This window comes from Macaca nemestrina, chromosome 16 (assembly GCF_043159975.1).
Source record: "Macaca nemestrina isolate mMacNem1 chromosome 16, mMacNem.hap1, whole genome shotgun sequence".
Classification (NCBI taxonomy): domain Eukaryota; kingdom Metazoa; phylum Chordata; class Mammalia; order Primates; family Cercopithecidae; genus Macaca; species Macaca nemestrina.
The window spans coordinates 17,648,808-18,107,121 of record NC_092140.1 but is presented as its reverse complement, the minus strand read 5'-3'; the positions used below and the strand labels follow the sequence as shown (position 1 = coordinate 18,107,121).

General features: G+C 38.3%; 3 protein-coding genes, 3 long non-coding RNA genes and 1 pseudogene across 22 annotated transcripts; 3 read left to right on the top strand and 4 right to left on the bottom strand.

Annotated features, from left to right (window-relative positions):
- Positions 1-7,431: 7,431 nt before the first annotated feature.
- LOC105477401 (DAZ interacting zinc finger protein 1) lies at positions 7,432-69,699 on the bottom strand. Of its 6 annotated transcripts, XM_011733920.3 has the most exons (23): positions 69,447-69,698; positions 68,668-68,765; positions 68,089-68,303; positions 67,037-67,287; positions 66,341-66,898; positions 58,380-58,467; positions 55,153-55,277; positions 49,935-50,096; positions 47,497-47,634; positions 44,852-44,914; positions 37,441-37,581; positions 36,847-36,895; positions 34,738-34,794; positions 30,984-31,040; positions 24,842-24,901; positions 19,396-19,538; positions 15,770-15,932; positions 15,317-15,446; positions 14,673-14,726; positions 13,047-13,237; positions 11,512-11,642; positions 10,245-10,419; positions 7,432-7,793 (listed from the first exon to the last, which is right to left on the bottom strand). In XM_011733920.3, exons 4-23 carry the CDS (start codon positions 67,070-67,072, stop codon positions 7,714-7,716), a joined length of 2,601 nt encoding a protein of 866 aa, XP_011732222.2. In that variant the 5' UTR covers positions 67,073-67,287; positions 68,089-68,303; positions 68,668-68,765; positions 69,447-69,698; the 3' UTR covers positions 7,432-7,713. The 6 variants fall into 6 exon arrangements, with proteins under 6 accessions (XP_011732222.2, XP_011732192.2, XP_011732231.2 ...); XM_011733890.3 differs by having other exon boundaries at positions 66,341-67,287; positions 69,447-69,699; XM_011733929.3 differs by lacking the exon at positions 34,738-34,794.
- Positions 69,700-97,022: 27,323 nt separating this feature from the next.
- LOC139359071 (uncharacterized) lies at positions 97,023-100,220 on the bottom strand. Its single transcript, XR_011614669.1, has 2 exons — positions 99,059-100,220; positions 97,023-97,527 (listed from the first exon to the last, which is right to left on the bottom strand). It is a non-coding gene; the product is annotated as an uncharacterized lncRNA (long non-coding RNA).
- Positions 100,221-100,325: 105 nt separating this feature from the next.
- On the top strand, positions 100,326-208,724 carry LOC105477439 (DnaJ heat shock protein family (Hsp40) member C3). Its single transcript, XM_011733942.2, has 12 exons — positions 100,326-100,524; positions 130,883-130,993; positions 145,237-145,361; positions 147,160-147,234; positions 173,085-173,237; positions 175,476-175,657; positions 176,125-176,244; positions 179,103-179,208; positions 179,293-179,413; positions 199,895-200,027; positions 200,921-201,069; positions 204,691-208,724. Exons 1-12 carry the CDS (start codon positions 100,443-100,445, stop codon positions 204,846-204,848), a joined length of 1,515 nt encoding a protein of 504 aa, XP_011732244.1. The 5' UTR covers positions 100,326-100,442; the 3' UTR covers positions 204,849-208,724.
- Positions 208,725-210,568: 1,844 nt separating this feature from the next.
- Positions 210,569-457,842, bottom strand: LOC105477465 (UDP-glucose glycoprotein glucosyltransferase 2). Of its 11 annotated transcripts, none has more exons than XR_011614661.1 (41): positions 457,574-457,838; positions 441,072-441,154; positions 433,619-433,749; positions 433,030-433,142; positions 423,475-423,649; positions 408,160-408,256; positions 405,094-405,166; positions 399,309-399,409; positions 392,566-392,665; positions 390,030-390,090; positions 379,078-379,169; positions 376,248-376,398; positions 356,128-356,247; positions 354,507-354,592; positions 353,569-353,704; positions 346,422-346,556; positions 344,774-344,938; positions 338,425-338,548; positions 338,240-338,338; positions 336,912-337,006; positions 318,386-318,592; positions 316,329-316,460; positions 310,730-310,854; positions 310,072-310,167; positions 306,367-306,469; positions 303,366-303,445; positions 299,637-299,826; positions 295,258-295,416; positions 294,837-294,922; positions 285,685-285,769; positions 281,935-282,020; positions 279,057-279,152; positions 277,838-277,922; positions 274,393-274,575; positions 272,437-272,597; positions 271,694-271,808; positions 254,408-254,524; positions 250,310-250,436; positions 215,313-215,486; positions 213,403-213,635; positions 210,569-212,969 (listed from the first exon to the last, which is right to left on the bottom strand). XR_011614661.1 is itself a non-coding variant. In XM_011733977.3 (39 exons), the coding sequence occupies exons 1-39, from the start codon at positions 457,729-457,731 to the stop codon at positions 215,464-215,466; spliced, it is 4,551 nt and encodes a 1,516-aa protein (XP_011732279.2). In that variant the 5' UTR covers positions 457,732-457,838; the 3' UTR covers positions 214,694-215,463. The 11 variants fall into 11 exon arrangements, 4 of the variants coding, with proteins under 4 accessions (XP_011732279.2, XP_070937246.1, XP_070937245.1 ...); XR_011614662.1 differs by having other exon boundaries at positions 210,574-212,605; XM_011733977.3 differs by lacking the exons at positions 210,569-212,969; positions 213,403-213,635 and having other exon boundaries at positions 214,694-215,486.
- On the bottom strand, positions 222,487-223,271 carry LOC105477487 (peptidyl-prolyl cis-trans isomerase A pseudogene; annotated as a pseudogene).
- Positions 291,243-296,684, top strand: LOC105477457 (uncharacterized). Its single transcript, XR_984691.3, has 3 exons — positions 291,243-291,360; positions 295,312-295,373; positions 296,423-296,684. It is a non-coding gene; the product is annotated as an uncharacterized lncRNA (long non-coding RNA).
- Positions 412,097-433,242, top strand: LOC105477450 (uncharacterized). Of its 2 annotated transcripts, XR_011614668.1 has the most exons (7): positions 412,097-412,236; positions 423,442-423,590; positions 424,999-425,135; positions 427,185-427,249; positions 429,328-429,424; positions 430,741-430,825; positions 433,078-433,242. It is a non-coding gene; the product is annotated as an uncharacterized lncRNA (long non-coding RNA). The 2 variants fall into 2 exon arrangements; XR_984688.3 differs by lacking the exon at positions 424,999-425,135.
- Positions 457,843-458,314: the final 472 nt, after the last annotated feature.

Here is a 458,314-nt window from a genome sequence, read left to right as displayed (position 1 = left end):
CATGTTCAAAACCAAACCAGACCAAATGGTTCTATAAATATCTTTTTTTAAAATTTATTTTTTATTATTATTATACTTTAAGTTCTAGGGTACATGTGCATAACGTGCAGGTTTGTTACATATGTATACTTGTGCCATGTTGCTGTGCTGCACCCATCAACTCGTCAGCACCCATCAACTCGTCATTTACATCAGGTATAACTCCCAGTGCAATCCCTCCCCCCTCCCCCCTCCCCATGATAGGCCCCAGTGTGTGATGTTCCCCTTCCCGAGTCCAAGTGATCTCATTGTTCAGTTCCCACCTATGAGTGAGAACATGCGGTGTTTGGTTTTGTGTTCTTGTGATAGTTTGCTAAGAATGATGGTTTCCAGCTGCATCCATGTCCCTACAAAGGACACAAACCCATCCTTTTTGATGGCTGCATAGTATTCCATGGTGTATATGTGCCACATTTTCTTAATCCAGTCTGTCACTGATGGACATTTGGGTTGATTCCAAGTCTTTGCTATTGTGAATAGTGCCGCAATAAACATACGTGTGCATGTGTCTTTATAGCAGCATGATTTATAATCCTTTGGGTATATACCGAGTAATGGGATGGCTGGGTCATATGGTACATCTAGTTCTAGATCCTTGAGGAATCGCCATACTGTTTTCCATAATGGTTGAACTAGTTTACAATCCCACCAACAGTGTAAAAGGGTTCCTATTTCTCCACATCCTCTCCAGCACCTGTTGTTTCCTGACTTTTTAATGATCGCCATTCTAACTGGTGTGAGATGGTATCTCATTGTGGTTTTGATTTGCATTTCTCTGATGGCCAGTGATGATGAGCATTTTTTCATGTGTCTGTTGGCTGTATGAATGTCTTAAGAAATGTCTGTTCATATCCTTTGCCCACTTTTTGATGGGGTTGTTTTTTTCTTGTAAATTTGTTTGAGTTCTTTGTAGGTTCTGGATATTAGCCCTTTGTCAGATGAGTAGATTGCAAAAATTTTCTCCCATTCTGTAGGTTGCCTGTTCACTCTGATGGTAGTTTCTTTTGCTGTGCAGAAGCTCTTTAGTTTAATGAGATCCCATTTGTCAATTTTGGCTTTTGCTGCCGTTGCTTTTGGTGTTTTAGACATGAAGTCTTTGCCCATGCCTATGTCCTGAATGGTACTACCTAGGTTTTCCTCTAGGGTTTTTATGGTATTAGGTCTAACATTTAAGTCTCTAATCCATCTTGAATTAATTTTCGTATAAGGAGTAAGGAAAGGATCCAGTTTCAGCTTTCTACTTATGGCTAGCCAATTTTTCCAGCACCATTTATTAAATAGGGAATCCTTTCCCCATTTCTTATTTCTCTCAGGTTTGTCAAAGATCAGATGGCTGTAGATGTGTGGTATTATTTCTGAGGACTCTGTTCTGTTCCATTGGTCTATCTCTCTGTTTTGGTACCAGTACCATGCTGTTTTGGTTACTGTAGCCTTGTAGTATAGTTTGAAGTCAGGTAGCGTGATGCCTCCAGCTTTGTTCTTTTGACTTAGGATTGCAGGCTCTTTTTTTGGTTCCATATGAACTTTAAAGCAGTTTTTTCCAATTCTGTGAAGAAACTCATTGGTAGCTTGATGGGGATGGCATTGAATCTATAAATAACCTTGGGCAGTATGGCCATTTTCACGATATTGATTCTTCCTACCCATGAGCATGGAATGTTCTTCCATTTGTTTGTGTCCTCTTTTATTTCACTGAGCAGTGGTTTGTAGTTCTCCTTGAAGAGGTCCTTTACATCCCTTGTAAGTTGGATTCCTAGGTATTTTATTCTCTTTGAAGCAATTGTGAATGGAAGTTCATTCATGATTTGGCTGTTTGTCTGTTACTGGTGTATAAGAATGCTTGTGATTTTTGCACATTAATTTTGTATCCTGAGACTTTGCTGAAGTTGCTTATCAGCTTAAGGAGATTTTGGGCTGAGACAATGGGATTTTCTAAATATACAATCATGTCATCTGCAAACAGGGACAATTTGACTTCTTCTTTTCCTAACTGAATACCCTTGATTTCTTTCTCTTGCCTGATTGCCCTAGCCAGAACTTCCAACACTATGTTGAATAGGAGTGGTGAGAGAGGGCATCCCTGTCTTGTGCCAGTTTTCAAAGGGAATGTTTCCAGTTTTTGCCCATTCAGTATGATATTGGCTGTGGGTTTGTCATAAATAGCTCTTATTATTTTGAGGTACGTTCCATCAATACCGAATTTATTGAGCGTTTTTAGCATGAAGGGCTGTTGAATTTTGTCAAAAGCCTTTTCTGCATCTATTGAGATAATCATGTGGTTCTTGTCTTTGGTTCTGTTTATATGCTGGATTATGTTTATTGATTTGCGAATGTTGAACCAGCCTTGCATCCCAGGGATGAAGCCCACTTCATCATGGTGGATAAGCTTTTTGATGTGCTGCTGAATCTGGTTTGCCAGTATTTTATTGAGGATTTTTGCATCGATGTTCATCAGGGATATTGGTCTAAAATTCTCTTTTTTTTGTGTGTGTCTCTGCCAGGCTTTGGTATCAGGATGATGTTGGCCTCATAAAATGAGTTAGGGAGGATTCCCTCTTTTTCTATTGATTGGAATAGTTTCAGAAGGAATGGTACCAGCTCCTCCTTGTACCTCTGGTAGAATTCAGCTGTGAATCCATCTGGTCCTGGACTTTTTTTCATTGGTAGGCTATTAATTATTGCCTCAATTTCAGAGCCTGCTATTGGTCTATTCAGGGATTCAACTTCTTCCTGGTTTAGTCTTGGAAGAGTGTAAGTGTCCAGGAAATTATCCATTTCTTCTAGATTTTCTAGTTTATTTGCATAGAGGTGTTTATAGTATTCTCTGATGGTAGTTTGTATTTCTGTGGGGTCGGTGGTGATATCCCCTTTATCATTTTTTATTGCGTCGATTTGATTCTTCTCTCTTTTCTTATTAGTCTTGCTAGCAGTCTGTCAATTTTGTTGATCTTTTCAAAAAACCAACTCCTGGATTCATTGATTTTTTGGAGGGTTTTTTGTGTCTCTATCTCCTTCAGTTCTTCTCTGATCTTAGTTATTTCTTGCCTTCTGCTAGCTTTCGAATGTGTTTGCTCTTGCTTCTCTAGTTCTTTTAATTGTGATGTTAGAGTGTCAATTTTAGATCTTTCCTGCTTTCTCTTGTGGGCATTTAGTGCTATAAATTTCCCTCTACACACTGCTTTAAATGTGTCCCAGAGATTCTGGTATGTTATATCTTTGTTCTCATTGGTTTCAAAGAACATCTTTATTTCTGCCTTCATTTCGTTATGTACCCAGTAGTCATTCAGGAGCAGGTTGTTCAGTTTCCATGTAGCTGAGCGGTTTTGATTGAGTTTCTTAGTCCTGAGTTCTAGTTTGATTGCACTGTGGTCTGAGAGACAGTTTGTTATAATTTCTGTTCTTGTACATTTGCTGAGGAGTGCTTTACTTCCAATTACGTGGTCAATTTTGGAATAAGTGCTATGTGGTGCTGAGAAGAATGTATATTCTGTTGATTTGGGGTGGAGAGTTCTATAGATGTCTATTAGGTCTGCTTGCTGCAGAGATGAGTTCAATTCCTGGATATCCTTGTTAACTTTCTGTCTCGTTGATCTGTCTAATGTTGACAGTGGAGTGTTGAAGTCTCCCATTATTATTGTATGGGAGTCTAAGTCTCCTTGTAAGTCTCTAAGGACTTGCTTTATGAATCTGGGTGCTCCTGTATTGGGTGCATATATATTTAGGATAGTTAGCTCTTCCTGTTGAATTGATCCCTTTACCATTATGTAATGGCCTTCTTTATCTCTTTTGATCTTTGATGGTTTAAAGTCTGTTTTATCAGAGACTAGTATTGCAACCCCTGCTTTTTTTTGTTCTCCATTTGCTTGGTAAATCTTCCTCCATCCCTTTATTTTGAGTCTATGTATGTCTCTGCGTGTGAGATGGGTCTCCTGAATACAGCAGACTGATGGGTCTTGACTCTTTATCCAGTTTGCCAGTCTGTGTCTTTTAATTGGAGCATTTAGTCCATTTACATTTAAGGTTAAGATTGTTATGTGTGAACTTGATCCTGCCATTATGATATTAACTGGTTATTTTGCTCGTTAGTTGATGCAGTTTCTTCCTAGCCTCGATGGTCTTTACATTTTGGCATGTTTTTGCAATGGCTGGTACCGGTTGTTCCTTTCCATGTTTAGTGCTTCCTTCAGGGTCTCTTGTAAGGCAGGCCTAGTGGTGACAAAATCTCTAAGCATTTGCTTATCTGTAAAGGATTTTATTTCTCCTTCACTTATGAAACTTAGTTTGGCTGGATATGAAATTCTGGGTTTAAAATTCTTTTCTTTAAGAATGTTGAATATTGGCCCCCACTCTCTTCTGGCTTGTAGAGTTTCTGCCGAGAGGTCTGCTGTTAGTCTGATGGGCTTCCCTTTGTGGGTAACCCGACCTTTCTCTCTGGCTGCCCTTAAGATTTTTTCCTTCATTTCAACTTTGGTGAATGTGGCAACTATGTGTTTTGGAGTTGCTCTTCTCGAGGAATATCTTTGTGGAGTTCTCTATATTTCCTGGATTTGAATGTTGGCCTGCCCTACTGGGTTGGGGAAGTTCTCCTGGATGATATCCTGAAGAGTGTTTTCCAATTTGGTTCCATTTTCCCCCTCACTTTCAGGCACCCCAATCAGACGTAGATTTGGTCTTTTTACATAATCCCATACTTCTTGCAGGCTTTGTTCATTTCTTTTTCTTCTTTTTTCTTTTGGTTTCTCTTCTCGCTTCATTTCGTTCATTTGATCCTCAATCGCTGATACTCTTTCTTCCAGTTGATCGAGTCGGTTACTGAAGCTTGTGCATTTGTCACGTATTTCTCGTGTCATGGTTTTCATCTCTTTAATTTCATTTATGACCTTCTCTGCATTAATTACTCTAGCCATCAATTCTTCCACTTTTTTTTCAAGATTTTTAGTTTCTTTGCGCTGGGTACGTAATTCCTCCTTTACCTCTGAGAAGTTTGATGGACTGAAGCCTTCTCTCATCTCGTCAAAGTCATTCTCCGTCAAGCTTTGATCCGTTGCTGGCGATGAGCTGTGCTCCTTTGCCGGGGGAGATGCGCTCTTATTTTTCAAATTTCCAGCTTTTCTGCCCTGCTTTTTCCCCATCTTTGTGATTTTATCTGCCTCTGGTCTTTGATGATGATGGTGACGTACTGATGGGGTTTTGGTGTAGGTGTCCTTCCTGTTTGATAGTTTTCCTTCTAACAGTCAGGACCCTCAGCTGTAGGTCTGTTGGAGATTGCTTGAGGTCCACTCCAGACCCTGTTTGCCTGGGTGTCAGCAGCAGAGGCTGTAGAAGATAGAATATTGCTGAACAGCGAGTGTACCTGTCTGATTCTTGCTTTGGAGGCTTCCTCTCAGGGGTGTACTCCACCCTGTGAGGTGTGGGGTGTCAGACTGCCCCTAGTGGGGGATGTCTCCCAGTTAGGCTACTCAGGGGTCAAGGACCCACTTGAGCAGGCAGTCTGTCCCTTCTCAGATCTCAACCTCCGTGTTGGGTGATCCACTGCTCTCTTCAAAGCCATCAGACAGAGTCATTTGTGTCTGCAGAGGTTTCTGCTGCTTTAGTTGTTGTTTAGCTGTGCCCTGTCCCCAGAGGTGGAGTCTACAGAGACAGGCAGGTTTCCTTGAGCTGCTGTGAGCTCCACCCAGTTCGAGCTTCCCAGCGGCTTTGTTTACCTACTAAAGCCTCAGCAATGGCGGGCACCCCTCCCCCAGCCTCGCTACTGCCTTGCGGTTAGATCGCAGACTGCTGTGCTAGCAATGAGGGAGACTCCGGGCGTGGGACCCTCCCAGCCAGGTGTGGGATATAATCTCCTGGTGTGCCTGTTTGCTTAAAGCGCAGTATTGGGGTGGGAGTTACCCGATTTTCCAGGTGTTGTGTGTCTCAGTTCCCCTGGCTAGGAAAAGGGATTCCCTTTCCCCTTTCACTTCCCAGGTGAGGCGATGCCTCGCCCTGCTTCAGCTCTCACTGGTCGGGCTGCAGCAGCTGACCAGCACTGATTGTCCGGCACTCCCTAGTGAGATGAACCCAGTACCTCAGTTGAAAATGCAGAAATCACCGGTCTTCTGTGTCGCTCACGCTGGGAGTTGGAGACTGGAGCTGTTCCTATTTGGCCATCTTGCTCTACCCCCCTCTATAAATATCTGTTGAATAAATAACTGAATGAAGAAAGTGACACATGGGTCATCTTAGGTATGGTGTATTTTTGTAGATTGCCATTCTCTGTCCTACTACATGAAACTTGGATTCAGCCTTCACTAAAGCTTTTAGAAACATACATATAAAGTGAGTATATCTGCATGAAATAGCCCCTTTAGGAAGTTGGAAAAATTTTTTTAGAGGGCAAGTATGGCTTACAAGTAAAAAGGATCCCAGGGTGGGTGGAAACAGATAAAGATTTGTTCTAACCATTAGGACAGGATGTGATATGGCATAGCTGTCAAGGCCAGATTCTCCCTCTGTAAGACCTCTAATAAGTATAAATTTAACTCAGAATTCATCTCTAATAACACAGCCACAGTCACAATGACATAACGGAGTGCTTTACTGAAAAGGTTGACAAATGAAAAGAGATCTAAAACCCAACAAATCTTTTAGTTAAAAGGTTACTTTTTCTTGGAAACAGAATATAGTACCACCAAGTTATAAAAATGCAAAAAACAGTTTATATGAACTTTCTGACTTTCGACAATGTCATTGTTTAAGAATGTAACTAAATTACTTTTGAGGTATTTCATAATACATGTTGGGTATTTAAAAAGTAAAAAAAAACATACATACATGAATTCAGTAATGACTCAAATATTTTCTATTTAGTCTGATAAATTGGCAATTAAAATAACTACACTTTATTCATAAAATATCCAAGATAAAGAATATACTATATAAAATAACCAACCATTTAATAGTAACATGCTTACAGTTTCTCAAAGCTGAATGTGACAAATGTACTTCAGGAAAATGTATTTAACATTGGACTTAGCTATATTCTAATTCTAAACTTACTTTTTTGGGGTGTGGAGGGGTGGAGTCTTCTATATTGCCCACGCTGGTCTTGAACTCCTGGGCTCAAGCGATCCGCCCACCTCAGCCTCCCAAGTAGCTGGGATTAAAGGTGAACACCACCACACTCGGATTAAACTTACTTCTATATGAAAAATAACCAGACTAACTTTTAGGGACTAGTGGTTCCACCAATTCAATTTTAAGACTACTAACAGAATTTTATAAACACCTATGATGTTACAGCATACGTAAGAAAAATATTTTTTAAAGTTTTAGTAATTCAAACCAAAACCTGCTGTATGTTAAAAAAAAATTCACTTAAAAATTAGTTGGAAAAAAATACACTTAACACTAGAGTACCGTTCTGAAGAAAAAACTTTTTATCACTTCAATGACATGTTATTTTTAAGCAGCAGCAGAAGTCTTAAACACCTTTATATGCTTTGAAATACTGTTGATGATCTGATTTTCAATACTGTAATAGGTGCCATTAAAGAGACCATTGTTCTTTGAATCAGTCTCTGTGTTGCTGTTGGAAACACAGTAAGGCAGAAGCACTGGAATCATGGAGGCAAGTTACTGAAACACTGTGATACTGAAACACTGCTGGCTTCTGGAAGAATCTTCTGACATGTGGAATTAGACATCTGAAGAATCGCTCCAATCAGTCACAGTTACTAAGCTGCTTTTTAATGTGCTTGATTCATTTTCTTGAAGTCCTGTAAGTGGTGGGGAAAGGCAGGAGAAGAGAAGGCCTCAACGGTTAAACAAGCACATTGTCAAGTCTATAAAAATCCATAATTTCATATTGTCATTAATCACTCAGTGTCTAAATGTGTTCAGGAATCCTCATCTCCCAACCCCCATGAGCTATGTATAGGATGGCACTTTAAAATCCAACCATGAATTGGTCGCATCTCTAGGACACACTCACAGGACCCTTGGATGCAAGCTTCCACCCTGCAGCCTACAAACAGCAGGGGCCACATCCTGCTTCCCACTCCTTCCCCAGCATTCAGCTCAGGGCCTGGATGTTGAAGGTGCTCAGTACATTTGTGTTATAGTTACTGACTCTGAGTGAATAGATGGTAAAGAAAGAAGGATGAAATTAGCAAGCCAAGTAGGGATTAAGTGTTAAAAAACAGATTTTCTAGGGTAGATAGGCTTAACAATGAAGCCAATTTTAAAATGCCATGATTTTGAGCCACTGAAATAGAGTGCAGAGAATTCCACTCAAGTTTGACTGTAGAAATGTGTTCCTCCAGGGGCACAGGTTTATGATGTTGGAGTAAAGAGACAGGAGATTTCCTTAGGGCATCCTCTTGGCCGTGTAAAGAGTCACTGTAATGCAAACAGGGTCTCCTGGTTTTCAATAATTAGAGTTGACGCTTAGACAGCACAGATAACTGATGCCAGTTATACAACAGCTATGTTATAACTGGACAATGTGAGAGAAAAGGTATCGTGAAGGACAGAGGCAGCAACAGCTTATCTTACAAAGGGGCGAGAGGCTGCTGAAAATGAAAAGAGCAAGGGTGGAGATGTGCAGGTATTAATTTAAAATTACAGGCTGGGTGCAGTGGCTCACATCTGCAATCCCAACAGTTTGGGAGGCTGGAGCGGGAGGATCATTTGAGCCCAGGAGTTTGAGACCAGCCTGGGCAACCTGGTGAGACCCCCATCTCTAATTAAAAACAAAAAAAGTAATAAAATTATACGTAGGAGTACAAAAACAGTGAAGAAGGCATGAGAGGTGCGGTGGGTGGTGAAAATGAGCCAAGTCCCCATCTGTCTTTGCAGGACATCAACAGTTAATATCTAAAGTCGATGAATCAACAGATGGTTTAAGGCCGTTACTGAGCGGCACAGAGGTACCGCTAATGAAGGTGGTGCGATGGCAAAGAGAAGCCTTCTGAACTACTCAGCTTTCAACATGTGCAAGAATTACTTTGACAAAATATTAACATTTTCTAATTTAAAAAACTTTACTAAGTTATTAGGCTTATCTAGGCTCTAGATTGGGGGATATGAAAATCATTTCAAGTAATTATCTCATAGTATTTCATCCTACTGACTACAATGCTACAAGAGAAACCTCCCTTGGGAGAAAATGAAGAAAAATATTTAATAGGGAAACAGACTAATACAGAAAAATTGCCAGAAGAGTGGTCTCATTCAGGTATATGATCAGAAATTTTAATTCCTAAAAGGCATCTTCATGAAGAGAATATGGGTATAGACATTTTCAAAAATAATATAAAAGCCAGGCATTGTGGAGAACATCTGTAGTCACAGCTACTCAGGAGGCTGAGGCAGGAGGATTGCTTGAGCCCAGGAGTTTGAATCCAGCCTAGGCAACATACTGAGACCCCATAGCCTAAAAAAATAAATAAATAAAAATTTAAAAAAAAATTTTTTTTTGAGACAGAGTCCCACTCTTTTGCTAGGTTGCAGTGCAGTGGCGTGATCTCAGCTCACTGCAACCTCCGCTTCCCAGGTTCAAGTGATTCACCTGCCTCAGCCTCCCGAGTAGCTAGGACTACAGGTGCGCACCACCACACCCAACTAATTTTTGTATTTTTTGTAGAGACGGGGTTTCACCGTGTTGGCCAGGATGGTCTCGATCTCTTGACCTCGTGATCTGCCCGCCTCGGCCTCCCAAAGTGCTGGGATTACAGGCGTGAGCCACTGCACCCAAACAAACAAACAAAAAATTTAAAGAATACAAACAATTTGGGGGCTACGAGTGGTGGCCCATGCCTGTAATCCCAGCACTCTGGGAGGCTGAAGTGGGAGGACTGCCTCAGTTACTAGGGAGGCTGAGGTGGGAGGGCTGCTTGAGCCTAGAAGGTTAAGGCTGCAGTAAGCCATGACAGCACCATTGTACTCCAGCCTGGGTGACAATAACACCCTGTTTCAAAAAATAAAAATAAAAATAAAAATAAATTTAAAAATTTAAAGACTAAAGATTAGTCCTATAATTAAATAAAAATAACAATATATATGAATCAGTAAGTTATACATATCCACTCCTTATTTAAATAACATAAAGCACTGACAGCTTTCTTGTCTGATGATATACTAGCATAAGTTAATTAGATATTTATAAAGATGAAACACAACTAATAAGAAAATGGACTGAGCTTGTATTAGAGGGGAAAGCAGCGAACCTTCTCCCTTTGGCCCCTTAGGATTAAATGCGCCCCAAGCATTTAGCACATGAGCAAAATGTGGCTCATTTTTCACAGGTGGAGGTTCCTTCTGTTCTTTTCCAGATTTTTTTCCCAAAGATATCTCCTCCTCTAGGGATGATATGTCCCAGTCTTCATCCTCCACATCTGCACACTAAAAGAAAGGAATGGAGAATAATGTTTCTTTAAAAAAAAAACAAAAACCGGTGCCCCTCAATCATTTCATTGGTTAGACTGAGCATCTAACATTGAACCATAAGGAAAGAAGTGGGGAACTATTAATACTTCCAAATCTAGTCATTTCTGCAGGGCAATGAAATGGATTTGGAAGTTGGTATTCTGAAATCTGAATCATCTATTTTTCATTTCTGCCATGGAAATATATGTTTCCTACTCTACCAATCATGAATGTAGAAAATTCCAGAAATACTACACTGTAGGGGTATGAAACTCTAAAAGGCAGGGTGCTCTCGCTTCTTACCTCTGTGATAATAATGACATCTAACTACGGGCACATCACACCAAGGCCTGGAGAAATAGCCCCCAACCGGAAGGTGCACACAGTTCTAGCATGTCCTTCCTAAAGAAAGATGCTTTTGCACTCTCTTGAATGACACAGGACTTTCTGTCATTTTTGGCTTGTGTAACACAAATAGAATTAACTAATAAAAGTAATCTGACAAAATGCCCTGGACTGGAAGACCAGTTAACACAGATGATTCATTGCTGTGCCCAGAAATACAATGGGAGAGCTCCATCCACAGAAACACTTCTGGCATCCTGGCTGTTAGAACCGCTGGGAAAATGTTTGGGCTTCTTCTCTAATGCAGACAGAGGAGCTTGAGCTCCACCCTCACTTCAGCTCCCAAGTGGGGCTAAACCCTTAAAAGTCCCTAAGATCTCATGTGAGGGTAGTGGAGAAGATCTGAAGGGCCCTGATTCTGGTCAGTCACAAATTTCTTTGTACAAATCATTTGATATCTGCAAGTATCAAATAATACATGTGACAGGATTTTGAAAACCTGTAAAGTGTGATGCTTATTATGTATTGTTGCAGTTATCACACCAATATCTTTGACTGTCTATGGAATGGAAAGAAATGCAATATTGAGAACAAGAAAGGTGAAAATCTCAACCTCTACTATACCAGCTAACTATGTTTTATATTTCACTACAAAAAGTGTGACCATTAAGGTGTTATCAAAAGACAAATAAATGTATATCTAGAAAGTAAAAGTGATTTCACCTTTAGTTCTTGTAATTCTTCTTTTTTGATAAACATCTCAGGAACATTAGTTCCACCAACTGGTTTATTCACATTTTTGCGATGTGAAAACATCTTTTCAACTTTTTCAGTAGGTGTTTTAATGGTGGCTCCTATAAGATCAATAAAAATGAGGCAAGTGAAGTATTTAAAAATTTCATCTATCTTCAATTCCAAAATAACCTTACAGGAAACTTTGAAAGAGTCTAAGCTTTGGAAATAATTATGTATTACTTCCAAGTCAGTTGATATACTTTGGGGTTAAAAAATTAAACACATAATCCTTAAAATAATCATAATCCTTGAGACTATGAGCTATAAAGTTTTCATTTTATTTAATTAATTTAAAAAAAATAGAGACGAGGTCTTGCTATGTTGCCTAGGCTGGTCTTGAACTCCCGGGTTCAAGCAATCCTCCTGCCTCCGCCTCCCAAAGTGCTGGGATTACAGGTGATAGCGACTGTTCCTGGCCTAACGTTTTCATTTTAAATCAAAGAAAGATTATCTCATTCAAGTGTATGGTCAGAAATTAATTTCAGTGAGATAACCTGCATGAATGGAATATTCATAAGGGTATTTACAAAAAATATGAATTTTTAAATGAATTCATTATATTTTATCTCATTACACAAATACATGGTATATACACATTATATACAATACAAACTACATCCAAAAATATATTAAATATAACAAATTACATACAGTATATTAAATATAATAAATTACATCTGATATGTTTAAAATATATAATTTTAAAATTGCATTAAGTAGAATTTTTTAAAAAAATAATGACCCATCAGCTCTACTTCTCTTCAGCAAATATTTGCAGTGACAGGCTAAGATCTTTCTTCCTTTAGTATTACTCCAGCTCCAAGAGGCAGCACAGTGTATTAGAACAGCCATTCTCATAGTCACCCAGTGTCCTGGGTTGAATTGTGTCCCTCTAAATTCACATGTTGAATTTCTAACCCCCATTCCTTAGAATGTGACCTTATTTGGAGGCAGTGTCTTTGCAAAGGAAATCGAGGTAAAGTGAGGTCATTAGGATGGGCCCTAATCCAATGTCCTTATACAAACGAGACATCTGGACAGAGATGCACACAGAGGGAAGATGATGTGAGGATGCACAGGGAGAAGACAAGTCAAGGACAGAGACGCGGAACAGACCCTCCCTGGCAGCCCTCACAGGAACCAACAGTGCCTACACCTTGCGGTTGTACTTCCAGCCTCCAGAACTGTGAGGCAATAAGGTTGTGTTCCTTAAGCCACCCAGTTTATGCTACTGTTATAGCAGCCCTAGCAAACTAATATACCAGGTATCATTCCCAACTCCTTCCTCTCCTTCAACTGGAAAGTGCTAAACCCTGCCCATTTTCCGTGGGCGCCTTTGGGATCCGCTGCATCCGTTTCTTGCGCACCCTCCCAGAGCTCAGACTCCCAATGGTCGGTACACCCAGGTGAGGGCCACCGTCCTAAATAAAGTTTCCAGAGAGTTTTCCAAGGTAACAGCTCACCTGTGGGCTTGGGAGAATCATCAGTGTCCTCGATCTCGCTTCCCTCGGTCCCGTCCGCGTCACTTTTCACTGTGTTCTTCCCGAAGCTGCCTTTGTTTTGCGATGGTGGCACAGGAAGTGGGCCTGGGGATGCGTATGCCCGGATGAGGTCGTCGTCCTCCTGCTCCTCCTCTGAACTAAAGGGAGGGGTCCTACACAAATCAACACCGAGACAGGGGCGCTGTTTTCGTAACACTTCAGGATTTATGATATTAAAAGATATGCCTCTTAAAGTGGTGGCACCTTTCTCAGGTAATTTCCAGTGGGCACAAGTGCTTTTGGGGTTATGACCAAGATGGCGGCAAGGCCAGAGGTTATACCCATGACTGAAGCATCCTCCCACGCCCAGATCTCTGCCAGCAACGGGGCATGTTTATCAAAATGGGCTGAAGCTGGGGCCTGTCTCCTCTAAACCCAAATGTGTATATTCTTAATAATTTTGGTTTTCATACACCTGAGAAAAACATTTCTCAAAGAAAAACATTTCCTCAGTATAACCACTCATCTTTTAAAATTGTGTCATTACTTACAGTTTCTTTATACTGCACTTTATTGCAAAGAGCTTTTACATACACAATCTCATTTGTATCATCACATGAATTATTACCCTAATTTTAAAGTGAAATAGAAGTTCAAAGCAGTGTTCGTTCATTTAAATAATATTTATTGGGCACCTAAATTCCAGACAATGTGTCAGTCTTGTACATGTTGATTCATTCATACCACATCCCAAGAAATAATGCTCTTCCCATGAGATTATGTATAAGAAAAGTGCTTTTGAAGGGTGAATCATTGTTTATTGTCTCTAATACACAGTGCCTCAATGAAGAGAGATTTATGTCATCAATATCTCCAGAATAAGGCAATGATGATTAAATTATTCATGATCAAATTAGTCTTACTCATAATCAGTAACAATATACCTAGAATTTATTGAGTACCCACAAGTGCCAAGCACTGAGCCAAGCCCTCTTCATACATTCCCATTTAATTTGTAGAACTCTCTTGTGAAAAAGGCAGCATTATTCCATATTGCAGATAAGGAAATTGGGACTTAAAATATCCCCTATTACAGATAAGAAAACAAGCTTAAAACAGTAATCAACTAAATCAGTAGCACACAGGTGATGAGCAATTGAGCTAGGGTTTTTAGTATCCTAAGAGAATCTAAGAGAGGAAGAGCTACTAGGGTCATTATTAACTTCCACAAAAAACTGGAACACGAAATTATTACATTTAAAACAAACTTACACTGTCACAGGTCTAGGCATAAAAACTCAACATCAGCCATTTAATTTAAATGTACTTATTGAGAAATTACTCAACATTGTCAGGGGGTGGATATAAGAATGACTCAGGTGTCTCTCTTCTTAATGGAATCCACAATGTGGTTAAGGGCTATTGACTTATGTACTAACTTATAAAGACACAAAGACATGTCACAAATAACATATCACAAAGGGACAAATTATGATAGTAAATAATTATGGCTTCACTCAACCATAATGAGCATACTACTTTAAAATGAAAGGAATGTTCAGTGAAAATAATTTTTAAAATGACCCTCCCATCCCCATCAGTACTCACGTAATAGTTGAAGACTTTCTGGGAAAATGATCTTCCATGATATTTTTCTTAATTCTAAAAAACAACAGAAAAATATTTTTAAATTGCAGAAGTTAATAATATAATTTCAGATACATTTCCATGGAACTGGTGAGTTTTGCTTTTGACATATACTAATGAGGAAGAGCAGCAACAAAAGTCACCAACTGTCAACAAGAGACTGGTAGGAATTACAAGTGTGATTCTCTGGTGGACCAAACACTGTTATGGACTCAATGTCTGTGTCCCCCCCACTCCAAATACATATGTTGAAGACCTAACCCACAGTATGATGGTATCTGGTGGGCCTTTGGGAGGTGATTAAGTTTAGATGAGGTCATTGAAGATGGGAGCCCCCATGATGGGATTGGTGCCTTATAAGAGGAAGTGAGGCCAAAGCTCGCTGTATCTCCACCATCTGAAGGCATGGCAAGAAGGCAGTTGTCTGCAAGGCAGAGAGCCTTCACCAGAACCTGACTATACTGGTATCCTGATCTTGGACTTTCAGCCTCCAAAATGGGAATATAAGACATTTCTGTGAAGCCACCCACTCTATGGTATTTTGTTAAAGCAGCCTGAGCTAAGACAAACATTGATAAAATAAATCTGAGGGCTGAAATACTCACTTTGAAACAGATGTCCTATCAGTAGAAACAGCTTTTTGTCTAATCAGTTGTCTGTTTTTGGGAGGAAGTTGTATCATTTTGGGTACTTCTCCAGTTGAAAGGGTATCCATTTGAGAAACACTGTACTTATCTGGAATATAGTGTCATTCATGAGTCTCCATTGCCTTTACGGTCAGTAAGTGAAAAGCAAAGGTAAACGGTGTAATACCCCCTATGCTGCTGTGGAAATGAACAATCCCATCTCTAGGGTTTAAAGCCAGAGTCTAGGGTTGTTGTTAAAACCCAAGACCCAGCATTTAATAGTACAAACAGTAAGAGAGTTGTCAATGAAGTGGCAAAGTTTGTTAACCATTTAAAATTATAATAATTTAATGATATCTTGTGGTGAAAAAAAGAAGAAAAAAGAAAAAGTTGTTAAATTAAGCTCCCATTTGCAGTAGGTAACAAGCTTACCTGAAGATAGTAGTGCTTTCTCCTCAATTTTACAGCTGACTTGATGTTCAAGGAATTCTCGAATTTGATGAAAGTTAGGTATTTCTCTTTCTTGTTTATGTCTTTCTGATTCCACACTTTTTAGTACTCTATGCAATTGATCACTTGAAATGCCATGTACATCCTGAAAGAATAAGATGTTAAGTTGGCCAATTATCCTGGGAGGTTTCATTTCATGGGGATATATCAGCATTAACTATGCCAACATTTCAATCCATCCTTACAGGACTCCAGCTGTGTGTAGAGGGTGAGGGTGCCCCAACAAGTAACACACTGTCCTGGCCCCAAAGAGGCCATGAGTTCAGTTGGGCACATAAGGCTTGCATATGTTTATGACTGGCTGACCAACGAGGCTATGTGTCATAAGAACCCAATGAGTCTACAAAGGCTAGAAGAATTCCAGGGAGAGAGGCCATTGAAGGCCCCAGTGGCCAGAGAAGCCTGAAAGGGAAGGCTGAGCTGTGGCCTGAAGGACAGGTGGAGTCAAACAAGTAAAAACAAGGAGAAATTTCCAGATGGGTAGGCATGGGGTATGGACACCTGTGAGAAAGGAAGGTGTCGAGGCAGCAACAGGCAAGGCACATCCCACAGGTTAATGCTTACAAAGACCTGGGTGATGAAACCAGCAGAAGAGACTAAATGCCAACCCAAAAGGCTGAAAGGTTATTCTACAAGGAACAATAGGTCATCAGAGCATCAGAAGTGACTTTCTTTCTCTCTTTATTTTTATTTATTTATTTTTTTTTGAGACAGAGTCTGGCCCTATCACCCAGGCTGGAGTGCAACGGCACGATCTCGGCTCATTGCAACCTCCGCCTCCCAGATTCAAATGATTCTCCTGCCTCAGCCTCCCTAGTAGCTGGGATTACAGGCACCAACCACCACACTCAGCTAATTTTTGTATTTTTAGTAGAGATGGGGTTTCACCGTGTTGGCCAGGCTGGTCTCAAACTCCAGATCTCGTGATCCACCTGCCTTGGCCTCCCAAAGTGCTGGGATTACAGGCGTGAGCCACCGCACCCGGCTACAGGTGACTTTTAACTATGCAAATAGCATAATTAAAGAGACAATATGAGAAAAGTCATCTGGATTTGATGAGAATCTAGACAGAAGAAAACTAGTTAAAGGGATATTTGTTGAATAACAGTGTCTCACACACACACAGCTACCTATCATCTTTGTCCCCATACCCCTTGCTTCCCTCAGCCTTCCCAGTCCCAGGTACTGGCCCTACCACCCACCCAGTTGCCCAAGACAGAAATCTGCATCATCAGATTAAGTACCACCTCCAAGAAGAAGTTTTCTCTGACCTCAGTTATTCAATCAACCCCCTCCTCTACTTTTCCTTTATTTCACTTCATACAATCTAAATTAGAGATCTCCCATTTGTCTGGACAATCATTTGTTTTATGCCTATCTTCCTATACCATGTAGCTGGAGGATAAGGCCTAATACTGTACAAATGTCAATCCTTCCCACTTAATATACAAAACTGGAAACAATTTCAATCAGAATCCCAACAAGCATTATTCTGGGAGTTGAAAAGTTATTCCTAAAGTTCATTGGAAAACAAAACATGGAAGAACTACCAGTAAATTTTTGAAATAAGGAGACTAATGAAGAAGGCATGGCCTATAAAAGATACTAAAACACAGGACAAAGCCACTACAATTAAATTAGTATGGTGTGGGCAAAGGAACACACAAAAACCAAGGTAAAACAGTTGAAAGTCCAAAAACAAATCCAAATATATATAGGGATTTCCTATATGACAAAAGTGTCCTTTTAAATAAATGGAGAAACAATGGATTATACAACAAATGATATGGGGACACCTGATCCAACTGGAAATTAAGTTAGCTCTCCAAATCACTGTTTCAAAACCTAATTCTTAAAGCCCAGATAGACAAAAACAAAATAAGGCAAAACAAAACAAACAAAAAACTAGGAAAACCTCTCCAAGCATTAGGGGAAAAAAAGAAAGTTTTAATAATCTTAGGATAAAAGAAAATGTCCCAATTAAAATTAAAACCCAAAAAGCCACTTGCAAACAATCAATATGGAAAACTACAGTTTCAAGAAACAATCTGTGTAGGATGAATGTCTTTGATTTCCACTGCCCAAAGGGTGGTCAGAACCCACCTAAAAAGGGTTTATGTGCAAATTTTAAAAGACTGAGTTGATGAAAGATGTGGAGCAACTAAACTCTCAAACACTGTTAGAGACAGTGTGAGTTGGTACAAAGACTTTGGAAAACTATTTGACAACACCTACTATACTAAACACATGCCTACCCTTTGACCCAGCAATTTCATCCCTAGATATATATTCAAGAAAAACAAATGCCCATGTTCACCAAAAGACATGTACAAGAATTAACAGCCAAGAAGAGCCCCAAAATAGAAACACAAATGTCCATCAGCAGGGAAGAGATAAACTGCAGTATAGTCACACAATAGAATGCTATAAGGCAATAAATAAAGAACTACTGCCACATGAAAGAACAAGTATGAATCATACACATAAAATCATAAGCAAAAGAAGATATAAAATATTACACAGTGTATGACTCCACTTTTATGAGGTTCAAGAATAAGCAAAATTAAGTCAGAATACCCTTTCTCTCCAACTGGGAAGTAGGGGGTGATATTGACAGGAGAAGGTAAAGAGAGTCTTCCAGAGTGTTGGAAATGTTCGATCTCATCATTTGGGTGCTGGTTATAGATCGTACACATACATCCATGTACATACAAATCTGCCTATATACATAAAAGTATACAAACATGTATATCCACAAATATAGCCACATACACATACATCTGAAAACATACACAATCATCTATATACATACATATACACAAATGTGTATACACATACACAGATATCTGCATATACACGGATACATACATGTATATATACATATCTACATACACACTATACACATCCACGTGTGTGCCCATGCATGCATATGTGCTCACAAGCTTTGCATATATATGTATATATGCATATGTAGATGCACTTTTTTATATACATATAAACTAATGAAGTTCGATTAAGGTTTGTGTCTTTTATGTATGTCAATAAAAATAGAAAAAGCAAAAAATCTATATGATAGGATATACCAAAATTATTCAATCTGGCAACAATATGAAATCGTATCTATTCATCCATTCATTCAACATGTATTAATGAAGTGCTGGTTTTGTAATAGGCAATGATTTGAGGTTAATATCAGAATGTAAGCAGCACTGTGACTGCCTAGATACAAACCCTGGCTCCTTCATTACTAGCTGTGTGACGTTAATCAAGTTACTTACCTTTTCTGTAAACTGTCAAGATACTAATGTCATTTACTTCAGAGATTTGTTTCTATGTTTAAATGAGTTAATATTTGTTAAGTTCTTAGAAGTGTGTCAGGCACACAGTGAGTGCTATTCAAGTGTTTGATAAATAAAGTAGGTCACATTAGCCTCTGGTCTCCAAACATGGACAGAATTGATGTGCTTACTTCTCTTCTCTGATCATTTCTAATTTAGAAAACAAAATATAGTAAAACTAACAAATATTCCAAAAATGAATGAACATACTGCATTAATCCCCAAGGTTTCCAGTTTCTCCATCAAGTTCTGCTCCACCATTGTTCTTAGTCCCTTAGTGAGGGAGGAGTTACTCTTCAAAGCTTTTCTTAAATGCATTTTGTTGTTATTTAATTTCTGTTCATTTTCTCTTCCTGAAATCAGGTTTTAAAAATGTGTTAAAAAATGAATTAAGCAAATACATCAAATCTCTAAGCAGAAAATGACAAAGCACAGCTTTTAAGCAGCAAGTATTTGTGATGTTTTAAAACTTTTGGATATTTTAGTCACTCAGCACAATACAGAATGCTTAAGTTACGTAGCTTTTAAAACTATTTTATGTCTACTTTAAAACTTCAGTATTTTTAAAGACTCTGGATCACTTAATCAGATGACAACTATAGATATATATGTATCTATAGAAGCATGATGAAAAAAATTATTTAGGAATTTAATGTTTTGTCACTAGAATTATATCACTATCTCCTGAAAAATTCATCTCTAAGCTAGCTCTGTTAGAATTTACATATCATCTTATGAAGAAAAAGCCCAATTTACTTTAAATAATTAAAAGTTTTTGGCCATCTCAGTGGCTCACACCTGTAATCCCAGCACTTTCGGAGGCTAAGGTGAGTGGATCACTTGGACCCAGGAGTTTGAGATTAGCCTGAGCAACATAGTGAGGCCCCATTTCAATTTATTTTAAATTAAAAAAAACACTTCTTCAAAGTTTTTTAGTTTACTAGAAGCTAAGTACATATAAAACTTCAAGATGTGAAAATCATTATCCCCCTCAAAATATTTACCAAAATGAAAAAGGATAACAAAAGTATTAGCAAAAGTGTATTTTGTTTAAAACAACCTGTAATTAAAAACAAAGAAACCAAAACCAACAGGACATACTCTCCTCACTTCCATCCCTATCCCTTTTTTATTCTCCACTAAAAAAAAATGTCAAGTTCAAAAGAGTTGGGAGAAGAATGATGGCATGACCTTTAAAAATCTGAGTCCTTATGTACAAAGGAACTGAAGACATTATTAAAGAGATGCGATGTTTGGCAGTTCAGACCCTTACTGACTGTCCAAAGCCTAATCTGGGAGAAATGTGACAACTATACTACCATTTTGGAGCCTAATCTCCTAGCAGGGGCATTTTGCCCACCAAAGGATGGCATCAAATGCCGTTTCCTAGGTGTAGGGCTCCAGGCCGTCTGAGACTCTCCCTTCACTGCTGCCTCACCCATCTCAGCAGACGGGATTCCTAATACCCATAGTACTTGGATTTGCAGGAGATCTTGAACAAAATGTCTTTTTGTTTAAGATGTTTTCTAAACACCAGTTCAATTCCCACATTAAAAAATATTTCTATTACATAAATAGATGGTTTTACTGAAAGCAAAATTAGATTACTTTTTTGTACATTAAATAGAAGAAAAAAACCCTGCACAAAAATACTATTCTATGTTTTGCTATTGCAGCTTGCTAAGCTGAAGTGATAAAACTGCATATAATTATATATTAAAAGTCAGAACTAATCTTAAATTGTATAGTCTCAGCAATCATGCTGCTGTCTAACCACCAATGTTTACAAATATTTTGAAACCACCAAAAAAAGCACTTCTACAAAATCATAGCTGCAGCCACTATGTTGCTGGCTTTGGCTTTTAGGTGGCCATCAAGTGTGCAACTGTCTAGGGCCAAAAATAAAAAGAGGCACCAAGAGACAGCCTGGAAGTCTTGGTGCCACCATTGAAATAGACATACCCCCTACCCCAATTATGCAAATAATCTTTTGGCCAATATCTCAGATAATGAAGGACATACACAGAAGCATCGCCTAAAAAGAGGCTCTGGGGCCCAGTTTCCTCTGGGACTTGGGGCCACATACAGGGGCAAGCAATGCCTGGAATGACTTGGCCGCAGTTAGAAGAGCTGTAAAGCCTTTGCTGTTAGTTGTTGAATTCCTTTGCCGATGTGTCTCTGATCACACTCAACTCTGATGACAGGTTCATTTTGATGACTGAGTTTCCCCAAACTACTGCAGATAAAGCATTTCCCTCTATCCTCAAATTCACCTTATATACTGGTGCTTGCTTTGGGAAATCATTTATGAATAACTACAGCACCCTTGGTAAAGATTCTTACAAGGCTGGGACTGGCCAATGGAAGCAAGAGAAAGAACGTAGAGTAGGCAGGGAAAAATAAAGTTTTTAAGTAGAAGTGGAATTAATCACTTGAAAATCAACCACAGCGGAAGATTTTAGTTAAAGCACATATTGCTCACCAAGACCAAGGCAAAACTTTCTAAAGACTAGCATTTCCTTCAAATACAAATTTTCAAACACAAGCAAGCAGATGGCCAGGTTAATGCACAACAGTCCATACATGGGATCAGTTTTATCAGACATACAATATCCCATTTATGGTAAACAAATAATTGTAGCATGAAGCAAATGATTTTTAAAAATCCTTGAATTTCTGAGTTGGAAAGGACTTTATCTACCACCTAGTAATGATAGATTTTTCACATGAGGATACTAGAAACAGCAGTACAGTAACTTCCCCAAAGGCCATCCAGATGGTCCTGTAGAGGCCACATCAGCTTCCCTTTCTCCATTTGCTCTCTGCAGTAAACTATGGACAGTAGAAAACCTGGATGTTGTCACTAATTAAACTCAACAACCTGAAGCAGGCTCTTAATCCCCCTATGTTTTCTTTCTGGAAAATAAAATGGCCTCTAAGATCCCTTCTGGCCCTCACATTCTAGCATCTATAAAACAGCAGGATCAAATATGCCTCTGCTCAAAAAGCAGGTACACAGAAATATGCGTGTGTGAGTTACTTTTTAGTAAAGGCCACAGTGTTTTTGCAAATCACTGCCAAAATTGAGCTTCGCAAGCACTTATCTGCAAAATGTTAGCACAAGCTGAGGAATTTATTGATGGCAATTAATCTGCTGCCAGTATGTTAACTCCACAGAGGTGCTAGGAGGAGGCAGTCACTGGTTTCTGCAGCGGTGCACGTGGACCCTGAGGTATTTCCCATGATCCTCAGCACTCTCCTATCTACTGCCAGAGCTGTACACATGGAGCATGGCAAGGGTTCTTTTCTTTTCCAGTCCAGCCCCCTAAATGTGGCAGCAACCAATGGTGGTGTTTGCTGTCAGTGATTCCAAGCTACCCTCTTACATTGACTGGAAGAACTCTAAAAGCACAGGCAGAGGGATGCAGTGACTGAAACCTGGAACTGGAAGTTAGAAGACCACTCTGGGTGATGGTGGACAATCATGATTCCTATAGGAACCCTCACTAGTCATTTTTTAAATGAGTGTGAACTACATGACCTGAAGTTCCAGTTTTGAAATTACGAGACCTTTTCTATGAACCTCCTGACATGTTTCACAGATTCTTCAAAGAATACGGGATTGTATGTCTTGGACATCAGTAAATGATATGTATGTAGGAGAGAGGAAGCATGTTACTTGCAAGCAAAATGATGTGTCATTATTCAGAACTCAAATAGGGTAAGATTTGTTCATCCCGTTTCTGGGAAACCAACAGGGTTGGTTGAAAATCACTTAAAGACAGTATTTTTAAAGCACTGTTTCTCTTCAACTTTATAGGGCTCAGAAGCTCAAATGCCTACATAAAACAAAGAAGGCAACATGGGGCAAAAGAGTTGAGGGGGATTATGGCAAACCGGAGGTTGCTTCCACAGTCGGCAGTGGCGGCTCAGCCCTGCTAAATGTTGCTCAGTAGACCATGACCCAGGGTTTCCAGGGTATTGTATTGTGGCACGAAGCCAATAATTTAAAAAACAACAACAACCACCAGAATTTCTGAGTTGGAAGGGACTTTATCACGTAGCAATAGATAATTAAATTGTGTAGATTGCACTACAATTAAATATTGGCAACCGATCATAAAATATTTGCCAACACTGCAGCTTGAATAAATCAGCGTCTGTGGAATCGATTTAGCCTGCAGGATCTCGTTTGATGCCTGGGTTGTGGCCATCTTTAAGGTGCTGGAAGTATCTGGGAATGACCCACCCCAATTTATTTGCTTAACAATGGAACAAGGCTGAGGACCCCATAAGAAGGTGACAATATCTTTTAAAGTTTTGCTCATCACAGTACCCCAAAATTTCCCTCAACAAGCTTTTATGGCTTTTTGTAATTTAATGCACCTATAGTCACTCTTGTTTCTGAAAGAAGCAAGTTTCTAAACATTGGAACAGCAATTACAAAGAAATAAGCAGGAAATGAAGCAACTAAAACCAAACTCTTCAAAATCAGTGCCAAACATGAACAACTGTTGGGACAGGAAGATATGCAATCCTAAGCTAAATGGTCTGTCTAAAATATACAAAGTCAAGACAAATTACAAAGATACATGGAAGCAAAATAAACAAACCCCATAAAAACATCAACAAGTGACTGATCACTAGCATAACAAGATTAGACTTGAAAGTATACCTCATATAGGTATTATGAATATGCCTGATCTAGTGAATTCTCAATTTGTAGCCTTATAAAAATAAAAAAAAAAAAAACTGGTAAATGTCTAGAGAACAAGGGAAGAGTTATAATAAATATTGAATTTACATATTAGAATACATATCATTTGACTTCTCTTCCTGACAAAACTGACAAAACCAGAATCCATATAAGTATTGACAATTTGCTTAAATTCTCCTAAAGAAGTGATATATGGTGATATATGACAATTCTCCTAAAGAAGTGATATATGGTGAATTATTATAATTAATAAGAAAAAGTTACGATAAATTGATTCAAATATAATTGTTTTCAAAATCTACAAATCTAGCATTAGAAAATGTTCCTTATAATTAAAGCTTTCTTCATAAATTTTAAAAACTGATCAACAGAAAATAATTTTTAGGACTATCAAATAAAATGAGTAAGCAGTAATAATTATCTCCCAACACCCGTAACAGCTCCCAAATTCCACCATAAAGATATTGTTTTGCATATAAATATTCCACATCCAGAACTTAGACATTATGCTTTTCTTGCTATTAAAAATAATTTGGAAATAAGCATTTCACCAATTCATTTCAGATTAAGGGTATGATAAATCACCACTATGACACAAATCTTTTCAGATCATCTGGTACACATGTATGCATCAACATGTCATCTCATCAGAAAAATCTGCATTAAAATAAAGACTTAAATATTTTTTCAAGTTCCCTGACACAGAAAATTTCTTATCTGCTTGCACAAGAATACTGTGAAGCAGGGGAAAGCAGAAAAGAATATTAGGGGAATAGGATAACAGAATACTCCATGTGGGTTGGAAGTAAAATCCAAATCTAAATGTCTTTCCTAGTTTTGATGTAGTGGAATAAAAACCACTGGCTCATATTTTCCAGGCCTAGGTTTTGATATATAAATATAATATGTGCAGGTAAACCTGATCAAGCCCTTTGTTACCTTTTTCTTCCTCTGAAAGTTCTTCTATTGGTTCCAGTATGTGCGACAAGAATGCCTGTTCTATTAACAAGGAAAAATAAGAACAGTACAAACAGGACAACAGCAAAGTAACATTAGTTTCCTTTCAAATGATTTAGAAAGATATAATTCCATAGCATTTTAATCATGCCTAAATAGCAAATATTTACTGAGGAAAAAATGTTGAGGCAATCAGTCAAAGATGGTCACCTTTTCATGGTATCTTCAATTTCTATGTACTTTCCATTAACTAAACTCTACAGAAAGTATAGTTTTAAATAATTAACTTAGAGTTTCTTATCCATCAACCTAGTACGCAATAGCCTTTTACGACACAAGGGCACAACTGCAAAAGATCTTCATTACTTATAAAGTATTTCGATCAAGTGGCTAAACAGAAAATTAATGAAAATATTTCAACTACAAAAAAATAAATAATTCCCAAGGCCCTGGGATTCCCACTTGTTCCCGGTGCTAACCCCATGGTATTCAAGTGGTAAGACCAACAAGATAAAAGAGGAACGACAGGAGAGAAGTCAGCAGCAAGACTGAGAGTCATTCTTCGACACCTGCATGGATACATTTCAAGACCTAGTTCCGGGGCTGGAGAATGCCCTGGCCCCACAGCTGGGCAGATGAGGAAGGACTCTTCACAGTCTCACCCCAGAACGTCAACCGCACTCAGGGGAGATGAGGTCTTTGGATGACTATTCCCAGAGAAATGTTATATGTATACACAAGGAAACCTGCCAGCAGCAGGCATTAAACCAAACCCTATCCCATCAACTGAAGGTAATTTCCTTCATGGGGAAGGTCAGGTTTTGGGTGAAGGTTTAATGATGGTGGTCAGGCATTAGGCATGGAATGAAATGCAACTAGCAAAGCTGGTGCATGGTTCACTCACCTTCAGCTTGGAGACTGATACAGTGCACTTCCCCCCACCAGCTCTCCACTTTTACCTCCAAGTGGGAGGTCATTGCATTCTACCACCAGACCTGGGAGTGGGTGACGAGCCAGGGTAAAAACGGCCAACAGTTACTGAGTGCTCATCAGGTGGCCGGGCAGGGATCCACATGTGTGGTATCTCAAATTTAATGCTTCCCACTTTAAAGGGTCTGTTTTTTATTCATTAAAGGGTATTTCTAGAACTCTATTTCAGATAGATAAATGATAGAGAGATGATAGAAAGAGAAACAGACAGACAGATTTAGGTATATATAAATAGGTTCTTACAGCTTAGCCAGCAACCTAGTCAATGTATGTAACATTGGCTGTATGGGAGAAATGCATCTGAAACTACTTTCAGGTGAACTTCTGGAATGCAGCCTATGACTGAGTAAGACCACCTTAATGCTGTCCTGAGCTGAGATCCAGGGTGAGAGTCAAAACACTCAGAGGTCTGAGTCTCCCGTGAACTTGCCGAAAGCTTTCCAAAAAATCCTTGTCAGTTTCCTACCATTGTCTCCAGAAGAAAGGCTCTTGGTCCTCTAACTAGCCCTGCCCTTTTGTCCCTGGCTGACTTCAGCGGGACTTCATTGTGCCCACCTTAGAAGCTAACACTGGCCAGAGCTTACTCAGTGGCTTGTGCCTTGCTGGCCCATCACAATGGCCACTACGGTAGCCATGGCTGCTCTCTGCACTTGGTAGGAAAAGTCCCTAAGCCCACAGCTTAGGGCTGGGCTGTGAATCTGGATTGCCTGCTTCCAAAGTCTGGGCACTTGGCCACAAAGCAATGATGCCTGCCCACTGGCGCTCACTAGGCTTGTCTTCCTGACTTCTTCAAATGCCACCGCTGTCCACCCATTATCAGAGTTCACTGTGCTCTGACCTTCCTTGGCCTTGGCCCTGGTCCCCAATCAGGTGTTCAGCCTTTCTGCCAACTCCACCAAACCGCTGGTCTGTCCACTCCTTCTCCACTCTCGTCACCACAACCCAGACTCCTGGGGAGGAATCTCAAATGTAGGATCACCCACACCCACAACTGGTCTCCCTAGCTCAGATTCTTTGCAGAAGCTCTGGTCAGGCCAAGCCTCCCATAGCCCAGCTCTCTAATTCTGCACACCCAGCCTCAAGAGCACTCAGCGGCTACACACTGCCCCAAGAACGACCCTGGACAGCTGCCGCCTGGCACTCAACAGCTGCCATGAACGCCCTCAACCAACCTCACTTCCCTCACGTCACCTCCTCTTCTCTATGCGTGGCCAAGTAATTACTCTGCACTGCTAATACACATCTACTGCTTTCCTGCCACCTTTTCCTTCTTACTGTTGGCTTTGCCTAGGATGCCATCCCAACATATTCACCTCCTACTCAGCTCAAATGGCCAAATATCAGCTACGCCAGGAAGTCTTCCCAGAGTCTCCCAAATGGAGAAAATCTCTCCCCTGCCTGGATACCCATTTCATTTCTCAGTGGCTCTCACCTTGCACCATATTTATAAACATGTGGTCTCCTTTATAAGCTATAAGTTCCTTGGGGACAGACTTTGTTTCTGATTCGTTTCTGTATCTCTGTCATGCCCGCCTTGGCGTTACCCTCAGGAGTGGCCCACAGCTGTCATTACCCAGTGGTCGGTGAAGGAAGGAAAGCAGGAGTGGCGGAACACCACTAGAGAAACAGATAACTACACGTGGCATGTTAACTCCTGTCAAAGACATGTTCACTGAAGACTCTTCTGAGCTTTTCCAGGATATATGTCTAGGAGATCTTATTGGCATATCCAAACATTTCCTCTTGTGACTGCACGTAAGCATGGTCACCTGACAGGGAACAGGCCCATTCTCCTTTAGAGGGTGGAATTCCACTGAACTGAGACTTCCTTTCAACAGTCTCCATCCCACTTCTGTAACACTATTTGGGCCGGTGGTGTCCAGTGGGGGAAGCCATCTTTCTTTCCATCAAGAGACACAATACGCCAGAAGTCTGGAGCACACCACCTGTCATGTATTGGACAATCAACTATTGCTTGTGTTAAGTGTCAGTATTTCAAGATGTAGAATACTTGCTGTGAGAGCAAAACATAATAATTGTAAAGTCTAATAAAAATGTTTGTAAGTTGGGTGCAGTGGCTCACACCTGTGGTCCTAGCACTTTGGAAGGCTGAGGTGGGAGGATCACTTGAGTCCAGGTGTTTGAAACCAGCCTCGGCAACATAATGAGATGCTGTCTACACAATAAATTTAAAAATTAGTCAGGTATGGTGGTGCACCCCTGCAGTCTCAACTATGTGGGATGATCACTTGAGCCCGGAAGGTTGAGGTTGCAGTGAGCTATGATCACACCAGCACATTCCAGCGTGGGCGACAGAGAAATGCCCAGTCTCAAAAAAAAAAAAAAAAAAGTTTCCAGTTTTTGTGGTCATCATTGTAGCTATATACAATTAAAGTCATGTATACACAAGCCCCTCACAATTTATAGGCCAAATTAAAGGAGGGCTTCACATGTAGGTGGAACCTAGCAGGTGCCCATAGACTTTGGGGAAAGTGGTTATTTTGCATCCTCACTGCACTCGTCGCTCTAAAAGTGGGCCATATTATCAGGTCAGGCAACCTAAGCAATTGGTGTACGGGTCAGTTTAACAGCAACAAAGTCTACTTTATTTACTGGGCATCCTAATACCACCATTTAGTCACAACCCCATGAGCAAAGAGCAAAGTGGTCTCCAGTGGTGAAAATACTACAAAAAGTTATTTGAGGTTTGTCCAGTAAAAACACATACTAGGGGATGGGGATCAAGCATGATTGTTTATCTTCTCCAGAACCCGTGTTTCATCCTATCAACTGCCTTCAAATCAGAACCTGATTGTTTATCTTCTCCAGAACCTGTGTTTCATCCTATCAACTGCCTTCAAATCAGAACCTGATTGTTTATCTTCTCCAGAACCCGTGTTTCATCCTATCAACTGCCTTTGAATCAGAACCTACTGCCTGTACTGTTCAGCTTGTGTAGCAGAGTTGAAAGCAGGGAGCCATCAGGGTTCCTATTTTACCTAGATCCTATCAGGACAGAAGCACTGGCAAGGTTGGCTCCTAGCAGCTTACAGTGGAATTCCTTCCAGGCTGCTTTAGCTCACTCTCTCCTCAGGGCAGCCCCCATCAGATGAGAAATCAATGCAAGGGGCAATGGCCCCCACCCCTGCCTCAGTGGAGGACAAGCCAGAGCACTCATCCCAGCTCTGCAGCTCTGAAGCAGGGCTGGCTGAGGCCTCCACTGCAGCTGCACCTGGGTTTAACGTCCCCTTCGCCCAACACTGCTTCTCTCACAGGTGCTGTCCGAGGGCACCCCCCCATCCCACCTGTAAACTTCTGTATCAGTCTGTTTCCCAGGGGACTCAACCTACAATGGTAAGGAATCGCAAGATTTTTCATGGTAAAGAACCTCATCAAGCTTTGAGATGGAACAAAGGACAGAGAGCGAACGGGCGAATAAACATTATGCAATCCATGACTAACCTGCCCTGCCCCTGCCGCCCTGGGGAAGCTGGCCTGATGGGGTGGGGGACGTTGGCGGGCCCTGGCCAAGTCTCTTCCTAGCTCCTGCCCACTGAGATGCTCACAAATCAGCTTTGATCCCCATCCAAGGGCTGTAGGCCCTGTGCCAGGTCTGGTTGGCATTTAAAACTAGCATTTCAATCCCAGCAGATGCCAGGAAGGGGGCATGACTGATTCATGCAGCTCTGGGCCAGTGAGGGTAGGGTCTCCAAGAACACATGCTTTAGAAATGATCGATTTGTCCAAACCCTTGAATTAACCCCAGACAGCTTAATGTACCTACGGGGGTGTCCTTTAGTTAGCAACAAAAATATATGACAAAGAAACTGGGACCTTGTGTAATGTCATACAGAAAGCTAACGATAACAAAGTAGAGGGGCGGGGAAGTAAAAGAAACTAAAATACACTGTTGAAGTACAAAAGAGAAGTGGCCAGTAGTGCTTTACAAAAGGACGCAACAGAGAGATTTTAGACCTGACATAAAATAATATGAATACCGAATGATTGCTAGATACTTTTCTTATACATTCAATATTAAAGCAAATTTATTTATGTCCAATGTGCTTTTATCTGTTACTGGTCTAAAGGAAAAAACTGCATGCTCTAAACACTTGTAAATAAGAAGATCAATATGTGGAGAATTTATACATCACATATTGTGATCACATACTCAAGACAACTGATCCACCTGAAATGATCTTCGGGAAAAAAAATAAGGTGCAATAAACACTTCATGAGTCAGTCATGAGTAAAAAGGATTATTACTAAAGTTCATGGTATACAGACCACGATATTTATGAAGACAAAAAGTGCCACTATACTGACCAGTTAGATCATGGATTTACGTGTAACCTTTTTAAAAGACCAAAAATGAAAGAAGACTGAAGTAATCATTGGATTCCGCAGCAACTGTATGTGAGACAGGAAAAAGATGGCCCTTCTCCCATCTTAATGCATTTGTAATATCCAACAGACCACAGGAAAACATCATGTTAAAGTACATACTATAAAAACTGTAATCACTTTAACTGTATAAAAAGTGAAATACAGCTACAAACATTCAGCCCGTCTATTGGATCATGTGAATAACAATTATCACCCTTTTGATCTGGTCCAAGAACTGAACCCTGGCAATGATTTCACCCAGTGCTTCCTACCTGTTTCCTTTAGTTTCCATTACATGTCTTTTCTAGATTTTCCCAACCAGTCATTCAAACCGTTTGTTTAGAAAAGGTGACTTGCTGCCACATTGAAAGTTATAAAAACAGCCACATATGCCCTGTGGCATGTGCTGGTTGGCTGGTCTGGTAGCAGACCATTCTTACCCAACACCTACTGCTTTCCACAAAAATCATAAATAACCAAGACACTACTCAAGTTAAAATCTCTACTTGTGAGTCTGGCAACCTTTTATACCTATCTACACCTTTTATACTTTAAGACTTTGGAGGATATGTCCAGTTTACAACAGTATTACACACGAAGACTGCAGTTTTAATAACTGTTTTTGCAATCACTAAAATGTTTCCTGTTTTATTATAAATTACCTCCACAGAATCACTTTTGGTTAATAAGTTATCTAACTCTGGGTGGCAACTGCACATAAAACGCTGAGGCTATTACTGAAACTTACCTTGTGCCATTGGCAGACTAGATTTAGTCTCTGAAGGGTGCAGGGCTGGGGCATTCACTGAAACAGCATAAAAAGGAAAAACTCAGAGGTTCCATAATTAAAGCATAAGCATCCTAACATGATGATAGCCAAATTTGCCTCAAATTAGTCAAGATACATACAGACCATAAGGGACAAATATTTCAAGTGACAAAGATATTACACAACTAACAAACTTATATTCATAACAGCTTTATGGAGGTATGTTCACCTTTTAAAAATATACAATTCAGTGGTTTTTTTAGCATATTCACAGGGCTGTGCAACCACAACCACTGTCCACTTTTAGAACATAATCTTCATCACCTCCCTCAAAATACCCATTCCCAATACCCATCACACCTCATTTCTGCCCCTTCCCCATCCCCAGGCAACAATTAATCTACTATCCATTTCTATGAATTTGCCTATTATTGACATTTCATATAGTAAATGAAGCCATACAGTATGTGGTCCTTTGCATCTGGATTTGCTCACTTAACACAATGGTATCAAGGTTCATCCATGCTGTAGCATGCATATAAATATCAGTATGGATTTTTATGGGCAAATAATGTTCTGTTTTATAAACTGACCACATTTTATTTACCTTTTCATTAGTTGATGGACATATAAGTTGTTTCCACTGTTTAGCTATTATGAATAACACTGCAATGAACATTCATGCACAATAAACCAGTTTTGAAAAGTACTCTAATCACTGGGCTGGAAGACATTATGTGAAGGTATTAATTTAGTCACTGCCTGTGGAAAGAGGTTTGCCCAACTTAACTAAGACTAAATGCTCTCCAATTTAAATTTCTCCAGAAAATTAGATTCCACTGCTTTCTTCAAATATTTGACAATTCTTATCTGAGAGTCCTCTCTGGACTATTTATTTGTCCAGTTTGTTTTCACTAAACGGTATTGGTCTATTAGTTTACTGCTTCTTTATTTTATCAAGACAGAATTTTAATTCTAATCTTACCCTAAAAAGTACTGGCCACAAACCTCAGCTACTTTTTTTTGAAACAGAGTTTCACTCCCATTGCCCAGGCTGGAGTGCAGTGGCATGATCTCGGCTCACTACAACCTTCGCCTCCTGGACTCAAGCGACTCTCCTGCCTCAGCCTCCTGAGTAACTGGGACTACAGGCATGCAGCACCATGCCCAGCTAATTTTTGTATTTTTAGTAGAGACGGGGTTTCACCATGTTGGCTAGGCTGGTCTCGAACCGGTGACCTCAAGTGATCCACCTGCCTCGGCCTCCCAAAGTGCTAGGATTACAGGCATGAGCCACCATGCCCGGCCATCAGCTACTTCTGTGGGTATACACTTTTTATCTTCACAATGGCTTCTAGTGAAAGTGTTCAATTCCTATTTGTAAATTGCTAACAAACTCTGGAAATACTGCCTTTGTACCCATTTGCAACTTGCATAATCTAGATCAAGTTCTGGCACACTATAGCCCATGAGACATACCCAGTCCACTGCCTGTTTTTATTGGAACATGGCTCCTTCACTTAAGTATTGTCTATGGCTGATTTTGCACTACAATGGCAGAGCTGAGTAGTTGCAAAACAGACCATCTAGCCTGTGAAGCCTAATGTAAATCACTATCTGGCCTTTTACAAGAAAAAAAAAACACAGAATACTAACTATTCCTGATCTAGATATTATTCCAGCTTACAGAATCAAAAGATCTGATGCTGTTAAAATTGATCACAATTAGGCCGGGCACGGTGGCTCAAGCCTGTAATCCCAGCACTTTGGCAGGCCGAGACAGGCGGATCACGAGGTCAGGAGATCGAGACCATCCTGGGTAACACAGTGAAACCCTGTCTCTACTAAAAATACAAAAACTTAGCTGGGCGAGGTGGCAGGCGCCTGTAGTCCCAGCTACTCGGGAGGCTGAGGCAGGAGAATGGCGTGAACCCGGGAGGCGGAGCTTGCAGTGAGCTGAGATCCGGCCACTGCACTCCAGCCTGGGTGACAGAGCGAGACTCCGTCTCAAAAAAAAAAAAAAAAAAAAAATTGATCACAATTTGGTCTTTTCTCTAAACTACAGAATTCATTCCCTTATTATGAAAGGGTAGTAAATCAGTAAATGACTGACTAGTGTCTAAATCACCAAGGGTATAGACAGGTGGAATCAACAGGTTTGACCATATCTGTCTTATATTAGACATTACAAATCTTCATTTTACTGGGTATAGGTCTGATTTATTTATTGCATATCTCCTAAGCTGACTTTCACTTTGTGATTTAGATTTTCTGATCTTAGAGTGTATGTTTTCTTTTATGTGATGAAAACTTCCCTGCCATCATTAGAACCTTGGCTTTTAGATCCTTTTGTATGCTGGGAAGAGGAATGGGATGAGCCAGGGCCTCACTTGGAAGGGACCCCTACCTATGGGGCTATGGGCCTATTTTTTAAAATTATTTTTGGAATTTTCTAGAGCCAGTGGCATCCGTAGTTTTTGACAACATTCCCCAATCAGTAAAAGTTCCCCCAGAAATACACATATTTATTTAAATGAATTTTATATGTACTATAATACAAATATGTACATTTTAAAACAAAAAAATTTGAAAAAAGTAAAAGGATGAGATTTATTAATACATAAAAATAATCTCTAATAATTTTTTCCCACATTCCAATAGATAATTTTGCATACTCCATTTGGAGAAAACCACTCTAACTAAATATAGCCTTGGGTTTGGTTTTTTTTTTTTTTTTTCCTGCATATATATTTGAGTTTGGTCAGCTGCCGAAGATTGTTTGTTTGAATAATTTAGTATTCGGCCTTTCCATCCTTCTCTGAAATGTGTTTTTTCCTTCATTTCATAAGCTGTAAGTTCAGCATCTCTTCCTCTCTCAGTCCTCCTCTTGGCACTTAAACTCCGCTCCTCTCCTTAACTACCACTTAACTTCTTCAGCTCCAAGAAGCAACGAGAGACTTCAAGAAGCCTCCGAGAAGACTGAGAGGTTAAAACCATCAGCATTTTCTGGCCAGTAGTGCAAATTCCAAAACACGGTCAAGAATGTCCTTTGGTCACTACACAGTGCTCTTGAGATCCCTAGGCCCACGTGTGTGGTGCCGTCTCCCTGCGCTCAGCCTCAGCCCATACTCCTCTTGTGGTCATATTGCTGTGCACATGGCACGGCTATCTGCCCTTACTCCTTCCTGAATGGAAGCAAAACTATCTCAACTATTTAGCTAGTATTTTTAAACAACGACCTGTCAGTTTCTAAACTGTGAAGATTATGTCCTTTTGGTTTACTGCAGAATCTTGACAGCTCCGGGAGATAGAGCAGATGGCCAGGCTGACCACAAGTGGGGACAGACAGGTCACCTGTCAAAGCCTGCAGCAGTAAGAGTGTCAGCAGTTTCAAAGTGTGGTGACACCACAGTCACCCAGTCACCCAGTGTGTCACTTTGAGAAGTCTACAAGTATAAACTAAAGTGATGCCAAGGAATTTTTAGTCATCCCTTTTTAGACAAATTGTGAAATAATAGCTATGGCTAATCAAAATCACCACAACATCACGTGGATATTCATAGTCTTGAGTTTTAGAATGAGGTCAAAACCAAGAATCAAAATAAATCATTATGCGATCTCTAAATACACTAGTTTTCAAAGAAAAGTCTCGAAAAATAGTAAGTAAAAGTTATGTTTTGGTTTAGCATTTTAAAGATACCTTTGGAGCCCTGCATCTATTATAGGAACTTACTAGGCACAGCTGGAACAGCTGGCTGAGATTCAAAAGCCTGCCAGGCTAAAGGATTTCCTGAAATGACAGAAAAATAAATGAACAAAAAAAATCACAAGCTATGGATTAAATTTTTGTAGCCCTTATCCTAATTTGTGCCCCCATGAAAAACAATAAAGGAAACGTACCAATATATAGCACATCACCAGGAGAATAAATACGCATAACATAAATCTTTCTGAAGCTAAATTTTTCCCAGAATTATTTTTCAGTCAAATATTTATGATATCTAGTTAATTTTGCAAGTATTCCTCCCTACCTGAGCTCTTGTTATTTTGAGAGGAGTTAAAGGGAACCACAACCCTCTTTCCTCAACTCTATCTCAAAACAAGAGTGAGGAAACCCAGCTCATACACCCCAGCACCACCCCCAGGTGGCATCCCTCAAATAGACAAAGATGCCTCAACAACCTGAGACGTGCAGGAACCAGGACTGGAATCACCGGGAAGAAAACTAGGCAGAAGTGAGACCCTGAACCTGTGGCTTCCAGTCTCCCTTCTGGTCTCTTTTTTATTTTTTTTTTCTTTTGCAAAGTCAGCTGTTGCCCTGGTCTTGACTGGCTTAGTGTGTGTATGCGTGACAGAGAGAGAAGGAGGGAGAGAGAGAGAGAGGAAGAAAGGGAGGGAGGGAGGGGGAGGGGGAGGGAGGGAGGGAGGGAGGGAGGGGGAGGGGGAGGGAGGGAGGGAGGGAGGGAGGGAGGGAGGGAGAGAGACAGAGAGAGAGAGAGAGAGAGAGAGAGAGAGAGAGAGAGAGAGAGAGAGAGAGAGAGAGACCTTGAATGATACAGAGGTAGGCAGGCTATCACTGGTGCAGTCAGTAGGTTGTGCATATTCCCGCTAAGCATAGAACAAACCTATAACCCCAAAACAGCCACAGTTGAGAAAAACGCAGCAAGCCTTTATAGCACTTTAGAATAATTAAGAGTTCTTTGGTTTTTGTTTTTTTAGAGATATGTCTCTCAAACTGTCACCCAGTCTTGAGTGCAGTGGTGGAATCACAGCTCACTGCAGCCTTGAATTTCTGGGCTCGAGTGATTCTTCCACCCCAGCCTCCTGAGTAGCTGTGACTACAGGTACCTGCCACCATGCACAGCTCATTTTTTATTTTTTGTTTTTAGAGAAGGGGGACTCGCTATGTTGTCCAGGCTAGTCTTGAACTCCTGGCCTCAAGTGGTCTTCCTGCCTTGGCCTCCTAAAGTGCAGGGATTACAAACATGAGCTACTGTGCCTGGCCTACTAAGAGCTTAATATCAATAATAATGGCTAACTTAATGAGGGCTTAATAGGTATATTATCCCATTTAATCCTCATAACAAGCCTATGATGTAGTTACTATTTGCTATGACTTGAATGTCCCCTCAAAAATGCAAGTTGAAATTTAACTGCCATTGTAACAATGTTACATGGCAATAGTGGCAGGAATGGGTTGGTTATTGAGAGTGGGTTCCTGATTTTAAAAGATGAGTTTGGCCCAATTTCCTTTCTCTGTCCATGCATTAGCTGGCCAGGTGATGCCTTGCACCATAGGTTGACCCACACCAGACGTCAGCACCATGCTCTTGGATTTCCCAGCCTCCAGAAACTTTGTTTCTTTATAAATACCAGTCTGTGGTATGCTATTATAGCAGAGAAAACAGACTGAAACACTATTCATATTCCTACTATAAAGCTGAGGAAACTGAGGCAGAGATTCACAAAGCTATGAAGTGCCAGAGATGGCAGGTGAACCCAATCTGTCAACAGACCCTGTGCTTTTATACACATAACTCTGTTCTACGGTGTATAAGTTAAGAGGCAAATGGTTCCCAAGTAGGTATTATGTGCCTAAAAGTATTCTGATTAAAAAAATGAAACAACTACGTGATAGTTTAGATTTTTTAAATTCTTCACCTTTCTGGGTTGTGGTAACAAATCTCTCAAATTAGAATAATAGAGGACAAACCTACCAAATTAATACAACAAGAAGAATGCCATCTTAGCACACATAAACAAGTGGGGCCCACATTCTTCTGAAGCCCAGCGCAGTTGGGGAGGTCCCCTCGCTGCCAGCACCGGAATCCCATCCACTTACCTTTGGGTTCACTGATACTGTTTACTGGATTACAGGTAAAGTCTTTAATCTGCAAAGAAATACAGTCTTCTAGTGATATGTCTGAAGTTAGACAGGGACACACACATGGGATAATGGAAAGATACTGTTATTAGTAAATTAACCTTTTCACTAAATCATCCAGGGACATAAGGCTTGTGGACTTTAAAAGCATAGAGGCAAAAGTTATTACCCAAACCTCACCATTACACAATATATTCATGTAAAAAAACCTGTCCATGTACACCTTGAGTCTAAAATAAAATAACAAAAAAAGTTTTTTAAGTTGCATTTGGATTTGGCTGCTTCTCAGGGTAATTACTGAATGAAATTCTTATTTACCTTCAAATCAAATTAATTTTGAACTTTAACTGTATAAATCTTCAACATATTACTTTTAAATACCTTTTAAAAATGTATTTTATTGCACTAGCTTTTATAAGCAATCACAAGGGGAAAAATATTCCATCTTCCTCACCTTATACCACTTACAAATGCTCTAAAGTAAAAAACACATGTTCTTAGATAGACTGCGTTGCTTAAAGAAGCACGGTGCCACACTGTCGCCAGACATACCTGCTGTCTCTGAGTTATAATCAGCTCGTTCTGCTCCTGAAGTCTCTGCCCTAGCTCTTCTATCCTTTTCTTGTAGAAAACATTGCTTGCATTTAGATCATCTATCATTGAGGTTCGAAGTTTCTCTATATGTGACAGGAGCTGAAAAACAGTTAAGAAAGGCATCTGTCTGTAAGCTGCATGTCAAATGTCTTCTTTCTCCAGATTTCAGGTACATGCCCTGCCTGTTTTGCTGGCCTGATGCTATCCATGCACATCAAACCATTGAAAAAATATTTGATCATGGTAGATCCTGACCCTGGCTGCTCTAGGTGCTTCATCTGTGTTCCCAAGGGAGCTCATGACCCCAGACAATGCTGCTACTGGGAGCAGCTAAGCCAACTAGAGCACATAACATGAAATAACACATGATGAGCAATGATAAAGGATTCAGGCTTCTCCTGCAGAGTGGCTCTGACCCTCAGTACTAAATTTTTCCTGCAGTCCTGTCCTTCACATGCCACCTGGCCCACCCTAGGCCAGAGAGCACATCTTAAATTTTTTTTTTTTTTTTTTTTTTTGACATGGAGTCTCACTCTGTCACCCAGGCTGGAGTGCAGTGGAGCAATCTTGGCTCACTGCTGCCTCTGCCTCCTGGGATCAAGCAATTTTCCTGCCTCAGCCTCCTGAGCAGCTGGGATTACAGGCCCACACAACCACAACTGGCTAAATGTTGTATTTTTAGTGGAGACGGGGTTTCACCATGTTAACCAGGCTGGTCTCGAACTCCTGACCTCAGGTGATCCACCCGCCTTGGCCTCCCAAAGTGTTGGGATTATAGGTGTGAGCCACCATGCCCAGCCACATCTTAATTATTTTATATTCCCAGAAACTAGCCCAATCCCTGGCCCTTAGCAGGTTCTCTGAGAAATGTTTACTGATAAATGTTTACTGAGAAAAAGAGGGGCGATGATGGAGATTAGAGGGAAAGAGGGAGGGAGGGAAAGAAAGGGAGAGAAGCAGAGGACAGAGACACGCAGATATATTCATCTTTAGAGATAATGTCATGGAAGATCATAGACTGGACAAAAGGAATTCAAGAAGAATTTGTTTTCAATAATTGAAGGAAAGGTGCTTAAAGCAATTTCAGTAGTTGTTTAAACAGAGAAGGTTTAAAAAAAAAAAAGGGTGGGGGGCGCTTGAGGTCAGGCACCATGGCTCATGCCTGTAATCCCAACATTTTGGGAGGCCGAGGCAGGCAGATCACTTGAGGTCAGGAGTTTGAGATCAGCTGGCCAAAATGGCAAAACCCCATCTCTAATAAAAATACAAAAATCAGCCAGGTGTGGTGATGGGCGCCTGTAATCCCAGCTACTCGGGAGGCTGAGGCAGGAGAATTTTTGAATCCAGGAGGCAGAGGCTGCAGTGAGCTGAGATCATGTCATTGTACTCCAGCCTGGGCGACAGAGTGAGATTCTATCTCAAAAAAATAAAAAATTAAAAAAAAAAAGACTTGATAATTGGGGTGAAGGACATTCCAAGTCTATGTCCTGGAAGTGGTGACAGGGTATGCTGATCAAATAAAGGAGCAGGAAGTATCCATGCCTGAGATAAGCATATAAGGGCACCTAGACCAGCATTTCCTCATTTGCTTGCTTTTAGAAAATTAACACTCACTGTGTACTAGATGCACTTCATTTTGTTGAGTCCACGCCACAATTTTACAGACACATGTTGGCCCCATCGTACAGATAGGAAAACTCAAGTCTAGAAAGGTAAAGTCACTGGCCCTAATTGAAACAGCTGAAGGGGGCAGAGCCCAGACTTAAACTTTCACATGCACATTTCCAGGTCGGTGCTTTTTTGGGAGGCTATGGAGGGAGAATCGCTGGAGTCCAGGAGTTGGAGATCAGCGTGGGCAACACAGTAAGACCTGTCTCTACAAAAAGTTTTAAAACTTAAGCTAGGTGTGGTGGGGTGAGACTGTAGTTCTAGTTCATCAGGAGGCTGAGGTGGAAGGGTTGCTTGACCCCAGGAGGTTGGGGCTGCAGTGAGTTATGCTCATGCCACTGCACTCCAGCCCGGGCGAGAGAGTAAGACCCTGTCTCAAAAAAAAAAAAAAAAAAAAAAAAAAAAGCAGTGTCTTAGCATCCTGCATGGCTTTGCCTCTGAAATCTCCGTGATCCTATGAGGCTGGACAAACACTGGGTGGAACCAATCTATAAAGATTTTCCGAGTGAAACCTAAAAAGAATCTTTCCTATCCTAGTGGATACTAAGAACCTCCCCCAAGGAGGGCATTGCCAAGAGCTTTCATCCTTACAGGCCCCTGGAAAAGTGGCCTCCAAAGCAGTCTGGGAAACGCTGAGCTGGAAAATAGAAAGAAAAGCCAGTAAAAATGTCCAGGCTGCCGGATAGAGGTTTAGGGTCTTGGCCTTGATCAACTACATGGGGAGTTGCTCCAGGCCCCAGGAAGAAAGGAGATGGGGGAAAATCTAAGTTTGTGGAGAGAGGAATGGAGAGGGTCTAGGCAAACACAGCCAGAAATTATTTTGAAGTTTGCAGCTCATAAGCCCATTTTCTATTATCCCATTTCAAGCACTACGCATTTTTCCCTACCGGTCCACATCACCCCATCCTCCCTTCCTTCATTATGTGACCATTTGACAACCTCCCAAGCTCTCAAGGGTCTTCTGTTGGGTAAAAAGGACATGCCATCGCTTATCTGTGACTGCCTCTGAACTCTTACCAATGTTATTTAAAACAAAAAAAATTGCCAAGAATCTAGGTAAATCAATAGAAAGTTGGCAAATGCAACTTCCCCTAAACAGAGAAATACAATATGTGCATTGTGGGAATAGCAGGCACCAATCATGTGGAATAATTAATAGTTAGGTCTCAGGCAGAGATTACTAAACCTGATTGAATTCACCCCTCTGTTAGGGTTTAAGAGAAAAGAAGGGAGAGGTAAGCAGCTTCTAAACAAGCGAAACCAACAGACAAGGAAGGAGTGCAGCCTAGCGGTGGCACAAATCCCCCTCACATACCCAGTACATGAGGTGTGCCCCACTCAAAACCAGGAAAGGCCTCACCTTCTTCCTCAGTGACAACCGTCAGTCTTTCTCTCTATCATGACTCACAATGACAAAGTGTAAAAACTGTAACTCGCTTTCTATTCCAGCCAGAGGCCACTGAAATTCCCACAACTGCTTTGAAATACAGATGGCTTTAAAGGGGCCAGGATTTAAAAACTCCGCCCCCAACCTCGGCCCACCGATTAATAAAGAAACCTGAATTCTGTCCCTAAATACCAATGCTAGAAAGATGGCCTGAAGAATAAGAGTAGGGATTTTAATGATCTAAGAGCAGTGGTCCAAACCATAGATCCAAAACAGAATAGCCTGGGTGGCTTTTGGTTTGTTTATTTCCAAAATCCATGTGTCCCAGACTTACCTACTAAATCAAGATCTCAGGGAGTGGAGCTGGTCACGTGTACTCTGGAAAACAGTCTCAGATAATTCCGAAGTGCATCCCTGGTTAGGGATTACCATGTTAGAGCAACCAAAGAAAAGATCCTGAGTTCTTACAGAAAAGCAACCACTCGAAGCTGTCACTGCCTGTTTTCCTTCCCAGCTGGGAGCTTCACAGGTGAGTGCCTGGAGCTAGACAGGCCAGCCAGTGTAGTATGCCCTGGAGTATACAGGGCCTGCATTCAAATACCAGCGACTGTGGGCAAGACAGCATCTGTCTAAGCCCGTTTCCTCACCTGTAAAATGGGTGACAGCACCTACCTCATAGAACTCTTAGAAGGATTAAGTATATGGCAAATACAAATATCCATTTATTTCTAAATGTTCCCATGAAACCAATGGTATGCTGGTTAATCAGCTTTCAAAACAAAACAAAACAAAACACCCTGATGAGGAGAAATGTGCCCAGTTGAGAGCCAGTATGAGTCCGCCCCAGGACACCAGGACATGAACGGTAAGAACGGGCCACGTTTGCTTCCGTGTAATGCAGGGGGACAAAGGAGAACACTCCTTGCACAGTGGAGCCACTTGTGGTGCGGAGAAACTACCGTCCACTGCTCCTGGGATCCTGCATCTTAGCTGCCATAGATAAAATATGCTGGGAGGTGAACGCCATCGTCCTAACTACACAGTCATTGCCACGGGGGCAGCTCCCTAGGTGCAGGGTGGAAACCTGGACTAGTGTCCTCCCTACAGAAGATGGTGCTTAGACCTCCAGACAATTCTGGTAACCCTGCTCTTCTGAACCCTACAATCAGCCTTTCTCCAACTATGAAAACAAGGCTGAAAGATGCCCTGGCTAGACGTCTAGCTACCTTCCACTTTCATTCTGCAAGTGTGTAGCGAGTGCCAACCACATTTCAGGCACATGAGTGGATGCTGGGAAGACAATGGAGAGCGAAACAGATAGAGCCCTTTACTCAGAGGGCCAAGGATATGATTGGAGAGACAGATAACAAACAAGGAAAAAAATAAGCAAGTAAACTATTTAAAATAGTGCTCAGAGCTCTGCTTGAGATGTGATGGGAATAATAAAAAAAGGGACTACCTACTTGGATAGAGTGACATCAGGTGACCAGGGCCCAGAAGCCAGAGGCAGTGGGGTAGGCAGGGTTCTCAGGGGGCTCTCAAGGTTGCACTCCTGGTGTACACCCCTGTGTGATGCTGTCCCTTGGTCTGAAGAGAACATTGTGCTTTTCAACCACAGAATATGGCAAAGGTGAAGGGACTTTGGAGATGCAATTGCAGTCCCAAATCTGCAGACTCTGAGGTTATGAAAACGAAGATTATCCTGTGTTGGCCTGTCTTATTCAGGTGAGCCCCCTAAAAGAAGTTCCAGGCCGGGCACGGTGGCTCACGCCTATAATCCCTATACTTTGGGAGGCCAAGGCAGGTGGATCACCTGAGGTCAGGAGCTCGAGACCAGCCAAGCCAACAAGATGAAACCCTGTCTCTACTAAAAATACAAAAATTAGCTCGGCATGGTGGCGCGTAATCCCAGCTATTCAGGAGGCTGAGGCAGGAGAATCACTTGAACCCGGGAAGCGGAGGTTACAGTGAGCCAGAATGGCATCACTGCACTCCAGCCTGGGCAATAGAGTGAGACTCTGTCCCACCAAAAAGAAAAAAAAAAAACAAAAAGTAAGAAGTCCCAGGCCCTTCCTGAAGGGGGAGAATGTAAGCAAGAGAGACACACTCTCACTGGCCTTGAAGTCATCATGCTGTGTACTGCTATGGAGAAGGAGTAGCCTCTGGGACCTAATAGTCTCAGCCCTTCAAATAACCACAAGGAACCCCAGACAGGAACACAGCCCAGCTGACACTCTCAATGCAGCCTGTGAGTCCCTGAGCCCAGCCAAGCCCTGCCTGGACTCCTATACATTGAGAAGAGAAATACATGCCATTTTCACCCACTCAATTTGTGGTCATTTGCTACACAGAATAGAAAACTCATACCGAGGGCAAGGAGGTAGCCATGTGAAGAGAAAGCGGAAGGGCTTCCCAACAATGACAACCAGGTATAAAAAAGGAAAAGGCCAGAATGTTCTAGAAGTTAGCAGAATTAGAATTAGAATCGTAGCTGGAAAGAGGAGGTTCCGGGAGGGGGGAGGGTGGTCAGGCTGAGGCTAGAATGATGGCCAGCAGCCAGGTTATTTTTCTGGCTCTGTGGAGAGCAAACTAAGGAAGGGGAAGGCTGGAATTGAGAAGACCCACCCTGGGGCCCATTCAGAAATGGAGGCTTAGTTAGTGGTAAAGGCAACAGGAAACAGAAGAACTGGTTCCATACAGCGAGCCCTGCAGACAGCCTGGACTCGGGGATTGAGAGAGAAAGGTGGAATCAAGATGAGCATCTGGAAGAACGAGGGTGCCATTTGCCACGTCTGGGAACAAACCAAGAACTTCATCTTAGGCATGTTGCACTTGAGAAGCCCATGGAGATGTCAGTACAAAGCTGGCTACCTAATCTGGAACTCAGAAGAATTGTTTAGGCTGAAGAAGTAAACATGGGCATGATCCACACACAGCCCTAACCCCACTTCAAGAAACTCTCTCCATTCAGTCCCTAGGGTACTCTGCATTTATCCCATCCTGATTCCCATATCTGTACCCTCACTCCTACTCTCCTTTTGTACTGTAAGCAGTCTGAGGGCAGGCATTGTTCCATACCTCTTTTTAGCCTTATAAAGTGTAGTACATAGCAGATGCTCAGTAAATATCTCCTAAATTGAACTGCCACATCAGTGATACAATTTTCAATATACTGTATATGTGTATGTATATAGATATGTATATTGGTTGTATGTCTGTGTATTATCACTATAAATTTGCATGATGAAATGATATTATAAATGGAATAGAGGAAAAATAGTGGTTCCTATTTCATTTTCTGGAAATGATACAATCTTAAAGGTAGATTAATGTCTAACTTTCCCATCGAAGTTCCTCAAGAACTGCAGATGTTTTGTGAAATATTTTTAGTTTTTGTTTGCTTTGCTTTAGCTTGGCTCTAGTACTGTTCACAGTTTCTTTTTTACCCCCATCTTCCTCAGTATTTGTTCCACTTTGGAGAAATATAAGCTGATAAATTTTTTGATCATCTGAACACACTTCATCCTAGCAATTATACACACACATATTATATGATCTTTTGTTGTTTAATATTCTACTAAGAAAGGTAATATTAGAAAATGTGCAAAAGAGGAAACATTTTTTCCATTCAGAAAAGATCTACAAGAAATACTAAGGTACAAAATACAATTTCAAGTGAAAAAATAAACAGAAGTTTTCCTATTTTAAGATCTTCTCAAATACATCTACTTTAGATGTTTTGCACTAGTGTAAACACATTTTAACACTTAAATTTCTGATGTACTCAGGTGAAAGAGAATCCGTGTCATAATTAAAAGCTTGTTTTCATTAAAGTGATTTTAATGTAAACAGTTCTTGCCTTTTTAAAACATTACATTGCAGTTCTGTGATGCAAAAAAATCAGAAATATGTATTTGACAATGAAGAAATGATTACGTAACTTATGATACATCCAATAAGATCATAATGACATCATTAAAAGTCATGATTTTGAAGAATACTTTAAAACTTAGGAAAGGTCTATGATATATAAAGTGAAAAGTGTACAAACCTATAAAACATAATTCGAATGTTGTAAAGCTATGTATATATGAGGTTCTACACTTACAGAAATGCATAAAAGAAAACTGAAACAAATTATAAGAAAGTAGTAGCAGTGGTTATTGTTCGTGTTAGAATTATACGTAATTTTAATTTTGCTACACATTTCTCCCCAAATGTTATTAAGTGGACAAATATTATGTTTATGAAAAAGAAAAGCAAATATTCCTTTAAAACATGGCCCACTTTAAGCCATTGGTTTCTTAACCTTACCCGACCCTTCTCTTTCTTGTGTTCTTGATGAATAGCTTGAACTCGAGCTGTCCATTTGCTTTCCTACAAAATAAAAGAATAATTTATGTACAACTGTAACAATGAGATCTATGCAATATGGAAGCTTCCTTTTTAGTGAATACCTATGAAACCCAACTATCTATCTGGTAAAATTTTAGCTAGTGAAATAGTCTGGCTCTCTGTCCCCACTCAAATCTCATGTGTTGGAGGAAGGGCCTGGTGGGAGATGATTGAATCATGGGGGTGGATGTCCCCCTTGCTGTTCTCATGATAGTGAGTGAGTTCTCACAAGATCTGGTTGTTTAAAAGTGTGTAGCACTTCCCTCTTTGCTCTCTCTCTCCTGGCTCCACCATCTTAAGACATGCTTGCTTCCCCTTTGTCCTTCTGCCATGATTGTAAGTTTCCTAAGGCCTCCCCAGCCATGCCTCCTGTACAGCCTATGGAACTGTGAGTCAATTAAACCTCTTTTCTTTATAAATTACCCAGTCTTAGGTGGTTCTTTGTAGCAGTGTGAGAACAGACTAATACAGCTGGTATTTTTTAGAATATACACAGTCAAAAATGCTTAAATACATTTGCATCTGGTTTTAATCTTATACCATAAGGCAGGGGTCAGCAAAAATTTTTTAGTAAGGAGCTAATAGTAAATATCATAGGCTCTGGGGGCCAAACAACTTGGTCACAACACAACACAATACAGCTGTGTCATCCCACAACTGTATTGGGACAACAGCCATGGATAAGATGTAAATGAACTAGCACTCATAAAGTGTTACTGGGACATAGCCAGTAACACTTTATTTACAAAAGTAGGTGCTAGTTTGCCAACCTAAGAGGCCAAAAGGAAACACCAAGGTTTCTGAGGCCATGGGTTCTGAACTGACAACACAACTCACAGGACAGAAATAGAAGAAATTTAGGTGGGACCTTAGGATTTTAGAACCATGTCCTTCAGTTCATGAGTGACCAGCTGTAGTTTCCAGCCTGCTGGAAGCAGATGTCAACAGTTCGGTTCAGGACACAGCTCCTGGTTTCCTACCATATACCAGGCACCTCGCTGGATGGCCACTGGCAGGCTAAAAGAAGATTAAGAGACAGGCCCTGCTCTGGATGGGAGGCGAGTAGACACAGCCATGGAGAATCCACATACAATGTGTATGTGATCAGGTCCCACTTAGGGACTACAAAAATGCTATAGCCTAGAGGCTCAGGAGAACTTTCTGAAAGTGGTACCTCCCCCACTGGCTGAATACTAAAGAATGAGTAAAAGACAGGTCCCGAAAACTGGGAGCTGCAGGACAGGCAGGAAGGCAGCCAGAGCTGAGGAAGAAGACAGAAGGCCATGTTCTCAGAGGCATGGGCTGCTGGGCCGCTGGAGTGCCAGGAAAGCAAAGAACAGAGAAAGATGTCCCAGGGATCAGAACCCAAAGGACCCTGCAAGCTGGTGGGAAGTCCAGAATAAGGGTCACTGAAGGACTTCAGACAGGACAGGGACATGGTCAGCCTGACTGCAGTGGAGCAGGTAGATTTGGGTAGGGGAGGAAAGACGTGAGCACTGAAGCAAGAAGCAGTGATCCCGATTTCCAAAGTTCACTTACCTTTTTTAGAATGACCCAGGCTTTTTAAAAAAATCCTGAATTCATAAGCTCTCATCTCTATTTTCTTCCTAGTTTAAAAAAAATTGTTCCCCTAAACCGCTGTGACCAAAATAGCCATGATGAAGATTGTGCTGATTACAGAAGTTCACTTCCAAATAAAAGTGATTGTCTCATAAATGTAAGAGATCTTGGCCAGTTAGCTGTGTGTGTGTGTGTGTATGTGTGTGTGTATACATATATATGTGTGTGTATATATACATGTGTATGTATATATACGTGTATGTGTGTGCGTGTGTGTATATATATACACACACACGTATATATACACATACACATATACACATGTATATATATACATACACACGTATATACACACACACACACACACACATATATATATATATATATATATATATTTTGTTTGAGACTGAGTGTCACTCTTGTTGCCCAGGCTGGAGTGCAATGCTGTGATCTCAGCTCACTGCAACCTCTGCCTCCTGGGTTCAAGCAATTCTCCTGCCTCAGCCCTCCAAGTAGCTGGGATTACAGGCATCTGCAACCACGTCCAGCTAATTAAGCCGAGGTGGGTGGATCACCTGAGGTCAGGAAACCAGCCTGGCCAATATGGTGAAACTCCATTTCTACTAAAAATACAATTAGCAGTATATTTAAACTCTAAAACTAAATCTGGTGCTTCAATGTGCCCTTCTACGCCTTTTGAAATTGAAAGCTACATCTGAAAGATGGAAAATGAATAGCTAGGTTATACTAACCAATTCAAATTGATTTTATGGAGAGAAGAAACAAAACAGTTTTGCCAACTGTTGTGTATGCTATTTGCCAACAGCAAGCGTGTAACAAACACCTCTTATGACTTAGGCGTGTTGCAGGAGAAAAATAAGAGCTAGTCACCTTCATGGTTACTGAAAAAGACACACAGTTTTTCTGCAGATGGCACTCACGGTAAATTACTTCGCTAAGAAAAAGAAAGGCATCCACTGCAGCTGTCACCCACTTGCACGTACCTGACTATCAAGAAGCTGCATGACATTATGGAAATCCTGGGGATATGGAGAACGGTCTTCTTTAAACTCGTGTGCATCTTTTAATGTGCCTATGTTGGACTTGATCTGCATATTGGACTTCTGGATTTCTGACAGTTGCTATAAGATAAAATTCAAGCTCAGTACTACAGTTAGACTTTTATAAGACTGAAATGGAGAATAAAATCAGGGAGCACATAGCTGTGTTTTAAATCTGACTGCCCTCTTGGATGCTCCTGGATGCTCTTGGAAGCTTCTCCCACTTCTGCTTCCCTGTGGTTTTACTGGTTTGTTTCTACTGCTTGCTGGTCTTCCTATCAGAATATGTACAGGGTGAAAAAAGGGGAAGGAAAATCTAACTTTCTAATCTTAAATGAGTCTATTTTTTTTTTTTTTTTTTGAGACAGGGTCTCATTCTGTTGCCCAGGCTAGAGTGCAGTGATATGATCATGGCTCACTGCAGCCTCAACCCCTGGGTTCAAGCAATCCTTCCACCTCAGCACCCCCCCCCCCCAGGTAGCTGGGACTACAGGCGTGCACCATCACACCTGGCTAATTTTTGTATTTTTTTTGTAGAGACAGGGTTTTGCCATGTTGCCCAGGCTGGTCTCAAACTCCTGGGCTTACACAACAATCTGCCTACCTCAGCCTCCCAAGGTGCTGGGATTACAGATGTGAGCCATCAGGCCCAGCTGGGGCTTAAAATTTTTTATGGGCACTTAATAGGCACCAGAAACAGAAGAACTGAATGCACCTGGTTCTTAAGCTAGTTTAGTGAGAGGCCAACACTGTCCAGGGACCACATCAGTAAATCCATTAGGGACATAACGTTTTAATTTTACCCTTTTCTTTTGATGTTGTTCCTAATGTTACTCATGGCAAAAACCCTCAGAAAACCACAGAAGGTAACATGTTAACTTCAAAAACAAAAGGATAGGGGAGCGCACTTCTCCTCTCCTCAGTGTAGGCTGCTCATAGTGACTTCATTTCAGAAAGGACAGCAGGGAAAGGAGGAAAAAAGAGAAATTCTTTGGTGGACAAACCTGACAAACACTACCTCAGCCAGGTAGCCAAGCTCAATAGCAACAGTTATAAATCATGTAGATTCATAACACGAGGTCTCAGACAAAACATTCAACTGTACCGCTCCTGCACAAAAATGCCACCGACAGCACGTAAATTACCAAACATGGCTGTGTTTCAATAAAACTTCACTCATGACACTGAAATGTGAACTTTAATGAAATTTTCCTGTGTCACAAAATAGTCTTCTTTTTTTCCAACATTTTAAAAATGTAAAAACTGGCTGGGCACAATGGCTCACACATGTAATCCCAGCACTTTGGGAGGCCCAAGTGGGAGGATCACTTGAGGCCAGGAGTTTGAGACCATCCTGGCCAACATGGTGAAATCGTCTCTACCAAAAATACAAAAATTAGCTGGGTGTGGTGGCATGTGCCTGTAACCCCAGCTACTCAGGAGGCTGAGGCACGAGGCTCACTTGAACCCAGGAGGCAGAGGTTGCAGTGAGCCAAGATTGTGCCGCTACCCTCCAGACTGGGTGACAGAGACTCTGTCTCGAAAAAAATAAAAAGTAAAAATGTAAAAACTATTCTTATGTCACAGGCCATTCAAAATCAGGTGGTATGCTGGACTTGGTTCATGGGCCATCGTTCACCAAACCTCATGCTAGAGTTTAAAGAGTTTTAGGAAAGCCCTCAGGTGAATTCCAAAAATCTCTCTATTTTTGTTTATAAAACTTGTTGGCCCCTAGAGGGAGCTCAAGGACCTTTGCTCAGCTCCCTTCCTTTCTACCTTTTCCCCAAAGAAGAGTCACGTCAAATCTAACCAGGGAGCTTAGAATTCTTAGCAGGAGGACACTGATGGATTGGCTGCTTCTTTCTAAAGAAGCAGCTCAGGTATCATCTACGCATGAGGCCAGGGCTGTATGGACCAGGGCTGTTCCCATAAGGGAGAGGGGCTCATTTAGCCATAACTTGCTTGCTTTAGAGATCCTACCCGGGCCTGGGTTGAGGAGGGGGCCTGGCAAGGGTTCTTAGTCTTTCTGGGTCTGCTTTCTTCCATTCCCACTGGACAGTGGAAAGTTCCAAAACTCAGGGAGGAGTTTACAGTTCAAGGGTAACCTAACCAGATAAGAAAAGAGGGACCTTCATAGAAGAGGGTCTTCTATATCTCACCACGAGTGTTCTGCACTGGAGTTTAAGGCCAAAGCTCCCATTCTCAGCAAAACACCTCTGACTCACTCTGTCGCCTCTATGCCTCCCTCAAGACTCTTGGGGAGAAGAACGTCTGCACCAGGGTACCGTAAAGTAACTGCTGGATCCCCTGGCCTTAATGCCATCCTAACACCACCTCTCAAGGCAATCAATACCATAAGAACTTCTAGGTTTAATACTTACATATTCTAATGCTGAATTCTTGGAAGTTAATTCTTTAAATTCCTTCATAAACATTTCCTTGACTTTTTCCATTTCATCAACTAGTTTCTCCTTTTCTTCTTCTTTCCACCTATCAAATAACTTCAAAAAGTCTTCCTCTTTTGTTTTTTGCATTTCATATTCCTGAAATTATTTTAATACACAGCTTTTAAAAGTTCTGGTCTGAAGAAAATAAGCAATATTTAAAATAAAAGTTCATAGCATCACTTCAAAAATGTTAGCTAGTATTGCTTATTTCAGTTGGGCTTGTAATAACATTTCCTATCATGGCAGGTCTGTGCACAAAGATTTTTCTAAACTAAAGGCAGCACACAGAACCCTGTTGTCCTTACATCCCTTAAAATAACAACAGAGAGGCCCGAGGCCTCCAGCTTTTTGTGTTCTGTGAACTTGTATAAAAGTCATACCATAATCTATAAAATGTAAATATACTTTAAAGAAAATATATATTGAGCAATAAAAGAACATTTCTTGACACCATAGCAATTTGGGTAGCATAACTCCATCCCACCACCAGAAAATACAAATTCAGATTTATAGGAGCTAGATTCAAGCTTAGCACTTGATTTCTCAATGACCTTCAGGATTTTTCAAATCTAAATTGAGAACTTGCACAACACTATATGCCAACTAGCCCCAACACACATATATAGAACTCTGTACCCAACGACAGCAGAATATGCATTCTTCTTCAGTGCACATGGAATATTCACTAGGAAGACCTTTTTTTAGTCCATAAAGTGTTTCTCAGATTTAAAAAGATCAAAATCATGTAAAGAATCTTCTCTGATCACAATAGAAGCCAGAAATCAGTAACAGAAGGGAACTGGAAAATTAGCAAATACGTGGAAATTAAACAACACGCTCTTAAACAACCAATGGGTTGAAGAAAAACTCACTAGGGAAATTGGAAGATACTGTGAGGTTAATGAAAATGAAAACATAACATACCAAAATTCATGAGATGCAGCCAAATCAGTGCTCAGAAAGAAATTTATAGCTGTAAGAGCCTACATTTAAAAAGAAGAAAGGGCCAGGTGTGATGACTACGCCCGTATTCCCAACACTTTGGGAGGCCATGGTGGGAGGATCACTTGATCTCAAGAGTTTGAGACCATCCTGGGAAGCATTGTGAGACCTCATCTCTACTAAAAATTTAAAAAAAAAAAAATTAGCCAGGTATGGTGGTATGTGCCTGTAACCCCAGCTACTTAGGAGGCTGAGGTAGGAGGACCACTTGGAACGGGGAGGTCAAGGCTGCATTGAGCTGTGATTGTGCCACTGTACTCCAGCCTGGGCAACAGAGAGAGAGATTCTATCTCCAAAAAACAAATATAGAAGAAGAAAATATTAAATAAATAACCTAGCTAGAAAAAGATGAGCAAACCAAACTCAAAGGCAACAGAAAGAAAAAAATTATGAAAAGTAGAGCAAAGATAAAGCAAAGGACAGGAAAGTAATACAGAGAATAGATGAAGCCAAAATTTGGTTCTTTGCAAAGATCAACAAAACTGACAAATTTTTAGCTACCCTGACTAAGAAATGAAAGTGAGGACATGACTACCAATCTTAGAGAAATTAAAAGGATTGTAAGAGAATATAATGAACACTTGTACACCAATAAATTGGATAATCTAGGTGAAATGGACAAATTCCTACATAAATTACCAGACTGACCCAAGACAAAGGAAATTTCAATAGACTTTCAATAAATAAACAGATAGAGTTAGTAATCAACAACCTCCTAAAAAGGAAACGTCCAGGACCAGATGGTTTTACTGGTGAATTCTACCAGCTATTTAAAGAAAATAGAATACACAAGAAACTACTAAAGTAATAAACAAATTCAGCAAAGTTGCAGAGTACAAGGTCGACATGCAAAAAGCAGTTATATTTCTACATACCAGCAATGAACAATCCAAGAAAGAAATTAAGAAAACAATTCCATTTAAAATAGCATCCCAAAGAATAAAATACCTAGAAATAAATGTAACCTAAAAAGTGAAAGACTTGCACACTGAAAATTGTCAAAGTTTGTTGTAAAAATTGAAGAACACCTAAATAAATGGAAAGACATCCCATGTTCATGGATAGGTAGATTTAATATGGTTAAAATGGCAATACTCTCCTAAGCAATCAAGAGATTCAGTGTAATCCCATTTCAATAACCTTATTTGCAGAAATGGAAAAGCCAATCCTCAATTTCATATGAAACTGTAAGAGGCCACAAATAACCAAAACAATATTGAAAAAGAAAAACAAAGTTGGAAGACGCACACTTATCAATCTCAAAGTCTACTACAAAGCTACAGTAATCAAAGTTGTGTGATATTGGCATAAATACAGATATATAGACTAGTGGAATGGAATTGAGAATCCAGAGATAAACCCAAACATCTAGGGTCAACTGATTTTCAACAAGGGTGTTAAGAACATTCAATGAAAAAAGAATAGTCTCCTGAATAATTGGCACTGGGACAACTGGACAAATCACATGCAAAAGTATAAAGCTGGGCCCCTCTCTCAATCTGTATGCAAAAATTAACTCAAAATGGATCAATGACCTAAATATAAGAGCTAAAGTGATGAAACTATTAGAGTATATAAAGAACTCATACAGCTCAACAAAAAAGGCAAACAATTCAATTTAAACAAATGGGCAAAGGACTTGAATAGACATTTCTCCAAATAAAATATATACAAATGGACAATAAGCATGAAGAGATGTTCAATATAATGGTTGTTAAGGAAATACAAATCAAAACCTGATGAGATACCACTTCCCACCCACCCAATAGGATGACTTTAATTAAGAAAACAGAAAAGTATAACAAGTATTAGTGAGGATGTGGAGAAATATGAACATTACTGGTGAAAATGTAAAATGGTACAGCTACTATGGAAGACAGTTTGGTGGTTCCTGAGAAAGTTAGACATAAAACTACCATATGACTCAGCAATTCCACTCCTAAGTATATAATCAAGAAAAATGAAAACATATGCCCACATAGAAACTGCCACATGAACGTTTATAGTAGCATTATTCATTGGAGCCAAAAGGTGAAAATGAACCAAATGTCCACCAATGGATGACTGGATAAACAAATTACGTATACATACATACATACAATGAAATACTAGTCAGCAAGACAAAAAGTACTGATACATGTTACAACTTAGATGAACCTTAAAACATTATGCTAACTGAAAAAAGCCAGACACAAAAGGTCACATATTACTTTTTTTTTTTTTCAGATAGGGTCTCATTCTGTAGCCAAATGGGGTGCAGTGGTGTGAACACAGCTCACTGCAGCCTTGACTTCCTGGACTCAAGCCATCTTCCTCCCTCCTCAGCCTCCTGAGTAGCTGGGACCACAAGCACATGCCACCATACTCAACTAATTTTTTAATTTTTTGTAGAGACAGGGTCTCACCATGTTGCACAGACTGATCTTGAACTCCTGGACTCGAGCAATCCTCCCGTCTTGGCCTCTCAAAATACTGGGATTACAGTTGTGAGCCACTATACCTGGTCTACAGATTTTTTTAAAAGATGTATACCGAATAGGAAAATTCATAGACATAAAAAGATTCGTGGTTACCAGGGGATGAGGGTAGTACAAGTGATTATTTAATGGGTATGGGTTATTTTTCTGGGGTGTTGAGAGTTTTGAAACTAGAGAAATGGTGGTTGCACAATATTGTGAATACACTAAATGCTACTGGATTGTACACTGTAAAATGATTGCCTAAAAGAGATGTTGGTACACCCTTGTTCATAGCAGCATCAGTCATAATAGATAAGAAGTGGAAGCAACCCAAGTGTCCAACAACAGATGAACGAATAAGCAAAATGTGGTATACAGACATATACCATCAACTATTATTCAGCCTGAAAAAGGAAGGAAATGCTGACACACACTGCAACATAGATAAACCTTGAGGATATTATCAGTAAAATAAGCCCATGATGACAAAAAGACAAATACGCTACACTTCTATTCATATGAGGTATCTAGAGCAGGCAAAATCACAGAGAGGGAAAGTAGCTGGAAGGAGGTGGGAGGGGAGCACTGTTGTTTAATGGGTAGTTTCAGTTTTTCAATATAAAACAGTTCTGGAGATTGGCCGTAACAATGTGAATACACTCAACACTACTGAACTGTACACTTAAAAAATAGTTAAAATGATAAATTTTACATTATAGGTATATTACAGTTTAAAAAGAGTGAGCCTATGTGGAAGACAGAGGGCTCTGTCAATGATTCTGTGAAATGACTGCTGTTTTCCCTAGAAAGTCACACTTCCTGTCACAGGCTTCCTGTCCCCATGGGGGAAACAAGGAAGAACTGAGCACACTGTCACTCCAACAGTGACAAGGAAATAAACGCTCTTTGATGGCCTTACTCTCTCCATTAGGTACATCAAGGTCAACCCTCTGTTGGATCAATAATGGCATGCGTGGTACCCACGGTGTACCCACAGTGACCCACAGAAGTCAGAACTCAATGAATCATGGGCCTCTTTCCTCCTGGGCCCTTCATCAACCCAAGTGCCTCTGAACAAGTCATTCCAAGCACCAAACGGCCTGACACATGGGTAATACAGATGAGAAAAAAGAGAAAAGGAAACAGATCGGAAGCATGAGGAAGACTCAATCCTCTGTTGGTGGCCTTGAGTATGGAGGAAGAGGGTCAGGAGCCCAGGAGTATGGGTAGCCTCACAAGGAAATTAAGAGCAGCCCTCCCTCAGTGGGCAGCCTGGAAGAAAGTGTAGACCTCTGGCCTACACCTGCCAGGAACTGAACTCTGCCAGCAACCAAATAAGCAAGAAATATTCTGTTCTACAGCTTCTACCAAGGCACATGGTCCTCCTGACACCTTGACTTTAGCCCAGTGAGATATGAGAAGTGTCAGACTTCTGTTTTAAGCAAAATTGTAGAAAGTTAATTGTGTGTTATATGAATTCCACCTCAGTTTTCTAAAAGGCTTTTGAAAAATAGAGAAATATATTTCCAGTGATGTGCTTTGTAGTAAGATACTACTATGGCAATAAAAAATGCAATCATCTTGTCAAGTGCTACAAACTCTTAAGTGTCCTCTGTTTATTAGAGTCCATGGCACAATTGAATTACATACAGTTAATTGTAATTAAAATACCACAGAATTCTGCCTGGTACCTTGGAGAATCTGACCGCACTGGCATGGTGTGCAGCCTCTAGCTCAGACCTGGTGAGCTGTAGCTCTTCCTTCAATACGACGATCTCACTCCGGAGCTTCTCAATCTGTGCATTTTTCTGATACTCTGTTGCAACAGAAAATCGTGTTAAAATACCATCTCTTACCAAATGTACCTGGACACTTATGGGGTACAGTCCTGTTGATAACACAAAGGAAACTGTTCTCTTACTTGGGATAAGATTATTTGTTTCATGCCACATGAGCCCATTTTTGCTCTTTAGAGTTTATTTGGAGCCCAGTGTATTTTGGGGCACTGAATTATTTTTTAGCAGATTCTTTCAGCCACTGTGTTGAGGTTGGATTATCCTACAGAGACACATGAGAGCCCTGTTCAGGGAGCAATAATGGTAACAAGGAATAATACAGGGTGCTTTGGCCCAGTGGCACTCTGCGCTTTTCTTAGAGGTGCCTGTCTCAATCACAGAAGGCAAGCAACAGCTTCCTCTGCAGGCACCACCACACTGAAATCGCTGTGGTCACCATCCTTAAGGTGCCCGCTGAACTCTCCTGAGGACCCCATCAGTGCTAATACAAGCAGAGGACTAGAGGGACATTCAAAATGCAAACTTGGGCCATAGCCTATCAACTGGGGTAGAAGTGAGGTACTGAAAAGTTGTAAAAGGAAGCAACAAGTGAAAGGAAGAATACTTATGTACATGTACTTACATGCAGATGTACACATGACTGAATGGATGTACATGTGTCTGTGAGTGTAGACATGAAAGGTATGGAAACCAAAGTAGAAAGTCAGAATCTCAAAGATGACCTGAAGAAATAATACTCGTTTCAGAGTCTGAAACCCTCTCTGAAACGAGTATGAGTTAGAATAAGATACTGAAACAGAAGAGAAAGAAGGTCAGTTTCACACTGAAGAATGGTAAATTATTTCATCTTTCCAAAATATTGCTAAATTTTATCAGTGATTCAGGACTTATTAATGAGAGTATTATGCTGTTATTTTTGTTTCTACAAAGCTTAGCTATTTCCTAAGTAATCTATTTAACTGAAATGGGCAGGAATGGAAATAGCCTGGCCCACAATGGAGGGAAAAGCAGGTATCGAGTGTATAAGCCAAGTACCGATGTCTAGATACTGAGAACATTTAAGATCAGAATGAGGTCGGGCACGGTGGCTCACGCTGTAATCCCAGCCCTTTGGTAGGCCAAGGGGGATGGATTACTTGAGGCCAGGAGTTCAAGACCAGCCTGGGCAACATAACAAAACCCCATCTCTACTAAGAAAAAGAAAAAATACAAAAACTAGCCAGGCGTGGTGGTGGGTGCCTGTAGTCCCAGCTACTTGGGAGGCTGAGGCAAGAAAGTCACTTGAACCCAAGAGGAAGAAGTTGCAGTGAACCAAGATGGCACCACTGCACCCCAGCCTGGGCAACAGGGGGAGATTACATCTAAAAACAAAAACAAAAACAAAAACAAAAAACAGATCAAAATAAGAATTTCTGTGGGTTACTGTGGCAATCCGCAGGAAGCTTTGATCTGCCCATGGAGAAAGAGCCCTTACATTCTTTGCTTTTGAGAATACTTCAGCGGTAGAAATCCTGGCTCCTTGGTAAGCCCCAGAGTCCCCTCCCCTCTCTTGCGTCTTCATTTTCCGTACCATCTATATTGTCGGTGGTACACACCCAAACTCATCTTAGTATCTCCCACATCAAATGAAACAAAAATTGTTCCTGGGTCTCACATTTCTGTCCAGATGAAGCCTCATGTCTCTGCTTTCCTTCCCAGTAAGTGTTATTGAAACCAATGTCTGGATACAGTAAGACCACTCCCTCATAATTCTCAGTTCAGCTCAGGGGAATCAGACTTTTGTCCCCACCTGTCTACTGAAGCTGCTGTGCCAGGGTCACCGACAATCGTCTTGACAACAGCAGTCCATTGTCAGTCTTCATCTTACTCTGCACCTCAGGAGCACTCGATAGGACTGACCGCTGCCTCCTCTGTGAAATAGTTTTCCCTTGGTTTCCATGGCAACACACTCCCCAGGTTTCCCTCCAGCTTTGATAGAGACTATTCCTCACTCTCTGCTGATGCTCTTTCTGAGCTCCTAGCATTGGGAAGACCTTGGGGCTGGCCTCACCGCCTTCTCTTCTCTCTCTAGGTGACCTCAGCCAGACCAGCTCTACTCCAGTGATTCCTAGATTTAAATCTCCAGCCTGGGTCTCCACCTCAAGCTGTAGCCCTCCAGTACCCCCACCTGCATGTCTGTTGCACATGTGATGTAAATGCACCCATGGCAAGTACAAACTCTCATCCCTCTTCCTCCTTGAAACTACCTCCCAGCCCTGGCCCCCCATCACAGGAAACATCACCACCATTCACCCAAACACAGAGGACAGAAACCCAGGGTCCTCTGTAGCTTCTGGGTCCACAGCTCATCTGTTACATCTTCACCTGCCCACCTGCCTGGGAACAAAGCTGGTCCAGGCCCCCGTCTCTCTCACCTGGGCTGCGATTGCAGCCTCCTCCCCTCACACATCCACTGCTTCCACTGTCGCCCCAACAGTCTAGTCTCTATCCACAGCTAGAAGGATCATGCTAAGGCACACATTAATTAGATCATGCCCCTCCCCTGCATAAAATCCTCCATTGGTTCTGCCTGGTGCATATAAAAACTCCACATTCCAGCCCACACCTTCACAGCCTCCTGTGATCAGGCCCCCAGCACTCCAGCCTCACCACACACCATCTCCTCGCCTATTCTACTCCACTCCACCAGCCCTTCTGTTCCTCAAACACATCATCCCGGCACACCTCATGCCCTTACAGTCAGTGTTCCCTTGGCCTGTGAACACTTTTCCCAGACTTTCACCCCACCTGGAGTCACTCTCTACCCCACTGTCCTGCGCTATGATCTTTTGCCACCATTGGAGAAGAATTACTCATTTATCTGTTTAATTACTCATTTATCTGTTTAAATGTGTCTCCTTAACCCCCTTTAGAATGTAAAACTCGAGAGAGAGTGGGGCTTCTCCGCTCAGCTTGTGGCTGTATCTCCAGCACCTAGTGCACTGTATGTACCTCCTGAGGGCTCCATATTTACTTACTGAATTGACAGGGACTATGATGGGAAATGCACTGGACCAAGTCTCATTGCCAAAAGAAAAAGGGAGCAGGAAGAAAACAGCTTTGAAACAGAACTCATTACTCACCAAAACGAGAATTTTCTTCAGTGTGGCGGCGTTGAATGTGACTTTGTAGAAAAGCTTGGTTCATAAAGGCCTTGTCACAAAAATGACACTGAAAAGAAGAGAGCAACAAATCCAAGTGTCTGTAATGACTGTCGTCCCACTTAATTGTAATTAAAATTCAGGTACCTGGCCAGGCCCGGTGGCTCACACCTGTAACCCCAGCACTTTGGGAGGCCAAGGCAGGCAGATCACCTGAGGTTAGGAGTTTGAGACCAGCTGGCCAACATGATGAAACCCCATCTCCACAAAAAAATACAAAATTAGGTATAGTGGCGTGTGCCTATAGTCCCAGCTACTAGAGAGACTGAGGGAAGAGAATCACTTGAACCCGAGAGGCAGAGGCTGCAGTGAGCTGAGATTGCACCACTGCACTCCAGCCTGGGCAACAGAGTGAGACTCCATCTCAAAAAAAAAAAAAAAAAAAAAAATTCAGGTACCTGAAGCACTACCTCTTGGGCGCTTTCTTGCTGAACAATACCATCCTGGCAAGAGATACTGAAAGCATGACTAAAAAGAGAGAGATGAAACCAGGCTGGGCGCAGTGGCTCATGCATATAATCCCAGCACTTAGGAGACTGAAGGCAGCTGGGGGGGTCACTTGAGCCAGGAGTTCAAGACCAGCCTGGGCAACATGGCAAGAGCCCATCTCTACGAAAAGTAAAAATATAAGTAAATAAATAAAAATAAAACCAGGGCATTCCTCCCAAACTGAACACAAGACAGTGAAAACCACCTCTTAACAGTTAAAGGAGTCCTTCTACTGCTTTCTGGAGCCTCTGATGCTGCTCTTGTTAGACTGACAGCTTCTACTCTTATCAACAACAACCTGCCCCTGCCACTCCAGCCACACCAGCCTTCTTTCTGTCCTGCAGGCACGCCAATCTCAGAGCCTTTGCATTCACTGTTGCCCCTGCCTGATTTTATCCAGACCCTCCTTCCATGGCTGGCACCTTCTCCTGACATTCAAGATGTCATTCATCAAGCATCTTCCATGCTGGGGATGATGGCATGTCCTCAACAAGGTCTTCCTTCAAGATCCTCCTGCCTGTCACAGTCTCTGTCACATCACATAGTCTTATTTTCATCCTCATACATCTCACTGGCTAATATTTTCATGTTTATGTACTTGTTTATTGTCTCCAGCTCAGTCCCTCTAGGTTCTAGAATACAGCCTTCTGAGGGCAGGGCCTCTAATTTATCTATAGCTTTATCCCCAGAGCACAGCCTTAATACATGAACGAACAAAAGCTTGAAGTATAACCTATTAAGATAAATTTTCTGAGAAAAAAGAAGTCAATTCCTCATATACCTCTGTTTTTCTACTTTAACACTGATTCAACTTTTAAGCAAAAATCCCATTTGTTTCATCTATATCCTCACTCCTGGATTACTCTGAAGTAAATCCTGGATATTATATATTTCATTTGTAAATATTTCAGAATGTATCTCTAAAAGGAAGATAGGACTTTAACACAAATCATAACACCATTATTCCACCTTATAAAGTATAAAAATTAAATCCTTTTAAAAAAAATATTCAACTATTTGGATAATTTTTAATTTTTGTTAATTTGATGATTTTCCCCTAATACTTCACATAGTGTCATAGAAAAACTACTCGGTTTGTTTTGGAATAATTATTAATAACTGGATCCAAATAAGGCCCTATCCCTATCCTGTAACTGATGGTTATGTCTCTTAACACTCTTTTAGTCTATAGGTTTCTCCTCTACCTCTTTTTTTTCCTTGCTGTCCTTTTGCTGAAGAGGCTGAAGCTTGTCCTGCAGAGTTTCTCTCCATTTGGATTTTGCTGTTTTCATGCCCATTGCGTCACTGAACATGTTCTTTTGTTCACCATGCTGCCTTACTCTTAATCAGTGTAACTGCATCCAGACTTCAGGCTTTGGTTTCTAAAACTAACATTCTGTATATTTCCTTTTTTTTTTTTTTTAAGTGTCTCCCTCTGTCACCCAGGCTGGAGTGCAGTGGCGCAATCATGGCTCACTGCAGCTTTAACCTCCCAAGTTCAAGAGATTCTCCTGCCACAGCCTCCTGAGTAGCTGAGATTACAGGTGCCTGTCACCACTCCCAGCTAATTTTTGTATTTTTAGTAGAGATGGAGTTTCACCATGTTGGCCAGGCTGGTCACGAACTCTCAACCTCAAATGATCCACCCACCTTGGCCTCCCAAAGTGCTGGAATTACAAGCGTGAGCCACGGTGCCCGGTCATATTCTGGTATATTTCTTGGTATTGCATCTCAGAGAATCCCTAAAACATCTCTTCAAACTCCTGGGCTCATGACAGCTTTGGTTCACCTATAGGACTTTAGGGACCCCTCACATCGGCTCTGATGTAAGTCATATAGGCTTTCGGGCTGTGTACAGCACTGGAGAAAGGAAAGGAACAGGAAGCCATGCCTCCCTCCCTCCCCACCCCACCCCACCCCAGTGTTCACATATTGCCAGAAGGTGTTCTAACGATCCTGTTCCTAACAGAGACAGAGACCATCCAGCCTTCAAACTGCAATACGGCCATTCTATCCAGGCAAGTAGAATGCTTCAGCAGGGTTGCCCATGTAAGTGTAAGATGAGAGAAATGCACAGTGATGATGGAGAGGATGCAAACACACCACCGTGTCAAAGGAAAGAGGGGAAAAAAGGAGGGAGGGAGGGAAAAACATGGCATGCAAAGATAAAGCTTACTGTGGGGATCTATAAATTAAGGAAGGAATCTAAAGATGCTCTTCACAATCTATTCACACCACAGAACATAAGAGTAGCATACATTCTATAAAAATGATATGATTTTTTTAAAAACCAGAATGAGTTGAAAAAGAAAGATAAAATACAAAACAAAACAAAAAAAGAGTTGAAACATCATTGCAGAACAAATAAATAAGAAAAGCAAGGAATAGGGCCAGGTGCAGTGGCTCACGCCTGTAATGCCAGCACTTTGGGAGGCCAAGGCAGGTGGATCACCTGAGGTCAGGAGTTCGAGACCAGCCTGGCCAACATGGTGAAACCCTGTCTCTACTAAAAATACAGAAATTAGCCAGGCATGGTAGCACACGCCTGTGATCCCAGCCACTCGGGAGACTGAGGCCAGAGAATTGCTTGAACCTGGGAGGCAGAAGTTGCAGTAAGACAAGATTGCGCCACTGCACTCGGGCCAGGGCAACAAAATGAGACCTTAACTCAAAAAAAAAAAAAAAAAAGAAAAAGCAAGGAATAAAAGAGACACTGTTGAAAACTGAATTGCTCACTAAAGGAAAGGCTGAGATAATTTACCGTAGTGAATGCAGATTAGAAGGAAAGGATTAAAGCAATGAGAAAGAAACCAAAGGGTATGGAGCACTGATGGACAAAACCAATACTACGTACAAGTAACTGGTTTCCCAGAAGTAGAGAAGCCAAAAATAAAAAAAAAAATTTAAAGACTGAATACAAGAGAATTTCCCTGAAGTGCAGTGAAAGCTGAATCTGCAGATGAAGAGTTCACCAGGTTGTAGGGAAAACTGATACAGAACACTCAACACCAAGACATACCCTAGAAAGCTACTAGGCTTCAAGCAGAAAGAAAGGACTCTTCAGTCATGCAGGCAGAAAAAGCAAGTCACTCACAAGAAGAAAAGCTTTAAGCCACCCTCATACTTCTCACAGCAACATTTACTGCCAGAAGACAAAGGAATCACATCTAAAAAATTCAGAGGGAAAGTGTAACTAAGAATATTCTTCATCCAATGTCTTTCAAAGTTGACAGAGTTGAAGAAATGCAGCACTCTTCGGCCTTCTGGGTAAGAAAAATCGTTTTGACAATCTTATAAATTAAGAGATAATTCAAAATGAGAAACTCAAGAATGGGATGTTGAGGTAAAAGGACTTTGAGCACATAAATATAAAACCAATGAAGAAAAAACAAGTTAAGACATTATGGTTGAGTAAGAGAATGTGAATGTTACCAGCCTGGATAGTGTAACTCTAGAAACGGGAGAGAAGCCCTGATTCTCACTGTGACTGTGTTTGGAGATGCGGCCTTTAATGAGATAATTAAGGTTAAGGTTACATGAGGTCATAAGGCAGGGTTGGGGAGGGCGTGAGGTGGAGAAGGGGCAAATCTTTTTAGGGTAAATATGGCGCAGTGGCTCACACCTGTAGTCCCAGCTACTCGCAAGGCTAAGGCAGAAGGAACATTTGAGCCTAGGAGTTCAAGGCCAGCCTGGGCACATAGCAAGACCCCTTCACTTTAAAAAAAGAAAAAGAGAGAGAGAGAGACATTAACGATCTCTCTCTCTCTCTCTCTCTCTCTCTCTCTCTCTCTCTCTCTCCCTCTCCCCCCAAACACAGAAAAGGCCAGCTGATGAGGACATAGCAAGAAGGTGGCTGTTTACAAGCCAGGAAGAGAGGCCTCACCAGGAACCATCCCTGTTGACACCTCGATCTTGATCTTCGACTTCCAGCCTCCAGAACTGTGGGAAAATACATTTCTGTTGTTTAAACCATCTAACCTGTGTGATTTTTATGGCAGCCTTGGCAGATTAGTACAGATCTATAATATCATTTATAGAAAATTTTCAAACTTAAAAATACTGTCTTACGAATACATATGTTCATAAAAATATTTTACAAGTTCATAAACATAAATAGGAAGGATATAGTCAAACAAAGATTTCCTCTGGGAATGCAGGAAGGGAAAATTATTTATTTCTAAGATGTTTAAAACTCTTTAAACATTTGCTATCTTGGAAATATAGCAAAATGCTAACCTGAGTTAAATCTTTTTTTTTTTTTTTTTGAGATGGAGTTTCGCTCTTGTAACCAGGCTGGAGTGCAATGGCGCGATCCCAGCTCACTGCAACCTCCACCTCCCGGGTTTAAGTGATTCTCCAGCTTCAGCCTCCCAAGTAGCTGGGATTACAGGTGCACACCACCACGCCTGGCTAATTTTTGTATTTTTAGTAGAGACGGAGTTTCACCATGTTGGCCAGGCTTGTCTTAAACTCCTGACCTCAGGTGATCTGCCCGGTATTTGTCCCAAAGTGCTGGGATTACAGGCGTGAGCCACTGCACCTTGCCTAACCTGAGTTAAATCTAAGAGGTGGGTATATGGTATGTCTTACATTAGTCTATGCACTTTTTGTATGTTTATAATATTTCAATACTAATTTTTATTTGAAAATCAATGAGGTTTTTCTTTTAAAATCTCCCATATATGGGTATTCACTATATTATCATTTTAATTTTTCCGTGTTTTAATTTTTTTTAATAAAATTGAGGAAAAAGACCTTACACATTGCCATCACTACCCCCCTTATACACAACACACACACACACACACACCCCCCATGGGGGGAAAAACTCATTAGGGTGCATGCATGTGTGTTTCTGTCTGTCTGTGTGTCTGTGTGTTCAAGTCTCTAAGAACAGGCATCTATAATTTTTTTTGTCTCAGCTACTCAGTTCTTACGATTTCTTAAAGCAAAGGGAATGGAGACAAAGCGAAGTGGCATGAGAATGAGAATGAGACCACAATTTCTCAAAGGTAAAACTGATAATGCAGTAGACCCAATCATTGTGTCAGAACAAGGAGTCCAGCCTTTGGATTTTCTGTATAAGGGAAGAAAGAAAAACTCACATGATAGCAGTCATATATTGTTCACATTTTGTAATAAGTCAGCTTTGGTATTTGTCATGTCACAAAACATTTTTCCCTCATTACCAGGTATTAGCTAAAACAGCAACTACATGCCAAGCACTGCTGTAAGCACAGTCCATGCACTAAGTCATTCAACCCCCATTAACAACTGCTAAATATTCCCATTTCACAGAGTAGAAACTGAGGCACAGGGAGGTTGAGCAACTTGCCAAGGTCTGGTAGCTGAAAAAGTAGTAGGTGTCACTCATTTGATAAATTGAGTCATTACCTTTTAATTGTTACTTATCATTCACATTTGAAAATCTTCTCTTAAGCTGGGTGTGGTGGCTCACGTCTGTAATCCCAGCACTTTGGGAGGCTGAGGTGGGTGGATCACTTGAGGTCAGGAGTTCAAGACCAGCCTGGCCAACACGGTGAAACCTTGTCTCTACTAAAAATACAAAAATCAGCCAGGCGTGGTGGTGCACACCGGTAGCCCCAGCTACTTGGGAAGCTGAGGTGGGAGAATCGCTTGAACCTGGGAGACAGAGGCTGCAGTGAACCGAGATCATGCCCCTGCACTCCAGCCTGGGCGACAGAGTGAGACTCCATCTCAAAAGAGAGAAAGAAAATCTTCTCTTATAACAGCTACTTCTATAGTAACCCCCCAAAAAGAAAAAAAAGTTTATAAACATACAATTTCTGTATGTTAGAGGTTTCAAGATTTCACTAGATAGCTGCTAAAGCTGGAGTATAATAAACCTTTAAAAAATGTTTAAATATAATCCATTCTATTTGTTGCACAAGAAAAAGACCATCTTAGCACTATTTGAAAATATTTACTTTTTAAGCATTTATTTTAAGCATAAATATTTACTATTTATGAAATAAGCAATTAGCAACGCCCAGTGTCATTTGAAGATTATACCTCAGGGTTGTCTACCCAAGACCAAACACTAAGTCCTTCTAATAATATTAACTGTTCCCTTTTGTTTGTTTGTTTGATATGGAGTCTCAATCTGTTGCCAGGCTGGAGTGCAGTGGCACAATCTTGGCTCACTGCAACCTCCGCCTCCTGGGTTTAAGCGATTCTCCTGCCTCAGCCTCCCAAGTAGCTGGGACTATAGGCACGTACCACCACGCCCAGCTAATTTTTGTATTTTTAGTAGACATGGGGTTTCACCATGTTGGCCAGGATGGTCTCAGGTCTCAATCTCCTGACCTCGTGATCCACCCCCCTCAGCCTCCCAAAGTGCTGGGATTACAGGCATGAGCCACCACACCCCACCACTGTTCCCCTATCTTAAGAACACTCAACGTTCCTGCTGGGTCAGTTCTGAGCAATATTAACTGCACCATTTTCTCTGCCCTGCACCCAGTTCTCTCCAGCATTCATGCATTAGCTCCACTATTACTAACTCCAGTGAGGCCTTTTAAGCCATAGTTAGCCAAAAGGACTAGAAAGTAAGGGCATGACATCAATCTTGTTAATCTGTTGCTTACTTTGATATCTTTCTCAATCATTGTTTATACCTTCTGCACTTCCTCCAACTAGTCAATAAAAAAAATACATTAGCTTATGTTATACTCAAAAATTGCAATATTTATCTTGGACTCAATGTCTAACCCAAAACAGTAGAAGATTAAGACCAGAAGATAAAAATACTTTATTCTTTAAATAATGTTATGTAAGTGAACGTCCTTGTTCTTAGACAATATATACATCAAAATATTTAGGATCTGCAACTCACTGTGAAATGGTTCAAAAGTAATAACAATACGTATACAGAAATAGAGGAACTGTGGCAAATGTTAATAATGGGGGAATCTGGGTGAAGGGCATATATATGAAAATTCTTTACAGTCTCCTGGCAACTTTTCCGTGAGTTTGAAAATATTTTAAAATTTATAAAAATGAGAAAAAGACCCTACAAATTTAAACATTCTGCATTGTTTGGGGACTGACTTCAACAGCAATTTGTATATTGTTTTTTCATGATTAGGTTGATTCGGAGGAGGAAAGTGTTTCAACAACCAGTATTTAGATAACTTCCATAAAGCACCACAGACGACATTTGTTGTTTAATTATTAATCCTCTGGTCGTCTGCAGAAGGTAACGAACCATGACATTTGCTGGTTAAAATTACTGTTTTTGCTTAAATAGACTGTGTCTTCTGATATACAATATAAATCTTTAAGAAGAAAGAGTGGTGATACAGGACAGGCCTATCAAATGGGAACTGAGTTGTTTACCGGATTATGAACTGTGCTCACACACAGCTGCCCACCTGGTAATAGTTGGCTTTGGCCTCGATCATCAGCTGCTGGGTGGAGATCATCTTCTTCCTGCGTTTGCACTCTTCCTTGAGCATCTTGATCTCCCCCACCTGCTTGGTGAGCAGCTTCTTGCTCTGCTCGCCCTCGCAGTGGCTCAGGCGCAGCCGCTCCTCCAGGGTGTGCAGCTGCGAGGTGAGGAACTCTTGTGAGTGCAGCAAGTACTCGATGGTGAACTGCGCCAGACGGATGAGCTTCAGCAGCACCGGGTCCACCCCCGACTGACAGTGTGGGCACTTCTCGTCCTCCAGCTTGCAGAAGGTGATGTTCATGATGTTCTCCTGCAGGGTCAGCACGTCCACGGCCCCCGCCACCTTGTCCACGTCGATGGCGCTCAGGCGCCGCCAGTCCACACTCTCCAGCCGCGGCCTGAACTGGAAGAAGGGCTGGGGCCCCGAAGCCGCGCTGGGGGGCGCACAGGCCATGGAGGCCGCACCCGCGGCGGCGGCCACAGCGACGTCGGGCCCCTCTGGGCCGCTGGTGAGCGGGTAGTAGACATGCTTCTGGAAGGGCTGCAGGGGGCACAAAGAGAGCGCGGCGGGAGGCGGGGATGGGGGGCGGGCAGGCTGGGGAGCTGGGGGTCCGGGGAAGCCCCGGTCCTCCCCAGCCCCGCGTCCCCGTCGGGGGAGCCCCGGCCTCCCGCCTCTTACCATACTTGAAAGCCAATCCGCTGCCTCAGCTTGCATAGGAGGAGCTGGGCGGTCTCTACCCAGCCTGGGCCGCCTCCCTGGCCGCCGCCGCCACAGCCCTCAGGAGCGGGAGAAGGCCGGGTTCCTTGCTTCCGCGGCGGCGGCGGCGGCCTAAGGTCTGGGTGTCCAGGACGTTGCTATGGCAGCCCCCAGGTCCGGACCTGGAGCAAAGGGCGCGTCCGCCCGCGCGCGCTCAGCGTGCACCCAGAACCCTGCGGGACCAGAGAAGACCTCTTGGACGAGCCCAAGTGGACACAGCCGTTCACCCGAAGAGGGTACCTCCTGGGTGCCGGCTCCCCAGGGCGCCACCCTCCCTGGCCTTTGGGGCTGGACACTCCATGTCCCTAAGGCAGGCGTGGGGAGCCACATCCCTGGGAACCTTTGGTCTTAACTGCCATCCTCTGGTTATTTATTTACTGTAGCCCTGGCCTTAGGCTTTGATATTAGACATACCTAATCATTCCATCATTAATAGGAAAAAAAAAAAAGAAGTATCTATTCATCTTCATCTTTTACACACGATTTAGAAAACAGTAAGCAATAAATATATATATAATTAAACTTGATAGAGGAGGACTCGTTGCAAAAGGGCATGAGGAAGCTTTTGGCATAACAGAAATGTTTTTCATTTTGATTGAGGTGTTGATTACCCAGCAATATACACTTGACCAAATTCACCGAATTGTAACCTTAAAATTAAGGGTGGGTTTTTATTATATCTCAGTAAAGTTGTTTTTTAAATGAAATTTGTAGTTAATCATATTTGATGGCAGGCTTTCTAGATTTCTGACACCCAAGTTGCTTTTTAAACGGAATCTTTCTTTCTTTGTAGGTCAGCAGCCTAAATATAACATTTTGATAAAAAGTACAAACCAAAGAACTCCCCAAAATATGTAATACTTCACCCGCCTTTCCAAAAGGATACATTCTCAAAATGCTGAAGGTAGAAACAGATGGAGGGGGATTTTAGCCCTCGGCTTTACCAACAAGTTTTACAGGGTCATTGTATTTACCTGACAAACTTGGATCGGGGCTGCATTCTGGGTTTTGGAGAGGCTAAAATATTTCTAGCAGCAACTTGTAGACTTCAGGCCTCTCATTTGTGCAGGTCTTCTGGGGGCCTCCAGTGGTTACCACAGAGATCAATAAGCTGAGGAAAAGCCAGACATTCCCCAATCCACCGGGGTATTCCTGCTTGGACCAGACATCAGGAAATTTTTTTTCTTTCCTAACATCCAAATATGTGAACAGAAGAAAGGAAAATACAATTCAGAGTAACTGGAAGCAAAGTTGCAATATCAAATATATTTAGCACTTTCAAGATATTGTTAACTAGAAATAAACCCATGCAAAAACATCCAGGAAATAAAACACGCACTTCATATGGTTTCAAATAAACCATACTTCCAAGTATTTTTTAATTGGCCTTTAGAAAAAAAAGAACGATTCCCTGCAACCAGGCATAAAAAGTGCTAAAGACATAATTAGTTTCAAAGTTTGATTCTGTCATTTACTTGCTGCCTGATCTAGAACAAATTGTCAGCCCTAAGACTCAGCTTCCCCCATCTGTTTAAGAGCATCAAGACACCGACCTGGCAGATCTGTAGACTCTAGGCTCCATCCACTGGGCTACAGGATCAGCGGGAACAAGAGCTGTGGTCTCTCTTGCTCAAGTATATGTCCCTAGCACCTAGCAAAGGACAGGCACGGAGAAGGCATTCAGAATTTGCTGAATGGACACGTGAATGAAGAACGATCGAATGACTTGGGCACTTAGTTAAGGAAACATCAGCTCCTGGCCCCTTATCCCTTTTATTTTTGCTGCCCCTGGCCTGTTAGAAGGATTAACCCATGATTTGGGCCAAGGGCTTCGGAGATGAACGTGGGGGTGGCCCACGCGCCCCCGCTGAGATCTGGGCGCAGAGATCCGCGGGCCCGAGGCGCCTATCTCCGTTGGCCGCCGCATTCCATCGTGGGGAGCCGTGCGGTTGGCCACCCCTTCCCCCTTGCGTGGATCTCGGTCACAAGATGGCCGGAACAGGAAAGAAGGGGGCACGCTTTCCCGTTCCCTCCCTCCCCCATCCCGGGCAGGGCCCCCAGCCTCGCGCGGCGCCTCAGGTCCCAGGCGCATGGCACCGCCGGGCAGCCGAACGGGTAGGCAAAGGCCGAGAGACGCGGGTTCTGGGGGGACCTCGGCGCCCTTCCTTGGAAGGCAAACAGGCAGTGGGGGCTGCGGCGGCTACGCCAGCTGGATCTGCAGCAGCTCGGCTCGCAGCCGGGAGAGGCAGGAGGGCCGGTTTCGCGGTTATCGGGATACCCCGTCCGCCACCGCCTCCTGCGTGCGTCTGGAGCATCCCCGGTCTCGGCTCACCGCAGCTGCGCGCTCCAGGGCGGGTGCCGGGCCCTGCAGGCAGGCGGGGGCGACACAGGGGACCCAGACCCCAGGGTCGCTGCTGACGCGGGCAGGGCCCGCGGAGGCCGAGGAACAGCAGAGCGGAGAGAGGCGGGCCGGCTCCTTCTTGCAGGGCGCAGGATGAAACGTGTCTCGTCTGGGCAAGTTGTGGCGAGGCGGGTCGCCTGGCGCCGCTCCAGGGCCTTCCAGATTCCGGACCACTGACGACTCGGGATCCCCCACCCCCCTCCCGCCCCCTCCCCTCCGCGATCTCCCTCCGGCCTCTTCCCTCGGTGTCCCGGCTCCTCTGGCAGCTGGGCGGGACTGCGCGCGTCTAGACTGCAGCGCTAAAATGCGCTCAGCCAATCCCGCAGCTGGCGCAGACACGTGGTGCGGGGTCGCGCCCTGTTGCTGGAGCTGGATGCTCACCCTAGGAAGGCTTTTCAAAAAGAAACCGGATTCGCTCCTACCCGGTGGTTGGCCTGGCCCTCAACAAGCTAATTTCCCGGAGGAGCTTCAGGTGAATTATCTTCCAAGAAGAGATGCGTTTTAACCGCGGAAGTGTGCAGATGCAAAGGACCTTGAAAAGGCCATCTAGTGTGGCCCTGCATTTGAGTGACGTGGAAAACCGAGATTAGGGACTTTTCTCCAAAGCACTCTAGGATTTAAATCCGCGTAGATTTCTGCGTCTCTTTCCGTTATGCCCATTTCAGGATGAAAGACACAGATCTTTGTTGATAGAAAGTTAGGCACTGCAAATTACAGGAGATGTGGGTCCGGGGTAGTGTGCTTATTTATTTAACCTAAAATTGAAACACATGGGACAAAAGTTAGTAGTTTTAAGAAACAAGTAACCCAGAACGTATGTATATACTATCTGGAGAAATATGAGGGCACCTTTAGCAAAACCTGAGTGTCTATATATATATATTTAAATTAGAAAGGAGTAGTTCAGAACTTTTACTGGACCAATATGCCGTTGTAAAAGGGCTTTTCCTTGTGCTTCTCCCTGACAGAATCAAGTTTGAACCGTACTTTAGCACAAGGCTTCAAACATAGCAACAGCTAAATATGTATTTATGTTGAATTCCTTGCTTTAGTTTTATTTGAAGCCATAAGGCCTAGGATGACCATGATGGGATTTTAAATTGGTCTAATTTTAAAATTATTTTGATAGAAAATTCAAGATCTCTATGAAAATCCTCTAAGTACTATGGGGAAAGATTTCTAGATAGAAATTTCAGACAATAGGCCGGGCGCGGTGACTCACGTCTGTAATCCCAGCACTTTGGGAGACCAAGGCAGGTGGATCACGAGGTCAGGAGATCGAGACCATCCTGACTAACACGGTGAAACCCCGTCTCCATTAAAAATACAAAACATTAGCAGAAGGGGGTGGCGGGCGCCTGTAGTCCCAGCTACTCGGGAGCCTGAGGCAGGAGAATGGCGTGAACCCGGGAGGCGGAGCTTGCAGTGAGCCGGGATCGCAGCACTGCACTCCAGGAAAAAAAAAAAAAAAAAAAAAAAAAAAAAGAAAAGAAAGAAATTTCAGACAATATGAGGTAGATAGGGACGTTGCTCTGAAAAATCCGGTTTTTGTGAACTCCGTAGCTGTGTGTGTGTGTGTGTGTGTGTGTGAGATGATTGCTTAATTAATATTATTTGTTGATATACCATTTGAGTTACATGTATTTCCCATCCCCACTATCAGTATATTACCCTACAGGTGTAGAACTGGAATGAGAAGAACCAACTGACTTTGGCATGACTTAGCAGCCGTGATGCCTTCTTGATCTATGCACAAACCACTTACACCAATTGTCACATCAAACATGTCTTTTAATGATTAAGGTATCTGTCTCGTCCATCAGACTGTAAGATCCTCAAGTATTCCAGTATTTTGAGCATTTAGTAAGTCCTCAAATAAATATTTGCTTTTTGAAGACAGAAATGATCCTAAAGAATGAAATAATAATATTGGTGAACATTAATCATTTTGTACAGTAAGTAAACAAAAGCATTGTAGCGGAATTTATTTCAAATGGTTGTTTCTGTTTCTCTCATTTGAAAATAGTTATTGATATTACCTGGCTAATGTCCTTTAGTATGAAGTTGATAAATGAAGAAGGGCAGAAATCACATGTGTTGTCTGATTCAATACATATTATTTTGCCTCGTATTCCCAGTTCAGATACCTAACCTTGGTATTATATACATGGTTTAAAGAATAATAGGCCAGGCGTGGTGGCTCAAACCTGTAATCCCAGCACTTTGGGAGGCCAAGGTGGGCGGATCACCTTAGATCAACAGTTTGAGACCAGCCTGGGCAACGTGGTGAAACCCCGTCTCTACTAAAAGTACAAAAATTAGCCGGGCATGGTGGTGCACGCCTGTAATTACAGCTACTCAGCAGGCTGAGGCAGGATAATCACTTGAACCTGGGAGGCGGAGGCTGCGGTGAGCTGAGAGCATACCACTGCACTCCAGCTTGGACAAGAGAGGGAGACTCTGTCTCCAAAAAAAAATAAAAGGAACCAAGTTTATTAAGAAAGTGAAGGAATTAAAAAAAAAAGGCTACTCCATAGGCAGAACAGCCTATACCACATTTTTAAAATCCAATCCACTTTGTTTGATTCCATGCCCTTGCTATAGTGAATAGTGCTGTGATGAACATATGGGTATATGTGTCTATTTGATAGAATAAATTATTTTCATTTGGGTATATACCAGGTAGTGGGAATGCTGGGTTGAATGGTAGTTCTATTTTAAGTTCTTTGAGAAATCTCCAAACTGCTTTCCACAGTGGCTGAACTAGTTTGTATTTCCACCAACAGTGTATGAGCGTTCCCTTTTCTCTGAAGCCTCGCCAACATCTGTTGTTTTTTGACTTTTTAATAATTGCCATTCTGACTGATGGAAAAGGACAGGAACAGACACTTCTCAAAGGAACACATAGAAGTGGCCAACATATGTGTGAAAAAATGCTCAATATCACAAATCATCAAAGAAATGCAAATTAAAACAATGAGATACCATCTCACACCAGTCACTGTGAGATTTAACAGATTTTAAGGCTGGTTTATAGGGAGAAATGTATCCTGAAAGATCTAGGGGCTTGCAGGGAATTTCTTTGTAATTTGTGAGGGAAGCCATCTGGGAAGGTGTATGGCCTTCTATTATTGTGGGAACCTGACTTATGTATAAGGCTCTGGCATGGAATTGTGAAATTACAACCATCTGTTTGGAAACAAAATGGTAGGCAGTATTGCCCCAACTCAGTTGTCAAGCTCAACTCTCCTTTGGCATAGTGAGTTTGGGGTCCCAAGATTTTATTTTATTTCACACTTGGAACCTGAAAGTCAGACTCACATACTAAGGATGGGAAGGCAGAATGATGTTGTAAAGGGGTCATATCAGTCTTGAACTGCCTGCATCTAGACATCTCTTCCAGGTAAGAAACCTTTTCAAGACATTTATCTGAATGTTCTCTTTTATGCAGAAAAATTTTAACTGCTATTAGAACCTCCACATCTCATGATTGTTCTGTGGATTACAGGACACTGTTCTTGTGATAATTCAACTTCAGTTGCGTCCATTGCCACTCTAACAATTAAATTCCTGAGAGTATCGGGCACAGTGATTCATGCCTGTAATTCCAGCACTTTGGGAGGTCGAGATAGGTGGATCACCTGAGGTCTGGAGTTCGAGACCAGCCTGGTCAACATGGCGAAACGTCGTCTGTACTAGAAACACAAAAATTAGCCAGGCATAGTGTCCCATGCCTGTAGTCACAGCTACTCAGGAGGCTGAGGGAGGAGAATCACTTGAACCCAGGAGACAGAGACTGCAGTGAACCAAGATTGCATCACTGCATTCCAGCCTGAGTGACAGAGTGAGACTCCATCTCAAAAATAAATAGGTAAGTAAATAAATTCCTATGAGAAAGATTCTAGTTGACTTAGTCACATGCCCAACCAAGTGGTTTGGCTAAAGGCAGGGTGTAAATTACAACTCCACCATAATTACATGAAAAACACTGTAGCAATCCTCAAAGGAAGGCACCTATATAGAGAAATATGAAAACAAAACAAATGCAACGTCCATTAAATTCACTTCCTTGGCTGCTTAGCACCTACACAGCCTCATATTCTTCTTTCCATTGATATGTCTTAGTCTGTTTTGTGCCACTACAACAAAATACTTGAGACTGGGTAATTTATAAGAATAGAAATTTATTTTCTCATACTTCTGGGGACTGGGAAGTCCAAGATCAAGGCTCTCGCAGGTTTGAGTTACTGATGAGGGCCTTCTTGTAGTGTCCTCACATGGCAGAAAGCTGAAGGGCAAGAGAGAGTAAAAGAGCAGGTGAGCGGAATGCTTTGTGAAGCCTCTTTTATAAGGGCCTAATCCCATTAATGAGGGAGGCATCTTGATGGCCACATTGCCTCTTAAAGGCCCTGCCTCTTAATACCATCACATTGCCAACACCTGAATTTTGGAAGGGACACATTTGAACCATAGCATTCTGCTGTGGCCCCCAAATTTCATATCCTTCTCACATACAAAATAAATGTCTTCTCTCCCAGTAGCCCCAAAAGTCTTAACTTATTCCAGCATCAGCTCAAAAGTCTAAAATCCAGAGTCTCTTTTAAATCAGATGTTGGTAAGAGTCAGGGTATGATTCATCCTGGGACAAATTCCCTCCAGCTGTGAATCTATGAAATCAAACAAGCTAAGGGCTTTCAAAGTACAATGGTGTATTTAGGCATGGGATGAACATTCCCATTTCAAAAGAGAGAAATAGGGAAGCAGAAAGGAGTAACAGATTCCAAGCGACTCCAAAACTCGACAAGGCAAACAACACCAAATCTTGAGGCCTAAGAACAACCTTCCCTTACTTCATGTCCTGCTTTCTGAACACAGCGGGGCAGAGGTTAAGGTCCCCAAGGCCCCAAGGTACCCTACCCCTACAGCTTTGCTGGGCACAGCCCATGGAGCAGTTGTCACAGGTTGGTATTGGGTACCTGTGGCTCTCACAGGTTGTCATTGCATGCTGGCATTTCTATAGGTCTGGGGTCTCTGAGGTAGAGACCCTGTCCCCATGGCTTCACTAAGGCCTGCTCTAGTGGGGATTATCTGCAGTGTCCCTGCCCCTACAGCAAGTCTCTGCCTGGGCCCTAACGGTTATCCTTTGAATTCTAGGTGGAGGCCACTAATGCTTCCACAGCTCTTGCACTCTGCAAGTCTGCAGAATTAGCACCACCTGGATGCAGCCAAGGTGTATATGGCTATGCCTTCCAAGATGGTGGCCTGAGCCACACCTGGGCCTGCCTGAGCCACAGCTGGGAAAGCTGAGGAGTGCTGCCCCAGAATGCAGAGTGCAGAGACCCAAGGCAGCCCTGGGCAGTGAGCCCCAAGTTTCCATGAACCCCTGAGCCCTGCAAAACTATTCTTCTCTCAAGGCCCTGGCACTCTAGGCCTGAGATGGGCATGGCAGCCTCAAAGATCTCTGAATTGCCTTTGGGGTCACTCTCCCATTGTCTTGATGAAAAGTACCTGGCTTCCTTGTATCCATACTAATCTCCCTATCAACAGTCACTTGGCCATTCTCTTGGTTTTCTCTCCTACACATTTTTCAAATCTTTATATGCTCAGGCTGTGAATTTTCCAAATCTTTACGTTCTGCTTCGCTTTTAATTATAAATTTTATCTTTAAATCACAAATTTTATCTTGAAATCATTTCTCTCCTCTTGCATTTTAATAGAAGCAGTTAAGAGAAGCACTACAACTCTTTCAATATTTTGCTGCTTAGTGTTCTCTGAGCCAGGTGGCTGCCTCCTCTTCCTCCATGCCTCCTTTCTCCCCCTCCCAGGAATGGCCAGGTGTCCCCACTGGCTCCTGGGCCAGGAGGCATCCAAGGTTCTGTGAAGCTGCTGAAGGAGGCTGTCTGAGTTTGTTTCTGCTGCTATGATGTAAAATTTATTTTCTCTCGGTTCTGGAGGCTGGGAAGTTCAAGATGAAGGTGCTGGCATGTTCCATTTTCTGGTGAGGTTCTAATCTCTGCTTCCAAGGTGAAGCCTTGAGGCTGAATCCTTGGAGGGGAAAATCACTGCATCTTCCTATGGTAGAAAAGCTGGAAGGACAAGAGAACCAAATGCTTTGTGAAGCCTCTTTATAAGGGCCTTAATCCCATCCATAAAAGGAGGAACCCTTATGGCCAAATCACCTCTTACAGGCCCCATCTCTTAATACTATCACAATGGTAACACCTGAATTTTGGAGGTAGCATATTCAAATCATAGTAACAATTCAAAAAATATCCTGTTAGTAAAAAGTAAATACCTTATGCAGACTTGCCCTATGCCACACTGAGAGGTTACCCAACAGCACCTCCCACTATCATGACACAATGACACAATGCCAGGAAGACTCGTGAAATAGCAATTTCTGGATTATGTCTATTTTTACCTCTAGTTCCTTTTTAATTATGTCTTGTTTCTTAAATCTATAGCCTCAGTGGTAAATTTAGCCACATTAACACACCCTACAAGCAGCAGAAAAGGAAAAAGGAAAAGATGGAAAAAAATTTTTTTGCATTTCATGGCCCATTAAGAAATCAAGGTAGTTGCAGTAATTCAGATAGCCATAGAAGAGGGTCCTGCATATATTCAGATAATGCATTGCATAAAATCACCACATCTAAGGGGATGGCATTCCTCATGGACATATATTAAATTATGAAACTGACAACAATGACAGAGAAGAAAAATGGAAAGAACCTAGGTGATTAATGACATTGAGTAGAAGATCATATTGTGTCTGAAGTCTGTCCTACATTTGGACTTCCAGTTAAGTGAGATAATACACTACTTTATTGTTTAATCCAATTTGAGGATTAAGAAACAGTTACAAACATGGAAAATATTAACACAGCTATATCAATAATCACTTTAAATATGAATGGTTCAATACATAAATAAACCAATTAAAAGACAGATTTTAAGAGTGGATTAAAATACAAGATCCAACAAGATGTTATGTATAAGAAATCCACTTTATATATGAAGACTCAGATTAAAAGCTAAGGTATGGAAACAGATATACTGTGCTAACGCTAATCAAAAGAAATCTGGAGTGGATATATTAATTTCAGAGAAAGCAGACTTCAGAACAAGAAAAATTATCAGGGATAAAGAGGGGTGCCACATAATAATAAAGGGATCAATGTTTGCAAAAGACATAACAATCTTAACATCTATGTACATGAGAACAGAATGTCAAATACCTGAGGATGGATAGAATTGCAAGAGAAATAGAGAAAATCACTATTATAGTTGGAGACTTCAACACCTTCCTTTTAACAACTGATAAATCAAGCAGGAAGAAAATCAGTAATGTCATAATTGACCTGAAAGGCACTATTGACCAATTTGATCTAATTGATGTTTATAGGATATTCCATCTAATAACAGCAGATCACATATTCTTTGCAAGTTCACATGGAATGTTCACCATGATAGATATTATGAGCCTTTGAACACACCTTAACAAAGGTAAAATAATAGAACTCATACAAAGTAGGTTGTCAGACTACAATGGAATTAAACTAGAAATTAATAGCAGAAAAGTAACTGGTAAATCCCCAAATATTTGGAGATTAAATAATATAATTCTATATAATACATAGATCAAAGAAGAAATCTCAGAAAGACTTTACAAACATTTTGAACTAAATGAAAATACAACTTATCAAAATTTGTACAATGCAACATAAGCAGGGCTTTTGCAGGAAGTTTGCATTGTTTAAAGATAAAAATAGGCAAATTATAATTTTAAAGTGTTTATTTGAATAGTGATTCATGAATTGGGGAGCTCCAGAGGCAAGTAGTTTGGGGGTGCTCCAAAGAAGGGTAGGTGGAGAAGGATTTTATAAGGGGAAAGTAGAAGTAAGGCAAAGAAAATATTCAGTTGGTTTAAGGGGAGTAGTAGCCTTATTTGGATCATTCCAGCAGGAAGTCCCAAATTAGAGGTTAGTTGGTGGTTTCTGATTGGTTAAACTTACTTCAGTTTACTGCTTCCACTGAGTTGGGTTTCAGTTTCTGTAGGTAGTGCTAGAGTCTCCTCCTTCTAATGGCCTTCCAATTAATGATTTTTGTTTTTTTTTTGAGACAGAGTCTTACTTTGTTCAGTGGCATGATCTTGGCTAACTGCAACCTCTGCCTCCTGCCTCCCAGGTTCAAGCAATTCTCCTACCTCAGCCTTTCAAGTATCTGGGATTACAGATGCGCGCCACCATGCCCGGCTAATTTTTGTATTTTTAGTAGAGACAGGGTCTCACCATGTTGGCCAAGCTGGCCTTGAACTCCTGACCTCAAATGATCCACCCGCCTTGGCCTCCGAAAGTCCTGGGATTACAGGCATGAGCCACCAAGCCCAGCCCCAGTTAATGATTTTAACAGTATAGTGGAAGAGATTGGGGCTGTGTTCCTGTGTTCCGCATTAGCTATAACTTTTCTTACGGCCCGTATTTTTTAATTAATTCTTTTGTTTTTATTTCTTCTGTACAAAAGGAGACAAGTAGCTGTAAGACTGCTCCGCACGTAAAGTTTATCTTCCCTCTGCCAAAGGGACAAATTGCTTCCTGGAAATAATAAATGTATTGCCTTTCAGGCTGTATTAGTCCGCTCTCACACCATTATTAAGAACTTCCATGAGACTGGGTAATTTATAAAGGAAAGAGGTTTAGTTGACTCACAGTTCCATATGGCTGGGGAGGCCTCAGGAAACTTACAATCATGGTGGAAGGCAAAGAGGAAGCAAGCATCTTTTTCACAAGGCGGCAGGAGAGAGAAGGAGTGCAAGAAGGCAGAAGAGCCCCACACTCACCAAACAGCCAGATCTCTTGAGAATTCATTCACTCACTATCATGAGAACATCATAGGGGAAACTGGACACATGATCCAATCACCTCTCACCAGGTCCCTCCCTTGATTATGGGGATTACAATTCGAGGTGAGATTTGGGTGGGGACACAGCCAAACTTTATCACAGGCCCATATCTTTTGCCTCTTGGAACCAAAGTGAGTAGCTTCTGTCACCAACCAGCACATCTCATTGTTCTTGCTGCAAACATGGTATTTGGGTTTTACGCCACAGGATATGTCTCTAATCTTGGAGGAGTATCTTGCCACATTTTTTTGAGGTGTGCACTAGCAGGCATTCTCTTCTGATTCCTGTACTGTTTGTCATCCCTCCCACTTACTTTGGGATTTGAGTTTCAACAGTTTCCTATATTTTGTAGTTTGCTTTCCCCCTTTTCATTATATTGTTGCTTTGGGTAATTTCCAAGAAAGAAAACAAGAAATGCTGACTTTGAGACAGAATAGGATGAGACCCAGCCCCCATCCCCACTAACACATTTTTTTTCCATGTCTGCTGACTACCAGACTTTGCACCACCACCTCCACTGGCATTATATCCTCTGACTGGGAGATGTTGAAGAAACTAAGATAAGCAGCATTCCACCACAAATCTTACTGAAGACACTTAACCCTATCCGTGGCATGCACACAAGACCAGAAAAATGACTGATCCTGACCCCTCACCTCATTATAATACTAAAATCTCTGCCCAAGGTGGGGCTTATCCACCATTTTTTTGATCATGCAATGTATGTACTAACATGATTTCTCACTGCACCTGCTTAACCCTGCATATGAATGACGTTCACATACCTCATGCTTATTCATGTCACCCTTCTTAAAGCACCAAAAAGACCCGCCCTCGGGGAGCCCCCCGGATAATTTCTTCTTCCTGTACTGTATCTCTTGTGCTGGAGTATAAACCCCAATAAAGCCTTGTCAGGGAAACTTTCTCAGCCTCATGCTAGTTTCTATTAAATGACAGTTTATGAACCTGTGGTCAGTGACAACTTGATACCGCCATCCTCAAAATAGAAATTGGATAAATACCACTTACCAAGTTAAAGTAGTTTCCTTCCATCTTTTGCTGAGATTTCTTTCTTTTAAACATGAATGAGTGCTGTATTTGATCTAAGGCTGTATCGAATCTGTTGGAATGATGATTTTTTTTATCTACTTGTTAATTTGATATGGTTAATTAAAAGGTGTTTTGAAATCAATCTACCCTTGTATTCCTGGATAACGTCTTCTTTGTTATCTTCATCTTCTTTTTCACTGCTGAGTTTGATTTGGAAATATTCTATTTAAGGTTACTTTATTCACATAATTTGGTGAAAATTTTTCTTTTGTTTCAGTTGTAGCATCAAACTTTCTAACATGAGTTGGAGAGATTTTCTTCTTTTTAAAAATTCTCTGAAATACATTATATAATACAGGGCTGACAAATCCGTCTAGGTCAAGTGGTTTTTTAAAGAATATGTATAATTACTCATTTATTTTTTTAATAGCTATTGGCTTATCCAGGCACTCTGTTTTTCTTTTCCTCTCCATTTTAAAATTTATTGGCATAAAAACATTGAATGTCTTATACATTAAAACATCTCTACCATATTTGTAGTTGTATACCTCTTTAAAATTCTAATATATGCTTTTTCTCTTTTTTAAGCTGGCTACATTTTTGTCTATTTTATTTTATTTTTTTGAGACAGAGTCTCGTTCTGTCATCCAGGCTGGAGTGCAGTGGCAATAGTCTTGTTCTGCCGTCCAGGCTGGAGTGCAGTGGCCATATCTCGACTCACTGCAACCTCCACCTCCCGGGTTCAAGGGATTCTCCTGCCTCAGTCTCCCAAGTAGCTGGGACTACAAGCGTGTGCCATCACACCCTGCTAATTTTTTTTGTTTTTAGTAAAGACGGGGTCTCACCATGTTGGCCAGGCTGGTCTAGAACTCCTGGCCTCGGGTGATCTGCCTGCTTCGGCCTCCCAAAGTGCTGGGTTTACAGGTGTGAATCGCTGCACCTGGCCATTTTTGTCTATTTTATAATTTCTACCAGTAACTAGCTTTTTGGTTTAGTTGCTTCATATCTAGCTTTCATGGCTTAGATGCTTCATACCTTCCTACCCCCAATCAGTAATTTCTGCTCATTTTTTATTATTTATTCCCTTCTTCTTTTTTACTCTTGCTCTGTAGTGTTTCTAGCATCTTGAGATAAATTCATAATTTGTTTGTTTTCCTCCTTCTTCCTTATTTTAGTTTTTAAATGAAAGCATTTAAGGCTCTGAGTTTTCCCCTAAGTACTGCTTTAGATGCATTCTACAAATTATGATAATGCAGCATCTTCATTATCATCTAGTTTTGCATAATTTAGGATTTTGGGGAGGATTATGTCTTTGTTATGAGTAATTTAGAAATACATTATTTATTTGAGACAGAGTCTCACTCTGTCTCCCAGGCTGGAGTGCAATGGGGTGATATTGGCTCACCACAACCTCCGCCTCCCAGGTTCAAGCGATTCTCCTGCCTCAGTCTCCTGAGTAGCTGGAATTACAGGCATGTGCCACCATGCCCAGCTAATTTTTGTATTTTTAGTAGAGACGGGATTTCATCATCTTGACCAGGCTGGTCTCAAACTCCTGACCTCAGGTGATCCACCTGCCTCGGCCTCCCAAAGCGCTGGGATCAGGCTTGAGCCCCCATACCCGGCCAGAAATACATTTTTACTTTCCATACCTTGTATTGGAAGAATTTGATTATTGTTGACTTCCAATTTATGTATTATGGTCAAAGAACATAGAACATATGATAACTATTCTTAGAATTTTGTAAAAATCCTCTGTGAACTAGTATTTGGTAGATTTTGTAAATGTTCCATAAGTACTGGGAAAAAAATGTTTCCTATTTCCTAGGCAGATGATTATCATCTCTCTTTCCTTATCTACACATATAACTGTTAGATAAAGCATTAGAGAAAGCTTATTAAATTTGGGTTCAAATTTTCTAGGACTCTCTAAGGATATTCTAATTCTTACTAAAATTTTTGTGTGAACTTGGTCTAAAGAGTTTTTAATAGTGATATGTTAAAAACAAATTTTTTCTTCCAATTATTACTTCTCTCACTTTGTGTTTTAGCATTTATCCCAACTATTAGGTTCTTTTAAATAATTTTTCTGAATTTTAGGTACTAACTTTTTAAATTTCCAAGATTATTTATTAATTATTGCGGTGGGTAGAATAGTATTTTCCCCTTCTCTCATTCATGTCCACCCAGAACATCAGAGAACATCAGTATGTGACTTTATTTGGAAATAGGGCCTTTGTAGATGTACTTAGTTAAGGACTGTGAGGAGATCATACTGTGTTAGGTAGCCCCTAAATCTAATGACTGGTATTCTTATCAGAAAAAGAGAGGACACACAGACAGACACATTAGGAAGAACATCATGCAAAGATGGAAGAAGAGATTAGAGTGATGCAGCTACAAGCTAAAGAACGCCAAGGATTGTCAGGAACCACCTGAAACTAGGAAGAGACAATGAAGAGTTTTTTTTCCAGAGCCTATCAGTATCTTGATTTTGGACTTCTAGTTTCCAGAACTATGAGACAATAAATTTATTTAAACTGTTTGTGGTAATTTACTATGGCAGCCCTAGGATGTTAATTATTTTTTACATCTACCTGTTCTTACTGTGTTTATACAGGCTTTGTTCCATACTTCTTTCTTGTATTTACAGATGTTATTTCTTTGTCTATGTCTGTCAGCATCCTTAGTCTATACAATTAATTTCATCTTAGTGAGTTCAGGTTCAATTGGTTTGCTGCTTGTCTTTCTTAGCATTAGAGTTCTTGATATGTTTTGAAATGTTATTTTGCAGTATCATTTTGAGTCGAAAGGTATGTTTTTGTTTATTTTCATTTTTGTTTTCCCACTTTTCTTTCTCTCTATACTCACTCTCTCCTCTCTTATAATGGTGCTTCCAGGCTGATACTGAAGAACCAGTCAAGAGCAGGTTGATTCCCCCTTCCTAGGTTTCTACAATTCCAAGTAAACAAGCAGCCATAATAGGGCTGTGCTGGTGAAGGTGTCAAGCAGAAAGGAGAACATGATTACTTTTAGTGCCTTTCTGGATCCAAGTCATACACCAGCTTTCCCGTGGCTTCTGCTTGCACATGACTAGTGTGTTTTTTTGTTTGTTTGTTGTTTGTTTGTTTGTTTCTGTTTCTAGCCTATAGAAATATTTATCTTGGCTTAGACTCTAGCTAGGTCCTTTTGTTAGTTTTTTTCATTTTACTTTACATATTGCTATGAATTTGTAACAGAGGTCCAACAAGTGAAGCTTTTGTGCCCTCTTGCCAGTTGATCCTTTCAGAGCCTAAATAGCTGTCAAAAACATTTTAGGCTATACTTTTATAATTAACTGAAGATAATCTGATAAAATAAAGCATTATTTATTCCACTAGGAAAGGTAGCATAATCCCTGGAGAAATCCGATATATCAGTATCCTTTCTTTCTTTTTTTCCATAACAGACTATAAAACTTTAATTATATTTTCCTCTAGTTTTAGTATCTGTTTTCAGTATGGTTTGTTATACTTAAAACATGAAGAAACGGAGTCACCAATTTAAAAGAAAACTTACATGCTAGAGTTCAGTTTAGTGGTATGGTAGTGAAATAAACTTTGTTTGACGATGTCTAGATTAGCTTTTAGCTGTTTAACAATTTACAACAAAGTGATTTTTTTCTTTTTTTTTTTTTTTTTGAGACGGAGTCTTGCTCTGTCACCCAGGCTGGAGTGCAGTGGCCAGATCTCGGCTCACTGCAAGCTCCACCTCCCGGGTTCACGCCATTCTCCTGCCTCAGCCTCCCGAGTAGCTGGGACTACAGGCACCCGCCACCTCACCCGGCTAGTTTTTTGTAATTTTTTTAGTAGAGATGGGGTTTCACCGTGTTAGCCAGGATGGTCTCGATCTCCTGACCTTGTGATCCGTCTGTCTCGGCCTCCCAAAGTGCTGGGATTACAGGCTTGAGCCACCGCGCCCGGCCAAAGTGATTTTTTTCTATTAAAATTTATTTTTATATATTTTCTATGTTCTCAAAACTATACATTTCATTATGGCATTATTATTTTAAGAACAAGGAAACAAAATCTATAGCATTTGAATTACATGATTCAGTAATTTCATGAAATTAACTATGACATTCCTATTTTTAAAACTATCTGTTTAGGTTTTGCCTAATCCAAAAGCAGAATTAGCCTTCAGTGACCCCTGGTGGTTATAGGTATGCATTTTGCATTTTCCATGTTCTTTTTTTTTTTTTTTTTTTTTACTTCTGTGCTATAGCTGTAGAAATAGCTTGAACAAAAGGTCTGGAGTCATTGCTTCGGCTGGGACTAGATGGATAACCCTTAAAAGTGAGTTCCAATATTCTCTGGATTATATTGCATCTCCACTTCTCAAGAACTGTCTCTCAAAGTTGCTGTCTTCATCCTGCAACACTAAGGTTCCCTATTAGATCATTGCCATTGTCAAATAGACTCTCTAATCTCTTACCATTAAAAAATTTTTTTAAAAACCACCTTTTCTTGACCCTCACCCTTCCCTGAGTAGAGCCCTATTGCCTTGCTGCCTTTTAGGCAATACTCTTTTAAACAACAAACAACAAACAACAACAACAATACAACTTTATTACTTTATTATGAAAATTTTCCAACACACAGTTATCACTATTTTGCTATTTGTACTATAATTTTAAAAAATTTATGGTAAAAATACAAAAAATTTACTATCCTAACCAATTTTGAATGTACAGTTGTTAAAAATACTTCTTGGGTTGTCTGTATTTGCTGTGTGTACTTTATCACCTCTCATTTAGTCTTCCATCAACTCTTATTTGACTTTTCCTCTCAGTCCTCCCCTAAAACTGCTCTATCAAGGTTACTGACCCAGAGGTCAATGCTTAATTCTCATCTTACTCAGTGATATGCTTTGGATCTGTGTCCCCACCCAAATCTCATGCCGAATTGTAATCCCCAGTGTTGGAAGTGGGGCCTGGTGGGAGGTGATTGGATCATGGGAGTGGGTTTCTCCCATAGGAGGTAGTTTAGCACCATCCTCCTAGCGCTGTTCTCATGATAGAGTTCTCACAAGATCTGGTTGTTTAAAAGTGTGTAGCACTTTCCCCCTCTCCCTATTCCTCCTGCTCTGACCATGTGAAGTGCTGGCTCCCCCTTTGCCTTCCACCATGATTGCAAGTTTCCTGAGACCTCCCCAGAAGCCGAGAAGATGCCAGCATCATGCTTCCCGTACAGCCTGTGAAGCCATGTGATATGGTTTGGCTCTGTGTCCCAACCAAATCTCATCTTATAGCTCCCATAATTCCCACACGTGGGAGGGACCCAATGGGAGATGACTAAATCATGGAGGCAGGTCTTTTCGGTGCTGTTCTTGTGATAGTGAATGGGTCTCACGAGATCTGATGGTTTTAAAAATGGGAGTTTCTCAGCACAAGCTCTCTTCTTGCCTGCCACCATCCACATGAGATGTGACTTGCTCCTCCTTGCCTTTCACTTTCTGCCATGATTGTGAGGCCTCCCCAGCCACGTGGAACTGTAAGTCTTCTTTTGTGTAAATTGCCCAGTCTCGAGTATATCTTTATCAGCAGCGTGAAAATGGACTAATACAGCATGAGTCAATTAAACCTGTTTTGTACATAAATTAGCCAGTCTCAGGTATTTCTTTATAGCTATGCAAGAACGGACTAATACACTCACTCATTCACTCCTCCTTCTTGAACTGCTTTCTTCTTATATTCTATGGTACTGCACTCTCCTGGTTTCCCTGCTACATTTTGGCCAAGTCTGCAGTCTCCTCCTCCCTCAGTATACTTTCAAATGTGTGATGTCTCAGGGCTCTGTCCTGGGCATTCTTCACACATTCTCTTCCAGTAATCTCATCCAATCACGACTCCCAACTTCATTGAGTTCCAGCCCATTCTGTTCTCTGAAATCCACACTCAAAAATCCAGTTGTCAGCCGGGTGAGGTGTCTCACACCAATAATCCTAGCACTTTGGGAGGCCGAAGTGGGTGGATTGCCTGAACTCAGGAGTTTGACACCAACCTGGGCAACATAGTGAAATCCTGTCTTTACTAAAATACAAAAAATTAGCTGGGTGTGGTGGCATGCACCTGTAATCCCAGCTACTCAGGAGGCTGAGGTAGGAGAATTGCTTTAGCCCTGGAGGAGGTTGCAGTGAGCTGAGATTGCACCCCTGCACTCCAGCCTGGGCAACAGAGCGAGACTCATCTCCATTACAAAAAAAAGTAAAGAAGAAAGAAAGAGAAAGAGACAAAGAAAGAAAGAAAAAGAAAGAAAGAAGAGAAGGAAAGGAAGAAAGAAAAAAAGAAAGAGAGAAAAGGAAAGGAAAGGAAAGGAAGGAAGGAAGGAAGGAAGGAAGGAAGGAAGGAAGGAAGGAAGGAAACAAAAAAATCCAGTTGTCTTTTTGACATATCTGCTTTGATATCCAAGAGGCCTTTCAAGTATAACATGACTAAAAAGGAACTTGATTTTCATCCTCCAAAATAGCTCCTCTGTCCTTCTTTACACCTCCTCATGTCAGGAAATGACACCAGTTAGTTACTTGAACCAAATCTAGGAATTATTTCTGATTCCTCACTTCTTCCCATCCCCATCTATCCCATTTATTACCACCATAATACCTGTCAAATCTGCTTGCTTCTCTCCACTTCCATCTCTGCTGTTACCCCACACAATTTGAGACATCATCATCTTTTATCGGGACTACTGCAATAGCACTCTAACTCCTATCTGGGCACACTGCTTATCCTTCTACAATCCATTTTTCACACAGCAGCCAGAAAGATGCCTTTAAAACTAAATCTGATATACCCAAAAATTTAAAAATAAAAAAACCTGGCCTTATATTCCTATGATAAACCCTACTTGATCATGAGGTGTTATCATTTTAATGTATTGCTGGGTTTGATTTGATAATATTTGTTAAGGATTTTTGAATATAGGTTCATGAGGTATAGTGATCTGTAGTTTTCTTGTAATGTCCTTAACTGGTTTTAGTATCTAGGTAATGCTGAACTCATAAAATAAGTTGGCAAACAATTTATCTTCTGCTTCTGGAAAAGTTTATGTAGGATTTGTATCCATTCTTCCTTAAAAGTTTATGTTGGATTTGTATTAATTCTTCCTAAATAAAAATGTTAGAATTTTCCGTTGCAATAAACTGGGTCTGCAGTTTTCTTTGTTAGGAAAAAATGAAAATAAAAAACCCTAAATCTGTTAGCCCTTTGCTTAAAACTCTCTGGTGGATTCCCGTTTTCAACAGAATAAGATTAAAACCCCCTTTTAACAGCTTTAGAGGCACTATGCGACCTAGTTGCTGCCTACCTCCTGACATCATGTTACACAACTGTCCCCCAGATTACATTGTAATACTCTATTCCTAAAAAACACTTAAGTTTGTTTCTATTTCAAAAACTTTGCATTTGTGATTTGGGTCCCCAAACTTTTTGGCACCAGGAATCAGTATCGTGGAAGACAATTTTTCCAAGGGGAGGGCATGGTTTGGGGATGAAACTGTTCCACCTCAGATTACCAAGCATTAATTAGATTCTCATAAGGAGTGTACAACCTAGATCCATCATATGCACTGTTCTCAGTAGTGATTGCATTAATTTACATTCCCACCAACAGTGTATGAGGGTTCCCTTTTCTTTACATCCTTGCCAGTATTTATTATTGCCTGACTTTTGGGTAAAAGCCATTTTAACTGGGAGGAGATGATATATCATTGTAGTTTTGATTTGCATTTCTCTGATATTCAGTGCTGTTGAGCACATTTTCATATGCCTGCTTACCATTTGTATGTCTTCTTTGGAGAAATGTCTATTCAAATCTTTTGCCCATTTTTATATTGGATTATTAGATTTTTCCCTATTGAGTAGTTTGAGTTCCTTATATATTCTGCTTTTTAATTCCTTGTCAGATGAATAGTTTGTAAATATTTTCTCCCATTCTGTGGTTGTATCTTCACTTTGTTAATTGTTTCCTCTGCATAAGTTTTTTAAACCTGATATGATCCAATTTGTCCATTGTTGCTTTGGTTGCCTGTGCTTGTGGGGTATTACTCAATAAATTTTGCCCAGATCAGTGTCCTGAAGAGTTTCTCCTGTGTTTTCTTATAGTAGTTTCATAGTTTAAGGTCTTACATTTAAGTCTTTAATCCATTTTGGTTTGATTTTTGTATAAGGCAAGTGATAATAGTCAAGTTTCATTCTTCTGCATAAGGATATCCGGTTTTCTCAGCATCATTTATTGAAGAGACTGTCTTTTCCCCAGTGTATGTTCTTGGCACTTTTGTCAAAAACGAGTTCACTATACATGCATGGATTTGTTTCTGGCCTCTCTATTCTGTTCCATTGGTCTAGGTGTCTGTTTTTATGCCAATGCCATGCTGGTTCCTATAGCTCTGTAGTATAATTTGAAGTCAGGTAATGTGATTCCTCCAGTGTCATTGTTTTTGCTTAGGATAGCTTTGGCTATTCTGATATTTTGTGATTCCATATAAATTTTAGATTTTTTTCTTCTATTTATGTGAAGGATGTCATTGGTAATTTGATAGGGATTGCATTGAATCTGCAGACTGCTTTGGGTAGTATGGACATTTTTACAATATTGATTTTTCCAATCCATGAACATGAAATATCTTTTCATTTTTTGTATCTCCTCTTCAATTTATTTCATCAGTGTTTTACAGTTTTTATTGTAGAGATCTTTGACTTCAAATTCCTAGGTGTTTAATTTTATTTGTGGCTATTGTAAATAAGATTTTTAAAATTTTCTTTTTCAGTTTGCTGTTGGCATTTAGAAATGCTACTTATTTTTGAATGTTGATTTTTTATTCTGCTACTTTACTGAATTTATCAGTTCTAATAGTTTTTTGGTGGAGTCCTTAGGTTTTTTAAAATATAGGATATCATCTGAAAACAAGGATAATTTCACTTCTTTTCCAATTTGGATGCCCTTTATTTCTTTCTCTTGTCTGATTACTGTAGCTAGAATTTTCAGTAGTATGTTGAACAACAGTGGGCATCCTTGTGTTCCAGATCTTAGAGGAAAGGCTTTCAGTATTTCCACATTCAGTATGATACTAGTTTGGGTCTGTCATATATGGCTTTTATTATTTTGAGCTATGTTCCTTCTATACTTAGTATTTTGAGGGTTTTTATCATGAAGGGATGTCGAACTTTATAAAATACTTTTTCAGCATCAATTGAAATGATCATACAGTTTTTGTCCTTTATTCTGCTGATATGCTGTATCATACCCATTGATTTGCATATGTTGAACCATCCTTGCATCCCTGGGATAAATGCCACTTGGTCATGATGATCTTTATAATGTATTGTTGAATTCAGTTTGCCAGTATTTTGTGGAGGATTTTTGCATTGAAACTAATCAGAGATATTGGCCTGTAGTTTTCTTCTTTTATTTTTTATTTATTTTTTTTTTTTGAGATGGAGTCTCGCTCTGTCGCCCAGGCTGGAGTGCAGTGGCGGGATCTCAGCTCACTGCAAGCTCCGCCTCCCGGGTTCACGCCATTCTCCTGCCTCAGCCTCCCGAGCAGCTGGGACTACAGGCGCCCGCCACCTCGCCTGGCTAGTTTTTTTGTATTTTTTTTAGTAGAAACGGGGTTTCATCATGTTAGCCAGGATGGTCTCGATCTCCTGACCTCGTGATCCGCCCATCTCGGCCTCCCAAAGTGCTGGGATTACAGGCTTGAGCCACCGCGCCTGGCTGGTTTTCTTCTTTTAATGTGTTTTTGTCTGGCTTTGGTATCAGGGTAATACTATCCTTGCAGAATGAGTTTGAAAATATTCCCTCCTCTTCTATTTTTTTGGAACAGTTTGACTAGGATTGGTATTAGTTCTTCTTTTCATGTTTGATAGAATTCAGCAGTCAAGTCATCAGGCCCCAGGCTTTTCTTTGCTGGGAGGCTTTTTCTTGTGGCTTTAGTCTTGTAACTTATTATTGGTCTGTTCAGGTTTTAGCTTTCTTCATGGTTCAATCTTGGTAGGTTGTATGTATGTAGAAATTTCTTCATTTCTTTTAGGTTTTCTAATTTATTGGCACATAGTTGCTCATGGTACCCTCTAATGATCCTTTGAATTTCCCCAGTATTGGTTATAACATCTCATTTTTCATCTCTGGTTTTATTTATTTGGGTCTTTGCTCCTTTTTTCCTAGTCTGGCTAAAGGTTTGTCAATTTTATCTTTTCGAAAAAACTCACTTCTCGTTTTGTTGATATTTTGTGTTGCTTTCTTCATTTCAATTTCATTTATTTCTGCTCTAATATTTACATTTCTTCTACTAACTTTGGGTTCAGTTTGCTCTTGCTTCTCCAGTTCTTGAAGATGCATTGTTAGGTTGGTTTATTTGAAGTTTTTCTTCTTTTTTGATATAGGCACTTATAGCTATATGCTTCCTTCTTAGTATCACTGTACCCCATAGGTTTTGATATGTTGTGTTTTCATTATTGTTTGTTTCAAGAAAATTTTCAATGTTCTTCTTAATCTCTTCATTGACCCACTTGTCATTTGGGAGCATATTGTTTAATTTCCATGTGTTTGTATAGTTTCCAAAATTCCTCTTGTTATTGATTTCTAATTTTATTCCATTGCGGTCAGAGAAAATGCTTGATATTATTTCATTTTTTTTAATGTTTTAAGACTTGTTTTATACCAAATTTATGGTCTATCCTTGAGAATGATCCATGTGCTGAGGAATAGAATGTGTATTCTGCAGCCATTGGATGACATGTTCTGTAAATACCTATTAGGACCATTTATTTGGTCTATGATGCAGATTAAGTCTGATGTATCTTTGTTGATTTTCTGTCTGGAAGATCTATCCAGTGCTGAAAGTGAGGTGTTTGAGTTTCCAGCTATTATTGTATTGGGGTCTGTCTCTCTCGTTAGCTCTAATAATATTTGCTTTATATATCTGGGTCTTCCAGTGTGAGGTGCATGTTTATTTACAATTGTTATATCTTCTTGTTGAATTGACTCCTTTATCATTATATAGTGACTTTCTTTGTCTCTTATGGCTTTTGTCTTGAGATCTATTTTGTCTGATATAAGTAATGCAATTCCTGCTCTTTTTTGGTTTTTATTTGCATGAAATATCTTTTTCCATCCCTTTATTTTCAGTCTATGTGTGACTTTACAGGTGAAGTGTTTTTCTTGTAGGCAACAGATCATTGTGTCTTTTTTCTTTTTTAATCCATTCAGTCACTCAATATCTTTTGATTGAAGAGTTTAGTCCATTCACATTCAATGTTATTACTGATATGCAAGAACTTACTCCTGCCATTTTATGTTTCCTGGTTGTTTTGTGGTCTTTTCTTCCCCCTTCTTTCTTCCTGTCTTTCTTTCAGTGAAGGTAATTTCCTCTGGTGGTATGATTTAATTTCTTGCTTTTTACTTTTTGTATCTCTGTTATATGTTTTTTGATTTGAGGTTACTATGAGGCTTGTAACTACTATCTTTAACCCATTATTTTAAGCTAATAATAACACTGTTTACATAAACAAACATTTAAGCAAAAACTAATAAGAACTCTACACCTTAACTTCATCCCCCAGCTTTTAAACTTTTTGTTTCTCTTTGTATCTTACTGTACTATGTCTTGAAAAGTTGTTGTAGTCATTAGTTTTATTGCTTCATCATTTAGTCTTTCTACTGAACAGCAGTTTACACTTGCCAGTTACAGTATTATAACAGTCTGTGTTTTTCTGTGTACTTACTCTTACCAGTGAGTTTTGTACCTTCAGATGATTTATTTTGCTCATCAACATCCTTTTCTTTCTGATTAAAGTACTCCCTTTGGCATTTCTTGTAGGACTGGTATGGTGTTCATGAAATCCCTTGGATTTTGTTTGTCCAGGAAAGTCTTTATTTCTCCTTATGGTTGAAGGATATTTTCACTGGATATATTATTCTAGGGTAATTTTTTTTCCCTTTAGCACTTTAAATGTGTCATGTCACTCTCTCCTTTTCTGTAAGGTTTCCACTGAGAAGTCTGCTGGCAGACATATTAAAGCTCAATTGTATGTTATTTGTTTATTTTCCCTTGCTGTTTTTGGGATCCTTTGTTTATCTTTGACCATTGGGAGTTTCACTGTTAAGTGCTTTGAGGTAGTCTTCTTTGGGTTAAATCTGCTTGGTGATCTATAATCTTTTTGTACTTCAGTATTCATATTTTTGTCTAGGTTTGGGAGGTTTTTGGGAAGTTCTCTGTTTTTATCCCTCAGAACAAACTTTCTACCCACCCCCGCCACCATCTCTTTAGGGCCAATAACTCTTAGATTCCCCCCTTGAAACTATTATCTAGATCCTGTAGGTGTGCTTCATTCTTTTTTATTCTTTTTTCTTTTGTCTCTTCTGAGTGTGTATTTTCAAACAGCCTGTCTTCAACCTATTATTTTCTTCTGCTTGATCAATTCTGTTATTAAGAGGCTGATGCCTTCAGTATGTCAATTGCATTTTTCAACTCCAGAATTTCTGCTTCTTTTTACTTATTTCAATTTTGTTGTTAAATGTATGTGATAGGATGTTAAGTTCCTTCTCTCCATTATCTTGAATTTCTTTGAGTTTCCTCCAAACAGCTATTTTCAATTATCTGTCTGAAAGGTAACATATCTCTTTTTCTCTGGGATTTGCCCCTGATACCTTGTTTAGTTTGTTTGCTGAGGTCATGTTTTCCTGGATGATATTGGTGCTTGTGGATGTTTGTTGGTGTCTGGGCATTGAAGAGTTAGGTATTTATTGTAGTCTTCACAGTGGGGCTTGTTTGTATTCATCCTTCTTGGGAAGACATTCCAGGTATTTAAATGGACTTGGATGTTGTGATCTAAGTTTTTGGTCACTGCAGCCATATCTGCACTAGGGGGCCCCTAAATGCAGTAACATTGTAGTTCTTGCACACACATAGAGGTACTGCTTTGGTGGTCTTGGATAATACCTGAAAGAATTCTCTGGATTACGAGGCAAAGACTCTTGTTCTTTTTCCTTATTTTCACCCAAACAGAATCAGCCTGTCTCTCTCTCTCTCTCTCTCTCTCTCTATTGAGCTACCTTATCGGGGGAACCTGCCCGCAATATTTCAATGTAGGTTATTTCTATTTTCCGTGTCAGCCAGCTGAGAAATAAAGAGAAAGAGTATAAAGAGAGGAATTTTACAGCTGGGCCACTGGGGATGACATCACATATCGGTAGGACTGTGATGCTTCCCTGAGCCTCAAAGCAGCAAGTTTTCTTATTAAGGGTTTTAAAAGGGGAGGGGGTGTAAGAACAGGGAGTAGATCACATGCTTCAAAAGGCAAAAAGGAGAACTACTGATAAGGGTCTATGTTCAGCGGTGCATGTATTGTCTTGATAAACATCTTAAACAACAGAAAACAGGGTTCGAGAGCAGAGAACTGGTCTGACCACAAATTTACCAGGGCTGGGGTTTTCCCCATCCTAGTAAGCCTGAGGGTACTGCAGGAGACCAGGGCATATCTCAGTCCTTATCTCAATTATATAGGACAGACATTCCCAGAGTGGCCGTTTATAGACCTCCCCCGAGGAGTGCATACCTTTCCCAGGGTATTAATAGTAATATTCCTTCCTAAGAAAAGAATTTAGCGATATCTCTCCTACCTGCACATCCATTTATAGGCTCTCTGCAAGAAGAAAAATATGGCTGTTTTTGCCCGACCTCGCAGGCAGTCAGACCTTACGGTTGTCTTCCCTTGTTTCCAAAAAATCGCTGTTATTCTGTTCTTTTTCAAGGTGCACTGATTTCGTATTGTTCAAACACACGTTTTACAATCAATTTGTACAGTTAACACAATTATCACAGTGGTCCTGAGGTGATGTACATCCTCAGTTCATGAAGTTACAGGATTAAGAGATTAAAGACAGGCATAAGAAATTATAAAAGTATTATTTGGGAACTGATAAATGTCCATGAAATCTTCACAATTTATGTTCCTCTGCCGCAGCGCCAGCTGGTCCCTCCATTCGGGGTCCCTGACTTCCCACAACACTACCTGTAGCTGGGGGAGGGGTGACACAAGTACCCCTGTGGCCACCATCACTGGGACTGTGGATGGTCAGACCTAAAGCCAGCACAGCTATGGGTTATGCTGAAGGCCCACTGTAACCACTACCTGCTACTACCTATGTTAGCTGAAGGTCCTAGGGCTCTACAATTAGCAGGCAGTGAAGCCAGCTAGTTTTCTGTCTTTCTTTTCAGGATGGCAAGTTCCCCAGAGCCCTGGGTGGGTTCAGAGATGTTGTTTGGGAGTCAGCAGCTGTAACTCCAGAACCTGGAGTCAGAAACCTTAGAAATCTACCTGGTGCTCTATTCTACTGAGGGTAAGCTAGCATTGAAACCATAAGACGAAGTCCTTTCTAGTCTTCCCTCCCCTTTCACCAGGCAGAGGAGTCTCTCCCCATGTCCATCAATACCACAAGCCACTGGGAGTATTGCCATGATTCTGCTGATGTTCACTTAAGATCTAAGGGCTTTGTAGTCAGCTTGTGGTCAATGCTGCCATGACTGGAACTCACCTTTCAGGGCCATGGGCTCCCCTTTGGCCCAGGGCCAGAAATGCCATCCAAGAGCCCACTTGGTTCACTTCCCCACTGTAGCTGAGCTGGCACCTCAGCTATACGAAAGTCTCCTTTATTCTTTCCTCTCCTTTTCTCAAACAGATGGGAGTCTTTCCTCATAGCCACCCATAGCTGTGAATATGCTGCATCATGCCTGTAGCCAGTATACCTCAGAGTCTCACCCAAGGCCCACAGCATGTACTACCTGGTTACTGCTGCTGATTATTCAGGCCCCAAGGGCCCTTTAATCAGCAGGTGATGAATCCTTCCAGGACTGGGTACTTCCCTTCAAGATAGTGGGTTCCCCTCTGGCCCAGGGTATGTCTAGATATGTTGTTGTCTGGGAGCTAGGGCCTGAAATGGGGGCCTCACGACCCTGCCCAGTGCCCTATCCTATTGTGGCTGAGCTGGTATCCAAGTTGCAAAACAAGTTTTTTCTCCTCTCTCTCCTTTCCTGAAGTGGAAAATGCATGTGGTGATGTGTATTCTGGAGCTGCTAGCTGTACTGCCTGAAGTTGGGGGAGGGGTGATACAAGCACACTGCCTTGGCCACCCTGGCTAGTGTCTCACTAGGTCACATGGCCCCCAAGTCCATTGGCTCTAAGCCCAGCACAGCATGAGGACTTGCCTAGGAGTTGCAGTGCTTGTGGCCTAAGTTACCTTTCAAGTTTATTTTAAACCTTAGAGCTCTTTAGCCCACGGTGGTGAGGTTTGCCAAAACTCAAGTTCTGACTGCTGGAATGGACGATTCCCCTCTGGCTAAAGTTGATCTAAATGCTCCCAGCACTAAATTCCAATGCAAAGGCCCATAATTACTGTCCTTTCCTCTTGCACAAATGTACAAATTCTCTCTCAGTGCCACACAGTCACTGCCAGGGGATAGGGGAGGGGTGATGTTGGTAATTCAAGACTGCCTCTCCTACTCTCTTCAACGCCTCTGTCAGCAATATGCAGTTAAAACCAGGTACTGTGATTGCTCGCCTGACTTTTGGTTCTTATGAAGGTGCTTTTTTTGTGTAAACAGTTGTCAAAGCTGGTGTTCCTGTGGGGATGGAGATCGGTGGAGGCTTCTATTTGGCTATCTTTCTCTGTCTTCCTCATGTTATTTTCAAAATCCATTTTGATTATCTCTCATTTAATTATTGTGTTTATAACATTTATATTTAATACAATTGTATTTACATGTTTGGATTCAGATGTGAGAATCTGGAAAATAATAAGTCCTTATATTTGTGTTATTACAAAAATTTTATAAGATCAAACCTATTTTAAGACATGTCATTATGTCACTTAATTTAGAAATTAAGAAATCTTAAATTTTGAAGAGTTTACCCAATGTATATAAAATGTATTGTATTGGTTAATTTCTTATAAAATCAGAAAATATATAGCTGCCTTTAAATTAGTATTAACACATTCCAGTGATCAAAGATTCATCTGTTTATCAGAAACAGTACATAAACCTTTTAAAATACAATTTTTACACTTTGTAGTCCAGAATTGTAATGTTAAAGACTCTTTAAATCATACTTCAAAACTTTTAGCTCATAAGTAACACAAGCTATTATTTAAATGAACTCACATTTTAAAAATAAAAAGTACAGTGAACAGCATTTTTCTTTTATTTTGCTAGATTGTTTGGACTAGAATATAACTAGAATGTATATGTAACAACAGATATTTGAAAAAATCAAATAACCTACAATTTCCAAAGTGAGAGAAAAAGAGAAGAACATCAAAAAGAGGAGAAAAGAGCTGGCTTAGGCAACTATTATCTCTGTAAAGGGCTAATTCTCTTTCTTCTGCAAGGAGAGGAGATAAAATTTGATGCAGAAAAACTCATTTGGACACAAATACACAAAAGAGAGTCACCACAGTTGATTTAAAAATACTCAGGCCCTTCACAATATTTTAAATAAACTTCTATTGCTGAAATAATTTTCAAGTAAGGGCATAAGGATAGTACAGGGAGGTCCCAAATACCCCTTACTTATTTTTCCCTATTGTTAGCATCTTGCATAACCATGGTACATCTGTCAAAACTAAGAAAGTAATAATGGTACATTACTATTAAACTTGAGACTATCCATATCTCAGTTTTTCCACTACTGTCTATTTTCTATTCCAGGATCCAGTTTAATACAGCACACTGCATTCAGTCATCAGTTAAGTTTCCTTAGTTTCCTCTGGTCTGTTACAGTATTTCAATCTTTCCTTGTTTCCCATGACATTGATAATTTTGAGGAATACTGATCAGGTGTTTTATAGAATGTCCTTTAATTTTAGTTTGATTTTTTTTCATGTTTAGACTAGATTGGATTATAGGTTTTCAGAATACCACACACGTGAATTGCCCTTCTCATCACAGTATATTGGGAGTATATGCTATCAACATGACTTGATGATATTAACTTTGACCACCTGGCCAAGATGGTGTTTCCAGGTTTCTGTACTATGAAGTTACTCTCCTCCTCCCTTTCCACACTCTGTTCTTTGGAAGTTTTAGTCACTAAGTCCAGCCCACACTTAAGGAAGGTGGGAAAATGAGCCCCACCTGGTGAAGGGGGAAGTATTGTGTTAAGCTGAATAATGGTCCTCCAAATATATCTACATTCTAATCTCCTGTCATTGTTCTATAGCAAAAGTCAGTTTTTGCAGATGTGATTGAGGAACTTGAGTAGGAAGAATATCCTGGATTATCTCAGTGGGCACAATAAAATTAATTACAAGGATCCTTATAAGACGGAGGCAAGAAGGTAAAAAATGACAGAAGGTGATGTGAATACAGAAGCGGAGATTGTAGTCATGTGGCCAGAAGCCAAGAAACAACATAAAAGAGGGTGGAAAGCAGAGAAGACAAGATGTGATTTAAAGGCCAAATTTTTATGAAAGTACCAAAATTTGATCAGAATCCCAAAATTCTTGAAAATAAACCATAAATTTGACATATGAGGGTCATATTTTATTCTTCAGATTGGCAAAAACTGAAAATCAATTATATCTAGTGATGGTGAGTAGGCAGGAACATAAACAGCTGATAGTAATAGAAATTACTTCTTTAGGGAAAAATAATCTGACAATGCATCTTAAAAGTTTAAACACATTCTTTGAATAAGCAATTTCAATTTTAAAAATCTTTTTTTTTTTTTTTTTTTTGATAAAAAGTCTCACTCTGTTGCTCAGTCTGGAGTGCAGTGACGTGATCTTAGCTCACTGCAACCTCAAATTCCTGGGTTGAAGCAATCCTCTGCCTCAGTCGGAGTAGTTAGGGCAACAGGCATGAGCCACCACACCTGGCTAGTTTTAAATTTTTTTGCAGAGACAGGATCTTGCTGTGTTGCTCAGGCTGGTCGCGAACTCCTGGCCTCAAATAATCCTCCTATCCTGGCTTCCCAAAGCACTAGGATTACAGGTGTGAGCCACTGTGCCCAGTCTAGAATTGTTTCTTAGAAATAAAAGCACAAGTTTGTAAAAATAAACGTGGAAGGATGTATATGGTGGCATTAACTTAATGCTGACTTTTTTTTTTTTAATTTGGCACAAAAAGGTGCTTATAAGTGCTCTACTTGTTTCTGAACATTTATTTCTCCTCATAGTTAATTCCTAAGCAAATCTTATCCACTTTACCTCCAAAATATGTTCTAGATCTGTTCACTCCTCTCTACCAACATTGTTTTTCCTAGTCAATAAACATAGATCAACCTAATAAAAATTGTGTAATACTCTTAATTTTGGATATATCATAAATATGCTACCATTTAAAAAATATTTTACTACTATAATTAACAAATAGTATGAATTACAGTAGAGATTTAATGTTTAATTTCTTTTTTTTTTTTTTTTTTTGAGACGGAGTCTAGCTCTGTCGCCCAGACTGGAGTGCAGTGGCGCGATCTCGGCTCACTGCAAGCTCCGCCTCCCGGGTTCACGCCATTCTCCTGCCTCAGCCTCCGGAGTAGCTGGGACTACAGGCGCCCGCCACCGCGCCCGGCTAATTTCTTTTTGTATTTTTAGTAGAGACGGGGTTTCACCGTGTTAGCCAGCATGGTCTCGATCTCCTGACCTCGTGATCCGCCCGCCTCGGCCTCCCAAAGTGCTGGGATTACAGGCTTGAGCCACCGCGCCCGGCCTTAATGTTTAATTTCAAAAAGACTCCATAAATTCTGACAAATGCAAACATATTTACAGTAACTTTTCTTACAATCACTGGATTACTTTGGTCTTTGGTTTTATTGGCAAGAGAGATTCGTGAAAACCATGACTAGATGAACATTGGAGGAAGCGTTCCCAAGCATTATACACATAATTTTAGTTTTGCACATTTTTTTGTCTACTGTTACCTTCTATGTTATAAAATTATCTTTTTTTCAACGAATGCTTCGTAAAGCTTAGTTCTAATATTACAGAATTCATAGTTATGTAATTAATCTCAAAATCACTAACCATTGAAGACCCCTGCTACTTTCGCTTCCTATAACACAAAGTCTATCATCTCCTTGATAATTTCTAATTTCTATCCTTAGAACTTCTTCAGCTCTGCTACTTTTTCCTTAAGACCAAGGTCATAGGCAGCACATTGGTGATAACTCACAGTCTAGATATATTGCATTTTGTTTACAATTTTGTGTAAATAGTTGTTATTTTCTATGTTCAGCATCTTGCTGGCTGCCTTGGGTACAGTACCTCAATTGAATGTCTTCACCTGCATATTTGTGGACATTGAAATCATCTACCATTTTTCAGAGACACTACCTTGTGATATTAAAAAACACAAGCCAAAAAAAAAAAAAAAAAAAAAAAATCCCAAGGAATTTCTGAAGGAGCCTCTCTTAACTATTCCGCTGTTGTTAGAATAATGAGTAACACTGGTATAACATTCTACAATTTATAAGAACATTTATCTGCTTCATGAAACCTCAAAACAAACCTTTGAGACTTTCAGGATCCTAACCACTTTACAGATGACGATAACTTACATAAAAGTTATGGGGTTTCCTGGATCTGAATCCTTTACTCTTCACATTATATTATTTTGCCTTCCCCAAAACTAATCAAGGACTCCGTTTTTTCTTTTTTCTTTCTCGAAACCATTTCCTCCATATTAGTTCTCTTCGGAATAGACGCCTTTTAAAAAGTCCTCGTTAGTATATCTTCAGGGAATCACAAATTCACTATGCTATTTATAATTCATGAGTTTCTCTATGGTAGCAAGGCAGCAAATACAGGTGAAGTAATAAGTATGCACTTGATATTACTTAACACACATACCCCGTGTAAAAATACTGCTGGTGTACAGTGTGTGTGTTGGTGACGCCGGAGGAAGTGGCCGTCAACAGGCTTAATGCCGCATTGAGTAACTTCAACCTCATCTTGCTCAGGTTCGTATCTCTCTTGAATTTCCCATGGTAAGCGCAAGATGCAGGATCCGTTCTCACAGTATTTTGGTTACCAGTTGACGTTGGCTGCATTCAGGAACGCCTCGCTCTCTTAAACCACAGTGCCTTCCTGGTCTCTTCTTCACAGGGTTTTCCACAATCGCTGTTTTTCCTGGGCACGCTGGTTTGCTGAAAGTCGGGGTGGCGGGGCCCAAGTTTCCAGACCAATTACCTACCTGCCTTAGAACAATTACGCACTTGTCTCTGGTTGTCCCTGAAATGGTCTAATCATCAGATCGCCCTAATGAACGCCCAGCTTCTCCTGATCGTTTCTTGCTTACGGCTCAGTTCAGACAGTATTTGTTCCGGGACTCTCAGCGGGAGGCGGTGTTTACCGGCTCACTTGAGACCTCAATTCCAGACGCCCCGGGACCGTGTTTGGCCTTCCCATTCGGACGCTGCGGCTGCGCTTTCCTCTCCTAACATCACGCTGGCGAACCTCGGAAGGATCAAATTGTCCCACTTGCCAACCTAGCGCGGCGGGACCGGCCCAAAAGGGCCTTTGCAGCCTGCGCATGCGGACTCGGCGACCGCCACAGACTCCCCGTCGGCTTCCCTCCGAGCGGCCGCGGCGGTTTGGAGCTTGCTGACAGCTCTGCGACCGGCAGACGCAGCCTCGTCTCGTGCTTCCACGTTATCCTATCAGAGACGGGGCGGGGCGGCGGCCTCCGCAGCCTATCAGCGCGAACCACGACCCCGGCGAGCCCGGGAGGAAAGCCGCCAGAAAGAAGGCGATTGGACGGCGGCGGCGCTCCGGGGCGTAGCGTGGCCCGGGCCCCGCCCCCCGCTGCCTTCCTCTGCTGGGCTCCAGAGCCGCTGAGGCCTGAGCGAGAGCCGACCGGGGCGGGCGCAACTGCTGCCAGAGCGCCGGCGCGTGCTGGTGGGCCACACACTCTTCCTTCTCTTCACTTGCGAGCCCTCGGACATGGTGGCCCCCGGCTCCGTGACCAGCCGGCTGGGCTCGGTGTTCCCCTTCCTGCTAGTCCTGGTGGATCTGCAGTACGAAGGTGAGTCCTGCCCTGCCCCGGCCGGGAAGTGGGTTCCCGGACCAGGCCCCCCGCGCTTTCCCGTCTGCGCCCGGGCGCGTGTCCCGGGGCGGCTCGGGAGGTGGGGTGAGCGCTGGGGGAGCCCGCGGCCTGGCTTGGGCCTGAGCCCGCGCCCGGTTCCGGGTTTGCCTGGGGAGAGTCGAGGGGACCGGAGGGCCGCGGGGCCGGGACAGCGGGTTTGGACTAAGGAAAGGGGCCGCAGGAGTCGGAGGAGGCGGAGTGCGCCCCGTGGCGGGGAGCGGGGTCACGGGGCTGCGACTTCAGGACGTCCTGGGACGCGAGAATTGGACAGTCTTTGGGTCCCGGCCTCGCTTGGGACCCTCGCTGGGCACCTGGGGACACTGTCAGTCATTGGTGCTAGGAGGAGGCACTAAGGTGCCCAAAAGACTTCCTTCGCCCTGGCGTTCTTGGGTGGGGTAGAAGTGTCATGTCTGGCTGGGAGTTAGAGGGGACGGTGTTGACTATTTAAAAAGTGAGTTACCATCCGCATTAAGATGCACTGTCGTGTGGAGAAATTGTTAGTTTGGTGCAGTGAGGAGCCGCTGTTGGAATTCCACCTCCCGGACGGCCAGGCACTGAGTTTGTGGTTTTACAACTCCCAGCATGGTGCCATTCAACGTATAGCTGGCATTACTTTTCCAAGTTCGCTGTAAAAGGTTCCCTTAAAAAGATATGAGCGATTAAATTTCACTTCAGTCCTGCATACTGGAATGTTGGCTACTCCAGAATAGCGAAAATAGAGGACTGTCCTATCTTAGATGGCAGCGGGGAGGAGTAAGAATTAAAGCTGATAGTGCCGATTTAACGAATGCTTCTGGCGCGGTTACTGTGCGAAATATTCGAGTGTAATGACACATCACATGCACTGATCTATTTTCATCCCCGTAAAAAGGGCTAGTTGTCAAGGAGGTCAAATTAAACCTTTGAGTATTCCTTTCAAAGGGAGCGAGGAACTGAAAGTTGGGAATTGTTTATAGTGAATTCTTCTGAAAGTTCTCAACCTTTTTTTTTTTTTAAAGTAGTACTCCCCAGTTTTTAGGTCTCACCCACAGCAGTGGGTTTTGCTTTTGCTTCCCCCGGTAACCATATTTTTTGAACCCCAAATCAGAACACATAGTGTGGCAACACTGGGACAAAGAATTTGACAGTGAGGCTGCCGCCAGAAAATCTAAGGGGATTGGATTGTACCACTTTAATATGGGTCATATATTCTAGTTCTTTTGCATTTTCAAAAGCTTCATTCCTCCTGCCCCCGCACCTCCCACCCCTCATCTCTATTATTTATCTCCAGTTATCATTTATGATTTATTTTGGACACTTAAGAGAAAGTTGCCTATGTTCTGTTTAATGGTGATTTTTTTTTTTTTTAAGTTACAGAGGTGCACAATTTTGAATGATTGCTTTTCCCACTACTTTGTGAACCATCTTTTTAGAATTGCTGTTCTGTTTATGAGTCTGTAAGGACTCTTTAACTCTTCATTTCCCTCCTGTGGTATTTTCCATAAGAAAACCTTATTAGAGAGCTTTTCTGTGTAGGAGGCACTGGTGACATTTTTCAGAGGAGTGCCAGAGTGTCTTCTTTAGGACCATTGTCTTTGTAAAGTAGCGGGGACTTGGTACAGGTAACAGAAAAGAAAGGAAAGAAAGGAGCCTTTCTGTAAGCTATCTCTTATTTATGAAAGCGTGTGGTATTATTCCTGCTTCACAGACCAGGGAACTGAGGCTCCAAAGGTTTTACTAAAGTTCATTTTGTGTGCACGCTGGAGACAGAAGTAGTTGACAACATCATGTGAGTCCAAGCATTTTTAAGTGATGGCAGCTAAGGAAAAAACCCCAGCACTTTTTTGTAATTAACAGGAAGGTTATTTCCTGGGAGGTTTAATACAATGGTTCTCAAACTTGAGTGTGCATCAGAATCGCACATGGAGGGGTTTTAAAACAGAGTGCTGTACCCCACTTACAGAGCTTGATTCATTAGATCTTGATAGTACCTGAAATTGTGCTTTTCTATAAAGACGCCAGGTGACCACACTTGAGTTACTGGTGTAATAAATTATATAGAGGAGTTAAATTAGGGGTCTGCTATGTATTTGACACTGGATTTGGTGATGGGGATATAAAGGTAAGAACTCTGTCTTGAATTAGCAAACTGTTAGCCCCTGTTTTCCCAAATAAATTCTGTCTGGATTCACTAATCTCATAGTTCTCTGGGAGGCAAATGGTGCTACTGCTAGGCCTGAGGCTTAATAAAATTGTGTTGTATTAAGGATTTTTGTTAAATAGGTAGATTTTAGCTGCTCTTGTCACACAAAAAATAATTATGTGAGATGATAGATATATTAATCTGCTTCACTCTTGTTAATCTGCTTCACTATTGTAACCATTTTATCTGTGTGTGTCTCATACTATGTTGTAAACATCGAATATACACAATACAATTCACTTTTAAAAAAAGAAATGGAGAATGGTTATGAGAGAAGTGAATGTGGAACTAAGAGTGGCACAGGATGGAGAAGAGATGACCTAGTTTTTTCTGATTTTGAAATATTTGTCTGTTTTCTTCTAGATTTTTCTGTTAGTTGTCATCCAGAGACAGAAAGTATATATCATGAATTGAAAGTTTGAGTCTTTTAGCACCCTTCCTTCTCAAAGGCCTTTGAAAGAGTGAAGTCAAAAGCACTAGATGAAATCGAATTTTTGGAATAGAAAGAAAACTTAGGTAGTATCTGCTTTAGTAGTCTCATATTACAGATAAGTTATTTCATTTCTTTGCTAATGGTTTGTCCTGTTGGTGACTTTGAGTAGCAACACAGCCTGGGAACCAAACCTTTTTTCTGTTATCATAGTTTTATCTCTTTTTCTTCCTTAACATGCTATCTGGACCCAATTTTTCTTTATTTCACTGAGCTGATTAAACCATGTATTTTGACCATAGGGAAAAGAATAGTTAAAAATATATAGTTGAAAATCTATACGTATAAAATATTGTGATAATTTTTATTTGAACATAACCTTTTAGAGGTATATTTTGTCTTTTCTAGGATTTTCTTGACATTATCTAAATAGGGAAAGAATAAAGTAGCAAAAATGAGAGACTTTAAGTAATTTATATAAATTAAGTATCATAAAAGGTGGTCACATATTTTCTAGAATTATTTTAAATTCTTTAATAAGAAAGGCTATAGGTAGCAGTAGTATCAAAGTTCCAGCTCTCTTGACTAGTTAGTATTTGCTGAGAGACTGTCTGGAAATGCATTGATTTTTATTCTGTGGGGCAGGGGCAGTTGTTCTAGAAGGGAATGCGCTGTATTAATTAGGTTTTATTTTTCCATATGAAGTTAATTAATTGTTATTAAGTTTAATTTCTACTGCTGTAGTCTCTTTTGATTAATGTCCTACAGTTAATCTTTGTTTATATGGAAATATCATGGGAACCCATTCACCTGCTCTTCAGAACTCAAATGTTTCAACCATAGATTTATTTTTCTTTCCATATCTTTAGAAAGCTACTTAAAAAAATTAAATCTGATGAGTTTGTATCATTTGGAGCTCTGGAATATGGAGAAGATTCATTTAATCAGTCAGCAAAGGCTTTTACTAACTATATTACTCTTTGGTAAGGTATATATACATAGCATAAAACTCATGGCTTTTGCTCTTGAGTTTACAGACCACTTGGGGTTTAAGACATGCATTTGTGAAGTATTCATGTCTTCTTTTTCTCCTTTCTCACTTTAGACTGAGTGGTCCATTATTGTAGTTAGTGCACTGCAAATGCCCATTTATTTTCTGGCCCCTGTAATCTTCTGTTTTACTTACCTGCCAAAACCCAACACTGGTTGAATTCAACTTAGCCAACTCTTTTTATACCTTATAGGTAAACACAGATGGAGGAAAATGGAGACACCTTGGCTGATTAGTCTCATTTATCTTTATTTTTATTTTCAATTTTTTTTTTGAGACAGGATCTTGCCCTGTCACCCAGGCTGAAATGCAGTGGCATGATCCTAGCTTAATGTAGGCTTGACCTCCTGGGCTCAAGCAGTCCTCCCACCTCAGCCTCCTGAATAGCTGGGACCACAGGTATGCATGACCACATCCCTTACTAAGTTTTTTAAGGTTTTGGTAGGGACAGGGTCTTCTATGTTTGCCCAGGCTGGTCTTGAACTCCTGGGCTCAAGCAATCCTCATGGCTTGGCCTCCCAAAGTGTTGAGATTACAGGCACGAGCCTGTGTGCCTGGCCCTGATTAGTCTCATTTTAAAGAAACAATCTCAGTTGCAAATGCACGTTAAATACTGCTAACACTCTTACAATTCTTTACTATGTCTATTCTTGAAAATCAGTATTTCAAACATTTTCCTCCCTCCTTAAGCCTCTAATTTAAACTCTCCTTTCCTCTCTCCTCTACCTCATTCTTTTAGACCTTGTCTTTATTGAGAAAATGAAAGCCATCACAAGGCAAGTTCTTCTTTCTACCTCAAAATTCAGTAGCTTATCTACATTTGTACCTATTCTGCTACTTTCTCTTATATTAAATAACATACATTGAATGTCTCTATTCCCAGATAAATCTAATCTGTGTAATTGCACCCTGGATTCCATTTCCTGTCACCTTCTGAAAATGTTGCTCCTACAGTTGTATCTTTGTGCTGCTATAACAAAATACCACAGACTGAGTAATTTATAAAAAGATTTCGATCTGAATTTTGGAGGGAACGTTCAAACAATAGTAGATGCTGAACTTCCTCCTGCTCTATCTTTCTTTGGCTAGATTCCACTGTCTTCTGTGTTTCTGCTACAAGACTTCTTTTAGACTCTCCCCCACCTTGCTAGAGTCTTGGCTTAGCCTTCTGTTCTTTTTTAAAAAAGAATCTTAGGGCTTTCCTCATTCCTCACATTCTAAGTGCTCCAACCTGAATAACCATCTCTGTCTCTGGGATTGCTATCTGGTCTGGGTCTGCCACCGCCTTTGCTTGAACTTTAGTATCTTTGACTATGAGTTCTTGCCTCCTTTAGTCTGGTTCTTCCAGTCTTCATTGTAACTCACATCATACCTTTAACCCCCTACCTTTAAGTTAAAAAAAATCCTTATTTTCTGCTCTCCAAAATATAAGGTATTCTAATACTAATTTCAGTGAAAGACATAGTTGACTACTCTACCTTTTTCCCTGCCCTTGCTGCTTATTTTGCTAACTTAGGATCACTGCTTGTCTAAGGAGACACCTGTTGTCTCATGCTGATTAGGAAATGGAATGATGTTTGGTTGTCTTACCTCTCTGAAAATAATGTTTACAGACCATGCGGCAAAGGAATAAAAATTACCTGTGGCTCAAAAGAGAGTTGATTGCAAAAACAGCCAATAATTTGCAAATAATTTGATTTTTCAGATATGTGTCTTTATGAATCATTGATCATATGTTTGATTTGATAATTGTTATGTATTTTAGATTTTATTCTGATGAATTATAATACATTTAAATGAAAAGGCAAATAGTTAAATTCACTCAACAAATATTGCATACACACTATGTGTGGGATACTGAATTAGGTGATACAAAGAAGAAAAGACAGTTCCTCCTCTCATACTTGCTTTTGATGAGTTTTGTGGGGTTGGGACTCCAAGAAGCAGGCAAATTGTGAAAAGCAATGTATAGAGACAGTGACATTGCAAAGTGAAGTCATGTACCTGTGAGTGTGGAAATGCAAAATATAACAGGAAGATTGAAGGAGCTTTTTTCCCCTCTCTCAAAACAATACTGTGTGAGGGATGGTTTCACAAAGGAGTCAGCATTTGAGGGCAGAATCTTTTTTTTTAAACTTTATTTTAGATTCAAGATATACATGTGCAGGTTACATGGGTAAATTGTGTAATGGTGGAGTGATATGGTTTAGACCTGTGCCCCACCCAAATCTCATGTTCAGTTGTAATCCCCAGTGTTGGATCTGGGGCCTGGTGGGAAGTGATTGGATCATGGAGGTGGTTTCTAATGGTTTAGCACCATCCCCCGGAGCTGTTATTGTGATAGAATTCTCAAAGGATCTGGTTGTTTAAAAGTGTGTAGTATCTCCCCCCACCTCTTCCTCTGGCTCTGGCCATGTAAAGATGTGCCTACTTCTCCTTTACCTTCTGCCATGATTGTAAGTTTCCTGAGGCTTCCTCAGCCATATTTCATGTACAGCCTATAGAACCGTCAATCAATTAAACCTCTTTTGTTTTTAAATTACACAGTTCTGGCCATGCCAGTAATCCCAGCACTTTCGAAGGCCGAGGCGGGTGGATCACGAGGTCAGGAGTTCAAGATCAGCCTGGCCAAAATGGTGAAACCCCATCTGTACTAAAAATACAAAAAAAAAAAAAAAAAAAATTAGCCAGATGTGGTGGTGGGCACCTGTAATCCCAGCTACTCGGGAGGCTGAGGCAGATAATTGCTTAAACCCAGGAGGCGGAGGATGCAGTGAGCTGAGATTGCGCCACTACACTCAAGCCTAGGTGACAGAATGAAACTCCATCTCAAAAAAAAAAAAAAAAAAAAAAAAAAAAAAGATTACCCAGTTCCAGGTATTTCTTCATAGCAATGTAAGAATGGACTAATACAGAAAATTGGTGGTACTGGGAGTGGGGCATTGCTATAAAGATACCTGAAAATGTAGAAGGAAGCAACTTTGGAATGGGCTAATGGGCAGAGATTGGGACAGTTTGGAGGACTCAGAAGAAGACAGGAAGAGGAGGGAAAGTTTGAAACCAACTAGAGACTTGTTGAATGGTTGTGACCACAATGCTGATAGTGATATAGATGGTGAAGTCCAGGCTGAGCAGGGCTCAGAATGTCCGCAGAGGAGTAACTTATTGGGAACTGGAGTAAAGGCCACTCTTGCTATGCTTTAGCAAAGAGACTGGTGGGGTGGCATTGTACCCCTGGTCTGTGGATCTGTGGAACTTTGAACTTGAGAGAGATGATTTAGGGTATCTGGTGGAAGAAATTTCTAAGCAGCAAAGTGTTCAAGATGTGACTTGACTGCCTCTAGCAACCAGTGCTCATATTCATGAGCAAAGAAAAGATGTAAAATTGGAACTTATATTTAAAAGGGAAACAGACCATAAGGGTTGGAAAATTTTCAGCCTGACCATGTGGTAGAAAAGAAAAACCCATTTTCAGGGGAGTAATTCAAGCAGACTGCATAAATTTGCATAAGTAAAGAGGAGCCAAGTGCTGATAGCCAAGACAATGGGAAAAAGGGCCCCAAGGCATCTCAGCAACATTTAAGTCAGCTCCCTTGTCATAGGCCCAGAGACCTATGTTTCCTGGGTGATTCGCAGGACCCTGCCACCCTGCGCAGCCTTAGGACACTGCTGCCTGCATCCTAGCTACTCCAGCTCCAGCCATGGCTGAAAGGGGCCCAGATACAGTTCAGGCCTTTAGAGGGTGCCAGCCCAAACCCTTGGCAGATTCCACATGGTGTTAAGCCTGCAGGTGCTGAATGCAAGAGTTGAGGCTTTGGAGCCTCAGCCTAGATTTCAGATGTATGGAAAAGCCTGAATGTTCAGGCAGAAGGCTGCTGCAGGGGCAGAGCCCTCATGGAAAAATCTCTACTAGGGCATTGCAGAGGGGCAGTGTGGGGTTGGAACCCCCACACAGAGTCTCCACTGGGGCATTGCCTAGTGGAGCTGTGAGAATGACCACCATCTTTCAGACACCAGAATGGTAGATCCACCAACAGCTTGCACCATGCACCTGGAAAAGCTGCAGCCACTCAACACCAGCCCTTGACAGCAGCTGCGCAGGCTGAGCCCTGCAAAGTCACGATAGTGGCACTGCCCAAGGCCTTGGGAGCTCACCCCTTGTTGCAGTATGCCCTGGATGTGAGACATGGAGTCAAAGGAGATTATTTTTGAGCTTTAAGATTTAATAACTGCCCTGCTGGGTTTTAGCACGTGCATGGGGCCCGTAACCTTTTTCTTTTGGCTGGTTTTACCCTTTTGGAAAGGGACTGTTTACCCAATGCCTATAGTCCCATTGTATCTTGGATGTAATTAACTTGTTTTTGATTTTTTTTTTTTTTTTTTTTGAGACGGAGTCTCACGCTGTTGCCCAGGCTGGAGTGCAGTGGCGCGATCTCGGCTCACTGCAAGCTCCGCCTCCTGGGTTCACGCCATTCTCCTGCCTCAGCCTCCTGAGTAGCTAGGACTACAGGCGCCCGCCACCGCGCCCGGCTAATTTTTTGTATTTTTTTTAGTAGAGACGGGGTTTCACTGTGGTCTCGATCTCCTGACCTTGTGATCCGCCCGCCTCGGCCTCCCAAAGTGCTGGGATTACAGGCTTGAGCCACCGCGCCCGGCCTTGTTTTTGATTTTATAGGCTCACAAGTGGAAGGAACTTGGCTTGTCCCAGATGAGACTTTGGACTTTTGAGTTAATGCTGGAATGAGTTAAGACTTTGAGGGCTGTTGAGAAGGGATCATTATATTCTGCAATGTGAGAACATGAGATTTTGGAGGGGCTGGGGCAGAATGATATGGTCTGAATCTGTGCCCCACCCTACTCTTATGTTGAATTGTAATCCCTAATGTTGGAGGTGGGGCCTGGTGGTAGGTATTTGGATCATGGGGGTAGTTTCTAATGGTTTAGCTCTGTCTCCCTATTGCTCTTCTCATAATAGAGTTCTCATGATATCTGGTTGTTTAAAAGTATCTAGCACTTTCCCTCTGTCTCTCTTCCTCCTGCTCTGACATGCCAAGAGGTGCCTGCTTCTCCTTCCTCTGTGATTGTGAGTGTCCTGAGGCCTCCCCAGCCATGGTTCCCATGCAGCCTGCAGAACTGTGAGCCAATTAAACTTCTTTCCTTTATAAATTATCCAGTTTCAGGTATTTCTTTATAGCAATGTGAGAATGGACTACATGGGGTGTGGGCTTCTAGTGTACCTGTTAACCCTAGTAATGAACATTGTACCCAGTGGGTAATTTTTTAACCCTCACTCTCTTCCATCTTCTCTTTTGGAATCCCTAGTAACTTATTTACATTTTTATGTCCATGTGTACCCATTGTTTAGATCCCACTTGTAATTGTGAACACATGGTATTTCATTTTCTGTTTCTGAGTTATTTCACTTAGACTGATGGCCTCCAGTTCCATCTATGTTGCTGCAAAGGACATCATTTTCTTTTTTATGGTTACGTAGTATTCCATGTTGCCCATATGCCACATTTTCTTTATCCAGTCAATCGTCGATGGACACTTAGATTGATTCCATGACTTTGCCATTGTGAATAGTGCTGTGATAAACATATGAGTGCAGGTGCCTTTTCTTTAAGGATTTGGTTTCCTTTGGGGAGATACCCAGTAGTGGGATTGTTGGGTCAAATGGTAGTTCTGTTTTGTTTTTGTTTTTGTTTTTGTTTTTAGAAATCTCCATATTGTTTTCCATAGTGGTTGAACTAATTTACATTGCTGCCACCCGTATATAAGTGTTACAATTTCTTCACCTCCATACCAACATCTATTTTTTTTGTTGAACTTTTTAGTAATAACCACTCAGACTGGTGTAAGATGACTGATATTTCATTGTGGTTTTAATTTGCAGTTCTCTGATAATTAGCGATGTTGAACATTTTTTCATGTTTGTTGGCTGCTTGTATGTCTTCTTTTGAGAAATGTCTCTTAATGTCCTTTGCCCACTTTTTTTTGAGACAGAGTCTTGCTCTGTCACCCAGGCTGGAGTGCAGTGGTGTGATCTCGGCTCACTGCAAGCTCTGCCTCCCAGGTTCACACTATTCTCTTGCCTCAGCCTCCTGAGCAGCTGGGACTACAGGCGCCCACTACTATGCCTGGCTAATTTTTTGTATTTTTAGTTGAGACAGGATTTCACTGTGCTAGCCAGGATGGTCTCGATCTCCCGACCTCGTGAACGGCCGCCTTGGCCTCCCAAAGTGCTGGGATTACAAGCATGAGCCACCGCACCTGGCCCTTTGCCCACTTTTTAATGGGGTTATTTGTTTTCTTCTTGTTGAGTTGTTTGAGTGTCTTGTAGATTCTGGATATTAGTCCTTTGTCAGAGACATAATTTGCAAATGTTTTCTCTCATTCTGTAGTTTGTCTCTTTGCCCCGTTGATAATCTTTTGATGTGCAGAAGCTTTTTAGTTAAGTCCCATTTGTTTATTTTTGGTTTTGTTTCATTTGTGTTTGGGGTCTTCATCATAAATTGTTTGCCTAGGCCAATGTCCAGAATGTTTAATCTGTCTTGAGGTAGTTTTTGTATATGCTGGGAGATAGAGATCCAGTTTCTCCTGCATATGGCTAGCCAATTTTCCCAGCACCATTTATTGAATTAGGGTGTCATTTCCCTGTTGTTTATTTTTGTCAGCTTTGTCAAAGATCAATCAGTTGGATGTAGGTATGCAGTTTTATTTCTGGGTTCTCTATTGTAGTCTATTGTTCTGTGTGCCTATTTTTGTACCAGTACCATGCCATTTTAGTTACTACAGCTTTGTAGTATAATTTGAAGTAAAGTAATATGATGCCTCTGGATTTGTTCTTTCTGGTTAGGATTACTTTGGCTATTCATGCTGTTTTTTGGTGCTGTATGAACTTTAGAATTGTTTTTCCTAATTCTCTGAAAAATGACGTTGGTGATTTGATAGGAATTGTGTTGAATCTACAGATTACTGTGGGCAGTATGGTTATTTTAATGATAGTCTCTAAATTCATGAGCATGGGATGTTTTTCTGTTTATGCCATATATGATTTGTTTCTTAAGTGTTTTGTAGTTCTCATGGAGATTGTTCACCTCCTTGGTCAATGTATTCCTAGGTTTTTTTTTTTTTTTTGCTTATGGCTATCGTAAATGGGATTGAATTCTTGATGTGGTTTTCGGCTCAATGTCGTTGGTGTATAGAAATGCTACAGATTTTTATACGATGGTTTCGTATACTGAGACTTTACTGAAGTTGTTTATCAGGTCTTGGAGTCGTTTAGTAGAATCTTGAGGGTTTTCTAGGTAAAAAAATAATATTTGTGAAGAGACATAATTTGACCTTCTCTTCTCCCATTTGAGTGTCTTTTATTTCTTTTTCTTGCCTAATAACTTTAGCCAGGACTTCCAGTACTATGTTGAATTGGAATAGTAAGAGTGAACATCATTGTCCTGTTCCAGTTCTTAGGGTGAATGCTTTCAGCTTTTCCCCATTCAGTATATTGGCTGTGGGTTTGTCATATGTGGCCTTTATTATGTTGAGGTATGTTTCCTCCATGCCTAGTTAATCTAGTTAACAGTCTATCAATTTTGCTCATGGATTTGGAGAATATAATATCATTAAAATGACAATATTACCTAAAGCAATCCACATACCACCCAAAGCATACTGTCTTGGTTATTATAGCCTTATAGTGTGAAGTTGGGTAATGTGATGCCTCCAGCTTAGTTCTTTTTGCTAAGGATTGATTTGGCTATTTAGGTTCTTTTTTGGTTTTATATGAATTTTAGAATATTTTTAATTCTGTGAAAAATGACATTGGTAGTTTGGTAGGAATAGTGTTGAATCTGTAGATTGCTTTGGGCAGTATGGCCATTTTAATGATATTGATTCTTCCAACCCATGAGCATGGAATGTTTTCCCATTTGCTTGTGTCATGTATGACTACTTTGAGCAATGTTTAATAGTTCTCCCTTTAGCGATGTTTCACCTCCTTGGTTAGCTGTATTCCTAGGTATGTTACTTTTTGTGTGTGGCTATTAAAAATGGGATTGTGTTATTGATTTGGTTCTCAGCTTGAATATTGTCAGTATATATAAATGTTACTGCTGCTTGTACATTTATTTTGTATGCTATCAGTTCCAGAAGCCTTTTGGTGGAGTCTTTAGGGTTTTTTAGATGTAGAATCATATAATCACTGAAGAGAGGTATTTGACTTCCTATTTAGATGCCTCTTATTTCTTTCTCTTGCCTGATTGCTCTGGTTAAGACTTCCAGTACCGTGGCAAATAGGAGTGGTGAGAATGGGCATCCTTGTCTTGTTCCAGTTTTCAAGGGAAATGCTTTCAGCTGCTGCCTGTTTAGTATGGTGCTGGCTGTGGGTTTGTTATAGATGGCTTTTTTTTCAGCATACCTTATTATTTTCAGGTATGCTTCTTCAATGTCTAGTTTCTTGAGGAATTTTTATACAGGGGTGTTGGATTTCATAGACTGATTTTTCTACAGTTTTTTTTTTTTTTTTTTTGAGGCAGTCTTATACTCTCCCCCAGGCTGGAGTGCAGTGGCTCTATCTCGGCTCACTGCAACCTACGCCTCCCACTTCAGGTGATTCTTGTGCCTCAGCCTCCTGAGTAGCTGGGGTTACAGGCATGCACCACCATGCCTGACTAATTTTTTGTAGAGACGGGGTTTTGCCATGTTGGCTGGGGTGGTCTTTTACTCCTGGCCTCAAGTGATCCTCCCGCCTCAGCCTCCCAAAGTGCTGGGATTACAGGTGTGAGCCACTGTGCTCACCCTTTCTGTATCTATTAAGATGATCATTTGGGTTTTGTTTTTAATTGTGTTTATGTGGTGGACCACATATGTTTGCATATTTTGAACCATGCTTGCATCCCAGAGACAAAGCTCACTTGATTATGATGGGTTTGTGTGTGCGTGTGTGTGTGTGTGTGCTGTTGGATTTAGTTTGCTAGTATTTTGTTGAATATGTTTACTTCTATTTTCATCAAGGATATTGGTCTGTGGTTTCCTTTTTTCGGTTGTCTTGCCTCATTTTGGTATCAGGTTGATACTGGTTTCATAGAATGAGTTAGGGAGGAATCCTTCCTCTTTGATTTTTTTTTTTTTTTTTTTTTTTTGGAATACTTTCAGTAAGATTGGTAACCAGCTCTTCTTTGTATGACTGGTAAAATTTGGCTGTAAATATGCCCTGGACTTTTTGTTTTTTTGTTTTTCCTGGAAGATTTTGTTAGGACTAATTTGATTTTATTGCTCATTATTGGTCTATTCAGGATTTCTATTTCTTCTTGGTTAAATCTTGGGAGGTTGTATGTTTCTGGGAATTTATCCATTTCCTGTAAGTTTTCTAGTTTGCTTAAAGATGTTCATAGTAGTCTCTGATGATCTTTTGTATTTCCGTGGTATCAGTTGTCATCTTTCTCATTTCTGGTTGTGTTTATTTGAATCTTCTCTTTTTTTCTTGGTGAGTCTAGCTAGTGGTCTATCAATTTTGTTTATCCTTTCAAAGAAGTTTTTGTTTTGTTGATGTTTTTAATCTTTTTATTTTTTTTATTTTTATTTTTTGGTCACCATCTCATTTAGTTCATTTCTGATCTTTTTATTTCTTTTCTCCCAGCTAGTTTTGGGTTTGTGTTATTCTTATTTTTCTGGTTCCTTGAGGTGTGGTGTGTGATTATTCATTTGAGATCTTTCTGTCTTTTTGATGTAGGCATTTAATGCTGTAAACTTGCTTCTTAGCACAGCTTTTGTTGTATCCCAGAGGTTTTGGTATGCTATGTTTCTGTTTTCATTTGTTTCAAAAATTATTTTGATTTCTGCTTTAATTTCATTGCTCGCTCAAAAGTAATTCAGGTGGTTTAGTTTTCATGTACTTGCGTTGTTTTCAGAGTTCCTTTTGGTATCGAATTCTAATTTTATTCCATTGTGGTTGAAGAAAATACCTGATATGATTTTGACTTTTTTTGAGTTTATTGAAACTTTTCATGGCCAAGCATATGGTTGATTTTAAGAGTGTTCCACACACAAATGAGAAAAATGTATATTTTGCGATTGTTGGATAGAGTGTTCTGTAAATGTCTACTAGGTCCGTTTGGTTTAGAGTTTAGTCTAAGTCTGGAGTTGCGTTGTTCACTTTCTGCCTTGATAGTCTGTCTTGTGTTGTCAGTGGGGGGTTGAAGTCTCTTTATTATTGTGTGGCTGTTGATCTGTTTTCTTAGGTCTAGTAGGAGTAGTTTTATGAATCTTGGTGTTCCAGGGTTGAGTGTGTATATATTTAGCATAGTTAAATATCCTTGTTGTATTGAACCTTTTATTATTATATAAATAATAATAACCCCAGGGCCCAACCGCAGTCTCAGCCCTACTCTGCTCTAGCACTGTAGTTGTAGCAGGAGTTTTTCTGCTCATCTGCTTCTACCCCCTAATAGAAAATAGTGTATTAATCCAAACCTTTACACTATGTTTAGGGGCTATTACCACCTTATTTACAGCAATCTGTGTTCTAACACAACATGATATCAAAAAAATGATAACACTCTCCACCTCAACTAGACCTTATAATATTCACAATTGGCATTAATCAACCACACCTAGCATTCCTACACATCTGCACCCATACCTTTTTTAAAGCTATATTATTTATGTGTTCAGGATCCATCATCCACAACCTCACCGATGAACAAGATATTTAAAAAAGAGGAGGACATTTAAGACCTTACCCCTTACCTCTTCCTCCCTTATTATTGGCTGCTTAGCACTTACAGGTACGCCTTTCCTAATAGGCTTTTACTCTGAATACCTTGTTATCGAAACTGCAAACATGTCATATATCAACACGTGAGCCCTTTTTATTACTCTTATTGCCACCTCCTTAGCAGCTGTCTGTAGTATCAGAATTATTTTCTTCGCTCTAATAGGGCAACCCCACTTCACGACTCTAATTATTATTAATGAAAGTAATCCCTTCCTAACTAATTCAATTAAATACCTGATAATAGGCAGTATCTTCACTGGATTTCTCATCACCATTAGTGTTATCCCTACCTCTTCCCCCCAAACAACAATACCACCTCTGTGTGTGTGTGTGTGTGTGTGTGTGTGTGTGTGTGTGTGTGTGTGTGCTGTTGGATTTAGTTTGCTAGTATTTTGTCGCATATGTTTACTTCTATTTTCATCAGGGATATTGACCTGTGGTTTCCTTTTTTTGGTTGTCTTGCCTCAAGTTTTTTGGTTGTCTTGCCTGTAAGTTACACTTACAGCCCTAAGTGTAACTACCCTAGGGATTTTGCTAGGAGTGGAGCTCAGTCTTATAACTAATAATCTTAAGCTAAAATATCCATTACAGACATTCAACTTCTCCAGTATACTAGGATTTTACTCAACCACAGTCCGTCGTACAACCCCTCGCTCAAGCCTACTTACAAGCCAAAATCTGGCTTCACTTCTACTAGACCTAGTTTGATTAGAAAAGTCCATACCAAAGATAATTTCACAGACCCACATTACAGCCTCCATAACCATATCCACTCAAAAAGGCCTAATTAAATTTTATTTCTGTTCCTTTTTATCCCCTCCTTTCTAACTCTACTCTTAAATCTAATCTATTACCCCAAGTAATTTCAATTACAACATAATCACCAACAAACAATGCTCAACCAGCAACCACCACCAATCAATACCCATAATTATATAAAGCACCTGCACCCACAGAATCCTCATGAATCAACCCTGGCCCCTCACCCTCAAAAATTATTCAACTTCCTACACTACTAAAATTAATTGTAATCACCACCCCATCATATTCAACCATTCATCAAATCAACACCAATTATATTAATAACTCTAATAATAAAGTTCATCAAATATCAATACTTGATCCTTATGTCTCAGGGTATTCCTCAGTAGCTATCGCTGCAGTATAACCAAAAACAACCATCATCCCACCTAAATAAATTAAAAAGACTGTTAACCCTATAAAAGCCCCACCATAATTCAACACAATACCACAACCCACAGCACCACTAGTAATTAACCCTAAACTTCCATAAATAGGAGAAAGTTTTGAAGACAAACCTACAAATCCTATAACCAAAATAATACCTAATAAGAATAAAGCATATGTCATTCCCACATGGCTTGTAACCATGACTAATGATATGAAAAATCATCGTTGTACTTCAACTGTAAGAACACTAATGATTAATTTATCTGAAATACACCCACTAATTAGAATTATAAATTATTCGTTTATTGATCTCCCCACACCATCCAACATCTCTACGTGATGAAATTTCGGCACACTTCTTGGCGCCTGCTTAATTCTCCAGACCATCACAGGATTATTTCTGGCCATACACTACACACCGGACACCTTAACTGCTTTCTCTTCGGTTGCCCATATCAACCGAGATGTAAACCATGGCAGAATAGTCCACTATTTTCACACTAACGGCGCTTCGATATTCTTCATTTACCTCTTCCTGCACATTGGCCGAGGTTTATATTACAGGTCATTCATGCTCCTAGAAACCTGAACTATTGGTATTATCCTCCTACGCACAACTGTAGCAACAGCGTTTATAGGCTACGTACTCCCATGAGGCCAAATATAGTTCTGAGGCGCTACAGTAATTCCAAATCTGTTATCAGCCATTCCGTATTTTGGAATGGACCTTGTTCAATGAATCTGAGGTGGGTTCTCAGTTGATAAAGCCACCCTTACACGACTTTTCACCTTCCATTTTATCCTCCCCTTCATCATTATAGCCATAGCAATTCTCCACCTTTTATTCTTGCATGAAACAGGATCCAATAACCCTTCAGAAATTTCATCAGATTCCAACAAAATCACCTTCCACCCTTACTATACAACCAAAGATATCCTAGGTCTAATTTTCCTCCTCTTCCTTCTAATAACTCTAGTATTATTTTCACTTGACCTCCCGAGAGATCCAGACAATTACACTTTAGCCAACCCTCTCAGTATCCTACCCCACATTAAGCCAGAATGATACTTTTTGTTTGCATATACAATCTAACGATCCATCCCTAATAAACTAGGAGGTGTACTGACCCTTCTATTCTCTATTCTCATTCTAGCAGTTATTCTTGTACTACATACATTCAAACAACAAAGCATAATATTCTGCCCATTAAGTCAATGCCTGTTCTGAATTTTAGTGGCCGACCTGCTTACACTCACGTGAATCGGAGGATAGCCAGTCGAACATCCTTTTGTTACCATTGGACAGACAGCGTCTATTATGTAATTCCCCATTATCGTTGCCCTTATACCACTCACTGCCCTAATTTAAAATAAGCTACTTAAATGAAACTGCCCTTGTAGTATATAACTCAATACTCTGGTCTTGTAAACTAGAAATGGAGAGTCTCTCTCCAGGACAACTCGGAGAAAAAGCATTCCCACTTCACCATCAACACCCAAAGCTGAAGTTGTAATTAAACTATTCTCTGTATTCTTTTCGGCACACATTTTAACTAATATGTCAGTATTGACTGCCAATACTAATATATTAGTACTCCTATATACTTTGTGCATTACTGTTAATCCCCATGAATAATATATAATGCTATAAATGCTTGATTGTACATAGTACATACACACATAACCTTTTATTAAAGATCAATTCCACATGTATATAATCATGTACTAACAATCCCCTAATCAACTATCACACATTCAGACATTATACTCACATGATAAAACTTGATCCACGAGTATCGACCACTATTGGAAACCCTTGATATTACGTAGTGCATACCTTCATTCACTGACATAGTGCATTTCAGTCAAGATTAACCTTGCCAACATGGATATCCCCTACCAAGCTTTGGTCTCTTAATCTACCAGCCTCCGAGAAATCATCATCCCTCTTGGGCGTGTTACTGTCCTCGCTCTGGGCCCTTAACACTTGGGGGTGACTATACTGAAACTATACTTGGCATCTAGTTCTTACCTTAGGGCCATGAAACTAAGATCGCCCACACATTTCCCTTAAATAAGACATCTCGATGGACTAGTGAACTACCACCCTATTAACCAGTCACGGGAGTACTGTCATGCATTTGGTATTTTTAACTTTTGGAGATGCTATCACTTACTATTGTGGAAGGCCTTCTTTGCCTTTTTTAAATTTTATTTTAAATTGTTGTTGGTTTAAAGTCTGTTTTATCTGATATAAGAATGTTTGCTTCAGCTTGCTTTTTCCCCCATTTGTGTGATACATCTTTTGTCACCCCTTTGAGTCTATAGGTGTCTTTAGCCATTAGGCAAGGCTCATGTAGGCCGCAGATGGTTGTGTCTTTTTTTATCCAGTTTGCCGCTGCATCTGTTAGGTGGAGCATTTAGGCCATTTACCTGCAAGGTTAATATTGATATGTGAAAGTTTGTTCCTTAGTGTTGTTAGCTAGTTGCCTTGGAGTCACTATTGTGTAATAGCTTTATAGGATCTGTGAGCTTTGTATTTACATGTGCTTTTATCATGGCAAATATCCTTTTGTTTCCACATTTAGAACTCTTTTGGACTTTTCTTATAGGTCTAGTCTAGTGGTGATGAATTCCTTTAGTGTTTGCTTGTCTGTAAAAGACTTTGTTTCTCTTTCATTTATGAAGCTTAGTTTGGCGGGATATAAAATTCTTGGTTAGAGTTTTTGTTTGTTTGTTTTCGGAGTCTAAAACGTGGCCCCAGACTCTTCTGGCATGTAAGGTTTCTGCTGAGAATTTCACTCTTAATCTGATGGGATTCCCTTTGTAAATGATTTGACACTTCTGTCTAACTGCTTTTAAGATTTGCTGATAGTCTGATGACTATATTCCTTGGTTATGTTCGTCTTGTATGGTATCTTCCAGGTGCCCTGTGAATTCCTTATATCTGGTTGTCTACATCTCTAGCAATATTAGGGGATTTTTCCTGTTTTATTTCCTCAAATATGTTTTTTAAAATTTCTTACTTTTTCTTCTTCTCCTTCAGAATGCCTGTAAGTTGTAGGTTTGGTTGTTTTACATAATCCCGTATTTCTCAAAGGCTTTGTCTGATTTTAAAAATTTTTTTGAAATTTTAAAACAAATTCTTTTTTTGTCTGACTGGGTAATTTAAAAGACCAACCTTCAAGCTCTGAAATTTTTTCCTCTTCTTGGTCCAGTTTATTGTTAAGCTTTGGACTGTTTTGACTGTTTTTTTGAAATTCCTTAAATGAATTTTTCACTTCCAGAAGTTTTTTTTTTTTCTTTTTTTTCTTTTCTTTTTTTTTTTTTTAAGACATCTATCTCTTCCTTCATTTCCTAGATTGCTTTTTTGGTTATTTTTATGTTGGTTTTCAACCTTCTCTTGGATCTCGTTGAGCTTCTTTACAATTCCCACTTTGAATTCTTTTCTCTCATTTCTGAATTTTCATTTTGGTTATAGTCCATTGCCAGAAAGCCAGTGCAGTCTTTTTGGTGGTGTCACAACATTCAGATTTTTCGTGGTACCCAAATTCTTAATGCTGATTCTTTCTCATCTAGAGAAGTTGATACTTGTTGTTGTTTGAATTTACTTCATTTAGATGGAATTTTTTTTTTCTCTCTCCCCCAACCTGCCTTGTGCCTATAGAGTATGCTCTAGGGTAGAGTCTTTTGCTTTGCTTTTATACCCTTGTGTATTTTTGTTGGCAGGTTTTATATTTGTTGTGCAATTCAACCTACAGGCCTGTAGGTGGTACTTACTGGTATGAGCCAACAGCAGCAAAAGCAGACAGATGTGTACCTGATCTTTGTTTACACTTGAGATTCACTGTGTTGTTTCAGGTGATCAGCTAAACAGTGGAATTCCCTCGTCCCCTGAGCTTCTGCTTAGCAGTGGGTCAGGGCGAGATAGCTGGGTAGAGCTGGACCACCTAGCTTGCCCACGAATACTCCAATGATGAGCATAGGCACTAGTCCTGATAGGTGTGGTTGAGGTCTCTGCTGCATGTTAGGGGCTGCCTGATGTGTCCCTGTCACACCCTTGTTCTGGGGCTCGTGACTCTCAGTGCAGATGCACGGTGTTGTCTGTCTCCGGGCCACAGTGTAGCTGAGAATCATACTAAATGCCTGTTGTGCACTTCTCCATGGGAGTGGTTTCAAGACATGAGGGCAGAGTCTTGATGGATGAGTAGGAATTTCTTTGGTGGGCAAGTGTGGAAGACCATTTTATGTAATAGCAAATGCAAAGGGATGAAGCATGAGAACGTGGTATATTCAGAGAAGTATAACAGGTTTAGTTTTTTATAGGAGTATGAAGTAAGAGCTGGAGGAATGATGGATGATAAGGCTGGACCCGCGTCATGAGACCTGACTCTGAAAGGTGTTGTTTGCCTTTATATCTGAAGGGATTTAGTTTTAATCTAGCCAATGATGTGAAAATTCTGCAGAATTTTTAGTATAAGTGCATTTTGAAGGATTGCCCTGGCAGCAGCATAGGGGCTGGATTTGGAAGAAGGTAAGATGAGAGCTGGGAACATCTCAGTGAGGAGGCACAATGCCTCTTATGGGGAAAGAAGGGTCTATACCACCAGCTCTTACACTGTGGCAAGTTCTGTAATGGAAATGTGACCAAAGCGCACCAACAGAAAAATAATTCATTCTCTCTGAATGATCAGAGTGTGCCATGGAAATTTTTGTAGAGGAAGTGATATTATCATATAATTAAATGGAAATTATGTTGGGTAAAATTGTAATGTAATAAAGATCTCAGTTTTATTCTGAAAAGAAGAAATGCTGGATACTCTTTTTATCCTAGAAGGCAAGAGAAATTTAGTTTGCAGAGTAACTCACCCTCTGGGGTGAGAGCATGACATGGCTTGACATAGCAGTTCAAGGTGTTTTTTACATGTGTTCTTGGCTCCCTTTAGATTTCCGGTTCATCCTGTGAGGTTGGAAACGATTGTAGCTAAAATGTTATGTAAAATGATGGGTTGAGTGAGTGAAGCATGAAAAGCCTAGTAACTGTGGAAAGGTTAGGCTGGTTTACATGGGGAAAAGGATTGTTCACTGTGCTGAAAAGAAAACTGGTCTTTGGAAGTGGATCTTGTTTTGAAAGTTGTGAGTCCTTGGGCAGAATGGTTAACTTCCTTGAGCCTCAGTTTTAAAACTATGAAAGACGTTTACTTCCTGGGGTTGTTTTGATGATTTAGTGAAATGAAGATACAGAAGTTTCCAGCACGTAGTAGCTTCTTAATTCTGTTTGTATTACAGTTCTCCTCATAAAGTTTTTTTTCTTTTTCTTTTAAAGAATTTTTTTTTTGAGACAGGATCATGCCCTGTTGCCCTAGCTGGAGTGCAGTGGCATAATTGTAGCACCTGGCCTCAAGTGATTCTCCTGCTTCAGCCTCCTGAGTAGTTGGGACTACAGGTGTGTGCCACCACACCTGGCTCATTTTTAAAATTTTTTGTAGAGATGGTGTTTTTCTTGTCCAGACTGGTCTTGAACTCCTGGTCTTAAATGATCTTCCTGTGTTGGCCTCCTAAAGTGCTGGTATAATAGATGTGAGCCATTGCAACTGGCCTACTTTTATTGTTTATATAAGATATGGGGTCTCACTGTATTGTCTGGGCCAGTCTCAAACTCCTGGGCTCAAGCAATCCTCCCACTTCAGCCACCTGAATAGCTGAGATTACAGGTCTGCATCACTGAGCTCACCTACCAGACACTTTTACTTATGAAAATTTTCTTTATATATACATTATTTTCACAAAATAAGTGTTCAGAACTGTTTTTATGTCTATAGTTTCTCAGAATAACCGGCTTCAAATAATATGCCAAGGAAGTATGTTTTGGGATGGCATATTCTGGTCTCCTGCAGTCATATTTTGGGAGGGTATGTTCTGAGCCCTAAAATCTCTCTTCCTTTCTTTCCATTCCTTATATCAAGGGCTCCAACAGGCAACCAAGGGATTCAGTTACTTTTGTGCCATCCTACTAAGACACTATGGAGAAACTACAGAGCAGGAATATAAAAGGCTGAGAAAGCTACTGTGTTTAGAAGGAGAAAGAGCAAGGTAAAGTGAATTCCAATCAGCTTTTTGCTGTATTAGATGAAATAGGGAGTTTAGTGCTTTTGGTGACTAAAATGGCAGGTAGTTGATCAGTAAGTTGCTTTGGGTATCCTGGACTCCTGCTTTTTCTGTACTTGACCTATCTAGCCTGTTAATATAAGTCATGTGTGTCTTCTTTCTTATTTTTTCTGTGTTCACTGCTACTACTCCATGGTCATGTCATCATCATGTCACCTGGATTATCATGTAGATAATGAATTGGTTTCCCTCTTCCTCTCTGGATGTTTATTAAAGTCACCTAGCACTTAAAGTGCTCCACTCCAGAATAATTACTTCATGATGGCAAGGAGAGCTAGCCGAAATACTAGACTTTTTTTTTTTGAAAGCCTTATTAATCGTGTAACATCTAGGCATTTAAATGTCATGTCCTTTGTTTTTGGATGGTTGGTTTCCCTATTCCAGCCTTTTCAACAAGGGTAGCATCCTTCCTACTTTTCTTTCAGGTTTCAGGTGAGCCTTCAGGGGAATCCCCCAGGGCTGTCCAGTGGAACTTTCCACATTGATGGGAGATATTTGGTATCATTTGCATTGTCCCATGCAGTGGTGTTGGAGCTCAGGTCACACTACCCCAAAATATGACTTTAGGAACCCACAATATGCTACTCCAAAATTTGTCTCTTTGTCATATTAGTTATTTAGAGTTGGTTATTTTGAGAAACTGTAGACCCAAGAATAGCTCTGAAAAGTTGCCCTTTTGTCAGAGAAATTTACCTCTATAAGGGAAATATTTTTCCCTGCTCTGCACTAGGAGGAGAGGTGCCACTAAATGGAAAAGGCATTGACTTAAAACTGTACAACAAATCTTACTCTTGTTTTCAGTGTTTTTCCTGGCCATCCCCCTGTAACAGATTTCCCCATCACCCTCTACTTCCTTTATTTTAGCAAATGATGGTATTCTGCTGAAGTTTAAACTCTTTCTTTGAAATCTACTCTGGAGATTTACTCGATTCTCTTGAGTTTTCTTCCATGTATGTTTGAGGTATACATAGGAAACAACTCTTGTTAATCTGTCTTTTGTTATAGGGAGTCCCAGTTTATGAAGACAGAAAATTATTTTTTTCTCTCCTATACCAGCCACTAGTTATTGAGTACTTAAACTCTTACTAGTATGACTGTGAAACAAGTTTAAATTTTATTTAATTTTAACTGTGTTAGGTGCCTGAACTTGTGCCCTCACAGTATCCTGTGTACATTCTCCCATTATAATACCATAGTGTATATATTCCCAACATTTTATTATTAAACATATTGCAAAGTTGAAAGAATTTTACAGTGTTCTTCCCTACACCCATCATCTAGATTCTACCACTAATATTTTAATATGTTTGTTTTAACACATATGCATCTGGGCATTTCTCTATCCAACCATTAATCCTTGAAAAAAATGCATTTCAAAATAACACCAGTATACATGCCCCTAAATACTTTAACAGGCATATAACCAACTTTTGTTTGCATGTAAAATTAATGTACAATGAAATGTCCATATTTTTAAGTGTATATTTGCTCAGTTTTGATAACTGCATATAACTGTGTTGTAACCCACACCTCTAAGCAAGATGAGAACATTACCAACAGTTCCCTCCTGCCTCTTCCCAGTCTGTCTTTTCTCTTACCCTCTCAAGCAACCATTGTTTTGATTTTCTTTCTGTAATGTCTTTCAGCACCCCAAAAAGCTTAATATCATGCTCACCATAAAAGAGAAATGCTTTGGCTACTTAGTTTCTGTACGTGCCTTTCTGCACATATTTGAATACCAGTACAACAAAGCGACTTTATTTTTGCTATGGTCTGAATATTTGTGTTCCCCCCATACCCCCAGTTCATATGTTGAAACCTAATCGGATGTGACAGTATTGAGAGGCAGGGCCTTAAGGAGAAGGTGATTAGATTATGCCCTCATAACTGGGATTATTGGCCTTATAAAAGAGGCCTGAAGGAGCTTGTTTTCCCCTTTCACCACATAGGGACTCAACAAGAAAATGCAGTCTATGAGGAATGGGCCCTCATCAGACACTGAATCTGCTGGCACCTTGATCTTGGACTTGCTAGCCTCTAGAACTGTGAGAAGTAAATGTTGTTTATAAGCCATCCAGTTTATGGTATTTTTGTTATAGCAGCCTGAATAGAAGACCTGAGACAATTTTCTAACTAAAAAGATAGGCTATCCTTGCAGTGAAGAAGTTCTTACCCATACCCTAATGGAGAAGACTCCTGATTCTATCAGTCACGTATCCATCACTGGCTACATAAATTACTACTCTTACTCCATCACCGTCCCACTCAATTTTCAGTTATATAAAGACTAAATTGTAAAGTTAACTTCAGCAATTTGTATATAAAATAAAATTGGGAATTAGGGAGAAAAATATGGTTAGTACGGTAATTCTTGTTATTCATGGTGGTTATGTTCTGTAGAGTCATCGTGAACACTGCATTAGCAAATATTGAACCATTTCTTCTAGGGGAAATACAGGGTTAAGTTTCTGTAAGCCTCAAATCACAACTTATGTCAACAGATCAAGACATAACCTTGTTTTCTGTGTGTTTCTATTTGAAGACACCTTACTATATATTGTTGATCTATTAACATTGAACTTGCAGCTAATGGCACTATCTTTCATACTTGAAGAAAGCTTAACTAACACACGATTTTTTTCAGTAAGGCACAGCCCAGCTTTCCTGAGCACAGGAACACCTGACAGTACTTCAGTACTATGCTTGGGAGTCACTTGAAATGGTGAAATCAGTGACAGGAAGCATACACAAAAAAGTGTCACCAAATGTACAGTGGAAAGGACACTTGTTTATAATATAAAAGCTGACACAGGAAGATGGAGTGTTACCTTGTTCAACCTCAACTGGAACATATGCTTGGAGTGATTTCAGTATTTTGCTGCCCTGAACATGCATGTGTTCTTGAATGACTGTGAAAATGCTGTGAATATGAGTTTGGGGATTACAAATGAATTTTAGTGCATAGGCAAATTCACAAATACAGAATCTGAATTATAAAGATTGACTGTATATACAAATAAACATGTATATAATCAAAGAGAAAATATGCAAAGCTACTACATAGCTTGTGTCTGTAACTGGTCTGAGATGGTAGCTGATATATGTGGCTTCCTTCATCTACTTCCTGTCCTATACCTCTCTTGCCTTCTGCCAGAATTTCAGCTACTCTGGCTTTTTTTTTTTTTTTTTTTAAACCTGATTGAGTGGTTCATAAACTTTCCTTCTTGAAGGGACGGTGTCTTATTTGCTCTGTTTTTTGATTGCTGTAACATTTCGTTAACTTTGTATTGGGCATAAAAGTAGTTTGACACGCCCTAGAGAATCTTCTGAGTTCCACTTATCCTACTTTACCTCCATTGCAAAATGGCACACTTGTTTGCCCTTGGTAATTCGGATTCATTTTTCCAACTAGTAGATTAACCAATGTTTTGGCTTGTTGGTTTCAGTGACATAAGAATTACAAAATGACCCTGTGGCAGTCTCATCTTCCAATTAATCGGAAACATTGTTGTGTACCCTTTGGAAGCATTTCTCCTTTAAGGACTAAGATCTCCAAACCATCCGAGCTCAAAGTTGCCAGGACTAGAAGCAGAAATTTTGCAAGTGGGTTATGTGGGTATAATAATGAGAGGAGCCATGCCTGCTGCTGCTTGTAAAACAGAGCCCCATCCTTTCAGGTTTTTGTCTGCTAACTAGTGCTGCTACTTAACTCTTTACTAAGCCATTCTAGGTGATGGAGTAATGGTAAAACCAATTAATCTTAGTGTCATGAGCACATTGTCCACCTCACTTGCTATGAAGTGAATTCCTTAATGAGAGACATAGTGCTGTATAGAATGCTGTGATGGTAGGTAATACATTCTGTGAGTCTATGAATGGTGGAGTTGGCAGAAGCCTTGCAGGCAAATTCATATCTGGAATATGAGAAATGGATGCATTATGGAAGAGAACCAAATTAAATCAGCCTGCCACTAGGTGGCCAGCTGTCTCTTTTCTACCCATGGTGCCATACTGGGAATTCAGTATTGGTCTCCAGCGCTGGCATATCAGATGCTCTGCAATAGCTTTAGCCAGATCACTTTTTTCAGTTTTGGAAAGGACTAATCTGTGTGTGTGGTTTTTTTGTTTGTTTGTTTTTGTTTTTGTTTTTTGAGACAGAGTCTTGCATTGTCACCCAGGCTGGAGTGCAGTGACATGATCTCAGCTCACCACAACCTCCACCTCGTAGGTTCAAGCAATTCTCCTGCCTCAGCCTCCCCAGTAGCTGGGATTACAGGCATGCACCACCATATCCGGCTAATCTCTTTATTTTTAGTAGAGATGGGGTTTTGCCGTGTTGGCCAGGCTGGTCTCGAATTCCTGATCTCAGGTGATCTGCCTGTCTTGGCCTCCTGAAGTGCTGGGATTACAGGCCTGAGCCACCGCACCTGGCCTGATCTTTGTTTTTGAACCCATTCATAATCTCCATCTCTGTCACCATGGCCACTTTGTTCATGGGTCCATTGCACAAGCTTAGATATGATGGAGAAGGAGGTTGAGTGACATCCATAGAGTATGTCATTTTATCTACCTGATTATTAAGAGCCTCTGCATTGTTGTGCCCACCTTGTCTCTGATGGTTCAGTGCTGCTGCTTAAGTTTCTGCGCAACTCTAAAATCCCATCATCCCCACTGAATTCAACTTATCTCAATATTGACTTCCTCCTGTAGTCATACCTGTCCTACAAAGGGGAGTGACAAGAATTTTGAAAACCTTGTAGGTGGTCCCTCAGTAATACGTTTCTCCCTCTCTTTAAAAAAAAATTTTTTTTTGTTTCAGAGACAAGGTTTGCTCTGTCTCCTAGACGGGAATACAGTGGCACGATCATAGCTCACTGCAGACTTGAACTCCTGGGCTCAAAGGATCCATCCTCCTGCCTCAGCCCCCCCAAGTATTAAATAGCTGGGACTACAGGTGTGTGCCACCATGCCTGGTTAATTATTTTATATTTTTGTAGAGATGAGGTCTCATTATGTTTCCCAGGCTACTCTTGAACTCCTGGCCTGAAGCAGTTTTCCTGTCTTGACCTCACAGAGTGTTGGGATTATAGGCATGAGCTACTGCGCCTGGGCACTAATAGGTTTCTCAATGCCTTAGTAAAAGGAGTGTTTTCTAGGCCCTCTCCTGGACATAAGTGGCAGTTTGGTGTGTAGGTAACACGTGATAAATCCAGTCCAACCTTCTTGTCTCTCTAAGCCTTTGGATTCCTCTCTTCTTATGCTAGGGAAACTTTAGAACCTCAGCCTTATTAAATGTTAAATTAATATAATTAATGTTTAACTAATTAAATTAAACTTCAAGTTTCAGTCAGCCAATCAAGTAAGCTGTTAAAGCCACTTCCAGTTTTGTGAGTTAACACATTAAATGTGGGATCTCTAGTATAGAAGTAGTCAAACCTTTTCTGTAAGGAGTCAGATTGTAAATATTTTAGGTTTTAGAGGCCATATGGGTTTTGTCACAACAACTCTGTTGTGCTGCTACAGTGTGAAAGAAGCCATAGACAATATGGCCCATCCATTAATGGGCATGGCCCCGTTCTTGTAAAACTTTATTTACAAAAAATGGTTTGTTGACCTCTGCTTTATAAGCATGCACATATAAATGAATTAGAGCCAAAGTAGTGTTATATTTCACCCTCCTGGTCTAGCACCTTTAGAATCTATTGCCATGTATGTTCTGTGGGATTCTGCTCGTTTATCAACAGATCTTTTGGTGTGTTCAGCTACTTCCTTTGGGTCATAGTATATACCTGTTCCTCTGGAGCCTGCCAAGATTAGACATGGGTTAGTGACAATGGCAGTGGTTAGGGTGTGTCTTGAGGATGAGCATCCTCTTTTAAGGCCTCCACCGTAGGTAAAGCCGTCCTCAGGTTTTTAAGCAGTGGAAGACTCATCTCCTCAGACAAGGGGGGATAACTACTTCTGGTAAGGGAGACTCAGAAGGACTTGGGGGTTCAAGTTGGTCAGTTTCATTTGGGTCCAAATAAATATTCCCATTCCAAATATAAGGATTCTGTTCTTTACTAATCTGTGCCCTTTCATAGGAGAAACTTGGTGAGACCATGAATTCAGCTATTGTTTTAATTCAGCAACCCTCATAATCAAATTAAATTTTATATTTGATTTTCAGCTGAATTTGACCATGACTTGAGCTGAAAGTTGGATCTGGGTTGGTTATCTTCTCCCTGTAGGTGCCCCAGTGCAGCAATTCCCAAACCTTTTGGGCACCAGAGATTGGTTTTGTGGAAGACAGTTTTTCCACGGACCGGGTTGGGTAGGGGGAGGATAGTTTCAGGATGAATCTGTTTCACCTTAGATCATCAGGCATTAGTTAGAGTCTCATAAGGAATGCACAACCTAGACCCCTTGCATGCGCAATTGATGATAGGGTTTGTGCTCCTATGAGAATCTAATGATCTGACAGGAGGTGGAGCTCAGGTGGTAATGTTCGCTGGCTTGCTGATCACTTCCGGCTGTGTGGCCTCGTTCCTAACAGGCCATGGACTGGTACTGGTCCATGGCTGGGGGCTTGGGGACCCTGCTCTAGGGCTCTCAAAAGAACCCACCCCACATCACAGTACTTATTTTCATAATTTCTGCCATTGTGGTCAGTTGCAGCAGCCACTTGGGCTTCTAAGACATGTGCCTCAATTAGTACTTCATTACAGTCAACCAAAGTGATAGCTTAGTTAATTGTGACTCCAATACCTACTGTGGATTACTAGCATTTCATCTCCCATTGGCGATGAACTTAGCACTGCATTGAAGCCCAAGATCATGACCAAACCAGTCCTCAAATTGCATCTCTGTGGGCCTGTCTCCTAGGACTGCTCCCAATACCAATCGTGTGTCACTCATGGTCCATTGAGGAGAGATAGAAATCATGTAGTTACTTAGAAAGGGGAAGTTTAATCTCAGAACCGTTAAGTTATGATAGAAGAGTAACTAAAGATGTAAAGAGAACTCTGACGGATATTCTAGGACTAAGAGATAGCCTCAAGGAAGGACCAACCTGCAAGAGGGGTCCCCTCTACCAGGCTGGGGTTTAGATCTTACTGGAGAAGGTATAGCTGTAGCCCAGGTTTGCTGATGAAGAAGATTGCTGGGTGGCTGGTCCATAGTAACTGGGCAAGCAGAAGACAATCCTTTCACATATTGGTGAGCCAAGGCTGGTCAGCCTGTCTATGAAGGGAGTCCAGGTGCTTCTGTGGGTGTGAAATCTGGAGTGTGTGGGCTGATGTTGCCAGGTCACTGAGGAACTGGACCCCTGGGCATACAGCTATGGCTAAGTACCCCTGGATGTCCTCCTCATCCATACCATGCACCAGGAAGTCCACCCCATGACAGACCATGCAGCAGGAGCCAGAAGACAGTTAAAATACAGCAAGCAGAACTAGGAAGTGTCCTTTCTGCAGTGTTGCTTCAGTGCCTTATACTGACAAAGCATAACATTATACTCACTGTAAAGAGGAAATGCTTGCAAACTCCAGGCCTTTATTGCAGTGCAAGTACCGAAGGATGAATTCAGAGCCAAGAGGCAATACATTGATAATTGGCCTAGTCCATCAGATCATGTTATTGATTCTGCAGTAGTTCCCTATTTTAAGACAAGTAAATATTCAAAGCCATAGTCAGGTCCTCTAGTTCTTTGACCTCATACTACTATCTTCCTCTTGGCTCTGCTGCAGCCATCCAGGCCTCTCTGCTGTTTCTGGAACATATCTGCATGCTCCCGACTTAGGACCCTTGCACTAGCTGGTCCCTCTTCCTGGAAGCTCTTTTCCTAGCTGTCTGCATGGTGAGTTCCTCACTTTTTTCAAGTCTCGTTCAGATGTCAGCTTCTCAAGAAGTCCTGCCCTTTACCCCCTTGTTTACTACTCTAAGTACCTTGAACTCCTTACCTCTTTACATGGCTTGACTTTTTCCACAGTACTTTTCACGTAACATGCTATGTAATTTACCTATTTATCATATCTGTCTCCTTCCACGATAACATCAGGCGCCAGGAGGGTATCAGGGGCAGGAGTTTTTGAATGTTGCTCACTTATGCCAGATACCTAGAATAGTGCCTAGTGCATTATAGGTGCTTAATAAATACTTAAATGTTATAACAGTCTATATGATATTCATTAAAGGTGAGATTCTAACTTCAAACAATTTTCCTTTTATTGTTCAAAATATGTTTACTACTTCTGCATTACACAACTTTCCTTTATTTTCTAGACTGGTTACATTCTTTTGACTAATTAGGTCAAGATGGGTATATTTTTTGTCTTGTACTCCATAAAATGAAATAGGGTTTGTATTTTATGTTATGTTCTTTACATCATTTTTCAGCCTCTGTGAGTTTTCTCATCTGAGTAGATGACTGAGACAGATAACTATTTTTAATATTATATTTTTTAGAATTAAATCTTGGTTTGTGGAAAGTTAACTGATTGTTTTTAATTTTGTTTTTAGGTGCCGAATGTGGAGTAAATGCAGATGTTGAGAAACATCTTGAATTGGGCAAGAAATTACTTGCAGCTGGACAGCTAGCTGATGCTTTATCTCAGTTTCATGCTGCCGTAGGTTTGTATCATGAAACCAAATCACTCAGTGTCTTAGTGAATTCTAGTAATAGTTCTTCTTTTTAAATAATATCTAAAATAAACATTATTTCATGTTTAAATAAAACATTTAAATATATTTGTGGGATTCTGAGGGAAATAGATTGATAAAATAAATGTGTAACACTTAAATGTATGTGCATCTAACATGAGAGAATTTTGAAGGTTAGTGAGGCCTGCCGCTACCAAGGATAATTCAAGATAACTGTGACAAGCAGCTTTTCTCAGTGTATTATTTGGCTTCTGACTTTTTTTTTTTTTTTTCTTGAGACGGAGTCTTGCTCTGCCACTATCGCCCGGGCTGGAGTGCAGTGGCGCGATCTTGGCTCACTGCAAGCTCCGCCTCCCGGGTTCATGCCATTCTCCTGCCTCAGCCTCCCTAGTAGCTGGGACTACAGGCGCCCACCACCACACCCGGCTAGTTTTTTGTATTTTTAATAGAGACGGGGTTTCACCACGTTAGCCAGGATGGTCTTGATCTCCTGACCTTGTGATCCTCCTGCCTTGGCCTCCCAAAGTGCTGGGATTACAGGCATGAGCCACCATGCCCAGCTGGCTTTTTACTTTTTGAACAGATTTTACTGAATGCAGTTTAATTTTCTTGATGACTTGGGTTTTCAGTATGTTTACTTGATACCCTTGGGAGATGCTGCAGTTCATTGCCTCTTCAGTATTGGTCAGACCCCAGCTGCTCTTTATTTACACTGTTGCTTATTTCTTACTCGTGTCTGTCTGTAGAATCAACTGTCGTTGAAGCTGTTCATCTCTTAGGACAGTAAGAAGTGAGATGACCAGAATAAATAGGTTCTTAATGAAGGCTTAATGGATTTTCTCTTTTCTTTTTTTCTTTTTTCTTTCTTCTTTTTTTCTTTTTTTTGAGACAGGGTCTTGCTCTGTCACCCAGGCTGGAGTGCATTGGTTTGATTATGGCTTACTGCAGCCTCAGCTTCCTGAATAGTTGGGATTATAGGTGTGTGCCGCTATATCCAACTACTTTTTACAATTTTATTTTTTATATATATATATATATATTTTTTTTTTTTTTTTGAGACGGAGTCTCGCTGTGTCTCCCAGGCTGGAGTGCAGTGGCGTGATCTCGGCTCACTGCAAGCTCCGCCTCCTGGGTTCACGCCATTCTCCCGCCTCAGCCTCCCAAGTAGCTGAGACTACAGGCGCCCGCCACCACGCCCGGCTAGTTTTTTTTTGTATTTTTAGTAGAGACGGGGTTTCACCATGTTAGCCAGGATAGTCTTGATCTCCTGACCTCGTGATCCACCCGCCTCGGCCTCCCAAAGTGCTGGGATTACAGGCTTGAGCCACCGCGCCCGGCCTTTTATATTTTTGTAGAAATGGGGTCTCACTATGTTGTCCAGGCTGGTCTCAAACTCGTGGGCTCAAGCAGTCCTCCTGCCTTGGCCTCCCAGAGTGTTGAGATTGTATGCATGAGCCACCACACCTGGCCTGGATTTCCTTATGAGTCACTGCTAAACTTTTGTGCTGGGACTTTTTGACATTAACTTTCCTCAGAGTCCTTTTTATTTACTTATATATTTTTACCTTGATTTGAATGGTTGAGTGTGTCTAGTTAACAACCTGACAGGTAGGGAGGGTGGTGTTTTTTTTGTTTGTTTGTTTGTTTTTTGAGACAGGATCTTGCTCTGTCATCCAGGCTGGAGTGCAGTGGCGTGATCTTGGCTCACTGCAACCTCTGCCTCCTGGGCTCAGGTGATCCTCCCACCTCAGCCTCCCGAGTAGCTGGGACTACAGGTGCATGCCACCATGCCCAGCTAATTTTTGTATTTTTTTATAGAAACTGAGTTTTGCCATGTTGCCTAGCCAAACTCTTGTTTTCAAGCCATCTGCATGCCTCAGCCTCCCAAAGTGCTTGGATTATAGGTGTGAGCTACCGTGCCCAGCTGATGTGTTTTTAAATAAGATACAACTGTGCTCTCAGAAAAACTATCATCCTATTGTTGTAATTTATTATATAAACTCAATGTAGTTAGGTTTTGGTTTGTCATACTTTTCTTTATGCTTTTTTCTTAAACTCAGATTTTTATTACAGATGTTATTAGCTCTCTGAACTTATAGGAAACAGATTTTTTTGATTAGAAACCTCTATTCAAGGCTGGGCATGGTGGCCCACACCTGTAATCCCAGAACTTTGGTAGGCTGAGGTGGGCGGATCACTTGAGATCAGGAGTTTGGGACCAGCCTGGACGACATGGTGAAACGCGTCTCTACTAAAAATATAAAAATTAGCCAGGCGTGGTGGTGGCCACCTATAATCCTAGCTACTTGGGAAGCTGAGACTGGAGAATCTCTGAGACCTGGGAGCGGAGGTTGCAGTGAGCCAGGATCGCACCATTGCACTCTAGCCTGGGCGACAGAGTGAGACTCCATGTCCAAATTAAAAAAACAAAAAACCAAAACTCTACTCAAGAGACATGGCAAAATTATAAGAACATAGAAAAATTGAAAAATGAGGAGAAAAGTGAAAAAAAGATACCTTTGTGAGTAGTAGAGAAAGCCATTCCACACAACTAAAGGGTTCACTCTACCAGAAAATATCAATTTTAAATGGATGTGAGCCTAATAATAAAACCTCTAAATACATAAAACAAGAATTGACAGAGCTAAAAGAAGAAATGAACAAATTCATAATTATAGTGGAAGGCTTTAGCCTCTTTCAATAGCATATAGGAAAACATTCAACAGTAAAGATGTTAACTTGACCCAATTGAAATACACATAACACCTTCACACAGCTACAGAATACACATTCTTCCAAGTGTAAGAACATTACAATAAAAATATTGTAGGAAAGTCTCATCAACATAACTACAAAAATTCTGAAAAACCTAATAGCAAATGAATCTAAATTTTAAAGAAGTCCAAATATTATGTTTGTACACACAAATACATATACACACCACTGGTTTCTATTACAAGGATGTAAATTCGGTTTGGCATTCAAAAGTCAGTATAAGTCATCACATTAAAAGACTACAGGAGCCTGTAATCCCAGCACTTTGGGAGGCCGAGATGGGCGGATCACAAGGTCAGGAGATCGAGACCATCCTGGCTAACCTGGTGAAACCCTGTCTCTACTAAAAAATACAAAAAACTAGCCGGGCGAGGTGGTGGGCGCCTGTAGTCCCAGCTACTCGGGAGGCTGATGCAGGAGAATGGCGTAAACCCGGGAGGCGGAGCTTGCAGTGAGCTGAGATACGGCCACTGCATTCCAGCCTGGGCGACGGAGCAAGACTCCTTCTCAAAAAAAAAAAAAAAAAGACTACAGAGAAAAATATTCTTTCAAAGGTGCAGAAGAAGTATTTGATAAATATTTAACACCATTTGTGAAAGAAAAAACACCTTTTAAACAGTTTGGGAATCTATATTGATGAGTACACCAAAAATCCTATGGCTACCATCATACTTTATGGTGAATATTGGTAGCTCTCCTCATACCCCACCACTGCTGAGATGGAGAATGAGACAAGGATACCCACTATTACTACTTGTAATCAACATTCTGCTAGAGGTCCTAGTTAATGCAGTTTTGTTTTTGTTTTTGTTTTTGAGGCAGAGTCTCGCTCTGTCACCCAGGAGGCTGGAGTGTAGTAGTGCAGTCTTGGCTCACTGCAACTTCTGTCTCCCAGGTTTAGGCGATTCTCCTGCCTCAGCCTCCCAAGTAGTGGGGATTACAGTCATGCACCACCATGTCCAGCTAATTTTTGTATTTTTAGTAGAGACGGTTTTGCCATGTTGGCCAGGCTGGTCTTGAGCTTCCTGACCTCAAGTCATCCACCCGCCTCCCAAAGAGCTGAGATTACAGGCATAAGTCACTGTGCCTGGCCTAGCCAGTGCAATTTGTGTACCAATTTTCTATCTTGCAACCTTGCTGAACTTGTTTATTAGCTCTAATAATTTTTGTGTTTGTGTTGATTCTTTAGGATTTTCCATATACAACATTATGTTATGGGAAAATATAGTTTTACTTATTTTTGTCATGGGAGGGACCCGGTGGGAGTTACTTTAATCATGGTGGTGGTTATCCTCATGCTGTTCTCATGATAGTGAGTTCTCACGAGATCTGATGGTTTTATAAGGAACTTTTCCGCCTTTTGCTTGGCACTTCTCCTTCCTGCCATCATGTGAAGAAGACGTGTTTGCTTCCCCTTCTGCCATGATTGTAAATTTCCTGAGGCCTCCCCAGTCATGCTGAACTGTGAGTCAATTAACCCTCTTTCCTTTACAAATTACCCAGTCTTGGGTATGTCTTTATTAGCATTGTGAGAACGAACTAATACAATTGCCCAGCCACTATAATTTGGCAAGAAATAGGGCATAAAGATTTTGAGAAAGGAAGAAATAAAACTGTCATTCACAGAGAACTTGATGATACACAAATAATCTGCAAACTATCATAATTGAAATGAATTTAGCAAGGCCACTCACTAGATAACAAATTCAACATACTTTTGTAGCAACAGAGTCTCTATATATTAGCAATAAACAAATACAAAAAAAACCCTGAGAATAAACCTAATGAAAGGTGTGCAAGAACACTTTGCTGAAAATCCCAGGAATAGTTATAAGAAACTTACAAAACACTTAAAATTAAGAGATATACCATTTTCATGAATAGGAAGATTCAATATTGTAAAGATGTCAAGTGGCCCCCAGATTGGTCTACAGATTCAATTAAATCTAATCAAATTCTAGCACTTTATTTCATTGAAATTGACCAACTGATTGTAAAACGTCTTAGGGAAATGCAAAGGACTTCTCGAGTCGCCTTGTGGACGAGATTTAAGACAACCCAAGCCAGCTCTCTTTGGTCTGTGAGAAGCATACATGTATTCTTTGCCTTGACCATGTCTGTAGACAGAGGACAGTCCAAATAGCAACCCCTTCTTCCTTCTTATGAGAGCAGAGAGCCTGCTAGTCTCTTGCCATTTAGATTTTTCGGGGATGAGTCAGATACACCAGTCAATCTACTCTGTCCTGCAAAGAGGACACTTACAAACTTTTCCAAGTGGCCCTAGATATCTCACCTTGGAAGGTAGGGGTAGCTGGCACCTGTTGGGATGTCAGGTGAAACATAAATAGTTCCACTGCAGTAGCCTGCTCTATAAATATACAGAGAACTTCTATCGTGTACTCTATGAAGCTATTAGAAAGTATAGCTTTGTGGATTACCTTGAAAAGGGAAACAGATTTTAATCTTGGACTTGCCACTGGATAATCCTGTGACATTGGTCCAGTTATGTAAGAAAACGCACACTTTAAAAAGTTACCTGCAAGTTCCCAGCAGTTTTCACTGTGTCACCCATGGGAATTTTTGTGAAAATCAGATGGTAATAATGAATATAAATATTTCTTTGAAAATAGTGTACAATCACTCAGGAGGCTGAGGCAGGAGGGCTGCTTGAGCTCAGGAGTTGGAGATTGCAGTGAGCTGTGATTGTGCCACCACACTCCAGCCTGGGTGATGGAGTGAGACTCTGTCTCTCTCCTTCCCTGTCTTTTTTTTTTTCTTTAAAAAAAAAAAAAAAGTGCAATAGGATATATAAAGAATGTAGAAATATAATTTTTGTGTCTCCGAAAATTAAGACTTTTCTAAAAACAGGTTTGCTATAATAACGGGTTTCTTAACTATGTGACATTTCTGTTAGGAAGTTTGCATTTCAATTTCAATGACTAACTCACCTTAAGAAATAGTGGTTACTTTGCACAATAATTTGCACAAGTTTTTTCACTAAGGGCTATTTACTGTGTGACCACATCGTTACTAAGTCCACACTTTTTCTGGTGATTCAAACTGTCTTCAGTGCTGCAGCATGGCAATTTAAAATTTTTTCAGTTACTGTGTTAGAAAAAGTGTGTCTTAAAGTATTTATTCTTACCTACTACCATTAGAATATTTGCAGAAATGTATATACCTTCTACCTATTTTATACTTTATTGTTTGTTTTCTTAGTCTCACATGTATTAGAAACATCAAGGGCTATGGCATATAATTAAAGTAGTTTTAAATGACTGCTCCTTTTTTTTGTAGCTTTATCACTGCAATACAAGACTTTTTGAGACAGCTCTTTCCCAAAATTCCCAGTAAAATGTTACTATGTTCACCAAGAGGTATAAATCAGTGATGCTAAAACATGGCAATTTATTGGTGTGATTTAGTAAAGGGAGAATGTAAGTCATTGCTAGTGCATTCTGAATCTGAATAACAGGCCAGTGTGGTGGCTTACAACTGTAATTCTAGCACTTTGAGCACTTTGGAAGGCTGAGGCAGGAGGATTATTTGAGGCCAGGAGTTTGAGACCAACCTGGGCAACATTGCAAGAGCTCATCTCCACAAAAGTAAAATAAAAAAAAGAAGTTAACCAGGCATGGCGGTACCCACCTGTAGTCCTAGCTACTTGGGAGGCTGAGGTGGAAGGATTGCCTGAGCCCAGGAGTTTGAGGAGGCATTGAGCTGATGGTGCCAGTGTGCTCTGGCTTGGACGACAGAGTGAAACTCTGTCTCCCAAATAAAGTGTCATTTTGTTCAATGTGATCTGGCAAGTAGCAGTGACTCTCAAATGGGATACACATCATAATTCTTTTTTTTTTTGTTTTTTTGAGACGGAGTCTTGCTCTGTTGCCAGGCTGGAGTGCAGTGGCACGATCTCTGCTCACTGCAACCTCTGCCTCCCAGGTTCAAGCGATTCTGCCTTGGCCTCCTGAGCAGCCTGAGCAGTTAGGAGTACAGGCATGTGCCACCACGCCCAGCTAATTTTCATATTTTTAGTAGAGATGGGGTTTCACCATGTTGGCCAGGATGGTCTCGATTTCTTGACCTGATGATCCGCCCCTCCTTGGCCTCCCAAAGTGTTGGGATTACAGGCATGAGTCACTGCGCCTGGCCACACATCTTGATTTCTAGGAAGACCATTTATCATTTTAGTTCATGTAGGACACATTGTTCATAACAAACTATAGAAAATAAAGTTTAAGGCTGGGCGTGGTGGCTCACGCCTGTAACCCAGCACTTTGGGAGGGTGAGGTGGGCGGATCACCTGAGGTCAGGAGTTCGAGACCAGCCTGGCCAACATGGTGAAACCGTGTCTCTACTAAAAATACAAACAGTTAACCGGGCATGGTGGCAGCCTGTAATCCCAGCTACTTGGGAGGCTGAGGCACGAGAATTGCTTGAACCTGGGAGGCGGAGGTTGCAGTGAGCTGAGATCACGCCACTGTGCTCCAGCCTGGGCGACAGAGTGAGACTCTGCCTCAAAAAAAAAAAAAAACCAAAAAAACAAAAAAAACCCCCAGAAAATATATTTTAAATTTTCTATTATAGTGGAATGGGAGAGTTCTCATATCTCCCTTGCAGGGCGTGCAACAGGGTTGTGGCTTCCGTCTTTGGGGCCCTGCTGCTCAAACCGTTACTGGGAACACGCAGATGGGCAGGTGAAGAGGCCGTGCGTGGGGAGTGCTTTTGGGTTCCGGCCCCATGGCAATGTCTAGGATTCCTGAAGCCCAAGTGGGCGTGTGTTACAGTGTGCTCTTTCAGCTATGCCATCTGCAGATGGCTTGTGTTAGTCAGCTCAATAGACCCTCTGCCTTCTTGCAAGGACGGGGCCAGTGTCACAGCCTGAGTTCTTGCTCAGTGTACTGGAAGAATCAGATCATATGTGGGCTGGAAGGTTAAGTGCAAGGTTTATTGAGTGGTGGAGGTGGCTCTCAGCAAGATGCATAGGGAGCTGAAAGTGGGGGATCCCCCCAGAGTGGGAGGGTGGTCTTCTTCTGGAGTCGGGCTGCCCAGCGGCCAGACTCTTCTATGGCCACCCCTGGCTGAACTCCCCTCGGCATCCACGTCACTGTGCCGTCTCTGCTCTGCCAGTGTCTGCTGGTATGTTCTTCTCCTGTAGACATCCAGTCGTTTGTGTCTGTGTCTGCTTAAGGTCTTGGATTTATATGGGTACAGTATGGGGTGCGTGGCTGGCCAGAGTGATCTTGGAAAATGCAACATTTGGGCATGAAAACAGGAGTGCCTGTTCTCACTTAGGTCTGTGGGCACAGGCCCAAGGGCGCAGCCCTCACCAGGGACCCCACCCTTCTCTACCCAGCACTTCCCTGCCCCCCTCCCATATCAATAGGATTATGCAGTAGATGATGATGGGGTGTTGTGGCCTTTTGAAACTCTTATGAGATGTGTGTTTATCAGAAAAGAACTATGGGGATAATGAATCCTGGGATCTGAAACCCTAAATTTAATAGACTTTACAGAGGGTCTTAGGTATATCTGGCACGAACGAATGTCTTAAGTGGAAGATTAAATGGTGGGCAGTGTGAAATGATCGATTTCTTCATTTACTTGGTAAGAACGCTTACATAGTTTTGCTGAATCAAAACACAAAATCCATTTCTACATTTTTATATCACTTAAACTTGTTACGGTGCTCTCTCATCACATTTCAGCCTCACTTCTGAAATGAGGACAAACATTACTGTTTACATGTACACAAAAGGAAACAAAAAGTGCTCTAGCAACTTTCTGAAGGTCATATTCCAGTTCAAAAGATTCTGAGCTATGCTACTATTTTAATGTCTGGTAAGTTCAGTAAATTGTTGAATGAAGGAGTTTAGTTGGGTGAGCTGAGCGCAAGAATAAAACTTTTTCCGTATCCAGATATGGTTTGGCTGTGTCCCCACCCAAATCTCATCTCGAATTGTAGCTCCCATAATTCCCACATGTCGGAGGGACCTGGTGGGAGATAATTGAATCATGGGGGTGGTTCCCCCCATACTGTTCTCACAGTAGTGAATAAGTCTCACGAGATCTGAAGATTTTATAAATTCGCTTGGCTCTCATCTTATCTGCTGCCGTGTAAGATGTGCCTTTTGCCGTCTGCCATGATTGTGAGACCTCCCCAGCCACATGGAACTGTGAGTCCATTAAACCTCTTTTTTAAAAAAAAATACTCAGTCTTGGGTATGTCTTTATCAGCAGCATGAAAACGGACTAATACACCAGGCCAGCGTGTTTTTCCTGTGCCTCTCACTACCACCATTTACAGCATCACTTGTAATTGGCTTTCTGATGTGTTTTCTCCAGATAATAGTTGTACTGTTTTATTCTGGCTAATTTTCTCATAATTGAATTGTTTGATAGTTTTAGGATTCTGGGTAGAGGTTAAATCCATCTCCCATAATAATAAGCTAGTATAAGGATTTGAATTATGTGGCTTAAAATGAAATATAGTATTTCCATATGTAGGCTTGCAAATAATTTACATAATGAACAATATTATATATTGGATGGATAATAGGAAAAGTACTTATTTTCAAGATTATCAAATCTTGTGTTGGTAAAAACGAAGCATGCATTTCTAAACCGAGTCTTGTTTCAGTTGCTACTTCATGCACAGTGATGTAGGAATGGACTGTACTTCCAGGAACTGTTGGTATTTTAAGATGAAGAGCCAGGGAAGGCTATTTTGATTTACCATGCAAGTGACCCCATGCCTCTAAGAAAATTGAGATGGAGTCTCGCAGTGTCACCCAGGCTGGAGTGCAGTGATGTGATCTCAGCTCACCGCAGCCTCCACCTTTCGGGTACAAGCGTTTCTCCTCCCTCAGCCTCTGGAGTAGCAGCGATTATAGGTGTGCACCACCATGCCTGGCTAATTTAAATATTTTTAGTAGAGACGGCGTTTCACCATATTGGCCAGGCTGGTCTTGAACTCCTGGCCTCAAGTGATCCACCCGCCTCGGCCTCCCAAAGTGCTGGTATTACAGGCATGAACCACTGTGCCTGGCCGGAAAATTGATTCTTGATTCATGTATTAAACTATTGTCATTTGGTTCTCGGAGTACAAAGAAATTCAGTTTCTCCTGTTATATTCTCACAGTGCAGAATACGTCTGTGACCTCTGTTCATCCAAATGTGTGGGAATTTCTCTCCACCAAGTAATCCTACAGGTTCTTCAGCAGACAGCAGCTGGGTATCATCTAATTCTGTTCAGTTCTGACACTGTCTACCTGGAGGTAGCCTAAGATCCCACAGTTTGAGAGCTCCGCGCCTCAAGACCGCTCCTGACTTCAGAAGCCATTCCTAAGGCCCTGGTTGTTTTACTTATGCTTCTGACTGACTGGCTGTAAATGAGGATTCCCATGACCCCTTCCTTGGGTTCAGTTAATTTGCTAGAGCAGCTCACAGAACTCAGGGAAACACTTAGGTTTACTGGTTTATTATGGGATATTACAGAGGATACAGATGAACAACCAAATAGATGGAAGAGATCCATAGGGCCAGGCATATGGGAAGGGATATGGTGTTTCTTTGCCCTCTCTGAGTGTACCATCCTCCAGGAGCCTCCATGTTTTTGGCTGCATGGAAGTTCTTCCAAACCCTGTCGTTTTAGGTTTTTGTGGAAGCTTTATCACTTAGGCATGATTTATTATATCATTGGCTCTTGGTAACCAATTCAACCTTCAACAACCCTAGGAGGGTAGAGGGTACTCAAAGTTCCAACCTTTTCACCTGGTAGGTTCCCCTGGCAACTACCCATCCTGAAACTATCTAGGGGTGCCCAGCTACCAACCATTTCATTAGTATACAAAAAAGTAATCACTCCAGAGATCCCATGGGTTGCAGGAGCTGTATGTCAGGAAACTGGAAGAAGACCAAATATATATCTCATAGTACAACAGATTCTTTATTTTTGTAGGTTTGGTGTTATAAATTGCAGTTCCAATTCCGTTTCCTATCTTAAAATGCCTAAGAACTGAACAGTAAAATTAGTGAAACTGAACACTCCAGAAATACTGTATGTAGACAATTTTTGTATATGATGGGATCCTTAATACAAAAGTTAAGTCATACGCAGTCCTCTCTGGAGATTTTTTCTTCTTGGATTGGAATGGTCAGGTTTTTCCAAATAGAAATCTAATGCAGTTTACTGTATACGATGTTAATGCTGTGTAAATAATTGTTTTACTGTACTTTTTAGGGAATAATGAAAAAAGTCTGTACATGTTCAATACAGACACAGTTTTTTTTCCCCTAAATATTTTCAGTCTGAGGGTGGTTGAATCCACAGATGCGGAACCCGTGAATAAAGACGGCCAAATGTGTATAAATAATTAATAATCATTGCTTAGTGTTAGGTGCAGTAAGGGAATTATAGAATGTTATGGAATTTGAGAGAATGAAAGGTTTATTTTTCCATGTATAGTCAAATAAGTCATTTGAGCTGTGCCTCAAAGATTGAGAAGGATTTGGACATGTGAAATTGATGGGGTTGTGTTCTTCAGGCCTTAAATCATGGTATTTATGGTATTATTCTTTGCTTAGTGTGAATAACCCTGGATAACTTAAGTTTTTTAAAAAAATTAATGAATATAAAATTAATCCATATGCGTTGTGAAACATTTTGGAACACATGGACTGCAGGAAGAAGAAACCCCATCTCTGCATGGATAGCCACTGCTGACATGCAGTGAACTGCCTTCGGCTCTCTGGTGCGTCACTTAAATGTTAGTAATTCTTAGTTGTGAAATCATTCTATGGCCAGTTCACAAACCAAACCCATAAAATTTTAATTTATTGCACCATACAAATAAAATATAAACTGAACTGAAAAATACTGTATATCAAACATGTTCTAAATGTAGTTACTCTGTTTCCTACTCTTTGCTCAAGTTAATTACAGTATTTTGTAAGAAATATCCTATATTCAGGCTACTGATTTTGCTCTCCTGTCCTTGCCTCCTAAGGAAGTTGTTTAGTAAAGAAATTTTAGTGACGATTAGCTGGAATCATATATTTTCGTTTTTAGATTTAAGAAAAAGAAGGTTTTTTTTATTGTTAAAATACCCAATTCCTTTTTAAAAAATTACAGTTTTTTCTGACTGGTTCATACTTTTACTTTTTTATTGTGGTAAAGTGCATGAAAATTTACCATTTTAACCATTTGTAAGTGTACAATTCAGTGGCATTAAGTGTGTTCAAATTGTTGGGGAGTCATCAATATCCATCTCCAGAACTTTTTCATTATCCCAAACTGAAACTCTGTATCCATTAAAAAATAGGGCCCTATTCCTAACCCTCTACACCAGCCCCTGGCAACCACTATTCTACCTTCTATCTCTATTATTTGAGTGTGTTAGGTACCTCATATGTAATATTTTCCTTTTGTGTCTTGGCTTATTTCACTTAGCATAATGTTTTTAAGGTTCATCCATGTTGTAGCATGCCTGGGAGTTTCATTTCTCTCTAAGGCTAAATGAATAACCTGTTGTATGTATAGTATATCCCACCTTTTGTTTATCCAGTCATCCACTGACGGACTTTGGGGTTGTTTCTGTCTTTCGCCTATTGTGAATAATACTGCTGTGAACAGCTGTGTTTGAATACATATTTGACCCTTGCTTTTATTTCTTTGGTGTATATACACAGTAGTAGAATTACTGGACCACATGGTAATTTTACATTTAATTTTTTGAGAAATCATCTTACTGTTTTCCACAGTGGCCATACCATTTTACATCCCACCAACAGTGCCCAAGTGCTCCAATTTCTCCACACCTTGTGAACACTTGTTATTTTATCTTTTTATTTTTCATAATGGCCATCCTAATGGGTGTGAACTGGTATCTCAATGTGGTTTGTTTGTTTTTTTTGGTTTTGCTTTTTTAGTTTTTATTAGTATTTTTGTTCCCCCATGCAGATCAGTGTGGTTTTGATTTGCATTTTCCTAATGATTTGTGATGGTGAGCATCTTTTCATGTGCTCATTGGCCATTTGTATGTCTTCTTTCGTGTTTGTTTGTATAGCCTAATCTCTTTTTCTGACCCACCTTCCCCTGGCATTTTCAATTCCGTTAACAACTGTTCACAACCATAATTTTGAATGATTATGGACTGTCCTGCCATATAGATTCGCCTGTTGTAATTTTTCCAAATGACAAAAACTTTAGGAGTATAACTTTTAGGGAGTTTAATTGTGTATCTTATGATGATGAACACCTGAGCAGATAAATCTTTTATTTTTAAAAGATTGATGGCCGGCTTTTGTCAAGGTTAGTTTTAGAATTCTTTATATACTTATATTTCCAGATTGCGTTTTAGAAGGATTGTTCTGCAGAAGATTTGCTTCTGATTGAATCCACTCTTTTCTCTACTTTGTAGGTGCTAATAAGCAGAGTAAAATTAGCTCAGAAACCTAATTCATCTTTCTGCTTTCCTTACAAATGTTAACGTTTCTAGTCCCTTTCTCTAGTCTCCCTCATTTCTGTTCTCCTCCTTTGTCCTTGTACCTTTATTTCTTCACCTCCATTCTAGTTGGAGTTTGTGAGGGCGCAGAGATTATACATTCAATATATCAATTTAGTCAGAAGTTTATACATTTCTAAAACCCTGTGGACTAATGTGCGTAGTCCACGTTCTTAGTATTTCACTTAGGAAAATCTCCGCAGAGACAAACTGAATTGCATACTTATAAAAGTTATGAGTTGAGGCTGGGTGCAGTGGCTCATGCCTGTAATCCCAGCACTTTGGGAAGCTGAGGTAGGAGGGTTGCTGGAGCCAGGAGTTCAAGACCAGCTTGGACAACATGGTGAGACTCTCTACAAAAAATAAAAAATAAATTAGCTGGCTGTGGTGGAATACACCTGTTGTCCCAGCCTCTCAGAAGGCTGAGGTGGCAGGATTGCTTGAGCGTGGGAGATCAAGGCTGCAGAGGGCCATGATCATGCCACTGCACTCCAGCTTGGGTGACAAGAGACTTTGTCCCCCACCCCCCCCCCCCCCAAAAAAAGGTTATAAGTTGAATATAGTTAATATTCTAGACCAGGGGTTGGCGAACTTTTTTTCTAAAGGGCTAGACAAGTATTTTCAGCTTTGCAGCCACAGTCTTATATTTTTCTTTTGTTCTTACTTTTTTTGGGCAACTTTTAAGAAATGTAAAAAACATTCTTAACTGAAGCCTGCGGGTTGGATGTGACTCGGGCTATAGTTGGCTGACCCCTATTCTAGGTCTGTTTGCACTGATCTTGCTAGGCAACATGACTCCTTTTTGATGATGAGATTCTTTTCTTAATGTCCGCCTTAGTAGAGTTGCAAATGCTGATACTGTCCAGGTGATTTGGTTTTTTTTTTTTTTAAATTTTTGAATAAATGACTAAGAGGTAATATTTTAATTTTCAGATGGTGACCCTGATAACTATATTGCTTATTATCGGAGGGCTACTGTCTTTTTAGCTATGGGTAAATCAAAAGCTGCACTTCCTGATTTAACTAAAGTGATTCAATTGAAGATGGACTTCACTGCAGTAAGTATATCTAAACTTTCTTTAAAGGGGAACTTAACAGAACTTGGTTAGAGTTAATTTGTTTCATAAGGTGAGGACTGGCATGCTAGACATAGCTGGAAGAGATCAAAGCTACAGTGATATAGTGGACTGAGGAACAAGAGAAATTCAAAGTCCCTAGAATCAAACATCAGTGTGAAAGAGAACAGTGGGTACATTAGATGGTTTTTGTTTTGTTTTTTTTTTTTTTTGGAAGTCTGGCAGTGATGTCAGCTTTGTGGTTTAGAAAGACAAATCTGTATGGAGGATGGAGTGTGAGGCAAGATGTGAGGCTGAGACATGAGTTGATGAAGAGGCTGAATTAAGAGGCTATCAGGTGACTGACGGCAGTTCTACTTAAGGCTGTACCAGGAAGAGTAAAGTGGGAATTACTTAATTGGGCTATGATTTGTGGTGACAATAAAATGCTAAATTAGCAGAGACATCCACTGGTACCAATCCACAAGTTTCAGACATGGAGAAACTTGTAGCCTAGTAGGAAATCCTGATGATTGGCAGGTCACCATAAAGGTTGTGACAGACATGTGAACAGGGAGGGACTCATGAGGTAGAACTCAGGTGGGGCTTTCAGAGGCAGAATTGACAACCACTGACCAATTAGATGGTTTCAGAATTAATTTGATAACCATTTATTATTTATTTCCTATTGTATTTCGAGAAGGATTTGAGATAACTGATTAGATATGGGGTGAATGTTTGATTTGAGATATTACTAATATTTTAAGATGGAATTCCCAAATCTCAAATATTTTTCAGATTTATCTTAAGCAAGCACAACCTTTCACAAAGATTAAATGGCTCATTTTCTTAGTATTATGATAGCTGAAATGGCTTTTTATGATAGTTTAATCTTGCTTTTTATTGATGAATTTAACAGGGTTAGGAAAATTTTATGCACTGTAAAAGTAATGTATATAGGGTTAAGTGGAATATTGATGTGGCTTCATTGGTCATACAGAGTTGGTATTCTTGAAAGAAATGGGATTATACACATTAGAAGAAGAGGAATATCAGATGAAGGGGAGAAACTGATGCATGTTAAAAGGGAAGAGGCTTTGGTAAAGTCCCAACATACGCAACTTTTACTGTAGGGCAAAAAGTATTTTTAAAAATTGAGATATAATTTATATGCCATCACACTTACCCTTTAAAAGTATTCAGTGGTTTTTAGTATATTTACAGGTTGTGCAGTGGTCACCACTAGCTACTTGTAAGACACTTTTATCACCCCCCAAAGAAACCCTGTACCTATTAGCAGTCACTCCCCATTGCTCCCCTAGCTCCTGGCAACCACTTATACATTTGTTTCATATAATATAACATCGTATACTGTTTGGCCTGTTGTGTCTGACTTCTTTCACTTAGCATAGTGTTTTCAAGGTTCATTCATGTAGCACATGTCAATATCATTCCTTTTTATGGCTGAATACTATTGTATGGATATATTTATATATTGATTTAGTTGATGGGAATTTGGTTATTTCCACTTTTTGGCTATCATTGTGAACATACATGTACAACTTTTTGTGTGGACATGTTTTCAGTTTTCTTGGGTAGAACAAAAGTATTTTTAAGGAAGCATACTTTAAGAAAAGTTATACACATTCATTGGTTCCAGGAATTATTCTTGGTGTCAAGTCAGATGTGCAATTGGAAAAATAAATATTAATAATTTGTTTATTTAGTTTTGTTCTTAGTGTTTAAAAAGATTTAGAAATCTATAATATTCAAGATAATTCCCCGCCCCCTTTTTTTCTAGGCAAGATTACAGAGAGGTCACTTATTACTCAAACAAGGAAAACTTGATGAAGCAGAAGATGATTTTAAAAAAGTGGTAAGTTCAATTTGTATTTGACTCTAGGAAGATGTTATTTTGAGAGAACATATTGGACCTTTTTTATATTATGACAGTTAATAGTAATTTTGTAGCTAAGAGTCAATAGTCTTAGACAGTAAGTAAATAGAGAATAGCCTGATTTGTGTATTTAAGAATCACAAATCCTGAATTACTATTTGATGGCAGACATCAAAGAATCCTGTTAACAGTTGGAAGGTAAAGCGTACCCAATAGATACATAATCTTAACTCAGTTGATACAGTTTACTTGTTCTGCTTTGTCCACTATGAGAATCTAAAGATGTCAGCTGAGCTGCTTTTAAAGCCCTTGTTAATCCTTATTGGACTTTGGATCTGTCCTTTTGGAGACCCTTCATTTGATTTGAGAGGAGTAATGAAACAGATTCTTAAGGAATTTTGCAGTCATCCATTATGGCTGCTTTACAAAGTGTAAAGTGCTTTGGATTTGTTAGGGAATGTTACAGATGTTTTGTCATCGAAGGGGGTATATACTAAAAAATGATTTGGTTAGAGACACTTAGCTAGTCTTTTTATGCCCTCATTTGGCTTGTTTTAAAGACTAGCATTTTTGTTTTACATGGGTTTGTTTCTGGAGTGGTCTAGAAAGGGTATATAAGCCACTGTTTATTACTTGCATTTTTTTATAGTTTATATTGCATTTTTATAGTTACTGTGATGATAACCACTATGAAAAGAAAACTAAAATTTCTAACATTATCATAAGCCTTGTCACCACACTCTGTCATCTGTGGATAAATCAAAAAACGTTTAATTGTATTGGATCAGAAACTGCCTTGTTGTCTCAATAAAATTAGGTATCATTTTCTTTTTATCTGATCTCCCCTCCTGTTTGGGAAGATGCTTAAGAGCAGGCTCAAGGCCGGGTGGTGGGAGGTGAGAGTGCCGGAGTAACCTTTCCCTAGCCCAGGCCTTTGTTCAAAGAAGGTGTTGCATAAACATTTGTCAAATGGATGAATGAATTATAAAACATGAGAATGTGTTTCTGCTTCTAGCAGATGCTTGAATCTGTTACTTCGATTTTTTTTTCCAATTAAACTTTAGAGTAGTCTTAGCAATAATTTAGGATATAGTTTTAGCACAAATCAATCCTTATTGAGCATTGGATGTATTCTTCTGGATAACTGAGATCTTGGTACCTTGGATATGCCTTGAGTTAATGTCTTTTCTGTGATCAATATTAAAACTTCTCAGAAACAAGGAGGTGGACTCTCACAGACTTTCTGCTTTTTAGATTGCTCTTTGGCAGTCATATTTCTGCTAGTGTGTTCTTAAAACTGCTCTTACTGTTGTTACAGGGATTCTTCCATGAGAATGTATATCTGTATTGAATTATCTTTTAGTTTTAAATGGAATTTTTATTGAGATAATTGTAGATTTTCATGCAGTGGTAAGAAATAATACAAAGAGATTACAGGTACCATTTACCCAGTTTCCTCCAATTTTGTATCTATAAATTTATCTATACTGTAAAACTACAGCACTGTATCACAACCAGGATATTGACACTGATACAATATATCAATCCATTCAGATTTCCTCAGTTTTAGTAGTATTCATTTCTTTGTTGCATGTATTCCATATACTTTATCACATGTGTTGGTTCATGTACCTACCACCATAGTCAAGACACTGACTTGGTGTTCTGTTACCCTGGGATCCTTCCTGTTACCCTTTATAACCATGCCAATTTCCATCCCACCCTGCTCTGGCCTCCTAGTCATACTTCCTGGCATCTACTAATTTGATATTCATTTCTTAAATTTTGACATTTCTAAAATCTTACGTAACTGGAATCAAATGAAATCAACCTTTTAGAATTGACTTTTTTTACTCAGCATAATTTTCTGGAGATTTATCTAGATTTTTACATATCCCACTTAGTTTGTTCCTTTTAGATGCTGATGGACATTTGGGTTGTTTCCATTTCTTGGCTATTGCAAATAAAGCTGCCGTGAACATTCTTGTACAGATGTTTGTGTGAACATGAATTTTTGTTATCCCTGGGATAAATGTCCAGGAGTGCAGTTACTGGGTTGTATGGTTATTGCATGTTTATTTTGTAAGAAAGCACCAAATTGCTTTCCAGAGTGACTGTACCATTTTACATTCCTCTGCATTCTTGCCGGCATTTGGTATTGTCATTATTTTTTATTTTGGCCATTCTGGTAGGTGTGTTGCTATATTGTGGTTTTAATTTGGATTTCCCTGATTACTAATGATGTTGAACATTGTTTCCTGTGCTTATTTGCCATCTGTAACTCCTTTTCAATGAAATTTCTGTTCTTGTTTTCTGCCCATGTTCTAATTGGCTTGTTTGCTTTTTTATTGTTGTGTTTTAAATGTCCTTTATATATTTTAGATACTTTGTTGGATACGTGGTTTGCAAATATTTTCTCTCAGTTTGAAGCTTTTCCTTTCATCCTGTTCACAGGGTGTTTTGTAGAAGAAAATGTCTAATTTTTAAATTAATACATAATATTTGTGCATATTTATGTATTTATGAGAAATATGTGATGCTTTATTATATGCATAGACTGTGTGATGATCAAGTCAGGGTATTCAGAATATCCATCACTGAATATTTTTCATTTCTTTGTGTTGGGAACATTTCACATCCTCTCTTCCAGCTATTTTGAAATAGTATATTGCTAACTACCCTACTTTGCTATTAAACATTACCTCTTATTCCTCTTCGCTGTGTTTGTACCCATTAGCCTCTCTTCATCCCCGCATCCCACTGACACACCCTTTCCAATCTCTAATGTCTGTCGTGTCTATCATCCTACTCTCTAACTCTATGAGATTAACTTTTTTTTTTCTCCCACATATATGTGAGAACATGCACTGTTTGTCTTTCTGTGCCTGGCTTATATTTCTCTAATAACCTCCAGTTCCATCCATGTGGCTGCATATGAACATGATTTTAGTTCTTTTTTATGGCCAGGTAGTATCCCATTCTCATTCATTCATTCTCTTTCACTCTCTCTCTCTTTCTCTCTCTCCCCTGCTACCCCTCTCCCTCCCCTCCCCTCCCCTCTCCTCCTCCCCCTCCCTCTCTCTCTCCCTCTTCCTCTCCCCATCCTTCTCCCTCTTCCTCTCCCCATCCTTCTCCCTCTCCCTCTGCCTCTCCCCATCCTTCTCCCTCTCCCTCTCCCTCTCTCCACACACACACCCACACCCCATACTTACTTTATTTATTCATCTGTAGATGGGCACATTTGGTATGATTCCATATCTTTACTATTGTGAATAGCGCTGCAATAAACATGAGGGTACAGGTATCCCTTTGATATACTGATTTTGATTGTGTAGTAGTTCTATTTTTAGTTTTCTGAGAAATCTCCATGCTGTTTTACATAGTGGCTGTACTAATTTACATTCCTGCCAACAGTGTATGAGAGTTCCCTTTTCTCTGCATTCTTGCCAGCATCCGTTATTTTTTGTCTTTTTATGGTAGCCATTCTAACTGGGTGGGGTGTTCTCATTATTGTTTTGATTTGCATTTCCCTGATGATTAGTGATGTTGAACATTTTTTCATATAGCTGTTGGCTATTTGTATGCCTTTGGAGAAATGTCTGTTTATGTCCTTTGCCCATTTTTAAATGGGATTTTTTGTTTTCTTACTGTTGACTGCTTTCAGTTCCTTGTATATTCTGTGTATTAGCCGCTTGTTGGATGAATAGTTTTCATGTATGTTCTCTAGTCAACAACTTGTCTGTCCACTCTGTTGATTATGTCTTTTGCTATGCAGAGGCTTATTATTTTTACATTTTGAGTTGGGGTCTCTGTCACCTGTGCTGGAGTACAGTGGCATGATCATGGCGTACTGCAGCCTCAAATTCCTGGGCTCAAGCGATCCCCCTGCCTCAGCCCCCTGAGTAACTGAGACTACAGGTGTGTATCACTAGGCCTGGCTAATTTTAAAACATTTTTTGTAGAGATGGGATCGTGCTGTGTTACCCAGGCTAGTCTTAAACTCCTGGCCTCAAGTGATCCTCCCACTTTGGCCTCCCACAGTGGTAGGTTTACAGGTGTGAGCCACCATTCCCAGCCCAGAGGCTTTTTAGTTTAATATAATACCATTTGTTTATTTTTTTCTTGCTTGTGCGTTTGAGATCTTGGCCATAAAAACTTTGTCTAGACCAGTGTCTTAAAGCGTTTTCCCCATGTTTTCTTCTAGTAGCTTTATCATTTTAGGTCTTATGTTTAAGTCTTTAAGGCATTTGTGTTGATTTTTGTACTTAGAGACAGGGATCCAGTTTCAATCTGCTGCATATGGATATCCAGTTTTCACAGCACCATTAATTGAAGAGGGTGTCTGTCCTCTCCCCAATATATGTTCTCAGCCCCTTTGTTAAAAATCAGTTGCTGTAAATACATGGATTTATTTCTGGGTTCTCTAATCTGTTCCATTGATGTATGTGTCTGGTTTTATACCAGTACCATGCTGTTTTGGTCACTATAGCCTTGTAATATACTTTGAAGTCAGGTAGCCTGATGCCTCCTTGTTCTTTTTGCTCAGGATTGCTTTGGCTATTCAGGCTCTGTTTTGGTTTCATATGAATTGTATGATTGTTTTTTCTATTTCTGTGAAAAAATCCTTCACAGAAGGATATCACAGATATCCTTGAATCTGTAGATTGCTTTGGGTAGTATGGTAATTTTAACAATGTCTAATTCTGATTTGTGAGCATAGGATGTCTTACCATTTGTTTTTGTCTTTTTAAATTTCTTTCATCAGTATTTTGTAGTTTTCTTTGTAGAAGTCTTCCAATTCCTTGGTTAAATTTTCTCCTGGGAATTTTATTTTTATTATTGCTATTATGAATGGGATTGCCTTCTTAATTTCTTTTTAACTGATTTCATTATTGGTGTATAGAGATGCTATTGATTTTTGTATGTTGATTTTGTATCCTGAAACTTTACTGAATGAAAAAAAAAAGTTCTGAGAGTTTATTTTGGAGTCTTTTGGTTTTTCTAAATATAAAATCATATCATCTGCAAAGAGGGACAATTTGACTTCATGTTTTTGAATTTGGATGCCTTTTATTTCTCCCTCTTGCCTGACTGGTCTGCCTAGGAATCCCAGTACTACATTGAGTAAGAGTGGCAAAGGTATGCATCTTTGTCTTGTTTCAGTTCTTAGAGGAAAGGCTTTCAATTTTATCCCATTCGCTATGATGTTAACTGTGGGTTTGTCATAATGATCTTTATTTTGTTGAGATATGTTCCTTCTATGCCTAGTTTGTTTAGAGTTTTTGTCCTGAGGGGGGCTTTGAATTTTATCAGATGCTTTTACTGTATCTTTTGAGATGATTGTATGGTTTTTACCCTTTGTTTTGTCCATGTGATGTATCACATATTGATTTCTAAATGTTGAACCATTCTTATGTCTCTGGGATAAATCCCACTTGATCATGGTGTCTTATGTTTTCTGGTTTCGTTTTTGTTTGAGATAGGGTCTTCTTGTGTTGCCCAGGCTGGAGTGCAGTGGTGCAGACATGACTCACTGCAGCCTCAACCTACTGGGCTCAAGTGATCATCTGGCCTGAGCCTCCTGATGAGCTGGGACCATAGGTGTGCACCACCATGCCTGGCTAATTTTTTTTTTTTTTTTTTTAGACTGGGTCGCACTTTGTTGCACAGGCTGGTCTCAAACTCCTGGGCTTAAGAGATCCTTCCACCTTGGCCTCCCAGAGTGCCAAGATTACAGGCATCAGCCACTGCACCCAGCTGGTGTCTTACCTTTTTGTCATGCTATTGGATTCAGTTTGCTAGTATTTCATTGAGGATGTTTCCATCTGTGTTCATCAAAGACATTGGCCTGTAGTTTTCTTTCTTTCTTGTGTCCTTGTCTGGTTTTGGTTTCAAGGTAATTCTGGCCTCATAGAATGAGTTCGGGAGAATTCCCACCACTTCAGTTTTTGTAATAATTTGAGGAGAGTTGGTATTATTTCTCCTTTATACGTTTGGAAGAATTTGGCAATGAATCCATCCAGTCCTGGGCTTCTCTTTGTTGGGAGACTTTTTAATTACTGATTTAATCTTGTTACTGGTGTATTCAGGTTTTCTGTTTCTTCCTGATTGAGCCTTGGTAGGTTGTAGGTTTCCAGGAATTTATCATTTCCTCTAGATTTTCCAGTTTGTTATTAGATAGTTGCTAATAATAGTCTTCGGGGGATTTTTTATATTTCTTGGGTATGAGTTACAATATTTCCTTTTTGTTTCTGATTTTGATTATTTGGGCCTTTTCTCGTTTTTTCTTGGTTAATCTAGCTTGTGGTTTATCAATGTGTTTATCTTTTCATAAAACCAACTTTTTGTTTCTTTGATCCCTTGCGTTGTTTTTTTAGTCTCAATTTCATTTAGTTCTGCTGTGATCTTTATTATTTTTTTTCTTCTACTAATTTTGGGTTTGTTCTTCCTTTTCTGGTTTCTTGGGATGCATGTTAGATTGTTTATTTGAAATCTTTTTTTTTTTTTTTTTTTGATATATGTGTTTATTGCTACAGAGTTTTCTCTTAGCACTGCTTTGGCTGTATTCCATAGGTTTTGGTATGTTGTGTTTCCATTTTTGTTTGTTTCAAAAAATTTTTTTAATTTCCATCTTGATTTCTTGACCCAGTTTTCGTGTATTTGTATAGTTTCCAAATTTCTTCTTGGTATTAATTTCTAGTTTTATTCCAGTGTGGTCTGAGAAAGTACTTACATGATTTTGATATTTAAAAATTTGTTGATACTTGTTTTATGGCCTAATATACATCTGCTCTTGAGAATGTTGCATATACTGATGAGCAGAATGTATATTCTACTGTTTTAGGGTAAAATGTTTCTGTGAATGTCTGTTAAGTCTGTTTGCTCTAAAGTTCAGTTATAGCCAACTTTTTTTGTTGATTTTCTGTCTATATGATCTATGTAATGTTGAGAGTGGGGTATTAAAGTCCCCCACTATTACTATCTTGTCTTTCCTTTTATATCTAGTAATATTTGCCTTAACATATGTTGGGTACATATATATTTAGAATTGTTATATCCTCTTGCTGAACTGATCCGTTTATTATTATGTAATGACTTTTGTCTTTTTGTTTTTTGTGAGACAGTCTTGCTCTGTCACCTAGGCTGGAGTGCAGTGGTGCAATCTCAGCTCACTGCAACCTCCACCTCCTGGGTTCAGGCAGTTCTCCTGCTTCAGCCTGCAGAGTAGCTGGGACTACAGGCACATACCACCACACCCAGCTAATTTTTGTGTTTTTAGTAGAAATGGGGTTTTGCCATTTTGGCCAGGCTGATCTCGAACTTCTTACCTCGGGTGATCTGCCTGTCCCGGCCTCGCAAAGTGCTGGGATTACATGTGTGAGCCACCATGACTGGCCTGTTTTTTTTTTTTTTTTCTTTTAACGGTTCTGTCTTAAACCGTTAAATACGTTTTATCTAAATATAGCTATTCCGGTTTGCTTTAGGTTTCCATTTGCATGGAAGGTCTTCTGTCCCTTTACTTTCAGTCTTCATGTGTCTTTACAGGTGAAGTGAGTTTCTTGTGAGCACCATATATAGTTAGATCCATTTTTTAAAAATCCATTCAGTCAGTCTTTTAAGGGAAAATTTAATCTGCTTAACCTTGAAAAGTTATTACTGATAGGTGAGATTTCATTCTGGTCATATTGTTTATTGTTTTCTGGATGTTTTGTATATCCTTTGTTCATTTGTTTTTCTCTTATTGTTTGTTTTTCTCTTATCTTTTTGGTTTGGTGGTTTTCTGTCGTGGTAACATTGGAATCCTTTCTCATTTGTGTGTTTGCTCTACCAGTCAGTTTTATACACTGTGTTTTCATGATATTAGATATTGTCCTTTTGCATCTAGGTTTAGGACTCCGTTAAGCATTTCTTATAGAATTGGTCTAGTGGTAATGAATCTGTCTGGGAAAGACTTTATTTTTCTCCTTCATTTATGAAGGATAACTTTGTTGGGTGTAATATTCTTGGTTGACAGTTTCCTCTTAGCACTTTGAGTATATCGTTCCATTCCCTGCAGGCCAGTAAGGTTTCTACTGAGAAATAATCCCGTTAGTCCAATGCGGTTTCCCTTATAAGTGACTAGATGTTTTTATCTTCTGTTTTCAGAACTTTCTCCTTGTTTTTGACTTTTGACAGTTTGACTATTATGTGCCATGGAGAAGTCCTTTTTGAACTGTGTCTGCTTTGGGTTATCTGAGCTTTCTGTCTATCGATGCCTAAATCTTTTGCTAGACTTGGGATGTTTTCAGCTATCGTTTTGTTACGTAAGTTTTTTATTACTGTGGTTTTCTCTTCACCTCTGTGACAATAAAAATTCAAATACTTTGTTACTTTATGGTGTTCTGTATGTCATATAAGCTTGTTTATTCTTTTTCATTCTTTTTTATTTATTTTTTTTCTGATTGGCTTATTTCAAAGGACCTGTCTTCAAGTTCTGAAATTGTTTGTTCTGCTTGCTGTAGTCTATTGTTGAAGCTCTTAAATGTATTTTAAAATTTCATTAAGTGAATTCTTTAGTTCCAGTATTTCTGTTTGATTCTTTTTTAAAATGATATGTATCTCTTTTATACATTTTTCATTCGTATGCTGGATTGTTTTTCTAGAATTTCTTTATATTGTCTGTCTCTGTTGTCTTATATCTCACTGAACTTTTTTACTGTCATATTGAATCCCTTTTCTGGCATTTCACGCATTTCTTTTTCATTGGAATCTGTTGCTGGAGAGTTATTGTTTTCTTTTGGAGGTGTCATATTTCATTGCTTTTTCATATTTAAGTTCTCATGTTGATATTTGTGCATCTGTTAATAATGTAACTGTCATTTCTTCAAATTTTTTGGATTTGCTTTTGTAGGGTAGTACTTTCTCTTTAAGATGTATTTATGGTTTTGGTTGGGTAGGGCACTTCGGCTTTGATTCTTGGTGTATGTAGTAGTATAGTATCCATATAATTTGTCTGACTGTAATCAGCATCAGTGGTGTCTGTGATTTCTTCAGTGGCTTAAGGTGCAGTTGTTATTGGAAGCTGTTTTGTAGTTTTGCTGGGGATGGGGATGCCAGATAGGCCAGTTCTTGGGCCCCAGTGGGGGCAGTGGCAGGCCAAACATGCGTAACTTAGTACTCCAAGGTGGCATATACTGGCATTTATGTTAGTGGGTCCAACTAAGAATTATTGGACCAATTCTTGGGCCTCCAGGTGGCCTACTTTGGTATGGGGAATGGCAGCAGTGGACTGGACAGGTGGGCGGGTCCTCGGGTCCTTGGGTCCTTGGGTCCCTGGGCAGCAGTTGTGGTCTGGGCAATGACAGTAGCAGTGGTGGGGCAACCCTTTGGATCGCAGCTGGTCTGAGGTGGTCTTGGCGATGGCTACACTGTGCTGAGTGGGGCAGTCCCAGGCCACAGGTGGTGTGTCCTGGTGTGTGCCACTGTGGTGGTATGGCAGCCTGGGTGGGCTCACCCTCAAGCTCCAGGAAGGAGTGCTCAGGCGCCAATGGGTATAGACTGGGCAGATAAATTCCTAGGCCCCAGGATAGGATGCTTGGGCACTTGGGCAGAGGCAGGGGTGGTGAACCATGCCAGGCAGAACTATCCTCAGCCCCCGAGCCAGTGATGTGTACAGGTGCTGGCTGTGGTGGGTAAGGGAGGGGTGATCCCCAGACTTTCAGTGAAGTGCTTGGGTGGGGGCAGCAGTGGCTGTGCTGCAGTCCTGCTACTGGGTAAGGCAGGGATTTTTTCAGTGGCAGCAGCTGTAGGCAGGTGGCTGGGGAGCACACACTTTGTCCCTAGGTGGCAGCTGCTGGCAAGAGAGCCTGTGCTCAGTACATTTTAAAATGTGTAGCAATCCTGCTCCTGGGGTGGGAGGCTTGCTGCTAATGGCTTGTGCTTGGCTGTGCTGGGAGCAGCCAGCTGCAGTGACATCTGCAGGTGGGGGACTTCAGTGGGGCACAATGGATGTGGAGATGCAGAAACTGTTGGGTGGGCCCCAGGGCCGGATGCTGCCTGGTAAGGGCTGTATTCTCACAGTGGCACCATGTTGTAGGTGCGTAGGACTTGGAAGGTGTATAGGATCCAGTGTGATCTCCTTTGGAGCAATGCCATCATGCAGTCTCCACACAGCAGGTTACTTTCAGGGCCCACAAGGGTTGAGAGGCTCTCCAGCTAGGATTGGAGGAGTCCACAGTGGGAATGTGGACTGCTGGGGATCACTTACTTACTCTTTACCCGCATTTGGAGCCTCTTTGGGCTCTTATCCCAGCCCAGCAGGCTGCCTCACTTCTCCCTTCTTCCTCTTCTTAGGTGTTTCCTGTCACTTCTCTGTTGGGACTCCAGTGTTCTCTCCTAGATGATCTATACTTGCTATTTTGTTTCTTCCTGGTGAAGAAGGTGACTTTCAGATACCTCTTGTCAGCCATCTTTGAATGCATTCCTCAGTCTTTAAATTTGATGAAGTTCAATTTGTTGATTTTTGTTTTTACTTCTGTAGACTGTGCTTTTGGTGTCATGTATAAGAAGTATTCACTAAGTCCTAGGATCTAAAACTTTCCTGATATCTTCTAAAAGTTGTATGGTTTTATGTTTTACTTTTAAGCCCATAGTCTATTTAATTATTGTATGACGGTATGAGGTTTAGGTCGAAATACATTTGTTTTGCCTTTAGGTATCAGATTCCTTCAGCAGCATATTTTGAAAAGGCTTTCTTTCTTTCATTGAATTGCTTTTGCACCTTATTCAAAAATCAGTTGGCTGTACTTTTATGGGACTATTTCTGAGATATTTATTCCATTCCTTTCATGTATGTGTCTGTCCCTTTGTCATTCCTGCACTCTGTTGATTACTATAGCTAGATAGTATTAAAAGAAAAACTTCTGAGAATTTAAACTTAGCAGAGTTTATTTGAGCAAAGAATGATCAATGAAGTCATCACTCCTCACAACCAGAAAAGAGGGCTGGGCTCTGCAGTGTGGGCAGTGAGTACTTACAGACAGAAAACGGAAGTGAGGTACAGAAATCATTTGATTGGTTACAGCTAGGCCTTTGCCTTATTTGGATATGGTCTGGTCAGTTACCTGCCTGTGATTCGTGGCAGCTTGGCTGCTTATGATTGGCTGAGACACCACTGTTATTACCTTCTTAAGTTAGATTTTCAGTTTAAGTTAGGTTGTAGTTCATTAAGTGTAAGCTGAAAGTATGGAGACAGCCTCAGGCCAGTGGCCCCCTGCTTATTGATTAATTGACTGATTGAGACAGAATCTTGCCCTCTCACCCAGGCTGGAGTGCAGTGGCGTGATTTCGGCTCACTGCAGCCTCTGCCTCCTGGGTTCAAGCTATTCTCCTGTCTCAGTCTCCCTAGTGACTGGGATCATAGGCACCCACTACCACGCCTGGCTAATTTTTTGTGTTTTTAGTGGAAATGGGGTTTTGTCATGTTGGCCAGGCTGATGTTGAACTCCTGACCTCAAATGATCCACCCACCTTGGCCTCCCAAAGTGCTGGGATTACGGACATGAGCCACCGCGCCCGGCCGCCTCCTGCTTATTTAATAGTAGTTATCCTTAATATTGGGTAAAGTGGTTCTTCTCTCCTTTGTTCTTTGTCAAAATTGTTTTAGATATTTTAAGGTTGGTGTCTTTCCATATACATTTTAGAATAAACTTGTCTGTGTTTATAAAAAGTCTTGAGATATCTGAATAGGAGTTGTAATAAATTTATAGATTAATTTGGGGAGAATTGACACCTTTATTATGTTGAGTCCTCCAATGCATGAACATAGTAAGGATGTCTCCATTTATTGAGGTCGCCTTCGATATCTTGCATCAGCAATTTTTAATTTAATATGCAGGTACTGTATGTGTTTTTTACATTTTTTAAAAAAGTGTATACCTAAGTATTTTATATTTTTAGTGTGATTGTAAATGGTATGTTTTAAATTCCAACTTTTGCATGGAATCATATTTTTGTGATTATTTCATAGGAAAGTACTCAACTTGTACTTAATTCTATGAGAGAAATCTTAATGGGCATTGAGATGGGAGACCAAGTTAAATTTTAAAACTACAAGTCATTTTTAAAAGTTATATTAAAACAATTTTGTATGTGTGTAAGAATAATTATAATTAGATTGGATTTGGTTTAGAGAAAAATACAAGCACAGGATTCATATATTTCAGAATCGTTTTATGTTAAGCTTTGTTTGAAGTAAATTTAGGTTGCCTGGAATAGTTTGTCCAAATTCATTGTAGGACTTAAAATTCAGATTAATAATTGGCAAATTCATATGTGTGTACTTTGATCAATATGTATAGTCCTGCTGAAGAATGGTAGAGAGGGAGACACAGGGTCTTGGAGTTGGAATGCTGAGAAAAATTTGTTTAACATACTAAAAAATTGATTAAATTTTAAGCATTTGGAACTCCAATTCCGCAGGACAGATGATAAAAGAATATTATCAGGCGGGTAACACAAGAAATACAAATTCACAGTCAGTGCATACAGTGCCCAGTCTTCCAAATGAAGAGATGAGTATTAAAACTATTCAGAGGCCACTGGCCATTAAGTGGAGCAAAAATCAATACAGATTTTACAGCCTAATATTGATAGGTCTTAAAGGAAATGTTTCCAGTCATATAATAAGTTGACATTGCAAACATAAGCAGAGCTTTTGTGGTACAGTCTGGCATTAAGTATTACGAAAGAAAAACATTTTGCCCAGAGACACTTACTGGGGTGTCTAATAGTTTCTATTTGCTGTGGAAACTGTTAGAGAATGTTGTATCTATATAATAGAATAATATTCGTTAATAAGAATTATTTAAGGTTTGGTTTATAAACTTGGGCATACATAATAACGTCAATTAAATGGCAATGTAAGAATTCTAAATGCTGATAACTACATAAAACTTTTATGTGTTAAATTGATATGACATGAATGACAATTATTTAAAGTTTCTAGCTCTTTTCCCTTGTGAGAATTGTCAGAATCAAAATGAAGTCACTTGTATTAAACTCTTAACAAAAAATAAATAAAGCCAGGAGGTTAAGAAGGGAGCTGTCACACACATGTCTATCATAAGAACTGCTGTAAAGCAGTTCTGAAGGGCTCTTCTGCACATATGCCTGTAATAAGAACTTTTGCCAGCAGTCCCTGCATCTCTACATCCATGGAGCCCCATTGACATTCCCCACCTGCAGCGGCCACTGCAGCTCAGACTGCAGCTTGCTACATGCGTCACAAAGATAGCTAGCTGGATGCACAGGAACATTTGACTGACACAGTCTCCCCTGTATCCAATGTTCTCTTTGTTTCCAAACAAATTCCCTATGCTTTTCCCTTTTGCCTTTAAAAGCTTCTCCTGGCTTCAACCTGTTTGGATATGCCTGTGGTCCCTATAGCCCTCATATGCTGGATTTGCAAATCCCCTGCACCCCCCAGAATAAACTCAGTTCAATAAACTCTTTGGAGAATGGTTGACACTCTTGTAAAGTTGTATTCAATACACTTTGAAGAAAAAAGAAAAGCTTTGGAACAAGAGGTAGAAACCTTGAGTTTTAGATTGGACTTTGTACTTCAGCCATGGTTTGTGCAGCACTCACAATATACTGGGTGTGTTGCTGAGTGGTTTGCATGGATTATTCTACCTCTAGGGGCAGAGGACTGCTGTATTCATAGTCTCAGTTTATAGCAGAGGAAATTGAGGCTTAGAGCAGTTTAGTAACTTGTTCAAGGCTACACCAGTAGTTGGCAAGTAGGTTTTAGATTCCAGGGCCTGCACTCTGAAGCACTGTGCTGTTCTCCCCTCTGTTATAATTAGTACTTGTCCATATGCATCCTTTGAAGACTACTTCTGTGGAATATGGGCACAGGTCTCAACTGTATGGACAGTTTTACAAAGTGTGGAATAGAATAGTTGCTACCATCTGCATAAAAGTAAGAACATAACATATTTGCTTGAATGTGGATAAAATACCCCTGGAAAGATATGCAAGAAACTGATAATATGGATTATCTTCTGGAGGAAAATTATACCGTGCGACTTTATTGCCTTCTCAAAAAAAGTGTAAAATGTTTACTTTATACATTTTGTGTAAGTGGCCTTGAAAGTTCTTGCCTTCTGGGAACATCACACACCGGGGCCTATCATGGGGAGGGGGGAGGGGGGAGGGATTGCATTGGGAGTTATACCTGATGTAAATGACGAGTTGATGGGTGCAGCACACCAACATGGCACAAGTATACATATGTAACAAACCTGCACGTTATGTACATGTACCCTACAACTTAAAGTATAATAATAATAAATAAATAAAAAAAAAAAAAAAGAAAGTTCTTGCCTTCTAAGGACCTCATTTTCCTCATTGTGAAGTGTAGAAGTTGAATAGATGACAAATTCCTATCTTTATTGTTGATACCATATAATGGATGATTTTTGAGTCTAGTTTGAAAAGATGAAATTTATGTTATGACTATTTCATATTTACCAATTACAGAATTTTTATACTTTAATTTTTGAAGATTTGTGAGTATAAATGATATATAATAGTTTGATTATTTTATATGTTCTTGGTTAAATGAGCTTTTTGTGTAATGATCACTTACCAGCCTATAAAATGTACTAAGCATTTCATCTTACTAACGTAGTGCTGGATACAACCAGGTGGATATGTTTAGCTACATTTTATGTAATAGAACAGAAGTTTGAATAGGCGTTCTTTCTTTCTGGGCTCCAGTGAGAAGCTCATTCTTTATTACGTACTGTATACCGATTACTCAGCTGGGGTGAGGGCTGTCTGCATAAAAGTATCTCCTCAGGTTCATAATTGCTGTCTTAGTCTTAAATTGGATCTTAGATCATTTGATTTGTCTTTGAGCTGTCAGTGACTCTTAATCAGTGCATACAGTCATTTGTTAGTTCAGTGAGCATTTGAGTGTATGTTCTTTGCGAGGAAGCTAGTCTCTGCCTTCCAAGATACTAGAGTAAGAATTAATCAGGCAAATATGATATATGATAAGTACGTGATTGAGTCCTCTGGGAACATGTGGAAGGGTCACCTAACTTAACTGTGATTGGGGGAGGAGGGGTCTGGATTCAAGAAGGGCATTCCTAAAGGAGGTTACTTGCTTGAAATCTGAATTTTAAAAGGATGCATCAGTGTAAGCAAGGTGGGTAGGAGGATGCAGGGCAACGGTGAGAGCCTATGTAAGAATGGGAGGCAAGCACGTACCTATCATTTAGGAAATGTCCAGTAGGCTGGAGTATGAGAATATTGACAGGCAAGTGGAGGGTGTTGATTGTAAGGAGGACATTATATAGTGCCAGGAATTGGCTCTTTATGGCCATTGAACGTTTGTGTTGGAAATAATATGAACAGTTTTTTTTCTTAGCATGATCGACTGATTGCTCTGAAGAATGGATTGGAAGACGACAAGGGGAGAAGCAGAGAGTCTGCTAAATGAGACTGTTGCAGTAAATAAGTAATCCAAGTGTAACCTTACAGTGGTCAAAGAGTAGGCTAATGTAGGTGGGGTAGGAATTTAGGAGGTCGGCTCCAGGGAGATGCACTGACTGGGGTGACAAAAAAAGGAATCATGATATCCAGGTTTCTGGATCGTTCAGATTGTCCATGCTATTCCCTGAGATAGTCCCAGAGAGAAATCATTTAGGGAAGAGGGACAGGTAGAGGAAATATGACTGTCTTATTTCTATAAAAACTTCCTGATTCTCACTAACTTGTTTTGTTTAATAATTTGTAATCTGTGAATTCTTCCCTTTTATCTCAAATCCAACATACTTTCCTAAATGCAGTTTAAACTCATTTATTCTTGGTCTTCATTGTTTACTGTATCTTTGCTATTCATGCTTTGGGCTTACGTGGATAATATTTCAATTTAGGCAGTGTTCCATGAGATCCAAATACAAAAAAGCAATGATCAATTTAAATAGTAATTTCACATAACTATATTTTTTATTTTGACAAAGCTAGAAACTTGCATTTTGATTGTGAGAAAGCATGTATTAGGTAAATAATGGTGCCAGTTGCAATTTAATTTTTAAATTAAGTATAAACCTTTGGTAAGACATTTGATAAACTCTCCATTGTTGGTCTGTGGATCTGTATCAGTTGTAAACAATTCAAACTAACATAAATCTATTATATATCAAAATAACTGTCATCATTTTTTTTTCATCTTTAATTATTTAATGCATAAAGGACCATTATATTGTTTCAGGATAACTAACTCAGAATAACCAAAGTTTTGGCTGGGCAAGGTGGCTTATGCCTGTAATCCCAGCACTTTGGGATGCCAAGGTGGGCAGATCACCTGAGGTCAGGAGTTTGAGACCAGCCTGGCCAACATGGCGAAACCTTGTCTCCACTAAAAACACAAAAATTAGCTGGGCGTGGTGGCACATGCCTGTAATTCCAGCTACTCAGGAGGCTGAGGCAGGAGAATTGCTTGAACCCAGGAGGCAGAGGTTGCAGTGAGCCAAGATTGCATTATTGCACTCCAGCCTGGGTGACAGAGTCAGACTCCATCGCCAAAAAAAAAAAAAAAAAAAAAAAAAGAACCAAAGTTTTAAAAGAATACTCAAAGTATTATGAACCAAGAATAAAGGAGAATAGTACTTTAAAGTCATAAAGTCAGTTTGGTTATAATTTAAAGATAGTGCTTTATGCTGTGACCCAGATAACTGTTCTGGTTTTTATTGATTCAGATTTAATACTGGATCACATACTGTAATTCACCAACTGTAAGGAGCTATCAATTGTAAGAATTTATGTGCTACTAGAAGAATAAATGCTGCCAATTAAATAATGCCATCTTATAACTTAATATGTTAAATTTATGCTTATGGAAAGAACTATTTGAGACTTAGGTATGCATTTTTGTTACATCATACTGCTCTATTCATTGCCTTCCTGCATACATTAATTTCTTGAAGATTTTAAGTGGAATTTAAACTCAGTATGTGTAGTAAGTACCAAAAATGCCTGTAACACAAATGAAGTGTGCTAGATCATTCTTGTGTGTGTGTGATCATGCTGACTGGCTGATGGGTAAGACTCCATCCATTTTCACATTCATCCCTCTTTGAGAGAGATTCAAATGTGTTTTCTTACCAGCTTGCTGAGATGTGGGCCAAAGGGAAAGAGGAAGGGATGAGGATTAAAAGATGCCAACAGTAAAATGGAGTAAGACTCTATCATATCAGGAAAAGAGGGATCTACTATGACTGTTAGGATATATGGCTTAAATAATAAAGTAGAGCCATTTATTGAAGAGATTGATGGGGGAGGGGTAGCAATGGGTTGAACACTAAAGGTTCACTGCAACCTCTGCCTCCCAGGTTCAAGGGATTCTCATGCCTCAGCCTCCCAAGTAGCTAGGACTACAGGCGTGCACCACCACGCCCAGCTTTTTTTTTTTTTTTTCTTTGGTATTTTTAGTAGAGCCAGGGTTTCACCTTGTTGGCCAGGATGGTCTCGATCTCCTGACGTTGTCATCCGCCCACCTCGGCCTCATGGGGATTACAGGCTTGAGCCACCGCGCCCAGCCGAAACTGTGGGTTTTAAAGATGGCATGTTATGCTGTGACTCAGATAGCTGTTTCCAGAGCTCTCTTACGTACACATCCAGTATCAGGCAGTCAGTTTGCCTAGTTGACATTTAGATGTCTCCAATCAAACACCTAAATGGCAGCTCAGTAACAGGCACAATGTGGAATTCTGTTTCCCATCTTCAACCTATTTTTCCCCCTCCGCCATCAATCTCTTCAATAAATGGCTGCACTCCAGCCTGGTGACAGTGGGAGACCCTGTCTCAAAACAAAGTAAAACAAAACAAAACAAAAAGGCCCACGGTTTCCTCCTGTATAAAATGGAGATAATCCGATCTGCCCTTTAAGGTTTTAGGTTTAGCTTAGAGTAGTGCCTGGAGCATAGAAAGCTCTCAATAAGTGTTTTCTGCTATCATGATTGATCTCCATCATCTGTAGCATGGGCTTTAGAGATAGAGACCTTAGTTTGAGTTTAAGCAAGACTTACAGCAAGTTATATAATAATTCCATTTTTTTTTTTTTGAGATGGAGTTTTGGTCTGTTGCCCAGGCTGCAATGCAGTGGTGTGATCTCTGCTTACTGCAACCTCTGCCTCCTGGGTTCAAGCAGTTCTCCTGCCTCAGCCTCCTGAGTAGCTGGGATTATAGGCCTGCACCACCACTCCCAGCTAATGTTTGTATTTTTTAGTAGAAATGGTGTTTCTCCATGTTGGCCAGGCTGGTCTCAAACTCCTGGCCTCCAGTGGTCCACCCACCTCAGCCTCCCAAAGTGCTGGGATTATAGGCGTGAGCCCCCACACCTGGCCCAATTACTCAATTTGTCTGTAAACTGGAAATAGTGAAACCGAGTTCATGGGTAGTATTCTTAGTACTAACTGAAAAAGAAAAGCAAGGAAGCATCTCTAGGTATGCAAAATAGACTTAGGACATATATTCTGGGGCTAGGTGAGGAGGCTCACACCTGTAATCCCAGCACTTTGGGAGGCCAAGGTGGGAGGATTGCAGCTTGAGACTAACCTAGGCAACATAGTGAGGCCATGTCTCTACAGAAAATAAAATAGTTAACTGGGTATGGTGACACACACCTGTAGTCCTAGCTACTTGGGAGGTGGAGGCAAGAGGATCACTTGAACCGAAGTCTCTGAGGTTACAGTTAGCTCTGATCATGCTACTGCACTCCAGCCAGAGTGACAGAAGGAGACCCTGTCTCTAATTTAAAAGAAGGAAAAAGACATATATTCTGCTTTTTAGCAGTTTACACTTTAGTTTCTGGAAATAAGTCCTAAACATATATGTGCAAGATTAACAATACAGAGAAACTTGTGAGAAGTTGACTTATGAGCTTTCTAGGTAGCAAGACAAGATTGAGAACCACATAGTCAGGAGACGCACTTCAGTTTTTCTCTTGATTAACTATGTGATGCTGGGCAAGTTGTTTACTGTCTGTGAGACTCAGGATTTTCACTTATACAATGTGAGAGTTAATTGGGCAAGATGATTTCTTAGGATACCTCTGTTTTGAAGGGTTTCTTAAAGTGATTTAAATATTTAGAGGAAAGGTGATTACTCCAGAAAGCTTGGAGGAGATGGGACTTGAGAAAACAGAGTGGTTTGATTAAAAACTACAAATGGCACAAGAGTCTTTTGGAGTTTTTGAAGGTCTCTGTTTTGTGTGTTACAATTAGGAGACATTAGCTGTATTAATCTGTTCTCATGCTGCTAATAAAGACATACCCAAGACTGGATGATTTATAAAGGAAAGAGGTTTAATAGACTCACAATCTCACATGGCTGGGGAGGCCTTACAATCATGGTGGAAGGTGAAGGAAGAGCAAAGGGACTTCTTAAATGGCAGCAGGCAAGAGAGTGTGTGCAGGTGAACTGCCCGTTATAAAACTATCAGATCTCATGAAACTTACTCACTATCATGAGAACAGCAGGGGAGGGACCCACCCCTGTGATTCAGTTGCCTCCCACTGGGTCCCTCCCATGACACATGGGAATTATGAGAGCTACAATTCAAGATAAGATTTGGGTGGGGACACAGCCAACCACATCAATTAGCTATATTCCTACATTTTCCTGCTTCATTAGTTATATATTAAACAACTATTTGAGCTCATCCTCTATGTCCGTTTTCCTTGTGCAGGGTGTGTCTAGGATGGTGGTTCTTGGGATTGGCCTTAGGATCTCATTATAGTGTTAAATATTGAGGTTGCCAAAGAGCTTTATTTTTCAGTATTTACTATATTAGAAATAAATTTGAGAAATTAAAATAACTTAATGAAAAGTTACTACATGTTAATATTTTTTGTGTAAAAGTAACTGTTTACAAAAGCCAAATTTTAGTATTGAGTAGTGTTTGTTTCACATATTTGCAAATTTTATTAATATCTGTCTTAACTGAAGATAACAATTCTCATATCTGCTTCTGTATTCAATCTGTTGTGATTTATGCTTTTGTTGAAGTATATTGAAGATACTATGGCCTCACAGATAGGCAGTTAGAAAAAGAACATTTTTGTATTCTTTTTAATTACGAGTATTCTTCTTTGATGTTCCACAAAACTCCACTCGCGATTATATAGGTTAGTTGCATATGGACTCTGAATCCTTATTAATGAACTTATAACATTCTCTGTTATAATAAAATGCATTGGTTTATCTTGTCCTTTGAATGGGTTCTTTATCTTTTATCCGTAGATGCTTTTGTTCTCACAGACCCCTGAAAGGGCATTAAGGAATCCCAGGGATTCCTAGGTCACACTTTGAGAATCACTGCTACAGTGTTATCTGCCTCAGAAAGTGGTTGCTACTTTAAGGTTATGGATATTTTTAGCCTGGCAGATAAATTTGTCCTGTCCTGTTAAGTGGTTATGTGAATTTATATTCCTACTAGCAGTATAGGGGAGTTCTAGGTATGCAACCTCTTCAACACTTCATGTGAACAGATAGTGTGAATTTTGCTAACCTGTTAGTGTGAGAAAGGCTCTTTGAGGTTCTTTGTGTATATTTCTATTGGGTTCTAGTTATCCAACTATTTCCTTTTTTCTTCTTCTTCTTATTTTTTGAGACGGACTCTCGCTCTGTTGCCCAGGCTGGAGTGCAGTGGCGCGATCTCCACTCACAGCAAGTTCTGCCTCCCAGGTTCACACCATTCTCCGGCCTCAGCCTCCCAAGTAGCTGGGACTACAGGCGCCTGCCACCACGCCCAGCTAATGTTTTTGTATTTTTAGTAGAGACAGAGTTTCACCATGTGAGCCAGGATGGTCTCGATCTCCTGACCTTCTGATCCACCCACCTCGGCCTCCCAAAGTGCTATTCAACTATTTCTTTTCCATCCATCCACCCTCCTTCTTCTTCCCTCCTGCTTTCTCCCCACCCTCAATGGATTTAGCTGATTCTTCCTTAGTCTGTTCTTTCCATATGGTTATACACGCTGTGTCTTTTTCTCATAGTCATTACCTCAGGAATTTTAATATGCATGCTTAACAAGGTAATCAAAACACAAGGATGTTAGAACACTTTAATTCAGTCACTCACCGCCTGACTTGTATACTGTTGTTTCCAAAAACATTAGTTCTTTATGTTTTTTTCTTTTTCTTTTTCTTTTTTTTGGACATTCAAATTAGTGTTATTTTTGTATAGTTCTTTTAACAAGAAACATATGTGCAGAAAGAGTATGTGAGGGCAAATTCTAGAATTCACTGCAGAATGTAATGTTGCATATACCTCAAGTGTTACATATTTTTCTATATGCTATCAAATAATATCAAATGAAAATTTAAATTTTTGCTACTTACCCCAAAACATTAAATAGAATTAGAAATATTAATTTCTTGAGGAATAAGCAATTCATTGAATATATTTTATGCCAAAGTCTGATTTTATTTCGACTTCAGAGAAGTCAAAGAAAGGTTCTGTTATTCTAGGACCTTAATCACTGTAGCGTTAATAGAGGGGACCCAGTTTAAGTGGGCTAATATCTAATACCATGGGAAATAAATTGAGCATCTTTCTAAAGTGTGTGTTAGCACTTTTCAGAGTACTTGCTATGTGTTACGTAGAGTATCTTCTTAATCTCTCAGTCACTGCCCTACAGGGTGTTGGTATTATTATCCCTCTTTTATTGGTAAAGAAAATGCAGAAAAGACGTAGCTAATTAGTGGTTGCCAAGATTGGGGTTTAATAAATTCATCTAGACTTTATTTTAAAGCAATATCTGTTTGGAAATATTCACAGCCCAGTCACTGAGAAATGGTAAAATTTCCACACTGTGTTCCTACTGTATTGGTTATCTGCTGCTAGATAAGAAATTATCCAATGTTAGCAGCTTGAAGTAACACACATTTATATGATTTCACAGTTTATGGGGTCAGGAATCTGGGCATGGTGTAGCAGGGTCTGCTACTAACTACAGGGTCATGGGCTACAGTGAAGGTGTGAGATAGGGCTACAATAGTATTTGAGGGCTTGGCCAGTAAAGGATCTGCCCCTAAACTTACTCAGTTGGCAGTATTTAGTTCCTCTTGAGGTGTTAGACTGTTGGCCAAAGTCTTGCCTTGGTTGTTTCTCACATGGGCCTCTCATATCTCACAACATGGCAGCTTCCTTTATCATAGCCAGCAAGTGAGAAGGTGAGAGGGAGTGCTAGCACAATGGAAGTCAGTTTTTTGTGACCTAATCAAGGACGTGACAGCTTATCACTGTGGTCATACTCTGTTTTTTAACAAACTTTTATACTGAAAAACAACAGACCTAGGTTCATACCTCTCTTACCTTATACTAAGATAAATTCAAAATGCATCAGAGATTTAAGTGTTAAAAAAAAGGCCGGGCGTGGGCTGGGTGTGGTGGCTCACACCTGTAATTCCAGCACTTTGGGAGGCCAAGGTGGGTGGATCACTTCAGGTCAGGAATTCAAGGCCAGCCTGGCCAACATAGTGAAACCCCATCTCTACAAAAATACAAAAATTAGCCAAGCATGGTGGCGTGCACCTGTAATCCCAGCTACTTGGGAGGCCGAGGCAGGAGAATCACTTGCACCCGGAAGGTGGAGGTTGCAGTGAACTGAGATTGCACCACTGTACTCCAGCCTGGGCGACAGAGTGAGCCTCCATCTCAAAAAAAAAAAAAAAAAAAAAAAAAGCTGTGGCTGTGGCTGAGTGCAGTGGCTCATGCCTGTAATACCAGCACATTGGGAGGCCAACACGGGAGGATCACATGAGTCCAGGAGGGCAACATAGTAAGAACGTGTCTCTACTGAAAACAGACAAACTTAGCTGGGTTATTCTGTTTGTTAAAAGGAGTTACCAGGTCCGCCTCATGCTCCAGAAAGGCATGAATACCAGGAGGCGAGGATCACTGGGGGCCGTCTTAGAAGGCTGCTTACCACAACTGCCAACCCGGTGTTTTTATTTGAGGTGCCAGAGGTAGAGGTGCAGTCATACAGAAGGCTCCTCATCTCTTTGAATAAGCCCCCAGCCCATAGCTATTCTGGGTTATTTTTCCAGAAGCTCAGTGACCAGGATACATAGTGAGAAGTAAAAAATATAAAATATTGTCATAGGAAGGGATTTGGCTGAAAGAGTCAGAAATGTGAAAGCCCTAAGGAAGACAAAGGATGTCAAGAAACGTGAAAAAAGGAGGAATGAGGGAATTGTCAGCAAGGACCATTCTCTACACGCGGGTGTAGAGAAAACGAGGAGGTGATTGAGAGGAGTCAACAGCCTCGTGGTAATAATAAAAATCTTCATCTCAGACGGGCACAGTGGCTCACATGTGTAATCCCAGTGCTTTGGAAGGCTGAGACAGGAGGATCATCTGAGGCCAGGAGTTGGAGAACAACCTGGGCAACATAGTGAGATGACCCTGTCTCTACAAAAAAATAATAAAAAAATTAGCTGGTTGTAGTGGTGTGCACCTGTAGTTGCAGCTACTTGGGAGCTGGGACTCGAGGATTGCTTGAACTGAGGAGCTGAAGATTGCAGTGAGCTAAGAACATGCCACTACACTCCAGCCTGAGAGACAGAGAAAGACTCTGTCCCCTGTCTCTTTAAAGAATAAAAAAATTGGCTGGACTTAGTGGCTCACGCCTGTAATCCCAGCACTTTGGGAGGCCGAGGCAGGCGGATAACAAGGTCAGGAGTTCAAGACCAGCCTGGCCAATATGGTGAAACCCCATTTCTACTAAAAATACAAAAACTAGCTGGGCGAGGCGGCAGGCGCCTGTAGTCCCAGCTACTCAGGAGGCTGAGGCAGGAGAATTGCTTGAACCTGGGAGATGGAGGTTGCAGTGACCCGAGATTATACCGCTGCAACTGCACTCCAGCCTGGGTGACAGAGCGAGACTCCGTCTCAAAAAAAAAAAAAAAAAAAAAAGAATTAAAAAATCCCCCCAAACCCAAACTTCATCTCACTTGACTCTCTTTGAAACTCTCAGGCTTCTAAGGAAACCCTTTGTTTCTCCAACTCCTTTCTTACCTCCTTGGAAGAATCCTCTCTCCCTCTTCCCCACCTCTCTTCCGGCCTCACAGAGGCCTCGATGGCCTGAGCTCACTCCCTCTTTCCTGTTCCCATTACCTGAGCCCTCCAGCCTCTGTCCCGAGATTTAGGGCTTCTCCTCTCACCTTCCAACAAGAAAAATTATGTGGAGGAAATTAGACTCCAATGTTTCAGAGGAAAAAAGGTACAAATTCGATCCTGAAGAGGCCGTCAGTGTTTGATACATTCTATTGAAAAGAGTCAGGAGTGTACTCATAGGAAACAAGTTAATCAATAAACTTTTACCCAGAGCAAAGTGACAGTGCACACACATTCATACTCTCTCTGATGGCTTTTATCCGAAGTATTCAAGACCACCCAAAGGCTGATAAAACAGAGACAAGCATGTCTGGCTCCAAACAACACCCTTAAACTGGATGATGCAATCATTTGGGGAACCCCTCCCCCAGAGTGAGTGGAGGTTACCAATTCCTAGTTACCTATGAATACTTCAAGTCCTGTCCTTCAAAAGTCAAGGGTTAAAACAGACAAAATGTCATCCCTAATATATCCTAAAACACAAAATGGACAAGTATAAAACTCTTGCCAATAAATAATATTGATAAAGTTTCTCATTTGGAGTGTTCTCTCCCACCAGGTTGGTAGTGGGAATATCCTTTAAAAATTAATCCACTGAAAGGAGGAGGAGTGTGATTGACTCATTGAGGAGGCAGATTTCTAGAATTAACTTTCCTTTGTCTGTACCTCATCCAAAATTGGAGCCCTTCACTTATAGTTTCCGTCTTAATAAGAATACTAAGATTTCAGAAATTGGTACATGTAAACTACAATCTTAACCTCCCCTCAGGTTTAAAAAGTGTAGCTATCTGGTTTTCTGAGACATTATTTTTTTGTCTGGAGGAAGAAATTGTTGAGTCCGTGTGCACAGGGCTGGGATTGGGAGTGGGGTGAACTGTAAGTAAAAACAAGGGATCTTACTGGGGTGATGGAAATGATCTAACACTGTGCTGATGGTTGCACAGCTTGGTAAATTTATTTTTAAAAAATCAAAGAATTGTACATTCGAAATGAGCAATTTTATGTTATATAAATGATGTCATTATAAAGTTATTTTAAAAAGAGGCAGTGTGCAGATCTCTTAAAACCACATCATGCACCTTTTAGTAAGGTATTACTCTTATTTCCTTCTAAATTCTTTCTTATACTTTAACCCTTTTGGTATCAGATCTTTTTAAAAATCTTATAGCCTCTAAAAAAGCTGGTCTCTTCTTTCAGTTTCCCTATGTGTTTCATTATTTTGGTTATTTTATACTTAAAAAAATAGGAACTATAACTAGAAGGCAAAATAAATAAAACTCAGGTTAATTTATTCTTCAGAATAAATTGTAAGGCATATTTATATACTCTGCAGCTGTATGTAAGAAGGTGAGAAACGTGCTTTCCTTCCTCTGTTCTTCTCTGTCCTTTCACATGCCTACATGTATTTGCTTCCGGGTAAGTTAGCGGGACCCAGGTCTTCTGAGTCTAGATCTGTTGTTCATGCTCGTGGACCATATCGGTAGAAATCAGGGGCCTTCCCTGCTGCATCCAGTCATCAGACAAGCCAGTTTTTCCAGTATCTCTTTACCTTTTTACCCAATGAACTTAAGTATTTGGAATGGTTGACCCTTGTGTATATTATAGGTATCAGACTTAAGAGATTAAAAACTCTGCTTAATTTTTTATTTTCCGTATAGCTCAAATCTAATCCAAGTGAAAATGAAGAAAAGGAAGCGCAGTCTCAACTTATAAAATCTGATGAAATGCAGCGTTTGCGTTCGCAAGCACTTGATGCTTTTGAAAGTGGAGATTATGCTGCTGCTATAGCCTTCCTTGATAAGATTTTAGAGGTAAGTCTCTTAGATACTGCAGTTGACCAGCCTAACACTTATTGTAAGGCACATTTATATACTTTGACATGTCACATATCACAAAAACCTAGACAGGAGAAAATCAGGTTGGTCCTTGGGCTTTTAACTCTTAAGTATAAAATAATGTTTATATAAAACAAAATTTGGACTGAAGTTTTCAGTAAATGTACTGAATGTGCTGTAGCATGAGAGTTAAATATGTTTATATATTGCTTGCTTTGCTATTTTAGTTGATTTTGTATTTTTTTGGGAAGAAAACTAGGGGTTAGATAATGGGATAAAAGATGAAAGAGATGATTGGAATAAAAGGAAAAATGATGTTCGGGAGGAAAGAGGAATGTTTAGAGAAAAATTTCTAGAAAATAAGGCAGATAAAGAGTTGATAGTATGTACCTGCAGTCCTAGCTACTTGGGAGCTGAGGCTGGAGGATCACTTGAGCCCAGGAATTCGTGGCTGCAGTGAGCTGTGATCGCTCCACTGTCCCCCAGCCTGGGCAAGAGAATGGGACCCTGCCTCTAAAAATATTAATAATTGACTGAGTACGGTGGCTTATGCCTGTAATCCCAGCATTTTGGGAGGTCGAGGTGGGTGGATCACTTGAGGCCAGGAGTTTGAGACCAGCTTGGCCAACATGGCAAAACCCTGTGTCTTAAAAAGAAAAAAAAAAAAATGGTGTGGTGGTGCATGCATGCCTGTGATCCCAGCTGAGGCGCTGAGAAGCGGAGGTTTCAGTGAGCCGAGATCATGCCAAAAAAAAAAAAAAGAATAATAATAATGGTTGATAGAATCCAGAGAGTTCTAGCTAGGGAAATCTAAGTCTAGGTTTCCTTGCCTCTGAAGGATTTAATGACAACTGATTTCCGAAGGAAGTCTACTGAAATATTCAAATGGAAGCAGTCGTAATTCACATTTATTTAAGATTTTCACAGTATTTTGATATACAGTTTCATTTAATTTTGGCTCTAAACTTATATGTAGAATGGACATTTTGTTGATAATTTTACAGAAGATATTGTGATATGGTCTAGTAGAATTCATGTTTTACTGGGTTATTTTGTTTATGCTTTAAGGAAATATAGTTTACATTTTTACCTTCCCATAGACCATTTTGACTTAGCTCATTGTCCATGATATTTATGTATAATGTTGATTTTGATATTTTCGTATATGTGAAAAGTCAATACGAGTTTAGAACAGCTCTAAGAAATATGCAAAGATACTTCCACCAGCCTTATTGATGAGCTCTTGGGTTTATGATTTGAAGAATACTATTGTGTTTACTAAACCCTTATGAACTTTTTGGGAATAGGGATGGTGAAGCCTCAACCTCCTGCTTTCTCACGGTATTTTTTTCTTTTCTTTTCTTTTCTTTTCTTTTCTTTTCTTTTCTTTTCTTTTCTCTTCTCTTCTCTTTCTTTCTTTTTTATTTTTTCTTGATATGAGGATTTACTTTTAAGGAGGTGACAGTTTACAGAAGATAATTTCTTAAAACATTTTTTTGTTTAGAGACTTGGTCTCTCTCTCTGTTACCTAGACTGGAGTGCAGTGGTACGATTATAGCTCACTGTAACCTCAACCTCCTGGGCTCAAGTGATCCTCCCACCTCAGCCTCCTGAGTAGCTGGGACCACCGGTGTGTTCCACTGCACCCAGTTAATAATTTTAAATTTTTTGTGGAGATGAGATCTTGCTATGCTGCCTAAGCTGGTCTGGAATTATAGGCATGAGCCACTGTGCCCAGCTAAGAATTTAATGTGGTTATTAGCAGAAAAAAGTAGTTTGCCAATTTAGAACCTAGATTTTATTTTTTGACTACAAATTAGAATTGTTGATTAAGTATAAAAATCTGATAACAGAATATTCTCTTCAAATATGCTTCACTAGGAACAACCCTCCAATAGTAAATGCTATGTTTTCTTATTTTCAGTGTCTTAGAATTATATAATCGAAGGAGGTAAGAAAAGGGCCTTGTTATTATATATATCCCTTCCCCCATTAGAATTCATTTACAACATTTTTGGAGAAACTATTTTGTCACATCAGTTTTGTCACATTTAAATTGTATCAGATTTTAAAATAATATTTGCAGTCTATAAGTCATCACATTAATTGAGAATGTTTTATGTTGATAAATACGTAGATAAAAAATACGTGGAATGCAACAATGAATGTGCATAATTTTTTCTTCCTTAAAGTCTAGTTCTTTTGTTCCTCAAGGTTTGTGTTTGGGATGCAGAGCTACGGGAACTTCGAGCTGAATGTTTTATAAAAGAAGGAGAACCTAGGAAAGCTATAAGTGACTTAAAAGCTGCATCAAAGTTGAAGAATGATAATACTGAGGCGTTTTATAAAATAAGCACACTGTACTACCAGCTAGGAGACCACGAACTGTCCCTCAGGTCAGTCCTACTGACACACGTCTGATCTTCTTTAATTGTTGGCAGTAAGATAACCTCATCTTGTTTTAACATTTTAATATTAAATTAATAAGATGATGGTGGTTAAGGCTATTTTTATATTGTATATCCATTTATATATTTTGTGTTATTCCCATGTTACTTTAATTCCACAGTTTGTTTTCATGAAGCTGCTTATTAAAATAAACAGGAAGGCTCTTATATTTCTAGAAACAAAATTGAATGTTTACTATGTAATGCTAGTAAGTCATTTTAATTTGAATTAACAAATGTATGCATAGTACAATGCCATATATAAATGTGTATAGTAAATTATAAGTCTCAGTATGTTTTTGTTTAATTGTTGCAAACAAAAAATACTTTTACTGTGATTTCTGTATTTAGCGTGGAAAACTACTCATTGATTGTTTTGACATGGAGTATTTTCCTTTTTTTAAATACATGAACAGTGAAGTTCGGGAATGTCTTAAACTTGACCAGGACCATAAAAGGTGTTTTGCACACTATAAACAAGTAAAGAAACTTAATAAGCTGATTGAGTCAGCTGAAGAGCTCATCAGAGACGGCAGGTGAGAATACGGTTGTTTCAGCTGTCCAGCCATTCCTTATATGTTAGACTGTGGGCACAAGTGAATTAGAGAACTGCTTTTACTTCTCAGCCATTGAGGGTGGGGTATTCTAGACAGCCCTGGGCCTTAGCAAAACTACCAGAACTGGACATTTTTGGAATAGGGAAGAATATAAACAATAGTAACTGTGTAGTATTCTTACCAGCAGACTTACTTGTATTATACCAAATATTTATTATCTCCTATATCAGGCACTGAGCTGTGTCCTGAGGGTGCAGAAACGAAGCTGATGGTAGTTTGTGTTCTTAACAAGTTTATAGCATTGCGTGGGAGACACATATAGGAACAGATTATTAAAAGACAATATGATACCAAAGTGATAGAATGTACATAGGATAATTGGAGTACCAAAAAGGAGTATTTACTCCAAACCAGGATGGTGAAGGCAAGGAGTGAAAGAGAAGCTTTTTTTAGAGAAGACGATAGATATTTAAATCCTAATCCTAAAGAGAAAGTAAGAGTGGGCAGAAGTAAGAGGCTGTGTCGGTGTGAGTGTTATTTGTAGAGGGTTTGTAGGCTGGGCGGGAGGACTGAAAAGAGTACAGGGCACTGCAGACAAAACTGCCTAATAGAAAATAGGCTCTAATTCCTCTACTTTTAGTAGCTTTGTAAATTACCATCATGAGAATGCTTTACCCAGTTTCCCCCAACATCTTGCAGACTATAACGCCTTGAAAAACCATAGTACCTTGTCACAATGAGGTTATTGATGTGGGTGCAGTCAAGATACAGAATAATTTCATCCCAACAAGGACCCCTCATGTTGCCCTTATAGCCACACCTACTTCCCTGTTGTTCCTATCCCTTCCTTAGCTAATCTAGTTACTTCTAGAATTTTGTCATTGTAAGAATGTTACATAAATAGAATCATACAATGTATAAACTTTTGGGATTGGCTTTTTTTTTTTTTTTTTTGAGCCAATCTCACTATGTTGCCCACCTGTTCACAGGTGCAGTCATAGTACATTGCAGCCTTGAACTGTTGGCCTTGAGTGATCCTTCTGCTTCAGCCTCCTGAGTAGCTGGGACTTCAGACACATGCTACCACAGCTGTCAGCATGGGCTTTTCCCCCCCTCATTCGAATTCTCTGGAGATTTATCCATATTGTATCAATAACTCCTCGTTTACTGTTGAATGGTTTCCATGGTGTGGATTTACTGCACTTTGTTTAACCATTTATCCATTGAAGGACCTGAGGTTGGGAGTTCGAGACCAGCCTGACCAACACAGAGAAACCCTGTCTCTACTGAAAATACAAAATTAGCTGGGCATGGTGGCACATGCCTGTAATCCCAGCTACTGCAGAGACTGAGGTGGGAGAATCACTTGAACCCAGGAAGCGGAGGTTGCGGTGAGCCGAGATTGCACCATTGCACTCCAGCCTGGGCAACGAGAGCGAAACTCCGTCTCAAAAAAAAAAAAAAAAAGTTTTCTGTTTGCAAGTCTGCCCTTTTCAGGTCCTCTGGCTAGAGACAGCAGCCTTCTGCAGGTTTTTGTTACTGTCGTTCTGTACCTGTTGGCATTTCTGCATTGCTGGAATCTTCAGCTCCAAGTCTGGGATACATGAGACGAAAAAAGGAACCCAGGGAACTTCTTACCATGTTTTTCCTCAGGTCCTGAGTCACTAGCTAGTCTGTCTTCTCTCCTCCTTTGAAAGTTTTCTATTTTAAAAAATATACATTTAATTTCTAGGGTTTTTAGTTGTGCTTAGCTGGAGGAATTGGGAAAAATACATCTATTCCACTTTCCCAGAAGCTGGCTTTTTTGCTTTTTTCTTTTACTTTAAGTTCCAGGATGTATGTGCAGAACGTGGAGGTTTGTTACATAGGTAAACGTGTGCCAAGGTGGTTTGCTGCACCTATCAACCCATTACCTAGGTATTAAGCCCCGCATTCATTAGCTATTTGTCCTGATGCTCTCCCTCCCCTTGCTGCCTGCCCCACACAGGCCCCCGTGTGTGATGTTCCCCTCCCTGTGTCCATGTGTTCTCATTGTTCACCTCCCACTTATGAGTGAGAATATGCAGTGTTTGGTTTTCTGTTCCTGTGTTAGTTTGCTGAGGATGATAGAGAAGCTGGCTTTTATTTTAAATGTTTTAGTTAAGCCTGTGTTTTAATACATCAGCATATTTACATATGAAGATTGTAGCACTTTGGGAATAATGTGCCACCATGGCATAGAAACATATTTTTTAGTTTACTATTGTTGAGGAAAATAACTGAGTATCTATAACAGGATTAGTACTTTTTACTGGTTTGAAGAAAATGCTGAAATAGCTTTTATTCTTAGAAAGCTTATACAGTTGGGAATGTAATCAGGTACCTTCTGTATGAACTACATTGTACTTTGTTGTGAATACTGACATTAATTATATAAAATGGCATGTAATGGGTTCCGTTATTTTCATGGAAGTGTTTACTGACCAAGAAATAAAACTTGATCTCTGTATTGTTCAATGTGCTCAGTATAAGTCAGACTTCAACAGGGTATTTTACTCAGGTTCGGAATTCTGAGCTTGTTTCTGTAAGGAAATTCTTCTGGTTTGATTGGTACTTACAGGTATGCTTTGTTCTGTCCATCTGCATCTCCTATGGTCAGATGTTTTTATTTCTTAACTCTTAATTATGGAGTGTACCTTCTATGGGACTCTAGATTAATAAGGGAAAAGCCAAATCTGAAGCCGTGGCCTCATCCAGTTGGATTGATTAAGCAACACATGGTGAAGAGGGGAGGAGCCTTTCTACAGCTCTGGAAATCGAATGTCATTGTTTCTTATCATGATTTGCTCATTTCTTAGATACACAGATGCTACCAGCAAATATGAATCTGTCATGAAAACAGAGCCAAGCATTGCTGAGTATACAATTCGTTCAAAGGAGCGGATTTGCCATTGCTTTTCTAAGGTAACAGTTGACTTGTTCCCAGAAGTGTGAAAACTCATCATGTGGAATACCAACCATAAATCCCTTTCTCACATTTCCTTTTAGGACGAGAAGCCTGTTGAAGCTATTAGGGTTTGTTCTGAAGTTTTACAGATGGAACCCGACAATGTGAACGCCCTGAAAGACCGAGCAGAGGCCTATTTGATAGAGGAAATGTATGATGAAGGTAAATCTTTACGGAATTTGATTTGCAGTACCGAAGTGTTGATTAGGAAATTATCACATTTTAAGCTTCCTTTTCCTTAAAACAAGTTTACCGGAGTACCTGGAAATGGTGACGATTTAGAAAAATGGCAGAGAACTTGAAAATTACTCTTCCATAGTGGAACCTGAAAGGTATACCATGTGAGGAAAGAGTTCTGCCATTGAAACCAGTTCAGTACAATAGAAAAATAAGTATTTTAGCTTTTTTTTGTAGAAAGTTAGGAAAAAAATAAAATAGAAAATTTAAATGTAGTTCTCATGTCATCCAGAGGTAATCACTGTTCATTTTGCATTTATCTTTTCCAGCTTATGTCTATGCACATACATTACTCTATATTTTATGCACATATACATATTCTCTCTCTATATATATATATACACACACACACTCGGTGTGTATGAAACATATATACAGAAAGCATACATATATGTCATATATCCCTAATATAAAATGATCCTCTGTGACCCCAAGCTGTGTAGTAAAATAGGACAGCTGCTGCCCTGTTTTGTTCAAGCCGAATGAAGTAACAAGATTCCTGCTAGATGTTGTGAGGACCTTGGTTAAAAGCAGTGTCCTGTTTTTGGAAGAAAACTGTGGCGTATATAGTAATATATAGTTTTTGAAAAATAGAATCCATATATATATATATGGAGATATATATATATATATATATAGTTTTATACTTTTTTTCATGTGACACTAAGTTATGAACATTTAAATGAAACAGTTTTTAAAAAAATAGCGTTATAAGCCTTTATTGCAAATATTTTGTTTCAAATTCAGATAAAGCATTTTAAATCAAAAACTAATTTTCTCTTATAGTTAAATGAAGGGTTTGAATGGTAAAATTTGGTTTGTGATACTCTTTTTAAGGCAAAACTGGTCAATCTCTTTTTCCCTGCTTTCCTCAACTAGAAAAGAATCTTGCTCCTAAGCAAGTCCCCGGTTTCCAGGGAATGATAACAACCTGGTCACTACTATTCCTGTGACATCTTGTGGGGGATTCAGACCTTGAGGTCTCTGAATGAGGCTTGAAATGAATGCAGTCAAAATGATGTTTTAATATTCATAAGCATGCTTCAATAAGGCAGGTAGTCCACATAGAAAATCCCTTTAGCACACTCGTTCTCTTTCCTTTTGAGCCACCGTGTCTACTCGCTGAGATGGTTTTACTCTAGGATTTTGCATTCCAGTTAGTTTTTGGAACTCTTTATCAAAGATACTTTTGTCATCTGTATGTAAACCCTTAGCTCTTACTGCGAAATTAGAGAAGCTACAGAAGAATATAAACAGCTTAGCTGTTAAAAAAAAAAAAAAAAAAAGAAGGCTAAATCTTGTAGAATGCTAAATATAATTTGAAAGATGCTTTTGGAACTTGAATGTTAAACTGACTTGCTTTTTGGGGAAACCTGATGGCTTAATTCTGGAAGAAAAAGATGCTTAGTGCTAATTTGATATAATTGATCTGGTTTCTTTTTTTTTTTTTTTTTTTGGAAATGGAGTCTTGGTCTTTTACCCAGGCTGGAGTGCAATGGTGCGATCTTGGCTCACTGCAACCTCCACCTCCTAATTGCAACCAGTTCTTCTGCCTTAGCCTCCCGAGTAGCTGGGATTACAGGTGTGCACCACCACGCCTGGCTAATTTTTGTACTTCCAGTAGTGATGGGGTTTCACCATATTGGCCAGGCTGTTCCCGAACTCCTGACCTCAAGTGATCTGCCTGCCTTGGCCTCCCAAAGTGCTCGGATCACTTGGCCCTGCCCAGTTGATCTGTCTTTGAAGCCTGTTGTTTCCTTGAAAAAATTCTTTTGTATAGGAATTTATTAAAGAGAGAGAGAGAATGGTTGCCAGCTCTCTAAATTTGCAAAAGAAAGAAAGGAAAAGAGCCTGTATAATTGAAACTGACAAGTATTACCTGACTCGTTTGGATTGGAATCAGGGGTTTAGTAAATGATGTAAATAAATAATAATCTTACTTAACTAAGCTAAATAACAGTATGTCTTCAGTTTACTTGAGTTAGAAATATGCTTTCCATATTCTTCTTCCTGGTTTTACCTTTTTTAAATAAGCAATTAAAAATGATGGCAGGTACATAATAAAGAATGAATAGGTTTAGGTTAGTGAATAATGGAACATGGACATTTATTAATTTGGGGCTTAGAATTATCAGGAAACATATCGGGATATCACTCAATAGAAAGGAAGTAAAGTAAGACTGTTATTTGAGGATGCCTCTGAGATCTTGAAAAATCAAGGGAAATTCTTCAGATCTCTGCATGTCTCCGTTTTAATAGCTTTTGAGAGGAAGAAACTGACATTGAAGCAATACGAAAATATTGACAAATTCCTTTGAATATAGGGGTAACACAGGTGTCCTTAGGAAATGATCAGTTATATTTTGCTAGAACTTTAGCTGTGTGAGGGCAGAGACCTGTGGCTATTATATTAACTGATGCATTCCTGGTGCTTATGCTGGCACTCATGTTTGCTGAATGAATGAAGGTAATTTATTTATTATACAATGAAGTCATAGTGGAGAGTAGGGAATTTAGAATTAGTCCTGCCTTTGAGTCTGGCTTTGTGCAGTTATTTTTTTTTTTTTTTTTTTGAGATGGAGTCTCGCTCTGTAGCCCAGGTTGGAGTGCAGTACCGTGATCTCGGCTCACTGCAACTTCCGCCTTCCGGGTCCCAGTTCAAGCAATTCTCCTGCCTCAGCCTTCCGAGTAGCTGGGATTACAGGAACTGTGCCACCATGCCCAGATAATTTTTGTATTTTTAGTAGAGACAGGGTTTCACCACGTTGGCCAGGCTGGTCTTGAACTCCTGACCTCGTGATCCACCTGCCTCGGCCTGCCAAAGTGCTGGTATTACAGGCGTGAGCCACCGTGCCTGGCCAGTTATTCTATTTTTTGTTTTTAATTCTGGTAAAAGATACAATATAAAATTTACCATCTTAACCATTTTTACATGTATAATTTAGTAGAGTTAAATATGCTCACATTGCTGTGAAAAAGATCTTCAGAACTTTTTCATCTTTCTAATCTGATCTCTGTACCCATTAAACAGCGGCTCCTTTTTACCTCTCCCTTAACCCTTGGGAACCACCGTTCTGCTTTCTGTCACTATGAATTTGACTATTCTAGATCCTCATATAATTGGAATCATATACTATTTGTCTTATTGTGCCTGGCATGTTTCACTTAGCATAGTATCCTCCAGGTTCATCCATGTTGTGGCATGTGACAGGATTTCTTTTTCTTTTAAGGCTGAATAGTATTCCATTGTATGGATATCCCACATTTTGTTTATTCATCCACTGATGAACATTTGTGTTGTTTCTGCCTTCTGGCTATTGGAATGGTGTTGCTATGGATATGGGTGTGCAAATATCTCTTTGAGACCCTGTTTCAATTATTTTGGATATCTACCTAGAAGTGGTATTGCAAAATCATATGCTAGTTCTTTTTTAATTTTTTGAGGAACCTGCATACTGGTTTCTGTCATGGTTACACCATTTTACAATTTTACTAGCAGTGTATAAAGATTCTGATTCTTTCACATCCTCATCAACACTTTTTTTTTTTTTTTTTGAGACAGAGTCTTGCTCTGTCAGGCAGGCCGGAGTGCAGTGGTGCAATATGAGCTCACTGCAATCTCCACCTTCTGGGTTCAGGTGATTCTCCTGCCTCAGCCTCCTGAGTAGCTGGGATTACATGTGTGTGCCACCACACCTGGATTTTTATTTTTATTTTTTTTTATTTTTAGTGGAGACAGAGTTTTCACCATGTTGACCAAGCTGGTCTCAAACTCCTGACCTCAAGTGATCCACCCGCCTCAGCCTCCCAAAGTGGTGGGATTATAGGTGTGAGCTACCATGCTCAGCTGGTCAACATTTTAGATTTTCTCTTTTTTTGATAGTAGCCATCTTAATGGGCTTGAAGGTGGTACCTGGTTTTGGTTTTGATTTTGATTTGTATTTCCCTAATGATTAGTGATGTTGAGCATCTTTTCATATGCTTGTTGGCCATTTATATATTTTCTTTGGAGTATGCCATTTATTTTTGCTATATGGTTTCAATCAAGTCATTTAATTTGTTACTTTTTACTCTACTTATCTGTAAAATAGGAATAAGAACAGTACTTATCTCCTAGAATTGTGGTGGCTATTAAATAAGATGATGCTCAGAAAATGTTCAGCTGCATCTAAATCATTGGTTTCCACTGTACTCATTTTCAGGTTGTTTGGAACTTACATTGACTTTTCTGTACAAACAATATTGTGTGGGATACCTAGCTAGCTAGGACTAACCTGTGACTGCTGCATGAACTCCCTTTGACACAGCAGTTATTGTAGTGTTACTAGTAATATCAATAATTCTGTGAATAGGGCCAAGTAGAGTGCTTTCTCTGGATGAAGGCTGGCCTGGGCAAAATTGTGAAAGAGGTAAAGTTTATCTTTTGATTCCCTAGGGTGTTGTCCTATTCGCAGATTCTTGTGCCCTCTTGCTTATCCTGGGACTCCACCCTGTCATACTACCTAGGCCCGCCCTATCCCACAGAAGTATTCTGTGTTCAAAATTTATACCGGCCGGGCATGGTGACTCACACCTGTAATCCCAGAATTTGGGAGGCTGAGGCAGGTGGATCACCCCAGGAGTTCGAGACCAGCCTGGTCAACATGGTGAAACCCCATCTCTACTAAAAATACAAAAATTAGCCCGGTATGGTGGTGTGCACCTGTAATCCCAGCTACTCGGGAGCCTGAGGCAGGAGAATCACTTAAACCCCGGGAGTTGGAAGTTGCAGTGAGCTGAGATCAGGCCATTGCATTCCAGCCTGGGCAACATGAGCAAAACTCAGTCTCAAAAAAAAAAAAAAAAATATATATATATATATATATACATATATATACACACACACACACACACACCACCTCTGTGTATCAGCAGTATCAGCCCCCAGCCCAGCTGCGTTTTAGTAAGAGTGGTCAAATTTAAGATATTTGTTAAAAACACTGCTTGGTTTCTATTCCTTATGAGATAAACATTTTTAACCCAAAGGAGTCTGAATAGTGGAACTTCAGGCAAGTGCTTGTGCCATCAGGTCAGGCAGCCTACGAGGGAGGTACTGGGGCCACAGGCCTGCCTCCTGGGCATGAAGGAGACCATTCCCTCTAGCAGATCAGATTTCTCTTGGCTGATGCTTTTTTTCAAGGTTGTTAACCAGGGGTTCCTGGCTTCTGTTTATGTGGAGGAGAGGGGAAGAGATTGGTCTTTGTTGGAAGATGCTGATTGTATTTAAGATCATAACTAAATGTGACTTTATAAGCTGGAGGCTGCTTATATTATTGCCATTCTTTATACAACATTATAATAACCATGGACACATGTAATCAGAATCTAGAAAGCAGATGCTTCTGAAACTTCCACCTCTTGAAATAAGTGCATCTACTTTAGCTCAGCTAATTAGTGGAAGCAGGTGGTTAGAATAAATGGCTAGTCCTTTGCAAAAACAGTTAGTGGGATATGGCACGTAGGTTGATGAAGTCCTTTGGCTGTACATTTCCTGAACTGTAAAGTCGTGCTTGCAGTTTTAATTCACACTCAGGCCTCTTAGCCACAGCTGCAGACTTCTCATTTCTTTTGAAAAGTGTGTGGTTACAAGGAACACTACATAGCTACCTGCTAGTTTGGTATTAGCACATTTGCTGACCATATCAGTTGGGTAAAACATTGTACTCCCTCTGGTGCCAACTCTGTGAACCCATGAGCGTAATATGTAGGTGAGGAAGTAGGAAACTGTTACAATAGTCAAACAATATTATTCAGAAAAAGACATAAGATGGATTTCCAAATTATGAAAAGCTTAAAGTGTTGGAAGTAAAAAGTGCTAAGGAAAAAAAGTTCAAGGTCACTGCAGGTGCATAGCTGGGACAGATGCTTAGAAGGCTGTGGAGGGGTCCTTTGCCCTCTCCCAACAGTGACAAGACACATTTGATTTAGTGCAGAGGGTAGGTTTGGATAGAGAAACCTATATGAAACCTATATGAAACAGTCATAGATGTGTTATCATTTTGGCTTTTTGTTAATTGACAAGACTGTAATTTCCTGTGACTAATGAGTGTGATCTCAAGTATGCTTCTTTAAGAAAGGAAAAAAAAAAAAAACAACCCAAGATTTTTCATCATCTTAAATAGAAACAGACTAAGTATATGAACGAAGGCCTATATTTGTATCTGCCTACTCCAGTGCTTTGAATAGAGTTGGTGATATTTCTTAACTGTTGATAAAGTACAGCACAAGATTTAAAATCTCATAGTTCAACAGAACTGCAATTATTTTATTTGTATTTTACTGTTAGCACTTTTATCTCTTTTCCCCTATAAAAATGTTAACAGTCCCTCATGTATAATGGATGCTAAAAATAAAGTCAACAAAACAGATGGATAGAACATGTTAGTGTATCAGATTCAGTTAGTGTGCAGAACAAATTTTGGCCCCTGTGTGTAGAATTAAACATAGTATCTCTCTTCATTGTTTAAATTGGCCTAAAATATAATGGCTAGACTTGCCCTCAGATTTGATGTTAGAATGTGATCTACTGTAGGAAGTAGTTACCTCAGTGGGAGAAGCTGACTTTAAATTGTTCAGCCCTCTTCACTGAGCTCACAGCTCTCATACACTTCTGGACTCATCATGAGGCTGTATCCTAAGGTTCTTAGATATAAGATCTTTCGCTTTGTTGTCTTAAGAATGAATATGCATAAAACATAGTGGTAGGAAACTTTTTATTTTCATTGTTTATATTATGACAGTCTCACAGCAGGTAAACACTCCCCCCAACATTTTATTATGAGAAATTTCAAATAAAGAGAAAAGTTGAAAGAATTTCACAATGAACACCCATGTCCTCACCATACAGATACTGAAATTAACAGTTTACAATGCCTTATCACATGTATCTGTCTCTCTAGCCCTCCATTTATCCATCAGTTCATCTTTTTATGATGCATTTAAACAAAGGTATTTGGTTTACTTTTCCCCCAAATACTTCAACTTGTGTATCATTAACTTGAATTTGTTTACTGTCCTCCATTTTTTTCTTTCTTTAGCGATAATTTTAGATACAGTAAAATGCACAAGTCTTAGGGATACCATTCCTAAGGTCTGATACCCATGCGACATGTTAAAGCAAGAAATCATTCATGACACTTGTTAAAGACAGTAAGTCAGACTTTATTCAAGGGGGACTATGGTGCAGGTAGAGGGGCCACTGCAATGGGGTCTCGCACTGGGGAGAGAGATTGGGTTTGACTCTGACTCCAGCAAGGACAAATGGGGATTTATAGCCAAGGAGCAGAGTTGGGGTCAGTGGGTGGGATTCTTGCTAGTTAAGGTCAACAGACTATGTGTTGAAGGCAGGCCAGGGTCATATGGAGAGTGGAGGGTGAGAAGTGTGACAGATACTGGCGGGGAGGGGTTTCCCTACACTGATGTAGCAGGATTCTTGCTCAAGCTGGATTCCATAGGAACAGAGAGGGAAGTCTAGGGTCTGGATCTGGTCAGAAAGAGGACTCAGAGGAGCTGACCAAATTTCTGGTCAAAGGAGACAATCTTTGTTTAACCCAACTCCTGTCAAGATATAGGACATTATATTACCCTCTTGTCTCTTACCAGTCAGTCCCCATCCCATCCCCCGCAGGCAACTCTGTTCTGATTTTCTCCATCATGGGTTAGCTTGGCCAATTCCAGATCTTCATATAAATACAGCCATGTATAGTATGTCCTCTTTTGTATAAAGCTTCATTCCTTCAGCATGTTTTTGAGATTGATTTATGTCATTACATGCTTTGGTAGTTGATTCTTTTTTATTGATCAAGAGCAGAAGTTGGCAAACTTTTCCTACAAAGAGCCAAATAGTGAAGACCCTGCGCACCATGTGGTGTCTGTCGCAACTACTCAGCTCTGCCATTGCAGTGCAAATGTGACCATAGATAATATGCAAATGGATAGGCATGGTTGTGTTCCAGTAAAACTTCATTTTGAAAAACAGGTGGTGGGCTGGTAGCACTGTTACCACTTTTCCACTATAAAAAAGCAGAGAAGTATTCAGTATTTCACCAATAATCCTATCCTTGATGAAGGATATTTCATTTCATGCATATATCACACTTTATCTACTGTCATATTACCAGACCCTTCAGCTGACTTTTTTACTTGTTAAAAGCTGCTACGAACATTATTCTAATGGGCTTTTTTTAGACATATGTTTTTGTTTATCTGCAAGCGGAGTTGCTGTCATAGTGTAAGGTGCTTGCTCAGTTTTAAAAGAAACTGCCAGACTCTTTCTAAAGTAATGTATAATTTATACTCCTACAGTAAAGTACAGGAGTTCCATTGCTCCACATCCTTGCAAGGATTTTGTGTTGTCACTCTTTTTAGTTTTATCCATTTCGGTGTGTGTTAGTATCGATTGTGGTTTTAATGTGTGTTTCCTTGTTGACTAAGGTTGTTGAATAATTTCATGTGTTGTTTCTGTGTTTAAGTATCTTACTTTGTGAAGTAAGCATTCTCTACATGCTTACCCACTTAAAAATATTTGCTGTTTCGTTTTGTTTCAGAGTTGAACTTATTTATATATTTATGTTTTCCCCTTTATTCCATTAATGTGGTAAATTAAACTGACATTTCTAAAGTTAAGTCAACCTTTAATTATTGGGACAAATTCTTCTTGGACAGGGATTTAGATATTGCTGGATTGGATTTGCTAACATTTTAAGAAGTGTGCATCTGTGTTCATGAGGGATAATAGTTCTGTAACTTTTTTTGGTAATGTCTTTGTCAGAGTTTAGTGTTAAGGGTGTACGGGACTCAACCAGTTCAAAATTGTTCCTTCCTCCTCTATTTTCTGAAAGTCATATAAGATTGGTATCATCTTTTCTTTAAAGTTTGAGAGAATTCACCAGTAAAACCATCTTGGTCTTGGAAGTCGTTTTTGATTTTTTTTTTTTTTTTTTGGTAGGATGGTTTTTTTTTTTTTTTTTTTTTTTTTGAGACAAAGTCTGGCTCTGTCACCCAGGCTGGAGTGCAGTGGCGCGATATCGGCTCACTGCGACCTCCACCTTCCCGGGTTCACACCATTCTCCTGCCTCAGCCTCCCGAGTAGCTGGGACTACAGGCGCCGCCATCACGCCCGGCTAATTTTTTTGCATTTTTAGTAGAGACGGGGTTTCACCGTGTTCGCCAGGATGGTCTCGATCTCCTGACCCTGTGATCCGCCCACCTCGGCCTCCCAAAGTGCTGGGATTACAGGCGTGAGCCACCGCGCCTGGCCGGTAGGATGGTTTTTTATGACAAATTTAGCTTTTTTAAATTTTGTTTTTGTTTTTTTGAGACAGGGTCTTGCTGTGTCACCCAGGCTGGAATGTAGTGGCACAGTTATGACTCACTGCAGCCTTGACCTCCCAGGCTCAAGTGATCCTCCCACCTCAGCCGCCCGAGTAGCTGGGACTACAGGTTCATCTCACCACACCTGGCTAGTTTTTGTATTTTTTGTAGAGATGGTGTTTTGCCATGCTGCCCAGGCTAGTCTCAAACTCCTGGGATCAAGTGATCTGCCCACCTTGGCCTCCCAAAGTGCTGGGACTATAGGTGTTAGTCACTGCAACTGGCCTTATTTAGTTTTATTCAGTATAAGGTTATTAATATTTTCTGTTTCATCTGTTAGTTTTTATAAGTTACATCTTCTAAGGAATGTTTCCATTTCTTGACATTGCTGAATTTGTTGGCATGAAGTTCATAATATCTTATTATTTAATGTCTATAAGATCTGTAAGATGATTCCTGCTTTGTTTCTAATATTAATAATTTGTATTTTCTTTTTTCCTGTTGATCATTGTAGACAGAGTTTGGTCAATTTTGTTGATCTTTTTAAGGAACCAGCTTCGGGATTTGTTAATGGTTTCTGTGGTTTTTCTTTATTACTTTATCGATTTCTGCTCTTTAGTTCCTTAGACTTACTTTGGTTGTACTTTGTGCTTTTGCTAGAACGTTCATTGATTTTAGGCCTTTCTTTCTTTTTAAATACAAGCATTTAAAGTTGCACCTTTCACATTTTGTTTTACTTTCATTATAACTTGGCTTGAAGTGTATTGTAATTTCCCTTCTGACTTCTGTGATGCATGGATTATGTATAGGTGTTCTAATTTTCAAATACTTGATGGTTTCTTAGGTACTTTATTATTTATTTTGAATTTAATTCCATTGTGGTCAGAGAACATACTAGGTGTGATTTCCTTCCTTTTAAATTTATTTAGGCTTGTTTTGTGGTCCAGCATGGTATCTACCTTGATATATTCTATGTACACTTGAAAATAAGGTGTATTCTGCAATTGCTGGGTGTAATATTTGTTAGTTTTTCCATCTGGTATGAGGTGAGAGTTGTTAAGATCTTTATCTGTTGTGGAAATTGTGAACTTTCCTGTTTCTCTTTAATATTGTCAATATTTCCTTCATGCATTTTGAAGCTCTGCTATTAGCCTGCATATTTATGACTGTCAAGTGTTCTCCTGACGAATTTTTACTTTTTTTTTACCCAGTGTTCCTGTGTATCACTGGCAATACTCTTTTTCTTGAAGTTTTATATGATATTAATAGAACCACCTCTGCCTTCTTGATCTTACTGCATGATCTTACATGCTATACTGACAGCATGGTATATCTGTCTTCATCCATTTACTTTCAATGTCTTTGTGCCTTTTAAGTGTGTCTCTTATAGACATCATGTAGTTGGAACTTGCTTTGTTTCTATCAGTTTTGATAATTATAATCTCCTTTGTTTGAAGTGTTTACTTGATCAGTATTAATGTGATTATTGATATGGTTGTATGTAGGTCTGCTATTTTACTATTGTTTTCTTTTTGTCCTTTTATTTTTGAATTTTTTGTTCCTCTGTTTCTGTTGTCATTTAGATTATTTGAATATTTCTAGTATCCCCTCTGGAGTGCAGCAGTTTTTCACAGGCGTGATTATATTGCATTGTAGTCTTAACCTCCTGACCTCAAGCAGTCCTCCTGCCTCAGCCTTCCAAGTAGCTGGGACTATAGGTGCATGTCCTGCACCTGACTGTAACCACTTTTTAAATAAATTTCTAATATTAGTTTAATAGTTTCTAATTATTAGCTACCACTATAACTGAAATTAAAATATGTCTTCCTCTAGCTCTTGATTTATCAATTTTAGGCAGTATCCCTTGTCTGCCTGTTACAGAAGAGGAAGAACGAGTAGACCTCACTAGTTCCTTCTGTTCTTTCTCACCTTCAATTTTAGTTGAGTATTTGATCTTTTGGTTATATTTACAGCTTTAATATAATATAAATAAATTTTAATATACCCAAGTTTGTTTCTTGCTCTGTCACCTTTAGATAGCCTCTCGATCGTATACTACTGATACTAAGGAAGTTAGTATATTTCCATCTTATCTTTCAACTACATTTTAAGTATGTGTTAGTATACTTTTATAATGTTTGTAGTATTTAGATTATTTCCTCTAACTATAATTGCGGATAGTAAGGAAATGAAAGCCATTTAGTAGACTAATGTATAGCTGCAGCCTCAAGTCCTGTGTTTGAATCCTTAGAGAAGGAGATGTAATCGTTTCACCAACCAGTGTCAGATGCATGGAGTCACTTGTTCACACACGGCCACACTTTTAGTATGCTTCTCACTTGGCGCAGGAGTGTTTGGTGAGCTTTACCCCGAGTTAGAGCTACTGTTTCTCTGCCAGAAGAAACCTATGCCTCTGTCTTACTAAGAACATCTTGAGATTTTTAATGACACAGTTTGTATGAATGAGATCTGCTCTCTGTGAAGATACATTTTTTTTTTAACTTTTTTTTTCTTTTCACTTTTTTTTTCTTTTCGCTCTGAAGATATTCTTTAGCCCTATAACTCCTGGCTGTGCCTGGCCTGCCGCACATCTTTTGCCCCAGAACTCCTTTCACTGCCTTTCTGGGTTTTTCTGTCTTCATTTTAAAAATTTAATCATGTCTTCATCTTTCTTGGATTCTTTTTTTATTTTGCTTAAAGTGCATCTCCAAAAGTGATATGAATGCGTCTGATGCCAGAAGGGAATATTGCAGCTTCTCAGAAATTCAGAGGAAAAATGATTTTTAACACAGACTTCTATGTATAGTAAACTATTAATTAGGGTAAGAATTCAGTGCAATTGTTTAGAAGTTTTCTTTTTTCAGTGTTCTGGAGACACTGGAATCACCTGTGCTGTAAAAGTTTGGAACAATCTCTGGAAAGACTGCTGCTTTACTGGGAGGTGACTTAGTGACAGCTTTCTCTGTGAAAATGTTTTGTTTGGGCTTTGCTTTTTGAGCCAATGAAATTCTTTTAAATAGGTTAAGCAAATTTGCATTTATCGATATGACAGATTTACTTAATTCAGAATTCACAAGAGACAAAGTAGGACATTAAATTATAATAAAAGGGTTCATTCATTGAGAATCTATGAATATATCTGACATCAGTTTTCCCAAACACATAAAGCAAATATTCACAGAATTGAAGCAAAAAATAGCCAGCAGTATAATAATGGCACGATACTTCAGGATCCCACTTTTAGTAATGAATAATAAAGCAAGATAGAATATTAATAAGGGAACAAAAAACTTGAATGCACCATAAAACCGTTACACCTAACAAATGTATACAGACAGCAGAGCACACATTCTCTTCAGTAGCTCATGAAACATTTTCCTAGATAGACCATGTGTGACACCACAAGTCTTAACACATTTTTTAAAATTGAAATTTTACAGACTATGATTGATGGCCCAAATGGAATAAAACTAGAAATCAGTAACAGAAGGAAAACTGAAAAATTCACAAAATATGAAAATGAGACACCACACTCTTGAGCATGCTCTTGTTGAAGGGTCAGAAGACATACTATTGTGAAGATGGCCGTGCTGCCCACAGTGAGCCACACGTGCAGCACGCCTTTCAATTCCCAATGTTACTTTTCTGAAAATAGAAAAAAACCCACAAAAATTACATGAAATCTCAAGGGACCATGAAAAGTCTGACAATCTTAAAAGAAGAAAAACATTGGAGGCATTACACATAATGTCTGAACACCAAACAAAGCTACAGTAACCAAAGCACTTTGGCATGGGTATAAAGGCAGGACATCAAAGCAGTGAAGCAGAATGCAGCACAGATCTCATCTCTTGCATACATGCTCAAGTGAGTTATTTGCACACCGTTCATTGAAGCATTATCCACAAAAGCCAATAGGTGAAAGCAATTTAAACTTCCTTTACCAAATGAGTGGATACATATAACTTGGAATACAAAAAAATGGAATACTACTCAGCTTTTAAAACGCAGGAAGTTTTCTAATATCTACCATAAAGACAAATTTGAGGACATTATGCTAAATTTAATAACCCAGCCACACACAGAAAAATACTGTATGAATCTCCTTACATGGAATATCTAAAGTAGTTAACACCCTTAAAAAGAGAAAATAGAATGTTGTACAGTAAAAACGTTGAATTGAAAAACACCAAAATGTGTGCCCTTTATGAATGTGTAGTCATAGTTGAGAATTGTAGCTATCTAGAATTATTTTTTAGTAATGTGTTCAGTATTTTTTTGTGAAATTTTTTCTGCCAATGTATATTCCTGTGTCTCATGTTTTACGATAGGCTGTGTCACATTGTGTTGTTTTTATTTATGTATTATAATTTTGTACGCCAATATTCGACTCTGTAAACATTAAGACAGTGTTTGGACAGAAGTCAGATATGGATCAGTCATACATCTGTTGCCAATATAATTATTTCCATTTTTGTTTTCCTGTATAACTATTACCCCTATTTTATGACTTGTATATCTGCTTTTTTTTGGTTGGTGGTCAGTGGTTTTATTTTTAATTGTAAAAAATACATAATGAAATTTATAATCTTTAATATTTTCAATTATATAGTTAAGTATATTGAAATTGTTAGCAACATAGCGCTAGAACATTTTTATTTTTATAAAAGTAATATGCAATACACATGAATCTCAGGCTTTTAAAACTCTCTATTTCGTTTTGTTAGATCCTTCATTTTTCTCTTCTCCCTTGTCCTCCTTCTTGTTTTGTCTTCATGTCTACGATAGTTTTGATTTGTTCTTATTTTTCTTGAGTCCTGATTGCTCACATTTTTACCTCCTCATCATCTTCTGGTCTCTTTCCTGAGTTCTGATTCTGCTTTGTGATTCCCCTTAATGGAAGTGATTAGATTAAGTTACATAATTGGTCTATGATGCTTGCCCAGAATTTTCTTTGGTTTTGTTTTTCTGATGGCTATTCAGAAAATAGTATTCTTTGGCTATGTTTTTCTGATGCATGTTCATTAGATAAGTTTTACATGTTCTTTTCCTGATTTGATTTTTAAATATCTTTTAAGTGATACTATGCCAGTTAAAAAAAAAATTATTACTCATCATAAAATGAGTTGGAGTTCACTGCCCTAACTGACTGTGGTGCTAGTCCTCTGGATGTCAGTTTTGTTTCTTTGTTTTCTGCGTGTAAGGCGTGCTGGGGCCAGGGCAGCCTTCTTAGTTAATAGTCGCAGTACTCTCTGCTTTCCTGTTTCCACAGACATTCTGCTTCCTGCTAAAATGATTTTGCTGTCTAGCCCTGCCCTCTCTACTTCTCTGCACCAAACCATGGCCAGGAGGTCATCTGCTGCCAGCCCCACTCGCCCCTCTACCCCCTTCCTTTGCTACACTAAAGGGTATATGTTTTGCACTTCAGGATGAGCCCCTCACCTTCAGGGAGCATGCAGTTGCTGTTCTCTGGGATGCGCCGCACAGGCTGTTTCGCTGTTGCCTCTCATTGTATTCTCTTCTTTACCTCTCTCTTGCCCCAGTAAGGCCTCTGCTTTATCTCCCCTATGTGCACTCTAGATTTCCTGGTTCTTGTAATATGCAAGGGATATAGTTTGTCACTTCAGGGTAAGCCCATACTCCTAGAAGGTATATTTTGTCAGCATTTTCTGTGATCTTTTACCATTTGGCTTTCTCACTATTTGCTTCCTTCCTCATCTTAGGTTCATGGCTAATATTAGCACCTTTTAGCAGCCCTTGTCCAGTTTCTTTGTATTGTTTTGCTGAAAATGGAGTTTGGAGCTGCCCCATCCGTTTACCTTGTTTCTTTTGTGTACTATGCAGCAGGAGAATATTGGTGTTCCATGGGGCTTGTTTATATTGGAGGTCAGATGTACTATATTCTTTCAAAGGATCTCTTTGCATTGAGAGTAGACTTTTAGGGGAATCGGGTGGAAGCTGGGAACAGCTTCCCAGCTGTTGGGAAACTGTTTCAATGATTCAGGTGAATGGTGGCCCGTGTCACAGTGCTAACTATGGAAATGCTGCGAAGTGGTTAAACGATGGCTATATTGTGAAGGAAAGCTGATTTGGAACTTGCTAATGGATTGGCAGGGTGAGAGAGGGAATCACTTATAGCTGTGTGCACCTGTCTTTCAAATGCTGGTCTGTGCTGGGGAGCTCAGGGCAGGCCGTAAGTGACTAGGACCTGTTCACTGGAGAACGTCCCTGGTGGCACTTGCCCAGCTGCCCTGATGAGCCCTGCTTCACTCATTTAACTGATCAGGGGGTCAGTAAAATGATCTATTTAACTTTGGTTTTCTGGGTGGGACCACTTTTTGTTTGTTCCAGGTTTGTTGTAGAGGTGTGCGTGCCCTACAGGGGCGCTCCACAGCCACACCTTTCACTCTGCTTACAGTAGGGGTTAATGCTGCAGCTCCATATACAGGGGCCAGAGCCTGCCCAGCCATCCTGTAGTCATCTTACGGACTATCCTGACAGTTGCCTTATAGCTACTTCTGCTTGCCAAACTGAGGGTCCTTGGCCAAAGAGAATGGCTTCCAGATCTTCCAGGGCCTCTTATAGTGTCTGCTTACATTATGGTTCTCTCTACTTAGGTTTATTACTAATGTGCTCCCACTTCCTATCTTCCAGAAATTTATCAAACTTACTGGTCTGCTGTTGTCTTCAGTGCTGCTATGGTTATATTACTTTTCGTCATTTCGGTGGCAAGGAGGGTAGGCAAACGTGTGTGCTTACGTCTCCCATCCTAAGCTAGTAATTGCTCCTTAGGAATGTGAAGGGAATATAGAATAAAAGTAATTTGGGATAGATAAGTTTTTTTAGATTCAGAGGTTAGAAAATGAATTGGCTAATATGTAACATGGTATTCTTTATCTAGGGCTGACGTATGTCTGGTTTATTCTACTTTTCAGTTATGGTGATGGGATAAACATTGGATGGGGGTGTTTGTGTATGTTTTTATACTTTAAGTGCTGGGATACATGTGCAGAATGTACAGATTTGTTACATAGGTATACACATGGCATGGTGATTTGCTGCACCCATCGACCCATCATCTACATTAGGTATTTCTCCTAATGCTATCCCTCCCCCAGCCCCCCACCCCACACAGGCCCCAGTGTGTGATGTTCCCCTCCCTGTGTCCACGTGTTCTCATTGTTCAACTCCCACTTATGAGTGAGAACATGCGGTGTTTGGTTTTCTGTTCCTGTGTTAGTTTCCAGCTTCATCCATGTCCCTGCGAAGAACATGAACTCATCCTTTTTTATGGCTGCATAGTATTCCATAGTGTATATGTGCTACATTTTCTTTATCCAGTCTATCATTGATGGACATTTGGGTTGGCTCCAAGTCTTTGCTATTGTGAACAGCGCTGCAATAAACATACCTGTGCATGTGTCTGTATACTAGAATGATTTATAATCCTTTGGGTATGTACCCAGTAATGAGATTGCAGGGTCAAATGGTAATTCTAGTTCTAGATCCTTGGTGAATCACCACACTGTCTTCTACAATGGTTGAACTAATTTACTCTCCCACCAACAGTGTAAAAGCATTCCTAATTTCTCCACATCCTCTCCAGCATCTGTTTCCTGACTTTTTAATGATCACCATTCTAACTGGTGTGAGATAGTATCTCATTGTGGTTCTGATTTGCATTTCTCTAATGACCAGTGATGATGAGTTTTCTTTCATATGTCTGTTGACTGCATAAATGTTTTCTTTTGAGAAGTGTCTGTTCATATCCTTTGCCCACTTCTTGATAGGGTTGTTTTCTTATAAATTCGTTTAAGTTCCCTATAGATTCTGGATGTCAGCCCTTTGTCAGATGGTTGCCTGTTCACTCTGATGATAGTTTCTTTTGCTGTGCAGAAGCTCTTTACTTTAATTAGATCCCATTTGTCAATTTTGGCTTTTGTTGCCATTGTTTTTGGTGTTTTAGTCATGAAGTCTTTGCCCATGCCTATGTCCTGAATGGTATTGCCTAGGTTTTCTTCTATGGTTTTTATGGTTTTAGGTCCTTGATTTAAGTCTTTAATCCACCTTGAGTTAATTTTTGTATAATGTGTAAGGAAGGGGTCTAGTTTCAGTTTTCCGCATATGGCTAGCCAGTTGTCCCAGCACCATTTATTAAATAGGGAGTCCTTTCCCCATTGCGTTTTTGTCTATTGGGTTTTTTTTTTTTTTTTTTTTCTTCCTTAGATTGTCTCTTAGATTGTGGAGTCTGAGAAAGTGTAATTTAAAATGGTCTGTCTAGGTATATCTGTGGGAAGTCTTACATTATCCATACTTAGGTTTCTAATTAGTTATCTGCAATTATGTGAATATAGGAAACAACCTATAATTTTATATTTTTGTCCTATATTGGGGAAATGTGTTCACCTTAAATTCTAACACAAATACGATACAAAAGACTGCTTTAGGGAGATACCCTGAACATGTAAGAATGAAAACATATTTTAAATGTAGAGTCCGCACAAGTCGCAAAATTGTGTATATACTGAAACATTTTCCTGTTGTATTCCTTCAAGGTCTGTTTCCTTACTAAGCTGTGTGTTGCGCTATGGGTGTTAATTGTAAAGTTAAACCTTACTACTATTTATGATGGTTTTGTTTTTATACTAAATTGGGAGAAGTTTTTTACGTCCCCGTGGGTTGGGCTGTAGGAACATTTAGTTTAATGATGCACTGATGCGAGAATTCACTTTAGGATAAAAGATGGAAGGGTCCCCTTCCCCAGTGCCACAGGGCCAAAGTGGTGGCGGTTCGTTTTTCTATGCAGTGTGTAGCCTGTCAAAATTTGTTAGTCTTGTTGTAGGACTCTTTCCTTAGTTCAGCTAAAGACAGGGGGTCCATGTCACACAGCCACGAAAAATTCGGCTCACAGACAATTTGAAGAGGGCAAGATTTATTGGGTGAAAAGGAAACAGGGACTGTCTACAAGGCCAAAGTCCCAGCTAGTGTGCTTCCCACCTTGCAGATTGAATCCCAGGCTCCACCCAGGAAGAAGAGGGAGGGGCCAGGCTCCTCCCCACTGCAAATGGTGCGAACTTCCCAAGGCTCCACCCCCGTGCGCACTCCTCCCAGCGTGCACTCCTCCCAGTGCGCAGAGCAGATGGAGGTTTTCCGGGAACCCCTTTGCATTTGGCTGTCTCAGTCTTACCCCAATATCTTTCTCATTTTAATCTGCCCAAGGTGCCTTACATTCCCTCTGTGTTTGTTTATTGCCAAGATGAGTGTTCAGATGTCTTTTCTCCTAGTGAAATGCATTTTCATAAAAACAAGAATTTGAACCCAGCAATCTATTATTGGAATTATCTCTCCAGGGAGAATATTGAGAAAAATGTGAGTGGGGTCCAGATTTGGTGATCTGGTAAGAAGACACACAGGACTCAGCATAGAGTGGTACTCAGGGCTTTCATTCCAGTGAAGAAGCAAAGTCAGCAAAGGGAAAAGGTGTAAGGGGGAAAATCTGGAGGAAACCAGGCAGAAGGTTCCAGGACTCCTCTCCCTGTGATGTCACAAAGGACAAGCTTAATTTTTCCAGCAATGAGAAATTCTACAATGTGTGAAATGTTGTCTACCAGGGAAGCTCGTTAGAGACACTGCACCCAGAATTTTTGTGGGGGACTAGTCACTAGACACCTTCTGCCTGGCCTGCACCAAAATCGCAGACTCCCAGAAGGAAAGATGTTTACATAAACTATATTTTTCATACAAACAGTTCAGCCATGAGTCATTCTTACCATGGAATGTTGGGAGCACTCCTGAAATCTGGCTTCCCAAACATCAGCAGTAAGCCAACCTTGTCAGCAGACTTTTCTAAGGATAGTAGTCTCAGGACTGTTGTGTTGACTCTTCTGCATGGTGTTAGATACCCAGGTGCCTTGTATTTTCTAAGTATTTAAAATACTGTGTATTAGCTGGGCGTGGTGGTGCATGCCTGTAGTCCCAGCTGCTTCATGAGCCTGAGGCAGGAGGATGGTTTGTGCCTGTGAGGTCGAAGTTGCAGTGAGCCCAAGTGAGAGAGACCCCGTGTCTTAAATTTTTTTTTTTTTTAAATACTGTATAATAAAACAAAAGATGTAATGTGGATAGTCCCCAGACTGCCCGTACTGGGACTGTATGTGTTTTGTATGTTGATTGACACTTAGGTTTGTAATAGTGTTAGAGCCTGTGGGTTACTGAGTCATTCAGGTTGTGGACAGCTCCTTCCGTTCCCTTTCTTTCTATAATTCTTTTTTTCTAGCTTCCCATTGACCAAACACACCTCCTGATCCCTTTCTAAACATCTAATTCTTCTGCACTGTTGTCAATCCATAACTGACCAGGCAGATTTGCTTTATCACTGTCTTTGTTACACAGGGAAGAATCACTCCAGTCTTAATGGCGGTAGATTGCTCTGGATAAAGTGCTGACATTAACATATTTACCCAGAGGGTATGGAGAGATCATGTGGGAGGGTGGACAAGTAAACAGCAGTACATTTTGTTGAATGAGAATAATAAACTACCTAAACTCAGTTTTAATTATTATGCCTTTTAAACCTTTTTTTTTTTTTTTTGAGATGGAATCTCGCTTTGTCACCCAGGCTGGAGTGTAGTGGCGCGATGTCAGCCACTGCAACCTCCGCCTCCCGGGTTCAAGCGATTCTCCTGCCTCAGCCTCCCGAGTAGCTGGGACTACAGGCATGTGCCACCATGCCCGGCTAATTTTTGTTTTTGTTTTTTTTTTTAAGTAAAGATGGGGTTTCACTATGTTGGCCAGGCTGGTTTTGAACTCTTGACTTCGTGATCCACCCCCTTCGGCCTCCCAAAGTGATGAGATTACAGGCATGAGCCCCCGTGCCCGGCCTGTTTTAAATATTCTTGATCAAAGTTACTAACGGGGTATCACTTGAAGTTTTTGGCAATAATGACCAAAGAGTGAAGGGGTTGGGGGATGATGACTTTAGCATCAATTTTATAGGGTAAGAAAAGGCAACAAATTATAATTTGCCTTAACAATATTATCTTAAACATATTTTGACAGCGATTCAGGATTATGAAACTGCTCAGGAACACAATGAAAATGATCAGCAGATTCGAGAAGGTCTAGAGAAAGCACAAAGATTATTGAAACAGTCGCAGAAACGAGATTATTATAAAATCTTGGGAGTAAAAAGGTGAATTATTAATTTAAAATTTACTTTGCTATTTTTAATCAACTCTGTTTCAAAGCTAATCATTGCTCTTTTTCCTCTCTGATTCATTTTCTTTACTTATGTAATTTCAGTCATATGGATTAAACCCTAACAATCTTTACCATTAGAAAGCTACTTTGAGTATTTTATAGGCAAGTTTCTTTGATAGAGACCAATAATGCAGCCACAGAGAATTAGTAGTTGGCAACAAAGATGACACTGTAGCATGAATGGGTCCTAGGCCTGGATTTTTTAAGAAGGGTAAAGGGGTAGGAGTGAGCTTTCTTTTGGTGGGGATGGAGGAGGAGATGGAAAAAGGAAGAAAAAGCCTTCTCTAGGCCTAAAAATAAAGTAGTACTTTCAGAATTAAGTCTGAAATTAAGATCTACCTTATATAAAAGTACATACTAAGTAAATGATACACCCCTCAGTGGTTCGCTAAGTAAACCATCATCTTTCAAAATTTGGAATCTTTGTGCTTACTATTAAGTAAGCTAATGCAGAAGCATAATTGAAAGTGGCGGTCAGAGTCATATCTTTTTAATGCCAAGAATTGAATTTTGGTAACTTGCAAATTCAGAAAGTTAAAAAATTCATTGATGTACCTTTTTTAAAAAAGGGAAAATTCTAAAGATCAGGAGTGCTTTATTCTCAGTAATCTTAGTGAGTATCCAGGGAAGCCTGATGTCAGCTTTAATGATCATCCAGAACTGTATGCAGATCTTTGGTCTGTGATACCATTGGAACTATTTTATATTTAATAGTTTATTAATTACCAGTTTGTTAATTGCCAGTGGGATCTTAATCAGCTCTTCTGATTTTTATGATAGTATGTTAGACATTTCTCCACTAATTATTATTTTACCACCCCTCAGAAATGCCAAAAAGCAAGAAATCATTAAAGCATACCGAAAATTAGCACTGCAGTGGCACCCAGATAACTTCCAGAATGAAGAAGAAAAGAAAAAAGCTGAGAAAAAGTTCATTGACATAGCAGCTGCTAAAGAAGTCCTCTCTGATCCAGGTATTATTTGGTTTTATTCCTTTGACTCGTCCTAGAGGTGGTGTTAGAAGCGAGGGTGGAACGCGCGGTGGGTTCTGCATGTGGGGCTGTATAGGCAGTGCCGGGTCCTGAGCCCGGTTCCAGAGGTCCAGTTGTATGCCTGCCCTCCTCGTTCAGCCCTCTTATGCTCCTGTTGCAGGGTACAGTGGAAAGATCATCAAATGTGGAATCAGAGGGCCTGAGTTTGAATCTTTTTCCTACTCAAACAAGTTATCAGAACTTTTTGGTCTGTTTTTTTCAATACTGAGCATAAGAGGATCTCTCAGGTTCCCTCTAACCTCAAAGGTCGATGATGAATTTTCTCCACCAAGCTCACAGGAGCTTGATGAGGAAACCAGCTTGCCAGGCTGGATTGCACTGAGTGGGAGAACAGCAGATGTCTGGCCTAGGGCCTGCTATGCCCCATATCTGTTCACCAGGAATCTTGCCCTGAATCATATGATCATTAGATCAACAGGCTTATGTGGTTTTTAAAAATTTTTATTTTTTGTAGAAATGGGGTGTCGCTGTGTTGCCCAGGCTGGTCGTTAACTCCTGGGCTAAAGTGATCTTTCCAACTCAGCTTCCCAAAGTTCTGAGATTACAGGTGTGAGCCTCTGCACCTGGCCATGTGTGTTCTTTTGCTGTACACTAATATGGCCTGGAAATTTAATAAGAGGGAGACAGGCTAAGCATTGAGGTGATATTGGACAATGCTTTGCTGTTGCCAGAGAATTTCATGTTAAGCTGACACTGCTTTTTTGTGGCCTTCCATGTCAGTGGGAGCCAAAGCTGTGATCTGAGCTAGACAAATTAAACAAAGAGAGGAAAGTTTTATTTGTCAAATCTTTTTGGAGCACCTACTTATGCAGTGGAATTGAAGGTAAATGATGCTTTGTTTTCAAGTAATTTATAATCCAGTAAAGGAGAAATGTACTTCCCTTATCAAGTAGTATTGGATACATACTGTCCTGTTACTCAGCAAATATTGAGTGGCTGCAACCTGCCTTGAGCAGTTCAATCCTCTTAGTTTGTGCAGTGCACAGAAGTGATAGTGTATCAGACTGGGAGTCAGGATCTTCTTATGGGAGGAGGACTGAGGGGGACTTTGGGCTAAGTTTTAAGGTAGCAGGGAGCCAACGGAGGGGATGAGTGTCGTTGCACAGAGGCATGCACTGAGGAAAGAGCTGCAGGTCTTTTTTCTTTCCTCTTGTTCTTATGTTCAGGATGAACTATCTTTTCTTTTAAAGACTTTAAAGTTTTTTACTATGCATATATCAAAACACATGTATCATGTATTTATGAATATGTTTAGTAGAATCACATGATTATGCCAATCTGAAACTTAATTTTCACTTGACATAAATCTTGGCTATAGTTTTTTTCTCACTGAAAAATAGTTACCTCATTCTTTGAAATGTATGCAGACCACTCCATTGAATTTTTAAGTAATTACATGATGTGGATATAGCTGAATTCACTTCTCTTTCCATTCACAGCATCCTTTCTCTGGGGCTATTATCACCCCCTATGCAGTTCACTACTGTTCTAAGTGCTAACACCCTAGATTAATTTTGCCTGTGAGATATCAAAGATATGGGGCCTGAGTCTAACTGCATTAGCTTTTGTAAAACAAAGCTGAGTTTCAGATCAACTACAATACCCAGTTAGTTATTCATACTCAGCATAAGAGCCCTCCATTTTTACTGGTGGGTTTCCTCCTCCTAAATGTGTGGTTTCAGATTAACCTCCCAGAATGAAGTAAACTGGCTTTTCTCTAAGTATCTTTGAACCGCTAAAGGACAAGTTACTGTGAGAGAGCAAAGTGGGACTTGGGATTATTTTTATATTTGCATTTTTTCTGCATTCTTTATTTTCCATTTATTAAAAAACCTAGCTATATGCTAAGTCTTTTTTTTTTTGTAAGTTCAGGGGTACATGTGCAGGTTTGTTACATAGGTAAATGTGTGTTATGGGGGTTTGTTGTACAGATTATTTCATCACCCAGGTATTAAGTCTAGAACCCATTAGTTATTATTCCTGATCCTCTCCCGCCTCCCATCCTTTACCCTCCAATAGGCCCCAGTGTCTGTTGTTCCCCTTTATGGGTCCATGAGTTCTCATCATTTAGCTCCCACTTGTGAGAATATGTGGTATTTGGTTTTCTGTTCCTGCATTAGTTTGCTAAGAATAGTGGCCTCCAGCTCCATCCATGCCCCTGCAATGACATGATCTCATTTTTTATGGCTGCATAGTATTCCATGGTGTACATGTACCACATTTTCTTTATCCAGTCTATCACTGATGGGCATTTAGGTTGATTCCATGTCTTTTCTATTGTGAATAGAGCTGCAATAAACAGACACGTGCATGTGTCTTTATAATGGAACAATTTATATTCTTTTGGGTGTATACCCAGTAATGAGATAGCTGGGTTGAATGGTATTTCTGTCTTTAAGGAATTGCCACTGTCTTCCACAATTGCTGAATGAATTTACACTCCCACCAATAGTGTATAAGTGTTCCTTTTTCACCACAACCTTGGCAGCATCTTTTTAAAAACTTTTTAATAGCCATTTTTTATTTGCAATAATGATCTAATTATTTGCTCTAAATCAGTGATGTTGAGCTTGTTTTCATATGATGGTTGGCCACATATATGTCTTTTGAGAAGTGTCTGCTCATGTCCTTTGCTCCCTTTTTAATGGAGTTGTTTTCTTGTACATTTCAGTTCCTTGTAGACCTTTGTCAGTTGCATAGTTTGCAAAAATTTTCTTCCATTCTGTAGGTTGTCTGTTTATTCTGTTGATAGTTTCTTTTGCTGTGCAGAAGCTCTTTAGTTTAATTAGATCTCATTTGTCAATTTTTGCTTTTGTTGCAATTTCATGATGGAAACACCAAAAGCAATCTTTGCCCATGCCTGTGTCCTGAATAGTATTTGCCTAGGTTGTCTTCCAGGATTTTTCTAATGGCTCTGAGGACAAGAGCGCTTTCTTTCTGTCCCTGCAATATTCCTCTCTATTGCCTTCTCCCATGTCTCTGCCTTGGTCTCTTTCTGCTCAGGGCTCAGAGGTCCCGCTGTGGGGGCACCATTCACATGGGAGGGAAAGGTGAGTCTCCTGGAGTTGGATGTTATGGAGGCCCCTCTCCCCTCATGTCTGAGGAGCCTTAGTGCTGTTTGGATTAAACTGAGTCTCGAGAAAGCTCATTAGACACTTGTTGAGGTCATTGCCTTACAGACTTCATTTTGGGGATTAGGGTAGTGAGCTGCCTGTTTCAGTGGAAGTGTAGACCTTTGGAAGTTTCTTTTTCTTGAATTATTTTTTTCCAAATAATTTCACTGGGTAGTTACCAAGCTTGGGTAGCTGCTTCTGGAGTGAGATTTGGGGCCTGAACCTCATCCTCTTTGTGGTGAATTTCTCTAGTCTGTTTCTTCCGGGTGGGAATGGGAGAGCCTGGATTTGAATGTCAGGCACAACTCTCAGTAACTGAAAAGTAAGTAGCTCCTCAAGCCCATCCACCCTCCTTTGCCCAAAGAAAACATTCCCCCTGCCCCTATACCTTAGATATTATCTGGTTCTCAATTTTCTGATTTCTTTCTAGAAATGAGAAAGAAGTTCGATGACGGAGAAGATCCCTTGGATGCAGAGAGCCAGCAAGGAGGCGGCGGCAACCCTTTCCACAGAAGCTGGAACTCATGGCAAGGCTTCAATCCCTTCAGCTCAGGCGGACCGTTTCGATTTAAATTCCACTTCAATTAAACCAACTGTTTTTCTGCTCTTCTTCCTTAATTTTTTTAAAGATTAAAAACAAAGGAATCTTCCTCCGGGACCCTAATGAAAAAAAAATTCAAATCTTTGTTTGTCCATGACCAAAGAGTTGCTTTAATAGGAAAAAAATCTGTTCTTATCCCTGTTAGATTTATGGTTAATGGGTTTGCAACGGCAGGGAGGCAAGGAATGGTTCTGTTTCTGACAGAGCAGCCTGCATCTGTTTTATGCTGTGTGGAGGAAGTGGTCTGAGGCAGGCTCACCTGTGGACGTGCTCACGTATTCTGTATTTTTCTACACTGGAGCTGAGAGTCTTCTCTTCACAGCCTTGCAGAGTAAGTCTGTGCCTACAAATGTAAGAAGGAGCTGTAATCTTCATGAGAATGGTTAGTATTCTTAAAGAGAACATGAACGTTTTTGAGCTGTGCTTCGATGTGGTCTAGTCACTTGTGAGTAGCGTGAAAGCTTTAGTGTGCATGTGTTTACACCTCTGTGGTCTGTCAACATGGCTGTCACTGAAGGAGCAAGAGACCATCTTTTAGGAACCCTGGCACCAAATGGTAATATATCCAGGCTTAGACTTTGGATTAATGTTAAATGTACATTTTTTTTTTTTTTTTGGTTCAGTACCTGAAGAATACTGAAACTTGAATCTATACATTCTTATGGACCCTTTTAATATTAAACACAACAAATTAAAAGTTATGGGTCAAATAGGTTCAGATAAAATGGTGGTATTTAAAATAATATTGCTGAAGTGCAGATTGAAATACTTTTTAAACAACTGAAGTTCTGAGTTTTTATAGAGAATTTCATGTAACAAGACTGGCTTAGAAACAAAGTTGCACAGTCAACATAAATAAATACAGAATGCCATGGTTCCCACTTTTAAGTAAAGACAGTTGGCAGCTTCTCCTTCTCTCATACCAAGGCTTGACCTTATCTTAAAGGTCTCTGGTGCCTCCCACATGGGACTTGTCTGCTGGTATGTGTTAAACAGTAGGCCTGCCCTTCTACCAGATCTTGATGCCTCTGATGTTCTCCTGCCTACAAGAAAATACAGGCTTGCAAGTTTAGTCAGGTCTGGCTGTATTTCCACTGTTGTTTCATTTAATAAGATGACATCTCCTCTTGAGATACGTTCTTCTTACCTTTTAAGAAGATACTGTTTAAGAAGTGAACTATTCAGTCTTTGTATACTGAATGCTTTTTCCCTAAAAAAATGTTACTTTAATCAAGAATATTGAATATTTATGGAACTCTTGATGCTGCATTTGAAAGCTGAGGGAATTACAATAGGAATTGCTACCTTTGTTCTGGAAAGGTTTTGTTTCTGCCTCAAAGCATTTTGAAGTGTTTTAACCATTAAAGGGTCTAATTTTTTTAATGAAATCAAGCATTTTAATTCACTGTGGGAGGCATCCTGACCACAGACATCCATAACAGCAAAGCACAAACCGTTTTCATCCGTAGTCTTATCCTGAAACATACGTGGACAAACTTTTAACTGGGAGACAACTGGGAGACAAAAACCACATAGTTGAATTGAGCAAAACATTTAAGTGCTTTCTGCATCTATTTAGGAGTCTATTTCTTACCAATAAACTTGACAGTGCATTTGGAAAACTAGTGAACACCTTGCAGCTTTCATTTTGCTTCAATGTTTTGATTCAAGCCAGTGTAAAAATAATTTCCAAGGCATTTCTGTCTATTATTTAGTAATCTCACTACTGGCTATGTCAGCAATATCTTTTTCAATCTCTTTCCTTTTGTATATGTCACTGACCTCTTTGAAATATAGTGATGGCTTTTACCTACTTTGAAAAGAATTTTCATATAGAATCAGAAAAAAAGGAAATATCAAATCACGTGCCCTCCACTTGGAGAGCACGACAGTTGCCAACAACAAGGGGTCAAGGTCCCAGGCCTGGCCACCTCCCACCCGCTGCCCAGAGGCTTGTTTGCATTTTCATTTTTTCTCCGCCTGTAACAACCATAGTTTCAATTCCTAAATTCTTATCATGGATTTAAGTTAGTCATCTTAACTGATGTGCAGAGTTACTTGCCTGTTTTCAGTGAAGAGAGAGAAGCAGCTCTGGTGCCACATGCCAGTGCCATGGAGGGAAATGAATTCTCTGCAATCTGTTTTGCTGATTCATGAAGAAAGTAACAACTGTTGAGTTTCAGCCTTGATGGCCATTGGCAATTTTCTGGTGTCCACCCAAATGGAAAGACAGTCATTCCCTGCTTTCCCTAAACTGTGACTGAGCAGCAGCCTAGATGTTAAAGAGATAGTCACTCCCCTTGCCTGACTGTAGGGTATCATTGGCCATTGTAAAACCGTACTACTTTCATTTTCCCTTGGGGACTGCAGGTGCCAGGTAAACTTTTTTTTTTTTTTTGAGACAAGAGTCTTGCTCTGTTGCCCAGGCTGGAGTGCAGGGACGCCTCCCGGGTTCAAGTGATTCTCCTGCCTCAGCCTCCAAGTAGCTGGGACTACAGGCGTGCACCACCATGCCTAATTTTTGTATTTTTAGTAGAAACGGGGTTTCACTGTGTTAGCCAGGATGGTCTTGATCTCCTGACCTCGTGATCTGCCCACCTTGGCCTCCCAGAGTGGTGGGATTACAGGCATGAGCCACCGCGCCCGGCCATCAGGCAACCTTTATGGCTCTTTCAGGAAAAGTGAAATCAGAGAGGGGTACCCTAGCCATAGCTCTGTTATATTCTGCTCTTCTTTCCTTTTTGGTGAGCTCCATGGGTGGAGTTATCAGGGGTCTGTACTTTGTGGATATTTTGCCCAGCAGGAAGTATTAGACATACCAGTCTAGAAGCACTGTGAAAAGTTTCCAAAACGGGAGACAAAATTTAACCCACTCCTCAGTTCTGAAAGTTTGTGCTGTCTTACCATGAATAGATGAAAACTTGAAAAAAATCTCGACAGCTTACTAATGTGAATCGGATGTAACATACTACTAATTCTACAATGTCTTTAGTCAGTATTAAAAATCTATTTTAAAGTATTGGTATGAAAACAAATTTTTGTTGCCCTGATGATGGAATTTTAAAACTACCCATGGTTTAGGAGAAAACATAACTGTAAAAAAGGTAGCCAATAAAACCACAATTTGAAATTGATACCATTTTCTACTCACCATGGATGATGAAAAATTTCACCTTTAAATGGATCAGAAGTTGTCTTTGACATTTACCATGAAAAAACTATATAAAATGGCTCCCTGGTGAGGTTACAGACACAGGGCCCTGGTGATGGGCGTTGCAAAGTTTTCATCGAGCACACGGCAATGGTATAACCTAGAGAAGTTCATGCAACTTTGTTGAATGTAGTTGACTTTTCCAAATTTATAAAGGAAGAAGGCAAATGTTAATTTGCCAACAACTAATATCCTTTTTCTAAATCAGATCATTCCTTTTTTGTTAGTGGCAGTTTATCCTGTAATTTCAAATGACGTTAAGAGGTGGGATTATTTGGGGCTTTTTCTTTTTGTTTACAGAAGATCTCATTTGCTGAATGATTTAAGAGTAAAATTAGCCACTGCGTGGCTTTGTGTATAGTAACCGGTTTTGTTGCACTTGTCTGTGGCTGAAACACTTACCTGCAGTGGAAAGCCGAGCAAGGAGGAGGTAAACATTGGAGATGTTCGTGAAACTATTACTCTTGCCATGAGGTTTTAGTTTGTTTTGAATGAGAAAAGACTAAGTAACTTAATCCATCTCATTGTAGTGTTTTAATAAAAAAGGAACCTAATATTTGAAATGGGTCTCAGACATGTCTACAAATATGGGTACTATTTTTATGCCCTTGTATTTTCACATTTAATAAAAATATTTATGGTCATATCAGTATTTCCATGCTTTTGATTCATTTTTGTTCTTGAATACAAAATTCTAAGAAAGTCCACCTTAAGAAAAGTATTTCCAACTTTGCTTCATGCAAAATCAGTGACTGAGGTGACAAAAGGGCTCTTCCTTTACACAAGCTGACAGGGAAGGTCAGAACACACAAAGCAGAAAGGGTTAAAACCTCTTAACCCTCAAAAGTCCTAGGACAACTGAGGACTTAAAAAGTGGACAATTCTTCCATTTCAGTACTATTAAAATGTAACTTAAATTGGCTTTGTCTGAACATTTTCTCTTTCATACCCCATTTGTACGTTTCTGTTAAGGTCCTAAGTTGGGAGGGAGGACACTATAGCTTATCTCAAATTTCCAGCTACAAACAGAAGGAACTGTCTTCTCAGTTAATGTATTCTGCATAGCTTAAGATCCAAGGAGAGCTACAATGTGTAAATGTATATAGAACTTTTCCAGAAAGCTCAAAGCTTTTTTTTTTTTTTGAGACGGAGTCTCGCTCTGTTGCCCAGGCTGGAGTGCAGTGGCATGATCTCGGCTCAATGCAAGCTTCGCCTCCCGGGTTCAAACAATTCTCTGCCACAGCCTCCCGAGTAGCTGGGATTATAGGCGCCCACTACCATGCCTGGCTAATTTTTTTGTATTTTTAGTAGAGACGGGGTATCACCATCTTGGCCAGGCTGGTCTTGGATTCCTGACCTCGTGATCCACCTGCCTCGACCTCCCAAAGTGCTGGGATTACAGGCGTGAGCCACTGCGCCTGGCCAAAGCTTCCAAATTCTTAATCCTCATGACATTGTGGCAATATATGAACAGCCAGTCTGAGTCTGAAGATAAACAGCATGAACAGGTGTAGCAGGCATGAGAGCTGCAGGGAAACTGCAAGAAGAGAGATCCAGAGCCTCAGGAGCTCTCACTGAGCAGGCACCAAGCCCGCTCCCTCCCTACCTCCAGGCCCAAATCAGTGCTTCATGATCTTTAAGAAAAAAAAAAAAATTCATTTTAATCTTAATGCCAGCTTACAGTTCACACCTCAGAGACCCTGAACTCAGCAAATCCTTTTACGCTGAGCAAATCCTTTGGGAATGCTTCGATGATAAACAAGAGCTTAATATGCATATTAATTTATTGCTTTATACTAGGATTCTGTTTCTAACGAAGCATACAGGAGACAACTCAGCTTGCATGTCTATTTTGAACACATTTCCAACCTTCACTCAGGTCTGTTTTTCCTGATCAACTGAGTCTACTGGGATAAGCATCACTTGGACAGATAACTCCCAGGGACTGGGCTGCCGTGGCTGGGAAGGGCCACTGGGAACATTAGTGCCAAGGTCTGAGGAAACCAGAATTGAACATATTTAAAAAGCATAAGGGAGTAACCACTGCTTGCAGCATTTGTGAGTGGATTTCAACTGCTCTAAGTCTTCTTGTTATTTATATACTTCCTTGTTATTACAGGAGATTTGTATAGGTATATCTTTGAGTATGGTGTGCCATTTGTAGGTATGGTTAAAAAGGATTTTTCCTTCTTACAGGTTTCCCTAACTACATGTAGTTTTGCTCCTAAGTATGAAGATGCTTTATCTCTAAAGTATCTTTTAAAAGGATAATTCTTTAGAGATAAAGCATCTTCATACTTAGGAGCAAAATTACATCTAGTTAGGGAAACCAGTATAAGGAAAAATCCTCTCTAAAATATCTGTTAAAAGGATAAATCTTGGGCTGGGCATGTGATCCCAGAACTTTGGGAGGCCAAGGTGGGCGGATCACCTGAGGTCAGGAGTTCAAGACCAGCCTGGCCAACATGATGAAACCCCGTCTCTACTAAAAATACAAAAAATTAGCCGGACGTAGTGGGGGGCGCCTGTAGTCTCAGCTACTTCAGAGGCTGAGGCAGGAGAATTGCTTGAACCTGGGAGGCGGAGGTTGCAGTGAGCTAAGATTGTGCCACTACACTCCAGCCTGGGCGACAGTGAGATTCCATCTCAAAAGGGATAATTCTTTTAACAAATTATGTACATTTCACTGTGTCAAATTTTCTTAGGATTTTAAATACCCTGTCATTTCATATATACCACCCGTTGCACTATTTTGTTTCCTGCAATGTTTGTGGCTTTGTTATCTCAAGTTAAAGTGGAAAGAGTTCATTCTACAGTTGTTTGTGCAAACAAAATAGCATCTATTCCTCCTACTGAATGCAAACATTAAGCAATTGTGGAATAAGGGAGGGCTCTCCCTGTAGGACAGGGCCTCAGATCAGAGGAAATTCATTATGGACATCGTACAATGAAAAAAAGCAGCATTAGCAAATCTAGAGCTTCTGTCCAAAAAGTTGCTACTGCTGTTAAGTATTAGGAAACAATGCAGGCATAAAAATATTCACTGAGCAGTTTACGATTTATATGAATGGATGTTAGCCCTTCACTGCGCTTGAAGATCCAATCACAAAATCTCTCCACATGGTTCATAAACTCACTTGCCTTGTCATCCAGGCTCCAACCTCATGGGCCTTCTTTCAGTCCTCAAATGAACAAAACTCCTTCCATACTATTCTTTCTTGCCTGGCTAGCACTAACTCTTACTTCAGGTTTCATCCTAAAATGTTACTTGTTAGGTCTGTCTTGACCCTTGCCCTTCACAACATTTTCATTTGGATATTAATGTCTGTCATTTATACTGTCTAATAACCTAAAGAGGATAGCTTGGCACACAGTAGGTACTTAAATTATTTGTTAAATTGTTGAAATATTTGTTCAATCTGTTCAGGGCAGAGAGACCTACTATATTACTGGCCTTATTTAGATGAAACTTTTTAGAAATCGTTTTCTGGTGGAAGCAGACGTGGGGAAACAGAGGAAAAGCTACCAGCAGTGTAAGGAAGACAAACACAGCAGAGGTCTGTGACAGGACATTTGTATGGAAAGCAGTTTCAATCTGATGCTCTAGACTAGACACTCTACTACAGGATTAGTTCTATTTATTTCAACATTCATCTTACCCAATAAAGGTACTACCATAATTATTCCTCCTCTCCTTTTCCTGAAAATTTTAAATTAAACATAAGGTGGATCTGGAACCCTTGTCATTCAAATAATGTCTTGCTTTGAAGCCCATCTTTAAAATCTGAGTAATTTTTCTTCAATTCTAATAAAAACCTTTCGTTTTTGAAGTAAAATCACATCAGGTAGGATGCAAACTTCACATAGTTGAGCAGATCTACATGACTGAAGTAAACTTCTTCACTTCAAGTAATTAGGAACCGTAGAGGACAAGATTATTTTCCAAATCAGAGATCTTTAAAACAGAGGTGTTACTAGTTCTAAGTCTAGAGGCTTTCCCTTAGAATTTCTCAGAAAATAGAAGTTTGTATTTGGTAAATGGGGTTAACAAACAGAAAATGGGGAACAGCTGTCACATTACCATAACACTTGAAGACTTCTAAAAAAGAGTAGTTCTAGGATGGGCTTACACACCTGACCAAGCCCCTCTAACTTACAAAGTTACCTGTAATTTTGGCCATCAAAGCCCTGGACCATCATGTTTCCTCTTTCTCACTTTGCCACCAAAGGTGAGATTTTAACCAATCAACTGGTTCTTTGGAAGTGAGTGGAGCCCCTTCAGTCTATGAAGTCAAGTAACAGAAGTGGGCAAGACAATGGCTGGGTCATAACTTCTGCTTGTTGGTTTGAGCGTGGGCACATCAGCACCTTTTACTTCTTCTCTGAAACGGTGGATCTGAGACACATGATCCACGTGTTCATCTGACTCGCCCTGTACCTCCTGCCCTGAAAGTATTCTGTTGGGTCCCTGGAGCCTCTTCTGGGCAGCGGCAGTTTGTTGTCTGGTTGCTTCTCAGGTGCTGGAGTCAGGACCTGGCACACAGCAACAAGCAGTTCTGCGGGCAGGTCCCACTTGTGTCAGACTACATGTTTAATATTAAAAGCCTGATTTTATAACACCAGGCTGACATGGCTTGACATGCCTTTAGAAGTATTTGATGCTATCCTTCTAGGAGCTATGTTGTTCTCTAGGAGCTTGAGGGTGACTGGAGCCAAATGACAGGCACTTCCAAAATAAAACCTTTTGGACCTAAGCGTTGGAGGTGGCATGCCGACTTTGGGCTGTCTTCATGCTCAGATTCTGGGTCTACTTTCAACGTAAAGCTCACACGCCACTGTGGGTCAAGCACAAATGCTTCTCATTCTGAGCTTAGATACAGTGTTCTGACACTTTTTTCTAAGAAGACAGAAAGAGAAGACATTTATCACTTCTCATAGTTAGAAACTAGTTCCCCTCCATCCCGCTGACCTCCACTACTTCCACGATTTGATTTTTGTTAAAACTTGACATAGGGCCTGCAGCCGAGAACCAGAATTTAGGATCCTGAATATACCATGAAAGCCGTTGGACTATATTTGTTCAGCATTTCCAGGATAAGGGAACTGAATGGCTTTCTCTCCAAGTGTTACCAGATACTCAAGGCAAGACCTATGGTTCAGTTATGTAATGTTCCTGAGGAGGGTGCATTTTTGTATGGCACAGCAGTTGGTATGCATGAGAGCTCTTGACATAACAGCACTTTTAAAACAAGCCATTTAATTAAAACATTTCACTGTAAAGAAATACCTTATTTATAAATCTGGATTTTCTGGTATAACATATCACTCACCTGGAAATGAAACATGTAAATTGGTGTAAATTGTCCACTCAGATCATAAGATACAAACAGCAAGGGGGGCATCAAGACTCTTTACACTGTTCTGTAATTTTAGCTTCATACTCCATGAAAATATGGGATCTAGAATACTGGAGAAGGCCATCGTAGGTAATAAAAGTAGGAATCCGGTGTCTCTGCCCAGCTGATCATCCTTTCTATAAGATTCTCACAGAAGTGAAGACAGGCTGGTAACAAAGGAAAACAAAGCACCATCTTATAGTCGGGGTTTGCACCCCGGCCACCGCAGCAGACTTCTGGGTAGCTGGGTGGAGCATCTGGCCTAGAACCTTACAGAGTCTCACCTCTCACCAATCCCCAGCTACAGCTGACTCCCAAGAGGAGTGAGCCAGAGAGCACCATTACGTTGGCCGCCCCAGGACCACTTACTGCTCCAGCCTCTGAGTGTACCCTACAGGATACTCCGAACTCACAGGAATAACCTAGTTCCACCAGAGCAGGCCATAAATGGTGCACTCCATTTTAACACAGACAAACACGAACAAGTAACAAAGGGAGATGACTGCGAGAGGGCGAGGCAGGTGCTCTCTTATTAGGAATGAATGGAGCTGATGTTTAACTCTATGGGCTGTTCTGTCAAATACAGGATTAGCCTTGTTCTGAAGAGCTCACAGGAGTGAGCTTCTGGCTCATGATGGAACTGTGTGTACAGAGCTGTCCAAAGACGGACCAGCCCGTCTCTAGAGGCAGAGAGTTCCCTGTGGTCCCAGAACTTCCAAGATGGCCTGAGGCTCGGCTTTACAGGCAGGGCCTTAGAATAGGGGCTGGCACACTAGCTGGGGGCCCAATTCTGTTAAATGCTTCTCAAACTTGTCTAATTACAGAACCATCTGGAGAGCTTTTTAAACAATCATGATTTACCAAGCTGACTTTAGACCTAATGAATCAGACTCTCCACAGGATGAGGTCCAAATGGTACTGAGTTCTCTTCCAGTCCCATGATCCTATGATTTTAGAATAGTTGGATAGTTTTTAAACATTTCCTATTATTAATCTATTATTAATACACATCAGAAAAACAAACTGTTTACATCCTCAACTAGTTCTCATAAAAGTACCTAGTCCTTTTAAAAAGAGAATACACATATATCCCACATGCCCATAAATAATTTTTATGACATAAAATTAGAAACATTAGAACATCCAAATACCGCATTAAGATTAAAACATTGTTTAAGATAAATGATTACCACGCAACAATATTACTTCCATTTTAAAACACCAGTTAAGGTACAAATGGGCTTTATTATTATTATTGTCTCAGAAGGAAAAAATACAAAAAAATAGGTTTCTGTAATTTGAAATGCATTTCTGTAATTTTATTATTTATATTATTTTTTGAGACAGCCTTACTCTGTCGCCCAGGCTTGAGTGCAACAGCGCAATATCGGCTCACTGAAACCCCCGCCTCCCGGATTCAAACAATTCTCCTGCCTCATCCTCCCAAGTAGCTGGGATTACAGGTGCCCACCACCACACCCAGCTAATTTTTTGTATTTTTCGTAGAGACGGGGTTCTGCCGTGTTGGTCAGGCTGGTCTTGAACTCCTGAACTCAGGTGATCCACCTGTCTTGGCCTCCTAAAGTGCTGGGATTACAGGTGTGAGCCACTGCACCAGCCTAAATGCATTTCTGTAACTTTAAATGCATTTTGTGAATAAGGAAATGTGGATGCACATAAAACTAGATATAAAAGGCTATACTTTGATAAACACCAGCTAGTCCAGTACCTGGGCTATCTGGCAAAACATCAAACTTTGGTGATCAGGAAAAAGGAACAATCAGGTTTTAAATACTCAATGGTCGTTTATTATATAACTTAAACTTATTCAATACATTAAATACCTGTTTTAAATAATTACAAATTTTTAAAATTAAAGAATATGTCACTGATCTTCATGAGACTTCCAAATCGTCTCAGCAGGGGCTCCACACTTCCCCAGCAGGCGTCAGGTTTCCTGTCATGCTTTCGCCTTCCTTCTCATATAAACCAGTGCTAGAGTTCATCATGTGTCAAAACTGTAGGGAAGAAAAGTTTATTTAGCTCCTGGCATCTTAAACATAAAATTATCTTAAATATTAACTTACGTATGATGAGGAAGCACTGGTATTGACTGAGGATCCCTTATTTGCTAGTTCAGTACCTATATGCTTCATTATGCAACACGAGAATAGCTCTTTGTACACTGTGATGTCTATTAAATTGTCTCATAACTACTGGTCTTTCTACCCACCTAGAATGTGAGCTCCCATGAGTCTATGAGGACAAGGAACATACCTTACTTATCTTTGTTATCTTTAGGATCTAGCATCCTGCCTGGCAGATAAGAGGTCTTCAAGAATACTAACAGATTATTCACTGTGAATATAGTATTCTACCCTTAATGTAATGGAACAACAGAAAGCAGAGGACATGTTAATATATGGTCGTCATCTAAGATGGGAGGACACTGCACTCGGACACAGACGTAAGTACTACATAAATGCAAGCACAATTCGGATGAAGACTCTTAGAGAGCAAAATGGTCTCTACTGCATCACTGAGCTGTCACATACCAACTGACGTAAATCACTGAGAACTCAATATTTTAGGCAGAAATTAATTAAAATATAATTTAAATGCATGCTGTTCCACAGTTCAAGATGTCGGACTATGTTTCTTCACTAAATTCTACTGGAAAGATAATAAATATAAAAAGGAAAAACAATGAGAATGAGGGAAGTGGTTACAAGACACTGTTGGGGCAAAGTTATCAATGAATTTCAAGAAATGGGAAACAGGGATAGACTGCATGAAACAACTTCATCCCAGAATACACAGCTGAAACGATGACTTGGCTTTCCTGATGGAGGAGTCTGGGAGAGGTTACTAACAAACACCAGTGGATAGTGAGTCACACAGTGAAGCAATTCAGTGAAGGACTGTGTGGAAAATCTGTGCCTGTCAGCTCCCCACTCTCATTCTTCTGAATCTAAGACAGAAACTAACACCCTGGCATCTATTCTAAGATAAAAAGTGGAAGTCTGTTCTTGAGAAAGAAAATTGAACAATTCTCAGAGAGAGACAAAGAGGGAGAAATAAAGGGTGGGAGAGAGGGGGAAACAGGATTTTTTTTTTTTTTTTTTTTTTAGAGATGGAGTTTCACTCGTTGCCCAGACTGGAGTATAATGGCTTGATCTCGGCTCACTGCAACCTCCGCCTCCTGGGTTCAAGCAATTCTCCTGCCTCAGCCTCCCGAGTAGCTGGGATTACAGGCATGCGCCACCACGCCCGGCTAATTTTGTATGTTTAGTAGAGACGGGGTTTCTCCATGTTGGTCAGGCTGGTCTCGAACTCCTGACCTCAGATGATCCATCGCCTTGGCCCCCCAAAGTGCTGGGATTACAGACATGAGCCACTGTGTCCAGCCGTAAAGAGGTATTTTTATATGGGTGTCTGCTCTTAAGTAAAGCGCCCTCATTTGGGTTTTTGGGGTGGTGTATAGGATGGGCTTTGATCTGTTCCATGACCATACACCTAGAAGGAGGCCTGCCAGTTGTACACCATGGGTTAGTAATTAACCCTCCCATCTGGGGAAGCCTATCAGAGAAAGAAGCACATTTAAACCCTGGCAAAGGAAACCCACACCAGTTATTATATTGATCAATCTAATATTTCATTCTTAAATATACATGAACAGCCAAAGATCTCCAGGTTTCTGAGGAAGAAAAAAGGGCCAAGATGAATACATAAAACAACATAAACAAAAAGGACCTGAAAAGAACCAAAGCAATATTCAAAACAGTTCTAATTGGTATTTCAGGGGATATTAGAAAAAGTGAAACCATAAAACAAGAACAAAATGAAATTAAAAAGAAGTAAGCAGGGAAAAGAAAGATCTGTTAGAAATTAAGAAGTGATTACCCCTCTAAAATAAATGAATAGAAAGATTGAAGATAATGCCAAAGAATTTTCTCAGAATACAAATGAAAGGAAAAAATATACAAGAGAAAATGTAAGTACAAAAGATCTATAGGACTAAGAAGACAGTTCTATTTACAGTAGCATCAAAAGGATCAAAATAATTAGGAATAAACCTAGGAGGTGGAACGTGTTTACTGAAAATAACAAAAAATGCTGAGATGAATGCAAGACGACATAAATAAATGGAAAGACATTCCATGTTCATGAACTGGAAGTTTAATATTAAGATGTATATACTACCCAAAGCAATCTACAGACTCAGATTCAACAAAATCCCTATAAAAACTCCAATGATGCTTTTTATAGAAACAGGAAAAGTCATCCTGAAATTCATACAGAATCACAAGGGATGATGAAAATAATTCTGAAAAAGAAGAATGAAGTTGGCAGATTCACATTGCCTGATTTTATAACATATTACAAAGCTTCAGTAATGAAAACAGTATGGTGCTGGCATAAAGACAAACAGCCCAATGGAATAGAGAGTCCAGAAATAAACTCTTGTGTATGTGATCAATTCATCTTTGATAAGAATACCAAGAATACTCAGTGGGAAAATAAGTCTCCTTCAAAAATGGAGTTGGGCAAACTGGATATCCATACACAAAAGAATAAAGCTGGATTCCTATCTTACATGACATATGAAAATTAACTCAAAATCAATTAAAAACCTAAATATAAGACCTGAAATTATAAAACTCCTGAGGAAGACATAGGGAAAAATCTTCATGACACTGACATAGCAATGACTTCTTACATATGACACCAAAAATATAATAAAAGCAAAAATAGATAGATGGGATTATATTAAACCTAAAAACCTTTGTGCATCAAATGACACAATGAACAGAGTGGAAAGGCAACCTAGCAAATCAGAGAAAATATATGCAAATAATATATCTGATAAGCGATTAATATCCACAATATGTAAAGAAACTCTGCAACTCAAAAACAAAAAATAACTTGATTAAAAAATGGGCAAAGAACTTGAATTTACATTTCTTCAAAGATGATATACAAATAGCAAACATAAGAAAAGATGCTCAGTATCACTAATCATCACAGAAACGCATAACTACAATGAAATTATTACTTTAGACCCATTAGTATGACTGCTATATTAAAAAAAAAAACCAACAGAAAATAAGAAGTGAGGATATGGAGAAATTGGAACTCTTTTGCACTGCTGATGGGATTGTAAAATAATGCAACTGCTATGAAAAATAGAGGTTCCTTAAAAATTCATATGATTTGGCAATCCTATTTCTGGATATATATATCCAAAATAATGGAAAGTGGGGTATCAAAGAGATATACACACACATGTCCACAGCTGCATTATTCACAGTAGCCAAAAGGTGAAAGCAAACCAAATGTCCATCGATGGATGAATGGGTAAACAAAATGTGGTAATATATATATACTATGGAATTTTATTCAGTCTCTTAAAAGGGAAGGAAATCCTGTCATATGTTACAACATGAATAAATCTTGACAATATTATGCTGAGTGAAATCAGTCAGTCACAAAAAAATAAATACTATATTATCCCACTTACATAAAGTATCTAGAGTAATCAAATTCATAGAGAGTAGAATGATGTTTGCCAGGGGCTAGGGAGAGAGGGGGAAGGGGAACTGTTAATTGAGTATAAAGTTTCAGATTTGCAACACGAAAAAGTTCTGGAGATCTATTCCAAAACAATGTGAATATACTTAACATTACTGAACTTAAAAATCGTTAAGATAGTAATTCTTGTTACGTGGTTTTTTTTTTTTTTTTTTTTTTTAACCACAATTAAAAGTACATAAAAATTGTATAGGATTGAACCAAGAGGTATAAAAATCCAACTAGTTAGAATCCTGGACAGAGAGAATAGAGGTAAGGGGGAAAGAGGTACATTATTTAAAACAAAAACAAACAAACAAAAACACAGTGAAAAAAAAAAAGTCCAAATTTGAAGAAAGGCATGAGTCATTAAACACACAAGCAAATTTACGGGATGCAATAAAAATGTGATCAGGGAAACTTATAGCTGTAAACACTAACATTGAAAAAGAAAAAAGATCTCAATTCAGCAACTCGACTTTGTAGCTTAAGGAACTGTAGCTGGTCAGGCAGGAATATGGGTAGCCTGGGTATCATATTTACAGTTGGTATCTGAAATGGGGCAGTCTTGCAGCCTGGGCCCTTAAGCTGCAGGGTGTGAAGGTTAACTCCAGTAGTTAATGTCAGAGTTGAAATGAATTACTGGAGATCCAGCTGGTATCCAGCAAATTGGAGAATTGGTGTTAGCAAAACATTATATATATGTTGTTAGGAAGAAAGAACATCAGATGACAGCACTGCTCAAAGTGATCTACATATTTGACACAATCCCTATCAAAACCCCAATGACACTTTTTGCAGAAATAGAAAAACCTAAAATTCATATAAAATCTTGAAGGACCTTAATAGCCAAAACAATTTTGAAAAGAAAAGAATTGGACTCACTGATTTAAAAACTTACTACAAAGCTACAGTAATTAAAACAGTATGGTACTGGAATAAAAAGAGACATATAGACTAAAGGAATAGAGAACCCAGAAATAAATCCTTGCATATATGATCAAATGATTCTGACAAGGGTGTTCAGACCATTCAATGGGGAAATGACAGTCTCTCTAACAAATTGTGCTGGGACAACTAGATAGCCACATGCCAAAGAATGAAGTTGGACTCCTACTTCATACCATATTTAAAAATTAACTAAAGATAGATTTAAAAATCTAAGTGTAAGACCTAAAGCTCTTAGAAGAAAACATATATGGAAATCTTTGTGAATTGGATTGGGTAATACAGTTGACCCTTGAATAACACAGAAGTTAGGAATGGACACTAAACCCTTGCACAGCTGAAAATCCACATATAACTTTTGACTCTTTAAAAACTTTACTAATAGCCTACTGTTGACTGGAAGCCTTAGAGATAACATAAACAGCTAACACAGTTAACATATTTTGTATATGTATTTTATACTGTATTCTTACAACAAAGGAAGCTAGAGAAAATGTTAAGAAAATCATAAGAGAAAATATACCTTACTATTCATTAAATGGAAGTGGGTCAACAGAAAGGTCATCATCCACACTGTCTTCACATTCCATAGGCTAAGGAAGAGGAGTTGTTAGTTTGGTCTTCTTGTCTCTGGTGGCAGAAGTGGCAGAGGTGGAGGAGGTAGAAGGGGAGGGAGGAGAGGCAGGCACACTCAGTGTAACTTCACAGAAATACCTTGTAATTTCTGTCTGTTTTTTTGTTATTTCTCTAAAAACGTTTCTATATGGTACCAATCCTTCTTCCGCTGTTTGTGTTAGTCTTGGTCTCCATATCATAGAGGGATCCATGTCATAAAAAGCAAAAGCAGTCTTTAATTGGAACTCTTCTGCCAATTGTCTAATGTCACTTTGTTTTCTGGCACTGCTTCTATGTCTTCTTCCTCATTGTGTGGCACTGGTTCAGAAGCACTCATCTCCATCAAGTCATCTTCTGTTAATTCTTCTGGTGTGGTGTCTACTAGCTATTTAATTTATTCAAGAAATCCGTATCTTGAAACCCTCAGCTCCCACTTTTTTTTTTTTTTTTTTTTTTGCCATATTCACAATCTCTTTCATGATTTCCTTGGTTAGCTTTGTCGTAAATCCTGTGAAGTCATGCACAACATCTGGACAGTTTTCTCCAGCAGAAATTTATGGCTTGGGGCTTGATAACTTTCATGGTTTTTTCTATAACAATGATGGTATTTTCAATATTATCATCCTTCCAGACTTTCAGGTTCTATCAGGGTTCTCTTCCACAGCACTGACAATCTTTTCCAAAGAGTACTTTCTGTAACGAGGCTTAAAGGTCCTTATTACACCCTGATCTAGAGACTGAATTAGAGATGTTGAGTTTGGGGGCTGACAGACCCCTTTGACACCTTCAGTGTTGAGCTCATGGAGTTCTGGGTGGCCAGAGAGCATTGCCCAATATCAAAAGAACTTTAAAAGGCAGTCCCTTACAGGCAACATACTTCCTGACCCCAGGGACAAAAGCATTGATGGAACCAATGCAGAGAAAGAATTCTTGTTGCCCAGACATTCTGTTGTGCAACTAAAAGACTGGCAGCTGATATTTATCTTTACCTTCAAGGCTTGGGGGTTAGCAGCTTTATAGATAAGAACAATACTGATCTTAAGACCAACTGCATTTGTATAAAATAACAGAGGTAGCCTATCTCTTCCTGTTTCAAATCTTGGTTTTCATTTCTCTTCCTTACTAATAAATGTCCTTTGTGGCATTTTTTTTTTTTTTCTACGAACAGGGAACTTTCATCTTCATTAAAAATCTGTTGGGGCAGATATCTTTTCTCCTTAGTGATTTTTTTCTTTCATAATTGAGAGTTTACTGGTTGGGTTGAGGATCACCACATAGACATTTCAATTTGTACACAATTCTTAACATATGTACCAAAAATCTAAAAAACCATGTATTGCAAATTCTTTGTAAAAGTTACTCTAGTGACTTTCCAGCTTAATATCTGGAGGCAAAATTTCCTTAAGAGGCTATCACGTGCCAGTATCTTCACATGTTGTTAAGCTGTTGCATACATCCTACCAATTCATAACTGAATAGTATGTATACTACATACTCAAATTTTCATTCACAGCACATTCACAAAGTTATTGGAAAAACAGGACTATCACAACTAAAGATGTTACAGAGTACATACAATTCAGACAGGGAAAGCCATGAATATGGAGTGGTTTTCTTTAGGAAACAATTCTACTAAAAAACAACATGGGAACAGAAGTAATTTAAAATGTTTAAGACATTCAGTACAGGACTGTGACTCCATATTGCTGGTTAGTATGCTTTGTATTATAGGATGTAAAAACTAACCCCCCATCTATGGAATGTTAACCTGACACCTAAGATAGTCAAAGCCTCCTATAATTCAATATCTCACACTATTTTCTGGTTGTACCAAAAAATAAACAACCGGTGAATGATTTCACCTCTCTTTTTTTTTTTTTGTTACTTAGTTTTAATTTCATAATCATAAACTTAACTCTGCAATCCAGCTAGGCATGGGAGAGAACAAGGAAAACATGGAACCCAAAGGGAACTGCAGCGAGAGCACAAAGATTCTAGGATACTGCGAGCAAATGGGGTGGAGGGGTGCTCTCCCGAGCTACAGAAGGAATGGTCTGGTGGTTAAGATAAAACACAAGTCAAACTTATTCGAGTTGTCCACAGTCAGCAATGGTGATCTTCTTGCTGGTCTTGCCATTCCTGGACCCAAAGCGCTCCATGGCCTCCACAATATTCATGCCTTCTTTCACTTTGCCAAAGACCACATGCTTGCCATCCAACCACTCAGTCTTGGCAGTGCAGATGAAAAACTGGGAACCATTTGTGTTGGGTCCAGCATTTGCCATGGACAAGATGCCAGGACCTGTATGCTTTAGGATGAAGTTCTCATCTTCAAATTTCTCCCCAGAGATGGACTTGCCACCAGTGCCATTATGGCGTGTGAAGTCACCACCCTGACACATAAACCCTGGAATAATTCTGTGAAAGCAGGAACCCTTATAACCAAATCCTTTCTCTCCAGTGCTCAGAGCACGAAAATTTTCTGCTGTCTTTGGAACCTTGTCTGCAAACAGCTCGAAGGAGACGCGGCCCAAGGGCTCGCCGTCGACGGCAATGTTGAAGAACACGGTAGGGTTGACCATGGCTAGTAGTACAGGACTTTCCTCGGTGGCAGCATCTGCAAAGCCGATTTCACCTCTTTTTAAAATAAGCATTTACACTTAAAAAATGGGATAAGGTGGGATTCCTTCCTTCTTAAAAATGTTTCCAGAGCTACTAAAAAACTTGCATTTACAAAATAGTTGATAAAAATATTCCTCTGGATTGTATGAGAAGGGAGACAGGAACCACTGATAAGACATGGTATAGGATATCAATCAGAGTTGGCTTCTTTCTCTCTAGCTTCATTGGAAGCTGAACTCTCCTCGGTTTTGTTTCTTCATTTTCTGCAGACAAATCTTCTTTACTTTCTCGGTTAGCCACTTCAGTCTGTTTTCCCTTTGCTCCTCCTTTCCCTTTTGTTTGCATGTCTGGAGATTTATCCCTTTCTGCTGCCTTTTTTGGCTTACTTTCCACTTTTGCAGGGGCAGATTTAGCTGACAAGTGTGAAGATCTCCACTCTTGAGCTACTCCTTCGCTGCCCCCTTCAGTGGAGTTGACCTTCCTCTTGACATCATGGCAGCAGGGAGGGTGTGTGCCAAGTGCCTGCAGGCTGCAGCACACTGAGACCCTTAGCAAAGCTGGGCTACTGGGCTGCCTGGCTGCTGCCGCTCCTCCCACCACCCAAGCTGCTCAGGTGATTTTCTTAATGGCATCTGGGAACTTGTCTGCTGCCTCTTGGTTGGCACAAGCTGCCTCTCCTATTATCTTGACTTTAAAAAACCAAACCTCATTCTAAAATTATCACATCATCCTTTGCTGGCATTAAATTCTCCAGCTTTAGATCCTGCACCTTACTTTTGCTTTAAGTTGTCATATAATGACTTTTCTTTTTCTTGATTTATATTAGTCTACAGGTAAGCCTTTCTTATAGTAATCCTGCACCAACATAAAAGCTGCATTTTAAATATGAGATAAATGGGTATTTTGCAAGAAGTATAAAGTTTTGGTGCCTGCTGACATAGCTGCAGTGCCAACTTCACAAAATTTTCATTTCTTTTTTCAATGGTCCTTACATTGGATACATTTGTCTTGAAATGGATAATCACATGTGAAGACCTCAGTCTACTGTACATATCACGCAATTCAACTTTTTCTTGTAATATCATGGCTTTTTTCTCTGCTTCTTGGGAGCACTTCCAGCATCACCAGTGATAATCCATGACTTCATTTGGGTCCCATGGTATTATTCAAGTTTTATGGTATTGCACTAAACACGATATATGAACTGCTCATGTAGAGATGATTAGTGTTTTAAGCAGACACATTACTTGAGCTCACTGCAACAGCAACAGGAGGTGGCTACGACATTATTACAGTAGTATAGTGTGTACTACAGTTAATTTTATGTTTGTTTATATTTCTCAACTGCCTATGCCATGTATGGTCTGTGTTTGTGTGCATACATTTATCAATTTTAACTTTTAATAATAGACTTATGGATATTTTATGCAGTAAATAATAAAACAGACTAGTATCTACATATGTTTTAACCATTCATGACATACCTAGCTTTTTAGTCTTTTCAATATTTCTAGGTTACATGATTCCTCTGCAAGTTTTTTCAAACTGTTGCAAATGATCCAAAAAATTTTCCAGTATGTTTGTTGAAAAAAATCTACAGATAGGTGGACCTGTGCAGTTCAAACCTCTGTCGTTAAAGGGCCAAATGTAGTTTCTTAGCTATAGTACCAAAAACACAAGCAAGGAAAGACAAAAAAAACCTGAGTATCAAAATATAAACATTTGTACCACAAAGGACATCATCGAGAAAATGAAAAGACAACAAAAAATGGGAGAAAATTTTATAAATCACACTTGTAAGGTACTTGTATCAAAATATATAAAGAACTCTTACAAATACACAACAAAAAGAAAACACAATTCAAAAATGGGCAAAGGATCTCAATAGATATTTCTCTAAAAAAGATATACAGACTGCCAATAAGCACACAATAAGATGGTGAATATCATTTGCCATCAGGAAAATGCAAATCAAAACCACAGTGAGACACTACTTCTCAGCCACTATGATATTTTTAATCAAAAAGACATAAAAAGTATTGACAAGGATGTAGGGAGATTAGAACCCTCATATAACTCTGGTGGAAATGTAAAATACAGCCAGTGGTTTTGGAAAATAGTCTGACAGTTCCTCAAGTGCTCAAACACAGAGTTACCATATGACCCAGTGATTTCACTAAGTATAAACCCAAGGAAAATGAAAACATAATATCTACTTAAAACCTGTATATAAATATTCATAGAAATATATTTTAACAGCATAATGCTAAGTGAAATAAGCCAGTTACAAATTATGACATTGGACAATCCCTACAGGCAAATCTGTGGAGGCAGAAGTAGATTCGTAGTACTTTCTAGATGAGTTGTTCAGGGTCAAAGAGATAGGGAAATTAGGGGGTGAGCTAAAGAGGACAGGATTTCTTTATGGGGTAGTGAATATGTTCTAAAGTTGATTGCTGTGATGGATGCACAACTCTGTGAATATACTAAAAGCCATTGAACTATACACTTTGAATTAGTGAATTGTAAAGTATGTGAATTATATATTAATAAAGCTATAGATAATTATTTAAAATGCAAATAGAAAAAATGTAATATGGGATTAATAATATATAATAGTAAAATGTATTATAACAATAGCATAAGAGAAAAGAGGAAAAAACAGAATTATAAGGTTGCAAAGTTCCTACACTATATATGAAACAAAGTAATATAATTTAAGGTCGACTATAGTGTGTTAGAGACATATATTCTAAACTGTAGAGAAACTTCATTAAAAAATAAAGGAAGTATGGCTAATAAAATAATACTGGAGATAAAATAGAATTTGAAGAAAAAAACCCAAAAGAAGGCAGAAAAAAGAAGGAAAAAAGGCATAAGGAACACAAATCAAACAGAAAAATAGGAAATGGCTTGTTTAATCCAATCATATCCATAATTACAATAAATGTAATGCTTTAGATGAAAGGTTCGCAAACTTTTACTGTAAAAAGACAGATAATAAATATTTTTAGTTGTGGACTGTATAATCTCCAACAAAACTATTCAGCTGCCATTGCAGCACAAAACAGTCACAGACAGTACATGAATGAATGAGCAAATCTATGTTCCAACGAAATTTTAGAAACACTAGATATTTGGATATAATTTTCATGTACCTCAAGTTATTACTCTTTTGATTTTTTCCATTTAAAAATGTAAAAACAATTCTTTGGGGCTGTATAACAGCAGATTTGACCCACAGATGACCCTTGTATAAATTGGCCCACCCTTATATAAATACTACAGTGACAAACAGTCTTTAAGATTGGATTAAAAAGACCCAACTATATGCTCTCTGCAAGAAACCCACCCTAATATACTAACAGATAGTTTTAAGTAAAAGGATAAAAAATACACTATGAAAACATTAGAACACAAAAGCTTGAGGGTCTGTATAAATATCAGATAATGCACTCTCCAGAATGAGAGATTACCAGCTAATTATACAGTTTGAATTTTTGTCCCTATCTATATCTCATATTGAATTGAGCTGTAATTCCCAATGCTAGAGGTGGGGGCTTGGTGGGAGGTGGTGTGGGGGCTTGGTGGGAGGTGGTGTGGGTCCTGGTGTCAGTCCTTCATGGCTTGGTGCTGTCTTTGCGGTAGTGAGTTCTCGTAAGATCTGGTTGTTTAAAAGTGTGTGGTACACGGTACCCACCCTACTCTCTCTCATCTTGCTCCTGCTTTCACCATGTGATATGCCTGCTCCCACTTCACCTTCAACACAAGTAAAAGCTCCCTGAGGCCTCCCCCATTTATGGGGTAGTGAATATGTTCTATAGTTGATTGCTGTGATGGATGCACAACTCTGTGAATATACTACAAGTGATTGAACTATACATTTTGATCGGTGAATTGTATAGTATGTGAATTATATCTCCCCAGAACCCAAGTGATGTTGGTACCATGCTTGCACAGCCTGAGAACCATGAACCAATTAAACCTCTTTTCTTTATAAATCACCCAGTCTCAGGTATTTTTTTATGGCAGTGCAAGAATGGTCTAATACAGAAAATTGGTACCAAGGAGTGGGGCACTGCTATAAAGATACCTGAAAATGTGGACACAACTTTGAAACTGGGTAAGAGCAGAGGCTGGAAGAGTATGTAGAGCTCAAAAGGAAATAGGAAGATAAAGGAAAGTTTGGAACATCTCAGAGATTGGTTAATGGTTGTGACCAAAATGTTGATAGTGATAGGGACAGTGAAACGAGGTCTCAGATGGAAATGAGGAACTGACTGGGACCTGAAGCAAAGTCACACATGTTATGCTGTAGCAAAGAACTTGGCTGCATTCTGTTTGTGCCCTAGGGACCTGTGGAAGTTTGACTTCAAAGCGATGATTTAGGGTATCTGGTAGAAGAAATTTCTAAGCAGTAAAATATTTAATACATGGCCTGGCTGTTTCTAGCAAGCTATGCTCAGATGTGGGAGCAAAGAAATGATTTATAGTTGGAACTTTTAAAAGGGAAGCAGGGTGTAAAAGTGGAAAATTTGCAGCCAGGCCATGTAGAAAATAAAAGCTTGTTTTCAAAGGAAGAATCCAAGCAGGCTGTGGAGCAACCACTTGCTAGAGATATTTGCATAACCAAAAGGGAGCCAAGGCTAACATCTAAGACAATGAGAAAAAGTCCTCAAAGGCATTTCAGAGACCTTTGCAGCAGCCCCTCCCATTACAGGCCCAGAGACCTAGAAGGGAAGAATGGTTTCATGGGCCAGGCCCAGGGCCCTGCTGCCCTGCAGCCCTGCATAGCCTCAAGACACTGTTTTCCTCATTCTGACCACTCTGGCTCCAGCATCAGCTAAAGGAGCCCCAGATAGCTCAGGCTGCTACTTCAGAGGGTGCAAGCCATGAGCCTTGGTGGCTGTCATGTGGTGTTAAGCCTGCAGGCATGCAGAGTGCAACAGTGAATGAGGCTTGGCAGCCACTGCCTAGATTTCAGAGAACGTATTTCAAAAGTCTGAGAATCTAGGCAGAAGCCTGCGGCAAGGGTGGAGCCTCAGAGAGAACCTCTACTAGGGAAGTATGAAGCGAAAAAGTGGGATTGTACCCTCTTCCCCCTAGAGAGTCCCCACTGGGGGACTGCCTAGTAGAGCTATGAGAAGAGGGCCACTGTCCTCCAGAGCCTGGAATAGTAGACCCACTGGCAGCTTGCACCTTCAGTGTGGAAAAGCTGTAGGCACTCAAGTCTAGCCTGTGAGAGTAGCCTCAGGGGTTGAACCCTGCAAGGCCACAGGGGGGGAACTGCTCAACGCCTTGGGAGCCCATCCCTCATATCAGTGTACCTGGATGTGGGACATGGAGTTAAAGGAGATTATTTTGGAGCTTTATGATTTAATGACTGCCCTGCTGGGTTTTGGATCTGTGTGAGCCTGTAGCCCCTTTCTCTTGGCCAATTTTTTTCCTTTTGGAAGAGGAATGTTTCCCAATGCTTATATCTCCTTTGTATCTTGGAAGTAACTAGTTTTTTACTTTACAGGCTCATAGGTGGAGGGGATTTGCCTCAGATCTCATGTCCTTCTCACATTGTAAAATACAATCATGCCTTCCCAACAGTCTTCTAAAGTCTTAACTCATTCCAGCATTAACTCAAAACTCCAAAGTCCAAAGTCTCATCTGAGGCAATCTCCTTTGACTTCAACTCATTCTATTAAACAAGTATTACTTTGACATTAACACCAGATAAAGGCATTAAGAAAATTATAGACCAATATCCTCCATGAACACAGATGCAAAAATCTTTTAAGAAAATTTCAGGAAATTGAAACCAGCAATATATAAAAAGGATCCTCCATCATAGCCAAGCAGACTTTATCTCAGAAATACAAGGTTGATTAAACACTGTAATGTCAATCAGGATAATTTATACATTAACGACAAGAGAAAAGCCACATGATCATCTCAACAGATACAGAAAAAGCATTTTAAATACTCAAGTATCAGTTTATGATTAAAACTCCCAGTAAACTAGGAATAAAAGGAAACCTTTTCAGCCTGATAAAGGACAACTATGAAGACCCAAAGTTAACATCATACATAATGGTCTAAAACTAAATGCCTTCTCACTAAGATGAAAAACAGGCAAGGAAGGGTATCTGTTCTCAACCCAGAGATCCTTGCCAGTCCAGCACAATAAGAAAAATAAATAAAACACCTTACTATAAAGACTGGAAAGGAAAAAGTAAAACTATTTTTATTTGCTGGAGATATGATCCATTGTGAAGAAAATCCTGTGAACTCTACAACTATAACAGGACCCATTAGCAAAAAATTCCTAAGATCTCTACTAGAACTAATAAGTGAGTATAGCAAAGCCACAGGACATAAGGTCCATATACAAGAATTAATTGTATTTCTATGTATTAGCAACAAACTAGAAATTTAAAAATACCATTTATATTAGAATTCAGTTATAAATTCTTAGTAAAATATGTACACTGCAAACTAAAACTCTGCTAGGAGTAATTAAAGACCAAAATAAATCAAGAAACATAACATATTCATGAATTGGAAGCTTAATATAATCAACACATTAATCTTCACCAAACTGATTTAACAAGAGTTGCAATCAAAATCTCAGTAGGCCTTTCTGTTTTCCAAAGAAATTCAAAACCCAAAACCTAAAAAAGGGCAAAAATCTTGAATAGGCACTTTGCAAAAAAACCCAAAAAACAAAAAACTTACACAGATGGCCAATAAGCACAATGATATGATTTGTCCTCACCAAATCTCATCCCCAGTGTTGGAGGTGGGAGGGTGTAATTCCCTGGTAGGAGGTAACTGGACCACGGGGGCAGAGTCCTCATGAATGGGTTAGCACCATCCCCTCAGTGCTGTTCTTGTGATAGTGGGTGAGTTAGTATGAGACCTGGTTGTTTAAAAGTGTATGACACCTCCCGCTTCTCTCTCTTGGTCCTGTTCTTCCCACGTAATACACCTGCTCCTACTTTGCCTTTCACCATGAATAAAAGCTCCTTGAGGCTTTCCCAGAAGCAGATGCTGCCATGCTTCTTGCACAGTCTGCGGAACCACACGAGCCAATTAAACCTCTTTTCTTTATAAATCACCCAGTCTCAGGTATTTCTTAACGGCAGTGTAAGAACGAACTAATATTATAATTAGTCTGCAGGGAAATGTAAATAGAAACTACAACAATATATCACTATGCATCCATTAAATTAAGAGAGAGATGATATCAAATGTTAGTGAGGAAGTACAGCAATTGGAACTCTCATATGTTGTTTGTTAGAATGTTACAATCACTTTGGAAAACGGCTTCTCAGTCTCTCAGGTTAAATACAAGCTTTCCATATGACCCAACACCCCCATACTACTAGGTATTTACAGAAGAGAAATGAAAATATATGGTCCAGACTAAGACTAGTAATAGCCCCAAACTGGAAATAACCCAAATGGTCATCAAATAGAAAGGACAGGCACCAAATAGTGTATCTATACAATGGAATAGCATTCAAGAATAAAAAGGAATAATCTACTGATACATTCAACATGGTAAGTCTTTGGTTTCAATTTTGTGAATTCAAACAAAAGAGTATGTACTTATTCAATGTATGGCACCGGAGGAAAGGCATAACTGTTACAACAGAAAGTAGGTTAGTGATTGCAAGAGTTGGGTGTGGAAAGGAAGGTTCTGCCACAAAGGTGAATTGCAGAGCTGCATGGGCTGAGGAAAATGTTCTACATCTTGATTGTGATGGTGATTACATGACTGTATATATTATTAAAAAGTCACTAAACTGGGCTGGACATAGTGGCTCATGCCTGTAATCCTAGCACTTTGGGAAACCGAGGCAAGCAGATCACTTGAGGTCAGGAGTTCGAGACCAGCCTGGCCAACATGGCAAAACCCCCTCTCTACTAAAAGTACAAAAATTATCCAGGCATGTTCGCACACGCTTGTAATTCCAGCTGCTTTGAGAAGCTGAGACACAAGAATCGCTTGACCCTGGGAGGTGGAGGTTGCAGTGAGCTGAGATCACACCACTGCATTCCAGTCTGGATGACAAAGCAAGACTCTGTCTTTAAAAGGAAAAAAAAAAAAGTCACTAAACTGTATGCTTAAAATTGGTGAATCTTATACCTCATTAAAGATTAATAAAAACAAACAAAAAATCAAAGTGTAACATAAGATCATAAACATTCTGGTATAATCAGTAAGTATAAGGGTAACAACTCAAAAGTTAGAAAAATTTATACTCAGATTAAAAGGAAAGATCACGTGCAGTGCCTCATGCCTGTAATCCCAGCACTTTGCGGGGCTGAGGTGGGCAGATTGCTCCAGGCCAGGAGTTGGAGACCAGCCTGGACAACACAGTGAGACCCCGTCCCTACAGAAGAAAAAAAATTAGCTGGGCATGGTGGCACACGCCTGTAGTCCCAGATACATGGGAGGCTGGGGTGGCAGGATTGCTTGAGCCCAGGAGTTTGAGGCTGGAGTGAGCTATGACTGCCACTGCACTCCAGCTTGGGCAACAGAGTGAGAGCCTGTCTCTAAAAAACGAAATTAAAATATTGGAAGGAAAAAAACCACAATGTAAATATAAAAAATATATACCTAAACCCTACAAATGTTGACAATAAAAGGCTGAATGAAGACATGCAAAACAAATTCAACAAAGATTATAACATTAGAAGCTTCATTAAAGAAAAAAGCCATGATGAACAACTCAAATTCCAAGAGGGAGCAATAATACAGATGACATTCATTGCCCATCATGAAATTAAACTACAAATTGATACCAAAATTAGGAGAAAACCCATTACTATAGGAAATTAAAATGAAAACAACAACTTCTTTTTGAACCAAATAAAAAACCCAAACTATATTACAAAAATTATAATAAAAGTCCAGTATTTATCAGAATCAGAACCTGGGAGAAAAATGCATAGCACCAAAAATACCCTGGCCAGACACTCATGCCTATTACTCCAACACTTTGGGAGGCCAAGGCGGGAGGATGGCTTGAGCCAGGGAGTTCGAGAACAGCCCTGGGCAACGCAGTGAGACCTCCTCTCTACCAAAAACAACAATAATAAATTAGCTGGGAGCAATGGTGCACGCTTGTAGTCCCAGCTACTCAGGAGGCTGAGGCTGGAAAATTGCTTGAGCCCAGGAGATTGAGGGTACAATGAGCCATGACTGTGCACTACATGCAAGCCTGGGAGGCAGTGTGAGACCCTGTCTCAAAAGAAAAGAAAAGCTTTGCATTGACATCTGTTTCCAGAACAACAAGGCGGTAGCTTATTTGTGAATTGTCCCTCTTTCTTATTGTTAATATATAACAACGAGAAGAAAACAAAACAGAACAAAATCCACAAACAACATTTCAGCAAAAATAAGAAACAGAGAAAACCTGCAAACTCAAAATTGTGATTAAGTACTACCGAAAACAGAGTCGTACAGCAGAACTGCATGGGAAGTTGCAAAGGTACTGTGGAAGAGAAACACGCTACGCGAAAGGTGGTCTGACAGGTGCTCAGAAGGTGCTAGACCTTCCAGAAGAGCAAGAGCCTGCTCCTGAGAGGGAGTGCCTGTGAGTGTGATGTAGCTTGAACAAGGCAGGATTGATTACTGGCGAGGCAGAGAGAGAAAGCTAATCAAGGCTCAGGCTACGGGTCCAGAGGGGAAGATCTCACAAAATACCAGCTACAGTGGCATCACCTGGGATGGCAAGAGGAGGGATTTGTGAAACAGAGACCTGCAGGAAGAAGCCTTCTTCAGTCAGGCTAGGACCTGAGAGCCAGAGCTGCGGACACATGGAAGAGTTACCTCTAGGCCTTTCCTATAGCAGCAGTAGAGAAAGCACTGAACTACAAAGTTGAAACAACCATGACCCATTATATATTACCATACCCTTCCCTAGGATCCTCCTGTGCTCCAAGTCTAGGAAACTCCTTCACCCAAAAATTCATTAAAAATGCTATGAGAAATAAAAAATAGGCTAAAATTCATACAGTTAAGGAACACTTACCCCAAAATCACACAAAGTAGATGAAAATTACAACTTAAGATTCCAAGATGAGCTAAAAAGTTTTTAAATATTGATAATATATTACCTTTCTTGTTGTTTCCCTTTATTATGCTATTGAATATGTTCAAGCTTCTATTACATTTGTCAACTTTCAACATCACTTGACTGCTAGTCATTACAAATAGAGAGTAAGCAAGTTTATTCTGTCTACTTTTTCTCCCCTTTCTATTTTTTGTTGTTGTATTATTCCTGCATTATTACACTGTCGCCTAACATTTATTTATATACCATTGTTATCCTTATGTCTATCTTTGTTTTAGTCTCTGCTCACCACCAAAATAAGTAAGCTTATGGAACCTCTAAAAGCATAATGAATAACATAGATCTTATATATATACACACATATACATTTATACATGTGTATGTGTGTATGTAATAATATATACTTATATATGTATGTATATATCTATACTTTGGTAAAAAGAATGCATCTTCTCTAAGAACTCATGAAACATTCATAAAAACTGATATTAGGCCACAAAGAAAACAACAATAGATTGTAAAAGGAAGAAATAATACAGACAATATTATTTGATCTCAATACAGTAACACTAGAAATAACAAAATCAGAAAACATAAAGGCTTTTTCACATAGGAAACAATCAGTCTTCATAATACAACTCTTAGGTCAAAGGGTAGAATCAACTACAACCGAGCTAACATAATGTAGAAAAACAGGAGAAAAATAAGAGAAAGCATGAATGTACAAAATAAGAAATGAAATAGGCCAGATGTGGTGGCCCATGCCTGTAATCCGAGCACTTTGGGAGGCCAAGGTGGGCAGATCACTTGAGGCCAGGAGCCCAAGATCAGCTTGACCAACATGGCAAAACCTCCTCTCTACTAAAAATACAAAAATTAGCCAGGCATGATGGCACACACTTATAATCTCAGCTAGTCAGAAGGCTGAGGCACAAGAATCACTTGAACCTGGGAGGCAGAGTTTGAGCTGAGACTGCACCACTGCACTCCAGCCTGTGTGTCAGAGTGAAACTGTCTCAAAAAATAAAATAAACAAGAAACAAAGACTTTTTTTTTTTTTTTTAAAGAGAATACTTTTTACAACACTATAGAATATATCCAATATAAATCTTTTTCTTGGAAAACATAATTTGCCAAAACTGACTCCAGAAGCTATATAAAGACTGAACAGCCAAATTTCCACAGAAGCAGAGAAAGCTGTCTACTCCCCTAAAAAGCCCCAGGTTCCACTGCTATGTAAACTGTTCCAGAGCACAAAAAAGGAATACAAAGCTCCTAATTATTTTCATGAAGTGGTGGTAACTTCGGCAACAAAAGAAAAATAAGTATTAAAACCTGAAAAAACTGCACAAAAGAGCACTCCAGTTTTCATCTATGAATATTGATGCAAAAATACTGAGACACTAGAGAAAAGACTACCAGCACATATAAGAATAATAGGTCATGACCAAGTGAGGTTTATTCTTTTTAAAAATTTTTATTTCAATAGCTTTTGGGGTACAAGTGGTTTTCGGTTACTTGGATGAATTCCATAGTGGTGAATTCTCAGATTTTAGTGTACCCATCACCTGAGCAGTGTACATTGCATCCAATATGTAGTCTTTTATCCCTCATTCCCTTTTCCCTCCCTGCCCCTCAAGCCCCCAAAGTCCATTGTATCACTGTACGTCTTTGTGTCCTCATAGTTTAGTCCTCACTTGTAAGTGAGAACATATGGTATTTGAGTTTCCATTCTGAAGTGACTTCACTTAGAATAATGGCCACCCAGTTGCTATACACTATTTTGTTCCTTATTATTATTTTCATTCCTTTAGTCCAGGGGATATATATACACCATGTTTTCTTTATCTACTCATTGGTTAAGGGATTTAAGTTGGTTCTTTGCAATTGTGAAATGTGTTGCTATAAACGTGTATGCATGTGTCTTTCTCATATAATGACTTCTTTTCCAGTGGGGAGATACCCAGTAGTGGGATTTCTGTATTGAATGGTAGATCTACTTTTAGTTCTTTAAAGAGTCTCCATACTGTTTTCCATAGAGGTTGCGCTAATATACAGTCCCCCAGCAGTGTAAAAGTGTTCCCTTTTCACCATATCCATGCCAACATCTACTCATTTCTGACTTTTTCTTTATGGCCATTCTAACAGGAGTAAGGTGGTATCTCATTGTGGTTTTAACTTGTATTTTCCTGCTGAATAGTAATAATGGGCATTTTTTCATGTTTCTTGGCCACTTGAACATCATCTTTTGACAAATTTCTATTTATGTCCTTTGCCCACTTTTGATGGGATTTTTTTTTCTTGCTAATTTGAGTTTTTTGTAGATTCTGGATACTAGTCCTTTGTCAGATGCATAGTCACAAATATTTTCTCCCATTCTGTGGGTTGTAGGTTTAGTCTGATGATTATTTCTTTTGCCATGCAGAAGTTTTATAATTAGGTCCCATTTATTTATTTTGGTTGCATTTGCTTTTGGAGTCTTGGTCATGAATTCTTTGTCTATCAATGTCCAGAAGAGTTTTTCCAGTGTTATTGTCTAGAAATGTTTATGGTTACAGATAAACCATAAACATCTTGATCCATCTTGAGCTAATTTTTGTATAAGGTGAGAAATGGGGATGTGGTTTCATTCTTCTTTATGTGGCCTGCAAGTTTTCCCAGCACCATTTATTGAATAGGGTGACCTTGCCCCACTTTGTTTTTTTATGCTTTGTCAAAGAACCAGTTGGCTGCAAGTACTTGGCTCCATTTCTGTTGTCTCTCTTCTGTTCCACTGGTCTACATGCCTATTTTTATACCAGCATCATGCTGTTTTAATAACTATAGCCTTGTCATAGAATTTGAAGTTTGGTGATGTGATGCTTCCAGATTTGTTCTTTTTGTTTAGGATTGCTTTAGCTATTCAGGCTCTTTTTTTGGTTCCATATGAATTTTAGGATTGTTTTTCCTAGTTCTGTGAAAAATGATATGGTATTTGGGTGTGAATTGCATTGAATCTGTAGACTGCATTGGGCAGTATAGTCATTTTCACAATATTGATTATTTCCACGGGATGTGTTTTCATTTGTGTCATCTATGATGATTTCTTTCAGCAGTTTTCCTTGTAGGGATCTTTTACCTCCTTGGTTAGGTATATGCCCAGGTATTTTCTTTGCAGCTGTTCCCTTAAAGGGATTGACTTCTTGATTTGCTTCTTAGCTTGGTCATCCTTTGTGTATAGCAGTGCCACTGATTTGTGTGCAGTGACTTTGTAGCCTGAGACTTTACTGAATTAGTTTATCAGAACTAGGATTTTTTTGGATATGTCTTTAGGGTTTTCTAGGTAGATGATCATATCACTGGTGAACAGCATTAGTTTGACTTCCTCTTTTCCACTTTGTATGTCCTTTATTTCTTTTGCTTGCCTAATTGCTCTGGCTAGGACTTCCAGTACTATGCTAATAGTTTGTGCATGTAAAGGTGTTCATAGCGGTCTTGAATGATCTTTTGTATTTCTGCAGTATTGGTTGTGAGTCTCTGGTTTCATTTCAAATTGAGCTTATTTGGATTTTCTCTCTTTTTGGTTAATCTCATTAATAGTCTATCAATTTTGTTTATCTTTTCAAAGAACCAGCTTTTTGTTTCATTTTTCTTTTTTGTTAGTTTCAATTTCATTTAGTTCTGCTCTGATCTTTGTTATTTATTTTCTTTCAATGACTTCGGGTTTACTTGGTTCCTGTTTCTCTAGTTCCTTGAGGTGTGGCATTAGGTTGTCTATTTGTGCTCTTTCAGGCTTTCTGATGTAGGCATTTGATGCTATGACTTTTCCTCTTAGCACTGCTTTTGTTGTATTCCAGAGGTTCTGATAACCTCTGTCACTATTACCATTCATTTCAAAGAATCTTTTGATTTCCATCTTGATTTTATTGTTAATCCCCAATTCATTCAGGAGCAGATTTAATTTCCATGCATTTGTATAGTGTTGACAGTTCCTTTGGGAGCTGATTTCTAATTTTATTCCACTGTTGTCTGAGAAGATACTTGATATGATCTCAACTTTCTTAAATTTATTGAGACTTGTTTTGTGGCCTATGTTGGAGAATGTTCCATGTGCTAAGAAGAATGTATATTCTGCAGTTGTTGGGCAGAATGTTCTGTAAATTTCTGTTAAGTCCATTTGTTTTAGGGTACAGCTTAAGTCCACTGTTTGTTGGCTTTCTGTCTCGATCTCTTTAGTGCTGTCAGTGGAGTACTTTTAAGTCCACCACTATTATTGTGTTGCTATTTTATTTCTTGGGTCTAGTAGTAACTGTTTTATAAATATGAGAGCGCCAGTGTTAGGTGCATATAGATTTAGTATTATAGTATCTTCTTGTTGGATTGATCCTTTTATCATTATATAATGACCTTGTCTTTTTTCACTGCTGATGCCTTAAAGTCTGTTTTGTCTGATATAAGAATAGCTACTCCTGCTTGCTTTGGTTTTCATTTGTGTAGCATATCTTCTCCATCCCTTTATCTTGAGTTTATATGAATTCTTATGTGTTAGGTAAGTCTCCTGAAGAAAGCAGATATTTCTATTGTGATTTTTAAATTCATTCTGCCATTCTATATCTTTTAATTGGAGCATTTAGGCCATTTACATTCAACGTTAATATTGAGATGTGGGGTACTGTTCTATTCATCAGTATCAGTTGTTGCCTAGATAAACTGTTGTTGTGTTATAGTTTTACAGGCCCTATGAGTTTTTTTTGTTTTTGTTTTTGTTTTTGCTTTCAAGAAGTCCTATTTTAGTGCATGTTGAACTTTTGTTTCGGGATTTATAACTTCTTTTAGCATTTCCTATAGTGCTGGTTCAGTAGTAGCAAATTCCCTGAGCATGTGTTTGTCTGAAAATGACTTCATTTCTCTTTCATTTATGAAAGGTTTTAGTTTTGCTGGATTTATTCATTTTGCTGGATACAAAATTCTTGACTAACAGTTATTCTGTTTAAGGAAGCTAAAGATAGGACCCCAATTCCCTTCTAGCTTATAAGGTTTCTGCTGAGAAGTGTGCTGTTAGTCAGATAGGTTTTCTCTTATAGATTATTTGATGCTTTTGTCTCGCAGCTCTTAGAATTCTTTCCTTCGTGTTGATTTTAGACACCTGACAACTGTGTGCTTCAGTGATGATCTTTTCGTAATGAAATTTCCAAGGAGTTCTTTGAGCTTCTTGTATTTGGATACTGAAATCTCTAGCAAGGCCAGGGATGTTTTCCTCAATTATTCCCCCAAATAAGTTTTCCAAATGTCTAGCCTTCTCTTCTTCCTCAGGAACACCAATTATTCTTAGGTTTGGCTGTTTTACATAATCCCATATTTCTTAAAGACCTTCTTCATTTCTTTTGATTCCTTTATATGTTTGTCTGATTGGGTTAATCAAAAGCCTGATCTTTGAGCTCTAAAATTCTTTTGTCTACGTGTTGTAGTCTATTGTTGAAACTTTCCATGGCATTTTATAGTTCCCTAAGTGTGTCTTTCATTTCCAGAAGTTCGGATTGATTTTTCTTTACATCTCTCTAGAAAATTTTTCATTCATATCCTGAATTTTAAAAAATTTATGTTGGTTTTCATCTTTCTGTGGTATCTCCTTGAGTAGCTTAATAATCTTCTAAATTCTTTATCTGGTATTTCAAAGATTACATCTTGGTTTGGATCCACTGCTGGAGAGACCGTATGATCTTTCTGGGGGTGTTACAGAACCTTGTTTTGTCATATTACCAGAATTACTTTTCTGGTTCCTTCTCATTTGGGTATACTATTTCCTCTAATTGTTCTTGAATTTATTTTTTATTTGACTGTGTTTTTAATTTCTTCTTTCCCCCTCAAGAATGTGAGTTTAATGTTTATTATAGCTTAATTTGGTTATCTGTACTTTTGGGAGTGAAGACTCTATGAATTCCTCAGTTGTGGACAGTCTTTGTATGATGGTTTCCTCATATGGCTGTAGTAGTCATCATGTACTCAGTGTGCGGGCAAGTTTGCTATCTCCTATGGAATTGCAATGGCAGAGGTCTCTTGAAGCTTATCTCATTTCCCTGTGGTATGCACTTTTTAATTTAATTTTTCCCCAATATTTCATTTACTGAGTTGATGGTTCAGGCTTCAGGATAGGAGTGGTATCCCTGGGTAGGAACCTGTTGTAGGTAAAGCAGGTGGTAAATGTAATATCCAATGGTGGACAGAGGTCCTAGCCTTGATGAAGGTGGCTGAGGGAGCTCTCAGTTAGATGCAGTGAGGTCTTAACAAGGGGAAGAGAGAGAGCCACCTCAGCTTCCCTGCCAGGCCAAGCAGGAAAGCTATCCAACTCCCAGACTCACTCTTGTCCCAGTGGTCCAGCTATTCAGATATTTTTATCTGTAGGCATGTTGTGTTCTAAGGAGAGAGAAACTGTGACTCTGCCTCTTGTGTAAGCCTGAACCTGTGGGGGTACCTCTCCTGCGGCAATGCAGTCACCCTGAAGTGTTCCGGGAAGGCTGTCTACAGGTTCAGCCACACTGAGCTCCTGTGGGAGAAGCCCCAGCTGTGTCTGCAGTGGTGGACAAGGTGGGAAAAAGACCACTTCTCCAAGACCCTCCAAGAGCACCAAGTCTGCCTGACTGTTGGGGTAGAGCTGCAGACTTTTCCTGCTGAGCCTAGCACTGCAATTATGTCTCTGCTGAAAGAAACTCCCACCAGCAGAAAGATCTGGGACTCAAGGCCTGTCGTCTGAATTCTTTTGTCCTATAGGGTGTTCCCTTGATGTGGTGCTCTTCCCCTTACCCTGGGAGTAGGAGTCTTTGAGAACCAGACTACAGTGATTGCTATTGCTTTTCTGTGTCCAGCCAACCTGTGGTGCCAAGTGGAGTTTATTCTAGGAATACAAGGATGTTTCAATATTAGAAAAAAGGATTTGATATTAGGAAATGCATTAATATAGTTTAAAACATATAAAGTTATAGATTATAACTTATAAAACATAAACTACAAATATGTTATAGTTTACAATCTATAAGTTGAAAAATTATGGGTCACCTCTATTTCTGTTGAATAAGTTGATAAAATGCAACCAATTCAATCTATCTTTGATAAAAATATTAAAATAGGAATCAATGGTTATTTCCTCAAGATGATAAGAATATTCTTCTTCAGTCCAACACTATTATCTTAATGGGGAAACATAGAAGGTTGGTCAACCACAGTAAAGAAAAAGGCCTACTACTACCACTTTATTATTTAACACTGTATTAGATGTATAAGTCAAAGTAAGTAAACAGACCAAAAAAAAAAAAAACTGTGATGTACAATGATTAGAAAGGAAAAGGGAAAACCATCTTTATTTGGAGATAAGATATAGGTATTCCTGGAAAAACCCAAGAGAATAAGCTGAAACACTACTACAACCAATATAAAAATTCAGTATGATCATGGGAAATAAAAATCCATGTACAGAAAGTAGTCTTTTTATGTACAAGCAACCACCAGTAAGAAGATATTCTTCAAGAGAAAAATTCCATTTATAATAGTAGCAAAGAAAAGCTTAAACTATACATATATATAAGCTATATGATTAAAATGTTATGATTCTTGAGGAAAACTGAACTTAAACATATAGAAAGACAACGTATTCTGAGACAGAATAGTTTTCATGAAGATGTCAATTCTCTCAAGTCAACTAATTAATGTAATCCTTTTTCTGACCATCCCACACAGCCCCCAAAGAAAAACACAGAAAAATTTCTGAAACTAAGTAAGTTTATTCTAATGCTTGTATGGAAAAAAAACAAAAACAAGAATACACAGAAAAACAAAAAAGAAGAGCAATAAGCAAAGGCTAGCCTTACGTGATTAAAACATAATATGTCCTTAATAACTAACGTGGTGTGTAATTGGCACATGTATAGACAGAGACCAATGTAAGGGAATAAAAAGGGTTAAACAAGACATCATAATATTGGAATTTAGTATATGATAAAGATGGCAATACACATGTGTGGAATAGAAATAAATTTCTTCCAGCATCAGGCAACAATCCTCCAGAAAAAAATGGGCAAATGACAAGAACAGGTGAAGAAATACTAATGGCCTTTAAATATATGACAAGATTCTTCACTCCACCCATGTTATGGGTTGAATTCATGTTTCAAAAATATGTGAATTTTGGTCCCCACAAAATTCACATGAATTTTAACTTCTGGTACCTCAAAAATGTGTCCTTATTTGGAGGCAGGATCTTTACAGAGGTAATCAAGTTAAAATGAGGTCATAAGGGTAGACCCTAATCCAAAATGACTGGTGTCCTAACTGAACAAGGACAGAGAATGTGAAGACAATGTGAAGAGATATAAGGAAAAGAAAGTCATTCACAAACCAAGGAGAGAGGTCTGTGTTAAATTCTTTCCTCGCAGTCCTCAGAAGGTATCAACCCTGTAGACACCTTCAACTTGGACTTCCAGAACTATGGACAATAAATGTCTGGTTTAAGCCAGCCAGTCTGTGGAACTGTGCTATAGCAGCCCTAGCAAACTAATATAATGCATAATAAGAGAAATGTAAGTTATAAAAGTTATACAATATCTGAAGCCATCCTTACAGAGTTAAAGAATTCTGGAAAGAAATATGGTTAACTATTAGGCAGCACTCTGACCCACATCTTTGTAACTGAAAGTTACTTAGCACTAGATACTGACCATTTGCATCCCCACTGTTCTTGTGGATAGGATTTCTGACATCAGAATCATAAGGTTTTTAAAAACTGCCTAAGCAGATCCTGAGTTCCAGCAGAACAGCTGACACCAACCAGTTTGAAGACCCCCACAAAGTAACCAATTCAGCATGAGAATATCATTTCTTCATCTCCCTATACCACTACTTCGCCTTAACACTCATTGACCAATCAATGCTTTCCATACTCTGACCCCTTCCAAAACCATTAAAAATCACTCGTCACAAACTGCTCAGGGACACAGACTTGAGTTTTCTTTCTGTTTCCTCATCTGACAGCCCTATGATTAAACCTCTTTCTCTGCTGCAACCCAGTGTCTCAGCATATTGACATGCTGTGTGCATTGGGCAATGAACCTATTATGGTTATAAATCCTCAAAAATAGTTGCTTCTCTAGGTTTAAGTAAAAGAGGACTTCCAATTTTATTCTTATACTTCCATGCTGTTCTAATGTTTATAGTGTACATGTCTTGCATTTGTAATTAAAAGTTAAGTTAAAAACAATCGGTCTTTTTCGGGGAGGTTCCAAGATGGCTGAATAGGAAAAGCTCCAGTCTACAGCTCCCAGCATGAGCAATGCAGAAGATGGGTGATTTCTGCATTTCCAAACGAGGTACTGGGTTCATCTCACTGGGGCTTGTCGGACAGTGGTTGCAGGATACTGGGTGCAGCCCACGGACTGTGAGCTGAAGTACAGCGAGGCATCGCCTCATCCGGGAAGCACGAGGGGTCAGGGAATTCCCCTTCCTAGCCAAGGGAAGCCGTGACAGATGGCACCTGGAAAATCAGGTCACTCCCACCCAAATACTGCACTTTTCCAACGGTCTTAGCAAATGGCACACCAGGAGATTACATCCTGCGCTTGGCACGGAGGGTCCCACGCCCACGAAGCCTCACTCACTGCTAGCACAGCAGTCTGAGATCAAACTGCAAGGCGGCAGCAAGGCTGGGGGAGGGACACCCGCCATTGCTGAGGCTGAAGTAGGTAAACAAAGTGGCTGGGAAGCTCGAATTGAGTGGAGCCCACTGCAGCTCAAGGAAGCCTGCCTGCCTCTGTAGACTTCACCTCTGGGGGCAAGGCTAAGCTGAACAAAAGGCAGCAGAAACTTCTGTAGACTTAAATCTCCTTGTCTGACAGCTTTGAAGAGTAGTGGTACTCCCAGCATGGAGATTGAGATCTGAGAACGAATAGACTGCCTCCTCACGTGGGAATCTGACCCCTGAGTAGTCTAACTGGGAGGCACTTCCCAGCAGGGGCCGACTGACACGTTATACAGCTGGGTGCCCCTCTGAGATGAAGCTTCCGGAGGAACAATCAGGCAGCAACATTTGCCATTCTGCAATATTTGTGGTTCTGCAGCCTCCACTGGTGATACCCAGGCAAACAGGGTCTGGAGTGGATCTCCAGCAAAATCCAACAGACCTGCAGCTGAGGGTCCTGACTGTTAGAAGGAAAACTAACAAACAGAAAGAACAGCCACACCAAAACCCCATCTGTACGTCACCATCATCAAAGACCAAAGGTAGATAAAACCACAAAGATGGGGGGAAACCAGAGCAGAAAAGCTGAAAATTTTAAAAATCAGAGTGCCTCTTCTCCTCCAAGAAACGCAGATCCTTGCCAGCAACAGAAAAAAGCTGGACAAAGAATGACTTTGATGAGTTGAGAAGAGAGGGCTTCAGAAGATTGGTAAAAATAAATTTCTCCGAGCTAAAGGAGTATGTTCGAACCCATTGCAAAAAAGCTAAAAACCCTGAAAAAAGATTGGACGAATGGCTAACTAGCATAGAGAAGCATAGAGAAGACTTTAAATGACATGATGGAGCTGAAAACCATGGCACGAGAACTACGTGAGGAATGAACAAGCTTCAGTAGCCAATTGGATCAACTGGAAGAAAGGGTATCAGTGACTGAAGATCAAATGGATGAAATGAAGCGAGAAGAGAAGTTTAGAAAAAAGAGTAAAAACAAACGAACAAAGCCTCCAAGAAATATGGGACTACATGAAAAGACCAAATCAACATCTGATTGCTGTACCTGAAAGTGATGGGGAGAATGGAACTAAGTTGGAAAACACTCTTCAGGATATTATCCAGGAGAACTTCCCTAACCTAGCAAGGCAGGTCAACATTCAAATTCAGGAAATACTGAGAATGCCACAAAGATACTCCTCGAGAAGAGCAACTCCAAGACACATAATTGTCAGATTCACCAAAGTCGAAATGAAGGAAACAATGTTAAGGGCAGCCAGAGAGAAAGGTTGGGTTACCCACAAAGGGAAGCCCATCAGACTAACTGCAGATCTCTCGGCAGAAACTCTACAAGCCAGAAGAGAGTGGGGGCCAATATTCAACATTCTTAAAGGAAAGAATTTTCAACCCAGAATTTCATATCCAGCCAAACTAAGCTTCATAAGTGAAGAAGAAATAAAATCATTTATAGACAAGCAAATGCTGAGAGATTCTGTGACCACCAGGCCTGCCTTACAAGAGCTCCCAAAGGAAGCACTAAACATGGAAAGGAACTACCAGTACCAGCCACTGCAAAAATAAGCCAAATTGTAAGACCATCGATGCTAGGAAGAAACTGCATCAACTAACGAGGAAAATAACTAGTTGACATCATAATGACAGGATCAAATTTACACATAAAAATATTAACCTTAAATGTAAATGGGCTAAATGCTCCAATTAAAAGACACAGACTGGCAAATTGGATAGAGTCAAGACTCATCAGTGTGCTGTATTCAGGAGACCCATTTCATGTGCAGAGACACACATAGGCTCAAAATAAAGGGATGGAGGAAGATCTACCAAGCAAATGGAAAACAAAAAAAAAAAAAAATGCAGGGGTTGCAATCTTAGTCTCTGATAAAATAGACTTTAAACCAACAAAGATCAAAAGAGACAAAGAAGGCCATTACATAATGATAAAGGGATCAATTCAACAAGAAGAGCTAACGATCCTAAATATATATGCACCCAATACAGGAGCACCCAGATTCATAAAGCAAGTCCTCAGAGTCCTACAAAGAGACTTAGACTCCCACACAATAATAATGGGAGACTTTAACACACCACTGTCAACATTAGACAGACCAACGAGACAGAAAGTTAACAAGGATATTCAGGTATTGAACTCAGCTCTGCACCAAGCAGACCTAGTAGACATCTACAGAACTCTCCACCCCAAATCAACAGAATATACATTCTTCTCAGCACCACATCACACTTATTCCAAAATTGACTACATAGTTGGAAGTAAGGCACTCCTCAGCAAATGTAAAAGAACAGAAATTATAACAAACTGTCTCTCAGACTAATTCAATCAAATTAGAACTCAAACTGACTCGAAACCGCTCAACTACATGGAAACTGAACAACCTGCTCCTGAATGACTACTGGGTACATAACAAAATGAAGGCAGAAATAAAGATGTTCTTTGAAACCAATGAGAACAAAGACACAACATACCAGAATCTCTGGGACACATTTAAAGCAGTGTGTAGAGGGAAATTTATAGCACTAAATGCCCACAAGAGAAAGCAGGAAAGATCTGAAATTGACACCCTAACATCACAATTAAAAGAACTAGAGAAGCAAGAGCAAACACATTCAAAAGCTAGCAGAAGGCAAGAAATAAGATCAGAGCAGAACTGAAGGAGATAGAGACACAAAAAACCCTTCAAAAAATCAATGAATTCAGGAGCCGGTTTTTTGAAAAGATCAACAAAATTGTTAGATGGCTAGCAAGACCAATAAAGAAGAAAAGAGAGAAGAATCAAACAGATGCAATAAAAAATGATAAAGGGGTATCACCACCGCTCCCACAGAGATACAAACTACCATCAGAGAATACTATAAACACCTCTATGCAAATAAACTAGAAAATCTAGAAGAAATGGATAAATTCCTGGACACATACACTCTCCCAACACTAAACCAGGAAGAAGTTGAATCCCTGAATAGATCAGTAACAGGCTCTGAAATTGAGGCAATAATTAATAGCCTACCAACTAAAAAAAGTCCAGGATCAGACAGATTCACAGCTGTATTCTACCAGAGGTACAAAGAAGAGCTGGAACCATTCCTTCTGAAACTATTCCAATCAATAGAAAAAGAGGGAATCCTCCCTAACTCATTTTATGAGACCAGCATCATTCAGATACCAAAGCCTGGCAGAGTCACAACAAAAAAGAGAATTTTAAACCAATATTCCTGATGAACATTGATGCAAAAATCCTCAATAAAATACTGGCAAACCGAATCCAGCAGCACATCAAAAAGCTTATCCACCATGATCAAATGGGCTTCATCCCTGGGATGCAAGGCTGGTTCAACATATGCAAGTCAATAAACATAATCTATCATATAAACAGAACCAAAGACAAAAACTACATGATTATCTCAATAGATGCAGAGAAGGCCTTTGATAAAATTCAACAGCCCTTCATGCTAAAAACTCTCAATAAATTAGGTATTGATGGGACGTATCTCAAAATAATAAGAGCTATTTATCACAACCCACAGCCAATATCATACCGAATGAGCAAAAACTGGAAGCATTCCCTTTGAAAACTGGCACAAGACAGGGATGCCCTCTCTCACCACTCCTATTCAACATAGTGTTGGAAGTTCTGGCCAGGGCAATCAGGTAGGAGAAAGAAAGTGTATTCAATTAGGAAAAGAGGAAGTCAAATTGTCCCTGTTTGCAGATGACATGATTGTATATTCAGAAAACCCCATTGTCTCAGCCCAAAATCTCCTTAAGCAGATAAGCAACTTCAGCAAAGTCTCAGGATACAAAATCAACGTGCAAAAATCACATGCATTCCTATACACCAACAGACAGAGAGCCAAATCATGAGTGAACTCCCATTCACAATTGCTTCAAAGAAAATAAAATACCTAGGAAAGCAACTTACAAGGGATGTGAAAGACCTCTTCAAGGAAAATTACAAGCCACTGCTCAACGAAATAAAAGAGGACACAAACAAATGGAAGAATATTCCATGCTCATGGATAGGAAGAATCAATATTGTGAAAATGGCCATACTGCCCAAGGTAATTTATAGATTCGGTGCCATCCCCATCAAGCTACCAATGACTTTCTTCACAGAATTGGAAAAAACTACTTTAAAGTTGATGTGGAACCAAAAAGGAGCCTTCATTGCCAAGACAATCCTACGCAAAAAGAACAAAGCTAGAGGTATCATGCTACCTGACTTCAAACTATACTACAAGGCTACAGTAACCAAAACAACATGGTACTGGTACCAATACAGAGATACAGACCAATGGAACAGAACAGAGCCCTCAGAAATCATACCACACATCTACAACCATCTGATCTTTGACAAACCTGACAAAAACAAGAAATGGGGAAAGGATTCCCTATTTAATAAATGGTGCTGGGAAAACTGGCTAGCCATATGTAGAAAGCTGAAACTGGATCCCTTCCTCACACCTTATACAAAAATTAATTCAAGATGGATTAAAGACTTAAATGTCAGACCTAAAACCATAAAAACTGTAGAGGAAAACCTAGGCAATACCATTCAGGACACAAGCATGGGCAAGGACCTCATGTCTAAAACACCAAAAGCAACAGCAACAAAAGCAAAAATTGAGAAATGAGATCTAATTAAACTAAAGAGCTTCTGCACAGCAAAAGAAACTACCATCAGCATGAACAGGCAATCTACAGAATGGGAGGAAATTTTTGCAATCTACCCATCTGACAAAGGGCTAATATCCAGAATCTACAAATAACTTAAACAAATTTACAAGAAAAAATCAAAGAACCCCATCAAAAAGTGGGCAAAGGATATGAACAGATACTTTTCAAAAACAGACATTTATGCAGCCAACAGACACATGAAAAAATTCTCATCATCACTGGCCATCAGAGAAATGCAAATCAAAACCACAATGAGATACCATCTCACACCAGTTAAAATGGCGATCATCAAAAAGTCAGGAACAACAGGTGCTGGAGAGCATGTGGAGAAATAGGAACACTTTTACACTGTTGGTGGGACTGTAAATTAGTTCAACCATTGTGGAAGGCAGTGTGGTGATTCCTCAAGCATCTAGAACTAGAAATACTATTTGACTCAGTCATCCCATTACTGGGTATATACCCAAAGGATTACAAATCATGCTGCTATAAAGACACATGCACATGTATGTTTATTGCGGCACTATTCACAATAACGAAGACTTGGAACCAACCCAAATGTCCACCAATGATAGACTGGATTAAGAAAATGTGGCACATATACACCATGGAATACTATGCAGTCATAAAAAAGGATGAGTTCATGTCCTTTGTAGGGACATGGATGAAGCTGGAAACCATCATTCTCAGCAAACTATCGTAAAGATAGAAAACCAACCACCACATGTTCTCACTCACAGGTGGGAAGTGAACAATGAGAACACTTGGACACAGATGGGGAACACCACACATTGGGGCCTGTTGTGGGGTGGGGGTAGGGGGTGGGATAACATTAGGAGATATACCCAATGTAAATGACGAGTTAATGGGTGCAGCACACTAACATGGCACATTTATACATATGTAACAAATCTGCACATTGTGCACACGTACCCTAGAACTTAAAGTATAATAATAATTAAAAAAAACTCTTCTGTAAAACTTCTCTCCCTTATTTATGTACATATCTATACACAAACACATACATACAAACTTATGATTTTTCTTTAATGGAAATGAGTTCAATTATATTATAAATATTGCTCTATAACCTATTTTTTAACTTAAAAATATGCTGTCAGGACAAATACATTTACCTTGTTTGTATTGAAAGGCTACACTATATTTCATTGTTTGTATCAATGTTTATGTAACCAATTGTCTATTGATGGACAGATTATTTCTATTTCATTGTTAAAAATAATGCTATAATAAACATACCAATAAAGACATCATTTTTCTTAAGTTTGCTAAAGTGAATTGCTGGGTCAAAGGGTATATACATTTTAAATTTTTATACATATAAAATTTCCTTAACTTATACAGCTACTATATATACTTATATAAAAATGCTAACTTTCCAACATTCTCACCAATGCTCATTAATATTAACCATTAACTCTTTCCCAATTTGATAAAAGAAACAGTTATATATAAGAAAAAACGTTTTCTGTTGAGGTAATTTTCCTTTCTTCCTTCTTTCTGTTTTCTTTCCTTCTCTCCCTCCTCCCTTTGTCATTCAATTTCTCCCCCTTTAAAAAGAATTGTATCATACCACTTACAGAATAATTTTTTCCTTCTGAATAGAAATAGTATCTTTATACTAAATTATTATATATACATCGGTGTGTTTTAAATAATGAACTTTTTGAACACACCAATAAAACTTTGTTTTTAAAGGAAAACTTTTGTTTTAAAAGTCAAGATGAAACAATTTCACATTTATATGAGAAAGTTTATATATAATCATTTCGGCTTCCCTAAACAGTAAAGCTGAGGAAAATGAGAACTGTATTCTGAACCACTGCAAAGAATTATTGAGAGTATTAGCCAATAATGTAGTGAAAGTCTCTAACACACTGACCCGAACACAATAGGAGTTCGGGGGGTTTTTAAAGAAAGAGTAAAGAATAGGGAGTCACAGGCAGCACTGATAGGGAAAGAGAATTACAGGACAATCAAGAAGTTTATATCAGCTTTAAAAAATAAATTCAGCACATTTATTGAACACTTATGTAGGGCAATGAAATGCCAAAGTAACCACAGTTTTTTTCATAAAAGGAATTGAAGCAAATCTAATCCAAGTCATTCTCCACCCATGACTAAGGATACTGGAACCATGAACATGTGGGGAAACCTGTGTTATATATGAGATTAATTTCAGAGACAGGAAGTGATATTTTTAGTAGGCTATGCAAGGCTTTTATTAATTTTTAGGACTTGCTCAAATTTTCACATTTAGGAAATTCAGTGCAACCTTAAAGACAAACACTCCTTTTACTTTTATTTTTCACCTCTATCTTGTGTCAGGAGACTAATGTTACACTACCTATCTATATAGAGATATTAGCGATATTAGCTGAAGCTGTATCCATGGGGAAACAGATTATCTATGTTTTAAACTTGTAAGCTTAGTCTACACAAAAATACACCTTTAAATTATGCCACAGACTTTCTTAAAGACATTCTTAATCATTTGATAAATTCATTAGGAAATTAGTCTGTAGTCTCTTCTAATCTCATTAATGCAACACATGGTTCAGACATCACAACAGGTTGATGACTTACTTGTATCTTGCTTCTTGTTTTCAAGATGATCTAACAGTTGTCTTATCTCAGCATCATACTCCACCCATTCTGGGACAATTCTGGCAGCAGCTTTTAGTTTGGGTTCTTTTGTTTTGGGATTATTGCACTAAAAGTTTAAGTAAATTTTGTTAATGAAAGACCATGCTCCTGGAAACATAAGGACAATGTTGTGTCACTAGGGCAAACAAAATACATTTTATAAAAAGCAGAGTCCTACTAAGTACTGGAAGTTTAATACACACAGGATCAAGTAAAATGACATATCACAACTTAGTATGTAATAATTACTTAATACAAACAGCTCAATCAGAAATTTAAGTAAAAATTGTTGAAAGACATTCTGACGACTCGTAAGAGTTGTCAAAAGAATTAGGTAAAATGTTTTGACAAAGGATCTAATTACATTACCACTAAGTAAAAGAACATAGCAGACTAGTGTGCTTTCTAGGCACAGTAGAAAAACATGGAAAAGGCATCTCAGTTCTCAGGGCTCCAACTCCATATTTACTAATAGTAGGATCTGTATAGATCACATAATTATGTGTGTGTGTAGGGTGTGTATCTTAATTTATTCAACTGCAAAAAAAAAATTAAAATAAGAAGATCTCTAAGGTTCCATCAATATACAATCAGTTTAAACTACTGAGTACTACTATAGAGTTTCTTGGGAAATTAAAGTTAAAAAGCAAAAATTACAGAAGGTTGATAAGAATCTGACACACTATGTATCTGAAGGTACAGCTGATAGGATCTGCTGACATACTGGGCATGAGCTGTAAGTAAAGAGAGGCACCAAAGAAAGACAAAGCCACCAGTACCTTTGGCTTGAGCAGTATAAAGAATGGATTGCCATTTGCTGAGACAGAAGACAACGGGAGCAGTAAAAACTTCATCAAGTTATAAAGGAAGCCCATTAACTATTTACAAAGAATTAAGGCAGGAAGCAACTTGAAGCTCACTTCTGGTGACATTTTCTCCACTTGCTTTCCTCTTATTTCCTAGGGGAAAGCTATGAGTCATGAGCCATGAGCCTGTTGTCTTAACCCTTTCTCAGTTGATTCATTATGGATTTCTTTTCCATAGTGACATATTCCTGAGGTAAGCGGAAAAAACAATTTTCTTTGCAGAAATTAACTTTATAGGCAATGTCTTCTATATGGTGAAGATAATGGGACTAACACTTTTTAAAATTCTGTCAAACTATTAAAAAAATAAAAATACTATATTTTCTTTAGCTTTTTGTACTACAATGGGTTTTTGTGTGTGTGTATGTGTGTGCACGTGCATACACGCTATAAACTTTATTAGTGGTTCTTAACTGGGTAATCATGCCCCTCGGGGAGCTTTGGCAAAGTCTGGAGAAAATTTGTGATGGCTGGGCAGTGGTGGGGTGCTTCTGCCATCTAGTGGATAGGGGCCAGAAATGCTGCTGAATACCCTGCAATGCACAGGAAAACCCATAACAAAGAATTCTCCACTCCTCAATGCCAATAGTACTGAGGCTGAAAAACTCTGGTTGAAATGGAAAGTTGAGAGAGTATAATGACATTCACAAACATTTTCATTCCCACCTTCAATATTATTAATCATGTTCTTTTCTTCTGTTAGGTCATTTCCTTGGGAATTTTCTGCATTCTCTTTTCTCCTCCATGAAGAATAGCATGTTCTCTCATTATACTCTTACTGTTTCTATGAGGGAGACAGGCTGAACACCAAAATTTGTGCCAATTCTCCTTTTCCTGGGTATTGCTATTGTTAGGAAGTAGCTGTCCACTCAGGAATGACATTTCTCAGCTCCTGTTACAGCTAGATTTGGCCACATGACCACTCCCACCAAGCGGTCATGTCTTTAGGATCCAAGATATGTTCTTCACATTTTTTTCCCCTTCCCTCCAGATTGGCACTATCCAATAGAAATACAATGAAAACCACATATATAATTTGTGGGGTTTTTTTCACTAGAAAAATACTAAATTTTTCTAGTAGCCATGTATAAAAATGTAAGAGGAATAGGTGAAATAACTTTTAATACCATATTTTATTTAACCCAATATATCCAAAATACTAAGTCAATATGTAATCAGTACAAAAATTAGTAATGAGATATATGTTATTTCCATTGTATTGAATCTTCAAAATCTGTTGTGTACTTTATACCTTACAGCACATCTCAATTCAGAATAGCAACATGTTAAGGGCTCAACAGCCACATAAGGCAAGCGGCTACTGCACTAGAAGGAGCAGTCACAGGTGGACAAAAAGTACTCCCTGAGACATGGCACACAGGAGGGCTACTCACTGATGGAGATACCCACTTAGGTCTGCTGCTGGAATGAGTATAAAGCCACTGAAATTTGGGGGTTTGTTATGGTAGCTCATGTTAGTCTAAGTACTAAAGATCCCAAAGTGACCTATATCACTACTGTATGAGTCACAACAGAACCATAACAACATATTAGTAGTTATGTTCAATAATGTTCTTGGCCTCTCTTTATGAAATTCCCTTGCTTACCTCTTAAAAATGCCATTTTACTTGTTTCTGCTATGTTCTACCACCTATGATTACATTCTAACATGCTGGCATGCTACTTTTAAAATATGTATTTCTATACATGTCTGAAAAAGTTCCTATATTTTGTTTTCCTGCCCTGTTTTGTTCAAAATTATATGAATTCTAACATTCTAATAGCTTATTTGTCAGTGAAGATCTTGTAAACAATTTTCTACACTTAGCACATTAAAAACAATATGGTAGGAAAAAAACTTATTATAACTACTAAAGACAAGATAGTATTGGAATATAAGATCTAAATGGACAACAAATAAATTAGTTTGAAATATTTTATGTTTAGGAGAGTCAAACTGCACAGCATAAACTGCTTTCAATGAAAAATCTAAGAAAAACAATCTCTTACAAATAAGTAAGAAAAAAAGCATGTATGATATATTTTAAGTAGACAAAATTGTCTTGTTTGCCTTTATTTGGGGGAAAATATTGGCAGGATAACTAAACTGAAGATATGTCAAGATGACAGCTAATCCATGAACATTTTCAGCTAGCTCTCAGCCTTTTTTTTTTTTCTTTTGGAGACGGAGTTTTGCTCTTTTCTCCAGGCTGGAGTGATCTCGGCTCTCTGCAACCTCTGCCTCCCAGGTTCAAGTGATTCTCTTGCCTCGGCCTTTCGAGCAGCTGGGACTACAGTGTGTGCCACCATGCCCAGCTAATTTTTTTGTAATTTTAGTAGAGATGGGGTTTCATCATAGTGGCCAGGCTGGTCTCGAACCCTGACCTCAGGTGATCCACCTGCCTTGGCCTCCCAGAGTGCAGGGATCACAGGCGTGAGCCACAGTGCCCGGCCCTCTCAATCTTTTTTTTCAAAAATCCTTTTGCAGAAAAGAGTTAATATAGAAAGCCTGAAATTGCTATTCTTAGAAAGCCCTGCTTGTAAGGTTGGCTCCTCGCTGGCATCTGGGAACATAGAGTTTAGGATGATTCCCACCATTCCTTTACAAGAGTAACTCACTGTGTCTAAATTATCTGTGCAAAGATGTTTATGCTAAACACCTGCTTTTCTTCCGAGTGATGGCAATTTTGGTGTGTCTCAGGTAGACAGTGCTATATGGTCACCAGGCCCCAATAAAATCCCTGGATATTGGGGTTTCTAATAAACATCCTTAGTAGGTAATACTTAACATGGGTTGGGGAATCTCTTATTGCTTGAGGAATGAGGCTTGTCCCATGTGACATCACAGAGAAAGGACTCTTGGAATCTTGCACCTGATTTTCTCTTTTCCCTTTGCTGACTTTGCCTTATATCTTTTCACTGTGATAAATCATAGCCATGAATATGATTATACTGTGCATCTTATGAATCTTCTTAGTGAATCATCAAACCTCAGGGTGGTCTTGGGGTCCCCCAAAATAGCCCTATACTTGCCAACCTAAGTAAATGTCTAATAGACTGAGCAGCAGCAGAAGTGATGTAATATGTGTGCCACTCCATTTGTAAACAGAAAATATTTTTATTTAAATATTTCCATATCTGTTTACATACAAATGAAAACAAAGACACTCACCAGATCAATTGTTTTGGCTCTTTGTTTGGATTCATCATCACACCAGGTTTCACACCACAGCCAGTCTTGAGGAAGAGACTTAATGGCAACTTGGTAAATCATATCATTGGGGAGATCCTACAGAAAAGTGTGATTTAATCATAGAGGCATAAAATTTAGAGTCAGAAGGAAAGAAGCTGAATGAAGAAGACATCATTTAGACTGTAAACAGATCGTAAAACACATGTGAATCTGAGATTTCTCTATACTTTCAAGCTTAAAATACCTAAGGTGATCCAATCATCTTGTGTTATGAATGAATTCATGCACTGGAATATACCTACATCTCTCCTAGACTCTACACCTGAGAACAAGGATGAAGATGGAGGCATATAAACCTGCCATTCAATAGTCCCCACAATGGACAGCCTCACTACCTCTATCTGCCTCTATTTCCTCACATTACACCTACAATTGCTGTTCATATCGGTCACCACCATGTTCTATGGATTCTGAGGGGAACTTTCATCTCCCCATTGTAAACTGCAATCCATGAATATTTTTCCATTTCTGTATGCTTAGAGCTCTCTAAGTAAAGATTGCTGGCATCCGGGTTAATGGATGTTTGACTGGCAAACTAGCCTAGTAAGTTAGAGACCTTTGGAGAGAATCCGACAAATCTTCCCCAGAGATATTTGTTTATATTCCAGGGGTAGAGTCCTTCCCTTCCTTTCTCTAGAGAAGATCTGCTTATATTCAAGAGCGAAGGCATGTTCCTCTCTCTCCAAGAGTATGAAGGGTACTTGTGCTGGTTGTCCTACATAAGCTCCAAGATTCGCAATTTTAAGGTTCTTCTCTCAACATTCCTATTAAACATCACACTGAAATTCCTAGCAAATGCAGTAAGACAAGAAAAGGAAAATGTATATAGATTGGGAAGGGGAAAAAACCTGTTATTGTTTGTGATAACAGGATTGTTTATGCAGAAAATCCCAAGAATCAAGGGAAAAACCTTCTGAAACTGATAAGCAATTTTAGCAATGTTACAAGATACAAAGTTAATATACAAAAGTTAACTGCTTTTCTATATACCAGCAATGAACAAATAATTTGAAATTTAAGAAAACACACCATTTAAATTAGCACCCAAAAAGAGAAATACTTAAATATAAATCTAATAAAATATGTTCCTCAACAAAATGAAAACTACAAAATTCTGAGGAAAGAAATCAAAGAACACTGAAATACATGAAGAGATATTCTATGTTCACTCATAGGAAGACTCCATAGTCAAGATATAAATTCTTCCCAGATTTATCTACAGACTTAATACAATCCCAATCAAAGGCTTAGCAAGTTACTTTGTGGAGATTGACCAAATGATTCTAAAGTTTGGGGAAAAAGGGAAAGATCTAGAATATCCAACACAATATTGAAGAATAAAGTCAGAGGGCTAACACTACCAGACTTGAAGTCTTACTATAAAGTTACAGTAATCAAAACAGTGTGGTATTGGCAAAATAAGAGATAAATTCATAATGGAACACAATAAAGAGCCCAGAAATAGAAAATTACCCATACTTTCTGCTTTTTTTTTTTTTTTTAAACCTAAGACTGCTCTAAAACAATAAAGTCCATGAATCAAAGAAAGAAAAACCTTAACTGTTCCTTCTGACCTCCTAGTTCCTTGGAATCCCTTCCTTAAATAACCTGGCCTATCATATTACCTAACCCAATAACTCAAAGGGTTATATACTAGACCAAGTCTTCTATACTTTCAATTTCATGGTGCTACTCTCTGACCACCTCTTGATTTTTGGTTCACTCCACTGAGTACTCAGATATCAGTATCATTAGACTCCCTGGAACCTCCAATCAACTGATTCTACCACTATTTCATTGTTCCTCATTCCGTGATGTATTCACCCCTATATAGTTATTCTTTTGAATATACTCTCAACTATCTTATTCTTCTCTCACTTACTTGTACTTTCTTGACAGTTATAGTCCTGATTAAATCTCAATCTCTGTACCTATTCTCATGGAACTCAACATGGCTGAGTTCCATGAGTAGAGGACACACACACACTACCCCCTATGCTGACTGTTTTTTCATTTTAACCTCATGAATATAAATCTTAGGGGAACCTTAATTCTGTCAGTTATATATATGGGTCTACTCTGTTGTCACTTAGCTGATCTTTAGCTGATTATTTCACACACTGTCCTCATATCCTCCCCTAACCTCCATGTACCTAATAATCTACTTTCTGTCTCTATGAGTTTGTCTAGTCTGGACATATCACATAAGTATAATTATACATTATAAGGTTTTTGTATCTGGCTTCTATCAGCACAATGTTCTCAAGCTTCATCCATTCTATGACATATTTCAGTACTTCAATCCTTTTTACAGCCAAATAATATTCCATTGTATGAATTTACAACATGTGGCTTATTCATTTGTCAACTGATGGGCATTTGGGTTGTTTCCATTTTCCAGCTGTTATAAACAATGCTTCTATAAACATTTGTATAAGTTTTTGTTTGGACACATTTTCAACTCTCTTGGGTATATACCTAGGAGTGGAACTGCTGGGTCATATGTTAACACTGTTTAACATCTTGATACACTATTCTTGATACACTTGATACACTATTCTACATTCCAAATAGGAACGTATCATGGTTCCGTTTGCTCCATATCCTTGTCCACTCTTGTTATTGTTGATCTTTTTTATTATAGCTATCATAGTGAGTATGAAGTTGTATCTTATTGTGGTTTTGATTTGCTATTCCTAATGACCAATGGCACTGAGCATCTTTTCATGTGTTTATTGGACATTTGTGTATCACAGAAGATACATCAATGGCTAGTAAGCACATACAATGTCTACTTACACAGACATATTTCAAACTTAGTCTATTTAAATAGAAATATTTCATATTTAAATGTCATTTAAATAGACATACTAAAGTCTCTAAATAGACACATTTAAGTCTCTAGACTTAAACGTACAACCTAATATCACAAAAACTCTAGAAGAAAACCTAAGCTATACCATTCAGGACAGAGGCATGGGCAAAGACTTCATGACTAAAATACCAAAAGCAATCGCAATAAAAGCAAAAATTGAGAAATGATATCTAATTAAACTAAAGAGCTTCTGCACAGCAAAAGAAACTATTATCAGAGTGAACAGACAACCTACAGAATGGGCGAAAATTTTTGCAATCTATCCATCCGACAAAGGGCTAATATCCAGAATCTACAAGGAACTTAAACAAATTTACAAGAAAAAAACAAACAACCCCATCAAAAAGTGGGCAAAGAATATGAACAGACACTTCTCAAAAGAAGACACTTATGCGGCCAACAGGTATATACCCAAAGGATTATAAATCATGAAATAAAGCTCATCATCACTGGTCATTAGAGAAATGCAAATCAAAACCACAATGAGATACCATCTCACGCCAGTTAGAATGGTGATCATGAAAAAGTCTGGAAATAATAGATGCTGGTGAGGATGTGGAGAAATAGGAACACTTCTACACTGTTAGTGGGAGTGTACATTAGTTCAACCATTGTGAAAGACAGTGTGGCAATTCCTCAAGGATCTACAACCAGAAACACCATTTGACCCAGCAATCCTACAAATCATTCTACTATAAAAGACACATGCACATGTATGTTTATTGCAGCACTACTTACAATATTGGGGGAACTCACCCCCGATAGTTCAACGTGCATCCTTTTCTATTTTCCCTATGTGTTGGCCAGTCTGAGAAATAAAGGGAAAGAGTACAAAAGAGAGAAATTTTAAAGCTGGGGTGTCCAGGGGAGACATCAGATGTTGGCAGGTTCCACGATGCCCCCCAAGCCGCAAAACCAGCAAGTTTTTAATAGTGATTTTCAAAAGGGAAGGGAGTATATGAATAGGGTATGGGTCACAGAGATCACATTTTTCACAAGGTAATAAAATAACACAAGGCAAGTGGAGGCAGGGTGAGATCACAGGATCGGGGTGAAATTAAAATTGCTAATGAAATTTGGGGCACACATTGTCATTGATAACATCTTATCAGGAGACAGGGTTTGAGAGCAGACCAAATTTTATTAGGCGGGAATTTCCTCGTTCACAAGAATATTGATTGGGAAGTGATAAATGTCCACGAAATCTTCACAATTTATGTTCAGCGCTACGGGAGACCGGGGCTTATTTCAACCCTTATCTGCAACCATAAAAGACAGACGTCCCCAGAGCGGCCATTTTAGAGACCTCCCCCTAGGAATGCATTCTCTTTCTCAGGGCTATTTCTTGCTGAGAAGAAGAATTCAGCGATATTTCTCCTATTTGCTTTCGAAAGAAGAGAAATATGGCTCTGTTCCGCCCGGCTCTCAGGCAGCCAGACCTAATGGTTATCTCCCTTGTTCCCTGAACATCACTGTTATCCTGTTCTTTTTTCAAGGTGCCCAGATTTCACATTGTTTAAACTATTTGCACAGTTAACATAATCATCACAGGGTCCTGAGGTGACATTCATCCTCAGCTTACACATACGATGGGATTAAGAGATTAAAGACAGGCATAGGAAATCACAAGAATATTGTTTGGGGAAGTGATAAATGTCTTCACAATTTATGTTCAGAGATCGTAGTAAAGATAGGTGTCAGAAATTATAAAAGTATTAATATGCGGAACTAATAAATGTCCATGATATCTTCACAATTTATGTTCTTCTCCCATGGCTTCAGCTGGTCCCTCCATTCGGGCTCCCTGACTTCCCACAATAGGTATATACTCAAAGGATTATAAATCATTCTACTATAAAGACACATGCACATGTATCTTTATTGCAGCACTATTTACAATAGCAAAGACTTAGAACCAACCCAAATGCCCATCAGTGACAGACTAGATAAAGAAAATGTGGCATATATATACCATGGAATACTATGCAGCCATAAAAAAAGAGTTCATATCCTTTTGCAGAATATGGATGAAGCTGGAAACCACCATCCTCAGCAAATTAACACAGGTACAGAAAACCAAATACCACATGTTCTCACTCATAAGTGGGAGTTGAACAATGAGAACACATGGACACAGGGAGGGGAACATCACCCACTGGGGCCAATTGGGGGGCTGGGGGAAGGGGAGGGAGAGCATTACGACAAATACCTAATGCATGTGGGGCTTAAAACCTAGATGACAGGTTGATAGGTGCAGCAAACCACCATGGCACATGTATACCTACGTAACAAACCTGCACCTTCAGCACATGTATCCTTGAACTTAGAGTAAAATAAAAAACATGGAAAACAAAAATAAACATATTTAAATGTCTATTTACATCCCTTGACCACTTTGTAAATTGGTTATTTTCCTTTGCTATTGAGTTATAGGAGTTCTTGAGAGCCTGTTTGGAGGTTCTGGCAGGGGAGCACAGCTACTCGTGTACCCTTGACTGAAGATTGGTCCTCCTCTGTTGGGGATGGTCATCCTCTTAAACCCAGCATGCAGTTTCGGGAGGAACACACATGGAACAGTGAGGGAGGAAGAGGACATGTCCTGTGTAGCCAGCCAGATCAGCTGAATCAACCCTGGCGATCAATGGGCTGACAGATGTAGCAGCTAGATTGATTGCCCTCACATCCTACAGGAGTTCTTTATATGTTCTGGATATTACTGTCTTGTCAGATACATGATTTGCAAATCTTTTGTCCCATTCTATAAGTTGTCTTTTCCCTTTCTTGTGGCCTTTAATTTTTAATTTAATTTTTTTTTTTTTTTTGGCTGTCACCCAGGCTGGAGTGTAGTGGCACGATCTCAGCTCACTGCAAGTTCCGCCTCCCGGGTTCATGCCATTCTCCTGCCTCAGCCTCCCAAGTAGCTGGGAATACAGGCGCCTGCCACCATGCCCGGCTAATTTTTTTTCGTATTTTTAGTATAGACAGGGTTTCACCATGTTAGCCAGGATGGTCTCGATCTCATCTCGTGATCCATTCGCCTCGACCTCCCAAAGTGCTGGGATTACAGGCGTGAGCCACTGCACCTGGCCAATTTATCTTTTTCTTTTACTGCTTGTGCTTTTGGTTTTATATTTTAAAAAACATTGCCTAATCCAAAGTCACAAAGATTTACACTTACATTCACTTCTAAGAGTTTTATGGTTTTAGTTCTTACATTTAAGTCTTTGATCCATTTTGAGTTAATTTTTATACATGATGTGAGGTAGGGGTCCAACTTCATTCTTTACAAGTGAATTTCCTGTTGGCTAGCATAGTTGTTAAAAAGACTATTCTTTCCCCATTAAATTGTCTTGGAATACTTGACAAAAATCAAATGAGAGTAGAGGTACAGGCTTATTTCAGAACTCTCAATTCTATTCCAGTGACCACATGTCTAACCTTATGCCAGTACCACTACTGGGCATAAAGAATTTTACATGTGTATATTTCTGTGAAACTACCACATAATTAACATAATTGAATATAGCCATCACCCTGAAGATTCCCTGTGTCCTTTTGTTCCCTCCTATCCTTCCTCTGCCCACCCAATCCAGTCCCCAGGTAAGCATGAACTGCTTTTTTCACCTTGGATTAGTTTGCATTTTCTATAATTTTATATAAATAGGATTATATAATACAAATACTTTTGGTCTGACTTTTCATATAAATTGTAAATACATCTATATACTTTTGGTATGGATCAGCATTGTAATTTTTAGAGTCATCCACGTTGTCTGTGTATAAATAATTCCTTTTTACTACTGAGTAGTATTACATTCTATGAATATACCATATCTTTTTATCTATTCTCCTCTTGATAGATATTTGTAGTAGGCAGTTTCTGACATGGCTTCCAGTAATTCCTGACTTCTGGTATCCATTCTCTTGTGCAATTCCTTCTCTTGGTCTGGTTGGATCTAGTGACTACCTTCTAACAAACAGAATATGGCAAAACTAATGGGATGTCAATTCTAAGATGAGACTATAACAGACTGTGACTTCCATTTTTGTTGGCATCCTCTCTTTCTCTGATTTTTCTCTCTCATGTTTGCCCTTACGGATAAGGCCATCTGCCAGAAACTGATGACTGCCTATAGTCACAGCCAGCAAGGAAATCAGGCCTTTGGTATAATAACTTTTGAAGAATAAACCCTGCCCACAACCATGTGAGTGTCTTTGCCTAGCAGTCAAGTCTTTTGATTAGATGGCAGTCCCTGGGCTGACATAGTGATTGCAGTCTTGAGAGACACAATGAAGCAGAACACCAAGTTAGGTTAGACCACAGACACTGATCCACACAAACTGTTTGTTGTTTTAAGTTGCTATGTTTTGGGTAAGTTGTTATGCAGCAACAGGTAACAAACACAGGGGGTTGTTCTAGATTTCGGCTTTTATGAATAATGCTACTATGAATATTTCTGCACAAGTGTTTGTGTGGCCAGGTACTTTTATTTCTTTTGGGTAAATACCCTGAAGTATAATGACTAATCATATGGCAGGTTTAAGTTAAATTGTAAAAGAAATTGCCAAACTGCTTTTCAAAATGGCTTAGCCATTTTACACTCATTTTCACAAGCAATGTATAAGAATTCTAGCAGCTATATAACCTTTCAACACTTGGAATGGTCTGTTTAATGTTAACCATTCTAATTGGTGTGTAGAGTTATTCACTGTAGTTTTAATTTGCATTTCCCTAATCACTAATGATGTTTAGCATCTTTTCATGGACTTATTGACACTTGATCATCTTTGGTGATGGGGTCAATCTGATTCTTTAACAAATCAGATTACTTATTTTCTTATTAATGAGTTTTGGGAACTCTATATATTTATCAATTTTTTCTTTTATGAATCATGCTTTTAGTATCATACGTAAACAATCTCTGCATGACCCAAGATCACAGAGATTTTCTCCTATCTTGTAAACATTTTATATTGTATCTTTGTCTATGATGTGTTTGGAATTAATTTTTACTTATGGCATATTAGGATTTAGAGGTTTTGGGGGTTCTTTTTGGCATAAGGATATCTGATTGTTCCAGCACTGTTTCTTGAAAAGACTATCCTTTCTCCACTGCATTATCCTTGCACCTTTGTCACAAGTCAACCGGCCATATATGTGGGTCTATTTCTGGATTCTTTATTCTGATTCATGGATCAGATTGTCTATCTCTACACCAACACCAACCTATTTTGACTATAGTAGCTGTATATTACGTCTTAAAACAAGGTGGTATAAGTCCTTAAACTTTCTTATTTTTCAAAGTTGTTTTGGTGATTTTCATTTTTTTAATTTTTAATTTTTATTTTTTTTGAGACAGAGTTTTGTTCTTGTTACCCAGGCTGGAGTTCAATGGTGTGATCTCGGCTCACTGCAACCTCCACCTCCTGGGTTCAAGTGATTCTCCTGCCTCAGCCTCCCAAGTAGCTAGGATTACAGGTGCCCGCCACCACGCCCAGCTAATTTTTTGTTTTTAGTAGAGACAGAGTTTCACCATGTTGGCCAGGCTGGTCTTCAACTCCTGACCTCAAGTGATCCACCTGCCTCAGCCTCCCAAAATGCTGGGATTACAGTGTGAGCCACAGTGCCTGGCCTGTTTGGGCGATTTTAGGTCTGTGGCATTCCATTTGAATTTTAGAATCAACTTCATTAATTTGTACAGGAAAGCCTACTGAATATTAGAAAAAATAGAGAGTAATGTTTTTATTGAAATTGCATTAAATCTAGTGATTAATTTGGAGAGAAACCACATCTTAACAATATTCAATCTTCCAACCACGAACAAGGTATATCTCTCTAAATATTCAGCTGAGTTTTAATCTCTCTCAGCAGTTTTGTAGTTTTCAGTCTGTAAGTCTTAAGTCTGACCACTAAGGTTTTCATTTCCAAAATGCTACAGAAATGGATATTTAATTTCAATTTCCAATTGTTATTGCTAGTATATAGAAATAGAATTGAATTTTAATAGTGATTTTGTATCTTGCAGCTTTGTGAAATGCAGTTATTAGTTCTAGCTTTTTGGCAGATTACATGCGGTTTTCTACCTAGATGATCACATTGATTGTCCCCGTTACCCATCCAAGACAGCCAGTTTTACTTATTTCTTGCCAATCTGAATGCCTTTTATTTTTTTTCTTGCCTTGCTGTACTAGGTATCTGTCTAGTACAATACTGAAGAAGAAAGGTAAGAGTGGATATCCTTGCTGTGTTTCTGATCTCAGGGAGAAAGCATTCAGTCTTTGATTATTAAGTATGATGTTAGCTGTAGGTTTTTCATAGATGCCCTTTATCAGGATGAGGAAGTTCCCTTCCAGTTCTAGTGTGCTGAGAGTTTTAAATCAGGAATGGATACTGGAGTATATCAAATGCTCTTTTGCATCTATTTAGTTGATCTCATATATATATGTATATATGGATATGTATTTCAGTCTTTAGGGAGTCACATTGATTTTCTAATATTGAATCAATCTTGCATTCCTGGGATAAAGTTCATGTGGTCATGATTCATGATCCAAGATCCTTTTTATACATTACTAAATTTGATTACTTAAAACTTTGTTAACAATTTTTACAACTTTTCTTAAGAAATGCTCGTCTATAATTTTCCTTTCTTATAATATCTTTGATCTTGATGTCAAGGGAATGCTGCCTCACAGAATGAGTTGAAAAGTATTCCCTTCTCTTCCATTTTCTGGAATAGTTTGTGTAAAACCGGTATTATTTCTTTCTCTGAAGTTTGATAGAATTCACTACTGAAGCTATCTGGGCCTGGGGATTTAAACTACAAATTCCATTTCTTCAGCTGATACAGGGTTATTCAGGTTACCTATTTCATGTTCTGACTTTTGGTGGTTTGTGTCTTTTAAGTAATTTGGCCATTTCATCAAAGTTGTTGAATGTATTACCAGAAACTTGATTCTAATAGTCCCTTGATTATTCTTTCAGTATCTGTAGAATCTGTGTGCTGTCAGGTCTCACATTTCTATATTGGTAATTTGTGTCTTTTACCTTTTTTTTTCTGAACAGTCTAGATAGAGGTTCATCGGTTTTGTTGATTTTCTCAAAGAACCAGCTTAGGTTTCATTTTTAAAAATCTACAAAAATGCATCTTTTCGTCTGTTTTTTTTTTCTTTCTTTCGTTTTACTGATTTCCATTCTAACCTTAATTATTCCTTTTATCTATTTTATTTTTTAGAGCAGTTATTAGGTTCACAGCCAAATTAAGAGGAAGGCAGAGATTTCCCATATACTCACTGTTCCCACACAGGCATTACCTACTCCCCTATTATCAACACCTCCCACCAAAGTGATATGTTTGTTACAATACATGAACCTACATTCATGCATTATACTCATTCAAAGTCTAAAGTTTACATTAGGCTTCTTTCTTGGTGTTGTACATTCTACGGGTTTGGACAACTATATATAATGACATGTATCTACCACTATATATTTTTCCTGCCTAAAAATTCTCTGTGCTCCACCATATTCATCACCTGCCCCCTCCCTGCCACCAGACTCTGACAACCACTTATCTTTATACTGTCTCCATAATTTTGCTTTTCCCAGAATGTTATATAGTTAGAATAATACAGTATGTAATCTTTTCAGATTGGCTTCTTTCACTTAGTTATTATACATTTAAAGTTATTTCTTGTCTTTTCATGGCTTAATAGCTCATTTCTTTTTAACTCTGAATAATATTCCACGGTCTGGATATACCCTTTTCTTTACCGATTCACCTACTACAAGACATCTTGGTTGGCTAAATTTTTGGCAGTTATAAATAAAGGTGTTACAAATATCTTTGTGCAGGTTTTTATGTAGCCATAGTTTTCAACTCCTTTGAGGAAATTCCAAAAATTACAATGGCTAAATCGTATGGTAAGAGTATGTTTGGTTTTGTAAGAAACTGTCAAATTGTCTTCCAAAGTGACTATACCATTTTGTACTCTTATCAGCAATGAACGCGAGTTCCTCTTGCTCCACATCTTTATTAGCCTTTGGTGGTGTCAGTATTCTGGATTTTGGCCTAATAGGTGTGTGGTGGTATCTTACTGTTGTTTAATTTGTATATCCCTGATGATATATGATGTGGAACATCTGCTCATATGCTTATATATCATCTGTATATGTTCTTTGGTGAGGTGTCTGTTAAGGTCGTGGTCCATTTCCAAATTTGTTTTGTTTTCTGATTATTGAGTCTTTAGAGTTCTTTGCATTGTTTTGGATAACACTCCTTTATCAGATGCATCTTTTACAAATATATTTTTGCCAAAATACTTGTCTTTTCTTTCTCTTATCATTGTCTTTTGCAGAACAGAAGTTTTTAATTTCAGTGAAGTATAGCTTATCAATTATTAACTTTCACGGATCATGACTTTGGTGTTACATCTAAAAAGTCATTGTCATACCCAAGGCCATCTAGGTTTTCTCCTATATTGTCTTCCAGGAGTTTTGCATTTTGTGTTTTACATTCAAGTCTATAAACCATTCTGAGTTAATTTTTCTGAAGGGTGTAAGATCTATGTCTAGATTCATTTTCTTCTTACGAGATGTTCAGTTGTTCCAGTGACATTTGCTGAAAATACTATCTTTGCTCTATCTTTGTTCCTCTGTCAAAGACTGGGTGACTATATTTATGTGGGTTTATTTCTGGGCTCTCTATTCTGTTCCGCTGATCTATTTTTCTATTCTTTTGCCAACATACTGTCTTGATTACTATAGCTTTACAGTGAAGTAAGTCTGGTATTGCTGGTATTGCTGGTTTTCTGACTTTCTTCTTTTTCAATATTGTGCTGGTTATTCTAGGTCTTTTCCTTTTCTATATAAACTTTAAAATCAGTAGGTTGACAATCATAAAACAACTTGCTAGGACTTTGATTGGAATTGTGTTGAATCTATAAATTGATCTGGGAAGAACTTATCAATGTAGTCTTGAGCAATTTAGTCTTCCTAACCACAAACAGGGAATACCTCTTCAGGTATTTCAGTGTTCTTGAATTTCTTTCATTAGAAGTTTACAGTTTTCCTCATGTAGAGAAACATACTTTATTAGATTTATACTTAAATATTATTTTGGTGCCAATTTAAATGATACTGTGTTTTTAATTTTAAATTCCACTTGTTCCTTGTTGGCATACAGAAAAATGACTTTTTCTTTGTCATATATCTTATGTTCTTAAATCTCTATCAAGCAATGTGCAAAGATCCCCATGCAAATGATATTATTGAAAATAAAATACAATCCTAAAATGTATATTATAAATATAAGGGAATAATTTTAATACACTTTAAAAAAATTTATCTTATGGCCGGGCACGGTGGCTCACACCTGTATTCCCAGCACTTTGGGAGGCTGAGGCAAGTGGATCATGAAGTCAGGAGATCGAGACCATCCTAACACAGTGAAACCCCGTCTCTACTAAAATATACAAAAAATTAGCCGGGCGTGGTGATGGGCGCCTGTAGTACCAGCTACTCAGGAGGCTGAGGCAGGAGAATGGCGTGAACCCGGGGGGCGGAGCTTGCAGTGAGCCGAGATTGCGTCACTGCACTCCAGCCTGCATGACAGAGCAAGACTCTGTCTCAAAAAAAAAATTATGCAAAATAGTATTTAATTTTTTATAAATAGCTTTCTTTTACTATACTTATTCTTTATTTCAGACACCTGATCTAAGCCCATAGACTTTGTAATCAGTCTTTTGCTCCAGGTTAATTAATTAAACTTTTATTTTTGGTTCAGGGTTACATGTGCAAGCCTGCTATATAGGTAAATTGAATGTCATGGGGGTTTAGTGTACAAATTATTTTGTCACCCAAGTAGTAAGCATAGTACCTGATAGGTAGTAAAAATGACTTTTATATATTAATCTTTTATATATTAATTTATACTTTTATATATTAATTATATATTAACCTTTGACCTTGCTATAATGCCTTATTGGTATACTGATTTTGGTTTTTCGGTCATTTTTTTGGATTGTCTAAGTAGGCATTTGCAAACAAAGGCAGTTTTATTTCTTCCTTCCCAATGTGTATACCTTTTATTTCCTTTTCTTGTCTTACTGCATTAGCCAGGACCTTACTTTGGTTTTAACTGTTCTTTTTTCCCTAGTTTCTAGGTAGAAGATGAGGTTGAGACCTTTTTTCTTGTCTAATGGAGGTTCTTAGTACTATAAATTTATTTCTAAGAACCATTTTAGCTGCTTATGAATATATTCCAACCATAGGCTACTTTTCTTTCTATACAAACTGCGTAATGAGGTACATGAATGTAGAAAGAAAAATAGTCTATAGTTGGAATATATTCATAAGAAGTGGTGAATGGCTTGACTAACTGGTCAGAGGCCAAGAAACAGAAAGATAGGAAGATTAAGGGCAAGAAATTCTGGGGTAGAGGTTTCTGGATAAGCCTATGGGGGTGGCATAAACTGTCAGGATCTTTGGGTACTTCATGTTAAACAGCCACCAGAAAGCATTCAACAGAGAATCAGCGCTAAATAACTAGGCAGTCAAAATTATGTGGTTTGTGGAAGTCTGCTAGCCTTGATCATAGGCTACTCCAATGACACAATGGGCACATGAATGGAGTTGGCATGCTGGCAGAGATGGAGACTGTGTATGGGCCCAACAGCACAGGCTCCTACTTACCCAGGCTCATCTAGCTCTTATAGCTGCCAACAGCAGAGGTAAACACTGAGCTTCTAATATAGCACTTATACTTTGCAAAGACCAATCAGCTGTTTGATGGTAAGTTGGCTACACTAGATGTCCTTTACGCAGATTCTTCTGGACTGACCTATACACATATTCTATGTATGGGTTTGCCTTTCTTGCTCACAGAAACTTAGCACCATTATCTAAAGATTTATAGTTATCTACTGACAAAGGATTCTATATAATACTGTATTAGACCAAGAGACCCAATTTATAGCAAAGGCACTGTGGCAGAGGGCACATGATCCCACAGTCCTGTCACATACTGCACTATGTAGAAGATGCTGGCCAATGGAGCAATGGAATGGTTTACTAAGGGCACAGCAGAGGTGCTAGTTTGGAGTCAAACTCTTGCAAAGGTGAGGTGCCATCTTATAGATGCAGTATTATATTTTACATCAACAACCATTTTATGGTGCTGTGCTACCATTTGGAAAAATTACATGGGCCCAAGGGGGCAAAATAGAAGTGACCATACTTATCATCACTCCCAGTGACTCTCTTGAGGAGGTTATGCTTATTTTCCCTCCCAACTCCTGGTGGTTCTGTGTCATATCACTAGGTTAGAGGAATCTAGAATGGATAATAAAGGGAGATGATGAGTACAAGTGTGGTCTTTTGACCAGTTCCAGAGGTACGCGCTATAGTTTGTTCTACTAACCTCCCTCTTACAAGTTTTCCTTTGAACTTGTAAAACAATAAGTGTATGATCCATGAAGTACAGTGTGGACTACAATGGATGCTGTGATGCAGCAACCAGATCTCCATTCAAATCTGAAAACTATTCTCCTAGCTGCTGGGAGTGCTACTCAGCTGTCAGCTATCTCTAGGGAACTGCTGTTGGAAAAGAGTTGTCTCACCCAAGGTCACCCCTTTACCTGGGGCAGCCCATAACCAAAGACTGGTTGATATGAAGGAATAAAGACTTGCCCAAACCTGTGAAAACTTTGAAGGACCATCTTAACTTCACAGCTCCCTGTGGGGTCAGTCAACTGAGGTCTTAATGGAATTTGTAAAGTTTCCCCAATTCCATTTCCTTCCTCCACAGTTGTTGGTCCTGAGAGTACTTCCTAATAAACTTCCTGCAAGCTAATTTCCATGTTAGAATTAGATGGCTTCCTGAGTAATCCAACCTGTAACAGGCAGCTAAGTGGTATTTGCTGATGGAGCGAATGGTGGAAGAAGAACAGAACTTGAGTTCTTGACTTTTTAATTTGAGATAAGTTTTGGGCATTAATGTGGCAATGTCAGTAGAGTTAATACAGGAGTTTGGAATTCAAGGGAAAGCTAAGAGCCAGAGATAAGATTTGGGAACTATTAATAGAAAGATATAAATTGAAACTATGACTGGCTGTAAGACTGCCACTAGAGACAGTACAGAGTGAGAAGTGGGCCAAGGCAGAGATGTAGAGAATAGAAACATTTAAAGGAAAAGTAGAGAAAAAGTAGTTCGACCAATAAAATTGCAGCAGGAAAGCCAGGGATGTCAAAGAAGAACCAGCAAGGTCTGACATAGAAGCCAATAGAGAGTCAAGAGAGTGTCAAGAAAGGAGAGGTTGAAAACATCCATGCTGCAGGGGGCACATAAAAACAAACAAGAAGAGCTCACTACACATTTTCACCTAAGAAAAAAGATATTTTGATTTTACTGAGAAGTGTTAAGTGGATTGGAGGGAGTGGGAACCAAACTACATTTGAGTAAGGACAATCATCCCCAAAATGTGGTAATATAGTACTGGGAGAACACCTCGGACAGTTTCTGAATTGCTTGAAAAATGAATCCTTTCTTCAGTTGTCCATAGGCAGATAACAGGCAACTTCATAGACTTTCATTCATATGTAAGACTGAGAATTCCTTATAAATAATACATTGGTAAAATTATTAAGAATTACCAAAGATGTATTCATAATCAAAATCGGGCATGTTATTGAGGTTTACTGAGGACCCTAGTCAGTTTTCTACTAATTGGCAATAGTGAAGAGACCCTATTTTGTATGTAAACACATATATATTTGAAGATCTCCCAACTTTCAAGAATGATTTAAAAAAAATCAATTACTTACCAATGTGGTCTTGAATAACTCATCCATATTTTGACATATAATTTCCCATTTACTAGACTTTTAAACAAAGGGATTAAGCTTTCTACATTATCTGGAGCCTCTGTTAACTCTTTTCCTTCATTTTTACTTTATTCCCCCCATCTTTATCTGGAGCCTCTGTTAACTCTTTTCCTTCATTTTTACTTTATTCCCCCCATCTTTATCCCAACCATACTGAGTTTCTTGCTATTCCTCAAACATGGAAGGCCCAATCCCACCTTGGGACCTTTGCATCAGATATTCTCTTTGGCCTGGAATACTCAAGGACATCTGCATTGTCAGCTTTTATGCCTCCACTTAAAATTCACTCAAAAATCATCTTCATAGGGACATATGGCCAATTTATACCTGCAAGCCCCAGCCCCTATTCAGTATTCTGAACTCTCTATCATGCTTTCATGTTTTTTTTCTCCAAAACGTTTATCTTTAAATATTGTTTATCTTTAAATTTTATTTTCCTATTAGAATGAAAATATCATGAGCTAAAGAAATCTTGTTTTTGTTTTCTGATGTCTGAGGTCTTAGGAGAATATCTGGCACACAGCAGGTATTCAACAGATGAATGAACAAACATGCATGATTGTGATAAAAATAAGGAAAAAGAGTAGGGATTATGGGCTACAGAGTCTTTTGCTTCTGCTTAAATTATCTAAAATGTTTCAGATGCAATAATGAGGAAATTGATAGGATATTAGGAAAATAGCGCTTGTGAGGTGAAAGAAAATGTTAAGGCAATATCAGGGTAGGGGTGCACTGGATGGATTTGTCTCGAAGATCAGAGATAGACACTTGAGCATATTTAAACAATGATGGAAGAGAGTAAGAAAAAAGAGGGTGACGTGGTTTGGCTGTGTCCCCACCTAAATCTCATCATAAATTGTAATTCCCGTAATCCTCACCTGTCGTGGGAGGGACGAGGTAGAGATAACTGACTCATGGGGGTGGTTTTCCCCATCCTGTTCTCTTGATAGCAAGTGGGTTCTCATGAGATCTAATGGTTTTAAAAGGGGTTTCCCCCTTCAACTGGGCACTCATTCTCTCTCCTGCTACTATGTGAAGAAGGACATGTTTGCTTCCCCTTCTGCCATGATTGTAAGTTTCCTGAGGCCTCCCTAGCCATGCAGAACTGTGAGTCAATTAAACTTCTTTCCTTTATAAATTACCCAGTCTTGGGTATATCTTTATTAGCAGTGAGAATGGACTAATACAGAGGGTAACTAAAACAGGGCATAAAGTAGAAAGAAGAGGTTTGAGAATGGAAAAGTGAGGATAAAATACTATTAGTTTTGAAAATGTTGAGCTTGAGGTGAAAAAATTATGTATAAGTAGAGATATCCAATAGACAATTACATAAACATCAGAAACTTGAGAAAAAAGCTCAAAATATAAGACTTTAAAGTTTATGAGCAGGGAGTTGGAACAGTCTATGTATACACACTGAAAATTATTCTGTTAACATTTTACTTACCTGATCTAGGTTTGAAAGACTGTTTGGATCTTGGCTGAGCGCTTGGTACTGGCCCCTGAGCCTGTCACCTGCTCCAATTCTCCTGAACTTCTTGAGATCCACTACATATAAAGCACTGCAAAAATGAATTACTTCTTGATAGCCTATGTTGTCTATGTAGCTTTAGTTTTACTTTCCTCCAATGAATGTCTACAGTGACGGTATTAACTACAGATATCCTAAGATCTAATAACAATTAATCCTTTCGTAGATTTGCTCCTAATGTCTCATACTGTTTCCCAGGAGTTTTAAGTTTGTTTTAATTTTGGTAGAACCCATACTCTTTTAGGGTCACCCCAAGCTTTTCCAAGCTGTCATGAAACTCATGGCCTTACAAAAGGCCATGAGGCACTGAAGATATAATCTCAATTTTATTTCACAAACCAAGTTTAAATCTTCTGGAGTAGTTAGGAGCCATATTACTTGGGTTTAACTCCTAGCTCAGTTATATATTAGCAGGGTAAGCCTGGGCAAGTTACATAAATGCTATATGCCTCAGTTTCCACATCTACAAAATGGAGATAACACTATCTCAAGATTGTCACAAAGATTTTATGACTTAATATACGTAAAGGTTTACAAGAGTGACTGGCATGGAATGAACACTATGTAATTGGTTACTTTTATTGCATAATTTTTAAGAAAACTGAAAATTGTATTTCAATACATTATTTACTAAATGGTAAGGGTATGACTTTTCTTACCTGATATGGTATTTCCGTCTTAAAAGATGTGATGCCCAGTATCCTGTTTTCCAGAAACGATACCCATCCATTTCCCTGCGGCTATCACAAAATGGAGTATACCCATAAGGAGCTCCATCCAGATCGAAATCTCGAAGTTCTTTTAGATCATGTCTCACAATCTAAATAAGTAAAATAGGCTGTCTGATAAACACTGTAAAATAACATAAGCCTTTTTTATGGGAATCTTAAATCATTATTACCCTATTACAGAAATCCAAAGAGCTGTATTTTCCTCACAGTGCTTTCACGTAATATGAATTTACTGAATTTAACATTTTTTCCTCTTGTCCTTACAGGTTAAAGGTAAACTAAAATTTATATTCCTAGTCTTTAAGACAGTGGTCTTACCCACCAACAAGAATATTTTGTTGTATCATTTATAAACAAGACATTTTACGAATCAGATATTTGGGAAAGGGGTTAAATATTACATAAGCGCAGAGCTCTTAGTCTCTCCATGTATGAATAACAAAATCATTCCATGGCAAATCTCCATTATTGTATATTGACAAGTGTTAAGTTTTAATTATAAAGAAAAATCTCCCAATTATTCTAAATAGCTTGAATGAAATAATATCAATGTTATTTTTGAATACACTCAAGCCTCCTAGAAAAATATCAGTGCACACGTTGAAGGAAAGGTAGGAGAAAGAATCATATTAAATATTACGTGTGGGGCTAAGATGGGAGGATTGCTTGAGGCCAGAAGTTTGAGACCAGCCTGGGCAACATAGTGAGACCCCGTCTGTAAAAAAAAAAAAAAAAATTAGCCAGGCGTGGGGGTGTGCATCTGGAGTTTCAGCTCCTAGGATGCTGAGGTGGGAGGATGGCTCGAACGCAGGAGTCTGAGGCTGCAGTAAGCTATGACTGTGCCACTGCACTCCAGCCTGGATGACAGAGTGAGATCCTGTCTCTTAAAAAAAAAAGTGTGTTTAGAAATGCTATTTTCTTAGTTTACATTGTAATGTTTCATATTTATCAATTTGGAATAGAGTACAAAAATAATAAGAGTTTAGAATATGAGTACATTCTAATATAGGACTTGAAAATATACTTTTTGTTCCACATAAATTCTAACTTATCCATTTAATTTATATTTTCATTTACATATTACCTTTTTCTTAGAAATTCTGTGTATTTTCAAATATTTTTTTTCCCACTAATGATTCAAAAGCAATGCAAGGGGGGAAAAAGAAAAAGCCATAATTTTTGGACATATAAATTTTGAAAGCAGAGGGCCTTGGTTTTTTTTTTTTTTTCTTTTTTTTTGGCCAAATTTATTTGCTTTTATTTTTAGAGATAGGGTCTCACTCTGTCACTCAGGCTGGAGTGCGGTGGCATGATTATAGCTCACTGTGACCTTGAATTCCTAGGCTCAAGCTTTCCTCCACACTTCAGCCTCCAAAAGTGCGGAGACTACAGGCATAAGTTGGCCAAATTTAAAATGCTCTTTTCCTTAAGTGATAAAGAGTGATGAGAATTTGGTTATTGGTTGAATGCGAAAGAATGCTGTTGAAGGTGGAAGAATAAGAGTTGTATGAACTGCTAGCTTTTCTAGCAAGAAGAAATTGCTAATTTTAAACAAATATCAGCTCATACTTTACAGGAATTCATTTAATTACTCTTATTACGACTAATATAAGTATTTGTTTTAGTTCGCAAACGTAAAAACTACTACTTCAGGGAGAAAACTTCCATGTCCTAAATAATAACTGGTACTTCTTACAATGCTTCCAATTTTCCCCTGGAGTTCTGACTTTTTGTTTTTAAAGATACTTTGCTTATATATCACAATCATATCTTAAGCACTGTAATGAAGATAATAAACATAAGCAACATGAATTAATTTCTATATTAAGAGAGAAGTGTAAAAAATGTTTGAGTATTACTAAAAACAGTAGTTAATCTTATTACCTGGTCAGCATCAACAAAAATGATTTTGTCCACTGCTAGTGGGAAAAGAACATCAAGGAAAAGAATTTTGTAACCCCAAATAATCCTTTGTCTTTCAGTCTGCTGACGAAGCCAACGGGGCCACCTATATTGAACTAGTTCATATTGGAATCCATATTCTTTAGCCATATGAGGAATTACTTCCTAAAAACACACACACACACAAAATCAAACAATATGTTCAAGAGAAAGTAGTTTGGTTTTAGAGAAAAAAGTTAACATTAAAAAGGTAAAGTTTCCTATAAATTGCTATCAACTAATAGGCAAAATGTCTAAATACTACTTCTATAACATACTTATTAATGAGAAATAATAAAATGCTAACAAATATGAAAACACAAGTATAAATAAAACTATATAATTTAATGTCACTAAAAATAAGTGCACTATATTATTTAACAAACTTATTAATGGAAGGCAAATGTTCCCATACTTTTATTGTTAACATCTGCCTTGAGAAAACTGACTTTAAAAAAAGCCTCTGGATCTTGGAACACCTACATATCAAATAGTTCATGTATATGTCAACGGGTTGGTTGGTCACAGATGTAAAGATGAAGAGAGGATACAAAAAACACAAAATAAGTTCTAAGCTGATAAATTAGATTCTATACAGGAGCTTCATGTTTGAGATATATCATTATTTAATTAAAGGTTTAAAAATATAAAGTAGTGATTATGGTCTGAATATTTCATATTTGATTCACTATCTTATAGGATTAGAAGTAGCTTATTCCCTGTTTAAAGCAGAAGCAGTTAATGAAATATACTGTGGGCTAAATTTAGTTAAGAGCTCAAATATTGAGAGAATGAAAAAGGAGTTGGAAAACACGAATAAATATAGAAATTTGCATTTTACCTCTTGATTCTTACTTGAAACTAGTTGCTGGTTATATGTTTAATTTTTTTCTCTGATTTTGTAAGAAAAATGTAGATTTAAAATTTTTTTTAAATGCAAGAAGCACCAATTTTATCTGTGAAATCTCGAAATTATGGGTACAACAGCTGCTAGGAGTCATTGTTTTGGTTTCAAAATAAAATAAAGCATTCAGATAAATTAAAAAGAATATTTTTTCATCATTAAATATGTGTTAAAATATTCACTGAAACAGGCACTGTTCTAGGATCTAAGGGTACATTAGTGAACAAAAGAAATACAAATTATGGCCTTCATGAGGCATGTATTTTAGAGGAGGTAGGTACACATAAACTATTAAGTTATCTACAGAAAAAAAGTGCTATGAAGAAAAATAAAAAGGAAGAGGGAATTATAGTTTGCATAGTGCTGTCAGAAAAGAATTATGCCTAAGTACGTATAATTTTAGCAAATATTTGAATGAAGAGAGGAGGTATGACTTTTCTAAACTGGTAGGAACAAATCTAAAGTACCCAGCGGCTTCTGTATCTGGCTGCTGGTTCACACAGATGTTTGAGTTTGTAAAACTCCAAAGCTACATTTCATGATTTGTGCACTTTTCTGAGTATATGTTATATTTCACTAAAAAGTTTTCAAAGGAAAAATTTTGAAAGAAAGAAACACATCACAAAAAGAAGGAAAATACTACTTCAAATACAGTATTTCTTTTGGCCATGCAGTGGAACAAGACTTTCTAATCCAGACTAGCACTATTGTTCTGGTGAATAATATCTTTTTCTGCTAAGAGAATCTTTAGATTTTTCTATTTCAGTCTATTTAGGGTTATATACTCCCTTACTCAGTGTCTGATTACTAGGATAACACGTTAAAAATTAGAAAAATAGTATAACTTATTTTCTATATTTATGGGTTCCTTTTCTGTTTTTTTTGGGGGGGGGGTTTTTTGTTTTTGTTTTGTTTTGTTTTCCTACTGTCAAATGAGCATAGGAGGAGACACTGTTGGTGGTGGAGGGGAAACGGGCTGTCACATAAGGTTAAGTACCTGAGGTCTGAATGCGTGGGTTCAAATCTCAGCTGTGTTTCTAATTAGCTGTTTCATCTCAGGCCTATCCTATAAAGGATGATTCTTGCTCAAAGAAAAGTATGGCCCTTCACCTTATCTCCCAGGAAATACCCTCTACTCTTGGAATTTCCTGACTAATAAGAATGTCTATGTTTACCTGCAGACCTTGGACCACACTAGATATTGTATGCTAATGATGTTATCTGTAGTGAGGGTCTTGGGCCACAAGGCATCAGTTCAACATCTGAAGGGGTTAGAGGCTAAGGTTAGCTATGCAGGCTGTTAGCCAAGTCCACACAGCTGATCCTTAATGAAAACTCTGGACCCCAAAGTTTGAATGAGCTTCCCTGCGTGGCAACACTCCATGAGTACCCTCACACACTGTTGCTGGAAGAAATAAGTGCTATCCACTGGGAGTGGATTCTACTGGGAGAGGACAATTGTTAACTTTGTGTCTGGTCTCCCCGGACCTTACCCTAAGCATCTCTTCCTTTTGCTGATTTTATTTGTGTCCTTTTGCTATAAAAACTGTGAGCATAGCTGTTTTCTGCAGTTTTATGAATCCTTCTAGTAAGTTATTGAATCTAAAAGTGGTCTCAGGTACCTCTCAACTGTGAAAGCTAGTTACGTAATTTTTGACTCTTGGTTTTCTTATCACGTGGGATTGTTATGAAAAACAATTGAATAACGTGAGTTAAACACTTGGCATCATGCCTAGAAATATTAAGGAATAAAAGCATGCTTGGCTAGTTTTACTTCTGTTTTCCCACTGCTTTTGGTCTAGAAAAAAAAAAAAACTCATTTGAAATGCTGGTGAATGAGACACCAAATTGCTGTGGAGACACTAAATTTCATGGAATTTGATTATGCTGTAGGGAGAATAGGAAGAAACAGAGTATACTTTGTAGCAAGTGTATGGGGCCTCTGAGTAAAGGGTAATAGATGTTGATCACCTGAAATCTTCTAAATATAAAATGCCTCAGATCCTGCTGCCCAGCAATCAATGCACTACACAGACGAAAGAGTTTTTTGTTTTCAGTACTGTAAAACTATTTTCTATGGTATAGGCATACTCTTTGTATTTTCTTGATACTACTACTGTTTCTGCCTATCTTTGCAAAAATGACAGAATCCATTTCTCTTAATTGAAAATCTGTATATATTTTTCATTGCCAAATTGTATTTAATTATCATGAAAAACTACTAGTCATTCTGATTTTGATTTTACTTAAAAATATAGTCTTCTACTGTCCTCTCCTTTGAACATCTCTAAATAAAAAGTGCACAGAATTTTTCTTAAGCTACATGAAAATACTAAATATTATTTTAAAATTTATTAAAAAGTCTTTAAAATATACATTTCAAAAAGCTCATTCTGAAAAGAGAAATATCATATAAACTTACAATGATACAAATAATTTACTATTCAAACATTAACCATTCTACAAAAAAAGCTATGTACTTACTTTAAATGTCGGTGAGAGATAATTTTTTAGCAACCAGAATTTCACTGGTGTTTTGGTGTTACGCAAAACAGAAAGCATCATAATTCTGTATAAAAGAATATTAAACCCAATGTACGTTAACAGTAACAGGAGTTCATTTTTTTTTAACCTTGAAGTGTTTTTTAAAATTTAATTTTAATTTTTAAAATTTCACTTTAAGTTCTGGGATACATGTGCAGAACATACAGGTTTGTTACATAGGTCTTTTTAAAGGCTTTTAAATAATTGAAGGTATGAATTAGAAGGTTTTCACAATGAAATGTGAAAAAACAAACTAAAATATGGTTTATCAAGTGTGTAATGTGTAAGGATGAATACATATACATCATGGTAGCTTCATTTGGGCCCAGTTGTCTATGACTGTGTGATTAATAATAAGTCTGCAAACCCTGAGGAGCTGAATGACCTATCTATATTGACGAATTCACTGGATGGGTCATGTGGTTTGCTAACCTAAACCTCTGAATGGAAAGGATACAAATGAATCTAAAGTTCCATTTTAATGTATCAGTGCTACAATTCAAATATTTTTGAATTATTCTCTGTGACCTTTCTATATTAACTGTTTAAAAATAGCCTTTTGTACTTTGCAATATGCATTTCTCCCCTCATTCCCTTCCTTTTTGTAAAACAAGGTTTTCTTCACTGGAAAATGATAATTTACTATAGTAAATTATATATATATGTATATATAGTAAATACTGTATATAGTAAGTACTGTATATATAAAGTAAATATATATATATTGTGTGTGTGTATATATATATATTCTTACCTATCCAAAATGTCTATTTGCTAGCCTTGAAGAAAACCAATATTTCAAATCAAGCCAAAACTCATGAAATTTCATATTTAAATATACTTACTTCATAATTTTAATTAAAAAAAAAAAGCAAGGTGTAAAGTAGTATGTTCTTTGTTACTATTTGGGTAAAAGGACTTAAAAAACTGAAATAAATAAATAAATATACACACATATATATATTTACGCGTGTGTGTGTATCTCTTTAGCAGGATGTAAAAATAATACTATGGGTTTCCTGTGAGAAAAGGAACTGCGTATCAAGGAAACAGAGGCGGGAATTTTTTTTTCCCCCAGTGTATATTCCTTTACTTTTTTTGAAATTTGAACCATGTAAATATTTCTTCCTCAAAATATAAAGTTAAAAAATATACCTACCTTAAAAAACGTTCATATAAATGACCAGAAGCAACTGAAAAAATGTTTAGGACATCTTTTTCCTTTTCTTCTTCTTTATGCAACCTTATTGTGAAACTTGGAATAAAAAAGTAATTGACATTTCTTAAACATACATATGGAAACATTGTATGACTAAATACTAAATATAAGCACTAAATATAGAAATGTATTTCAAAATAGTTAAGCTATAAACACTATAATATTTACAAACTAATATTAAAATATTTGACAATATCATTTGAAGCTTTATGAGTTTTTTTTTAATTTGCAATATGGAATATAATTATATTGTCTCTAGGTGAATGGGCTGTTATTTTTTAATATCTGTGAGTTGTCAAAGGTTGTTTTCAGAACAAAGAATGAATTACAGCTTGACATGGCCATATCTAGTGTACGGAAACTTTAAACAGGCCAATAATGAGGGAAGGAACAGAATGCGGAAGTGTGGAACTATAGCACAGCAAGAATGTACGTGGTAACAGGGTAGGTGTCTTGAGTGCTGCTGATGGGGCTCACCAACGCTAAAATATTTTTAAACCACCATCTACAATTTGGAACTCCTCTGACCAAGCAGATTTTCTCCTCCACGCAGGGTATGGAATACCCTCTTGGTACTGTGGATGATTTCCATGACAAAGAAAGCACTAGGGAGCCATGTCTACTCCCTGGTTTATATCATGGTAGCGTCATCTGGGCCCAGTTGTCATTTTCATTACATTTTTGGAGTTAGACCACCTCCATTTCATTTTTGTATAGGCCCATTTCATATACAAAAATGACTGAATCTTTTATTTACAGTATTCATAAAGTACAAATTCATCTTTTTCTTCCTAAACATTTTAAAGTATTTTTATATAAACAGATATTTAGAACGAATAAAATTTGGTAAACTTACAGTCATCATTAAAGGTATTTTGCAAAATATAAGATTGTTATAGACAGAAGCATTTTTCAAATCTTGTAATCTCCCAAATAAGAAAAGAAGTTGATTCAGTGGCAAGAAAAAATAATCATTCTAAGTTAGAACTAAAATTAAGATGAAAAAAGTCAAAGCATCCTAAGACACACAATACTATGTATCTGGAGCAGTTAACGTCTCAAAAACTTACCATCTCTGTTTCTAACAAAGCATTTTGTTTTTCGTATCCCTTTTATATAGCAAGCGGCTATATTTTGTTTTTGGTATCCTTTTTATATAGCAAGTGGCTATACCATAATTAAACAGTTATCTTCAATCATTCTTATCTCTACCTTCTAATTTTAATGGAAGCTCTTAGATGGATACTCTTAAAATTGTTCAGATTCTATTCCATTATCCCCTGTCAAACATACCTACCCTCTAAATCATCTCAATGAGTGGCCTCGATCCTTTATCAGTAACTTGTTCAAAGCACACACTGTGACAGTAACATGATTTTTCTTACCAAACAAGGAGTCAACTATAGAAAAAGAGGCTTAACCTGGGCAAAATCCAAAATGATGGAAGTGTTTTTGACTAGTATAACCAAATATGTTTACGTTGATGAACCTATTTTGGCTAACATTTCTATTTCTTATCTTTGATCAAAATGATTAATGGTTTGCCATCATAGCTCACATAGGGTTCAAATCTCTAAAATGGACATTCAAAGTTCTTTACAATGTGCATCTACAGGAGACAGCTTTTGTTTTTGCTCACCTAACACCTGTTCCCCTTCTAGTAACAACCTGGTATTTCGGGGGGAATCATTCCTCCTCCCATCTCATCCTATGAGGTTTAGGCGGGACAGGCCTTCCCACCAGTTCTTGAAGTAGGCGTATGACTCACGCTTGGTTATCAGAGTCACAGAAATCAGTTCAGTTTGGGACACATAGCTATAGCTGGACCCATGAATCAGCCTTGGAACTTTTACTGGAACTGTTTGGAAAGAGGGATTTTCCTTCCACTGGAAATAGTAAACTTTTAATTTTAAAAGTCTATCTTAAAATGGAGGAGACACAGAAAGAGTAGACCTAAGAGATGGAGAAAGACTGTATCCATACCACATCACCCAGTGGCCAATGCCAGGTATACTCCTGGATTCTTTAGATATCTGAGTCAATATATTCCTTATGTAGGTTTGTTTTTCGAGACAGGGTCTCACTCTGTCACCCAGGCTGGAGTGCAGTGTTGCAATCTTGACTTACTGCAGCTTTGACCTCCCAGACTCAAGCAATCCTCCCACCTCAGCCTTCTGAGTAACTGGAACTACAGATACATGCCACTGTGACTAGATAATTTTTAAACTTTTTGTAGATACAGGGTCTCACTATGTTGCCCAGGCTAGCCTTGAACTCCTGGGCTCAAGCAATCCTCCTGTCATCACCTCTCAAAGTGTTAGGATTATAGGTGTGAGTCACAACGCCTGGCCTGTGTTCCTTTTTAAACTAACAATAAAACAGTATAGGTATCAATCTAATATAAACAGTCCCTATTATTTTCAAGTTGCAGCTAGCTAGGCTACTTTCTTTTCTTTGAGGAACATATCCAATCTTTTTGCCTTCATGTAACCGCCTTCACTCAATCTTTAACTTTTGAAATCCTGTCTTGTCCTTTAAAACAGATCTTTGCCACACACTTCGTCAAGGAGTATTTCCTGAGGTTCCTTGTAAGTGGATGTATAATTTTTCTCCATTGGTTTGTCCAGTATTTTATTTTCATCTGTCTTACAGCTCTAGTTTCCTATCTTGTACATAGTAGTAACATTTATGTATTTATCTTATCCCTCCTAGATTAGAGGACCTTTGCTTTACTTAAATTTTCACTGCCTGTGGAACTTCCACATACTAGACTTCTGGATCAATCTAGCTATGTGTTAAAATATTCATTAGTAATTACCTTTTAATGGAATCCCACATTCCTTTTGTTTTTTCATCTTCATTGGTAAGGATATCTTCCTTAATTTTGCCTGTTTCTTTTTTCACCTAGATAGCAAGGCAAAAAAGATTAGAATTTGGCTGCTTTAATATCGTGCTGTATCGTTAGAAAGTGAAACATACTGGGCGAGATTACCCATAGAAATCTAAGATTGACAGCTGCAGTAACCAAAGACAGGCAATATCTTAGCACAACGTCGTAAACAATCTGGTCTTCAACTATCAATTCAACCTCTTTGTTCAGTTTCTTTGGTGGTTACTTCCGTATTGCTAAATAATGTGCTTGCACTTATGTTTACTAATTTATCAGCTTTAGGCATTATCTACTAGTATTTCTGAATTTAGAGTTTAGACATTATTTACTCTTTGTGATGACAGATGAATAGCTCACTTATTGTCATCCTTCCCTTTCCCTATTTGTCTGGAAATTTTGGTAGTAATATGTTTATCTTCAGTTCTTCTACTGAGTATTTTTTGTCACTTTAAATAGTATCTAAATCTCTTTTTTTATTCCCACAATCCCAACAGTTTCTCGGGTATAATCTGTTTATAAGGACACTACTATTTCTATGATTTCCTTCTATCTCCCAACTTATATTAGTTAAACCTTGACTTTAGCATTTGTAAATACTGATAACATTTACATTTAGTTCAGTAAACATAATTGTGTCTGTTGCATTTTGCTATGGTGATTCTAAAACTTGAAAATCAGTAAAAAGTGTTCATTATGACAGTGTAAAAATTAACCATTGAAGAGTCGGAAAATCTACTAAAACTCTATTTCCTCTGTGTAGTTATAGTTTTAGTATAGTACAGCATAGTTATAGTTTCCTCCTATGGTCACCGTGCCACTCCCAGGAGACTCTTGCTGGTTCAGATTAATTTTCCTTTCTTACATTCCACCAGCAGAGAACTATTTTTTCCTGGAATTTCATGGTCCTTATTTTTTCTTGTGGGGAGATATACAAATATGTCTTCTTTATCACAGACATAATCTTTTCCAGTTTATTAGTCATGTTATCTAATTGTCTGGAATTCTTGTCTACCTGAAGACATTTTTCTTAAAGTTCAACAATTAACTGTTTCTTTCTAGATTTTCTTTACATTGGTTTACAGATTAGTTTCACCATTTCTTGAACTACTGATCTTTCTTGATCTTGATTTTCATCTTCATTGTACTGCCAAATGTCTCCAAGAAGGGGTATGAAAAATAATTTTTCTAAATCTTCATACTTCAGAAACTAACTTTTTACCTTCACATTTGATTAAGAATTTGGCTAGATACACAATCTTGGGTTCGAAATAATTTTCCTCAAAACACTGAAAGCTTTTGCTGTCTTTTAACAGCTAAGTATTTTGAAAATGAAATTTTGATACTAGTGTTAAGTGTCATTCTGTTGCAGTTACGCACTTTTCCTTCTTAGTAGCTATTATAATCTTATATGGGCCATTTTCATTCATCCTACTTCATAATTTGTGGACTCTTTTGACATGAACATTTTTCTCTCTCAGCTTTAGGACACTTTCCCTCCTCCATCTTCTCTGTTGTTTCTGGAATTCCTATTAGTAGGCTATTGGATTTCATGGGCTGATCCTCTATGTTGCTTATCTTTTCTCCTGTTTTTCTATCTTTTTACTGTAATTCTGAGAAACAGATGGTTAGGCGATAAAACTGTGTTATTAGAAAACAAACTGAAGGTGGTCGGGCGTGGTAGCTCATGCCTGTAATCCCAGCACTCTGGGAGGCCAAGGTGGGTGGATCACTCGAGGTCAAGAGTTTAAGACCAGCCTGCCAACAAAGTGAAACCCCACCTCTACTAAAAATACAAAAAATACACGCAAACACAAAAATTAGCCAGGCGTGGTAGCACATGCCTGTGGTCCCAGTTACTCAGGAGGCTGAGGCAGGAGGATCACTTGACCTTGGGAGATGGAGGCTGCAGTAAGCCAATATTGGGCCACTGCACTCCAGGGTGAGCAACAGAGCGAGACTCTGTCTCAAAACAAAAACAAAAACAAACTACTAAAAGACCTAGGTATGGGTAGGTTGTAGAATATTTGTAATTGGTATCTTTCATCAATTCATAAAAATTCTTAGTCATTATTGCTTCAAATGTTACTTGTACTCCATTCTTTAATTATCTTTGAAATTCCATTTAGGTTAATTTTATTTATCCAACAAATACTCATAAAGTGCTTTATCTTATCTTCATAACAGTTCTGTAAGGTATATTCTATTGTCAACCCTATTTTACAGATGAGGAAATGAGACAGAAAGAGATTAAGTAATCCGTCCAAGGTCATATAGCTAGTGAGTGGCAGAGCCAGTTTTAAATCCACTACTGGTAATCTTAGACTTTCACACTAGCGTGCGTGTGTGTGTGTGTGTGTGTGTGCGCGCGTGTGTGCGTGTGTGTGTGTGTGAATGCTCTCTGCTATATTTTCTTTTTTTCCTGTCTCTGTTGCATTCGGTATACCTTTTCTGGCCTATCTCCCAACTTGCTAATTTTCTCTTAAGGCATGTTAAAGCTATCTACTGAATTATTAATTTTGGTATTGTATTACTCAGTTTCCAAAGTTCTACTTTAAAAAAATCTGATATACATGTTTTATAGTTTCATGTTCCCTGCAATTATTTTCAAACTCATCTTTAATTTCTTTAAAAAAAGTACAGCTGTTTCAGAGGTTATTCTAATAATTCTAATATCTTGAGTCTTTGTGTATCGGTTTTCTGTTTCTGCTGGTTTTGTTGGTTGGTTAACTTTGACTATGAGTTGGCCTTTATACCAGAAAAATTTGATTTGCAGCTTAGGCTATTGTAATCTTATTCCAGAGATTTATGGATGTCTCTTCTAGATATCTCTATATCCTATCAATCTGGAAAGATTTTAGTACCAATTCAAGGTTCAGGATTCCCTGGCCTACTTAGCTGACACAAATTTGGGTGAAAAGAATATGAGGAATAATTTTTTATGTTTCATCCTTAGCCTGAAAATAGAGCTAGTTTATTGTAGAGAGGGTCTTCTAATAGATTATTTTATTTGAGTTTCTAGGTTTTAATTTTTGTTCCCTAACCCATCAAAATAAATAAAAATGGTAGTTTAAAGTGTGACAGGACAGAAAAATGTTCCCAGGACAACAGTAGCTTCCTTGGGTCAAGAGAAGTTTCTGTGCTTGCTTATTTCACTAGACTCTTATTTTCCCTTTAATTTTGGTTTTGTGTTTCCTTATTATCCTTATTATCTGATTATCAGTTCCTCATTGTTTTTAAGATTTTTAAAAACTTGTATCTAATATTTTCACTAGTTTTAAGCAGGAGGGTTGGTCCAAAAAAAATCTGCTATCATTAAAAACTCCCTTTCTCTCCCTCTTTAAAAAACATCACCTTCTCTTTTTAGAACTAATTTTTCAGTGCATGTTCCTGATCTCATCTCTAGAGTCCAATTTGTAACATTATTTGGCTACAGATAGATTTAGTAGATATATTCACAGTTATCATAATGTTAAAAAAAAATCCTTCTCTTCTATCTTCAAGTTCTGTTTTCCTTTGTGAACTAAATCCTCTTCTTTTTTTTACTGCTGGAGTTCAAATATAACATTTTAGGTTGTAAAATTGTAAAGTTAGTTGTAAAATAAATCAATTAATTAAAAAACAAAGAAGATAATTCTTAATATTAAGAACAAAGCCTATAAAAACCTCCGTCCCACATACTTTTACTTCCAGTATCTTGCTTTTGAAGCTGTTTAATACAACAATGATATCTTCTAGGTCTGCTTGAGAGTCAGTTCCTTCATGCCTAAAAGTAGAAAAATGTGTCCATAATTAATTTAAGAACAGACATACAATTATGATGGCAGAAATAACAGAATAAACTCATTTTGCAATAAACATAAGTCCAAAATCACTAGTGCATATATCATGTTCTTCTGTTTCTACAGTCAATTAAGATACACTATAATATGCTGTAGTTTTCAAAATTATCCAATAAATTTTAACTTAGTATACACTAAAATTGTACAAAAGTAACTCATTAAATTCAACACTACCCAATTACTCTGAACGTTCAAATTACGGCTTATCTTTGCTGTTATATACCAAGACTATCACAAAACTAAAATCTTTCATATCCCTGATATATTGCAATGATAATTACAATTTTTTACACTTCAAAGTTGTTTATATATCAACGGAGTTCTACACTAACTTTTTAATATCCACCATTTTCAAATGCCAAAATTTGAAATACATTGTGAAACTAATGAGACTGAAAATGTGTCTATGATGTCCATCTGCATCACTTGAACGTTTCCACTTTGTATTACACATAATGCAGTTTTTTCTCCCTTTTTCAAAATTGCTTAAACAAATACGGCAATTGTGCTCCAAAATTATTTTTTCAAACCATTCTCACTATGGACTAAAAAATTCTATCATATTTACAATAAAGTTGAATTTTGTTGAAGGGGAAGTAATCAGATGTCAAATCAGTAGCTACTTTTGAGTTGTTATATATAATATATACTTTTAATATTTTTCCAAAATGAACACCTGGGGAGTCTAGCACTATCATGACTGACATGTCTTTGACTTTCTCTTACTCCCAATTCCTGAGTTCAGGTGGTTAAACCAAAGTAGCAGGCAGAACTCTGTCCAACAATCACTACTAGAAAACAGAAAGAAGCTAGGTGTGATGGCTTACGCCTGTAATCCCAGCACTTTGGGAGGCTGGGGTGGGAGAATCGCTGAGTCCAGGAGTTTGAGACCAGCCTGGGCAACACAGTGAGACCTCGTTTCTGCAAATTTTTTTTAAAAATTAGCTGTGTGGTGGCCACTGGGTGTGGTGGCCAGTGCCTGTGGTGGCCAGCTAGTTAGGAGGCTGAAGTAGGACGATTGCTTGAGATTGGCAGATTGAGGCTCCAGTGAACTGTGAGCCGTGATTGTGCTATTGCACTTCCGTCTGGGCAAGAGAGACCCTGCTGCAAAAGAAAAAAAAAAAAGGATCTCACTTGTATTGTAGAAGTATTGTCAAATTTCTTAAAAACTTTCAGCTGCTTATAGTCACAAACACTGCTCAAGGGCAGTGGCAACTTTAGACATTTAATCCCCTGTCCACTGAGACCCAGAGTATAAAGCCAGCTAGCATAGCACTACAGCTAGACCTAGACAAATTCTAAAGCAGATCTTTTTCCATTTCCATCAGGTAGCAGAGGTAGTAATGGTGATGAGCTCTCATTTTATTTCAGGCACTGTTTTAAGCACTTCATAGATGCTCACTCGCTTAATCCACACAACCATCCTTTGAGGAAAGTACAATTATTATCCTAGATCCAAATTAGTCTAGATAGTCTAGCCCTTCACCACTGTACTATCAGACCTTTACCTACAATGCCAAGCACCTGAAACCTCTGGATACATGAGGAAAATGAGCAGCGTAAATGAAGACAACAAGCTAAGCAGTCAGAGGAAATGGACTTCATTGATAAGGCATTAATGCAGAAAAAAGGGAAGCATTCAAATAATTCATATTCTCAATGAGATTCAAGAAATACTGAATCTCAGTAAAATCCATTTACTTCAAAATGAAAGAATTCACTATGTGTCAGAAAGCATGATTAATAAAAAAGAGCACTCATACATATGCCTCCTGAAATTCTAAAAAATCATTTATATTTTCAGAGAAGAAATGTAAATCAGATTGGCCTCATATTTTTCATCCAAAACACTAACTGGTAAGAAACAATGATGAAGCCTTGTTTCAAGCATTCTGAATAAAATTATAATGCTGTTATTCAATACTTAGGAAAGTTATAATTCATATGGAACTGCAAAAGAAATTTTTAAACCTTTGAGGACCACCTCAAAGTTTTAAACATTTGAGGGTACACCACTAATGTCTCTGAAAAAACTTATTTGTGGAAAGGTGTTGTATATTATGATATGGCAGGCAACATCTCATCTTCTACACTGCAGGAGTTAGAAAGCTACACCCATTTTTGTTTGTTGTTGTTACTCAATTCTTTTGCAGCTGAGGTTTTGGTTGATAATTAGATTCTGCTAAACAGAGAGATACATTTGCATATTATTTGGAACTTAGAAGTGAGTGGGGCAATGTGCTGACGCTTGCCTAGCTTCTTTTGTCAAGCACAGTCATGGAGACATTGAGGTTTTCTACATCAGTGTTCCAGTGTGTAATTGCTTAGTTTTCTGGGTACCAAAGGCCAGTTGATGTGTTGCTGGCAGCAGCTTCTAACTTTCTCTCACTTCTGATGATGGGAAAGTAGCAGCTCTTTCTGGTTGGTCAGTTCCTTGGCTTTGTTCTCAAGCATTCCTAGGATCCAGCCCTCCTGGAGAGCTTGCTCCACCAATCCTTTCTAACACAATGTAAAAGCATCCAATTGCTTGCGTTAAATACTTCTGTGATAATATGTGAAGTCAGCCATCTGCTACGATTTGAATGTCCCTCCCCTCCAAAACTCATGTTGAAACTGTATTGCCACTGCGACAGTATTAAGAGGTGGGATCCTTAACAGGCAATTATAGGTGATGAGGCTCCACCTTCATTGGGTGGAAGTGGTGCTATCACAAAAGGCCAAGTTTGGCCCTCTCTTGCTCTCTCTTGTACTTCTGCCTTCTGCCATAGGGCAATGCAGCAAGAAGGCTTCTGCCAGACGCTGTCCCTCAATCTTTCCAACCTTCCAGAACTATGAACCAATAAATTTCTGTTCATTATAAATTGCCCAGTCACAGGTATTCTATTACAGCAGCAAAAAATGGCCTAAGACACCATCTAAACATAAAATGAATGTGAAAATTAATAGACATATACAAACAGTGATCAATAGTGAATTCATTAAAATTTACATTTAACTAATGGTAATATGATAGCAAAGAACTAAATAGAATATTGGGGGTAAGGGTAAAAGGATGCTAGAATGCTTCCACTGAAATACCAATGAGATAGCTACCAGACACCGAAGTGAGTATGCATAGTCATCCATTCTCAATACCCTCACAATATGCAGTTTGCTCCTCAGAGAGATTAAGCATATAAAAATGTTCAGAAAAGGGATTGTGTGAGATGAAGGCAGAAGAGTTTCCTTACAGAGAGCTGTTGCCAGATTGTGAGTCTCCACCACTATACCCTGTGAGGATGGAAGGGGAGGAGTATTGCCTTCTCATTCTAAACTCAGTAAGGTAGACACTTTAAGGAGAAAACACTTTGCAATACATATTCTGAAGCTGGGATGCAGAGAGGACTCGTGTGTGGGAAAGTTAAAAGTGTACCATGGAGCAGGATTGGATATTTGAGGACTGATTAATTGCTTTAATTGAAAAGTCAGGAGAGTGCTTATTGCCTCTGCAACTGGTCTGAACTAGAGTTTGTTGGGCAACTGATGTGTAAGTATTTCTACAGATCAGATGCAGCCAAGAAGGAGAGCGATTTGGTTTGTTGTTACGACTGGGTAGTCATGTGTCCTGCCAATATGGCAACCAGGAGGTACGAGGAGACCACACCAACAGAACCAGGAAACGAGAGAGTGAAGTACAGCAATAGAGAACTTTTAAGAGTACACAGAGAGTGAGTTTTAACTACTACAGAACCAGCAAAGTTACGGCGGACCAACTCAAGTACCTGCGGAGAAAGAACGGAAAACCTTGTTTAACATCTCTCTCCTTCCTCCTGTATAAAACATAGGAGAAACAGTTCAGTCTCAAAGGTACCAAACTAAAATTAATTACAAGTATTACTTTGGCAGAAAAGATCTTTCTAAAGATTTCAAGTGAGAAGTCTAGCACAGTAATTTGGCATTGAAGGTGCATAAAGTATTGTCTATAATTAGAAAAATCTGAGCAGCATTTGTCTAATTTTGGTAGAACTACAAAGAAATAAAGGAGAATAATTTTGAGACTTTTTGTATTCAAGGTAAGTAACAGCCAATACTGAGTATACACAAATAATCTGCAGATAAAGACTATAAAAAGATTGACAGACACAGAAAGAACACACTGTGGGCATTATGCCTCAGAAGTGGAAAGCCAAATTTAAAAATATCAAATAATTTAGTCATAGCTTTAAAATCTGAACTTAGAAACTCATATTAATATTATTTTAGCTTAGATTTTTAGCAGGTTTCAGGAATATTTTTCCTAATTATAAAGTTAATACCAATTAGAATTAAAACATAAACCTTAGGATAAACAACATCAGTTTTTGTCATATTTTATATTGACCTTGTTAGACTTTTTATTATACAGTAACATGTATTTTTTTTCTATTTTGGATAGCTAGTAACATTAATCATATGTAGAATTAAATTATGACTAAGTATATGGTTTTATTGTTTATAAGTAATACAAACAAATTTGTTAGTTATTTCTACTGCCAAAAGTTGTCTGTGAATGAGAAAAAACAATTTTCACTAATATGTTAGTGGTACTTCAAATATAACATCAAGAACTATTTTCTCTCTAAAACATCTTTATGAACTGTGTATGATAGACAATAATAGTAAAGAAGATAAAATAGAAACTAAATCATGTATAGTTTTAGTTTTACATAATACATGTACTATTGTATAACTGCATTTGTAAAGAAGGAATAAGTGGAGAGGAAATGGACATTTACTCAATATTCTATGATGATTTTCTCATTTAGTCCTTAGCAAAACCCCACAAGGGAGGTAGGATTATTCCCTTTTGTAACGAGGAAATAAAGACTACAAATAGCAAAGAAACTTATACAAGATCATACAGATAGTTGGTGGTACAGAAGGGATTTGACTTACAATTCAAATAAAGCGTTTCTCCCTTTGCAAAACATAATGGTGAAACAGTAGTGGCAGATATAGAAATACTGAGTTCCTGGCAATGTAGTTTGCACAAAATTTAAAAAGCTGAAACAAAGCATGAATGCTTCTTAAAATTATATCTTGAAACCATGGCTTTTATAAGGGTCAATATAAATGTTACAGTCTATTTTGCTCATTTTCTATACTATCATAGCAGTCTTTCATAGCACTTAGAACATATAATAGTCACTCATTTTCTTGACTATCTTTTCTACTGGAATGAGTTTTGGGAGGGTAGGAACTGTGTATCTGTAATGGGAATGACACAGCAAGGTAGCATGGGTTGCTGCCTAGGCATTAGAATATCATACCCAAATGGGTCTAGCTGGTAGCCAAAGATAAGAACTTAGAGGCACCCTTCCTGCCTCGCAAACTGGGCTTCTGTTGTCCTGCCTTCCCTTCAAACAGACCAAAAGTGACCCATGCTCTATCCTCTTATATATACTGTTAGTTGTGTGCATGCTCTTTCTCTCTGCCTGACTCCTCTTCATTCTTGCCTCATGTGACCTAGAAATGGAGCCCTGCCTGCCCAAGATTTGTAAGTAATAAATCTTTGAACTTATTTCTTATTGTGGTGGTGTATTAAGTTTGCACCACCCATCGGAAGAGCCAGGGACTATCCCGGACCGGGTTTTCTTGGAGATGCTGGGAAAAACACAAGGTTGGGTTCTGAGTGTCACCATGATGGTCAGGCAAGCATAAAGTGGACATGGGTCAGACAAGAGCCACACAGGCATCTGTCAGTACAAACAAGTTTCCTGTGTGAGGGAGCCTGGGTCTGGGGTCAGACAACTATGAATTAGACCATCCACCAGGTAAACGAAGTGTCCCATGAAAGGCACACAGTAAACATTCACATCCAGCTGCCTTTCATTCCTCATTAGGGCAAGGTCACCAGCCACTCCAGTACTGGAACTCAATTTGGCTGGGGGTTCTCCAAACAGCATTGTTCAACTGCTGTCTCCAATACTCCCCCTTATTTTTGCCTGCTTATTCCACCTCACCAAGTGATTTCTGTCACTATAGTTTGTATTATCTAGTGTTTTATAACTTATAAAAGGAGACATGCAGTAGTACAGTAACCCCCATTTATTCACAGGGGATAGATTCGAAGACACCCAGGGGATGTATGAAACCATGGATAGTAGCAAACCCTAAATGTATGTTTTTCCTATATACATATGTCTATAACATTTAATTTATAAATTAGCCAAAATACTCTTGCCCTTTGTGGTCATTAAGTAAAACAAGGGTTACCTGAATACAAGCACTATGATCCCATGACAGTTGATCTCATAACTGAGAATGCTACTAAGTGACTCATGGGCAGACACCTGACAAAGGAATGATTTTCCAGGTGGAACAGAGCAGGATGGTGTGAGAGTTCATCACACTACTCAGCAGTGCATAATTTAAAATGTAGGATTTGTTTATTCTGGAATTTCCCACTTAATATTTTCGGACTATGGTTAACCATGGGCGAGAGAAACCACAGAAAGCAAATTCTTCTTCTACCCTCCTCTCCCCTTTCTCTCCATCCCCTTCCTTCTCCTCCTCCTTCTTCTTGAGACAGGGTCTCACTCTGTTGCCCAGTCTGGAGTGCAGTGGCATGATCATGGCTCACTGCAGTTGTCACCTCGTGGGCTCAACTGATCCTCCCATCTCAGCCTTCCAAGTAACTAGGACTACAAGCGTAGGTTTTGCTATGTTGCCCAGATTGGTCTCAAACTCCTGGGCTCGAGCAGTCTTCCCACCTTGGCCTCCCAAAGTGCTAGGATTACAAGTGTGAACTACCATGCCTAGCCTAAGTGTAAATTTAAAGTTTCTAGGAACTGTCAAATTGTTCAAAAGTGGTTGTACCATTCTACATACACAATGGAAGTGAAAAACCGCTCCTGTTACTCCAAAGCCTCACCAACACTTGATATCATCATTCTTTTTATAAAGTTAGTCATTTTAATGGCATATCTTGTGGTTTTAATGTAGATTTTCTTAATAACTAACAATGTTAAATATATTCTGTACTTATCCATATATATTCTTTGGTAGAGTGTCTGTTCAAGCCTTTTGCACATTTTTTGTCTGGTTATTTGTTCTCATAGTGAGTTCTGATAGTCTTTATATATTCTGTATATAAGTTCTTTGTCAGACATATGCTTTGCAAAGATTTTCTCCCAGTCTGTGGATTGTCTTTTCATTCTCTTTTTCGGTCATTTACATAAACCCTTTTAGTATGAATATTAACACATTCTGCAATAAAAATTATGCTTAATAAAGGGCTTTCTCAGATCCTGCTGGGATATATGTCATAATATATGACATGTGTACTGTATTAACTTTCCAAACTAAAAACTTCTAAATTCGAAAACACATATGGCCCTAAGAGTTTTAGATGAGAGATGTGCATGTCTACCCACCACCTGGAAGGTTCCATCTGTGGTATGACTAGTAACTTCCTATTAATTCTTCAAAACTCTCTTGAGGTACTCTAGATCATCTCTATCATCGCTAATGTCAATACTGACTTCCTCCGACCCACCACTACCATAGAACTAAGCATCCCTGGCTCTGTGTGCATAAGCCATTAAGCACATTTATTAACTGACACTATGAGCTAGGCACAGTATAAAAGGGAAAGAGTGGTGAAAAAAAGATACAGTAACCCCTCCTATATTATCTTTGTTGAGCACAATGTGTGGTATAATAAAAGACGCTCAATAAGTATTTATTGAAAGCAATGAAATCTAGAGATATTTATTAAGGGTATAAAAAAGACTTTATCAAGAGTTGGCAAACTATGGCCAGCAAACCAAATCAGGTTTATGGTCTATTTTTTTAATAGCCCTAAGCTAAAAATGATCTTTACACTTTAAAATGATTGTTAAAAAAACAATTTTGACTAAGACCATACGTGCTCTCAAATGAACATTACTTACTTTGGCTCCTTACCAAAAAAGTGTGATGATCCCTGCTTTCTACTGATGAACAGGAAAATTTTTGTGCAAAAAACCAATTCCAAATTGAATATGACCCAGGGATAATGGTGTTGTTACATAAGATATAACGTATACTATATTGTCATTAAATGATCAATATATCAATTATGCTGGCAGAGGGAAAAGTCTAAGAGCCTGAATTTGTGGGTGCTGGCCTGGCATTGGGGCTGGGCAACAGCTTAGGGCTTCTGGGGTAGGCCTCGTGGTTGGGCAGGCTTGGAAACTGAACCTACCAGGCAGATTTGGAGCTTGGGGCTACAGGATCTGGCAGCTGAATCTTCTGGTACCAGCATTAAATTGGGGCTATGGGGCCTACCTGGCTTTGGGTTTTATTGCGGTGAGCATGGTTTTGGGGTCCAAGACAAAGTCTGGTGCTCACTTCCCTCTCCTTCCCCCTAGTGGGTATCTCTCCAGTTGTGCTGAATCAGATTGAGAAAGGAGTGATGTATGTAATGTAAAATTATCCTTTCTACACTCTTCAATGTGTCTTTCTTATTTCTGTGCTACACTGCACTGTTGTAATAGCTCACCTCGTTCCTTAGTTTTTATTAAGGTAGTTTCATGTGTGGAGTGCATAGTTGTTCAAATTGATGTTTCTGCATGGGTATGAGCACCGGAATGTCTTTTTTTGTTGTTGTTGTTGAGACAGAGTCTTGCTCTCTGTCCCAGGCTGGAGTGCAGTGGTGCGTTCTCCGCTCACTGTAACCTCCGCCTCCCAGGTTCAAGCAATTCTTGGGCCTCAGTCTCCCAAATAGCTGAAGTTACAGGTGTATGCCACCATGCCTCGCAAATTTTTGTATTTTTAGTAGAGACGGGGTTTTGCCATGTTGGTCAGGCAGGTCAACTCCTGGCCTCCAGTGATCTGCCTGCCTCGGCCTACCAAAATGTTCGGATTATAGACTTGAGCCACTGCGCCAGGCCAATCTTAACATTTTAATTGTTGTTTTGATGATCTTGGTTGTATTACACTAAAAACATATTTATGTGTAAAAATTTAAAAGCAGTCCGCATAACTCACCCAATTATTTGATAAGTATCTTCAGATTTTCCTTGGTGTAACCTCAGTATCCAAGCACCTGGGTTTGCTTTTAATTGAAAATACCCCTTTTAAGATGAGAAAAAAATAATCATTGAGTAATATGACTAAAAACCATCTAATTGTTCATGAATACACGAATGATCCAAGAAAGTATTTACTAACTGTAGAATGAATAAATTCTATAAATCAATTCCAAGTAAAGAGATTTTACAATAACCTGTTAAAAGAATATTACGAAAGTATGATTTTCCCCATTTTTGTTTCTTATTCAAAGATTTAATTTTGTTTTCTGCAAACTGTTCAGCAACAGCAGAATAAATATTATTTCATTTTACTCTTAGGAAAACAGAGAATTTCACCAAAACATCAAATTAAATATCATCAATTAAATAATACTTACATGATTGGCCATCACTATTGTATCAACCACAACTGGTTTATTTTTTGTGCCTAGTGTGAACTGCAGACCCCGAGGAGGCTGTTCTGTCACTTTATCAAAGCAATGTCCTTCGAGGAGTAAGTATTCTAGTTCATATTCTGCTGTAACAGTTTTCTCAGTCTGTGGAGGAAGTATGTCATTGTTTTTGGTGTTAGCAAAACTCATAAAACAAAATTTTGAAAAAAATAAATGTGATTATTTTAATACTGGCCAATGTATTTTGGTGGGTAACTTCAAGTCTGTCTTTTACACATCAGTGAATTTATGAGTTGAATTGATTTCTTCAAGACAAAAAGCTTATGATAAACTTTTTCTTTTTCATGACATTAGCTTTACCAGAACCTCATGATATATGCACCAGTATAACCAAGCAGGAAAGATATGAACATTAGATTTAGATGGGAAATTCCTTAAAGAATCTGCTTCAGTTTGCTATTGTCCTGAAGCTACCACTTCAGACTTAGCAAGAAAGCTAACTTACTATCGGCTTTCCTGTAATTAAAAAAATTAATATCTATAATCAACTAATTATAAATTGATCAATATAATTCATTTTTAAAGTTAATTTTAAAAAATTAATAAAAATTAATTTTCCACTTCCCAAGTGGAAAGAAGAAAAAACAGAATGCACCTCAACAGAATAAATACTAATATAAACATCAACACACTGATTTCTATTTCTTGTCTTCATAAAATTTTTTATAAGTAACCTGCCTTTTCATTAAACAGAGTGTTCTAAGAGCATGTCTCTGTCTCTACAAACATCTTTTAAAATGGCTGGACATTCCAGTTGTTTCTGGATTTTTCTCTGTTGCAAATGTTATGATAAATATTTTCAAGATAAAGCTTTTTCTCTACTTCATATGAATAGCATAACTAAACATGAAAATAAATCAAACAGTAAGTGATTTTCACAAATTGAGAATTCCGTTAAGGTTAAAGACAGTGATGTTGCCTATATTTAATCTTATTTCACCATATTAGGTTTTCAACACTATTGTTTAGTGTGTTTAGGATAAAGTATTTGGATATATTCTGTATTGTATAGTTGTTTTCTTTGACTGCAATTATCTCAGAAATAATAATTACAATATTTGTTTATAGCATTTCTTTTTTTTTTTTTCAGATGGAGTCTCCCACTCTCGCCCAGACCTCTGTCTGGATGACAAAGAGCAAGCCTCTGTCTCAAAACAAAACAAACAAAACAAAACAATGTATATAAGGTTAGGTACTCTGTGTGTTTTCAGGTATCCACTGAGTGGGTCGGGGTATCTTAGAACAAATTCCTTGTGGATTAAAGCGTTTGACGATGAGAGATATAAATTTCATATATTATGCACTGAGAGAATAAACTGAGCCTAAGATGAACTGTGTTCATCTAATTTATAATATAGCATTATTTAGGATCTATACCATATCTCTGGCAAACAGAGATTCTTTCACAATTATATTTGTAATGAATATATCAATAAATATCAATAAAACAGATATCAAAATTATTTATGTTTCAGAGGGGTTAATGCATTTTTCTGTGAATTCTTTTTAACAGAGTCACATCCTATTTCCTGTTAGCAATCTTTTATTTTTTGCATCTTCTCTTCCCTTGGTAAGCACCATTGTTGTTTCAGGTGTTTTGATATCTTTCAGACACATGCTGTGATAAAATATAATTAGAGAGTCTTTGGATGCAGTTCTAACAATAATTGCTGAGAATAGCAACACATCTGAACTCCAGGTAAAAGTAACTGTCTCACTTTTAGCTTTTTTTTTTTTTTTTGAGACAGAATCTTGCTCTGTCACCCAGGCCGGAGTGCTGTGGCACAATCTTGGCTCACTGTAACCTCCACTTCCCGGATTCAAGTAATTCTCCTGCTCAGCCTCCTGAGTAGCTGGGATTATAGGCGTGCACCACTATGCCTGGCTAATTTTTGTATTTTTAGTAGAAACGGGGCTTCACTATGTTGGTCAGGCTGGTCTCAAACTCCTGACCTCATGATCCACCCGCCTTGGCCTCCCAAAGTGCTGGTATTACAGGTGTGAGCCACCGTGCCTGGCCTAGCTTTCTTAATCATTTTTGTCACCTTTAATTATGGAATTAATGCTGGTTGTGCAATAATGTCAATGTAGTGACAATCATGTGAACAAAGTCTTGCCAAGGGAAAATTTTCCCAGATCAAGTTTTTCCAGGTGTTTGTATAGTGTTTGGGAATTAGGTGTAACCAGGATTATTTGCACAAGTTAGTATATGGTGGTAAATATCTCATTGTTAGTCTCATTTTTGCCAGGGTGTACACACTTTTCCCCTTTGTCTAAAAATCCTTTCTACTATACCAAATGCCTTTGTTATTTTTCCAGGATAGTTGCAGAATATTTTAAGTATGTATAGCACACAATGAAAAAGATGAGCCTGAGGTGTAGCTAACGTTTACAGATGCTAGAATTTATAATCTCCTTTTGTTTATTCACCTAAACTATGAAAACACAGGAAATTTTCCTTCATCCTAGTCTTCTAACTTCAGAGTCAGAGCTAGTGTTCATCTGAACACCTTCTAAAAAGACGCTATTAGATTTGACACTCGCTACAAAAAAAAGTTTTAGTTAATCTCCATCGGCTGTTGAATAGCTGCTGAAATTTTCACCAGCAGACAATTTAAAATCTTTCCTAAGCTGTACTAATTTCTCCCACTACAAACACTTCCCACTTTTGGATAGGGTGTTTAAAAGTTACCTTATTGAGTATATTGCTGCACTCTCTTTATGAAGAATTCCAGACTCTGTTAAGAGATCTGACTGATCATGGAAAAAACAGCGATTTTTTTTTTTCACTTCTTGTAAGATTCATTTGTTAACTTTTTCTCATTAATGATATTAGTTTGCTGCTTTTTCTCTAAATTTGAAGGACTGATATTAGAAGATGGTTATGACTGAGTTTTAGGTTTTTAGGTGGGTTCAGCTGGGAGTGATGGGGAGTATGTTACAGAAAAGTGATTTAGGATCCCACAGAATCCACACACGAGTGGATCACAATAAAATTTCCTAGAAGGAAAATCTTTAGGCAAAAGGTAATGCATAAGCATGAGACATAAACATTATAAACAATCTTAACCAAATTATTACGGGTAAATGTTTATGCTTCGGTCAGGGCAATGGCTATATTCTATAGGAGGTATCAGACACAAAGAATTGGAAATAGGTCAGAGGGATGACAATGAGGAGAAGGAAGTATTTTTTCCTCATTTTCTGGATACCAAGTGATATGGTTTGGCTCTGTGTACCCACCCAGATCTCACGTCTAACTGTAATCCCCACGTGTCAGGGGAGGGGCTTGGTGGGAAGTGACTGGATCACGGGGGCAATTTCCCCCTTGCTGTTCTCATGGTAGTGAGTACTCATGAGGTCTGATAATGTAAAAGTGTGTGGCACTCCCCTCACACTCCTGCTGTCACGTGAGCGGGGTGTGGCTTCCCCTTCCACCATGATGCCATGATTGTTTCTGGAGGCCTGCCTCCCTAGCCATGCGAAACTATGAGTTAATTAAGCCTCTTTTCTTCTTAAATTACCCAGTCTCAGACAGTTCTTTATACTAGTGTGAAAACAGACCAACACACATATCTTAAATTCTTCTAAAATGCTTCCCTTTTTTGTGGTTTCTGAATTCCTTTTCTCATTCTAAATTCAATGTTTAAAAGACTCAGTTTAGTACTTTCTTTCTGTGCTGTGAATCACAACAGCTGAGGCAGAGAATTCTGACTACTCACTAGACAAGGGTCATATAGGGGGTGATGAGAAGGAGGTATACCTGGCCTGCAGTATATTGCAAATTTTGTTTCCTACTTTCTACCCTAATCTAGTTAGGACTACTTTCTCTGGCTATGAGCTATGAGGCAAAACAAAAAAACAAAAAACAAACAAAAGCAAACAAACAAAAAAAACAAAACCAACAACAATGAAACAGTTTTGTGTGAAATTTGCTGAGTTAAAAACTAAACTTCAACAGCAAAATCAGTACTTAATGGTGTTGTACTAAGCTGCCAAGTGTTTCTCTCCATATTTTTGACATTGCTCATCTTAGAGAAGTATCTTTGTAAGTAAGTAGTCTGAGGCAAAAAGAAAGAAAGAAAAAAGGTAAAGACACCTAGGAACTTGGAAAACCAGAGAAGCTGAATTTGGAAATGAGAAAAACCTAAAAATCAAAAGAAAGACTGGATCAGGACCTAGAATATAAAAAAGAATATTCTGGTAAACATTCATAGTATGATCGCTCACTTGCTACAATTGTAATAGCTGATAAGAATTTATCCTGTTTCTCTCTCTTTATATGACTATACACAATAACTTACATCCTTTAAGTGAATATTATCAAGGTCACAGTTGCTGTGTACTGTTTCAACCAACCAGCCTTCTGGAGTAATCATGTTGAGGGTTAGTAGGGGTGATTCAGGAATATCCAAAAATTTTGCCACTGGTCCCAGAGAAGAAACGTCATTAGCCCCTGACATCAGTTCTGGTTCCAGAACAAAACGGTAAAAGCTGTTAATAAAACATAAAAATATATAATGTGACCAAAACTGAGATTTTTCTTCTAAAATATTTTTAAAATTGAAAATGGCTTAATGATCTGACCAGAAGTCTACAAACAAAAAGACTAACACACACTATACTGCAGAAGAGTTAATGCTTATAAGAAATAGACAATCATTATTTTGTTGACACTACTATCTAAGTCTATGAATATTGTCTACCATTGTTAACTATTCCTTAATGAACATGATTAGAATCCCTCTAAGATATACCTGACTTATGCAGGTTCTAGTAGTTTATGATCTGTTATTGTATTACGATTTGTATGCATCCTCCTTCAAATCTGACCATGGTCTATTTTTCAGCTATTTTATTAACTTTTACCACCACCAATAATATGAAGAGAAATGATAGGAAACAAGTGAAATTCAAGCTGAAATTCTAGCACCACTTTTAAAAGCTCAACTAAAAACAAACAGGATTAAGTTGAAAGCAACCGCTTAATAGCACTTTTAGACTTAACTTCACTTTTGCTGTATTTTAACCTCATCCTTCAATATTGTGCACAAGAATTATTATGTTATGCTATCAAGACTAGTGGCTTTTACTATTTTGAGACTGCAGTCAAGGTGTCAGCTGTGCTGTAGTTCTCTCAAGGCTCAACAAGGGTAGGATCTACTTCCAGGTTCATCTAGTTCCTCAAGGGTTGTCTGAATGAGGACTGCAGTTCCTTGCTGGTAGTTGTCTGCAGACTGCTCGCAGTTACTTCCCAAAAAGGCATCTCCAACATGCTTCAAAAGAGAAGCACACAGAAGAGCCACAGAGAGAACGTCAGCAAGACAAAAGTCACAGTCTTTCATAAACTAACTGCAGAAGGGAAATTCCATCACTTTCGCCATATTTTGTTTTATGAGAGCCAAATCACTAGGTCCAGCCCTCGCTCCAGGAGAACTTACAGTGTGAGTCCCAGGCAGTGGTGATCACTGGGAGCCATGTTATGCAGATAGACAAAGAAAATAAAAAGAGGAGAAACAGGAGAGAATACAGTCATGAAGTAAATGTACAAAACAAATTCTTGCTGCAGTGGAAATATCAAAGAAAAAGTATTCTGTGAATGTTGTAAGTAACAATTTCTCTGTGACTTAGTAAATACAATTTCAGTGGCAAAGAGGAAGTTAAAGAGGAACTGCAGTGGAAGGTACAGTGAATGAGACATGAAGACAGAATCTGACCATTCTTTGAAGAAATTTAGATAAGAAGGAATGAAGAAGAGGGAAAAAAAAGGACTCTAGAGGAGAGAAAGTTAAGGGAGCAACTTTTTAACAAATTGAATAACTGTAAGAACTGAAAGAAAAAAGCTAGTATAGAGACTAAAGATCCAAAAGAGAGAATATGTGACATAGCAAGGATCCAGAACAAACAGGAAAGCATGAGATCAAAACAGAGAGGGAATGTTTACCTAAAAAAGAAGAAAGATGCCTCATTCTTTTCCTACAGTACAGGAAGGCTGAGGAAGTATAGCAGTTAAGAGTAAGGAGTTGAGGGGATTCCTGCCCTTAACCTGTCTCATCTCTGAGAAGAATAAATTTACTAAAAGGAAAGGACTGGGAATAAATGTGTACGCTAGATTGCTTGATATATGCTACTGAGTTAATAAGATTCTGTTGAACTACTAGTTAAAAAAATAACTGTTTACTCCAGTACATTATTTCATCTAGAAAAGTCAATTCTTTCCCTCCCAGTAGATTATGCTTGCTTATATAATAATCCTATTCTTTATTATATAATGTGATGTTTTACAGAGAGGATCCCTACTCCTGTGAATAAAAATTCTGTACTCATGGAACTAACAAACCTTTCAATTAGTAGCTAAAAAGTTTAAAGCTTTTGTTCAGATGTAAAAAGCCATGCCATAAAATTTAAAATACAAAAGACACATGAGAAGCATAAAAACTGAATGAGATATATGGACAAGAGTCTTGAGGGACAATGAATAAGTCCTAAACTTTCACTTAAATTTCCCACATTTTCCATTTTATTGCTTTCCAACTATTAAAAATACTTAGGTTTAAAATGTCTGCTCTGGCTGGGCACAGTGGCTCATGCCTATAATGCCAGCATTTTGAGAGGACAAGGCATGTGTATCTCTTGAGTCCAGGAGTTCAAGACCAGCCTGGAGAACATGGCAAGACCCCGTCTCTACAAAAATACAAAAACAAAAATCAAAAAACCACAAAACTGTGCGTGGTGGCACACACCTGTTGTCCCAGTTACTCAGGAGGCTGAGGTGGGAGAATCACCTGAGCCTGAGAAGTCGAGGCTGCAGTGAGCTGTGATGGTGCCCCAGCCCGGGCAATGGGAGTGAAAACCTGTCTCAAAAAAAAAAAAAAAAAAAAAAAAAAAAAAAAAAAAAGTTCTGCTCAAGGCAACAATCTACAGTATGTCAGTTGTAACAAATACAATTTGAAAAGTAAACAAGGAATGAACAGAATGCTACCTTTCTATCTTGTATGTGTATGCATACTTTTTTTAGAACTACATAATTAAATACTACAGAGATGAGCACATTAACAAGTCTTAAAAAGCTACACTAGTGCAATGGTACATACCCTGTTTTCTGCCCAATGACACATGAAGGAGAATTGAATATTCCTATCAATAAGAATGGCTCACAATGACAGTGATTATGATCCAAAAAGAAGAGAATGGGTATATTTTTGTCCCCTCTTGAGAGAGAATGTTATTTCAACACAGGGGTGTTAATGAGAAATATTTGTATATAATTATAAACAATGTTTTTTTATATCTCTGGCAGGTTATTCTAAACTAATTGTATCCTAATACCCCCAAATAGTAAATGTGATGATATAATAAAGATCATTTTGGTAATTATGATAAACCAAAAATGGTTTAATTCCACCTTATTTCCCATTGATATATTTCTTTTTTTTTTTTTTTTTTTTTTTTTTTTGAGACGGAGTCTCGCTCTGTCGCCCAGGCTGGAGTGCAGTGGCCGGATCTCAGCTCATTGCAAGCTCCGCCTCCCGGGTTCACGCCATTCTCCTGCCTCAGCCTCCTGAGTAGCTGGGACTACAGGCGCCCGCCACCTCGCCCGGCTAATTTTTTGTATTTCTAGTAGAGACGGGGTTTCACTGGGTTAGCCAGGATGGTCTCGATCTCCTGACCTCATGATCCGCCCATCTCAGCCTCCCAAAGTGCTGGGATTACAGGCTTGAGCCACCGTGCCCGGCCTCCATTGATATATTTCTAAATAGGTATTCCTCAATCACATTTCCAAAAATGCCTATGAATAAATACAAATCCATATAAATTCTGTAATTAGGTCAGATCACTTTACTGAATTAGGTTATTTTAATTTTTCTATCAATTTTATGTCAGTTAAGGTTAATAAACAGTCTGACCTTCTGACTTATTTCTGTGAAGCATCTTGTGAAGAAAACAAAAAAACAGATTCAGTAACAATGATTCTTTTTTTCTTCTCAGCATTTACAAATTTTTCAAAATGAATTTTGTTCATTCAGACTCACCTCTCTAAAGGGGCTTCTGAAAGCCTGCCCCTACAGTTCATGAACAACTTTATCTTCATGTTGATAATCTTGCCAAGTACCTATTGGAAAGAAATTCTCAGGTTTGATATTAAATAATATTAATAGCTAATATTTGTTATGCATTTACTATGTACCAGGTACTATATTAAAACTTTATGTTCATTATTTCACTTGATCCTTATAATGCCCTGCTGAAATAGTGCTTTTGCAGTTTAGGTTCAGAGAGATTAATGTGCTCAAGGTCACACAGTAACTCACAGCAGAGGCAAGATTTTAATCCCAACAGTTGATTTCAATGTCCCAGGATTACGTTGCTTGCCCTTTGCCTCAAGTGACTTTTTTTCATAGTATCTAAATTTCCTTAGTATACTAGAACCTTGATCTGCAAATACAAAGTGGTGACCTTACAACAACATTGGCAGTATCCTGATTCTTTTGGAATTCGGAAGTTCTTGGCTACCTACAAATAAATACTTTCATTTCCCTGGATCATAAGAAGTAGAGGAAGAATTACTAATTTTGATAGTCCCCATCTCCACATAGGCAACATGTCAGTGAAGATTCGAAAGCTATTAGCTAACAAAGGATATAGGTAAAGGGAGAAGTAACAAAACAGATACATGTAACAGAAAGAATACAGGCTTGATGAGAAATTAGAACATAAAGACTAAGGATTACAGAGATTTGAGTTTCAATTCTTATTCTATCACTCATCATATTTGCTACTCTGGAGGTCACTGAACCACTGTTTTTCTCAAGTGTTAGATGAGAAATTATCCATTTCTTCCAATAAATTATCCTGTTATAAATTAAGAAATAAAGTTACTCAGAAATAAAGTACATTATTATTACCAATGATGGAAACTAGAATGCAATTCCATATTTTATATCTCTGTATAATTTCCTCTTTCTTTCTCTCTCATTCTCATTCTCTCTCTCTCTCTTCCTTTCTTTCGAGACATAGTCTTGCTCTGTTGCCAAGGATAGACTGCAGTGGTGTGATCATGGGTCACTGTTAACTTCAAATCCCTAGGCTCAACCAATTCTCCCACCTCAGCATCCTGAGTAGTAACTACAACTACAAGTACACAGCATCATGTTTGACTTATTTATTTATTTTTTTTAGAGACAGGGTCTTGCTATGTTGCCCAGGCTGGTCTTCAATTTCTCAAGTGATCTTCCTGCTTTGGCTAATTGCACCTTTCTTACTCCTAAATTCTACTTTTATATAAAAATTTTTCAAATTTAACTAATATGCTTTTTTGTGAATAATGACTCTCCATAGGAATAGAGATTTTGCATACTAAAAAGCATCATACTAGCTCCACTCCTTTCAGATGTGATTGCTTTCTAAAGAATAACCTGAATAGTATATTTCAAGACATATAAATTTAAAGGTATAACCAATGCTAAAAGAACAAATAGGTAAATCAGTTATGGGATTAAGTTTGTCCTACTCGTTTCATAAAGTGAACAGCTAGAATGACAAAGTCTTTCCAAAATTATTTGTCTCCACTAATAAAATCTCATTTTCCAATGAGATTTGACAGCACGCACTACTTAAAAAAAAATTGCATTTTGAAATTTCAATATACAGCAGAATCATATGGCTTGATCACTTACATTTTCACCAGACTCAATATCTAATTACTTTTGCCTGTTCCAAAAGTGAAGTCAACTACCAAAGGACAAATAGTTTGTAAAATTTTCGATATCACTAGAAAAACATACAGCCTTCTAATGGAACTAGCTTATTCAAATTTAACTACTGAAAGCTGCATTCTAATTTGAATGTTTGAAAGTGGTGCTAAGTAAAACAGTAAGCCACATAAGTCCTTTTGGAGACTGATACCTGTCTCTTCACATTCATTTCGTCTAGAATTTCCAGGTTTATGCAGGACTTGTGGCCATAGTTTCCAGCCTCCCTTGTCATTCAGTGTAGCCAGCCTGGGGGCCTTCTGGTCAGTGAGAAGTGATAGGACAGTATACATCTAACTTGGGGGTTGTGTTCTTATTCTCCCGTTCCTGCTGGCAGAAGTGCAGAGATGATGTTAGGGCCTGACTGGTGATCTTAGGTGCTTCGTGACTGCTCAACAATGGCACAGGCAGTGCCTGAGTCCCTCACACTGTGTAGCTGCTTTAGCAACCCCAAGGCAGCCTACACTTAGACTGGGAGATGAAGGAAAGAAACTTGTCTTGAAAGTAGTGTTATTTTGGCCTTTGTTACAGTGGCCAAACCTATAGAATACAAACTCCATGTTTCCCCTTTCCTCAGCTTCACTTGTTTGGAAAGTACAATAAATAATGTTAGCCAAGTTTTATCCACTTAAGCTTAAGCCTCAGCTTCTCCAAAAGCCACACTTCACAACACATGAAAGACACCTGCATTAGTCTTCTCAGGCTAACATAACAAAATACCACAGATGGAGTGGTTTAAACAACAGAAATGTATTTTCTCACAGTTCTGGAGGCTGGGAATTCCAAGATCAAGATGCTAGCTGATTTGTTTTCTGGGAAGAGCTCTCTTTCTAGTTTGCACGTGGCTAACATGTCACTGTGTGCTCAGATAACCTCTTCTTTGCGAAGTCTCCCTCTCTTCATCTTCTTTTAAGGCCACCAATCCTATTGGATTAGGGTCTCACCCATATGACCTCAGTTAACCTTAATGATCCCCTTAAAGCCCTATTTCCAGAGAGTGTCACACTGGGGGTTAGGGCTTCAAGTTCACTGAAACCTGTTTCATGTGTTGAAATATGAATTTTGTGGGGAATACAATGCAGTTTACAACACCACCTAACCTCAGCACAGTCCTAACAACACCCTGTGCACAGCTCCATCATTTCATTTTCTGCATTGAAATATGACACTATTAAAATGGTGAAGAATCAAGAGCACAAACAGCTGATTATACTTGAAAATAGACTTGAAAAAATTATGAATTTAAAAACAAAAATATTTAGTCTAATTTATATTATCTTACAACCAATAATTGTGCCATTTTCTGTGCTTCTCTTGTCAATGGATCAACAATAGCGATGACATCGAAGAACGTATCATTCTCTTGAGGATTCATCTTTATAACACTAAGAAAATAGAAAATAAGATGAAAGATGATGAGTTAAGTTTATACAAACAACTAATTAATCATGATCTCAGCTATATAATTCTTATAAATTATTTTCTTTCTCACTAAAATTGTAAAATACTGGTTATTTCACACAATGCAAATTTGAAAATCTGTTTTCAACAAATTACAAAACTGAAAAGAATGAGAGAAAGAAGTAAGATTTTATGAATGAAGCAATTTTTTAAAAGCCTTTCAAAGAATGATCCCATTAGTGTAAAAACTCTGATAATTTTAGGCCCTCAAAATTCTGATGGGTTGTACAATTTAAAAAATAAAGCCAAGATGTTTTCGTGTTAGTGGAATATATTTCTTCAGATTTTTTGGAATAAAATTAACTATTCTACCTTATTAAATTTAGTATTTCAAAAAATCAATATACTGTAACAGGTAAGTTCAGAAACAAAAATATCCAAATTAATCATCCTTTATTTTGATCCCAGTCTTCCTCTCTTCACCTCATTCCCTCTGTCCTATCCGTTTTTGTCTTTCACCAATATAAGTTCTAAATTAAAAGATGGACTAATTTTTTAAAGGGAAATGAGAAAATGATTAAAAGTACAGAATAGGCCAGAGGGAGACAGTCAATTCTATATTTAATGTAACAAAAAGTTAATGGTGTATATTTGATTAAAAGCAGAGAATATTCTACTGAATTACTGTTTTAACACTATAATCATGTAGGAAATATTTTTTCTCAGATGTAGGATGAATTAATTATACATTTTACTATTACAAAGGAAAAAAGTTAGCAAATCAAGAGGTGCACATGTAGTTACAGGAATATTAGTTTCTTTGGTAGGAAAAGGCTTTCTGCAGTGAGGGGATTAATTGCTCAGCAATTTTTAAAAAGCTAATATAGTTACTTCAAATATGGGTCATCTGAATAGAAAACTGCAAAACATTTTTCTATGCAGTTGACATCATTTAGTTATGTTAAAATAAGAGGGGCATAGTCAGACAACAGACCTTAATGGATAATTATTGCTAGATGTAAGAGCCACAGATCAGATGTTCTGCTATTAAACTGACTCTCGACAGTTGTTGCTTCCTGTAGTTACCTTGGTGAAAATTTTACAAATTACTATCCTACTTTGTAACACCACTCAAAACTGGTCATTTTAGGTATGCCTTATGAGATGTTATCATGGCTTCAGTATGCATCTGTTTGCTGCTTTTTTTCTCCCAGACTACTGCTAATTCTATGAAGTCGTATGAAGCAGAATTCCATAGTCCCCACCATCTGATTATATATGTACTGGACAGTCCCGAGCCCACTAGTAGGTATTACACTGACTAACCCAAGAATGGAACAGAACATCCTTTTTCTCATGCAGTATTAACAACAATATCCTAACGACCACCTATTTAAGGTAACAGATTTGTACTCAATTGCCAAAAAACTATTGATACACTCCATGTGATTAGCCAGGAAGAGTACTGTCAAGCACACTGACAGTCATTTAATTATTAAAGCCCAGGTCAGAAAAAAAAAAAAGGGTGAAGAACTGCTTAGGTATATACAGTTTATCAACTCTTACAGATATACTGAACACATTTCAAACAGGCTGTTGCAATAGAAAACTCTGAGTTGAATTTTGTTATGATACTGTTAACCTATCCATAAAATAGGTCAAGTAATCTATTTTAAGAATATTGAAAACACTGTGCATCATATAGCATCCTCTTTATAAAGGCTCCTGGGAGAAATTCCTTTGTCCTCTCTCTTCTAAGAATACTTACATTTCACCTGAATATCTAGTTTGTTTTCCTCTCGTGAACTGAGGAACTGTATAAACTGGAAAACTTAGAGCCAAATTCATGGTATGCTCACGGCAGGAGGGTCACTACTGCCACAGCCTGCAAGGCTTCCTTCAAGACCTCATAGTTTCTCACACAACTTACATTTAATGATGTAAGTTCCTGGGATGACGGGGGGAGTAGTTAGGATCGCTGTTTTTGCCTTTGTCTAAGATGTTAGGAGAATGGCAAATCCACACAGTCTAAATGGAAGGGAATAGGCTAATATAGAGATCTTTCAGGGCTGGGGAAAAATATAATTGTTTTTTCTCATTTTTCACTTTATTCCATATTTCAATTTACTCCTACTTTTTTCTTTCTCCTTTTGCAAACCTTCTAATTTAAGTTACCTTCTCAAATTTAAATTTTCTTATAAGCCAATTTAAATTTTAAAAGTTGGAATTAAGATCAAACATATCAATACAGAAATAACAGATTTATAACAAGTGTTTTAACATATTTAATTATAAAATAACTCCCTATATACATAGAAGCAGAATGGCAAAGATACAATGCTGTGTTTAAACATATATATTGATACACACACATCTCTCTCTCTAAAAAGCTGTGAATAAATATTTTTATGTGATTATAGAAGTATATGCGCATATACTCATGAAATAATATACAGACATAACTATGGAAATAATACTGATAATTCATAAATTCAAATGTAAAGTGACCTGAAGTATTTGCCCATCACTGTGGCCTACTGTATTATCCTAATTATCAATTTCCAAAGGTTCACTGACATTTTCTAAAATTCGATAACAGAGTGTGACTTTAATATAGAAATTTACATATAAATTTAACCGTATTTATAAAATATTATTATTTCCCTTGATAGGAAAGAATGCTCTTTGACAAAATAAAAAATGGTATTTCTAGACAAAATTACTAAAGGTGATAACTGTAAGACACTTGCATAAGCTCAGGGAATCTTCAGTAGTAGTATTTTTTTAAAAAGCAGTTTAGTTACTTTTACAATTAACGAGGCACTCTCATAGAGAATATGGGCATAGAAATCACATATGACAGTGATTAAACAGCCTTTTATTTCCATCCTACCACAGGAGCCTGACAGAGTAAATCCTTGGACCCTTGGTACATGCAGCAGCTTTATAATGTGTCAACTTGACCAGGCTAAATCATATTTTCCAGAATGTTTCTGGCTTGAGTGGGCAACAACAGAGATTCTCAGGAGATCTAGAGGACAGAGAGGCAGCAGCAGCAATTTTGCAGCTCACACACTTGCTGCTGATCTGCTGATTCACTTTGCTGGCCTGAGGCAGCAGCTGGGCCTACACTGTTCAGCTTTGCCTGGACCCTCCCTTCACTCATCTGAACTCTTGCTCATGCTTTTGTGTTTAGCTTTGTGACAGAGGCCACCCTACATTTGATTAATCAGGACTCTTCCGTCACTTTACACATTGAAAATATAAAGATAATATTATTTATGACTATCTTGAGATACTGCAAAAATTACAAATGATCTTAAGCATGAAAAATATTAAAAATATGACAAATTATACTATGCTTAACTTACTTGAAATTTCGTATCCTCTCTCTCCATATATATTACCCTTTATTTACTAGAATATATAACTAACTAGAATTTATCTTCCTAATGCTGTCAAGTACATTTATTCCCTAATAAATTACTTTTAGTTCTACCTTAAATTTTACCATGATATGAAAACAAATGGAAATAACTGCATGCATTAACAGAAAAACCACAAACAGATACGATTACATTCTTACCTGTGATTCTCCCTAAGAAATGTGACATCATATCGAGATGCACGCTTAGGCAAAGAGGACATAAGGGCATCAACTTTCATAATAAAGTCACTCATGCTAGATAAACAAGACAAATAGTGTATGAGTTTTTTGGAAAGAGAAAGTTCCATATTTCATGTTACAATTAATGCTTCAAGAAAGGCTTTATATATCTGAACATGGTTAAATCTACCGAAGTAGACTGCAAAGGGAGACCTATGTATAATAGCATTTCTCTAAAACAGTCACAGCCTTCAACACAATAAACACCAATAATGGATACTTACATATGAAGCAAAAGTATAAACACAAATATGGGAACCATGCATACAACCTTTAGGAAAATGGTCACCTCTTGGGGAGGGAGGAAATTGGGGTGGATGGGTAAGAAACAAGGAGAAAGACAGTCAAGGCAAAGAAAACATTAACATCTACAGTTTTGTGATGGTGAGTAAATGGATGTCTTTTATAATTTCCTTATATTCTTTATATATGCCTTTTATTATACCTTTACTTGTCCATATATTTGAAACATTTTCTAATCTTAAAACAAAAACATTAGACTCAAAATACCAAACCCAAGTTTATATACTTATATACTCACTTAGAACTTATATACTCTTAGAACTTATATACTCACTTATTTGAGTTGATTCCCATATTTTCAACAATGTCTTTAATTTTCTCTACTAAATTACTAAATGTTATCTTTTCCAACAAGTAAAAATCTTCTGCATACAAATCTTCATCTAAAGGTCCTAAAAACTTAAAATAAAAACCATTATAGTATATCTTCTAGAAGATACCAGTTTAGGAAAACATTTCCTCATCAAATAGATACTTCTTTGTTAAGCAAAAATGAATTAGAGATTAAAGATATGGTAATCCTGCCATTTACTAATCCTGCCATACACTAGAAAACAAGATACAAATACTTTCTCAGTTGGATATTACAAATAACATCTGTATAAACACCAAAATCAAAGTAACAATATAAAAAACTAGCAAATTATTTCCATTAGAAAGTTTTACTTTGAAACATAAATCATAAATCATGATTTGAAACATAAATCATGATGCTTCCAAATACCATTTCAATCTAAATTCAATTTTGAAAGCAATGGTCTATATTTTAAAAAATCTTTTAACTTCAATTTTCTTTCACATTCATCTATAAATTGTAGTCTACACTATATAGACATGAATTACTTTATAAGAAAACCATAAAACAGCAAAACCCAAGAGACAAATCACATAAAAATCACATACATATTGTAATAATACCGACCAGCCTTCTTTTAACTGATACTGTATAAATGGTTAGGAGCCTAGCAAGGTCAGTTACATTAACTTTAAACCAGTAACTACAAAGTTAGAAGTTGCCAAATTGCCACATACCTAATTTCTCAGGATGGCTCTCCCATCACAACCACTACTGACTCTACTACCATGAGTACTTTCTGAGGAAGTTAGTACATACAATCATTCTAACACCACATACACAAAGCCCTCCTGTAGACTGACATAATCATATGTACGAAACAATTATATTTAATGATAATCAGAAAACATGTCAACCAGAATATTGTTTTTCTTGGTAAAAAGACCAGAATGTAGTGGCTGTAACCAGATTTTCTCACTTCCCCTTCACCTGCTTCTGCAGTTCATCTTTTCTAAAAATTACTGAAGCATAGTTCTTGAATCTTTCTATCCCATTTTCTCGTATCAAAGGTGACTAACTGGCATCTTGGCATCCCAACTAAATATCATGTTTCACCTTAAATATAAAACATGGGCTCTTAAAAACACAAAAATGGGCACTATAATACTAAAAGTACTCATATAAAGATTTCATTGTCTTAAGACGTGATATAATTTTAAAAGTAAATTTGAAAGCACATTCAATGTTACATTTCCTAATATGAAACAGCAGTCTTGGAAAAGAGTTGAATTTTATCTATACCACCTCCAGCGACAGGGGCAGTTTTGTCAGTAACATAGAATAAGGAAATAAAATCTTAAAGTATTGTCTTAAGGGGTTAACTAGATTGGCTATCTTTATTGATTAAATTTACCAGAAAACTGGCTGTATTTTGCTTACTTTAAGCACAGCATCAAATAGGAGAAACCTAATGTTTCTGTGTCTTAGTTCTATTTAAAATTGAACATTTGTGGAATAAAGTAACTTAAATAGTATAAAATTATGTAATGTCCAAGTTGGGAAAAAGAACAATAAACTTGAAAATTACGTTGCTTAAATTTTCTTCATAACATTTTAGAAATGTGATTTTTCAGTTATATAGAGTAATTGCCATAACAGAAATGCATTACTTCATTTGACAGGTCATTAAAATTACAGAAAACTCTGTCAGATTTTCATCCACATACTGAGCTAAAAATCTCTCTCTACTCATAGAAGTTTGATCAACTAGTTTTGATTTTACGCTAACTTTTAGCTAGTGTAACACAAATTAAGTCTATAAATATCCACTGTTTTTCATGAAGCCCGTCAAATATTTTGAGAGAAAACAGCAGTTAATATTTACTGATAATTTACTCTGTGTTTGGGTTCCTTCTATGTGCTTTAAATATTGGAGCATATCATTGTTAATCACTCCAACAATCCTATAAGACAGATTATTACCATTCTCATTGTCCAAATGAAGAAATCAGATCTCATAGTGTAATGTAATAAATGGTGCAACTAGAATTTGAATCCAGATCTGCCTGACTATAAAACAAAAAAAAGACCTTGTTTTTTTTTCCTGATCCCTGCTACCTTATGTCTTTCAGCAAATTGTGAATATGTAAAATAAATATTATTATAACAATGGCATTACTTGTGGCATTAATATTAAATATGTTAATTTTAAATTATTCAGTGTTTTTAAGAAACTATGTGATCATCATTGTACCCTAGTTGTTGATCATTTATAAATAATGCTAACTTTATATATGTTCCAATTCTAATGGAAACATTTGAACAGGTTCAGAACGAAGATTTACACTAAAATATCATACTCATTTCATGCATTAAACTATCTGATTCCAAATTTTTATAACATCTGCCACATTGCTGTGATTATTAGGCTTTATAGCATTACTTTCAGAGTGATAAGCTAAGTATTACATTATCGCTCATAAAACACAATACTTATTTTCCAATATACTTTTCTATTAAAACCACAGTTATACAAATAAAAAGATAATCAAAATTACATGTTTCCATTAGTCAACACAAAAAGTCAACGTAATTTGACTTAATATCTATCTCTAGCCCCAATCCTTCCTCTGCACTACACTCATATTCAATCACCTTCTCAGCAAGTCTTTTTGGAAGTCCAAACTGAATTCTCTTTCCTTCCTCTTATACTGCTCCTGACAACCCCACTCACCCTGCAGCCTTCCTCATCTTGATCCACAGTAACTCCATTCTGCCAGTAACTTAGTTCTCTCACATCTCACACCAAAGTCCCTGGAAAATTCCTATCCATTCTTCATATAAAATACACCCCATATCCACTTCTTACCAACACCATTAGAATCATTCTGGTCCAAGCCACCATCATCTCTCATCTGGACTATTGCATTATCTCCCAACTGGCTTCCTGACCCCCTATAGTATATTCCCAACTAACAGCCTCTAGTGATCCAAAGAAAACATTAGCTAGATGATGCCAATCTTAACTATGCGCTTCCCAACTCATTCACAGAGTAAAGTGGGAGTCCTTAAACTTCCTATAAAACCCAGTATGATCTGGCCCCCAGCTACTTCTCTGAGCTTCTCTCCTGACTGCTCTCTTCCTACCTGCTATTCTTAGAAGAACAGACATGATTCACAGGATTCACAGACATGATCTCACCTCACGTCCTTTGCATTCATTGTACTCTGTCTAGAACAATCCTCTTCCACATATTTGACATGGCTTCCTCCTTCACCTTTGGTTCTTTGCCCAAATGACACTGCTATGAATGTGCTATGGTTTGAATGTTTTTGTCCTCTTCAAAATTTATGTTGAAACTGAATCCCCAATGCAACAGTGCTGGGGACCTAATGGGAGGTGTTTAGGTCATGAGGGCTGTGCCCTCAAAATGGACTAATGCCACTACAAAAAGGCTTTCAGGAGTGGGTTTGCTCTCTCTTGCCATGTAGGAACATAGCATTCATCCCCTTTTTACCCCACTGCCTTCTGCCATGTGAGGATGCAGCAAGAAAGCTACCATCAGATGCCAGTGCCTTGATCTTGCACTTCACAGACTCCAGAAGCATGAGAGAATACATTTCTGTTCTTTAATACATTTCTGAGATTATATAGTCTTGGGTATTTTGTTACGGCAGCACAAAACAAACTAAGACAAAATGTGTCCCTCAAAACCCATGTGTTGAAACTTAGTGGCCAATGTGATAGCACTGAGAGGTGTGGCCTTTGGGAGATGATTAAGCCAGGAGAGCTCTGCTCTCATGAATGGAATTTGTATCCTTATAACAAAAGAGTTCAAGACTGAAGGGAGCACTCTGTTGCCCTTCTACCTTCCACCATGTAAAAACAGAGCAACAAGGGGCCATCCTGGAAGCAGATAGCAGCCCTCACCAGACATCAACGGCAGCATGTTGGCCTTACATTTCCAAGCATCCAGAAGTGTAAGAAATAAATTTCTGTTCTTTATAAATTAGCCAGTCTGTGGCATATTTTTATAGCAGCATAAACATACTTAAGATAGATGCCTTATCAGTAACGGTGCTGTTTGTTGTCTCTCTCTATCCATCAAAATATTAGCCTTATCAGTAAGGGTGCTGTTTGTTGTCTCTCTCTATCCATCAAAATATTAGCCCCATGAAAACCTAGTTGTTTACTGCTGTGCCTTCAGCATCTAGAAAAATGTTTGGTTCACAGTAGGTGTAAGATTACTATCTTAATATTTTTGTCAATATTTATGTCATAAAACATAGTTTTATGTTTATGAGCAATAAGTTGAACATAATTGTATCTAGTATTTATCATTAATGTCAATAACACTATACTAATTATATCAAAATGACAAAGAAGACATAGGGTAGCTTTTCCCTAGTATATAACTAAAAGGCAAGGCACTAGATAAAATGGGTGCCATTGTTTCCCTCTTTATCCCTTAAAATGCTTGACATGGTCAAAGATAGCCAAAAGCTTTAGAACTGTTTTTAAAAGCTGTATTTCCTCCCAAAGTAACTTTTAAAGTGAAAAAGCAATGCTATTTATAGAGTTCTACATATCTCACTACCAAAATTCACCAATACTTTTTACAATAAATGGCAGCTGTTGTCATTTATGTGTAAAATAGCACTGTACACAGATGAACCTGAATCTAACATGCTGGTGAGCAGAGTTCATAAATAAGTGAAAAACAACACATTAAGAGTGCATTAGAACTTTGAAGATGATTTAGGGATATATAATTTGAAAATTCAAGCCACAGATATGTCAAACACACTGCATTCATCGACTTCTTAATAAACCTAAGCACCAGATTCAGTTTTTTACTTAATTTGTATGAAATAAAATCAGACTATCATATTAAAAATATTAGTATATAGATATCATTCACTTATTTTGTATGTGTCTACAAAGATTATAATCAGAAAAACATTTATATTAACAGGAAAACCATGATATAAAATTATATAGAGTAGGATTATAAGGATGTATTCTAAAAAACCAAAAATGGAAGGAAAAACAATAAGCTATTAAGTTTTATTAGGGTGATTGGAGAGTAAGAGATTTCCTTCTTAGAGCTTTGTAAATATTTTATTAATAAAAACTACATGGCAATTTATACTACTTGATACTTCAAAACTTATAATAGTATCTAATGCCATTTAACATAAACAACTGTAGGAACAAGAAAAAAGACGTAATAACCTACTTAGTATACCTACTACAACAGTGGTTCTCAATGACAATGTTTGGATGCTGTGCATTACGTTGTTTCTTCTAATACTTACATTAGAACCAAATAAAAGCAAGACACATAAAGAACATTCTTCCTTACCCACATCATTGTTATCACTGAATGGGGGAGAGAATGAAGGAATGCGAAGTGTGTCATGACCCCATTTTATTTATGCTGAGTTGTGTCTGGTGTCTTCAGCTCATGAACACCGTCCTGTGTGTGTGACACATCAGGTGAATTGTGACAGAAAAAGTCAGACCAGTGCATTGCAGTGTCACTGAGAAAAGAGAGCAATAGCTTTTTCTACTTACTCTCCCATTGCTGACAATACCCATTTCTCCAGGACGCAATTTAAGTACATCTTGACAGAACAACTGGTGAGTTCGAAAAATATTCACTCCAACAGTGTTATATTTTTTCTCAAAAGCATTCTTATTCATCCCCTAAAGTAGAAGTTAAGATTGATGAAACTAATACGAGAACAGTAAATATATTAAATCATTTTGCTTAAAAAGCTACTTTAATATTAGTATAAAATTTTATATAATACTTTTAAAAATTATTTAGTATAATTTTCTTCTGAAAGAACATTTTTAAAAAAAGAATTGTGTTTTGACAAGTCATTTATAACATGCTTAAATCTTATTACAAGTTGATACAGTTTGCTATTCATTCTTCAAGAATTTCAGAGAAATTACCAGATTAGTAAATTACTAGGGAACATCAATTTAAATAAAATTTGATATGAAGAAAATGAAATTAAATATTTATTAAATTCTGAGCTCAGTACCTCTTATTTGGTATTCTTAATTTAAAAAGTGTTAAAATGGAAATACTCCTTTCTCCCCATCATACTAATCCCAGAAGATCAGTTTGGTAATAATATATTTAAATATGGAAATAATAAAAATAACCCTTGGTCAAAGTAAAAAAAATATGGACATTCACAGAAAATAAGCCACATATATGCTCATTGCACCTTCATATTAAGGTGCATTTCTCTCTCTCAGTACTTCCCAAACTTTAATGTGCATATCAATCACCTGGTATCTTGTTAAAATGCAGAATCTACTTCAGTAGAATCAGGGCCTTAAATTCTGAATTTCTAACAAGTTCCCAGATGCTCTCATGATGATGAAAATGTTCTTGCATTGTCCAATATGGCAGCCAAGGCCTCACGTGGTTATGTGGCATTCAAAATGTGGCTACTATGACTGAGGAACTGAATTTAAAATCTTATTTAATTTTAATTTAAGTATAAAATAGCCATATGTAGCCAGTGGCTGTGGTGTTGGACCGTGTAGGCCCTGATCCTCTTTACCTCCAAAATCCCCATTCCAATCATCCCCTTTCTGACCACAACCTCATGACCATCCCCCATCCCTAATTACTCAACCTTTCAGTCCACAGACTCTACCATTTATTTACTGTCCATCATCCTTCCCATGGCATAATTTCCTTTTAACCAAGTTCTATTTCAGGGTACTTTACTAAAACCAAAACTTTCTCCATGTTTAGCTCCCTCAAATGCTCCCCCTCAGTCATATAAACTGGGCCAAACCCCAACCTTGGTTAAACAAAACTGCTAAGTCTGCAACTGGATGAAAACAGTAAAATACAGCTGGAGAAAAACATATGACCAACGCTGATCCCACTTTAAATTTATGATCATTAATCTCAAGTGGGCCCTCAGCAATGACCAGAAATCTTCCTTCACTAGTGTATTAAATTTACTTTCTCACTCTCAGAATAATAGTAAAATATTCGACGTTTCCGCTTTTTGTCCTCGACCCTTTAAAAATACATCCTGCCACTCTAATCCTTCGCTAATGATCTGACTTTTGAAAGCAAATCAATCAAAACAACTTATAAATATTTTGTCTGTCTTTCCTCCTACAATGTAAGCTCCACAAAGAACAGGGACAGGGACTCCATCTGCTTGTTCACAAGTTTATCTCCATTGTCTGATAAACAATCAATATGTATTTTTCGAATGAATAATGATTCTTTCTTCAAAAGGATCACCATTGAAATTCCCCCCCATAATGGACCCCTTCAGTGAAATACCTGAGATTTACGTAACGCTTTAACCCCCAATTATTCGCTTAAGTACATATCCTAACAAAAATGCCATCAACTTTAAGAATCATGTAGTAGTTAATAAAACATATGAAATTTGATTTATTAAATGCCTCTGTGCAAAGTCATATCATTTAATGTTTATCTTTTCCCATTTGAAAAGGAATGTTTATTATCTCCATTTGTTTAAACCTGTTAATCTTTTTCAGTAACAGTATCTCCAAATACATTCACTTATACTTTTAAAATATGCAATATGTACATATTTAATATTCAGATAGCTACTGACCTCAATAAGGAATGTTTTAATTTTATCTCCAGAGTAAATAGCTGTAGCAGTTTCTTCCTTTGCCAGTTGCCCAAGAAAGCTTCTCAAAAACCTGGTCTTCTGTGTAAGAAAAGCTGCCAAAATTCCTCTAGAAATAGCTGTGTTCTCTTCATTTATTTTTGATGTAGGATTATAAATAATCCCCAATCGACTATGAACACTTGTTTTCTGCAAACACATTTAGAGATGAAAAGGACCAGTATCTTACATATCTTTTTACAGGTGAATATATTTTCTTTCCCATCGAGTTTGTTCGCTATATCATGCACCATCTTTCACTATCAAAGCCCTCCCATGTTGACTGTACTAAATGTGATATACCACTGAAAGAGCCTAACAATCATTTTACTAACTCTAATTCCTTCACATCTTTGCATAATGATTCCTTTGTAATGTAACATTATATTTAAGCTTTTTGTACGTGAAATAACACAAATAAAAAATACACAAAACAAAATGTAGAGCTTAGTGAATTAACCCATACAACTACTATTCTGGTCACTGGCACTGCCAGCAATCCCCAAAAATATTCCTCAGATCTCTGTCAATTACCACATCTTCCCACTTTTCTAAAAACAACCACTCTCTTGTCATTTATGGTAATAACAACTTTGCTCTTCTTTATAGTTTATTCCCTAAGCTTGCATTGCTAAACATTTAATCAATTTTAAATTTCATATAAACGGGATCATGCAGTATTATTTTGTGTTCTTTCTCCACTCAATAATGTGAGATTTATCAATGCTGTTTTCTGTAGCTGTAGTCGATTTTCAGTACTGTACAGAATTCCATCATATGAATATACATTCTTTTATCCATTCTACTGTTGCTGGACATCTGAGTTTTTCCAGTTTAGAGCTCCAAAAACAGGATACACATATCTTCCATTTCAGAAGATGCTAAATAGTTTTTCAAAATAATTGTACTAGTTTTCACTCCCACCAGCAACAGTTCCATCACCTTACAGCCTAAGAAACACTTTGTATTGTCAGATTTTAATTTAACTCATTATCGTACATATGTAAAGATATCTCATCAGGTTTTTAATTTGCTTTTCTCTTATCATTAATGATACTGAACACTCTTTGATATGTTCTTTGGCTTCTTTTCTGACTTGCCTGTTCAATCTGCTTCCAGTATTTTTTGGATTATCTTTTTTGGCCCCTGACTTGGAAGAGTTTGATTTTCTAAGACTCAAGTGCTTTTTTTGGTTATATGTGTAAAGATATGCTTCTCCCATTCTATGGCTTGTTTTGTAGTGTACTGATGTGTTATGATGGGAAGCAGTCCTTAATTTTAAAGTAGTTCCATTTATTGGTATCATACCTGATGGCTACTGGGTTTTGGGTCTCATTTTAGAAATCTTTCTCTAAATTCAAAAAGATAATCTATATTAACTTTAAGAAGATTTATTGTTTTGCCTTTTATGTTTAGCTCTATAATCCAACTGGAATCAATTTTTGTGCATGACGTGAAAAGAGGAAAGTGTCAAAGATTACCCTTACTGTTCCATAAAGCCAACTTTGTTATAAATCAAGTGTTAATATATGCATGGCTCTATTTCTGGGTTCTCTAATCTTCTTCCATTGCTCTATTTTTCTATCCTTGTGCTAATACCAAACTGTGTTCAATTATGTAGTTTTATCAAAGATCTTGATATCCAGTAAAGCAATTATCACTTTTTCTGCTTTAAGATTATTTTAGCTCCTCTTGGTGCTTTGAATTTCTGGATGAGTTTTTGAATCTGCTTGACAATTTCCACAAAAATTTCCAGTGTTTGATATTTTTCATACTATTGTAAATGGTATCTTTACTTAAACTGCATTTCTTGTTTGTTGCAACTCTTAGAAATATAATTAATTATTGGACATTGACCTGGTACTAAACAACCTTAAACTATATAATTAATTCTAATAATTTATATGTGGATATGTATTTTCTGTGTAAACAATTTGGAATGGCAATTGGAAGACAAATCAATAAAGATTATACAATCTGTAGAACAGAATGTAAAAAGAATGAAAAAAATGAACAGGTTCTCAGAGAAACGTGGGACACCATTAAGCATGCCAACATATGCATAATAGAAGACCCAGGAAGAGAAGAAAAAAGAAACGTAGAAAATATTTAAAAAAAAAAAAAAAAAAAAAAAAACCACTGAAAGTTTCCCAATTTTGATTAATAACATAATTTACAAATCTAAGAAACTCAATGTACTCCAATAAGGACAAATATAAAGATATCCACAGCCAGGCACGTTAGTCAAAACGTTAAAAGCAAAAGCTAAAATCTTGAAAAGAGCAAGAGAAATGCTTTTTTCGTTGTATACAAAAGAATCTCAATAGCATTAAAGGCTAACTTCTTATCAGAAACAACAGAAGCCAGAAGGCAATGAGATGGGGGCGTTCCAAGATGGCGGAATAGGAACAGTTCCAGTCTGCAGTTCCCAGCGTGATCGACACAGAAGATGGGGGATTCCTGCACTTCCAACTCAGATACCTCGTTCATCCCATTGGGACTGGTGAGAGAGTGGGTGCAGCCCAAGGAGGGCGAGCCGAAGCAGGGCAGGGCGTCGCCTCACCCAGGAAGCACAAGGGGTTGGGGAATTTCCCTTTCCTGGCCAAGGGAAGGCGTGACAGACTACCTGGAAAAACAGGACATTCCCACCCAAATACTATGATTTTCCCAAGGTCTTAGCAACTGGCAGACAAAGTGATTCTCTTCTGTGCTCAATTCGGCAGGTCCCACGCCCACGGAGCCTTGCTCACTGCTAGCCCAGCAGTCTGAGATTGAACTGCAAGGCAGCAGCCTGGCTGGGGGAGGGGCGTCCACCATTGCTGAGGCTTGAGTAGGTGGACAAAGCAGCCGGGAATGTCTAACTAGGCGCAGCCCACCGCAGCTCAGAAAGGCCTACTGCCTCTAGACTCCACCTCTGTGGGCAGGGCTTAGCAGAACAAAAGGCAGCAGACAACTCCTGCAGACTTAAACGTCACTGTCTGACAGCTCTGAAGAGAGCAGTGGTTCTCCCAGCACGGTGTTTGAGCTCTGAGAGTGGACAGACTGCTGCCTCAAGTGGGTCCCTGACTCCCTTGTAGCCTAACTGGGAGACACCTCCCAGTAGGAGCCAACAGACACCTCATATAGGCGGCTGCCCCTCTGGCACTCAGCTTCCAGAGGAAGGATCAGGCAGCAATATTTGATGTTCTGCAGCCTCGGCTGGTAATACCCATGCAAACAGGGTCTGGAGTGGAACTCCAGCAAACTCCAACAGACCTGCAGCTGAGGGACCTGACTGTTAGAAGGAAAACTAACAAACAGAAAGAAATAGCATCAACATCAACAAAAAGGTCATCTACACCAAAACCATACCTGTAGGTCACCAACATCAAAGACCAAAGGTAGATAAAACCACAAAGATGGGGAGAAACTACAGCAGAAAAGCTGAAAATTCTAAAAATCAGGGGGCCTCTTCTCCTCCAAAGGATCGCAGCTCCTCGCTAGCAATGGAACAAAGCTGGATAGAGAATGACTTTGGTGAGTTGACAGAAGTAGGCTTCGGAAGGTCAGTAATAACAAACTTCTCTGAGCTAAAGCAGGATATTCGAACCCATCTCAAGGAAGATAAAAACCTTGAAAAAAGATTAGATGAATGGCTAACTAGAATAAACAGTGTAGAGAAGACCTTAAATGACCTGATGGAGCTGAAAACCATGGCATGAGAACTTCGTGACACATGCACAAGCTTCAGTAGCCAACTGGATCACAGGAAGAAAGGGTATCAGTGATTGAAGATCAAATGAATGAAACAAAGTGAGAAGACAAGGTAAGAGAAAAAAGAGAAAAAAGAGTAAAAAGAAATGAACAAAGCCTCCAAGAAATATGGAACTATGTGAAAAGAACAAATCTACGTTTGAACAAATGTACAAGAACAGAAATCACAACAAACCGTCTCTCAGACCACAAGGCAATCAAATTAAACTCAGGATTAAGAAACTTACTCAAAACCACTCAACTACATGGAAACTGGAAAACCTGCTCCTGAATGACTACTGGATAAATAACGAACGAAGGCATAAATTAAAAAAAGAACAAATCTGAAAGTCATAGGGAGAATGGAACCAAGTTGGAAAACACTCTTCAGGATATTATCCAGGAGAACTTCCCCAACCTAGCAAGGCAGGCCAATGTTCAAATTCAGGAAATACAGAGACCACCACAAAAATACTCCTCGAGAAGAACAACCCCCAGACACATAATCATGAGATTCACCAAGGTTGAAATGAAGGAAAAAGTGTCAATGGCAATCAGAGAGAAAGGTCGAGTTACCCACAAAGGGAAGCCCATCAGACTAACTGCGGACCTCTCGGCAGAAACCCTACGAGCCAGAAGAGAGTGGGGGCCAATATTCAACATTCTTAAAGAAAAGAAATTTCAACCCAGAATTTCATAGCCAGCCTAACTAAGCTTCATAAGTGAAGGAGAAATAAAATACTTTACAGACAAGCAAATGCTGAGAGATTCTGTCACCATCAGGCCTGCCTTACAAGAGTTCCTGAAGGAAGCACTAAACATGGAAAGGAACAACCAGTATCAGCCACTGCAAGAACAGGCCAAACTGTAAAGACCATTGATGCTATGAAGAAACTGCATCAATTAACGGGCAAAATAACCAGCGAACATCGTAACTACAGGATCAAACTCACACATAACAATATTAATGTTAAATTTAAATGGGCTAAATGCCCCAATTAAAAGACACAGACTGGAAATTGGATAGTCAAGACCCATCAGCGTGCTGTATTCAGGAGACCCATTTCACATGCAGAGACACACATAGGTTCAAAATAAAGGGATGGAGGAAGATCTACCAAGCAAATGGAAAGAAAAAAGAGCAGGGGTTGCAATCCTAGTCTCTGATAAAACAGACTTTAAATCAACAAACATCAAAAGAGACATCAAAAAATATATATGCACCCAATACAGGAGCACCCAGATTCATAAAGCAAGTACTTGGAGACCTACAAAGACACTTAGACTCTCACACAATAATAATGGGAGACTTTAACACCCCACTGTCAATATTAGAAAGATCAATGAGACAAAAGGTTAACAAGGATATCCAGGACCTGAACTCAGCTCTGCACCAAGCAGACCTATTAGACATCTAAAGAAGTCTCCACCCCAAATCAACAGAATATACATTCTTCTCAGCACCACACTGCACTTATTCTAAAATTGACCACATAATTGGAGTAAAGCACTCCTCAGCAAATGTACAAGAACAGAAATCACAACAAACCGTCTCTCAGACCACAAGGCAATCAAATTAGAACTCAGGATTAAGAAACTTACTCAAAACCGCTCAACTACATGGAAACTGCAAAACCTGCTCCTGAATGACTACTGGATAAATAACGAACGAAGGCATAAATAAAGATGATTTTTGAAACCAATGAGAACAAAGACACAATGTACCAGAATCTCTGGGACACATTTAAAACAATGTGTAGAGGGAAATTTATAGCACTAAATGCCCACAAGAGAAAGCAAGAAAGATCTAAAATCAACACCCTAATATCACAACTAAAAGAACTAGAAAAGCAAGAGCAAACACATTCAAAAGCTAGCAGAAGGCAAGAAATATTTAAGATCAGAGTAGAACTGAAAGAGACAGAGACACGAAAAACCCTTCAAACAAATCAATGAATCCAGGAGTTGGTTTTTTGAAAAGATCAACAAAATAGACCACTAGCAAGACTAATAAAGAGAGAAGAATAAAATAGACACAATAAAAAATGATAAAGGGGATATCACCCCTGATTCCACAGAAATACAAACTACCATCAGAGAATACTATAAATGCCTCTACGCAAATAAACTAGAAAATCTAGAAGAAATGTATAAATTCCTGGACACATACACCCTCCCAACACTAAACCAGGAAGAAGCTGAATCTCTGAATAGACCAATAACAGGCTCTGAAATTGAGGCAATAATTAATAGCCTACCAACTAAAAAAAGTCCAGGTCCAGACAGATTCAGAGTCAAATTCTACCACAGGTACAAAGAGGAGCTGGTACCAGGCCGTCTGAAACTATTCCAATCAACAGAAAAAGAGGGAATCTTCCCTAACTCAATTTATGAGGCCAACATCATCCTGACACCAAAGCCTGGCAGAGTCACAACAAAAAAAGAGAATTTTAGACCAATATCCCTGATGAACATCAGTGAGAAAATCCTCAATAAAATACTGGCAAACCAAATCCAGCAGCACATCAAAAAGCTTACCCACCATGATCAAGTCAGCTTCATCCCTAGGATGCAAGACTGGTTCAACATATGCAAATCAATAAACGTAATCTATCACATAAACAAAACCAATGACAAAAACCACGATTATCTCAATAGATGCAGAAAAGGTCTTCGACAAAACTCAATAGTCTTCATGCTAAAAACTCTCAATAAACTAGGTATTGATAGAACGTATCTCAAAATAATAAGAGCTAGTTATGACAAACCCACAGCCAATATCATACTGAATAGGCAAAAACTGGAAGCATTCCCTTTGAAAATCAGCAGAAGACAGGGATGCCCTCTCTCACCACTCCTATTTAACATAGTGTTGGAAGTACTGGCCAGGGCAATCAGGCAGGAGAAAGAAAGAAAGGGTATTCAATTAGGAAAAGAGGAAGTCAAATTGTCCCTGTTTGCAGATGACATGATTGTATATTCAGAAAACCCCATTGTCTCAGCCCAAAATCTCCTTAAGCAGATAAGCAACTTCAGCAAAGTCTCAGGATACAAAATCAACGTGCAAAAATCACAAGCATTCCTATACACCATTAACAGACTGAGAGCCAAATCATGAGTGAACTCCCATTTACAATTGCTACAAAGAGAATAAAATACCTAGGAATCCAACTTACAAGGGATGTGAAGGACCTCTTCAAGGAGAACTACAAACCACTGCTCAAAGAAATAAAAGAGGACACAAACAAATGGAAGAATATTCCATGCTCATGGATAGGAAGAATCAGTATCACGAAAATAGCCATACTGCCCAAAGTAATTTATAGATCAATGCCATCCCCATCAAGCTACCAATGACTTTCTTCACAGAATTGGAAAAAACTACTTTAAACTTCATATGGAACCCAAACAGAGTCTGCAACCGCCAAGACAATCCTAAGCAAAAAGAACAAAGCTGGAGGCATCATGCTACCTAACTTCAAACTATACTACAAGGCTACAGTAACCAAAACAGCACAGTACTGGTACCAAAACAGAGAGACAGACCAATGGAACAGAACAGAGACCACAGAAATAACACCACACATCTACAACCATCTGATTTTTGACAACCCTGACAAAAACAAGAAATGGGGAAAGGAGTCCCTATTTAATAAATGGTGCTGGGAAAACTGGCTAGCCATATGCAGAAAGCTGAAATTGCATCCCTTCCTTACACCTTACACAAAAATTAACTCAAGATGGATTAGAGACCTAAATGTTAGACCTAAAACCATAAAAACCCTAGAAGAAAACGTTGGCAATACCATTTAGGACATAGCCATGGGCAAGGACTTCATTACTAAAACACCAAAAGCAATGGCAAGAAAAGCCAAAATAGACAAATGGGATCTAATTAAAGTAAAGAGCTTCTGCACAGCAAAAGAAACTACCATCAGAGTAAACAGGTAATCTACAGAATGGGAGAAAATTTTTGCAATCTACCCATCTGACAAAGGGCTAATATCTAGAATCTACAAAGAACTTAAACAAATTTACAAGAAAAAAACAAACCCATCAAAAAGTGGGCAAAGGAAATGAACACACACTTCTGAAAAGAAGACATCTATGCAGCCAACAGACACATGCAAAAATGCTCATCATCACTGGTTATCAGAGGAGTACAAATCAAAACCACAATGAGATACCATCTCACGCCAGTTAGAATGGCGAGCATTAAAAAGTCAGGAAACAACAGGTGCTGGAGAGGATATGGAGAAATAGTAACGCTTTTACACTGCTGGTGGGACTGTAAATTAGTTCAACCATTGTGGAAGACAGTGTGGTGATTCCTCAAGCATCTAGAACTAGAATTACCATTTGACCCAGCAATCCCATTACTGCATATATACTCAAAGGATTATAAATCATGCTACTATAAAGACACATGCACATTTATGTTTATTGTGGCACTATTCACAATATCAAAGACTTGGAACCAACCCAAATATCCATCAATGATAGAGTGGATTAAGAAAATGTGGCACATATACACCATGGAATACTATGCAGCCATAAAAAAGGATGAGTTCATGTCCTTTGCAGGGACATGGATGAAGCTGGAAACCATCATTCTCAGGAAACTATCATAAGGACAGAAAACCAAACACTGCATGTTCTCACTCATAGGTGGGAATTGAAAAATGAGATCACTTGGACACAGGGCGGAGAACATCACACACTGGGGCCTGCTGGGGGCTGGGGGTCTGGGGGAGGGATAGCATTAAGAGACATACCTAATGTAAATGATAAGTTGATGGGTACAGCAAACCATCATGGCACATGTATACTTATGTATCAAACCTGCACATTGTACACATGTATCTTAGAACTTAAAGTATAATTTTAAAAAAAAGAAGGCAATGAAACGATATATTCAAAGTGTTAAAATATTCCTTACAACTACTATAAAGTTTCTTAAAACTACTGGCATCTGCTTATATTTACAAAGGCAGAAGAAAGCAAGCTACGAAAGGAGAGAATTAAAATATACAGAAAGGATAATTAATAGAATTAAAACTCTAAATGGCTGGGCACAGTGGCTCCTGCCTATAATCCCAGCACTTTGGGAGGCTGAGGCAGGTGGATCACCTGAGGTGAGGATTTCGAGACCACCGTGGCCATGATGGTGAAAATCCATCTCTACTAAAAAAAAACACAAAAATTAGCTGGGCATGGTGGTGCACACCTGTAATCCCAAGCACATGGGAGGCAGAGGCAGGAGAATCACTTGAACCCAGGAGGTGGAGGGTGCAGTGAGCCGAGGCTGCACCACTGCACTCCACCGAGACTGCACCACTGCACTGCAGGGTGATTGAGTGAGACTCTTTCAAAAAAACAAAAACAAAAAAACAAAAACAAACAAAAAACTCCCCACAAAACTCTTAAATATAAAAATTATGAAGAAATTTTAAAAGACTGATAGTTCTAATATAGACATTTTTTAACCGTCAAGAACATCACACACTAATTTAAATGATGCCAAAATGTAAAATGACATGGAAAATATTAATCTACAAAATGCTTCTACGGGTCAATGATAGAATCGTAACACCTACAAGCCTGATAATATCTGGCACCTCATTCTTCTGTTATCTCATCTCTTCCCCTTGCTGTGTTCTAGCCATACACTTTGCTGTCTTCTTACTTAAAGTATGTTCTTGCATTAGAACCTCTGCATCAGCTAGACACTCTGGTGGGAATATATTTTCCCTCAGTATTTGAATTGTTAATTCCCTCAGTTCCTTGAGGTCATTGCTGAAATGTCATCTTCTCAATGAGGCGTATCCTGCCAACCTTATTTAAAATTGTAATCTGTCTGCAATCTGACTCTCTGCTCCTGAGTTTCCCTTACCCAGTTCTTTTTCTTTTTCCACAGCATTTCTCACCTTCTTGACATGTAACTCAACTTACATATATGTCTATCACTTATTGTCTGTCTCCCTATCCACACTACTCCTGCTAAAATTTAACCTGCACAAGAGAAAATACCTTAATATTGTAAACTAATATATCCCCAGAAGGGAGAACACAGTCACTCAAATACTTAGACAATAAACGAATAATAAATAGATTACATATGAAAAGGACATACTTATTTAGACACAAAAAATACACTTATCCCTGTGGAAGTTTTAGCCACTCCAGCCAGGGTTATAAGGACAGAGCTCCAATCTCTCCCTGGGACAGGGCTTCCGGGGGAGGGTGGCGACCATCTCTACAGATTGGTCTACTCAGCTGTTCTAGCCTGCCAGCTCTGGAGAGTCCAAACGGTCCAGACAAGGAAGGCTCCCCCGCCAACAGAGCATAGCTGCTCTGCCTGATCATGGCCAGACTGCTTCTTTAAGCAGCACCCCAGCCATTCCTCCTCACTGGGGGGGGACCTCTCTGCAGAGGCTTCAGCCACGCCAGCCAGGATTACAAAGACAGAGCTTTGATCTCTTCCTGAGACACTGTTCCCAGTGGGAGGAGCGTCTACCATCTCTGCAGTTTGGTTGACTCAGCTGTTCCAGTCAGCCGGCTTTGGAGAGTCCAAACAGTCCGGGTGAGAAAGGATCCACCCCAACATAGCACACCTGCTCTACCAAAAAGCAGCCAGACTGCCTATTTAAGCAGGTCCCTGATCCCATTCTTCCTATCTACTTAAGACCTCACAACAAGGGTCTCCAGCCACTTGCTGTAGGTGTGTTTGGACTGGCAAAAGGTCTGTACCCCTCTAGGACAGAGCTTCCGGAATGACCTGGCTGCCATCTTTGTTGTTTTGCAGCCTTCACTGGTGATACCTCTGGGTACAGGAAAAACAGAAGCAAGTAGGGTCTGGGGTGGACCCTCAGCAAACTGCAGCAGGCCTACAGAAGAGTGGCTTGACCGTTAAAAACAAACAGAAAGTAACAAAATTATCATCAACAAAAAGGACCCCACAAAAACCCCATTCAAATGTCAGCAACCTCAGAAATCAAAGATGAGAAAAAAATCCAAGCAAAAATGCTGAAAACTCAAAAGGCCAGAGTATCTCTTCTCCTCCAAATGACTGCAACATCTCTCCCCTAAGGGGACAGAACTGGGCCGAGGCTGAGATGGCTGAAATGATGGAAGTAGGCTTCAGAAGGTGGGTAATAAGGAACTTTGCTAAGATAAAGGAGCATGTTCTAACCTAATGCAAAGAAGCTAAGCACTATGATAAAACACTACAGGAGCTGTAAGCCAGAACAATCAGTTTAGAGAGGAATACAAATGACCTGATGGAACTGAAAAACACAACATGAGAACTTCACAATGCAACCACAAGTATCAATAACTGAACAGACCAAGCAGAGGAAAAAAATTTCAGAACTTGAAAATTATCTTGCTGAAATAAGGCAGGTAGACAACATTAAAGAAAAGAGAATGAAAAGGAACAAGCAAAACCTCCGAGAACTATGGGATTATGTAAAAGGAGCAAACCTATGACTGATGGGGTACCTGAAAGAAACAGGGAGAACAGAACCAAGTTGAAAAACATACTTGAAGATATCATCCAGGAGAACTTCCCCAACCTAGAAGGAAAGGCCAACATTCAAATTCAGGAAATGCAGAGAACCCCAGTAAGATCCTCCATGAAAAGATCAACCACAAGACATATAATCATCAAGATTCTCCAAGGTTGAAATGAAAGAAGAAATGTTAGAGGGCAGCCAGAGAGATAGGCTAGGTCATCCACAAAGGGAAGCCCATCAGACTAACAGCAGACTTCTCAGCTGAAACCCTACAAGCCAGAAGAGATTGGGGCCAATATTCAACATTCTTAAAGAATTCCCAATTCATTTCTTAAAGAAAAGAATTCTGAAGGAATTCTCCAAGAAAAGAATTTCCAGAATTTCATATCTGGCCAAACTAAGCTTCATAAGCAAGGAGAAGCAAATGCTGAGGGAATTCATCACCATCAGGCCTGCCTTGCAAGAGCTTCTGAAGGAAGCATTAAGTATGGAAAGGAAAAACCATTAGCAGCCACAACAAATACACACTGAAGTACACAGACCAGTGACACTATGAATCAACCACATAAACAAGTCTGCAAAATAACCAGCTAGCATCATGATGACAGCATCAAATTCACACATAACAATACTAACCTTAAATGTAAATGGGTTAAATGCCCCAAGTAAAAGACAAAGAATGGCAAGCCGTGTAAACAGTGAAGACCCATCAACACACTGTCTTCAAGAGATCCATCTCACATGGAAAGACACACATAGGCTCAAAATAAAGAGATGGAGGAAAATTTATGAGCAAATGGAAAACAGAAAAAAGCAACAAAGATTAAAAAAGAACGTTACATAATTATAAAGGGTTCAATTCAAGAAAAGCTAACTATCCTAAATATACATGCACCCAATACAGAAGCACCCAGATTCATAAGGCAAATTCTTAAGAGACCTACAAAGAGACTTAGACTCCCACACAATAATAGTGAGAGACCTTAACACCCCACTAACAATATTAGACAGATAATCGAGACAGAAAATTAACAAAGATATTCAGGATCAAGTGGACTTGATATATATTTACAGAAATCTCCATCAAAACCCAACAGAATATACATTCTTCTCAATGCCACATGACACTTACTCTAAAATTGATCACATAATTGGAAGTAAAACGTTCCTCAGCAAATGCAAAAGAAGTGGAACTGAAGATTAAGAAATTCACTCAAAACCACACAACTACATGAAAACTGAACAACCTGCTCCTGAATAACTCTTGAGTAAATAATGAAATTAAGGCAGAAATATCAAGAAGTACATTGAAACTAATAAGAACAAAGAGACAATGTACCAGAATCTCTGGGATGCAACTAAAGCAGTGTTAATAAAAAAATTTATAGCACTAAATGCCCACATCAAAAAGCCAGAAAGATCTCAAGTTAACAATCTAACATCTCAATTAAAATAACTTGAGAGCCAAGAGCAAACAAACTCCAAAGCTAGCAGAAGGCAAGAAATAACCACAATCAGAGCTGAACTGAAAGAGTTAGACACACGAAAAACTCTTCAAAAAAATCAACCAATCCAGGATCTGTTTTTAGAAAAAATTAGTAAAATAGACCACTAGCTAGACTGATAAAGAATAAAAGAGAGAAGAATCCAATGAACACAATCAGCAATGATACGGGGCATCAGAACCAACAAGTTCTGAAATTGAGGCAGTAATAAATAGCCTACCAACCAAAAAAGCCTAGGACCAGATGGATTCACAGCTGAATTCTACCAGAGGTACAACAAAGAGCTGGTACCATTTCTACTGAAACTATTCCAAAAAATTGAAGAGGGACTGATTCCTCCCTTACTCATTCTACGAGGCCAGCATCATCCTGATGCCAAAACCTGGCAGAAATACAACAAAAAAGGAAAAACTTCATGCCAGTATCCTTGATGAACATCATTGCAAAAATCCTCAATAAACTACTAGCAAACCAAATTCAGCAGCACATAAAGAAGCTTATCCATCAGGATCAAGTTGGCTTCATCCCCAGTATGCAAGGTTGGTTCAACATACACAAATCAATAAATGTGATTCATCACATAAACAGAACTAAAGACAAAACCACATGATTATCTCAATCAATTCAGAAAAGGCCTTTGATAAAATAAGATATCCCTTCATGTTAAAAACTCTCAATAAACCAGGTACTAAAGGAACATACCTCAAAATCATAAAAGCCATATATGACAAACTCACAGCCAATGTCATATTGAATGGGCAAAAGCTGGAAGCATTCCCCTTGAAAACTGGCACAACACAAGGATGCCCTCTCTCACCACTCCTATTCAACACAGTATTGAAAGTTCTGGCCAGGGCAATCAGGCAAGAGAAAGAAAGAAAGAATATTCAAATAGGAAGACAGGAAGTCAGATTATCTTTGTTTGCAGATAACATGATCTTGTAGCTAGAAAACCCCATCATCTCAGCCCAAAAGCTTCTTAAGCTGATAAGCAACTTCAGCAAAGTCTCAGGATACAAAATCAATGTGCAAAAATCTCTAGCATTCCTATACACCAACACCAACAACAAGTAGGCAGAGCCATCCCATTCACAATTGCTACAAAATGAATCAAATACCTAGGAATACAGCTAACAAGGGAAGTGAAGAATCTCTTCAAGGAGAATTACAAACCACTGCTCAAAGGAAATCAAAGAGGACACAAACAAATGGAAAAACATTCCATGCTCATGGATAGGAAGAATCGACATCATGAAAATGGCCATACTGCCCTAAGTAATTTATAGATGCAAAGCTATTCCCATTAAACTAACATTGACATTCTTCATATATTTAGAAAAAGTGATTTTAAAATTCATATGGAACCAAAAAAGAGCCCGAATAGTAAAGCTAATCCTAAGAAAAAAGAATAAAGCTGGAGGTATCATGCCACCCAAGTTCAAAACATACAAGGCTACAGTAACCAAGATGGCATGGTACTGATACAAGAACAGACACATAGACCAATGGAACAGAACAGAGAACTCAGAAATAAGATCACACATCTACAACCATCTGATCTTCAACAAAACTGACAAAAGCAAGCAATGGGGAAAGGGTTCCCTATTTAATAAATGGTGCTGAAAGTGCTGGATAGCCATATGCAGAAAACTGAAACTGGACCCCTTCCTTACACCTTATACAAATACTGACTCAAGATGAATGAAAAACTTAAATGTAAAACCAAAAACTATTAAAACTCTAGAAGAGAATCTTGCCAATACTATTCAGGACATAGACATGGGCAAGGATTTCATGACAAAAATGCCAAATGCAGTTGTAATAAAAGCAAAAATTGGCAAATGGGATATATTACTAATTAAACTAAAGAGCTGCTGCACAGCAAAAGAAACTATCATCAGAGAGAACACATAATCTATGAAATGGGAAAAAATTTCTCCCATCTATCCATCTGACAAAGGTCTAATATCCAGAGTCTACAAGGAACTTAAATTTACAAGAAAAAAACAAACGACCCCATTAAAAAGTGGACAAAGTACATAAACAGACTCTTCTCAAAAGAAGATATACATGTGGCCAACAAATATGAGGAAAAAGCTCCACATCACTGATCATTAGAGAAATGCAAATCAAAACCACAATGAGATAACATCTCATGCCAGTCAGAATGGCCATTACTAAAAAGTCAAAAAAGAACAGATGCTGGCGAGGTTGCAGAGAAAAGAGAATGCTTAAACACATTGGGAATAAAAATTAGGTCAGCCACTATGAAAAGCAGTTTGGAGATTTCTCAAAGAACTGAAAACAAAATTACCATTTGACCCAGCAATCCCATTACTGGGTATATACCCAAAGGAATATAAACCATTCTGTTAAATATTACAAGGATACAGAATGTGTATGTTCATTGCAGCACTATTCACAATAGCAAAGACATAGAATCAACCTAAATGCCCATCGATGACAGACTGGATAAAGAAAATGTGGTACATATACACCATGGAATACTATACAGCCATAAAATGGAATGAAATCATGTCCTTTGCAGGGACACGGAAGGAGCTGGAAGCCATTATCCTCAGCAAATTAACATAGGAACAGAAAACCAAACACCACATATTCTCACTTTTAAGTGGGAGTTGAATGATGAGAACACATGGACAAAATGGCAGAAACAACACACACTGTGGTCTGTTGGGGGTGGGGGGTATGGGGAGGGAGAGCATCAGGAAGAATAGCTAAGGGACACAGGGCTTAATATCTAGGCAATGGGATGATCTGTGTAGCAAACCACCATAGCATATGTTTATCTGTGTAACAAACCTGCACATCCTACACATACTCTTAAAAGTTGAAAAAAAAAAAGGTGGTGACAGTGTTTTTGTTGTTGTTGCTGTTTTCCAGATAGTGGATAGGAAGCAGTGTTAGCATGCCTCTCCCACTTGGAAGGACAGAATAGTGGGTAAAGATTCACACTGTGACTTTTTTTTTTCCTCAGGAGCACTACACGATGTTACAGAAAAATACTTATTCAGAAAAGAACCATAACTGGCTAATAAACATAGAAAAATGTTCCATAAACAAATCAAGAAGACAAAAACAAACCCATTACAGAGTGAGCAAAGGATATAGGCACTTCTAAGAAGAAGACATACAAGCAGCCAACAAACATGAAAAAATGCTCAATATCACTACTCATCAGAGAGATGCAAATCAAAAACACAATGAGATACCATCTCATACTAGTCAGAATTGGTATTATTAAAAAGTCAAAAAATAACAGATGCTCGCAAGGTTGCAGAGAAAAAGGGAATGCCTAAACACAGTGGGAATGAAAATTAGTTCAGCCACTGTGAAAAGCAGTTTGAAGATTTCTCAGAGAACTAAAAACAGAATTACCATTTGACTCAACAAGTCCATTGCTGGGTATATATCCAAAGAAAAATAAATCATTCTACCAAAAAAGGTACCCGCACTCATGTTTATCACAGTACTACTCACAATGGCAAAGACATGGAATCAACCTAGGTGCCATCAATGGTAGACTGAATAAAGAAAATGTGACTCATATATACCATGGAATACTACACAATATGTACAGATCGAAATCAATCTACACATTGATTGGTAGAATGAGATTGTGTCCTTTGCAGCAACATGGGATTGGCTGGAAGTCATTATTCTAAGTGAACTAACAAAACCAGAAAATTAAATGCTGCATGTTCTCACTTATGTGGGAGCTAAACAGGGACACAAATATGTGAGTAGACACTGGGGACTCCAAAAGGGGATGGAGAGGGAGAAAGGGGGGCCACGAGAGTTGAAAAACTACCTATCAGGTACTATGTTTGCTACTTGGACAACAGAATCATTAGAAGCTCTGACCTCAGCATCACACAATATGCCCATGTAACAAATCTCCACATGCACCCCCTGAATCTAAGCTAAAAATAAATAAAGTCATATTGAAAGAAAAAATTTCCCTGTAACTACTTATCAAATAAATACAAATAAGAAGCCATCTTTGGCCAGGCACAGTGGCTCATGCCTGTAGTCTCAGCACTTTGGGAAGCTGAGGCGAGCTGATCACTAGAGCTCGAGAGTTTGACACCAGCCTGGATGACACGGCAAAACTCCCAACTCTACAAAAAATACAAAAATTAGCTGGATGTGATGGCATGCACCTGCCTGGGAGGCTGAGGTGGGAGGACTGCTTGAGCCCAAGAGTTGGGTGCTGTGGTGAGCTGAGATCACACCATTGCACTCCAGCCTCGATGACAGAGTGAGACCCTGTCTCAAAAGAAAAACAAATAATAATTAAAAAAAAAGAAACTATCTTTGTTTTTTAAATTGGCAGAAAGAATTAGGTATAACAAAAATCAAGGCTTTCAATACTGTGATGTGACAGATCCCCTCAAAAACTATGAAAATTAACAGCCATTTGGAAAGTCATTTCTTAAAAATTATCAGGAGTCTACAAATGTTAACAACTCTTATGTTCAGTACGTTCTTTTCTCCACTGACTAATTATTGGGGTCTCACTCTATTACCCAGGCTAGAGTACAATGGTGTGATCACAGCTCACTGCAGTCTCAAACTCCTGGGCTCAAGTGATCGTCCCACCTCAGCCTCTCAAATAACTGGGACTACAGGTGTGCATCACCACATCTGGCTAATTGTTTAAACAAAAATTTTTTTTTTAGAGACAGAGTCTTGTTCCGTTGCCCAGACTGGGCTTGAACTCCTGGCCTCACGCAATCTTCCCATCATATTAAGTGAGGGCACTTAAGTAACACCAAAAAGAAGTCTATGTGGCAATGGAATGAAGCACTCTGCTAAAAGCCAATGAAACACTGAGGACTCCTGCAGTGGCATGTAAGTGAGTCATTTTAGAAGCTTGTCCTCCTGCTCCAGTGAAGCCTTCGGATCACTGCAACTATAACTAAAATCTTAACTATAGCCTTATAAAAGAATCTAAGGTAGAACCACTCAGGTAAGTTGCTCCTAAATTCTGGAACCTCAGAAACTGTTAAGATAAATGTTCATTGTTTACTACCAAGTGGTAAACAAATTTATACAGCAATAAACTTAGCTAATATAAAAATAATTTCATAAAATATTTTGGTTTATGCTTCTTAAGTATTTTATCTATATAAACATATGTTAACTTAGAAATACAGGCAGTTATGAAACACTACTTTTATATACAGAAATGTATACTCTTGAAGTATACTGGTTTATAATTAATAACAAGACATTTAATGTTGACTTAAGGCTTAAAATAGTCTTCATTGAAATAAATTTACTTAGTTTTTCTTAAAGAATCAGGGAAAGAAAGTGCTGCTTAATTATGTGACCAAAAATTGCTATTACTAGCTATTGTTGGTAAATAGTGGATTTCGGGTCACTGAAGTGGTGGTAGGGTCTAGAGTTATTTACTTTGTTTAATACCCTATCTGTAATCGATATGAGGTATTTGTATGTCTGATCACAAGGGCTACCAGAGAATATATGTCACAAGTCATAGAAAACAGGTAGGTTTTTCTTTTCCTGAGCAAAGTTACCTATTTTACATGAAGACTACATCTGAATTCCTTCCTTAGTCTACTTAATTAAAACATCAACATGGAGGGGAAAATATTTAAAGCATGTTCTTCATATTGCTTTCCTTAAATTGAAATAAATTAAAACTGTTGGTAAGAATATCTAGGTACTCACCATGTGCTTTAATGCATTAAAAAGAAGTTTTCTCCCAGAAGGCTTATCAAAATCTGCAATAATCCAGAGAGTGACTGCAGAAATTTTACTGTCATCTGAAAGTTTCAAACAGTTTACTCAAATTAACTCTTTTTTAAAATAAAACAAAAGCAGGGGAACACATTAAAAAAAACCAAATATATTAAAATAATATTTCTGAAAATTAGCAAAGATTGTTAAAATTTTATGTGTGAATGTATATATGCATGTACATATATATACATACAAAATAAATACATATAAAATTACATATAAAAACGCTACAAGGGTAATTCATTATACAAGCGTATATAAAGCTTCCAGCTAGAAGAGTAACTCATTATATAAGCTTACGTAAAACTCCCAGTGTTGGTAAGCAAATCTGCCTTCTAGCTACATTTGTTAAAAAAAAAAAAAAAAACATTTATATCCCACATATATGTAAAACCATAACAATCAAGCTTACCAGTAGATACAGAAAACAGCAATATGTAGCCAGACTCCTTTATGAACATAAAATCATGGAATCTGTTAGACAGTAACCCAGGAGCCATCTGGTAGAAACTCTGATTTAATCTACAGCATTTACAAGAACTGGTTGTGTGGCCTTTGCTTTAAATCTCTCTCCTATATAAAAGTTTGCCCCTTACAACATAGTTCATTCTATCTGTTTAATGCACTCTGTTAGAAAATTACCACTTCTCTACTGAGACCAAAATCAGCCTTCTTTAATCTTTTACTCATTGGCTCTTGTTTTTATTTCTAGAGCAAAGCAGGCCAAACAAAGCAAAACAAAAACCAACCAAATTTGAATTATATTCATCTATCTGAATAGTTAATTGTACCCTAACAAATCTATAGTCCCACAGCAGACTTCTCGGTTTTGGCTAAATCTTTTTCCCAAGTGTGTTACTGTCTTGGTCTCCTCTCTTCTGGTTGTAACCCCTACCTTAAGCAAAACATTGCATGTTATTTAATCAGAATGCAGAAGAATTATTATCTTCTATGATGTGGTAATTGTACTTTATACATTATAAGATAGTTTACATAGTACTGAAAAGATTTTATTCTTTTCTTAAAAAGGTGAAAATTGTTTACTTTAAAAAAAGGCAAAAATAAGATAAAGCTAGAATAGATGGCATTGTTTTCTCAGCACACATTAAATACTAAAAAATTCACGAACTCTAAAATTGAAATCTAGGCCTCTACTCAAAAATAAAAACATATTAAAATTTATTATACAACTGCCTTATGAAAATTACAAGTTTCTATCACTTTAAGAATTCAGGTAAATAAAATATGCTTATTACCGTCTTGGGTTAAATAATACATGTTCTTCGCAATTACAGCACTCTTATCTTGTGAATCCAAGAAAAAGAAAGTAGAGTAATCTTCAACATCAGCAGTTACTGAAAAATTTCAAATTAAATGTTAAATATAAATAAAGCATTCACAACTCAATAAGCATTTGTAGAACAGTATAGGATTATTTTACCTGATGTAGATATTAAATTGAGGTACTGCTGGTTAGCATGCAAAATCAAAGAATTTATACGGGGTACAACATTATTCCTATCCATTAGAAAATCAATTGCATTCGTGCGATCATTTAACGTGCCCTAAAATAACAAAAATGTTATTTAGATAATATAGGCAATTGATATCCACGTTTCAAAAACTATGCAGATATAAAGATCAAAAATAAATAAGCAATTTAGAATTATTACAATATTTTCTTGTAACAATTACAACTTTTTCCAATTAAGCAATTTTTAGATGCAAATATGCCTAAGATAAATTTAATTGAATTTTTTTTTAAAGAATTTCAGCTTTTATTTTAGATTCAAGGGTACACATGCAGATTGGTTACAACACTGGTGTATCAAGTAATGCTGAAGTTGGGGGTATGACTGATCCCATTACCCAGGTAGTGAGTATAGTACCAGATAGTTTTTCAACCCTTCCCTCTCCCCTCTAGAAGTCCCCAGCGTCTCTTGCTGCCATCTTCATGTCTATTAGTACCCAATGTTTAGCTCCCACTTACAAGTGAGAACATGCAGTGTTTCGTTTCCTGCTTCTGTGTTAGTTTGCTTGGCCTCCAGCTGAGTCCATCTTGCTGCAAAGGGCCTGATTTCATTTTTAATCGCTGCATAGTATTCCATGGTTTATATAGGTACCACATTTTCTTTAACCAATCCACCACTGATGGACACCTAGGCTAATTCTACATCTTTGCTATCATGAATAGTGCCGCAACGAACATACATGTGTCTTTTTGGTAGAACGATTTATTTTCCTTTGGACAGGTACCCAGTAATGGGATTGCTGGGTTGAATGGCAGTTCTGTTTTAAGTTCTTTGAAACATCTACAAACTGCTTTCCAAAGGGGCTGAACTACTTTACATCCCCACTAACAGTGTATACGCATTCCCTTTTCTCCTCAGCCTCGCCAGCATCTGCTGTTTTTTGACTTTTTAATAACAGCCATTCTAATTGGTACGAGATGGTGTCTCCTTGTGGTTTTGATTTGCACTTATCTAAGGATTAGTAATGTTGAACATTTCTTTATATGCTTGGTGGCTGCCTGTGTGTCTTCTTTTGAGAAGTACCTGTTAATGTCATTTGCCTACTTTTTAATGGGGTTATTTATTCTTTACTTGATTTGTTTGCTACTTATGGATACTAGAACTTTGTCGGATGTATAGTTTGTGAATATTTTCTGTATATTCTGTAGGCTGTGTGTTTACCCTGTTGCGAGTTTCTTTTGCTGTGCTCTTTACTTTAATTAATTAGGTCCCACTTGTCAATTTTTGTTTTTGATGCAATTGCTTTTGAGGTCTTAGCCATAAATTATTTCCCAAGACTGATGTCCAGAATGGTGTTTCCTAGATTTTCTTCTAGAATTCTTATAGTTTTAAGTCTTATACTTAACTGTTTAATCTATCTTGTGTTAAGTTTTGAATATGGTGAAAAGTAGGGGTCCAGTTTCATTTGTTTGCATATGGCTAGCCAGCTATCCCAGGACCATTTATTGAATCGAGGATCCTTTCCCCACTAATTTTTGTCAACTTTGTCAAAGCTAAAATGGTTGTAGGTGTGTGGCTTTATTTCTGGGTTCTCTATTCTGTTCCATTAATCTATGTGTCTATTTTGTACCAGTTCCATGCAACTCTGGTTACTGTAGCCTTGTAGTATAGTGTAAAGTTGGGTAATATGATGCCTTCAGATTTGTTCTTTTTCTTGGAATTGCCTTGGCTATTTGGGCTCTTTTCTGGTTCCATATGAATTTTAGAATAGTTTTTTCCAATTCTGTGAATAATGATATTGGCAGTTTGATAGGAATAGCATTAAATCTATAGATTGCGTCGGGCAGTATGGCCATGTTAACAATATTTAGTCTTCCAATCCGTGAGCATGGAATGTTTACCCACTTGTTTGTATGATATATTACTTTCAGCAGCGTTTAGTAATTATCCTTGTAGAGATCTATCACCTCCTTAGTTAGCTGTATTCCTAGTTATTTTGTGTGTGTGTGTGTCTATTGTAAATTGGACTGCGTTCTTGATTTGGCTCTCAGCTTGAATGTTATTGGTCTATAGAAATGCTACTGATTTTTGTGCATTAATTTTGAATACTGAAACTTTACTGAAGTAATTTATCAGTTCCAGGAGTTGTCTGGTGGAGTCCTTAGAGTTTTCTAGGTGTAGAATCGTATCAGTAAAGAGAGATACTGAACTTCTTTTACTATGTGGATGCCTTTTATATATTGCTCTTGCCTGATTGCTCTAAGACTTCCAGTACTATGATGAATAGGAATAGTGAGACTGGGCATCCTTCTCCTGTTCCAGTTCTCAAGGGGAATGTTTCCAGCTTTTGCCTGTTTGGTATGACACTGGCTGTGGGTTTGTCATAGATGGCTCTTACTCTTTTGAGGTATGTTCCTTCAATGCAGTTTATTGAGGGTTGGTTTTTTTTTTTCTTATCATGAAGGGATGTTCGATTTTACTGAATACTTTTTCAGCATCTATCAAAATGATCACATTTTTTGTTTTAAATTCTGTTTATGTGGTGAATGACATTTACTGATTTGTTAATGTTGAACCAACCTTTCCCAGGAGTGAAGCCTATTTGATTATGGTGAATTAATTTTTTGGTATGCTGCTGGATTCAGTTTGCAAGTATTTTGTTGAGGATTTTTCCATCTATGTTTGTCAGTAATAATAGCCTGTAGTTTTTTCGTTGCATGTTTTCCAGGTTTTGGTATCAGGATAACACGGGTTTTGCAGAATGAGTAAGGGAGGCATTCTTCACTCCTTCTTGGTTTTTTGGAATAGTTTCAGTAGGATTGGTAACAGTTCTTCTTTGTACATCTGGCAGAATTCAGCTATAAATCCATCTGGTCCAGGGCTTTTACTGGTTGGTAGGTTTTTTATTACTGTTCAATTACGGAACATATCAGTCCGTTCAGGGTGTCAATTTCTTCCCGATTCAATCTTGGGAGACCAGGAATTTATCCATTTCCTCTAGATTTTCCAGTTTGTGTGCATAGAGGTCTTCTGAGGATCTTTTGTATTTCTACAAGATCAATTGTAATGTCACCTTTGTTGCTTCTACTTGTGCTTATTTAGATCTTTTCTCTTTTTTCTGTTCATCTAGCTAGTGGTCTATCGATCTTGTTTTTCCTTTCCAAGAGCCAATGCTTGGTTTCACTGATTCATTGTACAAATTTTTTGGTCTCAATTTTGTACAGTTCTGCTCTGATTTTAGTTATTTCTTTTCTTCTGCTAGCTTTGAGGTTAGTTCATTCTTGTTTTTCCTAATTCCTCTCAGTGTGATGTTAAGTCATTATTTTGAGACAGTTCTAAATTTTTGAGATAGGTGGTTAGCACTACAAACTTTCCTCTTAACACTGCTTTTGCTGCATGCCAGAGATCTTGGTATGTTGTTCATTTTCATTTATTTGAATTTTTATTATTGCTGCCTTAATTTTTCACTGTTTACATAAAAGTGATGTCAAAAGCAAGTTGTTTAATTTCTATATAATTATGTAGTTTTGAGAGATGTCCTGAGTTCTGATTTCTATTTTTATTCTACTGTGGCCCATGAGTATGACTGGTATGATTTTGATTTTAAAAAATTTATTGAGATTTGCTTTATGGGCAAGCATGTGCTTGATCTTGGAGTATGCTCTGTATGCAGCTGAAAAGAATAAATATTCTGTGGCTGATGGGTGGAATGTTCTGTAGATGTCTATTAGGTCCAACTGGTCAGTGTCCATTTAAGTCCAGAATTTGTTAGTTTTCTGCCTTGATAATCTAACACTGTGTCTAACATATGACAGAAACGGCAAGGAGCCAGCTAAGAACTTCATGACAGGCTCAAAACCTTATGTACCAATATTAACCCTAAATATAAATGGCCCACAGGCTTCATTTAAAAAGCACACGATGGCAAGCTGGATAAAAAACAAGACTTGGCTGTCTGCTGTCTTCCGTCTTCCTCCTTCCTCAGCCTTTTGAGTAGCTGGGACTACAGGCACACACCACAACGCCTGGCTAAGTTTTAAGATTTTTGTAGAGAGGTTTCATTATGTTGCCCAGGCTGGTCTCAAACTCCTCAGCTCAAGGAATCCTCTTGGATTGACCTTCCAAAGTGGTGGGATTACAGACATGAACCACCATGCCTGGCCTAAATTCTTTGTTGTTTATTTTTGTCTGACTGGGTTAGCTCAATAATAGTGGGGGAGTTGAAGTCTCCCACTATTATTGTGTAGCTGTCTTAAGATTTTTCATAGCTGTGGAAGTATTTGTTTTATGAATCTGGGTGCTCTAGTGTTGGTGCACATATATTTGGGATAGTTAAGTCTTCTTGTTGAACACTTTATAATTATCTATTGTTGGTTTCAAGTTTGTTTTATCTAAGAATAGCAACTTCTGCTTTTGTTTTGTTTTGTTTGCATGATAAATCTTTCTCCAACCCTTTACTTTGAGCCCATAGGTGTCATCATGCATGGGATGGGTCTCCTGAAGACAGCAGAGAGATGGGTCTTGTTTTTTATCCAACTGCCACTCTGTGCCTTTTAAGTGAGGCACTTAGGCCACTTATATTCAAGGTTAATATTGGTACATGAGGTTTTGATCCTATGTGAAGTTCTTAGCTGGCTGCTTTTCAGTTTCTATCACGTGGATACTTTATAGGTTCTGTGGGCTATGTACTTTAGTGTGTTTTTGTACCATTCTTCCATTCCCTTAAAGAGCTCTTATAAGGCCAGTTTAGTGCTAATGAATTCCTTTAGTGTTTGCTTGTCTGGAAAATATTTTATTTCTCCTTCACTTATGAAGCTTAGTTTGACAGGATACACAATTCTTGGTTGGAATTTCTTTTCTTTAAGAATGCTGAAAATAGGCCACTGAGAAGTCTGTTGTTAGTCTGATGGGGTTCCCTTTGTATGTGATCTGCCTTTTTTCCTCTAGTTGCCTTTAAGATTTTTACTTCAGCACTGACCTTGGACTGTTTGGTGACCCTAAGCCTTGGTGATGCTAACTTTGTATAGTATCTCACAGTGTTCTCTGAATTTCTTGTAACTGAATGTCTACTTTACTAGCAAGATCAGGGAAATTTTCTTGAATTATTCCCTCAAATATGTTTTCCTGGTTGTTTTTCTCCTTCTCTAGCAGGAATGCCAATAATTTGTAAGTTTGGTTCCTTTAACATAATCCTGTATTTCTTGAACACTGTTCATTTTTTAAAATTCTTTTTTTTTCTTTTCAGACAGGGTCTCACTCTGTCATCCAGGCTAGAGTGCAGTGGCATGATCATGACTCACTGCAGCCTCCATCTCCTAGGCTCAAGTGATCCTCCTGCCTCAGCCTTTTGAGCAGCTGGGACTACAGGCATACATCACCACACCTGGTTAAATTTTAAGTTTTTTTGTAGAGAGGAGGTCTCACTATGTTGCCCAAGCTGGTCTCAAACTCCTCAGCTCAAGCAATCCTCTTTAATTAACCTCCCAAAGTGGTGGGATTACAGGTATAAACCACCATGCCTGGCCTAAATTCATTTTTGTTATTTTTATCTGACTGGGTTAGTTCAAAAGACTGGTTTTCAATCTGTGAAATTCTTTCTCCTGCTTGGTCCAGTCTACTGATAAAGCTTTCAACTGTATTTTGAAATTCCTTAAGTGATGCTTCTATAGCCCTATGCTTTTCTATCAGCTGATTTTACTTTGGGCTATGTGGTTTGACCTACAAGCCAGTAGATAGCCCTTATGAGTAAAAGCCAGCTGAGGCCAACATGGCAGGGTATATACTTGATCCTTGTTACTGGGATAATCTCTCTGTTGTCTCAGGCAATGGGCTGATCTGTGGTGTGCACAGTGGTCTGGGTTCCCTGCTCAGACATGGTGGGCAAGATGGACAGGGCCAGACTGAGCAGGCCTGCCTACAGGTACCCTAATGGCAGGCACAAGCACCAATACCGAGGGAGAATACAGTGGGCAACCACCAGGTGTCCAGAGGTGTGCCTAGGCGTGGAGCTGGGAAACTTCCTTGGCTCCAAGTTCTCCGCACAGGGAGCAGGGTAGCCTAAACAACTAATCGAGGACAGTGGTTGTTCCAGATTCCTGAAGATCTGCCTTGGCACGGAGTGTAAAGGGCCACACTGCACCACAGTCTCTGCACAGGGAGGGTGGTGTGGCTTGAGCTGCTAAAAGAATCATTTAAAAAATCACTATTAAATGATCAGAATGAAAATTTTTTTACCAAATTAACTTGTCATAAAAATAAAATTTTAATATCATTTATAAATATTATTCATCGTGTATTTTCTTATAAATGCTTACCTACCAAAAAAACTTCTCTTTGTAAATATACAGATGCATCCATCATTCTTTGAAGAACAGCCATTTCTAGTTCTTTAATATTCATCTCTTCATGTTTAAAGGGTTCACCATTATAAAGAGCTTGAGGCAAAGGTCCCAGGCCAGTCATCTTATAAAAGCTTGCTCCAGTCTATTCAGTTAAAAAATATCAGTGTTAAACAAAATATGATTGTTTAACACTTTAACATTTTAAGAAAATGGAACACTGCCACATTTTTAAACGCCATAGGAAAAAACATCCATTTTGCTAACTTTATCTGTCCTTTCCAAACACTGCTTAAAGGAATTTACCTACAAGGAGTCAAAAAACTTTTTCTGTAAAGGGCCAGAGAGTAAATATTTTAGGCTTTGTGAGCCACCCAGTTTCTGACACAATGACTCCACTCTCATGTTACAGCACAAAAGCAGTCATAGAAGACATATGAATAAACAAGTATGCTGTGTCCCCAAAATACTTTATTCACAAAGACAAGCAGTGGGTGAACTTGCTGATTCTTGGTATAGAGTATGACATTTACTTAACAATAAAAATCGAAACATTTATCGGCATCAGAGACTTATTTATCCCTGTATTTATATGTTCAATAAACACTGATTCAATCCTGCCACCTGCATTAGGCTAGATACTGTGATTATAGAGCTGAAAGTCTTTTCTCAAGGGTTCCACATACATACAGAGAAAACACAGGCATGTAGAAGATTCTGTGGGGCCCAGGAGAAGCACCTAATCAAGCTGGAGTATATGGAGAGGAAGGGATTATACAGGGCTTCTTTTAGGGAGTGATACTAAAAGTCTCAAAGGCTTAATAAAAATTTGCCAGGGAGATAAAGTAGAGAAAGACATTGCAAGTGAAGAGAGTATAGCAAGGACTGAAAGGGAAGTGAGAGTGTGGTATACTTACGCATGTTAAATTCACAGTTGATATGGTTTGGCTGTGCCCCCACCCAATTCTCATCTTAAATTGTAGCTCCTACAATTCCCACATGTTGTGGGGGGACCCAGTAGGAGGTAATGAGATCATGAAGGCAGGTCTTTCCCACTCTATTCTAGTGACAGTGAATATGTCTCATGAGATCTGCTGGTTTTATAAGGGAGAATTTCCCTGCACAAGTTCTCTTGTCTGCCATCATGTGTGACATGCCATTCACCTTCTGCCATGATTGTGAGGTTTCCCCAGCCACAAGGAACTGTGAGTCCATTAAACCGCTTTCTTTTGTAAATTGCTAGTCTCAGGTATGTTTTATCAGCAGCGTGAAAATGGACTAACACAGCAGTGTTTACAGGGTGTGAAATATGGGGGACAGCTGTCATATTTTGTGGTGAGAATCCTTAAAATATACTTTCTTAGTAATTTTCAAGTATACAATATGTTGTCATTAACTATAGTCACCACCATGTATGATAGATCTCTTGAACTTCTCTAGTCTAACTGAAATTTTGTATCCTTTGACGAATATCTCCCCAATTCTGCCATCCCCAGGCTCTGGTAACCACCGTTTTGCTCTGTTTCTGTGAGTCTGACATTTTTTTAAGATTCTACATGAGTAGAGATCATGTGGTGTTTGTCTTTCTGTGCCTGGCCTACTTCACTTAACATAATGTCCCAACTTACCTTTCTTTCTTCATCATATTTAGAATTAATTCCCAAAATATCCCAAATATTAGCATGAGGAAATGTATTTTGGAGAACACTCTTCACATTGTCCACAGTGAGTATATTTTGATCCTTCTTCACTTTTTGGTACATCTGTGAAAATTTAGATATTATAATTACTTTTCTTCTTACAGCAATTAGTTTTCTTTCTTTTCCTTAGCATGCAGATAGATTATTTTGTAAGTCCGAAACATACTAACTACATATACACACATACCACATACAAATAAATAATTTTAACCATATATCATCTTCTAATAAAGATGGTTTTAAAATATTCTATAGTTTTCAAAGATATCATAACAAATTTGTTTTATTCTATTTTGATGAAACCAGACCTCATTATTCTTAATAAAATAATGGTTACCTTTTTTAAGGTATGTGTAATATATTCTAATATGACATTTCAGAAATGCTTTCATTTTTTATTGCTCTTCTGTAATTTTTTTTGAGACAGGGTCTCACCGTCGACCAGGCTGGAGTGCAGTAGTGTCATCATGGCTCACTGCAGCTTCAACCTCCCAGTTCAAGCAATCCTCCCACCTAGCTCCCTGGGTAGCTGGGACTTCAGGAACTTGCCACCACATCTGGCTAGTTTTTTTTTTTTTTTTTTTTGTATTTTTTGTAAAGACAGGGTCTGGCAATGTTGCTCAAGCTGGTCTCGAATTCCTGAGCTCAAGCGATCCAACTGCTTTGGCATCCCAAAGGGCTGGGCTTACAGGAACTTGCCACCACACCTGGCTAAATTTTTTTGTATTTTTTTAAAGACATCTTGCCATGTTGCTCAGGCTGGTCTCAAACTCCTGGGCTCAAGCAATCCACCTGCCTCGGCATCCCAAAGGGTTGAGACTACAGGCATGAGCCACCATGCCAGGCCTTACTAGTAAGTATTTTGACTAAACTTTATCTGCACCTCTACTCTTCCCCAGTCTCAAATGTTCTAAACACACTTGTAGAATGTAAGCTGTTATTCTTTTTATGTTTTCTTATTACTTTCTTTAATAAGTACTTAGAGATCCTCTATGACCCAGGTGCTGTTTTAGGTTTTGCACCGAGAGATGGCACCTCTGAGTAGACGACTAAGCTGAGACATAAATATGAACACTGAGCTAGCATTAAGACATTCTGGGGAAAGAAACTTACAAGCAGAAGGAACAAGTAGTAAGTACAAACACTATTAAGCAGCATTTAATATGTCATTTAAGAATATTGTTTTTGGTCCCAATTTACTTAAATCATTATTGCCAAATATAATCTTCATATTGTGGCTAAAATGATTCCCACGTTATTCCTCACAGTTAGAAATTAGTATTCTTTGCTCTCCCTGTATCACTGTAAACTTTGTACCCTATTCCTTTAAGAAGCAGCACAGGTATGTAATTAGACTGAAGAGTTTCATTTTATGAGTTTTTCAATTTAGGGGCAAGTTTTCTCCTCCTATCAAAGTAGAACACAATGTGATCATAACTCAAAAAAAGTGAAAAGTTCAATCTTCCGTAAAACATAAATGGAGGTAAACTTTGTACCCTATTCCTTTAAGAAGCAGCACAGGTATATAATTAGACTGAAGAGTTTCATTTTATGAGTTTTTCAATTTAGGGGCAAGTTTTCTCCTATCAAAGTAGAATGTAATGTGATCATAACTCAAAAAAGGTGAAAAGTTCAATCTTCTGTAAAACATAAATGGAGATCGCAAAAATGAGATTTTGAATAAAGCAAAAGGTATATAAAAAGTCATTCAGATTAGTCATTTTACTAACTAGTCACTTGAAAATATTAGATACTCCTATAAAATAAGGTAGTCAGAATGCCTCACGTAAGTTACTCAGACATATCAACTCAATCCTCTTAGACATTTTTAAAATTTAAAAATTATTTTGTAACTTGGTAAGCAAAAAGGAATACATAGAACATATACGTTATGAGGCATAAATAACAAAATAAACGATTCCTATGAATAAACCATGTAACGTAAGAAATGGAACATCACCAATACCATGAAGTACAACTTCTCTCCCAATCCCATTTCCTTGTGCCCCAAGAGATGCAAGGACTGTTTTGAATTTGCATTTATCATTCCCTTTCCTTTTTAAATTCTGGAGTTTTATGTGAATAAGTATTCCCATACTTAGTTTTGTTTGCTTCTGAGCTTTAAAAAGTATATGGTATGGTGTTAGTCTTCTATGACTTCATTATGTTTCTAATACATCCATGCTCTTGCATATGATATTTCATTCTATGAATATGCCAAATTCTACTTACCTATTTTGCTACTGATATATATATTTGGGTCATTTTTATTACAGTTTGTTGCTATTCTGAATGATTCTAACAATAGCCTCCTAAGGTGCAGGTACAAGAGCTTCTCTTAGGGTGAGGGTGAGGGTGTGTGTGTGTGTGTGTGTGTGTGTGTGTGTGTGTGTGTGTGTTGTGTGTTGTGTGTAGGAAATATGGAAATTTAACTTCAAAATATGAATTATTATCAGATTGTTTTTTCAGTGTGGCTCTGCCAATTTAGATTCCTACAGGCAGGGTAGCAATGTAAAGGCATTCCATTGCTCTACCTTCTCATTAACACATGATACCTTCAGCTTTCTTAATTCCTGCCAAATTACAGGGTATCAAATAATCTCATGGTAGTAGTCTTTATTTGCATTTTTCAAATTAGTAATATAATTATCTAGTTTAGTTATGGTAATAAATATTTACCACCAACAGTTTCAGTAAATTTTTATTTACCATTAATGCAATCTCTACTTTAAAAGTTATTTTATGCATTTCTCCTTTTGGGTCATTGGTATTTCTCTTTTTGAATCTTTACATCTCATGGATTATAAATATTTTATTGGCCATATGTATTGTAAATACTTCTGCTTATAACATTTTCCCTACTTTTTAATGACATATTTTAATGAGCACTGGTTTTCATTTGTAATTTAACTGAAATTATGAGTATTTTCCTTCAGACTTAAGAGTTTTTTAAGTTTTATCTAGGAAACCCTTACCTTGGGGTCCTAACTTCTAAATGTTTTAAAGTTTTGTTTTCTACACTTACATTTTTAAGCTAACTGAAATGATTTTTACACAAGGTGTGAGGTCTTATTTATTTGCCTTGGTATAACCACTGTCGAACCACAGTTGTTGTAAGTCCACTCTCATTTACTGTAATGCCACTTCTGTATTCTCAAGTTTTGGGACCCCCATGTTCTTCTGTCTTTCCCTTGAACCCATAGCACAAACTTTATGCACCTTATTACCTGGTATGACAAGCCCCATCACTTTATTCTTCAAAGTTTCACCCATTTTGAGTCTTCATTCTTCCATATAAATTTTAAAATAAACGTCAAATTTCACAAAAATCCCCAAAATTTGACTTTGGTCGGAACTGCATTGAATTTATAAATCACTTGCAGAAAACAATATAATTATGAAGTGAAATATTTCTATTGGTAAGCATGGTAGAACTTTTCATTCATTTAGGTAAACTTTAATGGCTATAATCCCACATTTTCTCCACAAAACTGACCTTTCCCCCCAGCCCCCAGGTTTCCTAAGTATCTTTTATTTGCTCTTGTCATTGTAAATGTGGGAGTCATTTACATGTGGGAGTCTCATAAGGATAAGGATTGTTGACTATATATGTCATTAATTTATCCAAGCACCTAAAACAGAGTGTGCTATGTACTAGGCACTTAATAAAACTGATGAAAAAAGTAATAAATATTTGTTGTTAGAAGAGAAAAAAACAACTGGTATTAGTATACTGATCTCATAACCAGTTACTTTACTAACCTCCTGTATCAAATCTCACAATCAATGGATTCTTTTGAGTCTCCTCTGTAGGCAACTCTAGAATTTTAAATAATAATGTTTCTTTTAAGTATTTTAAATGAGTATTTCCTTTACTTATTTTATTGCACTGACCAGAACTTGAGGATTATACTTGAAGTGTTGACGGTGGGTACCTTATGTTTTACCAATTTTAAAAACAATGCTTTCTATCATTTTACTGCTAAGATGTACTGTCATCAATTAACAAAATTCCCTTATATAATACTTTGCTAAACATTTTGTTTCTTTATGAGTTTTTTAATCATAAAAAAGCTTTGAATTTTTTCAAATGTTTCTTATGCATCTTCTTGAATAATATATTAACATGGTGAATGATACTTAGAGATTCTTCGAATTTGCAAATACTTCCTTTTACTCATTAGATAATCTCACCTTGTCATGATAGCTTACTTTTTATATACCTGCTGGATTTCTTTTGTTAACATTTTATTTAGGACTTTGGCATACATATTCTCAACAAAGAACAGCCTATAATTTTTCCTTTTCTCTTTTTGTCAGGCTTTGACATCAGATTATACTAGATTCACAGACCAATTTAGGGAATATTTCCTCTTTTTCTATTCTCTAAAAGAGATTTTAAAGATTGAAATTATTATTTCTTCAAACATTTGAATATTTGGTAGAATTTGCTGTACTAGTTTTAAAACATGGTCTCCAAATTCTTCAACACTCATTCCATTGAGAGGTGGGTATATGAATCTGAATCTGTGACTCTTTGATAAACAGAGTACAATGGAATAAACTGAAAATAATGATGTACCCATCTCTGAGCCCAGGCCTTAAGAGGCTGGAAGTTTCTACCTGGTGTGCTCATCTGGAGCCTAACCTCTATGATAGTTTGTCAATTTTATTTGTTTTTTCAGAATATCAACTTTTATATTCTTGATCCCATAATTGTATTATTTCCTAGTTCATTAATGTGTATTCTTATTACTTTCCATCTACTTCTTAAAAATCAATTACTCATTTCTGAGTGGTTAACCAGTACTTTTAATCCCTTCTTTTCTAACTAAAAGACATATTTTCCTCTTCTGTTTTGAATGCAAAATTATCTCATTCTTTGATTGTTGGATTTTATATTTGCTTTAAAAATTAATCTTAAGTGTATTATTAAAATCTTGTATGTTTTTACTGATTTTTAATCTGCCTCACCTATTAATAGAGACATGTTAAAATAATCTACTACTATTATAGTGAAACTGTCCATTTATCTCCCTTGCTATCAAATTTTGTATTGTATATTTTGAAGCTACATACAACTTTAGTACTTTTTCTTAAAGTTTATTTCCCCTAATATTTTATGGCTACCTTAGATTTCATTTGTGAAATAGTCACTTTGTGTATAATTTTCTATCTTTTTGTATCTTTTCTTCTAGTATGCTAAAGTTTAATTTACTCACACTTAATATGGTCACAGATATGGTTGGATTAACTTTTACTATTTGCTATTTATCATCACATTTCAATAACTTTCATATATTTTATTATTATTTTGGTCTTATATTCCTCTTCTCTCTTTATAGTACTACATAGCTTCAAATTACTTGAGATAAGGTAATTAGCTCACTGAAAACAGGGAAACACTTTTAAAAGATTTTATAATTCACGTATTTTCCCAAAAACTACACCTTATTCACATTATTTCCCCTTCTCCCTCTCCTTCTAATTGTTTAGCACAATTTACAGGCTGTGCCACAAATTTAATACTCACTTTTATGCTGCTTTGTATTAAACCCTGTGGTTTCAAGTATAATTTGTTTTTCCAAGAGATTATATATTAATAGTATTGTGCTGAACATTGTAGATTAATGCCATCACATGTAAATTAATGTCTGATACAAAACACTTAACAGAGATTCAATATTGATAATTAAGATAACTTAGGTAAAGATAATTTCTGAATATCTTCAGGTTTCTAAGTTTTGAATATCATAATGATCTTTTAAAATAAAATGGTTGAGTCTTAATAAAAGATGTAACTCAAATTGACTATGTCCCTTATAAACTCTTACACCAGTAAGTTAATAAAACCAGTAAGCTGAGACATAATAGTGACATATATTCCATGACACTATTTTACAAAGCAAACTGTACTCCCCAAATCACTGAAGTGTAGTTTCTATACTCTAGTTCAGTGAATTAATAAGGTATTTAATGATTTTCCTGGGGGTTACACAACTAGGGTGGGAAATTTGCAGTACTTTGGAAATTCCTTTCTCAGAAGAGTCATTCCTTGATATAATATTTATTGACAAGCTAAAGCCCAATGAATACAAAAATGATAAAAGTTATTTTATAAGCTATGACTTGACTTTTCGTAATAACAATATAGCTCTTTAATACATATATATTTCCACAATGATCTGTAACAGAATTTCAAAACCTCAATTATGAAATAATCTTACTATCTCTTGTTCTTCCTTAATCAGGTTCTTACCAATTTCTAACATCTGTTATACAATCTCTGTCAGACTCTGTATCTTACCTCTTTCACACAGTTTGCTGTCAATAAGTGACTTCCCCCTTCTTCGAAACTCTCTAGGAAGTGTCTATATGCTATGTCATTCAGAATATTTAACTCTGCAATGATTTTTTGTTTTTCCATGAGACAGGCTCTCACTCCATTACCTGGGCTGGAGTGCAATAGTTCGACCTTGGCTCATTGCAGCCTCAACCTTCTGGGCCCAAATGATCCTTCCACATCAGCTCCTGAGTAACTATGACTACAGGCATGAGTCACCACATCTGGCTTTTTTTTTTTTTTGGTAGATACAGGGTCTCACTGTGTTGCCTAGGCTGGTCTCGAACTCCTGGTCTCAAGTGATCCTCTTGCCTTGGCCTCCTGAAATGCTGGGACTATAGGCATGAGCCACCGTGCGCAGCCTGCAATGATCCCTTTATTCAAAGCCTAGTTCAAGAATTTTTCCTTAAATAATCATTTTCTATTAATATGTTTTCCTCTAAACTTACATATACAATTTAAATTCCTTTATTGGCTAAGAAAACCTGAGTAAATTCAAATATTTTGGTAGAACCTCAGTTACCTAATTTATAATATGAGGATAATATTATGTACTTCAGCAGGGAGTTACAGAAAACAAATTCATCATATGTATTAATCTCCATGATAGTTTATAAACTTTGAAATGTTACAATAAATAAAATGCAAAAATTATATATTCTAAAGAAATCATAATATAGTAATGCAAAAATTTTACATTCTAAAGTAATCATATTTAGTGCATAAACTCACATGTACTATAGAAATAAATGCTTCTGATATATCAAATTCTTCTGCAATATAGTTGAAAGCTCGCCAAAGAGCAACTCCAGCATCATTTGCTCCATCAACTTCATCATCTGTATTAAGAACAAACACAAAACCAATTCTGGAAAAAGAAGATGAATAAGGACTGTTACAATTACCTCTTGAATCACAATAAACCATTATTTAGAAACATTATTAGACTATAATATCTAGATGGAGAGAATGTATTAATAGACAGAGAAAAGGAGAATTTTATCAATTCAAAAGTCTGAATGTAATGTCTATTCACCAAAATCCACATAGCTACTGGATTCCTGCAAAATATCAAACTCTCTCCCTCTGGTGCTAACATTATCAAATGGTCATGTTCTTTTGTACAAAAAGGGTAAATATACTTTTTTTTTTTTTTTTTTTGAGACAGAGTGTCGCTCTGTCGCCCAGGCTGGAGTGCAGTGGCACAATCTTGGCTCACTGCAACCTCTGCCTCCCAGGTCAAGTGATTCTCCTGCCTCAGCCTCCCAGGCAGCTGGGACTACAGGCATGCACCACCATGCCCGGCTAAGTTTTGTATTTTTAGTAGAGACAGGGTTTCATCACATTGGCCAGGCTGGTCTTGAACCCCTGACCTCATGATCTGCCTGATTTGGCCTCCCAAGGTGCTGGGATTACAAGCATATGAAGTTGGACCATTCTGTAATTTCCAGAGTGATCAGATTATTCTCTCAGGAAGGTAATAAAGTAAACATTACCGGACAGATTTGATAAGCCGAGTCTATATAATACTTCACAACGCACAGCTATGTTACGTCAGGCACTAGAGCTAACCATCGCTTTGAATGCCCTATTAACACTCTGTGTAACACAATATGAACAGCATTGAATTTCCTTTAGTTGACAGTTTAATGCTATAAAATGACAGTTACCTAAGAGGAACTTTGTGAGAATAGAAAAGATCAGCAAGTTTTATAAAATCCAAGGTATATTCTTGGGCCGGATCAATAAACAGAACCTAAAAGAAAGATAGTATATAATCACTATTTCAACACCTTAGAATCTTCATGAAATTCAAGTTTAGACAAATTTTTGTGACTGAAAGTACAAAATTCAATGTATAATTTTTTTTTTTTTTTTGAGACCGAGTCTCGCTCTGTCGCCCAGGCTGGAGTGCAGTGACCAGATCTTGGCTCACTGCAAGCTCCGCCTCCGGGTTTACGCCATTCTCCTGCCTCAGCCTCCTGAGTAGCTGGGACTACAGGCGCCCGCCACCTCGCCCGGCTAGTTTTTTGTATTTTTTTAGTAGAGACGGGGTTTCACCGTGTTGGCCAGGATGGTCTCGATCTCCTGACCTCATGATCCACTTGTCTCGGCCTCCCAAAGTGCTGGGATTACAGGCTTGAGCCACCGTGCCTGGCCTCAATGTATAATTTTTAAAGACATTCTAGCAATTCTAACGAATACACACACACACACACACACACACACAGGATTTCACAATTTATGAAGGATTTCTAAAAGCTGTACATCCAAATATAATTATACATAGAATTTAACATCAGGCTACTCATCTTCTCTTTGGATGCCCAGTATATTTTCTTTTACCTGAACTGAAATACCTTATTCTAAATGTTCATTAGATTTTCTATGATAAATTTTTTCAAAAAGAAAGAGGTTGAATTTTGACCGAAAAAAAATAGCATTAACATAACTGCTTTATCAAGACTGCTGCAAAAATTATCTTATTTATTTCCTACATGAAAAAACAGCCCTAGGTATTTTCTCCATCTTTCAAAGTTCCAATATTAATGTTTAGCTATTATTGGGATAAAAAATTATATGCATAGATGATAAAGTGGTATTTATGTATGTTTCTCTGAAATTACTACACTTTAATCATTAATTCTTTTTAATGAAGTTCTGTCATAAATTCTTTTGAAAAAATGTAAAAGTAAAATTAATATTGTTACTATAAAATGACATAAGGGCTAAAGAGTAACAGGCAGAACATGTGACTAACATGGTTTGGCTGTGTGCCCACTCAAATCTCATATTGAATTGTAGTTCTCATAATCCCCATGTGCCATGGGAGGGACCCAGTGAGAGGTAATTAAATCATGGAGGCAGTTGCCTCTATGCTGTTCTTGTGATAGTGAGGTCTCATGAGATCTGATGGTTTATCAAGGGCTTTCCCCTTTTACTCATACTTCTCCTTCCTGCCACCACGTGAAGAAGCACGTTTGCTTCCCCTTCTGCCATGACTGTAAGTTTCCTAAGGCCTCCTCAGCCATGCTGAGGAGTCAATTAAACCTCTTTCCTTTATAAATTACCCAGTTTCGGGTATGTCTTTATTAGCAGCATGAGAACGGACTAATACAGTGACACTGCTAGTTGTTGATACCCAGTCAGCCAAGCCACCTAAGCTAGCTGCATTAGGCAAATACTTATTTCCTTACAATTCAGATGCCTATTCATTAACAGAAGGATAATCCAAAAATAATGCTGATATCTTTATAAGATATATATGTATAATCAAAATACAAAACTCACCAAATTATGAAAATTGCGTCTTATGGAAGGAATACTTCCAGGAAATACTGGCTTCAGAAGTTTCTGGCAACTGGTAGGCCATGTAATATATAAATCATCATTTTCCAAGTCATTAATCCACTAGAAAAGAATCCAGACATTTGTGAAAGCTGTATTAACACTGAAATCATTTTCAAAGCCAGATTTTTAATATATCAAGTGACAAAAAAATACATAGAATTTTCTGTATTTCTGATTAAATACAGAAGCTAGTTTAATATTCTCTAAATTATGGAATACATTATGTGCAACAATTTTATACTTGTTTAGACTTTCACATTAAGCCTTCTCTCAAAAACAATTCCTTCCACTTGTGTTTGTTTTTCATATCCCAACATAAAATTGTATTAAAATTATTCTCCATAAACCACTTAAGACAGATGAATATGTATCTTAATTATTAGCAGTAAATGAGGCCCTCTCCACCTCCCCTCTCAATTTAAAGGCTTGGATATAAGGAAAATAAAACGGCTTATAAAAATTAAATTATAAAATCAACATCTTAGAAATCAAGTTCTAATCAGCTATACAAGCTGGAGAAAACATACAAACTGCTGTTTAGAGGCATGTGGTGGGGGAAGGAACCACCAATCAAGAAGTGAGGCGTTATGGTCCTCGAAAGCAGGAAGCATAAGCAGCAAGCGCCACATTCACCTAAACTTAATCCCTGGGTCCCCAGATTGCATCCTGGAGGAATACTGAGTTGGAAAGCAGAAGTCAAAGCACGGGCCACCAAAGTGCTGAGATTTGAGGGCAGGATGCAGGGTGAGAGGGTAGGAGAGAAGGAAACTGCAGGAAACCAGAAAATTATCCATACAAATTCCTCTCATTTGCTGACCCTTAACCTGCACATATATATATATGATAACACCTCTACAAAAGCCAGAAGGAAAGAGAAACGGAGAGGTTGCAACCATAGCTATAAAACAGTATTGAGAAGAAAGAGACCAAAGTTCATACTATACACTGTGGACTTTCATTTGAGACCCAGTAAGGCCATATCCTATAAGAAAGACACAAAAATAAAAGAGCATTCACAAAGCCTAAAAAAAAGCCTCAACAGAAGCAAGTGAGCACCTGGCACTCAGGTTACCAGAACAAACCTCAGCTCTTTGCTTCTACAGCTTTTCATCAACTTCTGGCTCTCATTAAAAAAAAAAAAAAAAAAAAAAAAAGTAAAGCAAAGAGAAAAGGACCAAATACTGAAACCCAACACGGGAAAAAAAAGACAATAAAAAACCCCAAGATTACTTAGACAAGGACTTTAAAATAACTATCATCAATATATTTTTTAAAAAGCACAAAAATTCATAAAAAGAAAAATTTTGACAGAACCAAAATCTATTAAAAAAGAATCAAGGAGATATTTAAGAATTTTAAAATATAATATTGGTAATTAAGAACTCTAAGAACTTATTGGGTGGGTTTCACTGCAGACTGTACACAGAAGAGACAGGGATTAGTAGTGGATAACAGATCAACTGTTATAGTAACTAAAGTACAAAGAAAAGAACAAACAAACCAAACAAAGTGTGAGAGAGATTAGGAATATATGAAAAAGATCTAGCATATAGGTAACTAAAACTCCAAGAGAAAAGGAGAGAAAGACTGGAGCAAATAATACTTAAAGAAATTAGGAGGTTTCTACAGTAATCCAGATAATCCAGGTATGAGTTTCTTGTGGACTGAACTAAGTCAGAGACAGTGGCTTTAGAGAAAAGGTGACATAATTAAGAGACACACACAGATGGATGAATAAAACAGAGGAATTTAGGGTATATGTTCCAATAGCTAAAAGAAACAACGTCTAAATAAAAGAAGGCATAAAGACAAATCAATAAATAGATAAAAATTATAAAAAGAACCAAATAAAAATTCTGGAATTCAAAAGTATAATTGAAATAAATTAATGAGAGGAGCTCAACAGCGTATCTGAACAGATAGAAGACAGAATTAATGAATTTGAAGGTAAGTAAATGAGCTTACTCAGTCTGAGGAAGAAAAGAGAAAGGAAGCTATAGGTGCAGAGGAGTCTAATCCCACAGGGACACAGGCCTTATCTTGACCCACAGAAGGCTAAGGGTGAGAATCTGGCAGCTCTTTGGAAAGGGCAATCAGAACCCCCATTCCCAACGGAGCTCAGAATCATACAGAGCCTTCAAGCAGTGCCACTTTTCCTGACTAAAAGCAAGTGTGCCTAGATAGACAAAATGAGACTCTCAACTACAGTGCAACTAAACTCATGGTCTGAAGACTGTTAATAACCTGTAAGTACAGAAACTGAGATTAAGTATTCAAAACCTTGCAGTAATTTGACATGGCCACGACATCTGAGCATGTATCTGTCTCATTTCACTGAACATGGTATACGCCAGCTTGGGGTTCACCAATCTCCTGTGGTGTGCCACATGTAGTACAAGATACATATTACAGCACTTTGGGAGGCTGAGGTGGGTGGATCATGAAGTCAGGAGTTTGAGACCAGCCTGGCCAACATAGTGAAACCCCGTCTCTACCAAAAATACAAAAATTAGCCAGGCATGGTAGCACATGCCTGTAGTGCCAACTACTCAGGGAGCTGAGGCGGGAGAATTGCTTGAACCCGGGAGGTGGAGGTTGTGGTGAGCCGAGATTGCACCATTGTAATCCAGCCTAGGCAATAGAGCGAGACTTTGTCTCAAAAAAAAAAAAAAATTAGTCACAGGAGTAGGACAACATATTCATTGGTGACAGGTTAGGGGAAAAATGTTATTCTCTTACTATGGATAGTTTGAGAAATAATGCTCTAGCACTTGGTGAGGTCTATCTCTGAAAAACCACAGGAAAAAAAACAAGAAAAAAAGAAATTTATTTAAAAAAAAAAAAAAACATATAATGGCCCCAGGCTTTGCTGGGGTCCAAGATGAAAGCATTATCCGTGGTCATCCTGGTAAGATTTTGGCAAAAGATAATACCCATCCCCTAGTATCTGTGAGGGGATAGGTTCCAGGACTCCCCGAGGATACCAAAATCTAAGAATATTCAAGTCTCTAACATAAAATGGCATAGTATTTGCATAAAACCTACTCACATCCTCCCATATACCTTAAATCATCTCTAGATTACATATAATGCCTAATACAAAGTAAATGCTATTTAAATAGTTTTTACGCCGCACGCGGTGGCCCAATCCTGTAATCCCAGCACTTTGGGAGGCCGAGACGGGCAGATCACGAGGTCAGGAGATCGAGACCATCCTGGCTAACCCAGTGAAACCCCATCTCTACTAAAATATACAAAAAACTAGCCGGGCGAGGTGGCGGGCGCCTGTAGTCCCAGCTACTAGGGAGGCTGAGGCAGGAGAATGGTGTGAACCCGGGAGGCGGAGCTTGCAGTGAGCTGAGATCCGGCCACTGCACTCCAGCCTGGGCGACAGAGCGAGACTCCGTCTCAAAAAAACAAAACAAAACAAATAGTTTTTACATTGTTTTAAAATTTGTATTTTTTATTGTTTTTCTTTTTTTGAATATTTTCATTCCATGGTTAGTTGAATCCAGGAATGTGGAACCCTTGGATATGGAAGGTCAACTATATTTTACATCTATGATCTTACTGACACCTATTTACCAAGTCACAAGGAAAAGGTGAGTTTGTGGGGTTTTCCCTTTCTATAAAGATAATATGAAAATCATAGCTTATGAGATTAGGAGACTGACATGTTTTAATTCACCCTAAAATTGTATTATTGTCACCAAGTCTACTGTTTGCAGCTAAACATGCTCATGTGGAAAAGAAAACCTCTGGAGATTGATCAAGAATGTCTACAACTTAGTAGTAAATATGTAGGGCAGGGTATCTACATGTAAGACAACTATACAAAAATGATAATGAAAATATTCTATGGTCCAAATGTCGTGATGTCTTTTATAGAGTGACTCTTACTGAATGAGACAACGTTAGGACAATATGTACCTAAAGAATTTATTATACTTTAAGTTTTTAAAATTTTAAAGATCTCTTATGATTATGATTCTTAACATTACTTTGGGTATATTTTCTGTCATTTTAAATTGGCTTTTAAAAAGTTGACTGCTACAACAGTGAATGAACACATTATATGTGAAATTTCAACACTAAAGCTGGCTGTGATAAAAGATAAATGACACTGTTACCAACAAAGTGCAAAACGAAAGGAGAGTTTTGGTTAAATCCAGAAAACCTTGAATCTGTCTTTTTCCCTTCATGCTACTGTCTAAGTTTATGGAAATCTATGTGTGCATCACATACTTTAGTATTCCTTAAGAAAAATTTTGCAATGTATTTTTCTTTTCAGAGAGTTGAAGGGCAAATGATGTTGACAAGGGAGACAGTCAGAACCTGCATACTTTGAATGCAATATCAGGGCACTAGTGCCAAGAGTTACAAAAGAAGAAGAGCCTTTTAACTTTGGTGGGAGTGCAGAAGGGAGGATCAAAACTGTGATTTGAGCACATTATTGAGTAAGATCATATAATGGAAAAGGGGGAAACTGGTTTAAACAGATGAAATAAAGGTAGAAGTTAATTAGAACTACCAACATAAATATATGCCCTTTTAAAAGAAGAAAATGTTTTCTTGCTCTGTCTTCACTCTTTTCTACTCTGAATATTTTATGTGAAACAATATGAAGTGCACATCTAATGCCCAGATTTTGGTCGTTAGCACTATTTTCTACAGAAAAAACTTGGTGAATAGGCAGTTCCACATTTGGAGAAAAAAGAATCAAGATGACCTATAAGACACCTTGTCAGAAGTGGGTAGTGTTTAAAAAATAAAGAGGTCAGTTTGAAGGAAAGGCTGCCAGGGACCATGTGCTGATTATTTTATCATTTAAAAGAAAATAGTTACTATAGTTAAAAAGAACTTTTAGTGTTTGTGAGAGTCCCTAAGCAGGATGCTCCAAAGGAAATGTTTCAGAGATAAGCCAAATATACTACAGGTTGAGCATCCCTAATCTGAATATCCAGAACGTTCCAAAATCTGAAACTTTTTGAGTGCTCACATAATGCTCCAAGTAGAAAATTCCACACCTGATACCTTCGTTTTCTGATGGCTCAAGTACACAAATGTAGTTTCATATACATAATTTTTAAAAACGTCTAAAATTACCTTCAGGTTATGGGCATACGGCATACATAAAACAAGTAACTTTCATGCTTACACTTGGGTCCCTTTTCCAAGGTATCTCATTATGTATGTAAACCAAAAATAAAATTCTATGCCCCACAACAATCTGAATGGACTCCTCCTTTTGGCAAGGGCATTCCAAAATTAACCTGAAAAACTAGTTCAGGCCATGATGGGAAGCGGGAGTCAGATATGCCTCATTATTCCCTCCTTTCTGTTGGAATTTAGACACAGCTGACCAGCATTAACATTAAAGCAGATCTTAAGACTGACAGAACAGACACTGTAAGTCTGATTAGAAACATTTACAATCTATTCTTTCTGAAGCCTGCTACCTGAAGGCTTCATCTGCATGATAAAACCTCAGTCTCCACTATCCCTTATCCTAACCCAGACATTCCTTTCTATTGATTCCAGATAACAACTCAGCCAAGTGCCAACTAGAAAATCTTTGAATCTGCCTATAACCTGGAGTCTTCAAGCCCCTGCTTACAGTTTTCCTGCCTTTCCAGATGTACCAAACCAATGTACATCTTACATGTATCAATTGATGTCTTATGTCTCCCTAAAATGTATAAAACCAAGTTGTAGCTTGACCACCTCCCACGTTTTCAGGATCTCCTGAGGGCTGTGTCACAGGTCACTGGTCACTCATATTTGGCTCCGAATGAATCTCTTCAAATATTTTACAGAATTTGACACTTCATCTACACATATATGCAAATATCAAAAAAATTGAAATCTGAAACCCTTCTGGTCCCAAGCATTTTGGATAAGGGACACTCAATTTGTAATGTGTAACAGTTGTCTATGCCTGACGTCTTACAAGAAAGTAGAGGGCATAAAGAACAAATCACTAAATTACTTAAGAAATGTGAACTACTTTGGTTTGTTTATGCAGTTATAGCACTGATCCTTCAGGTAGGACAAGCTGCTATCATAATAACCACAATTGGTATTTGTTTTGTTTTCTGCCCTAGATTCAACAAAATGTTTTAAAAAGTCAAAACACTATGTTCCTATTGTTAATTATGAATCTTGAAGCAGATTGAATTATAGGAATAGATCTCAGGCAGGCCTAAAGTCTGTGTCCACCAGGCTATGGTACAGCTGCACATCATTTTTTACAAGTTACTTGCACCTGGTAAATAGGTAGATCAGTTTCCAGAAAAGTTGCAATAGGGCAAAAAGGTAAAAAATGAAACAAAACAGAAACTTAGTGAGAGTGGGAAATGCAAGCTTAAGAATCTAGATAGGATCCTTATGCAAATCAGGTGGTACCTGGGTGTAGGTTGTTGCTACTCATAAGGTTCTTTTCTGTTAGTTGTAAAACAGTAATACTTCTGCATATACAAATGAATAAAGGTGTTCCCTCTCTGCAGGACAAATTATAAAAGGATATAACCCTTCCTCTTATCAGGCAGGGCACACATGGGACATGGCCAGGAGAATTGTGCTCAGAGTTTAGCCCCACACTCCTTCCCTCAACCAGGTACACAGGGGCAGTAGAAGGGTTGGTTAGAGGGTCAAGCCTCCCTAGCTTTCAGTTTTCAAAGCGCTCAACCAGGGTTGCTGCATATTATTGTTCATTTTTTGTGCACACTTCTTCATTTTAAGATAAAGTCTATAAAGTGATATTTCGTTTGAACTTTAGGAAATGTTTAAACAGATGCAGTAAATGTAACTAAGTAGTATGATGTCACAGTTAAGAGCATGCGTTCAAATAACCTTTTAGTGTCTCAGTTTCTTCATCTGTATAATGGGGATGCCACCAATACCTTTCTAATAGGGTTGCTGTGCAAATAAAATGATATAATTCATTTTAAATGCTGAACACAGTATCCGGCACTCAGTGCTCAATAAATTTAAGCCACCGTTGTTAGTAAAAGGCAATTACAAATAGAGCAGGAAATAAAATTTAACAACAAACTAAAATAATCTTGATAAAGAAGTACAAAATTGGAGAACTCACACCTCTTGATTTCAAAACTGACTATAAAGCTACAGTAATCAAAATAATGCGGTACTAGAATAAGGACAGACATACAGATCAATGGAATAGACAGCCCAGAAATAAATCTGCATTTATGATCAATTGATATCTGACAAGGGTGCCAAGCAATGGTAACCAAAAAAAGGTGGAATTCACAAAAATTAAAATTTTGTTGTACATCAAAGGACACTACTAACAGAGTCAAAAGGCAACCTACAGAATGGGAATATTTGAAAATCATATATCTGATAAGAAATATCCAGAATATATAAAGGTCTCCTACAACTCAACAAAAAACAAAGAACCCAATTAAAAATGGGCAAAGGACTTGAATAGATATTCCTCTAGAGAAGATATACAAATGGCCAACAGGTATTATGAATCAATGCTCAACATCACTAGTCATTAAGGAAATGTAATCAGAACCACAATGAGATACCAGTTCACACTCATTAGGATGGCAATTACCAAAACCAGAAAATAACAAGAATTGGTGAGGATTGTGGATAAATGTGAACACTTGTGAATTGACAGTGGGAACGATGAATGATGCAACAGCTGTGAAAAAAAGTTTGGCAGTTTATAAAAAAAAGACACAGAAATACCATATGATTCAGCAATTCTACTTCTAGGTATATACTCACAAGAACTGAAAGCAGAGATTCATATAGGTGCTTGCACACCAAAGTTCACAGCACAGCATTATTCACAATAGCCAAAAGTTAGCAGCAGTGTAAATGCCCATCAACAGATGAATGGATAAACAAACTGCGGTATATACATTCAATGAAATATTATTCAGTCTTAAAAAGGAACAAAATTCTGATACATGCTACAACATCGCTGAACCCTGAAAACATCATGCTAAATGAAGTTAGCCAGACACAGAAGAATATTGTATAATTCCACTTACATGAAGTATCAATAGGCACATTAATAGAGACAGAAAGTAGACAAAGCTTACCAGAGGCTTCAGGAAGAAGGGTATGGGGATTTATTGTTTACCGTGTACAGAGTTATGTTTGGTATAATGAAAAAGTTCTGAAAATAAATAGTGGTGATGGTTGTACAACACTGTGAATGTACTTGATGCCACTGAAGGGTCAAAAGAGCAAATTTTATGCCACGTGTATCTTACCTGAATAAAAACTACTTTGTGACAATCTCGTGGGACCACAACCTTTATGGAGGGTGGCTTCCAAAACCAGCTATACTGCTTATGGACTGGAATTCCTGGGGTTTGGGGCCTGTGGTAATCTTGACAAATTACCAGTCTTATCAGTGCTTATGAAGAGAGAGTCTGCTGAAAGCAGCAGGGTGGCAGAGAAGGGAGGTACACCATCTGAGACTGATATCTGAAAGCTTGCCAGAATCTGAGACAACTCAGGGAAATGAGACTCTGAACAGTGTGGGGTCAATGGGAGCAGCATAAGGGCTTGAAAGTCCAACTGCTCCTCCACACACAGAGTGACTGTCCTTCACTGCCAACCTCAGAAGCAAGCTAGGATATTATTTTACAAAGAGAATTGGAAGGTTTCTTTACAGGTCTGTTTACTATGTCTAGAATAGCCTTGACAATTACTGCCCTAATTTTCTGTGTGTCTCTCTTAGCATTCTTTTCTACAAAAGCTAAAAAACACAAATTCTTAAATATCAGACACAAGTATTAAGATTACTTACAAGGTCATTAGTTTTTCTCACATAACATTTTTAGAAAAGACATCTGCTATTGAGATTAAAGACAAAGTAAAAGCAAAATCTAGCCAATGGAAGAATACGGTCTATAGAGTGGTAGAAAACAGTAACAAACATCTATAACAAATTACTTCGTGTTCTAGAAAACACAAATGATAACTAATTAGTAATTCGTTATTTATCCTGAATCTGAGGTTTCTGATGTTCAGGGAATATGGCGTTTCCTTGGGGCTGCTATAGTCCTTTGGCTCTGAGAAGGCACACAATCTTTTTTTTTTTTTTTTTTTAAGACGGAGTCTTGCTCTGTCGCCCAGGCTGGAGTGCAGTGGTGTGACCTTGGCTCACTGCAAGCTCCGCCTCCTGGGTTCATGCCATTCTCCTGCCTCAGCCTCCGGAGTAGCTGGGACTACAGGTGCCTGCCACCACGCCCGGCTAATTTTTTGTATTTTTAGTAGAGACAGGGTTTCACCATGTTAGCCAGGAGGGTCCCCATCTCCTGACCTCGTGATTTGCCCTCCTCGACCTCCTAAACTGCTGGGATTACAGGCGTGAGCCACCATGCTCGGCCCAAGGCAGATAAATTTATGAGCAGGAAGGTTTTCCAGGTAAGACAAAATTAACTATAATAACTGAATACTTCAGAGGGAATCCCTTACATTTGTATATAAAACAACTAGCAAAAATTTCAGAGATTTTTTTTCGGCTTAAAAACTTTTTTTTTTAGAAGGGGCTTCAAGATGGCTAAATAGATGTATGTGCTGCTCGCCTCTTCCATGGAGAGGAACCAACATAGGAAGTAGATAATCATACTTCGAATAGATCATCTAAGGGAGAACACTGGAATTCACCAGAGAAGTGACAAGAAAAACCAAAAGCAAGAAAGGAGAGGGAAATAAGGCAGACTGCTAGGCTGGCATGGGCTGGAAGCCTAGAGAGGTTCCTTAATGCAAGGAAAGTGTGAGAGACCCACAGCAGTCCACATTTCCACTACGGACTCCTATCATCCTAACCATGGAAAAGCCCCTTGACCCTTATGAGCTCTGAGACTAACAGAGGGAGCTACCTGGAGATTGCACAATGCCACTGATCCAGAGAGGGAGCTCATACCCAGTCCCACAAACCCCTGAGTTCTAAGCCACTGCAGTATGACATCATTTTGAGAGCCCAGCTCCCACAGACTGTGTCCTGCCCTGGGGCCTAACAGTCCCTGCATCTCCATATCTCTGGGGTTCTAATGACATTCCCTGCTAGGGCCAAGGCAGAAGCCACTGGCAGTCATACTGCCTCCCCAGCAGAGGGACATTCACACATTTTCATGCACCTAAGGACAAATTCCATTTGCTGCAAACTGTGTGTATGTGTGTATGTGTGTGTGTGTGTTTTGCGGGGGAAGTGGGGGCATAGGATGAGCAAAGCATGCCCCAGCCACTTGCCTCCAATTGCTCCTACTGAAAGTGACTCCACCCTCCCCAGCAGCAGAACAACAGCACAGCTGCTGCTGCCTCTACCTGAGCATTCCACCTGTTGCTGGTGGATCATCCCGCTCCCCTGCTGCCCACCAACCATAGCCAGAGCCTGAATGTACTAACATAGCGCCTAAGAACCATCTTGCCTGGTTCTATCACCCCTAGTACCTGAGCATACTGTCCAGGCCTGGGGATCACCCAGCCCAATCCATTACCATTGGCATCTGAGCACACCTCCCAGTGTCATGCCCACCCAACCTGCCACTACCATCATGTCAGGGCCTGGGCAATGGCTGACCCAGCCCATCACAGCTACGGCCAACACCGGCATGAACCCTTAGGTCCTAGAGAATTGTCCCACCACTGATACTGCCATTGCCCATGCCACAACCACTGCGCAGGTGCTCAAGAACCTACCTACCACTGTCATTCCCAGCACCCAAGCAAGTCATCTAGAGGCCCAAGAATCAACCTCCCTGCACCTGCTTAACACTGGTGCCAGTGTACCCTACCCTGGGGGCCAACGCTTAGCCCACCATTGCCACCTGTAGGGCCCTAAGTCTGGCCCAGCTGGTGTCCCACATTTCAGCAAAACTTCATCACAGCCTCCACTAGTAACTGTGCTATAAGCCACCTAGGAAACAGAGACACCACTGATGCTGTTTGCAGATGAAAAAATTATACAGAGATTACCCTACTGCATATATCCAGAATCAAAACCAAAAAGTGTCCTATGCAACCAACACCATAGATATATGGTCAGGAAAAAGTCTTCCCCTAACAATGGAAATTTTAAAAAATGGAATAAGTAACTGTTACACCAGATGCATAGATGTCAAAGTAAGGACACAGGAACATAAACAAGCAGCCTCCAAAGGAACACAATAATTCTCCAGCAACAGATCCCAATCTAGAAGACATTTATGAAATCCCAGGAAAACAATTCAAAATACAGAAATTAAGCTCAGAGAACTATAAGAGAATACTTTAAAACAATACAAAAAAAATCAGAAAAACAATTCAGGAAGTGAGAAATTTACCAGAACCAAATAGAAAATTCACTGAATGAAATGTAAAATGTATTGAAAAGCTTCAACAGCGGACTAGATCAAGTAGAAGAAAGAATCTCAGAATTTTAAGGCAAAATTTTGAAATATCCCAGTCAAATAAAAATACACACACAAAAAGAATAAACAAAGCCTATGTGACATATAAGACACCACAAAGTGATCAAATATTTGAATTTTGCTGTCCCAAAAGATTTTTTAAAAGTATTAGAAAACCTATTTAATGAAATAACAGATAAAGACTTCCCAAGTCTAATGAGATTTAGACATCCAGATACAGGAGGCACAGAGATTCCCAAATAGATACAATTCCAAAAGGTTTTGTCCATGGCAAATTATAGTCAAACTGTCAAAAGTTAAAGAAAAGGAGAGATTTCTATAAACAGCAAGTGAAAAGTATCTGGTGGGAACACCCATCAGATTAACAGCAGATTTCTCCACAGAAACCTTACAGGCCAGGAGAAAATCACATGATATATTTAAAGTCCTGTAAGAAAATGCCTGCCAGTTGAGGATACTATACCCTGCAAAGTTATCCTTCATAAATGAAGGAGAAATAAAGTATTTCTCAGACAAGCAAAAGCTGAGGGAATTCCTCACCACTAGACCAGCCCTGCAAGAAATGCTTAAAGGAGTCGTATAACCAGAAGTGAAAGAATGGTATCTACCTTCCTAAAACATAAATACCACTAGTAGAACAAACCACTGAAGTCAGAGAAAAGATTCAAATGTTACCAATACAGAAAACTAACGACACGATTGTTAAAAACAGAGACAGAGACAGAGACAGAGACAGAGACAGAGAGAGAGAGAAAGGAACAGAGAACACACAAAATAAACAGAAATCAACTAATAAAATGACAGAAATAGTCCTCACGTATCAATAATAACCTTGAATGTAAATGAATTAAACTTTACACTCAGAAGATACAGACTAGCTGAATGGATTTAAAAACATGACCCATCCATATACTGCCTAAAAAAAACTCATCTTACTTGTAAAGAGATATATAAACTGAAAGTAAAGGAATGGAAAAATATATTCCATGCAAACGGAAACCAAAAACAAGCAGTAATAGCTATACTTTTATCAGATAAAACTTTAGGTCAAAAACAAAAGTACAATGATATATGATTGTCATTATATAATGATAAAGGGATAAATTCATCAAGAAGGTAAAACACTCCTAAACATATATGCACCCAACACTGGAGTACCTATATATATAATGCAAACATTATTACAGCTAGAGAGAGAGAGAGAGAGAGACTCCAATACAATAATAGCTGGAACCTTCAACACCCTACTCTCAGCATTACCTAGAAGGAAAATTGAAAACAACCACTGGATTTAAAATGCACATTTGATGAAATGGACTTTAGAAATTTACCCAATATTTCATCCAATAGCTACAAAATACACATTCTTCTTACCAGCGGATGGAATATCCTCCAGGATATACCATATGTTAGGACACAAAAACAAGTCTGAAATTTTTAGAAATTGAAATTATATCAAGTATTTTTCAGACCAACAATGGAATAAAACTACAAATCAATAACAAGAGAAACTTTGGAAGCAATAGAAACACATGGAAATTAAACAACATGTTCCTGAATAAATACTGGGTCAAGGAAGACATGAAGAAGGAAATTAAAAAAATGTCTTGACACAAATGAAAATGTAAACACAACATACTAAAACCTGTGGGATACAGCAAAGACAGTGCTAATAACAAAGTTTGTAGCAATAAGCTCTTATATCAAAAAGGAGAAAGATTCAAATAAACAATTTAATGATGCATCTGAAGGAACTAGAAAAGAACAAACTCCAAATTGGCAGAAAAAATAAATAAGATCAGAGCAGAACTAAATGAAATTGATACTAAGGAAAAAATACAAAGGATCAACAAAATGAAAAGTTTGTTTTTTGAAAAGATAAACCATTTGATAGACTAACCATGACAGAGAAGACCTCCAAAAAAGTCAGAAACAAGCACACTGATATCATATAAACAAAAAAGATAATCAGAGACTATTACAGAAAACTATACACTAACAAACTGGAAACCTTGGAGGAAATGGATAAATTCCTGGACACATACAACACACCAAGACTGAATTAAGAAGAAATAGAAAACCTGAATAAACCAATAATGAGTAATAAGCATCAATCAGTAATAAAAAGTCTCCCAACAAAGAAGAGTCCAGGACTAGATGGCTTTACTGCCTAATTCTACCAAACTTTCAAAAAAGAACATAAATTCTCCTCAAATTATTCCCCCAAAAAAATGAAGAGGAGAGAATTCTCCCTAACTCACATTCTATGAAACCAGCATTACCCTGATACCAAAACCAGACGAGGAAACAACAATAAAGGAAAACCACAGGCCAATATTCCTGATTGTATTAGTCTGTTTTCATGCTGCTGATAAAGACATACCCGAGACTGGGTAATTAATACAGGAAAAAGGGTTCAAAGGACTTACAGTTCCACATGACTGGGGAGGCCTCACGATCATGGTGGGAGGCATGGAGGAGTAAGTCACATCTTATATGGATAGCAGCAAGCAAAAAGAGAGTTTGCTCAGGGAAACTCTCCCTTATAAAACCATCAGATCTCATAAGACTTATTCACTATCATGAGAACAGCACGGAAAGAACTGCCCCCATGATTCAGTTACCTCCCACTGGGTCCCTCCCACAACACATGAGAATTCAAGATGAAATTTGGGTGGGGACACAGCCAAACCATATCACTGACGAACACATGCACAAATTCTCAACAAAATACTAGCAAGCCAAATCCAAAAGCATATCAAAAAGATAATACACCATGATCAAGTGGGATTTACCCCAGAGATGCAAGGATGGTTCAATATACACAAATCAATAAATGTGATACATCACATCAATAGAAGGAAAAAAACCATATCCTATTAATAGATGCAGAAGAAGGATTTGGTTAAATTCAACATTCATTCATGATTAAAAACTCTAAACAAACTAGGCACCAAAGGAGTATACCTTAGCATAATATAAAGACTAGAAATGACAAACACACAGCTAACATCACATGCACTGTAGAAAAGCTGAAATATTCTAAGAACTGCAACAAGACAAGGATGCCCACTTTCACCACTCCTATTCAATGTAGTACTGCAAGTCCTAACCAGAGCCATCAGGCAAGAGAAACAAATAAACGCATGCAAATTGGAAAAGAGGAAGTTAAACTGTACCTTTTTGCACACAACATGATTGTATATCTAGAAAAACCGAGGACTCCACCAGAAAATTCTCAAAACTCATAAATTCAATAAAGGTGCAGGATGTAAAATCAGCACACAAAAAATCAGTAGTGTTTCTATACACCAATAATGAAATAGCCAAAAAAGAAATCAAAAGGTTAATCCCATTTACAAGAGCTGCAAAAAAATACTTAGGGATTAATTTAACCAAGGAGGTAAAAGATCTGTACAAGAAAAACTACAAAACACTGATTGAAAGAAATTGAAAAAGACACAAACAAATGGAAAAACATCCCATGCTCATGGTTCAGATAAATATTAAAATGATGATACTGCCCAAAGCAATCTATAGATTCAATGCAATCTCTATTAAGATATCGTCATTTTTCACAAAGATAGAAAAAAAAATCCTAAAATTTGTATGGAACCAAAAAAGAGCCTGAATATCCAAAGCCAAAACTGGATGCATCACACCACCTGATCTGAAAATATAGTTACAGTAACCAAAACAGCATGGTATTGATATAAAGACAGACACACAGACCAATGGAAGAGAACAGAGAAGCCAGGAATAAATTAATGTATTTATAGCCAACTGATTTTTGATAAAGGTGCCAAGAACATACATTTGGGAAAGGATACCCTCTTGAATACATGGTTCTGGGAAAATTTGATATCCATATGCAGAATAATGAAGCTACATCACCATCACTTATCATGTACAGAAATCAACTCAGATGGATTAAAGGCTTAAACGTACCCCAAAGTGTAAAACTGCCAGAAGAAAACATAAGGCAAACACTTTTGGACATTGGTCTAATAGGTAAAGATTTTATGGCTAAGACCTCAAAAAACACAGACAACAGAAGTAAAAATAGACAAATGGGAAAAAGCTTCTGCACAGCAAAGGAAAAAAAATCAACAGAGTGAAGAGCAAGCCTGTTTGATGGGAGAAAATATCTGTAAACTATTCATCCTACAGGAACTAATATCAAGAATATACAAGGAAGTTGAACAACTCAACAGTAAAATAAACAACCTGATTTTTAAAGGGGCAAAAAATCTGAATAGACATTTCTCATAAGAAATTATACAAATGGCCAACAAGTATATAAATAATGTTCAACATCACTAATTATTACATAAATGTAAATAAAAGCAACATGGAATATCATTTTACCCCAGTTAGAATGGCTATCATTAAAAAGATAAAAGAGTAACAGATGTTGGTGAGGATGCGGAAAAAAGAAACTCTTATAGACAGTTACTGGGAATGTAAGCTAGTATAACCACAATGGAAAACACTACGGAGATTTCTCAAAAATCTAAAAACTGAACTACCATCCAATCCAGCAATCCCATTATGAGGTATTTATTGAAAGGAAAAGAAATCAACATCTCAAAGAGATACTTGCATTTGCATGTTTATTATAGCACTATTCACAATAGCAAACATACATAATCAATGTGTCTATCAACAGATGAATGGATAAAGAATTATGTGGTATATATTCACAATGGAGTATTATTTGGCCATAGAAAAGAATGAAATGTCATTTGCAGCAACATAGATGAAACTGGAGGTCACTGTGTTAACTGAAATAAGCCAGACACAGAAAGACCAATATCCCATGTTCTCACTCATAAGCGGGGACTAAAAATATTGACCTCATGGAGTTAGAGTAGAATGATAGATACCAGAGGCTGGGTAGGGCATGCTGGCAGGAGGGGTTGATGAAGAGAGGTCAGTCAATAGGTATAAACAGTTATCTATACAGCTAGATAGAAGGGATAAATTCTACTATTCAATAGCAAAGTAGGGTGACTATAGTTAGCAGCAATATATTACATAATTCAAAGTAGCTAGAAAAAAGGACTTGAAATGTTCCCAATACACAGAAATGATAAATACTGCTAGTGACAGATACCCCAAATACACTGATTTGATCATTACACATTTTACATACGTAAGAAAATATCACATGAATCTAATATGTAAAATATTGTGTATCAATTTAAAAAAACAAAAAGCTCTTTTCTTATGATCATGTAAATAATATATACCCATGGTTAAAAGTTGGGAATTCACAGAAGAACATGATGAAAAAAATTAAAACTACCCATTAAATCACATCACCCATTAATGCCTTAGATTTTGATATATTTCCTTCTGATATTCTGCCCCTATTTTTACATGACATGATTCTGTATATTTACTTAACAGAATTATTTTAAGTCATATTTATAAGCATAATTTTCATGTCAATAATACTCAACTGTGTGAATATAAAATTTATAACACTTCTCTGTTAGGTAACTAATTTCTATTTTGTTTTCAAAATATGTAGTGATAATCATCTTTGGGCGTAAAGTTTTTTTTTCCATCTCCCACTATTTCTTTATGATAGTTGCCAGTAGTGAAATTACTAGATACTATGTTTCATTATAAGGGCACCACAGGCATAACGTTTTTTGTTTTTTGTTTTTTGTTTTTTTTGAGATGGAGTCTTGCTCTGTCACCAGGATGGAGTGCAGTGGTGCCATCTCAGCTCACTGCAACCTCTGCCTCCCAGGTTCAACGTAGTCTCCTGCCTCAGCCTCCCGAGTAGCTGGGACTACAGGCACGCACCACCACACCCAGTTAATTTTTGTATTTTCAGTAGAGACAGGGTTTCACCATTTTGGCCAGGATGGTCTTGATCTCCTGACCTCGTGATTCACCCACCTCATCCTCCCAAAGTGCTGGGATTACAGGCTTGAGCCACCGCGCTCGGCCGTTTTTTTTTTTTGTTTTTTTTTTTTTGAGACAGAGTCTTACTCTGTCGCCCAGGCTGGAGTGCAGTAGCGCCATCTTGGCTCACTGCAACCTCCATCTCTCAGGTTCAAGTGATTTTCCTGCCTCCGCCTCCCAAGTAGCTGGGACTATAGGCACGTGCCACCACACCTGGCTAATTTTTGTACTTTTAGTAGAGACGGAGTTTCACCATGCTGGCCAGCATGGTCTCAATCTCCTGACCTCGTGATCCACCCGCCTCAGCCTCCCAAACTGCTGGGATTATAGGCATGCGCCACCGCGCCTGGCCAGGCATCACTTTTTTAAAGGATATGCCGATTTACACTTCCTCAGTTAAATTCTAGTTTTTATTAATAGGTAGTGAGATTATATATTATTTCATAGTGGTCATTATTAGGGTATTTACATTTTTATGTTATTGTGAATAAATCATTATCTTCCAAATAGATTTTGAAAGAAAAGCTTTAGATCTTTGTCCTATCACTTCAAACCCATTTTATTAAAGCTTTTAATTAACTACAGTAGCTTTGAGGAGTTTCAGTTATACCATCTTGTCATGCAACATTTTTATTCTCATTTCTAATAGTTACTCCTTTTATAATAATAAGTCATAAGGATAATTATATTGATCATGTTTGTAATTGTAATGCTTCCAGAGTTTCATCATTAAAAATGATGTTTTTTGTTGTTTCCAGATAAATACTTATTCATTTAGGGAATATTTATATTTATTGAGTACCTACTAAAACCAGGGACATAATGGTAAGAGAAAAAAAAATGAAACAAATGTCTACCTTCAAGAACTTCATATATAGTCTAATAAGAAACAGATATAACAGCATCACAGGATAAATGTAAAACTATAACGGTGCTAAGTATACAAAGGGATTAATAGTTCTGACATATATGTATATGTGATATAATTTGGATACTTGTCCCCACCCAAATCTCATGTTGAATTGTAATCCCCAATGCCAGAGGTAGGGCCTGGTAGGACGCGTTGGGTCATGGGGGCAGATCCCTCATGTCTTGGTGTTGTCTTTGTGATGTGAGTTCTAGCAAGACCTGGTTGTTTAAATGTATGGCACCTACCCTCCAACATTCTCTCTCCCTCCTTTTCTTGCCGTATGAGATACCTGCTCCCTCTCTGCCCTCTGCTGTGAATAAAAGCTTCCTTAGGCCTCCCCAGAAGCCAAACAGATGTTGGCACCATGCTTCCTATAAACCCTGCAGAACTGTAAGTCAATTAAACTTCTTTTCTTTATGAATTACCCAGTCTCAGGTATTTCTTTACAGCAATGTAAGAATGGCCTAATACATGTGCATACACCTATACATGTGCATATGTATGAAGAATCACATATTAAACGTGTGTGTGTGTGTGTGTGTGTGTGTGTGTGTGTGTGTGTGTGTGTGAGAAAGGGTTAACTCAACAGGCTTGGGTTGCTCACACCTTGGATATTCCCAAGAAGGGTCTGTTTACACAACTGTCTCTTGACTGAGTCCTGGCAATTAAGTTCTTGGAATGTTCTGATTGATAAAAAGAGTGTTTTGCACAGTTAGGACCCTAAGCCATGCTGCAGCAGTTCCAGCAGTTTGTCTAGAGAGTTTGTACAATCTGAGTTATAATAAACACCTGCTTTTCCTCAGTTTGGAGCTTCAGCCAATGACGGCAGGTACAGAGAGCCACTGTATGTCTACATGATGGATCGTCTCTCACAATCTTGAACTCAGGCTCAAGTAAGTGAGCTTCCCTGGTATGTAGCACTTTGCATATACTGTCACATATCATATTAAGCATACAACTCCACTAGCAGGGAACTCTTGGAAGCTTATACCTGGCTTATGCTGGACTTCACCCCTGCTAATTTTTTCACATCATTTTGCTCTACTAAGCCATAACCATGAATATAACAACTTCTGAGTCTTGTGAGTCCTTCTAGCAAATCACTGGATTAGAGGGTAGTCTCCAGGGATTCTCTAACATCATTTGAAAAATCATCTGGATTGTTAAGGAAAGTTTCTCTCAGAAAGGGCTTTTCAACCTAAGTTTGAAAAAGGAATAGGAGTTAACTGGATAAAAAAAAGAAAAAGTGCTTTCTAAGCATGAGATAAAGGATAGTGGTGAAAAGAATGTTTCACAGTCTAAGAAATGAAAGGTGAGAGCAGCCATCTGCAGCCTCACAGGCCATACTGAAGACCACTTCTCTGCTTAAGCAAGAAAGGGTGATATGATCTTTTTTTTTTTTTTTTTTTTTCCAAAAAATCACTTGGCTGTAATACACACACCAGAATCTTTGGAGGCCACTGCAAATTGTTTAGGCAGGACTTTCATCATGTTAAGGTAGCACTTTTATACACCTCAGATTTTAACTATTTGGTGTCTTGCTGTTACTGTTCATGTGGTTATTCTGTTGTTTTCTCTGAAGGTGGAAAGGACACTGAATGAGAGTGAGTAGGTATTCTTGTGACAGAGACTATGAAAACAGACTATGAAGAAGGAGAAGGAAGCTGCAAGTGGGAGAGGAGATGGGTCTATAATTTTACTTTCTCTTTTCACTGAGAACTGTTCCGAAATGCTGACATTTATTGTCAGGCCTGCCAATACTTCGTTTTATGTTAAGCCTTAAGTATACTACAGGTTTTAGTACAAGGAATAGCATAAGCACTTACCATTATAGAAGAATGTCGAATATCTAATACATAAGTATATTCCCAAATGTGTGAATTTAATTTTAAAAATTTGCTCATATCTTCCCCATTGATCCCAAGATTGCGAAGGCCATTCATTATTTTTCCTTCTAATTTCAGCATATCCAAAATACTATATATTCAAAGAAAAAAAGTTTTATTTTGATTTTTCCAAATTAAAAACAAATCTTTTAAAGTTTGACAGATTTCTTAAAGCATTAGAAATGAGAATTTTTGGTATCTTCATTAATAGCAGGAAAAATATATTAAATTCATTAAGAAATAAGGCAAATAGTTCTAATTAATTATCCAGAGTAAACTTAGATAATTTTTTTAGTGGTAGTAAAAGCTTATTATTATATAAAAGATAAAACAACAAAGACTATTGTATTCTTTATCAAAGTAGTGAGGACATGATCAGCCCTGAGAAAGCCAAAAATGAGAAAAAAAAACCATTAGGTCACTCTTTTGACAAACCTACTACAAAAATGACATAGGATTGAACAAGACATAAAGTATAAAATTCTAATACACAGGAAGCCCCATTAAAGCATGAAGTTCACATGTGTTTGAATACAAATTTAAATTTCTTATTACATATAATTTGAGAGTACTTAAACATAATAGAAAGTATTACTGTAAACAACAACATCAATAATAACCCCACTGACAACAAATTGGGGAATCTAAATGTTTAAACTATTCTTCATCAAGTCTGTGCCTGAGGCGACTATTCAGAGGCAAAAATATAAAAGGGACTCCTTCAATGGGCTAGAACAGAATGTTCTAATGTAGATACATAAGACCCTGCTTATGTACTTCATCAGTCTTACTTGCCTTTCTCCCCAGTCAGTACCACATGTTCCTACGGTCTCAGCCTTCCTTGGGGTGAGATGTAGGCCTTTATAGAATCAATGCTGATCTAATCCTAACCCATAGAGGCTCTGGCTCCTCCCACTACTCTCAGTGTCAGAGCAAGAAGGGCTGGGCCATGTATGGCGCATGTTATTGGTTTTTTGTTGTTGTTGTTGTTTGTTTTGAGACGGAGTCTCGCTCTGTGGCCCAGACTGGAGTGCAGTGGCACAATCTCGGCTCACTGCAAGCTCTGCTTCCCGGGTTCACGCCATTCTCCTGCCTCAGCCTCCTGAGTAGCTGGGACTACAGGCGCCCGCCACCACGCCCGGCTAATTTTTTGTATTTTTGGTAGAGACGGGGTTTCACTGGGTTAGCCAGGATGGTCTCGATCTCCTGACCTCGTGATCCGCCCACCTTGGCCTCCCAAAGTGCTGGGATTACAGGCGTGAGCCACCGCGCCCGGCTGTTATTGGTTTTTCACAACCCAGTAATGCAACACTGACAGGAGATAGGAAGGGAGCACAAAATAATTCCTTACTCCTTTTCTTTCCCCACTTGGACAATTCCAACATATTGGTTGCATCAAACCTCTCTATGTGTAATGTCTCTGTAATACGACATTTTCCTTCCATTTTCTTATTTTCTTTCATTCATCTTCCTCTTTGCATTAATTTTATTCCACATCCTCTGATCTTTTTCTGAGGATTTTTTTGATTATGCTATCCTCAAAAATGTCAGAAGATATAAATGTTCTCACATATTGTCTCTTCCTCTTTTAAGAGAATCATAGTAGCCCTAACTAGTGATCAAATCGATGAGGAATAAAAATGTAGCACACATCCTGCAAATCTCTAATGACCAGACGTAGGAGCTGGGAGTTTTACTTTTTTAATAACCTACAGCCTTCCTAAATCCTGTGTGAAAATATTCCTGCCAAAAAATTTCCTCATACACTACCTTAGAAAACTTTCTAAAATCTACACACCATTTCACTACTTCCTTTAAACCTGTTTTCACTGCTCCTGAGCACAGACGTAATTTTTGTTCCCCTGAAATTTACAGGCTAGCATGTAAAAACTTCTCTACTCTTTCTATGTGTATTTCTATGTGTAGGTTATTATTTTTCCAATACTAGGTCCAAGAATTCAAGTAACTAAAGAGAAAAGCCCCATTTGAGATAAAACTGTAAAAAATGTTCAGTAAAACTACTCCTCAGTCTTTCCGATATATTTTCCAACATATTTTCAAACTGGTAAAGAAACAGAATTTAAATAAACAATTCAAATAATTTCACTTCAACAAAAGTATACTCAATTGAATTAAAACTGAATATCTGAACTAAAGCATCATGTTTCCTAAGTTCATCTAATGTTTCAAATATTAATTTTAATGTAGTTTTATGTTTTTCTATAAAAGTAACTCTTCTGTTTGGCCCACAACTTTAATTTTGGGCAAGTGACCATTGATAAAGCAAGGACTTCCTAATTCTGTCCTGTTCAAAATTCTGAGCAAAAAAATTTTCAGTAATTTTTTTTTTTCAGACAAGAAACCAGATAGCATCTGGCATTCATACATAAGCACTTTAAATTCCTCCTGTCAATTTCTCTCTTCTGGGGAAATACCCCACGTTGACTTCAGTTCCTAACTGGTCTCTGGTTGTTCAGTCCAGTTCCAAATAACTTCTCTGCTAAATCATCAATCTACTCTTCAATAAAAGACAGTTTAGAATAACAAAGTAATTATAGGTCTAACACTCATCCAAACAAATATCTTGACTGTTTCTCCCAGTTCTGATAATCTAAGACACTTTGGGCTTGCTCATTTTGGTAGAATAAAGCTGTTTTGTACAATCAAAAACATGTATTTGATTTATCTTTAAAGTGATCTCCATATTTTGACTTCAATGTTTACATTTTTATAAACCAGAGTTCATTTATAGCAATAATTTAATACTTACCTAAAAGGGTCATAAACATCCATATCAACATGAAGGCCATTTATAAACAGACGAGCATCACCTGGCTGAATTTTAAATCTATCTCGAAGATCCTTGAAGTAGAGCAAAGCAATGGTTAACCAGTGATAAAACAACAGTGATCTATATTAGGGGTCACCATATATTTCTATAAAGAGTCAGAGAGTAAATATTTTAGGTTTGACAGGCCATACAGTCTCTGTTGCAACTACTGATCTCTGCCTTTGTATCTTTAGATACTATGTAAACAAATGGGCACGGCAATGTTTATTGTAAAAATTAAACTTTTAGACCAGGCATGATGGCTCACACCTGTAATCCCAGAACTTTGGGAGACCGATGTGGGTGGATCACCTGAGGTCAGGAGTTCAAGACCAATCTGACCAACATAGTGAAACCCCATCTCTACTAAATGCAAAAAATTAGCCAGGTGTGGTGGCACTTGCTTGTAATCCCACCTTCTTGTGAGGCTGAGGCAGGAGAATCACTTGATTCCAGGAGGCAGAGGTTGCAGTGAGTCAAGACTGTGCCATTGCACTCTAGCCTGGGCAACAAGAGCGAAACTCCTTATCAAAAAAGTAAATAAAATAAATAATAAATATAAAATAAAAATTAAGCTTTTATTTATAAAAATAGGTGGCAGACCATATTTGGCCTAAAGGTAGTAGTTTGCCCAGCCCTGATCTCAGTGATGGGGGAAATCTTTAGATAGATTAGAGATAAAATTCAATAGCTGAATATTGTGATTTTACAGTACATGATAGTACAGTTCTAATGTTACAATAATTACTTATCTACATTTCATATAGTGTGTGTATGCACACATATACAATTTGATAGTTGGCACATTCCTATTTCTTGAAGCAATGATATGCCAAAAGTAAAACTTTGGAGTATGTGTAAATATTTGGAGCTCACTAAAAATTCACAAAAGTTTCCATTAAAGCTGTATTTGAATTTTCACTGTCTTTCATTCAGTAAACATTTCCTGAGTGCCTGGTATGTTCTAGAAACATCTCCAGGCACTAGAGCAGTAACAAAAGTAAAAAAGGGGTTGTTCTTGTCACTAAAGCAAAGTAGTCAAGATCACAGTGTGAGTATTCAGTACAGCTGTCAAGATCACAGTGTGAGGATCGTGCCTGGTTTAATCCTGATCTTTCTACTCACTAGCTGTTAAGATTTGGGCAAGTTCAAATCACTTTTACAATCCTCAGTTTCCTCTTCTATCAAATGGGAATAATTATATCTATCTCACAGGTTTACTATAGTTCAAATGTAATATATATCTATGTCTTGTCGCCTTTAAAGTGCTCACAAATGAAAGCTGTTATTATTATCAGGGTAGTCAAACAGATTTAGGAGGAAAAAAAACCAGTGTATTTCAATGACATCATGTAATAAGTCACATAATAGGGACTTGTGTGATCTACTCTGTAAAGGCAAAGGAAGCAACTAACTTGAAGAGATTCAGAGAAAGCTTGACAATGGTGAGTTTTTCTGTATGATTATCACTTAACAGATGAGCTACACACAGAGGAGGGAGAGGAGGAACTTAACAAAGTATTTCCCCTTGTTTTATACAGAATACTGGCAAAAGATTCAACCCTAATATGAAAAGGTTCAGAGGTAAAATTTTTATTTGTCTTTAGCTACTTTAGATGTGCCTTTCTATCAAAGTTACTTAACTAAGAAATCTATATTCCAACTTCAAAATTTACAGATGCCTAGTAAATTTGTATTTCCTGCTGTTTTCCCCCAATCTGGCATTGAAACGTCACACATCCTGACTGAAGCTTTCTCCAGCACCTCATACATTCGTTTCAGTGGAGCTCAATTATAAACAGAAAGTACACCAAGCACGCAGATCCATACTAAATTGCTAAATCCCTCAAGACTGTTTCTGTCAGGCCCAGTGCCTTGAACAATAATGCTCAGAAAACAGGTAAGAGACTGAACTCAGCAAATCTGCTTGCTGAAACACTGTCAGAGAGAAGAGGTTTGTCTATTGGAGATTAGTACTTACAAATTCTTCTCTTTCCTCTGCCCCAGAGAGTTGGTCTTAAGTCCTGAAAAACTAGTGTATATTTGAGTATGTAATTTAAGGTGGCCTTTCTTAAATGAGGAGTAAGAATTCAATTTCTAGCAACATGAAGAACCAAAGATCCAAAAATTCTCTTACTAAAATAAAGCACCAAAATGCTAGATTAAAATATTAATAATGAGGTTGGGTGCGGTGGCTCACAACTGTAATCCCAGCACTTTGGGAGGCTGAGGCTGGCAGATCACTTGACGTCAGGAGTACAAGACCAACCTTTCCAACATGATGAAACCCTTTTTCTAACAAAAATAGAAAAATTAGCTGGGCGTGGTGGTGCATGCCTGTAGTCCCAGCTACTTGGGAGGCTGAGGCAAGAGAGTTGCTTCAGTCGGGGAGGTGGAGGTTGCTGTGAATTGAGATCACACCACTGCACCCCATCCTGGGTGACACAGTGATATTCTGTCTCAAAAAAATAAATAAATATGGAAAGTGTCCCCTAAATGTGGCTCAGAGTTGAAGAAAGTATTCACCTAAGGACAGAGAGTAAGTAGGAATATGAATACAACGATGTAAATAAACACTAAAGACCTTGCCTGGAGGAAATTTAGAGCTTCCTAGATGACCTAGGACTTGCGTTTTTAAGGGCCAATCTCAGAAGAACAGGAAATTTAAATCCAGGACCCACATCGAACAGGGTATAGGATCAAAGAGATCCTTATGCACACATAAAGTGCTACATTTATGGTGAAAAGGTGAATTAGAAAACAAAATGCCCTGCAGTAACAGCACAGAAATTTGTCTATCTCACTTTGGTTCTTGGTGGAGGAAGAATAACTCCCAAATGAAGTCATGGCCTCTAGCTTATTTTTACATGGGTTTGGAGCTGGATTTCATACTATATTTATGGTCCAAAAAACTTAGATTTTTGTATTTAAAGTGCAATTAAACTAGTAGCACTCTTAGGCTTGAGCAGAAATAAATGCAAATACTGATTGAGAAATATAAGCTCATTTTTTCTTAAAGAAGAGGGAACCCATTTATTCTAACATGTCTCTTTAATAACCAATGGAGCTGAGCTATTACCTGAAGCTAAAGAAATTCCAAATGATTGGATCTCAGAAGACTGGTTGAAATTTGCAATGTTAAAATGGTTTATAAACATGTTTGGGTGTTCCTAAGGTTAAATGATACGCACTCTGAAATCTAAATTTTTCTTAAAAATTTTATTTTTAATTTTTATGGGTATATAATGGTTGTACATAAATTTAAGGAGATCTTGTGATATTTTGATAGAAGCATATAATGTGTAATGATCATATCAGGGTAATTGGGATATCCATCATCTCAAATATTTACCATTTCTTAATGTAGGGGACATTCCAAATCCACTCTTCCAGTTAAAGTATCCAATAAATTAAAGTTAACTATAATCATTCTATTATGCTAATGAATAGATCTTATTCCTGACTGTATTTTTGTACCCACTAACCAACCCCTCCTTATCTTCTCCAGCCTCCAATAACCATCATTCTACTCTCTACCATCATAAGATCAGTGTTTTTAACTCTCACATATGAGTAATAACTTGCAGTGTATGTCTTTCTGTGTATGGTTTATTTCACTTAACATAATGTCCTCTATTGTTGCTGCAGATGACAGGATTTCTTTTTTATGACAAAATAATATTCCATTGTGTCCATGTACCAAATTTCCTTTATCCACCCATCCATTAATGGACACCTACATTGATTCCATATTTTAGCTATTGTGAATAGTGCTTTAATAAACATGGCAGTGCAGATATCTCTTTGATATACTAATTTCCTTACTTTTGGGTATATATCCAGCAGTGGGATTCCTGGATCATATGGTAATTCTATTTTTCATTTTTTTGTGAACCTCTCTACTGTTTTCCATTGTGGCTTTACTAATTTACATTCCCACCAACAGTGTCCAAGGGTTCCCCTTTCTCTGTATCCTTGCCAGAATCTGTTATTTTTTATGTTTTAGAAAAAAGCCATTTTCTATACTGTCCAAAGTAATTTATGGATTCAATGCTATTCCCATGAAGCTACCATCAACTTTCTTCACAGAATTAGAAAAAACTACTTGAAATTTCATATGGAACCAGAAAAGAGCTCGTATAGCCAACACAATCCTAAGCAAAAAAAACATAGCTAGAGGCATCACGCTGACTTCAAACTATGCTACAAGGCTACAGTAACTAAAACACATGGTACTGGCACCAAAATAGACATATAGATCAAAGGAAGAGAACAGAGGCCTCAGAAAAAACACCACACATCTACAACCATCTGATCTTCGACAAACCTGATGAAAACAAGCAATGGGGAAAGGATTCCCTATTTAATAAATGGTGCTGGGAAAACTGGCTAGTCATATACAAAAAACAGAAACTGGACCCCTTCCTTACACCTTACACAAAAATTAACTCAAGATGGATTAAAGACTTAAATGAAAACCTAAAACCATAAAAACCCTAGAAGAAAACCTAGGCAATACCATTCAAGACATAGGCATGGGCAAAGACTTCATGACTAAAATACCAAAAAGCAATTCCAACAAAAGCCAAAATTGACAAATGGAATCTAATCAAACTACAGAGCTTCTGCACAGCAAAAGAAACTATCATCAGAGTGAACAGGCAACCTACAGAATGGGAGAAAATCTTTGCAATCTACCCATCTGACAAAGGTCTAATATCCAGAATCTACAAGGAACTTAAACAAATTTACAAGAAAAAACAACCCCATCAGAAAGTGAGCGAAGGAAATGAACAGACACTTCTCAAAAGAAGACTTCTATGCAGCCAACAAACATATGAAAAAAAGCTCATCAACACTAGAGAAATGCAAATCAAAACCACAATGAGATATCATCTCGCATCAGTTAGAATGGTGATCATTAAGAAGTCAGGAAACAACAGATGCTGGAGAGGATGTGAAGAATAGGAACACTTTTACTCTGTTGATGGGAGTTTAAATTAGTTCAACCATTATAGAAGACAGTGTTGATTCTTAAAGAATCTAGAACTAGAAATACCATTTGACCCAGCAATCCCATTACTGGGTGTATACTCAAAGGATTATAAATCATTCTACTATAAAGACACACGCACACATATGTTTACTGCAGCACTGTTTACAACATCAAAGACTTGGAACCAACCCAAATGCTCATCAATGATAGACTGGATGAAGAAAATGTGACACATGTACCCCATGGAATACTATACAGTCATAGAAAAGAATAAGCTCACATCCTTTGCAGGGACATGGATGAAGCTAGAAGTCATCATTCTCAGCAAACTAACATAGGAACAGAAAGCGAAACACCACATGTTCTCACTTAAAAGTGGGAGTTGAACAATGAGAACACATGGACACGTGTGGCCTGTCAGGGGGTGGGGGGCAAGGGGAAAGAGAGCATTAGGACAAATACGTAATGAATGCAGGGCTCAAAACCTAGATGATGGGTTGATAGCAGCAAACCACCATGGCACACAAATACCTATGTAACAAACCCGCATGTTCTGCACAAGTATCCCAGAACTTAAAGTAAAATTAAAATTTTAATTTAAAAAAGAGCAAACCTACAAAAAAGATAAAAGCCATTTTAATGGGTGAGACACTATCCCATTGTGGTTTTGATTTGCATTTCCCTGATGATTAGTGATGTTGAGCATCACTGTTGGCCATCTGTATGCCTTCTTTTGAGAAATGTCTATTCAAATTTTTTGCCTATTTTAAAATTATTCATTGTTTTGCTGTTGTTTGAGCTCCTTATATATTTTGGTTATTAACCCCTTGACTATTGCATAATCTGAAAATACTCTGTCCCATTCTGTAGATTTTCTCTTCACTTTGTTGACTGCGTCCTTCTCTGTACAGAACATTTTTATCTTGATATGATCCCATTTGTCCAAACTGCTTTGGTTGCCTGTGCTTTTCAGGTCTTACTCAAGAAATCTTTGCATAGACCGATGTCCTAAAGCCTTTCCCCAATGTTTTCTTCTAGTAGTTTCATAGTTTCAGGTCTCACATTTAAGTCTTTAACCCCTATTAATTTGATTTTTGTAAATGGTGTGAGATGGGGGTCTAGTTTCATTCTTTACAATTAAAATTTGAAGTCAAATCAGATAAAAATCTTAATAGAAAGGTTGTAATTTTTAGAATACGGAATAACACAAAATAAGACTCTAAAAATATGATTTACAGATGTAGTTTTGGAGATGATGTTCTAATCTAGGTAATGTCTCCAGAACTCTGTAAAATTTTCACACAAAGTAGTTAGAAATAATTAGAAGCAACATGAACTTTTATTTGGGTATGGTGCAATCCTTTATTTTAATATCTGCATTTTAGTTAATTCAAGTATCTGCATTTGGTTCATTAAGCAATTATGTAATTGAAATTATTTGTTCCACTCTGCTGAATCAAAAAAAGTTACCTGACCACCTGATCAAATCCTCATTTTATTTTGAAGCAAATAAAAAATGTCATGGCCTATAGTTTAACAGTTCTTGCAGTAAACAACAAAGACATATGTTGGGTTGACAATTTAAAATCACCAAAAGCAGATTATGGCCATTCACAGCAAATTAACAACAATTATGAACTTCCAAAGGAAATTTGCTGTACTCTGGAGTTAAAGCAGTTGTCTCCTAAATAAAACCAAACTCCAATTCAGTTATACAACTTGAGCATAGTCATATTTTTTTAATAATCTTTGCCTAAGTCCCAAGTCAAAAACTATAAAAAGCTACACCAGAAGAATTATGCCAATCCCGGCACCCTTCACCCGTTTCATCCCTGGCTCTTATAGGCAAAAATTTTCCCCCAAAGTTTCTTTTTCATCCTCTAGTATTTCTTCATGCAAAAACTATAATAGGTCAATACATATTGTCATTTCCCCTGGTCTCTTATGCAAAAAAAAAAAAAAAAAAAACCAACTTGCTCACAGAATGCCCTGCCACCTTTCTGAAATGAATCTTTCTCAGTTTAATTCTGATCTGTATTTTTCTTATTATGAGTAAGGAAAGGTTGTTATTATATAAAGACCTTAAATTAAAAAGCACAGCAGAGTTTGCAGACAGCCCAGAGTGGGAGAAAATCTTCACAATCCACACATCCGAAAATGGACTAATATCCAGAATCTACAAAGAACTCAAATCAGCAAGAAAAAAAATCCCATCAAAAAGTGGGCTAAGGACATGAATTAGACAATTCTCAAAAGATCTACAAATGGCCAACAAGCATTTGGAAAAATGTTCAACATCACTAATGATCAGAGAAATGCAAATCGAAACCACAATGCAATACCACCTAACTCCTACAAGAATAGGCATAATTTTTTAAAAATGAAAATATAATAGATGTTGGCATGGATGTGGTGAAAAGGTAACACTTTTCCACAGTTGGTGAGAATGTAAACTAGTACAACCACTATGGAAAACAGTGTGGAGATCCTAAAAGTAGATCTACCATTTGATGCAGCAATCCCACTACTAGGTATCTGCTCAGAGGGGAAAAAAAAAGTCATTACATGAAAAAGATACTTGCACACGCCTGTTTATAGCAGAACAATATGCAATTGCAAAAATATGGAATCAGCCAATATGCCCTATATATACCATGGAATAGGAATACTACTCAGCCATAAAAAGGAATGAAATAATGTTATTTGCACAACCTGAATGGAATTGAAGACTATTATTCTAAGTGAAGTAACTCAGGAATGGAAAACCAAACATATGTTCTCACTTATATGTGGGAGACAACCTATGAGGATGCAAAGGCATAAGAATGATACATTGGACTTTGGGGACTCGGGGGAAAGGGCAAGGGGTGGCAAGGGATCAAAGACCACACATTGGGTACAGGGTACACTGGTCAGGTGACGGGTGCACCAAAATCTCAGAAATCACCACTAAATAACTTACTGATGTAACCAAACACCATCTGTTCCCAAAAAACCTACTGAAATTAAAACAAACAACTGATCGAAGGAGATGGTTTGGGTTTGGCTTGGTTTTTAACTAAAGCCTTGGTGCCCTCTAGTGGGAAGATGGAGCAGCCCGGCATCCATAGTGTGTGCTCTTCAGAGCTGGGTGTCACTTTGGAATCAAGATTCTTGGGAGGCCAAGGCGGGCAGATTACCTAAGGTCAGGAGTTCATAGCCAGCCTGGCCAACATGGTGAAACCCCGTCTCTACTAAAAATATAAAAATTAGCCGGGTGTGGTGGCATGCACCTGTAATCCCAGCTACCCAGGAGGCTGAGGCAGGAGAATCGCTGGAACTCGGGAGGCAGAGGCTGCAGTGAGCCAAGATCACGCCACTGCACTCCAGCCTGGGTGACAGAGCAAGACTCCATCTCAAAAAGATTATTCCTGTTTCCTTTTATATTTGGGGGCAGGATGTTTTCTTTTGTTTGTTTTTGTTTTGTTTTTAAGTGTTTCTTATCTCCTCTGCTTGAAGGTCATATCCTTTTTATCTCCTTAAGCAAAGCCAGGAGCTCTGCAGAACCCCAGGAGTGAGAACAATTATGCTTAAGACACTTTTGTTTTAGTTTAGTCCCAGACCCAGAGGAAAATCCTTCAAATTTCTTAAGTAAATCCTTAAAAGTGTAATTTACACTGGAGCAACTGACCTGGCATTTAAATAAACTGCAGCATGAGAAAAAAAAAAAAAAAAAAAGAGCATTATTATTTTTTCCTTTTTTCGGTGAACATTTTGTTTACATGTTTTGCAGGAAATGTACTTTTTGGTTTGTATGCATGAGATGCCATAACACTAACACACTTCCACGGCTTTCTCGTGTCCAATCCATGTGCAATGCAACTGCAATGAACAATCCAAGATTTTTTTACCTTCTCATCACAACCACCCTCTTCCCCAAGGTTGGAACTCCAGTTTGTTTAATTACTTCTCCCACATTCCATGAGCTAGTGGGTAACATGGACTGCTAGTCCAAACACCCATTTACCCTAGATAAGTTAAATGAAAGACATTATCATCCTTGTCTTTCTCTTATCAGTGTTCTCTGAAAGAAGTAGGTGATCAAGAAGACTATCTGCAGTGTCATGATTATTCAGCTTACTAAGTTCAAGATTTCTTGCTCTGCAGTCAAAGCTCATTTCAAAACTCTTTCACTGACAATTCCAAATGGCTGACAGGTAGAAAAGGTGATGGCAGCAGTGGCCATAGTGGCCCTGAGTAAGCTGGCATAGTCAGGTTGCCAGCATGGTTCTGATATAGCAGTTAGGAAGAAATTATTTAGGCAGATAGTGAGTCCTCGGCAAGGTTTTCCTTTTAATGAAAAGCAGCCCCCAAATCATTTTATTTTCTAACAAAGAACAGCCTGTAAAATCGAGCTGCAGACATAGGCAAGAAAGCTAGAAGCTTGCATAGGTAAATGCTGGCACTGTCCTAGCAGGAAAAGGCTACCTGGGACCCGGCATGTTCAAAACAGCAGCTCCATCTTCCCTTCTTTCCAGCCCACGTGTACAGCGAGAAGCAGACAACATGACAGCAGCCAAGTGGAAAGTCCATTTGCATAATAGGGTGGAGTGGTCAGCCTTCCCCATGCATTATGTAAAACATCACACCTGGTCCAACCAATTTGTGGGCCCTATGTAAATCAGACACCACCTCCTCAAGCCTATTTGTAAAATCCAGTGCACTCTGTAGCCAGTCTGAATTCCCATTCAGGGGCCCCTCTCTCTCACAACAGAGAGAGAGCTGTTCTCCTTTCTTTCTTTTGTGTATTAAGCCTCTGCTCCCAAACCCACTCCTTTGTGTGTCAGAAAACAATCCATTCTGCATGAAGAATGGTAAGAGCAATTAGGAACATCATAGAACGGACTAATACCACAAATCCGTTTTGAAGGATACACAGGAATTTGTAAGGTGGTCAATGAAGCCAAGAATGTCCCAGGTAGGAATGATGTGTTGTGGTTCCTAATACCTGTTCTCCAATGAACTATGCATCTTTTTCTTCATCTTTTTCATCACTGTAGTTGTCATCATCAAAACAGCTGACATTTGTTGACAGCTCACTCTGTCTCAATATGATGGGCACTGCTGGCTGGGCTAAGTTAGCACCATACCCAAGCCACTTCTCCTTTGCTTCGTTACTAGAAAAGTAAACACTAGCTTTTCTAGCTTCCCTCACAGCCTAAGATGGCCACATGACAAAATCCTCACCAATGAGACAGAAACCAGTAAAATGTTCCAAGAAGGCTTTAGTGACGATGAATGTGGTTGGCACCATCCTTCCTGCCTCTTTTGGCTTTAAATACAGATAAGAAGTCAGAAAAATGAACTCCTACTATTTAGGGCCCTGTGAGCCTGGTATGATACTACTTAAAGCCAAACCAGTCCTATGTAATAAAGTCAGGCGTGGTGTAAGCACTTTACAAGTATTAACTAGAATTATTTGGGTTCTATGGATAATTACAGAGACCACTGGCACAATCTTATCAAACCAGTGATAAATTGTATTTTATCTGCTATAGGATTCTAGTAACGTTCCAATGGTCTAACACTGACTCAGTCTTGACAAGCTTTTAAACAAAACTAATGACAAGAAACAGAATAATTAACTCACAGCCTTTATTCTTCATCCTATGAAGAAAACCATACTACCTCAGAAGAAATTCTGGAATATACTGTGAAATAAGTAGAAGATATGTCAGGAAAGACTGGCTGATTAAACGCTCATGTAGTTGAGCATAAAAATGGAAGAAACTAGACTGTTTTAATAATCAAAAAAGCACAAATTACCATTTCCTTTTTGGTATGAATATTGAAGATCCAAAGTCAGAAACAGTGATATTAGTGGGGTAAATGTTTTTAAAAACGAATTCAAACAAACCTTTTGATTTTCCTGTATTTCTTCTCTCATATGTTGATTTACAGCAATTCTGGTTAGAGATCTGGAAAAACGAATGCTAATATAATTGATCCTTCTTTAAATGTTTAGACCTTATCTATATAATTCAATGTAATCTAATACTCTGGATAGGGAGCTAAAAACTCCAAATGCTTGGTGACTGAAAAGTGTACATTTCCATATGGTCTAATTTAGCTATCATTTGACAAAAGGATTTGGTTCAAGTGGAACGGAGGCTCTCAAAATTTCCTGTGTACTAGCTGTATGCAGTATGGATTGTCATCATTTACTACGACTTATTTTTTGAGTGAAAAAGCTGCTTTGTGTTGTTTTGTCCAATAGAGAAATTTTTCATGAAATTACCAATGTATATGTACATGAATATATGTACATGAAGAATTTTAGTTACCTGGGATCTTACCAGAGTAGAAATGTTCTAAAAAAACTGAAATCATGGCTTTACATTATTCACTCTTTTCAGTTTTTTCAACTTTTTTATTAAAAAAAATTTTTTAGAGACAGAGTCTCACTCTTCTACCCAGGCAGGACTGCATTGGCATGATCACAGCTCACTGCAGCCTCGGATTCCTGGGCTCAGGTGATTCTCCGCCTCAGCCTCTCAACTGGCTAGGACAATAGGTACACACCACCACACCCAGCTATTTTTAAATTTTCTTCTAGAGATGGAGTCTTGCTATGTTGCCCAGGTTGGTCTAAAACTCCTGGCCTCAAGTGAACCTCCTACTGCAACCTCCCAAAAGTGCTGAAATTAGAGATGCAAGTCATTGCACCCAGCCTATTCACTCTTGAAGAGTTTATAAATTCACTTATAAAGACAGCAGAAATGTTTAAAATACAGTTCCTATGGACTGTATTCAACTTGATAATTCCTAAACATGGCTAGCTATATATCTGTCAATTTTATAAACAGAATTAAAACATTAAAAGATTGTTAATGCAAAGTTCTGCTTTAAGGAAAACTCAAGTAGAAAGGTGTACCTTGAAACAGCCCACAGTAAGTATGTATTATTTCCTAAAGTTTGGCAGCACTGAGATAAATTACAATTAAAACTTTAATAAGGCAAATTTTTCATTTATTTCGCAAATATTTCATTTCAACATACATTTACAGATTGTCTACCAAGTGGTTTTGGAGATATGCTCAAGCCTACAATTTAGCCATTATGCAACGTTAGCATATTTTACGATTTTTTCTTAATCACAGATTAACAGCAGAGTTTTGCATCAGAACCTCTGAACAGTTATACTGACTTAACAACAGAGCTAATCAACTGTCTGATCAAGACTAAAGTTATTTTACTTTATTTGTATTTGATCTAATAATTTTTATAATGACCATTAATTAAAAGTATTATGGCTAAACATATATGACATTTATACACACTCATATATATTTCATGTTTTATTGTATCAATGCTGACTTCTCAAATTCCTGACTGTTTAAAGTTGACTGAAAGAGACATATCAATATATTCATTCTTAATCTGTAAATAAGGAGACAAACTCCTCTATTTCAAGGTACCACCAAAAAATTATTGGTATCTTGTAACCGACCATGTACTATTTATTTACTTGCAAAATTAAAGAATACATATATTGAAGATTCTGTAATTTGTACTATGAATAAATGTACAAAATAGTGTTTGAGACAATAAAAGGCATAGCAATCATTCTATGCTTAGGAAGGTATGCTAAGCTAGTAGACTACTCTCCAGTTCCTTTCAATAAAACACTGTTGTTGCACATGCACTGTGACTTGTCACATATTTTATCTCTTTAGTATAAGCTAACTCATATTTTACTTGTTGCTCATCTTATACTCTGTCATTCCTAACCAGAATACAATTGCATCAAAGTTGTGTTATATAGCAAATTCTCATAATACACTGTAACTTGCATTGCATGCACTGGTCTCTTCAAGCTATACAAATGTATTTCCTATTGAAATGGAATATGTGTTTAACGTAACATCAGTATTCATGGAAGCAGTTCAACTAGACATCCTCTTGGCAAAAAAGTACTCCACACAATATTCCATGCAATTAAGACATTACCAATCATTTGGACTCTGAAAGGGTAAGAATATGATTTGGCAGTACTTTGGGCATAGATCTCCTACTTACAATAATACTTTTCATCATCCTCCATAAGGGGAAAAAAAAAACACTCCTTCATTATTTATTGCTTAAACAAGTTTTTCCTTAGATTACTATGTATGATTTCCAAAAAATTTTTAGGAATTTTTTTCCTATTTGCCTCTAACAAGAGTTCTACTTTACAGTGCATACACAGATGCATGCACAAGTCAGTATTTTGCTCTAATCAAAAAAAAAAAAAAAAAAAAAAAAACCATAATGAAAAGAGGCCCTGATTTCACAAAAGCTATATATACTAGAATTAACTGACACCTTCATCTTAAATGAAATCAGCTATTTTCATAAAACTTATTTAATAGAAAGAGTTCTGGCTACAATGAAACCAATGAACTTCAACATACCTGGCTTTTATGGGGAAGTTCTGTGAAATGTCTTTCATTAATTTAATGGCATCATAAACTGGAGTGGACATTATTTGAGAAGCTGCTTGAAAACTAAGATCTGGAAGGAAAAATATTATTAAGGAATCTAGCATAATATTAGACCTTTATAGACATTTCCATGAAATTGAAGTAATTGACTTAATTCTTCTTGCCAAATATTAGTATACAAACATGTTAAAACTGTTACATCTGCATTTTTAAGAAGTTTTAAATGTAAAGTTATCACTTATTTCCAAATAATATAAGCTTTATACTTTTATGAATGATTAATACCTATTATTTTCACAAATTACAGTATAATTTCAAGAGAGAGATATATGAAGAGAAATGCTCTCGCAAAGCTTTTTCTATACTTAAAAGAAACATATGACAAAAAGTCAAAAGAATAACGAAGAGGAATAAAAAGAGCTTTAAAGAGCCAATTCTGAAAAGACCTTTAAGAAAGCCTGACTGTGTTTAACTCAGTAAACAGAAACATTCACTTTCTCTCTCAACATTGTTTTACCTTTATGCTGAAATAAAATCCTAAACTTAGTATTATTTTATCTGATGTAACAGTCTTATAGAAAGAAAAATGTGTATTGCTGCGGTTAGTTTCAAATATGTCAGAAGAATTAATCTTAGTATTATTACTTTGTCAAGAGTCAGAAAAGATTTAAAACTAAATTCTTTCATTACCTAATAGTGAGGCAGATTGTTTCTCCTTAATATTTCACTAAAGGTGGAATCCTAGTTTACCAAATACTACTAAAATAACTAGTTTAACACAGAAAGGCTAGTTTTATTCCTGAGTTCTCAGCGTGAAATGACGAGTCAAAGTCTACAGAGGAATGATCCTAAGGTATCCTCACATGGAATGGTAGAGTCTCACAGACCAGATGATATGGTTTGGCTACGTACTCACCCAAATCTCATCTTGAAGTGTAGCTCCCATAATTCCTATGTGTTGCGGGAGGGATCCAGTGGGAGATAAATGAATCATGGGGGCAGTTCCCCAATACTGTTCTCATGGTAGTGAATAAGTCTCATAAGATCTGATGGTTTTATAAGGGGTTTCCCTTTTCACTTAGCTGTCATTCTGTCTTGCCTACCACCATGTAAGATGTGCCTTTTGCCTTCTTTTGTAAAGTCTCCCCAGCCACATAGAACTGTGAGTCTTAAACTGTAGAACTGTACAGTAACTTGGTATCAGTAGATATCTGAAAATGTGGAAGCGACTTTGGAACTGGGTAACAGGCAGAGGTTAGAACAGTTTGGAGGGCTCAGAAGAAGACAGGAAAATGTAGGAAAGTTTGGAACTTCCTAGAGACCTTTGAACGGCTTTGACCAAAATGATCATAATGATATGGACAATGAAATCCATGCTGAGGTGGTCTCAGACGGAGATAAGGAACTTGTTGGGAAGTGGAGTAAAGGTGACTCATGCCATGTTTTAGCAAAGAAACTGGCGGCATTTTGCCCCTGCCCTAGAGATCTGTTTTGAACTTGAGGGAAATGATTTACAGTACCTGGCAAAAGAAATTTCTATGCAGCAAAGCATTCAAGAGGTGACATGGCTGCTGTTAAAAGTATTCAGCTTTAAAAGGGAAACAGAACATAAAAGTTCAGAAAATTTGCAACCTGCCAATGCCATAAAAAAGACAAACCCATTTTCTGAGGAGAAATTCAACCCAGCTGCAAAAATTTGCATAGATAATGAGAAGCCAAATGTTAATCACAAAGACACTAGGGAAAGTGTCTCCAGGGCATGTCAGAGACCTTCACATCAGTCCCTCCCATCAAAGGCCTGGAGGCCTAGGAGAAAAAAATCAATTCGTGGACTGGTCCAAGGTGCCTCCTGCTGTGTGCAACCTAAGGACTTGGTGTCCTGCATCCCAGCTGCTCTAGCCATGTCTAAAAGGGGCCAAGGTACAGCTTGGGCTGTGGCTTCAGAGGGTGCAAGCTCCAAGCCTTGGTAGCTTCCACGTGGTGTTGAGCCTGTGGAAGTACAGAAATCAAGAATTGGGGTTTGGGAACATCTGCCTAGATGTCAGAGGATGTATGGAAATGTCTGGATGTCCAGACAAAAGTTTGCTACAGGGGTGGGGCCCTCATGGAGAACCTCTGCTAAGGCAGTGAGGAAGGTATATGTGGGGTTAGAGCACCCACACAGGGTCCCCACTAGGGCACTGCTTAGTGGAACTGTGAGAAGAGGGCCACCATCCTCCAGATCCCAGAATGACAGATCCACTGACAACTTGCACCCTGTGCCTGGAAAAGCCACAGACACTCAATGCCAGCCTGTCAAAGCAGCTAGGAGAGAGGTTGTACCCTGCAAAGCCATGGGACAGAGCTGCCCAAGACCACGGGAACCTACCTCTTGCATCAGCATGACCTAGATGTGAGGCATGGAATCAAAGGAGATCATTTAGGAGCTTTAAGATTTGACTGCCCTGCTGGATTTCAGACTTGCACGGGGCTGTTAGCCCTTAAATTTTGGCCAATTTCTCCCATCTGGAATGGGAGATAAATGGCTATATTTATCCAATGCCTGTACCCCCAGTGCATCTAAGAAGTAACTAACTTGCTTATACAGGCTCATAGGTGGAAGGGACTTGCCTTGTCTCAGGTGAGACTTTGGACTGTGGAGTTTTGAGTTAATGCTGAAATGATTTAAGACTTTGGGTGACTGTAGGGAAAGCATGATTGGTTTTGAAATGTGAGGACATGAGATTTGGGAGGGACCAGGGGCAGAATGATGTGGTATGGCTGTGTCTTCATCCAAGTCTCATCTTAAATTGTGGCTCCCATAATTCCCACATGTTGTGGGACAGACCCAGTCAGCGGGACATAACTGAATCATGGGTCGGAGGGGGCAGTTTCCCCAATACTGTTCTCATGATAGTGAATAAGTCTCACAAGATCTGATGGTTTTATAGAGGGTCTCCCTTTTCACTTGGCTCTCATTCTCTCTTGCCTGCTGCCATGTAAGGCATGCCTTTCGCCTTCTGCCATGATTGTTATGCCTCCCCGGCCATGTGGAACTGTGAGTACATTAAACTTCTTTATCTTTATAAATTACCAGTCTTGAGTATATCTTTATTAGCAGTGTGAAAACGGACCAACACTCCAGGCTTCAAATTCTAGTTCTATCAAAAACTAGCTGAGTAACTTCAAACAGAATATCCTCAACCTGAACATGTTTCCAGTCCCCAGTACTGCAGTGAAACTACTGTCAGTGCTCACTAATATCTCGATTGCCAAACACAATGACATTTTTAGTACTTACCTTACCTACTAGGTTCTTTTTGCAATAGGATCATTTCATGCAAATAAAAAGTACTGGTCATTTTCTCTTTCTTAAGAATCTATTTCCTTCAGCTTGTATAATGTGCTCTCCATTTCTCATCATTCCATCATGTCTTCCTTAGGAGTTTTACTTTCTACATGTGGATGAACACTAGGGCACTCTCCCTGTTGCATTGATTTTGCTAAGATTTTCAACTTTTGAAATCCTCTCTGTTTAGCTTAAGGACAGGATACTCACCCCACCACTGAACCTAACCATTTAGATATCTTACAATGACTTTAAATCAACCTTTCAACACTAGTCTCATTATTTCTGAGTCCCATATTCAGCCCCAAAGCCAGGTTACATGTTTTATATATTCTCTCTACTCAGGCTCAAGCTAGAAATCCTAGAATTACCTTTGACTCCTTTTCACCTTCTAAATACCTATATGTCTTCTACCACTACTTCAGCAATGTCTACCTAGATTTCTTGCTTTCAGTACATTCAAATACATCTTACACAGACATTAGGGAGTCAACTAGAAGTAAGCTGACTATGCATACTCTGCTTAAAGGCCTTCAAAAACACCCCATCACTTACAATCTTCTAAATTAAGCAAGGGCCCCTTAGAGAACATTTTGTTTTTTTTTTTTTTTTTTTTTGAGACAGAGTCTCGCTCTGTCGCCCGGGCTGGAGTGCAGTGGCCGGATCTCAGCTCACTGCAAGCTCCGCCTCCCGGGTTCACGCCATTCTCCTGCCTCAGCCTCCCGAGTAGCTGGGACTACAGGCGCCCACCACCGCGCCCGGCTAATTTTTTTTTTTGTATTTTTTAGTAGAGACGGGGTTTCACCCTGTTAACCAGGATGGTCTCGATCTCCTGACCTCGTGATCTGCCCGTCTCGGCCTCCCAAAGTGCTGGGATTACAGGCTTGAGCCACCGCGCCCAGCCTAGAGAACATTTTGAAGGAGACTTAAAACATAATAATTTTTTTAAAGTGCTAAAATAGAGACATTAAAAAAAACTAAAAATAATTGAGGATACTAGAAAGAGACTATCTGAAATTATGGATTTGGGAATATAAGCTCTATTGGAACTTAGAGAAGAGCTTTACAAACCATGCTAAGGGGTTTAAACTTAATACTTTTAATGGATGTGCATGAAATCAGTCCTTAATAATGCAAATGACTTGGCTAGCTAGTCCTATCAACCCCTTCTTACATTCAAGTCTCTCCAGAAGTATTTGCCTTGGAAAAACAGAACTTTCTCAGATAAGAGGACTGCATACTTTGTTTGCCCTCCGCATCTATTCTTTCCTGCTCCGGGCCCCCAAAAGGCTGGCTTACCTGAACTACATCAATAAGCTCCCTTGCCCTCAGATTTCTAGTTAGATTCAGTTAATCCAAGTCACTAATATGGGATCAGTAAGCAAGAAAAGAATAAGGATTGGATAGTTACTACCCAGATCCCTCCTTCTTGAGTCACAGAGGGCAGTCCCTTGGGGGACTACTGCTGTGTCAAGCAGCTATCTCCACACACTCTCCAGGTTTTGGTAACCACTCCCTCCTCTTGCTCCCTCAAGATTAGGGGTAGAAAATGTTTCCCTCTAGTTGCTAATACTGGAATAGAAGAATCCATTCCTTGTTGGTTTCCCTCAATCAGGCCTGTCTCTGTAAAAAGTCCCTTTATTAAACTTTTTTAGTTTGTGTGTGCCAACATTTTCCTGTGGGGACTAATGTAAGACCATTATTCGATCAGGGATGTACAAGTGATAAAGGCTGGCTGATTTGACACAACGCCAAAATCAGATTTTCATTTTAGAAAGATTATCTCAGTAACCTTATTGAGAATGAATTTGAACCTACTGCCTCAGTTTAGTGTTATCATGATGTCAAGTGGAAGAACAGTCACAAGAGCTGTGGTATAATAAAAGGAGGTCCAAGCATGAGGTCTAGATGAGACATTAAACAGGAAACTGTACACCAGAAGGGTCCAGGAAGAATAGATTCTATCAGTTCAAAAAGGTAGATTCTTTACAGTAAATCTATCATAACAATGGTCTTGAATCTCATTCTGCTGAATGATTTTTTCCATTGATATATTGATTTTCTAATGGTATACGGCTTAGTTGACAGAACATTTGTATTAGGTAGGTAAAGAATAGCAGAAGTTATAAAACTTAATAGATTGGGTCTTGCACATTCTGCTATAATTTTAAAATGTAATATTCAATATTCTGTTAAGTGTATATAAAGTTTACCTAGATACCATCTGGTACAGTATAAAGAATTTAACTTGGACCAAAATCTTCACTTATTAGCTGTGTGGTAACTGGCACTTAAATAAGATAGTTTATATGAAAGGACCCTGTAAACTATAATCCAGATGAAATATAAAATATTATTTGTATGTTATAAGTAAGTTATACTGGTGAGAGTGGCCTGTAAATATCCTTTTAGTTGTTATTTTAAAAACAGAAAGTAGATTGGTGGTTGCCTACAACTGAGGAGTTGGGAAATGAGGAGTGACCGCTAATGAGGATGTTAATTTCTTTTGGGGATGATGAGAATTTTCTAAAATCAACTGTGCTAAGAGTGGTGGCATTCTGAAAATATGCTAAAAACTATTGAATGGTAGAATTTAAAAGGGCAAATTCAATAGTATGTGAATGTATTAGTATGAATAGTATTATTTTAGTAATGTCATTATTTACATCACTATGTCCATAATCTATATCATCTGAGATATAAAAGCTTATTTAACAAAACAGCTTATTAAGCTGTTGTATTTTAAAAAGTTGATAAAAGATGATAAAAGTTAGATGCAGAAAGAAGACATGTCCCCATGACCTACTAAATCATTACAAATAAAGAAGAAAAATGACAAATTGAAAAGGACTTAAAAGTCCAAACCAAATCAAATTTTGTTCACAAAATATGTGCTTGTAGGTTTTCAGCACAGAAGTTGTTCCTAACTTTGTAAAACTGCATGTCCTCCATTTGATGTTTCCATTAAAAATTTATCAATTAAACATGCAATAGTCTTAAGAGGATCTAAATTTCAAAGAGAAGAAAACTAAGATTGAGTTTCATTTTCTCCTTACCTATGAGTTAGGATTTTTAATCAGTTATAGTCTCCAAAAATGTGATTTAATACTTCAGACTAACCTGTAAATCGGTATATACTTTTGAAATAACATCAAACAACCTCACTTCCTATAATTTTAAGTCTTGCAAACATAGAAATATAGCTTGCTTGATAGATGATCTATTAAATAGGTATTGCCACAAAAAATCATAATTTTTATTATTCACATCACTAGTCATTCATACTGTCCAAAAAATAATCTGTTTCATGTGATATATAAAAGCTTATTTAACAAAACAGATCAGTTAACAAAATGCTGTGTTAAAGTATCTCAAAACACTATACCTTGTAGTTCCCAGACTTTCAAAGGCGTCATTTGCTTGTTACTCTCAATCAAGTATTTTTGGAATGCTGTCAGATTATCTCTAAGATCTGAATATATTACTCTGCATCAAAATATTAAATGATGTTAAATAGCATCACCTATCACAAACCATTATACAAACAGCATATTTTTGAAATAATTCCAAGTAATTAGACATAAAGGAATCATTCATCATTAAGATAATCATAAATTGTGATACAGCTATATTCATAGAACTTAAAAATAATGAGGAAGATATACAGGTCTCTTTTATTAAATACATGAAACAAAACAAAATCTGGAGAAACATATTCTCAATTGTTAGTGTCAACTGTAAGCGATGCAAGGATGAGGGCAGACTTACAGTTTCATATTACATACTTTTTGTTTAACATTTTATAAATTGAAAGCCTTGCTTTTATAATTGAAAATAAAAACTACTTTATAAGGAAAGACAAAAATGCCTCATACAGAGTTTATTTCTGAAAAGTTCCATCTTTGATTCTTATAAAAAACTAAAATAAGATAATTTTACCCATTGTTAAACATCTCTAGGCATCTTTTAGAGAGAGATAAATAATGATATAGTAGAATGGTATTTTGCTGTACATACAATCTAAACTGTAATCTTCTTTCCTCTATCACTCATGAAATCAAGATATGGTGCCACTTCAGATTTAAATGGAGAGATACAATTAAAAAAAAAACTTTACTGTCAGTACAACTTATAAAATACATTATTTTCCTTTTTTTTTTTAAATCATACTTTAAGTTCTGGGATACATGTGCAGAACGTGCAGGTTTGTTACATAGGTATACACGTGCCGTGGTGGTTTGCTGCACCCATCGACCCATCATCTACATTAGGTATTTCTCCTAATGCTATTCCTCCCCTAGCTTCCCACCGCCTGACAGGCCCCGGTGTGTGATGTTCCCCTCCATATGTCCATGTGTTCTCATTGTTCAACTCCCACTTTTAAGTGAGAACGTGTGGTGTTTGGTTTTTCTGTTCCTGTGTTAGTTTGCTGAGAATGATAGTTTCCAGCTTCATCCATGTCCCTGCAAAGGACATGAACTTATCCTTTTCTATGGACGCACAGTATTCTATGGTGTATATGTGCCACATTTTCTTTATCCAGTCTATCATTGATGGGCACTTGGGTTGGCTCGAAGTCTTTGCTATTGTGAATAATGCTGCAATCAACATACATGTGCATGTGTTTTTATAGTAAAATGATTTATAATCCTTCGGGTATACACCAGTAATGGGATCACTGGGTCAAATGGTATTTCTGGTTCTAGATCCTTGAGGAATTGTCACACTGTCTTCCACAATGGTTGAACTAATTTACACTCCCACCAACAGTGTAAAAGCGTTCCTATTTCTCCACATCCTCTCCAGCATCTGTTGTTTCCTGACTTTTTAATGATTGCCATTCTAACTGGCATGAGATGGCGTCTCATTGAAAACAAATATTTTCAATATTCAATAGACAAGAAGACTTTGAAAAGTCAAATAAAAAAATACAGAATATACATAAATATGGTAATCTTATAGTTATGAATAAATATATATAGTACAGTGTCAGTATCTTACAGGTTTACTACAATGTGGGATCATGTTTTGAAAACAAATCAAAATTGCCAAGATAGTAAAAGTACAATGGCATTTCTTTCTTAAAGAAGTTCACTATGAATTAAACATTTCCTTTTTCAACATTTTAAGTTATAGGATTATAAGTTTATAAGAGCTACTATACCAATATTTAATCATCATCTTAGTAACTTTCACTGCTAAAATTCTTTATATAATTTAGGCAACACATGTATTACTCATAAAGTACCTCAAAGCAAAGGATTTTTGCTTTGAAATGAGCAATCACTGAGTCACTATGGAAGAACTATTTCCTTTTAAAAATGAATAGCCATATGAATTTTAGAATAGATTCTTCTAATTCTGTAAAAATGACATTAGTAGTTTGACAGGAACAGCATTGAATCTGTAGATTGGCAGTATGGCCATTTTAACGACATTCATTCTTCCAATCCATGAGCATGGAATGTTTTTCCATTTGTTTGTATCATCTATGATTTCTTTCAGCAGTGTTTTGTAGTTCTCCCTGTGGAGATGGTTCACCTCCTTGGTTAGATGTATTCTATATACTTTGTGTGTGTGTGTGGCTATTGTAAATGGGATTGCCTGCTTGATTTGGCTCTCACCTTGAACATTATTGGCTTTTACTAATGCTACTGATTTTTGTACACTGATTTTGTATCCTGAAACTTACAGAAGTTGTTTATCAGTTCTAGGAGCCTTATGGTGGTCTTTAGGGTTTCCTAGGCAAAAGATATGAACAGACACTTCCCACAAGAAAACATATAAGCAGCCAAGAAACATGAAAAAATGCTCAACATCACTAATCAGAGAAATGTAAGTCAAAACCACAATGAGATACCCTCTCACACCAGTCAGAATGGCTATTATCAAAAAGTCAAAAAGTAACAAATGCTGGCAAGGCTGAAGAGAAAAGGGAATGCTTATACACTGTTGGTGGGAATGTAAATTAGATCAGCCACTGTGAAAAGCAGTTTGGAGATTTCTCAAAGAATTTCAAACTACCCCTCAACCCAGTAATCTCATTACTGGGTATGCACCCAAAGGAAAATAAATCATTCTGACGAAAAGACACATGCACTCATATGTTCATCATAGCACTTATTCACAATAACAAAGACATGGAATCAACCCAGATGCCATCAATGGCAAATTGGATAAAGACAACGTGATACATATACCACCATGGAAAATCCTGCCCTTTGCAGCAACATGAATGCAGCTGTAGGCCATTATCCTAAGTGAATTAACACAGGAACAGAAAAACAAATACCCAATGTTCTCACTTATAAGTGAGAACTAAGCATTGGGTATACATGGACATAAAGATGGGAATAATAGACACTGGGGACTATTAGAGTGGGGAGATGGCAAGGGCATAGTACCTGTTGGGTACTATGCTCACTACCTGGGTGATGGGATCATTCATAACCCTAACCTCAGCATCACATAACATATCCATGTAACAAACTTGCACGTGTACGCCCAGTCTAAAATAGAAGTTGAAATAAAATAAAATACAAATAAAAATAGCCCAGTGTTCCACGTGATCTTTTGGAGAAAATGCAATTTAATCCCATAAAAAGTTATATTCAAAAGAGAAAAGAACTATAAATTCCAAGATGTTGAGATAGCTGAAAATGGGATAAAAATGTATTGTTTGCTGCTAAATAAATATCTTACTTAGAATAAACCCATTTTATAAGACGTATTAACATTTTAAGGCCACTAGTATACTGCTTGGCCAACATACTTTAAAAATATAACACAGTTATCCATATAAATTAGCATAGTCTCCAAAAATCTTACCCTTACTGTATATAGTTATCTACTCATCACCAGGAGAACTAACCTGAAAGTCCTTCATAAATGACTGTAATACTAAACAAGAACTAAAGGTATTAATAAAAATATGTCTTTAATTAATTTTGCCTGGATAAAGAAATCATAAACTTTCACTTGTAAATAAGTGAAAATGTACATGAAATTACAGCCATCCCCATTCACAAGTATTCAGAGAGCACTCACCATCCTATTCCTTGTCTTCAATCAGCGTGGCAGGAAAAAAAAGGGGGGGTATAACTTTAATTTTTGAAAGGTTACTTACATGTGTATATGAAATGGTAATCTGTAGTACAGAAATTTCAACTAATAAATGTTTTCTCTTCTTTTGGGCTATATATTTGTTCAAGCTAAAGACCCAATATTATCAATGATTTTCATTAACCCATTAGATCAGTAAAGTTCTAGATTCTATGAAGTTTTTAGTTTTCTGTCAGAACTTTATCAACTCCTGTTTCTCTAAGCACACTAAGTCAAATGTATCATATGAAATGTGATTTTAAATATCTCATACTTTATGAATGTCAGATGTATTAAAACTGCCTTAAAAATAAAGCAATAAAGAGAAATATTCACCACAGCTTGCCAAGTTAATTTATTAAAAAACAGTAAAAATAACACTGAGTTTAAAAATAGTATATATTAGCTAACATTATTACTACAATATTTATTTTAAAAAATAATGATTTACTTAATTTTTTTCCTCAAAAGAAATTCAATTTAGGCAATATTTTTTTCTTGGCAGCATTTTGTGAAACTATTTTAACAAATAATAACTTTATAATTTTCATTTATTTTATTCATGTTTAACAAACACATTAATGTTTATTATATGCCATGAATTGTTAAAACTACTTTATTACTAAATTACATTATTTATTCTCTCCAAATTTAGAAACTTCCTAAATAAGTATGTACTATACCAATTATTTACTTGACTTTCATGGCAGCTGTGTTAGAATAAAGAAAATTACTACTTTCAAATATGGGAAATCATAATTTGGATGGTGATAGCACCATATAGTGTAAATGAAGAACACGATCAAAAAATGCTACAAGGCTAATAAATATTTAACAATTTGTTTGTTGCCTTATGTTTGTTGTTTCATGTCTTTGAGGTTTAGCCATTCTATAAAATGAACTTTATTTATGGGACAAATAACTTATTCTGGGTAAAAGGAAAAAAACATGCATATTTAACAGTGACCAACCATAAGTATCGAAAGTCTTAAATTTCAAATTTTCTAGTTATCCCACAGACACTACCAGAGTTTCAGAAATAAAATCCCACTCTCAATGTAAACATAACAGTTTCATCTAATGAAAAAATTTCCATTTTTAAGATTAATATGAAAGTAAACTTCAACAGTAAGTAATTCAATATATGGCAAAGGTTTTAGAATTTTTTATAGAGCTGTTATAATTAGTAAAAAAGATATAAACACAGCAAGAACAAATAAGCACAAGTCAAGAACAAGCAATTTTCCCAAGAAGAAATTCCAAAGCAAATAAACATGAAAAAAAGTTAATCCTTGCAGTAATAGACTGCCAATAGTTGACTTTCTTGGAGATGAATTATAAAACTGGTTCAGCCCAGTAAATTATATGCACCTTTAAAAAAAAAAAAAAAAAAGAAACACCATTTCACTTCTTAAACTGAAAAAGATTTTTAAAAATAGTATGATTGGTTATTAAAGTTCTGGGAAATGAACACATTTCACATCCTCGGGTAAGTGTACATGTTAGTACAATTTTATGAGGGTAGTTTACATGTATGAATCAAAAATTTCAAGAAGTACATATAGTTTATCAACTATTTTCCTGAAATTTGTGCTAAGGAAAATCTGCAATGCACACAAACTGGTACACAAAAAAAATTAAATTAAAAAGTAGGGAAATAATTTAAAGTCCTGTTCTATGGGACTGTTTCAATAAATGATGAACTATCCACAAGATGTGAAAAAAACAGCTATACGCTCTAGTTCTACTGTGCAAAACAATATGCTGTGTATGCGTTTGTTGCTATAAAAATATTCAGACTGGAAAAACATACTGTACATCAAAACATGATGAGTTATCTCTTTAGCTGTGAAATTAGTCATTATTTTTAAATGTGCTTTTTTGCTTTCTGTAGCTTGACATTAGCCATGTGTTACTTCTGTAATAAATAAAAACAATTGTGTGTGTGTGTGTGTTTGTACTTTCTACATAAAAGAAAGGTGAAACATATGGCAAAACAGTATATCAAATTAATTCCTTAAAAACAAATGGGTATAATAATACCAATTTTAATTTCCATTCAGACTTACTTTAGTTTCCCAAAGAGAAATCCTTGAACTTCATTTGCTTCAGTCTCATCCTCTACAGTAGTATTAGTCACAGCTACATTTTGGAAACAAAACCAAAATAAAACAAAAATATTTTCAGACTGGGAAAAGAACATGTAATGAAAAATTAGAAGAACTTGGCCTAGTGTGGCAGCTCACACCTGTAATCCCAGCACTCTGGGAGGCCGAGGTGGGCAAATCACTTCAGGTTACGAGTTCGAGGTCAGCCTGACCAACATGGTGAAACCTTGTCTCTACTAAAAATACAAAAATTAGCCAGGTGTGATGGCATGCACCTGCAGTCCCAACTACTTGGGAGACAGGAGAATGGCTTGAGCCCGGGAGGTGGAGGTTGCAGTGGACCGAGATCACATCACTGCACTCCAGTCTGGGTGACAGTAAGACTCTGTCTCTTAAAAAAAAAAGAAAAACTCACAATGAAATGAAATTCTATTTGTTTTACCTTCATGAACCAGATTAATACATATATATGCATATGTACAGGCTAACATTCCTGAGTGTGAGCTGTCTTTTTGAACATGCTTGATTAAATACTTAGCAACTATAATAAAGTGCTTTATAGATTAGTTAATAGTCAAGTTCTATTTTATAATCAGAAATAAGCCAAAAGGCCTGTAACAAATGCTGGGTTTAGCTTTTAAGTGAGGCAGGAGGTCCAAACTCTAAGTTTAAATATAAGTTCCTGCATATTTCCAACACCTTTAATCAAGGAATATTTAGAAAGACACCAAAACTAATGGACTCAAAGAATAAAGATATAATATTTTATAGTCATTTCCCTTTTCTCTTACATACCAAATAATTATACTGTACAGTCTGGTTGGTGGAATATGTGACAGGTACTTTAGGATTACAAGGACTGTGACCTCTTTACAGTGTGTGGGGTGGCTATCAGAGTACCCTGGGTACTTTCATCTAGTCATCCTTTTCCTCTTGTTTGTTCATTCATTCATTGGGCAAACATTTATTGACTGCTATGAGGTGTCTATGACAGGATAGACACCAAGAACAGACACACAAAAGATACAGACCATGAACTTTTCTAAAAGAAGGCAAAGAAAGATATGGGATATAGAAAAAAGCAGCGCATTCTCTAACAGAGCGGCAAGATAGGCAGCCGTCTCAGAGGCACGGACTGATATATTTGAATCTTAAAAGATACGAAGCCTGGCCAGGTGTGGTGGCTCATGCCTGTAATCCCAGCACTTTGAGAGGCTGAGGTGGGTGAATCACAAGGTCAGGAGTTAAAGACCAGCCTGGCCAACATGGTGAAAACCCCATCTCTACTAAAAATACAAAAATTAGCCAGGTGTGGTGGCAGGTGCCTGTAATCCCAGGTACTTGGGAGGCTGAGACAAGAGAATTGCTTCAATCCAGGAGGCAGAGGTTGCAGTGAGCTGAGATCGCACCACTGCACTCCAGCCTGGGCGACAGAGCAATGATTCCATCTTACGGAAAAAAAAAAGAAAAAGATGTGAAGTCTTTAGAGGAAATAAAAGAAGCGAAGACAGTGGTAGGCAGAAGGAATAGCATATGCTAAGGGATGAATGCAGGAGAGGTCGTAAAGACTTCTCATGGAGCCCATGCATAAAAACATCCAGGGAACAGAAAATTATTCTAAATAGTAAGTAGTTTAGTGTCTCAGGCAAGAGGACACAAATTGAGAGAGGGCTGAAGGACAGTAAAAAGGCAGAAAGCAATCAGACTGTGAAAAGCTTTGTTTGCTATGTTCTGAATTTTTGAGAGAGGTTATAGGGAGCCACCAAAGGATTTAACCAGTGGAATCACAGATTTGCAACATCAAAAGTTCATTTGGAAAGTACCGTGGAGATCAGATTGATTAATCTGTTTTGAGGGGTGCTGAGATTGAGGGCACTGAAGACCAAAGATCAGAGAGATGGCTAGTTAAAGGTCTGACACATGTATACAAAGAGAAAAAAAGAGAACTGCTCTAAGGAGTGGCAACTAGAATTGACAAAGACATATTCCAAGTGTGTGTAAAAGGTTGATGACAGAATGCAGTACATAATAATACAGATGATACACATGTGACTTTTTAAAGAAAATTCTATAAGTGCAAGAATAACTAAAAATGCCTTAAATTACTATGATGATTACAAGAGAGTAAATTATAAAGCATTATAAAACTATACACAAGCTATACAGAAATACATAAAATCAGAGTATTATTTTTACTACACTTTTTCAGTAACTCTTTAACCAAAAATATTTAAATTACAGTAATACAGATCTTTATTTGAAGCACATTCAGTAGGAGGAGCCAGAGAGAAGTCTGTGATCAAGGCAGGGCCTCTCTATGAAAAAACAAAGTTGAAGCAGGAGTCTCATCTGAGTGCATATAAAAGAATAAACGTAAAACTCTTAACCAAGAATCAGGCATAAATAAATCTGACATGAACCAGGTAATAAAAGACTTCCATAAGTGTTCCGAGAACTCGTTTAGTTTATTTAAGTCTCCAGAGTCTCTTCATCTAGAGTATGCATTTAGTTCAGAGAATACAGATAGATACTGGCTGGTAGATCACAAATCTAATGAATCTACCTCATCTAAACAATTCATAGGCCTCTCTCATCCTGCTTCAGGAAAGAAAAAACAAACTGCCATCCTAATTTCATTACAAATAAACATTTCAGACAAAACTTCCTTACATGGGCGAGACCCAAATGCCTATGCCACTCACCTCTAGGAATAATCAGCCTTATCTATTGCCACAGTTTACCTTACATATACTATCAATTGTTATATGGTGCTGAAATGGTTGGGAACCCATCGGGTATAAGCAAAATAACATACAATTTCATATTTTAAAAGAAATTTTGATAACCAATAATATTAAATACATTTCTTTCAGCTTAAAATTCCAAATTTTAATGAAGAACATGTCCACCCCATCTCTAGCCTCAAATGAACATATGTAGGATTATACTCATTAAATTTTTAAAAAACTAAAGTATGTAAAAGCCTCCAACTTTTCATTCTACTCAAGTATGAGATAGAGAACTTACTTGTAACTTGGGTATCATCCAATGCTTTGTATTCTGTACTCTTAATTGCTAGCTCCACACCATACCCAGATAAGTACATTTTCCGTGAGCTTGGTTTCTGTTCAAACACATTTATTTTATAAAAAGAGAAAGCAGTTAGTCAAACATCTTGTTTTAAAGTCAGTACCATGATGTATTTGGACATAAGGGTAAATTACTAATATTGAAGGTTTCTAATCACTGTGAAAAATTTGGTGGTTGTTTACACTGTCTCTAGTCTATCGAGGAACTAGAATTTGGTTAACGACTACTCTGTAAAAACTCTGTCATGACTACTGCTTCAATTACTTTTTAATTTTTACAATTAAAATAAAAAGTATCTGATCTTTTTCTGTTATACCATGTCTTCAATGAGTTAATTAACAGAGGACCAATTACAGACAAGTTTCAACAAAACTGTTCTCCTTTTTGGGGACCCCCCAAAAGATTTGCTAAACTGAAAATGCTCTTCACTTGCTGGTTGTCTAGATGTAGGACAACTAGAGTGCTGCCAAAAGCAAATACTGGTAAGTAGTAGCAAACGAGACAAAAAAAAGTTAGCGTCGTGAAATACCGGATTAAAGTTTTCTTTATTTTTCAATGATTAAAATATACCAAATGCCACAAACTAATATCTGCTCTTGCAATAAGGGGCTACAGTTCACTAAAACGGAGTTGTCTGAAATGTTTATGATCAGAATTTTAGTACCTTTAATTTTATTCTTTCTAGAGGGCAAATACTAAATGTACGCCTAGAGATTACCTCATCAGGCAAGAGAAGTCACCATATTTTATTCAAAAGGAAGCAACCTGGATGAATACACAGAATAGTTTTAAAGTTGTTCCAGCTTCCAGACTGAAATTCTTGTTGGTGGTACTGCAACCATTATCATTTGGCATATCTCAACGGGTTAGAAAACCACTTTAACCTAGAGCTCAGCAAACTCCCTGGAAGATGCCATGTGTCTTTGCTTAATTCAGGTTTGCACAGGGACAGTTTTGCATGATAGAAGAAAAGGTAGAGATTGGAGGGAAGGAGAACTTTAGTAATGCATTATTCTTTGTATTCTCTTCTTTCCTCCAGAAACTTTCTACCAAGCCTTAATGATATGCATATGGCAGAGTGACTGTTCTTTGGCCTGTTCTATTTGCAAATAAGAATATGTAAAAGTTAGCTTCAGATATTCAGACAAGTACTTAACATTGCTGCACACACTAAAATTTAATTTGCTAATTTGTCAGGCCCACATTATATGAAAGATAGCATGTAGAAATTGGGTTGTTTATAATTACAGTAATCTGACAAAGTTGAAAATTTGTTTAGCTTTTTCAGTTTCATAACAGCTCAATTTAAAACTGTATTTTGAATTTCTAGTCAAAAGACCAATCAGTTGGTGGCTAAGTGAATCGAAACTATGAGGCCACATATCTTGTTACAGTTCATAAAAGAAATGCAATTTCATACAGTGAATTTCTATTATTAGTTCTGGAAAGTTACTAGCTCCTCAGTAATAAAAATGTTTCCTAAATTCATACTTACTTTCCTCATTTGAAAATGTGTTGATATAAAATTTGAATTGTAGTTTTGTAGTTTAGTAAGTTTGGATTTGCAAACCAAACTACCAATTCAACAGGTTAAAAAAAATCTTCGTTTTTCTATTTATTTTTTCCCCCACAAAAAGGCATGTTAAAAATGTAGCATAAATATGTCTATTTTTATTAGAATTACATGTTCACTAAATTTACATTATAGCTATTTTGAACATAAAAGATGTCATTCATTAAATATAAGGCTATAATTTGATAGTTAATATGATCTCACAGAAGCATACTTAATGGTCACATTCTCTAAAGAATAACTTGAGATAGATTCTCAACAGATGGGCATAGCTCCCCAGGAGCACATTAGAATCACTTGGGAGAACATTTAAAAAAGACAAACAGACAATTAACAACAACAAGGGCTTAAATTGCACAGGTTTACTTATACATAGATTTCCTCCCACCTTGCCACCTGAAACAGCAAGTCCAGCCTCTCCTCTTCCATTTCCTCCTCAGCCTACTCAACATGACTATGAGGATAAAGACCTTTATGATGATCCACTTCTATTTAATGAAAAATATATTTTCTCTTCCTTATGACTTTCTTAATAACATTACGTATCTAGCTTACTCTGTTGTAAGAAATACAGAATATAATACATGTGACATGAAAAATATGTGTTAATTGACTGTTTATCAGTAAGGCATCCAGTCAACAGTAGGCTATTAGTACTTAAGTTTTAGTGGAGTCCAAAGTTATACATATATTTTTTAACAACATGAGGGGTCAGTATCTCTAACTCACACAAGCTTAAGGGTAAACTGTACTTGTATCTCCCACTCCCACTCCTATTCTCATTTGCCTGTCATCTCTGCCTTACCTGATAGAGAATCATAGCCTTAAGGTGCTACTGTTATTGATGGGAATGTATCCATCCTTCTAGCAAACTCAGTTGGGAAAAATTGAGAATTATTGGTACAAGATAATTAGACAATGTAAAATGTTTAGAGTGCACACTTTAGACCCATGTCTCTCTATCCTCTTCTTCTATATTTGTTTTTCTGAAAACACTTTCTTCACTAACATAAATCTGTTTTACATCTCTTGCCGCAAAAATTGAAGTTCTCTGAGAAAAAGGAATGTTTCTCTCTTATTCACTGCTACATGAACCAATGCCTGGCACAGAGGCATACAAATATTTATGAAATTAATGACTTAAATATGTAATCATTTACGAATTGTACACACACCCACACTTTATATCTCACTTTACAGATAATCTTTATGTAGACTATGCAAATATCTACATGCCAACACACTCAAGAATATTGAAGATTTTCCACTTCTACTAAATAGCAATAACTCACTCAAAATTATACAATGAACAATTAAAATTGAGAATGTGAAGAACACTGAGGGGAAAAAAATACATTTTATATGATGTTATTGTAGGCCAAGTCCCCGAAAGATCTTGGCAACCCAGCTCTTCCTTGCTTTCTCACTTGTAAATCTCAGAATAACTGTAGAATGATGTGCTGGAAATGCAAGAAATATGAAGGAATTGCCAGTAAGGCCAAGATCTGTTCCTATTGCTCCTAGAACAGGATGTCTTGCAATGCTTTAGCACAGCTCATCAAGTTGCTCCTAGGTATAAAACCCAGGGCAGAGCAGGCTTTCAGAGTTCCTCAGCCGTGGTGCAACATGAAGGATGTGCACGTGAGATTCCATCCTCCTAGGCAGCTATCCTAAGCTTTGGGGGATGAGCTTGCCATGAATCCTTAGGTGTCTACTGTCACTTGCTGCGTATCTGTGAGCAATAAAATTGCTTCCCTAAACTTGTTGTGTGAGTGTTCTGTCTCACCACACTCATGCCAGCGGATTGATACTGGAACACAGTATTGGCAAGGTGTTTTACAGTCCTCCCATGGGATTAATACCAGTGCAAAGTGAACTTGCATCACAAATTATCAAATATATAAAACAAAATTAAGATACTGAAATAAGCTACTTATCTTCTATCACTAGAACTAAGCATGGTGCCCAACTTATAGGCATTTGTGGAAGATTATTAAAAAGGCCACAAGTGAGTAACTCCTTCCCATGTCCAGACTCATTTGCAATGTGACCTTGCCACTTCTCACCAGGAAACTGAGTCTATTTTTCCATTCTTTTGAATCTGGCTAGCCTTGTGACTTGCTTAGACTAATATAACATGGCAGAAGTATCATCGCATGAGTTCTTGGGCATAGGGCTTAAGAGATATTGCAAGTTCTACTCTTTTCTTTCTGGAACCCTAAGCCATTATGATGTGAAGAATCATAGTCTAACTCTTGGAAGATGAAAGGCCATGTAGAAAAGAACCAAGAAACTCCAGTTATCAGCCTGAACTGCTATACAGGTCTGTCAGAATAACTCGAATCCTCAAGCTCTAATCTAGTACTGAATGACCCCCACAGTATGAACAATACCAGCAGAAAAAGTGCCCCAACTGTCAACCTACAGAATAAAGAGAAATGGTAAGTCAATACTGCCTTAAGCCACTAAATTTTGAGAAGATTTGTTACAAAGCAGTGCAGACACAGACATAGCATCTAATAAATGTGCATGCAGGAAAGAAAGAAGGAAGAGATGACAGATCACCCTAACAAATTTCTAATTCAAAGAATACCTAGTTTCTTCAAAAATAGTAGTAACTTAAGAGTTTTTCATCCTCTGCAGTCATATATTACTGCTTTGAGAAGTTATAAGGTAGCTTCAATCAGCTCTAAGAAACTTAAATTTTGGATTCCCCATGTAAGCAGCAAAGCTATGGAATCAAAGCAACTCTAGGAAAAAAAAAATTTTTTTAATTTTTTATTTTTAATTATTATGGATACAGAAAAGCTGCATATATTTATGGGGTATATGTTATAATTTGATACAAACATACAAAATGTAATGATCAAATCAGGGTATTTGGGATATCTATCACCTCAAACATTTTATCATTTATTTGTGTTAGGAACATTCCATTGAAGTCATGGAGACAGAGACTAGAATGATGGTTACCAGAAGACGGAAAAAGTAGTGGAGATGTGGGGATTCAGAGGGGATGGCTAATAGGTATAAAAATATAGTTAGGAAGAATAACATCTAGTGTTCAGCAGCACAATCGAGTGACTATAGTTAATAATTTATTGTATATTTCAAAACAAGGAAAAATAATTTTATAAGCATTACATCCTTATTAAGAGCCACCTAGTTATGACCTCCTCTCTCTTGGAACTAAAATGTCTCATCTTTCTCCTTCTTCAGTGGACAGATATCAGAGGGTCTCAGAAGCATATGCTATATATTCCCAACCAATATGCCAGATCTAATGAAGCAAGATCTCTAGAAGTGAGAACACTATTATTTAAAAGAACACTCCAATTGGTGTTGGGGTAGAGAATGAGACTGACAACGGAAAACAAAATAACCTTCAACTTTATTTTTAAAGTTTTATTAATTAAAAAATAAACTTGAAGAAAAGATAAAATGTTAGCTGTCAATTCTGGGTAGTATATATAAAAATGTTTATTATTTTTAGGCTTTTGTATTAGAAAATTTTCTGAAGAAAAAATAAAGCAGATGGAATGAGAATGATAACAGAAGAAAAAGGCGCCTATGGGAAGGTGAACATTTGAATACCTAGGACAGATACCACCAAATGCTAGTGAAGCTGGTAAAGATATTTAGCTAGAAATCTATATAGCTTGCTAAAGGCTAAATGTAGGCTAACATGAGAGTGTGAAGCTGGCAGCTCCAGACATAGCAAGGCTGAAACCCTCTAGCACAGGGAAGACTGGGGGAGGTCCTGAGAAAGCTTCTACTCTAATGCTGACAGGGAGAGAGTAAAGAAAATCACTGCTGAAATCCACTTCAGACCTATCTCCCCTACAAAACCAAAACCTTAATCTTCAGAGGCAAGGGTGACAAAATTGTAGCTATATAGTGCACTGGTGGAAGCCCACTGCAGACAGAAGAAATGGAATAGATGAAAGCCTTAGCCTGAAGGAGGGACAGGAATACCGGCCAGGCCCCACATTCTGAGAGAGGATCAGAAACCTGGAGGCCCAAATTTACAGTCTGCCTAGAAAAGAAACTTAATTAGAACATCAGAGAATATCCCCTTCCTTACCTGCCCCCTCACCTTCACCTCAAGGCCAATCTAACAAGGGTTGAGTAAAGATAACACTGAAATAGAGGTGGGAAAGCTGTAAGAAACACATTCTCTCTGGGGAGCTGTGCAAAGGGAAGATCCAAATCTAAGTGGGAGACCTAAAGTCAAGTGGACAACAAACGTGAAACCCAACCCAACTCCTGACCAGAACAGCTCAATCCTGCAGACATGAAAGGCATGGCCTACACTAAAGGCAGGGTCAAGGCTCCTACACAAAATGTTCAGCTTTCATCAACAACAATCACACGATATCCAAAAAGTTAACGGAACAAAAGCCTGAAGAGACAAATCAACAATTTCAAAATCAGATGTAAAAAAGAGGCTGAAATTTTCAGGAGGGTATTTAAAATAATGATTAACATGTTAAATGCTCTAATGAAAAAAGTAGAACATATGAATGATCAGAGAGGCAAATTCATCACACATATTAAAACTGTAAGAAGGAGCCAAATGGCAATGATAGAAATTAAGAGCACAGTAACAGAAATAAAGAAGGCCTTCAACAGAGTCACAGGTAAACTTGATATAGCCAAAGAAAGAATTGGCTGGCTGAGCGCAGTGGCTCACACCTGTAATCCCAGAACTATCGGAGTCTGAGGCAATGGATCGCCTGAGGTCAGGAGTTCAAGACCAGCCTGACCAACATGGAGAAACCATGTCTCTACTAAAAATACAAAAACTAGCCAGGTATGGTGGTGTGTGCCTGTAATCCCAGCTACTTGGGGGCTGAGGCAAGAGAATCGCTTGAACCCAGGAGGTGGAGACTGCAGTGAGCTGAGATCGCATCACTAGACTCAAGCCTGGGTGACAGAGCGAGACTCTGTCTCAAAAAAAAAAAAAAAAAAAAAAAAATGTGGTTAAGTACAAGGCAGGTCAATAGAAATTATTCAAATTGAATTTAAGAAGAAAAAGTAGTAGAGAAAAAAAGGAAAAAATCCAAAAAGCAAACAACAAGAAGAAACTGAGCAGAGGAGCTGTGGGACAGTACCACACGTTGTAACGTAGACATAATCAGAATCCCAAAAGGAGGAAGAGAGTGGAAATAGGAGTGGCAATGATCAATGAAAAACATCGGTCAAGAATTTTCCAAAATCAGTGAACGACACCCATCTACACATTCAAAAAACTTGGAGAACATCTAACAGGATAAATACCTACAAATCTCATATTCAAATGCCTGAAACCAAAGACAAAGAGAAAATACAGACAGCTAGAGAAAGACATATTACACAGAAATAAAGCACAAATGGAATCAACAGAAACAGCAAGGTGACAGATTGTTAAACCAACAATATCAAATCACTTTAAATATGAATGTCCTAACTCATGGGTTAAAAATAGAGATTGTCAGATTAGGTTAAAAAAGCAAGATCCGGCCGGGCGCGGTGGCTCAAGCCTTTAATCCCAGCACTTTGGGAGGCCGAGACGGGCGGATCACGAGGTCAGGAGATCGAGACCATCCTGGCTGACACGGTGAAACCCCGTCTCTACTTTAAAAAATACAAAAAACTAGCCAGGCGAAGAGGCGGCGCCTGTAGTCCCAGCTACCCGGGAGGCTGAGGCAGGAGAATGGCGTGAACCCGGGAGGCGGAGCTTGCAGTGAGCTGAGATCCGGCCACTGCACTCCAGCCTGGGCAACAGAGCGAGACTCCGTCTCAAAAAAAAAAAAAAAAAAAAGCAAGATCCAATTATATGCTGCCTATAAAAACCCACCTACATAAAAAGATATAGATAGGTTAAAAGTTAAAACAAAAAAAAAAGACAAAAACGTATCATGCAAACATTAATCAAAACAAAGTAGGAATAGATATATTAATTGCAGACAAAATAAACTTCAGAACAGAAAATAATATCAGAGACAAAATGGTAAATTAGGCTGGGTATGGTGGCTCATGCCAGTAATCCCAACACTCTGGGAGGCCAAAGTGAAAGGATCACTTGAGGCCAGGAGTTTGAGACCAGCCAGGGCAACATAGCAAGACCTTGTCTCTACAAAAATTAAAAAGCTGGGTGTGGTGGTGCGTACCTGTGGTCCTAACTTCTTGGGAGGCTAAAGTGGGAGATCACTTGAGCCCAAGAGTTCAAGGCAGCAGTGAACTATGATCGTACCACAGCACTCCATTCTGGGCAACAGAGAGAGATACTTCTCAAACAAAGAGGTAAATTACATAATGATAAAGGGCTCAATTCTATAATGACATACAATGCTAATATGTAAGCATTAATACAAAACTTTGAAACATATGAGACAAAACTGACAGATCTAAAAGGAAACACAGGCAAGTCTACATTCATAGCTGGAGATATTAGCATTCCTCTTAAGGCAACTGATAGAACAAATAAGCAGAAAGTCAATAAGGATAAAGATAATCTATGAGCCAACATTACCTAATTAATGTTTAGAAAACATTCTACCCAACAACAGAATACTCATTCCTTTCAAGTGAACATGGAACATCCACGAAAATAAATCATATTCTGAGCCATAAAACAAAACTTAACACATTTTTAAAAATTATACAAAGTATAATCTCAGACCATAACAAAAGTAAACTAGAAATCAATAACAATAACAACAACAAAAAGTGGAATGTCACCAAATATTTGTAAGGTAACACTTCTAAATAATGCATGGGTCTCCGGTCCCTAGGTTCCAAAATGACAGTGAAGCAAGCAGGTTTCGCTCCCAACCATAGAAAATAAACAAATATACAGTGGCAAGATAGTCACCAGCAATATCCCAGAACTCAAATGAGTATGAGACAGTTTCTAGAGCTTTTCCAGAGAAGTGAAAAAAGTCTGAGCAGACAGTAAGAAAGTTGGACTTCCATATCTATGATGCCTCTCCCCACAATCTGCCCAGCACAACTACATGAAAAATTTCCCTGACTCCTAGGTTTCTACACTAGAAAAAATGAGATTCAGGTCAACATCAGCTTCCCCACTATTGTGGGGATCTCTGCAAGGAGACCTGTCCCTGCCTCAACCCATGGGAAACATCATGAGTGCCTAAAGGGAGAAATATGCCTGAGGACAAAGACAAAGAGGAAAGGCAGGACTGCCGTCCCCAGTCTTGGAAACTCTAACTCTGCTCTGTAACTTGAAGAGGAGAGAACACCTCCAAATTCATTCTAGAAGGCCAGCATTACCTTGATACCAAAACAAGACAAGGATACAACGAAAAAAAAAAAAACTATATGCCAATATCACCAATAAACACAGATGTAAAAATCCTCAACAACATATTAGCAAAATGAATTCAGCAACACCTTAAAAAGATCATGCACCATGATCAAGTGAGATTCATCCCAGGGATAGAGGATAGTTCAATATACACAAATCAACATACACAAATCAATAAAACCATATTAAAAGAACCAAGAACACAAAAACCATATAATTTAAATATATGCTGAAAAGGCATTTGATGAAATTCAATATCTCTTTCTGACAAGCCCCAACCCCCCACAACAAACTAGGTATAGAGGGAACATACTCAAAATAATTAAGGCCATATATGACAAATCCACAGCTAAAATCATATGGAAACAGTGAGTAATTGAAAGCCATTCTTCAAAGATCTGGAGAACAAGACAAGAATGCCCCCTTTCACTATTTTTATTCAACATAATACTAGAAGCCTTAGGCAGGGTAATAAGGTAAGAGAAATAAATAAAGAGCATCCAAATTGGAAAGGAAGAAGTCAAATTACCCTTGTTTGCAAACAATATGATCTTATATTAGAAAAACCTAAAGACTCCACCAAACAAGTGTTTCAACCAATAAATGAATTCAGCAAAGTTGCAAGATATAAAATCAATATACAAAATTCACTACTATTTATATACACCAACAGCAAACAACATTCTGAAAATGTTACAATAGTTACAAATATGAAATATCTAGAAATTAATTTAACCAAAGAAGTGAAAGACCTATATTAATACAAAGGAAACTACAACACTGATGAAAGGAATCGAAGAGAACACCAAAAAAATGGAAAGATATTCCATGTTCATGGATTAGAAGAATTCGTATTCAGACAAAGGCACTAATGTAACAGAATAGAGAACCCAGATGTAAATCTACACAACTGGAAGCAACTCATTTGGAACCAACTCATTTTCGACAAACATGCCAAAATCATTCATTGGGGAAAGGACAGTCTTTTCAATATGAAAACTGAACAACCATAATGAAGAATGAAACCAGACCACTATCTCTCACCATACACAAATATCAAATCAAAATAGATTAAAGACTTAAATATAAGACCCAAAACTATGAAATGACTAGAGGAAAATATTGGAGAAATGCAATGCTCCAGGACATCGGTCTGGGCAAAACTTTTCTGTGTGAGACTTCAAAAGCACAGGCAACACAATTAAAATAGACAAGTGGAGTTAACATCAAGCTAAAAATCTTCTATACAGCAAAGTAAATAATCAACACAGTGAAGCGTCAATCCACAGAATAGGAGAAAATATTTAACTAATATCCATCTGACAAGCAATTAATAATCAGAATACATAAGGGATTTAAACATACCCTTTATCACTACTCCTATTCAACATAGTCCTAAAAGTCCTGGCCAGAGCAACCAGGCAACAGAAAGAAATAAAAGGCATCCAAATAGGAAAAGAGGAAGCAAACAAACTATACCTGTTTGCAGACAACATGATTCTGTATCTAGACAATCCCATAGTCTGCACAAAAGCTCCTTGATCTGATAAACAACTTCAGCAAAGTTTCCGGATACAAAATCAATGTACAAAAATCACTAGCATTTTTATACAGAAACAACATCCAAACTGACAGCCAAATCAGGAATGTAATCCCATTTACAATTGCCACAAAAATAAAATACTAATGACCACAACCAACCAGGGAGGTGAATCTCTAAAATGAGAATTATTAATACAAAACACTGCTCAAGGAAATCAGAGATGACACAAACAAATGGAAAAACATTCCAGGCTCACGGATTGGAAAAATCAATATTGTTAAAATAGTCACACTGTCAAAACAATTTACAGATTCAAGGCTATTCCCATCAAACTACCAAAGACATTCTTCACAGAATTAAAGAAAGCTATTTTAAATTTCATATGGAACAAAAATGAGCCCAAATAGTCAAGGTAAACCTAAGCAAAAAGAACAAAGCTGAAGGTTACAGTAACCAAAACACCATGGTACTGGCATAAAAACAGACATGCAGAGCAATAGAACAGAATAGAGAGCCCAGAAATAATGCCGCACACCTGCAGCCATCTGATCTCTGACAAAGCTGACAAAAGCAAGCAATGGGGAAAGAACTCCCTGTTCAATAAATGGTGCTGGGAAAACTGGCTAGCCATATGCAGAAGACTGAAACTGGGCTCCTTCATTATGCCATATAAAAAATCAACTCAAAATGGATTAAAGACTTGATGTAAAGCATAAAACTATAAAAACCCTCAGAAGATAAACTAGGAAATACCATTCTGGACATGGTCCCTGACAAAGATTTCATGACGAAGACACCAAAAGCAATTGCAACAAAAACAAAAATTGACAAATGGGACCTAATTAAACTAAAGAGCTTCTGCACAGCAAAAGAAATTATCAACAGAGTAAACAGGCAACCTACATAATGGGAGAAAATATTTGCAAACTATGTTTCTGACAAAGGTTTAAAATCCAGAATCTACAAGGAACTTAAATTTACAAGCAAAAAATAAATGGCCTCATTAAAAAGTGAGCAAAGGCTGGGCGCAGTGGCTCATGCCTATAATCCCAGCACTTTGGGAGGCTGAGGTGGGTGGATCATGAGGTCAAGAGATTGAGACCATCCTGATCAAAATGGTGAAATCCCGTCTCCACTAAAAATACAAAAAGGAGCTGGGTATGTTGGTGGATGCCCATAATCCCAGCTACTTGGGAGGCTGAGGCAGGAGAATTGCTTGAACCCAGGAGGCAGAGGTTGCAGTGAGCTGAGATCACGCTACTGCACTCCAGCCTGGTGAAAGAGCAACACTCTGTCTAAAATAAATAAATAAATAAATAAATAAATAAATAAATAAATAAATAAAGTGAGCAAAGGACATGAACACTTTTCAAAAGAAGACATATGCTGTGGCCAAAAACCATATGAAAATATGCTCAATATTACTAATCATTAGAGAAATGCAAATCAAAACCGCAATGAGATACCACCTTGTATCAGTCAGAAATGGCTACTATTAAAAAGTCAAAAAATAACAGATTCTGGTGAGGCTGCAGAAAATAGTGAATGCACATACACTGCCGGTGGTACTGTAAACCAGTTCATTTAAAGTAGTATGGCAATCCTCAAAGAACCTGAAATAGAACTACCATTCGACCCAGCAATCCCATTACTGGGTATATATACCCAAAAGAATATAAATTGCTCCACCATAAACACACATGCATGCATATGTTCACTGCAACACTTTTCACAAAGCAAAGACATGGAAATCAACCTGAATGCCCATCAACAGTAAACTGGATAAAGAAAATGTGGTACACATGCACCATAAAATACTACACAGTGCATGCTGGGCTTAATTCCTAGGTGATAGGTTGATAGGTGCAGCAAACCACCACGGCACACATTTGCCTATGTAACAAACCTGCACATCCTGCACATGTATCCCAGAACTTAAAAAATTAAAAATAAACCCTGCCTCTAATATAATAGTTAACAGTGGAGGACCAAACGCTTTCTCCCCAAATCAGGAAAAAGGCAAGGATATCATCCCTCACCACTTCCCATTCAACATTGACTAAAAGTCCTAATCATTAAGGTTAAAAAAGATAAATGGCATGTAGGTTGAAAAAGAAGAAAAACACTGATGAAAGAAATCAAAGGCTGTCTAAATAAATCAAGAAATATAATTTTCATCAACTGGAAGACTGAATATTTTTAAGATGTTCTCTCACAAATTTAATTTATATGTTGATTGTAATCTCAATCAAAATGCCAGCAAGATTTTTTGTAGATACAGACAAGCTGATTTGAAAGTTCACAGGAAGAGACAAAGGAATTAGATTAGCTAAAACAATTCTGAAAAAGAGTAACAAAGCTGGAAGACTAACACAACCTGATCTCAAGGCTATAAAGCTAGAGTAATCAAGCAGTGTAGTATTGATGTTAGGAGAGACAGATAGATTAATAGCACAGAAAAGCAAAGCCAGAAATAGACCCATACAAATAGGGTCATTTATATTTTACAAGTGGATAAACGAAACTCAATGGAGGAGGATAGTCTTTTAAACAAATGTTGAAACAACTGGATATCCATATGCAGAAAAATAAATCTCAACATCTATCTCACAAGTTGTACAAATCTTAACTCAAATGGATCATAAACCTATGTGTAAACATAAAACTATAAAATGCCTAGAATAAAATCTGCATGACCTTGAGATTGGTGATGAGTTTTTAGGTATAATATGAAAAATATAATCTATAAAAAAAAGATGATGAACTGGACTTAATCAAAATTAAAAACTCTTCCTCTGCAAAACACATTAAGAGAATGACAAGGTAATTCACAAACTCATAGAATATGTTTGTAAATCATGTATCTCATAAAGGACCTATATCTAGAACATATAAAGAACTCTGAAAACTCAACAAAAAAAGTTCACCAAAAAGAAACTTATGAAAAGTCAGACAACTTCATTAGTCATTAGAGAAATGCAAATTAAAACCACAGTGAGATACCACTGTGTACCTAGAACAGCTATAATAAAAAAACTGACATTAACAAATGGTGGTTAGGATTTAGAGCAGCGAAATTATCTTTCCTGGCTAAGGGGAATGAAAAATTGTACAGTCACTTTGAGAGACAGTTTGCTATAGTTTATTATGAAGTTAAACATTGACTTACCATACAACTCAGCAATAGAACTTCCAGGCATTTATCCAAGTAAATTGAAAACATATGTTCCTACAAGAATCTGTATGTGAATGTGATGGTACTAAGGTGACTGACAGATGACTCTGTGTGATTGTTGAAAACCAACATTGTACATCACAGATGATACTTTTCAAAAAGACATCTGACTAGATTGTGAAATAAAAATATGTTCATAGAAGGCAAAGCTCAATATATATGAAGAAAAAGTCTCTTCAAAATTAATCAGAAAGGTCCAATTCATTCCCATATGAAATCCCAACAACATGTTTCATGGAACCTGGCCAACTAATTCTAAAATTAACATGGCTACATATCATGCAAGAAGAGTCAAGGTATTTAGAAAAACAAAAACTAAGAAGCAGAGCTGTACTACCAGATATCAAAATATATTTTAAACTACACCAATTAAAATATTATATTTGTGTAGAATAGACATACATATCACTGCAACAGAATGGAAAGTCTAAAAATATATACATGTCTATATAAAAATTTGGCATATGATGGAGTAGAATAAAGACTTGACTGTTCAATGAAGTATGTGAAGACCAATAATTTTCCATATGGAAAAAAACAGAATTATATCTCTACCCCATAGTATATTCAAATAAATTCCAGATGGATTAAAAACCAAAACAAAAAATAGAACTTCAGCTCTTACAAGAGAATGTCCTTATAACATCAATAAAGGAAATCATTAAGGTAAAGTTGAGTAAATCTGACTATATCACAAGTAATATTTGTAAAAGATGTCATAAACAATTTTTTAAAAAATACCAGACCAGAAATGCATTAGGAGAAGATGCTGCAAAGTATGGAAGATTAGTATTCAAAATATATTAAAAACACCTAAAAACCAATGAGAAAAAAAAAGAATCCAATTCAAAAATAGGCAAAGGCTATGGACAGGCAATTTACAAATATATTCGTAAGGTTTTAATTACATTAGATATTAGTATATAAATCTTAATTTGGGAAATGCAAATTAAAGTACTCCATGTTGGGAAGACAGTAGTAAAAAAGCGAAGTCCTTCCTCTAATGGCCATTGTATTCATACGCACGTGTGTGTGTGTGTGTGTGTGTGTGTGTGTGCATGTATGTGTGCTGAAAGTGTTAAACTTGAGATATAGTAATAAGTGCTATGAAATCATTAAAACAGAAAAATGTGATAGTGTCATAGCAATGGGAAGCTAACAGAATGGGGAACAATACAGCACATACCAGATGCCTGAATGAAAAGTAGTCAGGTCTCTAAAGAAAGAGTTAACAGTACTCCAACACCATGCTTTGTACTTTGATCTAATACTGTATATATTATCAGTATACTGAGTAAATTAGATTTCTTCATTGCAAATTCTTAGCAAATATTATACACATTATTGAAGTATGTTTTTGTTTTTTATCCAAGTTTTAAATTTGTGCCAGATATAAGGCAAAGAGTTATAGACATCATACCCCCAGAAGAGACAGAATCCCAACATATTTTCCCACATGCAAGTCATATTTGTTAAGTTAAAACAAGATAACTATTCTGGTGAAAATTACTATTTAAATCTAGTAAGAAAATTATCATAATAATTGTTTTTTTCTACAGCCAAAAGTAATCTTGGAAAAAACAAGCACATACCTGAATATAATGGCGAAGAACATACAGAATTTCCTCATTTTGAGCTTTTGCAGACAATACTTTGTGAAATGCACTAAATGTTCTAGTACCCATTTCGGCATAGAGAATCACCACTGGTAAGTTCTCTTTGTTTGTGGGAAATTTATGATCTCCTTTAAATAGATAAGGTCTAGTCCTAAGATAAAAGCAAAACACAAAGTTTTGAAAGAATTGAAAGTCGATAGCATATCAATTCTGTATAACTGCTGCTTATCAAACAATTCATAATATACATAATCACAGAAAAAGAATTTAAATTTCCTGTGATGACTTTGTACACACAACTTGAACTAAATGACAGAAAAGAAATAAAGAATTTGGTTAACCCAAATCTAATATTAAAAATACTTTATTTCCCAACAAGGTTTATTGTCTTTAAGCAATAACATATAATGGCAACACAATTTTCAGTGAAATAAAATTTATATTTTATTCTATTAGAAGGTTATAATTTTTCATTACAGCTTGTATTTCCTGAAAACAAGGTACAAATATTCAAGGAACAAAGCAAAAGTACTACCTTATTCAAAGATTATCCGTACTTAGTATGAACAAGTACTCATCAAATCCCCAAGTATAAGCAAAGAAACCAGGACTCTTATGGTCTAGCACTATTACAAGAAACAGACTTTAACTGATTTCTTATTTGCCAGGCACCATGCTAGGTTCTTTATACTTATTAGTAAATTCTATTTCACAAAAAAATTAAGACAGCTACCATCACTGAAACTTTTAAATTTCTGAGGTTCAGATAAGTTAACTATTCCAGAAAAGATCAAACGGAAAGCCAGAATTTCAACTCCTGTTTATGGAATTCCAAAGCCCATATGTTTTGGCAATTTATACAGGTAGAAAGCAAACCAAGAGATAAGGAAGTTCAGAGTAACAAGGATGTTGAGAAATAACCTTGTATTTAGTGAATTCTGATCTCTACAATCTTTCAGTCAGTTACTACCTTTGGATAACAGATGTTAAGGACAGAAGAAAAAAGGGTATGAGTAACATTCCTACAGCATGTTGGTGGAAAAAAAAAGCTGGGTTTTGACATCAGGCAGAATTTGATTCAATTCTAGCTTAACTACTTACTGACTCAACATATTCTAAATCAAAATCATTCAAGCATTCAATCTTATTGACTAACAGAATAATTTGAGAGATTTCCACAGTTATTTGGCTTAGAATTTGTGATATTACTCAACATCAATATAGAAATGTTATTAAAAGTCTAGAAAATTATATAATTCAAGCATCCTTATATTAGTTTATAGTTTGGCTTGTACAGTATGTATACCCTTCCACTTTTTAAATAAACTTTTCATTCAACTATAAAATATTCACACATTTATCTACTTTAATTTGATTACTGCTATTCAAGATGTGATTTTTAAAATACTACTGTCAATGTTTAGATAGTTGAAGTATAAAATCAATAGAATCTTAGCCCCAAATAGAATTTCACTTCATTACTGATCTTCTCTGTAACAGATGAAGAGACATGAATGTGCAAAACAAGAGACATTGAATTTGCTCTTTCTTCATGAGATGCTATTAATAAATGCTAAAAGGATACAAAATCATACTTCACATTTGAAAAGAGAAGTGAAAGAGATTCTTGGACGAAAGTATTAAAATTATTCTCATAAATTTTAACTGAAACCTTGGAACTCAAATGTCACTTATATAGCAGCAGGATTATCATTTTATAAATCTGATTTTATCAAATCAGTATCACAGAAGTACATTTAGTAATTTATATAAGGAATCTTAAATTTTAATGTAAGTCTGAGAAATTATTCCTTCAAAGAATTGACTACTGTTGAAAACTAGAAAGGCTGCCAATAAAACTATGCTAGCATATAAATCTTGAGGTTGAATATAAAAGGAAAAATTAGAGGAAACGGAAGAGACTTTACACACAAAGGTAAGGGCTCTCTACCATTTGCTGAGTCTGTGATCAACAGCACCTTCCTTCCTGTACCTATAGACAACATAATTTTCAAATTTTTCTTTTATGATTAATTCAGGAACGGCTTGGATATATCATAGGTAGAAAAATTATACTTACAGAGGATGGCTGGATAAGAGGAAAACAATCTTTAAAAATTAAATAATTATATTTAAAAGTAGCAATTTTCATTTACTGAATTGACTAAGGTGTTAAAGAGAATTAATACAAATTAGCATTGGTAAAAATTTTAGAAGTAGAGTGTAAAACCAGAAGACAATTCTGGAGTATACATTTTAATATACATGTACTTACCTAGAGATTTCAGTTCCAGAAATTTAAGAAAATAATCAAGGTAACGGTGCAAAGATGTATGTACAAGGAAGTTCAATTACATATTGTTTAGTGTAAACTACCTATATATCTACCCCAAGGAGTGGAATAATCAAACTTATTTATTCATTTCATTATGGTATCATTCACTCAATATTTTTCAGCATCTACTACATGGCAGGTCAAGTTTTTGGGAACTGGAGTAAAGGTCACCCTTGTTATGCCTCAGCAAATAACTTGGCTGCATTGTGCTTCTGCCCTAGGGATCTGTGGAAGTTTGAACTTAAAGGGTGACTTAAGATATTTGGTGGAAGAAATTTCAAAGCATCAAAGTGTTCAAGAAGTTGCCTGGTTGCTTCTAACAATGTATGCTCAGAGGCAGGAACAAAGAAATGGCTTTAAGTTGGAATTCATATTTAAGAGGGAAACAGAACATAAGTTTGAAAATTTCGCAGCCCTAGCCAGAAAAGAAAAAGCCCATTTTCAGGGGAAGAATCTAAGTGGGCTATTGGGCAACCACTTGCTAGAGAGATTTGTGTGACTAAAAGGGAGCCAGGAGCTGACAGCCAAGACAGTGAAGAAAAGGCCTGGAAGGTATTTCAGAGCTATATGAGGCAGCCCCTCTCCTCATACGCCCTGATGCCTAAAAGGAAAGAATGCTCACTGCCCTGTGCCATGCCAGCAGGCTGCAACTTGCATCCAGCTGCTCCAGTTTCACCCTCAGCTCAAAGGGGTGGGGGTAAAGCTCACATCACAGCTCCAGAGGGCACAAGCCATAAGCCCTGGCAGTTTATAGATGGTCTCACGTCTGCAGATGCTCAGAAGGCAAGCATGAAGGAGGTTTGGAGGCCTCCACCTAGATTTAAGAGGATGTATGGAAAAGCCTAGTGCCCAGGCAGGAGCCTGCTACACAGGCCAGGCCCCCACAGATATTCTACTAGGGCAGTGCATAGAGGAAATGTGGGGTTAGAACCCCCACACAGAGTCCCCACCTGGATACTGCCTAGTGAAGCTAGTGGAGGGGGGGCTGCAACCCTTCAGACCCAAGGATGGTAGATTCACTAGTAGCTTGCAGACTCTGCCTGGAAAACCCAGAGGTACTCAACCCCAACCCATGACAGCAGCCACATGGATTGCATCCTGCAAAGTTAGAGGGCTGGAGCTGCCCAAGGCCTAGGGAGCCCACCAGGATGTACGTCAGGATGTGGGACATGGAGTCAAGGATTACATGACAGCTTTAAGATTTAGTGCCTGCCTTACTGTGTTTCAGACTTGCATGGGGCCTGTTACCCTTTTCTTTCGGCCAATTTCTCCCTTTGGTAACAGGAATGTTTACCCAATGCCTGCACCATCTCTGTATCTCGGAAGTAAATAACTTGTTTTGATTTTACAGGCTTATAAGTGGAAGCAGATGAGTCTCAGATGGCACTGAGGACATTGGACTTGATGTCAGAATGAGTTAAGACATGGGGAAGAAATTATTGTAATTTCCAATGTGAGAAGGACATGAGATTTTGGGGACTAGGAATAGAATGATATGGTTTGGGTATTTGTCCCCCCCAAATCTCATGTTGAAATGCAATTCGCAGGGGCCTCCCTTACTCTCTTGCTTCTGCTCTCACTATATGACATGCCTGTTCCAGCTTCACCTTCCATCATGGCTGTAAGGTTCCTGAGGCACTCACCAGAAGCCAAGCAGATGTTCGCGCTATGCTTGTACAGCTTGCAGAGCCATGAACCAACTAAACCTCTTTTTTTAATAAATTACCCAGCCTCAGGTATTTCCTTATAGTAACACAAAAACAGCCTAACATACATACAAGTAATTTTATTTATTTACATGTAAGAACACATAACTTAATGGGAGAAGGATCTAAGATACCCTTTATAGTACAATAAATGTTTTTTAAAATATATCTGTATATAAATATATGCATTAAAAAATAATATATATTAAACTGTTAGCAGAATTATGGGCCATTTTCCCTTTCCACTTTCATTTTTCTAAAGTATTTGAACTCTTTTATAATGACCATATAGGATTTTTTTTTAACTTTAAACATACAGCTTTCCATTTGGGACAAAAGTTTAAAGCCACAAAAAAGACAGTCATATTGATTTGAAGTGGCATTTGGAGAGCAGTCCCTGACACTAAATTTTACAGTATCTCCAAAAATATTTACAAAGACACAGAAAGAGAAAAATTCTTAATGAAGTTGCAAATTAACAATAACTTTATATCACAAATTGGGAGTAAAGTTTACTTACTATAAAACCTATGCTGTTCAACTTAGAATCATAACTGACAGTCAACCTTACCACTTAAAACAAGAACGTGCTAGTAAAAAAAGAAGAGTAAACTGATTCTTCATCTCTCCCATACCTCCATGGTTCAAAAATATCTATGGTCTGGATCTGCCCCAAAACTTTATAGATATAATATTAAAATATGAATGAAGGCCAAGAGTGGTAGCTCATGCCAGTAATCCCAGCACTCTGGGAGACAGAGGCAGGCAGATTGCTTGAGCTCAGGAGTTTGAGTCCAGCCTGGGCAACACAGCAAGGCCCCGTCTCTACAAAAAATACAAAAAATCAGCTGAGCATGGTGGTTTGCACCTGTAGTCCCATCTACTCAGGAGGCTGAGGCAGAAGTACAACTCAAACCTGGGAAGCAGAGGTTGCAGTGAGACTGTACCACTGCACTCTAGCCTGGGCACTAGAGTGAGACTCTGTCTCAGAAAAATAAAATAAATTAAAACAAAATAAAATATGAGCTATATATCTGGGGGAAAGTGACAGCAATCATTACCACCCTAAATGAGTGTAACTTTCTCCCAGTACTCCCTTTTCAACAAGTAAATAAAACTACCATTAAGAAGAATTTTAAGAAATTGGGACAATGAGAATACCACATAGTAAAGAAAGGCAACTTTGATGACCTAAATATATTATAATTGAAAAAAAGAAAAACAAACCAAGTGTGTAGCTCAACCACAGACAGAAGAAAATACATAAATGCAAAACGTATTAGGTTAGAATTAAAAAGCAGAATAAATTTATCAGTCATTTCTTTAGAAAAAGATAAAAACCTAATCTGGAAAAACTGAAAGAAAATGAAAACTAAAGAAAATCTAGGAAGGAGAAACATACCTACAGAGAGGAAAAAATTAAAATATTTGTATTACTATAAATAACCTATGTAAAAACAAATTATATGCTTAAATAAGAAAAAACCATTGACCAATGTTGACAAGAGGTCACAAACCCAAGAGTATATGCCTAAAGTTCACAAAAGGAAAAAAAAATTATTAACTTTACCCTGTATACAGAGAGAGGCGGGGAGAATGTTTCTGTAAGGCTGCAGAATTGTTTTACCCTACTTACAAGCCAGTAAGTTAGCTTTTTACTGTTTCATGGATTATGGCAACAGACAGAAACTTCTGAGTCAGAAACAAAGAACTTGATACTTGTGGCACAGCAAGCAACATGAGCATTAGTATGTTTACATGGGTTCCTCATGGCCCCACATCCCATAGGGAGAAGATGGACCCACAAGAATTCTACACAGGCAGTGGGTATGGATCACATCTAACGAACACTGAGTGTGGGAAACCCATCATTTAATAACAAGCAGTAAGTAAGCTGTCCTTTGTCCCATGGGGAGACATTAACTTATCCCTCAAAGTCACTTACTGAAAACACCCTGAGAAAAGGCCATGGTAAAGAGCAGTCAGGGCTTCACACAGTCTTGGCATAGTCAGCTTGTCTCTATTCACACTTATCAGGGAATGGGTTTATAATATGTACATCTATAGGAGTACACCAGACTGTCAGATGGGCAAGTGTAAATTACTTTTGCAGTGTGTAAGCCCCAAGGAGTGCTATTTTTAATCTGCCCATCTGTAGTCTTCCAAGTGGCAGACCAGACAGGTAGGCCATTGGCAACAGCAGAAGAGTCAGTATAAATGTATTATATTTAATCAAGGGGTCAGATTTTGTTCAGGGAGAGGATGACGGCCTTGAGTTCTGCCCACTGAGTAGAGTGACCACTTCGGCTTTTGGTTTTACAAGGCTTACGTCTGGTGGAATGGTAGCAGAGGCAGTCCAAAGATCCCACCAGCTGTTAACTTAGTTAAACATACCAGCAGCCTGGCCCAGGCATTTAGGGAAACCACTGTGAATTGAGGGCCCTTTTGAGCCAGTGACCTTACTTCAGGTAGTGAAATGGGTTCACTCCCAAAAGAGTAGCTGCCACTTTTTCACATATACCTGGTATCATGCTAGGGCCAAGAAGCTGTGCTTTTGAATATATAATTTCCATTTGAGCAGAGAGGCTTGTTGGGTCCCTTTCACCTTGCCAGACACTGACTCCTAGTTGAACTACGTGAAAATGTAAATGTCATATGGTAGAGTCACAAGGCCTCCATGGGTCAGGCGTTCAGTTTCAACAAGAGCTTAGCAGCAGCTTAAGAACTGCTCATTTTAAAAAGGGGTGTGTACTAAGTGGCTGAGTCAGGCAGGTGGCACCATTGTACTTGGAAACAGTCTCTCTGGGTGGTCCAACAGCTATGAAGTCTATATAAAGTTGTGATTGTCCTTTCTCTTCCTGGGATTGATTCTTTGTTTCTGCTGGGCCACCTGGGAGTGTCTATGTGTGGTAGTCTCTGAATGAGAGTTTCCCTCTGGGCTTCACAAACATTGACAGCATTCACAGTTTAAGCATGTAAAATACCAATACCAGTTATATAATCAGAGCCAAAACAATAATCCATTAAATCAGACAAATTTGAGTGCCTTTTCCTTAGGAGCACAGATCAAGGAACATGTATTGGACTACAACACAATCAGGAGACTGCTATCACCCACCAAGAGCACAGGGAGAAAGAGGCAGGCAGTGGGAAGAAATGTTAAGTGTTGACCCTTTTTCTTCTTGACCCATGGGCCCTTAGGAACTTCCTCTTCCAGAAGCTATGTGTCAGTCAACATCCCACCCATAGCAGTCTCCAAAACTATCAAGAACTGCAAAAATCTAAGGTATGATTTTACCTGACTTACAAACTAATAAGTTAGCCTTTTATTCTTTTATGGGTTCTGATAGAAGACATAAGACTCCTGGGTCAAAGACAAACGACTTTATTGCTCATGACATAGAGCAAGCAGTATAAGCATTATTATGCTTGCCCCCAAAGTCCCACGGGGGGTGACAAAATATGGACTTAGATGGATCCTACAGAGTTGGCATATGTTTCCATTAAGGAACACTGGGCTTGGGGAAGCACTGTTTTATAGTAAGCAATAAAACATGCTTGCTCCCTGCCCCCAATCCCAAAGGCAAACATTACCTCATTCCTCAAGGGTGCTCACTGCAAACACAACCCTGAGAAATGGCCCAGGTAAAGAGTGGTCAGGACCTGGCATTTTTTGCTGGTCAGACCAAGAAAGAACATGCAAGGACTCACAGGGCCCGTGGCAGATTGACTTTCCTAATAGTTTGATGTTAATTTCTTTTGTAACCTTCAAGGTACATTAGTTTCTATAATTTTAAAATTTGACATCAGAAATCAATGACAATAAATTTTAAACATTACAAAATTTCCTTTAAAAGATGCACTAGGAAAGGAAAAAATATACACTAGTGTTAACAATTTTATAGTGAGTCTAATAATGCCATAAAGGAATAGATAATTCCTATATTAACTCATTCAGAATAAGAATAACATGACTGCCTAAGTCACTATATGAAAGTACAATGACTGATAAAAATTAAAGATGTCAAATAATTTCAATACATGTACAGTTATTCATTTATTAAAGCAGAAACATGAAAACAAAATGAAAGCAATCTAATTCAAAAGCAAATTAAGATAATCTCACACCATTAATAACCAGTAGTTTTCCTCAGAACTGAAAAGAAGGTATAATATTTCAAAGTATTTTGTAATACATTAGTATGTCCAATGAGAAAAACCTTGTATCCGTCTCAATCGATGAAAAAATAATTGATAAAATAAAGCAATTATTTCTGCCTTTAAGTTTTAAAAGCAGGTATGAACAGAGAAACATACCATGTTATCTGATAAGAGATTCAATACAACACAGATGTAAATTTTTCTTAAATTAACCAATACTTTTAACATAATTCTAACAAGGCTTTTGGGGAACGGGAGCTTGGGGAGGAAAAGGATTCCAATGTTAATTTAAAAACATCAACAAACACAAGGAGCTAAGGCATTCTGCAGGAAAAAGAGCCACAATGAAGAAGAAATCCTCCTGTCAGAAACTGGATAATAAAGCAGCAAATATTAAAACAGTATGACACTACTATAAGAAATACATAATGGAGCAGAACAAAGAGCTACGAAATAGACCATAACATAAATATAATGAATACAATTGACTAGCTACCTGAGGAAAAAAATCTGGTTGGATTCTACCTTTTGATGAAAATAAATTACAGATAGATTAAAAGTTTAATGTAAAATAAAAGGAAAAACTTTAAGAAAGCTACAGAAATAATTAGTAAAATCTTCCAATCAGGTTCGGGAAAAACTGTTAGTATAAAAACAATATAGAAGTCACATTCACAGGAAAATTCGGCTACATAAAAATAGAAGCCTTTTGTATATTAAAATCAATACAAGTATAAGAAAACGTTAGAAATGGTTTAACAAGTGAGAAGTATTAATATGCATAAATATATATTACTGTTTAATAGAGCTCTTTCAAAATTAATGAAACTACTTTATTTTTAAATTATAATCAGGCAATAAAATATACTGGCAGTATTACTCTAAAAAATCACTAATAAATTAATAATTTACTTCTGATTTGCCATTTCTTAATTACTTTCAAAAAAGCAAAAAAAAAAAGTTTTGTATATAGGAAGCAACCGCATCTATTGTTTTGATTACTTTCTTATTCCCCAGGTATATATTCAGTTTATATTTAAAGCGATATAAACCAAATACATTCATAGTTTTGCATGTTTATTTCAAAAAACAAGTTATGCTTATATGAAACATTTCATATATTTTATGTTATTTTGGCACAATTTATATGCTAAAATCAAAAGCTTATCAAGACAAAACATTCTCAGATATATTAAGGTTTTCAATACAAATCACATTCTTGAATATACGATGTCTTAGAATATTAAATTTTTTTATTATAAGAAGTTTCTGCTATTGAACTGTCCTCTTTATAACCACTTCTTTCATTATAGGCTATTATTAATTTACCTTGAAGCAGCTTTCTTCAGCAGCTTTTTAATCTCATTAATTTTACAGGTGTTCTTCTTATGGATAACCACAAATGCATTACAACCATCTGGTGGTGGCTCATCAGCTGCAATCTAAGATTTCAAAGATTATATTTAGCTACAGTAGTTGATAATTACAAAACGATTTTAAAACCCTCACACATTACTTTGATTAAAATAACTCATCAACTACTATTAAGTTATTGCTCCAATTAAAGTGAAAAACATCTATATGTATGCAGAATCTAAGAAATATTTTAATAAAATCAACTTTATCCTAGGAAAGGCATGCTTCAAAGTTATTGAAAAAATTCTATTAAAATTTTTATGATACTTCATTTCAATGATTTGTCCCCATAATTTCCTTATCCCAAATAACTATAAAAATTACAGAATATATTCAATTACATTATAATAAATGACAACAATAATAACATAATCAATGATAGGCTATGGAACCAACTATAAACTTGTAGATCATTTTGAACTAAAGATGTTCATATTAAAGAGCTCTATGTACATTGCTAGCATGCCTCTTTGTCCAATACAGTTTGGATATTTTTACACACCTGCTGAAACATCTGAATAGCTGGGGAGTATGCCCTTATAGAGAAAGCAAACTTTAAGAGGTTGATGTGTAAATTGTCTAGAAACTGTCCAGCTTTCTTCAGGATTAAGTTGTAATAAGAATAATCTGATTCTACAAAAAGAAGTCAAAAGAAAATAATGTTAGTATTTTATACACTACACATTGGCACATCTTCCACTGTAAAGCTAACTTAATGTCATATAATCATACCTGAAGTTTGGTTATGGATAATGCTAGAGAAAAATGGAAAAACCAAGATCTCAGTTCTATAATCAACTTCATTTTGGATCTTCCAGTAATATCCAAGTAATCAACATGAGACCAGGTAAAAATAATCTTGCCATTAAAATATATTTGGAAACACCAGCATTTCAGACCAACTTACTCCAAAGTTGTGGGGTTATATTACAAGGATAAGATATAAGTCCTACCTACAAGTTGGAAATTAAGAACAGCAGAAAAGTTATAGAATATGATTGTTAATGAATTTTAAAGTACCTGTATGAATCAATTCTACTGAGATTTAGTGCCGATAGCCAAGTATAATTAGTGTATCCAGAATACTTTTAGGAGACAAAATTTGAACCAGGTCTTCAAAAGTAAATGTCATCTTGTCTGGAACTTGAACAAACTAACCTGAGCTACAAGTTGCCTACTATAAACCCTATTCAAAGATCTCAAAGACACAAAGGAGAAGGAGGGATCCTAGAATTTAATTTAAAATTCTCCAACACCCCTGGGGAGACAGAGATCACTTGAATGGGAGAAGGCAGAAAAGTGCAGCTTAGAGCTGAAGAAGACCTGGTGGCACTAACGGGGATAAGCAGGGGTGGGAAGAACTATCTGTGCCCCTTTCCTTTCTCTACTCTTCTCTAGGTATAATCACCGACTGCATTGTGTCAGAAAACTGTAATGCATTCCAGGGCCAGCCAGAGATGGTAAGGTACTAATAGGGCAGCTCTGGAGTCCATTCGGTACAGGCATCCACAGAGGCTGGCCTCTAGACATTCTCCGATAATGTATTCTCCTCTACGTCCTGGCACTGGGTTATCAAGTGACGGACATTTCTCCCACAAAAGAACAGAGTTGGGGTAGATGAAGAGCAGTTCCCTGTGGATATCTGATGTGAGAGGGATAACAAGAAGAATGTGGTTAAACCAGATTGCAACACCAGATACTCTCTTTCCGAGAGGAGGAAAAGGATGTTCTGACCGGAAGGAGACATTTTGGGGTTGGCTGGGAGACTGAGTTGTTTGCTGATTGTGACAATGTTTACTATTTGCTCCAAAAGTGCTGGGTCCTTGACCCTCAGTTCCTCTCTTTACCACAACCCATTCAGGATACAGGTGTTACCTGGCCCTCCAAGTTGTCCTCTGGGAACTGAGGCTCAGGCAACCAGTGCAAATATGTGGACACTGTGGTTATTGCTTTTGTTATATGAAATAAAGCCTTCTGTCTCTGAATCAGGGGTCTCAGGTCTTCTGTCAGCATCCATGAAACTAATCTGTCATCTTTGCAAATAGGGTAACATCTCAGACCCTTCACAGTACTTGACAGATCTGACAACAAAATGGAATGCTGACAAGATACGTGGATTTCTGGAGAATAAAAGGCCCAGTCCTATGGTCCAATTAATAGCATTTGAGGAGAGTGCTTGAGAAGTAACAATGGACATTCTGACAAAACTGTACAGTCAATCAGGTAATGAGTCATCTTAATTTTGCTGCCTATTAATGAAGAGAAGAAGAAAGGGTTATAGGCCAAGGGAAATAAGTTCCAAAACATCTCCCAAACAATGTCTTAGTGGCATCTTACGACTAAATTCCTCCTATAGTCCATCTTGCCAATATTAGATCCTTTCAAAGATGACAATAAAAAGTCTCAGAGTTTAGTTCGATAGGTCCTGGCTGATATAAAGAAGCTATGAATCACTCAGGAGATTTCCTCTGGTCAGTTATAGTCTTTCAGCTCTGATCCAAGAGTCTTATGTTGTCCATCTGATTCCTGAAACTGTGGCAAGCTAAGTTTTTAGCTTGCAAACAGGGTAAAAATTCCAGCCCCTTCACAGCTCTTGACAAAAAGCTCAGAAATGAGATGACCAAAAAAAGAGGGAGATATGAGAAGTTTTCTGAAAGAATACAAATAAGAACTAGAAAGAAAATAATACTAGAAAACACAAACTAAATTAGAAGGAGCACAAGAGTAAACAGACACCATGGAAAACAGAGTAGGAGAAACAGAATACACAGAGGAAAAGTGATAAAAGTGAAACAAATAAAAAGGAGAGAAGGGAAAAATGACTTGAGAGTAAATGACAAACACAGAAGTCAGGCAAAGTAGATTAATATGTGTATATTTGTAGACCCTAAGGCAGAAAAATCAAGTAAATGGAACAGAATAATTAAAGAAAGCTATAATTCAAGAAAACCTTCCAGAATTAAAAAGAGTAATGAACTTACATCCCTAAAACAAAAAAAAGACACAGAATGATCAGCATTGCAACATTCTCTAGTTTAAATAAAAAACAAAAATAAAAAAAAACCTCTGGGGCTCTAAAGTTAAAAATCAGAAGTTTAGAATTCACACATGAACAACTAAGTACGTGAAGAACTCGAGGGCTATTTCTCCAAGAGTTATTCATGAGGCATCAACCAGAGAGCAAACTTTATATAACCAAGAAATAATTGGAGAAATTGCAGCATAAAGTCTGATTGTGAGCTCTATATCATCTCTAGATCAATTCACAAAAAAAGTCATTTAAAAGTATTTGTATAATTGTTTAAATTTGGTGCCTCTTATTAAGCTATAAACCATGAAGGAAAGCATCTTTTCTATCATAGTTTTTCAACTGTACATTTCTACACCTGGCACACAAAATAGGCATTCAATAAATTTAATATTTAATAGATATTATAAATAAGTTTCTTCATTCTAAACAATATTTTCCTAATCCAGCAACTTTAAACAACTGACATATGAGAATAAGCATTGGCTCTTTCACTCTTACTTCTTTAACAAACTATAGATGATTTCTCAGAACTTGGGAGAAACGGTGAGTTTTCCTCCAAGAATCAAAAAATAATGCAAATAAGATTCGCATTCAACAGTAAAAACAAAATAGAAAATAAATATTATTTTAAAATATATTCTTAAAAATACTTTATACTTACAAGGACAGCAAGAAAATAAAAATTAATGTAATAACATCTAAAATATGACTACATCAGTCAAAGGATTGGTCAACCATGAAAGCAGAGAAAAGTCAAAAGAAATGTGAGTAGTGCCTGACAACAGATACCAAATTTTGTCAAGGTCACCATCAAGGTTGCCCCTTATGTAATAGTGAATGTAGGATTCAGGAGTTTATAGAAAGTAAACTTTTATAATTTAGATATAACAAGCAAGATCATCTCTATTATGAAATGGATGCATTGGGCTATGTTGGCTGATTTGTTAAATAACTAAATCCATGCTCACCAACCAAAAATACCCCTTCAATATTCTCTGCCTTTATCTTTAACCTCAGTTTTTACTCAATTTTTGACTACCGGCACCTAATATTCAAAAATCATTCTTATTAAAAAAAAAATAAACAGCAGCTTCCACAGCCAGCTACTGACTCATCTTATTCCCTTCATAGTCAAAGGTCTTAAAAGATTTAACAGCACGTAGCTCTACGGGAAGGGGACATTTTGGGGGTGGAGACTGGGTTATTTGCTGATTGTGACAATTTGACAAGAAGCTCAGAAATTAGATGACCAAATAACAAAGAGATATATAAAGCTCTACTCACATCTTAACTTACTGAAGTCTTGATTACTATACCAGTGAAATGGTTCTCACCAAAGGCACTAATAATTTCTCTATTGTTAAAAGTAGTAGGTGCAGTATTTGATAACATCAATCACTTACAACTTAATATTCTCCTGGTTTTCATGATCTCATATTTTTACAGGATTTCAGCTACCACTAGAGGTACTCTTCCTTAGTCTCTATTGTGTGCTGTTCTTCTTATCAGATTCCCTTAAACATTGCTGTTCTCAGGGTTCTGCCATTGGGCACTATTTTATTCTCATTCTGTACCTTCTCCCTATAACTTAAATTACCATTTTTCATGTTGATCACTCTGAAATCCTACCCTTTATCCTAGAATTTTTTTTTAATCTAGATCTCTACTCATATATCAGCTTATCGATACACTTCTATTTTGATATTTCACACGCATTTCAAATGTGGCACATCCAAACTCCAATTACATTCTTCCTCCAAATCTGGTTCTTGGGTAAAAGTAACTATGTTAGAAAGTCTTAACACTTTTTGAAAATTTCTTCCATTAATAAAATACAAAAACAGCTTTATTTGTGTAAAAACCACTAAAATCTTCAAGGACTTTGAAAATGACATTGTTATACGCTGAGCAGCATGTGAAGTAAAAATAAACAGAGATTTTGAAATCAGATAAATATTGAATGACATTTCTCACCTCACAAAACTACGTAGGTTAACTAATATGCCACTTGAATCTTGAAGCATCAATAAATACATAAGTCTGGCAGAACCACATAAATTTTTTTAAACAGGCAATTCAACGCTTAAAAAGTCTTAATTTGCTGGCATATAATATGAAGTGATTGCATTAAATGGTATAAAACTAGTACTTGAATTCAAAAAGTTAAATGTTCAATATTTACAATTTTTTTAGGCGGGTGGATCACCAAGACTTATTATTTAGTAAAGAGTATTTAGAAGGTCTCATGGAGATTCAACAACCTAAATTATTACAAGTAACAGAGGATTATTAAATGTTTCCTCTAAGATGTCTTGAAAACAAATTCAGTAAAATCTGTTCATTAATATATTTCTCATTTGTACCATTCTTTTCCACACTTAACAAGGTCAGCAATAATATTACCACATGCATTAGACTCTGCCATTACAAATAAAGCCAACAGAATTACATTTTAAGAGTTAGTAATTTTTTTTTTTTTGAGTCAGAGTCTCACTCTGTTGCCCAGGCTACAGTCCAGAGGTGTGATCTCGGCTCACTGCAGCCTACACCTCCAGGGTTCAAGTGAGTCTTGTGCCTCAGCCTCCCAAGTAGCTGGATTACAGGCCCGCACCACCACGCCCAGCTAATTTTTGTATTTTCAGTAGAGACGGGGTTTCACAGTGTTGACCAGGCTGATCTCGAACTCCTGGCCTCAAGTGATCTGCCCACCTCAGCCTTCCAAAGTGCTGGGATTACGGGTGTGAGCCACTGTGCCCCATCAGTAATTCTTACTTTAATACAATTTAGGTTCAACCCTGAAAACACCTGACCTCCTTCAATATACGCTTGATGTAGAGTTTAGGTACTCCTGAGCTTATATTCCAACTTGTTAATGATCTGCCACCAGATTGTCCAGGTATATCATTTCATTTAGGTAGAAAATATGCTGATATAAGTAACTTAAAATGAATTTGAAATTTACAGGAGTAATTTTTAGGATTGCTTCTCCAATAAAAAATAGTACTGAATAAGGCCAAAAAGCATGTACTGAGAACAACATATATGGGACAGATATATTGAGGATTTTAGGTGAGAGTTCCTCCACACATTCCATCCCGGTCTCTTCTACTTGTTTTGTGCTCCCTACTACCTGACTAAATCTCATCATTCAAACTCAGCTCCAGCATTCACCACTGAAAATGCTGTCTTGCTCTCTCTCAAACACTGACGAGGTTCCTCTTTTATGTGTTTTCATGTTATGCACACCCCAATTAAAGCTCTTATCACCTAATAGTGTACATCACTGTTTTGCTGTCTCCTTCACTATATCATGAAGTCCTGAGGATGTAGATCACATTTATTCATCTTTATATTCCCATCATCTAAAGTACCGCCAGCATTTCTTATATATAAATAATTTTTTCAGGAAAAAATTTTGAAAGGAAAAATTATTTGCTTTGGAAATATTTCAGTTTAAAATGTTATTAAAAGCATGTCTGATCTCTTTATTTTTAAAATCTACTTTGTGAAATCACAAAATCACTGAACTTCAAGGCTACCTGAGCCAAACAGGCTTCAGTAAATGAGCATTTAAAACATCTGAAACTATAGTTTATCTTACATTGACACTCAGGAACAAAATAATAAACTATTTTAATCACCAACAGAAGATCTCTCTACATCTAAATGGCTAAAGATTTTACTCTTAAGGGATTCCAAATTCATGTCATCTATTTTAGTCCCTGCAGAGATAGGAAAATAATAAAATTTTCTTTACAATAATTAACCCCTTAGCCTCTGCTGTTAAAATCTCATTTCAATACCTTTAATCTACTGACCTACCCTAAGAAAAACAATAAACACTTTTTAATTCTGAGGAAGATATATGTATATATAGGTATAAATTCTCATATACATATAAAAACAGAAATTACTATTTTACAGATAGTGAAATGAGAGCATATTAATTACCTTTCTGAGGGTAAGTATTAAAAGTTTCTTTAATGGGTTAAGAGTCAAAATATTCTGCCAATCAAAACACAATATACATGTCAGTATACATTTGTCCAAACTCATAGAATGTATAACAACAAGAGTGAACCCTAATGCAAACTATGGACCTTGGGTAATAAGGATCTGTCAAGATAGGTTCATCAACAGATATACATGTACCACACTAGTGAGGGATGTTGGTAACAAGGGAGGCTATTTATGTGTAGGGGAAGGGGGCATTAGGAAATCTGTACTTTCTGTCCAATTTTACTATGAACTTATAACTATTCTAAAAACAAATTAAGTCTACTTTTAAAAAAGAAAAAAATGTGCTATTACTAGACACAAAATTATTATTTCAAAGAATTCTAGGTAAAAAGATAACTGTATCTTAACAATTTTTTGCGGGGGGAGACAAGGTCTCTCTCTGTCACTGAGGTTGCAGTGCAGTGGTACGAACACAGCTCAAACTCCTGGGCTCAAGTGATCCTCCGCCTCAGCCTCGCAAAATGCTGGGATTACAGGTGTAAGCCACCACACCTGGCCAATTTATTTTTTTTTTATTTTTCTTTTTTAGAAACAGGGTCTTGCTATACTGCCCAGGCTAGTCTCTGACTCCTGGGCTCAAGCAATTCACTGGCCTTGGGCCTTCGAAGTAGCTGCTACTACAGATGCACACCACCATGCCCAGCTAACAATTCTGATTTATTCTTGATGAGAATGCAATACCCAAACATGACTAATTATAAGAGGTGTCCTATAATAAAGTATTAAAACCTTATATTTGGAAACAGATGCTTAGAATGGTATCTATTAAAACATATTTTCAAATTTAATGTTAGATTTACTAACCCAGTGAAGTATTCACACTTAAGCATTACCATTAAAAAAAAAATTACAATATGTGTACATAAATACAAATCTTACAAGTTAAATTTTACACATCACCTACCTGTTTGCTTATAAATTGCTAATTCTTGCACAGTTTCCAAAAACTGCCAAAATTTTTCATTACTTTCTTCTGCCATAAATTCACTATTAAAAAATAGAAATAATCAGTTAGTAGACGGAATTTAAAATGGTTTAGATACTATAAACTATACTCAAGAACCAAATTATATCTACAGCAAAAACAAAAACCCCTAAAAATTAATGTCAAATTACTAATTTCCATTTACTATAACACTGGAAAAAATATACACTGATAATTCTTACCTGAGATATCATTCTCAACTATAAACATATACTCATGTCAGGAAAAGGCTTCATGAGAAATTACTTCTGGCTTTTCCTTGTTCTTAGCAACAACTAAAACATTGACAGTTATTCTATCTTGCCATATTAAATGCCACTGAGAAATACAAGAATGATAATTAAGAGAGAACATTATATAAAGGTAAAAAGTAGAAAAAAAAGACCACCTGTTTTACATAAACAAAAATTGGTTCTATAAATATTTTACAGAAGTTATATTATCTATTGCCTTTACTTAATTGTGTAGAAAATATTTTTTATTATTTAAAACAGAAAAGATCTTAATTTTAAAGATAGGAAATCAGTGTATTGCACAATGTCTTTGGCCATAGAGCCCAATGAAATTTCCATGGTATATAAGAAAAAATGGCCAAAGCCATTTAAAGCCTTTTAGAAATAATGAAATAAACGAAAGATTTAGTTCTGCACAGATCAAAACACTAGAGAGCTAAAACAAATAGGGTGAACTATTTAAGCTAGAAACAAAACAGCCACCAAACAGATGGTGCTGATTATCTGTTATTGCCCACCTTATCTTCCTCCCTAGCCTTAGTAAACTTAAACTAATGCTTAAAATAAAAGGAAAGTATTAAGGACATCCACAACGCATACAGATTAACTAATTCTTATGAGTCTGACATGGCCACTAAAAAGGAAAAAGGAAGTGAGAAAGACTGATTAATTCATCAACATAAAAACAACAAGCATAGGAATTTAGAGTAATAAGTAACTTCTAGGAATTTAGAATAAGTAACTTCAAATCAACTCTTGCTATTAATGGCACCAAATCAATGACTTGAAAAAGAAAAAACAGGAAAGCTAAAAGCAGAGGAAACAACGGAAAACACTAAATAGGACAATGAACTGAAAAAGACAGAGATGGTACAATACCTTAAGTAGGGACAAAGGCTTAACTGATTTGACCAAACAGTTGCAGACATGCTCATATACTATGCAACCATAGGTAAAAGACTAGTTCCAAGTACCAAAATCTGTACATCTACCTAAGTCTGATCCTTCTAAGTGATCGCCTTAAGAAAGTGTTCCAGCTAACAAGGGAAGTGAAGTACCTCTTCAAGGAGAACTACAAACCGCTGCTCAAGGAAATCAGAGACGACACAAATGGAAAAACATTCCATGCTCATGGATAGAAGAATCTATTTTGTGAAAATGGCCATACTGCCCAAAGTAATTTATAGATTCAATGCTATTCTCGTTAAACTGATGGCAGCAGTGACCCGTCTAGAGTGGCTGCTGCAAAAACGCCAGCTGCAGCAAGGGAGACATGGCCAGGGTTGTGTATTCCATGGAGCTGGTGGGAGCAGGGAACAGGTGAAAAGTCCCATCCCCTTCTGAGCTGGCAGGGTGGAGGGCCCGCACTTCCCAGGCACAGCTGTCCAGACCTGGACATCCCTGTGCTCTTGGGGACTGGAGGCAGGTAGGAGCCCACGCCTCCTACTGAGTTGGCCGAGTGGGAGCCCTGCACTCCCTGGGTGCAGCTGCAACCACCCACCTGCAGCTGTGGACCCAGGAATCCCTGCACTCTTAGGGGTCTGAAAAGCCCCCTGTACATCACAGGCTCAAAAGTGCCTGCTCCTGCTGCCTGGCCTCTCCCTGCTCCCGACCCCTGCTCCAATTGTGGAACAAAGTTGCGCCTGAGCCCAGAAGCTGTCACAACCCAGCTGGGTGTGCATGTGTTTGGGGTAGTGCTGACATGCCAGCCCCCTACCACCTCAGCCCCCGCCAGACTTTGGGCATCAATGGGCATGGGAGGGAGGCCGAGATGGGTCTGGGGACAGCTTGGCACAGGCCTGAAAGTACACCATGATGCAAATAGCCTGGGTGCCATGGACACAGTAGATGGCAGGTTAATGGTGGCAGGGAGCAGATGGGCAAAATGGGATGGGTGCCGGGTGAAGCCTCACCTTCAAGCTAAGGACAACCTGAAGCCTGGGGGCTGGGCTACCTGTTCCACAGACTGGAGTGAGAATTTACGATGTTTTATTCTGGGCCTACCCAGGGCCTCCCAAGGACCAATCAGCACACACTTCCTCCCCTCTGAAGCCCATAAAAACCCCAGACTCAGCCAAACTCAGGCAGATGATGGGATGACCTGCCTGTGGATAGGAGCTACCCATTCCAGGTGTCCTCTCCCAGACATCAGGACGACGTGACTGCAGGTAGAAGCTAGCCACTCCATTTCTCCTCTCTGCTGAGGGCTGCAGACTCAACAGAATGACCTGCCTGTGAAAAGGAGCTACCCACTCCAGGTCTCCTCTCTAGCGACAGCTGCACTCATCAGAACGACCTGACAGCAGAAAGGAGTTACCAACTTCAGTTCTCCTGAGAGCTATACTGCCTCTCAATAACGCACCTCTTTGCCTTGCTTACCTTCCAGTTGTCTACATACCTCATTCTTCCTGAACATGCAACAAGAACTCGGAACCCACCAAATGGCAGGACTGAAAGAGCTGTAACACAAACAGGGCTGAAACACAAACAGGGCTGTAACACAAACAGGGCTGTAACACAAACAGGGCTGAAACACAAACAGGGCTGAAACACAAACAGGGCTGAAACACAAACAGGGCTGAAACACAAACAGGGCTGAAACACAAACAGGGCTGAAACACACACCCCACTCACTACATTGCAGGCAACGAAAAGGAGAGAAGAGCTGCACCCCTTCGGAGAGCCCAGACCTCCAGGCTCCGTGAGCCAGAGCTGTGACACTCGCTTTGGGGCTGTGTGGTTCCTGGTATCTCCAAGCTTCCAGGTGCCATTGCATTCCACAGTGCCTGCAGTGGAAGCCACCTGCAGTATGTCTGGTCGAGCCACAGTCTTGTACAAAGCGGGCGCCTGTGCAAGTACCCAGAGCTGCCCACCCCACTGCAGCCGGCATTCCTGGCTGTGCGCAGTGGCCGGACCCTGTGCTTGCTCACACACTCATCGCCACCCTGCACCTAGCTCGCCCTTGGCAGGCGTGGGATCCAGGCCAGTAGCACAAGCTGAGCATAGCCTGCTGGGTCGAGTGGACAAAGCAAGCACAATGGGCCTGAGCAAAACTCAGGCAAAGGTGCTACCAGCCATAGAGGTTTCCGGCTGGCAAAGCGAAAACCCTTATCACAGGATCCTTATCCTGTAACAAAACTACCACTGACAATCTTCACAGAATTAGAAAAAAATGAGAAAGAGCCCAAATAGCCAAGACAACCCTAAGCAAAAAGAACAAAGCTAGAGGCATCATGCTACCCAACTTCAACCTATACTACAAGGTTACAGTAACCAGTACAGGATGGTACTGGTACAAGGACATACACATGGATCAATGGAACAGAATAGAGAACTCAGAAATAAGACTGCACACCTACAAGCATATGATCTTTGATAAACCTGACAAAAACAAGCAATGAAATAATTCCCTATTTAATAAATGGTTCTGGGAGAACTGGCTAGCCATATGCAGAAAACTGAAACTGGACCCCTTCCTTATACAAAAATTAACTCAAGATGAATTAGACTTAAACGTAAAACCTAAAATTATAAAAACCCTACAAGAAAATCTAAGCAATACAATTCAGGACACAGACATGAGCAACGATTTCATGATGAAAATGCCAAGAGCAACTGCAACAAAAGCAAAAATTGACAAATGGAATCTATTTAAGCTAAAGAGTTTCTGCACAACAAAAACTATCATCAGAGTGAACAGACAACCTACAGAACGGGAGAAAATTTCTGCAATATATCCATCTGACAAAGGTCTAATATGCAAAATCCACAATATGCAAAACAAATTGACAAGAAAAAACAAACGACCCCATTAAAAAGTAGGCAAAGGACATGAATAGACACTTATCAAAATAAAACATTCATGTGCCAACAAACATGAAAAAAAGCTCCACATCACTGATCATTAGAGAAATGCAAATCAAAACCACAATAAGATACTATCTCACACCAGTCAGAATGGTGATTATTAAGAAGTCAAGAAACAACAGATGCTGGCAAGGTTGTGGAGAAAAAGAAATGCTTTACACTCAATCATTGTAAAAGACAGTGTTGTGATTCCTCAAAGATCTAGAAGCAGAAATATCATTTGACCCAGCAATCCCATTACTGGGTATATACCCAAAGGAATATAAATCATATTATAAATATACATGCACACATATGTTCACTGCAGTACTATTCACAATAGCAAAGACGTAGAATCAACCTGTATCCCCATCAATGATAGACTGAATAAAGAAAATGTGGTATATATACACTATGGAATACTATGCAGCCATAAAATGAACAAGATCATGTCCTTTGCAGGAACATGGATGGAGCTAGAAGTCATTATCCTCAGCAAACTAATGCAGAAACAGAAAACCAAACACCGCATGTTCTCACTTACAAGAGGGAGCTGAATGATGAGAACACATGGACACATAGTGGGTAACACCACACTGGGGCCTGTTGGAAAGGTGCAAGGGGACGGAGAGCATCAGGAAGAAAGCTAATGGATGCCGGGCTTCATACCCAGGTGATAGTTTGATGTGTGCAGCAAACCACCATGGCACACATTTACCTATGTAACAAACCTGCACATCCTGTACACGTACCCTGGAACTTAAAAGTTGAAGGAAAAAAAAGTATTCACTTAAACTTATCCCTTCAATACACCACTGCTCTAAACACTTTTGGAACTCTTCTGGAATCTCAGAGGCCATTTGCTGGTAACTCATTATTAATCACTGAGGAGGAAACATCCTTGAGACCATCTAAACCAGTTCTGCACCTGGTAAAAGGTAAGATATTACCTTTGAACAACGTTTTTGTTTGTTTAGGACAGCATCTCCCTTTGTCACACAGGCTGGAGTGCAGTGGTGCAAACATGGCTTACTTGAGCCTGGGAGGTCTCAAGCGATCCTCCCACTGCAGCCACTCAAGTAGCTGAGACTACAGGCACATGCCACCATGCCCACCCAGTTCATTCTTTTGGACAAAGTTTTTTTAAAGGTAACAAACTTGCATTTCCAATTGTTCACTTGCCTTATAAAATATATGGCCCGAAATAACTATATTTCTTCAAAAAATTCCATCCAAAGTTATTTCTATAAAAGGTGTTTTTATACGCACTAAAGAATTTGACAGCAATTATAAGTGGAATTTCAAAAATATTTTCAATAAGATCAACACAAGTAGAATAAATGCAGTTCAGATATACAAATTAAGGTATACATATTGTAAAATGCTAGGCTCTTCAGCCTATAATCACCTCTAGCCAATGTTTTTTTTTTAAGACGGAGTCTCGCTCTGTCGCCCAGGCTGGAGTGCAGGCGCAATCTCGGCTCATTGCAACCTCCGCCTCCCTGATTCAAACAATTCTCCTGCCTCAGCCTCCTGAGTAGCTAGGATTACAGGCATGTGCCTCCACACCTGGCTAATTTTTGTATTTTTAGTAGAGACAGGGTTTCACCATGTTGGCCAGGCTGGTCTCAAATTCCTGACCTCATGATCCGCCCGCATCGGCCTCCAAAAGTGCTGGGATTACAGGTGTGAGCCACTGCGCTTGGCCGCAAATTTTATTATAAATTTCTTTATACGGGGGACATACCTCATTCACTTCCTATATAGGACTATACTCAAGTTATGCACTCAAATTTCCAGGATGAACTGAAAAATACCTGTGTGTGTGTGCACGCGCATGTGTATATACACACACATATACACGCACACATATATATACACATACATATATACACATATATATATACACATACATGTATCTATATACACAAACACATTTACAGATTTTGGTTGGGAAGCTCAATTTCTGGATTTAAAGCATTATTCTTAGAAATTTCCCTTACTTGCTCTCACATTATTTTCCTTAAGTTCCTATCTGCCCAGCTCCTTCAACCTATTCAATGCTCTTCAATTCTTCCACTTCCACAATTACTCTTCTCAACCTCTTTGATTTTCCTACTATTTTGATTTAAGAGAAACATAAACAAATTGAAGGACAGCAGAATAACGAACTGTACAAAATAAAATTTTGGAAGTGCAGTAGTTGAAGAAACTACAGGCTTTTGGCCTGCTACTCTCAGACAATGTGTCACACACAGAAACAGATTTGGCTCTGAAAGAGAGGATCAGTAGATAAAAGGTATAGAGAGAAAGATTTTAGTGTATATAATAAAGGACCTCCTACAATTCTGATTTGTTTACAACAAAACAATAAGGCACATGAGATAACACTGAGCATCCTCTCTGGATTTTCCAAGGACAAACTAGTTTCCACAAGTAAGGTATATTGCAGAGGTAATTCTGACGGTGGCTTAAAGTATACCTTTTCCTATAAAAAGTATCTTTTGTTGAATTAGCATTATTGAGTGCCTAACTTTTGTGTACTGTACCTTGGTAAAATAAACATGAATAAAAACCAGTTTTGTCTCTGAGGCTCACATTTTAACAACAGAGATTAGCATATACAATACCTTACAATAAGGATTATTACAGAAATACTGGCCAAATGTTATGAGAGAATAACAGAAAGTTATTAATTTTGTCATGGGAAAGTATCAGGCAAGACAGAGTAATATGGTATGCCCACAAGTCATTATCTATGAGGAAGACTATAATAGAATGATATATTACTATCCTAGGGCTACTACACCATTACCCAAGGATCCTCTACACATATTTCCTGGATAACCCCATGTTTATACTGGGCTTCTGCTGTGATAGTTGAGTGGATTCATGAATCACAGGTCTAACCTATTCAGCAAGAGAAATTTATTCTCATCGTTCTGGAGGCCAAAAGTCTGAAGTCAAGGTTTGAGCAGAGTTAATGCAAAAGATTCTAAAAGCTGCCCTTTTTTTGTTGGGGGCATCATTCAAGCCACCCTCTAGCCCCCAACAACCTCCAAAAACTCAACCAATTACAGCATCAATTCTAAGTCCAAAATCTCATGTAAGTATCATTAACTCCATTTACAAATTTTATCATCTAAATCATGTATGGGTGAGACTCTGGGTATGATCCATCTTGGGGCAAAATTCTCCCCTGTCCATCTGTGAAACTAGAAAACAAGTTATGTTTCCAAAATGCAATGGTGAGACAGGCACAGGATGGACGCTCTAATTCTCAGAGGAAAAAAAATAGAAGGAATAAAGGGGTCACTGGTCGCAGGCAAGTTCAAAATCCAGCAGGGCAAATTTCCATTATGTTCCAAAGCCTGAGAATAACTCTCTGTGGCCTGATGCTTCACCCTCTGTGCTGCCTGCCATGGTTCTGTCTGCAGTTATTCTTTCTTTCTTGAAAGGGCAGCACAATCTTTACAGCCAAGTAGCTCTATCAGTCAATTTCCTGCCTATAGAATTTTGGAAGTCCAACAGCCTTCTTTCGTTTTGTCTTGTCTGTCTCTTTTGGCCCAAGATGGCAGTGTTTCTAATACATTCCCAAAAACTTTGTAAGACTATTGTATATCTCACCATGAGCCACATCATTACCCAAAGATCCTCCCCAGATCCTTCCTGGATATCCCCATCTTCTTTATACCAAGCTTCTGCTGAGATGGTTGAGGGGACCCATGAATCACATGCTTAACCCATTCAGCAAAAGGTCGTCCTGCCAGGTTCCTGTCTTTCCAGAGCACCCATTCCTAACGCTGAGTTTCCTAGTTGTAGCCCACTTTACGATCTGGATAGGCTGAGAACTTCCTAAATCAAGTGTTGGTTCCTTTTTCCCTACCTGTTCCTTTTTAAATTTATCTCTTTCTCTCACTTTAATATAAGCAACAAGGAGAAACCAAGCAGCACTTCTAACGCTTTGCTTGGAAATCTTCTCAGTTCATATCCAAGTTCACCACTTTCAAGATATTTTCCACAAACTGTAGAAACCAAGTCAGCCAGTATTCTATCACTACATAACAAGGGTTACCTTTCTTCTAGATTCCAATATAGTGTCTCTCACACTTCTGAGTGCGGCCTTCTGAGCTGCAGCCACAACAGACTTCAATGTTCATATTTCTACTGGAATTCTCTTCAGGATGATGTAAGTATTCTCTCTAATGACAGAAGTTTTTTCAATTATGCCCTTTAATCTCTTCTAAGCCCTCAGCAGAATCACCCTTAATGTCCAGATTTCTGCAGTCTCCTCAAGGCAGTGTAGGCTTTTAATACCAAAACTTCTCAAAATTATTCTAGCCTCTGCCCAACTCCACAGCTACTTCTACATTTTTGAGTATTTGATACAGCAGCACCCAACTTTTTGGTCCAAAATCTGTATTAGTTTCCTAGATCTGTTTAATAAATTATGAAAAATTTGGTGACTTAAAACAGAAACTTATTCTCTCACAATTCTGGAGGCCAGAAGTCCAAAATCAAGGTGTTGGCAAGGCTGTGCTCCCTCGGAAGGCTCTAAGGGAGAACTCTTCCATTCTGGTGGTTTCAGCTGTTCCTTGGCTTGAGGCTGCCTAACTCCAATTTCTAACTTCACATGGTCTTCTCCTTTTTGCCTGTGTCTTCTCTTCTTCTGTCTCTCAAAATGACATTGGATTTGGGGCCCATCTGGATAATCCAAGATGATCTCATCTCAAGATCCTTACTTACATTAACAAAGACATTCTTCCAAATGAGGTAACATTCACAGGTTCTGGGAGTTAGGATGTGGACATACCTTTTTGGGGGCCAGCATTCAACCTACTACAGATGCCCCTTGACTTAGATGGAGTTACCTCCCAATAAACCCATTCTAAGTTGTAAATACTATAAGTAAAAAATGCATTTAATATCCTGGTAAACCCATAGTTAAGTAAAAAAATCCTAAATTGAACCATGATAAGTTGGGGACCATTTGTACAAGTGATGAGGTTTGTAAATCAGACTGGGGCCAGACTGTGAAGGACCTTAAGGAGCATCACACAGCAGTTCCAACTCTAAGACTCTTGAGGCAAATGTAAAGCCAGACACTGTTAACAAGCAGTCTAAGGCTGCAGGAAGTTAGACTGATTTTGAGCTAAGTGTGAGACCAGATCTACGCAAACAAACACTGGAGAAAGGATAAAGGAAGGGGATCAAAACTAAGCTAGAATCAGGTATTCAATAAAAACCGTTTTAGCCTCCCACTCAAATGGACAGAGCAGCGTGCGGAGTCTTGCATTCTGAACTTTTGCTCTAGAACTACTGCAGGAATAAATCAGAAAAGCCAAGAGAACCCACAGACCCTCTGAAGGAAGTGGATTGCTCCTGTGGGACCTGGGAGATACTCCAAATACTCTGAGTACCCAAACTGTGAGAGTGGGAAAGGGGGACTGTCTGCCCCCAAACACACACCCTCACTGGGGAACCCGAAGGTGTATATCACTGGAGAAGATTCTGATCTTACCTGGAGCTGAGTCAATTTAGAGAGTCAAGCAAAATACAGGAGTAGAAGAAGCAGTGGGAAAAGCCTGGTGGACGCTCTGGGTCCCCTAGGAAGCTATTTCTGCCTTGCCTCACAGGGCTCCTTGGGTAGGGCTGCCAGAGGCACGGGGAAGAGGCTACAGGGAGAAGGAAACCTCCAGCTGAACCTTGTAACAATTCCAACTGAACAAGAAATCTCCTGGCCAGAACTTGGGGGAGGGCATGAATCTGGTGTGCCAACTCCATAGGTAGGGAAGCATGACAGCCCTATTTGCATTTGCAGCTGGGAGGCTGGTAGCCTGGGGCAAGCTCTCAGCCCCACCACCTGGAAACAGACTCAGTGCTGTTGGGTGGGGCACAGAGTGAGTGAGACTGGCCTTTTGGGTTACACGGGAGCTGGGTGAGGCCTGTGACTGTAGGCTTTCCCCCACTTCCCTGACAACCTGCATGACAAAGCAGAGGCAGCCATAATCCTCCTAGGAATATAACTCATCTCCCACAGCAGTTGCAACAAGACCCACCCAAGGAGAGTCTGAGCCCAGACATGCCCTAGCCATGACCCCATCTGATAGTCCTTCCCTACTCACCATGGTAGCTGAAGACAAAGGGCATATACTCTTGGGAGTTCTAGGGCCCGCCCACTGCCTGATGCTCCCCATACTACCACAGCTGATGCTCTCTTGAAAGGGCCACCTCCCTGCAGAAGGCCAATCAGCACAAAAATAGCGCATTAAACAACAAAAAGTGAGGCCCCTCAGAGAGTCCATTTCACCCCCCTGCCACCTTCAGCAAAGCAGGTGCTGGTATCCACAGCTAAGAGACCCACAGACAGTTCACAGGACTCCGTGGAGACAATTTCCAGTACCAGCCCGGAGCCTGTTAGACCTACTGGGTAGATAGATCCAGAAGAGAGATAACAATCTCTACAGCTTGGCTCTCAAGAAGCCACATCTGTAGGAAAAGAAGGAGAGTACTACATCAAGGAAACACCCCATGGGACAAAAGAATCTGAACAACAGCCTTGAGCCCTAGACCTTCCCTCTGACAGAGACTACCCAAATGAGAAGGAACCAGAAAATAACTCTAGTACTATGACAAAACAAGGTTCTTTAACACCCACCAAAAAATCTCACTCACCAACAATAGATCCAAACCAAGGTGAAATGCCTAATTTACCTGAAAAGAATTCATATGGACAGTTATTAAGCTAATCAAGGAGGCACCAGAGAAAGGCAAAGCCCAATTTAAGGAAATCAAAAAAATGATACAACAAATGAGGGGAGAAATTTTCAGTGAAATAGATAGCATAAATAAAAACAATCAAAACTTCAGGAAACAATGGACGCACTTATAGAAATGTAAAATGCTCTAGAGAGTTTCAGCAATAGAACTGAACAAGCAGGAGAAAGAACTTCAGAGCTCAAGGACAAGATTTTTGAATTAACCCAATGCAACAAAGAAAAAAGAATAAGAAAATATGAACAAAGCCTCCAAGAAGCCTGGGATTATGTTAAATGACCAAACCTAAGAATAATCAGTGTTCCCGAGGAAGAGAAATCTAAAAGTTTGGAAAACATATTTGGGGGAATAATTGAGGAAAACTTCCCCACCCTTTCTAGAGACCTAGACATCCAAATACAAGAAGTTCAAAGACACCTGGGAAAATCAACACAAAAAGTTCATCGCCTAGGCACGTAGACATCAGGTTATCCAAAGTTAAGATGAAGGAAAGAATCTTAAGAGCTGTGAGGCAAAAACACCAGGTAACCTACAAAGGAAAACCTATCAGATTAACAGCAGATTTCTCAGCAGAAACCTACAAACTAGAAGGGATTGGGTCCCTACCTGCTGCCTCTTAAAACAATTATCAGTCAAGGATTCTGTATCCAGCAAAACTAATCTTTATAAATGAAGGAAAAATAGTCTTTTCCAGACAAAAAAAAATGCTGAATTTGCCACTACCAATCCAGCACCACAAGAACAGCTAAAAGGAGCTCTAAATCTTGAAACAAATCATGGAAATAAATCAAAACAGAATCTCTTAAAACATAAATCTCACAGGACCTATAAAACAAAAATACAATTAAAAAAATAAGGTATACAGGCAACAAATAGCACAATGAATAGAATGGTACCTCACATCTCAATACTAACATTGAATGTAAAGGGCCTAGATGCTCCACTTAAAAGGTACAGAATTGTAAAATGGATAAGAATTCACCAACCAACCATCTGCTGTCTTCAAGAGACTCACCTATCACCTAAGGACTCACATAAACTTAAGGTAAAGGGGTGGAAAAAGATATTCCATGCAAATGGACACCAAAAGCGAGCAAGAGTAGCTATTCTTATGAGATAAACGTTAAAGCAACAGCAGTTAAAAAAGACAAAGAGGGACATTACATAATGATAAAAGGCCTTGTCCAACAGAAAAATATTACAATCCTAAATATGCATGCAACTCACAGTGGAGCTCCCAAATTTATAAAACAATTACTACTAGACTCAAGAAATGAGATACACAGTAACAAAATAATAGTGGGGGACTTCAATACTCCACTGATAGCACTAGACAGGTCATCAAGAGAGAAAGTCAACAAAGAAACAATGGATTGAAACTATACCCTGGAAAAAAATGGACTAAACAGATATTTACAGAAGATTCTACCCAACCACCACAGAATATATATTCTATTCACTATCAGTGCATGAAACTTTTTCCAAGATAGACCATTGATAGGCCACAAATCAAGCCTCAATAAATTTAAGAAAACTGACATTATATCAAACACTCTCTCAGACCTCAGACCACAGTGGAATAAAACTGAAAATCAACCCCAAAAGGAACCTTCAAAACCATGCAAATACATGGAAATTAAATAACATTCTCCTGAATAAGTCAACAATGAAATCCAGATGGAAATTAAAAATCTGTTCAAACTGAACAAAACAGTGACACAACCTATCAAAACCTCTGGGATACAGCAAAGGCTATGCTAAGGGGAAAGTTCATAGCCCTTAATGCCTACATCAGAAAATCTGAAGGTACACAGACAATCTAAGGTTACACCTCAAGGAAGTAAAGAAACAAGAACAAACCAAACCCAATCCCAGCAGAAGAAGGGAAATAACAAAGATTAGAGCAGAACTAAAGGAAATTGGAACCAAAAAAAAAATACAACAGATAAATCAAACAAAAAGTTAGTTCTTTGAAAAGATAAATAACATTAATAGACCATTAGCAAGATTAACCAAGAAAGAAAAAGAGAAAATTCAAATAAGCGCAATTAGAAATGAAATGGGAGATATTACAACGGACACCACAGAAATACAAAACATGATTCAAGGCCACTATGAACACCTTTATGTGCATAAACTAGAAAACCTAAAGGAGATGGATAAATTCCTGGAAAGATACAACCCTCCTAGCTTAAATCAGGAAGAATTAGATACCCTTAACAGACCAGTAACAAGTAATGAGATTAAAACTGTAATAAAAAATTATCAACATAAAAACGTCCAGGACTAGACGTATTCACGGCCAAATTCTACCAGACATTCAAAGAATTGGTATGAATCATATTGACACTATTCCACAAGACAAAGAGGGAATCCTCCCTAAATTATTCTATGAAGCCAGTATCACCCTAATACCAAAACCAGGAAAAAAACATAACCGAAAAAGGAAACTACTGACCAATATCCCTGATGAACATAGATGCAAAAATCCTTAACAATATACTAGCTAATCCAACGACATATCATGAAGATAATCCACCAATATCAAGTGGGTTTCATAACAGGGATGCAGGGATGGTTTAATATACACAAGTCAATAAATGTGATACACCACATTTAAAAACAAAAATTACATGATCATCTCAACAGACTCAGAAAAAGCATTTAACAAAATCCAGCACCACTTTATGATTAAAACTCTCAACAAAATCAGCATACAAGGGACATACCTCATTGTAATAAAAGCCATCTATAACAAACCCACAGCCAACATAACACTGAATGGGGAAAAGTTTAAAGCATGCCCTCTGAGAACTGGAACAAGACAAGGATGCCTACTCTCACCACTTCTCTTCAACATAGTACTGGGAGTCCTAGTCAGAACAATCAGACAAGAGAAAGAAATAAAGGGCATCCAAATCAACAAAGAGGAAATCAAATTGTTACTGTTAACTGACGATATAATCATACACCTAGAAAACCCTAAAGACTCCTCCAAAAAGCTCCTCGAGCTGATAAAAAGAATTCAGCAAAGTTTCCAGACACAAAATTAATGTACACAAGTCAGTACTCTCTTATATACCAACAGCGACCAAGCTGAGAATCTAATCAAGAACTCAATCCCTTTTACAATAGCTCCAACAAAAATAAAATACTTAGGAATATACCTAAAAAAGGTGAAAGACCTCTACAAGGAAAAAAACTACAAAACACTGCTGAAAGAAATCATACACAACACAAACAAATGGAACCATAACCCATGCTCATGGATGGGTAGAATCAATACTGTGAAAATGACTATACTGCCAAAAGCAATCTACAAATTCAATGCAATTCCCATCAAAACACTACCATCATTCTTCACAAAACTAGAAAAAAAATCCTAAAATTCATATGGCACCAAAAAAGAGCCCACATAGCCAAAGCAAGATTAAGCAAAAAGACCAAATCTGGAGGCATCACATTTCCTGATTTCAAACTATACTATAAAGCCATAGTCTCCAAAACAGCATGGTACTGGTGTAAAAACAGGCACATAAACCAATGGAATGCAATAGAGAATCCAGAAACAAACCCAAATACTTACAGCCAACTGATCTTCGACAAAGCAAACAAAAACAAAGTGGGGGAAGGACACTCTATTCAAAAAAATGTGCTGGGATACTTGGCAAGCCATATGTAGGAGAATGAAACTGGATTCTTATCTCTCACATTATACAAAAACCAACTCTCAACGGATCAAGGACTTAAATCTAAGACCTGAAACTATAAAAATTATAAAAGATAACATCAGAAAAACCCTTCTAGCATTGGCTTAGGCAAGGATTTCATGACCTAGAACCCCAAAGCAAATGCAATAAAAACAAAGATAAATAGCGGGGACTTAATTATACTAAAGAGCTTTTGCACGACAAAAGGAATAGTCAGCAGAGTAACCAGACAACCCACAAAATGGGAGAAAATCTTCACAATCTATACATCTGACAAAGGATTAATATCCAGAATCTACAAGGAACTCAAATCAGCAGGAAAAAAACAGTCCCATTAAAACGTGGGCTAAGGACATGAATAGACAATTCTCAAAAGATATATAAATGGCTAACATGAAAAAATGCTCAACATACTAATGATCAGGGAAACACAAATCAAAACCACAATGCGATACCACCTTACTCCTGCAAGAATGGCCATAATAAAAAAATTTTAAAAAAATAATAGATGTTGGCATGGATGCAGCAAACAGGGGACACTTCTACACTGCTGGTAGGAATGTAAACTAGTATAACCACTGTGGAAAACAGTGTGGGGAAGTCCTTAAAGTACCAAGAATAGATCTACCATTTGATCCAGCAATCCCACTACTAGGTATCTACCCACAGGAAAAGAAGTCATATGAAAAAGATAGTTGAACATGCATGTTCATACCAGTACAATTCACAAGTGCAAAAATGTTGAACCAATCCAAATACCCATCAATCAACAAGTGGATAAAGAAACTGCAGCATACATATGATGGAATACTACTCTGTCATAAAAAGGAATGAATTAATGGCATTCACAGCAACCTGGATGAGATTAGAGACTATTATTCTAAGTGAAGTAAGGAAGGAACGGAAAACCAAATATCTCATGTTCTCACTGATATGTGGGAACTAAGCTATGAGGATACAAAGGCATAAGAATTACACAATGGACTTCGGGGACTCAGGGGGAAAGGTTGGGAAGAGAGGGAGGGATAAAAGACTACAAATTGGGTGCAGTGTATATACTGCTGGGGTGATGGGTGCACCAAAATCTCACAAATCACCACTGAATAACTTACGTAACCAAACACCACCTGTTCCCCAATAACCTACAGAAATGAAAAAAAAATTTTAACTATTTTACCATCAAATACATGCAACTTATGTGGAGTGGAGTCTCTTTTTAGGGCCACATGCTGTTGCTGTGGTGCATCCATTAAGTCATTGGTGTAAAACTTCATTTTTGCTAAGAGAAAGAACTTTCTAATTTTACTCAACTATTGGAATACTAAGGGGCAAAATGCAATAGCTACAAGTTTTGTCCTGCAGAGTAAGTGATGGGTAATGAACTAATTAATGAACTAATTCCGTTGGAAGGGATTCAGGAAAAATATTACCTTGCAGGAAGCTGCCCTCCCCATAGCAAGCCTAGGAGCTGATGGTATGATGTCATCATGACGAAACTAGGTACTTCAAGCACTGTCTGCTGAACAGAACTGCCTACCCCAGTGGAAGCGCTTGCGTTAAGTGCCACGCGTAAATGCTAATACATCCCAACAAATTAAAGCAGAGCAAAGAAGCTTTAAAAACTGTAGGTAAAGTAAGACCTGAGGGGGAAAGGAACTGCAAGTTAGTGCTGCACTGGAACCGAGAAGCCGCCCCCGGTCGGGAGGGAAGGAGGTGGTGATGCTCAGGGCCAGAGCGGGGGCGTCTGGAGAAGCCGGGTGGAAGCGAGGAGACACCCACTGCGAGCACTAAGAGAGCGCGCTGAGGGTGGCAGCGCGCCCACAGCCGCCCGGACCAGGGCCCGACCCGTACCCACCTTGCCTCCAGCAGCAGCGGGGTCTCCGGCCACTTCGCGGCCAAGTGGGCCGTCACCGACTTGGACGCGGCGACCGTCCCGGCACCGAGCTGCGAAAGCCACAGCGCGGTAGAGCCCAGGAGCAGCTGCACCACGTTCGTGGCCTTCGCTGGCGCCATGGCACGGAGACAAAAGCGCGAGTCCCTCGGACCCAGCACCCACAGTCTGCGGCCGCCACGCTTCGGACGGCTCTTCCCGGAGCGCTACTGCCCACTTCCGGTGGGGGGAGCTGGAGTCCGTTACTGGGTGCCGGGTCCGGGCCGGCGCATGCGTGTCCCGCTCCGGCGCGGTTTAGTGGGTGCGGCCTGGTGAGCCCACGCCAGCCGGACACTGGGCCACGTCCGAGCCGCCGGGGCGGCGCCGGGTTGTTGAGCGGCGTCACAGATGCTCCCACGGGTCCGATCCCGGGACCCTGGGTTCTCGGACAGAGGCCTTGGGACACTGGGCGGGAAGCGGGCTCTCCAGACCGAACTAGGGCTGGCTAGAGTTGCCGAAATCTGGAAGCAAAGTCAGGACCACTTGGATATTGTCCACCTTTTACATAGGAGTAAAATAAGGCCTGTAAAAGTTGAAGTCCCCACCTCACGCAGTTCTCAAGTGTTACTACAGATTGGAATCACCTGGGAGAGCTTTTAGACCGCCGCCGCCAAGGCCACGCCCCATTCCTGAGAATCTCGGGACGGGGGTGAGATGCGGCATCAA

What these genes read in the sequence shown, in the direction of transcription:
- LOC105477401 (XM_011733890.3), bottom strand. Translation starts at nt 67,072, where the DNA reads ATGCAAGCTGAGGCAGCGGATTGGCTTTCAAGTATGGTAAGAGGCGGG. An exon ending in AGAATTCAGCATTAGAATAT is followed by an intron (nt 47,635 to 49,934) that starts GTAAGTATTAAA and finishes TTTATCTTATAG; the next exon opens with CAACTGTCAGAAATCCAGAA. An exon ending in AAACCTTGGGGATTAATGCA is followed by an intron (nt 15,933 to 19,395) that starts GTATGTTCATTC and finishes TTATTCTTTCAG; the next exon opens with GATGTACATGGCATTTCAAG.
- LOC105477439 (XM_011733942.2), top strand. Translation starts at nt 100,443, where the DNA reads ATGGTGGCCCCCGGCTCCGTGACCAGCCGGCTGGGCTCGGTGTTCCCC. An exon ending in GACCACGAACTGTCCCTCAG is followed by an intron (nt 175,658 to 176,124) that starts GTCAGTCCTACT and finishes ATACATGAACAG; the next exon opens with TGAAGTTCGGGAATGTCTTA. An exon ending in AGAGGAAATGTATGATGAAG is followed by an intron (nt 179,414 to 199,894) that starts GTAAATCTTTAC and finishes ATATTTTGACAG; the next exon opens with CGATTCAGGATTATGAAACT.
- LOC105477465 (XM_011733977.3), bottom strand. Translation starts at nt 457,731, where the DNA reads ATGGCGCCAGCGAAGGCCACGAACGTGGTGCAGCTGCTCCTGGGCTCT. An exon ending in GATACTTATCAAATAATTGG is followed by an intron (nt 285,770 to 294,836) that starts GTGAGTTATGCG and finishes TTCTACTTTTAG; the next exon opens with GCATGAAGGAACTGACTCTC. An exon ending in GAGCCAAAACAATTGATCTG is followed by an intron (nt 250,437 to 254,407) that starts GTGAGTGTCTTT and finishes TTAAACTTTTAG; the next exon opens with TGCAATAATCCCAAAACAAA.